Source organism: Fringilla coelebs (assembly GCF_963513975.1).
Source record: "Fringilla coelebs genome assembly, chromosome: 1".
NCBI lineage: Eukaryota > Metazoa > Chordata > Aves > Passeriformes > Fringillidae > Fringilla > Fringilla coelebs.
In genome coordinates, this window is record NC_140028.1 from 88,987,237 (window position 1) to 89,515,341 (window position 528,105).

General features: G+C 41.0%; 8 protein-coding genes across 18 annotated transcripts; 3 read left to right on the forward strand and 5 right to left on the reverse strand.

The window, feature by feature from the left end:
• Positions 1-6,255: 6,255 nt before the first annotated feature.
• PHACTR1 (phosphatase and actin regulator 1) lies at positions 6,256-298,303 on the forward strand (the record flags this gene model as incomplete). The annotated part of the gene is made up of 13 exons (XM_084206533.1): positions 6,256-6,316; positions 17,478-17,624; positions 19,253-19,399; positions 185,514-185,678; positions 230,161-230,241; positions 237,003-237,182; positions 248,506-248,836; positions 256,424-256,632; positions 258,301-258,457; positions 283,169-283,224; positions 288,052-288,113; positions 294,783-294,923; positions 298,223-298,303. 13 exons carry the CDS (start codon positions 6,256-6,258, stop codon positions 298,301-298,303), a joined length of 1,818 nt encoding a protein of 605 aa, XP_084062659.1.
• Positions 298,304-310,241: 11,938 nt separating this feature from the next.
• Positions 310,242-328,065, reverse strand: LOC311158274 (TBC1 domain family member 7-like). Of its 3 annotated transcripts, none has more exons than XM_084213588.1 (9): positions 327,922-328,065; positions 326,456-326,610; positions 325,840-325,963; positions 325,092-325,172; positions 322,140-322,327; positions 320,397-320,534; positions 318,645-318,790; positions 311,373-311,502; positions 310,242-310,552 (listed from the first exon to the last, which is right to left on the reverse strand). In XM_084213588.1, exons 3-9 carry the CDS (start codon positions 325,949-325,951, stop codon positions 310,466-310,468), a joined length of 882 nt encoding a protein of 293 aa, XP_084069714.1. In that variant the 5' UTR covers positions 325,952-325,963; positions 326,456-326,610; positions 327,922-328,065; the 3' UTR covers positions 310,242-310,465. The 3 variants fall into 3 exon arrangements, with proteins under 3 accessions (XP_084069714.1, XP_084069712.1, XP_084069713.1); XM_084213586.1 differs by having other exon boundaries at positions 326,411-326,610; XM_084213587.1 differs by having other exon boundaries at positions 326,407-326,610.
• A 10,466-nt stretch (positions 328,066-338,531) lies between these two features.
• On the reverse strand, positions 338,532-409,625 carry GFOD1 (Gfo/Idh/MocA-like oxidoreductase domain containing 1). The gene is made up of 2 exons (XM_084201186.1): positions 409,065-409,625; positions 338,532-345,893 (listed from the first exon to the last, which is right to left on the reverse strand). The coding sequence occupies exons 1-2, from the start codon at positions 409,315-409,317 to the stop codon at positions 344,974-344,976; spliced, it is 1,173 nt and encodes a 390-aa protein (XP_084057312.1). The 5' UTR covers positions 409,318-409,625; the 3' UTR covers positions 338,532-344,973.
• Positions 409,626-438,730: 29,105 nt separating this feature from the next.
• Positions 438,731-444,648, reverse strand: LOC311158176 (transmembrane protein 14C-like). 3 transcript variants are annotated; one of them, XM_084213425.1, is made up of 5 exons: positions 444,514-444,648; positions 444,318-444,401; positions 441,750-441,851; positions 439,796-439,883; positions 438,731-439,614 (listed from the first exon to the last, which is right to left on the reverse strand). In XM_084213425.1, exons 2-5 carry the CDS (start codon positions 444,391-444,393, stop codon positions 439,557-439,559), a joined length of 324 nt encoding a protein of 107 aa, XP_084069551.1. In that variant the 5' UTR covers positions 444,394-444,401; positions 444,514-444,648; the 3' UTR covers positions 438,731-439,556. The 3 variants fall into 3 exon arrangements, with proteins under 3 accessions (XP_084069551.1, XP_084069553.1, XP_084069552.1); XM_084213427.1 differs by having other exon boundaries at positions 444,606-444,632; XM_084213426.1 differs by having other exon boundaries at positions 444,510-444,627.
• A 2,718-nt stretch (positions 444,649-447,366) lies between these two features.
• PAK1IP1 (PAK1 interacting protein 1) lies at positions 447,367-455,929 on the reverse strand. Of its 2 annotated transcripts, none has more exons than XM_084217505.1 (10): positions 455,837-455,929; positions 454,335-454,497; positions 452,343-452,463; positions 452,178-452,252; positions 451,512-451,564; positions 450,924-451,069; positions 450,736-450,833; positions 449,961-450,060; positions 448,670-448,796; positions 447,367-448,054 (listed from the first exon to the last, which is right to left on the reverse strand). In XM_084217505.1, exons 1-10 carry the CDS (start codon positions 455,897-455,899, stop codon positions 447,900-447,902), a joined length of 1,101 nt encoding a protein of 366 aa, XP_084073631.1. In that variant the 5' UTR covers positions 455,900-455,929; the 3' UTR covers positions 447,367-447,899. The 2 variants fall into 2 exon arrangements, with proteins under 2 accessions (XP_084073631.1, XP_084073630.1); XM_084217504.1 differs by having other exon boundaries at positions 447,372-448,060.
• LOC311160590 (tRNA selenocysteine 1-associated protein 1-like) lies at positions 455,471-468,687 on the forward strand. 6 transcript variants are annotated; one of them, XM_084217521.1, is made up of 11 exons: positions 456,122-456,175; positions 457,031-457,197; positions 458,553-458,633; positions 459,650-459,726; positions 459,823-459,956; positions 460,538-460,669; positions 461,539-461,658; positions 463,769-463,964; positions 464,520-464,565; positions 465,127-465,295; positions 468,397-468,687. In XM_084217521.1, exons 4-10 carry the CDS (start codon positions 459,697-459,699, stop codon positions 465,261-465,263), a joined length of 795 nt encoding a protein of 264 aa, XP_084073647.1. In that variant the 5' UTR covers positions 456,122-456,175; positions 457,031-457,197; positions 458,553-458,633; positions 459,650-459,696; the 3' UTR covers positions 465,264-465,295; positions 468,397-468,687. The 6 variants fall into 6 exon arrangements, with proteins under 6 accessions (XP_084073648.1, XP_084073649.1, XP_084073647.1 ...); XM_084217522.1 differs by lacking the exons at positions 456,122-456,175; positions 468,397-468,687 and adding an exon at positions 455,471-455,591 and having other exon boundaries at positions 465,127-468,373; XM_084217523.1 differs by lacking the exons at positions 456,122-456,175; positions 468,397-468,687 and adding an exon at positions 455,986-456,072 and having other exon boundaries at positions 465,127-468,373.
• A 2,163-nt stretch (positions 468,688-470,850) lies between these two features.
• On the forward strand, positions 470,851-515,187 carry NUP153 (nucleoporin 153). Its single transcript, XM_084222772.1, has 22 exons — positions 470,851-471,257; positions 487,487-487,703; positions 489,920-490,168; positions 491,478-491,617; positions 491,700-491,828; positions 493,561-493,677; positions 493,805-493,849; positions 493,959-494,012; positions 496,884-497,030; positions 497,761-497,813; positions 500,333-500,471; positions 502,056-502,193; positions 502,560-502,652; positions 502,876-502,966; positions 503,260-503,385; positions 505,004-505,618; positions 507,050-507,244; positions 507,789-508,631; positions 509,198-509,557; positions 511,176-511,448; positions 513,403-513,562; positions 514,024-515,187. Exons 1-22 carry the CDS (start codon positions 471,165-471,167, stop codon positions 514,106-514,108), a joined length of 4,362 nt encoding a protein of 1,453 aa, XP_084078898.1. The 5' UTR covers positions 470,851-471,164; the 3' UTR covers positions 514,109-515,187.
• Positions 515,188-517,256: 2,069 nt separating this feature from the next.
• Positions 517,257-526,462, reverse strand: FAM8A1 (family with sequence similarity 8 member A1). The gene is made up of 5 exons (XM_084201212.1): positions 525,944-526,462; positions 521,487-521,607; positions 519,102-519,225; positions 518,744-518,883; positions 517,257-518,431 (listed from the first exon to the last, which is right to left on the reverse strand). Exons 1-5 carry the CDS (start codon positions 526,431-526,433, stop codon positions 518,287-518,289), a joined length of 1,020 nt encoding a protein of 339 aa, XP_084057338.1. The 5' UTR covers positions 526,434-526,462; the 3' UTR covers positions 517,257-518,286.
• Between the last annotated feature and the right edge of the window lie 1,643 nt (positions 526,463-528,105).

The following is a 528,105-nucleotide window of genomic DNA, read 5'->3' on the forward strand; positions in this document are numbered from 1 at the left end:
ATTAAAGCAGAAGAATTTCTGCCTGTATAAGGACTAGAGGAATAGGCTTTAATGTACATGCTCTCCCAAATTCTCCTCTATTTATCATATGACTTCACCTTCTCCTCCCTCAAATGAAGGCGTATCAAACTGCCATACATCATCTCAGAATAGGCTTTTACTATGCAGGATAGCTAACCTTTGTTCTCAATGACAGCACTTTAAAGATTTTCTCAACTTGCCACTTCTTGAACTTCTTGTTCATGACGTGTGATGCTGGAGCTGCCTCCTTTCAAGTTCATCTCTTCTCTATTGGAATCCATGCAGCTCTTGCTTTGGACCTAAATAACAAGAATGTGACCTTGATGCTATGAAAGCACTGCCCAAACCTTCCACTGATCTCAAGAGCCAGAGCTACTGTTACATTCTCTTTAATGTTTCTGGATATTCATAACTTTTATGGCAGAAGGATTAAAAGTAAATACTGGCACTGGAAGCACCTTCTTCTGGACATCTCTCATTAAATTCCTGTGTGGTTTCAGCCTAAGGATCCCAAAATGGAGTTATACAAAATTTGTAGAAAGTTCTGAAAGCATCAATGTTAGCCTCTGTCTCTGTAAAGAATCTGCAAACCTCATTTGAATATTTTTATCTTTTGCTGTTTGTTATGTGCATCATAATATCTGTCTTGCATTACAAATAAGAAATTGAGAACACATTTGTGTCCTAATTTTGGTAGCAATCCTCTCTTTTTAACATATCTAAGCACAAGACTAATCATTATAATTAAAAAAGCGCCCATTTTTCACAGCTTAGGGGCTTAAACTTTTATATTCTTCCTTTATTCTGAATGTATCCCTCAGGAAACAACTCTCTGTAATAATCACCTTGCCTACACTTCTTCAGTCACACATTACATTCTCTCTCCCACTTTCTTTCAGGTTAATATTAGTGTTTGTCAGCAGCAGACTCTTTTTTTCAAGGCTCTGAGTCATTACAGTAACAGTTATGTTCTCAATAGAGAGTTCAGGGTAGGAAAAAACCTCAGCCCAATGCCTACAAGTATCTGACTGTTAGAGAACCAGAAGGCTACTCACTCCTTTCTCACTTCTTTTAAATGCCAAGTGTTCAATTACATCCCTCTTGAGACTTGGGAGGGTTTTTTGTTGGCTTTCTTTTTTTAATTTGGGAAAAAGTCAAATGTGATGTAGTAGGTTACTAAAGCTCACGATGAGGAATTTTGGCTTCAGATTTTTCCTAAGTGTGATAGGTTTTTTCCAAGTATTTCTTTAGCAGAGTTTGATTGGTTGGTATTACGGTCTTGCTCACAAGGCATTCAGTCTCCATCTAGTCCTATATAGATACCTGTGTATGTTACAAAATCCCTTCACCCGTTATCCTAAACAGGGATGTACGCTGATAAGAGGTGCAGTCAGTAGCAGAAGTTTTGCAAGTTTGGCTTCAGGCCTTAACAGAGCACAGGAAAAACAGAGAGCTAGAGAGTACAGTTTCTGGTTCTGGCTACTGTCCTTCCCTGTCCTGTCGCCTGAGATGCTCTGCTGTTCTTTGGAAACCAAGTCAGAATACACATCTCAGTGGACTCTGCTTCAGCACAAGAGTTGTGCAGAACTTTCCCATTGAGCCTCAGGGGTATGTGAAGCCTGATTTGGGGATCATGCTTAAAACAGATCTGTTTCATCTGCACATTTCTCTAGGCATGTAAGCTTTTCAACTGAACTGGATGTACTGGATTTCTGTTTCTGAGGGCTGAGCTCTTCCAGGACTGTGGGTCAAATCTGAGCCCACAGTACCATCCTAGAGATTTTCTAATCAGGCAGGCAAGGATTTCCCTCATGATGATGAATGCTACAGAAGCATATAAATACATAGGCACTGTTACCGTTCTTGTTGCTAAGTGCTCCCTAGTCAGAAAGAGCTCTTAGCAGTTGTCAGAAATGCTGCACTATAATTTAAAATAAACTTTAAATCCCTGAGATGGATGAAAGTATCAAGATGGATGATCTTGCAATGGTCAGTAGAGAGGCTGCTGGTGAATTCAATGACTTCACTTGCCAGTCATGATTGACGATGACCATGCATATTGAAAGGGACACAGCAAAGAGGATCAGGGAGATACATCAAAGGCTAAAGGATAGGTGCTATTAACCATTCTCCACCCTGCGTGCTTGTAGTTTTTTCAATTTCCTTCTGACTGAGAGATTGTGTCTCGAGGAAAAACCAAAACTATTCCATATTGCTTGCAAACAGGCATAATCCTTGGAGTGAGTGATGTCCTTGTCTTCAATTTTCCTTCTGAATCTCTCTGCTGCCAGCCTTTCTTATTTTTCCTGACTTTATGTTAAAGAAAGCCAGCTTGCCTAAACAGGCAATTGGCCCCTGTTCCATAAGATAATGGATCCAGCTATTATCAGAGGCCAGCTTGGAGGGACAGCTGTACAGCTATATAACTCCATAGCTATACAGCTACTGTTCAATAGTCACCATGGCAAATACAAACCCTCCAAAATGCAAAGATGGAGGGGCTAGCAACTCTCCAACATTCATAGAAAGCAGCTTGCAGTGTTCTTGCAGGTTGCTTTTGCTTTAATTTGTCTTTAGGAATGAAAATGTTTGTCACATCTCTAAAAACAGAAACACAGTTTGGTAAACCACATCTACCACTAAGGTGGCCCTGGGAGACACCTACTCAATCCAACTATATTTAGTGGCGTGCCAGTGTAGGAACAGCCATATCAGACTCTACTTGGAGTTCATGTAGCTTCTCCTTATCTTTGATGCTGTCTGGGTGTTCTGGAAAAGAATATATGAAGTCTTAGGAATGGCAAGCCATGTAATAATCTGTTCATGGAGATTCTTACTTTCTAGCTTGCTCCAAAAAAATCCCTGTACTCTGAAGGCTTATTCATCTTCTTGGGTTTCTTCTTAAAAACAAACAAAAAATCATATGCTACTTGATACAGAATTTTCTGATACTGAAAAGAAAATGATACAAAAAACCCTATGCTACTTGATAAAGAGTTTTCTGATACTGAAATGCCCCAGTTTTGAGCACCAGTAATGTTTGGTGGCAATAGATTTTAGAAGGTATTTATATCTGACCTTTTGAGCAAAATATCTGCAAAAATGGGAAGGCTAGGTCGGTCTGCCTATTGACACTTCTCTTGACTAGCACTCCTGACTTTAAATTTATCAAAGGATCATTTTATCACCACCTTCTTCAATTTCTTACTCACTTCCAAAAAGGCTTTGGGGAACTTCTTAAAGACCTGCTGGAAAAAACAGGGTCATGATCCTCTTGTGAGGGATGCCCATGCAACTTAATAGCATGGCCCTTCTTAGCCCCTAGTGCCTGGCTTGATCAAGATTCCAAACTATGTGCAGCTTCAGTAATACTAAACTAGATCAGCTGTAAGCACAAAGAGATAACTGGTATGTTTCAGTTTATTAGCTATTCAAGCTCACTTTTAAACTTTTACAAGGCAAATTATAATTGAAAAGATCTTGGTAGAAACATATTCTGCTTTCACGGTCTGTGGATGTGCATGTTTAAACTATCATGCCATGATACTGTGCTCTTTGATTTATATTTTTACTGATGCTTTGACTGAGTAGTTTGTTGCAATGTACTGCTAAATGAAAGAAAAATCAAAAACTGCATCAGACAACCACTCTGTATTTCATTCTAGAAAATAGCTGGCAATTATAATTACTCACCATGTTTCTGGCTCAGAATAAAAGTGGCATTGCACAAAAAAACCACACTGAACATTCATCGTGATTAGAAAAGGCTCCATACCTTGGAGTGCAGTGGAGACATAAGAATAATTTTAAATGCAAATTAAATTGTGGGGGTAGCAAAGAGAACAGATAAAAGACAGTAAAACAAAGCCTTTCACTTTCCTCAAATTAGCAGGCTAATGTAGTATAAAAAAAAGCAGTTCTACTCAGATCTGTGCTAAGAGCTTTCATTTCATCATAATATAAAACAGCAGATCCGTCACCTTTCTCTATTCAGTACTCTTGATTTCGAGGTTGAAGTGAAAATTAGAAGCTGTTCTTTCTGGCTCACAGACTGGGTTGCATTTGCTTAGTCTTATTCCATGACAGTAGGATGGAAAGAGGTCAGTAACACTGGTAAGTACTTCTGCATCTGATTTTATTTATTTATTTTTTAAATCTTTCAGTGCTTTGGCTTTTTGTCAATGTGCATTTCCTAAAAAAAGCTACATTGTGTATTTTGTAAAAGGCTGTTTCTTAAGCAGAAATGCAACGATTCCTTGAGAATGCTTATATCAGATGTTATAGCTCCTTCAGGAAAGAATGAATTACTTACAGTAGGAATTCTGTAATAGGAAAGGTTTCTCAATATTCTATATATTTCATAGCATCACTGGAACATTTTGTGTGTTGCTTTTTCTGTCTGCCTTGTCCAACAAGCAGTACCAGATAAGAAATGAATCTCTTCTCAAGATGTTATTTCCATTATATTCATAGCAAAACAATCTCATTACCCTTATGGTAAATGATGGAGTAAGCAGGTATTTTACTTAGTGAAAGCAAACTATTAGATAAAACACAATGTTATGTTTAAATTTAACCATTATGAAACATTAAAAATATCTCAGAATATGAGATGCAACAAGGAAGATCGATGTGTAAAACAAATTCTTAAGGAAACTTGATACAGATTTTTTTTTTCCTTGGGAAAGTTTTTATCAAATCAAAACCAGGGGCTTAATTTTTTAGTACGAAGGGCGAGGGGGAGTGGGGGAGATGAACGTAGTGTCACCTCCTGTTGCTAAGTAACAACATCTCCTGGCCATTTTTATCTGATAAAGGAAGTCCAGTTGACGTTATGCATTATTCATCAGAGTTCCAATCAAACAATCAAAATTGTTTGCTTACACTGGGGACATTTAGTAAGATCAAAGAAACCCTCCTTGAAACTACTGGAGCTTACACCACTGCCAGACAGCCCTTGATACTCTGCAGTAAGTATCATTTCTGGTTTGGGAGTGCTACAGTAACGTGAATTGCTGTGGAACGTAAAAGTTTTCTCATCAGGACAGACTTCTGAATTTTAAAAGGATTGCATCTTGATTGATGAGAACTGAATCAAAGGAAAAAGGTAAAGCTTTGGAAACCTAGTTTCCTGACTTTTCACAGCAAAATTGAAGGAATTACTTGAAGCAAGAATCAGACTCCCTGCCTCAAACCTTTTTGTTAGGTTTGCACGGAAAAGGACTAGAGGTATTTTTGTCCGTCTGTCTTAAAATACACGTTGTTCAGAGTTGTTTGCATGCTTATGATTACATGCTGTGGTGACTATGATGTGTGTGAGAGAATGGGATTGTGTGTTTTCTGCAAATCCTGTTCTTTTTAATGTGAGTTTTTAAAAGTATAATAAAATGCAGAAGGTAGTAATGAAGCTGGAGAAGGGTCACAAAATCTTTCCAGGAACTCTGCCGGGCACAGGCAAACATAATTCAGTGTACAGCTTGGAGAGTTGTAATCCAGGATCTCGGCAGATCTATGATTCAAAACAATGCCAAAAATATGAACCTTAGCTACAAAACAGTGCTAGGAATAGCCTGCCGCTTCTTAATGACTGCTCTTACCACATATTTTAAAACTGATGGTGGAATGTTCTGTTGCTACTTCTGGTCAGCAAGAGGAGATAGGAAAGGCAAGGTTGGCTTCTGGTCCATTTAGGTGGAGTGAAATATCCAGAATACTGTGTCTTCCTTTCTAGTGCAGCATTTTGACAGAAGTGGCAAGAATGCAATCTTTAATGTAGTCTGTTATAGTAGTGCCTACTTAGAGGCACTGGCTGTGATCTAGCTAAAGGAGGTCCCTGTCCTGAGCTTTTCTGATTTTCTTTTTAACGGCAAATGTAACAGGCAGATGAATCCAAGTATGTGTCTTAAGAAATGGAGTGTGAATAGAATACAGGTGATTGTACTGGGAAGATACAAGGAATCTTGTTAATACTGCAGTAGCGCTTCTCTTTTTTGTCTTTAGACAAGGTTTTGAACCAAACATTCTAAAATAGAAAAGGATGCTTATGAAGTTCTATGAATAGTGACTTGAAAATACTTTGACCCTAATATGCCAGATGGAAGTACTTTAGTGACTGCCTACACAGTACTTTCCACAAAGAAACCCACCAGCTTTTTTCTCTGACATCTCTGTAATCTTTTCTAGGAATCTGACTGATCAATCATACAGGAGTATTGTACACAAAGCACCTTCAAAATGGACTACTTTTTGGATGTCGAGTCTGCTCACAGACTCTTTTACAGTCAAGGAGCCCAAGGTAAGAAACTCTGGCACTGGCTCAGGAAATTACTAGTTTACTGTACAGTTAAAATGTATATGGCCAGATAGGGGCCATATACATACTTAAGTGTTGAGAGGGCACAGGGCCTTCAAAATGCATGGGCTTTGAAAGGGACTACAAGAAGAATGGTGGGGTTGATCTGCCCTCTCAGAGGATAAGGAGGGGCTGTGAGAGCTGTTGCATGTGCTCCTGGAGCAAAAAGAGCTGCCAAGACACAGGTTCTGCTGTTGCAGAACCCAAATGGACACGACAGAGGAGACAGCAATGGCCTGCAGCTTGCTGAGTAAGCCTATGCTGTCCTTTCCCTTCTTCCTCTTTCTTGTCAGCACCAACAGGATCATAAGGTGATGTTATTCAGGAAAAACTGGTTTGGGAAAGCCCTGAGGCAGTCCCCCACAAGGTTTGCACAGAGCAGCTCTCACTGGTCTTCATTGTCCCCAGTGGAATGCTGGCCCCCACAGACCAGCAGCAGGGTGAGAGAGGAAGGGTTACCAAGATCCACTGCTTTAATGTAGTTGAGACTTTTTCACAACACAGATGATATTTTTGGTAAAGTCAGTTCACATTTTTCTCACTAGCTCTATATTTGGAGAAAACTTGCAATTTCAGAGAGAAGGGCTTTTTTTTTTCCTTAAACTTTAAACACCATATTAAATTCAAGAAAATTGTAAGAGCCAAGTAGCTCTATCAGCCATTTTTGTTTCTATATACTGCCTGTTTTTTGAAAATGGGATCCATTTTTCTTCCACTATTAATTTCACTGGTTGCTAATCAAATGCAAAGTCTGGACAACAGAGTTTTGACTTCCCTCTGGAGGCTATTCTCCCAGAGCAAGATGTAATCCACCCACAGGATGCCACCATCCCAAGATAATGGGGAGCAGTACCACCTCTGACCTCTGGCTCAGCTGAGGTGCTGCTGCCTAACACATGCTGTGCTGCTTAGCTGCTGTCTCAGTTGTGATACATTTTCATCTGTACCAGTTGCAGAAAGCCTTTCTTGTCACAACACAGCTTCCTGCATTGAACAAGAGAAGCAAATACTAAGCACCACAAAATCAGGGAAAAACCACTGAGGGCAATGAGTGATTTTGATGGGGTTTTTTTTCCTCCATATCTAAAATACAATAAACACCTGGGTGTTGCTACAGAATTATTTTGAAATATGTTCTTCAACCCTCTTTGAGCAGAGAGGTTGGACTAGATGACCTCCTGTTATGTGTTCCATTCATAACAATTTTGTGATATCTCTATGGGAACAAACCATTTCTATTCCATCAAAACTAAAATTCAGGAATATACATCTCACTGCTTTACAAACTATAGCAAATTGTCAACAGCATCCCAATGCCATGTGCACTGCAACATACAGATGCAACTGTGGAAGAAAGAATATGTGATCATGCAATGAAAGTCTGTTACAGTCATGTGCATAGGGTAGCTCATAAGGGTTGTGCAGGTCACCTTCACTGTAACTATATCCAAGCAAGCAAGATTGAAAAAACATTATTATCCTACCCATACTTGGAGAAATTATATTGTTAGCACATCTAGAAATGCTTGTACTGATCAGTTATTAAATACAAAACAAGGAAAAAAATTCATTATGCAGAACGGTATTCCTTGATACAAATGTCGTCATCAGGGGCCTGACCTCTAGATCTGTCATGTGGACTTCTATCCCTTGGCCAAAACAAACAGGAGCTAGCACTGAGACTCGGAGATTATTTGTTCCCTTGCTTGGGAATGTTTTATGAAAGTTACCAATTACATGCTTCCCCTGAGCACCAGTGCCCCACACCCTACCTCCCTCCACAACTAGAAACATCGACAGAAAAGCCGTGCTGCACTTAGGCTCTGTCCCCTTCCACTTTTCACCTTTCTCATTGCTCTTTTTACTGCATTTCCCACAGCTCCTGCCCTTTGCATCTCTTACCTCTACATGCCTGAGGTGAGGCCTCTTCCCCAAACTCTAGTAACCTCCCCTCTCTTCCTATTTCTGTGCTTGAGGTCAGCAGCTTTCCAACAAGCCGAGTGCCAGCAGGGAAATTGCTCTGAGCACAGAAGAGACAATGCTTCTGCTTTACATTCTCAAATGCTGCAACACAGCAGCCCCCTGGCAACAGGAGAGATGCTTGAGGGGAAGAACAGATAAACAATTGCAGGGGCAATAGGATGTGAGATGAAATTCAGCCTGTGTACAGAGGATTTTCAGGAGGCTTTCACTGAGCCTCTCTGAGGTGCCACAGACAGCTTCAGCAGGCCGAACAATAAGCCTCTGGAAGAATAATGATCATCAAGCTTTTCTGCAGTAGATACCTTTATGACTACCTTTAGCCCCAAACTTCTAAATATCCCGTTCCTCTCAGCTGCTTTACCCCCAGTACAGAGCAAGGAACTCAGACCTATTGAGTGTGTATTCATGCTGCCTATGCAGCTCTGCTAACTCCTGTTGCCCTTGTACCTTATGCCAAATTTTAAGGCTGTCTTTCAAAAAACAAGCACTTTTATATGAGGTAATGGCATGATATCTCCAAACATGGGCAAAATCATATTTCTTTCCTTCTCCACCTTCTGAGAAACAGGCTAACTGCATCAGCTTTAGCTTTCTGAAGCCACCCCCAAAACACACTGAATGTGAGGCACTCATCCGCAATAAATAGCATAGCTCAAGTAGCTGGTATGGAACTGAATAAAAGGTCTGCAAGAAAGCATTGCCAACAGCTCTGCCTAATGGGATTGCAAGTAACTATTTGATGTTGATATAATAGCATGATGCTATTAGCAAATCACACTATCAAACAGCATGTGTACATGCATTAAAACTGCAATAAGAACTGAGTGAAAGAAGACTACAGTATTCTGCCATTTAATTAGAAACAACATCAGAAAACAGTATATGTATTATTAGTAGTGTAGTTATATTGTTAGTTATTGCATTACAAAGTGCTCTGTTTACAAAATGTAGAATGGGGGTTTATGACCCACACAACTCTTCTGTGAGATTTGAAGATCTCTGTCCTTTAGTACTCCAGATCAAGAAAAAAATCTTTCCAGTGTTTTCACATTAATGACATGACAATGTTACAAATGACAACTGTAAAGCACTCATTCTCATTTCTAGTCTTTTCTTGTGGGTGGAAGAGAAGGGAAGGAATAGGACTGCAAAAGGTTGGGAAGGAACTCAAAGAGCTATGATGTCATTGACAATTGATGACATCAAATTCCACCTGGCCTGGGGTCTTGTGTAGTTGAATGTGTGATACTCTGACCTCAATAAATAGACTGAGACAGGGTTTTATCCTCCAGCAACTAACCCACTGGTTCTCTACACCTTGCTGCCTGCACTAACACCCACGCCTTGTCCCTGCTCCTGCAGAAAGATGCAAACTTCCTTTGCTGTTTTAGGGTAGGAGGAGAGAGGTGTTACTTTACGAGCTGCCACCTCTCCCATCCTCTCCTCTGCAGGAGCAGCCATCACCTCACTTCCAAGGGCTGAGCACAGAGCAGAGAAATGCTTGCCTGTTCAGGCTGTATCTGCTGTTCAAACAGCTGTTCCCTGTTTCCTTCAAGGAAAGTAAAGCAGGAGGGATGGAAAAGTCACGAAAGCTGGATCTGCCAGTAGGATTAGCTAGATTTAGAAAACTTGGTAAATGAAGCCAGCTGGCTGTAGTCTTCAAACACAAGCCAGAAATATCCTAAGCTCTGCAGCCCTCCTGACTGTCTCTTCTGTACTGTATGTTGGAATCTAGGAGCTGGTGGGATGTCCTTGCCAAGTGCGTAATGCCTGGTGACGCATCTGCAAATCAGAAACAGGAAAGAAAGGACTGTGATCCTTTGGATCCAGCCTCTTGCCCTTGGAAAGCCTGAATCTGAAATCTAAGCATGAAGCCGGACTTTTGTTTTCAAAAAAGCCTTCTCCTGAACTGTCTGGAAGATACTGGTTATTCTTGGCTGCAAATGTATTCTAAATACAAATCTATCATGGTTTTCAGCTGCAACAGCTGAAAGTATGTAATGTTGCCTGGAATAGGATTTAGCTTACTTATCCCTTAGGTGACCTCAGTGAAGATGTTTCCACCTAAGAGTTCTAACTAGCTTAGCATGTATCAGAAAAAATGTCATTTTAAAAGCAGGGTTCACCAAATCTTAGGTATCTTCCTTGGGTTAATGTAAGTCTTGCCTCTATACTGATTATGAAAGCCTAGACAGTGAACTTGAGTGAAAGATGCCTGTGCTAATGGCATTTGTTTGCATAGAGGAATGGCAAGATAGAATCTAATTCAGAAAAGGGAGTAACTTCCCCCAAAATGGGTAAAGCTGTAATCCAAAGCTGGAAATGCGAAGACTTCATCTTGGCTGTAGCCTGCTTTGGAGAGACATTATTGATCTTGAAGTTCTATATAAAAATTATGCTTTTGGGCATGCAAAGAAAGACTTCACATTTGACAGAACTGAGCAGGCTGGCACTGAGGAGCAGCAGAAGTGAGCAGCTCCATAAGGAAAAATAAACCCAGGGTCACCAAAACAGGCAGAGGCAGCAGCCTCACCTATGAGAGGTAATGCACAGCAGCACATGAGCCAAGCAGGTCTGGTGACAGTCACCAGGTTTAGTCAGGTGTCCAGACCATCAGACAAGTCCATGGATGATGAGGCAGGCATGAGACTAAGCGGGACATGAAGTCAGCAGTCTGGATGTGGATCAGTGAGGAATGTAGCCAGCCACAGGCATAGCTGAAGCCTTGCTCAGCAAATGAGCAGTGGCCACAGTGTAAGCATAACTCCAAAATCAGGAAGAAAGAAGATGTTGAGGCTTCTTGCTTCTTTCTCAAGAAGATCCAGAGCTGGTCAGGGCCTCTTAAACCACTCTCTCCAACAGCTGTACCATGTCAAAGAGCCTGCCTTGAGCCACAGCAAACTCAACTCTGTGCAGGAAGGGCAAACAGAGCTGTTGGTACCTGGATTTCACCTAGGCTCCATCGGGTTTAAGAACTGAGGAACCCCTCACTCCTTGCCATTGTATACAAGGGGGTTGAGCACCTGGATGAATAATTCCTGCCCAGTATATTGCAAGTGAAGGCTTTAGGTAGTGCCATAAAAGGGGATTTGCTCATCACAGACAGCACATAGCACTCTTCTGCAGGCATGATCTGATGGAATGGGGCCCAAGACTCACCCTCTCTTGGTGCCTGTAGCACCAGCACAGCAGTCTGTCAGCATGGGCTGCACAGTGCGGTGTCAGGATGCCACTCTGGGCTGCAGGCATCCACCTCTGCACCACAGTGTGACTCTCAGGTCCCTGCTGGGCGTTCGGGTTCAGCTCTCACATGACTTCTGACTCAATAAAATACTTTCTAATTTCCTGGAGAGCTGTGCATCCACTTATATCCTATAACCTTATATCTTATATCCTTTTGCACCAGCATGGCACACCAACTTAAAATTAACTGTGTTAATTATTTTGAAGATTCTGCTACATTCCTTGAAGTTGCTTGCTAGGCCATTTGGTAAGATACACTGCACCTATTTAAATATCTGAACAAAACTCTCTTGCAGGATTATTTTAAGCTATCCATTGTACCTATAAATAAGTTACAGACAGACTTACATTAGGTATGCTTTTATTGGTTGCAAAATTCATGTAATTTATTTGATTAATTTACATTCATCAGGAGCATGAATGAATACAAAATTAAAAGTAAAAAAAAAAACAGAAATAAAAATATAGTACATACCACCAGAGGTAATAAGTTTGTATAGACACATAGGCCATGATTGCTCAAAAGATTTCAGGAAATCATTCTTCTTGATAAGGTTTAATAAAGTACTCTCAGGTATAGTTTTAATTCCACATTTTTCTGTTACTCTATGTTTCCACAATATTTATTTCACTATGCTTCATTTTTTGCTCATTTATTTTAATTCAGTCAGTGCTGATTCATTCTAGATGTTTGATTTAATCACCGCTGACTCTTCATTGCTACTTTCCTTCTGCTTTTGCATATTAAATTGGGTCCAGTGTTTTATAAAAACATATTACCGCAGAATTCTCAGATCCTAATCCAGAATTATTCCACTCTGGATATCCCTCTATCCACCAAAATGTTATGATCAATCCATCCAATATGTTAACATATTTTCAAAGTAAGATAGCTTCCAGGTCTGTTTTATTTATGTGATATCACTATTTCTTAGACTGACATCAATATCAGAAGAATTAGTAACATCAAATGTGCATTCTTAATAAAATATCCCTACCTTTAAATAACATTAAGAAACTGATCAACATCAACCTTTTCCTCATTCTTTTTAGAATTATTTTCCCACTTCCTATTCTGACATATTCCCATTATTGAGAATTTCAGAACAGCCTATGCCTTTGGACACAGAGAAACAAGCAAGCTTCACCTAAAATGTACAAAAAATGCTAGTTAGGTGTATTGTTCATACTTTTTACGCAAATTCCACAAACCAGCAGAACGAATGTGTGCATAAATGTGGATATCCTTTCTCATGGGTACTGTTGTTTGCAACCCTTGGTCCTATGGTTGAATACAATGTATCCATGTACTTTGTTTCAGATTCCTGATGTCCATCAAGACAGATTTCAACAGCTTTGCTTTAGAGACATGAAGCAATCCATATGCATGTGCTTCTGTGTTTATGTGGGAGACACAAGCCTATAAATCTTTCTTCATAAATGACAAATTATGTCCTCTCCACATGTTCCACTCTCTGCCTCTCCTGCAACTCATACTCCATTTCCCAAATCTAATCCTCCAAATGTTGTCCTTTCACCTTCTTTTAAATGCAGCTGATGAAGTGAAGTGGCATCAAACCAGACCAAAAGATTTTTTTTCCTGGTAAACATTCAATTGAACCCACTGCCTGGTTTGTCTTTAAGGAAGAATATTCACAGCCTAATAATGTTCCTTTAGCACAAAAGGAGTATCATGTGCTAGATGAATCAAAATGTACCCAAACTCATATTTTTAAAGCTTCCATTTAGCCAAAAATATATTTCTGCATGCATTATCCACATGCAGATATTTTATGCCATGGTGAGCCCTCTCCACAGAAGCATGAAGGAGAACTGAGTAAGATCCCATATGTTTCTCTAGCGGAAAAAAGTAGCAAGGTAGAAGAATCCTATTCAATCAGCAATAGTAACACCACAATTAAAATATTTTTATATGAACTTTACGAAATTGTTAAAAATTTGCCCTGAGAAACAAGGTTTTCCACAGAAAAGCCTTTAAGATTTCTGATGTAAACCAGCATCCCCCTTGTGGCTATTTCACTGTTATTTGAAGCTGTTTGTGATTCTATGCATCAGGAACACAGCATTTCTACATCTAGACATCTGCAAGAAACGTTTTAGCACTTCACTTGTACTAAGATAAAAATCATCATATTTCAAAGATTTGCCATTTTGAGGTCAAAATGTACTCTGCAAATTAGAGTTTCTAGGTGAAGACCCTATTGAGTCAAAAATGACCAAGGTACTTGTGTCATCATTGAGCTATTTTAATAAAGGCTGATTGGTAAAAGTGGATGGAAAAATATAAATGAATGTTACACGTTATCTCCAATTCATTTTTAGGAAGATGCCATTTCACCTCTGAAATTTTTCCAAGTAATTTTTTTTTCTAAATAACACAACTCTTAAAAAAATCAATACTATAACTCTTCAAAACATAAAGGTAGTTCTTGGCAAACAAAAATTACGACTAACATCTTTATTAAAATATGTGGAAAAGTATCTTATTGGAAAAAATGCAAGGCATCAAAAATTCTTTGCAAACCACTCTTCATGTTTTCAGTAATTTCAAGGAGTATTCAAAAATTGGAACCAGCTATAGATCTAAGTAAACATATTGAAATTGTATGTTAAAAATGCCTCTGAACTTATACAAAAATTTACATATTTTACTTTCCCTTCTCCCAAAGACATACTTGTGTTGCACTTCAGTAACATATGATATTTTAAGACAAACAAATGGGAGATTATATATAATCAATTCTAACATGTCACATGATGTACATTAGAGCATTTATAGTTTTAAGGTATTTTTCTTTTAATAAGCAACTTTTTCCCTTTCTAACAAATACCAGACGAGACATTGCCACAATGAGCCAATTGGAGTGTAAGCCCATGAGGAACAATGAAAACAGGATGAAAGAATTTAACAAAATGACTTATTTCCCTTCCACATGCTGTTAAGTGGCTCCTTAAATTGAGCTTTTCAACACTGATCTCAAATTCATTTGCAGAGTAATCAGGTCCTTAATGTGTATTGTAATGTCATTCCATTGCTCCAAGACCTTCAAGAGGATACCTCCTAATTTTCCTGAAAAACTATCTCCTAAAAGTGTGTCCCAGAGACTGAGCTGGTTTGTGGAGAGCAGCTGAAGCTAGAGATACTGGTGGGTTATCTGTGATGGACTCAAGAGTCACAATGGGCATAAATTAAGAACTTTACTAAAAAATGTATGGTGAGTCATTCTTGAAATAAAGACTGCTGTGGATTAGGAAAAGAGTGTGTACAGTTATATATTCATGGCAGGCATAAACTTTCACTGCCACTCTGTGGATACCAGAATGTGATCAGCAATACTTTTCAGTTCTAGAATTGATCTTAGGTTTTTATTGCAAAATGTTTCAATACTTATTAGCCTACTCTGAAATGTTTTCAATGTTTACTTAAAATTTCCAGCCATTCTTGAAAACTCCTTTTGGTAATATACACAAAGGGTAGATAATGATGGTTGTCAAAGTAATACATAATGATTACTCCAAGAAACATTTTCTAGCATCCACCTACCTGCAGTCAAAATGAATACAAGCCAGATCCCAATATTTTGACCCAAAAGGTAAAAATTATTTGTAAACAATTATATAGAAAAGCTTACTCTTGTTCTCTGTTTACTAAAAACGTATATGTAGTTTGGTGTTGGGATTTTTTTTTTCAGATATATTTCTGTGCTGTGATCCAGCTGAAATGCATGGGTGCCCTTTCACTGACTGTAACTACAGCCAGGGCATGCCAGTTTCAAAAGACAAATCTTTTACATGGTTGTTTTATGAGATGACTTTTACAATGCTAACTTCCTGTGTAGAGAAATCTTCCTTAAGTGTAAATTTGAAGATGCAGTACACAAAATTTTCCATAGCAGAAATTTTCCATTCTCTTTTATCTTCATTACTGTACTTCCCTATTACAAGGGAGGAATGGCTTACAGCCTATTTGCAGTGTTTACTTTAGCTTAATCTAAATAGTTGACCCCATTAAATCAATTTCAACTCCTGCCCTTTGCTTTTACTTCAAATTCAAATGCTAGGTTAGAAATGAGCAAAAACAAACAAAAAAAAAAAGAAATCTATTTAAAAACAGAAAATAAGTAACTTAGACCAGAAATAACCTCTACCTCCAGCAGCACAGATTTACTTGTTTAGTGCACTACATAATACTGCAAATTGAAAAATAGAGCATGACAGCTTTTGTTAACTCATACTAATTATATGCTATCATACCTAACACCTTAGTCAGATCTTAGACATCTGAAAGCTACTGATTGACAGGCCTCATTTGAAACTCTAAAAAACTTTTAAAATAAAGAATCACAGTTAGTAGGTTGCAGAATATGCTCTTAGTCACTATCAGTCATGCTCTCCAGTCCCAATGGGAGAATATAGTTCATTGTTAGTTATTTGAAGTGTGATGCTTTACAAAACCCCCGAGATAAAGTCTCTTATGCTAGATAATGTCTCAACAGCAAGAAACATTTAGGGTTTAGGCTCCTAGGCTCTTACAGGGTCCCACATGGTAGTTAATGTTTATAGGCCCACATTGTGGGTTAGGATGAGCTTTCAAGCAGAAATTTTCTTTCCAATTACATATGAGGTGGAGGTGAAAGTACTTGTGCATGGTCCTCATGATTTCAGGGATCAGCCACATCCCAACTAGCATTTGTAATAATCTTTATCTACTCAGAGACAGAGAGTTTAGGTGGATATATTTATAGAGGCTCTTCTCTTTGTGATTTGTAACTTATAGGCCCAAAGCATTCAACAGCCACTCATAATTACATTTCACATATAAAACACCTACATTTAAGGGACATTATCAAAGCTATAAGGTCCAGAGCTCAATACCTAGGCAATGCCCAAATGAAGGTTGCTCTTCAACATTAATTGTATCCTAATATATATGGATTATAGTAGGGCTTCTAATTGCATGATGACAGCAATTTTTTACTATCCTACCATTTGCTTCATCAGTGCATGGAGTGGGCAGTGTCACTTAATGAGCCAGTATTAAATATTTTGCTTTCTCCTCCTTGAATGCATGGCCCCAAGCCATTTAAATCCTGCTCAGAAGAGACTTTCCTCATGGGTTTTTCATTGGTGCTTCACTAAAGTATATGAATACTTTACAATATTAATGGATTTATATGTTCACAAAATTCCTACTGAATGAAAATTATGTTTCTGTCTGCCTCACAACTAAGAAAGTAAGACATAAAGTGATCAAGAGCAAAAAAAGTTAGCTGTTAATTTTGAATGCTCAAGATGAGACAACAAGGAACTGAGTTTTGGAATAGTTTGCATCTTGTCAAGAATAATAATCACATCATGTGTTCCACTGATATCTGCAAATATCAGCTTCCACTGATACCTACAAATTAATCGACCACTTAATTAGTTTTCCACTATTAAAATTAATATTTCCACTACTCAGGTATCACAGCCTCAAAAACTGCATTCAGGAAAAGAGACAGCAGCTATTGAGCTATTGAGAAGTTGAGAAAAGGATTGTTTTAGTGATGTAACTAGGAACTTAGAACAAGCAATCTGCAGCAGCAACAGAGCTATAACCTGTGTCTTTGGGACACAAAAGACAGCAATATTTTTTTGGTACCATTCAGTCCAGCCCTTAAATTCTGCAGCATGTGGAATATAAGGCAATGACCTTACAGCAAACAGCCTGTTCTACTACCTGCTACAGACCATCTCTTCTATTGAGTGGTTTTCTTTCTCTTTTCTAGTCTTTATTATTATTTTTCTACCTCCTTCTCCCCCTTTCTATTTCTCTGTTCTCCTCCTATTCTCATCTTCATTTATTTCTTCTTACCAGCTCGTCGGGCAACTCTTCTTACTGTGCCCACTCTGGTGACAGCTACTTCTGAGGATGACATAGACCGGAGACCCATCAGAAGGCTCCGCTCTAAGAGTGACACCCCTTACTTGGAAGAAGCTCGGATCTGCTTCAACCTTGATAATGGTAAGACCAGACCTTCCCTAAACAGCATATGATGTTAATTAAAGACTTCTTTTTGAGGTGCAGATGGACCAGATGGTACCTCCTCGTTCACAAGCGATGTGGTGGTTCACCAGACATCCAAAGATGCCAAGGCTGTCTAACTACAAGCACCTGCATATGTATGAACAGGGATCGTTTTCAAAATTCTCCTGCAAGTGCGAACTAAAACTTTTTTTTCTGTTTTAGCCAGGGTGAGCTAGTGAGATCACACCAAAATAGAATTGATTTGCAAACAAAATATATCTTATCCATTCCAGTCATCCAGAAATATGAAAGTTATTGAGAACATTTATGGAGGGATTACAGCTAGCAGCAGACTTGAGCTAAACCCAATGTTACAGCTATTGAAAAGCATGGAGCACAACCCAAAACCTCAATAGGACTACTTAGCAAACATGTAACAGGAAATTCTTGACTCTGCAGGAATGAATAAGAGAGCTGTCCTTCAAAATTCAGAACAACTAGTGTTATTATCACTACCTTCAGAGTTTGTGAGATCCAACATTCCTTCCTTGGTCTTTCTTTCTCATTGAAGCTGACCAACACAAAAGACTTTGGAAGTACTGACAGCTTAGTGATTTTAAGCAGAGTGGATTTTGGTATTTTTTCTAAAAAGCCCTGAATTACATGACATGAGCTAGTATACTCTTAGGCACATATTTTAACTGTCTAACTTTACTTTTACTAAAGTAGTACTTTTGTGCTGCCCACTTTTTTTTAATAGATTTTTTTATTATTTATATTACACTAACCAACTGAAATTGGAGCCCTGATGTGGCGGGCAGCCTATAAACCACAGGGTAAGAACGTCTACATAAAGAGCTGATTACTAAACAGAGAAACAGAGCTTCCACAAAACACCAAGCCCAGTTTGCAGCTGGAGAACGCAGTCTCTGGTTTTTGCAGATGGTCACATTTTTCTCAATGACCTGCCGAAGCAGCTTTGGAAGGCGAGCCCCGGGCTTTGAGCGATGGTCAGTTTCAAACGTTGAGTGCAGGCTCCTCAGTCCCCTTGGCATTTTAAACTGTCAAGGTGTGGCTCACCATCTCACTGTACGGAATGGGTTTGCCCAAGGAACGAGGGTAAGGAGGTGAAGGCATGCACCGTTAGACATCCCACCAAGTCCCAATGATGCGGTGCTGTGTGTTCCGGAGGCCCTGGGCTAGAAGTGAGCATTCGGGGCTCCGGGCTTGCTGCGGGGCGGCACCTCTGCCGGCCGGGCCCATCGGCGGCGTTCGGCACCTCAGCCGGGACCTCCCCTGGGGGCGGGAAAGGCGCTCGGCCGGACCCTGCCCGGGGCGGGGGTGGCAGCGCCGGGGCCGGGGACAGCGCTCCGTGCCCCGCCGCGGAGGCGGGCGGGACTCGGCAGGGGCAGCGGGCAGGGCCGCCGCGGCCGCTCCCGTCCGCAGATCCTTGACGGGTTTTCCCTGTCTCTCCCCCTCCCTCCCTGCGCTCCTTTCTCCCTTTCCCTCTCTCCTTCCCCGTCCTCCCCTCCCCCTCCCGCGCCTCTCTCCCTCCTCCCTTCCCCTCTCTCCCCCTCCGCCCCCTCCTCGCCCGGCCGCCCCGCGCCGCCGCTCGCCCTCGCCAGCTCGCCGGGCCACGCTGCTCACCGTGCCCACATTAATGGCGGCATCTTCCGAGGAGGACATCGACCGCAGACCCATCCGCCGCGTCCGCTCCAAGAGCGACACCCCCTACCTCGCCGAGGCCCGCATCTCCTTAAACCTCGACACAGGTGAGAGGCGGCCCGGCCCGGCGCGACCGGCGGCGGGGGAAGCAGGGAGGGAAGGGGCCGCCCCCGCCCTCCGCCCCTGCCTGCGCCCGCGGGCTCCCCGGGCGCCGCCGCCCGGCCCTGCCCCGGTGCCCGCGCCTTCGCACCTCGCCGGCCTCCCCTGGCCCGCAGACCGGCTCCCCCTGCCCCGCGCCTCTCACCTGGGAGAGCCGGGACCGGCTGCCCTTCTCCCTTCAGCCCCTCGAAGCTTCCCCTCTCCCAGAGCGCCGCCCTCTCGCCCTGCACGGCGTCGTGGCGCATCCCCTCAAGGCTTCTGCACTGTCCCTCCTCGCCAGGTGCTGGCATCCCTCCTGAAGATGCTGCCCTTGGTGTTTTGCAAGTCTCTCCCTGGCTTGCTCTTTGCCTTCTTCCCCTGATGGGTTTGTGCCTCAGAAGTGCAAGCAAACTTGCACCTGCGTTGTCCACTTAGTTTCATGAGGTCCCCGGTTGTCTCAGCGTTGCCTTTTTGGACTCTCGATGGGTTTACAGCCTGATGGTTCCTACCAACACACCTCCAGCTCCCTGCATTTACCTCCTCCTGCCTATTATTGGGATGAACCTCCTGCAGTTCTCCACCTGACCTGTCCTTCCCCTTTCTTCACTACTGTGCCTTCCTCTTTGCCACCTCTTCCTCATAACTCCCTTGAGATTTAAGCTGTCCCCTTCAATTCATCCTGTACATGATGAAACTATCCTGTTTCTTTCCTACTAGGCCTCTGGTTTTCCCTCCTTTCTTGACCTTTCTTTATGAGGTCTATCAGCAGCAAACTAACTACACCAGAGGTGACTTGCTCTCAAAAACAAAAGAAAAGAAAGTTCTTTCTGCTGGTTCTCTGCACCAAACCAGACTTCCTCTATTTGGGAAGGGGGACAGCATGAGGGAGGATCTGTAGCCAGCAGTACTGCAGCCTCCCTTCATGTCCCAGCAGTAGCACACAAAATGACCCAACTGTGTAACATTCTTTGATGCTGAGCCTGTGAGCTCACTGCCAGCTGTAAAGGGAAAAGAGCTGCCTTGGAGTTGCTGCTTGCCCTGCTGCAGTCTCTCCCATCCCTCCTCCCCCTTTCAGCTGGCAGAAAGTTGGAGATGGCAGAGATGCATTTTCTTCTCCACTTGGGGATGGAACAGATTCCCCTCCCCCCTCCTGTTATCCCTGCTGCAATTACACCTTTGGTAATGGCTGATGCGCAGTTTGGTTTTACCACTGGCAGAACGGTTGGTTACACCGTATCGTGTGTCATTATTTCTCTCTGATCACGGCTTCTAATTGCCAAACCATGGGTAAGATGGGTGGCATTCCAGGGCACAGGCTGGAGGATCGTGCCAAGTGCCAGGTTTCAGCTCTATAAAGAACTGGAAGTGAAAACAGAAAGAGCATCACTGTAAGGTGTAAATAAAAAAAGGCTGTGTATGGTTATTTGACTGCTGAAGTAGCACTGTGCTGACTTGTGTTCTCTCAGGTAATGTTATGACATGTAGTTATAAATAGATAAACCAGCTAAGAGCAAGGCACCTTCAGGTCACTTGGTTCCTCACATCTCTATGCTGAGCTAGACATGCTGTCTTTGCTACAAGTCCCAGAGGATGTGCGAGTCTCAAGGTACCTCTTTCCTGCAATCCACCAAATAATTTGGTAATTACACTTAGCTTCTTTCTGTTCCTCCCCTCCCCCTGGCTCTCTATAATTTGGGTCTTTACTTGCAAACCTGGGAATGGAATTCCTTAAAAAAGAAATAATTAAAAGAAACTGTGCTGGTGTATCAAGAAATATAAATGAAAAATGTTGTAAGTAGTGCAAGTGTGTGTTTTCATTAATCCATCTGGCAGTGAGTAGTAAAAAAAATAAAATTGCTTAGCAACCAGTATTGAGTGAGTGAGCCAAAAAGCAAGTGAAACATGCCGCTGATACCCACTTCATTTCTGAGCTGTTGAGTTTACTCTTCGGTTTGCCCAGAAAGCACAAACCAAGCTGCCTGGGTATGAGAACTCTCTAGTCTGAGGAAAAAGCCACTAGAAAATGTGTTTGGCCACTTTTGCTCATACTTGAAAATGCCATGCAGCTCAAGCTTTCCTTTTGAAACTTACTTTGTTTGTGAGGTGCAGTGTTCCTGCCGTTATTTTTTTGGCTCTGTGTGTGGGGAGGGGGGCGAAAACACCCTGTTTCTAAGCCGACCGGGTTTCCATTTGCAGTCTCCTTGTTGGTGTCCCTGCCGCTGTGCCACAGAGGGTAGCGGGTCGCCCGTGGTGTCCCAGTGCCCTGCGGGCGGAGGGGCCCGACCTCCTGCCCAGGGCGCTGTCCGCCGCCCCCGGTGCTGAAGCCGCTCCGCCGGGGGTGGAGGGCGCCTGTCCCGCCTTGCCTTCTTCTCCCTGGCTGTCCGTGGGCTGGCAGCGCATGTGTGTGCACAGGGGTGTGTGTATCTCTTTGCCTGTACAGGGGGAAGGTGGTGGAAGGAAGTAAAGCTGTTTCTTCAGCCCACGGATGCAGTTGAAGCTAAAGTGATGCTCGGGGCTCAGGAAGGAACCTCTTCCTTGTGTGCTCATTGCTTGCTTTCCATTTAGTGTATTCCATATCTGCACTTGCTGCTCAACCACTGCTTACAGAGCTATTTTTCCTACAGCTGTTATGAGTCAAGCTTCATTCCCCAGTCACTGTCTTCTGTCAGGACATGGTCAAAGTTTGGCTGCAGCATGCAGGATCTGCTTTCAGTATTGGAACTTCAAATCCACTTTTATTAAAGAATCATAACCAGATACAGTGAATACTCCCCTTCTCCACCCTTAATTGCAACCATTAGTTAAGAACGATCAGGTTTTTATCTACTTCAGCTGTGAGTTATAATTATACCATTACTGCTGTTATCTGTATTGTTGAACAACTGAGATTGCAAACACGGAGTCAATTATACAGTTTGGTTGTAGCATGTATTTGGTCTGGGTCTTTAAAAACCACAATTTGCAAGTGATTAACAGTGCAGCTTCTATCTCCCCTTGTCTTTCGATTATATTAACAGCTTTGCATTGTTTGATTTTCCAAAACATACCAGTTTATTATGTTTGTTTCTAAATATCGATCCATTAACTCACAATTATTACCTAGCATGAGTTGACAAATGCTGTTCGATTAGTTGTGCCTGGTATGGGTTTTTGTCTGGTGTTCCCAAACTGATTAAAATACTCTGTTTTTTTCCAAACCCAGGGTTATTCTCTCTATTATTATACATATGCAAATCCTATTAATCTAAGTTATGTGCTCATATCAAGAGGATAATACTTCCCAAAGGATTAAAATTACCTTTTCTGCCAAAATTAATGTAGCTACATAACACTGTAAAGCTATACGCAGCTATAAATTCTTTTTCCATATTTGATACTAAATCAGTTCCATATAGAGTTTAATTTTTTATTTTCTCAACAGCTTCCTCCAGTGCAACACTAGAGGAATGAGGAATGTGCTCTCATTTTTGGGAGGTGGTCTTCCATTTTCTTTATGATTAGCAATCTGGCATTTCTCCATCTCTTAAGATCCATCTTTGGCTTTTCATACACATGTTCTTAAAAGCAGTTTTCAAATTGTCTTTCTGACTTTCTCATTCAGGCATCTAAAGGCTAATCCCAAAAATACTTTTGAAAACTTATTCATCTGTGACAGTTGTCCAATAGCATAATCACTTTCCTGGTCCTGTGCCAGCTGATAAGTTCAAGTGGTTTTTATCAGTTTTGACCTATTACAGGTTTTGGCTGATTTCTATTCTTCCTGTTGCAAAATACTGTACTTTTTAAATAGCAATGCATGGTAGGTAGCTTTCAAGCTTGATAAATTGGCAGAGGTGATGCCTGATAAGGAGATAGACTGCTTAAAAGTCACTAAGTGATCCAAGGTGTATGAGCTTTTCTTCTCCTTCCCCCTTCACAAAACTGCTTGGGGAATCCCTGTCAGAATTTTATTGGTGTTTGTTAGGGAAGGGGGGAGACTACTGCACTGAATTGATCTGGTCAGGTTCTTTTAGCCTTTCAAGTGTTAGTCATTATTGAAGCTATTTCTATATACAGGTACTCTTACTCCTCCCTAGCCAAAAAAGAGTAAGCTTTGCACTGCAATCCTCTACAAAGCTGATTCTAACAGGCTGAGTTAAATGGTGCAAGAAGTCTTTGTTTCAGCTCCTCAGTCATTCAGGGAAGTCACCAAATGTTGCCTTTTGTTTGAGCAAGGCTGATTGTATACTTATTTAACCTGGCAATGGAGACTCAAGGAGAAAGCAAGCCAATGCCTTGGAGAAGGTGTAAGGCCAGAATGACTAGAGTAGCTGTACTAGGGGTCAGCAAAGAGGGGATGTTCCTTTAGAAAGAATTAGCTTCCATGCTGTGAAATGGGGAGAGGGGAGATTTTAAATGTGAATATATTCCTCCCACCCTGACTTCAAAATGTGTACCAGCGGTACAACCAAACAGAAGCCAGAGGAGCAGCAGGAGGATTGCAAGAGCTGGCCTCTGAAGAGAGAGGAGAGAAGGGGGAAAGAAGTGGTGACGGACAGAACCCGATAGAGATGGTGCAGCCTGTGCAAGCTATGGAGCCCAGCTGGCTCACTCGGCCCTGGAGCGTAGCACAGATTTTTAGTGCACTGAAGTCACTCAATAATCTCACTGAAGTAGCTGGATCCTTAAGTGATTTAAGTCATTTGTTGACTTCAGCCAGGGATCTGAGCCAGACTGTAGAAATGTACATCTCTGCTCCCTTTCAATGATGAAGGATCTGTTTTATCTCTTTGTGGTGTGGAGCCACATGTTGTCTTGGAATGTGTTCTGGGAAAGCAAAGCTGAGAGGGAAAGGACTTAGTGGCTGTGCATAATTTTGCTATGGGTAGAAGGGTCCTCGTGTCTAGAAAGGCAAGTGAACTTGGTACCATTTACTGTTCTTAAGCAGTGACGAATAAATCACACTGGGGAGAGGAAAAAATCTACGTCAGCCTGTGTTAGTGCTGCTGCAAGCAGAATTAATTCACAGGGTGTAAAGAGGGAGGAGGATCCTGGCAGAAACTGCTGAATGGCTGAGACAAATGTTCGCAAGCTGGGAAATGTTCATGGTCGGCTGTTTCTGTCATGCAGAGCTGGTGGGGGAAAGCCAGGACACAAAGGGTGACTGTTAGTTTTAGATGTGGGAATTTATTCATTCTGGACCAGGCACAAAGTTGAAATCTAAAGTGCCTTACATTTTCAGTGTCCTGGCACCTTCCACGCTCTGTTTGGGCCCTAGGGTTTCTTATAGCCTTCATGGTAGGCTGCTTTACTGTTCCTGTTTGTACTGCTGTATTCACTGCATTATATAGCTCTAGAGCTATGCAGAATAGTTTTCAGGGATCAAAATGATGTATGATTTTGCTTTCTAATAGGAAGATAATTTTATTTGTGTATTAGCCTCATACATGTTGTTTTTTCTGGAAGGATATGATACATTTTGCTGCAGTGAACAAGGAGGAGCTTGTGAACTAAATTTTGTTACTTTGTAAAATAAGAAAGAATATTTATGTAGCTCACTGACGTGGGTAAATTGTAAATAGGTGAAAATAATGTGAAATTACTTGACTGGATTTTCTGCAGGAAATCTCCATCCCATTAATTTTTAATTTTCTCTAAATCCCATAATTTTATTTTAAAGTCTGTTTTAAAGTTTCTGAGTTTGCCCCTGGTCATCCTTACAAATGATTTAACACAGTTAATCATCTCTGCAGTAATTTGAAATGCTATCACATTTGGAGTTGAGTTATTTCTTCCCTGTTTATTCAGTATATTTTTCATTATATTCATAATAAAATACTCTGCATGGTTTCATGATTTATGAATAAGTGCTCCCTAAAACTATATACAAATTTCAATGACTTTGGATTTATGGACCTCACAGATTAGAAATAATGTGGAAAGGTTAATCGGAAGGACATAAGAGTGTTTTAAAAAATATTTTTAAATTATGGTGGCTTTAGGATTTCAGGTAGAAAAGATTGGTCTCAGCAGAACAGTGGAGAGAGAAATAGGCAGTAGTAGGCTTTCTAATATGTGTGGGAGTTTTTATTTCTTTTTGGAGAAAGATTAGTAAAAATGCATGCCTGGAAAATTTCCACTTTTTGCTCTGCTCTAATCACTCCCTCAGATTATTGTCATGGAGATTCTGTCATACTTAGGAACCCAAATCACAGGTTTTAGCAAAGCACTTCTTAATACCTTTATAAAGGGACCTGGAGAACTGGCCTCCTTTGCTATCAGGTGTTGCCTTAAAAAACCTTGTGCCTGCCCTTTAACTGACTGATGACTGATAGTCTTAATGCTGCTTAATTTGGAGTATAGCTGGAGATCAGATGTGTGCCTGTCATTCATTTCCTGGCTGTTTTCCAGCCCTGGGAGCATGAGTACACATACCGGGAAGAATGAACATCCAAGCTGAAAGCCACCCTTCATGTGGCAAGGATAGGCCATTTGAGATAGCCTGCCCTTCCCAGGGCTAAGTGCAGTGGCTGAAAGCACCTCTGTATCAACAGGCAGTTTAGAGGGGAAGAGGTCTTATCAGCAACTGAGGTTTCAACTCTTGTACTTGACTTTGGAGACTTAAGACTGTGACCTTCACTGTGTGCTGGATAGGAATGAGTTTTCATGTTCTCCAAGTTCAAGGGGAGAGATGTCCCTGCTTCACCAGCTGTCATCTAATAGGAATTTTTGATGCAGACTTGAATGAACAAATATGACTGAGGACAGTTTGAAGGGAAGGGCGAAGTTAGTCAAATTGATGGAACTGGCAAGAGTAAAATGATAGAAGATCCATTTCTCTGAATGCTGGAGATGTTCTCATGTTATGATGTTCTTGGGGCACTGCACATATGTATCACCTTTCTGTGTCAGGGGGCAGCTGGTACACATGCAGTCAGTGGCATCAACATTGCTGTGAAACAGCTGTGACAGGAGATGGAAGGAAGGAAGGAAGGTATGTGCTTGCTTTGGGATCAGAATAGGCAAAGCTGATGCCTTGTAAAACTCTCTGCAGTATGTGTGACTTTAAGGCTGCTGTAGTGCTTTGTTATTAATCTGGCCCTTCAAGAAAATTGATGTTGCAGAATCTGCCTGAATAAGAAGTTATCTCTGTATTTTTGTTTTGCTTGATGAGCTTTTTGGGTTAACACAACCAAGTATATTCCTGCAAGCTGGGATGATGCAAAATTGTGTTACTTTTTGTTTCATCAGGAACGTGATTTTCTTCTTGGAAATAGTTCTTTAAGGAAACTGCATTTTTCCAAAACTTCAAAACTGACATCCCTGTTCAGAATTATTAGCTGTAAAATCTAGTAAAAAGAAAGGCCTAATCCTCAGTAATAGGTATAATTAGCTTTAATACTTAATTACTCTGAGTCAACTAATTGGTTTCCTTGGGACTACTCAGACTAGTTCTCAGAGCTAGGCATGTAAGTGTCTTCAGAATCAATCTTAAAGTTGTAAGTTTTTGCAATGTGGCAAAAGTCATTAGTCCAGAAAGAATGTCTTGGGCTGTCTGTTTTCAAATATAAAATGTCAATGTTAATGAAATATTGTGTTATTAGAAGTTATTTCTTGTGCTTCTGCTTTTGACTATTGAGTCAGTGTGAAATGTTATATTTCCATAGTGAAATAAAACTTGGCTGCCTTCATGCTTTCCTGGTGATGAATATTTGTGACAATGTATCTCTTGTGGATAAGGTGCAAAAATTGTCACTTTTAACATTTTAATCATATTAATGTGATGTATTTTACATAGTAATAGAACTTCTTGATGTAGTCCACTAAAATGTTTTCTTCATTCAGAATACTATTAGGGTAAAATTATTTATAATCATGCAATAACCATTTTTAATCATGCAGTTCTGTTGCCTTCAGTTATAATGCATTGGTGGTCTTATTTTATATTGATATGCTGAAGCCATAGCTGGACCCTCAGTATATGGTCATCATTGCTAGCTTTTGTTGTAGAGACAGTGTTCCTGAATATTTAAAATAAAATAATTAGTACCTTTATTGCAAACTCTATAATAATTTTCTTATCTTGAAATTCCAGTTCAGTGTATAAGAATGTGAAGATGATGTCCAAACAAGAACTTGATGAGTAGCAAATTCAGCAAGAAAACAGGGAGGCAGAGTTGAAAAATCACGTGCTCATGTTTCTTCTGCATTCCAGATTCACTGTGGTTTCATTCTGGTTATGAAGTACATAAGGCTGGGGAAGCATGTGACAAGAGTTTGCATATACTTGTGTTTTTATATACTCTATGAACACATGCCATTTTAACTGTGATTGATAAGAACTGCAGTGTATATTTTCGTTAATCAGAACGTTCTTGTTATGCATAATTTATGTTGCAATATCATTTTTACGGTTAGTGAATACAGTACTTGGACAGACAGACATCTGGTTAATTGTTTATAAGCAAATTAAATACCTGATGTATTATTAAAATGAAAGAGAAATTTCATCAGGGCTAAATCTAATTCTATGCTAGAATGTTGGAAAGTTGTTTAAAGCCTGACTCAAGCTTGATGCCCCAAATTTGGGAGGACCTGTTTTGACTGTGGCACTTGTCTACCTACCAGTGTGTGCTTATTTCTGTTCTATGGGTAAAAGAACAAGGAGTCTACTGACAGATTTGGTTACTGACTGGGGTGCATGTCCTTGGGAAGAATGTTCCTATGTTCCCTCAGTCAGTCAAGTGTTGCAATGGTGTTAAGCCATCAGAAACAGCATTAGAAGACTCCCTTTAAGCTAGTCCTCTTTTGCTACAGCTTTGCAATAAGCAATAGGAATCTCTCTCAGAACAGAAAATATCCCCTCAGTTAAAAAGAAATGGGAAATTATTGGTTATATTGCAATATTCCTTGAGAAAGAGATTACTCCCATCTGACATCTGTAATGGTCCTTTGTTTTCCTTGCTGAGATCGCCGATAGTGCAGTTTTCATACATCATTTTTTCCTTCTATTTTCTCTGTTTTCTTGCACTAGAGAAGTGCTAGAAACAAATGTGGAGACCTTGACAAGGCTGTGCTTGATGCATGAGGCATCTGTAAGGTTTGGAGGAGAATGGCTCTTCCCCATGCCCAGCCTCAGTTGCAGGAGCACATGGGTATAAAGGTCATGTTGTGCTGTGTGCTGGTGCAGAGGTGTGTAGCTGACTGTCTCATGTGAGCTCTCAGCTCCTGCCTTCTCTGGGGCTGTGTCATTGTTGGCATCTCTCTTTTCCTGTTGCCTTTTCCATTCTCTGGTGTTTATCAGGGCTATGTATGTGGGTAGCAGCAATATGTTGGCCTGCAGCTTTTTGAGGGCTGTGCCTGCTGTCTTGGCAGAGATGCCATACCAGCATTTGGTAAGTTGGGAACTATGACTTTAGAAGGTCACCGTGCATCCTTAGGAGCTCTGATAAAGAGTTATTAATCTACATGGTGTTTCCATGAATCTGGTTAAGGCAATCATTCTCTGGAGCAATGATCACTCCTGCTCTCTGCATAGAGACTGCTCTTCTGGTGGTGGGTAGAGGTGGAGAGTTAGCAATAAACTGCATTAAGCTGCTAATGAGTAGTCATTGTTTATATTTAAAGCAGTTTCGCATGTTCATCCATTCATTAAAATTTTAATTTTGTCTTAACACTTTCTTTGTTCATCATCCTATATTACTTACACTACACACATCAAGGCTCTTTTTACATGTGCTGAATGCTTTTCCAAAAATCGTTAAATTTTTTCAAAAATTACTTTTTTCAATAATAGTTTTTTTTTTCTCAAAGACTTACTAGGTTGAAATAGCAAATTAAAAAAATGAAAAGTAAATGATCATTTTAATTTTCTCTGTGTGGAAGAACAGCAAAATCTTTCAAAGCTAATAATGAAAAATTAGCTGGGGCTAACTAATTACATGTAAAATGATAGCCTATAATTATAAGGCAAGAAGAAATCAATATAAAGCTCGATTTGTAATTTAGTCTTATCTCAAGGCACAGAAGAACAAACCATTATGTGAGATAAATTTTACAAGATTGCTTCAAATAATATTTTTTCTGAGCTAATTAGTTGATAAATTTTATTTACTTTTTAAAGAAAACAAGATAGGCATCACTGAATAACCTTGGGATTTGACCTTGCAAGCTTTCCCCTCTGGAAGCAGTTGGTCTAAATCTTTGTCAATATTAAAGGAGACCCAAGGGGAGAGCGGTAAAAATATTTGGTTGAGAAATACCATTACACAGATGGAATACAGTTTTTTGTTAACATGCTTCATGACATAATAGTAGGAAACCAGGAGAAACAATCACCAGAATTAAGGCAATGCAGGACATGTGTTGTCATTAAAACATATCAGGGCTTACTAAACTTAACTGCTTGCAGCTAGTGCAGCCCTAGGCAGCAGAAACATGATGTTAGCAGGTACCCACCAAAGTGGCTGTATATGTACCTAGAGGTGTGTGTCAGCAGCCCGAGGAGCATGCAGGGACCATCTGTTAATCAGCAGGAGTCTAAAAGGCTTAAAGTGGGCAGCAGAGGGATGGCTCTAGAAGTTGTACAACTTACTCTCTCAATTACACAAGTCAGTGGCAGGTAGACAGGTCCCAAGCAGTGATAGGTGTTCTTCCTGCATCGTAGCTGTTTCAGAAGATGTTTCTTCCGTGCCTTTTGGCAAGGCTTACTGGCATTTGTAGCCAATTGAGATTTAAAGAAGCACCTAGTGTTGAGAAGGAGGAAAATGCAGGGCCTGCTTCTTTATAATTTTGGAGATACATTCCGCTTTTAAATCTCATTCTTGACTCTGTGGCTAAAATAAAACATTGTATCAGCTATATATCAGTGTGTTTAATAAGGCAGCACTTGGCTTTCATTACCACTCCCAACAGGAAGATTGTTATCAGCAAGAGGTAGAGAGGTATACTGAGGAAGTGAATGTGGTGACAGTATTAGCCATACATAAAATCCAGAGCTGTTCTAGCAGAAAATCATCCAAAACATTTCACTCCCATGCAACTTTCTGTTACTGTGTTAGAAAACATTTGGTCCTGTTGGTTCACTTACATGGGACTATGGGATTATGTGTATGTGTTCAAGCGTGCTTAAGTGTACTGCAGTCACTCATGTACAGCCAATTTCCCTTGCTGAATGGTACGTTGTGGGTGGTTTGCCTGTGGGAACTGACTGTTTTACCCCTTTTAGGATTTTACACTGAATTTAAGGCAGAATTTGAAAGTGGAATCAAGGAAATGTAGGTTGGATCTTGAAGAAGGTGTTCTTAGTAGTTTAGACTGACTTTCATGTTTTGGTTTAGCTGGTTTGCTGTCTTAGAAAAAGATCCAGGACTGTATATGTAGGTGGCTCTCATCTGTTTGTTTTAGTAGGTGGGAGGTATTACCCCTTAGCATGACCCCAAGAGCATGTTTGTTGTCTTTCCCCTGTCTTCAAATGTGCCCTGGAGACTCCAGGATAAGTAATTTCCAACCTCCATGTACATCCTTTCCATGGGGAGGAAGCTCAGAAAACCTAGAAAGAAAGGATTAGGATGGTGAAGAGGACCTGTATTGTGTCTTTCTTCAGTCACAAGGGCTTTAATAAGTAAGCTTAATAATTGTATTTGCTACTGATTTTTCCTTTCCAAATTTTGATCGAGACATTTTCTGAGATGAACAGGTATTTACAGGGTAAGGGAGAGAATGGCCAAAGTGGTTTCAATCATTCAGATACACTTTTTTCCCTGCAAAGGATTTTTGGACTGAAGAAAGATGTTCTTCTGTGCTAGAATCCAATGTGCTGGTTTTGGGGTTTTCTGCCTAGAGGACTGTATTTTTTAAATGTAATATCTCACATTGCTTCCCATAGGACATTACCAAACCAGTTTTCATAAATCTCTGTGCACAGAGTGTTTTATGTGAGACAAAGATATTTTTTCTTGATATATTTTTTGCACCTTGCTGTCCAGCTGCATGGGTATTTATATATACACTTAGAAGTTTTTTTCTCATCTGCGAATGAAAACCTTGAGTGCTAATCTCTTTCTTCTGACAAAATCCTCTGATGCTTTTCCCTTAGGAATCCCCTTCCTTAATTCTGTGCCATTCTGTGTGGTAAGGGGGATGCTGACTCTGAAGGGCTTATCCTGCCTTCTGAAGTCTGTGTCACAGTCATCTTTCTTTTGAGACTGGAGAGCTAACATGTTTGTAACAGAGTTTCTCTGTATTGATATCCATACTGGAAAAAGAAGTGACTACAAAATCCAGTAAAGGTTCCTTTTCAATCCTTTGTGTACTGGCTCAACAGTACCCTGACACTACATTGGCCTCCGAGCAGAGGATGATGCATATATATTGTGCGCAGAAGTTTCTTATGTCATTGCCGTATCTTGTTGCTGCACTTAGATGATTTATCCTGTGAGGATTTGTGTTGTGTTTGCTATTACATGCACTTTGCCTTAGAAAACTTTTCTGGCATCTTCAAAATTAAGTAAAAAATATGTATTTGGAAATCTTTTCAGGCTTCTTTCTCCTCTCTCTTCCCTCAGGAAAAGGATAGAAAATATGAGCAGGTAAGTTTCCTTTTAAAGAAGTTTCCGAGTAGTTCACAGTGCCTTGAAAACAAATGAAGAGTGTTCAGAAAAGTATGTCTGTCTTCCTGTTCTTTTAAATAATGTGTCTATACTACAGCCCTCTTATATAATAAGATTTTTAGTCCCAGATGGGTTGGGAATAGTTATCTGCAGCTCTGCTTACTTTTTACACTCTATCAGAATGAGTCTCCCAAAACAACCCTTAAATGGTTGTAGGGTAATTAGGGTTCATTGGTACAACAGTAACTAGATTTTATATTTAATTAGTCTCTCTGTAAAGTAGAGTTGCTGCATCATATTTGAAATACTCTTTGATGATATTAATGAAATGTCTTACAGGAACTTTAGCTTGATGATCAGTGTGGTTAGTATTTAAATTTTCTGCAAATTGAGCTTCTATTGCACAGATAATATAGCTTCTGATAGACCAACATTACAGCATCCTTGTTCAAATAGATACATCTGTTACAGCTCTGTAGCCATGGGAAAGAACTGCTGCCTCACAAATGGCTTACTGTGACTCTGGAAGGACCCAGTTCAGGAAAACACTGATGCGTCAAGATTTGTCATTAATAAACATTAGAAATATGTTCTGAATTCTTCTCTAAATTGCAAAGGAAAATCTGCTCTCTGGAGACTAACATAGAATCAGAGAATTGTTTTGGTTGGAAGGGGCCTTTAAATATCAATTAGTCTGATGTCTCCACAAAGAACAGGGAAATATTAAACCAGGTCAAGTTGCTCAGAGCCCCATCTAGTCTTACCTTGAATGTTTCGAGGGACATCTACCACTTTCCTGGTCAACCTGTTCCAGTGTTTCACCACCCTTATTGTAAAGGATTTCTTCCTTTTATCTAGTCTGAATCAACCCTCTTTTAGTATAAAACCATTGCTCCTTATCCTACCACAACCGGCCCTGCTATAAAAAGTCTGTCCCTACCTTTCTTGTAAGCTCTCTTTAAGTACCAGAGGGCTGCCATTAGACCTCCCCATAGCCTTCTCTTCCCCAGGGTGAACAACCCCATCTGTTTCTGCCTTTCCTCATAGGAGAGCCATTCTATCCCTCTGACTAATTTTGTGACCCACCTCTGGACACACTCTAAAAGGTCTGTGTCTTTCTTGTACTGCGGACCCCAGAGCTGGATACAGCATTCCAGGTAGGGTCTCATGGGAGTGGAGAAGAGAGGGAGAATCACCTTCCTTGACCTGCTGGCCACGCAGCTCAGGATGCAGTTAGCTTTCTCAGCTGTGAGTGCACATTGCTGGGTCATTCATAGTGTTTCACCCACCTCTATCCCTAGTCCCTGCCTCCCCCAGCCTGTATTCATATTTGGGGTTGCCCTGACCCAGGTGCAGCACTTTTCACTGGGCCTTGTTGGACCTCGTGAGGTTCCCGTGAATCCACTTTCCAAGCTTGTCCAGGTGCCTAATATTTTCAGCAGCTTCTTGCTTTGTCTGTACGTTTCAGAAAACAGTAAACCAGCACCAGTCTCAGTAAAAGTGTTGGCAGGATGTGGAGTAGATGAGGTTCTTCTCATACCTTGCTGTTAGGAATTCTGTGTTGCCTTGGGAGGCACAGACCCTGAGATGCTGGCACACCTCTTCAGGACTGTTTGTGATTCTACAAAGTATCATGTTTAGAGCCATGCTGTGTCTATCCACAGAAGCCTGTAGGGATCAGATATTGGAGAGAAAGGGGAAGACTTCATCACATCAACTGAAATAGTGCTTCCTGCTCTTACTCATAAATATTCTTCAGAACCTCATGCTTTCCCTGCTTGCACAATTAGTTACAGATGGGTCAAATTTGGTTTACTAAACCAGGTTCTTGGAGACTAGGGTCACAGATGTGTGTGTTGGATATGCATCCTAATATTTGGCTGGGTTGTACCAGGAGTGCAGGAGTGCTTCCCAGGTCCCTCATCATGGAAAGTCACTGATTTTGCTGGTGTCTTCCACTTGCCTTGGGCTGCTGGCCCACACAGCCTCATAACAGCTCTTAAGTTAGAGAGACTTATGGTTGCCAGATATGCTGGACTGCTTGTGATTTCTGCCCATACACAATTTCTCTATGGGCATGAAAGCCAAATCTGCCAAACATTTGCCAGATCATTCCAGATCTGAAGCAACCCAGTCGCAGCAGTAGTATAAGCCTGTCCCTGGATATCTGTAAGTCTATGTACTTTTATTTATATTCACAGAGCATCTCCACAGAACATGCATGGCACATCTGGCACATCCTAGAAATGTGTGTGTTTCTACCTAAGAAAAAGTATACCCCAAGGACAGTGACACATCCAACATTACTATTGTGCTTGGGATGCTCTCTGGGAAGTAATTTGCAGCCGACCTCATGGTGCATGCTCTAGAAGTGTGTGTGGGGGGAAAAATGTAAGAAAATAAAGGTAGTGCAGAAGGTAATCTCACTCCTAAGGAGTTGCAGCTGCACTAATTAGCAAAGATTAGGAACAGGCCTGCCCTTAACAGGCCGCAGCTGTGTCTAATTAGATGAGTGATATAAAAGAGTGGGTTAGCTAGGTGAGAAGGCTGTTGGAGTTTGTTGGCTGTACTGTGAAGAAGAAGGAGTTAGTGCTGTGAGGAGCTGCCCATGAGAACTCACCAAGAAGGTATGGAACTTTTGTAATAAGATGACAACTGTAGAAGGAGAATTTTCTGACCTGAGAAGGGTGCTGATGTGCTGTGTACTTCATTGTGTTTTCACACTAGTGTACCAATTAGGTGAAAAAAAATCACTTTTTAGTGTTTCTCATCTTAGAAGTGCTGTCTAATAATAATTTGCTGTATTGAAATATTAGTTGATGATGCATCATTAGATGGATCCTCTGTTGATACTGGCAAATTATGCACTGAATGAGTTCTGAGGTATTGTTCTGAAGCATTGAACTTTTCTTCTTTTGTAGTGTCAGTGTCTTAGGGACAGACAGAGTATTGTTGCTGTTGTAGTTCTTAATTGTTGCAGACAATATTGGTCATGCTCATTGGAAGGTCAGCAGACTAATAGAACAACGTGATCTGTGGGTCATCAGAATAGTTCTTCATGGTCTTTTGGAGTTTAGGATGATTACTTCATTGCTGATCAGCATTCATTGCTCTTTAAAACATTGGGTCTTATGAATTTATGGAGGGAAGTAAATGAAATGGATGTAACAGCTAGTGGTGATTCTGTTTCATTGGGCAAATTGAGAGCCTGGAAACTTAAACTTGTATAGCAGTGAAAACTGGGTTTGGATTCTCCTAGATCAATCTTACCAGGTAGTGGTAGTGATGGATTCACTTTTCACTGCTTCTGTATTTTTTAGAATAATGTGGCCCACATGATGTCAAAAAATCCAGAAGCTCCTAGCAAGAAGCCTATTTGAAATACCTACTAAGGTGAATTTTTCTCCTGATAGATGGTCGGTTGCTTCAATTTGGGCTTGGTACCGAATATTTAGAAACTCCACTGTAGCCTTAGTGTGGCAGAGTGCTTACTTTGATGTATGGTGGCTTTTCAAAATCTTATGAAAGAGTGTATCTTGCTCTCTAATTCAACACTGCTCTTTGCTGGGTGACCTGCATGTAGTTTTATTAATTGCATGCTTTTATGGAAGCATACTAATGTCTTGGGGGTTTTGGCATAGCCATTGTTGGTTTGCTTGGCAGAATTTGATAGAAAATCAGCAGAAAGTATGACAGTCGCATTCACACTTGCATTTTTCTGCTTGGTGGCATGGCTCTGAACTGGGATGGCTACTGGGAAGTTCACTTCATGGGTAGAAGGACTTGGAGGGATGAGGGAGCAATCTAGCACAAATGGTTTGTCACTGAAGTATTGAATGGAAAAGCCAGTCTATGAAATGGGGAATATCTTCTGTCTTAAGCTCCTTTCCTTTTAAAGACACATTCTAAAAGCTTTTAAGCCCCAAATATTGATGCATATTCAAAACTATATTTATTATGAAGAAAATAATAGTGGAGGTCAGACTTCTAGCAGGGTTCCTTTAAAATAGTAATGACTGTCAGATGATTCATTATCTGGCAGTTAATGGAGTAGCAGGGGGCCTAGTACTAGAATCTTAAATGCCAAGAAGTGAAAAAGCCAAATGTTGTCATAAATATTCTGTACACTGGTAAAAGATGAAGGTGAAACTGGAGATCCAAGCTTTGCCTTTGTACTCAGAATCTCCTTTTTCTCACCGAGATGAGAGTTAGTGGTGGAATGTGAAGGGTAATGTAAATGTTCTACCTAAAGAATGACAGATACTACAGTAATTATGAATAATAAAGAATTTACAAGATTTTACTTCATGGTTTCTTTTTGTCTGCTTTTAAAATTTTAATATGGTCCTGCTCTTTTGTTCATAAAGCAATTTAGCATCTAAAGGCCCAGAACAGTACTGAGAAGAAAAAAATAACACCTCTAATCATCAGATTTGTATTTACAATTATCTTCATTTAATGCAATGTAGAACTTAAAAAAAAAAAAACCAAAACTCTTTGTGGGGAGAAAGAGAGGGAAGAAAGATTTCACCTAAAGCTGAGAACATATGCTGATGACCTTTGTCTTTTTGCTTTACTACTGTTTAAAGAAAAAAAGAGCTAAAGCAGAATTTTTGCATTGCTACTGCACTGACTGGTTATTACACGAATCATCACAAAACTGGTAATCCTTGAAATCTGAGGCTTTATGCTGAGTCCAAAGGAACACACTCCAAGCAGCAAGCAGTGGCTGAAGCAGCCCTGTTTATGGCATTGAGACAAAATAAGGAGGGGCTGCAGAACTGAACTCTGCCTCAAAATCCAGCTGTCTTGTGCTGCTGGTGTGTCTTGGGGAAGGTGGGAGGGAAAGGCACTCAGCAGCATGCCTCCCAGAGCAGGTCACTGTTTCATCTTCTTTCACAGGATGAGAATACCTGTTTTGCCCATGTGGTCAGTCCTGACCTTGCTGAGCAGTTGTGCTCCTGCTGGGATGTGTGTCCAGCTGGGATAGATGTTTAGTCCAAGGAGAATTGAGGTCACTTATGTCTCTGCACCAGCCGTGCTCTACTCATGTGTCAGGGAAGAAGTCTGCCCTTCAGGGCTTCCCTGCTGTGATGCCATTCTGTGCTGCTGCCAGTGTGGAGCTATCCCTTGAAGATACAAGAATATGTGTCCCTCAATATTTGTCTGAAAAGCACTGATACTTCCTTTCCTGTTTAGATCTGTGTCAATGAAAAGGAATGCCTGTAAGCTAAGTGATTGTAAACCCAGTGTGAAGGAGATGTAAATAATGCAAGCCCTCATGTTGAAATTATCTGGTTTTTTCTACCCTTTGCCTTGCTGGTCTGTAGGTAAGATTTCTTAGTGGGTGAGGTGATTGATGGATCAGGTTGGTCTTTTACTGAGTAATCCAGAATAGGGGATAGCAATGCATCAGTTCTACTCAAAGCTGAAAGAGAATGAAGTTCTTGCATTTTTCAGCCTGTGGTAAATACTGTCTAGTAAATATCAGTGGTCCTGAACCCCATGGACTTTGGCATCAGCAGGAGCCTGCTCTGGCTTTCTTCTGAGTGCAATTTTTAAGCTGTCTCCAGGGAGTTGTTTAGTCTTGGCAAGTAAAGTGACTGAAAATCCAGTAAGTGATCTTTATGAGCATCATTTAAATTCTCCGTATTGTATCTGAATACTAATCCCTGGCCAGGCCTGTGCTGTTCTTTCTACTTCCCAGCTCTCAGCTAGTGCATTCATAGTTTCATGTTGCTCTGCCCCCTTTCAACTCTTTTGGCTGGAGGCTGAAAGCTGAAGTGATGAAGACCCCAATCACAGCTACTCAGCTGCTGCTCTGCTGGAAGAGGTCAGTGTAAGCAAAAGAGTCAGAACATGTTTATTCTCCTTACTGCAGAAAGAAGTGACCTCCTAGGAGAGCCCTAGTGTGCACACACAGAATTAAGTTTTGATGATTTAGTCAAGGGTAATCTGAGGTGAGGAGAGAGAAGATGGAGTTTCAGGCCAGTCATAGTTCACCATCTCTCAGTCCAGTAGGGTTGCCAGTTAAGAGAGGTACCTTTATTTATATTTCAACAGCCTGGTGAATGAAATACGAGTATTTACCCTAAGGATAAGCTTAAAAAATACTCAAAGCATTAGGCTTGTGATTATTTCATTTGTAGGTAAACAATGTTGGCTTTTAGAGTTTCCTTTGGTCTTGGTGTTGTATGGTTCAGCTAAAACAGAAACGTTGTGCTGTTTCCTATGGGTCTTTACAACTTGGTAAAGTATCATCTAATTATCCTTGTCCTTTATTAATTTCATGCTTTTCTTTTGATGCTGCTTCATAAGGTAGCTAATGCTGGATTCCACTCCATTGCCATGGAAAATTCATATTCAACCAGACAAGAGAAACACAGAAAAAAATCTTAGACCTGGGGTTTAATCTGCTGATTTGCTGTACAAGTATATCTTGAATATGTGAAAAAACACACTCTCATTCATACATTCACACACACCCTCAAATCCTTCCCAATCTACAACCCTGTTTTTGAAATGCCATTTCTAGCTTTAATTGTGGTTTTTAAAAGAAATAGTCTTTGAGACATCATTCCAGCAATGTCTGCTGAAAGGCCCTTGCTGGTTAAGGGCTCATTTCAGCTTGCTGCAGTGTTTCAACCTGGCATTGCATCTGAAGCTCAAGTACCTGTGTGCAGTGTGGAGGGGACTAGGCAGTTGCCTCCCTTTTTTGTTATTCTGGCGTTTGGATCATCAGAGTGCAATAAGAACATGAACTTCCAGGAAATTATTTTTCTTTCTGAGGGAGAGATTTTGGAAATTAGTACTCAGACAGGTACTCTCTATTTCATTATTTCAATTGTGTAGACTTAACCAGATTTAGTCACTGGATGTGACTACAGTGGAAGAACCACTGGAATGGTTTGGAGAACCATTCTAGAGGTGGAAAAGGGAAACATGATTCTCTTCACAAAGCCTCTTTTCTAAAAAGAAATACTTTCCTGTTACCAAATGCAAACAAGTTAGGTACCACCATCTGCTGTCAGTGTAGCAGATCCCATATTAAGGAATGCCTGTGTGGCCATTCTATCAAATAAGAAATTAGTAATATATTTAGTGTAATCGAACATTTGCGGTGATGTGTATTGCTGATAATTCATACTGACAGTAAGCTCTGAAAATATCAACCTGAATATTTTCTGACAAAACTTTCCATGTGGCAAAGCATACATTTGCCTGTAGTCATTTAAAAATTGATGTGGTGTCCTTGAGTGGTTTCTGAAGCATAGTGCTGATTTATGAGCCAGTCATCTAAAGAAAAAATAGATGCATCTCGTTGAATACCTTTCATATACTTACATTTCTATGTATATATTTTTTTTAGTGCTTGTTGAACCTCCAAGGGTGTCTTTGAATCTTTTCTTTTTTTTTTTTCTTAATCTAAAAGAATACAGGATACAGCTGGTTTCCATGCATCCCTCACTTTTTTCATTTCAAGTGGCTTTTAGAATTTAGTTTTCAAGGTAATTCTGCATATGAGTAATCTTGAGGTAGACTGCAGATCAGAGAGTGGTTGGGGTTGGAAGGGACCTCTGGAGATCACCCAATTCACCCCCCCCCCCCCCCCCCCCCCCCCACTTTAAGGGAGAGTGACACAGGAACACATCCAGGTGGTTTTGAATGTCTCCAGAGAGGGAGACTCCACATCCTCCCTGGGCAGCCTCTTCCAGTGCTCTGCCACCCTCAATGTAAAAAGGTTCTTCCTCATGTGAGGTGGAAATTCTTGTGTTTCAGTTTAAGGCCATTGCTCCTCATCCTGTCACTGGGCACCACTGAAAAGAGTCTGGCACCATCCTCTTGGCACTTGTCTCAGATATTTGTATGCATTAATGAGATCCCCTCTCAGCCTTCTCCAGACTAAACAGGCCCAGCTCCCTCAGTCTCTCATCATAAGAGAGATGCTCCAGACCTCTAATTATCTTTGTGACCATCCATTGAACCCTCTCCAGGAGCTGCTTGTCTCTCTTGTACTGAGGAGCCCAGAACTGGGCACAGCCTCTGGATGTGGCCTCACCAGGGATGAGTAGAGATTGATAGAGGGGAAAGGAGATGATACCAGATAATGCATAAAATGAAAAAGTCCGCCATCTCAGAAAGAAAACTCCAAGGAATGGTGACCACCCTGTCAATTCAAATTCTTTCCATGTGGAAGCTCAAATAAAACGTATTCAAATGCTGACTAGAGATTGCATTTTGCCTGATATTTCAGTTGCTACAAATCAGCTGTACTTTATTTATGCTTGTGTGTCATCCTATCAGATGGGTTGCTTCTTGTCTGAGAGAATACACTTAAATCTAAACTTACATGTATGTCTTTTTTTCTGAAACAATAAATTTTGTAATTATTTTAGAGACTGTGCTGAAACTTTTAGTTTAACCATTTTGCTTTTCTTTTTTTTAATGAAAGTTTATTTTCTGAGCAAACCAAGGATGCTTATTTGCATTTGCTAGCAAATGCAGCAGACAGTTGTGATTTCTATACATTTCCAAACAAGCCAGAGAAACAACCTTTGAACGAGAATTAGTAGAATTGTCAGGCAGAAAATCTGACTGGATTCACAAGCTCTTTTTTGCTTTTTTTTTTTTTTTTGCACAAATCTGGATTTATCACTGTGTGCATTTATGTCTTATCTGTCAGACAGGACATTTATAGATGCAAAAGTGAAATCAATTCTTTTTTTAAATGAACAAATGGGAATAAAGTTGTGTTGCTGATATCTAGGAGAAATATTCAGCAATGGATGCTAAAAAACAATGCTGAGGCTGCTTCCATGGTCAGTGGAGAGCGTGCCTTTTTCCAAACGGTCCATTGGATTTCTTCCTGCAGAATCCCAGCCTTTGTGCAGAGAAACTTCTTAATCTTCTGTTGAAGTTGCAGGGATTTTGTGCTTTGGAAAGGTACTTGATGAAAGAAGCTTGCTTAGACAATTTTATTTCCAGTCAACTTGTGTTTTGCAGGTGTCGGGCAGCTCTGGATTCATCCAAACAATATGCTTTGCAGTTCAATGTTATTGGTTCCTGGACATTATCTCTTCTCCCTCTACCCACAGTCTAAATTCCAGAGATTTTGAAAGCTTCTCAGTGATGAAAGTGCCTACTCTTGCATTGTCTTTTTTCATTCTGGTGTTACACAAGTACTTTGCTCCTCTCTGTCACTAGGCATGAGACATCTGTTATTTTAATTGACATGGAAAGCTCAAAGTTGGGTAGCTTTAAAAATTATTTTTCTATACTTGCAAGGAATTAACCTCTTTGAAGTTGGTTTGCCATACTGCTTCTAAATCTGGGAAAATACTCTTTTGCTCTTTTGCAGTTTGATTAACGTGTATGAAAAGGTTAGAACTGTAAGACCTTCCAGAACATGGGGGGAAAAGCAGAATAGCCAAAATAGGAGGAGGCTGTAATGGAAAGCTTTTGACTTAGAGTGGTGATGAACTGAAAATACATGTTTATACTCTGACCAAAGAATTGTATCTGCTAAAGGCTCTTATTTGAGAGAGGGTGATGGCTGTGGAAGAGAGCGTTCCAGATTGTGGAAAGAAGATTTCAGGAATGTTTGCTTTCTGTGATGAGACATCATTTGTTTCATGCATGAAGTCCACCTTTTCCCTCACTCTAGCTTGAGCTATGGCTTGCACAGAAAACCATCAAGTAAAATAATAGGCCCCAGCAGGTTTTGCCACATCAGTTTTCTGGACCACCTAGGGAGCACACACATGTTTACAGCTAGAAGGGAAAAATCCTGTATCATCTTGTATTTAAATTGGTTCCACAGTAAGGTAATCCACACCTAAAGCCAAAGCAGGGGCAACATAGGATGGCTGCTCTGACACCTAATTTCAAAGAGTTGTCAGCATCAACAAAGTTCGTACTCGTGTCCTTCAACAAAGGATCATTATTGAGGACAAGGAGGGGCTTTGAGATCCAAAGTGCCCAACTCTCTGCTCATGATGTTTGCTCAACTCTCAGCCTGTATGATGTTTGACCTATTCATTCTCTGCTTAGTTCATGAACATTGAGCTCTTCTATACTTCAGAAGTGCTACTGGCAGCATTACATTGGATAAAGGTGTATGTGTTTTTTTGTTTGTATTGTTTTCCCAAACATATGTAAAAACATGACTCATACAGTAGGACGCTCTTATTGATGTATAAACATTGTTTCCCAAAACTCAAACAAGCTGCATTTGCAGCTTTTACACTTCTTTTTTATACATCCATATCCCCACTCAAGATAATTTTTTTGCTTTTATCCATTGACTCTGTCCCAGTTAGAGCAACTAAAGTCATAAATGTAAGCTTGAAGCTTGTCTGTACTTTAGTATTTCATGCAACTGTGACCTAAGGAATGCTCTTGGAACAGTCCCCGCTTCAGTTAATTGTGACTGTTCTTGCCTGAGAAAACAACTTGGTTTAAGATTTCAGCAGCTGGATTTCAACCATAGCAGTTTCTCTTGTACAAGTTAGAACAGTAACCATGCAAAGGAAATCCTGAAAATCAGCTCTTCAGGCACTGAGCATTTAATTTGCTTGTTAAACTGTCACTTCCCTTTTTTTTCTTTTTACAGTATCCATTCAACCATAATTTTTTTCTTCTGGGTATTCTTTATTGTAGCAATTTGCTGTTGAATGTATACTGTTATTTTTTTGTTATTACTTAAGGGATGGGTTTTCAAATCCATGGTTTTCAATAGCAGGCATGAGCCTAACAAATAAAACTTCTATTCACTTAAGTAGTATCAGCTAGGTCTATGATTAGTGCTTTAGAAACTCCTCAAAAGAAGCTGTAATAGGATCTATTCTCAGTATGTCAGAGCTGTAAGGATAGAGGATTTTAAAATAATTTCCAATTAAGTTTTTATAAAAGTAGTCTTTTCATTCATGTTTATTTGGACTTGTATAATTGGCAAAGTCGATTTGATGTTGTTTAGAAAATATGCTGCAGACATGCTGTTCAGAATGGAAGTAATTGATCAGCCTGGCTCTTTTTCATGTGCTCCTGGTGCTTCTAAAAACTGTCTCTGTGACCACTGTTGTTTTGCTCCACCTGGATAAGGTGCCTCCTGAAGACAGGTCTCTTGCCTAAGTGAACTTTAAGATTGTTTTTGTCTCTATACATTCCCTGACCTGCAAAGTTATTTAACTGGAAAACCTGTAGAGAAAAATATTATGGTATAAACTTTTCTAACAAGTTTTAATAATCATTAACAAGCCAGACTTTACTCAGGTTTTGACTTCAGGAAGCTGAAGACAAAGAGGTTTTGCCACTTTGTCTTCCCATGTGGCTCGGCATGGAGAATTCAACTGGCAGTGAAGCTTTGGCACTTAAAAGATGATGTGGTGCTTTTTGTAGCTATCATGGTGTGAGCAGAAGACCAAAGATTGTGCTTGTGTGTACAAGGGGCCTCCTACCATGCCCTGTACAACAAAGGGGTACAGGTGACTATCCTTCTCTTCTCTACTCTCATCAGACTCCACCTAGACTACTGTGTTCAATTCCGGGATCCCCAAAGTAATAAGGACATGGATTTAATGCCCTGTTGGATTCAATCCAACCAAAAGGGATCTTTCAGGATAGCTAGAGAGGGGCTTTTTATGAGGGTACATAGTGATAAGACATGGGGGAATGGCTTAAAACTGTCAGAGGGTGGGTTTAGATTAGATAATAAGGAAGAAATTCTTCACTGTGAGGCAGGCACTGGAAGAGAGAAGCTGTGGATGCCCCATCCCTGGAAGTGTTCAAGGCTGGGTTGGGTGAGACTTTTAGCAACCTGGTCAAGTGCAAATTGCCCCTGCAGTGAAGGGGTTGGAACTGAATGGTCTTTAAAGTCTATTACAACACAAATCATTCTTGAAAAGAAAAGGATAAGAGAGATCTGCTCCCTTCACTCTTAGCAGAGTTCCCTAAACTCAGCTTGCCCAGTTATTGCCAGTGATGAGAGCAATGGCTTCTGACTTTCTACACAATATAGCAATATTCTGCAATTTTACAGCTGCTGAAGCAGTCCTGTGAAATAATTAGTGCTCTGTTAATGATATGAGAATTATTTTGATAATTCTTTCTATAAATTATCCCTCTCTCCTCCTTCCACACCTCCCTTTTTCTTTCTCTGGATCTATCTCTTCATTATGGCACGTGCCCACAGGTACATCCTGACCCTTGCCAGTATTTGAGAGGGATATTATCCCTGGCCAAGTCTCTTTTTGGTTATAAAGCCAAACACCGTTTGCACGTTTTTCATTGTTTGCAAATAAAAAAATGCAATCAAATGTTAGCTTTGCACTTAAGTTTTTCTTTTAACACCATACTGAAAACAACTATGAGAGGATTATGGGAAACTTTTGAGATGTTCCCACTGCTTAATAAGGTTAATAACTTAAAAATAGGAACCATTAGCTAGCTCTCCAGTCCCTAAATATGACCATCACTATTTAGATTTGAGCAGCAAGACAAAGGAAAGAATTAGGGTTACTGTGTTCTTATGACAGTCTTTAGCTGGTTTAAATTTATCCAGTTTATCCCTGAAAAGGGTAAAATGCCTGTTGAAATCAGGGCTTGTTCATTTTTGTCTAGGGGAAAGACCACAGAACAAAGGGTGAACACATCCTCCATCTACTGAAAGTCTCATCTTGCTACCCTGTTTTGAAATATGTCCTATGAAATAGGATTGAAATGTAGTCTGTAGTGCCAGCTGCCAAACCAAGTAGTTTCTCAGTGTTTCATTTAAGTATTTGTGCGATTTTTTTTGAAATTCAAGAAATCCTGAGTCAAGCCAAGAGATTGTAGAAGCTGAAATTTTTGATTTAGCAGAAAATATGTAACTGGGGAGTGACACTGGCCATTTGTTAGGAGCTGGAAGACTCCTGCTGAGTTGCTGACAGCAGTTACTGATACCTTTGACAGTTAAGTACTGCTCCTGAAGACTATGAAATGTGTTTGCATGTTGTATTCTTGAGGCATTGTATGAAGGGGGCAATAGTCTACTTGTGTGCACTATGTAAGTTATTCTCAGAGAAGAGTCGAAGTGGGAAGTGCCCTCTGGAGATAATCTCACCTTGTTCAAAGGACAGCCAACTACAGCAGGTTGCTCAGGGCTTTGTCGAGTTGGGGTTTGAACTGCTCTGTGCATGGAGCCTCCACAGCCTCTTGTGCTTGTATTATCAAGTAATCACAAAGATGCATAGCAGTAGGTTTCAGGGTGCTAAAAGCACATGCATCTCCTGAATATTTATAGCTGTCCCTCCACCTACTTCACTTCTTGTTTCCAGGTGGCCGTCTTGAGCCTGGCAGCTGGCTCCCCAAACCAGCCTATCTGCACTGACCTAAACCCCCACTGCTGCCATTACACCAGGCATGTGTACTCCATGCTTTCCTCAAAAAGAGGTAGATGGAAGCAGATGGATGCCTGGCTCCCCCTCCCAGATAGTTTGATGCAATTTTCAGCCTCTACAGGTTAACGAATGTCTCTGTCATCAGAGAAGGATTAATTAATGCGCTTGCCTTGGTCTCAGTCAGTGTCACCAAAGACAAACCTTTGATATGTGCTTGAATTTGGGAGGAGACTACCATCTCTCTGGTGTGAAAGCAAAGGAGCTTAGGTGTCATTTCTGCATGTTTCCTTTTTTCCCACTTTTGCCCTGATATGAAACAAGGAGGCAGTAAGCCTAATTGGCAGTGGGAAGCTTACAGCGCTCCTCTACAATGTTTTGAAGTGCCCCTCTTGGGCATAGGTTCTTGTTGATCTCTGAAAACAGTTTGCAAGCATCAGCTTTAAATCCCTTATGGCAATGAGAACTTCTCACGACCATTTCTGCAGCTTTGAAAAAATCAGGTGGAAAGGCGCTTTTTTTTTTCCTGTATGCATGTAAAGGGTCTGGATTTTTTTGTTGAGTTAATAGAAATTACTTTTTTAATTACTTTTTTTTTTGTATAGTGAAGACATGTGAGCGCTAAGAAGAGAAATTTAATGATGCAGAAGCCAGAAAATCATAGGGCTGCTGCTGGCTGTCACTCAGATGGTTTTGTGTGACTTAAAATTAATGTGATGTATATCGAGTGGCAGGAGTGAGTCACCGGAATGGCGATGACTCAAGCTGTTGCTATGAATTCTGTGAGGAATGTTAAATGATGGGCTCCCACAGTAGCAGTGCTTAAGTCTCTAGGTGACAAGAAAGGAGTTTAAGTATTAGCAGTAAGACAAAATTAAATTTAAAATTACATTGTGTTACACTGAAAACAATAAGACCTTTGCCATTTGTCCAGTTTCATTGCATTGGAACATCATCTAGGAATGTTACTGTATCTTCTCATGTAATGCTGTCAGTAAGGATAAGAGTAAGGAGCGATGTTTAATGCAGTACTTTTGATTTTAGTAAGTTGTTTGTATAAATTATTTAACTCTCTTTAAACATCAGCCTTTTTACAATGAAGACTTTTATGAATACACTGGAAAACTGGCCCGGAACTCAGGTTACTGAGGACATTAAGTGAGAGCTGCTCAGTGGAGTATCATGGTTCCTGCACCTAAAATCCTTCTATGTTTTGGGAATGGAAAATCTGAGCATTATTCGTGGTACCATCATGCTTTCATGTAGCTACATTTCAGAGCAGAAATACAGCTGGAAAGTCTACAAACCTGTTGAGTTCTTGCAGTATTTTTTTTTTTATCATGGACAGGGCAATCAGTTGTTTAAGGAAAGGTGAGGGGATGAAAAGGAAAAAAAACAGCCCTTCTGGCATAGCATTTTCAATGGAATACCAGAAGGCAATTTGGACTAGTGTACAAAAACAAAGCTGCAGAAAGCTGTAAACTAATGACACAAAATGAAAAGAAAGTGAAATCCCCACCTACTCCAGCTTTTATTATTGCCAGTCTAAAATAATAATCCTCAAAATATTACCTTATGTTCTATTGACATTTCTGAACAGGTTCTATTCAGCAGTCAGCTATATGGCATGCAGGCTCAGGGTCCATTCATGTGATATTGTGGGTACCTTCATTCCTGGATTTTGTGAAACAGGATTATGTAGAAAATGTATTTGCTTGTCTTCAGGGTGGTAGTGATGTGTGATAGTCCTAGGATGCTGCAGCTTCACAGAGGTCTTCCAGTTGTAGCCATAATGTTATAATATATTTAGCTCCAAGTGCAAATTTTTGCCACAGAAAAGGATATAAGGGGAGGATATCTATTCCACATGGAAATCAGTGATGTTGAGAACAAGGGTAATAGTCTTAAAATAAAACAATTTTACTGCTTTTCTAAAGTTAATGGCTATCAAGTGATTACTCTGTGATCTAAGAGCTGTTCAAGACCACAGTGTTAATACAGCTATGTTAAACTGCCCTCATGAGCTTATTTTTGCAGTACTTGCAAATACAAACACCCTTTTCTTCCAAAGAGCACGATTCGCTAGTATTCTTACCTGTTCCATTGCTGTGTCCTTATGTCAAGTCAACTTTGTTTGTTTTTCCTCTAAACCCTTCTGTCAACATAGAATCCCACCTCCTTTTTATCTATCCAAAAACAAATCTTATGCACAGGTCAGGTAATAATGTGCCTTCTCAAAAAGAGAGTTAGGCACTGGTCTTTAGGTAATGTCAGAATCCTGGCGCCCATGGTGTTAGTGTTAGTTTGTCTTTGAAAAGGCTCGGAGTTTGAAGCTCTGCTGTAGTTCTTTCTGACCTAGTAAGTTCTAAGGGCCAGTTCTAGATTTGTGCACTCCAAAGCTTAATCAGAAAGTTTTATTGGGGACATTATTATGTCAAGAATTTGACTGACTATGAAATGCAGTTTCTGAAATAATATATATATATTCTTCCGGAGAACAGACATTCTGGTTGAGCTGTGTCAGAATAGGTTTTGACTCATCTAACCCAGCATTCTGTTTTTTACCTGCCTAGCAAAGGTTGAATTTTTTGTGGGATTGGGTTTCTTTAATTCTTCTGTTATGCATATCTCAAACTGTGCAGTGCTGTGCATGGGGAGAGAGACACTTCACAGGTGTCTTTTGGCCTTGGCTCTAACATTTCACCATGTCTCTTTGTTAAAATAATTCCTATAGCCAGAGCAACTCTCTGTTGACCAATCCAAGACACTTACTGTTCTTACTGATGTTTTGGCTCTCCACTGAATGGCGTGCAAGCCAGAACTAGATGTTTCCTAACTACCTTTCAGCACATTGAAGCTCCACAGAAGATTTAACCTTCCCACATAAGAGGTAGCCTGATTAAGAGCTTCATGAAGAAATTGGCAATCAAAACACTTTAGAAACTTTACAGCCTTGACTACTCCTACTCTTTCGCTATTCTTAGTGCACTCTCTATTGCCGTCAAGAATCTAGCTCAAAGCTCTGAGATTCTTCTCACTTCATCAGTATCGTAAGACTCCTTTTTTGTGTCTTTATTTTTAGGCATACAGTTCCTGGCAATTAATGTGCAACCTCCTTTCCTGGGGAGGAATATGTTTGTTAAGTACTGTGAAAACAGACCCTATTTTGCGGATGTTCAAGGGTAGAAATTAACTTTTTCTTACATTCTTATTCTGCACTGTGGGCAGATGTTGATAGTGCAGCTGATTCTGCTTTAGTTTTTTCAATAGAATCATCCACACTCCTAAAATTGTCCTGCACTTACTTAAATGTTTTAATGACCTGGAGATTAGTCTGATGATAGTGACTAGGAAACCTGTTCTGAAGTAACGAAATGTTCATCAATGGACATGTGAATAAACACAGCAGATTGCAGAGTCAGAAACATACTATTTAAGGAAATGAACTTTGCTCATTTAATAAATGCTGTTTGTTTTTTGGAACTTGTGATTATATTCATGTAAAGTACTAGCACAGAGTGATCCTGTGTAGAAGAGAAAAAGAACTGCATGTATGAGAAGATGGAGTGTTGAACAAGGGAACTTGATCCTGCCTGAATAAAAAAAGTGCTGCTGGCTGCCAAGTTCCCTTTCCTCAGCATCCAGAGCAGGTCTGAAGAGAGTACAATGACATTTATTATTGGTTAGTGTATGGCCATTACTGAACAAGATATAAAGAGCTTGTGATTGGAATAGTAGCTAGAGAATACCACAGACCCTGAGGAAGGAATCACTTAATATGCTTGTGTTTTAGTTTTTGCAGCAGCAGCAGAATATTTTTTGAACTCTTGAAAAGTAGTAGTGGTTACTCAGAAAGATGAATCAGAGAGGAGCTTTTGTATGGGGACAGCAATGGTAATTCAGTGCATCATGTTTGTCAAGGGGCTGACTGTTTCCAGAAGACAGAGTCCCTTGCTTTTTTCCTTCTTCCTTTCCACTAAGAAATAGTGGTAAAACTATTTTATATTAAAAGATCAGTTTAGAAATATGTGCTAACCTCAGTGCCTTTAAAGGTTCCTCCTTGACCTTTAAAGGTTCCTTCTAACTCAAACTATTGTGATTCAGTGCTGCTGGATTAGTACAGAGAAGCAGCCAATCTTTGCAAATGCTCAGCCAAAATTTTCACCTTATAGAGGACATGATTTTGCAGTGCCAAGTCCCGGTTAGTGCAAGTTTTCAAGGTATTTATGCTGATGCTCTCCCTGCAGGAGCAAAACAAAGATTGCTAAAGTGACTTCCAGATGGAGGGTGCATCCCTGATCATGTGTAACTACCAGCAGACCAAGTCAGGGCAGTCCTGGGTCTGCTTTTGCTTGAACCAAGGGGGGAACAATCATCTTGGAACTTGAAGTGGAGCAAGAAGACTAAATGAAAATCACCTACTTTAACTGAAAAGTTAATTAGCAAGAACCAGCAGACTGTCGTGATAATGGGGAAGCCATAGGAAAAATTGTTGCTGTGGAATTGATTGGGTGCCTTTCAACTCAGGATATTTTATGAATGATTTTATGATTCTATGAATTCTTTTGACTTTTTGAAAAGTATTGCACAGGAAACACCAGGTACAAGCATAAGATCTGCTGACAATTTAAGTGTGTCCTCCTGCATTGCTGTTTTACCTTTAAGTGTTAGTAAATATGATTAAAAATAGGAATGAGGAAATGTGGGTGTCATCCATTTGATGCTACAGAGTAAACACATTCTGTGAAAATGAGTTGTCTGGTAGGACAATACCCCAGCTGATGATTAAAAGTTTCAGTTGTGTAGGGAGCAGAAGCCTTTCAACTGCACAACCATCATCTGAGACTGTCAGTAGAAAATAAAGGAAAGAGAGTAGTTTCATCCTTTGGATTTATTCAACGTACTTCTGTTGTTTTGAGGGATAATTGAAAGTTTGGGATAAGTCTCTTTTCTTCTCAAAGTGTTACAAAGCTTACCTGAGGAGCCCTATCTAGAGCCTGCATACTGCATGTAGGTCAGCCTGTTTGAAAATCATCTTTGCATTTGTCTTTAACTGATCTGCTGGGAAGCCATGTGGAAAAACACAGACTGATTACAAAAATGCTAGAATTAAACTGAGAGGAGAAAAGCCAGACTAACCTGCTGGAGTCCTTTGAAGATCTTACTACAAAGATACAGTGCGTGTCGATGTGCTTAGTGATTTGTCTCCAGCTGCTAAAATCAAAGGACTCAGTGCTCCGGTAGAGAAACCAAATGATCACATCTGTACTGCACAAATATTTGCCATATCACCCACCAGACACTTCAGAGCTCGAGCCTCTATGACTACAGCCAGGCATAAAACACCGTGGGTCAGACCATCATTTTTGTTGTCTTTGCTATCATCCTCATTATTAGTATAATCATATTTTTAGTCCTTCTCACAGGGAATATGACAGTGATGGTTTACTTAAAAACACATCTGAGAGCCTTCCCCCTCCATGTGTGACTCAACAAACAGACTTCAGAGAATCAGGAATGCTTTTGTTGTCTGCTCCCACAGTCACCTCTGCTGGAAAATGTGCATATAATTGTTACTTAAAATTAATATTCCTGTCATGTTCTTCCCAGAAAATTTTTGTGTACTTTAAATTGCTGCATCTGATCCCACTAGGCAACTTCTATGCCTGGAAGAAATCAGGAAGCAGCATACAACATGTGCTTGATTTAAAACAAAAGAAAAACCCAGCTCAAACCAGCATGGTTGTTCAAAAACACAGACCTGGAAAAGGAGACTTTCTTTCTCAGCAGACCAGAGAAGTGATGGTCTGATTCCTTAGTGGTGTGATGCCTCAGTTCCAACCAGAAAAAATTGCCTGTAGTGTTATTTTATGTCTGTGCCTGTTCAGTTTGTGGAATCTCTCTTGTGGTTTTCATGATGCAGCGTCCCTCAGGCAATGTAATACCTGTTAGTCACCACCACCAGAGTGCCCTGTACGTGTTTTGGATATGCAGAGCTCAAAAGCTCCGATCAGTGTTCGCTGAACAAGATGTTCACCTCTTCACACAAGCTTGCCATCAAGAATCCAACATAAAAGTTCAGTTAGATTATCAGTTTTAGAAATGAACTGGCTCCTAGCTCTGGTCTAGTCAGGCTTTGATAAAACATTGAGTTTTCTCACTGCACTAAAAAAGCAGGAGGAGTTGGCCATGTGCCTCTTAAGTTGCATTTTGCCTTTGTACAAACACATACAGATGTCCTAAATTTGTGTGTAAAATGGCAGCTTTCTTAGAAATTACATCTGTGAGATATCATGTGTGTGCAGGCACCTTAATGGTCTAACAGTCTGAGACATATTGGATAGAAATATTTGCCTGCTTTGCTTTATGACAAGTAAAATAAGAGCGTAGAATAATTCAACTACCACCAGAAGGCATGGTGCTGGCCCAGCAGCACTATTTTTGGGTTGATGGTAGCTGTCATTGCTGATTTTCCAAGTGGCACAGCAGCTACTGACCTACCTGTGCTCCAGCCCTGCCTAAGCCACAAGAGCTATTTCATGCAAAATTGCTCTCTAATTAAGTTGCACAGTGGTAGAGCTAGCACAAACTGTACTGAAAAGGGGATGCCACTTTCCAGTAGGTACCAGAAGCTCAGCATGTCATTAAGCAAATAGAATAAATGGCTCTTCACAGCTCAGTGCTTACTGTATTTGACCTTGCACTGCCAGCTGTTGTATGTTGGCTAGCAGTGCCCTGGCTATACTATTAACAGGACCCTGATAGTGACTCCAGTTACAGTAGGCTAATGACCCAGCTGTGTTAAAAAGGGAGTTTTGTTTTGAATGGAAGGCTGGGATGCACAGTGATGTTTCATAACCTGGTGCTGCTCTGCCAGGGTATTATTACCTGACAGCTTGAGGAGCTGGAAAGAAAATAAACAAGTTTGTAGATAAATACATCCCTTTGCCTTCACTGTTACTAGCAGGTGTTACGTAATTTCCAGTAGAAAAATGTACTCTTTTGCTGCTGATCTTGACATTCTGAAATGCAGGCTATTACATGTAAATTGAGAGGAGGTTTCATAAGAAAATTTAAGATGAAAGATGTCTTAAATCTTCTGCTAAATGAAGTAAAAATTATGTTAGGGAGACAAATCATCCAACTGCAGAAACTATGCACCTCAGAGTGAAAGAGAATGAAAGCCATTAATCTGGTAGACTACATGAATTATCTAGGCTGGTCACAAACCAAAACATAATTAGATATGGTTGGTTGCTTGGAGTTACTTTAGACATCAGAGACAAGGGAAATGGGAAGGACAGAGTGGTTACTGAAGTAGGGGTGTGGAAGAGCTTCCTCAGACCCAGTGACTACATGAGCATTGCCTTGACATTCTGTGCACTGTGCTGCCAGCTGCTCTGCTATGTACATGCCCATTCCCACTGTTTCCTGTGCACCTAGGAGTTGTTATTTTTAATAAAAACTAAAAGCTTTTGGGGTCTTTCTCTTAGGAAAGGAAAATAGTGTGACATTCACAGAAGATGTGGAAATAGATCCAAAGGGATTCATGCAAGTACAGAAAAAGTACATGTCGGCAAGTAATGAGTGGCTTGGCATTTTGCTGAGAGAGAAGGTGTAGTGGCCATGGAGCTGCTGTACAGGCACCCCCAGAGAATGATACCCTCTTTGTTTATGCAGGTGAAAGCAGTCAGGAGACAAGCATCAGCCTCCACCTTGCAGGAAAAGTCGTGTTCACTTTCTACAGCTGTGTTTCATATTTGCTTCTTAGTGGAACATGACTTGCATTGCTTCCATTGAAACCCCATTGCTGCTTAGTCTCTATACAGATGACTAATTTTGAAGGGGTAACCATTTGCTGTGGCCTTAGGTGCTTCTCTCTTGTGTGTTTGCTTTTTTCATTTTAAATCCCTATTGTAAATACTTACTTGTGTGTCCTTGTGAAGGCTTCATCTGCTGCAATCATTGTTTGTTCCTTATTTTAACAGTTTAGGAAATTCAGTCTCCCATAAGTAATAAAGTATAAAATGACTGGTAGCACTAGTCTGGTCTCTTAAAAATAACTGGAATTGCAACTTCTCACACTGCTCAAACCAAAGATAGCAATCCCATGATGCTACATCAGGAGCAGAGAAAACTGTCCTCTTTTTCATATCATTGTTTCATGTCTCCTATTTGTTCAGGGATGGGGTTAAGTAATTTCCATCATACTTTATGGTGCTGGCACACAGGGTGTTACTTTAGTCAGCCAGCATGGACCTTGAGCTGAGACTGCAATCTTCTTTTACGTGTTTCACCTTGCCTGTTTACCCATCTCTGGGGAGATACAAGAAGGCCAAATGTTCACAGATTTCCCATTCCCGTCTGATCCTGTTGCTAGTCAGAATGTGAGAAGAGCTGGGTAAGCCAGCTCTTTCATAGGATTGATCTGCTTGATACAGGTAATAAATAACCTCTGCTAACATAGTCACGACTTTACTCACGACTTTTACTTTAAAGACTGACTTCTTTCTTTAAAGTCCTCAAGTCACAGCCTACTATCCATCATAGCTTCTTGTAGGGAAGCAGAAGAATTTGTGTTAATGCCTAGCAAAATCCTTAGGGCTTGCTCAGTCTCAAGATTTCTCTTCTTTTCCGCTTTAGATTTTAAAGGAAGGAGGAGGATGTGAGAGTGAATGTACCTGCAGCAGGTGCAGAGATAGAATCAAGATACTGGCTGTCATCATTGTGTTTAGACTGCCAAATAAAATAATGATTGAAAATTAAGATTAAAATTGGAAATCTTCTTTCATAGCTAATGAAAAACAGTAATCTTGGCATAACATATGGTGCTGCGTTCAACTCCTAGTGCTGTAGGAGTAGTTTGCAGCTGACAGCACATATGTCCGTACAGTATGCTTCAGAATCCCCAAATTTAGATATTTGATTGAATCAGTAATTTTTAAGCTTGAAACGTAAGCATTTCCCTCATCCCCTTTCTTCTCCTGCTCCATCCTCTACACCCCCAGAAAGCACCTTGAAAAGTTAAGCATCTCTAATGTTTGGCATGGTCTTATGTAGTCATTGGGAGCAATCTCTGCTCATTTGGAGTGATCCTTGCTCTCATGCTTCCAGTATTCTTTAAAAAAAAAAAAAAAAAAAAAAAAACAAAAAAGGGCTTGCATTTCTGTTAAGGAGAGCAAAAGTCTCCAGAGAGTCTCAGGTGCCATCCCAGAGCTCATATACTACCTGCCAGGAAAGCTTCCTGCTGTGACTGCCAATATGGGTTTGAGCATAGAGGGTATGGATTAAAAGTACAGTGTGATATTGTGTGTCTTTCCTGACTGATATGGTAAAGCTTTCAGGATCTCTGTGTTTTTCCTTTGCAGGAAATTCATTAATCCTGTTTCCACATTCATCTCCATACATTCACCATGCATAAACTCTCACTAATTCATCAAAGTGTGCAGAGAATTGTATTCTCCAAGAAGAAGGGTTACAGAGTTCTCTCATTAACTCATTCTCTCTTACTTTGCTTGGATCCCTTCATGGTAAAATGTCAATTTTTTTTTTCTTGTGCATTTGATTTTGTTTGTGTTTCATTATCAGAAGAACTTAACAAAATTTTGGTAAATTTATGTTCTAGCAGTTGAAATCCACAGCAGAAGACCATGTGTGCATAAATTAAAATTAATTTTTAAAAAAGTGGTTTAATGAACACAAAAGTAATGCCTCCTTAGTCTGAATCAGAGGCTGGGGATAGCACGCCTTTGCAAATTCATGTATGTTAGCCCACTCTTCTAAAAGGCAAAAATCTACTGAGTAGTGAAGATAACAGTTCAGCATGAAGTCAAGCTTAGGGATGAGGTCTCATGACTGCTAAGGTGAGTAAGATAGGGGGAAATATTTGAAGAATATTTGGCTGCAAACATTTGCATCTTAAAGGAGAGCCCGTGTCAAGATAGATGAATGCAAACTTGAATATACTGCAAAAGTTCAGCCTAGGTGTGCTTTCTACTTCATGCATTTTGATACTTAAAAATTGAGGTTTTCTCTTTGAATATGCAATATGACTGCAGGAGGTTGGGATTCATTTGCCTACACCCATCCTTTGCTGAGCTGTGGCACACAGGCACTATGCACTTGTGTACCAGCATGTGAGATGGCCCCCTTTCAACATGTTTTATCCCAACTGAGGGTTCTATGTCTCCCATCATCCTGCCCTGTGTTACTTAATTCCCCTTTACTTCCAGTCTCTCACTGACCTGCAGGCTCTTCTCAGTGTCCCCACATGTACCCAGCTTAAAATCCTCTGCACTGGATCTACAAGCCTTTTGGCAAAGATGCTTTTACCCTACTTCATCAAATGGACTTTATCTCTCAGCTCTTCTTCCTTAAAGAGGGCTCCTGGGCTATGAAAGCCAAAGCACAGCTTGCAACACTGGCTGCAGAGCTTGTTGTTCATTCTCGATGTGCATCCACACCTATCCAGGCTTTTCCCATCAATGAGGTTGTCCTCTGGGCTCTCATGTTCTCTGCTTTCCCCTCAAAGCTCTGTAGTTATTCTTGTTCTAGTTATTCACACTAGTTGCCCACTGGAAAAAAGAGATAAAAATCTATTTCAGAAACTCTGTTTCCTTGATATTTCACAGCTTCACAATATCTGTTTTGTGACTTTTCTTTAAAGACTGAACAGACTATAGTAATAGTTCAAATTATGTCAAATAAAAAAATTGAAATATGATATTGCATCATTGATTATTGGCTTGAATAACCTGGATGTTCTGGATATGTAAGATTTGTTTTCCAGCAGAGCTGTCTGCATATATTCACTTTTTTGAGGAAAAAAAATTATATCAGTTAAACTGTACAGTCTGCTATCCGTCAAAAAAGATTTGGGGAAATGAGGTTGAGTATGTAATGGAACATGTGAAAAATCATCATGAAAACAGGAGCCAGAACACTTTGATGGTATTCATGAACTCTTTCATTCGTTTTTCATGAGCAGTGACAGAAGCAATGTTTTCTTAGCAAGAATGTTTGCAAAACTCCACCTTCTCTGGCAATTCTTCTGTAATCTTTCAATATAACAATTTATAATACAAATCTTTAGATTTTCCATCTGGTTTTATAAAAAGCTTCAGTAGGGAAGCAGAGAAATACCACAAAAAACTAAATCACATAGGTAAGCAGTTTTTGCACAGTGTATATGATCAAAGTTGTTTGCTCAGGATATTGGATAAACTTAAACAAATTAAGAAATATCAGTGTAAAGTGAAAAGAACTACTTGGCAATATCTCTGGGGTTTAGTTCATGCTGGGTTTATTTTTGGATCTTAATATTTCGATCTTCCATTCCTCTACCCCTGAGAGTTAATGTTTTTGCTACCTGTGACAAAAATTACTTGCTACTCGTAATGTCATGTTCTGAGAGAGCTGGCTGCTATAATCTGTCTTCCTTTCAGCATTCATCTGCTCATCTTGGATTCTCATCCTGATCCACCATATCAGGGTCTTAGTACAGTCCAGCAATATATGGTGTATCATGAAGAAACTGTTTATATTCCTGGTGCAATCTCCAGCAAAGGTGAATAAAAACTAAATAAAGCTCAGATGGTATTTAATAACCAAGATGTTTTACCTTTTCCATGTGATTTTCTTGGCAGCTTTTAGGAGTGTATGTGCTGTCCTCTAGCAGGACATCCTCTCATATAGCTGTTGTTTCTGTCACTCAATTTTGTACCTGTTGCCACTGTCACTTGAGAAATACTGATGGTCTCTGACTCCTCATTAGCGTGTTGATTTTTTGATGGGTGTTACACACAGAAGAGTAGTGGAGAGGACATTTCCATGCACTCCTTGTCCTGGAGTTGGGCAGTCCTGTCTGGATGTCATGACAATTACCTGTATTGCCTTTTCTGAAGAGCTCAAGAGCTACCCCAAGGGCAGTCCTTGAAGAGCAAGTTTGAGTTCTTTAAAAAGAACTAACTACATTTGGACACCAACCTATTTCTGCTAGGACCAGTCCTTTACTGCTGTGAAGTCTGCTACAAGTTGCATCAGGAAAGGTTTAGGTTGAGTGTTAGGAAAAGGTTTTTCACCCAGAGGGTGGATGGGCATTGGAACTGTCTCCCCAGGGCAGTGGTCACAGCACCAAGCCTGACAGAGTTCAAGAACCTTTTGGCTAGTGCTTTCACATTGTCCACATGTGAGAATCATATGGTATGATTCTTGGGGATGGGGCTGTGCAGGGCTAAGGGTTGGACTCAGTGATCCCTGTGGGTCTGTTCCAACTGAGCATATTCTGTGAAGTATGGAAGGGATCATCATCAATATGTGTTTTATCAAAATGAAAATGATCACTTGAACCAAAATACCAGAGCAGAAATGCCAGCCTGGCCCTTCTCAGAGACTGAAGCGTTCTCTGCATGCCTTAAATAATATGGGAAAACTGAAACATCATGTGAATGTCATTAAAAATGCCAGGGAAATATGTGATTGCCTCTATATAGATTTAAGGATGATGTAATACAGCTTTCATTAGGGAAAGGTTAGAGGCTCAAACACTGTCATTTTTTCACATGGAAAGTTGTAATTTCATGCCAAATTTTAATTTATTTCTCTCTGGAATATGAAAAAAATGCTGTTTAATTACATCTAATTTTGACAGGGTACATCCTGGAAAATGAACCTTCACTGAGGAAAACTTGTAATTTATGCCATTTATAATTGCTCAGATAAACTTAGTTTCAAGTCCCATAGAGAGGAACCAATCACTAACTTTTTTCCCCTTTTTCTTAATATGTGTTAGATTTATGAGAGTGCTTTCAAGTGAAAGGAAAAATCATCCTCAAGATGTTAGCACAAGTACCCCTCCCCTCCATTAACAGTCATTTCAGGTTTTCATAAGGATATGATAATTCATGAAAATAAATATTTCTCTCCTGGGGTTTTTGGGTGGGTTTTTGTTTGATTGTTTTTTTGGTTTTTTGTACAGGATGACCACCTCTTAGTTGTCTTTAACATCACACAAATGGTAAAAATGTTGGTTACAAATAGATGAAGAGGCTAGGATCATTCAGCCAAGAGAGAGGCCAAGTGGCAGGTCACTCAGGTTTGTAGGCAGGTGTAGAAGGACAGGAAAAAGCCTTTTTTCTCTTAACTGCATCTGCTTAGGAAGCAATCATTGTCAGGTGCAGGGTAGGTAGGTGATGCTGCAAGCCATCAAGTGACATGGGGATTCTAATGCTCCCTCCTAATACTACCCAAGAGGGCCTGTTGCTCTGGTTTTGGGCTTATCCCCCTACAGTATTTGGGAGGGGGAAGAGAGAGAGAGAGAATGTGTGCATTTTAATCTCTGCAGCTGCTGTTCTGACACATCTCAGCCTCTGCAGAGACATAATGGCACACTAAGCCTTCAGAGGTACTGTAAAGTGTAGCTGCAGTCTTTTGATAAACTATTTCAATGGCTGGAAGTTGATTTCATTTATTCTTTTATTCCTATTACTTTGTCAGTTATTTGGGTTTTTTTTTCCTTGTCTTGACGTTGTTGGGGGGGGGGGAGTAGTTTTTCTCCTTTTTTTCTCCTTCCCTCTTATTTGATGTTATGTATGGAAATGGAGAGTAAGGTGCCTGTTTTCCAAGCAGTGCATTTTGGATGTGATACTGGGGGACCCTATCCAGGAGGGAGAGTGTATTTCTGATACCCTACCTGCACTTTGCAAGACTGGGGGGAGACCAAATGAATTAAGCACTAGTTCCTCATAAAACAAACAAAACGTAAGTTCTTAGTGCTGTGAAGAAGTGTTTGAGTAAATCTTGTTTGTTGAGAGAGAGGCTTAACAGTGTATTTAGAGTAAACTTTTAGGTAAATTGCGCTGTGGCAGGACTTGGTAGTGTTTTTTAGATGTCTTTAAATGTACTCAGGAAAACTTTATTTTTAATAACTTCATTGCTAAAGTGAGTGTACCTGCATCCGCAAGACTTGACAGTCATCTAGGGGAAAGTTCACAGAAATAAGAGTGGAATTATGTATTGATAAAGCCATTTAGTACTGCATAGGTGTTGAAGCTCTTGCTTTCCAAATGCATGTTTTGTGCAATCTGCTTTGAACAGGAGTCCTAATACTTGAATCTCAGTGCATGGACTTGTTGTATAGTGGAATGGACAAGAATATTATTCACATAGAGCTACTAACTGGCCTGCAGGCAACCTAAGCAAAGCTGCAGGAGGTGCTGAAGGAAGGGTTGGGGCCAGTTGAATGGTTGTCTCTGCTGTCATAGTTTACAATATTTCTCCTCTCCTACAGCTGTAAAAAAACAGCAGTCCTGCTGGGAAGGATAAGAATGTGGATGAAATGGCAATCAGAATAATAATGTGAATAATTTGAACTTTAATTTGATTACATAGCAACTGAATTCAGTGTAGGTCTTTTTAGTTACAGCCGTTTGCACCCAAGTCTGAATTTAATGGTGAAGTATACCTGCACCCTAGCTTAATAAATGTTGCATAGTAATTCCACTAATGTTAGAAAACTTTCAAGTGTCCTTATCATAAAACCCATTCTTGAACAGTTTGAGGAACTCTAGGTTTCTTGATAGCAGTGGTATAATTGCTGTTGATTGGGGTGTGTGATTATCAGTCACATAATTGTGTTCTTGTGTGCCACCACTATTGATGTGCACAGACCCAGCTGAGCCAAGGCTGAGCTCAGTGGGCTCAGTTGAAATAACTGATTCTACGAGTTTGGCATGAAATGTTTTCTAGAAACACAATACATAATTTAACTTACTGTAAGATTTTAATATGTCTACTTACCTTTTCCAAGATCATATTGCCATTTGAGCACAGTCCCTATGAGTAGGGCAGTGGGAGGTGATATTTACACTAGAGTTCATTTCAGTGCCACTGCCTGAGGTGATGCACAGCAAGAAGCAAATTGTCTTGTGCTCAAGGTCACATGCCAGAAAGATCCTTAGGTGTGCTGCAGTTCCTGTGTCTCTAAAAATGCACCTTCTGGCAGGAAGTCCCATCATGATGGTGCTCTTGTTGCTTTTGCTGGGGGGGACCCTATGCCACAGAGTGGGAGAAAACTGAAGATGCAGCATGTCCATGTGGGATAGAGCCAAACTAGGGCCGTGTGGAGGAAGTGTCACGCTCTGAGCAGGGAGCATGACATATTTTTTAAATGAGTAAGTATGTGCCCTCTCTTTTGCCTGATATGGGAAAAACAGGAGAAAGAAAACACTCTCCTGAGCTTGTTCCCATGATCCTGCCCATGTAGCTAGTAAGGTGTACCAGCCTCCTCTTTTTCAAAGTAAGAACAAGGTGTCATTTAGCTGTGTAATTCCCCATTGCAGCAATCAAGTTACCTCTAGATTAGCTAAAAAGGAATAATTTCTTTATTAGTAATTTTCTCTTTTTTCTAGAAACATTCTACAAATGTCTTCTAGGTCAGCCTAGCAAGGTCAATTGCCTGTGGTGACAGGTAGGCAGGTTTAGAAGGTACAGTTTGGTATCTGATCGCTGATTCTCTTAATTTTTCTCCTTGTCAATGAATGGAATATTTTTCTTTGCAGAAAAAAAAAAGAATTAATATATTTTAGTTTGAGGAAAATTCTATTGGTTTTTTCTGTTTTTTGAATTCTTCCAGCAATTTTGTGAGCAGCTACTGCTTGAGGTTCATTCTCAGCCTGCTCAAGTGAGCTGTAATGTATATTCAATTTCAATAAAAAAAGCTTGTCTCCCTAAATACTCCTCCTTTGGGAACATGTACTTTATGTTCACTTTTAGTTTGCTAGTTTAGTTGGTTTTTTGCCAATATGGATAACGAAAAAAGTGCTAAACTTATTTGCAGTGGTGAAAAACTGCCTTGTAAGTCACACACAGAGGGAGGACTGGCTTGGTATAGAGTCAGGGTTGTGCCCGAAAAGTTGAATTCTCTGCACTTTCACTTCTGAAAGCTTCTTCTTGCTCAATGGAAGTACCTTTTTTGTTTGTTTTTAACAAGTAATAAACATTCTGGTGTCTTAATTCCACCTCCCATAACTCTCCAACTCACAAGTAACCTTAAATGTGTGAGAAATCTGAGTAGATTTCTAAGCTTGTTTTGCAGTGTTCGGGTACAGATGTTTCTGGTCTAATACCACACTTGCAAAAGCCTTCCTTGCAGCCCTGTCACAGTGGGCATGGCCTGGGAACAGATGCTTGGTCTGTAGCTCAAAAAATTTGTCATTTGCTGTAAAACAACTGTTCCTATTTTGAGCACATAAACTTAAAATACCATATCAGCTTCTCTTTTATTTCTTTTCCTGCTACCTGATATGCCATAAATGAAACGGAAGCACAAGAGCTGTGTACTGGGCAGCTTACCACTGATACCTCCACCCATGTTTCTTTGCCCTGAGACCTGAATGTGTTGGCCCACATCTCAGATAGCTGTTGATGCTCTGCCTGGTTGCTCTTGTGCAGGAATGAGATCTAGATACAGCTGAAATTTGGCTGCAGTCAAGGGGGCTGCCATACCTGCTTGGCATTGTAATCTGACTGGAAGCAAGTAGACCATGTTCAGATTTTGTGATAAGACACATGTGCACTGGTAATATCAGAAATTAGATAAGATGCATTTCCCAGAGCGTTACTAATTCAAACATGCAATTTGTTTTATTAAATAAGGAGAAAACTAAAAAAAAAAGGGGGGGGAGGGGGTGGAGGGAATAAGCTGCCTGATTCTTAGATACTGCTGTGAAAAGATGCCATAAAAATTAGATACAGATACTGAATTAAATGTAATATGGTCCTTTGTGATCTAATTACACAAGTATTGCTGGGTTTACTTTGTAAATTAAGCTATTGGGGAACTTTAAAAAAAAGTATTTAAGTCAGCATAAGATATAAAAGTAATTTCCTTTAAACTGGAAAAACAAGAAATCACAGTACTGTGATTTCCACAGATTCATTCCACATAATAAATCATATCATATTGAATGCTCAGGATCTGAGGTGACATTGAACACTGGAGACTTTCCAGGAATCAGCAGTAGCTAAATTGGTGCGAGTAGGCAAGATATCAGTCTTTTGTTTCTTGTTCAGTTTAAGGATAGTCCCTAAAAAAAATTACAGGATTTCCCTGGCCTGTGTTCAATCCATCTAAACACAAAGAAAACTGTTGGGTTTTTTTTTCAGTTGAATTCTCCAAAGAGTAAGGAAAAACTGTGTCTGGAAGCTGTATTGCTCAAATTTTGCCAGTTTTAATTGTAGAAGGCCTGTTTTGAAGCAGTATGATGTGAAGCAAAGGGATCAACTCAGTGGATATGAGGGCTTTGAAGCACATGGCTCCTACTGTTGTATTTGTACTCCCTGTCTAGCTTGAGTTTTGTACCTTTCATAATTCAATCAATGTTTCTTATTCCTTTCTCCAGTCCACACCTATGGTTTATGTGAAGCAGGGGACTGCTCATTCTTGGAAATTCACTAGGGCAAGCCCTTACAAGCACAGGACAGGGTCTCAGGGCATTTTTCAACCTCAGGTGGGAGGTGGACAGAGCCAGCCACACCTGCTGATTTTTCCTGTATTTCCCTCAAAGCATAACCTCTTTTTTCTGAAGTGCTCTTTAGGTCACACAGAAGTGATGATACTTAAACCTGTGTAAAGCTTCCTGCATGAATATATCATCTTATTTTAGAACAGAGTGTGTCCTGTAAACCAGCAAGCATAGGTTTATTTGAAAAATGTATCCATCTGAACTCAACTGGGTATCTAGCAGGATTTAGAACTAGTTTATTTCTACTGATACAAAATTATACCAGTTAATTCCTCCAGTGTAATGTTCTACCCAGGTGTAAAATCACACCTGTAATTAGGCTGTAATTAGCAGGTGTTCCAGTGTTGGTGTAGATAAGTCAGGCAGTTTTGAAACAGATCTTCTGGTCCAGGTTTCCCATGGTGGTGTTATGTGGGAGCCTTGGAAAATCCGGAAGGGAGGTTCTTGAGAAGGCAGAGCCAGACTTGGTGTGAAGGAGCACAGAAGCAGGACAAGTGACAATGGTCTTGAAATGAGCAGGGAAGGGCCTGATTTGCCGAAGGGAAGTTTAAAAAAAAATTGCTGTTGCCATGACAGCAATAAGGCCTGGACCAGCCTGCCTAGAAAAGCTGTGCAGCCTCCACATTTGGAGGCTTTCAATACCCAGTTGTACAAAACTCTGAGCACTCTAGTCCGTGATCCTGAGTCCTGGGTTTATCTCAGATTAAATTATACCAAATAGTGTAGTCTAGGAGTAACTAACACACACCACCCACTGGGGGCTGTTCTTCCTGGGGTCTTTAGAGGAGACTGAAAGAGATTGGAGGAGCATGGATGGAGTGTGGGGGCGTTGAAAGTTGTCTGTGTATGGAGAGCAGAACAGGAGAGAGTGCTAACTTATTTGTGAAGGGCAGACACAGAGATTGCTGAAGGGTAACACTGGGAAGGACACTTTATGCTTCATGCCTGTGATGCTATTTGATCACCAGGGTATACAGGGTATACTGCTTTGCTAAACTGAGCATTTGTATTCAAATACAATAACACAAAGCTTAAAATTGTTCCTTCATCACCTTCCTTCTCATGCCCACTTAATTGTGTTGGGTACCTGTCTCCCAAATTAGAAAAGTCATCATCTTATACAATCAGCCCTACTTAAAGGGAAACAGTAGGGTACGCAGAATATTTTCTTGGAAAGCAGTTCTTCTCAACATAAGCATGTTTACTCGGATTTATCTGGCTTTTCCCTTCTGGGTGCTGATAGACATGGAATTTCTGTTTGCTTTCAGGAGCGCATGTTACCTCTGTTCATGGTCCTGTCCTGGTTTTAGTGTGAATGGTTAGAGAAAGACCTAGTATATGTATTTCTGTGGTACAGACTTCTGTGGTACTTGTCTGAGAGTTTTGCATTGGTACCTTTTGTAGTCTCATTATGAAGATTTAGAATGCAGAACATCAGTGCAAAACATGCTGACTCTGGCATCTGAATAACATTTAGCACAAGTCATTCATTTTACAGAAGAACTTCCCGTTATTATATGGGATGAGGTATCTCATCTGGTATTATCAAGCTTTTATGTTTCCAAAATAATAGCTACCTAAATTTCTAGCTGTGTGCTTTTTCCATTTCACTGACCAATAGTGTCCTTCGTGGCTTTTCCCCCCTAGTATACTCACACTTCAGCATTTTCTGTAGCAGATAAATATTGAAGGCCAAAAAAAAAAAATTTACTGTTCTTCATGGAGGATCATAATTAGACTTTGCAACTACAGTGCCAGTGTTTTGGGAAGGACATGGTGGGAGCTCTCCTTTTCTCAAAATGGCTGCCCTATATACAAGATTTCTAGTCCAAGAGACAAATAACAAAATCTAGCCTTTTCAGGTTTCCAAATTAGATTTTACATGTACACATTATTACATCAATGAAATGCTTTTGAATTGCCCTGATTACAAAATACTTCTTGTAATCAGATCGAGTTGAACAGGAAATCCCAACTAAGTGCAGTATCTCATGAGTAATTGCTGTACAAATACTTTAAATAAATTGTGAGCAATTTCTTATGCAGTGGCTTTAGCTAATGTTGTTAGGATGCTTAATTGACTTTTCTCTGTGTCAGGTTTAGCCATAATGCTGAAATGTAAAAAGAAGAAAACATCTGAAACTAAGGTGCAGTGCCTCATTTACATTGAGGCATGAGTGACAATTTTTCTTTTACAGATCTATATGAAAATGCTCTGAGGGGGAAAAAAAAGCTTGAAGCAAATTTTGGGGCCTGTTTGGAAATACCTGCTTGGATATGTGAAGAAGGAAAAAAGATTCAGGGGATGGGATGGGATGGGATGGGATGGGATGGGGGAGCATGTGCAAGAGAAGGGGATTTTCTGTAGACAGGAAATTGTTATTGACTTTTTTTTCATTCTGTGGGTCAACTCCACACAACTGGCCAAACCATTCCTGAGATAGGGAGATGAACATTCAAGTTGGTCCTGAGTGCACAGTAACAAATTTTAAAGTAATAATCTCTGTCCTGAAGTATATATCATTATATGGTGAGAAGAGTCTATTTTTTAAAGTTATTATTCTTTTTCTCTATTAAAGCATTTAAAAAGTTTGACTTTGCCTTCGTGTGGCATAAGAAAATTTTCCACCATACCTACAAGTGTTCGTACAATACAGGCTTGTTATCTTACAAGTTTTACCAAAGTGGCCTGAAGATTTCTGCTGAGTTGGCTTTGAGTTGGAGGATTAGAGGGACTGGGGGGATTGTGGGTTTTTTTAGTACACTCCAAGCAGAGTGAGAATATTTGGTTGATGGGAAAGTCAGCTTTTTTGGTTTGTATTTAAGAGTTCTTGTGGTACATCATTGATTACATTGTCAGCACCTGGAGTCAATGTTGCACACAAAGTTGATTTAATGTCATTGTGGTTTCTTTTGTCATTTTGATTTAGTTGTTGAATTTACATCTAGCTCACCACTTGAATATTTAGTTAATACAGACTGATTTATATCAATTATATATTTTCTTAACAAACTAGATTGCTTAGTTCTGGTATAATACAAGAGTATTTGTCCAAACATCAGGGCAAAGACCCAAGCCAGTACACATTGCTGTAGCTGTGCAAAGATGTCGTATTTCTATGAATTGAAAGTGAAATCAGTAATGTTATTCAGTAGGTTTTTGTGATGTTGGTATCAGTGTATGTTCAATGACTATTTCAATTTAAAACATGATATTCATATAAAAGCCACTTTGATTCAACTATCAATGTTTAGAGAGAAGATATAGGATTTTGAATGCTTTTAATTGAATCAAGTTAGTTTAAAATAAACTTCAAATTATGTGGTTTATTTTTATATCATTGCAATGTGAATCTTTCACATAATATTAATAGGCACTGCAACTTGTTCTACAAGATAGCACAGCAGTTATTTACATAAAACATTAAGATAAAGAAATAAAACCAAGGGACTTCTCTTACGTTTGCTGTTCTGTTTTAAATTATTTCCGCTTTATAAGCAAAGCAATATATATGCTGAGAATTGCTGTGAGGAGAAAAAAACCTCTTTTTAACACCCCCCACCCCCATCTCCCCTGTCTCTTCACCATTAAGTTTATTGATGATAAACTATTTGGAATATGCATGAGTATTGCTAAGGAGCTGCAGCAGAGATAGATTTAATAATTTATGCACAGGAATTATTTATTTCCCCAATATATAGTAAAGCTTCGTCATTTCAGTAATGATAAACAGTCTTGATGGTGCTGGAGCATTGAAAAAACAAAGGAAAATGAAAACAGTCTCTGAGACTTGTTTATCATTTGAATATGTGGTTTTAATATTTTTAAAATAAATTCTAAACCTTTTTTATATATTTGATACTTACATATTGTTTATTAATGGCCATTTGTTAGATTTAAGTGGGACCTTACAGAAATTGTGATCAAAGTGAGATCTTTCTTTTGTCAGGAGCTCGTTCCTTTAATTGAAAGAATCTGTTGAAGAACTGTCCTGGATTTGTCACGCATTTTTTTGTAGCTCATGCTCACAAGTATATAACATATTCAAATATAAATATTTTTCCAACTGTCTATTAGGTGTTTATTTTTGGCAGTTTATCCAATTACTCCAGTGTTCATTTTCTGCATTTGGGTTTCTCTTTCTACAGTATAGTGGTTTTGGTTTTCTTAATTTTGTGTTATTGATATGGGGCTGTGTCATAAATTTATCAGACTTGTTTCTAATTCTAATCTCATTCTACAAACTGCTTGCTTCTCTTCCAATCCAAAGCACTCCACAAATTTTTAGGTGACTTCTCCAATTCTGAGAGCTGAGTAACTGCTGAAAATATCTAATGCACCCAAGCCCAGGAAACACTTCTCCTCAGGGATCCAACTTAAAACATGTTATTGGTCTGTGCTGCATGATTAGTAGTTACTTATGTAGATGGATGTTCTCAACAATTTGGTCAATCCAACAGTGATTTAAGGGAACAAAGTCAACAGGCTTAATGAAATACAACACTTGACAATCACGTCTTCTGCTTCCATTCTCCTTTCATTCTGCTATTCCCTCCAACCCATGAGGTCAAGAAGGAAATTAAATTGATTAGGCTTAACCTTATTTTTGAAATGCCTGTGGCATCTGGGGGTTGGGGTGAAGGAAGGTGTCATACAGCTGTTTGTTTAATAATTTAATATCATTCCTGCAGACAATCAAGCTGACTTGCCTGTAATTCTTTTTCTTCCCCCCCTTTTTTTAACACTAAACACTATTTGGTTTTGACCCAGAAATAACACTTGCCATTTTTCCACAACTTTTTTCCACCTTGTTCCTAAATAATACTGGGGTAAATATCATCTCAGTGACGTGAATAAAACTAACTTAACTAAATATTTCTTGACCTGTTCTTTCTGTATTTTGACCTGTATTCCTCCTGCATTGTTAGAGCTAATTTAAGTACTTAATTATAACTAACCTTTTTATGATGAGGAGGCTTGGAATACTTTAGTCTTATTGTAGGCTCTCCTTGCCCCTTGATTAAAGGCCTTGTTAATTAACTGGAATAATAGACTTCCTCTTGTTCCTGGTGTACTTAGAGAATCTTCATTACTTGGAAACTGTTTTGCCTCTTTACCTATCTGATTTTACTTGATTTTTTTTTTTTTCCTTCATATGGATGGTGAGCTATATGGGCTTTTTTACTCCATGTTTTCTATTAGGTCCTCCTGCTTTCTAAGTCTTTGAAGTGTCTCATTGCTCCTAATTAGTGTAATTGTTAGTTTGCTACGGCTTTTAAAAGAATAAAATATATTTGTCCCTATTTTGTATTTGTTGTCTTGTTGATAAATCCAGCTCATGCTTCCTTTTAGGATGATACTTGGTTTCTAGCTTTACAGATGTTATCCTGCTGGACAATGCATTAAAGGACAAGTGCATTAAAGGTGAATGACTATGAAAGAGACATGGACATACTGGAGGTAGGCCAATGAAGGGCCTTGCAAATGATTAAAAGCCTAGAGCATCCCTCCACTGAGAAAAGGCTGAAACAGCTGGGAAAGCTCTCTTGAGCTAGAAAAAGAGGAGTCAGGGAGAATCTTATCAATGGCTATGAATACCTGAATGGAGGGCGTAAAGAAGATGGTGCCTGGCTGTTTTCTGTGGTGCCCAGAGGCAGGACCAAAGGCAATTGCACAGACTGAAACATAGGAGATTCCCTCTGAACATCAGGGAACAATTTTTCACTGTGGGGATGACCAGAAGGTTGTGAGGTCTCCATCCATGGAGATGTTCAAAACTCAGTGTAACATGGTCCTAGACAACCAGCTCTAGGTGACACTGTTTGTTCTGGGGTGTTGAACCAGACGGACTCCAGAGATCCTTTCTACCCTTAGTCCTTCTGCAATTCTGTGATGGCTTGACACATCAAGATTGTGGCATGTTCTTGTTCTCTTAAGGCTGTGGCTGTTACTGCAAACACTTCTAAAGTATTGGCTTGGTGAACTACAGCTTAGTATAATGTTTCAGAGGCTAATAAATGATTAAACTACAGTAATTTTGGAGATTAACAGGCATATTTTGGGTAGAGATAAGATGATGGGATGCAGATGATGATACTGCCACCTAAAAGATTGTTTGCACTTTTTTTTACTTTAGAGCATCTTGTTGAGTTTTTGGTGTTTTGTGGTTTTGTTTTTTGGCATTTATGTGTTATTCTTTGTTCATTTGGTTTTTTTTTTAATTGTCACAAAAAAATACCTGCATGGTTTGGGTCTAAGCTCAGCACACTGGGTCAGACTCGTGTCAGGAGCACAGGCTTAAAAGGGCACTTTTGTTCATCAAGTCCAACCACTATCCTGGCCATCACATCCAAGATCTCTCCTAATAAGCAGTTATCATCCCATCATATCCTTTCAGTTGGAGAGAGAGGCAGCAGGCAACTGTTTCACTGACAACTGTTAGTGATAAAAACAGTGTTCCTGGTTTACTCTAACTTCAGTTATTTATGGAAGATCAAAATTAGTCGCTTGGAGTGGCATTAAATGCAACTGTCATTAGGGAGAATTTTTATGTTGCACAGTTCCAAGACCCATTTTCTTTCCTCTTTTACTTGCTATGTGCAGCATCCCAATATGTAATGATGCTTTTTGCTGATCTCCCTTCTAAATGAAGTGTGGTGTCAGGTAAGTGTCCATCTCTTATCTCAGGGGTCCTAGGATTCATTTGGTTTATCCAATTGACAGTCAATCACAGAAACATCATTGTAACTCCCAGAAATCTCTTGCTTTTCAGGACTTAGGCTAAAGTCCTTTTTTTCAGGACTTTAGGCTAAAGTTGCTCAGGGAACAGGTATTTTCTGTTTTCTGATGAACTGGCAGTAAGTCCACTTGGAAAGCTGACGTTAGGTCAGTAGTTTCTTCCTTTGTAATTCTGTTTCAATTTAATTGATTCAGAGACTAATCATACACGCTCAAAACATGGGATTTTGTAGGTAGCTTAGATGGCCTGTTGTGGTTTTCAGGGCACCCCTCTAGCAGACATGATTTTATAGTTCTGTTCCTGTGTTTGTAGAAATGAATTTATATAGACTTCAAACAACTTGTATTTAATTTTCCCTTTAATCCTATGAGTGTTCTCTTAGGCAATCCATAATATCCTTGAAAATGCAGGCCAGTGTGACAGGGGAAGCCATGCCCAGTGGCATTTCAAGAAGCCCCACAGTATATTTACCATTATCTTTATCTTGTTTTGGATGAAGCAGTGAGACTGGGTGAGACCTCCTTGGTCAAGGACCTGAAAGATACCTATGCTCATGTGCCATTTACCTTCTCATGATTACACTGCAGTGCCTTGGGTCAGCATGTGAGGTTTTTGCTGTTGTGGCCTCAGTATATCTGTGCTCTTTTCCACTCTTTCAACTTTAGGGTTCTCTTTGGTGTGAACACCAAAGCCCACACTTGGTGTGCCTTTATTAGTCTGTTATCAGCTGTTTTCCTTCTACAGACTTTAAAGGGTTTATTTTTTGTATTTCATTTTTTTGTTCCATGTGTGGAAGAGTTGCAAGGAGAGAGTGAGAAATATCTCCTTAATGTGACATTACTCTAGCCTGTCATAAAATGCAAGTTTAGGGAGCGCAAAGCTTCCCATTATGAAGGTGTTTTGACAGCGTTGGATGTAAAACATGACTACGTTGTCTATTGTAATATAAACAGGTTACATTTTCTTAATGAATACTTATCTTTTCTTATTTTTGTACATAAAGTCATTCAATACGTAGGGCAGAATACTATACTGCACAAAAGGTTGAAATATTTCTATTGTGTGTGTATAAACTTTACTTGTTCCTTTATTAAATAAAGGAAATAATGCATCTGTTGAGGGGAGGGTGAACCTGCATATCTCAAACATTTCAAGGATCACTGAATAGACCTGGAAGCCTACCTCTGTAAAGGAAAAAACTGAGTAAACAGTATTATTATTGCTCAGCTGTAGCACAGTAAAAAGATTTTAAGATGGACAGAAAGAAAAAGTTATCGCACGCACAGATTTTACTCAAGTTGAACAGTGCAAGTGGTTTTGTGCTCAATATTGCTCTAAGGTGTGTGTTGCTGTTGTAATTCTTGCCCAAGATGTCCAAACATTGATAGCTACAGTTGGAGACCCACGCCAAAGGCCCCACACTCCCACCTTTCCAGGAAGGGCATTCCCCACTCTTGCCCTAATGTAGCAATTAGTTTTTTTCTCTTTCCTCTTTCCATCACTGTGTACGCTGCTGAAGGCTCTTGTTGTAGTCTGACACAGAGTGGGGCAGACCCTGCTGGCTCTGTGGAGAGGAATGGACATCTCATCTGCTGCAGTTTGGGATGGGATCCAGGTTTCTGCAGGAGAGGGATGAAGAATAAGCTCCTTGCCTACCATCAAGACAGGAGCACTTTCAGCTCAGCTGCAGATGCTCCAAGCCAGATCAGAAAGGAGGAGGCATTCAGCCGTTTGGGTTGTTTCCTCCTCAGGCATGGTCGCCTGCTTCTGGGACAAAGGCAATGGACTGGATGGAAGCAAGCTGCCTGCTGATCTGGTTCCAGGCCTCCCACTGGGCTGCCCTAATATACAGACTTGCTGGCTTATTTTAGAATTAAATTTGCATGTTTTGAGTTAATGCAATGTGCGCATATGTGAGTGGCTTTCTTTTCGCTGAGAGATATTTGTGGAGTCATAACTTCAGGTGGTCCCAAGCATGCAGAACAAATGACCCCAGCTAGGGACTTCAGGGACTACATTGCAGTAAAGTTTTAGGTCATTCTTTTTGCTCAGAAAGACCTTATTTTAGTTTTTAATCTCTATTTAATTTTTTTCTTACTTTCAAAGTTTAACTAACAAGGTCTACAGCTCTAGTTGTTGCATGGGTGAACAGCCCACACTGCTTGCCACGGTAGGTGTTCTGGACCAGCAGCATATCACATTACCCTGAACTGCATGGAACTGCTTGAGGGTGTACTGAAGAGTAAGCAAGCCTAAAACTTTTCATTTCTCAGCCATCTATCCTGAAAAGTTTGAAAACTGATAGAAAATGCCTATTCAGGAGCAGATACTTTTTGAAAGGGCTTTAACAATTGTGAGTTGATGATTCAAGAAATGATTGGTTGAATCATAATAGATGGCCTCTATAAGTCTACCTTTTAGCTCCTTGAAGAATTTCTATGCGATAGACTGTCATTAGTATTTTCTCTCACGCTGTATTGGCCAAATGAGATTGTCTCCACTCTAGAGGGGCACTGAAACAAAATCTGCTCTTAAATGAGTGAAACCTCTGTCAAAGCTAATAGAAGAAATCCCTATTTTAAGAGAACGATGGACTTTCCATCTAAATATTTAATGATAAAAAATATCACTCTCCTAGCTTCAGTGCTAAGATGAGTGCTAAGATGACCACGGTTTAGAGAAGCAGCATGGGTTGCCAAGATGATACAAGTGGGTTAATGGCAGGGCAAGAAGTAAAACCAAGTCTATGACTCACAGCATGGCTATTTGATATTTTGAACCCTATTGTTTTGAGTGACTTCTTGGAGGCCATTGAGGAAGTATTTTGCAGAGCAAGAAATAGCTCCCATTTATGCATATTTCTAAGATCATTTCCTTAGGAGTGTTTTTTTATCCTCTCTTATTCTATAGTCTCATTTGTTTTCCACTGGTTCTAATGAGCTTAATCTTTTCCCTGAATCATGTGTTTGGCTGCTGTCTTTGCCAGCTAATGTTTTTGACAACAGATTTTTTTCTTCTTCTTTTCCTTCTTTACCTGGAAAAATTAATTGTAGTAAAAGTAGCCTTACTTTTCTTGCTTATTAAATCTGCAAACTGGTGAGACGCCAAGTTACTCTTCTAGGTCTATTAACACAATTTGTGCAATGGAAGAGGGATCCTTCAGGTTCATAGTGAAAGATTTTTTAAGCCTAAGACTTGATGTAGAGAACAGAATTTTCATCAATCCAGTGGATATACCTCTGTGGTGGCGTTTTTGTTATAAAAAAAAAGGCAAACACTCCATCCCCCAAGCAACCCCGGGTGTTGGTTTTTACTTGGCTTCTTGACGGTGTTCAGCTTCTTATCTGTGGTCAGTATTAGCAGAATTGACTCTCTGTTCTGTGGTTTCTCAGATTTACGTGTGAGTAAAAATAATGTTTCTTGTGTCAAGTTCCCTGGTGTATCTATTAATATCCCCAGTCATTCATGTTATACAAGTAAGGAGATGTTAAAAAAGTTTCTTCTATGTTAGATACATCTATTTACACCCTCTATAGCTCTGTAACAGAGAAGGTGTTATCCTGTCTCTCTGTGAGGTTGTTCAAATTTAGTCTGTTATGAAAACAAGTTTAAAACAGCCACTGGGGTTTTCATGGTGAGCAAATGCTTCATATAAAGGAATGAAAAATGTACTTCATTGCTATTAGAGTTCTTAGTATTCTGAAGCTTTATTATCAGTGTCCCTGTAACTTTTTGGTTTTCATTTAATAAAGTGGAAAACTTGAAATGCTATAAGAGAAACTGGCTGTGTAAAGAGGCAGAGCTTAAAACACACCTGGCTTAATCTGAGGGGCTCAGGAACTTCCTGTGTAAAGTTGTCCTACAGCTTGTGGCTGTTGGAGGGTTGGCACTGTTTGCACACTGTAGTAGGTAAAGCATGTTCTGGTTTGTGTTTGCCGCAGCTGGATGGCAATGACAGGTTGAATAAAGTGTTCAAGCACCTTCTGAAGCATGAGCAGTGAACTTTGAGCTGTGAAATACAAGTGGTCACTTCAAGTTTCACATAGATTTCTATCCATGTCTATCATTTGTTTTAGGAAATTTCAGCAGGGGTAGGAGGGAATCTTTTCTATACGAAATGACTGCTTTCTTGACTTCTGCCTTGTGTGAAGGAGAACCTAGACTTGTAGTTTATCAGGCACTTAAGGGAACTTGCAGTACTCTGACATTTGTCCAGTGACAGAGAATTTAATCTGATAAATGATTAATACAGTCACAAACAGAACTTTGGGAATAGCAAAAGTTCTAAGAAAAGAAAATTAAACAGCCACAGGAAAGATAGCCAATTAAAACTGTCAGCTGTTCCTTTTTTCTGATTTAAAAATAGTTGTATTTAAAGTGTTATAAGAAGAAATTTTGAGTCTGAGCACATACAGTCCAAGTGATTATTTGCCATCAGATTTTAATACCTTGTATAACAGCATGTGGGAACTGCTTAACAGCTCCCTAATGGGCCAATGTCTTGTTCCCATTCGTGTCTACAATTGTCATGTACTCTCCATATTTTGTCATAGGTCTATATGTACATGGTTTCCCTGGTCTGAGGCAGACCTAAATCACTGAGAGTAGGTATATTCTCAAACAAAAGAATGAGGAATCAAGGAGTTTCTCTCTTTTAATTTGCTATTTAGACCAAAACTCTTCATTGGATAAAGTGATGAACAAGAGATGATTTTGCAGTGCAAATTATGAAACCGAGAATGTGAGTGCCAATTGTAGTGGGATAGAATATAAGAAAATAAAGACAGTGTAGAAATTAATCTTACCCCTAAGGAGTTGCAGCTGGGCCAATTATCAAAGATTAGGAACAGGCCTGACTTTACCAGGCCACAGCTCTAACTAATGAGAAAAAGAGTGCTATAAATGAGTGGGTTGGCTGGTTGAGAAGGGAACTGGAGTCAGTTGGCTACCATGAAAAGAGGAAAGAGTCAGGGCTCTGAAGAGCAGCCCACAAGAAACACCAAGAAGGTATGAAACTTTTGCAATAGGAGACAACAGTATGGAACCCTGCAATAAGATAGCAACAGCCAACTTTTATGGCGTTGAACTTCCATTTTCAGAATAGTAAAATGATATAAATACTATATAGTAAGGTCAAGCCCAGAAACTACCAATTTTGTGGAACAACCTGCAGTGGCATAAAAAATTTGGGCTCGCTTCCAGCAGGAACTTTGTAATCTAGCTGAAACACTGATGCTTGAGAGAATTTCTCTGCCCCAGAGGGAGCTTTGTTGCTCATTCTTCCTCTTTTTTGCCAGTGCTGTCAGGCTGACTCTTTGTGGCCTCTCTGACAGATGGAAATCACTTAGGAAGGAACAAATTGAATAATTGTGTTTTTAGTGCACTTCTCTCTTCCAAATAAAAAAATCATTTACATTTTTAAAATACAATATTAATAACTCAAGTTGATGAAGAAAAATATTAACTAGAAGCAGTTGTCTCTTCCCTTCTGCTAGCAAATTCTTAGAAAGCCCACAGAAGTGTCTCCTTTATTCTGAAGGCAGTAGTGCTTCTCCTCCTAGTGACATTACTGACTTGACCTGGATCTAAAATGGATCCTGAAACAGCTGTCTTGGTGAACAGATATTGCTACCCCATCATCTTTTATTTTCTGAATATTCCCTGTGCTTTTGTACCCGTTACAGTTATGATGTTGAATTTTTTTCTTTGTTACCCCTACAGACTGCAAACTTGTGTCCTATACTTAGAATTCTTCAGTAAAATTTGAATAAAGTAGCAATGTAATATAAATCCTTCTGACCTGATGGATACCACCTGATATCCTGATCATATTAGTCATTCCTGTTGCTAACTATATTGCTCACCTAATGTCCTAAGTGTTGTAAGGTTGAAGGGATCTTAAAAACTCATTTGGGACACCTGACTACTTTCTACATCAATATTAAACAGTTCTTTCCCTTTTTCAAAGAGATGTAGCTTCAGCCTACTCTGTATTGGCACATTCTCACTTAAGTGTCCCTTCTTGATGTGACAAGAGACTGGTTTACTTTGCTGCTTTTAATTCCTTTTTACTTCTTTGTAGTCAAGCCACACTGAGTCCAATAAGACCAAAACAAAACAAAAAAATGAGTTGGCTTAACCTGGTGGCTGATGTTTGGATTTGGTTTATAAATGGTTTTGTTCAAGCACGATATATATAATTGTTCCATTTAGAAAGAATTGCAAATGGTATAGTAAACTGATATTTTTGTCTTGTGTAATATTTGTGTCAATGTCCTAGAATTGGTGTTAATGTAAATAATTATAAATGAACTTGTCTATTGGGTTCCCAGTGTAGAAGATTATTTTCCTCAGATTAATGCTTCTGTTGGAAAGAGTGAGTATTCAAGTTTCCGCATTTTTTTCAAAATCGGATGTCACTTTGCATAATAGAACTTCTGTGATAGGCATGTTCCTTAATAACATGTTTTTAGGTAACCACAGTGAAACTGATAGCTCTCCAAGTGCTATGTAATTTCAAGTTGTATAATAAAGCCAATATATTTGGGAACTAAATCCAGGAATCTAAACACTGCAAGAATACCTTTCATTTTTTAATCCATAGCCATGTCTGTTACCAGCATGCTTTTATGTCTTATGAGCATTGATATGTTATCTTCCCATTTTCCAATCACAACCAGTTTCTTTTTAAAAGCTATTTGGCACTGGCCTGCCTTTAAGGGCAATAAGATGACAATAATGTGTACATTGTTCTCACTATTCATCCAGGGCTTTTAAGCTTTTGTAAAAGAACTGGGTTTTCCAGTGCAGTTAGTGAGTGCTATAACCCCTTGGGCACCATAAATTGAGGTATTGGAAAGCTGGGGTGGGTTGCCTGGATCAGGCTACATATCATCGTGAGTGGAAGTCTTTCCCTCCTGGATGGGCTGTTCCAATGCACCTAATCCCTCATGTGGAAGCTGCAAATGCAAATCCAGCTCTAGACTTAAAGATGTTAAATTGAGAATTAATATCAGGGAAGAAAGGCTTAAAGGGGATTTTTTTCATTCACGCGAAATAAATCCTCCATGCAGTGGCTGATCCAGCTTGATACCCTTAGCAGAAGGGCTGTTGAACAAGCACACTCACTGCTGAGACATCTCTAAAGCTATTTAATTTTATCACAAGGCCTTTGGAATTAAAGGCCAGGAGACAACTATTAGCTGCTGCTTGTCTGAGTCCAAGAATCATCAGGAATTATGCCCTGCCACAGCTTGCCTGAGCTCTGTAAAGATATGTCAACTTACAGGTGAAAATAATTTTATCCTAAAGAATAATGGTGTAGGATTTGGTGACTTTTTTTTTTGTCGTCCTTCCCAACTGGAAAGGGAAGAAGGAATGCTTTTTGATGGCATCAGGGCATTGACAAGCCATCACAAGCGGGAACAATAGTTGGCACTTTTGCTATGCTTTTCAGCGTTCAAGTACTTCACTTGCATCAGTTAATATTATTCACCTCTCTTGATTCAGCAGCCATTAATTTTCCTCTCCTTCTGAAACGGGAACAATTGCCGGATGTGATTGACAGTTTATTCAGAGCTAGAATTATCTGTACAAAGAGGGAGCTGTGGGTTGGGGTTACTTAACTAAACCTCTCCAATCGCGGTGGGCTGAGTGGGCTGCGGGTGCTGAGGCAGCTCCCTGGCACCTGCAACCAGACGTGACGGAACTGTGGCAGAGGCACAGGAGAACTTTGTCAGTGGCTGGTGAAGAGAGATTTCGATGCTGTGCTTGACTTTCAGAGTTCAAATGGAAAATGCAGTTATATTTCAAGTAGGCAGCACAAGCCGACCGCATGTCTTTGCATACAGAGTTCAGCTCTGGATATGAACTTATTTTGGGTGTGACACACCTGAAGATAAATGTGGGCTTTAGCAGGATTTAGGTGCTGTCTGCAGGCCAAGTGTCCATCCATTGATCTGTATGAGCAGTCATAGGGGAGACTGCAGGAAAATTGAAATGTGTGGCATTCTTTGCTAGTAAAACTCTTGGAAAATTCAGGAGAGGGGAAATATTTCTGTAGGGTTATGCTGTTGGGGTTTTTGTTGTTTAAACCATCCAGTACAGTTGAATGCAGAATAGTAATCTTTCTAACAATTGTGGGAAGTTGAGAATTTATTAGTCTTATGTGTTAAATTATCTGAATAGATAATAGATAATTTAATTTGTTTTATTGGGTTTGGGTTTTTTGGTCGGATGTTGTGTTTTATTTATTTGGGCTTTTTCAAGGCATAAGCTGAATTTATGTTCAGCTATACTATTAGACCATCATTTATCATTCAAACAAGTGAATTTCTAGAGTAATTTTTCACTTCCACTATAGTAGTTTCACTCTGTCCCTTTCTTTCATTTTTCTTTGTGGATCTTATCCATATGGAAAAGTACCTGCAGGAAAAATTATCAACAGCTTAGCTAAAATGTTTCTTGGCAGCATTCTCCTCCCTCCCGAGTTTTGCAAGAGGCAGTATTTTTCTACCATGTCATGAAAATTCATGTCACCTGATGATTTCATTTCTTAAACAACCTGAATTCTGCTTGATCAGCATGAGGAAGAGAAGATGGTATGGCAGAGCGTTTGCTTATACATGTTCAAAGCTCTTAAGAGAAACAGAAGTTAACTTGGGTTGACACAATCCTTTGCCACAGTTCTTTCTTTATAGTGAAAGTTTTTGTCCCTGGAGGTTTGACTTTAAAGAGAGATGGGATTTGACTCTTGACTTTTGTGGGCTCAGAGATGAGAGAAGGAAATTTTTGCAGCGTAAGAAAATATGTGTAGCAGCTATGTAACCATGAAAAATCGATTTTTGCTCTCAATATTTAACACACAATTAGAAAACAGTCTGCCTGAGAGACTCTGGTTCCCAAGTGGGTAGACTGAATCAATGAAGACTAATCAGTTTATTTGAATCAGAAAATCAAGGTACTCTGCAAAACCAGATAGAACATTCTTCCTGATATAGTGATAACTAATTAATATTTCACACTTTTTTTTCCTTTACTTGAATTTGTCACATAGTTCCATCCATTAAAAAGACTAGATAGCTATCTGAACCATATAATACTATTGGTGGAATTACTAGCCTAATGTTTTAATTAGAAAATTGAGAGTTTCAGGAATAGTCAACAGCTAGCCAAAATCTCTGTAACAGCTATGGCCACCAGGTAGTAATACTGTTGTTTTCCTAGTTTACTTTGCTTTTGGCCTCCTTAAACCTGCTCAATAGTTTCCTGAAAAACAAGCAGGTGTGAAAATCAGTGGAGTTCATTCTTTTCAGAAATGTGCTGAACCTGAGAGTTTATTTGCTTTCTAAAATTTTCCATTTAAACCCACTCATCAGAAGGCTTTTTATCAAAAGACATAGTGCCCTGCATTTCACCATTTCCATTGCTTTCTGTTTTGATACTAGTTTATAAAATTATGTCCTGCTTTCCTTTCTCCACTCAATTCATTTTATCTGAATTGTACTTTATCATGGAGCATCTTGGAATAAAGTCAATTATTTGCTTGCCAATAAATTAGCTGTGACATCTGTTACTTTCAAACCTTTTATTGGAAGAATTCCTTAAAGTTCAGGGAAATAGGGAGCAATTTGCTCCTTTCTGTTAGGTGCTTTCTCTTTTAGCAAGGTTTAACTGTGCTATGCCAAGGCTTCTCTACCCTGTGACCTCTGAAGTCTGAGGCCAGTCCTGCTCAACGCCTGCTGATGTCCACTGTCCCTCCTGCTTCAAAATATCTGCTGACTTAGTATTGCTTTCTCTGTCTTGTTTCCAGTCTCCTTCAGTGTCCCTTCTCCTGGGACCTGTCAGTCTGTGCCTGGCAAATGTCCCTTTTTCATTTGTATAGTGGAAAAGCAAAATACAATTGTCTATTTTTGTTGTTGTTGGGGTGTTTTTTTGGTGTTTTTTTTTTTTTGTTTGGAAGGGTAATAATTATTTTTTCATCAGTCCCTGCCTTTTGTCAACAAATGGTCCTCACTTGGGTTTTAAAGACATTCTTGTAGCCTTGAAATTGTACAGCCTTTTTTTCTTAAGGGAGGGATTATTTGCTTTAGAGGTCCTAATACTGTTCAGTAAAATTGACCTACTGTGTGGCAATTGTACCTCTGGGCAGGAGTGATTGTTCTCCCTGCAGGAAGTGCACTGTCACTTTCAGAATTTGTTCTTTATTGATATGGCCGGCTGCAGTTCCTCTGACAGCTTAGATGGGCATCTGAGCTTACAACCACAAACCAGAAGTGGCACTAATCAGGTAACACTTTTTAAGACAGCAGTCTGACTTTGCCAAAAAAGTAACCTTATGATCCATCTAGGTTTAGGCTAGATGGGAAAGGCCTACCAGGGAGGCCTCTTCTGTTTCTTTTCATTACCGCTTTGAACACTTTGCTTAACTGGTTTTAACCTTACACACATCTTTGTTTTACTCATGTTTTCTTGACTCTTCATCCTTTGAAGGTGGTTTACAATATAGTGACGAAATTGCTTGCTGGCTGGAGTCTCTTTAAGTTGCCTGTTTGCAAGATTGAAGACTTGACTTTGCTCTTGTGTGACTGTTTTCCAAAGCCAGATTCTGGCACTGTACCACTCCTCTCCTCCTCCTTCTGCAGCCAAACTTCCCATCATTTTGAGGATGCCAAGGACATCAGTGTGCCTCTGATGTCTGTTGTACTTGCCTTATAAATGCTCTTTGTGGTTCTATATTTCTTCCAATACAGGTGGGTCTCTATCGGAAGAAATATAATACAATGAAAATGTCACAGGGGTGGTAAAGGTGATCAAAACTAGGGAAATAATTTTGAGAAAGAACTGCTTACACTAGGAGTTTTCAGCCTGAAAATGATGCTGCTGAGAGGGAGGTACAATTCAGGCATATAAAAGGGGTTGGGTGCAAAGCAGAATTAGTGATCAGTTGTTCAGCACCAATTCCAGTATGAGGGCTGGGGATTTAAGTGAAGTTCATGTGGTGCAGAGTTAAAGCAAAAAAAAAGGGAGATGGTTCTTCACACACTTGACAGTGTGCTGTCAAGTTGCGAATTCCTTAAGAAGATGTTGATGCTAATGCTGTGTTTTTGAGATTGGAGACATTCACAGAGAAAAAAATCTACCTATAGGCTATAACCACAGAATCTTTTCCTTTTGGATTGGGTAGTCCCTAGCCTCTGTGTATTCAAGCCTTAAAGAATATGCTGGAAAAGAGTAATTTCTTGCTTGCTCTATTCTTGAGCTGTCCTGTAGGCTTCTATTTTTGTCAGTTATTAAAGCCAGGATATTGTGTGAGATTGCTCTTAGTTTTGTCCTGTTGTGTTTCAGTGTTCTAAAGCATCTCAGCAATGATATTCAGGAATATAAAACAGAAAATAATTGTGGCACCTTTCTGTAGGATCATGGCAAATGCACGGGTGGTATAGTTAATTTTATAGTATTACACTGTTTCAATATCTCAGATAAAAGTCCACTGGGTTGAGTGTTGTCCTGATAGATGTGAAATCCTTCACACTAGCAAGGGGAGCAAACCCAAATCTCTCAACAGTCCTCCCATTTCTGTACTATAAGAAAGGTGGGCAGCACCACCTTTTTTTTTGTTGTTGTTGTTGGTTTGTTTTTGTTTGGTTTTTTAGAGGTTAAATATTACAGTATTTAACTAGGTTGTTCTAGAAGAACCTGCCAGATGGAAAGTTTTAGGGGAAAGATGCTTACAATCAAGTGTCCGGTCAGTAAGAGTGGAGGGCTGTGGTACATTTGGGTATGCAGTTCACACCAGAAGGTTAAGGTTCAAAAACAGGTGTCAGTTCTTGTTTAGTTCCAATGACAGCTGAGTCTACTCTCACTTTTTACTTTCTTCATATTCCATTAGCATAATTGGTCTGTCTCCAGACTTAACTTGCATTTCGTTAAATTTTGTCTAGCATTTCTCCTACTCCCATTTTACTTGTTCTCTTACACATATTTTGTACAATTATTTTAGCTCAATTGCAGTTTTGCAGTGTTTGTAAAACTGCTTTGAAATCTGATGGAAATTTCCTACTATCTGATGGAAGTTTTCTACTTGTATTCAGAACATAATTTTTCAGTTATTTGTATAAGACATGATGTTACTTTTGAATATCAGCCACTGTATTGCTAGGCGAAGAGGTCAGTATGAGCTAAATATAGAGAAAAAAAACCAAAAAACAACAAGAAAAAGGTATTCTGTAAGACAAATGTGAACCATTTATGGTTAAAAATACTTTGGTGTAGATGATATTCACTTAAAATCAATTTCACGTGGTGGAACTAATGTTAACATACCACTTGTCATTTTGCAGTGTTACTTTATGACAAGTTAGAGAAACCATTAGAGTTGTCTCAAATTATTACTTTATTGCTAGCTATTTAACTGTTCATTAATAATCTAGAACTTCCTGCCATAATGAAATACTTTAATTTTAGAAAATGTCAAAGGATTGAAATTTGAAGCAACTTCTTTTACAATAAATGGCTTTTTACGTGGCAATTGCCAAATGATATTGTGGAGTAATTTTTTTATATATATCATGGAAGTTATAATCATTCATAAATATCTTGGGAGATTATTCTCTTTTAGAATATTTAAACTCTTCAGTCAAATTCAGAGTGCTCTTTTAAAATACTCTCTTGAACAGTAATACAACTGAGGTTTTAATATGGCCTATCCATTTATGCACTTCATATGAATATGCTCTTCTGTGTCTTAGCATTTAAAAACGGCAGGCACAGAAAAGGACTGCAGAGGTCACTTGCATATATATCATAACCTGTTCATGATATACCTTGGAACAATGTGTCAGTCAGAAATCCTGCCTCCACAAATTTCACCTGGCACAGTTATAAGAGTTACTGGCCTGCCACTGTGTCATAGGTGCTAAAGAAATTGTAGGGCATCGTGTTTGCTTCCAGATAAGCCTAGAAAATAGGAAATGAGATGTGCCTCAAAAAAAAAAAAAAAAAAAAAAAAAAAAAAAAATCCAACTGTTGTTATCATCTAAATGCCTTAAAAAGCTTGTTGTTATACTAGGATTAAACCCAAGGCTTACTGAATCCCTTTTTTGCTCCCTTCCTTGTGATGTCTGTAAAGCTACCTGGTTTTGCACAATCTCCATTGCTCCACTGATACTGCACTTTGTGTCTCTTTAAACAGTACTGATAGATTAGTCCACAGTTTCTGAAGTCAGGTACTTTCCTAGTATGTTTTTAAATAAGATGGAAAACTTGTTGGTTTATAATCTCAATTTATCAGTTGAAAGGGTGAAAATTGTTTCTTTTGGCACTAGTGACATAGATTATATTGACTTAAGTAGCATCTTCAAAAGAGATGGTTTGGGGGGACTTGCTGGTTTTTGGTGTGTTTTTGTTGGGGTTTTTTTTTTTTTGGCTGGTTGGTGTTTGTTGGTGAGTTTGGGAGTTTTTGTGAGATTTCTTTATTACTTTCACTCTTTTAATTGGAGCTGATCAGAAGACAGCAATTTTATTCAGTGGCTGTTATAAGACATAGGAATTTTACCTTTTTTCTGCAACGAGAAATCCATTTGAAGCATTCATGCCTTTGAATATGTCATACACTTCCCCCTCTTCCAGAAAATTAGCAGGAGAATTTGAACTATCAAGTTTTAATGGTGCTGTATCTTCACTATATGGTTCAAAGACAGAATCATTTCATCATCAGTTTCTGATGGTCTCTAGTCTATAATTCTAAAACCCTTGCATGTGAAGAAAAGAAAATACACACAAGAAGGAATGGAAAGAGATGAAGTTTGGCTACCTGTTTTTATTATGACCCCACTAAACTGGGCACATTTCCCTTCTTCTAATGTGTATTTCATTAAATACTTCATTGACTCTAGTCACTGTAATCCATTGCTCACTGGGAGGCTTTTTTTAAAATAAATTTTCAAGATGACTGCATAATTACTCTGGAAAATAAAGATGTGCATTTGTAGAAAAGATGCAATGGTATGGCTGTCATTCCATACTAAAATCATGTAGATGTGAAATACAGACTCTATTGCAGAGAATTCTAGTCACTTAGGTGATTTCTTAAGATCTCTATTGATGCATCCTTTTGTACTAAAGTTGAGACCACAAAAGTTTGTCGTAAGTGGGGAATTTTTATTCTTTTTACTCAGTGAAAATATGCAAAGTTGAACTATTACGATGATGAATATTGAAGTCCTTTATTTCTGCAGTACTATCCAAAATAGACATAACTTAAGTTGCTGGAATCAAGCTGAAGAGTGTCATGGCAGATTGTAACTTAGGTATTTTGAAACATTAGTTGCAAGTTTCATTCTGGAAATAATTGGCCTCTTTTATACTGCTCTCTTATACCAAACTTGCTGAAACAGTCCTTTCATTCTGCCTAGTATTATTAAAATAAAAGCTTTAGAAGCACTGAAGGTAAAAATTAATATGTGTATGCATGTTGTTCAGTAAATTACTTTGTCCAAGTAAAAGACTTGTCTGGAGCCAAATAATTTGCATTAGAAATATCTGGAAATCTATTCCTTTTTCCTTAGAGTTGAATTAATTCCAAGTGGTACATTTGCAAAATGCCCATAACTTATTTTTCAAGTTCAAAATCAAACCAAGATGTGGCAGAAGAAATCAGCTGGAATGTTGGTAAGTGTAGCAAAACATACCTTCTCAACTAGCCAGTGCTTGATTTGTCATTCTGCCAGAAATTTCTCCAATATTAATGCTGATAACCAGGTGACAGAAGAACATTTGTGACTTGTATATTCAAAATTTGTACCCAACTGTCTCCTTTTTATTCTACATCTTTATTCCATATTGAGGATCACAGCTAGAACCTAAGAAGAGTTGAGGTTCCACTGGAGGAAATAGTTACGTACTCATTCAGTAGAAAATAGTTAATGCATCATCTCTGCAGAGAATTTCATTCGTAATCATACTGTAATTTCATTGCATCACTGCAATGAAAACAACAATTTTCCAATTTAGGAGATAACCCTTAAAAATTCAAAGGATCAAACAAGATTTTTCATGTGTTGCTTCACTGCTTTTGCTCTTATCAAACATTTCTTCAGAGTTAAATTATGGCATGAGAATGGAGAGAAGATGCATATTCAGCATAGAGTTGAAGATTAATGGTGTTTCAGCTGAACAATTTACTACCCAAGAAAGTATTCTACTCCTAAGAATATCAATTAAGGCTAATGGTTGCCTGGTATCATTGAAGTGTTGTCTTAAACAGTAGAGGAGTTGTAATAGCTGCAATATTTTCTGAACTTTGGGGCAGAATTCTTTTTTAACCATTACTTACCACGAGCAGAAGTGAGTATCCTGCTTCTTCTTGTTTGGATTGCCTATTGACTAATAAGCTGATAAGAATGATAATCAACATACTGGTTTTTTCCCTTTTTTGACTTTGACTGGAAAGAACTAACAGAGCCATATTGTCATGTCCTCTTGAGTCATGTACAATGAAAGCAGGCATGTTTTTTTAAAATACTTTAAATATTGAAAAGAAAACCGAAATGCAAAGGAAAGACTTCCATAATAGTTATTGAAAGTAATACTTTTAAGATGCTTTTTGCTTTAAATCATGCCAGACTTGAATTATAACCATCTCAAACAGAATACTGCTGCTCTGTGTCTAGCCCAGTGTATAGCAGCATATTCTGCCATTCTTTATAAGAAGCTTTCTATACACACGCTTTTCGTATGAAAGTTGTGGCAAATTTCAAGTTTCATTTTCAAATCTGAAGTCTTGAGACTAGTAATTCCATCTCCCCTCTGGATATTGTGTGAGACTAAGTGAAATCTGATAATCCTAAACAATAGGTACTATAATGAACAGGAGGATTTTTAATTTGCCTAATCTTGAAAATTTAGAACGGCTACGATTTCCCACATACCCAAGTGTTTAAATTCAGCATCAACAGTAGAGTTGAAGCCCTTGACAGCTGGGAAAATAATGTCCTCCTCGACAGGCTGGAAGCTGTCAAGTGATGTGGAGATTTCTTCATGGAGTCTCTCCATGGGTTGCTCCTGCCTTGGCAGAGAGCTGGGTCAAAGAAGGTATTGTCAGCATCTTGTATGACAAGAGGGAGGAAAAATATAGCACCCATCCCTCGGGAGGGTAAATGAACAGAGTTGTCTGTAGCATTTAATTACAAAATTAAATAAAAAAGCACCCAGAAGAATCCACACCAGACCTACCAGTGGTTTCTATCTCGCTTACTTGAACTTTTTTCTGTGAAATATAAAATAACAAGTGACAGGAAAACATAACATATGAATTACAGAGTACCTCAAGAAGAACAAATCATCTTTATATCTAGAATTGCCTTCAGGTATAAAGTCTGTCTTTATAAATAAATCAGTGATATTTTCATTAAGCCTAAATTTTATACCCAAGACAATGGCCAATCCTGCAAATATTTTGCATTTATGTTGTCTGAAGTTGGGCTCAAGAGCTGTATCTTGTGGGCTGCTTTCTGGAAGTTCTGAGCTCTGCAACTCTCACCAGATTGGTCAAATGTACAATTTCAGCATTCTGTGCCACTCAAAACTTACTTTATTCAGAACTTGATTTGAAGAAACACTAGAATGTAGCTTGCAGATGTAAGTTATTGAGGAGGAAAAATAGGATAAGAATCTGCTAGACACATCTAGAAATTACTGACTCTGTTTCTCATACATCTGTTTTAATTATTCTTCAGAACCAATGGTTGCATATATATTGTCCCTGAAAGTTAATATTTGCATGTCTAAGTAGACCCATGATTAAATAAATAATTAGATGCCAAATAAAGCAAATATCACTGTATAGATTTTGCTCAGTCATAAATTAACCTTGAAAGATACACAATTTTTAAATTGTGCTTCGCTTTTCATTCCTGTGTACAGATTTCTGGAAAATTTTGTGTAGTAATCAGAGGTTAGTAAAACACTTTATCTAAAGGGTATGGTTAATTAGTGAGTTCTGATATCTTCACTTGAACAATTCTAACCTTAGTTAAGGCTTAGAGATGCAAAGTATCTGAGAATAATGTAATATTGAAGCAGCAAGGCTTGTATTTTAAATTTGTTCTGGATAATGGTGCATTCACTAACTAATGCTGTCAGCTTTCTATTCCTTTTAGGGAATGGATTTACACTGAGTACAGGGCAGAGCCCGAAAGTGTTGCATCAATCTGCAGCACTCCCACTAGAAGTGTATACAGAGACAAAGTTTAAAAACTGAAATCAGATTCTGTACTTGTCTGCATAACTAGAACAAATTCTACACTTGTAAATCCTCATCTCCCAAGTGCCCTGTGTGGTCTTCCAAACCTTGGTCCTGCCTCCTGCATTGCTTTCGCGTCTTATGTAAGCTTCTGTTTGATGGTGGGCAGGGAGGTCGGGCTTGTTTGCATAGTCTTGGTAAAACCTGGCCCAGAAAAGCATGAGATTAAAGGAGAGTCTTCTATTTGCTGCTTCAAGATATGTAATAGCTACTCTTTTATTATTTGTTTGCACAGATCTATGGTCTCAAATCAGGGCCTTGCTACTGTGTAGGTACAGAACAATTCAATGGGTATAGCTGCCTTAGCAGAAGTGTTGTTTAAGTGGAAAAGCAGCTTTTGTAGACTTTAGTTCCAGGTTGTTCCTCACCACTTAAGCTCAATGGATGGGGAACAATTCAAAATTGCAAGGAAGCTATTTACACAGAAGTGATGCACTGATTCAACTAAATCACTTTTATGTAAGTTAATACAACTTTATTGAGCCTTTGGTTTCCCATTTAAAAAAAACAACCACACAACCCAAAAACCCTGAAAAACAGAACAAAAAGAACCCCAACCTATTTTGACACACGGTATCCTTTGGGGATGTTGATATCCAGGGCAGTAAGTCACTGAATGCTACCTCGGGGTGGGAAAGAAACAAATTCATTTGGAATGTGTCCAAATGTCAAGTGGAACATTTCTGGTTTGCATTGGTGTTTTGTTTGATAAATGACCTGCGTCAGCTTCCCATTCTTCTATTGCTAGGAAATCATTGTCTAATGAAAATGTGTTCTTCCACTAACATGGCTTAAGAAAGCTGGAATTCACTTCAGTTAGCTTTGGCATTTATTGCCTTTTTTTACAGAAGTGAAAAAACTGTTTTAAAACTAGTTGTTTTGTTGAGATGCACTTGAAGTCTCAGCCTCTGAAAAGAGCTTGTGATTTAAACTGCCCCTGAAGCAGTCATTTATTCTACATTTTTCTTCTTACTACTTTAGGAAACTTTCATATTTTAAGTGGGGTAACTGTTAGACTTGCTTTGCACCAGAGGTCCACCTTACCAACACTGTTCTGCCTGGCAGTGTCTCTATCACATGTTTTATGAAGGTTTTCTAGAGTTCTCCTTCTCTAGCATGTCCTGAAGAGGGACAGATCCCAGAGAGGAATAAGTTTAGGATAAGCTGGACATCTTACTGAACAAAATGTATTTGTTTTCCAGACCAAAGGAAATAGTGTAATCTTACTAGAAGTATTGGTCTCAGTGTGACATTTAGCAAGGGACTGTCTCTTAAGGCTAATGGAATGTACTGGACAGAGCTAATTTCCTGCAGTATTGCAATCATAGCAGCTTTGGTGGTGTTTTCTTCATGTTGTACCTGAATTCAGAGAAAGTTCACTGAGTTTCCTCTAAACCAATTAAAAGTTAATCATGTCAAGGAATTTACAAGTCTGTATTGTAGTGTGAGCCTACTTTGCTGGTTCATTGAGTCTCAATATGAAATAATTTTGTAATATTGTTGTTTATAAGAAAAGAACTTTTTTTCTGTATAGTTTTTTTTAACCCTTACTCACATAGGTTGTGTTTGGTGAAGTGAGATGGGTTGTTTTCATGTAACAGCAAAAAATGCATGTGTTCAAGAAACGAACAGTGTTGTTTCTTGTCTGTGGGTAAAATAAGAACCAGCAGCATGTTGTACTATTTGGGTGTAAAATAGTTCATGAACTATCATCATCATGAACCCCAAAGCAAAGATTTTCTCACCCTATGGAGGAAAGCACAAGGCTAAATTCCAGCCCTTCCTGCATTCAGGGAAAACTGTTGTACCTTAGCACAGCCTTAAAAAATAACTGTATGAAAAGAGCAATACAGATGCTGGAATATGTAAGACCTAATTTTAACATGAACCCATGGAGACAGGCTTTCTACTCAGCCTTGCCAGCTGTACATATGCTTATGTTTTCTGAGCACGAGGGAACTGAGTCTGCAGTAAAACTAATAAAAATCAATTCTCCTTGATTGTGCTATGTTGATTCCAGAGCTGCCAAAGCCTCGAAAGGTGGCCTTTATGAATGCAAGAGTTTTCTTTTGACTCCTAGAGGAATACCAAAGTGAGAATATAAAGGCTGTTATGCATTCTTCACCAGTTATGAGCTGTTTTTCAAAGACTGAGGAGAGGCTGAGTGATAATTTACCTTTTGAAGAAGGGGAGAATAAAGTACTTGCCTGGGTAAAAAAGGGAATAGCGGCAGTAGGGTCTTGTTTTCTGATTGTAACTATGAATTTCAGGTCAGGTAAGACCATTAGAAAACATCCCAGTCACACTTGAAGGAACAGTTTAAATTACTCTTGTTGCTTTCCTTTTGGTGCATTTTTAGCCTTTCTATCATTATGTAAGCCCCTAGAATGATTATAAGTCAAATTTAGACCTCAATCTCTCCCACCCGGGAATGCTGATCCAGCAGTCCAGACCAGGGTCCCAGTGCTCCTTATACTGTGGAGTGGTAAATAGCAGTCTGGTCCTGAGTGGGGCATCACTCTGCACAAACAATTCCCACAGCTATCCCCTTCCATCCTGCTCCTCTGTAAAAATAACTCAAGTAAGTCTGTAGCAGGGGTTCTGCTGTTTCACAGTTCTGATTGCTTTTGGCAGAATTGTTTGGGTGTTTTTCATCTTCACCATTGCATTTGCTGACAAGTATTCCACCCCGGTCTGGCTGCTCAAAACAGAGTCCAAATATGCAAAGGATATTATCTTTAAAAACCTTATTTCTATCAGCAAACCCATAAGGTCTTAGGTGAGCAGATTACTGGGGGTTTTTCCTCTGTCATCTGTCACATGAATTCGCTGCAGGTATAAAGGAAAACAGGAGTGTACCCTTTGCTTTCTTAAAATATCCAGGTGCCCAGCATGCTGGCTCCATCTCTTAATGTGATTACTGTCACGAGTAATAGAAGGTAAGGATGTTTCAAGTGCTCTTGGTTTAAAAAGTAAAAAAGGAAATTTGAAACATGATTGGAAATTACTTGAAGGTTGGGGGAAACTGACAGGAAATAGTTCATTGTGGGAAATGAAAATAGTCCCATTTTATTATAGAAATAAGTTGACAGGTGGGCCCTAAAGTAGCACTTTTCAAACAACCAGATATATGAATTTTGGGAGCAAAAGGGATGGACACAAAGCTCCTATAAGTCTTCCAAGCATGTGCGGTAAGCATGCTGTCTGCATTTCAGTGATTCTGCAGAAATTCATCTTAAGTGGTAAAAAATAAAAGCAATAAAAGAGCAGGGATGTATCAGTCTGACCTAAAGAAGAAAACAGCATGACAGATTGGCGCAAGTTTAATGAGTTATTGAGAATCCCCTGTGGTAATCACAGTGCTACAAAATTGTTGAAATATAAATCTAATGCTGTTATTAACATTTCAGTCATTCTCACAGGGAACAGAACTTAGTTATTCAGTGGTGCACTTGTGAAATAGTAAAAACTATTAAACCCTCACTTTGTCAAATCCTTCTAGGTAAAGCCTAGAACACTTTTTGGAGAAATTGGCCTCTTAAATTTATGGCAGAAACAAATCACAGGAAATTGGCCTCACTAGTACCATGCACATTAACTGTGTTATGAATCAAAGTCACTAGCAGTTTCTTTTTGAAATGTGAAGGATGCTGTTGTAATACTGTGCTTAATTCTATTTTTCTAAGTTGTAAAGATTCCTCCCTGTGGGGATGTGGCATTGGGATGAATGGTTTGCTGAGACAGGTTTTACAAATTCTCACCAGGTCAGTAGTAATGGGTTGGAATGAACTCTGGAGGGCTCCTGTGAGGCACTCATAAAATACCATCAATTTTTCTAATAAATATTTTGAGTACTTCATTCCCTGATGTGTGGATGGACTTTTTTACATCTTAGCTGTAAAGTGCTGGAGCATCCTCAGCAGAGGTTGCATCCTTTGCAGAATAGCTGATTGCCTTCAATGACTTGGAGGTACCACAAGTTGCAGTGGAAAAAACACTGGGCAATGAGTTCTCCAGGATTGTGTCTGTTGAAGAGTATCACAGAGAAATCATGACAGTCTGAGCCACTGCTTACATTAGGATTTTAATACTAAAGGATCAACAGAATGGAAAAACAAAACAACAAAAGAAGACAGTGCCCGGCTTCCCTTCCTCCCCAAAACTGCATTTGTGGGGTACTTCACATGCCTGGCACATGGCCAGAACCTTCAGGTGGACTTCAGGGGGTTTTGCTCTGTGTGGATATTTTGACTGCCTAAACTAGGGAGGGTGAGAAGAGGTTTGCAGCAACAGGGAGACAGATCAGGGGGAAGTTAAATTGCTTTCTTGTTATTATGAATTTTTGAGACAGCCCATTGACACTCAGGATACATGGTTGTCTTTCTGCTGCATGTTTTAGGCAAAGAAAGCTAATAGGAAATAATTGTTTCCTGCTCTGAAAATGTTTGGCACTTCCTGAAGTCTCTCACTGATACAAACCCTACAGTTCTTACAATTTCATTCTCTTTTTAGTAATGTGAATCTCTTCACAGTGACTCTTCACATTATTTTGTCCCTGCATAGTTTGTCCCAAACAAGAAATCCACAAGTTAGTAGATTTCCCACCTCACTTGGGACTGGTGAGGGGTCTTCTGTACACTTGGGAGGAATTTTCTGGCTCTACTCTTGAGGCCACTGTGTACAGCAGGAGCTGTGCTGCAATGACTGAAACAAAACAGGCTTGAGGGAATGAACCCGAAGGGCTGAGTGTTTCTGTACCTCCAAAGCACCTGAGAAAAATGCAGCAAGGCTTTCTCATTGCTGAGAACAGCTTGAAAAGGCTCCTCTTTTCCTAACTAACAGCCAGAAAAATTAAGACCACATGATCTAAACCAATATTGGTTTAGCACAAATTGTTTTTACTCTACAGCTTGAATATTTTTCCCCTTTCTTCAACACATTGTGTTTGCAGGCCCAATTTAATATTTCTGTAACAGGGAATAGGATTAAATTCTCCAGATGAAATATTTCTATTAAATAGCCTAGCAGAGGTGCAAAGCTCTTGCTTCTGCTTATTAGGATTTGTATTTGTTTTGCAGCAGCTCATGGGATAACATGGGAAGGAAGGCCCAGCAGATCTGGATGCATAACAAAAAGTTTGGGTAGGATTCATATCCCTTAACAAGGAGTATTTTCAAGGGAGGTATCTAAATCTGACCTAATCCTCTTAAGCCCCATATTCAGACAAAATAACTAAAGAGACACTTCAAGGCTTTAAAGGAGAAATGCAGTTTCCATATTATGATGGTTACTGTAAGGGTGGATGAGCTACTGCCATCTCTTTTCCACGATGACTTTGAAGAGAATTTAGAGCAAGTACCTCAGATGTAGATGCTTGTGCTCTACACTGGGGTGACATGAATACATGCAAAAGAAATTTTTTTTTAAATCTTGGTAGCCCTACTGCTGTTGTGTTATTTGGGATTCATAGCCCTTTAAATGAGAGAATGTGGCTTTCTAGCTCAATTCTTAGTTAAAGAATTCTCTGTCCTTACTGCACTTACCAAACCCAATCCTAACCTGTGGCTTGAGACCCTGATTCTTCTGTAGTCTTGCAACCATGCAATAACAAAAAGCTTTCCAAAAATCTGACTAGCATTATATGAAATATCTTCAATATGCTTTAGGGTTTGGGATTTTTTTGAAACAAAAAGAAAACTTTAGGTTTTTGTTTTTTAATAATACTTAGAATAAGAGACTACAGAATTAAATTACTTTTTTTCTTTCTAAGTTCCAACAAGAAGCTTTGGAGGATGTCTGTCTTGGTTTTTTTAGCTCTTTGTTTTGAATCAAATTATAACCTTTTATTTTAAAAGTAATAAAAGGAAAAAAATGTGGCTGTCAGAGTTCAGGCTGCTAATTAAGTGCTTGATTAAAGTCCCATTTTTACTTCAGTTTGATACCCAAGCAGCTGCATATGTCCCTGGGACGAAAAGAGAGACTATAAGCCCTCAGCTGAATTGCAGGGTGCTTCTCCACCTTGTAACTGTCAAAATCTGAAGATGGAAAACAAAACAGAGAGGTTTTATCATGGTTTTGTTTTTCTTGTGGACTTTGCACTTTTCTTCAGTGCTTGTACTGATGAATTATTAGATACTGTGCTTTCCTTCTGTTCCCTAGTAAGCTCTGTTATTTTGCTGGTTTTAATGAAGCAAAATGTGTTTGTTTACTTGATGTTTTAAAACAATTCTCTTGTTTCAACATTGGAATTAAAACGCAGTTTCATTGTATTCTTTAAAATGTGTTCCCAGAATTCAGTGTTGTTCTGCTCTGACAGTTGTGAAGATGCACATTTCAAATACTCCAGGAGAGGAATGAAATACCACTGCAAATTCTTGTAAGTCAAAGCTTTCCTGAGGAAATGGGTAAAAAGTTTTGAAGTCTTCAGTGGTTGATGCAGGGGTAGAGGAAAATCCAGGTTCTGAGTGGCTAAACACACAAAAGATGTGACTGCGTCTTTTGTTCTACCAATTGGAGAATGGTCTATTTCACAACCTGAAGAAATGAGAAGGCAAAAGTAAATTTTAGTCTTTCTGAATATCAGAAGGCATTCTCATTCAATAAGTAGTTGACTAAAATTTGAGCAAATACATAGAAACAGCAAATGCTAAAGCACAGCCCTGCAGTGGTTTGTGTATGAAGAGATGGCTTTTATGGTTATAAATGGAATGTGAGAATTAAATGCATGCCCAACTGTGTGTGTTAGAGACAAAGATGTACATCAAGGGTCAACTCAGTTAGAAACTGTTGTACCTCTTGTTTCCAGTTTCACTTGCTTGTGGGTTATGCTGGGTAAGGATTTGTTGGGTGTTATACACATATTTAACCTGATGTCCTAGTGAGGTGAGCAGATGGTGATACTTGAAGGTGGGTGAAAACTGTTCCAATGTATAATCATCTTTAAGCTCTGTGGATTAGCACAGAAGAGGTGCTGCAATGATCTGGCAATCAGTGGATTCAGTTTTGTGTGGGTAGATCCTTGCAGATGTGTGTGTATTGGGTATGTGCACAATGGTTTCAGGAGAGCCTCTTCACTGTAGCCACCTGAGTGCTTAAGATGTGGATTTACTCACATTGCTGTTGCATAGCATTAGAGTCAGACACTGTAAATAGTAATTATGCCTCCCATGCATCTTTTCCTCGTGCTCTATTTTCCACTTCATCAATACACTCAAGTAATGATATCTCAAGTAGTCATTTCTTCAGCGTCTCTGCCTGTTCAGCATGTCTTGATTCCATGTCCTGCATACAAAAATCTGTTGAGAATGTATTGCATTTTCATCTAAATTGTTTCCTCTACATTATTAAATAACAAGGTGCCTGCAAACCATAGTTCATTGTAATGAAACTTCAGTTAAGTACCGTTCTTATAAGCAAACTGCTATCTTGGAGGACTATTTTAAGCTGTCTCTGTTTATTCCTGTGAAAATCTGCATGACCTTTGCTTGGAGAGTACCCTTACCGTAAAATCTGATGCAGTCAGGGGGAGTCCTGTGAGAAGTCACACTCCTCAGAGCATGCATCTGTGGTGAGCCATTAATTCACACCCTTTCTTCAGCAAACAAATCAGTTCGTCTGGAATGTGCCAGACCAATCCACAAATTTTGGGTGAATTTCTAGACATACTGAAATTCAAAGGCTAAGTTTCTTCCACTAACTTCTGTAGGGCCAGATTTTTATCCCTGCGTGCTCTTAAGAGAACGCTTATTTTAGGTACATGATACCAGTGACATTTAAACACCTGATGTTAAGATTTCCTTCTGAGTTCTTCAGCCCAACCAGCTCCTTTCCCCAGCCAAAGAAAGCATATCATAGAAGTTAATAAAATATTTTAAGAATAAATGGCTGGAATAACTTGTGAAGTAACTTTCAGATCATGAATCCTAGTTCATATGCTGAGATGCTGCTATTATTTCTGATTTTCAAATGGAAGATGATTAGCTTCTGTGGTTCTTAAGAGCACTGAGAAATTCTGAAGTGTCTGAATGAATGAATGATGGAGTAGTGCAGTATTGTGCTGTATTCCTTACTCAGCTGTAACTCAAAACCAGCTTGAATATTTATTTTCGTACTTTCTTCAGTGAGGGAAAAGTATGAAATTATTGCTTATACTTTGGAAGTTACGAGTGGTCTTGCTTGATCAGAAGACTGTAAGGAGTTCTGAGATTCAGCTGTGTCATTTATGGCAGACAAATTTCTTGCTTTTCTGTGACTTTAGCAAAATCGATGACTACAACATATTCCACTGTTTTTTCCATGCTGTAATTTTTCTCCTGAAGTTCATATGAAAGGATATACAGTTGACCAAACTGCACAGCAAGCTGTGGTTTTAAAGCAATATTTAAACTGTCATTTGTCTTTCTTTACTTAAGCTGGTATCAAACCCAAGATAACAGGAGGGGTCAATCAAAACCTTCCAATGATAAAGCAATCTTTATTCAGCTCATTGGGAAATCTTATGTGAGTTTAGGACAGCTTTTCAGCAGAATTATTTCTTCTGTTGAAATCTCTCTAGAAGTTATCAGTACTAGTCAGGGAAGGTAATTTGGGATTTTCTTTTGTGACACATTTATATTTAAATATACATTATCTGATGATTTCTGTTATCCAACAAGAAATGCTGCTGTTTGATGTGAAATTGGGGGTACTATGATCTGCTGAAGAGAAAAGATCAGGTGCATCACTAATGTAGATCAGCACAATTGTATGAGCCCAATCTGCATAAACTGAAGGTACAACTGAAGCATTTGCTTGCCAAATGACACTTTTTTCATTGAAACACCCACAAATAAGTTCCTTTTTGATGCTTTTTTGGTTATGGACACACACACAAATATTGTGTGTTCTTCTGCATTCTGTATTAGCCAACAGTAGAAGTGAGTGGCTAGAGTAGCCCTGACCTGTAAATCCAGACAGTTGGTCACAAAAATGACCAAGGTGAAGACATGAGTAGGCATTATTTGCTAGCTATAATTATCTCCTGAGGCACTCAAGTCAGGGGAAACTTTGGTCTGGAGTCCTTCTGATGACAGGGGTGAATAGCTCATCCTTTAGCAACTTCTGTCTCAGTAGCAGGCACAATTTTTGTCGGTCTGACAGCTTGCTTCATTAAATGTGTGGTTACTGATTTACCAACAAGGTGTGATTTCCTCCCCCTCACTCCAGCATCCTCCCTCCATAAGCTTTGTAGATCTCATAGTTATTTGGAGGTACAACAGAGGGTCAGCAGGGACAGATACACAGTCAGGAAACTGGATCGTGCTAGCCAGGGAAACTTTGTTCTTCTGATGGCATTTCAGTAGAAAATGTAAAGTTGGAAGAAATGCTGAAGATATGTTTATTGCTGCTAGTTTTGGTTCTCATCTTTGACTTTTTGCTGTTATGGGAGACAGTTAATTTCAAATGGATTTAGTCAAATAGAGTTACCCAGGGTTTTGTATTAACTTGATTTGAAAGGTTGATGGGCACCCTATTGAAAATAAAAACTAGCATAAATTACACAAGTCTGTGGTGTGTAGGCAGCTGAAATTTATTTTAAGTCCTGTCACTGAACAGTCCTTCTGTTGCTCAAGCAAAGACATCACTGAAGGAGAGCCCAGCTTTGTTCATAGGTGATACAGCTGTGCTGGGCAGCCAGACATGACAGAAAAGAGACCAGTTTGAGTAAACAAGATCTGTGCTGATCTCAAATTTGTATGCTTGCATTGGAGTGGATGGCGCTGTGCTGATGTTCCATCAATGTGAGAAGGCAGCTGCCCTTCAGAGCACTACCAAAGCTCAATCAGGTGCTTTTTTTCACAGCAGTTTATTGCAAAATGCATTTCCTGATGTGGTCAAAACACACTGGCACATCTCCCTGATAGCTTGGAGAAGGCTCCTTCCAGATTAAAGTATAGTCTTTACACTTTGCAGAGTGGCTCAAAAAATAGATAATACTTTTGAGATCTTTTGTCTTCTGGGCTCCTCCTTGTTTGCCTCTCCAAGGTACTGAAAAATGCCACCATTCATCTATATTTTAATGTTCTTTCTGGTTGCTTTGTCACTTAGTGTTCAAGAAAATGGCTCATTGCACTTACATGTCCATTTCTCCTTTCCACATCCATTTTACCTAACACCTGGCTAACACCATTCTGAGCCTTCTTCCTCACATCTCTCTCTTATTTGAAAAAACTCCCACAGTGGAAGAGTAGCTTTTCTTTCTTTTTTTTGAGTTAGAAATCTTTGTGACTATATTTATGCTTGTTTCGCTGTGTTCCCACTTTGTGCAAATGTTACTGCTTGCAAGTGCATAGGCCATTGACTGCCTCACTGTTCGTGCCCAGTGATTAGAGCAGTCCCAAAATAGATTTCTCCATGCTGGTGGAGCCGTGTGCGCACAGAATGCTTGTTTGAAAAATTGGAGTTAACAGCACACATGGGAAAAGACGGCAGCACACTTGACTCTATTTTTGTGATTGTGTGCAGATGCTGTTCTAAATAATGGTGCTAATGAGACTAGGAGAAAAATAATGGTAATGACTGAAAATACAAGGCCAGTCCCTCGTGTGCTCCCAGAGTAACACTCTTCTAACACTTCTAGTGTTAGTCAGTCTCATTATGATACTGTCCCTTCAGAGCAGCAGCCTCATACCCCTTTGCTGCAAGAAAACACCAGTAGTTTATCATGATCAAGTCTTCATCTAGCAGGAGTGTCAGTGTTTGCCTATTTTCTTCAACAAATATTCTTCAGAGAGGAATTTACTGCTGTCTGCACTAGGGTGCCGGCACTCAGTAGCTAATAGCTGGGTCACAGTCTTAAGTGAGATTTAATTTTTCAGCTCTTACTGAGCGCTAGAGAGAGCTGGACACCCATTTGCTTCTTTTTTTCCTTGTTATATTCCATCTTGTTAAGTTATCTCTCCTCTTTATTCTTTTTGGTAGGTTCTAATTTGTACTGGATTTTCCTAAAGATGATAGCAATGGAGCAGGGCAGGGAGTAGGAGCAGAATGGATCCTGTGTTAATCATTTTGTGTGGTCCCACAGCAGAAAAACAGAGAAGTCAAGTTTTCTGTAGGTTTGCTCCCTGTCACTGAAGTCTTCACTGTTGAAGAAGGAATATAAAGTGGAATCTTTCCTCACAGTTCTCTCACTCCTTGTGCTCTCTGTGTGGCTGAATCTGTAGAGGTAGCTTGAATGGGACTTGTTTCTGAGCACTTGACCCCAATGGTCCTTGAAGGAATTCCCTTTTGTGTTCGTGACTATGGCCGACAGAAGCTTTCCCAGACAACCTCTGGACTTTATTTAGCATGCAGTACAGGGATTGTTCCCACTGGGCTGTTCACTTGTGGGTACTTTATAAGGACAAGGCAGGTAAACAGAGCAAATGAAGGATGTCCCATGCCCACAAGGTTGGAGAAGACACCCAGGCACTTCTTGCCAATGGTGGTTGTGCAGGGCAGCCTGCTCTCTTTCTCTGGAGAGCCCAGTCAATGTGTCTGTGTGCTAGAGCAAAAGCCTTTCTCCCTTCAACAATGTTGCAGGAAGGGAAGGGGTCTGGTCAGGTTAGATGAGCTTCAGCCACAGGGTCTGTATTGTCCAGTATGACAGGTATGACAGCTGCTGCTCATAGGGATGCCTCAAGGCCAATCAAAAGCTGAAGCCAGACAAATTATCCTGGGTTTTTTTCCTTCCCTCCAGAAGCACTACTGCTACCAAGATTGTTAGCCAGTGGCAGCTTTGGCCACCAGATTTTTAAGTTACTGGGAAGGACAGGGAGAAGGAAACACATAGAGAGTATATTAAGTAAACTTCATTTTCTCAGGCCACTGGTAAAACCGGCTGATTCTGCTGATTTATCTTTTAGAAGCTCCAATAACAGTTGCTGGTGAAAATGTGCTGACAACTCGTGGTTTTTTGTCTATAATTGATTAGTATCTAAGAACATTGTATTATTTTTGACAGTCTGATGAAGTTCTTGAATTGATATTTCTTGCAAATAGCTTCTAAGCTGAAGGAATGTATTTACAGCCAGAGTTGATGGATTTGAAATCGTTATTAAAATAGATTTTTAATCAGCCAGCAGAAATCCTTTACATAGATCATTCATTTTTGTTTTCTATTTCATTTGTACTTGCTAGTTCTTTTCCAGGAGCAGTATGCATTCTTAGGGCATGCAGGACCATTCAAAACATGCTGATTTACAACATGATAAAGCTTTTGTACTAAAAGCCAGTGTTACTTTGCTAAACTAGCAAAACACAATATATAATTGTCCACATCCTTTAATTCCAAATGAATGCATACTGAGTATTTTTAGCTTTTAGTATTTTTCATAGTTGCGTTCTGCAACTTTTATGTATTTTTTAACCTTCTCATGTCAGGCAATCTGTGAATGGGAACTAATTAGAGTGCAGTTGAGATTCATGTCAGCATTTTGAATTGGTTTTGTTTTATAAACTTAATAAAATGCGTTCTGCTACAAAGTCCATTTAGCCTAGTTTTTAATACCACCTGATAGCTGATGCCTAGGAAAGAGCACAATGAGGTAAGTATAAAATAATACATCCCCAGTGCACTATAGTGGTCTCTGGAGGTCTGTAGCTTATGGTCTGTGTGAGCCAAATAAGCTTTCTCCATGTTTATTAGCCCCGGATAAATCCTTTTTTTCTCTCCTTACATTTATTTGCCTGAATGCTTTATGAAGCTGGTAGGATTTTTAGCATGTCTTCCCACAGCATGTGGTTCCACTGCTGAACTGTGTGTTGCATTAAAAAAAAGCCTCCTTTTGCTGTTTTTATCCTGCCACGTGCTGATCTTATTGATTTCATTTTATTTCTATTAGGAGAAACAGTGAATAGTCATTTCCTACTCACTTTCTGCAAGCTAATGAGGATTTTAGTCATCACTCATTTCTCTAGATCCTGAAGAGTCCTGCTCTGTTTAAATGCTCTTTATGTGCAATCTGCTCTGTGTCTTTGATTGTCTCTTTGTCCTTTTCTCTATGGGAACATTCTGGTTGTCCTGATTCTGTTAACATGTAGAGGGAAACAGTTTGGGCCCTGTTCAAGTGTAGCATGCATTCATATAGAGAGCATTCTCTCTAGTTGTCTTTTTCTTGCTAAAGATAGCTTTATTTAATATTAGAGTGCTGGAATTATTGCAGTGCTTTACAGACAGAGGAGAAAAATAAGTTTGCCAAAACACATTTTATGTTCAAAACTAACTGATCCATTGAAGAACTCGCTGAGTTCTTGTAGTTAGTGAACAGGTTTAGGTCATGCACTGCTCATGTATTTAAAACTAAAAGTTCTAGAAATTAAATTTCTGCTATGTTGTTTTTATATGGTTAGGGGTTTTTAATTTCCTCAAATCCTGGTTGATTTTGTTCATAGCAGAATGACTTAGCTTGACACGAGTAAAGGTACATATGATTTTATTTGTGTCAGGACTTGTGTTGGATTTGTCAGAATGAACTGTTTTCCTCCTTGGTCTTTCTGGGAAACAAATGATGTCAAGTACCATTGGAGAGAAGATGCTGGGGTAGTAAGAATCTTACTATAAAATAAAATTGTACATTTCTTATGGGCCTATTTGGACACATTTTTCATTAAGGTTATAAGTGTGACAATTTATTCTAGCTCAACCCTGATGAGTCTCTATCGACTTTCTTAACAGAACATTTTTAACATATTTTCTAATAATTTAGCTCCTTTTAATTTATCCTTCAAATTAAAGTTTGATACATATGTCTTAATGTCCCACATCATTACTTTTTACTTTTTTCATTACAGAAGTCACCAGTGCCTGGACACTGTTTAAATAGAACAGTAGAGACACAAAATAATTTTTTCTTTAATATTCAGTCTTACTAAATTGGGGGCGGGGGGGAAGTGTCATAGCAGTGCTCACCTTGGCAAAGAAGTTTGATTCATCTGTACTGCCATAAAATATTTTGCAGGGACTCACAAGAGGTTCAGTCATCTTGTTTTCTTGATGTTTTTGGCTTAGCAAGGACATGAGTTTTGGCAGGACTTTGGACTGACAGAGCTGTGGCCAGTGTATGATCTGTCACTAAGAGGAGCTGATCTCTTGCATGCTGAGTGGTGCAGTACTTATGGATCTGACACCTTCTGGTATGTTTCCTTAAGGCAGCCGAGACCCAAAGTGTTGTAATCAGGGATGGTGTGACAGTCTCTTCATCTAGGGAAATGAGTGCCAGATGTGTTGTTTTTCAAGTTATTGCTGTGGTTTAGTAATGATAGCCATGATAAAGTTATGATAAGGATACAAATTTTTTGTGCCATAACATTTCAACGATGGGTTTGCAGCGCTGATAGCAGCCTAAGTCTTAACTGACACCTAAGTTATAATAGTTTATTTCTATGAAACTGTGTAATTTACATAGTTTCTGGATTTTTGCTTTGTGCAGTGTTCCATCATGCACAGTTAACAGCCCAGATACCTGCTTTTCAGGAGTATATCCATTCCTTTAAACACAACAATTCAAATATGAATTTGCTACGGTCAGATGGTAGAAAGCATATAATCAACTCAATTTTGACTATATGCAAGGTAATTTCTTCACAGAGGGAAAACATTTTTATTAGTTGAATAGAAATAGTTGGAAGAAACAGGAAATCTCTCAGGCCTACAGTCTTCTCATTTCATTTTTCAATATAGGAACGTATTGCTCCAAATGCCCTATCCAGAAAGACATATTACAAGCTGTTACCAATAGGCATGTTTAAAATGAAAAGCAAGCAGTATTTTGTTTTCTGAAAGAAAGTTTTAGTGATGCATTTCCTTTCCAAGGCAAAAAAATTTGTAAAGTGTGATCAATTTTCATCCCTTTGGCAAACCTTCACTGTGCTGTATTTAACTAATAGTTTCTCTTTGAACGCTGGCCTTTCTTCCTATTTAGTCTGTGTTGTGGATGTTAGCCTCCGCTGGGGATTTGAGCTTTGATTGTAACTGTGGAGTGAACTGGGATCTACATTTCATCAACTCTAGGTCACCCTGTGTAATGAGGGCATTTAGCTGGAGGGTGAATAGACAAGGGGAACAATGGAAAGCAGCTTCACTAACCTATTGAATCAGATTGCAAATAAATATCAAATGCTTGCAGTTGTTTTCTTAAGAAATGTTGTAAGAACATGAAGTGTTTTATATCCTGATGAAAAGGTTTTAAAGACAAAGACTGCCGATGCAGTAATGGATGAAATACCTGATTTTGTTTCAGTCCTTTCCCATTCTGGTCTTTGTGATTACAACCCTAGGCTTTGTGTAGAGAATCTGCCCATTTTCAGGACAAGCTGATGCATCCTTTTAAGCATAATAGTGAAACTTGGTATGGCATGAGAGATGGATATTAATAATAATATAGAGGTAGAAATTTTGAACAGTTGTCAAGAATAGCAGGCAAAGCTAAGTAAAAAAAGCTATAACCACTCTATTCTGAAATCTGTAGACATCTGCTTTGAAGAATCTTGCAGAAACATCTCAGACTTGTCAAACTTGCCGTAATGAACCACATTTCAAGACCACTCTGTTGAAGTAAGGGTCTGATCATTAGAGAGAGGTACATGAATCTTAGTGGTACAAATAGGTCTTACGGTATTGTCCAAAACTGCCTGAAATATAAATCTCCCTTTTGGCTGTCCTTCCTTCTTAAATTTTTCCCATTCTTCTTCATAGCCTAGGGAGCATAGTCAGCAGGATGGAGAGAATGGATAAGTATTTAAGATCAGTGAAACTGTTTTCCATCACCATACCTTCCCACCTTACACTTTGAACGCTGTTTCCCAAGAAGATGGGGCACTTTTGGCCACTTTGGGATCCTGTCCCACGACCAGGGTGTTGCTTTAGCCAGAGAGCTTAATCCATGTGTTACACAATATGGGAAATGAGTGAGCAGTGACGTGCTTCAAGCTGCTCAGTGGGTCAGATTGATCCCAGCTGTTCTTCTGGGCTCGGGGGAATGAATTCAGCCCTTTGCTTGCATTTAAAGTCACCAGCTATTGCTTAGGGGCTGCAAATGTATCTACTCCTAGCCACTTCAGTGGTATTTTCTTCCCCTTACATCAGTCAAAGATTCATTAGCACATACTAAGAGTCAGCCTGGTCCTCTTGCCCACACAAAGGATGTCAGTAATTAACAAGCTTGTGCCTTTAAAGTGAAAAGAAAAATGAGAGGGAAGTACCACATTAATTAAGTACCTGAACAATCACTGTTGGCAGAAAGTTGAGTACTAAGGATTTATAGTTTTGGCTAGCACCTTCAAGGCTTTCAAAACGAAGTGATGATGCTAAATGAGAGGGCCTGTCACAGGGTACAATTAAAGGGATGTAAAAGAATTGTGGTGAGTTTGTATGTACAAAATATAAAAGTTGTGACGCAGTAACAGGTCTCAGTGTGAATGCGGGTCTTTGAAGATGAAGTTCACTCTCTGTCAAGTTTTTTAGGGAAAATATGTAATAGGAGTCTGGACTTGCTACTGCATCGTGCCTGTGTTATGCTGCCAGGCAGAAATCACAGCCCCAGCTTAGGTGTCTCTTTTCCATCTGCTCTGTTACCAGGAGCTTCTTGGCACCTGAAAATGAGATGCACCAAAGTTCTTTTTATATATTATTTTTATTATATATTTCACATAATATGCTTATAGCTTAGCTAAGTGAGTGCTGTGGCAGTGAGGTAATCTGCTAATTCTTCTATTTCCTCAATAGATATCTAATGATGCCATTGAAGTGGAGCGCTATGAATTGCAGTTCAGTAGTGCTATTGCTGAATATAGTGTACTCTTTGTCCAAGACGGGTCATGTGCTGTTATTTCCTACTGTTTCTGTCTGCTAAAAGTTCATTTGAAATGTTGCTTTATCATTCTTCCTATTAAAAAAAATTAATTTAGTACTTTATACTATTTAATTGATAGGTGCTTTTATTCTTGTTTCCAGACCATAATGAATATGATAACATGTTCTAGGTGACTTCACACAGTTCATATCAGTTGGACAGGAAAACTGTCAATCTGCTCATCTCAATGCAGTTATATTAAATCTGTGTTTCCTGTTGCACAAGGTATTCTACATTTCTATATGAATCTAAATTTTTCCTCACTTTTTTTTTTTGTCCAGCTGAGCAGTATTAACCTATGACAGGCAGTAACACCAGGTTGCAGAGGCCCACTGCAAAAGGGCTTTGATTAAAATGTGGAGTTTTTCGTATCCTCTTTGCGAGAGCGTGTGAAGAAAAGGAACCACCGGAGGCCTAAGGATACAGGTTACCAGCTAGCAGCTTGTTGGCTACAAGAGGGAGATGTAGTGAAATACTTATGAGGTTATATTTCAGGTTCAGTTCAAACTGCAGTCTTTCTGAATCTTGCATATAGTCTTGAAAAAGCAATACCACAGAGAGGCAATAAACTTGCAAAGTAAAGTCAGAAGATACGTACGACTTCCCACATCCTGAAAAAAATACTTCCATAGGTTTGTGTGTTATTTTTTCCCCCACGGTGCACATTTCTCATACAGCTAAGGAGGGAAGTTAGACAACTGTAAAACTCAAGCAAATGTGGATATAGCAGAACCAGAGAAGTCAAGCAGATTGCAGAGATAAAGAATTCATCTGAAAAGCCCCCTCACCAGCAGCTGATAATGCTGTAGTTTAAGGGTCTCTCTCCCCTGCCTCAGTAGCTCTAATGGTTACTGAGAAGGGCAGTTGTCATTTGTCAGTGTAGCACAAGGCCACACTCAAAAGTTAATTTATGGTCCCTTTCAACACACCTATGTTAGCTTCTTACAATTTTAATTGTCACTCTTGCTGGTAGTTTTACCTGAGAAGCTAAACTGAGTGAACATGGACAGCAACTCTTCATTTTCCTGTTCTCCTGGGAACATTTACTCATATTTTGGTCATAAGACAGCTTTAAATTTTGGGGTAAGATGTGGTAACAAGCTGGACAGATGTTTACTTGTGAAGGATTTGGTGCATATAGTGCACACTGTACTTGTGCATAAGCGGATGTTTTGTCATGACTCCTTAGGTAGTTGTGAGCTGCACCAGATGTTTCATTAGTTGCATTTCACTTTCCATCCCTGCATTCTGCACGGTCTCTGTGCTGGTAGTGCAAAGTTCCTTTCCTGTTCACCATATGATGGCAAGTCCAGGCTCTCAACCAACCACTGTTTGCTGAAGTTCTCCAAGTACTTAATTTCTTCTCTTTTCTTTCAAGTTTTGAGCTAGAGTGCAAATGTGTGAACATGTCAAGAGAAAAAAACTATTTTTGTGTAACTTCACACCTAAGTAAAACTAGGAAGAACTAGCACATCTCTCGCATGCACACACCCACATCCATGCTTTCCCTTTCATGCCTTGTGCGCACACTCCTCCTTCGTTCTTGCATAATGCAAGAGTGGGTGGGCTGAAATAAACTGCTTGATGCTCATCTGGCCTAAAGAGCTGAATCCTTCAAGAATTTGCTTCCCCACTGCTAATCACTTCACCATTGTCCGTACAGCATGTGATTGTGTACACGTTTTTTTCAAACTGTCCTTCTCTGAATGGTTTCATCAAATAATCAAGACTTATCTGGTAAAGGAATGCAATAATTCTTCTGCAGTAATACTGATCTGTTTCCTTTGTATTATGAAGCCTTTCAAATTCCTCTCAAAACTGCCGAGGTATGGAGATTTTCTCACTCTGGTTAGTATGTTTGCTCTCAGGTAATGCAGGCTTAGCAGTTATCTTAAAGTTTGAAATACAGCAAGGCAAAAGCTTTCTCTTACCTTATCAGAACTTTTCAGCACTTAGTAATATGGGCCTGTTTAAGACCACCAGCAGAGGGCTTAATACTTCACCAGCTCTGTTGTCTCTGATGCCATCATAAGGAACTACAGCAATTAGATGATGTGGGGCATCAAAACTAGCATTCTGCATGACAGTTGCTTTTGCAGAATTTTGAGAATTTCCTTCTCAGTGATGGATTCCCAGATACATGTCCTAAATACCTTATCTCCAGCAGTCCCTTGTTCTCTGTCTAATCCAGTGGCCAACATTGACAGGTGTAAGGAAACGCACAGAGCACTTCAGGATGTGTAATCAGAAATTTATTCTTCTCGTAGTCTTTGAAAGAAACACCACCTTGCTGTAGCCTCCTAACAGAGAAGCTGCTCATTCTTCCACTGAGTGCAAGTACCTGACATACTGATTGTCAAAGCCAGAACTTGCTGCTTACCCTCAGCACGTTTGCCTGGCAGTCTCAGGGAACTTCTATAAATGTAGGTATCCATTTACCAGACAGTTAAATCAACTCAACATATATTTGGCTGTCAAGTCTTGTGCCGACCAAAGGAAAACATGAATGAGCAGTCTGTGCGTACATAAACAGCTTAGAAGGCAATATTTTCACAGAAAGCATAATTGTTAGACTTCTGTGGCCTCCTAGCTCTGAAAAACACTGGTAGTGTTTCTGAGGTTTCCTCCTACTTGCTGCTATTTTTCAGCCTGAAGTCTAATTTGTATGATACCTGTAACATCTGAGGTTTCGCTTCATCTTCCTTATTACGCCCACACTTCATCAGTCTTGGGGGCCTCAACCATTCTGTTCTGTAACTTACTGCAAATACAGTGCAAATTTGAGGATACCTGGTTAAATAAAAGTAGGGCTTGCACTGAGCCTTGACAAACAAAATAGCTGTGTTTCTTTCTAAAAAGAAAATGCATGTAGCCTGTACAGAATCTTCAAAATGCGTTGGAAGCTGTGGAACTTTCTCCTGTGTTAACAATGGAAAATGTTTTTATCAAAATCATTAATAATTTTCGAGTGAATGTAGCCTGTGGAAAAGTTAATGGTATCCCAGCTCTGGAAATGAAAAGCCTCTCTGGGAAACAGGAACAGAGACTTTGGCTGATTTCTGAGGTGCTCAAATGAAGGATTTCCTGAAGTTAAAAGTTAATTCTTCCTGGTTCTGAGTTTTAACTTCCTATTGAAACTGCTACTAAATCATGATAAACGGCTCATTTTCATGGTGGTTTAGGGCTTTTCATCCATAAGAAGACAAAAGGGGTAGGAGAGGGCTGGCATTTCTACACCTATTGACTACCTGAGTGATTTATATATGTGCATATTTGTATTTATAAATAAGGATGATGTGAAAATCAGAATTAAAATAGTAAGAGAGTAAATAGAGAGTTGAAAATTACAGGTAAGGAAAGAAATACAAAGGCGCAGTTAAAACTAATAAAAAACCCCATAACTACACATTAACCATGCTTCTATGGTTCAGAGCACACCATCACCTTGCAAATGATAGTATCTTATAAATTTTCCTGTTAAAATAATGCCTTTCCCACCATGGCATTTCTCCACTTAATGTCTAACAAGACTATCAAGTGTGTTGCTTATGCAAAAAATTAAATTCCAAAGCTGGAAAGTTTAATGATTGGATCTTATTTGTTTTCTTAGGAAGCCTGTATGGCAGAATGGCTATAGATGAAAGCTGGAAGTGTGTAAAAATCAGTCATATCTTAAAGTGTGAAAGGCAGCTATTTTTACCTCCCATGCATGGCATTCAAAGCCTGTTTAGTTTTTTCCCCTGCCATGCCCTGCATGGTGATCAGCCATACAGGAGGGCTGGGACACTCTGGGTACAGGCATAAACATTTTGGGCTTATGCACAGTCATTAGGATTGTCATTTAGAGGGTTTTTTCCTCTCTAAACATTACAGGTTTTTAGAAATTCCAGTTTGCAGAAGATGCTGAAGCACAATGTCTGGTTTAAAGCAGGAACAATTGCAGAACTTTCTCTGACCAATTCTTTTTCTTCAATGACAACACTCACTTGTCCACCCTGCTGTCCTTCCATAACACAGTAATCATCAAAGTGGCACAGAAGACAGAGTATTCACTGCTTTTTCTGGTTAATTTACTCCGATTTTTCCTCTACTAGGTGTTTTGTTGTGGTCATTTTGTTTTTACATATGTTTAATTCATTAAACCTGACAGAGTGTGTTTAGTAATAGAGTTCAGTTCAGACAAAATTGCAATAATCATACAGAAATTCTGCAGTGTTGGCAAAAAAAAAATCTTTAGAAAAGCATTTAAAGGATTAAGTTGGCTTGTGACAGATGTAATGGCTTCTTGTGAGCCTGGGAAGCCTGCCAGGCACTCGTCATAGCAAATACCCTGACAGGTCACTGTGGTTTTATGTCACAAGTTTAAAATTACTTAAACTTGTCTGTCTCTGCTCAAGTCTCTCATTAATTCCTTGTCCTCTGTTATTTTCTCCCCAGTCTGGAGATAGGGAACAAATCTGCAAATTTTCATACGATATAGTGTACACAAAGATTGTCTTTTCTTGCAAGAGAAAATAGGAAAAATCAGCTATTAAATTCATCCGAGAAAGTCTTTTTTTTACAGAGGTGGACAAAAAAAAATTAATTATTAATTTATTTGTGTCATGATGAAAATTACCTAAGCGTACTTCTTCTACGGGGCTTTTAATTTTTGCACCAATAAAATTCTATTTTGTATTCTCTCCCATCTTTGCTACTCCACCTTCATCCTTTAAAATACTGTCTTGACCATCCACACTTCTTTCTTGCAACAAAGAATCAAAGCTTTTTTTCTAGATGAGGTTTTTAGCGCTGCCACTGCACTCTTTGGATCCTTTCTGCTCAGCAAGTTATCTATTATTTTTGGAGCTACTTTTTATGTTTTATTAAGAATGTAACAGACCTCTCACAACATGTACTATTAGGCATGCTTATTACATGAGTCCAAAAGCCATGGACATGTAGTCTTAAGTATGGTCAGGACTTGCAACACAGATTAACCTAGCGAGCATCCGAGTGAAATGGTAATATGGATGCTGAGAGGAGGAGTGGGTGAGTGTAGTGAACAATGTGATGGCACTAATGGAAATGGTTTTGATGTGTTTTGTTTGAAGAAGAGCTGCTTAAATTTACTAGTCAGTTCTCCTGTTTAGAAGAAGCAAGGAGGGGTAGGTAACAGAAGGAAGTGAAATGGGGAGGAACAAGGAGGTGGAGGGGAAGGAGCCAGCACCCACCAGAGAAAAGTAGGCAAACCGGGGGGGCACTTGGAATTTTCACCCTCCCTTCCTGGTTGCTTTTGCAACTGTGCTTCCCTTTGCTGTCCTCTGCAGCCAGACTTCCTCTCTCATCTCTCCCCTCTCCTGTCAAACACTTCCCTGCTTTCTCCTCTCTTTTTTGCTAAGGAATACTTTCCACACAGCTTTGTAAAACTGTTAGTGCTCTCTTTCAGATTTCTCTCTCAAACTTAGCTTTTGCTTGTGGCCTACAAAATTTTTGCTGATTATCAGGCCTTTGGGGGTGGGCATGCATGCTCCCCCGTGTGTGCATTGAAGGAACAAGGTCTGTTCTTGGCATGAAATGTATGGTGTTTATTTTGCACACATTATCTGCAATTGCTTTGTGTATCTGCATGTTGTCTGAGCTTTGCAATTGCACTGTGAGCACCTGTGTGCATGGACAGTGGTATAAAACTCCTCTGCAGCACTTTCCAAAATATCACTCTAGGCACCAACATAACTGCTGTACCTTTAAAGGCTAATAATTACGATGGGTTTTGTCTCCAGTAAAACAACTAAGATCTCCAATGCTTTTATAGTTCTAATGTATTACACAGGGTAGCTAATCCCTGCATGATGTGGATTGAGCTCCTTTTTTATTCTATGCAGAAGCAAATAATCCCTCACTTTCCTGATTTTATTACACAGCTTTTTCTGTCTTTCCTTCTCCTTTTTGTCTCTAATATTTCTCCCACTTCATGCCTTTACCCTCTTTTCCATCACTGCAGCCTTCTGGGTTTGAGGAAGAGATGGTTTTTTAGGGCTCTTCTGTGATAAATCTGTTGTGTTTGTCTTCATTTTAACTCTTCCATTCGCACTAGCCCCCCTGCCTGCAGTGTCACAGTGCTCCATCATCACATTGAGGCCCATTTTGGTGGTCCTTATGTATAACTGATGCTACAGTGTTGGGTGTAGTGCTGTCTTCAGCCTGCACTCATTAAACAGGGAGTACCTTCCATAGCATCTCTTGCATCCAGAGGAGGAGAACTGAATAATCTGCTCACCTCACACTAGTGGAGCCTTTCAGATGTATGCGTTGGGTTTTAAGGGCTTTATATGAGAATTCCCCTGTGGATTTTTTCCTCTCTATGAAAATCTTTCAAATTCCTCAATTGCTAATGAATTTTATTTGCTTAGGCCATCATTCTGTTCAGTTTTGATTTTAACTAGGTGCATTCCTCAGCATTAGTCCATGTATCTCTCCAAGATAAAAGAAATCTTGCCATTAAATCACATTATTTGCATTCAAAAGTTGTTTCTATCAATCTTTCCTCACTGGTTAGCAGATGTCACTCACATCTCACAAAAATTAAGTAAACAAGCCCTCCCTGCTTATGGCAAGAAGAAAGGAAAATCAGAGACTAGTCAGAATTCCCCTGGTTCAGGTTCTCCTTTAATTTCATCCCTATTGAACAGCGAGTTGACAGTGGAAGTGCACAAAACAGGTGGACAGCATGTACTGCAAGCCTTTGTATGTGCCTGACTTCTCTATTCTTCATTACTCCCACACAAAGCCAGATTTCCCCCACTGCAGTTTTATACCACCATAATTCTGCTTCTTTCACAGGATATGACCCATTTTAGGGAGAAGGGGATAAATGACTGCATCAATTAGGTTGTATTCTTAACCAAATGAAATGAACCAGAAATTTCAGGAGACCAAATGAGTCTATTCTTGATGATTAGGTTGCTTTAATATGGGATTTAAAAACAGTTTTCTTTTATTTTGAATGCAGTATACAGCAATTCTGTGTTGGGTTTTTTTACTGTGTTATAAAGCCAGGTGGAACAGTCTGTCAAAATTGACAGATTCAGCATTGAATCTCCCCTGTACAAATTTTGTCTCTAGCTTCAGATACCTTCACCAGAAAAAAAAGAGTCCATCCTGACACAAGGACTGAAACTGAAGGGACAGGGAGCAGACCCAGGGCACTAAGCTGTCTGTAATGAGCTATAATGTCTGTATGAAGTGCTCTATATTTGCTATACATTGAAAGAAACAGAAAGAAAGTCAGGTCTAAATTATCAAGACTTGATTTATATGCATTTTTTATGTACTGTACGTAGTCAGTGAGAGGTCACATCAAGCCACACTGTTCATCCTGTTACTGAGTTACAATAAATATTTCTATGGGATTATGGTAAATAAAAGGAGTCTTAGCTTACACTACATAGCACTTAAATGTGCATATTTAACAGGATACAGTACATCTTGATCACATTAACTTTGTGTCCTGGTTCTGACCAGATCAGGCTTATATTTTGCAGTAGCCAGGAGGGGGCTTGTCTAGGACTTGGTGATTATTCTATCTGCTCATTTTCCAAGGATGGGGAAAGGCCTCTCTTCAGGCTGCTGAGGTGGTGTGGTAGTGGGAGTAGCTGGGTCCTGTCAGGCTCACAGTAAATGCTCTCTGCAGGTGAATCATTCCCCTTTCATACACTTTTGTTATTAAAATTTTGGCTCTTACTGTTCATTTGCTTATTCCTTTGCTGTTTCCAGTAAATTGTTCTTATCTCAACTTATGATCTTTACCTTTTGTACCTCCAATTCTCTTCTCCCGCCCACCACAGGGAAGTGGGAGAGGAAGGAGGGAGGGATATGGGCATGCTTTGAAGTGGCCCCAGTGGGAACACTAAATTGGAGAATACTATTCCTAAGCTATAACACTTTGCATTAAGTATTTTTCTTTGTTTTGTTGGCTTGGGGGGTTTGTTGGTTGGGGTTTTTTTCCAGTGATCTCTCCTGTGAAGTTAAAGATATATTCCTAGATTCAGCGTAAGAAACTGCATTTGAAAATTCTTGAAATTTTAAGACATTCACAGCTAATTAGGAGCCTTCTAACTCAGGCTCATTGCCACCAAATTAGATCCCATGTTAGCTTTGAAGATATACAACACCTTTTAGTTCTGAAAAACATCTATACTTTTGTGTTGTTTGTAAAACCTGGACTACTGTATTTAGGGAATTCAACTTTTTCTCATTAACTACTTATAAAAATCCACAAAAGTGAATTGCTAACAATTTTATAAATTGTACATATGTCTGGGTTGCCTTAATGAAAACCCCATGTGCTTTTTTCTCTAGATTTTCAGTTCAGTATTGGCTGCATTTAACATCTTTTTCATCCATAAAAGTATCCCTGTTGTATGAGTGTGAGCTGGCCTCATCTCCCATAGAGAAACACAACTTCCATGCAAAACATGAACTGTGATCTGACAGGGAGATAAACTGAATGCAAAGAGAATTCTGATGATTTTCATTCTACATAAAACTTGTAGATCAAATCCAGAATGATTTTCATAGTCCTGATTTTCAGACTTATCTTTTGGTTAAAAAAGGTTAAATTTATCTTCTTCCCTTCTCTCCTCCACCCCCATCTCCCCCTGCCCCTCTGCCTCCCCTGTTGTCTGTTTCAGCACCTGGCTCTTAAATGCAGTGTATCAAACATCTTTTGAAGGGCTCAGAGATTAAAGATTGTAAGTTACAATTAGAACAGCTATAATGATGATCAGCTCTTAATTCCTGCATAATGAATAGGAAAATGAGTTACAGAAGACTCAAAGCTTTAGCCAAGATTTGAAGACTGATTTTGGTTAAAAGACAAAAAAAAAAAAAAAGTAAGAAGAAGGAAACAGCCTGTGGTCTATTGTTTGCACGCTTGAGGTTCAGATGGTTCAGGCCCAGGCTTTCAGGTACTTGCTCACCATGGAACATTTCAGAGCTTTGTATTTTACTACCTGAGACACCTTCAGACTTGAAGCCTTCTGTCAAGGCATACTTATGTGTTCAAGTGACTGAAATGCATTATTTAGGCATTCAGTTAGGGTCTGGGGTGGGGTGGGGGGAAAGAGTGCACCTTTTTTTCCCCCCCTGCGAGTGATGGCTGATTCAGACATGTCAAGTGAGGTGGTTATTGTGAAGTATGATTGACATGTGTCAATCTCTGTGATTATCTGCACCTATATGCAGAAACATGTATTTTGCTTTAAATAGCAAAGGAGAAGCCTGCATTTTCACAGGAAGCATGATTTTAATAGAATTATAACCTGCGTGAGCTTTTAAAATAATTTTTCTCTCAGAAAGGGGAGCATGCATTCAGTGTTTTAATGTCATATAGCAGCCAAGAGATTTCTTTAGTGAGAACTTCAGTGGTGGCAGTGCTATGATGTCCTTCTTCTCATAAGGAAGGACACAAGACAAATAAGCTTGCAAACAACTTGAGTGTAACTGCACATGGGCAGCAGTAGGTTTAAAAACTTTGAAAACTTTGGTGTTTGCCAAAGGCTTGCAGAAGAATCAGCATCCCTGGCGGGAGGTGGGGCAGCAGAAAGCGCTGGAGGATCCAGGACCAGTTCTGAGTTCAAAAGTGATCCTCAAATTGAGCCAAGACCTATCTGTTATGAGAGTAACCAGGGAGCTGTAGTCATCTCTCCCCAGTAAAAATGAGCACCCTTGGCTCTCTGAGTGTATTTGTCTAAGCCATCTGAGGGTTTGATATCCCAGTGTTGGGATCTGTTTCTTACTTAGAACTACTTATGACTTGCATACTTGATCAGTGATAACATAAAGTGGCACTCCCTGTCTGCCCTCAGGAACTAAAATTATTCCAGAGCATTCTGGATATGCTCTGTTTATTATGCTAGTAGCTATCTCAGCCCATATTTATTAGGGAAAAAATTGCAGACTGAGTGTTTAATATGAAAAAGGATTGTCCACCTTTATGATTTGCCAGCTATTTGCTCATTATGTTTATTTCTAGCTGGAGCAGGAATGAAATTATGTGAGGAAATTATTTACCAACTTTCTGTTAGCATTTTTTTAACCTGCCAGCTTAGAGAGATGTTTAGAGCAACGACTCAGCAGTTCTGAGAGGAAATATTATGTGGGTCCAAAAGCAACTTTATCTGATCATTGTTCCACCCAGTTTCACCTACAATGAGGAAAACAATTCTCTGCAGGGTTTCCAAAGCATATTTCAATTTTTGTCAGAATTATGATAAATGTAAACAGTTTATTGTGTACAAAGTTTTTAAAGTGTGAGTAGCAGACTTCTTATAAGACCCTGCTCTGGGTTGTGTCCAGCCTTGTATATTTACACATCATGAACCAAAATAATCTTGGTCATTGAAGGTGATTTTGAACACGTACCTGTGAAAGACAACCTTTATGTATTGGGCAGGGAGAGTTTCCACTTTGTTCCCTGCCTACCTATACTAGAAGAGGATTTGCCATATCCTCAAGAAATTCCCTATTTCAGACCTTTCTCCATTACTGAGTCCACATTTCCATTCATGCATCCTAGTTCATGTACATCTCAGTGATGGTTAGCAGGAGGGCAAACATGAGAACACGTCAATGGGGACGCCTAGAAGGATTCCTCTGAAAAGTAGTTTAGGCTCAGGCACATAATGAGTCAGTATGTGGTCCTCCATCTGCAAAAACATGCAGTTACAATGTTGTTCTGTTGGAACACCCTGTAAACAGCCTAAGGCAGTTTAATACTTTTCATACCTCTGCCTATTTATGCCCATGTTTTCTGGCCTGATAGCCTCAGTCTTCACTGCATGTAATGAATATGATTCAGCCTCAAGTCTGAGCTGAATATAAAGGATACTATAGTAAAAAAACAGAGGGGGTTTTTGTTGTTGTTGTTTTGGGGTTATTTTCAGATTCAAAATACCATATCAGTACTTGCAATCACCAGATGCTCCAAGTGTAGGTCAATGCCTAGGAAAGGCCTTGAAGTCATCACTTCTTAGTTCTTTATCTTTTCTGCTGGCATTAAATAGTGTGGTAGGAGCCCATCACAGACCAGGCTCCCACCATGGAACTAGGGTATGTGCAAGTGCAAACCTGGCACCAAGGAACCACTTTCAGGGCATGTGATTTTAGGCACAGCCTGTACATCTTGGAAAATCATCTTAAGGCATTGGAGGATCTGAGTCTTAACCCTTCAATGTCTCAGTTTTCCTACCTGCTCAATATGTGCCTTACCACCTCTTTCCTGTGTGTGAGGGAACTGTTTAGATTTTGGAGTCCTTAGTTCTCTATCTATGAAGAAAATCTTGCAGTGCTTCTGAAAGAACTACCCACAGCACTATGGGCCATTCCTGCTCTAACACTAAGCTTTTATCTTTCACAAAAAGGATACAAAATAGGGAAAACCTGTTTCCCCTGCAGTTCCTTTCTGTTTGCTAAAGGGGCATCAGCTTCTGCAGCTCTGTGGGGTTTTACACAACAATAATCTTCATTGTGTTCAACTCCAGTTCTGTGCACAGCAACTTGTTGACTAATTACTCCTGAAGTAGTTTGACATTTCTAGTGCACAATTTAAAACATTCAGGAATAAGGAGATCTTTGCTTTTCTTGTCTACCAGTTAATTATTTCAGGCATAATCATCCCCTGGAGCTGGGAGGGCGAAATCACAGCTTGAGGTGCTGTATTGGTCAAGAATCCAAGGCAAGAGTCAAAAGCTGTGTTTTATTCTACCCCAAATGAAATCCCATTGTGACATGTCAGCACAATATTTACTTTGTACTGATTGCATCCCAGGTAGCTGAGCAGAGAGCAAGGAGCTAAGAAATCCCCATGCTGATAATAACCCTCGCTTGTCAATTCGATGGTCTTTAGCGGTGACTGCACAATTCTGCTCTGGTCAGATTTCAGCTTAGTTTAATTTTTAAACTTCACTTCCATCTCGTGGTCAAGTCAGGCATTGCATGCCAGAGGGATTGCTTGCTGTCTTGGCACTTTTTTAAGCCCTGATTTTTCAGGCCTTCTCATAAGGCAACTTGTGTCATGGTGTAATTGTATCTATTATAAATGCATGTCACTGGATTTGGTTTTTCCTTCTTTTCCTAGAGGTGGCTGTATGGGACTATTTTAGACTAAAGCTTGTCCCAGTGTAATACAGCGTATTTCAGCAAATCTGGTTTTTTGTTGTTTTGTTCTGTATTGTGAGGAGTTTGGTTGGTTGGTTGTTTTATGGATTTTGGGGGTTGGTTTGTTTTTCTGCTTATTTTGGAGGTTTGTTTTGTTGGCTTTTTTTCAGATAAAATGAAGCAAACCATCACACAGCAGGGGGAGATCTTGTGGCGCAGCACAGCTAAACCTAATGATTCTTTCCCCACCTAAGCAGCATTCACAATCTTTCTTATTTCCAGCTCTAAGACAGAAAGTCCTGCCCTCTTCATTTGTGATACCTTGGCTATTTATAAGTTATTAAGTTTTGTGATTGTAGCAGTAATTTTTTTCCAGATTAATGACCTGTGCAAGGGAAGCAGCACAAGTGAGCTGCCGTGAGAGAGGAAGAGGAGGAAAGAGATGGATGCCTTCTTAAGCAGTAGGAAGACATTGTACTAATTCAACTATTAAATGAGATCTCCTTTTCAAACCATATCTCCTTGGGTCACCACTGTCCAGTGTTTGCTTTCCTCCAGCACAGCTCTCCTCTTCTTAAGGCCTATCAGCCTTCTAAGGGCTTCTGAAGGCAGAGGGAAACTCACTTTCACACACTTAAAAACATCTATCCCTGTTCTACAATAATTCATGCCTTAACTCTGGGTTAAGAAATAATGCAGGGAAAAAAAGAGTAAAAAATTAAATAAATTTTGTGACTAGAGAGCCTTCATACTAAAGAGCTACCCGCATGGCAGTCATGAAAATCTACAGAGAGACATCTTTTTTCCATTAAGAGATGAGTTAGTGTCAATGAGAATCCAATTTCTGCTACCTATTTGATTAAAATAAAAGTGTGCCTTTCCCTCTAGTAAGATGGTGTAGTTAGTAATTTGTGACTCAAGTTTAAAAAAGTTTATTTCTCATCAGAGGGCTTGATAATGTAGGAAAAGATCAATTCATTTCCTGATGCTTTAATGATCCAGAAAATAAAATTTAATCAGATCGGTTTATCTTGTCCATGAGCCCTAATCCTGCACCATTAAAGCAAATGAGTTTGTTACTGACTTAAAGACGTGCAAGTTAAAATGTAAATATGAAAGGATGCCTTATAAACAGGTATTAAATTTGTGGACAACTCACTCCAAGTCAATTGTTACAATTGTTAAACTTTTCTATTTTGACTGTTTTCTTAATTGAGAGATTGCAAGTCATGGCCTGATAGTCCTAGAAAATAAACTCTGAGAGAAACAGTGTGAAGATGCCTAGGGGTGGTTGTATTGAACTTGGATTCATCTCCTCATTGCAGTCTGTGACTTATCCTTCTTGTATCATCTGCATGTGCCTTCTGCAGTACCAGTTCTATGCTTTCACTAGTCATGGTTTAAGTTGCTTTAGCCTGGTTTTCCACAAATTTGAGGTTATTGTCTCCCTTCTAAGCGGCATTTCTATTTCTGAGAAAGGCCAGGCTTGTAGTAAAGTTTCAAAGAATGAGCCACTCTGTTGCCTTTCTCTATTAGTGTGGTAAAGTGGACAAACTAAGAGGAAAGAACCTGAAAGGAGTCTGTGAAACTTCTGATGTGTAGTGCAGAGGTAATCACTTTATCAGTAATGTTTTGTGCATCATTTTGTCAGGACATTTTTAACAATACTTACAGAAGAAAACACTGTTCAACTTAATATACTCAGCTTTTGAATCTGGTAGGGCTCCTTCACCTTAAACCTATAAGATTGCTCTAAGACTGAGCTCTGGTGCCCACATTATCATTTAATTATCCTGAAATAACAATTTTGTTACTAATTACATAATAACACCATCCACCCTTTACTGCAATTAAATTTGCAGTGGCTGACTACTAGAAACTGTGTTGTCATAATAAGGGTAGTTTCCTTTATTTGCTTATGCTGAGTTGCAGAATCTATAATTATATGCACAGATCATCAATTTCAGACTTGTTTGTATAATTATAAGTAATTGAACATGAAAGCAATTTAGAAATGTCTATAAAGTACTCTGTCTATTGTGAAATTGGAATAATTAGTAGATTAGAGGGATGATCATCAGTTAAGAAAGAGCTTTATAATTTCATAGTAATTTGAATATAAATTTAAAAAAGCACTTCACAAGTTCAGCAGCAGCTTTCCTTGCTTACAATCAGGGATAGTCAGATTTTCAAAGTTACTCAGATATGTGCACATTCCGAATGATTTTGGGTTGGTCTAATGTGTTCATAAATTAGCACAGTAAATTTGCCCACTAATATTTTATGGACTGTGTTCATTGTTGGGAATACAGGCATTATAAATAGCATCATTAAATTTAGTGACAATACATTGTATTTCTAAACAAATGAGAGGCCTATTAAATATAAAGTGAGCATATGTCATTTCTCAGTGTTACTGTGGATAGGATAGAGCTTCTTGGTGATTGCAAACTTGCTGAAAAGCTGGGTGCAAAGGGAAACAACTATTCTTCATGGCTGTATCAAAAAAATACAGGTTTGTGAGAGTACAGACACTTAAATGGTCTCAGATGAGGCTGCTGGGATTGCTTTTCTGTCTCCCAAGAGAGCAAATGCTCTGAATTTTGAACAGGGCCAGAAGGGTTGGCAGCAGCATAGTTGTGTGTCAGAAATCTGTGCTGGTGGGTCGTGCTCCCCACAGGACTTCCACAGTGTAACCACCAGGGTCCCACAGCTGCCAGTCACTGGTGCTAATTTTGGCTGCAGAAAGGAGTTTAACCCAGGGCTGACTTCACCTTCCCCACTGCTGAGGGAGGGATGAAGGGAGAGATGGTGTCCTCTGCTGAGCTGTGGGAGGCAGGCAGGAACTCTGCCAGTGCCACTCCAAGTGAGTTGTGTGAGTGTTCAGATGTTTTCATGCATCTCTTCAAAAGGATTTTTGTTCCTTATGGTAGAGTGGTGATCAGCTCATTTCTCCTGATGCGGGGGATCAGGGGAAAGAGTCCTGCCTAGATTCTCTGGGCCCTGAAGGGAAAATTAACTCAAGATTCAGAGATAGATCATCTTGGCTATGGCTGACATGTATGGTAGTTGGGTCTTCAGAGTGCTTCCCCACCAAAGAGTAGTGCTTGTAGCACTTTTGTCTCTCTCCCTCACAAAAACTCAAGTCAGCTGCTTATTTTGGGCATCTCACAAATGTCTCTAATTACAAGAGATGGGTATCTGGGACCGGGTTACAAAACTGTTTGAAAAAATGATGGTTTCTGTAATTCCCACCTCCAGAGGGTAGTAGCTGAGAACAAAGTACTTCATAGAATTTCTTGTTATTCTTCCCTCAAAAGAAACCATCTTCTATAATCTTATATCAGCTTTATTTTGCTTATGTTTTATTTCTCTTATCTCAACATAAAAGCAGTAAGTTTTTTAAAATAAGCAAACTTTCTCGGATCAAGAGCATTTTCTACTAACTCTGACTTGAAAATTGAAAGGAGCAAAGTGAGCCAAACTCAACAAAACCCCTAGAACATGGGCAAGCATTGCACCACCACCTCAGCACATGAAAGGAAATTTGCTTGCAGTGCAATCCATGGCTGTTTTTTGTCGATGCTGAGGTTTCAAGCCTAGATATGTCATTGCCCAGCTCTGCATGGTTTGGAAGTGCCACCACGAGCTGGTGTGCCACACATACATAGATTTTATAGCACTGACACCTGGTGGCAGAAGGCAATGTGAGCTCCAAGTGACAGTCTGGCAAACAGGGCTCCAATAGTCCCCACACTTTTCTCATCCCTATTGTTTTCATGTATTTTCTAGTAAACGCAGTACTTGGTTGAACTAAATGCTTGTGGAAGATTTGGGTCTTACTAATGCTGCTACAGTATAATATTAAGTAATAATCAAAACTTGGTAACAAAAATCAACTAGCAGCTGTTAAGTGGTAATTAAAGTTGACAAGATGGAAAAACAAAAAGATGAAGATGCAAATTCATAGCATTCCTTTTATATTGAGAAAAAAATGTTTTGTGTCACCTAATAAAGTTATTAAACTTTACTGATACAAATTATTAAGTTATTATAAAGTTATTAAACTCACTGATACAAATTTTGGAAAGGCTGCAAAGGAGAATTCTCTCTTTCTTGTTGGGATTCAAAAGTGTTAAGCAGGTCATCATTTTTCTTTTCCATCTCTGTTTTTCCCCTCCTCTTTTCTGCCACATTGCCTCCAGTGAGTTTCAGGCTTGCATCTGGCTGTGATCAGAGCGCTTTGATGATTCCAATAGCAGTGCCAGAAGCAGGAGCTCGAAGTCATGAGACATGCCCCAAAAGACAATAAAAGTTCATGAGATATTTTTAAATTAAATTTGCAGTGCTTTGTGCTTGTGTTCTGGAGCATGACATATAAGGGGTCACATTTTCAGGACTATCCTTGCAATTCTTAGGACTGAGGCTTTGTCCTGTGAGCTTTCTTTCCTTTTTTTACCCTCAATAAAATCTGGTCATGTTTCCATAAGCTCGGACCCCTGGAGAGCTCCCAGCTCCGGGGAGAGTCACAGGAGAGCTGGAGCTTGGCTGCAGTAAGCATCTGTAGAACTGTAAGTCTCCACACAGCCAAAGCCTGTCCATGTCTGTATCTCTGTACTTAACCAGACCTAGGATTCCCCTAGGAGTCAGTCAAGTCCCTCGTGGCCCAAGGTAACAGTGACCATTAACAGCATCTCTCTTTCCTTGAGCATATGCATTTGGATTTGTAGAGAAATCATTCTCAGGATAATGTTTTTTATTAGTAGTATCATAAGCAATAGCTGAAATTCTCAGTTAACTCACCAAATTTTTGTGAGACAAAAGCTGTTTCCTGACAGGCAGCACTTGTAATTCTTTGTTATTTGCTAGGGGGCAACATCTGTTAAGTAATGTTTTCCTGTTCTGTGTGATTAATGCCAAGATCTCTAACAGAAATACGGTGAAGAGGGTGTACTTAATAATTACATGCAGAATTTCTGTGCTTGGAAGTGTTATGTAATAAATAATACTGAGATGCAAAGAAAGCAAAAGAACAGCATTGGCCAGAGATCCTGATTGTATTTAAATGAGAAGACTCTAGCTTATAGGTTCATGTATTGCTCTGGTAGGTATAAGCACAGACAAGTATTTAACTTCCTCATGCAGGCTGTGAATGGCCCAAGCTGGTAAGTCACATTCTGCACAAATGTAGTTTTCACACCACAGGCACTGCTGTCAACACTGCTGTACTGCTGCTGCTCAGTGAAGTCTGGTGGCTAGCTAAGGCTTTTGGAGGAATTTAGTCTCTTTGCACTCTGTCTTGTAGTCATACTTTGAAGGCATAAAATAATTCATATTAAATGGTTCTAAGGATTTCAGTTTGACACCTGAAAACACTGCAGATAAAAAGGAGTTTCATGTTAATTGACCAAGACAGAGAGAGAAAGAGGATTTGTACCCAGGTTTAACACAAGTATAGGCCTGATCACAAATTCAAGATTAAAAAAAAAAAAAAAAAAAAGACTGCAAGTCTTCACGATTCATAAACTTTATGCATGTTAGGTAGTGTACATCTTTTCAATGTTTATTAGCACCTTTGACCATTTTCTTATGCCAAGCCTATCCTCATGTTTGGGTGATGGCAGCAGTTACTGTATTACATTCCTGCTCATGCTGAACTCTGGTGCATGCCACTCAGAAGAAACTCATAGATGAGAAGGTTTTTTGGAGTGGTTAGATAGGCAGATAGCACTGCTTTTATGTTATTTGATTGTTGGTGAAATTCAGGAGCACATATTCATGTGTTTGTTCTAGGACAGGCCTACATGCTGGCAGATGGTTAATATACCCACTGGGGACATATATTTATGAGAACTAAACTGCGTTTGCAAGAAAGAAAGAAATTCATCATAGAAATAATTTGAGAGAAGTAATTCAAGAGAGAAATGGTAGGAATAATTCAGTTGATTTTTATTAAAACCCCTGAATCCTTTTAAAACTAATATACAAGGGTGGGTGCATTTAACAAGGCATGAATTTGGTAAAATATAAAACAGGCAGAGGCATAACAAAGTGAGTTTTTTCTTACCCAAGTTGAATTCTTTACAGACATACAGGCCCTTGGGAGTGTGATGAGTGGTTTAATTAATTTAAACCATCATATTTAATCAAGCACTGTGCATTTTCAAAAGGCTACATTCATTTCACTTCTAGGAAGACTTAGAGATCTTTTTATCATTAGTTGTTTATGGGACTTTGGAGCTCTATATTTAGTGTGAAGCAAATCTCTTTAATTGACATCACTATGCTGTAAAACTGAATGATTATCCTCAAAGTGGAGCCTTAAACTTGCACTCAGGTTACGAGAAGGAAAAGCCATTAGACATTTCTAAGCTAAAATTTTAATTGGGATATCATTCATCTGCAAAGCAGCCAGAGTTCATTCTATTTATCTCTATGATAAGACACTCCAAAAGGCATACATGACAGGACAGTGGACCAAAAAAAAAGGGATATTCCCATAACAAGTAATTTCATTTTGCTGAACAAATTTTTCGATCAGACTGCTGTGGGACAACTGAAATGTTTGGTTTGCATTTTTGTAATCTTCACTCATCAAACAAATATCAAAGCAAGATAATGACATCTTAACCTCTCACTGTACTAAATAAGCTTTAGTTAATTTAAGTGAAGAAAAAAAAGGAGGATAAAGGCTCTTGTTGTGGTTTTTGATTGGATTCCAAGGAAAGTACAGAAATTACAGCTTTATTAACTCTCTGTGGGGAAATATGCTTGCAAAGAAAGCAGCTGGATTACACTGTGGTTGTTGTTGTTTGGGGTTTTTTTGCTGTGTTTAAGCAGGTTTGAGCTTTGCTGATGCTACAAAACCAGTGGGGCAAAGTCTGGTTCTTACTTGGACAGAGACTCTGCTAGAAGCTCCCCACAAGCTGTTAGAGGATCAGTAGCAGGTGCTGTGCCCAAGATTAGGCTGCAGCTATGTGAGGAAAGGTAGCCAATTGCTCCTGCAGCTTTGACAGCTTCCTTTCTTAGATGTGTACCTGTTCTCAGCCCCCTCTGTGCAGCTGGGTCCTGGAAATAACCTCTTTTATTGGCATGATCTGGACATGTCACATGTCTTAGTGCCACTGTTGTGCTGTTCACAGACTTGCAAAAATGTGTTGGGCAGTTGAGGGTGGTTTTGATGTTTTTTGATGAAATTGCATTCTTTTTGAACAGTGTAGAGTTAATATTAAAAATAACTTCATTTGCATTTTCCACAAAAGATGTGTATAGTGGATTCCAAGAAAGGTCTTTTGGGGAAATTTCTCCTTGTTAAACAGTGACTGGCATGAGGTTTTCAAGCATGGACTCTTATTTTTTTCCCTGATATTTATTATAATTGCAAAGAGAGAATTAGGTTTTAAGAGTCTGCACACTCTGTTAGAGAAAACAAGAGACAAGTGTTTTTCTTTACCTGATAGATGGCACCACTGTGCCTTAGTGCTTTAGAATAGCGTACAGTTGTGATCCTCCAGTCTTCATTAATTGCACTGGTAATATTACAATAAAACATAGAGGTTCTGGCAAACTGGAGCCTCTTTAAGTATCCCTAGTGCAAGCACAGTCCTTCACCTAAAAAGTTTGCAATGTAAATAGACAAGATTGCCAAGGAGATGAAGGGAAGTGCTTGCTGAGAGAAAGGTAAGTGACTTGCACAAAGTCACCCAATTAATTTATAAGAGAGCTAAAAATGTACTTCTCTGTGTTCTTAGAACTTAGGTGGCAGTTTTTCTTGCTGGTGGCAGATTTAAGGTTTGCTGTCTCCTGATCCTTGTGATCTAGTCCCAGGATTTACAACACCACAGTAAAATTTATAGGAAAATATGGGGTATCAGATTTGATAACTGCAGGAGTCTTATATATGGGAAAGTTGTACTGGATCACTTTTACGTGCTTCTAAAATTGTATCAGTCAATCTTTTACCTTGTACATAAAATAGGATGAGTAATTCCCCCCAAAAAACTTAAACCACTCTGGGTTTTCTGTATATGTGAAATATCCAAAACATGATTTAGCCCGAGGGCAAAATGTTTTACTGACTTTTGTTAAAAGTAGTAGCAACTGGAAGCATCCCAAGTTCATGAACTCATGATGGACTAGTGAGAAGCTCTCCAGCAAAATGGGCTCTTTTTTCCTACCTGAAAATGCTGATGCATCAGAATGACAATGATTACAATGTTCTTTGGAAAGAATTCAAAGCATACAAGAAATTACAATGTTCTTTGGACAGAATTCAAAACAGAAAAGAAAGCAAGTGAACTTCTGTTGGAAATCTCTCAAACTCCCTTTGCCTGGTTTATCAGCATCCTGTGGTCTGCCTTTTAAAGGAGCTGAGAGTGTGGAGTGCTGGCAGTGCTGGTTTCCCAGCTCTCAGGCGGGCACATCCTCAGTGAGTACCTCTTGTTTAGGCCACAATTTATCCTTTTAGCTGAGGGTGAGGATGAAAAGTACACAGGAGAAGAGTGGACCCTCTGGCCCTCCTGACTGGGGGAAGAAGGGCATCACTTGCCTTAAACATGTGTCTGTAGACAAGGAGATACAGATGTGTGCAGCAAAATTCTGGCCCACAATCCTCGTTTTTTTCCTGAATTGCCTGCATTCAGTAATACAAAACACCTTTTTTAACGGAGAATTGCAGTTTGGGAAATGGAATACTGGTTTTTGTCTTCTGTGGCACAACAAAAGCATTCATGAGATACCTCCACAGGGTGAAATTAGCTCTCCCTCCATACCCCCTGGGCTCTGCTTAGTGATGCAGTTACACAAGAGAAATGGAGAAGAAATGTTGCTCCAATATTCTTCACTCAGATGCAGTTCTGCTAAGTGTTGGCTAGGGGAAGCCTTTCACTGTAAAACATGCTTCACAGCAGGAAGGTCTGGGACTTGCTGTCAGCCACAGAACAATGCAGACTTTCAAAAAAAACCCAGAATCTCCAGGATAGGACCTAGATGTTTCATGCTAGCTGCAAAAAGAGGCTTTCTTGAAATGCAGGCACTATGGAGCACAGATATAGAGAATTATGTCCTCATGAGGCTGTCTGAAGTGCTGACCAAAAGAACACAAAAATTGCAGAGACCAAGACTACAGCCTGCAGTGCTATAGAGATTTCAAGGCTTAAAAAATCATGTTTTGTTGCTGTGAGCTCTCCATCCACTGCTATGGAGGTACTTTAACTTCTCCCTGTCTTAACTGCACAATCCATTCTCTGCCCCTTTAAAGCACAGTGCAGAACCTGAAACCTTTTTGATGCTTCTTGATGTGGTTTCCTTTGTAGTCCCTAAAATTTATTTCTCTCTGAATGGGAGAGGAGAGGGGTTTCTTTTCTAGATATGTTTTTCTTCCTCCAGGTACTGTAGTATGATAATTTTCTATTACCCAGTTTTGGCAACCACCTTGTATTATGCGTCACTTCTGCTGCTAAAAAAAACCCAATTCTGTTTTCTGAGAAACAAAGGGGTCCTGTGGCAATAAGATAAGTACAAGAATTCTTAAAGCTGAAGTTTTGCTGCAAGCAAAGGAAGGTTATTCTTTGAGTTGACATGGCTGCAGAACAATTCTCATTGAGTACAGAGCTCTCAGTCGTGAATACTTACAAGAGAATGGAGGTTGGGAGCTGAGATTTTAAACTAATTCAGGCTTTGCCAAAAGACCCAAATAACTTACTACTCTTCCTTGACTTAAGTGTTCCTGAGGACTTCTCTAAAGGATTTGAGAGTCCATATTCCTCCTATGTCTGGATGTGCAAACGTATGGCAGGGTTGCCAGGCAAGAAATTTCTTTAAGACAAGGCTTCAAAGGCCAAAGTCCTTACTGTTACTGGTTTTTTGAAATAGAAATTTGGTACAACTCAAATTCTTTTTTTGTTTGAGTTATCTGGGTGCCTGGTTGTTTTCATTTGAATTCTCTCTTGTCCTTAATAATTGTGGCTTCTTTCTTTGGTTCCAGATGGGGATGTAACTTGGGAAGGTTGGTGAGCTTTGGTTTGTTCTATAGCAGCTGCTGTGGGATCACACAGTTCTGCATCATGTGAAATCCCCCTTCAGAGCAGAATAAAATCCTATGGAAATCCCCACAGGGAGGTTTCTAGAGCACCTTCTTGCACCTCCTGTAGAGATGTGACTTGTTTTCATTGACACTTTGGGAATTGTTCATATGTGCTGTCATTGAATTGTGACGCATTAGACATAAGCTCTGAAGATTAATTTAGCTGACTAGCCTTTTTTGTGTGAGTTCAATTTAGTTTGGGATTTTTTATTTGATTTCTTTAAATAAGCTTAAGAAACCAAAAGCAAAAAGGCTGCTAATTGCTAGGATACAGAAGACAAGATAGTCTCATTGCATTGCAAAGGTAGCTTTATGGGCAAATTTATGATGTCTGAGTATAGGTCAAGCCTAGTCAGCTTTGACATTTTCCAAAGTGCTGTACTATTCCTAAGAGAGATCCTTGCTGTGATGAGTACAGCCCTACTGACACTGGAGCAATAAATGCTTTTTGACACAGTATTCCAAAAGAATTACAGCAGTAGTTTCTGGAGTGTGCTCTGTCTGATTGTACATAGCAGATAAGGGAGGCTGGATGGCTTTCAACCCCTAAACAAGGGTCCAGAGAATCACAGAATGCTTTGGGTTGGAAGGAACCTTTGACGCTCATCTAGTCTAACCACCCTGCAATAAGCAGGAATATCTTCAACTAGATTAGGTCATTCAGATTGCCATCAAACCTGTCTATAGATTCATAGAATCACAGAATTGTTGGGATGACACATCCAGGAATCACATCCAGGTGGGTTATGAATCTCCAAATGAGTAGTTAAAAGTAAAATCACAGACAAAGACTCTCTAACTAGTCAAAGTCAGAAAGTAGTCTGGTTATTACACTGGTGGGTGGCACAGGGGTGTCGTCCCTGAAATGCGTGACCGCACCACACAAGATTCTTTGCCTTTTATTTCCCAAAATAATATATATGCATAAGCCCAGCACCTCCCATCTCCCTTCATACTAAAATGAGTTTATTAGTCCTTCACACGTGCGCAGTTCTTCTCTTGAATTGGATTGGTGGTCTTGAAGTGGGTCAGTGGTCCCAGGGATGAAGTCAGGAAGGTCTTTTTCAGATCTCTATGACCCTCTGTCACAATCCAAGGCCTCCTGCTTTGTGATGGATTAACACAGAGTCCAGGTGCTGGGCATTGTTCTGCTGGTTTCAATATGTTCCTATAATGGTTCCCTTGCTCCACTTCTTTCTACAAATGAGCTCATAATATAATGAATAGCTTCAGCTTAAGCAACTAATAATCATTAACCTATCATTGGTGTATCTAACTTCAATATGAATTGGTTCTAATCCTCAGCTAAAATCTTAACCCTTTAAAATCATGAGTCACAGAGAGGGAGACTCCACAACTTCCCCTGGGCAGCCTGTTCCAATGTTTTGCTACCCTCAATAAAAAGGTTCTTCCTCATGTTGAGGTGGAACTTCTTGTGTTTCAGTTTATGGCTACTGCTCCTCATCCTGTCACTGGGCACCACTGAAAAGAGTCTGGCACCATCCTCTTGGCACTTGCCTTCAAGGTATTTATATACATTAATGAGATCCCCTCTCAGTCTTCTCTGGACTAAAATCCCCAGTTCCCTCAGTCTCTCCTATAAGAGAGATGCTCCAGACCCCAAAACATCTTTGTGTCCCTCTGCTGGACTGTCTCCAGTAGCTCTTTGTCTCTCTTGCACGGAGGACTCTAGAAGCAGACACAGCACTCCAGATTGTGACCTCACTAGCTAAGCAGAGGAGGAGGATCAGCTCCCTCAACCTGCTGGCCACACTTTTCCTGATGCACCCCAGGATACCATTGGCCCTCCTGGCCACAATGGCACACTGTCAGCTCATGGTCAACTTGTCGCCCATCAAGGCCCCCAGGTCCTCGGTGAATCCATGCTGACTATTCCAAATTACCTTCTTTTGTTTTATATGCATGGTGATGACCTTCAGAATGATCTGTTCCATCGCCTTTTCAGGGGTGGAGGTGAGGCTGAGTCCTCCTTCTTGTCCTTTTGGAAAATGGAAATAACATTGGATTTAAGGTTGCAAAAAGGCCTCTAAGATCATCAAGTCCAGCCATTCAACCTGATACTACAGGTCTACCACTAAACCCTGAATCTTTCCAGGGATGCAGTATCTACAACCTCTCTAGACACCCTTGTTATAAAAACTTCTTCCTTTTATGTAGCCTGAATCTACCTTTGTTTAGTTTAAAACCATTACTCCTTGTCCTATCACTACAGGCCCTACCAAAATGTCTGTCCCCATCTTTCTTATAAGCCCCCTTTAGGTCTCCCCAAGGCCTTCTCTTTTCCAGGCTGAACAAGCCCAGCTCTCTCAGCCTGTCTTTACGGGAGATGGGCTTGAGCCCATCATCTTTGTGGCATCTGGGTTTGCTCCTGCAGGTCCAGGATTTTCTTTTGTTGGGGGCTTCAGAGCTGGATGCAGCACTCCAAGTCTTAGCAGAGCAGAGTGGAGGGACAGAATCCTCTCCTTCAACCTCCTGGCCACACTGCTTTTGTTGCAGCCCAGGATGACCATATTAATGCTTTCTGGGCTGTGAGCACGTATTGCTAATTCACATCTCTAAGTCTGCAGACTTGCTCTCAATCCATTCATCCCCTAGCCACCCTTCATAGTGTGGCTTCATGCAACTTAAACAGTGTGACTGCACATCAAAGGCGTATGGATCAAAGAACATATGTTGGTAGAGCAGGACAAAAGAGAAACCTCATCTCCCCCTGTTCAGACCCAAAAGCAGTATTTGTGTCCTTGAGGTGGTCTATAAATACCAAAGAGGAAGATATTTGTAAAGATGATGCCTCCAACATGAATTGGATCCTCTGTATTGTATTTATCTTAGGTGAGCTGTTGGTATTGTGACAGGGTTTTGTATTTACTATGGAAAAAAACTGTGTGGGTTCTTTTAAGATTCACTTTTGAAATGTACAGAAGTTGAGGGTTTTTTCATTAACCTTTGGCAAGTACTGAGTCTGTGCTCTCTCACATGTTGAATAAGAGAATAAAAGTATTTCCCTGAAAATTTGGAAAGCAAAGATGTATTAAAAATGCTGCAGTAAGAATTCAGCTTAGATCTTGGTTCTAAAAGATCAAAATTTTCATTTTCTGCTTGGTAATGCCAATTGCTAGTTCAGTTTCTTCCACCTAGTGTCTCAAGGCTTACTCTTTTTTTTAAGATTCTTAGATCTTTTTCACAATCCACAGCACATAGCTGGACAGGATTCTTGTAATGGTTATTAATCTTGGTAGTTTCCCACTTCTTTGCTGATATGGCAAATTATTTTAAATGGCAGTATGGTCATTCATTTCAGGGATTAGTCTTTCAGATGGCTCTTTGATAGAATGATGAAAAGTGTCTGCTTGATGTTACCCTGACTACAGTGGAGATTACTTATGACCATTTAAGATAGTTTAACACAGTTTAAGATGTACATACAATGGAAATAGTAAGTGTACTAGGAGATGGATTTAGTTCTAGGGAGTTGAATCCAACTGAGCAAAATGGTAGCGGAGCCTGCAGGCTTTTTTCAAAACCCCTCTTACATGCTTATGCTTCCCCCTCTGCATACAGATTTATAGGATAAGATGCAGGCTCTGGATATAATACTCTCATGTAGTAGTGAAATCCACACCTTCTGGAACAGGAGTTTTGATCCAGCTCTTTGGGTTTGTTTGTGACAACAAACTCAGCCAGTACAACACTCAAATACATTTCCATTGGTTCTATCTGTTCCAAAAGCAGAAACACAGACTGGATCTCCAAAATCTCCCATGTCTATGCTCAGGTACCTATTTTTGTCCAATTAATTATTGGGTTTTGGCTTTTGGTAGCTTCTGTTCATGAATTTGTTAGAAGGAATAAAAAAATTGTTTGCACAAACATTTTTCATGAACGACCTACATGTCCCCAGGTCCTTTCTATGTTTAAGAAGTTCAGAATGGTTCAAGTGAGGCATTTTCTGCATATGTATTCTGACGATCTTCTTAAATGTATGGTTAAAAAAATTATTCCTTTGGTCTCTGTCAGGTCTTTAAAAAAAACCTTAGAGAAAGTAACTTTGCTGTGCACCTACCAGAGCTTCCAGCTCTGTGAAACACTGATCTTTTCAATGCCAACAGCTCTTTGTCAGGTTGCTTAGGCCACAGTTCACAAGAAGTTCTCCCCAGGGCCATGAGATGTATGCAAGTACTGAATATTAAGGTTGCCGGGGTGCCGCACTGAGCACAGAACCTAAAACCTGTATTGGAGTCCTACTTGTCTCTGTGGCTTCCCAAGTCCCCAGGACAGAGCTTTCCCTAACACATGAGGCTGTGTGCTTTGCAGACATGTGCATTATGCAGCTCCTCCCCCCAGTCTTGCCTAGAATAGAAGTTGCCCTAAATGCAATGAGGGCGTGATGGAGGACCAGGGCAACTACAAACCTGCTAGTCTAACCTCAGTTTCTGGAAGAACTATGGAACAGATTAAACTGGATTGTACTGAAGGGCATTTAAAGACCAATGCAGTAATCAGACCCAAGAGTGTCTGATTTCCTTTCACAAAAGGAAAGTCCCATTTCACTAGTTTGGTATCCTTCCACAATAAGGTCACCTGCCTGGTGTGTGGAAGGAAGGTGGCAGATGTAGTTTACTGGATTGTTGTAAGGGTTTTGATACCATCCCTTACAGCTTCCTTCTAGACGGGACGCCCATCTTTGGGATGTGTGGGTACCCACTGAAGAACTGCCTGAGCAGCAGGATGCAAAGGGTTTTTGTTGATGAGGCTACATCTGGCTGTGACCAGTCACCAGCGGTGTTCCTCAGGATCAGTTCTAGGGCCAGTGCTCTTTAAATACCTCTCAGTGATCTGGAGGCAGGAACTGAATGCTCCTTAGCAGGTTTGCTGGTGGTATGAAACAGGGAGGTGCTGCTGACTCTTGAGGGACAAGAGTCCTTGCAGAGAGGTAGAGTGGAGCACAGGGCAGTCATCAGTGGGATGAAGTTTAACAAATCCAAATGCTGGATCTGGCTTTTGGGATGGAGTGTCATGGGCAGAAGTATGAACTGGGGGAGGAATGGCTGGAGAGCAGCCCTGTGGAATGGGATCTGGGAGTACAGGTTGGCAGCAGCTCCCTGTGAGCCATCGTGTGCCCTGGCAGCCCCAAGGGCAAACCCCATCCCAGGGTGCATGGAGCACGGCATACCCAGGCAGCCAGAGAGGGATTGTCCCACTGCATCAGCCTCACCCTGAGCACTGTGTGCAGGTCTGGATCTACCATATTTAAGAAGGTTGTGGAGATCCTGGAACGTACCAGGAGTGTAACAAAGGTGGTTACAGGGCTAGAAGCAGGTCCTGGGAGAAGCAACTGAGGACTTTGGGCTTGTCAAACTTGGAAATAAGGAGGCTGAGGGGGTGAACTCATTGTTCTCTACAGTTTCCTGAGGAGGGGAAGGGAGGAGGGAGGTGCTGAGCTCTTTTCCCTGGAATGCAATGGTAGGATGTCTGGGAAAGGTTCCAAAGCTCCAAAAGAGATTTAGACTAAGCATTAGGAAGCAATTCCTTACTGAGAGGGTGCTGAAACCCTGGAAAAAAGCTTCCTAGGGAGGTGGTTGATGCTCCCAGCCTGTCATTGTTTAAGAGGCATTTGGTCAGTGCCCTTAACAGCGCGCTTTAACTTTTCATCAGCCCTCAAATGGTCAGGCAGCTGGATTATAGATGATCATTTTAGGTCTCTTCCAACTAAAATAGTCTGTTCCGTTCTTTTCCTAGGAATAGCATGAAATTCTATTCTGTTTGGTTACAGGGGAGCTGTATTAGGCAAAATGTGAGCCCTTCATGGTATGATCTCTAGGCTGTATTGACATTTCATTTCCCATTCTCACCTGTTACAATTGCCTTTTGAAGTAGATCATTTTCACGGGGTTGGATTGCCACAATTCAAAAGTATGAGCACCTCTCTTCAGCTGCTTTGTTTTACCCTTGATCCCATTTAAAACCTTTCCTCTTTGCCATGCAGCAAGTTCTAAAAATACACATATTTTTAAAGGATGTGGGAGATGAGGATGTGAAAACCACCAGTACTGTCATTTAAGATGCTGCAGATGACCACTACATTCACCTTCATGTTCCTGTGTCATGGTAATCCTGCTTAGCTATTCTCTCACTCACTCATTCACTGCCTTGACAGCCCAAAATCCTGTGGAACTACTTGCCAGCTAAGGCAAGAAAGTTTATTATGGGTTTTTCCACAGGCAGCTCCAGACCTTCAATGAGATAAGAAGAAATTAATCTAGTCTATATTTAGATTCAGTGTTAGGGTAATGTGGATTTTCTTGAAATTTCTCTCACTACAAAGAGCTTTAGGTAGACATCCCAGAGCTTTTTAAGAAATTTGTTCAGCAAAGATTCCACACAAGTCAGTAGATCTACAAAGGGTTAAATTTGACTTCAGATGCTGGCCAGAATTCCCTGCAAAGCTATGGAGATACCCATGGAGTAATGAATTCTCTCTGTGACTTGAACTGCTTTTCTACCGCTGCGTTTAGATTTGACTTTAAAGCCAAATCTCATCATGTTTCCTTCTTCCTCCTGGTTTTAATGAATGCCACTTCCTTGGCCCTTGTGAGTCTACAGCCTGTCCTTTTATAGTGGTAGACAGAGCTGTTGGTTACATTTGTTGCCCTTGTCTGAAAGGGTACTGAGGAACAGCAATTTTCATTCCCCAGCTTTTGTTACGGCTCTGGCTACAGCATCCAGATTGATTGCGTGGGGAGACTCATACATTGTCAAGCCAAGCTTTTCTGACTGTATTTTTCCCCTATTATATCTGTCTGTGTATTAAAAAGCATGTTATACACATTTATGATTGAACTATGTACTTATTCTACACATAGGCACAGAGTTATTTTGCTTCTTCCAGAATTATGTGGCCTTTCAATATAGGGAGAGATACTACCCTCCTTATTTTTTAAAATTATGGGGTATTTATTAAGAAGAATGTAAGATGTCTGGATTATGTAAGATGTAATATAAGATGTGGTTATCTGTCAGTACTGCTTTAACTTTTAGCCTTAGCTTTCCAAATGTCTTTAGCCAAACAATTTACTATCCTACCTCAGTGGGCCTTATCTGTAAAAGAGGAATTAGTTATCTCTGAATTTCAAAGGAGTGTTGGAAGGATTAATGTGCTATGCTTTCTGTTGAATGATTTGCAGAAAGATAGATGCTAAGAAAGTATTATTATTGTTTCAAAAGCATTTTTGTTTTGTGAATTTTCTCTAAAATACCACATTTTTATGCTAGGAATATTTGTACTGTCGATATTTTTTAAAAACAACATGCATTTAATTTGCCTCTGTGAAACCCTACATACTATGAACTTCATTAATAAATTGCTTGAAGTGTTACAGACAAAAGACTGAATTCAGAAACCCTCAGTATCTTACAGCCCCTGAAATGCCTCATTATTTAGTGATACTTAAACTAATCTGCAGTAACTCTCTCTGTGTCATTAAAATTCTGCTAGGCATTCACATTATTTCTAGGGACTTTGAAGTAGACAGGGTCTTGGATTTGTTGATGTTATGGCATTTTTTATGTGTTATACTGAGGAAAGAAAAAATAATTCGATAGACATGTTTCACAGAGATACAGCATTTAAAAATAAGTCTGTCTAGCAGAACTGTAATAATGTATTGGTGTCTCTGTTTCACATTTAGGTTGTGCTTGACACAAGATAGCTTTGCCCATTTCCCACTTTGATAGGTCTTAAAACCTTTTTACATTTTTGATGAAATTAGATTTCTTTCATAATTATCTCTACCATGCAGAAACAAAAGACAGTTGGTTTGGACACACTGTACTGAGTTCAGTGAACCTGGTGGAGCTGCACCAAGGACTGATGGCTACCCAAAGTATTCAGACTTTCTATGTGGAGCACAGAACCACAATTTCATGGTTTCTCATGGAATCCAAGCTCCCCACATCATGTGAACATGCTGGAATCACAGCTGTTTGATGAGGTTTACTTTTAAAGCACAGAAAGAAATAGACCAACCACACATAGTGAATCAGAGAACAGGTGCACAGAATGTTCTTCCATATTTATTACTGGGTTTAAAATATTGAAATCTAAATCTGGGAAGGGTTTTTTCACAGTGCATGTGATGAAACTAGCAAGAGAAAGTACCTGATTCTTCAGTACATGTCGATCCTCTTAATGAGAGTCCACCATGCATTTCTAAGCTGTTGTTACAAGCAACTAACCTGGGTCACAGCCTAGATGAGAGTGAAAAACTCAGTCAAGGGGAGAACTCTTTACTGTAGCAGACAAGCACAGACAGTTCAAGATTAAACTATGCGATGCTTTGTGGCAGGTTACCAAGGATGTTCATGAGATGACCATTAGGCGTTGCTTTCCTGAATTGTTCAGAGAGTACTCAGTATTAGCAGTCTGCTTGACTTGCTGCTTCCCGTTCAGCTAGTGATTTATAGGGGCTAACTGTGATGCACACTGCTGTCTTTTTCACAAGACCGGTAACAGATTTTAATCCACATCTCCATTGGGTGGACTTTACTCTGGTTTTAAGCTCCCCTTTTTCTTTTTATTGTAAAGGTTTCTGTTGAAAAATGAGATACAAAGTTAAACAAATACTATATGTCCCTTCCAGAGGCTAATAGTTTTAGGACAGTAAAATCACAGAAATCAGTATATTCTGTCAGCTTTCTGCTTTATGTCTTTTCATACATGTCAGTTTTCATTCAGATGAGAGTCCAATACCAAATCCATCCCATCACTGAATATCCCCTGAGTTTTGGGACTCACACATTAAAATATTCAGCAACTCAAGTGGACTTCAACAGCATTTTCTTTTCTCTGTTTTTGTTGTGAATGTTAATTTCCTGTAGGGTTCCCTGAATGTGCTTTGCAGGGGATAAGTGGAATGGGTAAGGAAAGGGCAGCTTGCTGGAGAGACAAGTATGTCAGCATGGAGTCATAGCCAAAGTGAAAAGGTTTTCAGAGGGGAAAAAAAGATACAGCAATCTCAAGAGACAGCCAGGCCCCTGCTTAATTGCTGTGTGCTGGGAGGTCAGCCCACATTTGTATCACTGTGTCCACAAAGAGCACCAGCTCAGAACGAGCAAAAAACTCCCATAAATGACAGGGCAAGTTATGCACCTGTCCTTCCAGTAGCTCTCTTTCCTGAGCTTATTTTCCAGGGCATGATATGAAACTTTTAGAGAGCATCCAAAGAAGGGAAACAAGGAGGGAGAAGGGCCTTGAAGAGAAGCCATATGAGGAGCAGCTGAGGCCCCTTGGTCTGTTCAGCCTGGAAAAGGGGAAACATAGGGGGAAGAGAAGAGACAGACACTGAGCTCTTCCCTGTGGTGCCTAGTGACAGGACCCAAGGGAATGGCCTGAAGTTGTGTTGGAGAAGGTTTAGGTTGAATATCAGGAAAAGGTTCTTCACCCAGAGGGTGTTGGGCACTAGAACAGGCTCCCCAGGGAAGTGGTCACAGCACCAAGCCTGACCGAGTTGAAGAAGCTTTTGGACAGTGCCCTCGGGCACATGGTGTGACCCTTGGGGTGTGCTGTGCAGGGCCAGGGATTGGAGTTGATGATCCCTTCCAGCCCAGCACATTCTGTGATGCTATGGTCACACCTGTCAGCTGCCCCTCAGCTCCCTCCTCAGTGAGGGTGGCAGTACATAGTGATTGGGGAAGCATGGTGGAAAGCTGAAAGATTTGTATTTGGAAGTGCTCCAAGCTGGATGGATCAGTAGGAAAGCTTCAGAAGGATACATACCACAGATCTGAGTAGCTGCCCATTCCCACTGTGGGTCTGCACACCTCTGTCAGTGCCTCTTCTATCAAGAGTCTGGTCTTTGTCTGGCTCTTTGCATGCATTTTGGAAGCATCAGTGATAGCCCTGATCATAAGGAGAATTACAAACAAGAGCTGTGCAATGCAGGAACTTGACTGCAGAGACAAGGTTGCTGGTAGCTATACATGCTTGGTGTGAGGCATGAGGGAAGGGAAATGCTGGGAAAAAAGAAGTAACAATTACACAAATTGGTTACATTACACTGTAAAATCAGTGAAGCGGTAAGAATGAAACTGGCTGCCTCACTACACATCTTAAATAGAAAGAAAAAAATAATAAGCAAAAGTATGATCAGGAAAGAAATATGACAAGCAATTTGTGAAAGAAGTTGAAAGTAATCTAGAAGCAGTTTACCAACAAAGCAAGAAAGCATATCTGTTCCTGAGGATTTAGGGGGCCCTAAGGAATATGCCTAACCCCATGGGAGCATCCACCAAAAATGGGGATCTTTTTGTTGGGCCTCACATCCTAGCACCACACCTGGCCATGCAGGTGGGACATCCAAGCCATTAGTTGCAGAGTCTCTCATTATGCACTATTCATATGCACCACAGCAATTCATTAAATGCTCCTTAAGCTTAGTCAGGGCAGACAAAGAACAATCTCGGGCTAGGTTTTAAATCAAGTGTAAATTCCATTGTTGATCCCACCTTGACAAAGTCCGAGAGCTCTCTGTGCTTCACTTGCATTTATAAATAACACCATTCTAATTTTCTTATGCCCTGCATGATACTTTCCCAAACATTATGATGGAGCTGGTCTAACCCAAAATCTCATATACAAATATTTGTATCAGATTCCGTTAAACTTTATCAACTGAAATGTTCTCCTTTGACCCTTGGAGAAGACTTGTATTGGACCTGAATTTGAATTTAAAATTTTCCACTATTTTGTTACTATTTAAACTGTTGGCCCCCCAAATCTGTTACACTCACATTCATACATATCTGACTCTTCCCTATACCCATTCCTTCTTGAGGGCATGTTGTAGTCTGTTTGCCTGCTTGTTTTGAACTCCATATACTGATGGGTTTCTCTCAAGCTTAGGTGGGGTTTACATTACTCCATAACTCAGAGTTTTTCTGTGACAGAAAGCCCTGGGAGAGTGCACACTGGGGAAGTTACAAGCTGCTACTTGCACAGAGATAGTAGTTTCTTGTCATCATTTGGGTTTGTTTATCTCCCCACCTCATATGATTTCCAGATGAGCTTAGCACACTTTGAATCCTCTAATTATGCTGCTGCAGCCATATGACTGCCTGGCTGAGTGATTCCCTTCAGAAGGAGACAAAACTGCATGTATCAAAGCTCAACAAACAGCATTCAAAATGTGAACAAGTATAAAATACCATGCCACTATGCCTGAAATCTCCTACTGGTGCCACAGCGGTGTGGAGGCTGGATATACAGTAGCAAGCTTACTGATATGCAGGGAAGAACATGGGTGGGGAGGGAAGGCTAGCTAGACCTTTGGCTTGTTTCCTTATCACCTTCCTCAGAGATCTCAGTGAGGAGGCAGGATTCCCTACCTCATCGAGATAAGGAGCAGTTACCTTCTGCACCACCAGGGAGCCCAAATACATTCTGGCTGTTCTGCAGTGGTGTAAGATAGAATAAGAAAGACATAGCAGTTGGCATCAAATATGCAGCAATCTGCTGAAGACCTTCTTGATTTATAGGTAATATATGAGAGGAGGGGAAAGGGCAGATAAAACCCAATTGTTCCCATTTTACAAAAAGCCTTGCGCCGTTTTCAGAACGGCTAATTGCATTGATTGTTCTGACCTCTGTATCTTCCTTTCATATGGGAGCTGGTCACTGAATTGCAACTTGTTTTTCGGCTGGCTGACGGCGGAGAAGGGGCTGTCTGGCACGGCAAGGCTGGATGGGTGTGTGTAGAGCGTGAGCGTTTTCAGAGCATGACACTTAGGAAGGCTGTTGCTCAGCTGCCAAAAGCACAGCTGTTACAGAGCAAGGGAGGGAGCCTGGCAGCAGCCTTGTAATCAGGTAGGCAAACGTGCAAACCATATGCTTATTCCTGCCTAATTTTATTGCTCAAAGTGGCAGTATTATTAGCGGGTAGCGTCTGGGTTCACCAAGTCCTCTTTTCTGCCGGTGGCAGTCAGGCGGGGCCGATGGGAGCAGCTGGGTGTGTTTGCCCAGAAGCCAGTATCTGTGAATGAAGAGATCAATAGCTGCGCTAAAAATCACTGAGCCATCTGGGATTTACAGATAGAGGATTGACTTGCAAATCCTCCTGAAACTGAGATCTGCAGTAACTGCTGAATAACAGCACAAGCAGTGGAGGTGGTATAGGAAGTTATCTAGAAGACCTGAAATGGTCTAGTGGTGCTTTTCTCAGCCCTTGGTCACAAAGAAGCTCAGGAAAGGGTGAGAAAATGCTAAGGTGGGGGAAAATATGTTCTGCTGCTATTTTTTTTATTTTTAACCCTGTTGAGATTTTGAAGGTCCTGCAAGATGATAGAAAATGCAGCTATATTTTACCAATATCTGATGGCTACCAAAATCAGTGTCTGTACATCTGCATGAAAAGAGGATAAGCCTATAACCAAGCAGGAGAGGGGGAGAAAAAGGTGGAGACAAAAGAAAAGGCTTGTTCAGAAAAGTGCCAGAAAATGCACTTGGAAATGGAGTTTAGACTTTGAGCTGGGTATATGCTTATTCTGCACTCTGTGGTGATGCAGAACTACAGCAGCTGTCAGGCTGCAAAGAGGAGCTAGGGACAAACTGAGACCTGAGAGTGGAAAGAAAATATACAGAAACAACTTCTACTGTAGGTGAAGAAAGCCATGCATTCATAGCAGAGACCAGTCATTTCTCTAGTACATTTCAGCATGGATTTTAAGTATGGAATTGGTCTTCCATTGATTAGCAAGGATATCTGCCTGACTTACTTAGCACAAAGAAATTGAAGTATGGGAAATGTCTTGTGGGCTTCTGGTTAAGCTGTTCTAAAGCACAGCCTGGGAGAAGGAAGCTGTTTGCTGGCATGGGGTGCTGTGATTATAGACCTGTGTCACAGTCAGGTGAATAGATATGTTCATGGCATGGAGCAAAATGGATATTCTGCTCTGCATACTTCTCTGCTGTCTTTTAAAGGGGACGCAAACAGATGTTGAAATGCAGGTATCCATAGTGAAGCTGGACATTTAAAGACATCTAAGTAGGAAAATAGTAATATGTGGAGACTACAAAGGCTAAACAACTCTGCTGATGTTGTAGACATTCGGGAAAGAACTGGAAATGCAAACTAAATCCCCAGCATTTTATCCACTAACACATTCTAGTAAAGCAAAATAACAGCTTTTCTCTTTTCATTGTTTCTTTTTTTTCCTGGCAGGGCATGACCTTGACCTTAGCTTAGCCTAGATAGTTGCACTGTTCTAGTTTCTATTTAAGAAGTGGTTGTAGTGTTTATTTTGTGTAGTGTTTACCTTATATCTAAGAGGGGAAGATTTTAGTGGTGGGTAATGTCATCTTTGTTATAAGTTTGTAAAACATATGATTATTGGTCCTCCCTAATAGTAGCATTGCTAACTGTGCTGCATATTGAGAGGTTTGTCAGTGCTAACAGCATTTTTCTAATGTTTTTCCTACGTTTATTTCTCAATGGAAGCAACCACAGTAAAAAAACTTCAGCTAAAACATTGATAAGTATAAGGCATCTGTCATGTAAGTAGTTTTCACTGGAATCATACAACAAATAAAGTATTGTAACTTTAACTAGCAGTGATCTAATTCCACTACCCTCTGTGTTAACAGAGCTACACTTCCTGCACCGGCCTTGCTCAGAAGCAGAGCTGGGTCTTTGTAACTCATTTCTGTTATAGAGACTGCAGCCCTGCTTGTTCTGCTCCCAAAATACAGATCCATGGTCACTTGAAACGAAGAAGCAGTTTATCTTGTCTTGGGGTGCAGCTACAGGAGAATGTCTCTTCCCCTGGGACCTAGACCACTGAATGTTGTTACTCTGCAGGGCAATCTCCCCAGGTGCCACTAAAAGGTTATAGTCATCATTTCTGTAATGCCATTGCTCCATGGTATTATGGGGGACATCTGTGTAGTCAAATACATTCACAGCTATCAAGAAAGCTCACTAGATAATCCTCTATCACAACATACCATTACAGTATCCTTCAAAGATATTGAAGGAAAAAAATATAATTCAGATGTCTTCTTACAAAATCTTTCTCTGTGCTCTGCAATCTCAGGAGATCAGAAGTTGAATGAACTGAAACTTCTTTCAGCATAGTCACTTGTTTCTATGCATTACCTTCAGGAGAGCAGTAAGTGTGGGGATTAGGCAGGTAGGAAAGCACAGACCTATAATTTTCATAAGGGGTGTCAGTCTTACTGAAGATTAGACTTTTAATCTCTGAAGGAGTCATCATGTTTTATTGGATAAATGATCTGCAAATGAAAATGATCTGCAAATGAGAACTTCTCTGAGGAAACTCTATGTGATGGGTAACAAAGAAATAAAATGGCCTAACACAATCTTTCGTATGTTGCTTAGAAGAAAAATCTAGCTCAACAGTGAAGCTAGGATTTGGTTTATCAAATTGAGAAACAGTCTCAAACTTTGTTATTTTTGCCTTGATTTTTAAGCAATAGACTGCAATAGGTATGTGAGTAAAGTCCAGATGCCTCAAACTTTCTAAGTCTACCATTCTCAGACAGTAGAACAGAAGGTGTCTGGCATTTTTAACAGCCTATCAAGCTGATAAAGGAGCAAATGTGTCTGTTAGAAATTCTGTGGTTTATAACCTGAGAGGGTAAAACAAGCAAAAAAAACCAAACCCAAACAAAGAAAAACCCAAAGAAAACAAAACCAACCAAACAAAAAACCCCAACAAAAATCCACAAACAAACCCAAAAGACAACTAAAAAGAACCACCACAAACAAACAAAAAGACCCCAAAACCAACCTGGAAAAATCTGTGCAAGGTTGTATTTCTGAAATACAATGACTAGGGGAAACACAGAATCCACTTACAAGTGAAGTGCAGAGCAAACTGAAGCTGCAGCTGTGACTTAGACCACCATTGCAGTATTTCTGCCTCTAAGTAATTCTTGTTTCACACAATCTTGGTCTGATAGACCCATGGAAAATGCCTGTAAGAAATGGCAAAATGTACGTGGTTTTCTGGTTCTCTTAACCAGTGGTCAGATCCACATAGATTCACAGCGTAAGCAAACTAAGAAAATGCTGGAAACTTTTGGAAGTGCAGCTGTAGTGAAAAACTGTTCTGTTTTCAGAAAGAGAGAATAATTTTAGAGAGTCTCTAAAGGAGTTTAGGAGTTGTTTAAGAGTTGTTTCCTCTTCCTCATGACAGATGCAAAGAACAAGGAAGGAAGCCCACATGGAGTAAACAATATTCTTGGAGTAAACAATATTTTTTCTTGAAAATAATTTTTGTCACAGTTTGAGTTGTTTCAGAGCAGTGAAATAGAAAAAAGTCACATGTGATTGCTCAGAATTTAATCACTACCAAAATAAATTGTAGCATTATTCTCAAATTTTCATGCTATTTTTTTCAAAGTTTAGTTTTTTTATGGATCTGAATTTGAGTTAGACAGCTTTTCCCAAAATTGTTTTCCAGTTTACCAAAATTCAATTCTGAATATGCCGATGCTACTTAGCACCAGAGGATAATCTAGATCAGAAGGGATTTCAGGATATCAGGGCAGTCAATTCAATGGTATAATGTTAAAATGGTCCTTCATTCTCTAGTAGTTCAGTATCAGAGTAGGCAAAACTTTGAAAGATTCATATTGTGAGTATTTTAAGCTGTAGAAGAGATTTGGGAGATTCCATGTGAGTAAGAAATTTATGTAAAAGCTTTGGGTTTCTGGTTGGAGTTACTTTTCTTAAAATTATGCAATGGGAAATTCAGTTTTGCTGAGCACAGCAAAGCCAGGCATTCCTGAAAATAACCCCCCAAATACTGTACCTTTTCCAGATGTGATGGTGGTCTGGGCTTCAAGCCCACCACATACTTTCTGTGGTGTATTTTGCCCTCAGGTGTGACTCTTCAGATGTGAACCTAACCAAAATGTTTTGAAGCATTTGTCTTTATCATTTTGCCAATTTATATGCATTTAGAAATATATTGGGAAAACATTTAGAACACAGTAATGCTTCAATATCCTACCAGGAAATTATGATCAGGAGATTCCCTCTGAGGTGCCTGGATTGGATGGATATCAAGTCAGAGCCTTTTCAAGAATGAAAGGAGTCTGCTTTTGGAGTCAGTGCAATTACACAAAAGATGAATCTGTCTCTATTTGTACCTTTCCCACCTTTTGCTTAATGTGGTGCAGTGAACTAAAACTTGAAACTTGTAGAGCACCATTTTCACTGATAGGAATATCTGCTGATTAATCAGGCTGCAGTACTTAACATTAAATCTTGCTTACTATAATTGACTGTTATGTCATGCTAATGAGATTTCTTTTAGTTTTACTGCCTGCATGCTGCTGATCTAGACAGCTAAGGATTTTGTATTATTTTATGCTCACCTATGCCTTACTGGCTTTTTTGCCTTTTTTTTTCCCAGTGTGGGGGGGAGGTGTGCAGAGGGAACAGTAGATTACTTCTCTGCTAAGTATTTTTTCTCTATCTGAAACAAGTGAAAACAAGCGAATAGGTGTGTGCATAAGCATATGAGGTTTCTGAGCCATCTTTATTTTAATTTTTAAAAATCAAACAGAGCCTGAAAATAGTACTGTATCTTTGTAAATATCCAAAATAAAAAATTACCGAGAATAGAGAATAAGCATGGGAAATGGAAGGAGGAAGGAATTAAATAAAGAAGCAATGGCTTTTTTCCTTTCATTTCTACAACTCTAAGCAGTTACAGAGTAGAGTGAAAAGATCTAAATGATGTTACTAGCCAAATGTACTTTTTCTGTTTCCCAAAGGCAAAGCAAATCTACTCATTGGAGACCTGACCCAGATGAGAGTTATATCTCCTGGGGAAAACTTTGGTTCTTGAAATGAGCATTGAAAGAAAGTTGGTGGGATTGTTAGCGTTGAGAGGCTAGTCCACTCTGCTGCTGTGCCCAAGCTAGTTCTTCATGGACATGGCATATCTTCATGGACATGGCATAACTGCTGATACTGTATAACCAGTACAAGCTGGTTGGAGGGTCTGGAGAGTGAGTCATATGCAGAGCAGCTGAGGGAGCTGGTGTTTAGCCACAAGAAAAGAGTCAAAGAAGACTTTATTGCTCTCTACAACTGCCTGAAAGGAGGGTGTGGCCAGGTGGGGGTCAGTCTTCTCTCAGGCAGCCAGCAACAGGACAAGAAGATACCACCTTGTGTTGTGCTGGGGGAGCTTTAGGTTGGACATCAAGAAGAGTATCTTCACTGAAATGGTGGTAAAGCATTGGAACAGACTGCCCAGGGAAGTGGTGGAATCAGGTGGAGCAGACTGCCCAGGGAAGCAGTGGAATCACTTCACTACCCAGGGAAGCGGTAGAAGTGTTTGAGAGATGACTGGACATGACACTGGGTGCTATGGATTAGTTGCCATGGTGGTGTTTGGTCAAAGGTTGGCCTTGATCTTGGAGGTCTTTTCAAACCTTAATGCTTCTATGATTCAGTGTTCACCTCACATGGAGGAGATGACCCAGGGATGTTTAATCTACACAGGATGTGGAGCAAGTGTAGTTGTTTGAGGGGAGAGACTGATTTAGCATTCAGGTGACTGTTATTTATTACTCCTATTTGTAAGTTACATCACAAATGAGAGTAAAAGATTTAGCCATGTTGAACTTGATAGACTTATGCTATCTGACATTAGCAGTGTACTGAGGTAATTATTGTGGTGCTCTGCATATTTATCACAGTGAGAAAGAAGCTTTGGCTCATTCACAAGCCATGGAGATGCAGTAGCTCCAAGGCTTGAGCATAGTCATGAGCAACAGGAGTGACTAACCTCCACTTAAGAATCCTCCTTTAGGCTGGAGGTGTTGGGTCTTCCTCCTGCCAAAACATAAGCCATCTGAAGAGGTCAGTAATCCTTATCAGTTATTTACAGATGCCTTAAACAGCAGAAGCAAGTAGAGGCATTTAGTCTGGATGCCATGGTGTTGAACAGTGATTTGCTGGGATTTTTGGTCAAAGAAAAAGGGCGTTAACAAAATGAACCCATCACCACCAATCTATTATGGCCACTAAAACATCTGGTCTTGGAAAGCTGGCAGGCTGAGGAGGGTGAGGGGAAGCCATCTGATAAAAAAATCAAATCAGCAGTGACTGAACACAGACATTTCTTGCAGGGACCAAACCAAAATGAAGAAACCGTGGTTGAGTCTCTGATGGCTTTCACTGTAGGCACCAACACTAATTATCAAGTCCAGAGACCAGCCCAAAATGTTCTAAGGGATGGACTGCAAATCAGAAGCTGCAAATTCAGGTTTAAATGGGACACAGTCTGTGCTGGATGCCACACTCTCTCCTTGTTAGATCAGGCTTGTGTCCATCCACAGTGTAGGTTGCCCAGGAATTTTTTTGTAACGGTGATTAATTGGAAATCAGCCCTGCTTGTGTTCATCCTTTTGTTTCTGATGCATAACTTCTCAGAAGGACAGCGTTGGAATTTTTGCAGCCATTAAAATTGACCTGTTGTTTTCAGCCTTTGAGACCTCTGAGTCATTTTGGAGTGGTTTTGACCTGTTTTGTGCCTGAGTTTTCTTGCTTACAAGCTGGTTTTCCCTGAAGAAGAGCTGTTATTGCTGTAATTGCAGCACTGCTTTTGTGGCATGTGTGACTCTGTCTGCAGGAGTCATTCTCTGCTGTTTTTCTGCTCTCTACTTGTAAAGTCCATGCTGTCATTTCAGAAATTGTATTTAAAGATGGTATTAAAATTGGTGGTGTTTAGGCTTACGTTTCCCAAACAATTGTGCTTTTGTTTGTTTGGAAATTTGGCTAGCTAGACACATTTTAATGGGGACTGCCTTTTAGAACATTCTCACCCCTTGCTTTTGAAAGTCTTCAGTGGATATTAAGCTAGGCCCATGTAGTCACCAGTCATATTTGAAAACATGAACCTTCTGATTGGCCTTTTTTATTTGGTTTGGGTTATTTTTAAATCTTCTCTCTTTGAGACCTCAAGGGAGAGACAAATTAATCATCATCTGGTGACACTCCATTAGGGAAACAAAATTCTTTTTGAAGTCTCTATGCAATTCTTTCATTGTGTCATAACCTCAGAGATTAAATGTGATAAGACAATGAAAAACAATACCCATTTCAAGAATGCGACAAAATATTCAGTTTCTTCCATGAACTAGTTTGTGATATACTTTATCATCCTTAAAAGAGAGGCAAATGATCTAGAATGGAGTACGGTGTCAGGTGCGTGTCTTTGTTTCTCAGGTTTTTGTGCATTATGTGAATGTCCATGTTTGCATAAGGACAAACTCTCAGTGCCTTCCTTACCTCCCAGCATCTGTAGGTTGTAGCTGGTAAAGCACTGGGGAAGATAATTCATTCCAACTAATCTTGGAAACTGAAGCAGAAGCTCAGGGGAGTGGGATACCAAGCTTAGCACTGAAGGCTGGCAAAGAAGGAGTGTGTGTGGCTGATGGTCAGCAAGTTTGAAGGGAGGGGACAGGACAGGTTTGCTGGCTTGCTTTCATTTCATTCCCTCCAAGCAAGCAGTAGCATACCTGAAGGCCACCTCCAAAGCAGAGCGATGATATGCCATTACTCAGCCTTCTTGAGGGTCAGGAAGAGAGAAACACTACAGTTTTCCTAATGCATGCTCTGGCTGTTTCCTGTGCTGGCTTTCCTTTTATTGAGAGAGACTGAGAATATACATTCTCTGAGAAACAGGCTTGCTGTTTGGGGTTCCAAAATAGAATGCTTTCCCTGCATCTGAATGAGGTGGCTCTTCCCTTGGTGAAGGCCCTTGCTCCATCCAGCCTGGAAACTAAGAGTCCAGAATGCATGTAAGCAGTTGCTTTTTTATCAAAGCAGCAGTGGTTTTCTGAAAGCAGTAAGTAGATCCTTCCACATATGTCCCAGCAAAGCCGATTTCTGCCACTTGTAATGAAATGCCCAATTGCCAGCAGGACAAGGAGCCACACACCAATTGAAACTCAACAGGAATATTTTTGTTTGCTTTATTGTGCAGAATGTAGAAGTCTACAGTCACTACATGAAACTGAAACTGCATTCTGGAAGCATGTAATTGAATGCAGACCTGGGCACTCTTGAGATGATAATGAACCACAGAAGCTTGAGGTAGTAGATCATGATGCCAGCCCTTATGGTAAGCATCAATTTATCAATTGCTTTGATGCAAATGAGTATCTCATACCAAGCTAAAATTGTTTCTGCAGCAAATCAAAGCTAAGCAGTAGGATTTATATATAGATAGATAAATTGTAGCTGTGCTTAACAGCACTTCCCTCACCATTTTTCACAGGGACAGTAAAGTCATTAATCTTTGCTAGTAAGAAGCTTTTTAAAAAAGAGACAAAAAGGCTTAGGAACATATCAACAATTTAGTGTTCAAAGAGAAAAGTGGTTACTGACAGGATCCTGTCTTATTTAAGCCGTGTCTGAATGTGTCACCTGGAATAAGAGAGTGGTAGATGGCAGTTGCACTGCTAGTTTGCATGTGCTGTATGGCCAAGTGGGCTTTTTGGGTGAATAGGTGAGATTCTGAATGCAGGAAGAGATACATTTTGACCTTGACTGGTGCTTCAGCTCTCATCTGGTGAAGAAAAAGTGTACCCCAAAAGGAAAAGAGCCACTGGCACTGCAGAGAGGAATGCTGCTGGGAAGTTGTGTAGGACTCAGGCATACACTGCTTCCCCTGGTATCCTGGTATTCTTTCTGATTGTCTTTTAAATGAAAGTACTGCTTTATAGTTTCTTATGCACCCCACCAAATAATACATTCCCTGTGAAATGTAATGGGAAGTTACTGCTGTAATTAACTCGTTGATTGTTTAAAACAATTGCTAATTGTACGTGGTTGGAAAGCTGGGAGGATCTCACTGTCACTAATGTGACTGGATAATTATAGATTTTTCTTTTAATATTTTTTTTTCTGTAAAACATGTTTTCTTTGCAGTAGCTTTTATTTTTGGCCACCTAACTTTCAGTTCCCATGACTGACAGATGCAGGCTAGCAATCAGCCCCTGGGCAGGAAAAAGGATGGAGATATTTCAGACCTCAATAATTCATCCCCCTTAGAGACACTCTGGGTAAACAAAGTATTCATTCTTATATGTAATGCATGTATGCTTCTATAAGCACGTAAAAACAAAGGTGTGTGCAATAGCAAAAAAGTCTATATATCACTGGAAGCATTACCTTTGGGAGGCTTCTAAGTGCCAAAATATGGTTCAGTAGCTCTTCTTTTAGAAGAGGAAACAAAAAAGGAAAACAAATAGCTTGGAAAGCCACCTCTGAGATGCTGCTTCTGCATCTTGGCATAAGAGCCTGTACACTGCCCACACACATTTGATATTTCTTTTCAATGAGCAGTGTGGTTGCTAGCTTTTACCACAAATCCTGGGGAAACTGAAAAATCCAGCTCTTCCCTGCTCTTCTTCTCACAGCCAGTTAACAGAGCATCTACATGGCACAATGTGTTGGCACAGTGCTTCTTCCAGATAACATGTCATGCTCCGTGCATCCTTTTGCAGCAATGCATCGCTCTCTGTGGATATATCTCTTCTGAAGCAAATGCCAGTCCCAGGCCTAGGTGTAGCAGTAACTTGCAGCCACTTCTTCCCAAGATATTGGGAGATTTTTAAGCAAATGTGTCTAAAAGGGCTGACTGGAGCCATCATTAAAAGTAAGCTTCTCTCTTCTGATGTGTATCTTGCAGCCCTACTTCAGACATGCAGGGAATTTGTGCAAGACATTGCTGTATCTCAGTTACTTATCTACAGGATAAGTACATTTGCATGTAATCAAACAGGAGCTCCTTCTGAGTCTTTTCTTTAGTGACTAAGCCTCATATCTTTACAGAGGCTTCCAGATCTCAGTGTGGTACAATTACAAACTGGGATTTTCTTCTGGTGCTCTGTGTTTGTTTATGCAGTTTAGCTCTGCTTTAGCTATTGGTATATCTGGGAAGATCTTGTAATGTCAGTGATGCCCTAATAATCACCACTGTAATGGGCTCATGCTACATAAGGACTGAATTCTGCTAGACTTATTAGTACTAAGTTGTAGATTTTCCTCACTCTGCATCCATAAAACAATATTAATATCTAAAGTAAGACATATAAGAGGTCTTTTTGCAATATAGACTGCAAGGAAATTGTTCTCTTTGAAGAGAACTTTCCATAGTGTGACCAAAGAGGCTCTAAGTGTGTTTTTTCCTTTGAAAATTACCTCTGTAGTCATGGGTTCGCTTGCCTTATACTGAGCAATGCAAAAGACATTTTACAGCAATATTTGCATGAATTTGCATTCAGTTTAGCATGGCGGGGGAGTTTAATTCCGCATTAATCTGTGCATTGATTTTATAGGAGTTTTTCATAGCTTTATGGGGGAAGATAAAGCCGCTGAAGAGTTGACACAGATTCAGTGGGATGTTCTTCCCATAAGACAAGGCAAAAATGAAATTTCAGTGTATACAGGAGGAGAGTTGTCAAACAGAAATTGGTCTGGAATTTCTGTTTTAGGAAAGGTCTTGAAGTATTGTGGTTAATAAAAAAAACCTAAAATCACATTTCTTAGGAATGAAGGTGTTCAACTTGTTTGTCTGCTTTTCAGAGTGAATAGGCTCACAGCGTAGCCTCAGAGACATAGATTTTCTTGAACCTTTAGGCTGAGAATGCAGCTGCAGGTGGGGCCTATTTGGCCCAGGAGAAATATTACTTGGTTGCATTTTTTCCATGAGAAAAAGGGGGCAAAGGGGGAGGGTGTGGAATCTTTGTACAATATCCTGTGGCCAGAATCAGGTAGCATAAGGTTTTTACCAGGAAAGTGCTGTCTTCAAAGATGCCCCATTTCACTTGGTGGAATACATATATATAAAAGACAAAATCTGTTGAATGCTTATTTAAATAACTCTTTATCAATTTGGTGGGTTGGAAGTACTCCTTGCATTTCAATTCTGATATCAATGACTCCCTTTAAAAAGTCTCAAGAAGCAATGAAGATTGACTTTCTTAGCTTAGATCTGTATCTAGCCTTAAATACCCTAAGTCTTTCTTTCAATCCAGCTCTAAGAAGAAAAAGGCAGGGGAAGGTATGACTGAATTATAAAACCTTCAGACCATATACCAACATTAAAATTCTGTATTTAGATCAAAAATTAGTGCTAATGAACAGAAATTAAGATTTTAATGCTTTGCTCTGAGAAGCTATCTGGAATAGAATGAGAGAAAGTAGTAATTTAATTGTTAATGGGGAAAGTAGCACAGGAAATTATTTTTGCAAAATGGCATTGATCAGGACTGTAATTAAAAGGCATCTTAAAGAAATGAAGAGAAGCTCAGCATAGATTTAGATTTTAAAGCATGCTGGATTTAGAGTGCTCCAGATGTTTTCTTAGAACAAGCTTCATTGACCTGGAATATCAAAGTGTGCCAGCGTACTCACTGGAGCATTGTTAATGCCTCTGGCTGGGTTTGTTTCAGGATCCTTGGTTTGAATTTCACTGTATTTAATTTAGTGAGCACAGTAAACTACAGAGAATGATTAATCTACAGAGAATAAATTTAGAAAGGTATACCAACCATCCAAACACAAAGCTTTGCATTGTGACATCTCTCTATTCTATTTTGGTTTTAACTAAGTCATCCCAAGTGTGTAGATCCATTGTTCACTCGAAACCTATTTTTGCAAGTCTTGCAATATCAAAAATCTTTATCAGCACAGCTGTGTTTGAAGTATGTTTTCACATTTTTTAAGGACCTGTGTCTTATCTGACCTGTCATTCCAGGCCCCTTTTATAGCCAACAATACCAGCAAGTGATGCCCAAAACAATTGAAAACTTTCAAAAAAAACCCTCTGTAATCTTTATTGAAATTATAGTTAGACAACTACCCATCCTCCCAAGCAGTAGACCATTGGAAGGCATTACTTTACAGAATGCTGGCATACAGTTTTAGACCTTAGAACTAAAAGACATTGATATTAGAGTGTCTCTCATCTCAAACAGTGCCATGCTTCATGTCAACAGAAGCGAACGAGTCAGGCTTGCAGCACCTCCTGTGTCTACTGAGACATGGAAGAACCACCCTAATCTTTATAAGTATCTACTATGCAGAGGCAAAGTGTATTTTCTAAACTGCTTCTGTGATGTAGCTGAGGCGTGTGTTCTATATCTGAATAACCACCATCAATTTCAAAACGTGTGAACGAAAACCAAAGGTTATGGGCCTTGTCCTTCTTCCCTCAGGACCATGAGTCTTCCATAGTATTTTCCAAAAACTTAGCATTCCTTTGGTAAGTGTCCTTGAATGATGTCATTTTGTCAAACCTAGCTGGACCAGCTCTGACACTGGACAGCTGTAAGCCTTTGGCTCTCTGGGGCTATGCACTGGAAATCTCGATGTCTGTAAAATTGTCCCAGTGTTACCATTACTGTGCAGCAAAAATTCTGTGTTACATGTTCAGAGTCAAATGTGCCAGGAGACAGCATGTAAAGGCAATAGATTTATTCAATCCATGGACTTTTAACAATGAAAGAAAACATCCGAAGAATAATTAATAGTACACAGTAGTTTAAGTGAGAGTAAAGAATTTTCTTGATTGATCTACCTCCTCAGCTAGCTCCTAATTTTTTTCTCCTGAATCAATCTGCAGTCCTTCCCCCTTTCTTTGTTGTCCAAAATGCCTGCTTCTATCTGTTCTCAGAGGATGGGGAGAAGGCACAGAAAGAAATGAAGGAAAGACATTACCTCCTGTGCCATCCAAAGCTAGCACCCCTTTGTCTCTCCTTACAAAGCTGTGCTTTTTTTCTTCCTAGCCATGAAGACACTGCCTTCCACCTCCTTTCTAAGATGACTCAATTTAATATTACTTGATTGTACCTCAATAAGCACGTTTCTGCCTTGGAGGCATCCACAGCTCCAGAAGTCCTAGTCCTAAACTCTGCACTTCACGTATAACTGTAATTACTTTAACTCTGGTACAATTGTCAAAATACAAAATCTAATTGTATGAACAGTGCAGCCTAGACTGGGAAGCTGATGACTGGTTAACCTCCTGTTCACTCTTCTCCACACCATTAGTTTGGTACTAGTCCTTCTGTGGACTTGAGTATGGAAAATAATTTCCAATATATGTGCGGATGAGGCTTGCCTGGGCTTGTTTGGCCTTTGCTGCCTGACCAAAAGGCGGTGACTGCGGTGGGTTCACCTCAGAGACACCTTTCGCTGTTGGAAGCTGCAGCTTGCCCTAGGGACATGCCCAGACAGGCAAAGCTCCAGTTTTTCCTCTGTGCAGATGCTTTAAGGTGGATGGTGAAGGAAAAAGGAGTGGATTCTGCTAGAGACTTCGATCCAGAGTTTATCCCAGACTTCTGAATCGGGTTACAGCGACTAACAGAATCCCAACCGCATGGCTGCTAGCACTTTTAAGGCTCAGGAGAGGGCAGGGGCAGGGATCCCACCAACCAGGTACAGGGTGGGCAGGTCTCTGGTGCAAGAGACAACTGGGTGGGCCAATGGCCCCCAGGGATGCAGGGCATCTTTTGAACTCTGCCAATCGCTCAATGCCCTCTGGAATGCCAGGGTTGACCGATGGCACCAGCAGGGGTCAGGGGTGGGGAGAAGGAAGGTGATTGACACCTGGGAAAGGACAGGGCCACCTGAGACCAACTATGACATCACACTGCTGCACTTGAGGAAACGGATGTTCCAAAAGTTTGTGCAGTCCAGTTATTCAACGTGATTATACTGCTGCAAATGCCAAATGTGGTCCCATTGCACAGGCTCAAAGTAGAGCATGCAGCAGAACAGCATTGCTTAGCAGCGTGCTAGATGAAGTACTGTAGCGCATGGAATTTTAAATCCATGCTAAATCAGTGACAATGACAATGGACTCTATCAGTATAACCCCACTGATGGGTCAGATCATTGCAGTTTCTCTGGGGTCTCTGTGTATTAGCTCTTTGGTTTTTGTACTTGTTTTATTTTTTTCCTCCTTCCAGGATCAACTAAATTTCCTCAATTCCTTCTCTCCTCCAGCTCTCTTACCTCTTTTTGTCCCTTAACTAAGTCTCCATTGGCCAATACCTCTAATCTTGTCTCATGTATTTATTTACTATTCCCAAATGTAAAAAATAGAGGATTCATAATTCTGAACTGCCAAAAATTTCAGGAGGGGATCTGAGCTACAAGTTGTGACCTGCAAACCCCAGTGCTGCTCTGACAGTGACCCAGTAGAAGAGGAGTTGTGCATTGTGTAAATATAATGTTGTTTATAGCCCTTGCTAGCAAGCCAGAAGCTGACGCCATTCCTTGGTACTAATTAACACGCCTTCTCTTTCTCACCGGCGAGATTTGTGAGAGCATAAGCAGACTCTTGAAAGATGCTGGTGAACATGGTGGCTAGTAAAGGACACCTTATGTTCTTTGCTTCTTTATATAGACTGCAGTTTTGCCCAACAGGCACTGTGCAATTTCTAAATGCCCAGGCAGGAAGAACTGGCTCATAATTGAATATAGATTCAAATAAAGCTCCAGCACATCATTTATGTAAAGCATTGGACAAGCAATGCCATCTCTCTCTTTGTCATATGTAAGTAATACTTTTACAGTTTTATCTACTTGAATTGTAACCTTTTCAAAGCCTGGCTGTTTGAACAGTACCTTGTTTAAAACCCTGCCTCATGCAAGTGGAGGTGCTTATTGCAGATAAGTACTTATGAATAAGCCTTTTTCCCAAACAGCTTACAAGTGACCAAGCTCATTCCACAAAACCTGATGAAATAAATCAGATGGCATTCATGTTGTGTTGGTACTGACTTGACCTGGATTCAACCTGTCGGATATAAAGATGAAAATCATTCCATATCATTATAAAGCCCCTTCAACCATCCATCATCTCTAATTGCTAACTTCATTATCCCCTAGCTAAGCATCATGCCAACTATTCATAATAGCTTTATAATAAGCTACTTCATTCTCTAGAACTCATATTCTTTGTTTTCTCACCTTGTCTCCCTTCTAAGTCCTGCTTTGGTCAGAAGAACAAGAGAAAGAGCAAAGCAAGCACTTGTTCCCTATTAACAGTCCCTGCATTTCCACTTGAAGGCCACATTGGCCTCACAGAATTCCTATTTCTCTCCCATGTGCAGCTGCAGCCAGTGCCCTACATTGTCAGCACTGGTAGCCTTTTCATTTCCCCCTCAGTGTGTTTCTTTGCAGACATCAAAAGAGTGATGCCTCAGGCAGGCAGAGCAGTCCTTTGTCCCTTAACACATTGCATTTCCTAGGATAGCTGTTTTCTGGCAGCCACCTCAGACGGAGGTGGCTAGGAAATCTTTATCAGAAAGATTACAAGGCAAAATTACAAAATACACATAATTCTGTATTTCTCGAAACATCTAGAAAAATGGCAAAGCATGTCGGGGGGGGGGTCGGGGAATAGTGCCTTGGTATGAAAAGCTTATTTGCAGCTTATAGTGCATTAGATCTCTCAAGAAAAAAAGCTGCAGGTTCCCTGAAGAAGAAGGCCAAATGGCTTCTCTGGAGAAAACTGAAAAGCTGTGTATATTCCCATGAGCACAACTTACCAGCTTCTTACCAAAGGGCTGTAGCATGGTCACATCCCACTCAAATATCTTCTCTGAGTGGCTGAAAACTGTTAACCTGACAAGAAAGCTTGGAACTTGCAGTTGCAGTGTGCAGAAGTGCACTCACACACCACTGAGACTGCCTTTGGTTGTTACCCCAAAGGTGTACAAGTCAGAGGAAGATACTATCGACTGAATGTTTTAGAATCATAGAATAACTTCAGCTGGATGAGACATCCAGAACTCAAAGCAGATCTAATGAGATCAGATTGCTTGGGGTCTTAACCCCTTCCAGCCTTGAAAACCAACAGAGACAACCTTCCTGGGCAACTTGGTCTTATGCTTGGCTGTAAGTAATTAGTAGTCTCACCTTTAAACTGTTGTGGGGAGGGGAAAATACTTTTCTTTTGCAGAAGCGTGTGCTTCAGTTTGCATTCTTGCATCACAAGAATGCAAACTGTTCTCTTGTGAATCTTTTCTCAACATGCTCTTCAAGTACTGCCCATGAACACTAAGTTCTTAGTTGTTCATGGTGATGTAAGGAACATGGATATGTTTGACCACTTAGTATACATTTTGGTGATGTATTTCCAGCAATAACCCATAAAGTGATTGGAAATTTCCATCTGCTAGTGGCCTCATGATGCAGTTAGAGCTTTCCCAAAGTCTTGAACCAACAAGCTGGGATGCTTTAAGCCCAGAGGATGACTGCTCTAGAGTAAACTTGAAGATCATTAGGACAAAAAGTCTGTTAAAATGTCAGAGTACATTGTATACTGCAGTCCTAAGCTCTGCTGGGGCCCCTTGGAATTTTTGTAATACAAAGTAATAAAAAAAGATCTGCAGTGGGTTTTACCACTATTTTGCTGCATTCACTCCACTGTGAATGAAATGTGTATTGTACTGCAGTCCTTCTAGTTCAGCTTTCAGTCACATTCTTCTCTGGTTTAAACCTCTGGGAAAGTGAAATCCTGCTCTTTGTGCTACTATGTTCCCTGGAGACTAAGGTTTTGACAGATAGACATCATGGATCATACAGGTGAAGCAGTTGAATCTGTAAAACCTCCAAAAATTAGCATATTTTAGGAGTAAGTTTTTATTTCTAGTGAATAATTTATGCACATGAAGGCTAAGATTGTGAAAAGTACTACAGGTGTGTTGTTATATATTATGGTAATGCATCACTGAAAAAGCTGAATTAGATTTTAGCTCTTAATATTTCCTGCTTTTATAAAAGCCCCTAAGAAATTACTAAAATCTAGCCTGGATATTGAGGCTTTAACCAATGGGCAGACATTAAAGAGCTTGGCAAGATTCACATTAAAATATGTTCCAGGATTTCAGCAAAAACTGATTATACAGCTATTTCTTAAGATCCTTCAGCACACCGCAGCTTCTTTGTGTTGACTGCTATTCAAGGTTTTAAAGAGGTAAAAAAGCTTAATATGGCTTTTTGTCAGTAAGACCTGTTGATGGTGTATGTATTCTCTGTTGGTGTTGTAAAGCCTGGTTGTGTTAAACTCTGGGGACGCTAGAATGATGATATGGGACTGATGCAAAGCCAAACTTCTCCCTCCGTGCTTGTGCTTCATACCAGTCCACAGTGAAAGTACAAGCAGCAGCTGAGGGATAGGGGCCTGATGATTACTGGCCTGTAGTAAACAGAGGCTAGAAAGAGGAGAATAAGAACCTTTTTTTTCTGCATCTTGGAGAAAATAAAAACTTCTTCATGCAGATTTCTGTACCATTCAGAGGACCCCATGTTTATGCTGGAGGAGGAAAGACTGAAAAAGATGCTCGTGATAATGTCAGAAGCTTCTTGCTTCACTTCAGTGCTGCTAGCTCACTGGGTGATATGTATAGAAACCATATGCTATTCCTAGGGATTTGTGTTGTCTTAATTTCTAATTTGAGAAAACTGTGAGCACTTACTGAAGTGAGGTGATTGACAGTGTGTGCTGCTGTCAGTCCCAGTGGAGGCAGATGCTTATGAAAGCTTCCCCCTACAGCTTTACCAGCGTTTGTACCTTAATCGGCCTTTGCAGCTGCCTCAGTACTCTTGGTTCCTGCACTGTTCACGTGTTCTTGCAAAGTGTTTTTCAGTGGTGGGGGAAGCCTCTGAGGGTTAGGAGGGTCTGTTGTTTCAAAGGCACCCTGGAAGTTTAGGGTTCATAGGTTTCCTGATCTCCTCTCTTTTCCTTTTCCTTCCCTTTATCTTCTTTCTCTTATGGCTGAATGTTGCTTCCCCTCATCTCATGTTCCCACTTGATTATGCCTGCTTGCCTGTTCACTTGTACTTCTGTAGACCTCATGAACCTTTAGCTTGTTCTCACAGCTCAGCCTCTCATCCTCTGTCTGAACTTGGTCAGAGTTTGACTTTACTTGAAGGTCAGGGATATGACTTGCTGTGTGGCTTTCCCCGTGTCTCCAGCCTCCAAAGCTTTTGCACTTTGTGACTTTCTCGGATTGCTTTAAACACACTGGTACTGGAAATCACAGGAACCATAGTGAGCTGAAATACTGAAATGAAAACCTCTAAGTTTTGTGTGGCTGCCCCAGTGGCACACAGGAGATATGGCAAGTCCCACGCCATTGACCTGGAAACTTTGGGTAAGAGTCTATAACTGTGTTACTGCAAATGAGCTCTTTGGGGCCAAGTCTGTCAAACGCATCCTTCTTCATTTGCTGTTTCCTTTTGTGTGTGACAGTGTTCCCTAAATGAATGTGCTTCATGCACAGTCATATCCCTGACCTTCAAGTAAACCGTTCTGAACTGCAAGCAACAGACTTAATATGAGTCATTTATAAAGGCAAAGAATCCAGTCATCCCTATTATGTGCTGATTGTAACTTTGTCTGCTGTAGGCTGGTGATCTCAGTAGCCAATAAAGAGTTTCTGAGATAATAACTATCTATTTAATTGCTTGGAAATAAATCTTTTGGTCCGTCTAGCAATTTCAAGCCACGCTCTTACTTTGGATATATTACTTCAACAAAGATTCCTGCAGTGTGATCCTTCTCCATAGCTTTACCTGAGAAGCAACTTTTATAAGTAAGGATTATCAGCAGGGAGTGTTAGTCTGTACATTCTTGGGGAAGTCATGCCATTTGATATGATCAGGAATTAATTTAATTAGTTATGTAGACAGAAATATGAGGGCAGTTTGTGCTGAGAGCAATGCTTTTGCAAGCTGATTGACTTCAGTGCAATTGCCTGTGATGGGAAGTTCAGTTTGACCTATTTTCTTACATTTTCCTTAAAGCCAGATGACTCAGACCTTTCTGGAGCCAGGGCAGACAGAGCACTGTGTATGGCTCAGTCCTCGAGGGGTTGTGACAGGAAGTCCTAGACTTCTGTGATTTTGTGATATTTATGTCTGTCCCACACACTCTCAAAGGGATAGAGATTCACGATATCCCAAGTGGCAGTTCTAGAAAGACTGATGTTTTCTCAGGTGTCTGAAGTTGATCACCCAGGATTTCCAGGCACTAGCAATGAAAAGTAGATTTATTTTTTTTTTCTTCAGCATTGTTTCTTTTATTCTTGTCTTGAGATATGTAATTCTTGAGAAAACATGGAGAAAACCATAGCGGCATTCTGAAAGATGATGACTGTGACCTACTTTATTGAGTTTTCTTTGCATTCAAGAGTGTCCACAAAAGGCTGTTCCAAGTCATAAGTTTATCACAGTAGAACCTTGCTAGGTTCCACCAAGTTTCAAGTTTCTCTATTGCATGTTGTAAATCCAGGGCTTCTGCTGTGTTTTCCTTTTTATTTTAGGTGAAACACTTGATTTTGTCCAAATTAAGGTTCTTCTTATTAAACAACTGTAATGCACAGCTCTGAAACCCTCTTATTGCCTTCTTTGCTTTACTTTTCAAACAGGCAGTTTTACCTGGAGCCAACAAATCATAAGTGCCTGGTTTTCTGTATCTGTGGGATGCAATATAAAACTAACCCGTGATGTGGGAGCAGTACTGCCAATTTGTGAGCCAAAGGTGACCAGTGCTTGACTTTATTTACTCTAGAGGCTTGGACTCCTCCTCTGGACCTTCCCCCTCCCTTTTTGCTGTCTAGGAGCATTTGTGACAAGAATAAGTCATATTCAGATTTTTCCCCCAAGGGCTTGCTAGACACACAGGTACACACAGGCACACTGACTTCTCCCCCCGCTGTGCTTTTTTTAGCAGGCTGTGGGGGAACAGAACCTTGTGAGCAATTATAGATGCAGCCTGATACCTGACTGTGGGTTTAGTTTTGTGAGGTTTTTAAAAATATTTTTCTACATGTATATGTAAGACAGCTCTGGGTTTGATGGAAGGAAAGCAGAGGGTGGAGAGCTGTTTTTTTATTTATGCACAGAAATAAAAAGGTATTTTGGGGTGGTGTGGTGTGTGAAAATCCATGGTATATCATACTTTATTCTCTCAGTATCAAGCAGGGAGTAACTAGCAAGGAGGCTGCTGCAATGATGTGAGTCTTCAAGTCACCAGTGCTGTTGCATTTTGGTATATGTAAAAGTGTGCAGCTAATGTCATGGAAAAATTCCAATTAACTTGAATAAGCACTGGGTCAGGCCCATATTTTGTAGTGAATCTTACTAGTAGAATCTATTCCCACAGTTCCAAACACATGGGGCAAAGCAATTACCAGTGTCAGACTGCAGTCTGTATGCTCACATCAACACTAAATATGATCCTTCCTAAATGGAATTATTAAATTGGCCACGCAGGACTTAATTCAGATTCCTCCTTGGTTTCGATCTCATAATTGCAGTGAGGTTTTTGAAACTAATTTTTGTTAACTCTAAGATGGCAACTAAACTCTCAGTTTAGAGCATGCAGGTGCTACCAAGTCCCGATTCATGCCTCTGCTCTCTCCTTTGTCTATTGTCAAGGCAAAAAAAGTTTCCATTCCTCTGAAAGCTATGCAGGATACGCAAAGTGCTCCAAACCGATCATAAAACTTGAGGGCATGCTATATCAAAATTAGATACAAAAACTGAGAGTGGATTTTCTAAGATGGGAGGTAATGACCTTGTTAGGATTGTAGTGACTAATGGCTCTGGTGCTAGGACTTGCAGTAAGCTCTGCTAGAGCAAGAGCTTCAGCTGAGGTTTCAGCATAAAGATTGTCTTCCTTTCAGCATCATCTAATGCTAATGGTTGCTTGCTCAGCTGTTTTAGAGCTCCAGACCCCACATTTTTTCACTGCTGATGTTTACCCTTAGCTTCATCAGGCCTTTTGACATTAATTGCACCTAGATGCTTGGGCATTCAAATGGCAGCTCAGCAACTTTCCATCTGTCCTGCTAGGTAGGATGACATCTTCCTTTTTATCCTTAGAAGGCCTTTGCCATCATTAGTTCTTCACTTTTGCAGCAAACAGGTGTTCCTAAGCTTATGTGGTTTTTATGTGTAACCTTTTCTGTTCGCTTTCTTCACACCATATGGCATCACACTGAAATAAAGCAGGGCTTCTCCTAAATAAGGAGAGGACACCATCATGGCAAAGCATATGCACAGGATGTGAAGAGCCCTGCAGGTAGAGCAAGAATGAGATGTGTGATGCTTCAGCAGTATTGCTGAATGTAGGAAAGTCAGGAAGGGGCATTTTATTTTCTTTCTTCTTCCTTCAGTTTGCTCTTGTTTGTGCAGCACTCATCACCTGGGTGATGGCAGTCTCTGTCTCTCTTGGGCCGAAGACTGCCAGGAGTAGCTGGGATTGTTGCTTAAGAATGTGTTTACAGCTGCAAAACTAAAAAGGTCATATTCTATTTTGGCCTGCTGGAGTCTCAGGCTGATTCTCCCTCCTCCTTGCCCTCCCATTTTTGCTGATGTGCCATGTAGTAAGCAGAAATACTGTCAGCCTAGCACCCTGGAGCCCCTGCCATGGCCCAGAGTCTTCCAGCTGCAGTAAATGCCTGGCAAACAGAAATTTTTGGGCAGCCAGGTTTGAATTGCAACTAGAAAGATTCTCCACCTGGCGACAAACTCCTTTGACAAATGTCAGCCATCCTGAGATGGTTTTGAGGGCTTTTTTTTTTTGATAGTAAATTGAAGATGTTACCAAAGGAAGTACTGTGCTAGGGGCTGATTCCTGTGTTGTAGAGAGGGATCAAATTGTACTTATTTCCCTCTTTACTCCAAGTTGATCAGTTTGTATCACTATGTGTAGCACAGCATTGATGTATGCATTAATCACCAGAGCAGCTGGTAATTAATTTATTTATCTTTTATCTCTTTTTTATTCTCACTGGGATGCTTAGTACCATGAACAGAGGAAATAAGAAGGAAAGTAAAATATTTATAAAAAACTGCCAAGTCCCGGGGCATCCCTGTGAAAACATCACTGCCTAAATAGACTGTAAAACATGAATCATGGTGTTTTGGTTAGAAAGACTAAACTGCTGAGAAGAAGTGGTACTGCCTTGTTAGACTTTCATTTGCGTAGCATTTTTACATGAACAGAGCCATAGCTTGTTCAGGGGAACACTACAGGTCTCCAAGACAACATTTGTACTGAAGAAACAAGGATCAGCAGCTTCCACACAGTTTCTCTTATGCACCTGTTTGTGCTCGAAGAGAGAGCTTGTCCAGCCCACACAGAAACCTCCCTGTTTTTCAGCTGTAAGGCACACTTCAGAGATGTCCTAACTGGCATTTTGCACAGTGCCACAGCTTAGAGAAAGAAGTAAGAATGAATCTTCTTTTCTGTAGAGTGGAGAATGCAGCTGAAAACTTGCCTGCTCTTTGAGGACACAGTGTCCCAAAAAGACTCTTAGCCAAGTGATCTCTGACATGGGAAGACATGGTGAAACAGGGGAAAAAATGGTATGACAGTGTCAAGCCTCAGAGATTTTGGTGCAGGTAAGAACCAATATCTCAGTACTCATTTGTTTAAAGGGGATGCTGTGTCCATTTCTTCTTTATGGACAATGGAACTGCCACTCTTCTTAATGGCAAAGGCTGCAGGGTGAAAGAACTGAAGGTACAAGTGGTTTCCCAAGCTTATAGAAGAAGCAAATGTGGCCTGGGAATAGGATGCAAGTTTGTTGATTCACTGTCAAATAACGAATTATCTGACATCCTGTTCATTGATTTTCGTTGTCCACTGTGCAATCAAATTATGCCAAGGTTTGTATCTGTGTACTGAGGCAGTGAAATAGTTATTAGACCTTTTTTTTTCACTTATCTTTGCAAAGGCAAAGCAAGTCCTTTTCTGCAGGACTACTGTAGTACATTCATTTTACATTATTTGTCCTGGAACTGATTAGCAGCAGCAGCTTTCACCGTAATTAAAGAGATCATAATTAAACTTATTTTTGTTTTATGAGCTGTGGCAAATTCAGATTCTCTGTAAGGCAGCTCTTAGGAATGAAGGCAATTTGCATGTTATAGCAAAGAGCATGTTACAGGAGACATACTAGCAGATAGCTTCAGGGCTTGTTTGCATTCAAAATACATAGCATCTGGAAGCAAAAATGTACTGGACTTTCTCTGTGGTGATTTGGGGCTCTTATTCACCTGTTATTTAATTCCCAATTGTCCACAAACATGTCAGAGCAGCTGGGCTTCTGCAGTCTCCCGGGATCTGCTTGTAAAACTCAGTCCACTCTGGTAGTATTTGCTGGTTCTTTCACAGAATGGAGTACATGTGAGGCTGGACTGGAATGTAGGTGATAATCTTCTAGTCTCTGCCTGAGAAAGAAGTTGCTTCTGTCCCTCTCTAAAAGTTGTTTGGGTTAGGGAGATAATGCCAGAGTGAGTAAAAATGCAGTGTTTGGATATGAAGTCTCCTTTCAGAACCAAGTTGAATTTTATAGCTTTAGAATCAAATGAGTAGCAAGAGGAGGGATAAATACTGTCAAAGTAAAATCAAGTGAAACAAAAAAAAAATTAAGTCTGGAGTGAGTGAATTGTTTGGGCTAAGCCTGATGCAACATGCTCCCCCTCTCATTTTGCTATAAACAGTAAACCTCTCTCTCTCAGTAAATTTGAAATGGTATTCTCTCTGTGATAAACAAACAACTTCAGAGGACCTTAGATTATGATTTCATAAAATTTGTCTGGAAAACAGAAACATCAACATCACTATTCTTTAGGCAAGGAGCTGAAATGTCAAGACATTGTAAGTAAATTGTCTGAGGTCATAGAGGAAGGTTGCAAAAGACTGATGACTTGACCCAGTTTTTCATGTTCTAAGTCTTACCCAGTTCCTGAACTACAAGACCATTTGCCTTACAAGACCAGCTCTGCTGAATGTATGACTCTAGTTTTCTTTCTTAAGACAGGTGAGGCATAACACCCCAAAACTGCCCTGAGACAACAGATATGATATTCCAGTTTTGAGTTCACCCTGCATTTCATTAACACTCATATTTCCCAGATTCAGGGAAGCTGGCATTTGAATGTGCTTTCCTCTCCTGACCCATTTCCATAATGCAGCAGTACTGAGTACCAGTGACAGTGTGAACTCTAAGCAAGTTCAGAAGGTGAATTATGATCATGTCTTCCACTCACCTAATTATTTTCTGAATCACAACCAAACTGAAGGTGTTCTCAAAGGCAGTGAATAAGTTAGAGGGAATTCCACTGCGACTGTCTGAACTGCTGGGGGAATCAAACTCTTCGCAGCCTTTACTTTCCAAATGTGTAACAGCAAACAGCATCTCAGCATCAGGCCTTCAAAGGGATGGCTTTTTAGTGCATTAACGCAGAACTACACACCACGCACATTTGGGGAATTCACTTGCTTATTCCTGAATAATTGTGCATTCCCTGTTCTCCTACCACTTATATGAAACAGGTGGGAATTTTAGATGAGCAACACATGCAAAATCAAGTCCTTTGAGGCAATACATCACCTGAGGTGACCAACTCTATTCAGCATAAACCCACATACATAGCCCAGTGTGTAGAATGCTTGTGTGGCTTGGTGACCAGCATAATTCTGCTGAATGTCTGTATTTCTGTGAGATCTGATAGCACCTAGGCTGATTTGTGAACTCTACTGAGAAAAGTAAAGCCTTGCATTTGATTTCAACTCCCAGGAGTGCCAGGTGAGAAGTCAGACCTGCATCAGAATGATGCAGAGCAAGTAGGTCAGCAGTTTCATTGGATGCATCTTCTGTGTGTGTGTGTGAGCTTGAGAAAATGGAAAACCATGGCACTGAATTAAGTTTCTGCTCTGTCTTCTTTAGGCAAAAGTCTCGCTGACTGTTTCATGTGTAGTTTAAGAGAATCAAGGCTGTTTTGTTCTCATGTTGCAGTAAAACATAGGGCAACAATATGTGGAAATGATAAAGAATTGCAGAATGAGTGGATTTCTTCTAACAGTGAGTGAGGGCTTTGGCTAAAAATAAGGAGAATGGTGTTATTCTTTGCCGTATTTCATCTGCCCCAATTGCACTCTCTCTGCTTAGTGCCTGCCAAACTGATAGCTTGCTGAACATTTAAAGAACCAGCACTCACATTCCTGTAATAGCAGGCAGAATAGCTGAGGTTATCATCTCTTCTTCAGGCTTTCCTTCCCAGAACCTGCAAGAAGCAAGAATCTTCACCCCCATTCCTCTAATTCTCTATGTCACAGCCACTGTCCTGAGCTGCTGCTTTGGCAGGTTGGGCGGCTTGGGTTGTTTACCATGCCGTGAAAACACACAGCATTTTGGGGGCAGCTGGACAGTAAGGGATTGACAGCGTGTCTGGCCGGGGATTATAATCCCTTTCAGGCAGGGGGAGTTTTGGAAATGCAGGCAGCCTGGAATGATTAGGCTGTTCTCTGGAGCAGCTGCAACTATGGGCAGGAGGCAAGGGAGACAAAGAAGTTCACCACCTCGATAAGCAGTCACAAAGTGTGGCTCAGCCCTTGCGGCTGAGGAGCAGTGCCCCTGCAGGGGCTCTTGGACCGAAGTCACCAGGCGGTGCCAGCCATTGTCCGTGCCCGCCCTCTTAAGCCCTGCTCGAGCCGGACCAAGCACCTTATCTGGCTTTTATAAGAAGCAAAGGGGGGGAAGAATCAAGAATGAAAAGCGGGTGGGGTTTGGTTTTGCTGGGGCAGCTCTGTGCCCCTGTGCCCCCTTGAGCCGCAGCCGATGATGGAGAGCCGGGGAGGAAGATTTACAGCCTGCTGCCAGACAGTTCTTTGTGTGTACATCGTTAATTCCGTGGGACGGGCTGCGCTGCCGGCCCCGTTGCCGTGTTCTCCAGGCCGGAGGACGGCGGCGCTGGCAGAGCCGGGCTGTGCCCGCCATCCCGCAGGGCCGCGGCCCGGGGCGCTCGGGGGCCTGCGGGGATGGGGAGGGCGTGGGAGCAGGAGATGCAGCGGGAGCGGGAAGCGAAGGGAGGCTCTGCCTCCTGGGTGTTCGCAGGCGGCAAGGTAGCCAAAGGTGTGCCGGGCTCCGCCGTGCCGCCAAATGTGTCCGGCTCCCGCGGCTAAAGGGAGAGGCTCGGAGCGGGGGCACGGTGAGCATCCTCCAGCCCTGCTCGGGGGGGGACTGGTTAAGGAGCGGGGTCGCGGAGGGCAGGCAGCAAGGCTCAGGCAGCGCTTCTGCCTGCTCTGCCTCCCGCCTCCCCCTCTCCCCCAGCCCTCCCCTTCATCCCTGTTGTGTGTGGCAGCTAAACACCGAGGCGAGCGGGAGCGGATGGCGGATTGCACGCACGCCAGGCAGCCTGGGATGTTGGCTTTTCCTTCTGCTGGCTGCAGGCAGGGCTCGGTTTCGGACATGAGTGGAGAGAAACCTAAAAAGAAAGCTTTCTATCTAGTGAGGATGAAGCCCCTGAAGGAGCCCACCAGCACCACTAACAACGTCTCGTTTGTGATACAGTATCACATAGGCAAGGAGATCAAACACATTTGCAGCAACTGCAGTCGCGGGGAGGAAGCCCGTGACGGTGAGTGCTGAGATCCTGTGGGTGTAGGAGCGAGGCAGGGAGCGCGTGTGCTTGCTCGGGGGTGCGCGGACATGTGTGCGCTCCCGTCGGAGCCTGGGATGCTCGGCTTGCTCCTCCACAGATCCCAGGGAAAGAGGAAAGGAGGCGCGGGAGGAATACGCTGGGCATTGATTCAGCCTGTCGATCAGGGAGATGCCAAAAGGGACGGGTCCCTTCATTTGCCACAGAAGCTTTGTGCTAACAGTTAAGGCACCAACTCTTCTCCTTTTTTCCCCATTCCCTTTTCTCCCCAGTTGCTATAGAAATTGCTGTTTGTATTGATTGTGTTTTGTTCCCATTCCTATGAGTTTTAGATCAGGGGTTTTTGCCTTGATACATCAACTTTTTCCTTGTCGTGCTGCAATAGAGTTTGCTTGACTCAACTGAGTATCTGGAAGATCTGGTTTATCAAGAATACCACTAGTGTGATTTTCATCGTGCTGTCAAATGCATGGGGGAAATTGTATTTTTATTGGAATTAATACAGTGCTCTTCAGACAAGTGTTCTCATCCCTTCCCCCTCTCCTTTTGGGACTGAGCAAAACCTCTAGAGGGTATTCAGAGAGTGACAGTGTAATCAATCACAGGTGTTGCTACAGGTAAGTATATGCTTTTTATGTTTCTAGGAATGCAAATGTTTGAAGGCAACAGTGACAAATTCTCTGGATTTTGCCGATGTAAGCTATTAGGAGATGCTGAGAACTAGGAGCAGCATATTCAGGCAAAAAATAGCCTCACAGATGTTCCCCCACATTCTTGTTCAATGTTGTATTACTTTGCTTTGCTGTGTGGATTTGCATGTAACTTAGGACTGAAGGCACTTGACTTAGGTCCCTATTAACTGATGTGGTATACAGATCTCATTTTCTGAAGGTCAGAGAAAGACTTTTTGATGATAAATGTGAATTTGAAATTGTTATTGTTTTCTGAGCTGAGGTTCTTAGTAGTTGTTGGCACTCCATTTTTTAGCTTTTGATATTAAGGTTAGTATTATTGCTATTATTAATAATAATAATTAACCAACTCTGCTTTCATTTGCTCTATGCAAAAGAACAAAATATTATTTGGGACCTCATGGCTCCTTTTCAACCACAGGTCTGCAGTTTAACAAAGTAACTGTACGTTTGCTAATGTCTCTTCAGAATAATCATCCTGCTAATGCGATTATAATTTCTTTGATTAAAAAGCAGCTAAAGCTGAACGGAATTGCTTTTGGTGAATAGGGAGAAGATTGCCTGAGAAGCCTGGAAACCCACAGTGGGTTAAGCACTCTTTCTGCTTATGTCACTACAGCTGAGGGAAGAATCTGATGAATGCTATCTAAATTGTTGAGTGTTTCCTTTCCTGTTATGTGCTGCTACTGACAGTAAGCCCTATAGATATTAAAGGAAGGGCTTTGTCCAACAATAGTATTTACTTTACACTACTAGTGTAGTTTATTTATCCTTAAAAGCAAATGAAGCCATTTATAAAAATATGCTTTCCTAGTTTAATTGAATTGACCTAAATCTCAATTGCATCAACATCTTTTGCTGAGGATTTTTTGGAACGCCGTACTTGAAATCTTAGAACAGTAAGAAAAGAATATGCTTTCCTCCCTTTTAAGGCACACATGTACACATGGATGCATATGAATGTATAACTCCAGTTACTTGTACCTCTTAGCAGACTAACAGGTTTGTATTTTAGGGGTTTTCTTCCTTTTCTATGTTTGGTTTTTAGCTTTAAACCATTACATACTCCAAGGGCAGGCTATGCCTCTTGGCAGGGGATAATCTAGTAACCCTAGAGAGGCAAAGAATAGAGCAGAGAGGCTCGCAGCCAGCAGGCTTCCAGAGCATGTCATCGGTCTGGTTTTGCCTCCTCTTTCTGGAGGATGGGATTTCATTCTGCGTTGTGCAAATTACTTTTATGATCATAATTTAAAAAGTAACTAATACCAGTACAGTCTTAATCTTTTCTTTCCCACAGCATGCACAGTTATGAGTTTCTTTCAGAAAGTAAAGAAACTGTAGTCCCAGCTATGCTGCCTGGGGACACTCACTGATTTGACTCTGACACATTTTTCAGCATAGAAAAATACCGGGTTGGTTTTTTTTTTTTTTTTCTGGTGAATACCAGTTCTGGACCTTTTGGTGTTTGGAGGAAAAGGATGATATAATGAACTGAAATTACCCGATGATCATATTAGATCAGGTAAAAATCTATGACCAGCTCAGATATGGAGAAACCTGTCAGGATTGCAAGACGTCCATGCATCCTCACAGTGGCACAGCCTAAAAGAGCACTTAGAAAGGGGACCACTTACCACTTTTTATAAGGGAAATGCACATCACTTTGCAATGTGAGCACCCCCATCCTCCTATTCAAATTATGTATAGTTTATATAATGTCTTGCAGGTCTGTAGCTGCTCTAGTGTATCCAAATGTCCCGTGTGGATCCTGTGATCTGAGCAGCTATTGTATTTGCTGGAACCATGTACAAAGACTAGTATTCAGTCCCTATGGCATAGGCAGATCAGTTGGACACACTGATTTAATGCTGAAATATCCTCCAAATCCAGTTATGAGTCCTGGATTCTAGTCATTGTCTTACACTACATTTTCATTGTTCTACTGCTCTAGAAGGAAAATTTATGCTGAAACTGAGGGAAATCCTTCAGATACCACTAGCTAATTTAGCAAAAGTCATGACTAGGAGAATACTAAAAGAGATAGCCATGAAACTGAAAGAAAATATGGAAGCAGGTACTGAGTTATATGATATCTTGGAAGGGAGGTCATGTAATTCGGAGAGAAGTCAATGAAGAAATTTGACAATGCAGATGGGTGCACTGAAGTAGGGGTAAAAGGAGTTGTTGTGGATGCAGCATTTTGATGAGGTAAAAAATAAGAAGTGAGGAGCTCAAAGAGAAGCAGGAGGCTACAGTAATAAGATGCTTTAACCATTGGACTGAAAAGAACGGATATATTTAATGCTAATTTAGTTGCAAAATAGAAAACAATGAGAGAGGTCTATAAAAGCACCAATACTGAAAGGTTGGGTGATAGAATAACAGAAACAGCGTTGAAGATGGAGTGGTGAAACTGTGAGTGAAGAATGAGATATTCAGGACAGGATGACAGAGAGGTAATCAGACATGGTGGACTGAACTGAGAGGGAGGTCAAGTGAAGAGAGATATGAGTCACCTCCAGGAATATAAGAGCAATCAGGGCTGAGCTCTGAATGCTAAGAGCTGTGAGGGAGATGTTGGGAGAAGCAGAATGGAGAAGAGTTGCAAAAGTCCCAAGGAAAAACATTCAATAATTGAGGAGACAACACAAATTGCTCCAGAATCATGAGGAGGAACGAAAATGTTTTCTGAATGTAAATATGGAGAAGTGACTGATAATCTAGTAGAGCAGAAGGAGCTAGAGCTACAAGAGATCAAGGCACGCTGCAATGCTAAATATCTGGTATGTACAGAGCACTTGTCAGCGTGCTGATTTTGGTGGTCTCTGTGAGCGTTGTGGTAGTGCTACGTCATAGCAGATGACGTGACTGATGAACAACAGTAGTCAGAGAAACAAGTGAAGGAACAGGCTTGGCTGGTTTTTATTTATTTTATACTGAAAACTGAATGCAAATCTCAGTGTCCTACTGAATTCTGAGCCTGGCTCTGGAACATGCTTTAGACAGGTCTCTACTTCAGTGTGGCTGGAAAGAACTGTAGAGACCTCAAAGACACACAGGGATGACCTAACAAAAAGAGTGAGTGGAACAATTGAAGTGGGATACTTTCAGTTTTTATGCAGAGGATCTGACATGAAAACTTAAGAGTGTATTGGAAGAGAAGGAATTCAAAGAGCAAAGTGGCTTTTTATCACTGACAAATTAGGGTTCTCAGCTCAAGGGTTCTCTGTAGAGTATCTCTGGGCAACTTCAGGCATGTCCATCATATATCACTCTGTAGCCAAGCTCCTTGTCTGTAAAATGGAGATAGTGGGATTTCCTTACACTTGCTGCTGGTCTATAAATAGATGATGAGTCCTTTAGTGGAGAGGGGGAGGAAAGGACTGCCTCTTGCCATTTGCATTCCTAGTTCCAAGAACTGTGGGGCTCAAGGTTCTTGGGGTCTTTAGGTTCAAGTGTAGTGGAAGTACAAATAATATTAAGAATTAACATACCCAAAAGGTTTCATTCAGAGCTGATAGTCTATTTATTGTGTGCTCCTATACTTCATGGTTTTGCTATTTAAGCAGAAGTTATTCTAAGATCTCATATATGCATGAAAATCAGTGTGGACTGAGATACTGTTGCTGTAGTAATTCTGACACTTGTTTTTCTGATGCTGCCCATCCCCTAGAGCTTCCAGATAAATATCTTTTCCAAATAGAAAGGGGAGGGTTTTGTACGGGGGCTTGTGCATGTGCCTGTGTGCATATGCATGTGTGATTCCCACCTGGAACTGAAGACTTATTTCTTTTAACTGGGAACTTTTAGAACATTTACTTTAGCATCACTTAAGAGATTGTCTCTGAGGTGATTGTATTGCTTCCCACAAAAGTAATTACTAAATTAAATAGGTATCTTCTAGACAAACTGTAAGCCGTGCAAGAGCTATGTACAGAAATAAGTTTTACTTCACTAATTCTCTCATAATTTCAGACAGTAATGCTTTTCCATTACCATCTGCAAAGTGAACAAAGAATGTTGCTATGAGGCATTGCAGTCTTTCACAGTGGTACCTGTCAAAAATCATAAAATATTTTGGAATGAAAAACTTGGACTACATAGAATAGAAAAGTAGGTAAAAAAACAGTGTACCTGGTCTGGTTGTGAAGCGTGGGAAGCTGAAAAACATGTTTAAGGTTTGGACAGCTGATACAATTATGCAATGTGTGTCTTTAGTCCCTGAGGGATAGTTACCCTAAAGAGAAAGGCAGAGGGGAAAAGGCATGGGTTTCATTGCTGAGTGAAATATGTTTCAGAACAGATCATAGAACCAAATCAGTTTATTTTTGTCAGTTGAACTCTATAGTATTTGATTTGGATGAATATGGTGCTATACTAGAGAAAGTTGATGGGCTCAAGCAAAGATCCTCCACATACCAACAGGTTGCTGGTTAGCTGGGTGGCCCACTTTGTTTCCACCAGCATTACTTTTTGCTCTGGAAGATACAAGCCCTTGGTGTTTGGCAGAATGTGAATAAATGTGCCTTCTAGGAGGAAGGTGTGATTCCTACTCATGGTAACTTCCAGACAGCAAAAGCCCAAGGCTGCCAGGACATGATTCTTTACCTTTCCTTTACCAAGGAGTGGAGGGGGCAGAGTCCCAGCGCTCTGCTCCTGATACTTTGTCTTGCACATTAGGGACTAACAAAAACTCATCAGTAACCTGTGGCTTTGACCTGAAATCAGAGGCTAACAGGGATCTGTTAATGCTGCTGCAGATGGGCATGGCCTGCAAGGAGGGAGGACAGTGGGGAGGAACAAAAAAGTCCATTTAGGCTGTAAGAGACTGTCCCCCTGGCTTAAACATTTGCCAAGACAAGCAAATGGGAGTGGCTGACCCATGAGATGTGAGATTTTCCTTAGACACTCGCAATTCTTTCAGTTGGCTCGTCTGGAGCTGAAGAAAAGAGATGGGAGAAGAGAGGAAGTGACATTTATGTCCCAAAATAAACCTGAAGAAATATCATGAAGCCTGGAGCAGGTCATTAACTGCTCACATGCAGCTCTGTAGTGACTAACTCTCATCCTGTTAAACTGCCTGTAGCAAAAGCTGCTGGCCACAAAACAAGCCAGTTGTGTACCATTCCAGGTGACACTGTGCTGGCGATAGGAAATTCACAGCCCAAGTTTGCATGGGCTGTCACCCAGCAGAGCTCCAGGCTTACTTTGAAGTGCCCTGGATGTTGTCTTGTCCAAAATTGCAATATAATTTACATTATTAACAGAAACTGTAAGAAAAATATAGGTAGTAAGCAAGTTCTTCACTTTGGTAAATTAGTATGAGGAGAAAAAGTGTACACAAGATTGGGTCAAGCTTATGCAACCAGATGACTAAGTTCTTTGTTTTTTAGTGAAATCTCCTGTGTCCTTGTGGGGGAAATGTTTGCCACCTTTTCTGGGAACTCTGTACATCTTTGTCATTGGTTTGAGGAGTTTTAGGAACAAAACCAACAAAGACGATGGAATTGGTCACGATGGCTCAGCACCCCCTCAGTTTTATTGCACATTGCTGACATAATGACACAGATAAGAGGATACCTCGATTCTTTGGGTCTTTAGAAAGCAGACAGCTTTCTGTTTCAGTTGTGTCTCCTTTTGTTGTTTTCTCCCCTTTCCAATGCTGTAAGTTGTCATCTTTTGATAGCATTTTACCATCCTACTTTCTGTCTGAGAACCAAGTTTGTAGTATATGTAAGCTTCTTAAATGCAAAGACTGGGGCAACACCAAACATGCAGTAAAAAATCATTTCCTTGTGGGAATTTCAAAAAAGCAGTTAAAATGCCATCAAGTATGATGAGAACAATACAGTGGTTTTCCTGTATTTAACAGTAATGACATGCTCTAAGTATTTGTGCCATCCTAATTAATATGCCTGGTTTTGATTCTTCTGTATCAGGTTACGTACATCAGAAATGTAATACAGAACTATTTGATAAACCATAAAAGGCCGCAGATTTTCCATGTGTAAAGTATGAAGCAGTTTGTAGACAAGGGGCAAGCACTCCAAACCTAGTATCAACCTGGCTGAATAAGTTTGGCTTTCTGTGCCTTTTTTTTACTTCTACCACCCCTATGTCCTATTCTATTCTTTGGTCCCTGCCCAGGTGGACAGCTAGATTCCATTTCTGTGTTTTGTCTTTTCTTATTCTCTTACTTGCTTAAAGATGTTTCTCTTAGAGGGTGATTTGCTCATTTGGCTTTTTAGTTTTTTGAGACTTGCAGTTCCTTAGAAGAAAATGTGATGGATGGAAGTACTTCACTTTCCAACCATTATTGAAATTTTATTCATTAATATTGTCACTGCCTGTCAAAGCTAAAGAGCAGAGAAATACTGGGTATGGGGAGAAGAGATCAGAAGACTCAGTATTCTGCCATTTGATGTCCCTTCCTTTCTTCTCTTTTTTCTTTTTTTTTTGGCTTTTCTTTCTATATCATAACATTAAAAGCAGGAGAGTTCATTTATGAGCTCCTTGACTGATGAGCAAAACCTATCCTTTGAGTATACTGTTATATTTATGACATTTTCATTCATTTTATTCATTCATTCTGCTCCTCAGCAGAGGAGGTAGGCTTTCTACATCAGTTTTGTATTGTAAGATTTTGTTTCTTGAGCTATTTCAGTGACTGGTAGTAAATGCATAGCTATTCCTTTGTATCCTCTAAGATCATCTTGTTTGTAATCAGACAATACTAAATTTGACTTCCTGTTGTTGACACCTTACTCAGCCCACAATTAGCCAGAATCTAATTTCAAGAGCACAGTATAAGTATCTGCAGTACCATCTTGCTAATAGTCTGCCAGGATGTCTAAGATTAATTGGATGTGTTTGTAGTCTCTTTAATGGATCACGCCAGGTCTCACACACCGTCCCAAATCCATTAGCCAAACTCCAGCATCAGGGGACTGGTATAACTGAAGGGCAGCACCAGAGTGTGCAGTGGTTAAGCCAGCTTTGTCTGTGTGTTTCAGTGGCTTTCTTAAAAACTGGAGGGTACTGTGATGTTTGCCGTTATCTAAATGAATGCTGCAAAGGGGTGAAGGTGGGACACACTTGGCGGCCCTCTTTCTCCTTTGTGGCTTTGATTTGCACGCTTCTCAGAAAATAATGATGTTCTTGCCATCCCTATGAGGTGGAAAACTGTCCTCTTGCTGTTTTTTTGCTCTTGTGAAGTGACATGAATCTTCACTGGACTGTTGCTTTTAGTCTCCTTGTCTCAGAAAGGATTGGGTGGAGAGGAATAAGATAATGTGTGATCATGTCATTGTCATCTCTCGTGGACTCTTCTGGCTTTGGGTTGAGCTTACTGAAGATGAGGCAAATCTAGCAGTGCCTTTGCCTTTGGATGAGACTCTTAGATTCAAAAGATGAGCTATTTCTGTTGCTCTGAGAAACAATGAGCATATGGTATAATTTAAATCAAAGATAAAATCGGCCACTATAAAATCACCTGCTGCAGCTTCTCTGGAACCAGTAGACATAGCATTCTGGCTTGGTAACATGCAGGCTACCCTGCCTGAAACATGCCCAAAATCACAGTGCCCATAGCCAACATTAAGCTATGCTGTTGAAAGGGCTCTCATGGACAAGCAGTGTTCCTTCCTGAATGGAAGCTCTGCATCCCAAGTGAGATAAACCACAAATGAGAGATGGCCAGACCTGACTGACAGCCTCTGCATATTTCCTCTGCATAGACAGTGAAAATTTTTAAGGTCTAAAGATACGACTCAAGAATAAAAGACAATCATTTCCCCAGCTTTCCCCAACACTCCCCACCCTTCCCCAAAAATAAAATTGTGTCCAAAATGTCCAAAGAGAAGAGGAGGGCAGGTTTCTTCATATTTATGATATAGAGTGTGCTAGTCAGGACATAAATGGAGGCAAGAGACCTACAGGCTCCAAGCCCTCGGTTTGTGTAACTTTGTTATTACTGTGCCCATTTCTTTGCCCCTAACCAGGAGAAGTGTTCAGTGTCCATGACTTACTGAATCTCCAAATCCCAAGGGTTGCAATTTAGGATGTACAGCCTCTTGTGCATGGGGAGCCCAGCGTATATATTGATTGGGTCATTTTGAAAAGGATGTAAGATGTACTTCACATCTTCCCTTTCCTTCCTCCTGCCCTGAGCTGTGCAGCCCAAGGCTAGGATGACAGGTTTAGTGCTGCAGTTCCGTAGACGCTCTCCCCTGTCGCTACTTAGGAGAGGGATCTTGCCCTCTGTCATCTTTTGCGTGATATCTTTCAGGCCATTAGTCTAATGGCTTCATGCAATAGAAGTGCAGGGAATAAAATTAAAATGGATCCAATTGTTTAATTTATCTTGGGAGATTTAGGTAGTAGAGAATGATTTTTATTTCACCTCCTGAGAAGTTGATTATCTGTTTGAAAAAAAACAGAGACTACTGGTATTTTAAATCTTCTGGAAGCACAGAAGTGTAATGATGGAACTGCTAAGACTATTGAGTCAGGGGAAGAACAGGAGTCTAAGTGTCAGCACAATGGGTCCCCGGACGGGTGATAAATTACAGAGACTCTCAAGATATTTACAGAAGGCTGATCATTTTTATTAAGAAACCCATACTTTTATACCCTAGTTCAATACAGGTGGACCTAATTGGTCCTCCAATCAAAACACCATCACCATTGGCTAATTAAGAAACCACCCTTTGGTAAACAAATCTCCATAACACATTCCACATGTTCACAATACCAGGTGCAGCAAGTTAAGATAAGAATTGTTTCTCATTCTTTTCTCAGATCTTCTCACAGCCTTTACCTGAACAGAAAACAACAACAATAACAGACAACAGAATGTTGTCTGTTTCTCTCTGTGGTCAGAGAGCTGCTGCCACATCTAAGTTTTGTTAGAAATTTTGTTACCTATTTTTTATCTTCAGTTGTAGGCTAAGGGGTGTTCCACTGCAACATAATTAGTGTTATCTTGGTGTTTGTTGTCCTTTTAGTACAGCTTCAAGAATAAACAGATGGAAATGTTGGTAAGCAGACTTGAATGCATTGGAGATCTTAGGATAAATAATTAGAATACTCATTAACTGCATTCTGACAAATGAGCCAGGCCTGGAAATGTCGCTGTGGTCTATTGCATCCACAGTCTATGTATTAGCAAGTTTTTCCAAAGTATTGATTATCCATATATTCACATCCATATGGACTGTAGACATGGTCCCTAATCTCAGCAGTCCATGTCATAAGGATTATGGCACCAGCTTTATCTCTCTTTACCCCATGCATTGGTTGCAGTTACTTTGACTTTTCTGATGCTATCTGAAACTGTATGTGTGCAGCTCCAATGTTATTTTTAACATGGTGACTCTATCAACTTTGATTTTGGTAAAATAAGTAAATAAATAAAATAAATAGAAATGTTATTTCTTCTGTATCATCTGAAATTGAACTCATATAAAGGGTATGTCTGTCATGCTGCTGTAGTGCTTTATAGAATCTTATCTTTCCCATTTTACTTTCCAAGCTGCTTAAAATGTCAACACTGATAAAAATTCAGATGCACAGACTGAACAGTCAGCAGTGTAGGTGCACAGACGTGTGGGTGTAGGTGCATGGATGGATGGATGGAAGGATGGTGGAAACTGTTTGAACCAGAAGTGAAACCAGAATTTGAAAGACCTCATCCCTCTCCTCCCATACACCAGCAAAACAGGATGCTTTCCTTATGCTAGCACACTGGTTTTATTGGATGAATAGTTTTGAAATTTGGGTTCGCCCTGAAGGGAAAGCCAGGTATAGAGGCTCGTGCGGAACTTTGAGTATTTGAATCTGAATTGCACCCTGTTGAGAAGTAGAAGAGTGAGATGAGTAAAGCTTTCATTAATATTCACAGCCCCAAAATAATTGTCTGTGGTTTTATAGTCATGAGAATGAGAAGTTGTCTTTCAGCAATCTGCTGTGGCACTTAAGACAGAATGTGCTGCCTGCTCCAGCATCTGAATAGGAAGAGCAGTTTCTGACCGTCTTCTCTCTGTAGCTGGCAAACTTGGGCTCCTCTAGCAGTGTTTGAAGAGAATTAGACATGATCCTCAAATGGTAAAGAAAGGAGGGACTCATGAGGCTCAGCTGTGTAGCTTCCTCTCCTTCAAGTCTCATGCATTAGGAAGCTAGAACTCGAGATGTTTCCTTCTTTTGTTCTTGTGTGTCTCATTTAAATAAGGACAGCATTTTCCCTGCATTATTTGACTCTAGTTACTAATGTGCATTTGCTTTTCTATGCGTTTCTGTCATCTGAGTCAAATGCCATTTTCCTTGTGAACTCAATGTGCTCATGCTGAGCATAGAAATCCATGAGCCTAAAAGAAAATAGGGAGATCCGTGTAGTTCCAGTGAACTGATGCTTCTTTCTCTTATTCATCTCAAGTTGGCAGAACAGGCAGTTCACTAAACAGCAAGACAGGCATCAGTTCATTAATACATCTGCTGGCATTGCACAGAGACTCAAGAAGGACACTTTTTGTTGGTATTTTTTCTTTGGGGTTATTTTCATTTGTTTTTGCTTTTGTCAGCTTTCTCTGGCCATTGGGCCCAGTGAGATAAATGATTTTTTAAAAAATACAGACCTATATAAAGATGGGCATTACTTGTAGAATTCAGCAACTCTGAGCTAGTGCACCTGCTCCCTGTGCTTACCAAGCAAACAGTGTTCTTCACTTGCTATGATTGATTTAGTTCAGATTTTTGCATTATTATGGCATGTAGACCAGGATCAATTTTTATATGTTTGTGTGTTAGTACCTGCAGTCACATACCTGTTTTGTTTCTTGTTTCCTCCCTTTTTAACTAAATACTTGGGAAATTTTTCAATCTGAACACCACCATAAGTCTTCTAAAACTTGGTGTACTCAGCCTTGGTGTACTCTGACTTGTGAATTCAACAAAAATTCTGTTTAACTAAAGAGATTTTTGAACATTAGGTTTGTGGGGCAAATACTCCAGTTCAGCTGGAAGAGCATATAACATTTAACTTGACAGAAAGGGATTTGTGATACTTGTAGGATGTCATATAGATACTCCTTCTTCTAAAAGAGAACAGTACTTAAAATTGAGAACCTGTTCCCCATAGGTTATATAGAGAAAGGCAGTTTCTGTTGCCAAGAAATGCTCAGAAAGGCTTATGTTGTATTTGTTGTGGTTTGTTGTTTTACTTTGGTGGTTTTTGTGGGGTTTTTTAAATCATCTGCTTGGTAGAAGAATCTTATTGATTTTGAAAGGAAACTTTCAGCATGAACGCAAAAGAGATTTCATCACTTTGTTGCTTTGTCCAGTACCATCAGTGAAGGGGTGAAAAGAGATCTTTTTGTTATAATTGTAAGAAATATCTCAGGGTTTGGTTTAATTTCATCCTTCTTCTGGGCTGAAATGAGCCATTGTGCAGATGCCTATCACAGTTACCTTCATGATGTTGAAAATGAACTTTGCTGCCAATTTCATGGCCAAGTGACTCTGTATGGGCACATCCCAGTGTGCTGCTGAATGCTCAGCTTCCATTTGCAGCTCACAACATGCCACTGGTTCCTCTCTCAAACACCACAGAAAGGCATCATTCCCATCAATACAGTGGAAAACACTCAGTCACACACCATGTCCTAATGTCTTCTCTGCCAATTTCTTTAAGGTAAATTTTAGCATTCTGGAAAGAACCCTTTAGCAGCTTTGGCCAGTTATTAGATGGTTTGGGCAAAGTAATTTGACTCCTTGTGATCTTTGTCGTTCACTGTGCTACAATCAGGATTTCACAAATTTCTTTCTGCTAGCATTATTTCAGAGCTTTTTCTGTGATTTTGTTTTCTTTGTTCCCTGTAGTATCTTTTTCCTTAGCTCTGATCTAAACCCATTCTTATTTTTTGAGCTGTTTCTGAGTGTTGGATTTGGAATAATTCATCAGCTTGAAGCTACATGCATAGGTCCTTCCTTTGACTGTAACATTTCTTAGGTAGATATACCAATTTGATTACTTGATGGGCACAACCTTTTTTTTTTCAAGGCTGCAACAGCTTTTTAGGAACCAGGGATTTTCCTATAAATTGATTGAGCAAGAGCAATATCCTGCAGAGCTCAGCAACCATGAGACACCCTAGAATTTTATGCTAAAAAAGATGGTAGAAAAAAAGTGAAATCACAGCTATGAAAAACACACAGAAAAACTCAGTGTGTTTTAGCCAACAACTTGCCATGCTTTATTCATGATCTTAAAGGAATCGTGGATGTTTTTTTCCCCTTTGAGTATTCATCTTTAAACTCAAGCCTCTCCTGTAAGGGCCTGAACTAAACTGTCATTTGAATAAACAAAAAAGTTCTCCTTATAACCATAGGTACTGCTGCACTCAAAGCAAAAGTATTTAGTACTTATTGTAAGTTCCTGAACATGGATACAGACTGTCTCCTTTCAGAGAACATATGAATTCTTTTTTTTTTTGCTTGACTGTTTCTGAGGGAGGTTTTAAAACTCGTATTCAGGCTCATTATCAATGTGCCATTTGGTACAATTACTCCTTTCCTCTTGGCCAGCTTCATATCAACTTCTTTAAAGAACAGAAACAGAGTTTCTTTTTCCTAAGGGAAGGAATGCATAGTTTACACAGGAATAGTTTGAACTTTTTAGCTTTTAATAAGGTGTTTTTTTCCTCTTCTCCCAGCCATTGCAGTAATTAAAAACTCAATTTTTTGTCTTTATGGTGATAGTGGTGAGATGGTACCACTGTATTTAGGAAGTTTAATGTTTGCAATGCCATTTTCTGAATAGGATTACTTTTTTTTAAAAAGAAGAAATGCCTCTCTCAAGTTTCTGAAAATTATTAATATATGCCTTCTAAAACACACATTTTTAGTAAAATAAAATATTGGATATGCCTGCTTCCAATAACGTCAAAAGAAAAATACCAGAAGTTGTTTAGTCCATCAGAAATCCCCTAAGAAATTTAGAAGTATTCAAATTTTTTTTCTGTGATTTCTCAAAATAAACAGGTAGCCCTTTGCACTACTGGTTTATTTTTAGATGGGTGGAGAACTTCCCTGATTCCCAGTGAGGACTGGTAGAGCCAAGGTGCTCTGCTATGTGAGTAACTGTGTCTTCCTCTGTCCACATGGCAATTAGGAAAATTGTCACCCGCTAAGAGAAACCTAGCAAAATGTGAGCAACAAACCTATGGCTTTTTGTGGACTCAGTCCTTTTCTTGGATTGCTTTGTGTTTTGCAGCTGAGTAGAATTTGTAATTTAGGCTGGTTTAAGAGAGAAATCCAACCATGAAAATGTAACTATTACCAGCTCCTTCAAGAAGACAGTTTCAACCACTAGCAAGCTGAAACAAGCATAGGAAAAAATTTTGTGCACTGTTTCTTCATCAGGATATATTTAGGAGTTGAAGGTACCTGGGCTTCAATTTCTGTTTTTTCTTGTTGAATGGGTTAAAGATTTGCTGGAAGGATGATATCTTGTCTGTTGCCCTTAGCTGTGGCTTTCAGGAAGAACTTGAGCTGTGATGGATTAGACTTAACTCTAGTTGATAAGTTTGGGTATGACTGAAAGAGTAGTAGTGTTCCCTGGGAAAATCAGAGATGTGGGCTTAAGCCTTTTCAAGGGGGGAAGATGAAAGTGACCCCATGATTCTCCTTTCTTCCAAGTTCTCTGCCTGCTCTAACAGAAAAGTCCTTGCATCTCACTTCCTCTGCTTTCTTAAAAGTGTGAACTGTTCATCTCCTCCCTGCTTGTCTATTAGGAAGGGTAAAATATCCCTTCCTTTCAAGCTGAAGCTTTTTACTGGAGCAATTCCTGGTACCTATGGAACTGTAAACCCAAGAACAGTGTGAGATCTCTTCTTTTGCCGGCCCTCTTTTTCTCTTGGTTGGTTTTTGGATGTATTCCACTTATAGTGACTGCTCTGAGTCCTATTTTGGAGCTGCTGAGTCTCCAGACATTGTGTGTGATGCCCAGGATAGATCTGTGGTGTCTGCTCCAGTGTCTGGGCACATGACAGTCATGAGCTACAGTACTGTTTATTTGATTTAATCTTGAATCTATATGAAATAAATGCATAAAAGACAGAAAACCTAGTGAGTAATAAGGGAAATAAGGGATACACGTAACAGTTGATAGCAAAGAAATCTAAAAATCCTTATTTTCTATAGTTATATATAGGTTTTTAGAAAGAGATTATATAGCTATTGGTGACATAACATGATAAAGTGCTTCTGTTGCAAGTGAAAATCTTATGTACTATCTTATGATACAGAAAATATCTGGTGTTTTGAGAGAATTCAGATCTATAAAGACATGTTTCGAGTGATGCATTCAGTGCAGTGTAGTTTGCAGAGGTTAAAAAAGTGGCTTTCAGATTGCAATCAGCATGAATAATTTACGTTTTACGTCAAAATGGGGATGAGTCAAAAGCAGGGTCCTAGAGGGATTAGACTTCCAAAACTATCCTCTGCACTTCTGTGCCAAAAAGAGAAATAAATAGACTGTAATAGAGAGATTGTAGCTGAGGGTAGAGCTGTACCATGGTATGGTACCTGTGCTGAAACAGGCAAGGTTAAGAGATGAGAGACTCCATTCATGGACACAGTGCGAAATGCTGCACACCTGGGGAGCAGGAATAATTGGCAGGGGTTTGGAACATGTGAGTGCTGCTTAGCATGCAGAGGAAAGCTACTGACAGGCTCTTCATGGCTCATAAAATCACTATGCCAGCTCACTGCCACTGCAAATGCACAGGTCCAGTGGGAGCTGTTCTCCACCAGACAGGTAATCATCCTCATTTGGCAAGACTGCACTTAGACTGCAGCGTGGCATGCCTTGTCTTTCATTGGAAAACAGACCTTTGTGGAGTTAGGAAAAGTTTAAATGGGTAATTCACATAGTAAAGGCAAGGCTGATGGAAATTAATTCCAGGTGCAAAAGGAAATTAAAGGGAAACAACTGAGCATGAGATAATAGAAGAGCAGAAAATAAACTATTTTCCTGAAAGAAAAACAAGGTGTTTTTTTTAATTGAAAGTGTTCCCATTTGGATAAAGAGTAGACATAAGTGCTCAGCAATTAGAGGAGTTTTTCAGGTTTCCTGTCATTTCAAAATGACATATGGTGTGTCTGCATCTTGTGTTGAACAATGCTGCTAGAATAAGGTCCATGCTGTCTGTAGTGAAGGATATTTGGGGCGCAAGTTCAAAAGAAACCTTACAACAGGAGCTTGTTGGAAACTTAATCTGCAAAATAAAGATTGGTTGGACGTGGATTGGAAATGAGTAGTATTATGTTAGGGGTTTTTATTTATATAGAGTTCTTGTCATTGAATAATATGACACATTTAGTTAATTGCATCTTTAGGGCCAAGATAATGTTCAGCCTGTTACTACAGCTTTGTGCAAATGCAAGAGGAAGCACAAAGTAGTCACTGGAGCTTCTGAGGAAGAATTAAAATGTAACTTTGTGAAGTAAATTTCCTTTTGATTAAGATAATCATGTATCTGATTATGAAAAATGAGTGTTTAGGAACGGTCTTAAGAGAGAACTTGGTGTGATTACCAGTGAGGAAGGTAATATTAAAGACCCCCAGTGGGATGGGTGGGCTTCAGCCTTCAGCAATGAAATTGCCCTTTGTACCCAAATTCTGTAATAGTGGAGTTTTTTTCTAAAATGGAAGCTAGATATTATGGTATTACATATCAGCAACATTAATAGATTAAGTGATTCCCAGACAGTGGTGGGAATGACAAAACTGGCTGTCATTCTCCAGGAAAACTTCATAAGTTATCTTGTCTGTGGGAGGGCTTTTGATCTGCATGCTGTGCTTCTCAAATCCAAAAAGTAGGCGACCGCAATGTTGTCTCTTATTGGACTTTCTGGAAATCAGCACCCTACTGAAAGATGTGGAAAAATCATAAGAACATACAGAACAGGTTCAAGATGGTCTGGCCTCTTCTTGTCTTTGTAATTTATTTCAAACATGTACTTTTTTTTTTTATTACTTGGATGCAAAGTACTTCAGTTTGTGGTGGGTTTTTTTCATTAAAACCCCAAGTCTTGCTTAAGCCCTATATCAAGTCTATATGAACTTCAGGATTATTAAGAACTACAGTAAAATCTTGAGGCCTGTCTCACAGCCAAACAGCCTATGAAAAACTCTCAAGTTTAGTTTCTCCACTGCTAGCTCTGAAATGACAGCTTGGACAGAAGAATGTGGGAGGGGAGTGCATCACCCTCTTGCCATAAGAGCAGGTCCCAGTATTTCTTTGTGTCTCAGAAAGATCTCTTATATCCTGGAAAAAAAATCAGAACAAGTTCCCAAAAGCACTGAGTATCAGCAGCGCCTGTGACCCGTAAACATCACATTTGTGGCACCGGCATCAAGATGAGATCTCCGCAGTGTGACTACAGGTACTAATGCACACGGCAGTTCCCTCTCCCAGTTCAGCAGACTGATCAGGCTGGGACTGCTGGGACTGCTTTCCTCTTTGAAGACAAAAAAAAATAGAAAAAGAGTGCAAGGTCTGGGTTACTTTCCATTCCTGCAAGTACCAGCTTTTTTGGGAACAGCAAAGGTGTGAAATCAGCCTACGGAGCCTGCTGTCAGCAGTGGGTGTCGCAGCCCACAGCCAGTCAATAGCTATTATGAGCCAAAAAGGCAGAGAAATCTGGCCAACTTGAGCAAAAGATGCAGCAGCAGAGAAGAGCGCAGAATTCTGGCATTTGCTTCTTGCATCGTGGTCTGCTTTTATTCTTGCTGTATTAAAACTGTCATGGCTTTATGCTAATGTGGTTTATTCCTAGCCAGTGATTATTATGCTTTGAATTAGCAGTGCTCTTGAGAGCATTTCTCATGAAAAAAAATCATGTCCTTCTGAGAAATGCGAATGAGGAGGAAAAAGAGCGGTTACTTGCATTAGCTTGGAGCTGTGTGTCTGTTTAAAGAGGATGAAGGAGAAGGGAAACTTTCATGACTGATGCCAGGCACTGCAGGACTCTGAAGCCACAGATTTGTGTGTAAGACAATACTGAAATTCAGAGAAGAGCAGTCAAAATATGGAAATGGTTTTGACACTGTGTTTGGCTTTCAGTGAACCCACCCTCTGGGTAAATTTTTATTTTACTCCAGTGTTAGTTTTGCCTGACTGTAAATCCATACTCATTTACCCTGAGTGGGAAAAGCTTCCCCAGGGGCAGTGAGAGCGCAGCTGGTGTGAGACAGAGTTGTGTTGTGAAAGAAGAGTGTCTTTAAGGGGTGTTGATTCTCAGCAATGGCCTCAGCAATACCAGTTAGGACCAGATAGGAAAGAGAAGTTGTTGCAGCTCAGAGATTTCATAACAAAGGTACCTGGGTAGCAGAGATCTTGGCTCAGTGATGGTGGAGAGAGGGTGAGCAGCAAGAGGAATTAAAACATTTCAGCTGTAGGTTTGTTAGCAGAAAGCCTAATTCAGCAGCAGTAGCATGTCATTCCCAGTTTGCTCAATGGCCCATTTCCTGTATCCCCTAAAAAAAAGAGACCAAAGACAATACCAGCCCACTGCTTTTAGCAGCAGCTCTAAAACATACCATCAGTGGACCACAGTGGGATCTTACTTGCTTGAACTAGAGGCATCTCAAAAACAGAGGAAGGGGAAAAGTAGTGGTCTGTTTGGATCTGCATATAGAGTGCAGTGGTCTGTACCCTGTGCTGGTCTTCAAGACCCAGCAGGTTCCAATGAAATCAGAAAGTATAAGGAAATTTCTGATTTCCTCTTCTTTTTACCCATATGGTTTATTAAGCATAACCAGGCAATTCCCAGCCTTGATACAGCATGTCCCAGCCCCTGTACAGGACAGAGCCTTGTAATGGGTTCTTTGGATAAGAAGGTATTTCTCCAGGCAGTCAGGCACAAAGGGCTGGAACAGAATGAAATGCTTTGGCCGGATTATCTTTTATTCCCTCTGCCTTAAATTGAAAAGAGATGTTCTCAGAAAGGTCTGTCTTTCTCTTTATTACCCCAAAGAATAGTTTTTAACCATTTCCACTGAAATATCTGGGCTCACTCTATCTTGCTGGCTAACTTTTTCTTCTTTGGAAAGTTACAGGGAGCTGTATCTGGCATTGATATTTTACAGGAAAAAGGATTATTGCATGTTAACATTTAAAACAAACAAAAGAGCAATAACAAAATAACCAACCTTTTTGCAAAAACCTGAGGGACTCAAATAGTAGTTCAGTTGGAGTTCTGATAATGAAACCTCCTTTGTGTTAGAAATACATCTCTGGCTGTTCCCATGAAAACCAACCTAAATTTGGCTCACTTAAAGCCTTGAAAAAATTTCCATTGAGATACATAAGAATTTGCCAGCCAAAATCTCTGGTGATTCTGTCAGTGTGGAGTGGGCGTGTTCATGCCTTCAAAGCAGTGTTCTTGCTAGGGTTCCTGAGCTCAAGCTCATGCCTGAGGTTAATATTTAAAATATGAGAGGTGAATAGAAACACTGGGCTGTTGTCTTCAGAGCAGGAGAGCAGAGCATCCTGCCTTTATGGATCCAGACTGTGTGTGCAAACCACTCAAATCAGTGTTAGTGGCAGTGTCACATTACAACACAAGTCTGGGAAATGGTATCCCTTAAAAAAATTTTTAAAAAACCAAAACAACAACTTTAAAAATGAACAAACAAAAATAACAGCCACAAACCACACAAAACCTCTGCTTGTATGCTGACTGAACTATGCAGCTGTGACAGAGAGACAACCTCTCATGTTGCTGATACCTTCCCTCTGTTGATGCTTTCTTTGTGGTCCTGGCTTTCCATTCTCTGTGCCTCTAGTGACAGAGATGTTATTTCCCAAAACTATAGGCATTAATTTTACCTTGCAAATGTGGGACAGGGAGACCCTGCAATATAACTATGTCAAGTCACCATCCCCAGACTTTTCTTGTTCTCATCAAGTAGGAAGGGTAATTTAAGTTCTTCAGGTTTTTTTTTTTTTCAGTATTGAGACTATCATGATGTATTACAGGGTAAAGGTAGCAGATAACTGAAATCTTAAGAACAGAAGCTCAGTAAAAACCTCTATCCCCTTCAAGGGAATTTGGCCCTAAGTGGGGACTGTATTAAAATCTAAAATTAAAAGTTTAAATGTTAAAAACTTAGCATAAGAATTGGAGGGCAGTGAGTGGGCAGAAAAATGGGATTAGACTTGGGCCTTGCACTACAAGAAAGACATTGGGGTACTGGAGAAGGGCTGGTAGAGGTTCTGGAGCACAGGTCTTATCATGAGTATCTAAGACAGGAGAGATTCTGAGGAGAAAAAGGAGGCTCGGGGGGACCTTACAGGTCTCTAGAACCACCTAAAAGGAGGGTGTAGCCAGGTGGGTATCAGCCTCTTCTCCCAGGTAACCAGCGGTAGGACTAGAGGAAATGGCCTCAAGTAGCACCAGGGAGCTTTTAGGTTGCATATTAGGATAAATTTCTTCATGGAAATGGTTGTAAAGCATTGGAACAGGCTTGCCAGGGCAGTGGTGCAGTCACCATCTTTGGAAGAATTTAAAAGATGTGTAAATCTGGCATTTGAGGGTGTTTAGGGGTGGACTTGGCAGTGCTGGGTTAACAGCTGGACCCGATCTTAGAGGTCTTTTGCATCCCAAATATTCTATGATTCTATGATTTTTTTAGCATTCTCTCTCTTACCAGGAAGTTTTAATGTGGTCCCTTTTTATAACCCAAGCAATATCAATGGACACAGTAAAGGCTCACTATTTATGAGGGTCCTTGCTATTAATAAATATTAGTAAAACAAAATGTTTCTTTCCATTGCAATTAAAAAAAAAAACAAACTTGTAATATTTCTTTTAAATTATATTGCATCCTTTTTTTTTGGCTTTCCCTTCCCCATTCTCTGTCACAATTCCCGAGGAATGGCTGATGGCTGAACTGACAGCTGTCTAGAGCAATGTAGAAAAATTTGTTAAAAGCCATAACTTTTATAACATAATAACCCATATTCCTGTTGAATCTTGTTGTTACTACTGTTCTTTACAGTAGATTAAAAATTTCACTAAGAGAAAAGAAAACATTGAAATATTTTTTCCCTTTGTTATTCTTCTCCATGTCGATGAAAAATTTTTTCTATCTGTGTGGTTTTCTGATTGCTTATTAAAGCATTTATTTCACTTCCCACCTTCCTTGTGTTTTTCTCTTTTTCTTGCTGAAATTACAGCTGAAGAGGTGGAAAGACTGGCTGCAATGCGTTCAGATTCTCTAGTACCTGGGACTCACACGCCTCCTATCAGAAGAAGGAGCAAATTTGCCACTCTTGGGAGACTTTTTAAGCCATGGAAATGGAGGAAGAAGAAGAGTGAAAAATTTAAGCACACTTCAGCAGGTAACAGTCGCGTTGGGGTCGGTTTATTAATCTGGAACTTTTTGCTCATCAAGGCTGAAAATTTGTAATATGGCCTCAGTTTATATGTATTTCAACTCTTGAAGCTTGGCTTGGAGAGATTCATCAGATTCTAAAAGAAGATCTCTAACTTTGTTACAAACTTTTTCTTTAAAAGCCCCAAAGTGACACATTAGGTGCAGTACAATTAGATCAGCAGCTCACCAAAGCTGTATTTTCAGGTTGTACTACTAGAGCTAGAGCCTAACTCAGAAGAAATATTTGAATATTGATTCCCCAGATTATGAATAAAGGAGAAGGCAGTATGAAAAGATAATGCTAGAGGTCGATTTAGCCACATTTAAGCTCCTGTGAGTGCTAATAAAGGAGCGAGAAAAATACAGGATAAAGAAGTTGACATTGTGTTGAGTAACTTGCATAACCAGAAATTATTCATTCCATTGGGCAGGAATGATGTGTCCTTTGTTTTTTTCAGAAAACTGAATCTCAGTTCCTGCCACACCCCTCCTTTTGCCATTGCTTTCTTGCACTACTAGTTCAAGACCCTTTTTTATTAAAAAAAAAGGGAAACTGAAAAAATGTGGGTTTATAATGTAAATTGATCTGAGCAAGAACCCCAGATGCAGACATTGATGCATGTGATGAAAGCTCTGCAATTTATTTAGAAGGTTTATTTTCTTTATTCTTCTTTCATGATGGCCAATAATTACTACATTTGGTTCTGCAAGTCTTTAGCCTGGATTATCTGTGAGAAAACATGGTGTTTCTCCAAATTTCTTGTTTTCACTAGAACTAGAAAGAAAGCAGTGAGTATCTTTCTCCTTCAAGTGTCAGAAGAGGCTTGAGCTACAATCAGTTGCTTTTCTGCCCTGTGTATGGCGCAGTGGAAGGTTTTAGGCACTACTTGGGTGTACCTGTGGCACCCCAAATCCTGCACTCCTGAAAGTGGCCCACAATGGGGTGAGACATGTTATTTAACTGTGAATTCTTGAATGAGTTTAAATGCAGAATAAGTATTTTCAGGGTTTGTACCTGAATGAGTTCTTTACTGTGTGCTGTTTAGGCTGCTTTCTGATTCATCAGCCAGAAACTAATGAACTGGAATAGATGGCCATATCACTCTGAGTGATGATCATATTTTTTGACTTGACAGCTGGGAATCTATTGTCACCAAAAATGACATCTTTCTGCAAAAAAAAAAAAAAAAAAAAAGACTTGTCTTTCATATTCTGCATCAGTCATAACCATAGTGTAGTGTAGTAGGATTTCCATGAAAACCATGTGGCTCTTAGGGATATGTGGACACTGTGGTGACAACTGCTTTGAATCTAGTTTCAGCATGCTGCCTTGGTTGGTTACAACTAGGAGAATAACTATGGCTGTTCAGGAGGCACCATGGGTTGCCAAAGCTTGCCTACTGTTGATTTTTATGGTTTCTGCAGCTCCATCTGATGAGGCTGAGCTGAATACTGCTGTGTTTAGACTGACTGGTTTGAAGCTGGATGGAATATGGCTCCATAGTCTGCTCTGGGCAGTACAAAAAGTATTGCTAAGATTTGCCCCATTACCAAAATATTTGGAAAGTACACAGTGATTAAAACCAGACTGAAAACATGTATTTTCTCTTCTCAGAAGAATAGGAAGTTTTACCAGACATGCCAGCATATATTCTCCCCTAGTAAGAGTGAGTTAAGTGTCTGAAAAACCAATTTAGAGCTGGGTCTCCAGGAACATTTGTCAGTCACAGTACCGGGTTTGATCTCAATTGAATCCAAAGCCTTTCTCTTTTTTTTAGAAAAATTTTTATTTCTAGTAAGTTAACAGTATCCTGCAGCTGCTCTGCAAAATTGGTATTCCTGTCAGCTCCCCTGCTAGTAACTGCAGCAAAATTGACAAGGATGTCAAATTTGCTGAGCACCTTGTAGAACACAGGGATAGAGATTTGCTTCTGGACTGTGCGAGAGCTGGGACCTCACAGTTTCCATCATCCCCAACCCTGGAGAACAGGAATCCACCAGCACCCTACAAGACCCCCCAGTTAAGCAATTAAGAAGCATTGATTGAACCTTGGATGTGTAGGACAAAAGATTTGACACATGGAAAACTAGCATTTTTCTGCCAGCGTTTGCATGGCCTCTTGTCTAGTACCTCTGATCTCACTGAGGAAATATATTTAATCTTTATAATAAATCTAAGGACAAGCTTGTGAGATGGCATAATGAGAGCCAGCATGAAACTTCATAATACAGGCTTATTTTCTTCTAGTGCACTGATAAATGTGACACTTGGAAAAAAAGCATTCCCATTAGTGTCCTACAGGCACGCACCCAAGCTTTCCCGCCTGCACAGAACATCAGTAATTATCAAAAAATAGATACTAATACAAGTATTTTATTAGGCCCTTATTTGCTGCAACAATGGATTCAATTATTTTTAATGTCAAAAGTGGTAAGGGTCAAAACACATGGCCTAATCTGATGAAATTTCCTCTGAAATTAATGGGAGATTCTTCTCTGGGAGAGGACAGAAAGAAAGAGAGAGTCAAGCTGATATGTAAGGTTGAAAGGTTGCCTTTTTCTTGCTATTTCCAAGTGCTAGCATTTTGTATCCATATCTTTATTAGACTGAAAGCTCTGCTTAGTTATTCAGGGATGAATGTTTTAAAATACAGTTCAGCAGTCAATGAGCAAAAAACCTTTTTGGTGATAGGAAAAGTTATTTTCCGGCACCTGGTAATTGCATGAGGTGAAACACTACGTAATTTGATTGATGGAGGACTTCAGTGTTACTATATATGACTCCTCTCAGCACATAAATACTCAAATTGTGCTGTTTGAGCACAAGTCCCCCATCCTCCATCTTTGTTATTGTATTGTCACTGACAAGCAGAGGGTCAAAAGGATGTTCATGTTTCGTAGAGTTTCCATGTTTATAGGTTACGTTGGTTTTGGTATCTGTGCAGTGACATTGCAGAAGGGTCCAAAGTCTGACACTGCCTTGGTGCTGACTTGGTAAGAGTCATGGGTTTGATGCAGCCCTCTCATGCCTTTGCCTCGCAGTGTGAGGTCTCTGTGAGATCATCATAAGGTATTTTGTAAAGCAGCCAGAGCAGGTAGAGAAGATCATGGGTAGGGTGATCTGTGTGCAGATGGGAAGCACCAGATGAGCCGTTGGGTTTGATATGAGCAACCTCTTCTGCTGGAAGGTGGTATGTTAAGGAGGTATGTAAGGAGTGTGCCCTGTGAATGAAAGATGGGCTTTGGCTAGGCATATGCTCAGAAAACAGGGATATTGCACTCTGTGAGGGACACCAGTGTACCACAGCAGGAGCAGAAACAAGTCAATTCTCACAGTATTGTATTCATAGGGTAGCCCCAATGAATGTAGGAATGATGCATCTTCTGTGTTCTCAGAAGGCTAATTTATTACTTTATAATACAATATTATATTAAAGAATACTATGCTATACTAAACTGAAGAATACAGAAAAATACTTACTGAATGCTAAAAAGATAATAATGAAAACTCGTGACTCTTTCCAGAGTTCTAACACAGCTTGGCTCTGGTTAGGCAATGAGTGGAAACAACTCACACCAGAATCTAATCAGGCAATCACCTTTGGGTAAAAAAATCTCCAAACACATTCTACATGAGCAAAACACAGGAGAAGCAAATGAGATAAGAATTGTTTTCCTTTACTCTGAGGCTTCTCAGCTTCCCAGGAGAAAAATCCTGGGTGAAGGAATCTTTTCAGAGAATGTGAATGCCACATCACAGTAATTCTCCTCCTGGACAGAAGTGAAGTTCCCACCAGCACAATGTGGTTTTCAGTGTCAGGTCCTCAAATCATTTTATCACAGAACATCTATTGGATGGGTGATGAGACTCCCACAGTACAGCATAAACTCTCTGGACACTGAAGTTCCATATACAGGGACTTAGACAAAGAAACCAAATTCTGCCACACTGTTATTCATGCTACAGTCGATGCTATATATTTTTAAAGTTAGTGAAGATTTTTGCATGAAGTGTGGAAACCTTTACTTTCATGCAGGGCCAAGGCCCCCTCAACAAAAATGTGAGGTATTATAAAGCTGGGAAAACAGGCAAACTTCTAAATGGCAAGATTCTGTCTCTTGACAGGATGATTTCTTACAGCTGACAAGGAGCAGTGTCATGGCAGAAGAAACGAGGAAGAAACATAATTTTCTATACTCAAGCACATTTCCATGGCTAGATGCAGCTGGGATGGCTCTAGAAGACTGGTCAAGATTTTAAAAGCCAAATGGGGCTCTCTGAGAATCAGCAAAGCAGATAGCAAGAGAGCAAGCTGACTGTCTCTTCTGCTAGACCTTTGTCATTTTTTTAATACCTTGATCTTCTTCTGCTCGCCTTGCTGTGGACTTGGAAAATGTTCCTGGGTGTGTTGCTGTTTTATTGCAGTGCTGTACACATGCTGAAATGTCATTTCCTGGAGATGTTTTGGAGAAGGAACTGCTTCTGAAAGAAAGAAGCTTGAGGGGAAATAGATTCTGCACTTACTTGAAATATTATTGAAGGTTTTTTATTGCTACTTTCGTCAAAAGCCAACTATTTGCAACCTTTCAGAAAAAAAGTGTTTCAGCTGCTTGGAGGATTTTGAGTAGAGAAAAACGTCTTGTTTTGTCATTTCCCATTTCTGGTGACCTTCATTTTAAAGAATTGGTGCATATGTCTTCCACCATCCTTGCTTCCTGAATCCCAGTGCTCAGGCAAAAGGGAGAAAGAAGCATGTAACTTGTACTTGAAGGACACTTGTTGGAATGACAAAAGAAAAGCAGGAAAGGAAATCTTTTGAACTCAGCCTTTCCTCCTAGGTACATTGAAACCTCCTTTTATTTGTGTCCCAGTTTCCCTTCCTAGAAATACTTGCAATCCTCCTCCACAGGGCAGTAATCACATATCGGTCCTCTGGTGCCACAGTTCCCATTCCAAAAGCCATGGATGAACTAGTGAGCCACGTCCTAGTCTGTGACCAGGGAAGACACGACTGTGATTTTCTAGCCTCATGCTTGGGGTACCCTCCTGAGAATAGGGAAGATCTGCTCCTGTTTAATTTAAGGCTTCATTGGTTTAGGTTACATTGTAGAGATTGGTGTTCAAAACCTGTCTCAAGGTATAGGACTAGGGAGTTGGAAAGGATGAAGACTGAGGCTGAAATAAACCAGAATAACAGAAGAGCCAAAAGGCAAACCATTGTGAGCCGAGCATCATCAGTTGGCTTGGTGGAAAAGGACATTCAGAGCAGGTCTGTGGATTGATCTGCTGCCTAAGGGCCTTAAGACTCTTTTAATACTTATCTGTACAGAGGAAGAAAATCCTCTCTTGCTAGAAGTTACTCTGTTAAGTAGGAATAGAGGAGGTCTGCACTGTCGATCTAAAGATTTAAGCCAAATAGTGTAGACAATGCCACAAAAGGGAGCGTGTGGATTTTTTCAGTTTACTTTTTGGGGAGGGCATAACATCTAAGTGAGCCTCAACAAAGCTGACTCCTCCAGCCTTTAGCTGCCCCACTCCCAAAATTTGCTTTAAAACCGATATTAATTTTGTGCCTGAATCTTTTTTTTTTCCACTTCTTAATCCGTGGTGCTTTTTCCAACCATATTTTTTTTAAAGATACTCTATAAAAAAAATCATATGTCAGTGTGTTTATATAAGTTAAGTCTCCCAATCAGCAGAGGGGATTGCTTAAATTGGCAACACTTACAGGCAAGGATTTTTCAGTGTTTCTGATAAATAAGAAGAAGAAAACAAAATGTGGTAAAGCTGTTCAATTTAAGAAACTGTTATTCCTAAACCATACCCAGATCATTTGATTCCTACTGCTGATTATTTCTAACTGCAACAAGTAAATATTTTAAACTTTTCTTTCCAGAATATTCCAGATGGGAGACATTCAATTATATGTTGCCAGTGCTTCTCTTAAACCTTCTGCTTTGCCAGTAATTGCCTCTTGTGTTCTCTCATATAAAACCCTTAGGGTATTAAACTGGTCATGCAATTTAGGTAAGACCTTTGCCTGGGGAAAGGAAGGAGAAGCACAGGTTGGAGACATGCCTGCCTCACCCCTGCCTGTACTTCTGGGGAGGTGGTCTATGGGGTGAGAGACTTGGTGTGGTTTTCCCAAGTGCCAGGTTATTGACATCTATCTACAGAGGTTCTATTTTGTTTGAAAAGAGTGGGTTTGTTTGGATTATTGTCTAACAAGGATAACTGTTTTATAGCACTTTATGGTCCCATTCTGTTCTTCTGAATTTTATTTAATATCTGCTGTGATCCCATGTGAAAAGTATAAATATTTCAGTTAAAATTCCTCTTATACTTTCAAGCCAGACTGTCTCTAGGTTTAGATATGGGGAACAGAAGTAATTATGGTTTTTTCTTCCCTGATGTTCATATTCTAATGACTTGGAAATATAATTCTGAATTCTGAATCAGTGCTCAGAGAGAGAGCGTAGTGTCCCCTCCAGGCTAGCTGGGTCTGAAGCCACCCTGAAGCCTGAAATACCTCAGAGTCCTTCCTGTTCTCCTCCATGACAAAACCTGTTAATATTTCTGTGTAAAACCCCGAGGGGCCCTTTTGAAGTGAAACAGCAAGGAGGTAATACAGATACTGGTCCAGGCCCGGTCTTTTTGCTGTGCTGGAGCAGCTTATACAGCATTAAGGCATTGCTAAAAATCAGTGATCACTTCCAAGATTTTGGGAGAAGAGAGAAAAATGGCACTTCTACAAAACTAAGTCCAAACTTGCAAAAAAAGAGCTCTGGTTTTATTAAAAAACAGCAGTACAACCGGTTTTCAGAGTTAGGAAGGGCTGCTATGTTCACTGTGTCATGATTATTTGAGGGAAGAACAAGCTGTCATTGTCTGAAGAAAAGCAGCATTTTGCAGGAACTTGGGCTGTTCCTGAATGCACATTGAATGAAGCAAATATTTTTACATAAGGAAAAATAAAAAAAATAAGATCATTATATTTCAGTGTTTTCTAGATTGATCTTAGAAGAGTTTTTATGCAAATTTACATTTCTGTTTGAAATTGGAACTAGATATTATTTAGTTAAAAACCTGAATTTCAAATATAAAATGGCCTGGTAGACAGGAAAGCATTTGTATCTTAGGTCTGTTGAAGTATTACACTACATGTATCCAAGGACTGAATAAAAATTAAAGTTCATAGACAGTTCTTTTTTTTTTGCATCGATCCAAAACTGCACACTTGATGTATTCTGAATTTTGAAAGTGAAAAAAAAAAATTAGGATTGCATTTAACTTCTTTTTGTATGCACTGACATTTTCTTAATGTCTTTTGAAAAATTGGCAGAAAAGTGTACCAGAATTCCTGCAAAACTGTAGACAACTTGTAAAAAATTTCATCTTTTGCCATTCTATAGAGGGAGAAAACTATCTTGTGTATCTGCTTACTGTAGTGGAACCAAAGATTCACGAAGATTTTTAAAGCCAGTGGTCATTTTCAGCCTCGCAATTAGATAAACAGCCCAAAGCTAGGGTGGCAGAAGAAACTTAATAGCATGGGAAAGTGATGGCTGATGTGTGTCTCTATTGCTGGTATTTTAAATTGTCAGCGTTTTCAGATTTGTTATTTTAAGGAGATTAAAAGAATGGAAATGCATTCGGAAGTTGCAGATCTGATTTGTACAAGGAAGGCAGTGAAAGCAGTTGTCTATTTTTATACTTGAATTGCCAACTGGAAGCTCCTAGTTCAAAAATGGAGGAAACAATCGTTCCCCCGGGAGTATGTATTCCACTACAGAGCAGTATCGCTGTGTCTTCCTGAGATGTGCTGCAGAACATTTCCAGGGTTTAAGAAGTGGGCTTTGCTTAGCTGGGCTGAAAAATGCGTTTAGGGACTGTTCTACCCCCGTGCCAGCTGTAATGGAACGTGTGAAACGAGGCCTCTAAATGTGTCCCATCTTACAGGAAAGAGATGTTTAATGAGGCTGTTTGGTTTTTATGCTAATTACATTTCCAGCTGCTGTGTGAAGATTATATGAGGCCACCCAAACTGTAATGCTGCAACATAACTCTACAACAGTGCATTCATGTTAAAATAATATGATACAATTAATCCATTAGAAAAAGTACAAATTGTGATGATTGAAAATAGATGCTATTCATAGCATAAGCTTCTTCATGGCATATGGATTAGAGAACAACGTCCATTGGAAATGTTTTAAGTGTTTTAGCAACAAATCAGCAGTAATGGAATCTCTGGCTGTAGAGAGAGAGAATGTGTGTTTAGAATAAGCTCATTCTTGTGTAAAAACTTGTTGTACATCCTCAGTTTCTATTGCTATGACTCACGAATGGAGGATCTTCATCAGACTGTGTCCTTACAGGTTATTTTGGAATGGTTTCATTTAACAACAAAATGTGTTGAAGCTGCATTTTATGTTTAGATTGCATGTGAAGCAATATTAGTTGGTATTTCTCAGACTGCTGCCTTTTGTTCTTTGGGTTTTCACTGCCTTTATAAGGGCACAGAAAAAAAATCACAACATTTCACAGTGACACGAAGCCATGAGGAAATTTGTCTTCACAATGGTGCTTTCGCTGAGAAGTGCTGTTGAGGAAGCTTAATTCCTAGAATACTGTTTTGCTCTCGCTCAGTGTTTCCTGCAGGGGGGAAATGAAGCAGGAATCCCCGAGGCCAGCATGGCAGTACCTCCAGCAAGTCCTGCTGTGACATGTGACCCGTGTTGTGATTGGAAAATGGGTTGGTTTGGTCATGTGAGCATGCAGCCCAGTGGGTCTAATCTGATGGGACTTTTTAATCACAGTAGTTGCCCTTTATTTCCATGTCCATGGGCTGCATTAAAAAGGCACGTACAGTTAGATGTATAGGGTATTGGCAGCAGAGATGAGAATTCCAGGTCCACAGGGATCTGAAACATGGATGGCAATCACCCAGACAAAACTATTAACTTCATGAGCTCTTTCTAGGGATGCTGGGGCTAGTATGTTGAGGAATAATAAATAGTTGCCAGAAAGAGAAACTGAATTGCCCTATATACAGAGGTTTAATAGGAAAACACAGATTATGAATTGGAAATCAAAGATAGCTTGATGAGGAACAGTTTCATAGAAACCTTGTTCTAAGTCTTTTTTATTCCAGGGCTTGTTTATGCTTTGTAACTTGAATTATTTAAACCATAAATATGAAACAGATTGGTTATAACATCATAAACCCTTGGGTGGATGTTAATGCAGTTCATAAACTCATTCATTTTATTTTAATTCATTAAGGCAAATTTAGTTCTGAATTAAAGTGTCCACATAAGTGTTTAATGTGGCATTGGTGATCCTCCTTGAATCTCCAATTCAGATTGCTCTTCCTGAGCACCCTTGTAAGTAATCACAGGAGCTAATGTGCAGGAAAGAGTAGATCAGACAACCTGAGGTGTCACAAGAGGTGGGTTCTAGAGGCTCTTTTTGGTGAAAGCTGCACCTGGCTACTTGGACTGCCTGAGGGACTGGGCAAAGGAAGTCCAAGGTGGTGATTAGAACATTTAATGAAGAGAGAAAGCTGTTGTGTTCTCTTCCAAATTCTGCTGCTAACCGAACCCAGTCTTGTTGCAAACAACACCTGTAGATATTGGACTTAAATATTGCAGGACTTGACTGCAGTTTGACCAGGTCTCTTTTCTTCTCTCTTTTTTTTTTTTTTTTTTTTTTGGGTCACTCTCCATCTGTAGGGTTTCTTCAGACTTGCAGCTCACAAAGTCAAGTAATTCAGAGAGACTTTGGAATTACGGTAATAAAAAGGATTTCTAAAATGTAGAAGAAAATCTTGGAAACCAAAAGCATGGGGCAGAAGTACTCATTCCTTTTAGAAGTTAAACTCCCTGTTTGGAGAAACATACAGATTTTCTGAATACTAAAAATTTGCTTTATTGATACACTTTCAGATGAATATTTCAGTTCCACAGTATGATGTCTGTATAAAGAAGTAGTTAAAAATAAGACTTAATTTGGTTACTATTTGTTTGTGTAGGCTGAAGACATAATACTATCTGTTGTTAACTGCATCTGAATTGCTTATTATCTACAGGATATTCCAGACTTTTAGATAAAAGTAGTGGTAGAATAGATCCATGATGCTGAACATGACTCACTATTCCTTTTGTTCTTACTGGAGTAGCAGGTATATGTTTCTAGGTTGAAAAATGGAGTTTCTCAGTCTCTTATTTTGCAAGTGAGTATGTGTATGTGTATTTTTGAAGGACAGGTTCCTCTTTAAAAGGTTTTAATTTGGTAATTAACACTATTGGTCCTTTATATCCTCAGAGTTCTATTTACATCTCTTCAAGGTAAACTGGCAATCCCAAACAATTCTCTTTATCAAAACAGGCAGTAAAAATCATCCTTTTGCTGTGGTGAATCACACTTTTTAAATTTAACCAACAGCGTTGTTTGCCTATTCTAAAGGAAAAGTTACAGAGAATTTGACTGCCACTATCTACCACTTGAATCTGAAAACATCAATTGCTTGCTTCCCTGTGTCTTGCAGGAAGCTCTTGGTCTCCATGTGCTCCTCGTTAATTCCTTAGTTAAAAGTAGCATGGGGCTGACAGCTGAATGTGCGCAGATAAGCAGTACTCTGAGGAAGGACCAAAGAAGGTCTAGCTATGCTTCTACCTGAAGGCAGTGACATATATTTGTGCTGAAAATGGTTGGCAATGAGTTTGATTTCCTTCCTGCTGAAGCTGATGAAGTCTGCCGCTGTCCTCACTGAGTGCAGGGTGCCTGGCAGGCAGTTGCGAATACCAAAAGCCTTTGCTCATATGGACTGGCCAGGAAGGCTTCTGACAGCTGCACAGTCACCTTTCTGAGGTGCTCTGTTCCCAAAACAAGACTGTGGGACTCGGTGGGTGCTCAAATCTTTGCAGTCATAAACAATGTCTGCTGGCAGAATGTTTCCAGGGTATGCACATATATTTAGAAAGCACCCTTGCAACCTTTTATAGTTAAGTTCTGCCTCAAGACAGTTTGAAGCCCGTGATTTCTATCACTATCATCAAGAATCAATATCGCATTTACACTTCTGAACTGGCACTTACATTCTCAAAACTGTACATCTACATCTAATAGCCTGTGTGCTTTATGGACCTGATCAAAAGCCCCAGAAATATGAGGATTTGATTCTCTGGTTTTGTTTATGGGCATAGGATCAAGTCTGTATTAAGTAGTCAAAGTAGCGTTCCTCCCAGTTTCCCATCTAATAAGAAAATATGCTACAGATAGATAAAACATCAGTTAAGAAAAAAGATGTAGTTGACTCTGAGAGAAATATTAGATGACATTGGGGCTACCGTTTGCGTACCTGACTGCTAGTGTTTTTTCTCACCAGCCAGTTGCTTCCTGTACACCATCTCAATCCTCAATCTGAAGGATTCTAGTTTATAGCTGTGGAAAAAATCCAACTCAGTAATTCCATGAGAAGCAGAACTTTTGAAACACAATTTTGTATGGGTTGCCCCTTCCTGAATCTTTTGCTGTCTGATCACAAGCCTAGGAATGGCAATTTGAGTCAAGTTTCCCTAACCAGCCTTCCAGAACTTTAGAAATACTACAAATTTATGATCTTTTGTCCTGACCAAAGTTTGCCAAAATTGGAAAGAGGTAGTGGAATTACCAATGAAGGCATATAAAGACAAGGAAGCCACTGCTGCTGCTAAAAATATGCAGGAAGGGATGGGAGAAAACAAGGTATTGGCTGGGTACTATAGAAAACGATACTTTGGCTCTTGTTTCAGGCTGGCCAATGACTTTAGAAGAATAGCAGCACGTATGGCATCCTTTTACAATCTCAGTATTAACTTGAAAATATCTGCAACATCTCTCATCAGATGTACTTCTGTAAGGAAGATAAGCATCAGAATAAGAAGCTTCTGAGAAATTGTTTATGGAAATTATTTTGGATTTTATGATCAGTGAGAATCCTTGTGTGTCCTCATGCTTCCATTTGCTTTGGAAAGAGCCAGGGTGCAGAGGGTTTTGATCAGACCCTCGGGAGAGATCAGGAGGTTACTCTGCAGGCAGACAAATCCAGAACTATTGTGGGAAGATTATTACAGAAAATCCATGTGTATTGGTTTATAAATTAAAATAATGAAATCAGCAACAGCTGCTCTTAATTAGTGATGGATCTGAACTGACCACACAGGCAGCCAGGCATCCATTGTTGATCTCCATAACACAGAACTCTCATGCTGGCAGCAGCGATGCAGGAGCCCTGGCACATGTACTCATCCCTGCTAGTAACCGAGTCCGTGCGCTATCTTTTATTTAGATGTGATGTTTACGCCCCAGAAAACTTCCAGTTTGGAATGGCTACCTCTAAATATTGATGTTGGTTTTTTGCCTCTGAATCTGCAAAGGCATTGTGCTGAAACGAGAGGCCAGTGACGCTGTGGTATTTCTGGCATTAATGTGCAGACAACATTCCTGCAGGCTAAAATGCACCGCAAGAAGCTGACAAAACCAATCAAAATCCCCCCATTTGTTAGTCTAGCAGATTAGTCCATTTTCTGATTTCACTGCAAGGATTGTGAGACTGGCTTAACTCAGCTGCCCTCATTTGAGTGACTGCACTTAGATCAAGCCAAGTCTCAGCTGTGTCATTCATACTGTTACACCTTCTGAATGCAGGCAGCTGAGGCTTGAAGCGGAGCAACTGAATTAACAAAATTAATGCCAATTCAAATTTTGGTCAGGGCATTATTTTTAGTATTCTTTGATCTGTTGAGAGGGCATTACCTGAGCTGCTCTTGTAGAAGGCCATGAGCTAGCCCCTGGCCACTGCCTCCCATCAGTAAAGAACCATTAACAGCAGCCCATTGGTGAGCCCGTGTGCTGACACCTGAACATTGGTTTCCAGAGGCCTGGAGCCCCTGTTGCTATTGAAGACATAACTGTTTTACAATTTAGTTGTCTTCTGGCACTGGTTCATTTATTGAATTGTGCTGGCTGTGAGCTCTTCAGCATAGTCATGACATCTTTCTCCTATTGTCTTTATCAGCAAAATGACCACTGAGAGAAAGAACTTGTACTTGACCAGGATCTTCAGAATTTATCTTTGGAAATATGTGCCCTGAGGAAGAGTAGCTTTTACCTGTGATATCTGTTGTCTTGGCAACATCGTTTCATCCAGGAAATGCCATGTATATTGGAGTAACCTTGTTGCCCTATGCTGCAAAATGAGTAGTATTGGTCTGTTTTCTTTCCTGCATCCCTAGAAGGAAAGGCTATATAAGTGAACATTGCAAATACACAGGATAGAAAAGCCACAGGGGAAGAGAGCTGAGACGCTCCCCTTCTGTGCTAATTGAAAGTAGGCCAAATCATAGCTCACTGCACAGATAAATGAGAGAAACAGAAGAGGGGCTTTGAGGATTGCGTTTTCTAATAAACCCAGCAGTATCTCCAGGAGAGCAGAGCTCTGTCTTAGCCACTGTCAGAGCAAACATGGTGCCAGCATGCATATTGTGAATAAATTGATGTGTCCTTGGTCTGAAACTCCCTGTAGGTTAAGATGAGCAAAGCAATAGCTTTTTCAAGCATATGTGGCAAGGTATGGGCTAAGCAAAGTACTTCTGCTGCTGGTCTAATGATGCCTCTTGTGCTGCAGAGAAGCTGGATAAAAAGAGAGCTAATATTCAGGAGCCCTAGATCCATATTATAGTTGGTTTGCAGCTGGTAGGGCAGAGTCTCCCTATTCATCTAACAACTGCTATTTCTGTAAAACCTTTATGTATATATGCTTATGTCCTACTTTTTTCCCCTGGAATCTATACACACGTTCAAGCTCACTACATTGCCTGCCTGCAGCAGATGATATAGGCCACCCTTTTGTCCGTTAAACTTTCTTGTAAAATCTCATCACCTTCAGTGACAACAGGCCTGACCCTATGTAAAAATGTAGTGAAGGCTTTCTGCAGGAAGCTTTTTGCTGTGTATCTAAGGCACTCCAAATAGTGAGAACACTATTTTAAGTAATGCTCTCAAGGAAAGATTAGCACAAAAAATGCACACACATTTATTGGAGGAGATAACTGTGGAACAAAATTATATTGATAAATAACAAATAGGAGATTGTTTACAAAATGCTGATTTCTGGCTCATTGTTTACTTAATTTTTCCTGTTTCATTTTGCTTGAATAACGTAAGTGCATTGGTCCCATTAGTCTTCAGGAGATGTTTAGACATTTTCAGTTTCTCATGAGAATGTTTCCCAAAGCCTTTTGAAGTGGGACTACCTCTGTGTAGGAAGAGACTCTCAAAAGCCACCCTCTCATCCTGTTCTGACTTCTTGGCATCCCCTTGGTATTCAAACCAACTGCTTATGTGGAAAAGTAATATGAGGAAACCACTGAGGCAGTTTTAGCTGTCTCTTAATGAAATGTACCAGCTGGAAAGCAGGAGGAGCATGATCATCATGGGACCGATCAGCCCTCTGTGGAGAAGCAGCAAGTGCTGTGTAAACTACAATCAGTATGTCTGTGACGAGAGCAGTGTTGTACTGAGTGGGTAGCTGATATTATGGTGAAATACTTAAATTCAAACACCACTTTATTAAATTTCACTCACTATTAGGCTAGGAAATTGATAAAATTTTGAAAAATTGGAATCAGCCCTGAGCTAACGTGAGCACACTAACCTGTCTCTTCTTGCCAACTGCCTGCAATTGTTTTTGTGCCAAAGAATATCCTCTGCAGCCAGTGGGCCACTGCATTTTACTAAAATCCGAGCTGTTTTTTATCCTTTTAATACTGTCTGCTTTGAGATTGCTCAGAGTGCACCTCTGGAGAATTTTGCTTCATTTTTCCATGCTGCATATCACGGGAGAATCCTTAAATGAGATAGCAGCTTCTTCAATTCAATGTAAGTTGTGGCTCCAGTTCTTTCTGCCAGAAGTGTCCCAAGCAGATGTTGACCGTATCATGTTCACTGCAGGAGTAATTGGCAGCAGCAGACCTTACCCATGGCAGGAGCAGAGCATGCCCAAGAGGCGTGGTGTGACTCACCACTCCCGTTTCAGCCCTTTTCCATCCGGTGAAATGCCTGCGCAAGTCCTGGCTCTGCCCAGACAATAACTCCCACAAAGAAACTGCAGGGGACAACCAGCAGCACCTCAGCCAAAGCTAAGCTTGCCTTTAGGTATCTCAGGCGGCCATCTAGGCCAGCTCCTTGGCTCACAGTATTTTCTCAGCTTGTGTTCTGTCCTGCAGCCCAGTGGGAAGGCAAGGAGAGGATAAACAAAGCACAGATTGCCTTAAAGTCATGCTAGCCACAGATCAGTGCTAGGCTAAGATTTCACTTCATTTTATATTTGGACTGTGATTTTTCCCAATTTTTTTTAATAATTACCACCAATGTCACTTGGATAACACAAAGCAGCAAATAACAATTGACTTTTGCTTACATAAGATCAAGTTGTACTTTGCTTTACACCTCTGTTTCAGATATTTCCGGTCAAATTTTGCTTTCAGTTACGTCTAGGTATTTCCTATTAAATCCATCAGGTTAGGTAACACTGGCAATGGAAAGAAAAGTGTAAATTTTGCCCTAAAGTGTGTTGTTCTACCAGTCCATTTTATTCTGTGTAGGTACAGGTCTTTTAATTATTAAGCTGATTCCTAATGTGGAGTGAACTTCTGCTCAGTACTTGAACATAAAAGGTATGAGGCAGACAATATGATACCTGAGGAACAAAGTAGAGGCTGAATCTAGATGGCAGGAAGACAAACAAGCATGAGTAGCTGTGATTATTGCACATTTACACACGGTCACATGCATTCATTCTTACTTTCCTCTTGCTAGTCTTAAAAACCTGGTTAAAATCCAGATACTGAAGAGATGTGGCTCATAGATTATGTTTTCTCAGAATGTGCTATGTGTGGATCGATGTGAGCAGCTACTCTGTGAGATTAAGTGTATTAAGAAATGTGTAATAACTCAACTTAGGGACTGAACCTTCCAGAGCAGCTTATTCAAGTGCAATATATATGTAGGTATATAGAAATATATAAATAAAAGATATTGCATAAGTCAGTAAGCTGGAACGAGTTGGAGAGGCATAAAGTGGTGTATGTTTTAGTTCTTACTATTCATGTTTTATTTTGATTTGTTACTTTTGCTATATAATTTAAAAGTCATTCCCATTCTTGCCATTTGTATAACATTTTTAGCCTTTATGTAAACATATGCATATTTTATGTTACTTTTGGATTGAATTTCTGACTTGGATGACCCTGAGCAGAAGGAAAAAGTGGAACACATTAAAATAGCAGGTTTCTGTTTTCAGCTTCTTCTAGCTTTGAAATGAGACATGAGTAATTTAGGCTCTTTTTTCTAATGTGATTTATGCTTCTCAAAAACACAGACACTGAGAAGTGTCTAAAAGTCAAATATTTTGCAGGGCTCTCAGTGATATAGTTGTGATAATACCAGTAAGATGGAAAGTGAGTGTGTAGTATCTGGACCTGTATAAGAAGGTGCCTAATTTTTCCATCTTCACTTATTTCAGTGCAAGAGATTCAGGAGGGATATCATGTTTCTGTCAGCAGCACAGGAACACGCAGAGATGTATGCTCTTTCCTCCACTCTAGGATTGTCAGAGCCCATCAGGAATTTCAGATGAACAATTCCTACTAGATTCAGTTGCAACTGAAAAGCTTAGTGGCCAGGGAGCTTAGGAGAAGTGAAAATTTTCACCCCGATTCCCAGTGTTTTGTGTGCCTGGAGGCTGCTTCACACCACAGTGTTCAGAGAGGCTCAGGACACTCTTGGGCACTCTTGAGCATTACTGACTGAAGTGGCAGGGCAATGCAAATGAATTGGGTTGTGAACGAGTTCAGACCTTGGTGGGAACATTCAGCCAGGTGAAACTGCACAAACTGGATCTGACAGAATAGCTTGTCAGCCTTGCACAGAGTGCTTTTAGCTCAAGGAGGCTACAAAACATGGAGCAGCATGGTGGAAATGGAGCAAATTCTTTGAGAAGAGTCAATATAAAAAACCACTTGGGCACCAATTTTACAGACACAGTAAAGAAACTCCTAAATAGTGAATTCCTGGGAAATGTGCATCCTGATAAAACTCTTTTAGTGCACCTCAGATGTCTTGTTGATGTGTGTGTGTTTGCCTATCCCACTTGTGCTAGCTGCTGTGGGCTGCTTACAGTCATGGGCCAGTTTGAAGAAATTCTGTTTGTAGTGAAGGTATGGCTATCTAGACCTATTGTTCCTGGTGATTCCAAGGAAGGGGAATAAAATAACAGTGTGCTTTTGCCTCAGTGAGCACAACAGTAGAATTTAAGGAGCTAACAACCCTTTGGCAATATTAATATTTGGACTGCCTTCCTGTTTGAGAATAGCAGGTCTTTAAAAATACACCATAGGTGTGGTTTTGTGGCATCTGTTTTTAGAGGTATATAATGTAGATATAGTTAATTAGATCACTTTGGTGTTAATGAAGTGCTTTTGAGATTCTTGGAGAGCTTTACGTATGACAGTTCTCATCAAAGCCACATTCCAGGTGTACCCAAACCTCAGGCAAATGTGAGATGAGAATAGGCAGATTGGATGCTCCATCAAAAAATCCATAATGCTCTTTCTGAGCTGATTTTATCACAATGCTGGCAAAACAGTTTCAGGGTTTCAAAAATTTTAACAGTGGTCTTATAGTTGTCATGTGGTTTCCCCACTCTGTTCTACTTAATTAAAGGAGAGTAAAGAGGAAATACTGTTATTGATTACATCTCTTGTGACCCGCTTGAGAATAAAGGGATTGCTCTGGTGTACTGAGAGCAGTATCTGACTGACAATGGCTGTAATACCATCTGCTAATTAAAGGATTCAGCAAAATAATTGCAATTTTCTACTTAAATTAGAAAAATATTCAATAGAATCTGTGCTTCTTCTTCAGCTTGGGCAATACATAGAGTGTTTGCATCAGGACCGGCAAATAACTGCTTAGTAACAAAATAGACTGGCACTGCAAAGACAAAAACCACCGTTCTTTAAAAGCAAAAAATGCAACACTTCTCACCTACAAAACATGGTTCTCTGCACCTCTTTATCTCTGCCCATCTGTGTATGCACACACTTCATAACTCTTGCCTGTTAACTCTATTACTTTAATACTAGTCAATAGTTATCCACAGCACCAGCAATAAGGTTATTTGAGAAAAGGACAAAATATATTGCAGCATTTTATGAAGAACAGCAGAAGATCAGAAACCACTTAAGTTGCCCTGACACAAATATGATTATGTATTTATAAAGATTAATTTTTAATAATGCTGTTAGCTGCAAATGTGCCTAGGTCACGTGTTTGGGTACAAATATTCCTTGAACTCTGGTGCAGTTCACATCTTAAGTCCATAGCAATGAAATACATACATTTCAACTAGGTATGTACAAAAATGCTACCATTAAGTTTTCATACCTGATTGAATATTACTGGAAAGTCTCATGTTTTTGTTACAACTATGCCCATCATTCATTTATTTTGATATATAGTCAGAATATTGAAGATACTGCAAAGAAAACTGTAGTCCTATTATTCTTCTTTGATATGTAGATCATGACAGTGCAGAATTGGTATTGAACAGTCCTGGAAAACAAATAATCATAAATTCATATACTGAGCATTATCCATTTAAGCACATTCTCAGATAAAAGTGTTATAATCTGGGGACTGAAAACCTAGCAGCAATACCATTGGCTCTGTAATATCTTCATCTAAGCTTCTGGAAGCTAATGTGCATTTGCATATTAAAACTGCTCTGTATCTTGTGTGGAGAAATCTGCATTAAATTTAGAGCCAGGAGAACCAGCCCTGCAGAACTCGCCTTTCTCAAAGAATAAACAGAGAAAAAAGGTTACAATCAGTGGACACTGCTCCCTCTTGCTTTTCACTTTCAAGAGTAAGTTCTCTGCAAGGATTTTCATTACTGAAGTCTCATGCTTTAGATGTCTTTTCTCCATATAAGTTGCTGGTTTGGGATGGGCAGCTTGGCTCACTGCTTTATACAGAGACTCCTGGTGGGAGCATGGACAAGCCATGTTCTGTAGCAGCTGTCCCACACACAGCTGCTATGGCTGAAGCCATAAAGAAAGGTGTTGAAATGTGCTCTGTTTGGATATGGGTTAGTCTTTTTCATGTAATAGTTTCAAAGTATTAGACATTTCTCAAACAACATACTTTAGAGCAAAGCTTTTGGGTGATTTCAGAGCCATAAATGGAGCAAAGTTGGAGGGTGAGGAGAGAAGCATTTCTGCACTGGGAAAAATATCTGATCCAAACTTAACAAGAGGCTTTGACACTGTTTTGGAGTTACAAATGGCAATAGTTCCCTGTATCTTTAAGGAATTTATAATGAACAGAAAATTAAAGAGCACCCCATGTCATAGGCTTGAGATGCCCATGGTTTAGCATATTTTTCTATTATCATATTTTCCCATAGCAGAAGCATAGATATGTTACTTTAGAATTAAAACTTTGCATACCTGGCTTTCATAACGATTAGTCTGGAAAAGCATCTCTTTATTTGAATTTTCATATATTTCAGTCATGCATATCTGACTACTGGTATTTTCTTTACATAAATATTTGGACAGTCAAGTTTCACTCACATGATTACTTCTAAAAAAGCAGTTAGCTGGCTGGATAATGTGTCCATAATTTTATATGAGAAGAGATATTTGACTTAACATAAATGGACAGAATTTACCAAATCCTGACGCCAGAGCCTTAGCCTCATTTCACACAGATCTGATTCACACCTAATATAATGCAGGCCATTTGAAACAAAATTAAGTCAAAAGTATTACTGACCTAATTCATATCTCAGCCTCATCTTTGTAATAGCCCCTTTGCTAATGATTGCGTGACTCACCAGCTTTTGGGTGATGGAATCAATCACAGCTGACTACTATCCAGCACAGACCCTTCAACACACACATGTGCACTGCTCTGAGTGAGCTCCTCCATAATTTACCTTAATGGAGAATGAAGACAGTGAGGGTAGTGGAAAGATTTGTTGAGCTTCAGTCATACTAGTTCAAGGATGTTAGACTGCTTCAATAAATGTATAAAAAAATCAGTGTGCTTATTTTATTTGCTCTGTTGGAATATGCGGGAAATATATTTAAGTTGTAGAAATAATAGTGACAGGCAAGGCTTTCTTAATCACTGGAGGTATTTTTATTTCCATTTCCAAGATTCATTTTCTTTTGCAGGTTTTACCTAGGCAGTGCATGAAAAGTGTACAGCTTTCTGTATTTAAGAAGGGCTCAATATAGAATATAGCTCTTGAGAAACCATTCATCTTAACCAGACAGATTTCATGTAGATTAAATTCAGCAAGGAAGTCTCCCTCAGGTGGCTACACTAGTCATTAATATTGCTAGTTCTAAAGGGAGCCCAGGAGAGCAGTAGACAAGAAGTGCAGTCAAAGCCAATGTTGGTACCCTGCTAATGACAAATGAAGAGTAGTCAAGACCCCTCCTATATTGTCTGAGATCTCCTTCCTCTTCAGCTGAGCTTGGTTATTCTCATGCATAAGTTTAAGGTGATGATCTAAAGCATATTTGTTTGCTGCCAGTCTGGTCTCTGGTCAGTAGGTGCTACCTACACCCACACAAATCAGTAAGAGGGTTCTTTCACCAGTCATTCTCTCCTCTTTCTGCAGAGTTTGCACTGTCTGCTCCAAAGGCTTTTTACCACACTTACACAACTGTTTAAATTTGTAGCAGAAGGTCATTTTTGGCAGAAATTGCAGCAAGGGTGGGACTTATTTCTGAATTTTGTTCATGGTTGTACTTTGAAGTTGATTAAAGTCAGAGTGATGACTAAGCAGCTGGGCTGGGAGTCAGAAAACCACGTTATGCTCTGAGCTCTTCTGCTAACCTCCCATGCAGTGCAGAGCAGCTCTTCATTTCTGCAGATCTCCACATGTGCAGCCTGCCTGAGGCAGGCAGAGCCCTTGCCATGGTGGTGTTCAGTGGGGTGTTATCCTGGGAATGCTCACTTGCTGCTGCCAGTGACGTGTTCTGGATGTGCTTGTAGATCACCATGCCTCTCTGCAGAGCAAGACCCTGGCATTCACTTTAGCCTTTCCAACCTTTCAGGAATTGTTCAGTAAACCTTGCTCCTCAGCCTTGCTGCCCTGAACATTAATGTAAGCCTTCACCCAGTGATTTCAGCATGCCCTAGAACTGAAAATAGCCATGTGACCTCCTCTGTCAAAAAGGCAAAACCTGATCAGCCTTTGTTGAAGCTGGTTAAGTTGCTTGGTCACTGAAGAAGTCTTTGAAGGCCCAAGGTCCTCTCTGTGATGGAATTATTATTGGCAAAAAACTAGCTATAGGCAGCTGGCTATAAGAAATATGAAGAACATGCCTGTGTAATCAAAAGCTATTTCTACCTGGTCTCATTAGGAACTAATTTAAATGGAGATTTCTTTGAACTGGAAATTTATGTCAAAATATGAGTATAAAATGAGTTAAGGCTAAAATATTTGACATGATGAAGTTCAGTGCTTGAGCCCTAGATGGAAAGAGAGAGAAGCACGCAGGCTCTGGGAACCCTGACAGCAAAAACCTTGCTTAACTTCCCCCAGCCTAGTTTTATTAGTAAGGCATATGAAAACTCAAGCAGATTTCTTACAACAGCCTAGTTATGTTATTTGTCTTAGGACTCTATCATTAAAGTAGCTGTAGTGCAATTAAATGTAGACAGACAATTATCTGTAACCCACCTCTATCTTGTCATATGTGCGCTAAGTCTTTGAAAAAGAGACAACTTTTATTTGCTGTGTTCCTATAAGAGAATAATAAACTGGTAGTCACAAAAGGTGACACAAAAGATAAATTAAAACCTGTGATAAAGCCCCACTGTTCAATATGTTTGCCATGTAAAACAGACTTGATTTTCAAATTCAGATTTTTAGACTCCATTGTTGTCTAGCATCTGACAAGAATTGGACTACAATTTTATTTTGACTTCAAATTCAAGCCAGGCAATTGCCTCCCCCATCCTGAGGTTGGCAGCAAGACATAGGTCAAAGGTGAAAAGGAGAAAAATAAATTGGAACTTCTTTTTTTAGAATATTAATCTTAAATAGCTAAGTTGTGTTTACTATAAATTGAGGATTTCCTCTCTAAAAAGACCATTAATATTATTGGCATTGCCTATGACAGAGCACCTACAAGGATGTTACTTGTAGAAATACATGGTAAAAAAAATAATATTTTGAAATGCCTTACTTTTTCCATTGTAATAGCTCAGATTTCTTATCTGCCTGACTAGAGAACCAGGAAGGCACACAAATGATTTACTGTAGGCTTCTCACCAATTTCTGTTGCTTTATTCATCAGCTCTTCAGGGAATCCACAGTATGGCAGTGATGTGTGCTCTTCCTTAATGTAAAATGCAGACATCATAGGATTAGAAATTTGTACACAAGCATTCATGTTCATGTTACCAAATCTAACCTGAGAAAGCTTTTCCTTCATTTCATATAAAACCTAGCTGTCCTTAGAAAACTACATTAAAAGTCTGTGCAAAGCTAGAGGTTTCCTGTGGAACCTTTGTGTGAGCTTAGAGCAGAATAATGTTTTGGACAGGGTCTTGTGCTGGTGAGTGAGTTAACTGCATATTACCTCACCATTTCAAACTGGACCATGAATTTCCCTTTGGCTCTTGCTCTTTCTTGTTTTCTCCTCTTCATTTATGCGTGATTCCTCAAGCAGTTTCTCCCTCCCTTTCCTCCTTTATCCACAAAAATGCCTGCAACCCTCACCCACTCCTGTGCTGCCAATGGCATGAAACCAGCAGCAGCAGGGGAGTGCCAGCCTGGATCGGGGCATGCAGCTGGGTCATCCCTCTGTGCCTGTGCCCTGGAGGCACATCCTGAATTGGTGTCTCTCACAGCTGAGCCCCCGTACTCAGAGGTGTAGGCTAATAGGAATGATATTCTCCATGCAAGCTGAGTTTAGAGAGCAGCAAACTTGGCTGCTCTAGGCGTGCTCTTAGCAGACAGTTTTTGCCATGCATCCATAGAAGGACAAAATTAATTCAAGAGGACAGTTTTGTCCTCTTAGAGCACTTTCACCCCCTTAAGGGTAGCAACGCTTATATTTTGAATTCAAAGAGCTGGACACAGCCCCTGCAGCTACTTTTCTGGGCAATAATGCACTCACCACAATGGACAATAAAACTAGGCAAATATTCCCCCGTTACTCCCTGCTGCAGCCATCCAGAATCTCTTTTGGTAGATCCATATCTCCAACTGTGATTGTCGTTCACAGAATAATAACATCAAGCTCAACTTTTGTCAATACTTTTTTTTACTCCTGTTTAGTTTAAAAGAAAAAGCTGGCATACTGGAAGAGAAGTTATACATCTGCTGCTTCGTTTCCTCTGGTTCTATTCTGGCTGTGGTCTTAGATCGTTGCAGGCAAAGAGCTAGGTCTTCCTGAGTGCCCTAAGGCATCTGTAGGGGACTGAAGTGCTTCCCTGACACTTACAATAATTCTGTCACTCTTACCAAAATTACTGTTTCTGCAGCACCCCACAGGGAGAGCACGGTGTTGAGAGCTAGCTTTGGATGCAATTCCATGACATTTTTCTTCACTTCCTAAAAATAAAACTGAAATGTATTTTCTCTGGAGTGTTGTTGTGTAGGTTTTCTGAAAAAGTGTTTTTCAACACTCATATTTTGTGAGATGGCTTATGAGAGAATAAGACTCTGTAGATGTTTTATACTTTTTGAAAATTAAGACCTTTTAAGTTGAACTCTAGAATCAAGAAGCACAGGGTGTGTATTATATCACTGTATTTTAATGTACTGAACAGCACTGAAGTCTTGATTTTAGGTAGTAGCATTCAAGCTGCAAACACAATGACAGCACTACAATAGCAAATATTAAAATTAGAGTTCTCTGAGGGAATGTAGTTGTATCTTATATATGGAAAACTATTGGCTAAAAATAAACCTTAAAAATAATTCTTAAACAGATCCACAAGGACACTGTGTATATTTTTCTCTCATTAAAATTTCCTGTTGTCTAAAATTGTCTTTAATTAGGATTGCATAACCTAACAATAAAACTGCTGAGGATTAGAACCAGCAGACACATTCAGCTCAAGGCTTTAATTAGATTAAACTCTTCATTGCCAAAAGTAAGAGATGGAGCATTAGACCTCTTTAACATTTAATCTGGAGAATGCTTTATAATTGTATTTAATATTATGTGGCAAAAGTTTACAGGGATTAAGAAAAGCAGCCTGCCAACATCTTTTTATGTAATGCTTGCTTAGCTCTTGCTGTTTGTCACATTTTAAAGACAGATTGTTTCAGGAAGGTGTACCAAGATGGGAGGGGGGGGTCTCACGTGTATGTACAGTCTCATAAGAGTACAGATTGCCTCTAAAGTAGCTTTGTAAGTAGCTACCCCCTTTCATCCCTATTTAATCCTGTTTTCTTCAAAACCCATGGAAAACATTTGAAAAAGTGTACGTCTAGTAGTATTTCTAGTAAATCATCAAGTCCATGATCCCAATGGGTGGATCACCAGTGCATTGAGCTTTATGTTGGAATACATTTCTACATCATCAGAATATGATGTTAGGTTGCCAACAAACAATTTTACTAGCCTTTTCAGGGCTACAGAGTGCAAATTCCCAGTGCAAGGATTAGAGATTCAAACTCACAGCTCCAGGTACCAGCCCATCATGATGCAGTTGCAGAGACAACAGTATTTTACCAAGGTTTGTTGTAATCAGCACTGTTCGTCTTCCAGCTACTTCTCTGAGACCCTCAAGAGTAAGAGACGGAGCTTATCTCCACTTTCTTAGCAGTAGATTCCCAATATAAGGCATGGAGCAGATTATTAGGGTTTATTTGCTTCACCAATATAACCATGTAAGATTTAGTCACTTCTTTCCTTTCTGTGCCTGTACTGCAGCAATGTCCTGGAGCCAAATCAGGTCTGTGACCTCCTGCAGTTTAGGAGGTCACAGGAAAACTAAAAACATTAGTTTTTTCATCCTCACCCATTAATCATAAAAGACTAGAGAAAAGGATGCAGCTCCAGCAGGCACCAGCCAGCAATGAAAAGGCAAAAGGAGCATCTTTGTACAAAGGTAGTCTAAAACTTCAGACAGACTCAACCTGGCTGATGAAGTTTCAGGTTCTTTTTGTTCTCTTCAGTGTTCTTTCCCTGTTGTCCAAACTTTAGTGCAGATATACACACCTCAGACCAGAAGATAAATGCTATGGTGTTTAACTAAAAGATACCATTTATATTTAAAATGTGAAAACAAGTTCCCGAGTCCTTAAATGCCTTTATCCCAGAGATGTTTTGGTAAGAATTTTGGGAAACGTTCTCTCTGGACTTCAAAACATTCTGTTTTCCTTAATTCTTTTATTTCAGCAAAAAAAAGGGATTGCAACGGTTGTGTTGATGTGAACTGTGTGGCTTCATTCTATCAGAAAGAATAATAATAAATTTATTCAAAATAGCATGGGTTTAAGTTTATAAGTTAAAAATATTTTTACTAATAGGTACTAAAGTAAGGCAAGGGGCTGTAGCTAATAATCAGCAAGATCTGTTGTTTCTAAGTGAAAAAAATCATAGGTGACATCAGGTGAAAGCTTGGCTTTGTTATTTTTATCTTCGTGGACTTGGATCCTGGTCCAGTTGAACACGGCTATAATGCTTCAGAGTATTTCTGTTAACCACCCCAATAATAGTGCTGTAGACAGGGAAATAATCAGTGCTTTCTTCCCAGTGAAAGGAGGTTGCCTTTAAGGAGTTTGACCTTCTACCACTTTACAAAATGTCCTTGATGAACAGAGTTCAGCTAACTAAACCTGTCTAAAGGTTGCTCTGCTGGGCTAATAAAATCTGCCATTATTCGGTTCCTTAAATTCAATAGTAAATTACACTGTGGGAGCATTTGCCCTGAGCATTCATACTCAGACAGGGATACGTGACAGGCTCTTTTTAAATAAAAATGTTAGATGAAGGCAATGTAATCTTAAAGGAAAGCATTTCATATTATGACAATACCTTATCTCTTGTCTCATTTAAACTGGGTTCCTCTTAAGTGAACCTCTCATCACAAACCTATCTGAGGGTATCACTGTAATATGCTTGCTTATTTCCAAGCAGAAAGGTTAATATTTCTAATTAAAAAGAGGCTTGCTAAGGTATTTCTTAAATCAACTCTTTGATGATAAGGGCTTCTTAGACATTTTAAACTTTTTATTTATTTATGTTGAAGCCATTTCTTCCTCATTTAAATTCTACTGGAGAAAGCAAAGTCATCACAAATGTTAAAGTCTGTAGAGAAGATGATAGTTTTCAACTAGCTGCAACAGAACTTATTAAGGCTAAAGGCTTATTTTCCTGCCTTAAATAAGTACTCATGTGAAAAATATCGTGTTTCAGATTTCCCAGCAAGATTTGTGGTTTACTTGTACATTTGGAGATGGCATTTGTAATATTTTCAGAGTGAGCCTGATATTTTTACTTACCCAAGTTCAATTAATTTCAAATGAAACAGTGCTTTCAGTGCAAAAGAGTAACTCCTGCAAACCCATAGTTTCCGAGGTGTGTATGAAACTAGTTTAGTTGGAGATGTAGGTCCTTTGTTTTTTAGTTCTTGGTCAGCTTTATGGATCCCATCAACAGAGTGATCAGATAATGATGGTAACCACTCCACCAGTACAAGCAATTCCTTTCTCCACAGGAAATTATGGGAGTCACAACTCAAATTATTAGCTGGGAGTAGTAGTAAAAATACAAGTTGTATTCCCACTTTCTAAGGAACAGAGGCCTTTGGGGGGGGCAGACTTATTGGGTTGTCATCCTGGTGCTTATTGCTACGAGATTTATGGGGCAGAGAGCAATGATGCTCCATCCTACAAGACCTGTGGGGCAGGAGGGCATGTTTCTCCATCCTCTGGCATTAGCTGCTGAAGAGTGGTGAGGGAGCTTCCTCTGTGGATCAAGCACAGATGTGGAGTTTGCCTTAGATTTCCCATAGGAATAGTGTGTGAGAGAGAGGATGTTAATACACTACTCTAATGTTTGGGCTCTTTGATCTTCCTTGACAGAAGCTGCTGTTGAAATTCAAATGATTTATTAATTACAGCACAGCACCTCACAGAGTAAGAGAATTGGGTTGTGCTGTAATTTATGAGTCCAGCAAAACAACCCCATGGAACTTTATAAAAACTGGGGAGTCTGGGGACAAAAAAAAAAAAAGAGTACTCAATCCCAGATTTAAGAAAGCTAATAAGCAACTACTTTTATCAGCCTGGCAAGGCAATTTCCTCCCCTCTTCTCCAGTCAGCCTGTATGTAGTTACCGCACATTTTCAGGAACTGAAGGAGAGGAAAAGAATCAAAGAATGAGAAAGAAACACCTTCCTGAAAAAAAAATCAGCAAAGAAAGAAGAAGCAATGATTCCTCTTGGGTGTGGTCTTCCTGGTAAAAAGATCCTAGCTCACCTGGGATTTGAAAATTTTGTTTGGATACAATCAGCCTTTGAGACGGACTCATCCTCTTCTCAGGTTCCAAAGCTTCAGGATTTTACAGTTTAAAGGAAGTATTTCATTTTATTATATTCATAAAAACTGGCTTGAGGAACTATTCTTCAGCAAAAGGTTGAAATAATTTAATTTTTTTAAAGCCATAATAACCATTGTGATACTGTGAAAAACATCACCTGTCCACTCTAGGAAGTGTGGTTAGAAGTCTGCCAGTGTTGGTGGTGTAGGAAAGGCTGGCCCTGTGCCATACCTTTGTCATTAAGTTAATGAGCAGCTCTTTCATATTCATTTTGCACCCTGCAATATAAGCAGACTCATGTTTCTCCTATAAAAAATTAGTGCACAGTCAATGAACTCCCACTGATGCTGGTGCTCTTCATTACTCACTTTGAGTAAAGCTACAGTACACAGTTCCATGTGAATCTGAGGATACGTTTAAAGGACTATAGCAGTACGCAAAGCAAAAATAGTCTATTAGCAAAATTGGCCAGAAGGAAAATTCCCATATTTATATATTTATTTATTCATAGTTTCTAGAAAGCTGAACTCTTATCATATTTTCCTACACACACACTTTGGGAAAAGCTCGAAAATCTTTCTTGCATTATCAAGATGTTTGTTTTCCAAGCATGGTAAGCTGATGAATTCTATCAAGGGCAAATTCATAAATAATCAAGATTTCACCAGACAGGCTTTCCTCATCTCTTTTCTCCATCAAAATTCATATACAGCTTTTATTTAAGAAAGCTCTTAAAAATATCTAAGCTGGTCCTTTTTTTCTCCCAACTTCTGGTACCTGTTCTGTGCACTTACCTTTGCACATCATGAAAGTAAAGACTTCCTTTGCAGCCACTACCAGTGTACATGTCCAGTCCTAGACTGGTTTTGTTCAGGTCCAAGCCATAGGGAGGAGGAGCGTGGTCTCCTACTTCAGCACAGGGATACTATAATGCACTGTCTGTGCTTCTCCGAAAGATTTTGCTCTTACTGCATAGTGAAGGCTAGGTTCTTCGTGTTTCTTTCTCCCTTGAGACTTACGTTCTTTCTAGGGAAACTATCAGAGCTCTGGAAAATGTTAGTGACTAGCTACAGGATCCAGTGTACTCTCTCATTAAACTATGAACTAAGGAAAATCATTCTCCTAAGGATTATGTTTCAGAGGAAGGCAGGCTTCAAGAACTCCTTGAGTCAATGAAGATAACTTTGAAATTTCCTCAAAAATAAGAACACTAACTTAGTCTTTAGATCAAGTTCAACCTGGGGCAATTATTTCAGCCTTCCCCATTTGTACTTTGCCCCTGAAATTTCAACTGATGATGGTTTTTTTTCCCTCCTTCGAGAGTCGCAGTGCTGTGTTTACTAGCACATCACAGTTATTGCTTCCCGCCCCAATACTGGCTGCACTTCAGGGGTGGTTGAGTAATCTGTTTATATAGGCTCAGGATGTATTACTGTCCTTCTGATGAAAGATAATATCATAAGCAATATTAATGTGTCAATTGATTTTTTTTTTTAAAGTTTGATTTGGTTGTCAGAGCCTGTACCTAACGCTTATGTTACTGTGATTGTTCTTCTTGCAACGTGTCAGGCCCAAAGAAAGGGATTGAGCAGAACACACTCAAAAAGTCACTTGAAAAAAAAAAAGAAAAGAAGCCTCTTTTTTATAAAGAATGTGGGAAATCAAATACATCATAGATTTTCCTTTGAGCTCTGGTGTCGGATCTTTGGTAAAAGTGACCTTCAAAGGGAAGAGGACTTCTGTTTCCATTTTCTTACATTTGCAAGGAAGATGGAGGTTATTATGTATTTATGTTTGCATTTTCTCATGCATATAAAAACTACCAATTTTTATCTGTTCTAGAAGACAGTTATTCTGAGTAGTTCAACTTATGTCCTCTCCAGAAAAGAGTGGCAAAAAATGTTACCCAATCTGTGCAAAAGTTTGGTTTTCATAGCATCAATCACATAAATACATATGATTGACTCTTTGGGGAAAGAGAACAAATTTACAAAGTCCAGTTACATTACACAACAAATATAATTTCAATCCCTTAAAAGGTCATTAATAAAACCAGAGGTAAGCAAGCACCTTTTTAGCGGATATTTCTGAGATGGAATGAAAACAACAGTATGAAACTATTGATTGCCTCTATCTCTTCTCAGACCTTTTTATGTACCAAGAAAAATTTCAAATAAGATAAGCAACTGAAATTGATTTTTTTTTTAAAGAAGAGGCTCTTGTTTTTTAAATTATTTTTTAAATTATCGACTTACGCTATCGTTTAGAGTAAATTAAGTAATGCAAAAATATGGGCACCCTGCTGCATCAATTTATATCTGCAGTAAGCACATGAACTCTAGTGAATAATTTCATCAAAGATTTAAAAAGGTAATGAGAGCAGGATTTGGTTCTGTGATTGTAGTAATTAATTACCTAAGTCAGTTATTTTTTTCTTGAAACAAAGTCAGAACTCACTATAATATGTTGAGATGAGGGAAGCCAGCTGGCATATCCCTATCTATCAATTGACTAAATAAATGCAGAGTCATTAAATATAAAATCATAATTATTTATTTCTCTTCTGTCCCTTGTCAAGGCAGTAAAACTGTTCTAAATATGTCCAATTCCACTCCATATATAATGCTGACTGAATATTTTCCTTCAGTGGTACCTGGGGCTCTGTGTAACCTGATGCAGTGGAAGGTGTCCCTGCACATGGCAAAGGAGCTGGAACTAGATGATCTTTAAGGTCCCTTCCAACCCAAACCGTTCTACAGTTCTGTGATTAACAGGCATACTTTCCTGACTCCTCCTTGAGGTCTAACAAACAACATGAAAAAGAGTATTTGAGCTCCAAAATATTTAAGATAATCCCTCAGAACTGTATCAATGTGTAATATTGCAGTGTGCAGCTGTGTGTTATAGTTTTATTTGCCATGTAGAAGTAAAAAGTAGACACTGCACATCCTACCAAGTCTTTATGAGAAGATGGAAGGTGTGCAGTTTTTACTTTGAGCAACACAGAGAAGAAAATTTCCAAACTAGATGCATTTTCAGTTTTATATTCATTTGTTTAATTAACTGCTGAGTTTAAAAGCAAGATGTTTCACATCAAATTAGCCTAATTATCAGACTATTGCATCAGCAACAGTGCCTTGAAAAGGTGCAATAGATGGATAAGATAGCAGTGGAGTGTGTTTCAGATTTTCCCTTGTTAAGAGGCTGATCAGAACTCCTCTCTGAACATAGGGTGGGTCAGAATGGAATATGCTCGTTCACCCTCACAGAATCCATCGCAGTGTCTTTGAACTGAGGAGTTTTGTTGATACCAAAACCACTTGGTGTTTGGTTACTCAATCAGTAAAAACACATTGATATTCTGGGACTCAGCCATCTATGGGTCAATGCATATCATCTTCATAAGATGCCAGGAAACTAGTTTGGTGTTTAAAAAGCTATCCAAATAATGGCATGGAAATCTTGGGAATACAATTCTGATATCAGACACTTTGCTGTGCTCAGAAAGGGTAAGAAATCTTGTTTTACAGAGGGCTGCTTCTCAATTTCCTTTAATGCTTCTCACTTTCCCTTCATATTTCAGAATGCAACAACTTAGCTCGGAACAGAAACACATAAGAGAGTGTTTAACTCAGTATTTAGCTCAGTCAAGCTTTTAAAAGTTTGTTTCTTCATAAAAGCATCATTTTGGGATTTTTTTTTTTCAATTTAGGACAATTGTTTCATGCTACTGAGTCAGGAAAGGCAAAGATTTAATAATGCTGTCATTTTGGGGGTACACACAGTGTCCCTATGAAGGCAGCATCATTACACTTTGCAGTCACTCAATGCAGCTCTGTGGTGAGATTGGACTGCCAGGCAGCCTTGCAACAAAAGACCGCACTATGTAAAGGACTTCTGCTATAAAAAAGTACATCAGGAATTTTATTTTTGTCTACTTAGTCCTTTCTCCTTCGGAGAGGTTCATTAGTCTCCAGTGGAAGATCGAGTATGATTCCTGCCTTCTAAAGAACGATGTCAAAGGAATCATTCTAGCTGCTTTTCATGCAGATACTTGAACACCTGTTTCTCCTTCATTTATCTGCCAAAGAAGATTAGTTCAGGATAACACCTACTGATTTTATGGATTACTGTGTGGTGTTTTTGCCTCATAGTAATAAAGGTGAATACCACAAAAGGCTTTTCTTTAGGCTTTCGGCAAAATTATATGCAACAAAATCAGAAGATGTGTGGGTTGTATGATAATTTTGCTTTAATGTTAAGCTAAATTTAAGGTGCCATCATATGTAACTGTCCTGTTTCTTCATAGTGTATTCATCTGAAATGTACACCACCCCCTTATTCTGTAAGCCTCCTCATTATTATGGCAAATTCAAATACCTTGTAGTCAACTAGTTTCAAGGAACCTTGCAATATTTGCACATTATCAATGTCATCTTTTCCTACTGCTTATTCCTCATTTGCAATTATAATAATTCATGATATTTCAGTCATCTCCACAGCAACTAATTATGATGGTAGAAATAGACTGACATCTATTGCTATTATGCAACAGAAATAAGTGAAAGTTCACCAAAAAAATCATACAAATCTTACTGATGTAAAAAAAGGCCAGGATAAAGTTAGAACAGAAGAATATTTAGGTAGAGTTATCCACAAAACTGGTTTTTTTTTTTTCCCTGACTTATATCTGAAATTTGAAGCTACAGCAGTAATATTTTAATTAATGTATTTATAGCAACATAGCAGCATTTTGATTATCTTCAGAAAAATATTTCAAGGTACTGTCATCTTTGAATAGACTTGTAATTGCCACAGAGCAGTGATTTGCATTATCCTTGTGGTTCTTTTGTGAAGTATTTGTCAAAATCTGCCGAACAAGTTGACTTTATCCTCTGTTAAAAAAAAAAAAACATCTACAGTCAGGTCATAACCCAACACTGGGCAGAATTTCAGATTTCAGGTTCACATTCCACTGTCACTTCACATACTGTATTGCCAGAAAGCAATTAATAATAATTAAAATTTGTCTAACATGAAATACAGCACACACTCTTGTACTTCCTAGAACTGAAACAAAAAATGTAAAAGAAGTCTTAGTATTCTTTGAAATTAATGAGTAAAAATTCCTGAAGCCTGTGTTGACAAAGGGTTTTAAGCCTGGATGCTATGCTAGCTAGTAAGCTGCTTTTGCAACCAGCACTACACAGGCCATGAAACCTGAATCAATTTTTGTAATTTTAGATGTCAGTATGTTGAACTCTGTATTACTTAAGAGGTCTGATTTAATCATGCAAAAAAAATCCCCTGACTTGCATGATAAGGAGATAAAATTCAAGTTTCTTTCAAAGACAAATGAGCTGCCTTTGCACATTTCCTGACAATTAGATAATGGTATAGTTTTGTGTGTTGGGATCAAGGGTGTTTTCTCCTGACTCATTAAATGCTGTTTTAAAAATAAATATACTCCAGGGCAGACATAGCAGATCAAACCAAAGTCCATGGTAGTCCAGTATCTTTTCTTGTACTCAACGGTTGTGTTAGATGCAAGAAGCAGGGTAAACAACTATTTATCTGACTCCTAAGAAATCAGATTGCAGCACTCAGAAATATCCAAATCAAGCCATGTAGATTTATCCTTTGTGTTGTTGGAACCAAATTTAGCTTTAATGGATATCTCATGCAGACAATTCCACAATGAAAAAAGGCATTGTGCACAAAAGCACCTTTTTTTTCAGTTGCACCCTGACGATTTTGTTGGGTGCTCTTTGTCTCTGGCATTTCACGAATGAGTCAGTGACTGTTGATGGTGTTGCAGACCTCTTGTGTTCCCTGCTGACTTCTGTCCTTGCTGTAGCATCTCTCTCTGTGCTGGTAATGGCCCCCACCTGGAGCAATGGGTGGTGACCACACTGCGGGAGAGCAGGAGCTCACAGCACTGCCAAAGGCCACCTCGTGCATTCAGAGGGCAAAAGCCATTGTGCAGTGGGTTTCCTCTTGTCTCTGGGTCTGGAAGCCCTGGGGCTGTGGGGATGCTTTGAAGGGCTATGCCAGGCCAATGAAGCCCTGTCTGGTGTCTGGTGTAGCTCCCAGCAGAGCATGTGTAGGATACGTGTACTGATGTTGTCTGTCCTGTTTTGTTCTTGATTTTCCTCCAAGAGAACAGTCTGCTTTACACAGTGTGCAGCCTAGATGACACTTACTGTGTATTTTTGTGAATATCAGGGGAACCAGGACCTTGCTGTAAAACAATAGATGACCAAAATAAATGTGGTTCTGCTATTATTCTTTATTTCTCTGTAAACCCCATTCCTTTAGTCATCCTTTTTTCATTTTTTTGTAACTTTTTTAGTTCTGATGTATCTCTTTGGAGATGGATACCCAAACTTGTGTTAGCTGTAGACTATTACACTAGCACAAAGGGGCTGTATGTATTTCCTAGTAATTTCAGATTTCTGCTGCCTTTTTTACTGTCCCAAGCATTAGAATGATGTTTTCAGATAATTCTCTGCAGAGTTTCCAAGCACTATATTCTGAGTGAGAATGACTAATACAGCTGTTAAGTGTGTACAGTTAGGGCTGCCTTTTCCCAAATGTATTTTTTGCTCTTATCAATGTTGAATTTTGTCACATATCATTTAGTATCATAAGAAATCTTGTAGATCTTTGCAGTCAGCCTTAGTTTTGACTGCAGTCAGCAAATTTTGTCACCTCCCTATGGTCAACCTTTCTTAACTGTGTTTTTGTGAGAAGACAGCAGGTAGTGCTACATCCTTCTGTTTATGTATGAGGCATTCCTTTTTGATTTCTACATGTTGTTACTCCACTAGAGAATAATCACATCTAATTATCTAATGCAATTTTAATTCTTCTAATGACCTTAACATAGAAGTTTTGGAACTTTGAAGAGGCCAACTTGGAACAAACATCTTCATTCATTGACTTCAAACCCAGGATGATTCTTTTCTCATCTCCCTTCTGTTCTGGGTCTCCAATTTCTAGCTTTATTCTATATAAGTGTTCCTAGACTGGTGGATGGGAACAAGGCTTACTGGTCTGTAAGATGCCTTTCAGACTCTAGGGAAATCCCTTCTATTTGCCATCTCCCACTTTTCTATCTTATCTAGATTACATGTCACACTTACTGTGTTCATGAGCTTCCTGAGGAGCTCAAGGAAGAAACCTGTCTAGTCTTGGCCGTTTGCTGCTCTCCATTTTGCTGATTTCTTTTAAAAGTTCTACAAGTGACATTTCACTTAGAAAGACTTCCACAGCTCCTTGTAAGGAAGAGTTTCACTTTGCAATTCTGCTGAAGTTCTTCAGGATTAGCACTGCTGTGAAAAATATTTGGCTTGTTTACCATGGCCTTTATCCTTCAGTACCATTGCTTTTAACCTTAGTCGTCTATAATTCCACCAATTTTCTGTTTGGTTTTCTACACAATGAACAGAAAAACTGTATTAGGTTCTGGAAAGCGGGGACACTTACACTGGAATACTAAGATATGACACTGACAATATTATCTACATTTATAACGTGATTACACGGTAAGAAATGTCCAGAGTATTAATAACATCTCCTTCACTTGACTGTCCTTCTGTCCAATTATTTTTGAAATTTGCTTCTCATATCAGTACTTCAGTTCAAAATTGTTACCATCTAAACATGTTTCGTAGTTTCATCTCTGTCTCCCCATCCCAGACAAGCATCAGAACTATGTTTCTGCACACACACACAAAAAGCATTAAGGTAAGAGAAGAGGAAAAAATGCTTTATCTTCTCAGATAACGTCAACATTTTCTGGAGAGGAGCATCAAACAGTTTCATCATTGGTGGCCTTTTAAAAAATATCTCCTATTAAAATAATGGAATAATTAGTATTAACAGCAGGATGGTGCAGGCCAAATTCTCATGAAGCTGTCCTGCCTTCATGTTACTATAACTGAAATCACAGTCTGGTCTCTTTTCAGTCTGTTGATTCCAGAGGACTGCCATGTGTAATGGAAAGTTTCTCTCCATCTGGGAATGTTATCTTTTCACCCCAAAGAAGCAAAAAAAAAGTCAGACCAAGACTCTGAATGTGTAAAACATACTGAAATTGCATGGTGGGCCTTTACTGTAGTTTGAACTGCTATCAGCTACCAAGCCAGAAAGCAGACTGCACTATTTTGGGAGATAAGACGCTGGCGTTAAAGACACTTTGGGGTTTTTTCATCATTATGTACCAGCCAGCTAGTGCCATTGCACAAGCTGGAAATATCATCCAAATATAATTGCTGGATGGTGTGACAGCTGCAATTCAAGAATCTTCTTATTTTGGAGGAAGTGTTTGTTGCTTTGTGATTCAGTCATTCCTATAATCAAGCATTAAATGAATGATTTCCTGTTTGGCTCCTAACAGAGGTCTGTGTTGAAGGGTTGATGCCGGTTCATTTCAATAACAAATGCATTTTTAATTTGTGTGTGCTTAGTCAAGATTTTCTGGGTGTACAACAGTAGTGATGGTTTCTGAGAAGTATATGAAATATTCATAGCATCTCTCTCAAAACGGTGCTAAGCCAACTTTAGATTTAGTAGGTATTTCTTAGTCACAAGCTGTGCTTTGTATTTCTTTTTAGTAGGGGTACATGTGGACACAGATAAACAAGTCCCCATCTATTTTGCATGTCAGTTTGAGAGGCTACAGTGTACTAATTATTCCAGTGTAAGTGGAAAACTGTAATTTACTTCAACAGTGTTTGAGTCATGTGTGAATATATTTTAAATTATCTCAAATCCCTTTCTGTTGAAATAGGAGCATCCAGCAGAGCAGGCTTTTTCATTGTAGCCAAAATAGGATGTTGTTAGGGAGTAAAACACTGGATTTACACATCTGTTTGGCAGTGGGTACCAGGCAATATATGTTTGTAAAGTTACAGCTGCAAGGTGAACTCAAGCTGTAAAACAACACAGCGGTTGGCTGTTGCTACCGCGAGTGTGCAGCTTGTCTTACTGAGTACAGGGCTCTCTTCTTTCAGCAAGATGATTCTCCCAGCCGGCAAATGAGGGGACCAGTAGCTTGGTTGTCATCTCCAGGTGGTCTGTCCAAGCATTCTTTCTGCCTTCTTATCATCAGCCTGCCGTTGTTTTGGTTTTATCTCTAATTTTTTCCCCATTTTTCCATCCCAGGAAAGCTGACTCCTTCACCTCTAAAAGTTACTCTGGAAAATCCAGTTTCCTGACATCTGCTAGACTTTTTTATGTAAACTGTGCTCTGTATTTTGCCATCTGGAAATGATGTCTGATGAGGAGCAAATCCAAAAGCAGCAGCTTGCCCGGGTAGTTACATGCCACGTGTAAACTCTGTCATGGAGAGAACTCTCCAGAGAGCCTCAGGAGTCGTTATCTTATTGAAGCAATGTCCACTGTGGTTTTTGCTTTGAGGAAGGTTCCTTGAACTATTATGCTAAAGAATATTGCATTTTTGCAAATAGGTATTTCTGCTGTTACAGATGGCACTGCAGATCCTTTCTGCTGTATCATCATTCTGAGAACCACCTTCTCAGGGTAAAGGAAACACCTTGCAGATATCTCACCGAGCTCTTCATCCACTTGCTTTTAGCATAGTTTTTGTCTGTTGTACATACAGAAATCTGAGACTGCAGTTACCTAAGGGAAGTTGAGTTGCTTGTAAAAAGCAGCCATTCCTTGGGATGTTCAACTGCTTCTGATGCTGCCACGTATCTCTTTCACATGGCATCACTCATCTTGTCCAGTTGCAGAAGTTTGACATGTAGAACCCATATTCTTAGTTTTTCTTTGATACTACAACCTCTGCATGTTGTTACATGGAAGCCTGTAGGGGAAACCATCATTTGTGAAAATGTAAATGAATCTCCTACCATAGGGATTGCATCAGCTAGTGCTTAGGAGATAACCTCATTGCAGTAAGAACTGTGGTGGTGATCACTATGGTCAATTTAGCTTTAGCACAGCTATAGCTACATAGGGTGCTGGTAGCAGTATGGGCATAAGCAGGGGCTGTTCTAGTCTGCCAGGTTTCTTGTTTGGACAAAAGCCTTCTAATAAGCCATTACCATTCCCTCACTACTGTTCTGGATGCCTAAATTAAGTCTCTGAGTGCCAGGTTATGGCTTTCTATTCTGCGCTCACGCTGTATTTGCAGAGCAGGTGTGCATTAAGATACACTATGTTACCTTGTTGCAAATTTCTTTAATTAAAATGCAGAAACTCCTTTTTCATTAAGCTGTGGAAAGTAATACCTGTTGCTGGTGCCGCTTTCCAGTACTAGGTACTTGACCTAGTACTACCTAGGAACTCATGAAAACACTGTACAGCAATTCAGAGGGAAGCGCAGAAGAAACGTATTTTCTTCATTTTGTCAGTATGCTGATCTGCTTTCTGAACTTCTCCGTAACTTCTCAAGTGTGACTAGAAAAGCAATTATGTGCAAAAGGTATAAAAATGCGAGTCTTTCAAAAATCCTTTTGATAGATTATCACAGTTTGCTGACACAGTGGAGTTCTGTTTTGCTCTTTATTAGCTAGGCAGCTGAGTGTGGTAACATTTTTCCTAAGGTGTCTACAATTTTGTTTTCTTTTCAAACCTACTTTCTTAGGGTTGTTTTTTTTTTTCCTCCGAACACACAGCTTTTGTTATGTTTGTCAAGATTTCTTGTTTTATCTCCTGCTTTCATGCATTCATCTTCTGCCAGGCTCTCTCAGCTTGGCCTGTGAAATCCGTTATGTTGGATTTCTTGGATCTACCTTGAAGTGTAGTCCTTTCCCTAGGAAGACACCTTTTCTGATTGATTTTTTTTTTTAAGTCCTTCTGTATGAAAAAAATACAGGTCATCTGTTCTTGGATTAGGTTTCTGATTTCTTGTGTTCAGAAAGAATTAAGAACTATTGTGGTAGAGTTGTTCAGATATAATTTCTCTGCCTTTCTTGTGTGTGCTGAATTTCTGGTTCTATGCTCTATATCTGAGTTGTGTTACTGTATTGTGATCTCACTTAGTGTGCTTTGTAGTATTTTGATTAGCTTCTGCAATCCTGTATCTGCAGATTTGACTTTGCATCCACTTTCCTCCTGAGTCTGTCCTCTGGCAGTTTATATGTAGTAATGGTCAGTACAAGTCTAGAGTTTTCTTAAGGCTGCTTTCATTTCTTCCCCAGTTTTACTTTCTGTCTCAATCAGTAAAGAAGAGAAGATTGAATTTTTATCTGTAGTTGCCAGGTGTGTCAACTGTTTCACCTCCTAAAGTCTTCCAGTGAGTAACCAGGAATTTTAGATTTGATCCTGCACTCTCAAAGGAATGTGTATATTTTTACTGTGTTATTTCAAAGGCTTACCTGTCACAAATGAAGATTTATCATGTTCCCAGTCTAGTGCTTCTAACTGGAAATGGACCACTGTCTTGAGCTGGTCTGAATTGGAGTGGAAGCAAGATGCCTTGACATTATCTTCTCTATGCTTTTACGTAGTCGCAATCTAAAATAAGTCCAGTTGTACTTGCAAGACTGGAAATGAAATGAAATAAAATAAAATAAAGTAAAATCAAATCAAATTAATTTGGGATGGGATGTTAATTTTATTTTTTCCACTTTTTCCTGTTATTTTATTTGCCTTGATTGCAGTACCAAATTTTAAGTCTAGAAGGGTCATTTCCTAGCCTAGAGTGTTGGCCCATGGTCACAGAACAGGTGCTGGTAATGCTTTGCTACTGATGTAGCAGGTGACATGCCAAGTTGCTGCAGCTTGTCTGTACCTCACTTTTCCACTCCTGTAATGGTGATCTGGGTTTGACTGGAGAATGCTTTGAGTTATTCTTTAGTGTGGCATCAGTGCTGTGGGGTTTTCTGTGTTATTAGCTTGTCTTGTAGCACATGCCACAGAAGTTTTCCAAGTGAGTCACATACTGAAGGGGGTTTATTAGGTCAGCTGATTTGGAGAGGTACTTCTATACACTTTTCAAAATCAAGCCTAAACTTTTATACCAGCCTATTTTTCTCCTTCAAATGCTCACTTATTTCATAGAATGTGAGTGCTAGGCTACAGTCATAACAAGGAATGTCATGGGCAGACACACAGACAAAAAGAGGCTCCCAATCTTTTCTAGGTAGTAATCTGTCTGAATTAGGTTTTGTAGTTGGTATTGTTGCAGGAAAACCTAGGCTGATATGAGAGATGCTCAAAACTTCTGTAAGGAACTTTAAATCTCAAACATTCAGAAACCTGTTGGAATATTTTTACTTTCCTCAGGCTTCAAGAGACCTATGCATGTTTGAAGCCAAGCAAAATTCATATTTAGCAATGAGGAGAGCAATACAGGTATTTCAGCCAAACTATGTTTTGGTATTGGTCATACCCCAAGCTCACAGTAGCAGTGCTGGGTGCCATGCCACAGCTATTAAAACAATCCCAAAATTAATGTAGCTCTCTCTACATTTTCCTCAGTGATGGCTAAGACTTGCATCTATAGCAGTGTTTCTTTTCTTAAAACTACTCTCTTCAGTCAATTTTGATTTCAGGAGTATATTCAGCCCTATTTTTATGCATCTTTATCTCAGCTACTCACCCTTAGCTTCCTTTACAGTCAGTGAAAGCCTAACAGGCACTTCCAGGGTGCAGCTCAGTCTTGTTTAGATTGTTACATTAGTCTGAGATTAATCATGCCCAAGACTTGCTCTTAATGTATGAGGAGACCAACTCAGAGGCAGAAGCCCACACCGTAAAAATTTGTATCAGTTGAATCCTGCTCCATTTGATTGCTAAGAAACTCTACGTAGTTGGGAAAATTTCAAGATGATGTAACATTTTAATACATAATCCATCACATTTGAAAATCTCTTCTTCCTTATAAATCTAAAGAAAAAACTGCTGGTTGTTTATCTAAACATTGTGCAAAGCAATTGGTTTGCTTGTTTCTAATTACTCAGATCTGAATTATTAGCAAAGCAGATTCCTATTGAAAGCAAGTATAATTGATGCACCAGAAAGCTTCTGCTCTCAGCTTCGTACTATAACAACCTTTACTTTCTAAAATCATCATTAAAATTATAGTGGCCTTTGAAAGGAAGAATTCATGCAAAGCATCCCCCAGTGTGTTTTAAAACAAAAGCCAAGGACAACCTCAGAGAAAAGCAAGGTTAAGATCCAACTGACCAGCACAGACTGGGATTTTGTTTCAGTTGTCGGATGAAAAGGACAGGACTTGTTTCTTTAGTCCACCCTTCGGTTAAGCTGGAACATGACAATTGCTGCAAAGGAGGACACTTTATTATTATCTTGTATAATAATATTTATTATTAATTTATTATTGCCTCATATAGATGCAGGTTGGAATAGTTCTTCTGAGATGTTTTAGCCTTGGAGAGAAGGACAGGAGGACGGGAAGGCTGTGTGTCCTGACAGCATAAACACCACTTTGGCTGGTTAATGGAGCAGCAGGAGCAGCAGGCTCAGAGGCAGTGTGGAGCTTCGCCTTCTCAGCTGGAGGAGCAGCCCACAACCACTGCCATCATGGACACAGCAGCCTGTTAAAGGGATAAAGACAAAACTGTGTTTGATTTTCAGAATGGAGGGGCAGGAACTTCTCATGACCCTGTGAAGGCTTTACTGATCTTAATGGGTCTGCCACAGAGAAAAACTCTGCTTGAACAGCAGAGGGGGGCTGCTCCTGAGGGACAAGTTCAAAAATACCAGCTCAGAAACATTAATAAAAACATTTCCTGCTGTTTCTTCATCAAAGCATAAAAGAAACAGCGTACTGCAGAGCACACTGGCAAAATCTGTACGCTTCTACCATAAAATACACATAGGCTCATTTCTATAAACTAGTAACTGAGAGTTTCTTGTAGAGTCAATGAATTTGTTACAGTAACTAGTTTCTGGCATAAGTAGATCCCATAAAGAGGGCTTAATGCTTATTTCTAATCTCCTGGAAGGTTGTACAAATGAAAAAAAATGAGGTTAATCACCAAGGAAAATCACTAATGAAGTAATACATCTTTTCTTAAATATTAATTATAATTCATTTTTTCCCATCACAGAATTTACACGGTTCTCATGAATCAAGGATTAATTCAAAGGTTTACATTTATCCTCTGCTGTGAATGGATTCCTTCTCAGTGGAGAGTGAATGAATTTATTTTGTACCAGCTTTCTGCTTGAAAAGAAAATCCTTCATAAAAGAACTGGCAATCTTAGCCAGAGAAATCCAGACCAAGTAAAGCATTTCATTGTTCAGGGTGTTGGACCCTAATGAGTTCCGTGTCTAAATGCTTATATTTTTTTCCCATCTGATCAGCAGTAGCATAGCAGGTTATGCACTTAAATGTACGACACTTGTTTGGGAGGAAGATTTGAATTGAAGAAAGGCAGCATGTTCCACAGTTTTAGTATAACATCTGTTATCATTCAGTGCTGCTCTTAGCCCAGCATGCCCTTCCTCTAAATATCTTATTAATTAAACTGGCTTAGTAGGAAAATAATTAATACTATAAGTCCTGTACCTACTTAGAAAGGATTTAGAAACTGAAAAAATTGGTTTTGTCTGAGCTTCAGCTCAAGGGTTGTAGGTTTTTTCATTCTTGAACATAAGCAGAGTACAATAGGGAATATCTGAGAAATTTATATATATACAGTCTTTGAAATAAATATATTCTATCTTTGAATGCAAAATGACTGTGTTTCTTACCAATACTATGATAATGAGGTGGGCCCTCCAAGCCATGAAGTCATATGCTGCTACCTTGCATAACCAGCTCCTGACTGGGCAGGAGGGTGAAACAGTGCACCCAAGTAGATGCCAATGAATTTTTGTGCAAAATGTGGATCTGTTACTTAGCTATCTGTGGTCAGAGTACAGAAATAGAATTTGCGTGTGTCTTTGTTCTGTGTGCAGTGCTGCTGTCTATATGCATAAACTGCTGCTTTGCTGCTGATTCACCCAGCTTGGTTTCCCACTGAAGAGCAAGTTCAGTTTGCTGCTTATTCTAACAGAAAATTACACTTTTTGAGACCTATTGGAAAAGGTGCTGGGTGCTGCCAAATTGCTCTTTAAACTCAGATTTTTAACAATTTCTTTGGTGGGAGAAGGCTCAGGAATTAGTTGCAGCTTGTTCTGGCTCTTCTTGAAAGGTCTGAGAGCAACTATTCTTAAGGAGGAACAGTAAAAAGCTTTAAATGCTGTACCAGAACAAGACACTTTCAGCACAGGGAAAAGGCAGCTTAGAGAGCAGTCTGCAGTGTAACTCCAGAGTTCTATAGTTGAGCCTTTCTTTTCAAAAACATATTAAAAACTTAGAAATCAGTGCTTCATTGCAAGCCAGTTGAGGTGCCTAAAGCACTTCTTCAAATGGCTGTAAAGCACTCTAGAAAATGCTGTGGCTGTTAGGTGAACAACCTCCATGTTGGGTTAACAACTGCACCATGTGGCTTAATGGGTATGGGGTCTTGTGCTTCAGCAAAGGGACCTGCCTCTAATTCTCAGCCATGCTGAAGTTCAGAGAGTGTGTCTCTACCTGGGGAGACCAAGGTTTTTAACTAGTTTCTGACTGTACATATTGGTCATCGTTTGTCCCAAAGAATACGTGCTTAAAACTGATTTTAAAAACAGGGAAGACTGTATTTATCCTATGGAGAAAAGTGAAGCAGAGCTGGCCATGTTCATATTAGCCCTAAGTATCTGGCAGCAAATAAGTTGCAATAAGCACAGTGTGCCAGTATAAGCATAGCTAATTCACCTGTGGGAACAGTCAACACACAGCAGTACCAAGAAAGGTTGGACTTTCCTGTTTTCAGGGGAGAAGAGGGGGTTTCCAAGCCTCTTCTGCTTTAAATCTGCCTTGGGCAGGCTGAGGATGCTAAGTCCCAGTTTATTTGTGAGTGTGTGTGCATCAGTGCTGGGTCTGATAGAGGAGCATATGGCAGAAGCCATTTGCCCTTGACTGTGCCTCTTTTTTGGCAGGCACAGGCTTGTTTCTCACAGAGCGGGTTCAGTCACAGCCACTCCTTCACATCACTTCTGGAGCCCCCAGCTTGCTGTCTTTCAGCTCTTTGCCTGTGTGTGTGTCCTTTGTGGTGTTTTGGTTAATTGGACATGGTTTTAATTACTACTGCACTAAAGAAACATGTATTTTCTATCTGTCATTTTGCTGCCTCAATGACTGCAGTCTCCAAGCAGCCAATACAGAACTTGAGCTGTTCAGATCTGGTGTAAATTGCAGTGGGTCTCTTGGACTTTCCCTCCTTTATATCTCTTTAGGGGAAAACACTCCTCCAGGGAAGAGAAGGCTCTATTAAACAGCTCATTTATTTGCACTGTCCCAAACACCATAACCTGCCCTCACTGGAAAAAGTGGCAAAGAAGCCTTGGCTTTCATTCTCTTCCACAGCCTGGACTCAGTCCATGGCCATGTTCTGTGGCCACATCTTTCCTTGGTTTGAGCCTTTGTGTTGCCTTCTTTCTTACCTTTCCCTCTCCAGCTCCTGGAATAATCTCCTTTTTCTCCCTTTGCTGTCTCTAATTCTCCACAGAAATCAGAAATGTTTGGCTTATGTGTCAAAACCAAGCAATGGCTGTGCAGACATGCCATCAAATCAGTCAGTCTACCACCATTTCTGTCAATAACAGCCACTCTGCAGTAGCAGACAGGTTCTCTGGAGTACCAGTAGCCTTTATTTTGAGATGTTAAACTGCACTGACTTGAAGAGGAGAAAGAGAATTTTTTAAATGCCTTTAAAAGGCATAGAGCCTTTTAAAACAATAATTTCCCTTCTTTTCTATTTCTATTGACCCTTATCCTTTGTTACAGCTTTGGAAAGAAAAATGTCAATGAGGCAAAGCAGAGAGGAGCTTATAAAACGAGGAGTGCTGAAAGAAATCTTTGATAAAGGTAAGTGTTCTTCTTTTCACAACAGTAAGTTGACATCCATATAGCTTTATGGCCAGACGTTGCATAATTGTAACACTAGGAACTGGGACTAGGGAGTTCTGAATTGCAAGACTCTGCAAAATAAGATCTCTAAACACTTCTCTTGACTTTGCCGTGGTCTGGCCCTCTTTGTTAGATACATGGGGTAGTTACTTAGCAAATAAAAATGAAAACTAATCAGAAATGTAAAACAATAGAAATAAAAATCACAGCAATAGGCAGTAGTCACTGACTGCAAAAGAGCAAAGCATCCAGGCTGTGGAGAAATGTAGTGGGTTCGTGCCTCTGTGTGTTGCCATTGTCTGGTTGAGTCTCTTTGGGATTAACTGTTGTGGAAAAGGGAAACATTGAAAGGTTTTGGATCCTGATGAGCACAGAACAATATACTTTCCCTTGAAACAGCTCAGAAGAGATAATAATTCCTTGTTCAGGATAATTAATTTGTTGAGTTTTTAATGTCTTGTTTATGCAAAATGCCATTGTTTTACAAACTTTATTGTTTTACACTGGTAACACAATACATAGTTGACATCTGTTATATACATGTTTGTATTTGAGTGCATCTTGTATTTGTTTTGCTGCTTCCCTTGTCAATTACTAAGGCAATTAATTCAACAAATTATATAAAAACATACTAAAGTTACTTCTTAATCACAATAGAACTTGCATATGCTTTAAAGCCTCATTAATTCAAAGTCTAAAGGTTTTTGACAATAGCAGTACAAAATCTCGCAGAAATCAATAGAAATTAGAAGTTTTCACAGATATTGGAAGCATAGCCTCCTTCATAAATTCAGGAGCATTTAAATCTGTTACCTATTTTTTACTCTAGCTTATTAGGAATTTAAAAATTTACTAACCCAGGCTGCTAATTTTTTTAAGTTAAAAACAAACAGCAGCAAAAATGTGGTCATCATTAAATTTTACAGTTTCTACCAGTTATGTGTAGTAGTGTGCTCTCACTATGACCTGCTGGCTTATAAACCATCCTAGATGCAACTTGAGCATACAAACAAGTCCTGTCAACAGGTTTGCCCTTCTCACTGCTTTGTGTTGCCACATTTTGTAGTGTGACTCAGATCGGACCCTCAGCCAGTGAAGCGTGGTCCAGGCTGTCGCACCAAGAGATCAGTGAGTGCTTCAGCCAGCTCAGAAGGCAGCCTTCAGTCACACCTCTGTCCCAGATGTGACCTCCTTCATCCCTGCCTCACATCCCACATGTTGCCACCCTCTGAACCATCCCTACATAAACCTAAAGGCCTCCTCAGGAAAAATCTTTTTTGTGAAGTCTGACCCCACCTTCTATGTTGAAACCTAGGGAGATTCCTCTTCTATTGCTACCAAAGCACTACATTTTTTTTTTCCTATTGATCAAATAATGATGTAGTTTGTAAACTTCTGTGTCATCTTGTGAAGCAGGTTCTAAGTTGTCTGTAGGTATTTGAAAGAAAGAAATTGATTCCTCTTTATAGTAATTTTTCACCTTTACAAAGTGATATGAAGAGAAAGAGGTAGGGCAGCGAAGAAAGTGGTAATGCACAAGAATAGAAGCAGTACTCAAACAGCTGTGATGATACAAGGATATGAATAAGGCAAGATGTGTAGAGCAAAAGCATTATTTCCTTCAGTGGTATAATAATCTGAGAGTAATTCTAATGAAGGATTTATTTCATTGACAACCTTAAGTGAAAGTTACATTTTCTTTGTAATTCCTGTTAGGTAACTTCTAATCCTTCAAGAAAACAACCGACCTTTAGCATTTTCTTGCAGAGCACTTTATTTGACTGTGGCAGCACCTTCCATGCCAAGAGGCATCTTCCACAGACAATAGGTGTAAATCTCCTTGCCTCCCTTTCCTAAGAGGTGGGCAAAGCAAGCCTGTCAGTAACTTTGGCTTTTTCTTTCTTTAAAAATCCCATACCAATTAAAGGAAACAGTGCAGACAGACTGACCCAAGAACAAGAATTTTTGCCTTGTGCTTAGTGTTGGTTTTGTCATATCTTCTATGTTGAAGAAAAGCATAATTAGCTGGTTGGTTTGCCTGCTGTTTAAAGTGATGGTCTGACCTGTTTGCTTCAGGATTTGCTGGCTTTTCGGAGGACTTCGTGTCACCCAGCAAGTGAAAATTATCAGAGTGCAGTAAGTCACAGTAGTCACACATGGGAGAGTCACTGCAGTCCAGCTGCTATATTTGGAAAACAAGATTTGCTGTTATCATTTCAGTGACTCCCACACTTAAATTAGTCACCTGAAGCTGCTCCTGACTGAACTGCAGAGAGCTCTTTCCTTGCTAAGGGCCAAACTCATGACAGAATCAGTTTCTGTTATCTTCCATTTCCAGGGCTCTGTAACTTGAGTATTCTGAAAATGTAGGCAAAGGCTATAATTTTTTCAAATACTCTGTACTTTTGGAAAATAGTAAGTTGAAGAAGTATCTGATTAAGCTCCTGCTGTTCTTATAATTTGTGGGCAGATAGTCCTGAGAGGTTAAAAACACCTCTTCCACCTGCATCACAGAACATACCTCAACATTTAGAAGAACTCATATTTTTGCCATCACTCCTACACATAGGAACATACCTTGATTTCCACATGAAGGTGTAACCGTGCCAAAAACATCTATCATTAGAACTGCCCACTGTTTCATGCTGCTGGTCAAAGAACTAAATCTACTTGTAGTATTTTGAAACCTCTTCTTCTTTCCGAAGGTAGATGAGATTGCCTGTAGTGAGAAATTTCTGAATATGAGTGTGCGCCAATTACTTACTCCAAAGGCAATGGTGCAATGGTTTTCCAAGGAAACGTAGGCAGTCTTCATCTTTTATATTCTTGTACTTTAATATGCTCTATCTAATTAAAATGATGGATTTAGACTTAAGTTTCAGGTAACCTAAGTCTTGACAGGATTTGGACATGTTGCACTTAGGCACTGAAGCAGATTTTGTGACAGTATGTGAAGATAAACTTGAAGAAGTGGCTTTGGTAAAGCAGCAGGAAGGCATGGCAGCCACTGGAGAGCCAGTTGTGCTGCAGTGGAATTGAAAAGTTTTGAACTCTTCCAGAAGTAGCCTGTCTCAAACTCCATGGGATCCCACAAAATCAGGGGTCTGCTTAGGCACTGAAGTTGAGCAGGATCCCAGCTACTGTTCTAAGATAGCCACCAAGGCTAGGAAACAGGAACAGGTCTTGACCATATGCAAGAGCACTCAATTTTCCATTCCCCATCCTTGGGGTCATGGCAGAGAATGACAAGGAATTTTACTCTGCCCTTCCTAGTCTTTGTCATCAAGAATTTCTTGCTTAGACAGTCTACTTGAGAACAGACAAGTGTTGAAGGAGAGAACCCATTCCAAAAATTAACCCAGGATTTCAATTTGTCCATTTTGACTTCCACAGCCAGTCTTCTGTAGAAGGAATGCCATGAGCGTGGCACTTCTCAGATATGCAAAAAGTTGCGTAGTCCAAGGTAGTTCAGAGTAAAAGACACAGTGAGAGGGTAGGCAGAGCTACAACAGGGGGAACACAACAGGACTGGTTTGTGTCAGTCAGCATGATGCACTGCGGGCTGCTTCACACCAGGCAATGTTTTAGAAGTACCTGAGAGTGGAAAATGCAGGTGTGTTCAGGAGTACAAACCATGCTTAGGAGCCGCAGCTTTTGAAGACATCGTCTATGTATCTCTGGGCCTTGATCCCATGCTGTTGTTTTCACATGCTGAGGTGAACCAGTGTCTGGGCAGAGTCCTCTGCATTAGAGAGTTTCCTGTGAGGTGCTGTTTCTTTGGTGACTTCATGTGTGCAGAGTCTCCTGAGTAAGAGTAGAGCAGCCTTCATGTGCTCTCTTGCTGCAGAGGTCAAGCTACTCCCTCATGGATCCATCCAGTTTCATGCTCAGCTGATGTTATTAAAGCTCGTGGTCTTAGTCATTTTCCACTAAGTAGCAGCAGACAGTGTGAAAACAGCAAAGGATTTAGCAAGTCTGAGAACAAAAGGTTACATATGTTATCACTGTTAACTTTAAACTCATAGCCAGTTCCTGAAAACAGATAAATTCATCCATGTATATGTAATAATTGCATTACCAGGATTCTTTCCATTTGTATATCAGCCAACTGGAATAGCTGTAATACTTTGAAAGTAATAAGTAATTTGCCTTTTGTATCTGGTTGTCAAGCATATCTCTGATGCAGGATTAATTCACACTGAGATACTCTTTCCTCTACAAATTATTTTTTCCGCATCTTTGATCTGTTTGCTCTACTTGAGCAACTCTCCAGGTTCCTCTTCTTTAAGCAATACCTGATTTAGGGTGTATATTTCAGTCATGATTCTGTGCCATCTCTGACAATTTCATTCAAATCCAAGGACAAGCTTCAGACTCTAAATCAAGATTAAAGATATTCAGTAAGATTAAAAAAGGTTACACTATCAATACAGAAAGATGCCATGCTTAGTATTATGACAAAAGGTAAAAGCCAGAATTTTATCTTGCCTTTTACTTTTTTTGCAATTATAAGTCTTCATGGGTCATTCAAATGCTGTTTTTTTGAATCATGCTAATATACCTTGAGAAATACATAGCATACTTAAGACAGTAGGATTTCAAGATGCTCAGCATATTACAATAGGCATCTCGCTTCATGAAGAATGTGTAATCATCCTTCCAAAAAGCAAACATTTCTGGGTTTGTCATGCATACTTTTCTCACAGTCACATTTAGTCTGAATTAATTATAATTAAAAATATATATATTAAAAAATATTAATGAAAATATATATATATATAATGACTGCTGGACACAGTCACTGCCTTTCATTCAAGAGGCAGATGCTCTACATAAGAAACAGTTACACTCTTTCATGAAACCAGGTAACTGAGAGAACATTAATCCTTAATTAATCCCTGAGAGAACATTAATCCTTATCCCAAACATGTGTAAACATGTGTGTCTTTATAAAAGGGAGACAGAGCCAGCACAGAATACACAGCATTTCTACCCAAACAGCTAAGTAAAAAATGTTCAACTTAAATGCTGGCTGAATTGTTTTTTGATTTTTGCTGCCTAGGGAAGTAAACAGCTTTGAATAGCATGGCCACAGCAGTGAGAAAGGAGGCTGTGCTACAAACACTTGGCCCAAGCCTTTAGCTTTAATTCATGTTGCCACCTTTTAGTCAGCTCAGTTGATCTCTCAAAGCCGTGGGTCAGGTTTCAGTCTAGTATGATGTGACCGCACTATCATAATAGCTCTCTGGGTCTCCAAAAAGCCTGCAACAAAACCAAGGAAGTCAAGGCCTTGGTATTTATAATAATTCCAAAACAAACAGGAGACCATCTTCACTCGCTGTAGAGAAGCTTTAAATGGCAGAAACATAATTCCGAATAGTTATCAGCTAATGTATTTTCAGACCTGTTAATTGCTGTACATGAGCACCAAAATGAGACTTTTTTATCTTTTCAGTATTATTTTCCAAAGTGATTTGTTAGCCCTATCAGGGGAAAATGTGCACTCATTTGACTGAGGTACATCTCCACTCAGTACATTGAGCTGTAATATGGCTAATCACTGGTGCCCAAAAATCTAAAAGCATATTCTGAAATCCTAAGTTTCATTTTTAGAAGTAATTTAAATGGCTAGTAAAATCAAGTTGTACATATTGGCCTGCTGGTTTTTAGTTTTACAGGTCACATTTCAGTTATATTTTCAGGCTTCCATTTGTAACCATAGGGGCTGAACACTTTGCTTTATAAAACTCTAATTGCGATGTCCATGTAGTCACTGCCTCCAGGTACCAGAGTGCTGTGCTTAGCAAGTTCAGAGATAAAAATCATTCAGGTTGACACTATAAAGAATAATCTGAATCCTTTCTTCTGCTCTTTATTATTTCTAATGTGAAGTGATATTTGATAGGAAAGAAAATGCCAGCTGCTGTCACAGAAATTTTGCTCAGATAGAGGAGATATTATTAGTAACTATAAAAACAGGCTTTCTAAATGGAATCTGATATATCCCAGTATCAAGACCTTACATCAGGTAAATATAAAAATTATTCTCTTCCTTACATAAAATTTGTATGTAAAATAGGGACATAACCCTGTGATTTCACTTGTGTCCCTTATAGCATAAAAGTTGGTGTGGGGAAAGCTAATAATTATTGTTATTAATATTTAAAATTGTTAATAGTTTTGTTATCAATATTAAAATATTATCTACAGTATGTATTAATATTCTTTCATTCTAGCCTACTATCATTCCCGACTTCCCAGATTCAACAGAGAGAGGGAAAACAGATTTTTTTTGGCATTGGATAGGACTGCATGTCCGTGTCAAGGATTGTCAGGAATCAACCAACTTAGACCACGGTTCATGATGACCATTCTAGGGTAGAGCAAAAGATCAATACAGATCTTTGACTTAAATTATATGTTACCCCAGAGTTGCTACCACCATCACTGTTAGGCTCAGCCTTGGCCAGCAGTGGGTCCAGCTTAGAACTGGTTCCATCAGACATGGGGGAAACTTCTGGCAGCTACTTGCAGAAGTCACCCCCTGCTATCAAAACCTTTCCATGTAAACCCAGTGTGTGTGTATATAGAAGATCTCAGTCCAAGTTCCTCATTTGAAAACAATCTAAATGGAAATAGATTTAATTTAAAATTCTGTCTGCATTTTATTTATGTCTCTTTTTTTTTTTGCCATTCTTCTTTCCTCTGACTATGAACAGATGGGGAACTTTCCATACCAAATGAAGAAGGAGCTTTGGAGAATGGACAGCCTCTGGGCTCTGGGCTGAGCTCCAGCCAGGTGTCCCTGCCAGCCCTAGCAGAACTGGAGTCAGTCCCAGCATCTGTGGAACCCTGCTCATATGAGGTGCTCCCAACCACAGAGATCATGGATGGGACAGGTACCGTCTCGTTTATGTTATGGTGTAGATACTCTAAGCTGTTCAAAACAAGTTTTTGACTCCTAACATTTGGTGTTTAGCCCTGAGAAATCCTTGTCAAAATGAAGGTCTTCTGGTGTAAAGGAAGTGACAGTGTAGAGATTGTCACTGAATGCTCCACGAGAAATTTTTACTGACATGATGTAGAAGTAACCTCTACTTTAGGCAAATAACCTCTCTCGGAGTGAGGCAAAACCCCTGCACTTTGTGTACATGTAAAAGTAGGTTTCCAGCTCTCTGTCTACATCTCAGATGTACCAATGAGCTCTGGAGCAGAGAGCTCACAACACTTTTGAGCCCTGGGGTACAACATCGTGCCCCCTACCTGCCACGTGTTTCTGTGTGGTGTTCACACCGCACATCTGTCAGTAACTAGCACAGTCCACTGCCCTACCCTGGGTGAGGCTGGCTGCTCTTCTTCCCCAGCCTGTGCAGGGAGACAGCAATGCTCTACATCGAGGTTAGCTCCTCTTTCTGCATCAGGTTGTGCTGCTGAGAGTTGTGGACAAAGGTCAGGTGAGGAAAAGTGAGCAGTAGAAGTTGTCATCCATGATCTATGCGGCCTTTTCGAAAGAGAGCAGGCCCTGTGAGGTGCTTTTTATTTTTAACAGGGTAAGTTTACAGACCGCCTGCTAACATACCTGGTCCTAGGCAAGCTGTAGTGACAGACCATCAAAGATGTGACATTATAAAACCTGATTTGTGTTCCTGATGTGGCAGTACAACCCAGCCTGGATGGGAGCTGGCTTCTATCAGAAGTAATGGGAAATTTGGCTGTTGTGTAATGTGTGTTACTCTTTCTCTTTTACTTTCTTTCTTTCCTTCTTTCCTCCTCTCTACGTTATACGATGTTTGAGTGAAATCTGAGTCATTCCTAATCTGCATTGCTGTGCTGCTTTTTCTTGTCTGACTTCGGCTGTATCTGCTGCTGCTTTGCTCGTAACGTTGTTGCGTCTATGATGTGGTTGTGTCCTCCAGTGTCTGAAGACAGCCCCACATCCAATGAATCCGGCGTCCTCCTGTCCCAAGATCCTACAGCTAAGCCAGTCCTGCTACTTCCCCCCAAAAAATCTGCCGCTTTCCCTGGAGACCATGAGGACGCCCCAGTGAAACAGTTGTCCCTCCTCAAACAGCCCCCTGCCCTGCCTCCTAAACCTATTGCCAGGATTGCCAGCCACTTAACTGGTAAGTAGGTATTCCTGGACCCTCAGCCCTGCCGTTTCCCCTATAGGAAAAGCTGCCTTTGTAGCAAGGTTTCAATGTTCTTCCTCTTTCTGTAACTCTGTTTGCACTTGTGTGTGCGCTGGTGATGTACGTGCTGTACCTAGGGCAGGGATCACGAAATCCTCAGACTGCACCTTCATCCAGGTTGCTCCAGGAGCACTTCCCCTCTCCGCTCTAATTGCCTCAGACCGCTGTGGCATTTCCTAACCCTCCTCACCCTTATTCATCAAGACTTACCATCACCACTGAAATTGCAGGATGTGCTTTGATGGGAAAGGAAGTACCAGAAAAATACTAGGATGTCTTTAAATGCCCTTAATGAGGAAAGGCGTGAGAGTTGAGGGGAAAGGGAGAGTTTTGATTTCTCCTTTTGCCGTTTGTTGCTTGTCCCATCAACTGCCATATGGGCAGGTCCCCCTCCACACACCTGTATCTTTCCATATGTTTGGCTTTGACTTGCTCCCGATCCTTACACAGGTAATTCTGTCCCATGATTTCTTGCCATTTTGCCTCAGAACTTATATTGTCTGCCAGACTGCTCCCCCTTTCCACCCCTGCTCTGACTACTCCCCTCCCACTGGTGAGTCCAGCTCCAATTCCCAATGACCAGGATTTTGATGTCCTGTGCTTTATGCTGCAATTTAGCTCTCACTGCATGGAAGGCAGCAACAGTAAACAACACAGGCTCTGCTTTGTGTTCCACATGTTTTCACAAGTGCCCAGGCTCTGTAGGATTCAAAGTTCTAGGTGGATGTGGAAGGAGGGTGTGTGTGTCTCCTCCTCCCAGTCTCTCATTTCGACTGCTGAAGCAAAGGATGGCTATATCTATGCTGACCAAAATAGATTACCTAAACGCTTGCCTGCACCTTTTGAACAGTCTGCTCATAATTGCAGTTGCTGCACAGCAGGCAGCACCTCAAAATCCTGAGTTGAATATGAGGTGTGGTTCATCTTTGTAGTGGGGCAGATACCAGTCTTCCCCTGGGTTGATCTTGTGTTAATCCTGCCCTGATATTTTCAGAACTGATGTGAGAAACGCTCTGCCCACATTTATGTATTGTAGATTTTTTTTCCAGACAGTTAATACCCATTTTATTCGGGTTTAATATCTATATCAGGAAAGTGCTCATTAGGAAAGAACATGTTCTGTTTTTCTCTCATCTCTACGTAGTCTCTTCATGTTTCTGTTTGGATGACCACACTTTTTTGTCCTGTATAGTTTTGTACATTTTATGTGAAACCTCTTTACTTTCTTACCTGCCTCTGCACATAATGGTTAATATCTTGCCCTTTGCTACAAACTGAATGGGCAGTCCTGCAGCCTGCAAGGCCAGGTAGCTGTATTCACGGCTTCACCTAAGGACAAAACCAGCTTCTTATGATCTCTCATAAAACTCTGTCCCAATTACAAGAAGTTGTTCAGAAATGAGGCCAACATGGAAAAAAAAAATATAGGAACGGCTTAGGAAAAAACCTCAGGTCCTTGGTTCATAAGCCATTCTTTTGTAAGAGATAACAGAAGAATCAAAGGATGAGGACTTCTGGAGTAGTTTTGTTTTTTCTGCAGTTGCAAATTTTGTGTGAAGTAGAATCAGGCTCAAGTTATCAGCATAAGTGAGTTGCCTGATGGTGATGACTTTCCAGTGAAAGTGAAACAGGACTGTGACTCCTCTGGTGTGGCCTCTTGTGGTGGCCTTCAGTGATGTCTCATCTAGTCCTATATAAAGTCTTGTATGTGCATATAGATAGACTCTTGTACATGCATATACAAAACTTTAAGGCTAAAGGAACAGAGACTCAAATTCCTGCTGGAACTGAAACCCTCACTTATATATTCCTTATAAATAAAAGTATTCAGCTTGTTCTAAAGGGTCCATTTACTTTGGTGGTCCAAAGGATATAAGTGTTGCTCAGTGCCTTGTGTTCTCCAGTGGTAATTATATTAGCCATGTACAATCTTTGGAAATGAGCAATCAATCCTAATGAAGCATCCTCCTCAGTGAGAAGCAGAATTAATGCTATTCTTTTTCTAATTACTCCAGAGACATCCTCCGCTTGTGAGTGAGAAAACAAGCAAAATCTGAACTCGGGCATTCTAAATGAAAACTTTTCATTTCTTGCTGGATACACATTTTTCTGCTGAAGAATTTTTGAGAAGGTTGAAGGACAAATTAAAACATATCAGGCATGGCTAGTGGAGAGTGACAGAGGTTTAATGGTCTGGTAGCTCTGTTCAAAAGACTATGAGAGAAGATGTGATCCTGTGAAGGGTTCAGGTACACATTTAAAAAGGCAGAAGCAACTCAACTTCTGTCTACATACATATATATATATATGCATGTATATGTGTACATAAGTGTATCTATTTAATAGAAACATGTTTTATACAAACATATATTAAAAAATCAGTACAAACATGGTCAGAGGCAAAAAAAAAAAAAAAATATTTTAAATACAAACCTTGAGGGGAAAAAAGTCATACCACCTCTTGCTGTGAAAATATTCCAAAGTTTGTCAAAAAGTTATGCAGACTGACTTGCAGGGCTTGACAAAGAACTTATTACAGGTTATAGAAATGGAAAAGAAACATTCCTTTCCTCTGAAAGCATTTTGAGCCATCTCAAATATCTATCTGCCTGTGCCAAGACGAAGATTGGCCTCTCAATTGATAAGAAATGCACATAAAACAGCAGAATCTAAATAAACACATAAGAGCACATTTAATTTTGTGGAGAATGAAAAGAAAAAAAATCCATTTAAAGGTGGAAGGAAGAGAGAATTGCCTCTAGCAAATATAAATCACACAGCCTTGGCATGCTGCTTCTCAAGGCTGAGGCTCTGTATGGATGGGACAGTGTAGAAACAGTGCCAGAGGCAAGAGCAGACTGCAGGGCAGCCACTGGGAGTGGTACCAACCCTGCTGCAGAAGATACTCCATGCTTTTCTTTGCGCCATGTCCTGTGGTCTTGATGGTGCTGTCTCCACAGGGAACATCCCTGTCACAGCACTGGGTGTGGAAGTGCCTGCATAGCCCTAGAAGACAGGCAACTCCAGGAGAGAAACATGAGCCTTAACTATTTTGTTACCATTGTTTCACTGCATGTCCTGTTGGCCAGTCACCTCCTGGTGAGCCTTGTACTGGTTTTCAAACATGATTAGCATTAGACTGATTAGTATTAGACAATGTTCACAAGATAGAATTTCTTTTGCTGCTTTATTTCTCTGATATTCACATGCAGAACCCAGGCATTTAGGACACTTTTAGCTTCCTTCCCCAAAAATTTAGAAAGAGTTGAAATAATTACCTGGGACCAAATTTAATTGGGGTTCTGGTGTTCAAGTGCCCAGTTTATCATAAAATCTTTAATGGTCAAGTGAGAGGAAGACTAGGCATGTGTGATTTGATAGACCCCAGTGTTGTAAAGTTCCCTTTGATCTTGATTCATTAAGCTGTTAATTTTCACCAGCACAGATAATGCTTTCTGAAATTAATTAGATATTTTTCAACTGAATCACCAGTAACCCATAAAGCTCCTAAAACACCAGAGACCAAAATATGTGCCATTAAGATGGGATCTCAGGAGCACCTGAGTCTGAGCCAAAATTCAGCCTAATATTAGAATAGGATGTAGCTTTGGTTATGTCTGGCCACTTATCTATTCCATTTAAGCTTTCTGCATTCTTTTGCTTTTGTCATTCAAGATTTTGAAGAGATGCACCACACATTTTTGGTTCTGATATTGGGCTTTTTAGTTCTGATATTGGGCTTTCTAGTTATGTCTGTGTAGAGTCAGAACTAATTTATAATTAGAGGCAAACATTTGATAGGGTACAAAATATTAAAAGTCCTCAGAAGTTGCTTCTGACAATGCAGACAAGACAAGAATGAGGTTTGAGAACATGAATAGCTGGCATGCTGCTGCCTTGCCAATACACAGCTGGTTATTAGTGACAACTTTGTAAAAGTTTTTGCAACTACAATTTGTCCAATAAATACTCTGGGATATTTTATAATGCAGTAGTCACATATCCTCTGTAGATGAGCCCAAGGCATAATCCAGAAGCTTCCTCCACAGTGATGTTACCTCCAGCTGCCTGCTCTGACAGGCTACATTCATGAAGGGAGGTTACATTCACATGGAGACAATGGACAGTTCTCTCACTATGTGTCAAGGGAGATGCAACAGAGCAAAAGCAGTTCTCCTTCACCGGGTTCTCATGGAAACTGGACCCTGGTGCAGTTTCTCCCTCTATAATTCCTCTCTGTGCTTCTTCCTGGAGAGGAGTATCTATCACATACAGGCATCAGGAAATCTTCTTATCTTTGAAACCCTTTTCAAGGCTCTGCACAGGAATTCATGCAGAGCTATACTTTTCAACCTTTAGGGCTAATCATGCCTTGCTTTTGTTCTCCAAATTCAACCCAAATCTTGAATGCATATGTGGTACAGAGGAACAGCAAAGAATTTCTGTCTCAAATCTTCCCCAAAAGACATGACTGCAGATCTTGCTATAGTCAGCAGGAAGATGTGTGGCAACATTGAGAACAGTTTTTGACTACTCAAAAACTCATTAAAACAAGAAAAGAGACTCTCACCATTTAGGCACAGGAGAGAATACCTGAAAAACCAAAAGCTACTTCTCCAAATGGTGCCAGCAAATATCAGGTACATCACCCCATGAAGCTCCCTCAACAGGCCATTCTGTTTTTTGCACTGTTTGTTGGTTCGGGGGAGTTTTTTGCACATTATTTTACAGAATTAACTACTTAGAAGGAATTTAAAGAGTGTCTCATTAACTTTATGACAAGGTGTATTACTTGTATACAGTACAGCAAAGGCCTCAGTATAAGGTCATTCAGGTGAGGAAAAAGACTTCAGCAGGTCTTTAATCCAACCTCCTGCTCAAAGCAGAGCCAAGTATGGGATCAGACCAGGTTGCTCAGGCCTTTCACCAGCTGGGTATTGAAAACTTCAGAGGATGCCAACTGTACCTGTCTGGATAAACCTGCTCCACTAATTGCTTCTTCTCACGGCAGGGAAGACATTTTCCTTATAATCCAGTCTTGAACCTCTTTCTTTTCACTTTTGTCCGCTTTCTTCCTGCCACCACACACTTTTCACTCCAAGCTGAACACACCTCAGTACCTCAGGTGCTCTAGCCCTCAGCCACTGCAGTGACCCTGTGCTCAACTCATTCTGGTTTTTTGATATCTTTCCTGGTGGATACTAAGCTTGCACTGTAGTCTAGATACAGTCTAAGGACTGGTGAATAGAAGGGGATCCTTCTATCAATAGAAGAATCCTTTGTTCTCCTGGCTGTGTTTCTTCTTGTACCACCGAGGTGTCTGTTGTCCTTCCTTGCTGTCAGGGTACAGCGCTGGCTTACTTTAGGCAAGGAGTCCAGAAAGAGCATTTCTGCCACTGGCAGTATAGCAAACACAGACAGCTCTGCCACAAGCCCAGGATTCCCAGGCATGTCCTCTTTCTCCATGCAGTAGTTGAGCTGGGGCAGAATTTGAGGATTTTGGTGAGCCTTTCTACAAGCCCTGCTGCAGCAACCTTTGCTGCCATACATCCAGAAGTTCCTCGCACCCCATCTGCAGCAGTTGTGTCTTCAGTGTGTGCTGCAGTTCTCCAGCCATGTTCAGTGACTAAGCATCAGACTTGGTATATATGGTGCACAGCTCCAGTGCACCACTAACACTTCAGAAGAACCATATAGTAGCAAACCTGTGCAACAAATAAACATATATATATTTTATGAAAACCCCAAAAGAAATACAGTAACTATAGATGTTAGCAAAATTATCTGTATGGAAAGGGTAAGGGATGGCCTGCTTGTCAAAGGTCTGATGTGTAGCAAATACTGTGGCATCCACAACTGTCTTTTAAATAATTGATTGTCATCAAGAGTGGAGAGGTTGATGTCTTTTTCATCAACTCTAGCATACAAGTTATTACACAGCACTGAGTGGTCACAACCCCACTGGGAACCAACATCTTGCAAAATTGCTCATTATTCTCTTGAGCATGAAAAGCCTCAGCTAGAAGAGATTAATCAGACTTGCACACCTGGCTTCACACAGTTTGCTTCTTTTCAGTTACGAGTGCTTTGTGCAATGATTTAATGTTATGTCTGATAATGTTTCACTGAGAAGATACATGATAGATTCCTTGTTCTTATTTCCCCTGTCCAGCTTCTTACTCATCTACTGATGCCTGTGTCTGATGTATATTCCATGGGGGAGACAGTAATTGTTACTAGCCCTGGTTCATAAATCATGTACATTGTGAAATTAAAACAAACAGAGGAAAGAACTGTAAAACTCGGTCACCTCACTCTTACATGCAGGAAGAAGTTGTTTTGTCCTTTAGTGTAGATGATGGTTGCACAGTTCCCAACAGTGTGCCCAGAGCCCATGGATTTGGGCAAGGCCCCAGTTGTTCAGCATAGTCATTGATCAGACCACACATTAAAACTTGCAGTACCAAGGTCCCTATTACTGGTGTCAGTGAAGATACACAGTTACATTTCCCAGCAAATAGATTGAACTCTGTTCCCATTGTATTCATTCTCCTTTTAAGCATTTTATTTAAACAAAGTAGAATTCTCCTGAAGGTGGAGGGCAGACAAGTAGACTTAATGCCTCTGATCCATTTCTAAGATGGATCTGTTTTGGTATTAGGACCATATTCAGACAAGCTCAAGAACCTGGGTGTAACACAGTCAGCTTGAATGAGGACATTAAAAATAATGGGCAAGATTTTTGGCAGGTGTTCAGTGGAGTCACCCAGCCCTGGTACCATTGAGAACGTTGATGTGAAGCATTTGTTTAAATTTAAGTGGAAACTGAAGGTCCATACCTTTATTGTGCAGAGTCAAAACCAGAGTGTGCGCATCCGATTCATGATGGAATGAATATGTGGCTACTCAGGATAATTAAGCTAGACTTGTACTCCTGTGCAATTCCAGAGCAGCAGTGCCTGTGCCACAACTCTACTGCATAAATACTTGCATGAGAAAAAAAAAAAATCACTGTATTTAGAAGAAAGAAGGAAGGATTTCTGTTTGCTTTATACCTGAACTGCATTGCTCTGATCTTCAGGATCACAAAAAGCAGAAAATCCAAATGATACTTCCAGTTATTCTTTTGTCAAAAGACAGAGATGCCTGCAGTTGGGATCTCTTTGAATTCACCATTAAGGAGGGCTGCCACAGAGTAAGGGTGCATCCAGGTACAGGCACTGTCAAATGAAGACTTTAATTGACATACTGCAGAAAAGGATCTTAAACCAACCTGTATCTGTCAAAATGGAAGTGCAGATCTCAGTGTAGTCTCTGTAATTCAGGACAAGCTCTAGAAGTAAAATTGCCTGAAGCATAAATGTATGAAAAAAACCCTTTTTTTACAACAAATCCCATAGGAGCTTTATTCTCAGGGCTCTATACAATTTACTCCTTACTCTTTCTGTTATTTACCTTTAATTGAAAAGTGTGTTCTTTTATGCAGCATACACAGAGGAAATGTATGCAAATAACATGTTTGTAAGAAAAACAAGGTGACTTGAATACCATTTTGTGCTTGAATAGAAAATTCTGAATGTGGTTTGGTTAGTTGGGTTTTTGTTTTGGGGTTTTTTTTGTTTGGTTTTTTGTTTTTTGGTGGTTTTTTTTTTTTTTTTTTTTGTTCTTTTACTGTTTTGGGAAACCCATGAGTTAAATTTCAGCCTTGGTAGAGCCATCAGAAGAACTTTTGCCTGCAAGAGACAACATGTTAAGTGGATTTAATATTACATTGAAAGGCAAAAGACTTGGATTCTACTCTCTATAGCTCTTCCACTCTGCAATGTGGAAAGGCCACTTTTTCTCCATGCCTCTATATCATGTTGCAATCCCAGCCAACAGCCAAGCCCCACTCAGCCACTCACTCCCCCAGCAGTGGGAGCAGGCAGGGAATCAGAAGGGCAACAGTGAAAAAATGAATGAGATAAAGACAGTTCAATAGGGAAAGCAAAAGCCATGCACACAAGCAAAGCAAAGCAAGGAATTTGTTCCCTGGTTCCCATGGGCAGGCAGGTGTTCAGCCATCTCCAGGAAAGTACGGCCCCATCACATGTAATGGCAGCTTGGGAAGACAAACGTCATCACTCCAAGCATCCCTCCCTTCCTCCTTCTTACCTTCACTTTACATGCTGAGCATGATGCCATATGGTCTGGAATATCCCTTTGGTCACTTAGGATCACCTGTCCTGGCTTCCCATGCATCCCAGGTTTCCCTCCACTGTGTTGCAGTTGAAAAGGCAGAAAAGGCCTTGGCTCTGTGCAAGCCCTGCTCAGCAATAACAAAAACATCTCTATATTATCAACTCAAACTTTGTACAAGACACTGTGAAGAAAATTAGCTCTATGCCCTCCAAAACCAGCACACAGTATTTCATCTTTGCGCTCCCTTGGACCCCTCTGTACTGTTAGCCTATAAACACTCTGGAGGGGGGGAAGGCTTACACTGTCAATGTATTTCCTAGCATAGAAAAACCACTAATAGCAAGTGGATGCTGTGGAAGATGTGACTAGCACTAAAATAACTCAAGAGATAGATCTGAACTTAGCTCATGGTCTTTTTTCACCTTACAGTCTGTAATCATTTTCAAGAAGTATTACTGCTTGCTAGTCCTAATATCAACCTGTGTACCCTGGCTATTAGATATGGATAGAAGTCCAGGCAATATCCAGAACAAGCCAGGAAGAAGGAAAGAATCACGGGAATGGGGGGAAGGATAGTTTAAACCAAAAAGCACCAGTTTGTATAGTCTGGAAAAGGACTATAGAAATCTGGTAGCATTCAGAATAGTGATGACCTTTGGAGAGCAGCATCTAACTCCCAAGCTTCTTCAGGTCAAAAGAAGATTCTGGTCCTGCAATTCCCTTACCATGTTGTAGCAAGAGGAGTGGACAGAAGCAGAAAGAGACCAAAGGCCCTGCAAGCCTTGCCCACAGAGCTACAGTCGAGACAGATATGTGCAGTATTTCAGGCTGGAAAGGGCCTGGCCTTCCTCCTAGAGACAAACTTAGAGTTGTTGCTCACAGTATATATATTTTCTCTCTCTTTCACTTTTAGCATGGTTTGTGACCATTTCCCCCATCCATCTTGGCAACTACTAGCCCTCGTGTTACTTTTTTTCCCTTCTGAAAATATTTCACAATGGAACTCCAAAAATCTCTACTCTGCAGTTGAGTTCTGGAAGAGAGGTTTGCTTGTGGACCTCTCACTGATTTCTCATTGAAGTCAGTGAAGTCTTCTCCTGTCTGATCAACTATGGGCTTCAGTGAATATCTTAAGTAGAGTTAAAAAGGTAAAATTCAGTGCTTGAGTCCAGAGAAAAATGCCTGTCACTTCTGTAAAAGAATGCATTAGTCCTAACAATGTAGTGCCCTTTAACTTTTCTCCTCATGTACCCTCCATTTTTCCAAACCCATCCTGTTTAGTATTCAAACCTTATTTCTTTTCTCTTTTGCCCTATAATGTAATTTTTTACACCAGATGTTTTGCACATCATAAAGCTGTAAGAAGTGTGACTTGTAGTAATTGTACTGCAGTGGCTGAGATGGATCAGGAATCCCTGAGCTTTTGCTCTGGTAGTGATGGTGGTGAGTCATCCTGTAACTTCAGACACTGAATTGCTCTCATCCTAATTGCTTTCCCCCTATTTGTATGCCTGTTGAGTGGAAGAAGTTGCATCTACCTCACAGGGCTATTTTGGAGGATTAGGGCTTTAAAGTGTGCCACCAGCCTTGTTAAGTATTGCTTAATGTGTTTATTAAGGGGCATGCACAGCCCTGGGTTGGTTTTTTGTGAGACTCAGGAGTGCTGCAAAAAAACAGTGTTTTTTCTGGAGACCGTGCTGAGCATACAATAGGAGTTGTCTGTCACGACAGGGAAGATGTGCACTCTCCTATGTTGAGTAGCAGCCTCAGTACCTGCTCACCCAGGCAGATACTCTCCTCTCCTTCTTACTGACATGAAAATTAACACCCGTGCTCTCTTTCTTTCTTTTAGATCCTGGCGCTCCTGTGAAACTGCCTTGTATGCCAGTTAAACTGTCACCTCCACTACCTCCAAAGAAAGTCATGATTTGCATGCCTTTAGGGGGGCCAGACCTCTCTCTCTCATCCTATTCCACGCAGAAGAGCTCCCAGCAGCCTTTGACCCAGCAGCATCACACTGTCCTGCCATCCCAGTTAGCAGCTCACCAGCACCAGCTCCAGTACGGCAGCCACAGCCAGCACCTTCCTTCTGGGTCCAGCACGTTGCCCATTCACCCTTCGGGGTGCCGGATGATCGAGGAACTGAACAAAACGCTGGCCATGACCATGCACAGGCTAGAAAGGTAATGGCCCAACTGTTGGCATTCCATAGAGGTGTGCACTGATTCCTGCTAAGCCAGCAGCGATGGCATCGCTTGAGTTACATTCGTAGGACTTGAATGAGGCGTCTCCTCTGGGGTCTGACAACTTCAGGGCAGAGTCATTTCTGGAGAAACAGGCAGAGGGAGAGCCTTTCCAGACTTGTTTGACAAGTTTGTGGCAGAAAGGAAATAAAGGAAAGGAAATAATAAAGGAAATTTCCTGAAGCCCATCGTCCTGTTCAAGGAAGTAGATAATACAACCAATGGAGATTTTAATAGGACGTGCCTGGCTTGCAGTATGTACTGCTGAGGCATAACTGCAGAGCTCCAGTTGTGTGGAGGATTGCTAAATGCAAGGAGAGGAGAATTCATAAAAGAGCAATTAGAATCCAATGTGCCACTCCAGCAGGGTGTCTGATTAGTATTACCAATTAGCTCGAAACAATCTATGTGGACTTCCTACAAGTCACTTAGAAGGGTTTTAATACAGTATTTAGATTACTTAAATTAATTTAAATTCAATTATGTGTTTGATCTTAAAATAAGTATTTAACTCATTCCCCAGCAGCTACCTTCTTAGCCATTTGCATCTGACAAGAGGTAGAGCATTTGATCAGAAATGCCTTCCCCCCTTGGGGCTGTTTTTTGTTATTATCACTTATGAGTGTCTCTGAGTGTTTCTCCAAGTAGTCTGAGTTAAGTGAATCATGTTGTATGAATGCAAGCTGCCCTCTTAGACTGCAACATCAGCAAGCTTTGGAAAATTTATTTCACCTTGCAGAGGAAAACTGAAAAAGTCCCAGAACAGGGAAGATGGATGAAAAATTACATGTTTTATTTAGTACCAAGGACAGCTTTGTAGCCAGCTTGTTCTAGGAGCATCAGATCATCCTGTTATACAGGAAGGCAAAATATTTGGTCTAACAGACAAAGTGCTTAATGATTTACCCCAGTATTTCTGTCTGATAACACTACCTTCATTATATAGTTGGAAACAATTGGATTGTTGATGGCAATTTCTCTTTACTGCCTGAAAAAGAGTCAGGAGACCAGAGGCTGTCTCACACTGCCAGCTTATTTTAGTACCAGAAAAGTGACACATCTGTGCTTACATCATGGGGCTAATATTTCTACAGCATGGGGGAATTCTCAGCTGGGGAAAAACTAGTAGGGCTATGAAGGAGATACTTATTCCTGTCTGTGAAAGAGCTGTAGAGGTAGGATAGAAAGAGCATCCACATCATCCCCTTCTGCCATACCAGGTGACTACCCATTTACCTCTCCCATTGCCAGGATGGCTGGTCTGGTGCCTCTACACCATCCCAAAATTCAATGCACCAGGCACAGTGCACAGCTGTTGTCTCCCCAAGGCTCCTTTGGGGCTGCACTGCCCATGCCATCCCCAGCTTAGGTTGGACGTCTTCATGTCTGGCTCACCCTGTGTGCAGAAGGCCCTTTGTCATCCTGAGCCCAGTGACATCTCTCAGAGTATGACTTCATTGTGGCATCTGTTGCCCCACAGCAATGAATGCTCCAGTTTCTAGTCATCCATCATGTTTATGTCTGCAAATAGGTTTAACTGATTTAAAGAAGGTGATGCCGTTTGGGTTTAACTATTAATTTGAAGCTGAAGCTCTGCTGTTTGTTAAAAACTGAATAAGCAAGCATTCATGTCCCAGTGTGAAGCAATTGTTTCCCTTTGCAAATAATAAGAAGAAAATAAGAAAAGGTTGGGTACTGATATTTCACATTTAAAATGAATACAAATCCTAGTTCATGACATTGCAGGCAGATTTTTCATACCCTTTTTATGTTGATTAACTGTTAGTTGAATCATAGATTAATGTATTGAGTACTTTGTTTGTGCTCCTTGTCAAAGCAAATCAATAACTTCTGCATTCACAAGGGAGAAAATAGGTCATGATCATTTCCTCTGCAACAGCAATTGTTATTTTTATAGTATATAGAGGTAAAAGTATTTCAAACCATTTACAGTTCTGAGGAGCTCATCTTGCTCTTAAATTCTTCATTTGCTTTTTTCAAGCCACATTGTGATTTAGATAAATTTGCCGAGTTTGCTTGAAGATTTGTGGAGATTTTTGAAATATATTTATTTAACTTGGCAGACAATTATTTGCACTGAATGCCACTATTTTCTACTATTTTTGACAGTACTAACTTACCCTTATTATAAAAATCTGCATTAAACCCCAGAGAAATAATACTGAAGTATTTGTCATTGCACATTTCAACCCAAAATTCTTGAGGGTCTGTTAAAACTGCAAAGATCCTAGATCTCCTTCCTCTGTTTGGAGCTTGTAGTGTGCTCACATCTGTAGCCTGCATAGGATATGGAGTGACATCCTGCACTTTGCTGTTCCTTGCAACTTAGCAAAGTACTGGGCCACTACTGTTGGGTCAAAAAACCTGAGGAGATGAGAGAGCCTGATAAGTCTATGAGACAGCTCAGCTTCTGGTGAATACTAAGGGGTTTTTCCTTCTGACCTCAGACATTATCTCAAAAGTATCCTACAGCTTTACAGAATAATGGCCATGATGATGCAATAATAATGCTGCCAAGTCTGGTAATTTGGGGGATTTTTTAGAATAGTGTTCTGATTTTAATAAGATATGATCATATAGACAAGCAAAGATCAGGTTTCAGCTCTAATTTTTTTCTTTTCCTTCCAGAATTTTCCCTTTTCTTCCATAAGATATGATCATATAGACAAGCACAGATCAGGTTTCAGCTCTAATTTTTTTCTTTTCCTTCCAGAAGTTTTCCTTTTCTTCCTTGTATCTAGTTTCTTTGGTCCTGGTGCAGTGGAAGCTCCTCAAGGTCATTTAAGGTCTAATGATGTTTGGTGAATCAGTTTCTATCAAATTCACATTTTGTCCAGTAAACTTTTCTTAGACCTTACAACTCTCTTGTTCACCAGGTGTCTGAATGTGGACAGGAACAAAAAATGAAAGGCTAAAACCTTCCCTTCCTCTAGCAATCTGGACTCTTTGCTTACACAGATACGATCTCTGGAATTCAGGTAGTCTAACAGCATCTGAAGAATGATAGTTGAAATCAGTGCTTTGCCAATGAGCCACAGGCTTGCCAGAGAAAAATGAGCTTTCCCTCTGTACAGACCTGGAAACCAGATTTTTCTGTCTTTGACCTTGAGAAAGTTACTGAGTCTCTCTATCTCTATTTTCCCCTCTGCAGGAGTGATTGCATGTAACTGCCTCACCTAGGTCTAGTGCATATTAATAAGTTAATGTCTTAAGGTGCATTAAAAGGCATGCAATAGCTATTCAAGTCCCAGTTGTTCTTATGACTTAAAATGGGAGCTAATTCCTGGATTTTTTTATTAAATTTTATTACAGACATTACAGAACATTAAGTTCATTTGTGCACTTAACGCTTTTGATTGCAAACATTTTCTGGTACTCATAATGTCTATTCATAACCTATTCTCAGAAGGGCAATCTGCCCCTTGTCATAGTATGACTATTATGACATGTCATTTGTGCTCCTAGTTTGCCTCTATTTTCCCTGATAAATTACCAGTTTTATGGTAGATAAAGTTGAAACAGAGATATGTGTAATTTCCATGTAACCTTTTTTCTGCAACCTCTGTTGTTAATTTGTGTCTTACTGCAAATGACTTTCCCCTTCAGTCCAAAGGGTGTTTGTCAAGCATAAGTAAAACTCTAGATCTGGACATAATTTTTTACCATTGCATTTTAGGAGTTGATGAAAATCTGGTAAGCCCTGCCGCCAAAATACGCAGATTTCATACCCCTAACCGAAATGAATTTGAGAAGAAAGGCCATGCCTCAAAGCTGTGCGTCACAAACAGTGGCTAAGGAAGCCTTAGAGACTCTCTAACGACACCAAAATGTGTCTTTAATTTTGACTTAGTGAGGCAGTTTCTTCATCTGAAACAGCCTGGTTTTCTGCCTTGCCTGTATAATTCTCAGCCTGTCTGGAAAGGTGACAATTAATTTCATTTACTGTGTGGGCTCATGTACAGGAGCAGGCACAGATGAATCCAGGCCTCAGTTGGTTCAATGTACGTACTAAAGAGCTGTTAAGTGGCAATATCTCACTCCAGGCTAGAATTGCCTCTGTGGCAGAGCAGTGAAATATCACTGTGTCCAAAAAGACTGTGTGTGAGACCAGTTCCTCTGGGACACCCAGCTCAGTTCAGACTGTAGATTTATGAAATGAAATGCATTAGACATTGCCACCAGTGTCTTGTAAATCTTACGAAACATATTTGAGTCAGAAAACATTTATCTTCCATAAAACTTGTCAAGAGAATTGCATCTTGTCTAAACATTAGCATTGCCTAAGGATATAAATACTTAATATTTATAGCTCTGCCTTCTCTGTTTCTCACACACATGCCTGTAGTAGAAATGTATATACAGTGGTTTGAAGTTCTTTCAGACCTTTTGTTTTAATTGGTAAGTACATAAAAGTACTGTGGATCTGAAAACATTCTGATAAAAATGTAATCCTCTATTGCAAAATCAAAGGGCCTGGTATGACAGACAAGAAGTGTGCAGGTTTTTCCCACTAGATTTTACAGGAAGTATTTCACTTTTTTTTCTTTTTTTAAAATTTTGTCCGTACCATGAGTCACTCATATGCTTAAACTGTGATTTCTCATTGAAGTATTTTCCCACTAGAACCATTGTAAGCTATAGTGGTGTAACTTTTTTTCTGTTTTGATCATGTAGAGATGATGGAGCAGTAATTGCAAGTTCTTGTACTGGGGAGCTATGAATTGTTCACATCCATGCCTTAAGATCTTCTTAAAACAACTACTTGCTTAACTGTAGCTTTTTTCTCTAATTTTGTTGCAAAACACAAAACTGGTTTAAAATGGGCTTTTTGAAACAATAGTGTGCTTTTTGGTGAATAAAGCTAAAAAATTTTGTGGTGTAGTCACCTGACATTGTGGGAGTTTTGCTAATGACCCAGAGTCATTTATACACAATGGACATATCCAGTGACCTTGATTTGTCCTTTTTAAGTATACTGCAGTACTGCATGTATTTCATAAGTAGTTTGCTTAGACAGCTGACTTAGTCAAATTGCTGTGGAAAGGGCTGATTTTAATCAAGAACAACACAAAACACTAGGAAAAATGAGGAGCTTAAAATAGAAAGTAGTATTATCAAGAAAGTGGATGATTCAGAAAGCTTACAATGAGATGAGAAGCTGCCTATTTCTAGATCACTAGTTCAAATAAAAATCCTCTGTGGTAACTTGTAAATCTTGTTGCCATCTTATATCTGCTCAATAACCTAAATTGATGGATCACTTTGATATCTGCTACCCATAAGGGGACACACCCAGAAGGATTCATCTGTAAGCTACATCCATCCTTCACAGAACAGGGAAGCACCAGATAGTCCTGGATGCTGAACTACTTCTCGCTCCTTTCATTTGTACTTACACTCTGTGTACGTATTGTTTTAAAATTAAATTAATGATCCAGTGGTTGTGTGGTGCAATTGGAAGGTTTTGGGTGGTTTTTTAGCAATGTTAACAGAATTTCACAATATTATGGTTTTTCTCAGAAATTTGATTCCAGGCTTTTGATTTTCCTTCCTTTCCTCTTTAAAAGACTTACTCAAAAATTAGCTTACAGAGAAAACAGATTTAATGAAGTTCATAATATAAAACTTCTGAAAGCATTTCAGTAAATTAAAAGTTAGTTCAAACTTTTTAAAGACTGTAGTGTGTTGATGTGCCATTATGAGAATTCAGTTGATGAATTCTAAAACTGCATTTGGGATGAAGTTTTTTTGTGTCAAAATCATTGAAGTCTGATACAAAAATTTGCAAGCCAGTTTTTCATGAATCTCTCTTTGTGATACAAAACATGGGCTATCACTAAGAAAATTGAGTTTCTCTCTTCAAGGCATCTAGTAAAGCTCTGCATCTCATTATGGGTTAGTCTGCAATAATACATGTTGGAATTAAAAAAATTATTTCTTTGAAGCTGAAGATGATGATAACAGCGTGGTATGGTTTGTTCACAGGATCTGAAGCCTTTTCTTCTCTTTAATCCCTAAGCATATTTGGAGTAGCATTATATCCCTAGAACTACATTTTTAAAAGACTCTCTGGAATGTTATCTGGAAGCCATTTAAGAGTCCATTCTAATTTTTGGGTTAGAAGAAAGCAAAATGTTTCAAGTTGAAGATAGTAGATTCAGTAGATTTCTGTAGAAAAATCTTTAAAGAGAAGAATACATTTTATTCAAGATGCAGAACACCTCTGGTGTTCAGGCTAAAATATTCAAGGGAATTGATGGCACTCGATACTTGTCAGATCCAAGTTTATGTGCCTCAAGGTCAACTTGGCCAGCACATCTGCTTTCACACATATGTTCTTCTGAAAAGTCAAATGGGAGTTTGACATCGAGAGGGTGTCCCACAGGCAAATGTTGCCCATTTTTCATAGAGCTGTTGCATCAGCCAGGACTTCAGAGAGAGGGCAGTTTCTGCTGTCTCACAAATAATCCTGAGCTGCCACCATTTTTGCCTGTCAGTTTCTCATTCTGATTTCATACTGGAAAAGCAACATGAGCTATTTTGATAAAAACTGGTTGGGAAACATGTTTCTGTTCCTGACTTTTCCTTTCACTTTTTGTTTGACTTTGATCTTCACCTCCTCATGTTCCCATTTCCCTACTTGATATGTTATTTGGTAAAGGGCTTTGAATTCGACACATAGGGTAAGATAGTAGCAGTCCTCACCACAGGTCTTAATCTCATAAGATGCTGAAAATAGTCAATCACACCTGTGACAAAAGAAGTATGATGTTAACACCAATTCTGATTGATCTTTAGCGCCTGGCTGGATAAAAAGCTGGGGCAGGACAAGGGATATCATCATGTGCACCCCCAATATATAACTGTGCCATTAGCAAACAAACCCCCCAGGTTTTAGCTTCTTCCCTGGTTACTCTCACCTGCTCCCAAAGTCTCTTTCCTCCAAGCCCAGTTTCACACGCTCGCTCCCCTGCACGTCAGAGAGTTGTGCACTTGCCATCCCCTCAAGTCACTCATCACTAGTGCAAGCCACTGGTTTTACCTCTGCCTTTCTGCAATTATCCCCTACAGTCCATCCTTCCTTCCTCCCAGTCTTACTCCACCTGGTGCACTCAGGTGAGACATTTTCTCCTTGCTGCCTGCACACCAGTGGAAAGGGCACACAGGCTGAAGGCATGCTTACCACTGAGTAGCTGATGCTTACTGCTCTGAGTAGCAGCTGGTCACTAAGTGTTTGCCACAGATCTTTACTGCTTCATCCTGGCTGACAGTATTTCTGCTTGCTTGCCATTCTAACTCTCCCTTTTAAGTGTTGTACCCTAAATCTAACAAGTACTCAGTTTAAGCCCTTTAGATGTCTTGCTGGTCTTGAAAATCTTTCTGTTCTCATTTCTTCTCAAAAAGGGATGAAAGACCATTACTTTCCTATATACAGCAAGAGAAGCAACTCTGCCCTTCATTGAGCTGTTTCCTTTAGTTTATTTATTTGCTTTTCTTTCCCAACAGCTCTGGTTTACACACAAGTGACAGTGTTGCAAAAGCAGGACCTTCAGGCCTTCCAGACATGAGACAAGTGCCAACTGTTGTGATCGAATGCGATGACAATAAAGAAAATGTGCCTCATGAAACTGACTATGAAGATTCTTCTTGCCTTTATCCAAGGCAGGAAGAGGAAGAAGAGGAAGATGAAGAGGAGGATAACTCATTATTTACAAGTAAGACTCATTCCATTTTTCCTTTCTCACTTATTTAATTTTTACCCTGAACTCACAATACACAGAGGAAACACAAGGCCTGTGTATTTTCTTTCTTGAGAGTGGCATTTTCATCTCTCAGGGCTTGACTACATGGAGATGTTAATCCAAAATAACAAACAGTATGAATTATAGAGATTTCACTAATAGTTATGAATCCCTGTCTCAGTAGTGCTCAGACTAAACTCAAGTCACAGGTTTGGGCTTATATTGGTTCAGTTAAAAACTGGCTTTTGGATTCACTTTCCCAAATGCCCTTTGTGAAGAGAAGCCCTGCCTTTGGCTTAAGTCAAGATCATCTCAATAGTTGCTTCAGGAGGATGAAATAAGTGCCCCACACAGTGAATCAGAGCTTTTATATACAGTCAATAGTAAATCATTTTGGAATCATAAATGCTTTGAAAGGAGTCACAATCAGAGGATTGGGCTCAGATAAGAAGAGGTTAATTGATAACCAGATGTCCTGGTTTAGGGCAATTTTGGTAGAAAAACCTCTAAAGGGCTTTCCTCTAGAAAAACAAATCGAATTGGCCCCTCCCCCAACAAACTCCATTCTTCTTCTCTCCCCCCTTTGCTCTCAGAAGAAGTCTTAAAGGTGCAAAACTTATTATCCAGCTAAACAGAACAGACTGGGGATACAAGCCAATCATATAGCCAACCCAAGACACCATATTGCAATTACAGACTGGGAAAGGACCTGTGGCCTTCCTGACCTCTGGAAGGAAACACAATTCCTGCCTCAGTGGGGCATTGTAGGACTGTCCCATGAAGAAAAGATACAGTACTTCATGTATGACAACTGCTTGTCATCTTAGACATTGAAGTTCCAGGCCCTTGCCTTTCTTTTCTTCTGAAAACTGGAAGCAGTACAATCAAACAACATCCCTTTTAAAACACACAGAAAGAAGATTCTAAACCAGGCATATTTCATCTCCTCATCACCACATCTTACTCTGCAAGTGAAATTAAGCAGTATTTGCTCTTATGCTAAGAACAGAACTGCACTATCTCACACTCTCCTGACTAACTCTCATGTGTCTCTCTGTGTCTGTCTTCTTGCTCAAACTGCTTTGGACACAAGCCTAAGAAAGCAAATTTGAGCCATAAAAGGCCACTGGTTTTTAGCGTCTATGCCACTGCCGCTGCCCTGGAAGCAGTTAGTTCATGTCTATAGAGATTTGTGCTGCTTCTGATTCCTTCTATTGCTGGCTGGGATGTCTTGATATTGCAGGAGACATTCAGATAGCCCTTTCTTTTGACATGCTATAGCTCTCCTGCCTGCCCAGATTCTGAGGTTGAATTTTTCATTCCATTATTTGGAAATACCATGCTAGAGAAAGCTACAGATGCTACTAGCAATTCTGAAACAAGCCCTTCTTCTCCATGCCCCTCTATGGAGCAATATATTAATTTGTATTTCCTCTATACCTACCAATTTCAGTTTTTCCTTATTATGATAGGAATTGAGGTTAATTGAGCATGTGAAGTTAATGACACCCCTTTTCCCACAGTCTATACCAGTGTAAAGGAGAGCCTCATATCCTCCCTTGGCTAGTACTTCTTTGCCAGGTGCATGCTGTAATGAAATGATGACACCTCTTTTGGCAGAACCTCTCCTCTCTCCCACAGGCCCCCTGGCAAGGAAACTCTGCAGGAAGGACTCTTTAGCAATCAAACTCAGCAACAGGCCTTCCAAGCGAGAGCTGGAGGAAAAGAACATCCTCCCCATGCAGACTGATGAAGAGAGGCTTGAACTTAGGCAGCAGATTGGGACAAAGCTAACAAGGTAAGAGACAAACATGTTTTTAACTCTTGCTTTTGGAAATAAATGGTGGGATGTAGTTTTTTAGTCTTTAAACATTTGAGATCTGTTTGGTTACAATGTTCAAGAGCAAAAGCCATGGAGAGGAAAAAAATGGTTCTATATGTTATTTGTGGTCCAATAAAGCTTCCCATATAACTGCCCATTTCATTTTCCTGGCATATGCTATGGGAACTTTGGTTAAGTATCAGCATGAGCTACGTGAATTTGGTTCTTGTTGGTACATCACTGGAAAATGTTCAGCTTTGATAACATTTCAGACTGTAGCTGTAGGTGCCTATTTATAAGCTATTTCTTTGGCCAAAGGTCACAGGTATAACTTTCTCTTCTGATGGCATCACCTGTGAGTAATTAAGACTTTTCCTGGTGCAAAATAGTTTGTCCTTCAGTACTTGCCTTCATTGGGTCAGGTTGGACAGATTTACCCTGTCTAGACACTTTCCTCTTCCTAACAGTGTTACTCACCAGCTGTTCTGGTTTTCTGTATTGAATAGGGTGTAAAGGGGTGGCCATTAAATGTGGAGGATTTCTGACAAGAATTACTAAACTGAGGTCAAACAGAACTGTCTAAGAAACTTCCATGTGCATGCCATGATTTCTGCAATCAATTGAATCCTCTTAGGTTGTCAGTTTGGTAGTATGCAGAGCTGATGAATGCTGTTAGTTGCTCTCCAGTGAGAAAACCACAAGGAGATTACCAACCAGTTGTTGGGAATTTTCTTGCACTTTTTTATTTTGGGGGTGGGTGGATAAAGGAGAAACACTGCTACTGTGTCTTGGGGACAGGAAGAATAGGAGCTCATGATAAATACCACTTTCAGTATTTTATTTATTTTTCTTTCATGGCCTTGTTTATCACCTCCTTGGAATAACCTAACCACACCTTTCCAAACTGTCTTTGAAAGTTTTTGTGCTAGATCATGTTCAGCCTACTCCAAATCCTGTCTAATTTTTCAGTATTCTTGTTGAGGGCAAGCAAGCCCAAAATATGTAAGTTAGTGCTGCACTGTTGCTGGTACTGAGATTTTTCAGTTCAGTCTTTATTCAGCTTTATTCCAACCTTGTTAATTTGTAGCTGCACTGGAGCTCTGGGTCCTCAGCATCCTAAAAAACTCACTTCCTCTCAAACCAGGACACTCCCAAAGAACAGCACAGGGTAGCAAGGTCCCAGTGCTTATATGATTAAATTTGAACCCTGTTGAAGCATCTGAAGAATTTAAATTTTTGTCGCTCGCTGCTTGACCTTGCAATGACATTGAACAGCATTTCCACTATCTTGCCTGTTTGCCTAAATTACTTCGGTCTTTCTGAAGTTTTCCAGCTATGGCTGATGAAGGAAAGTAGTGTCATTTACAAACACTGATTCTGCACAGCTCACTGTGCACCAGATCTTTTTCATTATAAGTATTTTATTTTTCACTTATCCAAAACCAGCTTTTCTCCTCGCTAAACAGTATTTTTTCAGCAAATGCCTCTTTAACAAGGAAACTATTTTTAGCTGTATGCGAAGCCCTTCCTGTGTAAGCCCCATATTCTCATAATGTTTTTTGTTTCCCCAGTTGTATCTCTGCTAATCTGACTTTAATAGTTTGAGCTATAATGCCTGATCTTGTCTTCTAATATAGCTAGGACTTAGGGGCAATCACAAATCATTCAAATAACTAAATCTGTGTACATATGAGTTCAAAAAATAGCTGAGCTGAATGAAACTGCTGTTTCATTCCTGCTATATCAGTGTAACATCACTGAAAATGGTAGAATTTCACAAGCCTTAACTAGAGTGATATAGTTGCCAGTCTGACCTTTTAATTACTACTATTTACAACTTAGTATCTCATCCTTTCGAGTAGTTGAAAACAATCAAGAAATACGAGGAGAAAACTATTTTGCTCAAATCTAATATGTAAGAAGCCACAGGCATTTCAGCAGCAAAAAGGAAAGGTGCTTGTCTTACCAGTGCTCTGTATCTAAATGTGATATATCCATGTGCACAAACTGATGAATATGAGATTAAAATAGAATATTTCAATTTGGACAGTATTTCCTTGCTGTCCAGACTTTATTACTGAATCCATCCTTTGCTGTTGCTTGATAATTGTCACACAGTGATGCAAATGCCAAGCAAAATTAAAGTAGTGTAGCATTTATAGTCCTTAGAGAAGATGCTAGATGCAGACTATAATTGCAGCTGGCAATTTTGGATTTCAGAGGGATTTGTACTGCTCCACCAATGGTTCCCTAGGGTTTAAAATATCCAGCCAATCAAATCACATATGCTACTTACAGAAGTAAAAAATGCAGAATAAAAACTTCAGTATATAGTTATTGTCTGTAATGGATCAATTAATTTTCACCAAGAGGCTGATTAGGATACTTCAGTATTTATGCATAATCCTCACAGTATTTAGTTTGGAAGAGCTCATTGGCTGCCACATTTGGCAGATCAGAATTTAGTACTATAAAGAGAATGTCTTTTTCAAAGATGCCTTATCCAGGCATATTGAGATTGGCCACTGACATATTGTGTGGGACCAAAATCATCCCAGGTGCAGTTCCTCCAGCCTTATTAGAGTTGCACTGGGAATCAGTTTGGCTCAGAAAGGTCTGTTCAGATCCTGTTTAAATGTAGCTTGGAACCTCTGAACCTCCTGTTATTCCCAGAAAATTGTTATGACTTCAGTGTTACATCAGCCAACTGGAAGAGAGACTCCAGAGCAGAATTCAGTGTTTCCCATGCTGGGAGAATAGTGCCTTGACTTACACCAGGCCAGCTGTAAGGGTGAGGCTGCAGGGACTGCATCTTATAGAAGGACCTGGCCCACTACACACCTTGGTGTTCTCAGAGCCATGAGAGAAATTCTTTGTGCCTGTCATAAAGCACTTCACAGGAATGTTGTGCTTCCCTGGTCTGTACCCTGTATCATGGCTCAGCACATGCAGACCCCTGCAAAAATGGAGCTTCTTGCCCGAGGTGGCAAAATATGTCCTAGAAAATGCAGGAAATTCCACATCATATGAATTCCAGCCACATGAGCAGGCCAGTGCACCATAAACCATTTCTGAGGAGTCCTTACATAGCAATTATGGCAATTGATTACAGCAATTAATTAGAAGACCTCTTCCTCTAGCCAAACCAGAATGGATTGCTCCAAAATGTGACATCTCCTATGAAACAAAGAACAAAAATAGTGAATTAAGATGCAGAACTCTCAGCTCAAAACCACATGTGGCATGGGGATAGGAAATGGATGCTGGAGATCATGTTCTTGGCTGCTAAAATCCCTTACAAATCCATTATCTTCTACTCTGAAATGCAAACCTTCTGTGCTAAGTAAATCTTTAAGTGAGGATGGTGTTCTTTTTTTTTCTCCTGTTCAGCTTCTCCCAAATTTCTCCTCTATTTTATCCCTCTGGTGCCTGTGCAGCTTCACAGCTGCTCAAAAGTGTGCATGTGTGAATGTAAGACAGAAAGGAGAACACAGGAGGAAAAACAGCACTCTGAAAGTTAACAGGGAGAGGGAAGGAAAAGGCAGATGTCTCTGTTCTGCCTGTCTCGCTGGCTGCGTTGGACCTGCTGGGAAGCACAGGTTCCCTGTTATTCCAGTTAGAGAAGCAGCCAGGAAGATTTGGATTTAGCTTTCAGTGGCTGTCAGGGTAAGAGGAATGGGATATATCCAGGCTGTGACAGTGAGCTTGGAGGTTTCCCTGAGGCAATGATAAAGGCCTGTCAGGAAGCCCTGATGAAAAGGAGGGCCAGCGCTGTTGGGTGATGGACAGTAGAACTGCACATCTCCCAGAGACTGCAAGAATGTCCCATGGCACTGAGACAGGTGCTTCAGTGCTAGTCCTTGCACTTCTGTTTCCCACAGAATCATAATGGTGGTCATAAGAGACCCCACAGACTTTCTCAATCAACACATTTAGTAAACACAAGAGCCCTTCACAGGGCTCCTGTCCCAGCGTCTTTGAAGTCGCTGTTACAAACACCAGACTTTGCACTTTCTTGGAATGGGAAGACCTGGCTTCTTTGTGTGTCTTTCACAAAATCTTCTCCCATACTCTGAGAACATGTGTCTTTAGGCTGACTGATCTGACACACATCCTACAAGGAAGGCTTTCTAAAGCATTCAACTATTTTTGAGTCTCATAACTCACCAGGTGGCTTCTCCCACCTGCTGGAACTGGATGATCTAATGGCACAAAATGTCCGGTAATCCAGAGTGCTATCATCATGTTAGTAATCAATGTCAAGGGAACTTCTTGATATTCACAGTATTATTACTGGTCAGCATAATGTCTGATTAGAACACTCCTACCCACTGTCTGCAGATCTGGAGGCAGAGGAGACACATAAAGGCTGTCTACTGGCAGTAGTGCTTGTCAGGGGACTGCTGCCCTTCACTGGAAGGTGCCACAGGCACACCAGTAAGATTTTGCAATCCAATGAGTTTGTGCTCTGCTGCTGCCAAAAGCTGTTAGTTGTAGGGGTCATATTTATCATGCCCAGTGTGAAAGCAGAGATGAGGTGGGGGAGTACCCTCCTGCACATTAGCTAACTAGTAAAATGAGAAACAAATGAAGAAGAGAGTAACAAACTGCCTATTGTCTCTTTCCTGACTTTGAGAGATGCTCTTCTGATTGCTCGACTGAATCCTTTGTGTGTCACTATATATATGTTCTGCTGGCTTTAAAGCTGCCCGATATACAGTAGTGCTCTGCATTGTTTTTTGTGTAGCCCTAGATTTATTCACTACAGTATCTTATGGGGTACTGTCCTTACACCAGCAAGTGGAAAATCGTGATCTGGAGCAATATAAATAGTATATTGCAAGGATCATGAGGCAGTAATCACAGAGACTCTCTCTGTGTGCATATGGCTGTAAATAAGTACACTTGAGATTTGGACATGCACACCTGCTAGATATGTTTTTATAGTTCCATTGATGTTTTGGAAATAGTACTGGGATGTCTGTGACTGAGAAACGCAGCATGAGAAGTCATTAAACTTTATGGAATGGCAGCTTTGACAGATGGCAGTCACCTACTACCGTGTTGAGAAAGGTAATCTACACATTCCCTGGTCAATACCACGGATTCCTCAGCTGTTTGCTGCTTAGAAACAGAAATCCTGTGATTGAATGAAGTTGGTGAATTCCCACAAGTATAAAAAATTGTCATTGATTTTTAAAATGTCATGAGGCTGCTGTGAGGTTTTTGGACTCGTTCATATCAGATACTAGAAAGAAGGGTAGAAAAATTGGGCAGTTTGGGAAGAGGATTGGACTGTCAGCATCACCATGAAGGTGGCAAATATTACCAGTACTGAGGAAGGGTCAGTCTGCAAGGCTTGCACAGTCATCAAAATGCACAGCAGTTCCTTCAGAGGTCTGAGGGGACTGAATAGTTTGAAGCAATCATTTTTATTTACTACAATTTAGTCTGTGAAGAGATTCAGCTTTTTGAAATGGTTAATTCTTTAAGCAGTGTTGCAGTCCTACTAGGGAAGGGTTTATTCAGCCAGTGGATGGCAGCGTGATGGATCCCGTTGAGCATGGCTGAATCTCCTCGTGGCTGCTCCCCATCCGGTGCTGTGGAGGGCATTTTGCACCCTCCCTATCTCCGAGTCATTTAGGGATAAAAAGAATGGGCAGACAGCAGGATTAGGCTTTATTCAAAGACCTCATTTTGTTGGGTAACGTGAAATAATTTCTTCCTAATTACGTTTGACGTCTGCAATTCTCACGCTTATTGTTCGCTTCCACTAATGAGAGAAAAGCAAGTGCCTAAAGAAAGAGCTCATCCCTGACGGCAGCACGCACGCGCGGGTGTGTGTGGAGCTTGCCTCTTCACATGCAGGGTGCTGGGGATAAATCACACGGAAAATGGGATTGTGGTAAACAAGCTCATATAAATCCTGGATTAGGGACGATGTGACAGCACTAGATACATGAATGGCGGTGATGGAGAAAAGCTGCAAAGGGCTGAGCCTCAGTTTTAGCTGCAGCGGTACCTAGGGAGATTGGTAGTTTTTCCTTTTTAGTTTAGCTCTTCATTTGCAGAAACCCCAAGGGAGCTATTGAAATTGCCCTTAGCATCAGGAGGAAGGCAGGAAAAGCAGGTGATTATTTATGGGTGACGAGCTGAAACTGAGCTACCATTACACATCTGGGCTCAAATGCTGGGAATAAATATTCTGAGCTGAACTGGTCTGGATTCTGTGCATGGGTGCTGATGGGAGATGGGTGTTCACGGCCCTTGTCAGCCCTCTTTTCTGTGATCAATGTCCTGGTGGGCTCTGCTCTGCTGAAAGGAAAGGTGGCTTTATAGTTATAATACTCCGAGAAGGCTGCCTCTTCCACCAGCTTTCCAGCCTCAGGCAAGCCACTGAAAGAGATCCACACGCATATTTATTTATTTGTTTGTTTTCTTGTTTGTTTATTTATTTAAGGTGTGTTGGGGTCTCAAAAAGTACATCCATGCCTATGAACTTTGAACATTGCGTTAGTTGACAAACTCTCATTGACAGCAACACTTGTGTGCTTTCAAAACACCACCCCAATACCAAGATCTCTTTAGACATCTGTCTTTCAGTAGGACAGGATCCTCGTTTCAGAGCATGGTTTGCACTCACCCCTTTATATGAGGAATTTCCATGGCTAACATCATCATTCATCACAGAAAAAGGCATGTCTCACATCATGATGCTATTACTATTGTTTTGATAGTTGATGGTTGTTTTGCATTTCATAGCTAGCAGCATAAGTTTGCTTTGTCTGATAATTTGCTGTGGCAAAAGGTCAGTGGAGCAATCAAGGGATGACAGTGTCACCACAAAACACATCACCTCTACATGCTCCTTGGTCTGGAGAATGAACAGTGTCCTTAACCTTTCCAGCTCCACCTTGGGATGGGATGAAACCCTGCCCCCATCAATTTTGCTCAACTAGGGCCAGCAGATGTTTTGTTATTTATGGAAGCAAAGTCTTGCAGAGTAGATATAGTCTGTCCTTGGGCAGATGTGTCTCTCCCTGTTAGACAATGGAGCTCCAAATGTACAGAGACATTTTATTTATGCTGCTGTAAAGGAGGAGAAACATTGTTCTGAGGAGAGGGATGATTTTAATGGTAGGCAGCAGGGAGTGGCATTTGAGGGCAAGGTCTCCCCAGAGGCATCTGTGTGACCGCTGATGAAATGAAAAGTGTTTTCATCATGTCCAAAGTTAATTTCAATCAGAAATGTCACCAGCCCAGAAAGGAATTTGTTTTTGCTGGGGTCTGTTTCTGCTCTCGTGGAAGCAGGGCAAGTCACACTGCCCTGTCATTGCAACGTCCATTTCTCCCATCCTTTCTCTGAGGAAGTTGAGGCAAAATGCATTAAAGGGTTTACAATTTCCCCTCCATGCTTCCCATACTCTTCAGCCCCCTGACACAGTCTGTATTTGAAGTCTAATTCAGGCTGTCAACACAGCTGAGACAAATATATTAAATCAACCTTAATTTCCTTTGCAGTTTCAGTGGGGTGTGGTATCATTCCTTTTCTGCCCTGAGTTGATTGCAGTTTCGCTTTTAGTTTTCAAACTACTGCCAGCTTTTATATAAGAGGAAGCCACATTTCTCTGCTGGGCAAAATAATTCATGGTGATATAAATAAAGCTTGTGGCAGTAACAGAATAACATATTTTTGTAATAGAAATAGTCTTATTTCTCCAGTAAACAAGAGACCACATGGAGTCTGTGCAGGACTCTCTTTTGAGTAAAAGAATGGCATTAATAAAAACAGGTGAAACAAACACAAGCAGGGAAGTAGCTGCTTCAAAATGTTATATTCTGGCTTTAAAAACACAGGTGGTTTATTTGTTGGGTTTGTCTTTTGCTGGTTAATACTGACAAATTTAGGGCAGCTCCACTAAGAACTAGCTCATAATTTCCTCCTCTAAAAAATCCAACCATGAATCTTCATATTTTGTACCTCCTGATTGTAGGTAGTTAATCACAAGCACAACAGTTGCTTAGCTTGGATGACCTTGTAATTTCTGTAAAGGAAACAAATCAGGTGGGAGTACAAGATAAAAGCAGAGTGGCAGGAATAAATTTCTCTTTATAGTTGGCTGGTTGTAAAATGGAGAAATTGCTCTTTGAACAAAATATTTAACCTCTCTCAGAAGTTACAGTTTGCATTTCCCCTCCACCTCAGTGTATTGTGGCCTATTTAGCAACACATGAGCAGGAGATTTAACCAAGGCAATAATTGTAAAACAGTCAAACATGTATTTAAAAGCTGATCTGAGTCAGGATTTTAAAATTGTGTTTACATAAATGCTCATGTATGTTTCCTGTGGCTATAACTGTGAGTACAAGGAGAGCTGCTAGAGGAGGAAGTCTGAGTTGTGTGCATGGTCATCCCTCTATATCCAGGAACTCTGGAGTTTCACATGCAGGCTATTGTATGTGAGTCAACAGAGGTGACTTTCTGAAGAGGAGTCAATAAGATTTAATGTTTGTGTTTGTTTTGTGTAGGACTAAGTGTCTTTTGGACAAATGTATCAAAAAAGCAATATTGTTACCATTACACCTGGTACAATTAGGTAATGTTAATGTTTTCTCTAAGACGTAGTGTTAACAAAAGGATTGCTTTGAGATGAATTTTGCATATGTGCAGAAAAATTGCAACTAGTCTTTTAGAGGCAGGTTTGGATAAGAATTATGCTGCTGTTTCAATGCATTGGGATTCACAAGCGCTGCATAGACCATATGTGGGAATTAAACTAAGTCCTTAGCCTCAGACCTGACCATGTGAAATTACCATTTGTGTTAATAACTTTAGTGAAGAGGAAGTGTGAGGTATGAGAAATGTGTGAGGAAGAGGAAGTGTGAGTGCGAGAAATGTCTGGTAGATCACATCAATGTGTCTCTAAGCGTGCAGCCTGCAATATTCATTACTTGCCTTTCTGATAATAAATAACAAACCAGCAAACTACAGGGAAAGCACATTAGCACCAAGATTAATTCAGTGACATGGTTCTTCAGTAACATTCCTGAATTCAGGAGGTAGCAACATTACTGGTTAATGAATAATTAATAAAATAAGCATTCAATATATTGTATTTGCTCAATGAGCAAGCATCTATAATGTCTGGCTAGACTATTTATCCTGCAGAATATTGGAGTTTTTCAGCATGCTGGAAAAGTCTTCAAGATTTCCTTTATTGCAGTAATCAAGACAGAAATGGTCTTCCTGCCTCCCTGCAATCAGCTGGCTTTGATTTAAAAGCCTTGCAAGCAGGGACCTTGATCTCGAACATCAGAGGCTGCAAAGGAGCCAGCCTGCTTCTTCACTGGGAGCAGGCATGGCTCCTGGACCAGGGCCCTGTCCCTTCTACAAGCTCAGGGACATCAATTACCTGGTGGGCTGGCAGATGGCACCTTGGGTGCACCCAGACCAGTTAGGGGAGCATTCAGGGAGGTCACAGATTCATGTCACCAGAGAATGGTTTGGCTTGGAAGGGACCTTGAAGACTAGCTGATTTTAATTTCCCTGCTACAGGCTGAGACACCTCCCACTAGACCAGGGTGTTCAAAGCCCCATCCAACCTGACCTTGAACACTTCCCAGGATAGGGCATTCACCACTTTTCTGGAGAATTTGTTTCAGTGCCTCACCATCTCCACAGCAAATAATTTTTTCCTAATATCTTATCTAAACCCTCTCTCTGTCAGTTAAATGCCATTTCCCCATTGTCCTGTGACAATGCTCTTGTGAAAAGTCCCTCTCCATCTCTCTTGTGGGCCCCTTTAAGGTACTGGAAGGCTGCTCTGTGTAAAGTGTGAGTAAACTCCCTCCTTGGGAGCCCCTCACAGAAGGTGCAGAGAAAGATCTCTGGTCATCTTCCATGAAGGTGTTTTCATAGCCCCATCAGCTGGCCCACCTCCAGTTAAGCCTGCAAACAGCATGGGAATCTGAAAGCTCCTTCAGCCTCTGGCTGCACTGGGAAGTTGGATTACCCAAACTGTGCTCCAGTTCTGGCTTTCCCAGAGCACCCTGTGCCACTATACAAGGACTTCCCTGGCCTGGGGAAGCTTTAATATTCAAGAGTCAGCTAAAAAAGAAAGAGAGCAGGCAGCCCCTCTGAGAGGAAGTGGTTTGTTTGGAGATGCACATCAGTCTCCAAGTGCAGAGAAACTTCTGTCACAAGAGTTTGGTGCCTTTACATCTCTCCATCATGGGATTCCCCAACTGATCCCTAAACCTCCCTCTGCTACTTTCAGGAAAAGGAGTGGCTGATATTCCAAAGCCAGAACATCCCCTGAGACTCTACCTTTTTCTGGTTAACAACTGAGAGTAAATGCCTGCTGTCCTTCACCCTCAGGTTGTGCCAGAACCATTCACCCTTCCCTTGTTTGGGCAGACATAAAAGATAAGATGGGCAGACCTGGGCAATTGCAAGCATTATAGAGCCATGGTATATTCCACCGTCCATTTCATCTTCCCCTTCAGACTAGACTAGCAATGAAAGTCTAATACTCTACTGCAGTTAAAAGAACTGCCAATATTTTGCACTGCACTGTTTAATGCCAGAAAAGGGCTCCATCATGTTTGCTAATATGACATGACAGATTAAAAAAGACTAGGGTGGAAAGGTGATCTTTGCCTCTGAAAACCATCATATAGGACACTCTTTTGGGAGGCACTTTTATTTCCCTTTGTCTTGATTTCCCTTTTATTTCCCTTTGCCTTGTCCCTAATTCTTCTCTTCAGAGTCTTTATTCTGTCTTATTTCTGACTGTATTTCAGTAATGCAAGTAGCCCCTGCCACCCCACCTTGGTTCAAGGTGTTGTGCAGCACTTGGCCTGAGTCTGAAGGATTTTGGAGCAGATATCAAAACAGTGATGGGGAAATGCAAAGCATCAGTAGAGGAATACCAGGCATGACAATTCACTTGTCTCAGCATCCTTCCTGATGGTTGCACACTTGACTGCCTCAGATTTGATTTTCCCACCTGCCCATCACTGTACCTTGCCTTTCTCTCAGTTCTGTGCACTTGTCACTAGTCATGTCATGTTTTAACAATTAGGGCGTGTGTTAAAATCTTCCAGAGAGCAGTGCTGCCTCACTATTCAGCATAAAATTATAAATGAAAGGATGAACTTGACCCAGCATTACTGAAGATTCGGTGCCATCCTTATTTTTTTTAATATTTCTTTGACTGATTGAGTCAGCTGGGAGAAGAGCTCAAAGACAAGAAGGAAAGCAAATGTCACTCCTATATTCAAAGAGGAGTCAGGGAATTATAGGCCAGTCGACCTCACATTTATCACCAGGAAGGTGATGGAGCAGCTAATCCTGGAAACCATATTCAGGCATGTAAAGGACAAAAAAAGTCAGCAATAGTCAATGTGAAAAGAGCAAGTCATGCTTAATTAATGTGATAAACTTGTGAAATTACTGACCTGGTGGACAACCAGGGAGTAGTAGATAATGTCTGTGTAGATTTCTGAAAGGCTTTCAACACCGTCTCCCATAAAATTCCTCAGGTGTCCAAGAATGGCCCCAGCCACTCAGGCTTTTCAGTCCATTTACCCATCCAGTCCAGAGGCTGCTGTTCAGTGGCACAGAGTCTAGTTGGACTCCAGTACCTAGCAGCATACCCCAGGGGGTCAGTAGTGGGTCCAGTCCTCTTTAACAACCTTCATTAATGGTCTGGATGACGGGCAGAGCGTTTCCTCAGCAAACTTGCTGGTGACACCCAGCTGGGAGGTGTGGGTGATGCACTGCAGGACAGTGCTGCCACACAGAGGGATCTTGACAGGCTGGAGAAATGGGCTGGCAAAAATCTCATGAAGTTCATCAAAGGCAAGCACTAATTGCTGCTCCTAGGAAGGAATGACCCCATGCACCAGTATACGTTGGGAGCCACCCAGCTGGAGAGCAGCTTGGCAGAAAAGGATCTGGGGGTCCTGATGGGCATGAAGTTGGACATCAGCCAGCAACTTGGGGGGGGGGGGCAGGGGGAATGTCTGATAGTATTCTAGGCTGCATTAGAAAAAGTATTGCCAGCAGGTCAAGGGATGTGATCTTTCCTCTCTACTGAGCACTGGTGAGGCCACATCTGGAGTGCTGTATCGACTTCTGGCTCAGAATCACAGAATATTCGGAGTTGGAAGGTATCTACATGGATCAAGACTCCTCTGTAGAAAAGAGATGGGCATATGAGATAGAGTCCAACGAAGGGCCACAAAGATGATGAACTGGAGCATCCTCCCTGTGGAGACCACCTGAGAGAGCTGGGACTGTTGAGCCTAGATAAAAGGCTCAGGAGATCTTATCAATGTGTATACCTGAAGGAAGGGTACAGTGAGGACAGAGCCAGGCACTCCTCACTGGGGCCCGGTGACAGGACCAGAGGCAACAGGCACAAACAAAACAAGGAGGTTCCCTCTGAACATCAGTAACATTATTTCTACTCTGAGAGTGACCCAACACTGCCACAGGTTGGCCAGGGGGATTGTAAGATTTCTCTCTGGGGAGACATTCAAAAGTCATTTGGACACAGTCCCAGCTCTAGGCAGACGGGTTGGATCAGGTGGGCTTCAGAGATCCCTGACAGACTCACCATTCTGTGATAACACAGGTATCAAAAACCAAACAATGTCAATGTGTATTAGCAACATCTTTGGGTTTTGAAGTGTATGACAATGTTGGCTGATTTTTCTGTGTGCCTTTGGCCAAATTCTGTCTCAGACTTCCTCAAATCCTGCTTCCCTTCACTCTCTGCAGCCTAAGGTTTCTATGAATATGTTGCATAAAGCTATTCTGCTGCAATGCTTGACTAATTTCTTCTGATTTGGGTTATTGCACAATGGCTGTGCCAGCACAGACAATTTAGCCAGGTCACAAGCTTTGACAAATGCCTGTCTATGACATGTAGACTGTAGAAGTCTCTTACTTCAGTCCCAAGAGAGTGTGGGATCAGCTCTTGCAACCAAACTCCTTGTGTTCTGCTCCATGGAAAAAGGACTCCGTTTTTAAACAACAGCATCTCACACACATGCTGCATTCACAAGGAAATCAACTCCAGACACCCAACTTTCTTCAACAAGCATTTCTCTCAGCCCTGTACTTCCCCATCCCCTCAGTCCATCTCTGCCATAGCACAAAAAAAAAAAAAAAAACCCAAAAACAAACAAACAAACAAAAAAAACCCACCAAAAACCAGAGTCTCAGTTTCCCTTCCAAGAGTTTTCAGTGTCCCTGCACCCTTGTATGGCTCTTTTCTAACAATCTGAAGCAAAACCTTAAGATCTGCCTTGAACATTTTCTATCTGTGGGTGAATCCAGAGACAGCAATCAGCAAATTATTGTTCTTGCTCACTTTGGGGAATTGGGAGCTTGGTCTCTCACAAACATCCCAGACAGTCTGCAGTGGTGCTGCCTGGTATCTATACAGTAGCAGGGATCTCCAGTAATGTTGTAGAGCAGTGTTCTGATGTCTCTAAAGAAGAAAACAGAGTGGAAGTGTGTATTTAATGAGCATTTTGCTAAAAACACTGCTCAGAGGAGTTTGAAAAGCTGACATAGTGTAGTAGTTGTGAGATATTCCCCCCACTTGTGCTCCTTAGCAGCTGGTGTTCATTAGCTAGTCCCAGCAGACAAAGTTGTTATTAGCATTAGATAATCTCCAGTCATAAGAGTAGGCTTACCACCCAATAAACTATAGGCTACAGATGTAAATTCAATCTGCCTGTAAAGCAAGACACAAGTCCATATGGCTGTGGCCATTGGGGCTGGAAGGAGGGCCTGAGAGGGTGTATCCTTTTACTTCTGCTCAATGTGGATGAATGAGAAATTGCATTTTTTAAACCAATAAAGAAGGTGAGCAGAACTAGGAAGCAGGCATTGTGCCTGTTTGCCCAGGCCATCCTAGTCAGCATGCTTTAGTCCAGTCTGCAGCCTCTCATAGCAGTAGGTGCTGTTTCCAGCTTTATTAACACTTGGTGCATCATCAGTAAATACTCAGAAGGGATTTTTGTCAGGGTGACTGTGATTATTTCCTTTGCTGCCTTTTTCCAAGCCCACTGTCCTTGCTATCACTGCAGCTAGATATCCAGAAAACAAGTGTATGCCACAAAACCAGGGCACTGAATGCCCAGGACAGAGGTGTTTCAGTCTTGGCATTTGAGTGTGCCCTGCAGGGAAATCCAGGCTTCTCCTATGGCATGTCAGTAGCCATGAACAAACATACTGTGCTTGGCTTGAGTACAAAGTATTTTAAATATTCATTCTCTTCAGCCTTTCTGCCTGAATGCCAGCTGCAAAGCTATTCAGTAAGGAGCTCAAAAACCAGTCACCAATGTAAGGCAATCTTTCTTTAGAGGGCAAACAATTGCAAAAAATGTGGAATTTGGTAGCACCCTCATTTGAAATATCACAGGGAAGATATCTACAACACTTTCCCAATGAGATTTAAGAAGTGAAGCGTCTGAAGTGTAAAGGAAAAATGATTCTTTAGGTAAACAGAGCCAGGAATAATTTTCTCTCCCATTTTATATAAGGAAGATGTAATTGGGCATTCCCTCCCCCTCCATAGTTCAACATCACCTCTCGTTAATGAAAAAAAAAAAAAAATGTAAAGAATACTGGTACCAAATACTCATCCCAGCAGCTAGAATGTGGTAATGAAGCAGGTTTTCACATTAATGAAGTGCCAGGTAGAACAGGGGGATGTACAGGCACCTGATAGAAGTCAGAAAACTGAGCATGGAGAAACTTCAGTGGGTGCAGAACTGAGCTCTCAAAACTTGAGGGAGAAAATGTAAAGAGCTGATGTCACACTACGCAGGGGACAAAGAGAAAGGCTGCAGCCTGCTCAACATAGCACAGAGGGTTTGAATGTCCCTCTGGAAGTCTTTTCTTCTCCAGGGGGGATTGTTTATTTTGAAGTTAAGTGTATTTGCCTGGAAATAGGATCTTTGTTACTTTGGAGATTATTGATTCCCACTGCTAATTCCCTATTTGATGTGATAAGCCTCTTTATAGCATTCCATTTGTTTTGCTGTGGAAATATGTACAAAGCAACAACAGAAAAAAAGCTTATCACTTTGTAGTCCAAATTTAGCCTCCAGGTAATTATGTGTATCTCAGTAAATTCCAGAGAAGAAAAGGCAGATGGGAGAAGAATTCTCCTGGGTAAAAAATATTTTGTCATGCTTTTAGACCACTAGATTGAACCTAAAGGTGATGATATAACTGTGGAATAATTGTATCTAATATTTTTTCAAAATACAAATATGCCATTTCTGACGGCATGGGGTTTTTTTATTTTAACCAGGTGAAATAATTTCATCTGTGTTCCTTTTTAAAGCTAGACATTTTTGCTATTTTCGATCTCTGGTGCTGCATGTTTTCATTGATGTTCCAGGAGATGCTAGGATTTTTTTAAAAATTGGTTTTGACCTTTGCTAATGCATAGAGGCAGAAATAGGCTCTGGCAGTGAAGGTGTTAAATACACACCAGCTGGGAATTTGTACAGTGGGCAAATCTCTGGATAGGGTGGTGAAACATGACATTCTCTAGAAAGATGAGAAATTATTGTGCAGCTGGTGATGCAGATGTAAAGGAATCAATGTTGTAAAACGTGCAAAGACCTGGTCTGACCAGCAGGTATCCCCTTAAATGTTGAGGAATGACCAAGGCACCTGCACTGAAGTTTGCAATGCAGATGCTGGAGATAGTTCTTGTAATCCACCTCAGTAGATTTGCACTTGGAGTCACTGTAGCAGTTATTGGAAGGAGAATTGTGCCTACTGGACTTGGCTAAATAATGGATTTTTTTGCATTTGGTGCTCAAATGGAACAAAATAATTAACAAGTGGAGTAGGGAAAACTGACTAAAAATAGCAAGTACAGGCATCATTAATTTTTTTATTACACACTGAAAGCTAGCATTTCAGGTCAGAATTAAATATTGTCTAGTGCATTTTTTATGCTTTTTAAATTTTATTGTTTTTGAGAAAAGTGTGTCTAGTGAGTTGGTTTTTTTCAGCTGAAACTACTCACTAGGTTTGACCTCACCTTGCAGATAGTTTCTGACCTTCTAGAACTCAATTTTCCAGCAATTTTAGTTTGTCACAAACATTTCAGCCAGCCCTAATTCTTAATCTTCAAGTGAATATTTTAGGCACAGCCCTTTGCAAAAAGTTACTACTGTTTATTACCTGCCTTTCATGAAGTCTGGGGATCTGAAATCTCACAATCTGGGGAACTGAAATCCCTCTGTCACAAAATAGTTAATTGCTCTTAAAGCTCTCAAATTTGTTTACTTCCAGAAATTTTCCACTTCAGTAAGAAGACAAAGTATGGGCACCATGCTATTTCCTATGCATCTTTTCTACTAGAAACTGAATTATTGTGGTTTTGAATTACTAACACTGCCAATTTCTGTTAAAAAAGCCTTTATTTAGAGTTCCTATATTGTGGCTGTTCTAAGTCACTGAGTATTTTAGCTTTTGATTCATTTAGCAGAAAGGATGTGAGTTGCTTTATTTTTTACATCACCAGTGTAAAGTGCCTTTTTGGAGAAGAATTTTATTCTTGCACTATTGTTCATTTGCCTTTCTTCATGATGGCACTGGTAAAATGGTCTGCAACAAACTAATGTGGTCAGGGGATGTATGTGATACAGGCTGAGAGAGCTGGGGTTGTTCAGCCTGGAGAAGAGAAGGCCCCAGGATGACCTTAGAGCAGCCCTACATTGCCTAAATGGGCTTCTCAAGAGACATGGACAGGGACTTTTTACAAGGGCATGTAAAAAGGGGGACAAGGAGGAATGGCTTTACACTGAAAGACAGCGGGTTTGGATTAAATATTAGTAAGAAATTCTTTTCTGTGAGGCTAGTGAGACACTGGAAGAGGTTGCCCAGAGAAGCTGGGGTACCCTCATCTCTGGAAGTGTTCAAGACCAGGTTGGATGGGGCTTTGAGCAAGCTGGTCTAGTGGAAGGTGTTCCTGCCCATGGTACGGGAGTTGGAACGAGATAATCATTAAGGTCCTTTCCAACCCAAACCATTCAATGCTAATTCCTCTCTCTGTACTTTGAGTGGTCTGTAGCTGCTGTAGTAACAGAGGAGACTTGATTAAGTTGGCTGTGTGTATGTTGAGATTGACATCAGCTTGCTGGTGAAGCTCCCCATCCAGATTTCCTTCCTGAAAATGAACAGCTTTTTACACTTTGGATAGAGATTTTCCATGATGGTCACAGATTACTTGGACTGCCAAGCAAAGTTGGTTTGTTTACATGTTTAAAATGTCTCTGGCTTGATATTTTAGGGTTACAGTTGTGTTAGTGCGTATGTGAATAAGATAAGGTGCTGCTGCTTTTTTCATTAAACAAATTCCATGTTGGCAGTGCTGGAAGTGTTACATACCTGCTAATGCACAGGTGATGTCAGTCACTGTGGTCACAGAGGCCCATCAGGGGGTCTGATCCTCAAACTAACTAAGCACAGGGAAGATGCTTCCTCCATGATGTGTTTCAGCCCTCAGCCCTTCCTCAGAGCCAGCAGCTGCTTCTCAGGGTAGGTTCCATTTAAGTTTGTGGCAGCAGGTTTCTCAGAAGAGGATCCTTAGCAGAGAGTGTTGATCAAAGAGAGCAAAGATCACTGGGGCTTTAAAAGGTGAAGAGCTTTGGGGAGTGGGGCTGTACTTTCATTGTCACCCCTCAGCCTCCCTCCGTGTTTTCTTCCCTGCTCCCACAGAACTTCTTCCCACCTAAAGCATTGCTTTTTGTCTCCATCCCAAGGCCATGCCCCATACACAGAGGAATAACTGCTTTATTCCTATATCAAATATGTTCCAACATCCAAGCTTCCCTGAGCATCAGAAGCCAGGTGGGGATTTTCCCCAGGGTGGGGAAAATTCCAATAGAGAAGGAGATTCTGCTCTTCTGGCTCATGCTTGGAGATGGCTTTGCTCTTAAGAGTGTAACTAACTTTATTCACTGCTGTAAGTATATCTGTTCACAGATACAAAGCAATATTACTGTAGAGAGATTTTAAAACAAACCATTCAGTAATGCCTATAGACAGCAAGCATATCTGTTCAGCTCAGATTGATTATTTTTGGTGCCATTTTACTCAAGTCATTTACAGATTGACCTTGAACTGTGAATTATGATATCTGTAGCTTTGTAAAATCAGCTTTTAATTCAATATTATCACATTTGGTGAAGCAAGTGTCTTCTCACAATGCTGTATAGACAACAGAAGGACAATCACTAACATTTTAGAACATTTTTTCCTCTATTACAATGGGTCCTAACATCCATCTGGTTTTTCTGGCATGCTTTAGATTTCAACCAGCATTTAGTACATTTTTCACTCTGGATTTCTAGTACTCAAAAATATCCCATTCTTATTGTTCCAAAAATACATTCTTGAATTAGATACTTAATAAATTCCCTCTCCTAAAAATGATTGTTCTTTGTTTCCTACTGCAGTTGTTGGATATTTTGTTCTTGGGACTAGGGATAAGAGATTTGAGAAGTAATGCTGCAAACCTTGTGTGGTATAACTGTCTTAATTCAGCTGTGCCTTTTTTTTTAAATCATTTGAACTTACATGATTGTATTTTATGTGAACAGCCAGCATTTGGCTGAGAGCTTTGATGTTAATGGAACAGCACAGTAATTAAATGGAGGAGGCTCCATTTTGGAGGTTGAGGTGTGAGGCATGGTCTTGCAATGTTCCACAAACCAGCATGCATCACCCAGTTAGTGTTATTGAACATGGGGACAAAATCTGGATTTGTGTGTCTATCACTGCTTGGCATTATCTTTAGAAAAGAAATTAAGTCATTCCTTGGGAAAATGCAATTGTCTGCATTATTATAGTGGGCTAATGGAAGAGTGATGACCTAGGTATGTCATTATCAACAGTGATGCTAGTCAGAGTTATAGGGCTGTCTAGTCATTGCTTCATTTCTTTTAATGAAATAGAGAGTTCATGGCCCAAAATATTTCTGCTTTATTTGGGTATTTTAAAGAAATTTGTTCCATAGATGATGAACAAGATTTTAACATTATGCAAACATAATGAATTGTTAAAATCTACATTTCGAATATGATATTCTTTTTCCAGGAGACCTGCTCTGGGCAGGCAGTTCTTTCTCAGGAAGCTTGTAACTTTCCAAAGAATAAATCAAAGTCATAATAATTCAATCCCTCAGTGAGCTGAACCAGAAAAAATGGCATTATTTGAGGCATGACTCAAGAATAGATTCACATGATCTAAAGAATGGGAAAACAAATTGGTCAGTTGTAAGAGTTTTAAACAAAGAGCCAGCTTGGTTATATTTCTCACTATACACGGATGTTTGAGCAAGCAGAAAATTTGCTGATTAGTTTTCCCAAAAATCCTCACTGCAATCTAGACTAATCGGAGCTTTAAAATCTGTATTGAAACTGTTTCTCAACACAAAATCAAGTCTGGGATAAGGATAATTTTGGGGGGTAGTAAATGACTGCTTAGAGCCTGAATTAAAGTCTGAATAATTTCAGTTGTAAATCTGATTTTCCTGTAGAGCCCAGCTGGAAACACAACTGCAGATGTGTTATGGGAAATATAATTTGGTTGGCTCGCATTCCAGATTGTTCTGTACTTCTTGCAGTACACTAATGCTGAGCAAAAGCATTGCCTCTCTCCTCAGGGTTATGGGACTGTTGTAGCCATCCTGGATCAAATGTCAGGGGAACACAATTAAAAGTCCAGGGAACACACTGGGATACTAAGGCAGAAGTAGTACCTTGCCAGTAAGGGACTGTCAGAAAGTACTTTTATCTTCAACTGATACTTAGCAGTTTTTAGACTTTCACCAAAAGCAAACACTTCTTACCAAAATTGTCTAACTGGTTCTCTGCTAAACCATCCCAGTGGTGTTTCACCCATTTTCCTAGGGATGAACTGGCATCTCTGCCCACGTTGGTCTGCTTTAGTCATTGCCACAGGCTTCTTTATAGCTGCAGAAGCACCACCATCTCCCAGAGGCTGAATATTTTAAATCAACAGGGAAGTGGAGAGCAGTCATTACATGATAACTGAGTCGTGGCAAACACTCCTTATGGTTTTATTACCCTAATTTCTCAGGAAAAGGAGTTATATGGAGTATGATCATGACTGATACCAGGAGACTTGTCACGCTTACCTGTGAGTGAGTTTAAAGAAAGTAATAATCCTACAGATTAGCGAACATCTAATGGAGTCTAGTACAAGAATTTTATTGGTATAAAACGGTTACACTTGCTTCTTTGGGTAGGGATTTTCTATTTAATATACTCTCCATTTATTCACTCATTGATAAAACTGCATTTAATCCCATTTTATAAATCCTGTTTAGGAGAATGATAGTCCTCTGTAGACTCTACAGTCTGGCTGGCAAAACCAAGGCTGTCACTGCAGAGAAAGTGAACCTCCAGGCTTACAATGATTTTTGCTCATTGTGCAGTGAGGTAAGGAAGGAGGTAGTTCATTCCTGCCCTCTGCTAACAGTTAACTGCTAGAAACAAATACAAGATTTTCTTCTCCTCTGTATTTCTCTGAATTTTCTGTACATGGCATGGGAGTGCAAAGAACCCCTGACAGCCTTTACTTGGTTAATTCTTCTTTGCTATCGGCATTATTATTATTATTGGGAAAGGCGAGGTAAATTAAGACTCTTTATTCAGATTGAATTTTCCTCATCTGGAATTATTTTGCTGATGTAAATCAGTGCAGTTCTACTGGCTTCAGTCATGCTCATTTATGTCAATTAAAGAGCAACATGACAAGTAGTTCTTTTAGCAGCTGGCTTCTCATGTGCCCAGCTCAGATTTACTGCTCTGTTAGAGCAGTGTCTAGGGTAGTATGAGCCCAGTTGCTGCTGATTAAGGATTTTTGCACATACAGAATAAATTCAGGAGTTGCTCCAGAGGTTATGCCCCACTGTGCTCAGAAGTTATTTTACATCAGGGTGACTTAAGTCATGAGGAACAACTGTGTGAGCGTGACTTGGCTCAGAGATGCCTTGGGGATATTCTGGACATCTCACCATCCTGCTGTGTGCCCTGTCATGTCCACCAGTCTTGTTCATGGCTCCCACACACCAGATGTCACCATTCAAGCACTGGAGAGCTGCTAAGTTCTGCCTTCCGTGTCTGCAAACACTCACAGTTAATAAAAGTCTGTCAAGTGGGTGGGGAATCATTTTCCAGCAAGCCCTGTATTATATCCGGCTATTATACTTGCATGTGATCCACACTAGGCTCTTAAATTCTCTTGTCCTCTGGACAGGGGCAAAGATGAATTCCTGGTTCACAGAAGACACATGCCCCACATCATCCTGTTCACACAACAACAAGCTGGATGGCATAAACCAGCTTTTTCTTGGAGCTCATCCACAGCAAAACAAGAGATCAAGGAGAGAAAACCCATGACTCCTGGTAGGGGACAGCCTAGGCAGCCAGGAGCATCTCGCCTCAAAGGTGCTGTCAGACAAAAGGGCTGCAAAAATCTGAGCCAAGGCCCCACAACGGGTTGGCTGCTGGCCTGAGAGCCCTTGGGGAGTGGCCACACTCCAGAGCAGAGTCAGCAGCGCTGTGTACTTCATTTAAGTGTTTTGTCACGCCCAAGGACGTGTTTTTCCTTTTATTGCTCCTGCCGAATACTGACACATGGAGCAGAAACTTTTCATTCTGAGTTCTCAGTTTGCTGGGGAGGGTCCAAACAGTAGCATCCATCACTGAAAATGCTGCCTTTCTTTCCTGTTGATCCCTGAGGAGATTACACCCACACCAGCCAATATTTTAGATCTACAGCGATTGATTTTGTATGATTGTCCCTTCCGGCCCCAAACTCCTACTTATCTGCCATAATGTGACCAGCCCAGCCCAGAGCAAATTCAAGGCAAGCAAACAAGCAAAAAAAAAAATAGAAACACCCAACAAAATAAGCCTCACTACACTGTCCTTATGAAGAACTGCTCAGTTCTTACTGTCTAGCACAAGGAACGTGATGCATTTGATCATGCAGAGAATTAATTCAGAAAATTGGTTTGCTGTCAAGTTTATCTTTGTAAATGTGAGTGGTTTTTACTGACAAACTCATTTGGATATTATTTTTTCAGTGAAATTCCAGCAAGGCTTTCCTTATGTCACCATAAATCTTAGGAAACTTTCCTTTGTAGTAAAACCTTTATCACAGTATATTTGCAAAACTGTTGTAATCGATATTGCCAAAATGTATGAAGCATAAACCAAGCAATACATTGTAAAGCACAAATTACAAAACACTTCCTGTCCTCTTGAATGCCTGAAGCATATGGATGGCACAGTGAAGGTGAGGCATCTTCACACATGAACATTTTAAATACAGAAAGTGCTGTTAGAGGTGGTTACTTGTTGAGGTCTGTCTCCCCTGTTCCTTGGTCACACACGTGCACTTACTCTGTCTGATGAAACAGCTGGAGTTACCTTTCTGATCAACAGCAGCACCACACATCTCCCTCCATCCTTACAGTTTGCACAAGCAGATCCATTCTTTGCTGAGGCACCAGGTTCCTCCCTCACCTCCATTTTCTCCCATTTAATCTGATTGTGCTGCTAATGAGACACCTTCTTCCTGACCTGTGGCCTCCCGACTGCCTCATGCAGCCCCTGTGATGTTAAATTAAATAAGGCACAGCAGCAAGCCAGCAATCAAACTACTGAAATCAACCTGTGCAAGCTAGGTGGGCTTCATTAACAACTTTTTATTCTGGGCAGGGTAGGAAGGATGGCAGAAGAGGGGAGCTATCACCACTGATGTTTGCCAAGGTCAGAGCTCCATGCTAGAGATGGTGCACTGAAAGTAAGCGTGGAAAAAAAGAAACTGTGTCTTTGCAGCCATAGTAATAAAGCAAGAGCTGCTTGTGTTTCTTGATATACATTATCTGTAACTAGTATCAAGATTTTCAAAGATTAACAGAGATGTTAACAGCTGTTCAACATCTGGCAAGCCTAGAAATTAGGTGGCAAGAAACAAGAGCTTAAATGATGCTGTTCTGAGGAGCTGGTGGAGGTGTTTGTAAGCCCCAATAGTCTGGGGACAGAAGTCACTGTAACATCATATAAGGAATTAAATTAAATGACCAACAGACCATGAAAAGAGATAATTGGGAGAGCTTGGAAGGGAAGGGCTGTCGAAGGGGCTGGGTATATATGAAGAGCTCATCAAGGAGGGACTTAAAATGAAGGAGCAGGAGAAGGCTCAGTCAGTCCCAAAGGATGATTGAAATGGGCATGTAACAGGAGTTCATGGAGATTAAAGCAGACACTGGCACTGGAGGCCAGGAACCTCAATGGCTTCTATTCATGACCTTCTTCATCCTCCAGTGCTGCTTTACTACTTGCACTGTAAGGACTAATTAAGATTTTGTTCCACTACTAGAATACCTTAGCTTTTCCTACTGCCTAATCTTCAGACTGTAAAATCAGGTGCCTGTAAAGTTTCTACCTTCAGACAGCTAGTGTGGGAGATGGGCTCCTACCCAGTTCTTGTTCAGCCCTGTGCTCTGCACACAGTCTGAGGGGCAGGGGTCTAGAACTGGCACATGAGCTCCTGGCCCTGGAGAAGGCTGGGGATGCATGTGCTAAGCATCTTAGTTCCTGTGTGGTGAAGAGCCATTGTCAGACATCTCTCGTCCAGCCCTGCAGGGCCAGCTCCATTTCAGGGAGCTGCTGAGTCAGGGGACCATTCCTTGCAGAAGATGAAGCCATGCAGCATTCTTATCATTTCCTATCAGTGCCCAGTAACCAGTTGCTCACAGGGAAGCTGGTCCAGTTGACAGAGACTGGGGCCCTCAAGCTGGAAACGTCTCTGAGTGACCACGTCTGAAGGAAGAGAAGGCTCTGTCGTGTCACTGGTATCATTGACAAAACACCCATTGACTTGGATAAAAGTATGAGGATGCCCAACAGTGCTGACTTCTGATGTCATCTCTCTGGTTTTCTTTGTTTTGCAAAGACCCTTTTGTGCTTGCTCTGTATTCTGAATATTTAGGTCATTCCTATGTACAGAGCCCCCATTTGTAATTAGATTGTGGGGTTTGTTGACCCTGTTACAGACAGATTGACTAGCAAGCTACACTGATCCTTCAATATAGGATTTAATAAAAGCCACAAGAGGAGGAGGAGGGTTGCTATTGTTCTGCCCTCAGTGCTGCCAAACAGTCCCTTGTTTTTCTGTGTCTGTGTGTTCAAACACTGTGTGAACCAACGGGGCGCAGCAAGGAGGCTGGCGAGAGAGCAGTGAGAGGGTTAGCTGGATCCTAGCTAGAAAAACTTGTGCAAGTCAGGAAGAAGGCATGGAGGGAAGGAAATTAAGTGGAGACATCTGTGTGGCTTAGCTTTCAGCAGCTCTGCCTGGGGTAGGGGTGGGAGAGTCATGCCTAAGATGACATAACATATTTTGTCTTTCGTGGGTTGGAAACAGAGGAAACTGCGAAAGAGAAGCATGGTGTGTGTCACGCATGGTCCAGGCAAACCAAGTACATAATGGAGCAGTGTCAGTGCTTTCTGTTCTGCCTTTCACACCCCAAAGTGACTCTTCAAGGCAGAGAACTGAGGAGACTATGATATGGTCCAAAAACTGATCTTGGGCTTTTTTCGCAGACGACTGAGCCAGAGGCCGACTGCTGAAGAATTGGAGCAGAGGAACATACTGAAACGTAAGTCCTGATTCTGCTGACATTTAACCTGAAACCAGATAATTTGAGTTAGGTTTCATATACATTTGGTGTTTTTTATAAGCATCAGCTATTCTCTGTAAGCATCACTGATAATAATTAAAAATAATAAAGGGCATCCTAAGTGCAAATAAGCGTGAAGGTCTGTAACAACATCTAGATCTGCAGAAACAGTTCTTTCAAATCAGAGTCAGTAAATTTACAAGAATAAACAACCTAAAGGGAAAAAATCCCAGGTCTTGAATGACATTCCAGACAGGGGGTCAGACATCCTGAAAAGCCTCCTTTGTGCAGCACTTATAGAGATGAGCATCCCATTGTAAGTTAGTAAAGACATTAGGATATAGTTCAATTAGCTTTCCTAAAAATCTTCACAGCAATCTATGCTAGCTGGAGCCTTTATTCAATTTAAAAAAGAATCCAGTGTGACTCAGGGTTATTCCCCTGAAACGCTCCCTTTAAATCAGCCAAAAATTTGCTGGTAGATCCTCAGCCCATGTTATTTTAAAGGGACAAAATACCACTCAGAAATCCTGAACCAAGTTAGTAGATACATTGCCACTGATTTCAAGGGAAGTTGGACCGAGTCCAACTTTCATAACCTCATGAATGAACAGAAAGTATAGTTTCTTTACTTGCATGGAAGTGTTCTGAATATGAAAAACAAAAAAAGCTGTTTATCTAATTGTTGTTGTTAATTTAGAAACAGAAAAAAAACCCAAAAAACAAGTTTTTCCCCTTTTAAGTTAGTAAATGCATATTTCCAGGAAAATCTTTTAAAATTACCACAGAAAAAAGTATTCCAAAATGGTATCTTATACATAATGTCTCCTTAGGTAGGTCTGTAATTCACCTTCTCTTGTTCGAATAGCTGCATTGTATAGAATTATAAAAATGTGGTAGCAGAAGATTAATTCTCTGAAAATCAGCAGAATTCATTTTTCAAATACTTCAAAATCAAATTCTTAGCAGATTAATTATAGTGTTAATGCCCAGCAGGGTCTTCTCATCTGTTGATGTTGTTACACATGGCAGTCAGAGAGAGAGAGAGAGAGAGAGAGAGGCACCACTGTGAATGCAAAGAGCAGAAAAGACTGGACAGCAGAGCAGCGTGGGCAAGCCTGAGGCTGCTGGAAAAGCCATTTGTTTGGGACCAGCCCTCTCTTAATAACTGTACTCCTTCTGTCTGCTCCTAACTCTGGTGACTGGCTGCTGGAGGAAGGCAGGGGCAGAACCTGGGGAAATATTTGGCACATCCAGCTGTGATTGTATCCCAGGGGCATAGCAGAACAGCTGGAGAAGGGGGGACCTGCGACGTGACTGATGTCAGGCTCAGGCACAGAGAGACAGAGGCCAATTTTTTGGCAGCTCAAGTTGTCATCCTGGGACCTCTGAACAAACACATATCAGGCACCACCTGGCACTGGTGCATGACCAGCAAACACTGCCCTGGCACTGGTGGAGGTGGCATCTTGGGCACCTGCTTTGAACCAGCATCATCAGAGAGCAGCATCTCCAGGGCTGGGTGCCTTGCAGACATTCCTAAAGGTCACATCGCCAAGCACAGCAGTCACAGAGGGCCCTAAAGGTGTCTTACATGTCAGAGGAATTACCCCTTGAGTAACACCAGTTTCTTTTTTAATTGAATAAAGGCTCTTGAATGGCATGGATGTTTGAAAATAATACCTTGATTCCAGAACCATATTGTATTTCCTAAATGGAATTTTTTAGCTTGCTTTAGCACAGACCTGCCCCAAACATGTGTGTCTTGGTAAACTAACAGCTTCCTAATTACAGGAAAGAGTAATGTGGTATTTCCAAGGCATTCCAACTTTCGGTGAACCACAGCAGGAAAGAAAAAAATTAAATTTGTCACATAATTTAAAAAAGAAAGCATAAACATACTCTACACTTCAACAAGTAAATATAAATATTTTCTGGTTTGTGTGTCATTTTTTGTCATTTCTCTAGACTTCTGAGAAGGAGCATTATAATAAATATAATGGAGTGTAGGGAGAGGCTCAGCAAGTGCTAAAAAAAGACTGTAAATTCTCTGCGTAAGCAGGTCAAGCAATTTGTGAAAGCCCAGCCCAGAGCACACACAAACACAAAAGAAAACCTACCAAGCTCTCAAGTAGACTAAACAGGACTTTCTCTGCAGTTAAAGCTGAAATCTCCCTGATGAAAATGTTGTGTCTGGTACCATGATGTTCCTATTACACATGTAACTGCATTACTGCCCATGCTGATGGGGAAAAAATGAGGCAAAATGTGGTTGGACAAGCAGTCTTTATACATGAATTGAATGCTTCCTAGGTCTGTGCTACTGCAATAATTATGAGTTATCTTTACAAGGGCAAAGCATCCATTGCCAAGTTCTGCTTCTTGCTGATAGCAACAGTGGAATCACAGCAGCCACAGCAAGGAAACAGCACAGACAGACAGCTGGTTCTTGTAGGATCTCCTTCACTGAAGTATACTGACTCTAGATATTTAGGTCAAGGGCATGGAGTGGGAGGAGTCCAGGCCTGCAGGGTTAGTTTGAAGACTAAAGAACACTTTGCAGCTGTACTTGCTGTCCAAGTCTATAGGGAAAGGTGCCTCGATCCCCCATCATGCACTACCCATGTGCCACTTCACAGGTGGATAAAAGTAATCCAGTTGTCAGCCTGGCACATTCAGGGTTGCATAAATTCCTCGCAAATTTATGGTTAGGTAGGTTCTGAATGCCTCAAATGGTATTGGGGGACATTTCACACTGGCACAAGATCAGTAGTGAAAATTGCACCTACATCACCCTGACACACAGGTTTAGAGAAACAGAGAATCTCCTGAACACATGAGATGAAATAAAGCATCAGTTCTGTAGCTTCACAAGATTGGCATGACTTAACTTCAAAGAAATAGGCTAAAACAAAGTCACTTTCTTGTTTTGAAGGAGAATGTATTCCTATTTTCCAGCTTTTACCTGCCTGAAGTCTTAAGCCTGCCTGGCTGTCTCTGAAAGTGGTTGGCTGGGCTGAGAGTGAGGAAAAGAGAAAAATATCAGATGCCAAGGACAAAAGTGAACAGCCATTACTAAGTTTTATATAAAACTCCTTGGCTGCTTGCAGTTCTACCTTGACTCTGTGTGGATTCTCTTTAGTTAGTGCTGTGTCTGAAAGCAAGCATTTGCAGGACCAGCTCCTCCAAATTTAAGACACAAAGGGAAGAAAAAATTGCTAGAGGATCAATTGCTAGAGGAGTATCCAGCCCAGTAGGGACGGAAAGAGGCAAATCATATTTATCAGTGTAGATACTCCAGTGATTGCTTGAAAAGACAGTTGTAACTCCCTGCTGTCTTGTGTTCTTTTTAGTCCCTACTGGTTTCCTTCCTTCTGAAAATACAGGCAGTATTTTTGGTAAAATGGCACTTAAAGATCAGAAGTGTAGTGTGAAACACCATAACATCGACAGGTTCTTTGTCCACTTTGGTGGAGATTTCCCAGTCCTGCTGAAGTCAGTGATAGCACTGTCTGTCCTTGAAGTCAGTGTCTGTCTGTCCTGAGCAGTGAGAAACCTGGTTTCCAGCTTAGCCCTCCTCACCTGCTCAGAGGCTTCTGTGGGCTCTAAACTTTAGATCTCATTTCTGTGTGGGGAAGGCTGCAGTTTTCCAGTGAGAGTGCTGGCTTGTGCTCTCACAGCTGAAGAAGCTAGGGCTGTGGGTTGTTACTGCTGCTCTGCAAGAGGTGCCTCCTCCATCTGCAGGATCAGCAGAGAGGAATGTGGGATGCCCCCTTGAGTTTAGTGCAGTCCAAAGTTTAACAATTTAATTCAAGGCACCTATCCTCAGCTGGCCTTTGAGGTCCATAATGTCCCCTGCAGAGTTATTCCTACCTGAGCTAGTCCTAGCTGAGCAAACACTGGATCCCAGCAGGGGCACAGAGTACTTACTGCAAAAGCTGATGAGTTGTGTTTGCTCTCACCTGTTATGTGCTGGCATGATTGGAGTAAAGAGCAGTTCAGCCATCAGTGAAGCACTGGAGACAGATCCTGAATGATCAAGATGCTAAATATCTGGAAGCCTGGGATTTTAGTGACTTTTGGTAAAAGTCAGTGCAAAGACAATGCATGTCAGCCTGCTCCTAAGCTGAAGAAGAGTTAGTGTACTCTAATGTGATTGAGCTCTTGAGGGAGAAGAGTTGAGGCATGCCCTGGTAAGAACTTGAAGCACGTGATCTTTTGGCTTATTGTTGAAATTAATTGACCTGGGATGAGCTTTTATGCTCCAGTGTGATACTTTCAAGGCTCATGATGGAAGGACACACTCTCCTTAACTCCGCTCATGCCATGGGAAGTTGCACAATTTGCCTGGCACCTCTCTTACAAAGGTTTTTTTCTATTATCTCCAAAAAGTAGCTGCAAGAAATTATTCTGCAGATGGAAAAAAAAAATGCTTGTGTTTCTTTTCCAACCATTGACCTTGCAGAATCCAACCCTATCGTAGCTGGGCCCCCTGAGGCCACCGGGCCTGTGGGCAGGGAGATAACATTTTTTGAAGAGCTGGCTTGCTGCCCAGCCCTTCTAGAAAGTGACACACATGAAGAGGTGCCAACACAGGGAAAGGAAGGAAGCTGTAGATGTTTTATGAGGCGTGTGAAGAAGCGCAGTAGCTACGGATCAAGGAGGTTCACCAGCCCCAGAGGGACATACTGTGCATCAGAGAGGTCCTGAAACATTAATACACTTACTGATGGAAAGGCTTATTTTGTTGCAAACGGTGCATGCCTGATGAGTCCACAGTCTGAGATCCTTGTAAATCTTTTACAGCCCGGAATGAGCAAGAGGAGCAGGAGGAAAAACGAGAGATTAAGAGAAGATTAACACGTAAGGTGAGAAGCAACTTTGATCCTGTTATGACACTGCTGCAACTTTCTCCCTACTGCACAGCTGTTTGCCTTTTTCCTTTTCTTCAGCACCATTTTCAAAAGTAGAGTGTGAAACAAGTCTTACAAAAAAATCTTTAAAAGACATCAACAATATTGCAGGGTGCAAGTCCACAGAGAGCAAAGGAAACCACTTTGCAGGCTACTGCTGGTAACATTTCAAAGAGGAAAAAAGAAAATCCAGTCTTCATAACTGGAGGAGTTTCGAACAGTGAAGGACAGAGATCAGCATTTACAAGGACCAGTGCTTCTTGTAAATGTAATGGCTTCTGTAGTCATTACAGAGAGCAAAGTTAAAGCAATGCTGATTTGAAAATTCCACCAAAAAAACCCTCATGAAACTGGATGCTAAACATTTTCTGGAAAGGGAGGTTGTCAATTGAGGCGTTTAAACTAAATAGAGACAAGCATTTATGAAAGAGCATATAGTGCGGAAAACAATCTTGTATTGGCAGGGAAGGACAAACAAAACAGCATCGCTTGATTCAAAAGTCATTTACTCTTAAAACTGAAGAACAGTCATTTCAGATGTACACATTCAGTTTTGCAGCTGGCATAAATGTCTACGGATGCCCAAACATACACAGTGAACAATCCATCCTGATATTGCAGATTAACTTTCTTTCAGCACTTCTGTATTTCCTATCTACAAGGGTAAAGAAAGCCCTCTAAAAACTCACATACTTGTGAAGCAGCACCATTCCCTTTCTGTACAATTTTAGATGGCTTAGTTTTTTTTACCTATGTGATCACAGCTTTCATGGTATAAATAATAACAAGGAAAGGTCTCTAAATATATGTGGAAAGGTTACATTCTGAGAACTTAATTGCTTTCTACCATGGTTAAAAATCTCACGCCTTATTCTCAGTTCATGTAAATAGGCAGAATTCTTGGTCACCAGTGGGGGGATACTGCTGTTGTCTGCAGGAGCTAGAGAGCCATAATATTGTTTGTAAAACGCTTCTATTCCTCACCACGATGACAGGGATGATTTTGCATTCCCCCTTAGCACTGCCTGAAAGAAAAGATTCTAACTGCATTGCAGATGTTTCATGGGATTGAGGCTCTGCTCAAAGGCTGGAAATGCCATTTTACCAGACTTTCAATTTCCCTGTACATTGAAGGGTAAACATGTACAGGAATCCAGTGCAGAGCTTGATGCCATTTGAGGAGCAGCTGTAATAGATACAGAGCAAAGCTCCCCACACCCAATGTGCTGCCTAAGAAGTGAGGGCACGCTGACTGAGCCAGCGCCATCGCCACACGGTTCCCATCCTTCACTGTCCTGTAGGAAAGGTGCAGAGCACAGGAATCATCTGTCACAGGCAGAGGCCACAGCTCAGATAAAGCACCCAGGCTGTCACTGCTTCACATCAGTGTCTGCTCCCTAAAACCTCAGCAGTTTTCTGGGAAATTTCTTGCTTTGTTTGCACTTTTATGCAGGAACAACAGGGAAGAGAGCATCAGTTCAAGGCCTTGGCATTTGGTTTTTAATGTTCATACCCTTGTTCATGGTCCTTTTAGTCTATTTTTTGGCTTCCTCTCTAGTAAAGATTTTTCTCCCCCACATTTCTGAGGTTGATAGCAACACAACAAAATTGTTTGATTTGGATCACCTTTTTAAACTGTTGTAAATTGTTCTAGTGACACATGCAATTTTAATGAAAGAACTGCAGGGCTGATCTAACAATAGATTTTGTTCTCACCTACCAAACATATCATCATAAAAGCTCAGAAATCACTCGAGAAAAGAAGTGAATAAGGTGTGCAAGTGTTTTAGATAACAACTAGAAATGCCAACCACTGAGTGAATCCTGCAAAAATAGTTGTTATTCCCCAGCTGTGTCTTTCATGAGCCTGTCCCAGATGTGTCGTTGTGTTTACAGCAGAGTGGCAAGCTCCTTCTGTCAGTTCGTACTGAAGTCTTAGTACCAAAGGATTTTAAACCCCAGATCAAGCAGAAGTTTAATTGAGCACAGCAAGTGTGTTGCCCAGCAGCCCTTGCTGTTTGCACTGAATTTTCAAGCACACACGAGCCCGCAGGGTAAATTCGGCATGAGGAAACTCTGCCATGTTGCCTCTTTGGGAAACGTGTGTAGTTGGGATATAAGAAGGGAGATGGGTTCTGTAGAAGCCACTGATGAGACTTTTGACCTTGCACTACAGAAACTGCTACTGTCCCCAGTTTTTTGGTGGCAACATTCCAATTCCAAGGGAAGAACCCACTCCATCCATAACAAAGCTATTCTTAAAGTTCTGTCAGCACTGACATTTTGTTACAATGTTATGATGATAAGTTGTAACATGACATGTTGTAATAAGTAAGATTACCTTGCTAGGTCTAGGTGCCTTATTAAAGTCAGCAATAAATATCCAGTTGAATTCATCATCTGGACAGGCAATTTCTAAAAAAAACAACATTATAAAGAAATCAGGTGACCTATAGCAAGCTACTCCTTTTAGCATTTTCCATCCTCTCCAACTCATCTAGTTCCACATTAACTGGGGTGAGGAATAGCTACCATTCAAATAACAAAGTGAAGGACATGCTGCTGGCTAAGTTTCTCAGCAGCTCGTGTCCCTCCTGCCTGAGGAAGGAGAGTGGAAGCATGTTTGCCTGTCACCTGGGATGCCCAGCCCCCCGTGCTCTCTCTCCCTGCCCCTCGGGCCCACCGAGCGCCTTTGGGCACGCGGGCTTGCGTCATTGGAGTGGAGGCACATGTGGATTAGGAAGGTTTTTTTCTCTGAGCACTGGTCTTGACCTCCAGCCCATTCAAAGAATATTAATGTGCAGAAGCCCTCTGGAAGTGTTGCAGATGGGTCACGTCCACAGGGAGATCTGGGCCCCCACGAATTACTACCAAGAACGTATCTTCTCTGAACCATGACAAACTTGGCCAAGGACCAAGGCAATTAACACAAGCCTGAATGTCCCCTGAGGACTTCCATTACAGAGAGAGACTCGTAGCCTGGCTTAACAGAACATGCTACAAATCACTTGCAAGGTAGAATAGATCTCTTCTCTTCTCTTCTCTTCTCTTCTCTTCTCTTCTCTTCTCTTCTCTTCTCTTCTCTTCTCTTCTCTTCTCTTCTCTTCTCTTCTCTTCTCTTCTCTTCTCTTCTCTTCTCTTCTCTTCTCTTCTCTTCTCTTCTCTTCTCTTCTCTTCTCTTCTCTTCTCTTCTCTTCTCTTCTCTTCTCTTCTCTTCTCTTCTCTTCTCTTCTCTTCTCTTCTCTTCTCTTCTCTTCTCTTCTCTTCTCTTCTCTTCTCTTCCACCATGCTTCCCAATCCCCAGAGCTGTTTACTGCTTCCTATCCCCCCACTGCCAATAGCTTATTTTTCTCAGAGGTCTAGCTCCAAAAGGAGATGTCTCAGAGCTGTAATACTGACTATCAAATTGAAGAGGTGTGGCCGTTTCTTAAAATCGGCACCATAATCTGAAATCTTTGCTCCTGTTAAATTCTTGCCCCAGTCCAATTTAAATGCTCTGTTCACTGGTGCCTCTCTGGGAAATGTCTGCCGTGCTTGAAGATGATCAAGCTTTTCTTTAACTGACCTTCACTGGCTTGCATCAGCAAAGGCTGTTGAAAATAATGAACTCTTGAGAGAGGTGGGACTCATCAGAGAGAGGTGAGAGAAAGGCAGCAGGGAGCAGAAAGGTCAGAGAAGAAGAAAAGGTTAGTGGCTAATTTGGATAAACTGCATTTATAGTCAGAAGGAAAGGTCTTCAGGGCATTTTCATCACATCCTGCTCCTAAGTCTTTACTGCAGAAGGTGGGAAGCAAAGGAGGGGGAGGGGTGCTGCTGGTTAGGGTTTGTAATTTTTCAGTTTGTTTTCTTCTTTAAATAACAACTGTAACATTTTAATGAGGAAACAGAGCAGGCAATGATGACATGCTAAGATAAGCTTCCTTGAGACTGAAGTGGGGCAAACTTAGCATTTTGCATTTGACTAAATCCCAAGACCAGACCAGCAACAGTAAGTCCCCCTCCACTTTACCTGGTGGGAGTGCTTGGGTTTGCTTCATTTCATATGCCACAGACAAAGGGGATGTGTTACACCTTCCCTTTCAAATTTTCTTAGTATCAAAGCCTGGAAAATGCCCATTTGTATCTACAGTGCTCCAGAATATACAGAAGTAAATTTGACCTCCTTTGACAAGGCATGAGAGGTCCTGTCCTCATTTACTGCTCTTGCATTAATACAAATCCATTTATTTTGAAAGAGAATTTTACCCTGCTTCACACTCATATAATTAGTCACTCACCATAGAATTACCCTGCTCCCTCAGCTCCCAGATCTTCACAAATAGGTAAATAGAAATGTAAATGCCCAGGTATTGCACACAGAAAAAGTCCAGACACACTCATGCACATACATCCTTTTGACATTAACTGAAGCAAATTTAAAAGAGTCAGTAAGAACCCCTCTCCCTGCTAGGAGCACCACACCTTGTGCAGACAATTGCATGGTGCCCTTGGCCATGTCCTTGTCCTGTAATTTTTGAATGTGCCCAATTCTTTCTGCCTGTTAGAAGAGCTTGTTCTCAGGTGTTGCTTGATAAGGACTCTGCAGCATTAAGCAGTTCAGACCCAAGAGACCAAAGCTCACAGGTCATAAAAATAAACTGCAAGGTGAGATCTCAGATGAGCTGTGCCCTCAGCATGGACACACACTGAACTGACACCTGCAGTGGGGCTGCTTACAGTCTGTCCTGCAAAGTTGGTTCCCCAGCTATTCAAGAGTTAAGGGAGCTCTGGGCAGCCCAAACATACTGCAAGACTCTCACATCTAGAAGGTCACAAGAAATCTCTGCAATGCTATGAGAAGAAGGCAGAGAAAGTTGTTAACCATTCAAATAATGTAGCCCTTAATTAATGGCTTTTTGAAAATGACTTAGCGTGGTTGTCTCTCTCGTTACACTTAGCATGATCAGATTGGCACTTTGGTTTAATGTACTGAATATATTTTGTGTGCATGTATTTATATATGGAAATACATGTAGATTTATGGCTACACATGAACTATGTGATACCAGCCATGGATTTCAGGACTCTTTCACAGCAGGAGCACTGGCACAAGAGTCAGTGCATCTTTTTTCCATCCTCATTCCCGTTCTCCTGAGCATCTCACAGGCAGGACATTAGTGCAGCTCTGCAGACTCTCCACATGAGGTGTTTGAACCCGATTTGTGTGTGCATGCTCAGGGATGTAAGGAGAACAGCCCCACTGCTGCCTCTCATCACAACCATCTTTTCTAAACAGAGAAGAGGAAGACAACCAACCGTGCCAAGAACAAGCACACAGGCTTACAGCCAGATGCAGAATAGGGCAGTGGAGCTCCACCCAAGTGCTGAAGAAAGGAGGGATTTTTCACCCTTCCCTTAGTAACCTGGCTGTTTTAAATCTTAATTCTCCCTGGAAGATGAAATGCAGGGAACTGAGATACTTAATTTGGAAGAAAGGTGGATTCAGGGGCATAAAGTTGCAGAATAGAATCTCAAGGATTTTATTAAATATTTAGACCCTTCACAAGGGTAAAGTATTTCAAGCACATCTATTTCGAGTGAGTGGGAAGAGCATGATGCACTGTAGGAAATTGTTATCAGGATTATTTTTCCTGATGTATCCTGGTTACAAATGTTCTACTCTAACAGTGAAACTTTTCTGCTAATCTACAGCCACATGCACACATTTATGTAGCACCTTCAGAAACGATTGTGTAATTGCTTTTGACATTCACCAGCATGCTGTGCATCCAAGGAGAATTGATCTCTGAAAGCCAACTGCTGTCCCTGCCCATGTAACTGGCTGTGTGACACGTGTGCTATCAGGACACTAATTTAAGAGGAGTTTTTTACTGTGGCTGCCTATTCTGCTGTGGAATTTGAAAGAAATGCTTGAAACAATGAAGATGCTTTCCTGACATGATACAATCCACCACTGCCATTTCTTTTGGCTTGTAGTATGCAACATAAAATTTTAATAATCAAATATGCTGTGATACAAACCACAGCTGTCAATAGATACAGTTAAAAGTTCAATGAGCGCTAATCATCCTGCCTGCCTTTTCTGGAGGTAAGGACAGGTCTGCAGAATATCAGAATGGTAAAGAAAGTCAGTTTTCACCTTTTGTAATTCAGGGCAGGAGCCACTCCACGCCTTGGCCTGACTCTTCCCAGGCAGTACAAAAGTACAGACAACAGCAGCAGAAGGCTGAAAGTGCACAGCCTGTGCAGGTCATTTTAGAGCAGTGTTGTGATCTTTGTCTCTTCCTGGGGCATCAATGCACTAGGAGACTTCCTTGCCTTACATCTCATTTCTGCCAAGGGTGATCAACCTCAGCTGGGAATTGTGGTCTCCAGCCACAGCAGCTTCCCAAAGAACCGTGGGCTGCTCTGGCAGCAAGGTGAGATGATATTCAAGGTCTTATAACAAGAGGGCATTTCCCAGGTAGCGATTCCATGAAAGGCAGACAAAAACAAAGCACTGGGAATGTCCAAACCCTCTTATTACCGTCATGGTGGTTGCAGTAAAATAAATCCTCTAGCAGCACTCTGCAGGGAAAAAGCAAAGTCCTAATGTCTTTTTCCACTCCTTCCTCAAACCTGCAGCTGAGTCAAAGGCCCACAGTAGAAGAGCTACGTGAGAGGAAGATTCTCATCCGCTTCAGTGACTACGTGGAAGTGGCAGACGCGCAGGACTACGACAGGAGGGCAGACAAACCCTGGACACGACTCACAGCCGCCGACAAAGTAAGGGGGGCAACTCTGGGAGAGCCATGGCCTAAACAGCCAGAGCATGTCGTGGCAAACAGCATCCCTTGGGTCCCACAGGTCCCATGGCTGTCAAGGAATAAGCATCTACCATCCCTTTCCAACACACCTGTGGTTTTTTCCCATTCATGAGGTTTGTTTGTTTGTTTGTTTGTTTGTTTGTTTGAAGCACAAATCTTTGGCAAGAAAGTTTCTATATGCATGGAAACCAGGAGGAAAGGAATCCCAAGCCCCTTGAGGAAAGGTCTTGATGACAGCCCTGTTATTTGTTTGTTGGTTTTGGTCTTACCACATTATGCTGCCAGCTGAGAGCTCTGGCAAGACTTAGCAGAGCAGTGAGACAGGAATGTGTGCCAGAACGGCTGTGCCAGGACAGGAAAGGCTTGGGTGTGAAAATGCCAGCAGGTCAATTTGGCAAAGATACCTCCATCCCTCCAAAGCCAGAGTCACTTCTCTCTAGTGTGTTACAACAGGGGTATTTGCTCAGGATTTCTGCCACAGAGTATTTTAAGCACTGACCTGAAATCACAGAAGACCTGCAGATGGAAAAAAGGGCACACTTTGGTATTGATGGCACTGCCCTCTGAGCACTGGTGGAACTGCCACTAAATAGTGGCTCTGGTGTTGCCATTGATGGCATTAATACCTATTAAGTTGCTGGCAAATTATACCAGTCACATTCTGAGGGTCTTAATGGGACCTCAGGAAAAATATTTAAAGGATTTTATGGACATTGTAAGAAGCAAGGACTATGAGGCTCAATGATTCACTCATGAACCTTATAGTCACTCTATGATGACCTTTTAATTTTAAAGACATTCAGATAACTGAATTCAGGCCTTGACTACTTCTTTGCCATGGAACTTATTCATTCAGCAATGGAGAACATGATGTCCAATGTTTCGAGCTTTAGCAGAGTTTCCAGCCACACATTTATGGTGCATTTTTGGTACTCTTGGTTTTATTCACAAAGGACAGCCTGTTATACTTGTATAATTGAACCAAAGGATTTGTATCGTTTTTCTGACATTGTTCTCCCCCTTGATAGAGGGATTTTTTCAGTTTAGCTTTGGTGAAGTTAATGTAGCATAAAAGGATCTAAAAAAAAAGAAAAGCTTTCTCAGGAATGTCCATAGACCATAATATACTGGGTTAAATTAGCTTTTCTTATTTTACCTCACCAAGTTTGACAAGATATTAGTCAACTGACTTAGCTTTATTCTCCTAATTATTAGATGAGGGAGGGAATAAATCTCCCGACTGGTTCTACAGCCTTTGAGAGATCCCTGTCTGGGATGAAAGGCATGGAGAAACTTCAGCTGGGCATGGAGATTTAATCTCTCATCCTATGTCTCTGGTATTAACTACCACTATTAAATGTAACCTAGCAAAGAGTTTAGTATTAAGGCAGAGTATTTGTCACTTCTTCTTTTTTTATAATGCATGTGCAAGTTCAGTAGTCAGAGTAAAGGATTAAGCCCTTCAAATTAACCTTTTCTCAGCAAAGCACCATCAGAAGAAGAGATGTTTATCATTCTAATATTAATGCCTTTTATGGCATAAGGGAGCAGATAAATTGGGGGTTTTTGGGTCCTGTGGGCAGTATTTTGATTTCTGTCCTACAGGTGACCTGGTTTTCCTCAACGCTATGTCCACTGTCGGAAAAAAATAGCCAGACAAATTGAAACAAAGCTGCATCATCCTAGATAGGATTATTTTCTTCCAGAGCTGTGATTCAGTAGCTGTCTTCATTGGTCAGCACAGACTAGATTTACTGCAAAAACAGATTTTAGCAATAGGTTTTTCTGTTTGCCAGTAAATCTTGCTCTGTGTGCTGTGTGGAGGGAAGTGCCTTCAGTCAGAGCTTGTTTTTAGCAGGTCTGACTCTTAGGGGAAGGAAAAGGGCATTTCTGCATCTCTCCAAGAGATTAGGGATGGAAGGGGGAATAGATCTCAGTCCCTGTGGGAGTCAACCACCCCTGTGGCCTCCTTCACAGTCACTTCAGTAGCAGATTGCTCTGCTGAAGGCAGCCTAGGAGCTGCTGCATAGCCATCACCCTGTCCTGATGGATGAGGCAGCGCCTGACAGGAACTTATAAGGGAAATAAGAAACCAAAGCTGTGGAGAAGGAGCAGAAAGGCCTTTTCTATACAAAAAAACTTGCAAAATCCATCACTTAGGGTTTGTCAAAGCAAAGGTAGTTGCTGAATGCAGCAGTGGCTGTTGCAGAAGTCCTGTTTTGGGCTTGGCTACTCATACTGGTTTAGATTTCCTTCACTGAGGAAAATTCCTGGCAGACACGAGTACCACTTACTGGAGCACCCCCTTTCCACCTCTGATCCTAATGTTTTCAGCATCACACAGAAAGGCAGTGCACACACCTCAGACCTATGGGAGTGTTTGGCCACAGCAGACACCTTGTACATCCCCTCTAAATGCTCACAGTGAAACCACTTGTGAGCAATAAATATCACAGAGCTGTCAGAGGTCTTGACTCTGAGCTTGGGACTTGAGCCATTTCTGCTGAGCACCATCTCTACCATGCAGCTGAGTCTCTCCAAGTCACCCCCTCTGGTTTTTATTCTTCAGTATTTTTCTTCCTGCCAGTGCCCCCTGGTTTTCTTTCCCCTCACAGACAAGCCACAGAGGCTGAATGCCACCATGCCATGGCAGGTTTTCTGCTGGGTTAATGTGTCAAATCACTTCAATAAACAGCACAGCAGGGTCAGAAGGGAGGAGCAGGGCAGAGGGGCACAGCCCAAGGCAGAGTAGAGGGCAGGAAGCCTCTTTTCTTCCCAAGTAAGATCAGTAGCTTTAGGTAACATCACCTGAGGAAAATTCAGAACCAATAAAGGCAGAAGACATCTCAAACACAAGTCTGTCAGGATCTGGGCCCGGTCTAGTCACAGTCCAGCTGTGGAACAGATCACAGTGCTTCATAAACTGCAGTGCACATTTTTTTTCTCATGCTTGTGCTAATTTGGATTTTGTACATGTAATTGTTCGCATAATAAGCCAGAATTGGGTTCTGTACCTGCATTGTCTGGGATATGTTTTCAAATCGAGCCATTCCACCAAAGCATTTCTCTCTTCCCTTTATGAGATTTAGAACATGCTTATCTCTGTTCCTTTTCACATTTTAAAGTCTTTATGTTTGTCTTTGTCTCTCTGATAATGTTATCTCTCTGCTTTTCTTTTAATATACTGTTTTGAGAACAAAGTGACCTTATTTTGATCTCTCTCATTTATACATTTATGAGTTTCTTTGTCCTTTGCAGGCAGCCATTCGAAAAGAGCTTAATGAATTTAAAAGCTCTGAAATGGAAGTTCATGAATTAAGTAGGCATCTAACAAGGTAAGCTGAGAGATTAATTTTTTAAGACTGTAAATGAATACTGTTGTTTTCAAAAGAAAATCAAAGCCGGCAGCTGTTTCTCCAACATGCACTGAACACACCATGAGGTCCAGACAACATTTAGAATTACAGGCTGTAAAAGCAACTCACACAGACAAACACGTGCTGCCCCATTATGCAGAGTTATGCAGTCGTGTGCCATTTAATGAAGTATAACCTGGTGTGGTTTTTTTAAATCATCGTGCTGCATATCTGTTCTTCTGAGATCAAAAATTTTAAAAAAAGAGTTGGTGTCAGGAGGAGGACAGGGAACCCTTGCAGAGCACATAGCAAAGTCTGAATGATCACACGCTGAGCCCTGCTGTGTGTGCAGCTGTTCCACACCACGCAGATCCCACCCACAGATCTCTGAGTGTTGTCCTCCACACCTGGCCATACACGATGCAGTGGGGCATGGCAAGATCCACACTGCAAGAGAGGCATGTTATTTACACCTTGGGCTTCTTTTTAGTTTTAAAAGTAGAGACTGAACGAATTATCCGTGAGCCCAAGCCAGCCACTTTCCTCTCTGATGGGCTAGGGCTGAAGTAAGGTCTTTGCAAATCAACACTTTAGACTTTAAAGACAAGTGTTGGGTACTGAAGACAAGTGACAGTGAGATCTGGTGCAAAACTGGAGCTGCCCTTGTATTAATGTGTTCATCAGTTCAGTGCTCATGAAAAATGCAGGCGGTACTTTTAGGAAAAATACAGAAAAGCTTAAGGCAAAATTAATTTTGTATTAGAAGATTTTTATGTGTATAAATTAATAATTATATTAAAATTCACCACATGTATTATGCATATATTACCTTGCAGAAATGATCTCCCTTCTCCATCCTAGCATGTGCTAGGCTGGTTGCACTGGGGTTTGTAGTGATGGAGTGCTGCTAGAGATAAGCCAGCTGCTCCTGAGCCACAAGGTCTGGGAGAAGCCTTAGGATGTACAGTTGACCTAGATCTGTTGACCCCAGTGACTGAGCCTTTGAGGAACATTTGGCTCCTCCAGGGCAAGATGACAAATGTAGAGAGGATGAGGCTGTTTTAAAGGGGGGGTGCTGCTACAAGTAGTCAAGCTCCACTGAGCTCCTTTGAATTCCATGAAGCCTTCAGCATCCCACAACATACAGACTGATTTCGTTTTCCAGAAGTCTCTCCGACTGCTTGGCTTTCACAGGTTTCTGCACAGTGTTTTCCTTCTCTTCCAGTGTTGGAGTAAGCAGTGACCCTTTAAAGTTTGAATCTGAAAACCACTGAGCAGCTTGGACTCAGTAATTCTGGGCCAGGCAGAGAGCCACAGCTCATATAACAGACTCTGGAATAAGGCTTTGCCTGAAGAACAGCAGGACTTACTGGTTCCACAAGTGGCTTTGGGAAAACGCCCTTGAAGGAAGCATGCTTAAACAAAAGAGAGTATTTCCCTTAAATAAACTTAGATAAATCACCATTATAAAGTCATTAGCAAGGTAATGAGCTCTTCATGTCATTAAGCAGTAGCAAGAGCAAAGAATGTGTCACTTTACTGGTGGGACACATTAATTAATTCATAATAGAGTGAAAAATCAAAGCTTAAAAAATGTGTATTTGCAGATCTGACAAACCAAGGCCTTCTGACACAAGGTGCCTTGCAGGAAGGGTGGCCATTTTAGCTCCATTTGTCTCTTTAGCCTCCAACATTAAGGAATAATCATGGTTAAACTGCATGTAAATCTTTCTGGCAGAATAGCATAAGGCTTGTCTAAACCGGGCCATTTTTGTGGAGTCAGGCCTTGTATGGCTGGGAAGAGGTGAGCTAATCTGCTATTGCCCACTCAGGGATCCCATAGGATGGACCCAAAGGGTGTGAATGTCTCTGGTAGATTTTGGTGCAAACAGCTTATGCCTATGAACTGTGAGTCTGGCTAGGAAGTGTGAGTGTCTGTCTGTTTTGGGTCCTCTTGCTAGCATGGCTGATGTCAATGCTGCAGGAATTGAGCTGCCTAATGGTGTCACTGTAGCAGTTTGTTCTCCTACTTTTTTTTATGTGCAATGTACATGAGGATATTATCTTACTGTTCATTTTTTTTCCCCCCTTGGGTTTTAGGTTTCATAGACCGTAGCAGATCAATTCTACCTGACTACTATGCCATCTTCAAAACATAACTAAAAGGAACCATAAGTGCTGGTATTATTCACTTCCCTGTTACGTACAATGTAAATCTTCCGAACTGCCTTTTTAAAAAAAAAAAAAAAAAAAGGTAGAAAAATAAATATTAAAAAAAGGAGAATTGTATTTACATGTGATGAGTACTGCAGCATCATCAGACCTGCTGGTTCAAGCTTCAGTAACAGAAAATACCCCTGGTGGGAAATCGTGCCAAGACTTGGCATCTATGTATAGGACTTTCCCGGCATGTGGATTTGCCATATGTGTTCAAGCCCAGCTGGTGGTGCAACCATTGTTGTCTTCAGGCACCCCTCATCCTGACAAGCCTCTGTCATCAACCCTAGAGAGCCCTGAGATGGTGTTCAGGGAATCACTTGGCCTGGGTGAAGTCTCCAAAAGATGAGCCCCTATGGCACTAAAGCACTTACACCAAACACTCCTTTCAAGCGGAGAGCACCTTATGAGGACAGCGAAGGAGCAAAACTCTCCGTGGGCCAGCCCATCTGTGAATATCATCTGACCAGAAAGGCATTTCTTTCCCTGGAGAAGTTTTCAGCCAGTCAGTAGACATTATTCAGCTTCCAAGCAGAAAAATCCTCTGAAGAACAGGACTCCCTACTGAAGGCTGCTTCACTTCTAGCAACTGTTTGTTTTCCATCTCTTTCAAGTATAATTTTCTAAACCCGGTTGTGAGCCCATTAGCAGTAAGTGACAAGAACACTGAGAACCAGCAAGCAAAAGCCCATCTCTTCATGGTCACTGCATGGCATCTGCTCCGCTTGTAGTTTGTCTTACACCCAAACCCTGTGACTGTGTGAGAGCCAGCGTGCCCCTGGCAGCAGGAAAGGCTGGGATCGCCCTCCGGCTCTGCAGAGGAACACGCAACAGGAGGGGCGGGAGGTTCCATGGAGGATATCTATTGTCTCTCTATCAGGTGTCTCAAGAACTGATCCTAAGCTCACACTGAGCAAAGCATGACAAGGTGTGTTACCAGGCCTAATAAAAGGAGTCTGGGGCATTCTTATGGATGGTGGGACTTGTCACTGGTACCCACAGCTGAGGCATAAGGACAGCAATTCAGAGGTGTTCTGAATTTACTGGTTCTAACTTTGGTTTTAATTTATTTTTATTATAGTGGTTTAACACACAAACTGACCAAGCAGAGCTCAGAGAGCTGGTCACTCTGGGCCTGGTTTACTTGCCAACTTAAGCGTGTGCTCTACAGTAAGGAAGCACACACAGCCTCACTGCTTTCAAGAATATGTCTACGAGGCTTAATTGAACCTGAACACAATTAAGTGCTTTTCTGAACTTAGGCCATCACCTTCCAGAATTAAGTCCTTAACTAGTATAATGCCAGCAAACTGGGGCAGACATTGTCAGGATTCCTTTCAAGTGCTTACAGGATACTACTATGCCATGTTTTGGGACAGTGGCTGAAAGCACTGTAGCAACATGACTGTAAGAAGTTCCCGATTATTATTCCAGGACACCTTTTGTTCCACAATAGCTATTTTCCTTTGACAGTTTGAATAGAGAGGCCAAAGTTTTTTACTACAGAATAGTTATTTCTGTTGTTCTTTTACTAATTTTTCCTTTCTCACTGTCTTCCATGTATCGATCCTCTCTTCTGTGCTCCCTGTCCAGCTCCCCCTGATCCATGCTAACATTGCCCTTCACAGATTGCAGGCCAAGACACCTCTCACCCTGGAGCATTTAGTGCTCAAGTGCAGTGCAGTGTAGTGCCAACACTCCTGCCTCTTCTCAGGCCTCACCTCACTCCTCTGGATGCAGGAGTACGGCCAAAGGACCTGCACATAGCCCACGGAGTGGCTCTAGCACCCAGCCTGCCCCAACAACCCCAGCAGCAAGGGTGACGCCCTCCATCTGCACTTGGTGGTGGCACTCAGTGCCTCGCAGATTGACCCTCCAGCAGAGAGAAGCAAAAGCTTTTCATTCTCATCCATGGCCATCTTTGCAATGCTGTGGATTATTAGTCATTAAATGAGGACTGGCTGTTGTAAGATGGAACATCAAAGGAAAGTAAAAACCAGGTGGTTTCTGGTGCTTCCCAGACTGGGTGATGATTCCTGAGGTAACACATTGTGATCCCTGTATCACCAGCTCACGCTTGCTTTAGATAGAAGTTTATCAGTAGTGAAAGCCCTCAGTGTGCAGTGTAATCAGCTCAGTGCAGCAGAGACAGAGCACTACCAGCCAGGAATACACTGCTTTGGGGTTATTGTCATGAAAAACCTCAGTTCTTGTCTATAAATTCATTCACATACAGATGCACACAAGGCACAAGACTGCATCAGAGCTTTAAAACAAGGAAAGAAAGCCTTTATGCTTTTAACTGCACAGACTGCACTGCATTAGCAGAGAGCTCTGGAGCAGAGCTGTTCTGAAGAACAACAAATCCTTGTGTTCCCAGCATGGATCTCACACCTGCCCTGACATCTCTAGCGTAAAGGATCACTGTGAAATGGAAGGGACACTGTTTAAGGAGCAATGGTGACAGGAATCACAGGACTTGGTAGGCTAGTAGGAGGGAAAGGTGAGGGTTTGTTTCATTTTTATTAACAAAATTAGGAGGAAGGAGGTGGAAGTTGCAGGCTGATGCTGTCTGTCCATTTTTAGTGCTGGAGTCCCCAGAGCAATGATCAGTCTGGGCACTGCCACAGCCCCAAGCAGTGCCCACACGGCCAGTCTGACACCCAAAATAAACCTTTGAGCACCGTCTGAGATACATAACAGACAAGTCCTGGGTGATGGCCAAACATTCCCCAGCTCCTTCATGCCAGTGAGCCCATGGCAGGTCCCTGCTGACCACTCAGCAAGTTGCCATACTCAGCCTTGCCCCATGATTTTGTGCTGTCCCCAGGGAAGCTCCATGCAGCCATGCTTTTTTTTTTTTTTTCTTATTTCTTTTGGGTTTTTTTCCTTAACTCCTAGCTGAGCAGACACCAGACAGAAGTGGAAGAATTGCCATATTTCTCCCCAGATGGAAACAGAGCTTATTCCTGAAAAGGGGGAAGGGGAGGAAAAAGAAGCCATACAAGGTGTTTGCAGTATCACCAAACTGACACTTCATCTGCTTTTAGCTTCAGTGAGTCTGGGTAGTTTGCAAAGTTAACCTTTGCCAAGGCATTCCGCAGCAGAACTCTTCCTTTCAGGGCCTGAACACAGCACTGCATCCTCAGTGTGCACACCCACCTCTAGCATGCCTGGGAAGTTGCACAGAGACTGGGCAACTGCTGGTCCCTTTTTTTTTACAAATCTGGTTTCTTGAGAATTGTTTTCTGATCTGTGAAAGCAACGTCTATCATGGCAAAGGAGCTGTGATTCTGTTGGCAGTAAAGGGAAAAAAACAAACAACAAACAGTCATGATTTCTCTCCTTTGACCTGGATTATGTGTAGGACATAATGATGGCATTCCTGCTAAGACTGCATTAGCAGAGTCATTCCTGTTCTGATTGGAAGGAGATTAATAGTGATAATAAAGAAATTACACCAGGTTTAGAGAATGGAAAAGTCAACACAGAATAAAAATCACTATTCCAGAGGTAATCCATCTCAGAGGTAATAATCAAGGAATAGAAGCATTTTTTTATATCTACCAAATTCTGAATATTTAAAGTGTGCAAGTATTTTGACATCTGCTGTATTCAGCAGCCTGCAGAATAATGAAGTAGAAATGGGGACTAAGGGGTGGCTGGGGATTGAAAAAGCAGTTCCAAAACATCTAGACAAAAAAGTTTTGATTGTTTGAGAAAAGTGATGGTGAGGAAGCCCAACAGTGGCACACGTTCACCAGCAGAGGGTTGCAGGGACCTGGTGACACCATTCTGACTCAGAGGGAATGTGGGCATTGCGGCTTTTGCCCACCCTACACCCCACTGGGAAGTTTTTGCAGTCTGAAGAAGTTTCAGGCTGCAGGTTAGCTGGGAAGGAGCTCAGGCCAACTTTTGGGTCTAGGCAATTCCTAGTGAACACATTGGGCATTATCAGAAGAGAAGGAAGAGGCAGGGAAAAGAACATGATAGACTTTTAGCTTTTTTATGTTAACTGAAACCATTTTAGTGAGGCCATTACACAAATAAATCTCATCCTAATACTTGTGTAACCACTGAATTCTGTCATCACTGCAACTACCCACCAAATTCACTCTTCCTTATTTCTACAGCACCACCTGTGCAATGCAAACTCTATAAACCAAGAGAGGGGGGAGCACTTCCAACATGCCTAGTGAAGCTTGCACTCATAAAAATAGATGAGCAAGATGGAAACCCATAGTTATACATGAATGGGGGCTCCCTAATGTGCCTGCAAATAAAATAACTTTGTATAAATAGCCATGGGAGATGACTAGGCTAATAAAAAAAATCAGGAAAGAAAAAGGGGACAAATTATTTTTCCCAGGTGTTCAGTCTGCTCGAGCTTGGAACAACTTCTGTGAACAAAGAGGAGGAGACGGGCACATACCCTGTGTTCCTGTGTGTCCCAGTTACTCCTGCACCAGTTGCATTTTCCAGTTGATATCCAAGTGTATGTATATAGATTGTCTTTGTATAGGAGTGAGTGTGGTGGCTGTCAATCGTGATCTTCCAGTATTGTAATTTAACAGATTATGGCTGTATGAAAATGATGTAAATAACTAGAAAAAATTAAACTGAATCTCTATGTCCTAGTTTTTGTACATACTGAAACTGCATGGTATTTAAATTATTGTTTGTCTCTGATGTATGCAGTTTCTTAAAAAAATTCATTTAAAAAAAGCTTTCTGGTGCCTGTGTATTTTATCACCCTCTGTCCCAGTGACTGACAATGTAACACACGGAGGCAGTCAAGGATACCAGCCAGGCTCTCCCACACCTCCATGGGAGCAAAGCAGGAAAGGGAGACTTCCCAGAGCAGATGGATGGGACAGATCAGATGAGCCCCAAGCACCATGGCTGGGATGGTACAGCTCAGCAAAGAAGGACAAGTGGTACCTCAGCTGCTGAAAGGGTACCTGGCACCACCCTAGTGAAGAACAAACCCAACAGTCTGAACTAGACACACACAGGGATCCAAAAACCCCACAACCAAATCCCATCTGTCACCACAATGCTGCTGGTGCAGGCTGTGCTCTGCCAGGGCCAGCTGCCAGAGTCAACATGCAGCCACCAAGCAGCACCAGCAAGTGCTGCTGCTGTTCAGCAGAGGGGCCATTCCTGCATAGCCATATCGTGTATTCCTATTTTTTGTTATCCTTCTTCCCTGAGTAGCTTCAGTGGGTGACAAGTTGAAGCCCCTGTGTAGTGAAAAGAGGAGGAAAAGCTTTCACAAGAATAAGTACGTACCTTTAAACAGGCTCACTGACCCCCTGCAGGGTTGACAGCTCTGCTGAGGCTCTTCAGTGTTTGGAACTGATGGTGCAAAAATTCTGACCCCGAGGAGATGAGGGACACCCAGCATCCTCCCTCTAAGTAGCAGCTAGAAGCAGCTCCCCTCCCCTGATACACAGATGCTTCTAATTACACAAAAATTAAAGACCCATCTACTTTAACTGACCAAATTCTCTTCCTTTCCCTTGCTGGCGGGGAAACACAAAATGATCAAAACTCTGGTATTGGGCTTTTTTTGGTTTGCTTCCATCTGGGCGACTTTTCACCCAGCTCACAAACCTTGTGTGTGTTTATATGTATTTCCATTCTGACAGCCAATGAGTTTTGTGGCTATCCTGTGAGATGTAGATAAATAAACAAAATTGTAGGTTGTGACTAAAGATCCCCTTCCCTCACATCAAGCTATGGCTTCCATAGCAGCATATATAGTTGTTAGGTTACATACAGTAATTTCCGTGCTTTAACAAGAAAAGTATTGCTGAGAATACATTGTACAGGGAATGTCAGAACACAGTCCTATCTCTTACATTGAGACCTCTACAAAAGGGATGGGTTATGTTTTAATGGAAGCATTTCATAAAACCAGTCTAAGTGAAGGGATGTGTGTGTCTTCAGTGAAGTCCATGTTATTACTGGCAATCAAATTGCAATCCAATGCCATCTGTAGGCAGGAAACAGAGGAGGCTGGAAAAAAAAAATCAAATCTCCATTTAACAGACACACCTGCACAAACACATTCTGCTGCTTGGCAGTGCCTGGCTAAAAGCTCAGTGCCCTTAACACAGGTGTAGGGCTGGATTGCTTGCCATCATCTTCCTCACCTTTATTTCTCCCCTTTGCTCCTCAAATCAAGTTTCCCAGACAACCAAGCCCAAAAACAACAGTGTGGCCATGCCCCGGTCACACAGTCCAGCTGGTCTGTGTGGGACAAAGCAGCTGCCCTGCTCCTGAGCAGTGGGAGCTTCTGGTGCAGGGCAAGGTGCAGGTGGTGCAACAGCACCCTCAGGCCACACGAGCCAGCAGTGCCTTCAACTGGTACAAAGCTGCCTACAGGATTCTTCCCTGAGTAGCAGAACGAACAAAAGCTTGGCTTTTAGGTAAATTTGTGCCACAGGAGCTGTGGTGTTCAGAAGGAGATCTTTGGATAAAGCTGTCCCATGAGGAGATGACAGCTGATCTCCTCTCCACAGAAGCTGCTCTCGATCACTGTTACTTTATGAGCCTTTGAATGACTATATTTCAGCTACTTTTGTCTCCATGCTCTCCTTATTAAAGTCAGGCCCCTTATTAAAATCCAAACCACTCATCACTTTTCAAGCATCATCCTCTGACATCTGCCATTACTTTGCTTATCTGGAGTTTCCATAACATTCGGACATCAGCTGGAACAGAATTGGTGCGTGCAGCACAGGAGAGCACAGACATGTGGCACCACTCTAAACTTCTCTGGAGAGAAAGCATAGCTTGAGGGGAGAAATGGATCAAATCAAGCTTATTTTTCTTGTTTGCAAAGCCCATGAAGATATTTGGCAGGGTGAAGCTTGAGGGGAAGAGCTTTCACTCTCCAAAGTCCAAAGTGAATGCTTCAGAGCTGTCTATGGGGGGAAAAAGCATAAAGGAAAAACAAAAACAACAACCTAACACTTCTTGGATTCTAAATGAACAAGCAAGAATGCAGCAAGCAGTTACATACTCAGCCAGTCAAGGAGAAATTATGTAAATAAAGAAAAAATACCTCATTTTCAAGCTTCTCAGGAAAAATGAACATCTGGTAACTTCTTATGTTCCTGCTGGATGACATAGGGGTTAACAGAAAACAAATAACAAAGATAACCCCTTCCTCACCTTACTTAGCCAAAGATTTCAATGGGAGACTCAACTCCCAGTGCAACTTCAAAACATTCTCTGTTAGGCACTACTAGTCCATAGTAGATAAATGACCAAAATTGGACTTTCCATTAGAAGTGCCAAGCTGGACACCACAACTACTGCACTGGTTTAGTTCAAGAGGTCCAAGAATGGTGACCACCAACCCCAGGCTGGTGACAATGTCTGGAGGGACAGACCCAGGCTTCCCAAACAATGGACTCTGCTCCAGGCTGGGACGTTAGAGGTACCTTGCCTCAACTTTCCCCTGACTGTCACATGCTGGGGACTCCTATTGTGCCACTCTGCTCCCTTGGGAAGCAGGGCAGTGAGCTAAAGCTTTTTGTTCCACTGGACATATGAGAAACTGAGCAATCACTGAAAACTGACTGAGCCTAAGTGAGCCGGCTACCTACTTCCAGTCTATTGGGAATTCAGGGCATCTTCTGCACAAACTGATTCCTTCATGAATCCACAGCTTAAGTTTGTGAGTGGACCCATTACAAGACACACAAATGTCTCTCACCAGAGGTGAAGGAAGCATGGCATCAAACCACCATGCACTCTCTTGAGCACAGCACCTTCTTCAGCATAGCCCACAATAAATAATGACCTCTGCAATGAAGAAACACTCCTCATCTTTCTTGGTACACACAACTGAAAAAGCAGCAAACTACAGCTGGACATTACAGTGGAGCAGCATTTGGGGATCCATCCCACATAAAATGGGATGTTTAAGTAAAATTGCTGTTGTTTGTGTGGAAACACAAAGTTTTTTGCTGTGAGGATTACCAAGCACAGGTTGCCCAAAGAGGTGTTAGGCTCCCTCTCCTTGGTGACAGTCAGAAGCCACACAGACATGCTTGGCCCTGGGCAACCAGCTCTAGGTGGCCCAGCTTGGGCGGGGGGGTCAGACCATGTGGACTCCAGACATCCCTGCCAACTTCAACCTTTCTAATTTGTAAAAGTTGATCTCTCTCTTCTGTGCAGCTCCAGGCCTGCCTACTGATAGAGAAAGGCTTCTTTAAATTAAAAAAAAGACTTCTGGAGCCTTCAGTCAAACAGTAATTGGGGGAACACTCACTGGCAAGCCTGGAAGCAGTAACACTGACTGGCATTTCTAATCCTGACTCAGGGCACCTCTCTCCACAGAATATGAGTTATTGATTCCCTTTCAGGACTGAAACAGCTGAACACCTTTGGTGTCATCACTGCTTGTTTTTAAATGACCAAGTAATCTCTGTGTGAAGGCCCCAGTAATGCACCCGCACCTTTGGGGAGGTGTGAACTGGCTGTGCAGCCAGGGGGCTCCTTCACACCAGCAACCCCTCAGCTTGCACCCGTGGCCATTATTTGAAACACTTGTGCACTGCATCTTACAGGATGCTGGGCTGTTGTCTTTCCTGCGCACCTTGCCCAGCTCCCATGCCTGCACTAGGAAAACAAGTGCCCAACCAAAGTGAACTCCATGGATTACACCACAATGCCGGCAAAACAATGGATTCCAAAGCAGACACAAACACGATTTTCCTGAACAAGGGCATTCCAGCAGCACCAACAGCAAGGTCTCAGCATCCAGCACAGACCATCTCCCCAGGATTTTAGGGTTAACCCCAGCCAAGTCCCAGGCTTCCCCACTTAATGTGCTGCAAGGTAAACCTGACCCAGTTTAAAACAAAAGCTTCTAAAGTATTTCAAGTCTGCACAACACCGAGTGCAAGCTAAACACACTCTCTTCAAGTGCAGCAAGCATCCTTGGCACTCGGCACACAAAGCACCAACGTGAGTCAAATAACAGCTAAGCAACACATTCTTATGTACAATTCCCTGGTCTATGCAAGAGGTAGAAATAGAATTTTACACTTTTACAAGAAAAAGATCAGTTCCTCAGTAAATCTCTATCTATGGCTAATCACTCCACTTTTACTTACACCATCTATTACATTCCTGCATTGAATTAATTCTGAAATCTAAACTAAGCAAGAATCAAATTACAGCAGCTTTGAGCCAAGCATTCAGCAGAGCCATTGGTTATTACTGGGCTCTAATTCTGAATTATACTGGCTCATCTGACTGATTTTCTCCATACCTGCACAGATCCACTTCTCTAGAATATCTTCCACGAAAAACAAAGAAGATACAGCCATAGAGAGCTTCTGACAGATAAAAAGAAAGTATTTTAAAACACTTCAGAAAAGGATTTCACCCCTGGTCATTGTGATGTCCTGTACCTCAGATTTGGGAAGTTTCATTAATCTGAAAATTTACAGTGTTAAAAGGGTACAATTACATTCCTAGCAAAAGCATGCTTGTCCACCACCCAGCAGGCTGACATTCACTAAATTCACTGTACAAATACCTCCAAGTAGTAACAAGTTTTATCAAGTAGAAGATGGCATACTAAAACATTTTTAAATTACAAGTATATCTATTTACCTTGCTTCAAGAGTTAGTTTTACTTCTGCAAAGCAAGAGAGCACACTGTGCAATCAAAATAGTGTAGCTGGATGAACACGCAACACTTCAGATGTCATTACCCCACCACTAAGTATCTTCATTGCACCTGTATTTATTGAAAAATATTTACATATTGGTCACCATGCTTTGACAGCATCTTTGCACAAAAAGGTTAATGTAGAACATCACACTAGGATGGGGGAAGGGTGGTAAAATGTCTTTTCAAAAGTCAGGTTTTTTCCCAAGCTGTCACAAGCCAAGAGAGTTCTCAGACTGAGTGTGCCGGAGTCCCGCAGTGCGTGCGCCACAGATCCACAGCTTTGCTGACAATGGCGTCGGTGTTGTCCTGAGGAATCTGCAAAAGATCGGGGCAAGGTGCCTGCTCAGAGCACTCTATTCAGACTGTTTTATTTAAAATAAAGGTTTTGAATTTTCAGTTCAGATTTTATGTCTTTATAAAAAAGAAAACAAAACTAGAATCCCATCTCCCTGTCCTCTCATCCCACCATCCCTCTCCTCTGTCCTGCACACACCATATTACATCCAGGTTTTGGACAAAGAGTTTTTATTTCCAAAAAGCAGCCAGGCACCTCACACTTCACACATCCCCAACACCAGGAATGACTCACACTGCCTATCCATGACCACAGACTGTGTCTCTCATAACTCACCTGGCTCACACTGGGACCCTACAGCCCTGCTGAGCTGCCTCATTACTATTCAGGGTCAGGAAGGTTCAGGAGCAGGTTCATGATCCCATTCTCACATCAAAAGAAAACACCCATCAATTCTACAGATTTGCACTCAGGCAAGATGCAAAAAAAGGTACCAGAAACCAGCTCTTCTAAGAAGCCTCCAGAAAAATTAACCTAACCTGACCTGCTCTAACTTTCACAGAAAAACCCTTTAGTATCACCAAGAAATGTTAGTTCTGTACAAACATAGACAATACATTCACCCCAAGCCTAAAAATCACTTTATTCTATGGAAGCCTTAACTCCTGATAGAAAAAGTTATTATTCTCATTGCTGAGCATTCTCCCTTCACCTTGGTACTGCTACACTGTTCTCAGTAATGTAATAATAACTTTTGGTACATCTGCAGCAGACAAGCAATTCAGGCTGAAACAGTTATAAGCTATAAAAGGTAATGCAAAGCATAATTAGAGTACTTACATTTTCCAAAAACTGTGTGATCTTTTCTGCAGAATTCAGTGCTATTATCTTCATTTTAAAGGTTAATAATATCTCCACAGCAACAAACACAAGAATCTTGCAGGATCCACTTATAACTTTGTCCCAAACTCTACAAGAAAGTGAAAAGGAATAACTAAACATTATTGCAGAGTCTATCTGCCTATTTCTCTGCCAGAACAGCCTTTGTACAACCATCTCTATCCAGAATATTTTTCTGAACAACAGCAATGTACTGAATTATTTGGGTCAGGATAAATAGAAGACATTTTATCAACTCCTCAATCTGTACAGAGCAGAGGGATGGCAAGCAGTAATTGGAATGTACTGATATGGTGTGTTGCTGTTTAGAGATTGAACTGTTTACAAGCTCAAGTACAAAAAGCAAACCTTGGCTTAATAGCCTGGACTGTAACAACCACTCTACTGGACTACATAGCTACCAGAGTGTGTGGTAAAGATGAGAATTTTTCCTAGCGAAAAAACCAAAAAAAATTAACTTTGTTACCATGCCTAATAGCGATACTCTTCAGTCAGCTAAGTTGCTAAAAATTAAGAGAGAGGTAATAGCAAACTACTACATCTCAAGCAGGTCATTGCTGTATGAGATACAAATATGATCTATCAGCAGGATAATAGTCCATGATGTTTAAATTAAGGGACAACTATTAAGTCTTCTAATCCATCCCACTGCGCACAGACACTCTCATAACTAGGCACTCCTACCTCTTGTGTGAAATCACACCTGGACCTCCTTGGGCAGGTGTCCAAAGACTTCAGCAACCGAACTTGGATGAATATTAAAATGGATCATCACTACCAAAACTTACTATTAGCCTGCAACTATTTGAAACCATCCTTCATCTAGCAGCTCTCTCTCAGGCCCAGCTCAAGAGACTCGGGATAAAAGATTACACAAAACAGTGTGAAACCATCTGTCAGATGGCAGCTTTTATGGGCTCACATTATTTTTAGTTCTTGAATTTTAAGAGCTGTGTCAGAAAGAGTTTCTGAGGATTACAGTTCTTGCTCCTTCTGGGCACTTGTTCAAAGTATTTCTCCTTCCAAATAAAAACATGGGGGAACAGAGACCACACACTGTCCTCCGTAATTTCTGAATATAGTAACACCAACTAAAAGACATCTACTGCAGCCCGTCTACAAATTTGGATCTATGGGTGTGCTCCTTCCAGGGACAACTCAATTTTTGTATGACTTCTCACAGAAGAATTTGCCCTTCAGCCCAGAGTGCCAGGAGAGCACAACACAGGCATGACATGAACTCTGACAGCTGAAGTGTAGGATCACACTTTTACACAAGGAATTAAGAGGGGAGAGGCCAGCCAAGAGCAATTAAGGTGATGAAAGGAGAGGAAAGGTGAGAGAGCTTGGACTGCTCAACTTGTAGAAGAGAGAGATCTGGGAAATCTCATCAATGTAAATTGGAAGGGAGAGCATGAAAAGGGTGCAGCCAGGCACTTTCCAGTCATGCCCAATGAAGGGATCTGAGGCAACAGGCACAAACTCGAAACACAGGACTAGATAAACTCGAAACACAGGACTAGATTTTAACTTATAACAAAGAAAGGAGAAAAACAAATGTGCAGATCCTCAGGACTATTCTCAAAGTAGAAGGAAACAAATAACCCACAAGGACGTGGGGGGGGGGGGGGGGCGGGGAAGGCAAAGCCAATTTCTTTCCCCTTTGCAATTTAGTTTTAATTCCCTGTCTTGCTATGATTAAACAATTAGTATAATCCCCAGAGGGACAGAAACAACACAAAATCCAAGATCAAAATCTTACTGCTTCATTTGTGGTTCAAGCATCCCAGGACAAATGATCAATGCACATATTACTTTGCTGTTGAAGTCAGGTCTAGGAAGCTTTAAGCAAGGATATGAGAAAACTGACACAACAGCTCTGTTCTACACTGTACAGCTCATTCCTGTTTACTTCTACAGCATTTTCCTTCACAAACACATCTGTTTAGAATACAAGAAAAACTTCCCCATGTGTTCCATGTGCATCAGAACTGTAATTACGAGTGACAATTACAGAGAGTAGCAGATCTCAAAAACAGGAAATAATTTTTAAAGTTCATATCAAAGCTCATGCTAATTTGAAAACAAACTTACTAATCCTATTATGAAATACCCAGTCTTCTTTCATTATTTTGCTTCCAATTCTTCTGACTTCAGACTCCATAATTACATTAGGTTACATGCTATGTTTAGAAAACACTCTATTGTTTTCCTGCATTATTTAGTCTGATTCCAGAACAAATGTTCTAACAATGACAAAACAGATGCAGTATCTAAATCACCAGTGTCTTCACAAATTTTGGAAGATGGTGCACAAAAAGGTGAGTGAGATGGCAGCACTAACCAGCTGTGTCTGCTGCAGTATTTTTTCCTTAATGTTTCCAGCTATTGTTACACTCAGTACAACTCCATCAGTGACAATAATGGGGAATGATTGTGCAACACTGTGATCAACAGTCAGCACTTTGTCTGTACCAGCAGAACCAGGAACAACAACACTAACTGTCAAAAGTGGAAAAAAAAACACAGCAGTTTCAAGGAAATACATTTTCTAATGATCCCTTTCTAATACAGCAGCCTTTATACATTGTGTACACACACGTGTCCTGCTTTCACTTTTTTAATAGCAATAATTTAAGGTCAACTTTACTGCAACTTTTTACCTGTTCTTTGATACTCCTGGAGAGGGGGAAAGTATAAGCGAAACATCGTGCAACTGTGCCTACAGCCCTACACAGGAGTGCAGAAAAAGAAATACATATTCGGAACAAAATTCATTATGTTTTGTGTGACTATCATCCTCTGTAAAATACAACGGTTCAACTAATCACAGGAACACTTGTAGGTGTTTCTTGAATAGCAAAACAGTATTGACAGCCACAAGGAAAAATAAAAAGAAATGGGAAGCTATAAAGGCAAAGAGCATGTCAAGGATTATGCAAATGAAACCATTTACTTTAACTGAGCCTCTTCTATAGACAAGATAGGACACTCTGTGTGCACCTGTGTGTGAAGGGATGCCATTCTCCAGGCACTCTCTGAGGTTCCTGCAGCACTACAGTGCTGTGATACAGGAGAGACATCACAGCACTGCTGCTCTCTCTTTTTCTGATACATTACCACTAACCTCAGTTTTTCCCCATGCTGCAGGGTAAACACACTCAACCTTATTTCCTGGTTCTGCTCCTCCAGCCATCCAGACAAGAGACATTTAAAAAGAACAAATGCTTTCTCCTCTGCCTGCACTTCTGGGTGTCCTTCCAGAGGTAACTGGGCATGGAGGGACACGAAGAGGCTCACACAAATTTCACCCTGATGTATCATGATCTTGTGCCTATTCATTTGCAGACCTGGGAAGCAGCTCAGTGAGACAAAGGCAAACTGAATTAAGTTTCTCTGTAGTAGCAGCCCACATGCACATTCTTATGCTCTCCTGCTCCACAGTAAAATTAAGGCATTTTCCATATTTCTGTTATTTCTATTAACAAATTATTTACATTTTTCCAACTAAATGTAATTTATGCTGGGCATGAAGATCCTGTAAAACCACAGAATTATGTTAATACATTAGTAGTGTCAGTTTGAAAGTCATAAGATTTCAGGAGAATGACAAAATACTTTGCCACTAGCAAGCTGCCAGAGACTAATAACATACCACCACCCAGCCAATGCCAAGCCTTCAGTGCAACAACATTAGGCAGGGGCCTGATACGTGAGTGGCATCATTAGGCCATAAAAAATGCCTGACTCATTCACAATTACAACTGCAAAGCTGCACTGCTTCTGCTGGATCATCTGGGCTGACAGTGCCAGATTAATCTGGAAGCCAAAATGCCATTTTGCCTGTTGAGATGAAGCCACTGACAGGACCCCAAGGCTTAAGAGCAGGGATCTCCAGCTGAGGGCCCTCAAAAGCACCATTGGAAAGCTTTCCACATATGGGCTTACCAAAGAGATGAGCAAATATGCTGTTGCACAAATCAAACAAACAGGGCAATGATGAATATGAAAATACAGGTGTGATCTAGTTCTCTCCCAGTCTCTGAAACACACCTTTCTATGTCTCTCAAACCTCTGTTACAGGCTGGTTCATACTCCAGAAAGCACCCTGTCTATATTCCAGGTGGGATACAGAGTCTTTGGAATAGTCTGCTCCTCCCTTTCACCAATGTGACACCTTTAAGAAGTTTGTTAAGAAGCTCATCACATAATATGCCAAGTGTATTAGACACTGCACAGGCTCAAAGCAAAAGTTTCCACGTGAAACCTGTCCGCATGTATTTTCCAAGCCCACTTAAATTAACTGATGCACAAATTTTACCTATGGTGTAACCTGAAGTGTGCTATAAAACAGTATTTATACTGAGTGGCAGTGCTTGTCAGTACTGGTATTGGGCAACTTTATCTCACCATTACCAGGTAAAATTTCTGCACAGCATGAACAAGTCTTGTACACCTTAGAGAAAACCAAACAAACAAACCCATACATTTTAGATTTATCTGCTTGACAGAGAAGACTACAGTTCACAGAAAGCAAGCAGCCTCTCTAAGAAATGCAGTGCTAAATCATAAGTGAAAAGAAATCATGAAAGACTGTGTTCAGATAATCTCTCACTTGACAAGAAAGTAAGTAAAATTCACGGGAGAACTGGAGACCTTCAAACCTCAGCAGTTTCAACAGTGACATTTGGATGCATTTCAGATAAGCACTGGGGCTTCCAGATCCTAATCCAAACTGAATCTCCAAGCATTAATTAAGTTCATCTGTCACACACTACCCATGAAGTATGTTATTTCCTCAGCGAATAAGGCCATTATGATTACAACTGAATAATTCACAAACCTAAACTGCCAAGAAAAAGTGCACTTTCATCATGTTTCCATAAGAACTGCAGGGAAAAGGGATTGTTCTGCCATCAGAAATACCAACACTGAAATTTGGTTTTCTTCCAGAGTGATACAAAAAGCCAGTATTTCGACCTTTTCTGGGGGAAAAAAGTATTAAAAAAATTCAGGTAACCAAAATATTATACTTCAGTAAGGTAAAACAGCATATGGAAATGTTTAATATGCATACTGATTATACAAAAATATTTCATGTAAATAAAACTAATTCAAAATGGTAGACATTTGAAGCCAAACATTCTTGCAAGATGAAACATGAAATCAAAATTCTTCATCTAGATCTCTCCTTTTACACCATCAGGATGACACAATTCCATTAAAGTCTCAATTTTCAACAGAAATTCTAAAAAAACCCCTTTATCTTCTGAGAGCAAATCTGCTCTGATACAAATTCCTCCCTCAGCTCTTGTCCACAGCCATAAGATCCAGTAGCAAAATTGAATCACATGAGGTCTAAGCTCTAAACTGTAACAAACATCCTATACTATGCAGACTTACATAATTTCTGCAGTCACAGAAGTAGTAAAAGCTTTCAATCACCACATCACACAATCACTAAGCAGACAAGACTATTTTGGAGCCTTACAGGTGCTTGATAAGAAGAACTTGCCGTGCAACAATAACCATGTTGCACCTAAAGGTCTCAATCCTTCACAAAATGTTTTTTTCCCCTCAAACATTATCCTTGACAACAACAAAATCTACAGAACCTCAAAGACCATGGTCCAACAAGAGCAGAAAGCACGATTTCTAATCTTACAGCTTGTTCCCTAAAATCTTCTTATTCTTATAGGGGTAAATAAAACATTTTTAAGAACAGCAATTTTCCACTTTCCTCAACGGAACATGAAGTACCAGATAAACAAACACTGCATCCACTATTCAGATTATTACCAACTTTACCACCATATAAGCATTTTCTACAAAGCAATTTACAAAGCACTGTTTCCATGCTAGGTTCCTATTCTAGCCACTGAAGTCCTGTGATTACCTCGAAGTAAAGTTTCTCTTGAACATTGTTACTTCTCAAAGTTTTTAGACAGCTGCAAATGACACCACTGTTTTCTCTGTACCACATCCTGCTCAGCTATCAGCAACTCTTGTTAATGCAGAAAGATGCTTCTCTACATTGAGCTTGAATTTCCTGCTTTCCAAGAGTTCTCAGGCAGCAGAATTAGGGAAATCATACAAGCTTCATTTCAAAAGCCCTTCAGCGAAGTGTCACACACAAGAATTTTTCCCTTTTAAAAGCTCAACAACCTATTTGTAAGTGCAGAATCCTGATATAATCCACAATTTCATTAGCTTTGTAATATTCAACTTGCCCTAGTACTTTTTAAAATAAACATTCTGTCATGGTTTAACCCCAGCCAGCAACTGAGCAGCAGACAGACACTCATTTACTACCTCCACCAGTGGGATGGGGAAAAATTGGAAGGGTAGAGGTAAGAAACAAATTTGTGGCTGGAGGAAAAAAGTTTCGTAATTAAAAAGAAGTAATAATTTCTAAAAAATTGTAAGGAAGAGAAGAAAAACATGACAAAGAGAGGAAAATAAAGCCTGAGACAAGTGATGCAACTGAGAACAGCTGCCCACCACCCCACTGATGGCCAGGAAGTCCCCAGGCAAATGCTCCCACCTGCCAAGTTCCTCCTCAGCTTAACTGCTGAGCATGACTCCACACAGAATAGATATCCCTTGGGTCAGCTGGAGTCAGCTGTCTTGGCTGTGTCCCCTCCCAGCCATGTTCTTGTGCACCCCCAGCCTCCTGGCTGGTGAAGAGCAGAATGATGCTGTGTAAGCACTGCTCTGCAGGAACTAAAACATCCCTGTGTTCCAAAACACAGCCCTATCACCAGCTACTCTGAAGAAAACTAACTCTATCCCAGCCAAAACACATACACATTCCCAAAATCTTTTTCATCTAACACTAATGCAATATTACAATCACTCCCTAAGCACAGATTTTTGTCAAAAAGCCCAAAAACTGACTACCACTCAGCTATGTAACACTGACAGAGGGTTTGGAGTTCTGCATCCTAGGAGGCACTAAGTGTCCAACAGAATCAGCTGGTATACTTAGCTCCATTGTTTTTATTTTCAGTAGGTGAAACGACCACACAGAGATTGATTATCTTGCATCAGTAACAAGGGGAATTTAATCCAATTTTATCATTTTCAAGTTAACAATAAAGCTAACACCATAATCTTACAGATAAAGTATGGAAAGATCTTTGCCTGCTAGTGATGACGGAAAGCTGAAATTACTATGCAGTTACAAACAGAAAGAAAAGAAAAAGAACTCGCCTCTGTAAACTGGACTCAGGTAAACATCCTGCAAAACATTTTTTAAACCAAAGATCGTAGGGGAGTTTGCTCATTGCAGCACATGCCTTCAGATGCATCAGCAGTCTGTTATCTTCGATGTTCAAATACTGCTCCAGAACTTTTGGCTGAGAAAGGATTAGAAAATTTTAGGTAACTCACATCAGAATACCTTCATAGTTGATGCACACTGTAAGACAAGCACTGTCTTAACAATTCAATTGAGGTAATGGAGCAATGTAACCTATTAAAATAATGTACCTTCATTGTTTTAGTTTTCCAAAATGCAGGTGCTACCGACTTTTGCAATCAACTAATTATGTACCTAACCAAAGAAACAACCTCAGCTTCCTGAAATTGCTGACCACTAGCAGAACTTCCAAGATACGCAGTATTCCCTAGTGCAAGGATGAGCTTCAGAGCTTCAAGGAATGCAGAAATTAAACGTGCACTAATTACTGCTACCTTCACAAGAAAAATCGAGTTTCATTCACCTCACACCTAATCGCCTTAGCACACATCAAAAAATATCTACACACAAGGCAGCAAAACCCAAAAAATCAATTCTGAGAGCAAGTCCCTGGGCAACCCATTAAAAACTGGACATTGATTTATTGTCTAAAAACCCTAAGTATTTAAGACATAAACATGTGGATAATTTTCTCATCTTGTTTAAATTTTAATGTAACACAATACACATTTTCATAAATTCTTTACTACCTTTATGCTTTGTCATAGTTAGGCAAACTGCTAAGGACTTCAATTGTCAAAGGCAGAAAACACTTCCTTTGCCAATATTCTCACCTACTGAGTCTTGGCACATTGATTGTGTTACAAAAAGAAAATTAGGGAGGGAGACACTTGGCACTCTTTACGTCACATCATACGAAGACACACTTTGAAAATACTCCTTTCTCCTTTGAACTGGTATAGTTGAATGTACCACCCACAGAAACAGGAGGTAGGTTTAAAAATTATTTCTTAGTTCCAAAAGAAATAACAAGGGCAGGCATAATTTTCCTCAGCAAATTTCTATTCAGCAATTGCTGGCGCACATGTACTCCATATTTTTATTTTTCAGGATACTGTTAACTAAAAGCTCCTTATCTGTTACGGCTATTTTATGAATTACAAGAACATTCATAATTTTGATAAGTACACATTAAAATCAAGCTTTCATTTCATAAATCAGGAAGACAGAAATTCAGAATTAATATTCTGTGATAGCGTTTAAATTGTCAGGGCTACAAAAATCTACTCCACTTTTTATTATTACTTGATTTGCAACATACTGTTTTTCTGAAGACTGAGTACTCTGCTCCATTTATAAAGCAAAACTGTGCTTTGTCTATCATCCAATGAGCAGCATATGAATGCCAGAGCTGCAGCCTAAAAAGTAGCAGACGTACATCAAGATGTTCTTCACTTTTGACATTTTTAATTGTTTAAAGAAAACTTTTAGGTGACCAATTTGTTACATAATTCAACTGGATACAATGTAACCTTCAGACAAAAAACTTAATTGAAAATTACCACGTAGCAAACTAAAACTATTTCTAATGTTAAACAGGGCAGCACAATCACAATGCAGAAAGCACTCCTCCCCTCTTTTCAAAGTAGCTGGTAGAACAGAATCCAAGGGTGTCACATCTGATTCTCCAGTTGTCTCTCTGTGTTAATGCTTTCTATGACTGCTTCTCCTTGTAAAAAGAAAAAAAATTCCTTTTTTCTTACCAGCTGTTGTAACGAGTCTTTGTGCTTGCTGTTCAGCTGATTCACAAAGCAACTGACAAGCCAATAGCATTCTATAGGATCCTCTACCATTTCCTCCATTGCTTTAGCAATAGCAAGAAACACTTCATCTTCAGGTTCCTGAAAAACAAAGAGAAAAAAGTGATCTACAAAGAAGTATTGGACTATTCTCATTTAAATTATTCTTACATTCCTTTTCTCTGCTATTCAGGGAAAAAAAAAACAGGAATCAACATACACGAAAAGCTGTTCTGACGTTCCTAAACAAGACATCGGGCAGCAGCTGCACGACGATGACAGATATCTATTAAAACAGAGCAGGTAAGACTTGTCTTGCTTTTAAAACCAAAACATGTTTCAGTGTATAGAGAGTCCTAAATACTACTGGGTTTATGTCTCTGCCACACAGACTGCTCCAATACACACATATCCTGACTTGAACTCTCTGCATTCAGATGCACAAAACACTCAGCAGACTTCCGTTTGTTACTCAAACATTTCAAAATATTTGGATCAATCTGACATCTCTTTATCTCCCTCTACCTCTACAATAAAACACCTGCATTACCATCAAGAGTAACCTCTCATAAGTTTAAGGGGACAGTGACTGCACTGAAAAGAGAACAAATGCTTTCTGCAGCAGTAAACAAACCTGAGTTACAGGACTAATGACTGGGGCTCTGCTAAACACCATCACTATGAAACCTCACCCACAGCTCTGAGATGCACTGACAAAACACTTACTTAGAAGGAAATATCGCTCTAGAAGGGAGGAATTTTCAGCCCACTGCATCACATGCCAAAATCAAGGAAATTTCTGAACTGAAAATTTGCAGGGTAGAATGGCCACATTCCTAGGAAATGGTAGGGGTATGAAAACATTCCCTCCTCTGACAAGAGAATGCTGCAGGTAATCCTGCAATTCTAAATATTACTGATTTTTCCGTATTAACTTAAACCTTTTATTATTTTGAACTTTTCTTTAAGTATTAACGTCAAAATTTGTGATTACAGATGTAAAATTACAAATTAAGTTGGGCTAGAGTGAATACGGATAAATTAACTAGAGGACGAAATCCACTTAGAAAGCTCTGTGGCTCCTTTTCTCATCTCCTATTTCATGGAGAAAAGAACCACTCAGTGTTTTTATCATCACACTACTAATTTACCATCACAACACAGCCTTGTTTAACCTTATGGGTGTACACTGTGAACAGCAGAGTATGTGCATTACCTGACAGATGCCCAGGCCAGTTTAGACTAAGAAAAAAAGGAGGACAGTACACTGAAGTCTAAAATTAAAAACAAATAATTTAAGTATTTGCTGCAACTTGCATTAAATCACTACTTGTACAGGCTCTGAATTACCCTTGTTTCAGGAATGTAAGAACCTATGAGCTACAATGAGGTCATGTCATTTTCATGTCAGTGCTATAAAGAAACTGAAGTGCCCTGGAGTACAAAAGGCTTGAAACCTAGGAGGAAAAATGCACAAAAGAGATTTTAAGGCATAAAATCTTACGTAAGTACTTAGGGGAAGGAAAAGAGAAAAGCACTTTGACTAAAATTCTTTATTTTACATTAGTACTTCTCTGTTTTCCATTCACCTTACTTGGTCTGTCTACAAGCATTTGTGGGGTGACCCGCAGTTTTGTTTCTGACTGGTTGACAGTTTCAAGTTAAATAAAGTACTGTATATAAAGGACTGTTAAAATCATCACTGACCAGTGGAAAAGCTATGTTTCGAGGCAGTTTTCCTGATTCCAGTTGATGTATGCGGAGGAAAACATCAACCTGTGGGGTAGAATCATTAATAAAGCGAATCACACGAAGAGCATGGTGAATATCCCAGTACTGCTCCTTCCGGTACTTCATCACCAAAGCATGAGATTCGTGGTGAGGAGGAATAATTCCTAAAATAATAAATTAATTAAATCAATTTTAAAAATTAAAAGAAAAAATATAAGCAATTGTAATGAGGAGTCCTACTTGTTACTTTCTGTATCTGTCAAGTTTTCAGTACAGCACTAGTTGTATATTTGCGCGCAGCTTCCATTTATTTTGAAAATAAAGTCAGTGTAGAATGATTTTTATATATATTAGCTGTTCATTTTCTCAAATTCTACACCTTGCTTGAGATGACAGAGAATGTATACATGCAACTAACTAATGCAAAGATACTGTTCACTGCAGTATTAATTACTTTACTGCCAGAAAAGTCTTTACTCACTGTATCAGAGATTAATTCTCCCTAAAATGACATTCAAAAACCAAAATCAATCAGCTGAATCAATTAAACATTAAAACTTAAAATGCCACATAATCACTTGAAAAGTAACATTTGTTATTTTCTTAGCAGAACACAAATATCCTTTCTAGATTTCTGGGAGAAAAAAAAATTTTAAAAGTATCTAAGTAGAAAGGCAAAGAAAATTACACAGCATCTCCAGCACAGATACAATTTCACTCAGTCCTTCGATTTTCACAACAAAACTGTCACAGACTTCAACAGAAATAAAAACATACATAGGCAAAAAATGCCATTTCCCTATCGCTAGTGGAGCAGAACTTTTCCCAGTGTAGAAACCCATGAAAACAAAGTATTCTTCAAAAGTCAGTTCTAAATCAAGCTACCTGCTGCCTTTTACCTCTCATTTAAAGAAAAAAAGTATTCCTGCCAAGTGTTACACCATGAAATGTCTGAGTTGAGGAACAAGCACATCAGACAGAAAATTATCTTTTCCAGCCGCAAACCTGAGTGCATTTCAAAAGCTGGAAGAAAGCAAGACATTTTTCTCAATATGCCAAAGGAGAGTCAACATCATAACTGTGTGTACATACTGCCAACTGCTCTCCTCAAACACAGAGGACAACCTTAGGCAGGCAAAACGAAGCTGAAACAACAGAGGGGTGCCTGGAAACCATCATGAATCATCTTTGAACAGGAAGGTAACAGAGGCATTGCCGACACCCCACATCACCTGGGACATCAGCAAGCCTTGGCACATGTCAGAGAGAGTTTTGCTGACAGGCCAGACTTCCTTTTCTTAAATTATTAACATTATTTAGAGGTCACATAACACCTCCCACCAGAAATAGACTGGGCTGTGGCTCCAGCCATTTAGGCAGAGATATTTTGCACTGTCCTTCTCAATATCAGCTTTTCTAACAACTGCTAACACTGAAATGCAGTGTAAGAAAGGTCCCTGAACCTCTGTTAACCCAAGGAATGTCATAGAATGACAGTATGAATACCTGAAATCAGAATATCCAGAGTTTGAAGGGACCCACAAGGACCACTGAGTCCCCCTCCTGGCCCTTCACAAGACTACTCCAAAAAATCACACCATGTGCCTGAGAGCAGAGCTCAGACTTCTTGAACTGTCAGGCTTGGTGCTGTCACCTCTTCCCTGGGGACCCTGTTCCAGTGCCAAACTGCCCCTTATTCTGATATGCAACCCAAACCTCCCTTGAAACAACTTCATGCTGTGAAATTAATCACTCTGGGTTTAAAATACAAAATACTTTTTAGAACCAGTGTAACTTTCCATGCAGTTGATTCAGAAGGTGTTTTGTGTTATAGGATTCACAGATTCTTTATCTAAAACAGCCCAACACCTGACTCTGCAGTAAGCTACAATTTTGCAAAGAGATGAATTTTGCTATTATAAGGTTGGCTGAAGGATTCTGTACTGAGTTGCTTGTCCAAAACTCCTATGCTATATTTCTCACCAATAATATTTTAAAGGATGCTGACTACTTCACTGGTGTCCAGGATACAATAATATTTTTAATGGCAGAGCCTTTTTTCAAGTAGGACTACTCTGTAAGTTAAACTTCAAGCCAAGAACTTCAAGCTTTGTAATTGGATCGGTGCACTACTTAATACCTTTGCCAAATAAAAACAGGAATAAAAATTATATTCCACATAATCAGGAATATGAAGCCAAAACTTTCAAAATGTAAAAAACTGGAAGGGGAAAAAATGAATTTAAAAATTAAGATTTTTTTAAACCCCTCCTGTCTTCAAGTGGACATTATCTCACATCTAGTCAATGAATGTACTTGACCAGTTAGTGCAAAGCCATTAGTACTTTTGAATTAGTCATCTGACTAGTGCACTTCTAGGAAAATATAATCTATTTATGGTTTTTACAGCTTCTAGGGATACCATTAACTTGTCTTCAGCCTTGTATCTTCTTCAATGGCAAATACAATTCAAAGCCAGCAGCAAAACCATAAGAAACCAATATTGTGCAGAACACAAAGCTTCTCTTTAGAATAAACATGTATTCCATGCTTCACCCAGTTTAAAATTAATCACAGCTTTACTTCAACTTAATTGTCTGTTATTTCAGGAGCACAACTGAATACCTTATCAAATATCAATGACTTCTTATAATCCACATTTCAAATTCATTTCATAAATGTACTTGGATAGTGTTACAAAGTTAAATACAGAAACACACTCTCCTAGGCACATTTCAGCAGTTCTCAAAAACTTGTTTTATAATTGCCATTGGACATCCAAGGTGGATACATAAGTAGGCTAAATATATATCAGTAGGCAAAGGTAATAGAGAATAATCCTGTCATTACTTCTTCAAAGACAAAAAAATAATTTTTTTTTGAAAATGGCATCTTCCTACATTCTATATTCCATGTTATAATTCATACCTAGAAGCACTTTCCACACCAGTATACGATACATGGATGGAAGAGGAAACCTTTGACTAAATGTGCAAAGCTTCTCAATATCTGTAAAGAAATGAAAAGAAAAAAAATTCAGGACAAATTTAAATAGGGTTATAAATAGGTTTGCATCTCTGACCCAGCTAAGTATGACAAACTTTAGTTGCAGATTGAAATTCCCTATTTCACCACATATTATCAACAAATGCTTTCACATTGGCCTGACTTACAGTAAAACTACTCTGGGTTTCATAAGGAGGAAACTGGACCATTTTTATAGGCATTTTTGTAAAGCATGTTACTGTCAAAATAATTAAGGCCCTTTTTAAAGGGACAACATTTATCCTTCTGTTCTGCCAGAGATGTGGCACTCCTCCGGGACCAACAGCAATTACATCTTCATTGCTTTGAACTTAGATGGAATTGACAGCATGAGAGGATGCATTCTCAGATTAAAATTGCTTTCCCTAAAAATCTTTCAGGTTCTTGGGCACAAAGAATGAAAGAAGAAAAAAAGAAGAAACAAGCAGCTGACAAATCTTTAATAGTTTTAAAAATCAGATTTCCAGGTCTTTGAAAATTAAAGGTCTGCTAGAAGTAACTGAGGGATTATTGGTAAAAGATGCAAAACTGAAAAAAGTATTAAGCACAGCAGGTAAGCACTATCTATTACTCCCTCCCTAGCCCCTAATCACTAAGAAATAGAATAGAGCAAACAGTGAAATCAACTTGCCCAAACGATCATCCTTTAGCAGAATTTCCAGCGACTTCTTTTCTTCGACTCCACGAAATCCCACTTTTTCATAATACACTGAGCGGAAGTTTCTCTGAGAATCATCAGCCATGACTGACTCCTCCTGGAGAAGCAATGAATTCCTCTCAAGACTTACAAGAATACATTGCTATTGCTTTAAGGTCAAGTAATTTTACACACTGATATAAGTTTATTGCCTACGTCTCTATAGTATTAATAATCCCTACAGAATACTAAATCGTCCAAGATGTTTTTTGTCGCATACTTACATAAACAATTATAAACGTAATTTATTCTAAACAAGATCTAAAGATACCAATTTTACAAACAAAATTAAGGGATTTTAAAAACTTATTCACATAGTATATTATGCTAAATTTGGAAAAGTTTTTTTAAAAATTGCTGGAGAAACACTTCAGTATTTTATGCTATACCCTGTACTTCAACATAAAAAAATACAGTTACAAGTCTGACAAAATTTTGACTACAAAAACCCTACTCAAGTAGAACTATTGCCCACGTAAGCAAAATTATTAGGATTCTTACTCACTAGCCAAGATAATCAGAAGCAAGGACAAGCCAGAGTTGGCCTCACCGGCACAGGGGGGACAGGGAAGAATACGGCTGAGGGTGTAGGTTTCTTCTGAAGTTGCAGATATGAATTAAATGGTCATGTTGTTTCCAGCTGCTGTAACAGCCACAGCCTTGAGCTTGTTATTCCAGCACTAAAACCAAACAAATGTCTCATCCCTGTAGTGGAAACAAAGGTAAATTCCAGTGAGTGCTCTGTGTATCATAAGAACTATAAATGACATTTCAATCCAGCTCAACCCCCTAACTATCAATTCTCTCTCCTCTGCAGGCTTGCAAACATGAGAAAGTTCTGTTTCCTAACTCCAAGGACTAAGAACAATCTTAACTTTTACATCCAGTGACAGCAGCAATACTTTGAGAAAAAGAATTTATGTTTGACTAATGAGTGGTGAATGATGCATTGAGAAGCTTTCATAGTTAAATTCTTCTTTTCCTTGCAGAACCAAAGTAGACATCAGGAGCAAAGCACTTACAGATATAAACAAAGACCACAATTTTACAGAGAGTGAACACATTTAAATTTGTATATCCAGAAGGCCTATTTGTGTTTCAAATTATGTCTGGTTTTAGGGCTTTGTAGGATCAGGGCCAAGACCAGACAGCAAAATACAAGCCAACAAACGACTGAATTAGTGCTTTCTGAGATAGGCCAAATATTATTTTAAAACGAAAGAAAAAAGAAATAAATACTACTTGCAACACATTCCAGTCCTGCACTATCCTTAAGATTTAAGAAAATGACTAGGATATTCACATATGGTGCATTTAAGGGTCCACTGATCAGAGTGCTCACTGTTTACATTTCAGCCATGCCTGAAAGCAGAATTTGGATGTGATAGACACCCAAGTACGTTTGAAAATTTTCAGATTTTCATTTACATTTTCAAATTTTTAAAAGCATTTACATTTTCAAATTTAGTAAGTGTTATTTAGAAAAATAGTTTTAAAAAAAAACAAAAATAAAACATGTCTAGCCCATACCACTTGTGGAAAAATGACAAGAAAGACACAGAACTTTGAAAAATAACAGCAGGACCTATTAGCCAGGAATACTATTTTAATAATTTTAAACTTGCACTATAACAACAGTACATTTTATTTATTCGGTGGTAAAAGGAGGAAGATAGTTTGTTTCCTCCTTCACAATATAGGACTTGTATTTTCATGTTCTACAAATGACCAGTATGCCAATCTTTACACCCATCTTCAATAAATTGGAAAAAGAAAGGGGGAAAACAAATCCTTAGCCAGCTCATTAGAAGTATGCTGTAGAGAAGTGTGCAATTAACTCGTCCTATCCTCAATTACAGCCTTTTCGGCCTCAACAGCGGCTTTCCCGGTATCATTAAGTGTCACTCCAGGTGAGGCAGCAGCACAGGCCCGGGGTGCGGAGCCACCGCGCTCGGCCCCCGACCGAGCACCCTTCCCTCGCAGGCCTTGCCGGAGGCTCCCCCCACGCGGCCGTACCTCGGGGCTCAATTCCCGGCCTCCGTCACAGTCCTAGAGGAAAACAAGGGCACATTTGGGCACGGGATCAAGGCACCCCGGCAATTCGGGCCGCGCCCGCCCGAGCTGCCGGCGGACGGCGGGGGGAGCCCGGCACGGCCCGAGCGCGGCGCATGCGCGGGCCCGTCCCGCCCCGGCGGCGGGCGGAGCGCTGGGGCGGCCGTGCTGGGGACGCCCGGGGGTCGCGGTTTCTGCTGTGGGCGTTCCGCAGGGTCTCGAGGTCACCCGGTTCATCACGGGGTGACCCGGTTCATCACGCACCCCGCCTGTGCTCCCCGCCGCCCCTCGGCTCCATCCCTGTGCCCTCAGAGGGCATCCGTCCCCCAGAGCCGGCTGCCCGCATGGCGCGGGTGCGCTGAGGGCTGCGCGGCGTTGTGCGCGGTAATGATGGGTGTGCTCGGCGCCTTTGACCCCATCCGCGGTGACTCCAAGGACGCGTCACTTAGCCAGGCCTCTGGGAAGCGAAGTGCATTTCGCAGAACCGAGGGATACTCAGGCGCTTGTGATCAAAGTACTGGGTGCTAAATATCCCGCCCCTCAGAACAGATAAAGGACCTGCATCTCGCTGCTGAAAGCCTCAAAAATCAACCTGTGTTGCCAAAACTGGGGGACATCAAACTAGTAGTGTGATTTTGATTCGGGGTTGGGGTTCTTTTGTAGTTGTTGGTGATGTTTGTGTCCAGGACCTTGCCAGCCCCTCTGGGCGGTTGCAAGGACCGGGCAGCTGCTCTCCCCAGGAGTGGAGTTTTCAGCTCGGAACCCCTTTCCAGGAGCAGAAACTTCAACCAGGCCATCGAGTGCCTGAGGTAGCTGCAGCAAGATTTTGAAGTGCTAGAATCACAGAGTCAATTAGGTTGGAAAAGACCTTTGAGATTGTCAAATCCAACCTTTGACCAAACACCACCTTGTCAACTTAGACCAGAGTGCTAAGTTCAGCCTTTCCTTAAACACTTCTAGGGACAATGACTCCACCACCTCTCTGGACGGCCCATTCCAATGTTTAGACACCCTTTCTGTGAAGAAATTCTTCCTTATGTCCAACCTGAAACTCGGGAGAGGAGGCTGACCCCTATTTAGGAGGCCACAGCCTCCTTGAAGGCAATTGTAGAGAATGATCAGGTCCCCCCGGAGCCTCCTTTTCTCCAGGCTCAACACCCCCAGCTCCCTCATCTGCTCCTCACAGGACTTGTGCTCCAGAGCCTTCCCCATCTTCGTTTCCCTTCTCTGGACCTGCTCCAGCACCTCAGCATCATTCTTGAATTGAGGGTCCCAGAACTGCGCACAGCACTCGAGCTGTGGCCTCCCCAGTGCCAGTGAGAGAAGACAAGGCAGCTGCTGAGGTTTTGGGGCCTATTTCCAAAAGCACAGGACATCCCATTATTTTAATCTTGCCCCACACTTTCGAAGTAGCCATGGAGAAAGCACACTCTTGCAGAATGGGCAAGGCTTTTGTCAAACCCAGCTCACACGGGGGTGTGTACAACTCCTTGCAAAATCTGGAATAATTCCTCTCAGCAGCAGGTGGCAGGCTGGTTCCATGTTTGGTCACAACTCAAATATGTCTTTTATCGATAGATGGCACTTGTCTCGGGATGAGAGCTGTTCTGTGGTGTTGGGAGCTGACCAGTATCACACGGTTCAGGAAACAGCTACCGAAATTAAATCTCGTGTAATTTTCAATCATTCATTCGTGCCCTTGTCAAGACTTATTGCATAGCTATAGTGGTGCTCTGAAGAAGCCTGAAGCTAACACAATTTATTTTAGCACTAATTTATAGTACAGGAGATACAGAATGTTAACAGAATTGTATGCCATTGCTAAAAATGCCTAAACAAAATTAGGTTCTGAAAGATTTAGCTGCATAAAAATAGAGCATAAAATCAGCACCTATCCTGAAAAACAATAAAATGAATGTTCTTCACCTAGAAAAGTTTCTAAACCCCATATATAGAAAGCTTCTTATACACAGAGATTTTCTTAATGGTGCTTGTTTCTAACATAATAGATTATAGTGAGATCAGTTGTAAATACTACATAAATATTTAGTTCAGTGGGAAATTAATTAAAGAATTTAATTTGAGATTTTTCAAAACACAAATGAAATTAAAAGCATAGGTTGAGCATGAACTGCTATTGACTACAACAATTATTATGTGGTGACACATCCACAGCAAACCAAGGACTAACCATTTTTTGAGTTGGACTTTCATACTCTAACAGCCTTTTTATCTTTTAACTGCCCCTTCTACATCCACCTGCACTTGCCAAGTGACTATATGCTGTAATTCAGTGTTGTAAAGCACACAAGTGACTCATAACTTAAACATTTAATTTAAAACATTTTGTATTTTCATAAACTGAATAAAAATCTTATTTTCCCTTCTCAAGGGACATAAAATATCTTCATTCCTATTGACGGAATCTCTTTCTAGCCACTGAAAATGAAAGCAGAATTTAATCATTTATAGCTTCTAGTGTTAGTCAGCCAAGTGGAGGACTGTGCCTATAATAAAATTGATTAATACATCGTTAATCAATAATACATAACTAGGCATTTATCCAAACCATGATAACCTAAACATTTAATTCTTTTAAACGGTAATAACATCAGAAAAGGTAGCGCACATAAAAGATAAAGAGGAAGCAGGTTTGGAATTGGCTTGGGATTATCTGAGATAGCAGAGCTGAATGAATTTGTACCCTGCTAGCATACTGCATCTCTTGCTTTTATCTGTGACTGTGAGTATCACTGTGCTTGCATTTTGTACTGATATCTTTATATTGCTCAAGTGAATTACTCACTGACATAAAGGGTCACAGGAGAAGGAAGCCAAACAGGCATTGTTAACGTATTTTATTGCAAAATATGAACTGTGTTGTGCCTGTCTTTCTTCATGAATGCTTTTGCTGTTAAAGCTGCACTAATTTTCTGTGAACAATGTGCTGCTCTTGGAAAGTCAGTTCAGTCTGTCCTGTGTGACTGACCTATCAATGAATCAGAATTACAAATCAGAAGCACACCCCATTATGTGAATTTCTCGAAAAAAGGGGAAAATACAAAACAATGAAATGTCAATTTCACACAGCATGGAGGTCCATATTGGTATCACATTATGACACAAGGATGTAACATACAGGGAATAAGTGAAGTTTTCATGTGGGTTTCATTTGCTCTAAACTGACAGAAGATGTACTTAAAAAAAACAAAGAGACTTGTCTCATAATATCTTCAGAGTGTATCAGATTCAGTGATTCCAGCTTGCAAATGCACCATCCTTTGTTCCTGTTATAATAGGAAATGATTGATGATCAGGACAGAAGTTACAAGTTGGGTCATATCAGCTTTTCTAAGATATCATCTCATGTTTTTTCAGAAGCATGAATATTTCCAGATGGAGAGTAGGGCTGTGTAAATTTACTTATACATTCACATAACCTTTTCATTATGAAGATCAACAGATGTGGAAAAGCTTGGCCCCGTTTCCTGGCCAAAACAGCATCACCCTGCTGTTTACATTCTACCTGAGAGAAGAATGCAAATGTTGGCACTATTAATGTTCACAACTTAATTCCTTGTTGAAGTCAGATGGAAAAAATATAACACTCCGAGGTAAAAAATTATAAAGCTGTTTAGCATCAAAGGGGAATTTCAGCCTTTCATTTTAGCATGGAGGCACGTCTGGCAAGTCTGTCTCCAAGCAGACCAAACACTGTCCCTGTAATCATGAGCAGGCATCCCCACATGACAACAAGGAAAAGGCTTACAGGGCTGAAAATAGCAAGAGGAGCGGCTGAACTTGGAAATCTGAGTTCAAATGCGTCCTACTTCTGTGTCTTCTCATCCTGCAAAAGAAAGTGTTCTTCAGAGGTGAAGAACACTTTGTCTGGTTTTGTCTGCCAAGATATACAGAAACTGCAAGACAATTATGAAGGAAATAACCAACTGCTGTTGCTTGCTCCAAATATAAAGGGGTTTTTTTTTAAGATTATGTTAGTGATTTTTTTTTAGGATGATGTCTTTTGGATTCTAGTCATAACTTTGATTTGTTGTGTAACCTCAGCTGTGCCTGCCCTAATTATTCTTCTACCAACCTGATTAGTAGCTGTGTTAAGATTGACATTTTTGTCTGAAAAAGGCTTGCAAGTTTTTAAATAGCACCAAACACATGCTTTGTGCTGTCACTGAGCATGGCACATTTGGGGCACTACACAGTAGCTAATAAACAGTTCCAAATAACATTATCCCGGTTTGTTACTCTTTAATTGAGAACGGACACTGAGGTAGGTGACAATGAGACAAAGGTTGGTCAGTTTAAGGATGGTGGGAAAATTAAATAAGACATCTTGAGCAGCCTAATCAAGAGTTGTGGTGTTTGGATGAGGTGTAGTTATTATAATCCCTATATATGATTAGAGGCAAGGCAAAAATATGCAGGCATCTGCAACAAAATGCAAAACCAAGTAGAAATTAGGAACGGGTTTTAGTCTTTGCAATTTTTCTCTTTGTACCAAAGCCACAAATGTGCCCAGAAGCCAGTTCAAGGTCACAAGCTGCAAATGGTAATTAGACTCTGTTTTCCTCACTCAACCAAGTATCCCCGGTTACAGGGGTGGTGGATGCCCCATCGCTGAAAACAGATTGTCAGGTTGGATGGGGGGCTGAGTTACCTGATCTAGTTGCAGGTGTCCCTCTTCTTTGTGGGAGAATTGGGCTAGATGAGCTTTACAGGTCCCCTCCAACCCAAACTATTTTATGATTAAGCTTTGCACCCCATTTCTGCCTTCCTGCCCCACAACCTGTGCCAAGAACAGTACCCAAGTAGCTGCCGGCACAGAAACAAATTCCTACCTCCACCCTGCTGCCTAGGCTCAAAGGCAGGAGCCCAATCCAGCAGTTTCACTGGGACCACTCATGGAAGGGTGAAAGGATTGGATCGAAGCAAAGCAACCCAGCAGACACTTGTACCTCCAAAGAATAATTTGTCACTTAATCATCTTCTTTCAGGAGGCCTGCCTGCCCAGGGGGAGGGCAGCCCTGTGCACAAGCTGGCTTTTGATCTCAGTGAAGCTCAGAGGGCTTTGCTAGCACATTCATAAAGGATTAAGCAGCAACTAATTAATGACTCGAAATTTTATCAGTCATGGTTTGCAGGCTTGTTTTAATATAGGACGACAAGCTGTAAAGTTGGAATGGTGAACGGCTTTTTATTTTGAGACAGGACAAAGTAGTCCCCCTTCTCTACTGATGTTGATTTTCTGTCAGTCTTCTAGGTCTGCATTCCTGTGCTTTTTAGAGGTATTTTCAATGTCCTGCTTTAATGCAAAGTTGTAAAAATCACAGGATAATTTACCCCACCAATTTCTAAATTACACCAGGATGACTGTCATCTGCCCCTACAAGCAATGATTTGCAGCCATTATCATTGAGAACTTGCTGTTGGGAACTGAAAGCAATGTTCCCTGAAGCATTTGAGGCCAAAAATCCTTGTCAAGCTGAGCATTGTGAGCTATAGGGTGCAGGCAGATGCACTCCTCTAACATCCTTTCTCAAAACACACAAAAGAAAGTGCAGCTTTGTGGTACCTGATCCGTTATTTTAGTGATTTTCTTATCAGCAGATGGATCTGGTGCTGCTTTTATCAGCTTAGTTTTAAAATAAATTCATGAAGAGTGCAGTCTCTCCTTCCTCTCCATAGATGGAACTACACAACGTGTGTTCACATAGCTATGAAACTGCTGGTGTAGGCTTTGGTGCTGCTAGCACTGTTCTAAATAGAGTAATTTGAACACAGACTGTGCAGCCAGCCCCAGCTTATTTGGTATTCACAAACTGCAACAGCATATTAGGCATTAATTATATATTACTTATTATATTAATTATAATGAATTAGAATTATATTAGGGTTGAGAACTATTTAAAGGGAACTAGAAATTAAAGCAGCAGGATGTGGATCTGGCTGTCATAGATTTGTTCTGCATGGCCTTGAGCAATATGTTGCCATTCATCTCTGATTTTCAAAAGACAAGGTGAGGGTAGTGGTATCTACCTTCTTTGTGATGCCAATGAGATCCTATTATATATAGAAATATTAACTGTAATTTCAAATCTTCCAGTACTAGTGTTAAAATTTCAAATCTTCACAGTACTAGTGTTAAAATCATAGACTCATAGAATGGTTTGGGTTGGAAGGGACCTTAAAGATCATCTAATTCCAACTCCCTGCCATGGGCAGGGACACCTTACACTAGAACAGGTTGCTCCATATCCCATCCAACCTAGCCTTGCATAGTGACAGGGATGGGGCATCCACAACTTCTCTGGGCAACCTGTGACCTGTGCCTGTGTCTCACCATCCTCACAGTAAAGAAAAAGAATATAAAAATCACTTGATAAAGCTAAATAGTTCTGACCACTTCACCCATAAAAGGAGGAAAATCCTACCAAAATCTGCCTTAAAAAAAGGTTAGAAGCTACAAGTTTAAAAAAAAAATTTTAAAAATTCATTAGAGAGAGATCTCACCAATTTCACTTCTGCCTTCACTTTGCCAGCTGCAAAATGGGAATAATCACAACAGCACATTTTGAGGGAATTTGTTAATAAGACACTGCATATGTATGAAGCAGTACAAAGTTTGCCAAACATGGGTGGATAGCTGGGAGCTTTGTCAATTCAGCAAGTGACTTAGTCCTTTCTTCTTCACAGAGGCCCTGGTCCCACAGTCGGCCTACACAGGATTCCAGGTATCAAGGTCTGTAAGCCAAAAGGGCAGGACGTTTCCCAGGAAGCTGTTGATACTGTCCATGGAAGTGCATGCAAAAGGCATAGAAAAGTGAATGGAAAAAATAATTCATTTTAACAAGAAATCTTGTGCTGAAAGAGCACAGTTTATACCTGCATTTCCTCACCCTGCAGCACAGACATAGTAATTTCTTAACACACAAGTTTTGTAATCCCAACATCCTTCCATTCTGCCAACCAGTCCTCAACACTCAGCTGCATCCACAGCAGCAGAGGAAGCACTGAGGCTCACCCTCTGCCACTAAGGGCTATTGGCACAGAATGCCCATTATTAATTTCATCATCACCAAAAAAGAGGGTGGTTTCAAGCAGTTTGCTTAGTGAGAATCATGTCTGTTGTGTGCTAACTTCCTAACAGTGCCACAGAAAGGAACTAGACAAATATAAGTTGATCTAAGCCAGAAATCATGCTTGGCATGTTCCTAATAATTAACAGAGTAGAGTCAATCATCAGAGCCCAGGAAAGTTCTGGTTTCTTCTGAATCTACTTCTTATCCTGATCCTGATTACCTTATCTGACATTCTCATTACCTTCCTTCTTGAGCTGGAGAGCTTGTCACAACTAGTAATGGAAGGCATTTTTCATCAGAGGTACTTCCATAAGATGCATAGCTAGCACCACTGAAAAGGAGTGTTAAAATATAAAATCTAGCAATTTAGGGATGGCATTGGGAAAGTAAAGAAGCCTGTCAAGCACCATTTCCATGTCCAACAATGTCTGCCTTCTCAAAGTCTGAAAAGTGGGTCTCGGCTTTTCCAGGTTTGGCTGCAACACCAATGTAAAACTTACTTGCACAAGTGACAACACTGGTTGCATTCAGAGGCTGTTGTCATTGCCTGGATGGGATCTGATAATCTGCAAAAGCCTTTAGTCTGCAAGATGTGATTAACTGTGAAAGGCAGAGTTACTAAAACAGACTGAGAAGGATGTGAAACATTTCTCTAGAATCTGTATACACATCACTTCCATGTCTGGAGGAGGGGCCACTGCAGAAACACTTGCTTACATGCAAATCCTTTCGTAGGCACATGCAGAACTTAAGATTGTTTTCCTCTATTAGCTTTTCTTTTGGACATGTTTATTATTCTGTAGTTACTCTACCAACTCTTTGATCTCATGAAAAAGCACATTTCTGGCAGTCAGGAGAACTGGTTTCTATTTACATTCTGCTGTTAGAGTGATTTGGCATAATTTTCTGTTGACAATGACTCACACCAGGGAATTTTTCTGCCTGAAAACTAACCTAATAAAAACCTCACAATGTTAGTTTTCAGCTAAATCCATGACTGTGTTAACCAGGTGGCCACACACATTCTCCCCAGTGCCTGTACCCAGGGAAGGCAGGAACAAGCAGGAGTGGTGCCCTGGGCTTGGCAGCAGCCCTGCCTCATCCCTCAGGAAATGTTTGTGGATCTGCAATGATTAATTTTAAAGCAAAGATGTGGTGCACACTAAGGTTTGAGGTGCTAAATGCAGTAGTTGGAGCACTCCCAAGGGGAAAACACATTAGAAAAGGCATTATGGGAGGACACGAGTTTCAGCTTGGACTAGGCCAGTGCTGTGGGACAGGTGACAAGTTTGGTGACTCCAAGGGCAGCCTGCTGGGGACACCTGGTGGAAATTTCCTCCTTCCATGCTGAACATGTCAACTGCAGCTGTGATCAGCACAGGCACATGGGCCCCAGCAGACTGAGCAGAGAGGTACCTTCTCCCAGCCTCCAACCCAGGAAAGGCTGCCCTAGGAAGAGCCATGCTGCGTCACCCCATTGGCGCTGTGCTGGGGTAAAGCCCTGTTGTGCTGGGCATCACCTGTGTCAGATCTGAAACACAGGCTTTCCACTGGCCTCACAAAAGACCTCCACAGCTTTCCACTGCCTAAGAGGAATAAATAGCAAAAGCATTAAGTGCATCTTCTCTTTGGCACAGCAGCATGTTTTAATAACCCCTGCCCCAGAAAACTCTTCATTGCCAAAGAGAACAATACAATGCATTTAACATTCTTCTGATTAATATTTATGGCTACAAGCCACCCATTGTTTTTACTGCATAGCTGGTAATCAATAGGGACTCAGAAAGCAGCAGGACAAGCCAGGGTAAACTGTGGAAGCCTTGGTTCTTCAAAAACTAGGGAAAATAGCAAGAGGTCTTGCCCCTCACCTACGTTTTTGCAGTTTGTTTCAAAAGCGAAAGTTTCACTTGGGTTCATAAATCTGCACTTAAGTGTCTCAGTGTGCTGACACAGGTTTGGAAATGTTTATTTTAGCACTTGTGCAGCCTCATTAGTGTGGAATGTTTATACTCACTCTTGCATTTTCACTTACCTGTACAGTTATATATTGTGCACTGGAACACTGTACTAATAACCCCACTGTACCTCCAACACCGTTTCACAGTAATTGCTCCCCCGGGTGCTGTTTTCCAGAGATTTCGATGCTTTAGCCTGTTAAAGACAAGTAGGCTTTGTTTTACTCTGAAGTTGATGGGAAAGGATATACCGTGAAATTTGGCCCTATTCTAATTCAGTGCCTAATTGATTGGTTGGGGACGGTGATCTGGAAACCTGAGCAAGGTTATACTACATTTACTCATGAGGACAAGGCAAACATTAAACTGTAATTCCTGAAGACTTGGGCACTGATGCTTCCTTGTCTTGTGCTTTTCTTGTCTTCAGACTACGAAACTGATGTGTATTAAAACTGATAAAGAGTATTTTATGTGCGTATACATATCAGTACATCTTTACAGTATGATAATTGCAGTGGTAGTAATAGAAGTTGCCAACGTGTTGCATTTCTGTGATGAAACCACACTGTACATTTTATAAAAAATATACCAACTCTGTAAATTTTTTAATATATGAGAAATATACAGTTTACAAGATTATGTCATCTGAGGGTAGTGTGCATTGTAAGTGATGATGATTTCCCATCCCTCCACAGATTTGTGCCTTGGATTTACATACTCTCATAGTTCTTGGGAATGGAGTGTGCACTGACATAAGTAGAATCCACCATCTTTCTGTGTGCTCTGCACTAAAAGGCAATGTAGGAAATGCTGTATCCTTTTTACACAGCAATCACAGAGGTAGTAAATCTTCCCTCAGATCTCAGAATTTCTTCTCCTTCATACCCAAGTGAGGTTTTATTCAGCAACAGAGGGGCTGGAATAAGAAGATCCTTACAAGACTTCAGATACTCCCACATACAGGGGAGAAAAGGAGCACCAGACAAGCAGACAGCTCCTGGCACATGAGAGCAAGGATGGAGGTAAGCACGGGAAAGTCACTGGAGAGAGCTGGGGACTGGGAAGGCAAAAACATTCCACAGTACCAATGGTCAGGTAGGAAGAGGATCTCCAGGCTGTGCTGGAAAAAGAAGGAGTGAAAGGATCCAGAAGAAAGAGAAAATTCAGGGAAAAGGATCTCCAGGCGGCAGGGGGGGGGGGGGAATGTCCCAATTTTGCAGTGACATTGGACTTACTTGCATCTTTTAGCAACAAAAGCAGCTGTCCCTTCGAGACACATCCCCTCAAGAGACACTAGTGCAGTCTTTGACATACATAAAATCTTCAATTAATGTTAAATGAGTGTTAAACTTCATTCTTTCTCTCCCTTCATCAAAATCCCCAGATCCAAGCACAAAGCCCATGTGTTTTATTCTGATATGCTGAACTTAACAGGCAGGCTACAAGCCAGGCAGAGGTGATGGTTATTACACACACACATGTCCCCCAAAATACAAGTGTGGGGAAAGACCACAGACAGCTGGGATCACAACCTTTTACATCTTTATTTGCCATTTAAGATCCTTTTATTCCATCAATGCAAGTATGCAGAACAGCAGGAAACCATGTTTTAAGCAGCACATACCAGTTGGCTGAGAATAAACTAACTACATTCCCCAAGCAATGTAAAAGTAACAATGCACATCATCTTCTAAAAGAAGAAACAAACAGATGTTGCAGCCGAGAGGCACAGCAGGCAGCTTCCGTACAAAGTAGTTTGGCTGTTTAAAATGCTAGAACCAGTCCTTGCCCATTTCTCCAACCCCACCCCCAAAAGTCCTAGTATAATTTAACCACTTTTTTTTTTTGCTATCTACATAATATATAAAATATAAACTCTGTTTACTTATAACACTTACTTTTCTTGATAAATAGCTCTTTAAAATATCTACTGTACATATGTCCATGCGTTGACATTATATATATATATATATATAGCATTTATATATATGTATGTATGTCTGAAAAACAATAAATATATACTTAATATTGACACAGCAACAAACTGAACATTTTCTCATTTTCAAAATCAAATAAAAGCAAACCAGTGAGAGAGAAACAGTGAGTGCTGCTCGTGAAGCACAGCACAGCAGGGAGCTTTGATTCCTGCCCTGGCTGGGCACTCGGAATGCCCCATACTCGAGCAGTCGTGGTGGTCACCTATCCTGTAATGGACTGTATTAAAAGTCACTTCAAGTTGTAGTTAGCCACCCTGTATGCCATGTGTAACACAGACTGAGCAGGAGCTCAGTGGGTAACGAGGGAGGCTCGCCTCCAGGTTTGCAATGGAATGAGAAACAGAGAGGGCAGGGAAGCGAGTCCAATGGCTGATATAAAAAAAGGAAAACAAATAATGGACAGCACATGGCTGGAAGGTCATAAATAACCAAGGTAAACAAGTCAATAGAGTTAAGTGCTTTTAAAGACAATGGCTGGCATTGCTGCAAAAAGTGTCTTGATGATCTGTTGCCAACTCCATGGAATGAATCAGTTTTCCCACTGCCACAAGAAGACACAAAGGAAACTCAGAAGGCCAAATTCAGATGTTAAAAATGGGGTCACTGTAAGATACTGTGAGGGTCCGGGTTCAGAGCTGAACCTGCCCAAGGGCAGCTGAATTCACTAAACATCCTTAAACCAAACCAATGAGATTTTTAAAGTATGGATTAAAAAAAAAAAAACCAAACAACAAATCCTCCCCCCCCCCAGCCCCAAACAATTTATTTCACACATGCCAAAACATAATAAAAGATTTTAAAAACCTTTCATTTCAAAACAGCATTCTTTAAAAATGGAACTTAATCCCAAAATTTTAAAAATGTAAATAAATACCCTTATACAAACATGTGTTCAGTTTTGGATTGACCATAGTCATTCTGTTTATTCATTTTATTCAAAATGCTGAATAAAAGCTATTTCAGTCTGACCTGTGCTGATACCCTTCTTTCCCCAACCCCAAGGCCTCAATCTGGCAGCTTCAAAAAAGACATTACTTGTTTGGACTGTGGCTTCATACACTCATTAAGTCATGAGGTTTTGACATCAGTTCATGAATGCAGCATTATGTGTAGTCCCATTTACTTTAACATTTCTTTTTTTTCATGAGCAAATGGAAGTGGGCAGTTAAGGGGAAATTATTTTTATTGGACAGACTTCACCCAGCAGCTCAAAAAAGAGGAAATTTTAAAGCAGATAAGACTGCCAAATATTATTCAGTCACACTTCATCTCTAAAATTAACAAGCTTTGCTCCCCACAAGCAACAACTTCAACAACAACAAAAAGAAACTGCTGTCCTGAATAATCCTGCCATTTCACAATTAGCTCCAGGCACCCAGCGATCACTGCAGAGGTCGAAAGTCCAGTGTTGAGTTTTATGCATACTAAGGGTACATCACTGGGCCACTGGAACACCAAACCAGTGTGGAGTATCTGCAAAAAGCCACAATTCTGGCTTGTAAATACAAAACTTAGTAGTGAATAGACTTCATAATGAGTGATACTTTATGCTGAAAGACATAAATAAAAGTCAAATACAAAAATTCCCAGCAACAAGTCCTGTCATAACTCCTTTCTGATTCTCTGTAAAAACAACATTAAGATACTATGTTTACCTTAACCTAAATAAAATATGCCTTTTCTTGGTAGAACAGTGAGTCATTTAAAATTGTCTGGGTCTATTCCACATCTGTATGGACACAAAACTACACAAGAAATTGAATTGTCATTGTGCTGTGACCACATGCAGCAGAAAAGCCTCCTTTTTTTGAATGGCTGAACTTCCAGGACAGCTGATCACTTGTACAGTCACTTTTTTGAAAGTTGTGGAAAAGAAAGGAACACTTAGTACAAAGTGGATAGTGTGTCTGATTGCCTGATTCTGGCCAGGCAAGGATTCCAATCAAATTTGGCTGATTTGCTTCAGCCAAAGCAAAGGATGAGCTCCAGAGCAGCCCTTCCTGAACTGAAACTCATCAAGGCATGGCCCAATTCTCTGTGTTGGCTGCATGGGTAAGGTCCCCTCGTCTCTACTGGGTATTTTCTCACTACACAGCTGAAGTACTACGGATTTACCTCATGCATGCTACTGGATGTAGGAAAGCCCAAGCTGCCGCAGAGTTCTTACACTTCCACGTAGGACTCCACTGAGATCAGCACTGAGGATGTGCCTGTCCAGGAGTATGGGACAGATTCTGCTTCCCCAAGGGCAGGGTCCCTTCTTGGGCTGCCACACACAGAGGTGGAGCAAGGCTGCTGCTGTCACCCTCAGGAAGTGCAGCCCTCAGACACCTTGCTGCTGCTTCCTGCTGCAATCACCACCTTTCTTTTGGGCACATTTAAGGAGTTCAGTTGTGCCCTGCTGTCACACAGTGCAGGGTTGCCCTACCCCTGGTGTGAATCCCAGTGCAATTCCAATGGGAAATAAGACACCCTCTCCCGGCTGACTGTCCCAGCACTGGAACAGAGCCCTGCAGAGCATCAAAGCTCATCCTTTGGCTCTTTCTGTCTTTGGCAACAGACCATAACGATTAGTATCCTATGTGCATGGGCTGATGGCAATAGCAGCCCTGGGAAAGAGGAATGAAATTTCTTATCTAGTGTATGAACAAGTTCATTTGGGGGCTACTGTAAATCCCAGCAGTAGCTGCAGTTTGACTCCTAGGCATGGACCAATTTAGCAGTATTCATCACAAACCTTGTGGCACAGCATTAGAAGTGCAATTCCAAATACATGTTTCCTGGGATGGTACCGCTTCTGAGTTCAATCAAGTACATCTCTGCTATCTGCTGCCCAAATTCCTAAACCCAACTTGAACTCCAGAGGCTACTTAGGGCAAATTCAATGTACTTTCAACTGCACCAAAGGAGCAGAGGGCTGGATGCTGCCAAGAAAAAATCCCAGACAATAAATAAACAATTTGTCAGAATAACAATACACATTCAATAAATACACCAATTCTTTCCTCCTCCAAGCCAGGTGGAAGTTTAGTATGTTTACACTTGACACTGCAGCACCTTCACCTCCTAGAGAATGGAAAAACTGCCACACAATCCTGAATGTATGCAGATCCTGCTGCCATCCCAGTTAGGCAACATAAATGTAGCATCTCTGCTACCATTAAAGAGGAGATCCCACTCTGTTCCTGCTCTCTCTGGGCCAGCACAAGGAGCTGTACAAGATTCGACCCGTTTGCAAGCCAGTACAGACAGCAGCATCAGATGTCTGTGCAACCAAAGCATTGGATTTTCTTTCTGCTGCATCAGTAGGTCTGCACAGAGAATGGATGATGGCTGTCACCTAAACCTTTGTGTCTGGGGCAGAAAGTTTTGAGCTCAGTAGTATTATCCTTACTCACTATGTCTCGCCTGTTCACTGCAGGATGGGGAAAGGATTCCAACTGGCATCACAAAACCAAGAAAGACAGGGAAAAGATGAAAACACAGAGAGGAAACACGGCCAACATTTGTGAGCCATAAAGACATGAACAGCAATTCCAGTACAATCGCCAAACCACTGAGAAGCAAGATTCACAAACATTTTGGTCCATGTTTGGTTCCACTTTTGGATGATGTTTAACTAGACATGGTTAATAATCCACCAGGCTTGCATTCATGACTTGAACTAGCCACTCTTTTCAGTAAATGGGTTTTGCTTCACTATCTGAAAACTCTCTTGATCTCCTTGGGGGTAGTTGTATTTTTCAGGAGACAGGTGATTTCTTGATCAAATCCCCTCTTCTGTGTTACTTACTTTTCAGGGCAGGAACTGGATAGCATAGTATATACCATGACAGTTGCAGCGGGAGATTCCTATTGGCACAGATACTACCTCTGGAATTCTCAGAGAAACACATTTTAAAGAAAAACAACCAAACTTGTCAAGGGCTGCTTCCAAGAAGGAATGATGAAGCCTTGCCCGAGGTTTTAGCCGAAGCAGCCCCAGAGTGAGTTGCTAGAACTGGCAGAACAACATGGATAGAAACAATTCTCCCCTTGGGTGCGGTTTTGCAGTATTACATTATTCCTTCATCAATCACACTACCACACTTTGGGGACTATTTAACAAAAGGTCATATATATGCTCTTGAAATATTAAGCACACATGACTAATTTTGGGCTGGGAGTCAAGTTTCCTAAATTCAGCCACACCAAAATTTAGAAGCCAAAATTCTCTGCAAAGGAGGAAGACGGGCATTTCCAGTGGGCACCTCTTTCTATATTAATCCTAGGGTGAACTGAGTCAGCCTTTGGAAAGCTCTCTCTGTACTGACTGCAGTGCTCTCGCTGACCAGAACAAGACATCCAACTCTGAGCTGACTAAAGCCAGATAAGATGAACAACACTATTAATGCCCTCCTGTTCAAAAACATATTTTTTCTTTATATTTACTGCTCACCCCAGTTTTCTCTTACTTCCCCTAGTCAAAATTTACAAAAAACCCTGAAAAGGTTTTTCTCAAGTTTAATATGATTTAGTGCTATATGCTTGTGTTCTACTTTTTTACTATCTGAAGACCTAGCGCTGTAAACACATCAGCACTGGAGCAGCTTTACACAGAAAAATAGTATCCCTATTTACTGGGATAAATCATGTGCCTTTCACAATATTCTTTCAAGAAGATATTCTCAAAAGAATAATTATTTCAAGACTGCAATCTAAAATATTAAAAAGAAGAACAGGACAAACATAGCAAAAGAGTTTGTCCACCCCTGCACTGGTGACAGGGAATGATTAATACAGTACCAGTACCTGGCCACTTTAAGGAGGTGAGAAGGCTGGGGGTCCTATGTAATTAATTTTCCTTGTAAATAGATGGGAAATTTTCTCATCCCTTTTGTTTTTCACTCACACTTACCACTTGGTGTAGGTGAGCACTTCTGGGCTGTGGGATGTGAAATTACTTGTTGGTGTGCATCTTTCAAGTGTGAGTTCACAGTGGTTTGAAAGAACACCGCTCATCTAAACGTCATATGGTTTTGGGTTATATTCTACTGTTTCCCACCTAAAACCAAAATGCATGATGAATTCACTCAAAAGTCAGTCCCAAACACAGGAAATTTTGTGCAAATCTTTGTAAGACTAGCCTGAGTTCGGCTGTATATTAAACCCCATTATCATTACTGGGTCGTGCCACCTGCTATCCATGAAGGTTTTCCATCACCCATTTAATTGGAAAACCCATAACACTGGCACTTACCAGGAGCTCACAGAAGAACCTCCCTCCCCAAATACCCGAGCATATTCACTGTGGTTGAGGACTGCTTTGTTTTAAAAGCCACACATTTTCCTATTTAATTGTGCTTTAAAAAAAACCCAACAAAACAAAAAACCAAAACTAAACAAAACAAAAACAACTACTAAACCAACACAGAGAACCTCATAACAGGCTGTATGAAAAGTGAACTATCAAGATTTTCTGAATCCTGCAACACTTTCTCATCAAGTCCTGTTATTCTGTGTGTTGGTTGGAGGTGTAGTAATACAACACGGTGGTGTCAGCTGTCATGGTAGGAAACATTCATGTCAGACACTACAGAAAATTTAACGACATGACAGTACCTTCACAGCCCTCTGGTAGGTAAGGAAAATCTAAAAGGATCTTCCCAACCTTTCACAGTAAACACAATTGGATAATCTAAAGCACCTGCAAGCAGGGGATGAGTCCATGATATATCTTTGCAATCAGCCAGCTAATACTGTTATTAAAACAGTTAAGTTTATCAGCTCTTACGTCTCCTGTCTGTTCTGGGCATTTCGAAGGACCACATCGGTTTGGCATTTAGCTGCCAACAGATTTAATTGATCCAGACACTGTATTTCCTTCTCCTGTAATCCTCAGCTAAGACACCCAAGCCCTTCACAGGAGCTGAATTACCATCTCCTTCAAGAGCTGTCTGGTTCCTATTCATTCCTAGGAGCTCAGAGGAGCTAGCAGTACAGAGACATCCTGCTCTTCCGCATGGCTTCACTGATCAAGTATGCCGGGCTCAGTTCTGGCTCCTCAGTCATGATTGAAATGTTCTGCCACTCCCCCAGCTGGTTTGACTTTTTAATGGTGTCCACCACACACAGGGCGTACAGACAGTCGTCAAAGGTGGCAGCCATCGTAAGGGGCCTCCCGTCCCAGGTCCTCCTGTCGTCCTGGTCCTCAAAGGCCTGCCGGACAGCCTGGACCATCTTAATGGTGCCCCGCAGGTAGGGGGATGGGATGTCACTGAAGGCCTTCTCCGGAAGCAAGGAGTTGCTGACTGGCGTGGAGTCCTTCAGCAGGAGCTCCCGCTGAGGAGAGCTGTTGCTCTGTCCGTAGAGGTCAGTGCCTATCACAGTGAGCCGTCCCGCCGAGCCCACCACGATGATGTCCTGCTTGAACTCCCCCGGGATGTTGAAGTTGAGCGTCACCGTGCAGCACACGCCCCCTTCCAGGACCATCTGAAAGGTGCAGAAGTCATCGCTGGTGATCTGCCGGATGCCCTTGATGTGGTCCGTCTGCTTCACAAAGGTCTTGAGCAACCCGTGCACCTTCACGGCCTTCTGGCTGGTGAGGAAGGTCAGCAGGTCGATGATGTAGGTGCCCACCGAGTGCAAGCCCCCTCCTCCCATCAGGTCATCGCAGCTCCAGTTGTACTTCTTGCCCAGCAGGCTCCCGCTGTGCACCTGCACCTCGCACACCAGCAGCTCCCCCACGTAACCCTCCTGGATCAGCTGCTTCATCTTCACGAAAGCAGGCAGGAAGCGCAGAACGTTCCCCATGATGCTCATGAGCTTTGGGTAATAATGAGCCGCAGTCATCATCCTAAAGGCATCCAGGGGAGTCGCCGTTCGGTCACAGATGACGTTTTTCCCAATGCCTGAAACGGTGAAAAAAAAAAGTCATCAATAAATTTTTATCAATGGAGTAAGCTGAAAGCCTCAAGGCTATTCTTAAAGACTGAGCCAAGGAGAAAGACCTTAAAAGAATAACACCATATTGAAATGTTTTCAAGGCATAAAGACCCACTCTGGCATGCTTCCAAAATACATGTAAGATATTTTTTAAGCACCACAGTGAAAATGTGATCCTTTTTATTTTCAAAAAGCATTCCTGTCTAAAAAGAGCTAAAAGGTAAGAGCCTGAACAGAAAAATAAGCTCCCTTCTGAGAGCAGGTATGAAACCAATCACCCACCTCAGCCATCTCATAGACTCTCTTCTGTGACAACCTGCCCATGCAGGGGTTTCTCTGAGCTGAATCTGAGGTTCAGACTCAAATCCCTGAAGGGTATGAATGACACAAGTGCATGTATTCAGTAACATAACAAAGGTACACTGAAAAGCCTGGCTTTGTCTTCTCACTACTCTTGTCTCTCCCTCTTTCCTGCTCAGACTGTTTTAAGAGGCTCTGAGGAGAGAAGTACTGGGCTTGCTGCTTAATTTAAAATGAAGAAATTGCTTCTCACTCATAAAATGCCCCACTATTCTGACAATGGCACTCAAGTCTTTTTTGAAGCAGTTCTGCTGAAATGTCAGCAGTGCATCCATGGTGCCAAGGGAGAGTCAGGATTGCTCTAAAACAGGTCAAATGTAGCTGTGACAATCTGCTCCCTCGTGGAATTGTCCATATGGCACACTGTTTACTGAAGCTTGCATGACAGTCCCCTTTTATCTGGTCATCAAGGTGTGCAACTGAACGCAGTGCAGGCTAAATAATGGGCATACTACTGATTTCTCCTCCTCAAATACTTCCATTCTGTACCAACACACACATATAGTGACCCAATCTCCAGTTTCCTTCTTAGTTGCATACAGACTTTTTTATGCTTAATGATCAATATTAGGTAAGCTGTGGAACACACTTTGGATATAAACTATGACACTAAATATGACCTTTACCTGGAGAGCTTGGGGCTACAGCTGGGCCTGGCACTTAAAAGAGCTGAATTTGGGTCCTTGCTGATGGAGTCCAGATGAATAAATTTTCTGGCTAAATCACATTGTATTTTCATTCCTGTTCCCTTCAGGTACTTTAAAAAAAAAAATCTCTTTTTCTTTTAAGAGCTGTTCAGAGTATAAAATTTTACATGTTTTGGAGCAGTTTGGATGAAGTCATGTAAGTACAGACAGATGGCAGGGATCTATCTGAGCCCACTTACATGAATATTTAACAGCCTGACTGGAAGAGGAAGGGGGTCACAGTCCAAACATTCAAAAACCAGTTTATCCACACTGCCTATTCCCAGTCTTTGTCTGCTGCTATTTGAGTAGCTGAAACTGGAGGGAGGGAGAGCTGTCATTGCTGAAGTGGCAGTCACATCCAGTTAACAGACAAGAAGGGAAAGATCTTTCTTCAACTTGCTCCTATTTACCTTCTCCTTAATCAGATAAGTAGAGATATACTCCTTTTTCCTCTTAAATTAGGCAAGAATCTTCTGTTCAGTGGCCATGGTCTTTTCTTCTTACTTTTCTCCCTCATCTTTACAGATGGCTATTGGTAACTGAGTTGACATTTTCAATAATGTCAACTAATAGCACTCCTTTTCCTGCCCCTGAATAATATTTTGCTGCATCTGTTTGATACTGGAGAAGGCCAATATATCCTCTAGGTGGTAGCTCCATCTATGCCACTTGATACAAATCACTAATGTAATAGTCCTTGAGTTACATGGACTCTTTGCAGAGAGATTTTAGTCTAGCAAATTAGTTATCAAAATAAAGGAAATCTTAGACAAAACATCCCTGGAGTCAAACCTTCCTGATACAGCAATTTTCCTCCCAAAGAACCAATATATACTACCTCATTATTTGACCTGCTCACCACTGATCCACAAAACCATCACATTCTGCTCCAGTTCAGTTTGCATCATTCTGCCTCACAGATGCCTGTCACATTTTATCTGAGGTCTGTCCAGACACTGTGTCTCCATATATGCAGCTCCACACATGTGCTTGCTAGGAGAAGGATCTGTGTTCATGAGGAATTTTTGCAGCCTGGGGACAATCTTTTTGCTGAGTGTTCCATGCCATGCATGGTGGGGGTCAGTCCTTCACCATGTGGGGCAAAGAATACTTGGGATTGTCAAGATCTGAGTATGAAATTATGATTATTAATATGAAAGAGAAGCCTATGGGCTTTTACATTCCATACATTCAAGAAAAATTGCCAGTGAGATCGGTGTAACTCAGGCACGTGTGCAGAGGAGAGGGAAGAGCCTTAAATATTTATATGGGACAGGGAGAAATTGAAGTCTTAAAATTACTCCTTCCACCATTTTCAACCTTTCTGGAAAGGTTGAAACCTCCTAATTTCAGCAAATCCAAAATGCAAATGCTCTGAAAGACTTTCTGTCTCTGTGCATATGCTGATAATACGTGCTGTTCTCTCATCCCTGTCAGGGATTTAAACAGCTTTTTGCTTGATGCCCAGAAAGCTTTTATATGCTTTTAAAGCTTGTGCAGTTCTTTCAGCATAACACTGCTCAGCACTTGAGTCTGTGTGCACTACAGATCTTTGTCTCCTCCGTAGCTGCAAATCTGCAAGCAGCCACATTAGCTTTCTGGAAGTAGGGAGAGAACATGAAAGGTTTGCTTAATTTAATTTAGAGAAATACTCTGGTGTGTTTATGCAACCAGAATGAGAAAAAGGTGGATCAAAACACCATTTTTCTGCTCTCTTCCCTCCGCTCCCTTCTCAAAAGGAGAAGGAAGAAAAGGCACCTTCCCTTTGAGCCATTCTCTATAGCAGCATCAGGCAGAACAGAGAGCAGAGTGCAAGGAAAATCTCCCTTCCCAACAGTAAATCTCATGGCTCTGACTGCAGGTGCTGCGGGGGGCTTCTCTGGGAACTGACCCCCTTCTCCTCTAGTCTGGGGCTGTGGGCTAATCCTCTCCACTGTTGGACAAGACTCTAAGAAAGGATGAATTGTTACTGTTTGTCATTCTACCAGCATGTTTTGCTGTTTCACATGTCTTTGAAAAGCGTAGCACAACAGACAGCAAAAACTTCATTAACTGCATAAAAGCAGGGAAATGCAGCCAGCTTGTTTCAGCAAGAAAGTAAAATATATCTGTCCATGCTGATAAGCAACACACTTGGATAAATCTCATACTATGAAAGAATACACATCCTTTCCACCTGCATCAAGAAATCTGGTATACAGTGCTACAGTTCTTAACCAGGCAACTAATGAACATTGATTTCTTGAGACTTCTCAGGTAAGATGACAAAGACAAATATTTTAAATACATGTCAATCTTTTTGAGGGCTCCACACAGGCTTCACTCCAGGCTCCCAGCTTGGCTCTGCTCTAGAGAGTGGTGCCGGCATTGGGGAAGGCTCACTCCTGGTCAGCCCAAGTCCAAAGCTGAAGGTGGGGAACACATCTCCTACAAAGGCTTGTAAAGTGCATCCCCCAAGCCAAACCTTAACAACTTTGGTACCAGTCTGCCTTTTTTTAAGAAGGTTATTGAAGAACATTGATCTTTTCTAAAGAAGCAAATGTCTAACCAACTCTATAGAAGCAGCTGAGCAATTAGAAAAAAATTGTCTGTGCTACCATTCACGTGAAGATCTCTCTAGAGATCTTTATGTTGGAAAGTCAAATCATAACCATGCTCTAATGGCTTGTCACCCACCTAACAGGATTTAATTCTGTCAGGAAGCCATGTGATTTATTTGCAATCCTCAGTCTTCATTTTAAAAAGGGAACTCCTTGTGAATTGGAGATAAGCCCAGAAGTGAGTGGTGAGTAGATCCAGTCCAGGGTAGTAGTATTTACATTTTTTTCCATGTAAGTGCAGGGAAAGAGTGAGGATCTACAGTAAGAATTTAACTACTGACTGCAGTTCCTGGAATTTGCATCTCTTCATTTTACAGACAAAGCTCCTTTCAAGCTCCTTGGCTACCAGCAGCCCAAGTTTCTTTGTCCCTGTATCATCCCTGTGCTGCACAGCTGAAAATGAGCAGAACTCAAAGCATAGGATAGGTAGAATGGCTGCAACCAGCACAGGCATCATCAATTCTGAAACCTTCAACGTCAGCTTTTTCTCCCCATCTGTTCTGATCCTTTCAAATAAGGAGAGAAATATTTTCATGTTAAAAAACTCCAGCTAATTAAAAAAAACCAAGTGTCTGTCTCTGAACTGAAGTAAGACTAGTCCTCTATATGTTCTGCTTAAAACATGAGGCCCCAATACATTATTTTTTCTTCTTCCTATTCACAAGAAAATAAAAAGGGGTCTATTTGCAGTCTGGGCATATGATCAAATCCTTCACTGACACCAGAAAGATTCTACCTATTGCTCTTTGTCAGGATGGGGGAGTGAGAGAGAGAAATAAAAAATAAGCTTTTGGTGAACTGAGCTAAATTTGTCAGCAGAAAAAAAAGTGATAAAATCTTTCTAAAAGCAAAGAGGAACTGTCAACATTCAAAGGACAGTGAGGGTTTCAGAAAACACTGGAGTGGTGAAAAGAGCACGCTTACCAGGTTATTTCAAATGGATGACTTAAACTTATTATAGTATGTTTTTAAAACACTTTTTTTTTAAAAAAAAAGAAACTAATACAAAACTATATTCCAAATGGTAACAATCCACATTATCATTAATAAGCATACAATAAATAAATACAGGCAAGTTTTTCTTCTCAGATTTTCACCACTGCAGTTACTCTTGTTGCCTTTGGATCCTATGCTCAATCAGAGGAAGACCTGGGCGTTTATCAAAAACCATGGTCAAAACAAATGGCCTAAATCAAAATACACTACTTCTCATTTAAATAACTGCTACCCAGCAGTTTGTTCTTCTGCACATATGTACACCCATTGTCAACTCTGGGGCTGTGCACAGAAACCATCTTAGAAACTAAGTAAGGCACCCGGAGTCAGCCTGTGGTTCCCTACAGCCGAACTGATCTTTGACACAAACTGTGTATCAGTAGAGAGAGCTGTGTATTTTACCTAACAATGACTTCTGAAATCCTCACAGTTATTTGAACCATTCCCTTCTATCCCTTTCTTTGGAATTTGCAAAAAATACAACATTTGGAGGCTTAATTTTGCCAGGACCTGTAAAAAACTTTCTCAGTCATCTTATCAACTCATTCCAATATTTAAACAGTCTGAAGAAAATCAGAGGCTGGTAATAAAGTTCTCTTTTCTTTCCAAGTTCATCACCCCCTGGAAAACCCAAAAGACTATTGAAGAGATGTAACCGTGCTAAACCACTGACTACAAAGGAGACACACAGACCTAAAAGAAGGTGGCATTTTTTCTGTTTCAAAAGTGTCTTCATTTGACATAAAACTGCTGTAAGGACAGGAGGGATATTGTGCTCATTGACACAAAGCTCATCTGCACGTTGGAGCAGTGGAAAGGGACTGGCAAAATGAGTATTAGGAGAACCCAGGTGAAGTCCATAGTCCTTCTTCCCTCCTGTGGCTCCCTAGGGAATCCAAGGCAGCCACTGGAGTTACTCCAGATGAGCAAGGATCAGCAGAAATCCAGCAGAGAAAAGCAGGAAGGTGGCTGAGTAAACAAAGAAAGGGAGAGGGAGCTGGAGTAAAAACACTCCCAAGGTGGAAAGAAAGGCACTGCAAAGGGCTGGTGCAAAAACCCAGAGGTGCTCCTGCCACTCCAGGAGCTGCACAGCCAGATCTAATGGTAAAATCCCCACTGTTTGGAGGTTCATCCTGAAAGGATCACCTTCAGTCCAATTTTTTGTACACCCTGCTAGCACCTTTTCTGCAAAAGAAAGAAATGATGGAGGAGAAAGAAATAGATTTCAGAGAAAATTAGCACCCTTCTCTACCCAAAGACTGGACAGGAAGAAGGGACAATTAAGAAGAAGTATCTGTGTTGAAGTTTGATATGTGTAAGCATTAAGCTGTTGCCCAACAGTACTTTAGCCTAGAGAAATACAATACAGGGACAGGCTGTTCTATGGGGCTGATAATATTTTCTGATGCATTACATGTGGAGATGTGTGAATCACATACTGCACAGTGGCTAAAAGCTTTTGAATCTCTCACAAAATAATAGATATGCAGGAAGAGTGGAAAACTGGATAGAAGGCTGCTCTGTTCTGGGAAATGAGGAATGATGTCTGAGCCACCTCAAAAAAACAATCACTCAGGTGATTTGAAAACCTTTTCACATGGGAGTAGGGTTTTTATTAATATGTAGATATGTCTCTGTTCTTATGAGATGCTGCTGCCATCAATCTTGTGATATAGTAATGATCATAGTAACAATAAAAACAATAGTTACATTTATTGTATTTGGTGCATGATCTGTCATTCAGTTCTTGAGTGGCATGAAAAAATACATTTATTTCAATCAGTACATCTGCCAGGGAAAATTGATAGCATGACAATGTTTCTTTGAAGAAACCTTATTTAAGAAACCTTTTGACAAGGAAATAAATCAGGATGATGAATGCCTAACAAGACTGGCTTTAGTCACAGCTCTAACATTGGCCAAGACAATCTTTGTTAATCACAGATATGCATATCTGTTGCAAAAAAATCAAGTTACTACAACACAGTGTATCACAGCTCATGATCTGATTTGTATTAACAGGCCATGTGTGTATTCCTAGTCTGCTGTAAGTGTGAAGGAAAATAACAGTGACTGAAGGAACATGTTTTCCTTTGCGACTGGAACAGACAGCGAATGCACACAGGCAGTAATGCACTGCCCTGCTGATGAGCACAGCTCATTTGGCCCCAGCAAACCAATGGCTTACAGAGATTTTACAAACCTCCCACCTCTTCCTCTGCATCAAAATATTATCAAGTTAAAGAACATATATGCACTGTTAAATTCTACAGTCAACTGGGACAAATTGCACTTCACAAATATTAGATGAGAAATACCTCTACAGTAAAAACACACATACCTGAACTGTACACTCCTAAAGCCAGGGCCTCAGTTCATTTATGGCTGTGGTCCATCACACTGATTCCAGTTTTTAGGCTCCTCACTGATATAACTTTTCACACAACTCCTTTGAAAGCAAAACTTAAACATTCAAATACACTGGGGAAGAAAAGCTGTTTGTGAGCATCTCTGCCTTGGCTGCCCTGTAATCATAGGCTAAACCAAACTTCACTTAAGCAACTGTATGCATGATGAGACGAAAACCTGCTGCTGGTGACACATGAGCATCATCTCCGGTGACATTTTAGGTGTCACTCACTAATGAGACACATGCAGCTCACGTGTGCAGTGCCACAGCTGCAATCAGGCTCAAGAGGTAAGAGGGTTACCATGAGCTGGGAGCTCGCACCAGTGATTGCAGCGGGGCTAGAGGTCTGTAAACCCCTTCCAACAAACAGAAAAACAAGGAACTGCTTTGTCTTGGGAAAAAAAGAAAAAAAGAAAAAAAAGCTATGCTGGGTTCTTTTGTACAGAGCTCCTGCGGTATGGTGCCTAGGCTGGGAAAATAGCCCTGCTGGCTCCAAAAAGATTATAATAATGCTTGCAGGTAAGGAAGTGCCACCTAAGCAGAACCAGGACAGTTCATCAGAATGAGAGAAGACTGTAATGATGATATCAATTTTTATTATGTACTAATATTACATTAATTTTATTTGCACAGAGGTAGTCATTAGGGTTTATGGACTGGGGCCATGTCTGTGCATATATTACTGCAGACATAAATGTTGCTGTGGCAATGTTCATGGCATTTGAAATAGATGCATTTCTTCCGTGCTTGACACTGGATTCACATTTGCTTCATAGGAAAGCTTCAGGTAGTCCTGCAAGGAGCAGGGATTTGGACTCAATGTTCCTGTCGTCAATGTTCCTTTCAACTCAGAGATACTCTAAGATTCCATGATATAGAACCTCATCTGCAAAGACCACATGTGCTGACTTGAAGGTAGCTTTCCTATTAAGTCCTTATAAATTTCTGGGTGTTTATTCTGTTACTTTGGACAGTTGGGGCCTTTGATTTGACACTATAAAGTTTATGCATCACTCAATCCATGGGCAATGTGCTTAAGAGCAAGCCAAGCAAGCAAGACCTGCATTCCTGTGTATGCCAGCACACTTTGCAAGGCAAAGCAAAATTCTCTAACCCTTTCCTAACAGGGGCTAGAGCTTGATTCCTTTTTTATAGCCCACCTGGCATGTCATTCTCATCTCTTCTCTGTAGGCACTTATGCAAATAACAGCACTGGAGCCTGAAATAAATTAAGCACTTAGTAATTTTTTAACTACTTAAAACCTTTAACTGCTGGGAAATCTAGAGAAGGTGCAAATACACCTTGACAAACCAGCTACTTGTGCACACCACAGGGAAATGCTTCAGGGGTCTCAGCTTGAGATTATCTGCTCAGGCATCTGAAACATGCTCAGACTTACATTCCCTGGGCCCTACTTGGATGCTTTCCATGCTCTCATACGTGCTTGGGAAAAAGTATATGGGACAAACCATGCTGGCTTTCCCAAATTTCTGTTTGATTTTTTTATTTTCCAATCCCCATCAAAACAGCATGATCACATCCCTGCTGAGTACTTCCCCATATAGGAAAAAAATCAAAAGACCTGCACTAAGTATTCAGACAGTCTACTTGGACCTTATTCAAGCAAACACTTATTGATTGCAAGGGGATTTTAATTGTTTAAAGACTAAACTGAATTCAGGACTCAGTGTAAATCTCTGTGTCTGGTCATTTATTTCTTCCAACTACTCTCATTTCCTTTATTCAACTTCTAGTGCAAAATGTATGTCATCAGTCCAGTATATTATAATACCTTTCTCTTCCTCAGAAAAGAAGTCACAGAGCAATCACAGTCTATGATCAATCTCTATTCTCCTGAGACATTGTTATCTGTATTTAAATATGTTTCTTTTTGTGTTGGCTGACAACTAAATGCCCAGCTGTTGTAAAGGCTTTGGGAGGATTAAGAAATCAGGCAGTTCAATTTTCTTTCAGCTTGCTTTTCCATCACAGAATTGTTTACGCTTCCTGAGTCAGAGAAATTTATGACTGTTAATTAGAGTTAATTTTCTTTATATTTCTCTCGCCTACCCTTTCTACCCCATTAAAACTAGCAAGCTGTAATCTGGTACTAAATAAAAAACTGACAAAAGATAAATATCAGACTACAGCTGGTGAGCGGTTAATGCACTCATTTGTACAGGATTCATGAAGCTTTACAAACACTCAAAAATTACATCTCGCCAGCCAAGTGACAGGGACAGTGGAAAAAAACCACCCACTGGCCTTACAAGTGGCAGCGTCAGATCCCTATCTGCATCTCCCATGGCATCACTATGCAGAGCAGCACCAGTACTTCCCCTGCACTTTACACTTCAGGATTTTCTTCAATAAACATCCAGCTGTGCAATCTCTTTGCAGGAGAAGCACTGAAGCCTCCAGTACGATCCCTTCTATGTGATGATTGTATGAAGCATCAGCTTCAATACCCACTTAGCCCAGACCCTACTGCAAATGTTTTTCCTAATCTTATCTCTCTGCAATATTTTCAGCTGGGGTGTTTCTACTTCTTTTTCTGCCCAGTGAAGTCTGAAGGACTGCTGTGCTGAAAAAAATGTGTGTCACCCCTACAGTGCTGGATGAATGGAGCATGCACTTGACCTATTTTTCTGATATGATTGGTTAAAATAAATTCTAAGATATTTACTCATGTTCCCAAATACTGCATTGACTACAGATACCTAAGCACCCAGCTGCGGACTGGGACACACTAGCATAACTGTGAAAACTGTGCCCACAAACAAAATTTTGACTTCAGTACAGAAGCACATAGACACAGACACATGCCAAGGAGCAGGAGAGTTCCTTTCACACACACACAGAAACAAGTGCATGGCAGGTGGAGGTGAGCAGTGCCATTCCTTTCATTCAGTGGTGAGTGCACAAACACCCTCTGTGTCCCTGTGTGCACCCTGTGGTCACATTTTCTCTTTCACAAAGTCAGCTGCAAAAGTTGAAAACATCTATTTATAATCACTAGGCAAACCCTACTAGAGCCCTTAAGGCTGTGCCTAGCAGTGGAAATGGATTTTCCAGCATGTAAGGCAGGAATGGACAAACACTGGCTTCACAATGCATCTTGGAGAGAATGTTCTGTCAGTGGTTTCCTACTCATTGTGTCAGCAGGTCCCCTCCCTGCTCACTGAGGGGCAGCAGAGCTGGAGGGGCTGGCATGACTGCTCTGCCCTCAGCAAAGGTGGCAGCACAGAGGAAAAGCTGTGCCACAAAAGGTGTCACAATGAAACCAGGCAGTTGGTCCAACCTCCCCAACCTCACTCAGAGGGCTCAAGGCTGTCTTTCCCATCTGTTCATTTCTGGTGTGTCCCTTCCCCAGGACCTGGGAGACTACAAAACCATACACAAAATCGTGGATCTGCAGAACAAGGTTCTCCCACCTAGTTCATTAGAGTGTGCCTAAGCCCATGGCATGGATTGGTGAGCCCATGGCATGGATTCTTTATGGCTTCTCATTTCCTCTTCACAGTTAAATTAGTTCTCTGCCCAGAAAGAAATGGCTTTTGTCTTGCCAACAACATCAAGAATCAGGACCACAGAACACACAGGCTAAGAAAATAAGGTAGCTTGGCCTACACAAGAAAAATCAAGCCAGCTAAATGAAAATCTTGATCAAAATGAAATCCCTTTGTTGGGATCTTTTAAAGACAAAATGCATTCTTACAGAGGACCCCCACTTCTCTGAGTCAGTGTTGAGTAGTGCAGTTCCACCCTACCCATAACCAACTGGGTTCCTTCCGTCCAGCCCCATTGCCATTTTGAAATTAGTGAGAATTCTGGAAACAGAGTTTTCCAGGGAGCTGGCATCGGGCCTTAGCCAACTTGAAGCCAAATTTACTTCGGCTGTAATCCCATGAATTAAAGCAGCCACACTGGCCGTTGGTCTGGCTCTTCAAGCAACGTGGTCAATAGAATAGTGAACAGATGACAAGCAAATGAGGATTTAAACTAACTGTACTTTTGTTAACTTCTCATCCAACAGTATTTTATGATTCTCAGGTCCTTAGAGAAACTTCTAAATAAATTATTAAGTGCTCCCCTCAAGGCAGTCATCTTAAAATTGGTGCACTTTGTTGGGTAGTATTTTATATTCCTGTCAGTGAGCGCTAAGTGCCGCTAAAGAGGAGCCATAAACCCATTCTGAAAAGCGGCAGCAAGAATGAATCAAATGAATCAGCAATTCTGACTATGTGAGACGCTGACATCATGCTTCCCTGGCTCCAGCCCTGGGTCCATAAGAACGATGGAGGTCTGATTAATTACTCCCCAGGCTGCAGAGCTTACACAAGAGCCAAGGACTCAGCAGCAACCCAACCAGCTGACTCAGAGAGCAGTAACTCATCGGGTGCAATCTGCCTGGATGCCAGATTGTCCTGCCTGCAGTCAATCTGCAAACTAACCCTCCCAAAAGGGTTTTTGGAAAATGCCATTCCCACTCACACTGGTTAAGTGTGCACCAGACAAGATGCAGCTACGGCACAGTAGCAGCTGAAGTAATATTTTATTATGCTTTTCCACTTGCTCTGAAGGACACTGGGAATCTTTCCCCACCACTGAACAACTGCTGGAAAACAGATCAACATTGAAACATTTCCCCATTATGCTCATCAGGCTGGATATAGTTAATTATGGCAGCCCAATCTGCTGTGTTCTTCATCAGCCCCAATGCCTGATTTTGTTGCATTTATATTGTAATCCCAGGACCCTCTTGTGCCAGGTGTTCCACAAACAGGCAATGGAAAATGAGGCCCTATTCACAGCAGGCTTTGTTTTATCATGTGCACCCTGGATACCTGGGCTGGAAAGACAGGTCAACATGGGCAGTTCCTCTTACTGTGCCCACCTACTGCTGTGGCAGAAGTGCAGCCCAGGCTGCCTTACCTTCTGCTGTTCTGAGCTCACTGCAAAGCTTCATCCCTTTGAAGCCCCAGGAGAACCTAAAGTAATATTCCAGGGGTAGAAACTTCAAGGGTAGAGCTCTCCTGCACTTGACCTGTGCTGCAGTGGGTGAAAGAAATGTAATTTTTATTCACCTATACTGTTGCGGGTACGTATCTGATTCAATGAGGAATAAAACACCTGTAAAGTAGGTCAGCAATTCTTAGACAGCACTTGCACTTGGGTTTCCTTTCAGAAGCTGCTTAGCACACTGATCTCCAAGGGAAAGGAGGGCACAAAGGACAAGGCATTTTCAAGGGAATAAGAATTGCTTTATTTCTGAACAACAGTATGCAGCTAGAATCCCAAAGTGCTTCAGCTGCTCCAATTTTCAGTCACAGATTTGGCTCAGATTCCTATGCAAAACAACCCTAGAAAGCTTATTTTTCAACCCAATAACACTGTTATCCCCAAATACATGCTATTTTCTACCTGTAGCCCCTACAAGAGAAGAATGAGCAAGAACTTGTGAGGAGAAATCTCACAGTGGGCAGAGACAGTTTTCAATTTAAGTTCTATTGAGATGCTAACTCTGATCTCACAGAGCACCTCTTCACTCAAACATGGCAACCCAGGAGGTGTTGGGTTGGGATGCTAGAAAGAAGCTTAGGCTAATTAATTGCATTTCTTTTTCTGACTGCAGTGTTTTCCTGCCCTGCTGGATACTCAGAGGCCAGCACTGGTTCCTCTGATTAACAGTACCTCATCATGAATTCAAAGGAAAAGCTGCAGGCTAAAGAAAACTGGATTTTTGTTAGCAAGGATTTGCTCTTGGCAAATAATTATAATTGCCAGTGTTAAAAGGAGATAGTGAATTAACTACAGCAGACATGAAAAATAAATTTGGAAAAAAGCTTTCAATAATTACAGTGCATATGTCAAATGGAAATTATGCCAATTTGCATACATCTGCAGTCACATTGTACAATATCTCAAGTGGCTTCACGGTAACAAGGTTGTATATTTAAAATCATTTAATATAGCCCAGGGCTTTAATAGCCCAAAAGACACTTCAATAAGTACAGACCAAAAGTTATCCTGGAATTCTCTGGGGTTTTATGCCCCATCTACACAGAGTTCATTATTATTTCATAACCATTCATTAAGAAATATACCATCCCCACCCCCAAGTACACACATAGTTTTCCTGATTAAAAGAACGTTACAGTTTTTTTTGGTTCATTTCAAGAGGTCATCATTATTCCAGTATAACCAGCCACATGGGAAGCCACACCACTACAACTCTCAATATAAAACATCATGTCCTACATCTTACACCAGGGCTAATTTCCAGGCAGGACAGACAGTTCATTGGAGCTCTGCATTACTTGTCATGTGCTTCAGTCTGGATGAAGTTTCCAGTCAGAAACCTGAACACGAGTGTGTGTGGGTGGATTTGGACAAGAGCCTTGCTCTGGGCTCTGGCCAAGGATCACACACTCATGGGCCACTGGAGAGGATCCTCCTGAACAGCCTCAGAAGGGTGCCATACATGTCTGGAGGATGATTCCAAATCCATCTGCTTGTTGCTGCTTAGGAATGGGGAAAATTTATTAAAACCTCCCTCTTATTTTCCCTTTCATTTATGACACCAGTCTATGTAAACTTGAACTGGGAATCCCCACATCCCAAAAAAAACCACTCCCTAGGACATTTGGGAGATAAGCTTTTTGACCCATCAGTGTCATCACCTCCTTTCAACTAAACTGTGAGTTTGTACCTGCACCCACCACAGGAAACACTGAGAGTCAGATTATCCCTTTGGAGGAACAAGGATAACTAACAGGCAGTCACGGTATTATTGAAAGTTGCCACTGGTCACTTATGGTTTACTCACAGATCTCAAAGCACTCGACAAAGCCAAGCAGGTATTACCCTCACGCTGAAAAGACAGAGGAAAGAGGAGTCAAGAAGTTTGATGCTTTCTCCCGGTACAGATATTGCCAAAGTGGCAAAAGCAGTCATCTTATCTATCTAACCCCTTCCTCACTAGTAACCTTTCTGTATCTGCAGAAATTACACCATCCTTTTAGCTTTTCCTTCCAATATTGCCATGATTTACTCTTTTCTTTAAAAAAAGCATCATATCTGCTCTTCGAAGATTGTTGGAATATCTCAACTTAGGCTGAAAGTGAAAAGACCAAACCTCAGCTGTAGGAGTGTTGGTTGGACTGCCTCAGGGCAGAGATTTTTTGTGTAGCAAAACTGCCAGGCTTTTGTTTTCCTGCTTTCACACACTTGACAATGGGTGCCTTGCAAGCAGGGCAAAATACCAGCTTTAGGCTAGATTCACCCCTGGGCATTTTTCAACAGGTAGAGAAAAACAAGGAGGGTGTTGAGACAAAAGCACTCCCTAAAATGATGGCAGGAACAGCATCTGGCTGTGGTTATACCCATCAGCAGCAACAGGCCCACATGGAAAGATGCCACTCAGTCATAAAAGCCCTGCAGAGAGCTAAGCTAAGGGTTAATATTTACCCCATCTAACTAGAAATGAACAGAGTGCCAAATCTGGGAAAGGATAATTTCTCCACAGGCAACTCACTGCCTGCAGAGACTCACCCCCATGAGTCAGTGCAGCAAGAGGGGGATGCCAAAACAACTATTCGTGATTTCTTGGGAGGTAAGCCTGCTCCGACTGCAGCACCGCAGGGCACTCGGTGGCTCAGAGGAACTGCTGCAGTAAAGTAACTTCTCCAAGCCCAAATTCATCTCAGTAATGGCCAACTGCATGTTGTTAGGCCTAACAAAAATGTGGTGGCCTGGGTGAAATGAGAGGCTCACCTTGCCTCCAGATGCCAATCACAAAGTCCCCTCAGTGCCCTTCCAGCACGATGGCCGGGGCAAAAGCAAGAGGCCAGCAGCCAGCCTCAAACTCCAGGCACGTGCTGGATGCTCACATCACCATACCCTGCAGCAGAGGCTGTCCTCATCACAAGTATTTTAGTTTCCCAGGTTTATTCAGCCTATAAGCAAGCTTTTCACAAGTAGGAGCATGTGCTGAAGAGGTGTTCCTATTGCAGCAGTAAGCATGTCCTACCAAACGCTGCATTGTCCCACACTCCTATGTGTTTCTGTCAGGGACATTACAACACCTGGATTTGCTCTGAGGCAGAAGGCAAGGGAAGTGCCCAAACAAGTCAGAGTTAGTTTCCCATGGCATGGCCACCTCAGCTGTTTTACTGAAGGCATCCTTACCTTCCAAGGGCACGTCGGCACAAGATGCACACAGAATGCACGTAGCCCTTCCTTCCCTTTCTTTGAGGAAGCATCTGCACACAGGCCTCCTATTTTCTTAAGGATGATTTAGGAATGTATGGGCAAGGTCAGACAGACCTTGTGGTCTATCTGGAGCTGGATGAGCCTTTGCCACAGGGAAATACAGCTGACGTACTTTGGCACAGCACTGCTACCTTGGGAAAGACATGACTTAATGGATCTGAGAGTGTCCGGCTGCCAGGGTTGGGGAATGCTGCAGCAGAGGCTGTAGCAAACTGCTCACATTTCCAGAAACTCCAGAGTACCAGGAGACAACATATTGCTCAGTCTTTAAAGATTTCTTGTATGTGCTGCAAAAATCCTGCATGAATTTTGTAAGCTGCCTGCATATTTAGACTCCTTAAGTGAGGTTTTTGTTCACTGCAAATGTGTTTAGCTTCAAAAATGCTTTTTTTAAACTGTGCAGCTTGTATTTGTCCTTGAGGCTTGACAGGACATAAAATGTGGCAACATACTGGAACAGCGTCTCTGCTTGCAAGCTGTTTTGCACTACAGCAGCACATTTGACAGAGGAGTTTCCCAGTTGTAGGAAATGTCATCACAGCAATACAAACTGCATTACCTTGGACAAGCCTTAACAATACTGTTATGCTATAGGTGTGGCTTTCCTTTAAAAAAATTATTTTTAATGCCACAATATTCAACAAAGCACACGCCTATGCTGATGCCAGTGTTTTCACAATACAGCAGGTTTCAGTTGGCTCAGTAACACCAGAAAGGAACTGGGCTCCACAGAAATTTGGATGGTTCCCTTCTGAGTCACATCCAGTTGGATTATCCTTTTGAAAAAATTCATGGTGTTTGTTTGCAACAAAACTAGCCCTTCTAAGTCTACAGAGTGTATTTTGTTCTCCAACTGTATGGTTCATAGCTTCTGTTGTTGTCATCTTTGGTTTGGCTCATCTAAAATTGTCCTTTCCACAGAGAGAATTGACAAAACACAGAAATCTGGTCACCTGTTCACAGTATTGTGCTGAGGGGAAGCAATGCCATATCCCAGCTCATCTCTTCTATGTCAGAAAAGACTCTAGTGCACCCCTTCATTTCCAGAAAGCCAACATTCCCGGTGAGCATGTTCACTATGTTACTGAGGAGTTTTCACTGCCATGCAAATAACCCTGCAAGGCACTGCAGGCAGTGAACACATCCACACAAAGTATCGGGCAGCAACACGCCTTCATTCATCCACACCTTGGTCGAGTCAGCTGCCCAGAACATCTGAGGGTGAGCAATGAAACGTTAGTTTCAGAGAAGGGAAGAAGGCAAGAAAGAAGTTGGCTTTCTGATTTCTGGCATTATTGTACGAAGCTAGGAAAAAAGGTGACAAGACTACAAAATAGAGAAAGTGAAGAAAGGATTGACTAGGGAGAAGTAGAAGCTTAATAACACCTGTAACCTAACAGGATTTTTTTTCCTCCCCAAAAGCCTTGGACATTTTCACTAGTCACTGAAAAAAGCCGAAAGGATGCAAGCAAGACAATTGCAAGCTGTAATTCACAGCAAGTATCCACCAATCCACCACGGGCTCAGCTTTCCAGCACATCCTTTTGCAGTGGCAAGAGCAGAGCAACACACCTCCAGCTCTCATATGGAAGCAATTACTAGTGTGAAAACAGCCCTTCCTTGGAGGAAACAAATGAACCTCATGCACACTGTGATTAGTGACTACTCCCATGCAGATATGTAAACAGCCAAGTTGCTGCTACCTTACCTTGGCAAAATTTTAAGTTATGTGATTTTTTATTTCACTTGTTTGTGCTGTCCTGCCAAGCACAGGGTTTTTGGAGGGGATCCCATACAGAGGACAGAGGGTGGCTGTGGAAATGAAGAGCACAGAGCTCTGCTGTCCAATTCTCCCCTCTAACTGTATGAATACACAATCTTTCAGCTTTCTTCTCTAATTGCTAGACAGACTAGTTTATTCCCTCCAGCTAAAATAGTAGATCAGAATGTTACTGCTTTCTCTACAGTGAATATTTAAGAATGTATGTTGGTGGTTTCTGCCTTAAAAAAAAAATTATTTTATTTTGTGGTTACACAAAAGGTCTCTGCAAGGACTCTGTCCTGCCCATCTCCAGCCAGCTTTATACAGAGATGCTCTTGTGCACAGGTGAAGGCACTGCTATCCTTGCTCTCCAGAAGTACAACAGGACAAGCTTTCCTGATAAGGTATCTAATAGGTGAATCCTAGCAGGCCCCACTACTCCCAGGAGCATGACAAAACTCCAGAGTGCAGAGCATGCCTTCAACTGTCCAAGGGGGCAGCTGCAGGTACCGTCATTGCATACTGCAAGCACCAACACAGCCAGGCTGCAAGGGCAGGAGCCCCTGATGCTGTCTAGGAAAGGAAGAGGAATTGCCACATCCAATTAAAACTGAAATGACTTTGACTGCCCCCCTGAACAACCAGAGATGACTTCCCACTGGCTGAGTTCAGCTAAGGCTTCTCAGCCATTAATCTGCAGTCCCTTTAGGGGAGTGGACCTGCACTGGAAGCACTTCTTGCTACCCCAAAGGAATTATGCAATTAAGTCCCGTCTGTCAGGCTGGGCTTTGTCTCCCTATAAAACATTTCAGTAGGATCTGGCAGTTTTAGCAAAGGGAGCTGGGCAGCCCCTCTCTCCTCTGTGGCTATTCATTTCCCACTGCAACTCATCTGACATTTCCACTGAGACTCACAAGGAAGATCACCCCTGCATAACATGCTCAGAATGTCCTCAGGAAAGAACATGATCCCCAAGTGTCACAGAAGCAGGGGAGCAGGAAGGGATGCCTTCCTCCACCTTGGACAAGACCCTGCTCCATTTGCCTCACTAGGGCTTAATTTAATTTTCCACACAAAATCACTCCCAGCTTCTTCTCTTCACTTCCCTCTGCAAGAGCTGCTTGTCCCCATTTGCCCCTCTCTACTGTCACTTCACAGTGGGATGAAAAGAAGTGACAGTAAGGAGAAACCCGACGCATACAAATGTGAATTTTGGCTGTGCACAGCTCCTGTGAAGCCAGCTGAGACGGGCTAAAGCCTTCACTGACCACTTCAGTGCATACAAATGGAAGTGGCAGAGAAAGGGGACAAAGCTTTTCCCCTGCATTAGTGAGTAGAGCACTGAGAAAGGGCAGCTTGACTCTCTGCCACCTGAATGTCTAAGAAGCCCAGAGGAGACAGGTGAGGGAGACTCCTGAGGAGCACCCAAGTGTGCCTGGCCCACCTTGAGAAGGTGCTTCAAGTACTGGTTTGTCTTGGAAGCCAGATCCTGTCAATGCGTGCAATTAAATCTGGTCTTGGCATGCAATAAATTATCACTGATATCATGCTGGGTTTCTAGGCAGGTTTTAACTACATGGAACCCAAATCTCATAATAAATCATTACACTGGGCTATTTTTCATCTTGGACCCTTAAAACCAGTGAGGCTGGTGTCTACACTGCAAAAGCTGTATTGCACTTCTGTGACTGACACTGGAGACGGGACGTAACATCTTGAAAGCACAGATCCTAAAAATAATTTCAACTTGCAATTAAATAAGCGTACAGTATCCCATACAAGATTTTGGAGTGTTTTTTCCCCCTTTTTTCTGGGGGGGTGGGGGGAAGGTAGGTTTGTTTATTTTGGAGTGTTTTGTTGATTTTTGTTGTTTTGGGTTTTTTGCCAATCCTATAGAGAATATTTAGGATAAAATATTTCTGAGTCTACTATTGAGTTATATGGTGGAGTTTTTAGTAAAGTTTCATTAATTCAAATCCCTAAGGTTTAGCCATTGAAAACATTAATCAGGGCTAACAGAATAGCACAGGAGGGGTGATAAAGCTCCCATTTCAAAACAGCTTGTGAACAACCTGCAAACTAGTTTCAGCAGGAGAAAGCTTCAGAGGGTCAATTCTCTGTATTTTTTTAACCTAACACACTCTTTTCTAGAAAATGCAGTTGTTCTGACCAGGAAGGGTTTTGTATTCAGATTGCAGAGAAGCTGAGCAATACACAAGGTAGTGAGCAGAGAAGATATATAAGCAGGAAACCAAAAACTGTGCCAACATACGGCCTTTCCCTGACCCATCCCGAGTAAAGCAAGAAGGGCTTAAGAGTATCCCAGCCAGCAAAGCTCGTTAGAGGAAGTCAGTGAGCAGTGTTTAGCTGCAGGGAGCTCGGCCATCAGCTGGATACAACAGTCAAGCCCTGCTTACAGACACAGTTGAAAGCCAGCCCTAGTAGGATGAAAAGAAACAATTGGCAACCTCTGTAGGCTGGCAAGGGACCCCACACCATCGTCTGACACAAGACACTGACCCTTGAGCTAAAGAAGAAAAAGGGTCACTACATATTTAAAGAAGGACTTCAAAAAGAGACCCAGTTATATTAAAAAAATCAAAGACAAACAACGTTATTTAACAGCATTTTTTTCAGCTTGGCCTAAATCCTTTTTCAGGAACTCTGTCTCCTTACACATCACAGTTTTAGGAATAAGATACACAATAACACAAAAAATGACGATCAGAAGCCAAATGCTAGAGCTGATTTATGCAATTACAGGGTGACAGCAGGCCAGACAGGGTTTCAATCTGTGGACAGATGCCAAAATGTGAGATCTGTGAATCTGTGAGCATTCAGTCAGAGAAATGGGAGCATGTCTCAGGGCTCAGAGTCCACACTGACCAGCTCCATGCCCCAGATAAAGACTCAGCACTGCCATAACGAAATGGAGCGAAACGGATAAACATTGTGGAGGTGCAGGCACACAGTCTCAGACCAGAGCAGGTCATAATCTGCAACTTTAATGACAAAAGGAGCTCAAAATGTCCCTTAATGTACATTTGTGTCCGGGTCTGAGCGAGACGCAAAGGGGAACAAGTTAAAAAAGATCAGGCTTTCTTCAACTCACACCAGACTGTCAACTCACCCAGCATGCCACAGGGCTTTGTTTTGCAAGGGGCAGCTCCCCAGAGGAAGATGAAGTGCAGAACACCTAACAGCCAGACACCCACAAAGGTCTCACATGCACTGCACACAGCTCAAAACAACCCCAGCTGTGCCAGAGCCACAACATGCACCAGGCCTCCCTAAAGGCAGCTCTTACAACACCAGCACAATGGGAAAAGGCTCTTCTTGTCACACAGCACATGTGGGGATGTGCCACCAGGAGTGCCACACCTCCTGCTCACCATCAGGAAGGCAGTGCTGCTGAGGGGATCAAGGACAGCACCACGTGCAAGCTGCCTGGTGGGAAGTACTGGTATCACAACTGAAAGCCAGCATAGCAGGTTTCTAAGGAAAAGCATTTAAGTCTTTACTCCATTCCCCAGTTTCCTCACTAAGTGCAGGCACAAAGGAGAGGGAAAAATGTTTTCAGCAGTTCCTATTAGCCATGAATCATGTCTTGCTGGGGTTAAAACTGTGCAAATACACAAGCCTTTATGTGTCTTCTAAAGTCTTTGGTGGCTTATATAGCCAACCAGGAAATTTTTAACAAAATTATTTTTGTGAGGAAAGTGGATAATGTGAGCAAAAACCCATTCACCATTTACACACTGTATATCGCACTAAAAGAAACAGACTGGTGAATTTCGTTTCAAACGAAAGGGAAGAGACAAGAATCTTGACTCCATGTTTCAGAAGGCTTGGTTTATTATTTTTTATATATATTATATTAAAAACTATAATAAAAGAATAGTAGAGAGGATTTCATCAGAAGGCTGGCTAGGAATAGAAAAGGAATGAATAACAAAGGCTCGGACTGACCGAGAGACCGTCTGAGACAGGTGGACTGTGATTGGCCATTAATTAGAAACAACCACATGAGACCAATCACAGATCCACCTGTTGCATTCCACAGCAGCAGATAATTGTTGTTTATTTTTTTTTTTTTCCTGAGGCCTCTCAGCTTCTCAGGAGGAAAAATCCTAAGGAAAGTATTTTTCAGAAAATATCATAGCTACACAGTTCCTCAGAGGTGTTGATGAATACAGCATCTGGCTCTAGGGGACCAGTGTGTGCTAAACCAACATGAATCTGATCTAGAAGGAAACACCAAGTCATTGTAACCAAGCAGGTCTTACCTGGCATGTGAGGCATCATGGACTGCAACCTCCTTGAAGCCTTTCCAGGTGGCATGAAACACATGGCCAAACCCCATGAGGCAATGCTGTAATGCCTTCGTTCTCCTTTCAGTGGTGGGTGCTGAGCTAAACCTGGTGGGGTATCTTCATTGCCCCCCGCTGGGCTGAGGGACAGCAAGCACAAACCCCGAGAGCCTCACAACTCCCACCGCTGTGCAGAATGCACCAAGAGCTCCGTGTGCCATGGGGCAACTCATCCTCTGCTCATGTGGCCAGCTGCAGCCAGGGAGACTCCCCTGACAGCTGGGCACAAGGAACTTGACCATGCTCCCACAAGAAAGGCAACAGTGTCTTTTTCACAAACTCCAGAGGACCAGGGTGTGAGATTCTCTCACGGGAAGGGTCCTTTCAACGCCAAAAGGGTCAGAAGAATGTGGCACTCCTGCCTAGCAGTCTATTCTATCAATACACAATGACTTGTCCAACCATAAAAGAAATTGCTAACCTTTTTCTGCCTGGAAGATGAGCCAAAGGCCCAAAGAGCAGACAGAAGTCCTGGGCAAAGCAACCCAGCAATGTGCACAGGGCTCCTCAGAGCCTTCCATGTGTCTGTGCAGAAAAATAGAAAGAAAGAGAGAAATCAAACAAAGTGGTATCTGGAGTCTGTTTGCAATTAAATCACCCATCAGAGAATCAAGAAACTCTGCTGTTGAAATTTATCCTCTTAGTCCCCAAAACCAGCACTCGCATCAGAGAAGGGAAAGAACAGAAGAAAAAAAAGGAAAGAAAAAAGAAGGAATTCATTCACTCCCAACACCTGAGTGAAGGCAGAGGATTTGTGAACAGTGTATGTACAGAAATATGTACATCCATGAAAGACTTCAAGTGAAGAGCAGCAGGAAATGGATCCAAGATTGCTGCAAAAGCTGCTTATGCTTTTGGCTTTATAAATTTCATAAAGCTAGCTATTTAGGAAGAGGATAAAAGTCTTTTTTTTTATTCCCATTCAAAAGAAGCCACTGTCACTTCATTCAGGTCACCTCTGCCTACACAGAGGCACATTTCCCTTCTGTGTAACTTAGTTACTTATAAAATCTCTGGGCACCTTCATCTTTACCGACCACAAGATCCTGTGAAACACCAGATAATCATTAACAACTTCTACAGCCTGTGAAAAGAGGCACAGAGAGACTACAAGCCCTGGATTCATTTCTGTTCCTTTCTATCATCACAAAGTCAAGCATCTAGTCTAAAATATAACCTGGGACTTACAAACAGATATAAATACACATCAGCACAAGGCTATTTACCTTAACTAACTTAGGCACACATTTAAAGATGGTGCCTGTCTTTCTACCATTTACAGAGCATCTTGGTAACCAGCCAACACTAGAGAAGTAACTTTTAGACCAGACATCTAAACCAAGACTGTCTAAAGTTAATCAATTAAGACAGGCCTCCACTAAAAAGGGAGGCAGAAAATCAGTAGCAAAACAGAAAAGTTAATTTGCTTCTCCCAGATCTCAGAGCAATGGGTAAAGTATTGGAGTGACTCTTCCTACACCGCATTATTTCGTAACACCTCATTTGGCACATCTGTCCCTGCTAACAGAGGACACTTGTAAGAGAAGCACTATTGGAAAGTCACTTACACTGGGCCTGTTTTTAAAAGCACCTGTTTTTCATAAGATGCCTGTGTCCCAAAGCACACAGCATTAGTGCCAGTCTCTTGTGCCCCGTGGGAGTCACTGCAGGGTGTTGGGGTCCCACAGACTGGACAGCTCAGATTTGCAGGGGTTCAGTAGGATGCTCATTTGGACAGCTGGAAAGCAGATGTCTGGCAAGTCTAAGAATAAACAGAGATTATCAGTTCAAGCTCAAGCCTAAAAAAAGAACTTAAAAATGCTAATCCATGTGAAACAGCAAATTCCCATATCTTTGCCAATGTTTTAATTTGAGTTAGCCGAGCCAAGCTAAAAACACAACTCAGCAGGCACAGAAAGATGCTCACTGCAAGTGGAGGCCATGAAAAAGGCATCTGGTGTGAGCTACCGCATGACTTGCCTCTCTGCCTGGAGACGGATCAAGAAGAAACCTGAAGGATGGATCAGGCAGAACATGCAAGGGGGATTTCATTAATTGGGGAAATGATGTTCTGACAGAGTGAGCTGAAGGCAACAACAGCACTGCAGTCAGGCTCTGCTGCTCTCCTCTGAGACATCCTCACATCTGACTTATTATCAGTGGGCAGCTGCTGCAGAAATTGAAGCGATGCTGAAATAACAACTCTATTAAAGGGGCAGATGGTCCTAGGAGCAAATGTTTCACCAAGGACTGGGTAGGTACCATCAAACACATTTCTCAATGACTTGAAAATGACAGCTGATGTCCCAAGAGATGAAATTTCAAAGTGTTACTGTACTGTGTAGCCAAGGGCCAGGCATATTCTTGAATGTGACCTGACTTAAAAATATAATGACTGACTGAAACAGATCAGTATGGTTAGAATCCTTGCTAGCAGCTTTTATGGCAGACATGGTTGAAATGTGCCATTTTGGGAAGGCAGCCAAACTGCTTATATGTGAAGTACAGCTGTACCATAAAGCCATTCTAGCTTTTTGGATGGATTATAATTCATAATGAAGTGGGAAAAGGCAGAAAAATGAAGGAAAGAGATGCCAAAGTAAACCATATTTATACTAGAAAATGTTTTGGGGTTTTTTTAAAACACTGGAAATCCAATTCATTAAGACAAAGTTTAGTGGACAAAATGCTGACTGTAAATTAGTTTTCCTGTTACCATCACAGAAAATGAAATTCAAATTTACATATATTGTCACTTCACCTTATGCACAAAGGACTGTGAAAGTCAAAAAGTAATGCTTCTTTCAATTTTCTCCCTGCCTATTAGTATATCAAACCTAATATACCCATGAATATCCTTGGAGCATGGACCAATAAGGTAAAACTTCCCATCTGATCTCTGACAAGAGCAGCGGTCCTTAAGGCTTTTTAAAAAGTACCAACCAAAACCAAGATACAACTAACCAGGCTGAAAGCATAAAAACAACGTTTAGAGTATAAATGGTTAAAAATCACTTCAAGCTGATAATACAGCAAGAACATGGGATATTCCTTCACTGTTGCAGTGAGCAATGCCAAGAAATGCACTCATTTTTCCTACACAGTCACCTCCTCAGGGTTAACCCTCCATCTGCAGGCAACAACCACACAACAAAGCTTGGCAAAAAAAAAAAACTCACTACAAAATAGATCACCAGATTTAAGCTTGACCATATGGGAAAGGATTTTTAGGGACCTTCAGCTTCACACACTAAGCTTAAACTGTAAAATATACCTCAGTCAGCTATCAGTTATGTAGACAAAGGGGAAATTCCTGTAGTCATTCTGTCCAATTCAGCCAACCTTCATTCTGCATTTTTAAGGCACTGACATTTATATTAGAAAAATAAAACAAGGCTTAAAAAAGGCCCTTGCCTATATATGCACATATTTATCAACCTACACACCCAGGCACCATGGGTTCAGAGGCCACAGTGCTGCTTGCTGCCATGAACAGTTCCTGCAAATTCATGTGATTGTTCTTGGCAGCACTGCAGCTGGAAATGCGTGCAGGGCTGGGACCATGTGGTAAACCATTCTGTTCACAAAGCATGACGTAGTGCTGTGTTATTCTGACCCACCCTACCTCTGTTTTCCTGAGAAGTGCCATGAATATTTACAGCACTTAACATCAAATATAAAATAATAACAGTTTGTAGTGGTGTTTTACAAACATATTTCCCATCTCTATGCACAGTGAATTTTCAAACTGGCATCTGTAATAGTTCTTATGTGCAGTGAATGCTGCAGGTCTGTGGTTCCATCTCCCAAGTTCAATCTGCACAAAGGCATCCAGAGCACTGGGGGCATTTCTGGTTTCTGCATTTAAAGGACAAAGTGCACATGGGAAAGATACATACACAAACAACTGCAATGCTTAAGGGGACAGAGGAGCTGCTTTACCAAGAGGGACCAGAAAGTCCATGAGTCTTCAGCTTAAAAAGCCTGATGGGAAATATGATCAACGTGTACAAAATTATGAAGTCTGTGGTCAAGGTACTTATAGAACTGTTTTAAACTAAATTCAGTATTATTAGCTGTGGGAGGCACTCACTGAAACAAGCAGGAAATAATTTTAAATGAATAAAAGAAGATACATTTCTAGTGAGGCAGTAATGAATTTGTGGAATTTGTTGCCACAGTGATGACCTGGAACATCTGCCAGAGGCAGACAGTATCAGCAGGTTCAAAAAGGGATTAGACAAATCCAGGGACAATAGGTCCATAAACAAACACTACAGGGAACAGGCAATAATGCTTCTCCTAACACCCCCAGCACAAGAACGGTGGATGTAGGAATGTGCAAGGGAGCAGACTGCAGACATGGACCAGGCTCCCATGCTCTACCTGATCAGCACATCTTCTGGGTACCGAAGAAGAGGAATCCAGGGCCAGATATGAGCATCGGTGTGACCCAGTGGGTATGTCCCTCATCCTTTTATGCCTGATTGCTAGGTGACTGCTAGTTTTAGGGACTTAACTTGGGATTGATTTCCACAGAGTCCATTGCCTCACTTGAAGCTCTGAGTGCTCTAACAGGCTCTGGTAGAATGAATGGGCATCCAAAAGAGGCAGCAGCCAAAATTCATGAAGACTACTAAATAGGAAGGCTGTAAACATTTTCTTCCTTTACCCTGTCCCAGGGGAATTACTTCTCTGGCACATAAGCACTATTTTATAGAACCACATATTTGTAGTTATTTCACTTTTCACAGCATTAAGAATCCTGGTAACTCCCTTCATGGATCAACCTGGCAGGCCAGTGCCCTTCCCCCTTCAAACCTGCTTTTACCCTAAGAATTCCCGCTCATCCAATTCTCTAGCAAGGCTTGGTTTTATTACTCTGCACAGAGACCAGCTTATAATGCAGGAGCCTGGTGAAAGTTCAGCACTACCCTTGAGCAGCCCACATGGCAGCTCAGCTTTTTGGGAGCACACATTCTCCATGGCACAGCAAGCAGCATCAGGGTGATGCTGGAAACATTAATTACAAACATGCCTGCCAGGCCTGGAGCTCACATGCTCTGAGCAAAAAGAGCAGAAGGGCGCTGAGATGGGACTTCAACAGATGTCAGAGGATGGGCAGCTCCCTTGCTGACTCCATCATTGTTGTTTTTCTATTGAAATGATTATCTGTCATGCAAAGCCTCTGTACATGCACTGTACGAACCCAGCATTTTCTGTCCTTTAAAGGAACTACTTCATGTTTAGTGGTTATCTAGTGATGACTGATACCAGGGGCAAGAAGAATTTAGTTGACTCCTCTCTTATTCTACCTTCCACCTTTGTCTAGTCTTTCAGCACACTGTTAGGGGCATAGAAATAGGTCAGCAAGACTCCAGTGGACTGCAAAAGACCGAATCAAGTTAAATACTGGGAGGAGGGGAAAATTACTTTGAATCTTACTTCTTGCTTTTTGAGCTTGAAACTTCAGCTCCACGTCATTTGGTCACATGAACATTCATGTGAAACACTGATCACAATGACAAACTTTACTGCCAAATCCAGCAAGACCCTGAGCCTCAGGAAAGGATGAGACAGACTTCTGAGTCAGTGAAAAGAGCATGATCTATGAAACTTGAAAATTCATCTTAGTCTGAAGTGTCTTAAACTCTGTGGTTTACTGGCTTGCAGCTTTTTTTCATGGGTTGTGATAAAAATGAATAAAGAAACATCTCATTTTAAGGAATAGAGAAGGTTATTTAAAGTGGAGCAGGCAGCTGTTGTGTGAGAACATTCCTAAAACCAGGACAGAGTCCTTGCCCTGAAATTAGGAAAGTTTGTAACTTGCTACATAGCTAAAACATCCCTCAGGCAGCTCAATTCCACTTGTAAAGACAGTAAGATTTTTTTTGTAAAGCACTGATGTTCCAAGAAGTTGCTGGCACTCACAGTACAAATCCAAGATCAAGTCCCTTTCCTTTACTGTCTCCTTGGTCACACAACTGCACCTTCCCTGGCAAAAGGTGACAAAAATTAGGCCATTCCCTTCAAGAGCAATTTAATGTACAAGCACCTTCTGCAATAAGCCCCTTAGAATCCTTGGACACCAGGAAACTGCCAACAACTTCCTTGGGATTACTCCTGATTTACACTAAGGAGTCAAGGCCTACTCTAGCTTCATATTGTCAGTAAAAAAATTAGCCAACTATTACAAGAGAATAAAGTGAAAAGGGGGACAGGGCATATTTTTACATTTCAAAGCCTTTTTTACTCTGCTCTAGGCAGAAAAAATCAGGGTTTCCAAAATATATCCAGGTCTCTGCACCAAACACAGTTGTTCTTAAGTTAGTGTCACCCTACCTACTGAGTCAGAACAACAAAGGCTTTCCACCCCTCCCATTTCTACTGCTGTAGCCTCTTTCTACCACCACCCCTGCAGCCTCCTGTGCAGGTCCCATCCTCTTGGCACGTCAACACAGCAAAAGTGTAACTGGACTGCACAGGGCCACCTCCATGCAGCTGTGGAATCATCAGCTGCAGAAGTTACAGCAGACTCCATCACAGGGAGCAGCAAGGGTACAAGTCTCCGTAGGGACCTGGATATGGATCAACTACCTGCCACCTGAGCAAAATAAGCCCACGCTACTCTGACTTTACTGATGTTACCACCTGCACTGACTACATTAAGAACTAGGGAGGTGTCCTCTGGCTGTCCTGAGTGATTTGAGATCCTGGCAAGGGGCTCAGAGACCTTGGCACGGAGTCAGAAACACCCGTGCCTTCGATTTTAGTCCATGGAAAAAATTACCACCTTTGTGTGAAGATTTACAAGCCACAAGAGTTTGAGCAGAATGATAGTTTATTTGTCACAAGGTGAAAAAGTAGAATTTTGGGGTTTTAGAATGGGGGTTTCAAGAAGCAAGATGGAGGAATCTAGTCATGTCCTGTCCTCCTCCTTCTTCTTCTTGTCCTCCATCTTCTGCTGGGATGGTGACACTTTTTGATTGGTTTAGAGTAGAGACAGACTGCCTAACATAGGTAACAGGTATTGGAAAATTACTGTAAATAAAGCACACGTAGTTCTTAGTATAAAAAGTCAACACCACCCCAAGGGCAGATGCTGTGCCACAACCAGACCTGCCGACAGATCTCAGGAGGTCAGAGAAAGAATGTAACAGATAAGAGAAAGTAAACAACCTTGAAAAGCAGAACTGACGAATCTCGACTTCTTCTTCAGGCGTGGGGCTGAGGGGAAAAAAAAGACTTTCTAATACCTCAGGGGTCATCTCAACCACAGATACCTGAGAGGGAGGCACCCAGAAGCCATGCAACATCAGCCCAGCCCGTCCAGGGAACCAGCAGCACACATGCTCGTGCTTAACAAAAATACCCTGCCCCAACTGGCAGCTTCTGCCGCTAACAGAGCCCTGGCAGGACAGCTCCTTTTAGAAATTCCGTCATATGGGAAGTTCCCACATCAGCCTGAAGAAGTGGTGACTCACTACTGTCATCATCCATAGCTGAAACATTCTGTGCTCTGCTTGGGATAGGAGGAAAAAAAGCAAGAAAAAAACTAGAAAATGTTACCCCCTCATTGTGCCTCCCATTTGCTGTTTCTGCATCTCAGCCCACTGCACGCATGTCTCCCCAACGTTTGCACAGGATTTTCATACAACACCACTGGCAAGAAAGTCATCTTAAAAATAACAGAGAAACACGACAAAGACGGGTGTGAGCCATCTGACAAGGGAGCTACTCTCTTGTTCCATATTTACAGGGCACACCGAGTTCACACTGGACTCCTGTGTGCTAGCACAGTGCATGTGTAATAGTTGGTAACCAAAAAATGCCAGCCAAGGGCAAGGCTTTTAACTTGTTTTTTCCAACTTGAGTTAAGTGCAAGGAGATCACACCCCTTCAGAAACAGGACAAAAACTTCTTCCCATTCAGACTACTACTCTCCTATACCAGGTAAAGGTTGTCACAATTACTCTTCCTGTCCTACAGCTTCTTCATCATTTATTTCTGTTCCCAGAATGTATCTTCCAGACAGAATCAAAAGTGATTTACATCTCAGCAGGAAGCCTTAATCCTTCCAGGCACTAATGGCTGTTCCCTTTGTCTAAACAAAAGATTTTTCCCAAAAACTACAAGGAGAAAGGGGATCTCTAGCTGTTTTCTTTGGTGGTTTACTTGCAGCAGTCTCTTGCTGGAAGCATGCAGGGCTCATGCTGACACTGCTCCAGTTGGAAATACAGGAAGAAGATATTTCCTGATGATTTAGCACATACTGTCTGCATGGCTATGAGGGGGTAAGCAGTTTAGTAGTGCTCCACTCCATGGACTCTCTCAAATGTCCTGCCCCAAAAATACTCCAGTGATAAAACTCTGCCACAAAAGCAGCTGGGAAGTTTCCTGATATTTCCTTCTTCCAGCATCAAGATATGTTTCCTTGTTAAAATTTAAGCAATTTTGTTTGACTCCCAATTTCCTCCTGGCCTGTCTCTGCGCCCAATATGGTCATAAACTCTCAGAGGCAGGTATATATACACACACAAACACACACACATATATATACATACAATTTTTTTTTTTTTTTGGGTGTGCGTGTGTATTTACACCCTTCAAATATCCTTGTTTTGGCTTCAAAAGGTGCCCATGGATGCTACAGGAAAATGACTAACACTCTTGTTTAGATCATTGACCTGAATCTGGTCTGGTCTGTGGCAAAACTCCCTGCTCCTTGCAGCCAGTGGAGGCAAGAGAATTAATGTCACTCAAGGCTAAAACACTTTACAAAAGATACCGTAATCCAGGGCTGACCACATCATATGCTTCCACATCCTGCCAGTCCCTGTATCCTACAAAAGCTTCCAAAGAACAAACACCAAAAGAAACAGGGCTAACTATAAGAATCTAAAATATTCGTGTTCCCTGAGCTCACGCCAGATGCTGTCTCCTTTCATGAGGGGTGTCTTGGAAACAGAGAAGGTACATACCAGGGGAATGCCACGTGCTGAAATGCAAAAGCTGTAAGCACAGCCTGATTTAGCTTAATGAGATAGAAGAAATTAATGCCATCCTCCTCAAATCCCTTCTGGACACAGATCAGACATCAGCACAGAGCATCCCTCAGTTGCAGCGTTCCCTAGGTCAGAGGGCAAGGGCACGGCAAGGAAACAACAAACATTTCTTCCCTGTGAGACTGAGCTGAACACATCAATGCTGAATTTACGCTACCATTAACTTCCCCCTGTTGCTCTCATAGCAGAGTATTTCTCAGCAATTCACAAGAAGCTTTTCCAGCCTCTCTGTGCCTGAAGTGTTCAGCTGATGCCTCACACACAGCAGATCTCTACATGCAGCACAAAAACTGGTTACTGATAGAGGGAGAGTAACCTGAAGGCTGGGGAGAAGGACACTCTCCCTGCAATAATGAGATAACACACAAATACTGGTGAGGCTTCTGTAAGCAAGAGCAAACTATAGGCAGACATTGCTGTTTGCTTTTCCCCAACTTCCTTCCTGCTGGGTCTCAGAGAGAGCAAATCACTATGCCCAGTAACAGCTACAGTCTTTTTGTTCCAGGGAAAAAAATGTATTAGTTTTATGGTGCCAAATTCTGGTTTGGAAAATTACCACCTACAAACTTCCTCATAATGACAGCAAGAGCACAACTCCCTCCCTTGGCTCAGCTAGCACGGGCAGCACTTCTCTGCGCTGCTTGACAAAGAGGTACCTTTCAGCACTGAAAAGCAAAACATTTAGGAAATTGGTGATTGAGGCCCCACTGTGCATGGAAAAATATAATCAGAGATCAGAAATGCCATGATAAATCAGAACATATGCTTTACCTAACATGTATTTGCCAGATCCAAATGAATTAGAACAGGGATTCAAACTGGATGGAAATCACCAAAGAACAAATTGTAACTGCAGGATGCATTTGGTTCTTGCTGGAAAGGACACAAGAAATGGCCTCAAACTGCCTCAGGGTAGGTTTAGACTGGAAATTAGGATAAAATTTCTTCACCAAAAGGGTTTCAAGCACTGGGACAGGCTGTCCACAGATGTGGTTGAGTCACCATCCCTAGAGATTTTTAAGAATTGAAGACATGGCACTTAGGGACACAGTTTAGTGGTGGAATTGGCAAGGCTTGGTTAATGGTTGGGCTCAATGATCTTAAAACATCTTTTTCTAACGAAACAATTCCATGATTCTGAAGACTTAAGCAGCACCTGCAAGTTGTCTGTCCCACAAATATTCGTCCTTGCAAGCTAAGGTGCAAAACTTCACAAGCAGCCTTCCACTTCTGCACATTCATATTATATGACCATATGATTAAAAGAATACAAGCCTTTGACATTAAAAAAAAAGCCTTAGGGCAGTGGGTTTCTCCAATTCTTCTGATTAGAAGACTTGCATGTGGTGTTGTATCACACTCTGCCCAGCTCACTGTCCCAAATGTCAGCTAGACTCCCAAATAACCACTCCTCCCAGACACATCTGGGCCTCTACCTTCATTTGGAATCTGCTGTCTCAAAGGACTGCAAGGCATACTAGAGTAAAAAGGTGCTCCTTTTGGGGCTTACAGGTGGGTTTAGAGCTGTACTTTTCTCCCAAATCTCTTCTTGAAGCATCATATGACTTCTTTTTTGAAGAAGGATTTAATTCTCTCAAAATAACAGCCAAAAATATTGCAGTTAAGTACCATTTAGAAATCTGTGGCAAGCCAGATATAAAGAGAGATCTTGGCATTCCTATTTGGAAAGCATATGACAAGGAAACATGCTCTTTGCTCACCTGGCATGCCTTTCTTTTCCTAGTGCCTCAAACAGCAGTATTTTTGTGAAAAGGCCGCAGAGCAGAAAAGCATTCCGGATATCAACACAAAACCAAGCATGCTGATTAGTTTAGCCTGATGATTTTGTGCTCAAATTGGAAGTCCTTTTAAAGTCCTTTTAAGAGTGAAAAAACTGTCCTCACACTGTTTCTCAATTAAAAGTCCAGTGTGGAGCATGGCCTTCCTCCCCAGGCTTTGGTGGCAGCGCTGTCAGTCTCGCAGAGCTTCGATCTCTCCAGATTATCAGCTCTCTTGGCCATCTGGCAAATGGCAGGCCTCAACAATCCCATTCCTCCTGAATTTCTACATCCAAAAATTGGAAGGAAACCATCCCTTCAGTCTGAAGTGATGTCTATGTATAGTGATTACTGCTTGCCTTCTGATGTTGAACTGCACTACAAGAACAGCTAGCATGACACCACCGCAGTCAGTATGGGAAGAAGATGTCAGGCAGAGGAATGAGCAGTTATAACCCTGGAAGAGTTAGGCAGTAGGAGATTTGCTCACTGACATGACTCTTCATTAGTTCTTTTGACCTAATTAAAGCTACTGACTTTTGCATAGAGCCTAAATTCTTGATCAGATTTTATTTCATTCTGCCTGTAATACCATTTACCCAGTGTCTCTTTTGAAGTGAAAGAGAACATCTGAAGTCAACATTTTCAGCACTGGCCACCAATTTTGATGATTCTGATTTTGAGAGCTGACCATGGAAGCCTGCAGTACTGTTGCTCCAGGAGTTTTGAGTGATGAAATGACTGCAGGGGCTCAGTAGTCCTCAAAATCAGGCCCAAAGGATGCCTCTTCTTCCTCACTAGTCCCATCAAAGGCAATGCTACTGACAGTGGAGCTTAGCTTGTAACCTTAGCTTTTTTTGATTACCAGAAGTGCCAAGAAGCTGCCTGGGGATCTGCAACTTTCTCCGGGTGTCAGGTACCCAGATGTCCCATTGATGGGCAGCATTTAGTAAGTTTAAGATCAACTGGATGGACAAACAGAATCACTGTGCAAAGCCAGTCTCTACATAATGAACCACTGACCTCCAGACTTAGATTTTGGAATCAAGACCACACTTCCCTTTTTTACTAATGACACTGAAGCCACCAGTGATATATGTATTACAGTATTACAGTCAGTGATATATGACACAGCAGATCCTCTGATTCTCCAGGGTCCTAAATGACTCAACCACTTAAGTTGGTAAGAGCAGAGACACTTTCTTTGACTATATTTAGTTTTAGAGAGGGTCTGGAAAAGTGATATCACCACTGGAATGAGGAAGTATTTATCCTCCGACTGGAAACACATGATGATGATGTAAAGGTACTATTTGGAGAGCTCTATTTATATGGTTGTTTCCTGAATCTTAACATGACTCAGAAAATCTCGGGATGTAGCACGGTGCCACTGCCATAGTCTATGGGAACCACTGCCAAAGTTTTGCAAAAGCTTTGGCAAAACAAACTAACAGCGAGTTACCATGGCTCTGCAAAGCAAGACTGAGGAATAGATACTGAAATTTAACGACTTGACCAGTTTGTTACCAATGGATTTAAAACTGCTTTATTAATGGCAGACCAGTGACAAAATTATGTGGGAAAGAGCAAACAACAGCAGTGTAATAAATATGCAAGGACAGTTAATGTAGAGTGAAATCTGATTTTGCTAATTACCGCTTGTTGCAATTATTCTGCTTTTCTGGATCAATAACTGCTTTCCCAAAGCCAATTGCTTCTGCTTCTTGACAGCTCAGGAATTTCTGTGATAAGTGGTTGATTAGAAATATTTTCTGTAAGATTTACAAAGGCATAGGCAGATCCAGCTGCTGAAGAAGCTCCCAAAAGCAAGTCTTGTGAACTCAGTCTGAATGTTTCCAGAAAGCACCACAAACCTTTCTGCTCAGAAAAGAAAACACTTCTCCATTAAAGAGAAAGGGAAATGGATGGTTGTCTTTCTTTTTACCTTTCAAAACCGAACTAGAACACAACTCTCTGAGAGAACACAGCCAGAAGCCCTTTGACTACAACCAATTTGACGTAGCAGGCTGAGGAAGAATAAGGCAGAGGTTATTAAAAATAGGAAGGAAAATAAGAATGAAATTGTCATACCGTCCAAGTGCCAGTGACTGCACTGGATTACACCAAACCCGTTAGAAACAGCAGTGAGGCAACCTGGCACTAGCATTCCTCACTGGGTATTCAACAGATCTTGATCACTCTTGCAAAGTCAAGGCAAAAAACATAGAAAACATAGGTTCATCTAAGATGAGAATCTCCTCAGGCATGATCCTCTGTTTGCGCTCCAGCCTTTTTCCTGGAACTCAACTGTATCTGTAACAACTTGGACTACACCAAACACTGTGCTGCTGTGTGTACCAGCACAGAGATGAAACTGTACAACTGTGCTGTGTACCAGCAAAGAGTACAAACTGCTATCCCACCAAAATGGCAGGAGCTTTACACCTGCTTCAAATGAAACAGACAAACAGAATAGTGAATTCATGTTTGTAGTTTATATTTGACTAACAGATTGTTCATTTCTTGGGAAGTTTAATATTTAATGCAATCACAGTGTAACAAAAGTGTGCTAAATTGCTTGGTTCTTGAGGGCAGAAATTCCCATTGATTACAGCTGAAATCTTTCACAGAATCAGAAAAAAACCCCTGCACTTTTCCCTAACTGAGCAGTAGTACAGGCACTGAGCAATCAATCACTGCTTAAGGTTCTTGTCTCATTACTCTCACACACGATGCTAATTCAATTGTTTGCCAAGATTAGACTGCTAATATAACCACTGATTGCTGATATTCCTTATCACACAAACATTATAGCAGAATTAACCATATAGCATTCAGCATCACTAATGTGACCTTACAATACTACAACAGAACTAATACAATTGCTCATGCTGTCTCTCAGGACATGTAAAACCCATAGTTTTATGACTCTGTCCAAACCTTTTTTCTACTGCCTTACTCATGCTCTCCTCAACACTCTCTCCCATGTTCTGTGGTTGTGTTACATACAATACTCTGACTAGATTTTCTCTTCCACCTCTGCATCTTATCCCTAGAAAATTTTATCTACAGTTTCAACTGTATCCAAACTGATGATACACAAACATATGACTACTTCCAGGCTACCCCCTTTCAGCACTCAGTAAATGCTTGGCCTGTCTTTTGGACAGCACATCCACAATATCTAGCCTTCAGCTCAAGTACAACACAGTACAAGGGAATGCTTATTTTGCCTCCTCTTGCCTAAGGACAACACAGCTCATCCCTGTACCATTAGCTGTCAGCTTGGATATGCACTGCATTTATGTCTACAAATCTGGATTATGCTGAAGCTCTTGCTGAGACCGAGCTTATCCTAATAGCCTCTTCTGATTTCCTCAGTTCTCTGCAGGAGGATACTTTTCTTCCAGACCAGAAACATGACTCTCTGCAGTTTCACTTGAAAAGGGTTAAACTAAATAGAAAAATGGGTCTGTTGTTCCCAAACAGAGCTACCTGCAAGCAGTGTAGTTAGTAACAGAAAGCTCACTTTAAATTCACATATTTTTTTCACCTATGTTAACACAGAGGGGTAGACAGCACGTCCTGAATGTATTTTTTACACAGTGTTTGTACAGTTCTTCCTTTCTCAGGCATCCGGTACCAAACATCTCAGCAACTCCAACATCATTTCCTCCAGTCCTGATAAGGGGCAGCTTGCTCTCTTCCACCCAAATGCCTTTGGCAAATATCACAGCCCAAACCTGTCACTATCAGCAGGTCTCTCTCAGAGATGCATTTTTGCATCAAATTTACATTTGGTTTCAAGTCTTCCCATCGCTCACCCTCATCCTTTCTGTCATTCCCCACTGCTGAGCCATTGATTCCTGCTTCTGATCACTCTCTGAAGGCTTCCACTATGACCCAAATATCTGGCTTTCCAACAAATCTTTTCATGCTTTCCTTCATCCTGCCTTTCCCATTGCTAGTGCTTCTCTCCTGCATTTTATTTCCTGTGTCAACTTTTCTGTGTCAGAACTGACATCTGGCTTCAGAAAAATATCATGCCCTTGCCTCCTCCGCACTCCCCTCTGTACCATCTGTATTGATTTCTGTAAAGATGGAAAGCTCATCAGACAGAATCAGCTTTCTGCTCTGCGTTGATACAATGCCATGCACAGTACAGTCTTGCTCATGTGCCAAACATGGTCTATGGTATTATAATATGTAAAATGACAATATGTTGTATGTATGTTCCATGTGCAGATCTAATATGTGGTCACATGCATCTTCACTTTTTCTGGACACAAGTACTCTGTGTACCAAAAGAGTCAAGTCATAGAAGTGAGTGAAAAAAACACACCACTACTTTTGCTATTTGAATGTAAATCTGGAATTTTAAAGTAAGATAAATATTTTAGAGGAGAAGTACTATTTTAGTTTAGTAGCCACCCACAGAATTGGGAAACAATTGGTCTAAATCCTTGACTAATTCTTAAACTGTTTCCCAAGTACTCACAGATTCTCTAGGTTGTCTGTTGTAGAAACAGTTTTATCTGCATCATGCTTTATTTTAGGATAGCTTATTCCACTCTTCTTAAAGGAAGAAACTACACTGGTGTAAACCACCTTTATAACTAAACAGCTGCAGCACTACTGTTTCTGTTCTTGTAACTATTTTAGAATAGCTTAACAAGTGAAAGCCAAGCCTGAGTTTAGCCCGTTCACTCATAAACTTGTATACAATATCATCATATGGAATCACCACCCTGAATGAAACCATCAAGAAAGCCTACATGGATATTCCTACCTTTAATCTACCTTATCATAAGTTTCACCCCATTTTGAAGGTCAGATGTTGTAACACATTCTGGAGTCACAGACTCATAGAACAATTTGGGTTGCAAGGTCCTTAAAGACCATCTTGTTCCAGCCTCTCTGCCATGGGCAGGGACACCTTCCACTACAGCAGGTTGCTCAAAGCCCCATGCAATCTGGCCCTTGAACACTTCAAGGGATGGGGCATCCACAACTTCTCTGGGTAACCTGTTCCAGTACCTCATCACCCTCACAGTAAAGAATTTCTTCTTAATATCTAATAACACATCCTCTTTCAGTTTAAAGCACTACCCCTTGTTCTATCACTACATGCCCTTGTAAAAAGCCCCCTCCAGGTCATGGGAGCCATGCTTGGTGTTTCCCTTACACCAGACAGCATCAGACACTGCTCTCCAAGCTCAGGTCTATACTGCCAGCACAGTATGACTGCTGCATGTGCTGACACACTGGAATGAGTTTTTCTATAGCAGCAAAGGCAGTGAAACCACAGCAGCATGGAGTTTCACAGACCACAGGATGCCTGGTGACTTTGCACAGGATGTGCTGATGTCTGTGCGACTGCAGCTTCAATCATCAGCCTGGCTCAGTACGGGCATGCAGGGCACCAACTAGATATCTTTGTATCTGGGACAGCTTGGAGTTGCCAGGGCAGGAAAATAAAACTCTCACCCTGGTTTTGTTCTTGTTCTTGCTGTGCTTCCACCTTCTTTACTTGAAAGCCTGAGCCCTCAGCTGCTGTGGTCTCAAATGCTTGGCATGGAAAGCCATGTCTCCTGCTGAAAAAAATCTTGTCTTCTATGTGTGTTGAAGGGACGGAACCACACTCATATGTGGTCAAATCCATGGTACAAGAAGGCCCTAAAATGAGGCAATGGCAAAAAGCATATCCAAATCACCAATGAGAACCTTTTGCTTGTCCAGACATACAAACCAAGCACAGATTAACCAGCTCTGACTGTGCGAGATATTTTTAATCCAGCATTTTAGGTGACTTGGCAGGATTGGCAAAAGCCTGAAAGGCAAAAAGGGTCAGAAGGGAATTTTACTGCAGTGTCTGCTCAAAACTACATAAGCTCTTAGTTACACTTTTGTGGCATGCACCAGTGAAGTGGAAAGAGCTTTAGCATGGTTCACTGCCAGAACGCAAAATTAAACTAAAGAACAAAAAGTCTGCTGAAGTTTAGCATGTCTGTCTCACTCGCTAAGGCTCCTGCAACACTTAATAACCCCACAAAACACAAAAACAACAACAAAAATCTCAACCCACAATGCAAATGTTTTTTGAAAGCCTGGAGTTTTAGTCAAACTTCATCAGTCCATCAGATAAAAGATATTGCGCTTTTCTACATACCTCAAATCACCTTTAAGCACCATGACTGCACACTGTCAATAAAACAAAGCATTTGCAGTCAAACAGCTTAAAATTTACCCAAAAGCTGTGAGCAATTCTTAAAGGGTGATGTTCCTCCTTTTTACATACACATACTTATTTGTATTTTCTAAAGAAAGATCACAAAGTTACTACTTTGTTATAAAAGTAAAACGCTTTTTTTGTGAGACAAATTAGCCATTATGTACTTCAGAATCACTCCTTTGATTTAGCATTAAGCCCTTAGGAACCTATATGTGAAATGAAGCTGCCAATATACATGCTATTAAGCATTTAATTCTTGTGTTTAACCAGGAAATAATAAGCATTTATTTGCTGAAGGTCATTAGAATATTGGAGACACCACACATGTGACAGAAGTTCAAAGACAAGCTGGATCACATAATGCCACTTGACCTAAGCAATAGCAGAAAGGGCAATAAATGCTGAAATTATCTAAAATTGAACCAAAAAAAAAATTAAAAAAAGGCTCTGCCAAAGTCTTTCATGTGTCTCCTGGAAGGCAAAGACAGCAGCAGAAGTGGGGAAGCTTTACTTGTTCAGGCTACAAGCACTGAATGATGACCTTGTCCCTATACCAAAAGTTCAGCCAGCTGACAGAGTTAAGCCTGCAATGCTCACTGAAAAACAGATTCCCTATACAATGGAGCATATTATCAGATGCCAGTAGAACAATCCCCTTCAGACATAATAGAGTCTGATTCTTAAGAGAACAGAGGTCACTTCACTACATTCCCTTAAGTTTAAAACCACTTTAAAATATTTATATACTTATTACAGGAGGATTTTAAAGCATTTTTACCATAGGAGAAAATGCAGTAGCATAAATAAGATTCATATCCTCATATTCTACCAGTGAAATCATTGGGTATTTTATGCAAAAACTTTGAATAAGCAAGGAGTCTAATAATAAAAATCCCATTACAAGCTGCCCTACAGAGTTCAATATTGGGACTGATGGAGACTTCATCTTCAAACACTGATCATAAATTTCACATTTTATCATTTGCTAGGGCTCGTGTACCCCAGTAGAGGCTCAGCAGAAGGTAATGATAGCACATCTGTCTGTCCCTGACAAGAAATGCTCCTGGAGCTCTCCACAGGAGGAAAGCAAGCATGAGCATCAAAAGGTTGTTTAGGGTTTCATAAAATGCAAAAGGCTTAAACCTGCAAACCTCAATTGCCAAAGTCAAAGGTACAGCCAATGCTATTTATCAAACGCACGTATGACTCTGATTACCCCACTTTTAGGGCACTTTCACCTAAGACTTTTCACAAGTCACTTGTCTGTGAAGAACCATCTACAAAAGCTCAAAAACTCTGTTGGTTTTTTTCTCCCAGTTTTGATCTTCCTGTGTTATTGATCTCCTTGCCATTGTGCAGTCTGTTATTAGTATTTCTTCATTAGGTTAACATGCAGCTGTTAGTAATTATTTCACAGCAATCATCATGAACAGCAGCAGGATCCTGCACTGAAAGTCTCTACCATGCACACCTGTACCACTGTCAAGCACCGTGTCAGCATCTCTTCTGAAAGGCCAAACATTTTCTTCAGCTGTGTCTGCAGCTGCATTTATTCCTACTCTTCAAGTCAGGAGTGAATCTAAGACTACACACCCTGAGAAATAAATCCCTATAAATGCCAAAATTTCTTAAAACAGAGCAGGAGTCACTGTTTCAGCCCAGGCTGTAGGTAACACACATATCTTTTAAGCTCCAGAGTCATGAGAACTGGAAGGACTATGAGAAAAATTGGAAGGAAAATAATTATGCTATCCCACCACCACTACCCCAGTTTGTAATTCAACCCAGCTCAAAAAGCAAATCCAGCAGTATCCCTTATTTTACAATAATATGCTAATTGGCACAGCAATACCCTCTCTATTACCCTTGCCTCAGCACATTTTAATTACACTGTAACCTAAGTAGACCTGACTAAACACCAAAATGTGGATGGATATGCCATCAATGGAAGTGTTTGAGGGCAGGTAGGTGTTTTGAGCAAACTGATTTAGTGGAATGTGGCCCTGCCATGGCAGGAGGGTTGGACTAGCTGAGATTTAAAGGTCCATTCCAACCCATACCATTCTGTGATTCTACCAAATAGGAACAGTTTTCCACATGCTGATGATTACATGGCAAAATTCCTACTGCAGACAAAGCAAATTTGTATGTTAACATACAGAGGTAAAAGCATACAAGGTAAAAAAAGGAATTCCTAGCAAGGTGTCAGGTAACTGACAACTTGTACTCACCGTAAAGTTTTAAATTCTGTGCTCTTTACTTTAAATGTTAGTATTGTTTTTCAGCCTGACATTTCCAAGCTTAGGTCCGTGCTTGAGGATGTCAGTCTTCAAGATTAAAAAAAAAAAAAAGTGGTTTACCTCAGAACAAAAGGTCACTTTTTACCACCTCATTAAAATGTACATACTTCCACCCCAAAATCCAGCTAGTTTTCTCTGAGACAAATGCACTTCTAAAAATCAGGCTATTTTTTGTGGTTCATCAAGCCCATTGTTTCCAAAAGTAAATAGCCATTATCCTTAATGACTCAGTAATCAGTCCCTTCCCTTAAATGAAGGGCTTTGAAGGTGATAGGGGAAAGGCTGCTTAGGTCAGATAGCCTCAGTGGGAAAGAGCAGCCAGCTTTTGTGCTGTTGTATTTGCAGGAAGACTTGCTCTTGTTTTTTATATAGACAGGTTTTGTTTTGTTTCCCAAAGAGAGGGATTACAGTAACTCAAGAAAGAATTAAGAATTACCATGACACCCTTCAACAGAGTAGGAAGGGAGCACAACTTCCACTAGCTGTTAGAATGTGATAACTGACAGCGTGAAACTGGGTAAGAAACCAGAGCTCAGGAAAACAAAGTTTAAGATGTGCCCTGGGAGGGCTTCCAGATGTTAAAGCCTCTTGCTCTAGCTCCCTTCACATGGATACACATTACATTTCCCGAAGAGGGGTCCCAGCTCCCACCAAAAAGCTGTTTAGCAATGCAGACTCACACCTTTCACTGCCCTGGTATGACTCATCTGTGCGCAGGAAAATAACTCATATTGACTATATGGTAAAGCAAGCTTTGTAACTTGTATAGTCACTTGTAAAAGCAGATCTTGAGAGAACTTATACTGTATCTGTCTTGAAAATGCAGATTCTTTTTCCTCTCTCCAGTGCCTTTGAGTCACTCAAAGATGATGTTAAATCCAGTAGGATTTAACAGTAGAAAAACTCAGCATTGGGCTCTCCACTCCCACTGAAGTTAGGGTCATGGAGTTGAGCACTGCTTCTGAAAATCTCATCCAAAGGACCCAGTCCAAAGCAGGCTAATTCCCTGGACAACTAACTCATTTAGATTTATACAGACTTTGGCTTCGGCCCAGGCTACATTAGCATCCTGCAGAGCAATGTGTTTTAACAATTTACCATGCAACAGCTCTTAAAATTCTCAGCATCTCTGAGTGAGCCACAATACAGCACGTTGTTATTTAACATTATTTTCATAGCGCATACAGTGCGTTTCGGATTGTTTTCTGAGGAGCAGTGACTAAACCAAGCTGTTACTTATTATGGGCTACCTAAGAGACCAGTGTTGTCACTTACAAGGAGGGCTTGCAAGCACCAACACATAAAATGATGCATTTTCACAGGCTTTACAAAAGCACAACTCAATTCATCCATGGTTACAGGCAATTCAGTTAATAAGAAGCAGGCACACATCACACCAGCCACCAAGAGCCTTGTGGCTTGGCTCATTTCTGTCACAGGTTAGCAAGTGACTCTTATTCAGGAGCTACAGTCTACAAGAAAACATTTTATGAATTAAACTACAAATAAGTATCTGAAAGAACTCTAAGATGACCAACAACTGCATTATGTTACATTTCTTGATGCTGGTGGAATGTGTCCAGGGAAGAATAATCAAAGCTTGGTTACTGCTGGTACAATCTTGCTCTACTAAGAGAGTAAAGGGTTCCTCCATCATAAGAAGGATGAAGTCTTAAAATTGCCCTAAGGAGACAATGAGGAACTTCAATAAATGGGTTTGACTGTAGGATTTTTTTTTTTCCTGAATTTGAAATTAGTTGTTATTCAGCAATATTCAGAGTTCAGCACCATTTGTCACACAATTCAGGGTCCAGTTTCCTAAGCTGTCAGGTCTGACTAACCCATGGGAGACAGAGCTTTGTTGATAGGTGCAGAGAAGCATTAAACTGACATATTTACAAAAACTGTGAATTATACATGAGTTTCTGTATGAACCAGACAGGTTTAATGTGCCACACATTCTTCATGTATTACAGCTGGGTCTCTTACTACAACAATTGCATTTTATCATTCTGTGAATTTAAAGCTGGTGGAAGCATGAGACTGACATCTCCAGAGACTTGTACGTGCTCCTGAACAGAAGAGCAACTATGATTTCTTCCACAGCATTCATACCAGTGCATCCAACCCAGAAGGGCCAAATGCCCAAGAGAATGGGGGTTTCAGCTTCCATCCTCATGCAGCTCTCAGCCATTTTTCTGAGAAGACAACTGAGGGCATTGAGTCGGGGTGGGTAACCTAACTTCATGATGTTATGAGACTGGTCACCCATAGCACATGAAAGAGACAAAAGAAATTATCCCTCAAAACTCAGCATGCAAGGAACTTGTTTCAGGGAACCTCACCCATCATGAGGCATCACCCTAGCTACAACTTTACATATACTTTATAATGAGTTGATATAATCTGGGGAGTAAATGAAGAAATCCCCAGGGTCTAATACTACCATACTACTGTTTAATGCAATCCCATCCACTCTAGCTATGCTTCTGTAACACCCACAGCACTAACCAGACCTCTGTGCTCAGCAGGCTGCATCCACTTCTGGGTTTCCTGATGCAGCAAAATCCTGGACCTTCTTAATGCAAAACTGACATGTCATCTCACCCATCTAATATTTAAGTAAGCTTCCCAAAAGGCCACTATTTTCCCTGTGAGACTGTTCTGCCTTGACGCTGTGAGGTTCCATCTTCAGCTCAGGCATACAGAACAAATGTTCCTGTAAAGCATATGCTTAGTTTTTTAACTGGCTGCATCTGATCATCACTCTTTTTTGCCAGCTCTGAGATGCTGCTAGAAATTACCCACTTGAATGGCAAGAGCTGCTGGCAGGCTTGCAATGAATAGCCTGAGCTGCTCACTGAAGAGCTGAAAAAGAAAAACCACAGTCACTGTCTGCCCACCTATCTGACAGGAACATCAGACCCTTGTGCAGCCTGCCTTCACAGAGAGCAGAGCAGTGGGAAAGGACACCTACCACAGCCTGCAGACCACTCATAGGGGTACGGAGGGAAAGCACAACCCCTTGGTAACAGCCATTGCAAAAGGTCTGGGAAAACATCATTTTCTTGAGCATGCTTCTCTGATCCAGACAGCTCTACAGTAGTGATTGCTTACATGTTCAACATTGATTCCACAGGCCTAAATAGTTTAGATGCTCTCAGGGGTCATCTGACCACACACCAAAAGATGGACTGTGACCACAGCATTATTTTTGCTTTTTACTACACCACTGGGATATGGTTTCAGCTGGAAACTGATCTGGGGGATTATTTAGCTGCAACCTTTTCTGTCACAGTGGTCTAACCCCCAACCCATTTTAATGGCATCTGAATACAGTCCAACAGACAATATGACATCAATGCAGAAGTACAGGTATACATGAATTCTAAGAATGGAACAACAAGGATTGAAGAGAAGTCAAAGTATTAAAAACTGAGTCACATGAAAATAATGTTATTGAATTAATAAAGGACAGTATAGCCTGACTACAAAGTACCTCTTTCAGCGGAGAGATTGCTGTGATGGAATCCCCGTAAAGGAAGATATTTAAGATCAGATATATCACAGAAATATGCTGTAGAGAAAACTCTTCTCTGTCCAGGAGGTTAGTTAGGTGACCTCAACAGTTTTGCCTGTCTTGAATGGCTATGAACATAGGACAAAGTAAGAGAGCTGGTCTGTCAGTGACAAACCCAAACCTAAGTGGTTGTTTTCATAATGAATCCACAGCAGCTTATTCCAAAAACATAAGACCTGTTCTTCCAGTATGATTATGGAATGGCATGATTATGCCAGCCCTCTCTCTGAACACCTGTTTTTTCCAATGATCTGTGACTATAACACAAGAGTGCAGTCCTGGGACTAAGAACATTGTACATCTGTACCAGCTAAAATATCCACCTCTACACACTAAGTAAAACTTGGCAGAATTCAAATGACAACATTCATCTGCTCCCTGTCAGATCACAGCATTTTAGTAGGTTTTGCTCATGGCACATTAACGTTACAACTGCTGGAGACCAGTGCTTAGATGGCAAAGTAAGCAGTGGAGGATGGGAGAGGAGCAAAATGCCATTTTAGCATTGTTCCTAGAATAAAATCAGAGAGGAGAGAAGCTACTAAGGTAGTAGTCAGATGTGGAACTTGCAAGAGACTGACAAACACAGCATGAAGGAAAAGGGCAGTAGCCACCAACCAGATTCCTTTCCCTGTGGCCACTTCAACTGCTTTAAGTGCATGTTTCTATGTCTACTTAGCTTCCCTGTGACAAGATGCTTCAAGGAGAAACCACACAACACCCAGTTCTCCCACAAACACATCCCACATGAACATCATAGCTATGGGCACAAACAAGGGCAGCCCTTTCTGTTCTCCAGTCAGTTTATGGTCAGCTGAGCCAAAACCTCTCCTGCCAGATCCAGCATCATAAGCCTGTTATTGGATTTGCTGAATTCCTGCTGAGTGAGGTATGCTTTCTACAAGATTATGATTCCGAAATACACTGAAGGAGGCCACATTCAACAGCTTCTAATGAACATTACTGTTATTTTTGTCTTCTGCAAATGAGTGCAGGAGGAACAAGGATGGGATGTGCTTGAGCCCATGGGGCTAGCACACAGGTACACTGGTACGTAGGCAGCCTTTCCCTCCTGCATGGTTTCTGTGCACCCCAGACTTCTGATCCCCCATGAATGCTGTCTGACAAACAAAGCACTAACAGGCAGTAAATGAATTCATATGGGCTTCCCATAATTGCTCCAAAGTCACAGTGCAAATCAGCCTAATTGTATCAGAAGCCTTCTCTGCTCTCCACTCTGCTCTGCAAAGAGCCTTCCCAGAGGGCTAGTCAACCAGGTGAAGGAAGCAAGCACATTTCTGCTTGTCCCAGGCTGCTGGAGCAGGGCAAAGGCTCAGTTACCTCATGAATAATGCACTGTCTGTTTATGCAACTCCAGGGATCCACTTCAAATCAGCCTGTGGTCTCCGGAATTACTTTCAGCATACTTGGCCAGACTCTTTGGTAGGGAAATCAAAAAGCTGCTTTCAAAATTTTCTCTGCTCACTTGAAGCTTTCACCCCTCTCTGCTATACATAATCCAGAAGAAAGGAGACATGATTTTCTGGTCACTCCAGTTTCACGCTGGTACCACTTGGCTGACTTCAGTAGATTTACCCCTCATGTATGCTGCTGTGACACAGCGAGCTTCAAAGATGGCTTAACAGCATACAGGGATGTACCAGCAATTCAGAAATGAGTCAGGAGGAGATCAAGCTGCATGCAGTATCATCAGTGCCTCCTAAGCAGATGGTTAAGCATGAATTATCACAGAAAGGGCTAACAGAGTCTTTTCTTACTTGTTGTAGAGGTGGAATCTGAAATAATGAACAAGCAGTGTAAGAGGGAGAGGTCAAACTCATAGGGGGTGAAACTACAAGATATTCTTCCACCCTGCAAAAAAATCTTTTAAAATACTGGCTCTCATCCCAGAGGTTTGACCCCAAGGGATATGATGTCAGTATGCCAGCGCAATAGCAGAAGCAAACCTTGAAATGTAATGTCAACTCCTCCTTGTAAACCTCATCTCATCCAAAATATTTCACATGAGAAAAACTTGCATAAAGAGGAGCCAGGAGGAGAAAAACATAGCTCAACTATACAAAGTCATGCATACTGTAGACATACCCATGTTAGGAAAAGGCTGAGTTGTTCATGGGGCCAAGTCAAGCAAGTCACTAAAACAGCTACTTTAGCTTCCCCTTCCAAGCCCAGTGTTTAAAAATGTGCCACTACAGGCTGTGAACCTAGTGAGGAATGGACAACACTTTGTTTGCTTTCCCTCTACACTGGGTGTGACTGAACCACGGATCAGTCTGCAGACACTCACAAGCAATTTCTTGCCTACAAGCCACTGGTTGGAACTGCCTGGAGAATATTCAAGTACTGCATGCCCTAGGAAAGTGTCTCAGTGAAGAAGGCTGCAGGGGTAACAGCATCATTGGGACATTTAACTCTATTCAAAAAACAGCAAGTAAGTTTGAGCCCACCTAACTGCAATGCTTGCTGCAACCTGAAATACACTGCATGGGAACCACTGCCAAAGCAGCAGCATCATAGCACAGGCCAGGCTAACACACAGATCTTTACAGGCCCTCACTATGAGGGCCTGGGTGGCTTCAACTAAACAAGGCAGATGGCAGGGTTGTGACACAGAGCTGAAAGTAGCAACCAAGAGGAAGCTCTGATGGAGCTTGGACTAGTGCTGCTCCCTTTCCAGAACGTGAAGAAAAGCATCGATCTGGAGGCCCTCCTCATGAGGGGGAAAAAAAAAAAATTGAAGTTTTTACAGACTTTTTAACCCATTTTCTAAACACAGGTTGAGTTCAGGCTAGGTGACACTGGCCATCTGCCCACAGCACATTTCAGCAATCATCTTGGGAGGACAGCTCATATACCTGAAAGTATGGGAGGCTGTGGCACACACAGACACATGCCAGGTCACTTCCAACAGACCTTACCATGTTTGGCAAAAACTTCTGGAGTTACTCAACAAGCTCTTATTGAATGTCTCAAGGCTTATTGATGCTGAAATACCTATTCATCACCTCTGTTTAATAAACAAGAATTGCTAACTGTGCCTGACTTCTCTTTGCCTTCCTAATCTTCTAAAGGAAGGCTAACTTTCCATCCTTCACCATCACAGTGATGTTACCAGTAACCTGCTGCACTTGGTGCCCAAAGCATTTTCTGCCTGACCAGAATAGTTCTTGGTACCTCAGTAGGGAGTTTTCAGTGCCAGACAGGTTGCTTTATTCCTCCACTCAGCAGTCTTGATCTTTGAAGTTCATCTCCACAGGGATAGAGCCTTTACAGAGTCTTTCCCTGGAAAGTTCAAGAGAACTTGAAGAAAAGAAAGTAAAGGTAACACACTTTGTTTAACCTTTTTCACCACCAAAGCATATGGCTAGCATTTCCACTTCCAGGGAAGGTTCATTAATTCACTGCATCTTCGTATTGGAGATGTGTGACAGTTCTCATTGAAGTCAATGATATCTTCCTCCTTCTCAGTTTACCCTTTCCCAGAGTAATGCAAACCTCACTTCAAGTCCTGCTCCAGCTCTCTCCTCCCAGCTGCATCTCACTGTCAGGGGACCACCACCACCTGAGCCCCTGCAGCACATTCTAGGGGCAACTGGTGCACAGCCTTAGTGGGAGGGAGGGAGACAGAGAACAGCTCCCAGGCAAGAGGGAGGGCAGACAAGGGAATTTCAAAGTAACAAGAGCTACATCTCTCTTTCCCCTTCCATTTTTTACGAGCCTAGTCCAGAAGCACAGCCTGCTGCATTGACACTTGTTCCCTCCTGCTCCAACACTCTCCCATCCCCTCCCCTGCCAGCCTTTATTCAGCTGGCTTCCTCAGCCAAATTTGTCAGCATGATGGGGTGCCTTTCCATTTTGTGTTTTCACCTATTTTTTCCATTTCTAACAAGGGAGGCGTCTCATGCTCTGCCCTGAGAGCAGCCCCTCCCATCTTATCATTTGACTGAAACACATCCTCCTCTTCCAGGCAAATGTTATCTGAAGTTTTCAAGCAGTGTGTTTTCAAAGACAAGAAATGCCAAAAAACACCGCTCAGCCTTTTCACCACTTCCCACGAGGCTGGGCATGGCTTGCCACGTTGCTGTGACATTCAGGGAACCTGCAGCAAGTGCCTGTCTCCTGCAAAAGAGGCAGAAGGAAGACTTAAGGGTTTCTATTCCTAATACAGGACTTTAATCTCAACAGCCCATGCTACTCCCCACCCCTCATAAGTCTCTTCTTTTTTTGGCACTGTTTCTAAACAAAGCCAAACACAGACCACCAAATGTAAGAAAGTCAGCCATGCAGAAAGAAATACAGTATTATCTATCTGACTAAAATTTGCTGCTGTGCAGACAGCAGTGGCAGCATGGCCCAATTATGGCCCACTGCACATTTCCATCACAAATTCCATTCTCTTTATCCCATTCCCAGTATTTACAGCTTTTTACTCTCTGAGATAAAACCCAGCAAAAAGGCATCAGCCATAAAACAAGCTTTGCAGTAGGAAAAAAAAGTATTTGTTTGTAAAGAAAAACAGCTTGGTTGGGCCACTTCTTTCAATCTCACGGAAATGCTGAAACAATGCAAGCAACTGGGTTTGGCTTTCCATCTCTTGTAATGCTGCTTTCAGTAGAAGACCAGTTTCTGTGGAATTTTGGACAAAACAACGACTGCTAAACAGAAAGCAACATCAAACAGATGACTTTTTGCCAACAGCAGATCAGAAGGCTTTCAAGTCTTTGGGCTTCAGGCATGTGGAAGTTCCATTAGGATCACGCCTGATGCACTCCTGATCAAGCTCTCAGGGGCGAAGTCTGGAAGATTTTGAATGGCCAAAGATTTCAGAGATAGTGAGATCTTCAGGGCTGTGAATCTTTTAGCATTTAACCTTGAATGCAACTCTGCTTGATTTTTCACAGTTAGCCTCCCACCAAGTGACAGACTCCTCTGCACTGATGCCTAACAAACCCACTGCCTAGAGGACAACTGCATCTATTCCACTGCTTTACACAAAGAGAGAGAAGGACAAACTGCCCAGGGGCCCAACCCAGGTGAATAACCCCCTTCTCCCACTCTAACCCAAAACACCCACTGCTGTACTGAGGCAGTCTGGAATAAGAGCTCTGCAAGCTTATTCTGCCTGTGATCACTCACTGCTGTTGCTGTGCTTCAGATAAATGGGCTCCAACACCTCCAGCTACCAAGAGAGGTGAGAGTTTTCCCATCATTGTAAAACTTCTCATGGCAGATGTAGTAAGAACAGGAAAAAAGGAATGCCACAGATGTGTTAAAGGCCATAGGATCTGCAAAACTGAGAACCAGAGGCACACAGGAGTCCCATCCCCACCTGCTCCACCTCTAATCCCAAGGAGGAATAAAGAATGACTGCATCCATATTTTTGTGGGAAAGAATCTGAGTTACATGAGCACAGGGGGATACTGACATGAAAAAAAAAGATGAAATTCCCCTAGGAAATGTAGAGGTAGATCTCAGACTGCTCCACACAGGCCTTTTTTTCTGGTTTCCATGTCTGAAAAGCAACAGGCCAGTTGAAATCACTTTAATCCTACCAAAATGAACATTCGACCATAAATACCTAAATTTTCACTATCTTGTGCCTTGTGAAGCAATTTAAAGTTACTTGAGCCTCCAAAAGAAGAAGAAACAAGATCCAAGACTGAAAATTACAGGCATTTTGAATTATATATTTGCCAGTTTCTCTATTTAAAGCACGTAAGGCTTGATGTTCCTCACATCATCCACGGCATTTTAATTAAGATCCTAACTATTGTCCACACCAATTTATCTCTCACAGTCTTGTAAATGACAGGTTTAGAGATTGGGACAGTAGAGCTGTGTTAAAACAGAACAGAGGCTGATGCTACACAATTCTCCCATCAGAGTTACAGAGTTTGTCCTAGTCCAAGATGGATTTTCTGACTTCTCTTCCTCTCTGGCCATATTTTAAACGAAGAAACTACCCCCACTGTTTGCTACCAGAAAACTGAAGCAGCACAATTATCCATACTAATTTCCCTAAAACTAGTTTCAGGCCCTGACAGGCTTTATGGTGCCAGATCAGCCTGGGAATAAAAGAACAGATAATGAGAAAAAGACAGACCGCCAAGGTGATCTTATTACTACAGATATATATTCCATGAACAATACTAATTTATAAATTAATATATTTTATTTGCTGGCAGGATTGGAAGAATGTGACACTCTCGTTTTTTCCTGCAGCAGCAGCTGCAGCAATTTCACAAGCCTATTGCTACAGCACAATCCCATCAGAAGTTTGTTCTAGAGGTTTTTCAAACAAAGACAAAGAATATATCTCATCCCACTCACGAGAGTACAGTCCCTATGATCTGCTTGTTTCCTACAGTCTTCCTAGCTGCAAGCACCACATAATGCACATGGAATGCAGGTTAACATACTAAGACCAGAAAGACAATTATAAAAACCTAGATGTGTCCATCATCCTGGTCCAGAGCTGCAGTGCAAAAAAAAACAATATTCTCTAGGAGTAAAAAACCAGTTTCCTGTACTTCTCTGCTGTTAATTCTTTGATGCATCCTTTTCAATAAAGAAATGTAAAAGTAATTCCTCCCCAAAGTAAGCAAAAGCCTCAAAATCCAGCGCTTTGTCATTAACCCAAAGAGCACATGAGGCCAATTAATAACTCACTTGTTGCATTACATTTAAGACTCTTCAAGAAAGCCTTACATTATTTGCCAAAACCTGATTTAGCAGTTAGAGCATCATCCCACAGTTTTCTGTCAGGCACCAAGGAAAGGAAATCTTTTCTAATGCCTATTTATTTATTTACCACCTCGTTGAAAAGCACTAACACTCATATCTACTAGAAAGACATCATTCATGATTCTGTACAGTGCAATTCCATCTAGTGCAAATTCCCTGTAAGCACAGGGAATAGTAAATGCAGCTCCAGCAACTACCAGCACCCTACTCACTTTCACCCAGCACTATCAAATGATTCTGCACAATGCAAGAGGCCATACACAAGAACTCTACAGGCTGAAAAAATGCCCAGACATGAAATTACAGATATTTTTTGATATTTCATTCAAGCACTCCTAACAACAGCTGCAAATCTGAACTTGTTCATATCAGCTTGAGCTGATACTCGAGGTTGTATTTGCAACCAACATTACAGATATCTATGTTTCTCTCTGTCTTCCAAAACAGCAGTTGCTCAAGTCAGCCCAAAAAGGCCCTGCCCATCTGCTAAAGAAAGGGGTTTCCCAGTGTGCAGAAAGCCATAACAAATACTAAAGAGAAATTCCATACTTCATAAAAAATAAATACACCAGTCTCCCAGCTGCTGAGCCATTGCTGCTCATAGTTGCTTAAGATTTGGGTTTTTTTGTAGCACCTGTTAGACAAACCTCCAACACTGGAAAGCTGATTACTGACATTAATAACCCACAAAATATTCAGTGCCTCAAACAGTCCTTGCAATTCCTTGACAAGCTGCCCTGTATACGTTAAAAAGAGACACCAACAAGAACAGCAGTAGAGGTTAATGTGCACTGTGAACCAGGTTACTCTGCACTCTCCCCAGTCCTCTCTTCCCACCCTGATTTTCAAGTCCCAGCACAACCATCCAGGATAAAGCCCCAACCAGAGTGACAGCGACTGGTCCTCCTCCAGCAGCTCAGATGTGCTTCCTGTGATGATCATCCTCTCAACAGCATTCAGCTGCAGCAGGTGCCACAGTGAAAGAGAAGAGCAGATCTCAGAGACCTCACCTACTGCCCCTGCCACCAGCTTCCACTCAAACTTCAGCCAGTCTCTTCATTTCCCTCTGCCCTCTCATCCCTGGTCTGTAGTTTTGGGTATTAGGAGGATGAAACCACGTTCAGGAAGGCAAGTAAGTGTGATCTAATTAAAACATACAACCTGTGTTATAGAGAATGGAAGCTCAGGACAGCAGTTCTCAGGACAGGCTTAATTCTCATCAGACCACTCTTGCTCAGAGCAAACAGGAGTCTCACCAAACACACAACAAGGGTATAGTGGAACAATTTTATCCCCACCTGACATGTAAAGGGTCAGGTCCCTTTGCACACAGATGGAAGCAGGTGTGGTCTCAGCAGCTGCCAAAATATCTGTGCACATCATCAGGCCTTGTGAAGGACCATCTTCAGCTACTTGAACAAATCTGTAATTTCAAACAACGACAACCACAGTACCACCACAATTAAATTCATATGACAAGCTGAGAGACAGCACTATAATCAAAGGCATAAATAAGTCTGCTAGACAGCATCAAATCTCACAAGCAAAGAGAACAGCATTCATGAGGCAGAAGCAAGATGGCTTGTGAACACAATTTCCTCATTTCAGGCATACAGTGCGTCAAAGTATTTTTTCCCAATGGCTATGTGGCAGAGTAAAAATTATATTCAGAATTACATTTCAGGTCCATGGTTCTCTCAATCTACGTCAACAGTCACAGGCCATGTCCACACATACTCTGGCTGGTTTAGCAAAGATGTCACCCCTGCAAAACAAGCATCTCATGACACAGATTTTTAAACAGAATTCTTCAGTAACATGAATTTAAAATTCAGGACACTCTCATGCATTCAGATAACACTGTATCCACAAACTAGTCTCAGGGAGTGCTGCTTAGCACTCTGCCTGAGAAGAAAGTCTTTATCAAAGCATCTCATACTGTTTAACCACAAAGCATCCTTCCCAGCACTAAACTGTCAAGTTCCTTCAAGGCAAGCAGCAAATCACAAAAGAGTTCTGCAAGCTCTGTCACACTCATTTAGCAATAGATTTTTGTAGGCTATGGCTAAGGTATCTATGCACCTCTGCTCCAAACATTTTCCATCTTATTTTTCATTCCTGCAGACATGCTGCCATAAATGCTACAGAAACACAACTATATAGAGCGATAGAATTGCACAGACACAGCTACATCTTCAGATTTTTTTATAAACTGGTAAAAAAGCTGTTTGCAAGCAAAATCCTAGCTACATGAATTACTGTGCCTTACAAATATTCTCTGTAAGAAATCAGTGATTTTTGTCTTCAAGAGTACTACTTGTAATCAAAGGTTTGCAGAACTGTGTCCCAAGACTCCCACCAATCATTTCCTAAATTGACAGAGATGTCTTTGCTGAGAGGACACAGATCTGCAAAGCCAGGCCCCTCTCCCTGAGGCACATTTGGTTTTTCTTTTGAGCCACAATGTGCTCTCAATAATGTCATCATAAATTTCAACTATTTCCTTTGATCCAGTAGAGCTTTAATTACATTTACAGTGGAGCAAGCACAATCAGAATCAAAGCTTTTACATACAACTTTGAGGCACACTTCTGGAATTTATTTTGATGCACACAAGCTTAGCTGCAATTGTTTCAGATGTTCTCCCAGCTATTTTCTTTCCCCTTTCCTATCCCCACATGAAAACACTAACAGTCGCATTGTCTTTTATGGGCTGAGGAAGTGAAGGAAGGGGAGGGACTTCCAGGAATTTTTAATTTATATATTTTTCACTTTAACAGGTTTTTTAGATTTTTATACATATATCAAACTATATGTACAGACACCAAGATAAAGAATTTGGAGTACTGAGCCCAGCCCTTGGTTCCACATTTTTAAGCAACATCACTAAAGCACAGCAAGGGTAATTACTATTTTATAGTTCTCTCTCCTTGCTTGACTCCATTTGGATTTTGAAAAGCTCTCTATATTAAAGCTTCTCATTAGCCTTGTGAAGCCCGGTACCCTAGAAACAGTATTTAATTCAACCATGCCCTCCCTTCTGGGCATTTCCTGGCAAAAAATTGCCAGTTGGAATAGCTGAAGACAGCCAAACATTCACTGCAAGGAAGTGCCAAAACAAGGGTCTTTATTGCTGATAAAAGCCATGGAAACATCAGAATGCAAAACAAAGGTGCTGCCTTTTTTTCACTTCCATCTGTTTCACTAAAGCTGTGACTGCTGCTGTGATGGAATTGAAGGCACCAGTTTTCACCCTGAGATAAACTCTAGCACAGTAGCAAATGACAGAAGCAATTTTACTCCCAGTGTTAAATCACTATGTTTACTCTTACATTACTACCAAGCAAGTTGCTCGCACCATGTTCTCATTTTCTGTGCTCTTCACCATGCTCATACTCAGGAGTTAGGCCTGACAAAAAACAAACTTTTATCATTAGCTCTGGCTATGCTAAGGTCTGTTTCTAAAGGAGAAAGAGGATAAACTCTCAGCCTCCACAATTCCCTGTAACTCCTGCTACTCTGCAAGTCAAACTTGGGTATAAATAAGATCTGGTGTTTATGATATCTGGATGCCAGTTCCACCACCTGGAAGTGCAGCTATCCCAGGCACCCACAGCACCCAAGGACAATTACACTTTTACACTTGCCAGGTGGATGAGCCTTGTCTGGTCTGTGCAGGGCAGCAAGGTTCATCCTCCTCTGCTCTTCACCACATTTTCAGCACAGCCAGCTCTTGAACAAGCACAGAAGTTTGGAGACCTTTTGGAGACTTTTGTTCAAAGGTCTCCAAACTCACAATGACCCAAAAGCTGAACTGAATTCCTCACAGAGTGCGTGACCCATCTTTATGCAGAGCACAGCCATACCCACACACCTAGAGCTGACTATACCTGTAACACAGATACACCAGTGCCAGCTGAACACACAAAAGATGTATGCAACTGACCACTTCTGCCTGCAAAGGAGCAGGAATAACCTGTACCACAGACAGGTGCCACTGTGCTAGCAGAACAGTGCTCATGCCAAGTCACATCAGCTGGACTTCTAATGACCACACAGCAATTACTGCATTAAAGAAATCCTACCCCTCACAGTCAAAATTACACTGGTGCAAAAATCTACGTGCAGACCAGGCCTTAAATCCATTTAGGAAACCTACACAAGGGATTGTGCCTCTTTTAATTATATAGCATTTAAATAAATTTGTTTAAATCAAGACTTAAGACCTGAAGTAATTTTTTGAAGGAGTGTGGTTTTGTTGCCTGCACGCATGCTGACCTTGCAAATGAAGTCACTGGCTTTGACAGCTCACTCTTAGGAGCTCAGAGTTTGTTACATGGAAAACAAACAAAAAGCAGTAGGGTAAACACTTCTGCTTCAGCGGTTTGAAGCAACAAGAACAATTCATAGCCACTAGAACTAATGCTGTGGCAAACAGATATTAACAGTGGAGGGGGTTGTTGCATTGCAGTGGCCTGTGAAAAACACCCATCTTGACCATCCTGGAAATTTAAATCCATTTTCATTCCTGGTGCTCTGCCATCACCACAGCACAATGGGCAAAATCTACTGCACATATGAATTAAAGGACAGAAAGCTGCAATATGCTCTACACAATTTACCTAGTTTTCAAACAAAAGCAGATAGAACAACATGTTTATTATCTTGCAGAGCTTTTACTCTGCCTCCATCAGGGGTTGTGCTCAACTATCCATGTTTGGAGCATACAGCAAACCTCGGTCACTTCAGGCATAAGAGGGCTTTAAGAAAAAAAAACAACAAAACAAACAAACAAAAGAGAGAAAAGAGGCAATAATGGGAAGTGTGAAAATCCAGTCATTTTATTTGTTCAACATATTTTCCCTTCTCTGCATTTACCTACATATTCTTCCTTTATTTATTATTTAATATTCTTTCAAAATCTGGAACAACAGAAGCAGCTTGCAAGTCCTTCCTTTTATCTACTTGCACCACTGAACACTCAGCAACTCAAGTCCCTAAAACCAAGCAACAAGACAAAGTCACAGAGGGATCAGACAGCTCAGTACCACAGCAGGCCATCACAGTGGCCACTGTCTGTCAAGAATGAAGGCACAAAGCAATGCAAGAAAGAATAACAACAACAACAATAATAAAATCTGTCTTCCGATGTTTCCCATGTGAGCCAAGTGCAATAATTTACTCTATAACTTAAATAATTACAATACTTAGCCTGGGCACAGCTCTAGCAGTATTAATACAGCTTTTATCAATACCTTCTCACATCTTCTCATAGAATCAAGCTATGTGGCACATTTTCTGTTTGTGCAACAGCACAGATGTGCCATTTTAACAAAAATTTAAAAAACAGCTGCACAAGATATTGCCTATGTGATAGTCACTGTACAAACTGGGCCATCAAGTGAAAAACAGAAAGAGATCCTCACTAGCACAGCCACAAGGCTAGAAATGCACTCTACACCTTTAGCACCAACACCTGCTTTATTCATGGGAGATATTTTACTACTTCCAGCCCTTTTTTACTTAACTCACACCAGTCAAGTCTTCTTCAGCCATGCCAGAAGCCACGCCCCAGAGAGCTACTTACCTCTTACCTGCCTGCAGCACCAAATCGAGATATTATTGTGCTGCTAATGCTGGTTTGTCACTGTTAGCACTGACAAGGGTGCCCTGAGAGGACCTGTGCTGAACACAGCCCTGGTGTGCACCAGTCTTTGAACAGGTGAGTTTTTCCAGCACCAGTGATAGTAAAGAAAAAAAAAAGCTGCATTTACCACCATTGCTAACACAACGTAAGAGCAGAATAGCACAACAATAGTGTTCAAAGCACACTGAAATGATAAAGATCATAAGGACTTGCCTACATAAAGATTTACCAAAAAAAAGAAAAACAGACAGCAGCAGCCCTGACACATGCATTAAAAGGAAGATTTCTTTTCCAAGCATCACCCCCAAGTATGGGCTCTGCCTAACAAAGCATGACAGATCAAATCAAACACTGGCAGAGGTCAGCATTGCTCTCATTTTCATCACTTCACCATGCCAAAGGTCAAAGCCCCCAGCAGTCAAGCAGATGAAGAAGGGTGTCTGTGCTCTGGCACATTTTATCATTTAAATCACAGGGAGAAGTGGAGCTGCTGAGGGCCTGGGCTGCCATTTGTTTCAACCAAACACCTACAGTGCACAGTGAAATGTGACCACGGACAAACCCAACAAACTCGAGAGAGGCTGCTTTCCACATCTGCCCTCCTCCAGCTGAATGGGCCAAGGCTACACCTGCAGGCAACCTGAGGAGACTCAGCCCAACCCACTTCAGTTACCCACACTGGTCTGGAGACAGCATCCTGGGATCCTCAAGGCCAAGCACTCTGTTTAAATAGGGAAAAAATGCAGCAGCACACACTGACCCGACTGGACGCAGCATCGCAGTAGGATCTTCATATCTAGCACTGTTTAAAACAACCTCTTCCATCACAACTGGCTTTTAGGCTAGGCAAATTTGAATGTGTCATCACAGCATGAGCTCAGCACCCCAGTATTCCAAGTCTGGTCCATTCTGGGCTCTCAATCCTCTTACCAGTGCAACAATAGAACTACTATTGGCTACTTTCACACAGGAGAGAGCAATTGGGGAAAAAAAATGATGACACACCTTTGATTTGAAGGTCATGAAGGAAACAAGAGATGGAGGGTTTTCTGGTTTTTTATTATTATTTTTATTAGTTTTGTTTTTAAGCCTGAACACTGGTCTTTTTACCTCAACTGTCTCAGAGGCCCAATATCTCTGAAGGAATTTTACAGGAATAATACTGTCATTAAAGGTCTGCTGTACTGAGAGAAAAAGGTCAATGGAAGAGTTAGATGCCATTTTCTGTGGTATAGCTTCCTCACTTGAGTAGAAAGATGACGTCCAGCCGACTGCCAGCAGGCTCTTTGGCCTGCCTTTTCAATAAATGTAAAAAAAAAAGGCGTCACAGCCTTTGCTAGCTCTGCTGATTAAAGACAGACAGCACTTCATCTGACTTCTTTTACACTAAGATGACCATAATTCACATTTAATATGCCGCAAAGTCATCTGCCTTTCAAGCACAGGAGCTGAAAGGAGCTGTTCTGCTGAAAGTCACTGCTGTTAGGTCAAATTTAAACTCAATATTACAGGACAGAAATTACATTGCTATTAATAATAAATAGTCACAACAATGTTTTCCCTTAATAGGGCATGTCTTACTCAAGAATCCTAATGGTTTATAAACTCTGGACAGAGTTTTATCCACTGCTATAACCCTAACTTCTGCCTAATTTGCATGGGTGCAGAACAGTGTAGAAATTAATTAGAGATTGCATCAGATCTGTAAATTACTTCACTGCAGCTTGATGTTCTCCTCCCACCTCAGAGAGAGATGCAGCAATAATATTGTTGGTGCTTTAACAAGGAGTTCTCACAAACACATTTTGGACAGCAGGCCTATACTGCACGCCTGTGTGGTGCCAGTGCTTCCTGTGAAGGGGTGGGAAGGTAAGGATCTGAGCAGTACTATTTATGTTCCTCTCTAAATAAAGATGCTCCCTCATGACCACGATCAAGTATAGAAGAACTACCAATCAGCAAAAAACTTTAAGTGCTGCTTAAGAGGAGCAGCTTCTGGAGGGCTGGGAAAATCATACTCTGCGTAGTCCCCAGGCAGAATGGACTCCTACCATGCACTACTCCAACATAAACATTTAAAAAACTAATACTACATAGACATGGCTGCAAACACGTGCAAGTAAATACTCAACACACGGCTCAGTGTTCCTGTCCTTAACTTGGGATAAAAGAGTAAGCAAAACAACTGTAAATAGAATCAAGGATAACATCTCCAGAGATACCCTAAACATCTGGTACTTGAGTCTTCTCAAAAGCAAAACATTTGCTCCCCAGAAACACTGCATTGTGGAGCTCAGGAATAAGTTCTCTTTATCCAAGCTGACTTGAGGCAAACACCAAGAGGACCAGGCACATGGAAACATCTGTGCCTTCAAGATGAAATGTCACCAAGGTCTTCTCAGAACCACACGCAGTAAATCACTTCACCTGATGTGGCAGCTACTCAGTCTCACAAAGCAAGTGTTTCAGTCAGGATCTGAAGAATGTCATATCTAATTGACTGAGGAGGGATTACACGGGGAAAAGTCATGTGCTGACAGTTTTGAACTAGGTGGAGGCTCAAATCATACCATCTGTACTAGCAGCTCTTCTGATGCTGGGCACAAATAGGCGACATATTTCATTCCTCTATGCAAACACCTCTCCCCTGCCTGATCAGGCTTGGGATACGACTGTACTACTGAAGCGTGCAGGGAGGAGAAAAGAGGACAACTTCTAGCAAACACACTGAATGTTTCAGTTCAGCGAGAAGGGAAACCACCCCTATGCAACAGCAGCATAATTCTCAATGCTTACCTTAACATTCAGCCACTGATCTTTCTTGACCATCAAGCAGCAAGTCAGTCAGGACATCAGTTTTGTACTATGCTCCAGAGAGCAAATATAAAGCAATAATAAAAACAGCTCCTAAGTGAGCAGGACAGACCAGGGGCAAGAAAGGGAAAGGGTCAATGAGGCCCATTTTGTAGAAGCAAACAAGGAATTTGATTCCTTTTATCCAGAAGTGACAGAGGTCATCAGCATATTTCACATAAAACACCCCGGGTTTTATTTGTGCTTTTGGTCACTGTTCAAACCAGCCTAGTTTCCAATTCTCTCCTGATTTCTCAGTTGGTTCCAAAGACTTGCCCAACATTGATCCTACTCCTAAAAAATCTACCATAGAGTCAGATGTAGCTCAGGAACCTGTTTCTAATAGAGATGGGCAGCAGAGGCTTAGAGGAAAAGCTAACAAGGCTAGTTTGAAGCTTTAATTCTCCCAGTTTCTCCCCACAACAGCTGCCAGGAAGCCACCTTTTGGAGACTTCCTCAGCTGGGGCCTGTATTCATACATTTCTGTTTGAACAGAAACTGATGGGCCACTGTGCCAAAAACACATTTCAAGCAGCAACATACTCCATGTCAGGTGCATCAGTGGAAACAAAACAACTGAGTCCTTCCTGCTGAGTGGCCAGAGTTAACCACAGCTGTGGGGACACCTGTTTCACCCCACCTTCACCTCTGGAGTCTGCATCAGGAATAGGCCAGACAGGACTTAATGTACTGCAAATTCACAGGGTAAATTCAGCTCTAGATGGGTGATGGAAACATCCCCAACTGCTTCCTTGGGCTTTCACTTTTTAATAATGAAACTTCACCAAATGAGAACACAGCTTTGGCAAACAAGACCATTTAAAATAAAACAGGGGTTCCAAAGAAAAGTTGGTCCCTGTCTCTTCCCAGGCCAGACATTCCCAGGCCAGACATTCACTCTGTAATAGAGAAGCCAGATACACATGTTATTAACAAGCAACTCATGATTTCTCAACCTCTTCTACTGCAATGCAGGACATGATGCTTAGACCTCCTGAAACCTCTATCTGCAAAGCCTCTGGTATCCCCATCTACATCCTAACACTAGCTGCTACATAATATTTTTCATGCGAAATTTCAAGAGTAAGGAATGTTTTTCCATCATTTGCTTTCCTCAGTCTATACAACATTGCCCCTGTTTACCAGAGACTTCTGAACATCCCACTTAATTGCAGTCCCTCCCACAAACCAGAAAATCCATTGATTAAAGCAAAATAATCTCTCCAGGGCACAGCAGTTCCCAAGCCATGAAGGGCAAGCAGGACCAGGAGACAGAGCTGCCAGCAGAGAGATATTTCTCTCAGCAGTTTGGGAACTGCTCTCTGGCTCCCTGTTCACACCTATAAGAACATGCAAGAACTTTCATTGTTATAGACCCAATGTCCGTATTAAAAAAAAAAATTAAGAAAATTTACATCTGAGATAACTGAGAGAGGAGCTATTTGTAGTCCAAGACATATTTCTTTTAATAATCTTTTAAGTAAAACACTATTTAAAAAATGATCAGATGTTGCACATGATCATCTTGTAACCTGTTTAGTTCCTGTTTAATGACCATTCCATGCATTTTTACACAAACTTTATTACCCCTACAACATACAAATAATAACTGCTGGGGAAAGGGAGGAACCCCTTTAACTAGAGGTGAAAGGGAATCAAGAATTGTGGTGTTCTGAAAAACAGGGAGAAAACACCTTTTTTCCTGCTCTGGTCTGTTGCTAGCAGATTGCATCAGCAAGTTACCATTAACATCTCAGCTACTTCAATTCATAGAACCATTCATGAATTCAACTCAACATTTTTCTTCTTTAATCTGCAAATATTCAGAGAAGGACAAAACATTATTACTTTATTATGCTAGGTATGTGTCTGGCCCTCTGAGAGAAAGCAATTGTGTTTCTTTATTATTTCAGAAATGTTGTTCTTCTAACAGATGCCTTGTGTCTGCCTGAAATCTCATGGGACTCTACCTCTAAGAGCACAAGGCAAGCCTGGACGCTCCCATGAGCAACACCTGCAGGAAGAGTGTGTCACAGGAAAACTGACACAATTGTCACCAAATTAATGTGTGTCAAAGGTGGAACCTTGTCACATTATTCTGTCTTTTATATGTGTTTTATATGCCTCCAGAGAGGGGACAGCCACAACTTCTCTGGGCAACCTGTTCCAGTGCCCCACCACTCTCATAGTGAAGAATTTCTTCCTAATGTCAAATCATTCACATATCATTATGGCAAGCAAGTCAGGCTTCTGGTGCAAGTGTAGCATCTTCAGGAAAAAGTCAAGTGTATTATAAAAGAAAAGCAAATGTTCTGACTTAAAGAACAAGCATTTCCAAGTACAGAAAGTAACACTGAGTAAAGATTCCAGACAAATGCCTACGCTGTACTTGAGGCAGGATTTTTTCTGTAGGTACTGACTTAATTTCCTTAATTGCATAATTTCAAATGTTGAAAACACTAGCTGGCTGTAATATTAGTAGCATTTGAATGGTGACTAATTCTAATGAGTATGCTAGTAGCAATTTAACACTACGACACACCACACACATTTATGAGGCTGAGAGCGATAGCAATCGCCCTGGCTCATAAACCTACATGCTCTCTGCGACGACACCTCACAGTTTTCTCCTCTCATTTTCACCTTTTGTCATCTATATTTGAGGGGACAAATTAAAATTCCTTTACTGCAGAGGGTGCTTCCGCTTAAATCCGTGGGAAAGCCAGCGTCCGAGGACCAGAGATCCCGAAGCTGGCAGAGTAAAGCCCAGACTTGCGCTCACACAGGAGAAAGCGAGACACGGCCCGCTTTCGCACGCCTGAAACCAGAGCAGCTCACCACAGTGCATGCCTACTTTTTCAGTCCCTCCTTCCCTTTGTACGTGAGCTTCGCTAAGCGTTTCCTCTGCTATCACCGCTTCCTGCCTCTCTCTTTGGCTCGCAGCTGGGGTCCCGGGGGCAGCGCGGACACCCGCGCCCCCCGAGCAGCGCGGGCGCGATGCTCGGATCCCCGCTCCCGGGCCAGGCGCGGATGGGGACCGGCGGGCGGGATGGTTATTTCCTCCCTTTTACCGCGACTCCTTTTTACCACGACACGGGTGACACCTGCTCCCTCCTCCCGCACCCTCGGGTGTCAGGCCCGGCCCTGCATAGGCTTGCCCGAGCATCGCGGAGGGGCGGGTCCCCGGTGTCGAGGGACCTCGCCGGCGAGGACCGGGGATATGGGATGTCACACCGAGCTGCCGCAGCGCCATCCCCCGCGCCCCGCCGGTCCTCGGCCTGCACCCGCGGCTCGGCCAGCCCCTCTCCGGAGACACGGGGCATAGGGAGGAGTGCTGAAGAGTAAGGCGAAGGCAAAACTCCGCGCTGAGGGGGGAGGTTCAATTCCATTCAGCCCGAAGAGAGCGCGAATCCCGAGCCCGAGGCGGGGTCGCCCCCCGGCCGCCCGCACTCACCCAGAGTCTTGACGGCGACCTGCCGGGTGAGCGGCGGCGGCAGGTTGACGCAGACCAGGTCGACGTCCTGGTGCAGCAGCACCTCATCGATGCGGCTGGTGTAGAAGGGGACGCTCATCTCCTTGGCCAGCTCCTCCGCCTCCTCGGGCGTGCGGCCCCACAGCGCCTTCACGGCGAAGCCCTCCGCCTTCAGCAGCGGCACGATCACCCGAGCCGTCAGCCCGGTGCCGAACACCCCCACCCCGGGCAGCATGGCGGCGGCGAGGCGGGTGGCACGGCGAGGCGAGGCGCTCCCTCCTTCTCTCAGCGGGGAGAGGGAGGCAGCCCCCGCTCGATACCGCTACTGCTGCTGCTGCTGCCGCCGCCGGGGCCGGGACCAGCCGCCCCCCGCCTCAGCAGCGCCGCGGCCGCCGGCTGCCCCGCCATGCCCCCACCATCACACAGAGCCCCGCGGCGGCGCCGGCGCTGCGCTCCCTTCGGCGGACGCGGGGCGCGCAGGGGCGACCGCCCTTCCCCGGGCGGCGGCGCGGGCTCAGTACCGCTCCTCTGCCATGTTCGCCGGCGCCCGCTCGCCGCCGGGAGGGCGGCGCGTCGCTGTCACCTCCCGGGTGTTCCTGCACCGCCCGCACCGCCCCCGCCGCACCATTGGCGGCCGCCCGCCCCGGCACCGCCCCGCTGCCGGCACCGGCGCCGCGGAGCGCGCCCTGGCAGCGGTGGGAGCGCCCGGCCGGGCCGGCGCGGAGCGGCGCCGCCCGGGATGCGGGACGAGGTGCAGACATCGGCCACAGGTGCGCTCCGCGGCACTGCCGGGGCTTGCCGTCTGCCCGGCGGGTCGGTATCGGGGCGTCTCCGGAGACGGCCCTCCTTCCCCCACCTCTCCCCCCACGGGAGAACCTCGAGGGGTCGTGGGGACGGGGAGTCGTCGGAGTCACGCCCCAGTGAAGGCACAGGAGAGCTGGGAGAGCAACACTGGCAGACTGGCGTGAGCTGATCGTGCCCATCGCCCTGCGGTCCGTCTCCTCCTGGGACGGTCCTTTAGAACAGAGATTTCGCAGAGCACGAGGGGAGCTGCCCTGAACCCCAAAAAGTGCCGTGCACGGGGTCGGATTCCAGCTCCACCACCTGTGCTTCCCAGCACATCCACTCACCCGGGATGCCCAGCCAATATCTCCATGACCCATCCCACACTGGACTGTAGTACATTCATTTCCCTTAGAAATACCAAGGCTCTTCAGCTTTACTGGGACATCGGTTCTCCTTTTTTTTCCTAGCAAAGCATCAATATGACAATCCCCTTCTCCATGGGTCTACTTACATAGTTCAAAAACCACGAATTTGCTAAGGTGGCTTAGGAAGCTTTAGCTGCTGTTGCTCAGCCCACAGCATTTGTCCAGAGTTTCTGGAGGCCTGCAAGAAGCCCAGGCAGGGCAGTAAACAGACCAGGCACATAAAGTTAAATTTCTTGTGGGCAGGAATCACACCTCCTTTGCAGACCCATTCATGGTGCTGTGTTCTAGGTCTGTCTTAGGAGTGGCTGGTTTGCTGGGATTTGTCAGGGATTTTATAAGCAGGTAAAAGCTTGCAACACATCAAATCATGGAATCATAAAATTATAGAATGGCTTCACTTGGAGAAGACCTTAAAGAGCATCTAGTTCCAGCCCCCCTGCCATGGGCAGGGACATCTTCCACTACATCAGGTTGCTCAAAGCCCCATCCAACCTGGCTTTGAATGCCTCCAGAGAGGGGACAGCCACAACTTCTCTGGGCAACCTGTTCCAGTGCCCCACCAGTCTCATAGTGAAGAATTTCTTCCTAATGTCAAATCTAAACCCACCTTCTCTCAATTTAAAACCATTGCCCCTTGTCCTATGACTATATGTCCTTGTAAAAACTGTCTTTCCAGAAGAAGAAAGCTTCCAGCACCACTGGCATGGTGCCCTGTGCCAGCTCCTGCTGGGCCTCCAGAGCCACCCTCCTGCCAACCTGGAGGCTGCAGGTGGGGCTGGGAGCAGGAGAGGACTGTGGTGCCCATTGGCCTCATGCAGGTGTGTGCAGACGCCGTTCCCTCAGAGGGGAATCTCTGCCCTGCTCTGCGCACAGATCAGCTGGCGTGAGAGCAGAGCCTCGCTGCCTGAGTCTTTAACAGAAAAACTACAAAACATCCTGCTTCCAATTAGAGGATAAGAATAAAGATGTTTTTTCCGCATGTTATTTTCTTTACCAGTTCCTAGGAGAAAGGAAGAGAAGGGGAAGGAAGGAAAGGGAGGAAGGAATGAGAAGAAAGTAAAGGGAAAAGGAAAGTAAGACGAAAGAAATTAAAAATCTTTCCTGTATGAGACTCCTGGAAATGTGCCAGGGACAATGATGGAAATATAATCCACACATGTTTAAAAAAACTAGGCTCGGAAGGCAGCACTCTTCTCCCATACTCTGTAAAGAGGTGGTGTGCTTTTTTTTTTTTTCTCCTGCCACCATCTCACAGCACTACTTTATAACAGAAAGCAGAGACACTGAGTGGCTTGATGCAAGCTAAACATGTTTTGCTTTCCATGCCCTATTAGCACTGGAGTGAAGGAGGTGGGTACTCTTTGGCTTCTGACAATTGAAATACAATCCAGATCTATTTGTCAGAGAGCCACAGGGATATTACCTTTCTTTAAAATACAAAGACTGGTTTTGGGCTCTCCATCAAACATTCAAACCGGCTGATAGGGGTTGTTCCCAGGATGCGAATTTGGAATATCTGTCTTAGTTGCTTCTCTGTGTGTAATAAAAAAACCTGGAAAAGTAGCTAGGCTACAGGAACAGGCTAAATATGTGATAGTTGAAGAGAAGTAGATGCTATGTGCCTATTTAGTCAATATATAGCTTTTATTTTAGCAGGCACCAGGCACTTTATGAAGTTCTATGTAAGGTCCTTGTTTTGGTAAATATTCAGTAACACATTCAGACTGGGAATTGAGGACTAGGCAATGAAATTATTACATTAGGCAATGAAATCATTACATTCTGCTTTGTTCACTGTTGTTAGCTGAAACTTTACAAAAGGAGGGCCTTGGAAAATCATGGCCCAGGCCAGTTACTTTGGCTAAGTAGAAAAGGACTACGGGAAAGAGACTCAGCTGAATTAGGGGTAGAAATAGGGGTAGAAAAACAAGTTGTATAACCATCGTGTGTTCACAGCGTGGTGTGTGGTGGTTGGTTGAATTATGTTTGTTATGTTTTAAAGCTATGTAACTGATAAAGGCCTGACTGCTTAAAAAGGCCTGGTTTTTGCAATAAAGCAGCTCTCCTTTGCACCTGCCTGGGCACTCTGTGTAATTATGGATCCTCACCCACACATTATTTCCCTAGAAAGAATTTTTTCTTGTTTTACTTTCAAATTTCTTTTCTCCATTTAAGTTAATATAACTTTGAAGTGTTAAACTGGGTAGATGCAGATGGCACCTAGCCCTCAGCACTCCAGCAGCCAAGTCAGCCTGTAAGCAACCTGAATTATCACATCTGCAGCAGCCCCGTGTTTGCCCTCATTTTTTGGGGGGACATTTGGGGACATACTGCAGACTGATTGTATTGAGCAGGGTCAAATCTTTCTCAATTAATTGTGTGAAATAGGGCCACCTATTGCCATACTTGCCTGTCCTCATGAGCACCCAGAGAGGGAAGGCAGTGAAGGACAATTGGCCTTTCAGGATACAGGTCATGTCCTCGCTCTGCTGTAGGCAACTGCAAACATGAGTGAAAGCAGGATCTTTGCTCAAATCCACATCACTGATGCTGCCAGTTACTTCTGACTTGAAATTAGAAATCTGGGCAAGACTTTTTTTTGTGCAAAACAAAAGAGATTAAGAGCACAACTAAGTGCCTCACGTTGAAGGTTCTGTCTAACCAGGACCAAGGCTCCCTTCCCTGGGTTGAGTGTACTGAACTACAAACCCTCTTGTACTCCATATATCATACATTCACTCTTCTAAACACATCAATCTTGTCAAGAGTGCCAGCATTTTGTTCTTAAGTTTGCTAAAGCTTCCTTCAATGAAAATGCACACCCAGAGATTTCTCACACAGAGACAGTGGTTTTGTTCATTCTTGATTTTTCTTCTGGAAACAGAAGTAAGTTATTAGAATAAAGTTGCCCATAGAAAAAGAAACCAAACTGTGAAAGCCATGTACATCCTTTTTCTGTTTCTAAGTTCTGTAATGAATCCTGCAGGAAACTAATAAAATGTGTCAGTCTCAGTTCTCTTTCTTTTACTTATTTCAGCTGGGTTTTGTGCTCCAGGTCACTACACTGTACAATGTCTGTAATAGGTATATTACCAACTTTTCATGAGAAATCCCAGCTCAATTGCACTTCTACAGAATTCTCATAGAGCTGTTTGCAAAAATTCAAAACTGTTCTACTTAACTACCTAAAAAATGTTTTATTTAGCTTTTGTATTTAGTTTTTTATTATTAAGGTGGTTTTAGGTTGAAATTACTAGATGAAAGAGGATAAATAAAAGGTATAAAAATCAATCAAGCATTAAATAAGCATTATCTTTTAGCATAAGTAAAATGCAGAAAGTTGGTGGTCTCACACATACAGATAGCACTTAGTCAATAAACATTCTCAATTTACTTTCCAAATGTGTGAATGCATCTTCCCAAGTATTGCAGAGCTTTCAACTCCAGAGTCTGCTCAACTCAAGACAAATATAAGGTCCACCTGATGGAGTACCCACACTGCTTTTTTGCTTCTCTGTACTTAAGGATCTGTTCTTTTTCAGGTTTTTAAACATTTATCCAGTCAGACTCCTCAGCTGTGTTTCCCAAACCTCTAATACATCCATCTGAGCAAGAAGGGAAAGAGCTGAATAAGACATAGCTTCAGAGAAACCCTGAAACAGAGCTTGCTGTCTCTTCAGATACTTCTCAATTTCCAGGATTCTAAGATTAATTAGCTCATTTCCTTTTACATAAATCAGTATCTTTAAACATGAAACAGCTGTGAATTTTTATTAAACAGTCAATTCCTTCTGGGGTATGAGGTTAGTGATCACCACTACTGGGCTTCTTTTATTACTCTGAGGTTGAAATTATTTGCATGGAAACAGTATTGCTTCAGAGATGGGGAAAAAGTGGTGATTCAAACCTGTCTGGTTCTCCTACTCAGCTGTACTGACTCATCCACAGCTTTAATGTGCAGCACAAGAAAGGATGTCTGAGATGAGTTGCTCAAGTCCTCTTTTACATCTAATGTCACACAACTGGCAGTTTCTCAAGCTGACAGGAATTTGTTCTTGTGAAGAGCGAGTTTGTTTTAGTGTCTCTTTGAATGCAATTCCACTGAGAATCCACAGAAGTTCCCGCTCTGAGTTCTGAAGGCAGAAATTGCTTTAACATTTGTAGTATTAAATGGTCTAACATGCAACAGTAAAAACTAGAGTAGACCACATTGCTAGCAAAGGGTTCATAATACATTCAGCCCTCTTCTGTTCTGATCACTGAGAATTGTGACCGTGCCTGGGGTCTCTGAGCCTTTTGAGTATGATTTTTATATTTATTCCTTCCCACTTTCCAGAGCCTTTCTTTAGAAGACGTGTATGCCAAGTGTGGTTGGGCTGTGAGGAAGCCACCAAGATAGTTGTGAATGCGTTGCTGCTCTGTTCACTAAGGCACAGAGGAGGACCTAAACAAGCACAATTTCCACTCTTTGACAACCTGTGACATCCTATGAAGACAAGAGCATGTATTCTCACTTTATATGTGGAGAAATTAAGGCTCAGAGAAAATGAGCGCAATGTTCTCTGTTGGGTCTTTTGGGTGCTTGAGGAGAGCTAGGCACCCAAAATGGGACACTCAGCTGGTGCACATTTACAGTTCTGGTCTGGCTGGCTTTCCCAAGCTCCTGTCTATCACAGTTCAATAACATGAGGAAGCAGGTGGAGAACCTGTTAGCAGAGATGTACATGGGATCACCTGAAGAAAGCAGGAGTAGACACACAGCTACATGGATGCAGCCAGGACCCATGATGGTGTAATTGGTGCTTAAAGCTCACATCAGTCATTCCCTCCTGACAGAAACACGGGCAGATGCAGGAGCCAGCAAAGGTGCAAGCACTGCACCATCAGGTGTGTTGCATGCTATGTACCTGCATATGAAATCCCTGACACGCCTTCAGCAAACCAGCCACTCCTGAGACAGACCTAGAGCACTGGCCTGCAGAGGAGACATGATTCCTGCCCAAAACATATTTAACTTTATGTGTAACATATTTAACTTTATGTGTCTGGTCAGTTTACTCCCTGCCTGGGCTTCTTGCCGGCCTCCAGAGACCCTGGACAAATTCCATGGACTGGGCAGCAGTAGCTAAAGCTCCCTAAGCCACCTTAGCAAATCCAGTGTTGTTGAACTATGTAAGTAGATCCACAGGGAAGGGGATTGTCATATTAGTACTTGACTGGGGAAAAAAACAACAGTGGGAATGAGTCATATAGAAATTCTTAATTCTGAAAAACTCTTTGGAGCCTAAGCAGCAGTTTGTGTCGTATCACCCTTGTTAAGTGCTGTGCAAATAGCTGTAATATGCAGCCAAAATGGTTACTTCTTTAGCAATATTGTATTGCACACTGCTTGCAGGACATCTGAGATATTACTTTGGGATGAAAGTAGCAGAGAATCATCACTTTATAACTCATGCAGGAGTGGATGAAAGCGAGCATGTATTGTGATTTCTAGATGTCCAAGCTTGTCCATGCAGGGTGGGTTTTGAAAGAGTCCAGTTTCTTAGAAAGCCCTCTTTTATCCTGAAGTCATAGAATCATAAAATGGTTTGGCTTGGAAGGCACCTTAAAGGGCATCTAGTTCCAACACCCCTACCACAGGCAGGGACACATTCCAATAGATCATGTTGCTCAAAGCCCCATCCAACCCAGCCTCAAACACTTCCAGGGATGGGGCAGCCACAGCTTCCCTGGGTAACCTGTTCCAGTACTTCACATGAATTTATTCCTTTTACCTAATCTAAATTTGCCTACTTTAAATTTAAAACCATTGCTCCTTTTGCTGTCACTATCTGCCCATGCAAAAAGTACCTCTCCCTCTTTTTTATAAGCCCCCTTAATGCAACAGAAGGCTGCAAAGAGGTTTCACTGAAGCCTTCTCTTCTCCAGGCTGATCAACTCCAGCTCTCTGAGTCTTGTCTTCACAGGAGAGGTGCTCTAGCCCTCTCATTATCTTTATAGCCTCCTCTGGACCTGCACCATATGCCTTAGCATATCTTCTAGGAGAATCCACTCCTTGATCTTCCAATGCATAGGGGTGAGGGTCACTATTCTGTTGTTTCCTAGATCCTCCTTTCTCACCTTTTAAAAAATTGGAGCGATCTTTCCCTTTATCCAGTCACCAGGAACTTCATCTGATTGCTGTGACCTTTCAGATGTGATGGAGAATGACAGCAGTCAGTTCCCTCAGGACCCTGGGATGCATTTCTTCCAATCCCACAGACTTGTGATTATTCAGCTTCATCAAATGATCCTGAATCTGCTTTTTGCTTATAGTGGAAGGGACTCCACTTCCCCCACACCCACCCAGGGGATCAGGGACTTTAGAGAAGCAGGAAGCTTGACTGCCAGTAAAGGCTGAGGTAAAGAATGCATTGAGTACCTCAGCCTTCTTCATATCACTTGCCACCAGCTCACCCCTCTTGCTTCTAAGGAGGGTACACTCTTCTCAGCCTTTATTTTCTGACCAAGTACTTATTGAATCCCTTCTTGTTATTCTTCACATCCCTTGCCAAGTCCTGTTCCAGCTTTGCCTTGGCTTCCCTGACCCAATCCCTACGCATTCAAACCTTATCCCTGTACTCTTCCACCAGGTCACCTACCACTGCTTCCATTGCTTGTGCATTTCTTACTCCTCAGTGTAAGGAGCAGATCTGTGCTCAGCCATGCCATTTTCCAGCCTGCCTTGCTCAATTCCCTACACACTGGGATAAAGAGCGCTTGTGCTCTAAGAAAAGTGGCCAAGGAGTGTAACTCAAGACTGCTCCATGCTGGAATCCCTCCTCAACTGTCCTGTTTCAGAAAGTAGTCGGGATTTCAATGCAACTTGCAAGAAACCTTAATGGAAGAGCTATGGAACAGGTTCTAAAAGAAAATGTATCTGTTACATGAATAATTTTTAATTGCCAGGTATGCTAAATACTGCAGACTTGTACAGCCTTCCAGGGTGCTGCAAATCAGTTCCATTTCACAATGGCAAACCTGCTGCTCTTTAACAAAAGCTCTGTTATTCAGGCAGAGGAGGAAGGAATGTCTGTCTACCTGCTGAAACAAGCCCGTGTCCCGTGCTTACTGGAAATATACTGAAACCCAAGTGCTGATACTGAATCCCAATCTCTTTCTTGGAAACAGATTAATGCAGCTAATTGCCTATGGAGAGTGCTCTCATCTAATGAAGGCTAGTGTCCTGCTGCTGGTCTTTACATATATATTTTTTAATGATATTCAGTATTGAAACTTGTATTTTCCTATAATTTGTCCAAAGGTCTGGATTTATTAGCTTCCTGGACACAATGAAATGCCAGCCTTCTCTTTCCCTGCTAGCAAGAGAAATGTACTGAGGCAGTGGTATTTACTGCATTATCTTCTGAGCTCCCTGCCAGCCTGAAGTATGATCCTATGATCCTGGGCAGCCTTCCTCATTTGTTTCCATTTCAATTTTCAATTTATGGCAGAAGGAATCAGAGCTGTGGATTGGTACTGGGATTATTTTTAATCTGAAAAAAAAAGCGAGTTCATTAACTTTCTTTTTTATGCATTGAGAAAATAAAATAGAGAAACCCCATTAGCTAGGTTCATGCTAGCACTGTAGCACAAGCAAGGTTAGTGCAGTTTGCTTTCAGACATTTTCAGATATTGGTGTGCCTCTGCACAGCTATTACTCCCTTAAAATCATGCTCTTTAAGACTGTAAAACTGTTAAATCTCAGGCCTTAGATTTGCCAGCTGTACTGGTGTTATTGTGTTGAAGTCTGGCCTGCATTACCTGCTCTGTGACCTTGCTTCATTAAATCAATAATGGTCAATTGTGTCTTGTTTAATTATACAAAGGGTAAATTCAATCCAGTCCAGTTTCTAGGCTCCTGGCTCTTTGCTATTTCTCCTTTATCTGCAATAGTAAATCCATTCTTTTGTGTTATTTCTGGAGGTTCTTTCTTCAATCCAGGCAAATATTGAACCTTAAAAATGTCTGCAGTGAAGAAGTTGAGCATTGTCATTGTCAGGAAAGCAGCAAAGTCTGCTGGGCAGGGGAGGAAAGCCTGTCCATTCCTGGGGTCCCTCGGGTCCCCATCCACAATGGGGCGAGGACAGTACGCTGTCAAGTGTTTCAGGGGATCAGAAACTTGGAGCACTGGTTTCCTGATAACAAAGAACCATCAGATGGTTTTTCTATTCTCTCTTTCCTAAGAGCCAAAGGTATTTCTTGGCTTTTTCGAAGCTGGAGACTTCCTTCTTGAAATCAGACTTAATTGCTTCCTCTTCCTCTTTCTGCCTTGCCCTGTGTCTGCCTCGTTCAGAACAGGTCCTGCCCTTGTGTGCCCAAATGAACACAATGGTGAAATGATTTCTGGTATCCAGGCCTGAGTCACCAACCTCCAAATGAATAGGAGAGAGTGACTCTCATGAAATCTGCATACTGATGCAGGCAGCCAGGCACCTATTTTAATGAGGTTATACTTTTGAGATGGTCTTTGAAATCACAACTGCTAGAGACTGACTCCCAATTCAAGATAAACAGATTAAATTTCCACACCAGAATTCCCTGTTAATATTTAAGCAAGGCTTAATCTCCATCTTGCAATCTTAAAATACATCCTTCAAAGGAACTTTATTTAATAGAAGAATGTTTCTTCAAAAGTATTTTAATACCTCAGATAACTATATATATCATTATCATGCCTCAGGCATTAATCATTAGGAATAAAATGGATACTTAGCATTTTAGAAACTGGTGCAGCAACTGTGGTTTATTAAATAAACCCTTATGAAAGGACTTCATAATTTCTTATCCAAGCGAAGGCTATGACAGGGAACTTCCTGTTGTGCCATGTCTCACCTGTAGTGCCCAGGATAGCTGCATACGTGTCTTCTAATGCTTAAGAACACATCACCTTTCAGTGCAGGACAAATGACCAAAAGTGGATGAATGAGGATGTCTCAGTAATAGAAGAATATTTTTTTTAATATTAATAAGACTACGTGATAGCACTCAGCACTTCTAATATTAGAAAATCACAGACACAAGGAAAGTAGGGCAGCTTTGTTAAGGACAATATGGAATCACTAATCTAGTGCAGTACACATTGGGCTGTGTCCCACATAAACCCTATGTGGGACACTGTGAAATGTGTGACTGTGCTCCTACTGTTCTAAAAAAAGACAAAGGAGAGTGCTGAATACATCAATGCAATCACTGGCAGCGCTCAGGTTAATATCTCTGTCAGATGCATAATTTTTGCAATTTACCATGGAAAGCTAGGCTGGTTTTAATCACATTTGCAAATCATTTTAGAAATCTGGGTTAGAGCCTTAACCCTTAGACTTTAGACCTAAACAGGTTTGATTGCACAGAGAAATAGTTTCCAGTGTAGTGAACTTTGTGATTGGGCAAGGCTCAAAGGCAAGTCAAAAATATGCATGAAACACTTGCAATGAAATCATGCTCATCTCAAAAGGAGAGATGCTCACATTTTCTTTCATTAATTTCACACTTGAAAAAATGCAGACATTTCAGATACCAACTGAGGGAAGGAGAATCTCTGTGATTTAAGAACTGAAATTTGATGTTCTCATCCTTGCATTGTTTTTATCATTTCAGCTATCTGAACAAAGAATCACTGTGCTGTTCATCTGACATAGAAAATGGTCCAGAGTTAAGTTGTGACTCATTTTCATGACAATTAAGGAGGAGGAAATATCAACTCTTTTCTCACAAAAAATGCCCTAAGCCTAGATTCAAAGCAGCTTCACGTGGGTGCAAATCCTGCTCTTCTCTGCATTAAACTCCCAAAATATGCATGGTCACAAGGCTTTAGAATCCTGCAGTTGTGCCTTTCAGTCAAGGCAGACAGACCTGCCTTGAGTCAGTTCTCTGCCATTCGACTTGCAGTGGAGCTGAGCAGTAGATAACAAGTTTTAGCAGACCCAATGTCATCTCCTGTTTCTCTTTATCCCCCAGGCAGCACATCACACAGTGGTATTTGATCTGAATATTGATGGCTGCCAGCACGCTACACTCAGAATGTTTATTTTAAAAAAACCAAACAAAAACAACACAAAACCAAACCAAAACAACACAACCCAAAAGGAATGGCAAACAGTCTTGGAATAATTCAGAGGCAGCAGCTGACACAGGGAATTTGGTAACCTGTGTGCACAGCAACATAGCAGCAGAAGGACGTGGCTGCCCTTGGAAATGCCCCAGAGCTCACTTCCTATTCCTGGAAGGAGGTATAATTGCAGTGAGTGGTTTGGTGGCATTTTGAAACTCTCCCACAGGCATCCAGGGGAGTTATGCTGCATTTGGGCCGGGCTGGTTTAGTACAAAATGTGGGCAGGATGTGCAATGATGGAGTGACTCCGAGAGTCAGACAGAAGGGAGGGAACAAAGAAGTGGATAAATCCCAGGTAAGCAGCAGCACAGTAAACAGCCTCTTTCCCTGGGGTGAACCAATGTATCAAGGCTGCTTTACTTTTCATCTCCTAACTTCCCAGGATGCCAAACCCCATTTCTCTGGTTTTCTCCCTTCAGATGCAGTAAGTCCCAGTTTCCTGCACGTCTTAGAAGTCTGACCTGTTGTGACTTGCCTCTCTGTGGAAATTTCAGATTCCTTCAAGCATTTGTGGTCAGACCTATCTGCTGCTCCCAGAGGTACCTCTCCATCACCAGAGATGCGTGGGAAGCATAACCAGGACAAGGGCAGGGAGATGTGTGTTTGGAGAGGTGAAAGGCCAGGCAGGAAACACAAGTGTCTTGCTCCTGGGAAAGGCAATAGAGAGCAAGGTGAGACAAGTGCATTTTCTGGGAGCTGTTTGTGAGGGAGGGCTGGGAGGGAGAGGAGGTGAAGCGAAACGGCAGCCAGCAGTGACACGGTTAGCAGCCTGCCGCCTTCCTCCTCCTCCTCCTCGACCGCAGAGGCACGAAACTCGCTACCTCCTGTTGTGAAAAATGAGCTTGGGTGGAGTGATTCATGTGTGTGGGACTTAAACAATCTATTTTAACTGTCACTTAAAGGAGAAAGCAAGTGAACTCGACTAATGTTATCTGGTTTTGTTCCTGTTTTGAATTTGTATTTCATCATTTTTCCAAAGAGCAGTTGATCCACTGAGATTTCTTCCACAGCACCTGAAGACTTTTGCTGTATTTCATATTTTCGTGTTTTGCTAACTCAAAATGTGATACATATACGTTCAAATACTGAAACAAATGACATTTTTATTCAAATGCTAATGTCTTTACCTCTAAAATGTTTAATGTTTACCTTTTATTATATTAGAATAGGATAAATTATGTTTTGTACTTACTAGGCAATTCAATTTTTTTTTTTAGTAGTTATGCTGAATTGCCTTTGGATAGAAATTAGGCTGTAATAACGTACCAAAAGGCAGCATTGCTTTCTGTTATCAAATAAAGTCATATCAAATTATTTGAATATGAAAGAAGATGTCAAAACATGTTTGTATTTAAAATTGACTGTATTATCATACAAGGAAAACTGATGCTTATGAAATAACTGCTAACTAGTGCTTCAACAGCCTGGAATTAGTAGGTCTCTAGTAGTCCTGATGTCTCAGTTAATTCAAAGACTGGTGGGTAGGAAAAATAAATTTACAGATCTTTTAAACTATAATTAATTCTTCAGTTCTAATAAACAAGTTGTTGACCAAGCTAAAATGAAGAAACTGAAATACAGGAAATACACTTTCTTCACTTGCAATAAAGGCTCCAAGTGAAAAATGTTTATCACCTCCATAAGTGGTTGTCCCAGTTCACTTCATACCTTGGCTCCCCTTTTCTGCGCTCTACCTTTCTTTAGAGCATTGTTAGCAAATATTACTGAAATGCTGAGCTTTTAATTTGAGCAAACACTGAGCCTCAGTTGTGCCCACCTGAGCTGCAAGGTCATATCTGGCTTAGGAGGGATGGAAATACTCCCTAGGAAGAGGGAGAGAGGCTGAGAGCTGCTGGGAACCTGAATGCAAGGACAACTTCCCAAAAGGTCAGAGATGGGATTTCCCATTCCCTCAGGGCAGATGGGGGGGCAGTTTGAATTTGGTTCTTCTACTACTTGAACTAATGCCTTAACTACAGAGTTCATGCATCAAAGGGAACATACTGTCACCTCCAGATTTGCTGTCAGGGGAGATGAGATGAACTCTGACTCCAAATGCAGAACAGGGTGAGAAACAAAAGTTTGGGCATGATGGTGACAAAGGCACGCTCTGAAAGTGATGCTTCTCATACCCAGAGCAACTTACATCTTCTAGAACACAAATCAAGAGGCTGTTCTGTGCAGACACTATCACAGCAGCTTCTCTTTTACAGCCAAATACAACTCGGGATGTTCACTATTTGTATTTTCCCCATTCTGACTGTTCACGATGCCTTTGGCAATATTTTAATTTTGTTTTTAAACTATGGCACTTCCCACAAATCACCTTCTGGTATCTTGCAGACTGTTAGTAGCTTCCAGACTGGAGGGTAAAAAGCTTTGACCCTGGAGATTCAATCCTGGAAAACTAACTGCACAGAAAGGTTGGGAGCACAGAAGGATTAAACTGGATTTGTTACTGCCAAAAATATTAAACTTTCCTAAATCTAACATAAAGTATTTTTCCATGTCACAATCAGCACATCCCAAAACAGAAGGCAGATCTTCTAGTTTCAGCCCACAGCCTCTCCACTGAGCCATGGTTACTGTATCTGCATTAATTTTGCATTCCCACACCTGGTAGAAAAGCACAGTTTTAAAGCCTTAATTCTCAGTGAAACCTTCATTAACACCAAGAAACTTCCTAGGCATCCTTAACACTGCTGACTGACTCCCAATTTACTGCTCTTGAGTTAGACTTGTCACACAGATGGCATATGCTGATCATTTTCAAGAAAGAAGTTTCTCTATTTTTTTGTGACATGTTGATTAGAACCATCCTGTTTCCACCAGGGAAAGTAGATTATTCACACCGTGCAACCTTCTCTTCTACATCATTCATATGCATTGGCTACCTTCCTACCACTGGAGGGAACTTGAACTCATTCTGGCCAGGCTGTCCAGCCTCCAGAGAGATCCCTCTCAAGGGAGGTCAAGGAGATCTCCAGAGGTGTCAGTCAGGCCACGTTCAGTGCTTGACACTGTGGAGTGCTTCTAAATTAGACCTCAGCACTGGATAAAGCAAGACACATGATTGTGGATTTGGACTATGCAAACCAAGATGCTGAAGCCTTTATTTCCAGAAACCACATTTTCTGGTCTGTTATCACATGAAGATTGAGCCCCACCGCCCCTGGAAAAGATTTTCAATCTTTCTGCTGTGCTTGCTTTCTTTATTAAATACAGAAGTTGCTGCATGCTCATAAACCTCCAGGGGAGGAGAAGCACTGCTGAGTTTTAAAGAGCTTTAAAAGCAAAAAATTCCCTGATTTCCTCTCATGACTCTCAAAACTCTCTTCTGATTTCTAGTTAAAAAGCTGCCAAATTAATCAAATTTCAGCTTGCATTGCAAAACAGTGATCCTGGAAGGTTCCTGCCTGTAACTGTTTAGTACTCCTTCAACTGACTTCTGGAAGTCTGGTTTACATGGATAAATTTTTTACCTTCATTTCCTGTTCATGGCTGGAAGAACTTTGCCTTGCTCAGTATATTGGTATAGAAAAATCTTCCCAGTAGAAAGAGATACAAGCCTCATACAGACATTACCTTTTAATCACACAAGATTGATGGATTGCTTGAGACAAAACAGAAATTACTGGTGCAGGAATATCTGCTTAATATGTGGAAGAAATTTCTCTGTGCTCTTCACAGAAGACACAAGGGAAAGGGAGAGACAAAATAGAACGAGAGGCAGAATTTGTTGCCTTACAAAGCGAATATGAAGATGTTCTAAAGAAATGTCAAGCTAGACAGGGAAAGAAGAGGGTTTGACAAAAAACCCCTCTGTTTAGAAGAGGTCCCCAAAAGAGGCAGTACAAAACAAGCACTGAACTGTACGGTTACTTGGATGACTGGTTTGGCATTTGCTCACTTTTTGTTTGCAGGGAGCAAAACTTAGAACAGTTTTGTCAGGAACAAAATGTTTGGAGTGTCTTGTCTCTCTCCAGGAATTTATGGTTGCTTCAGAGTTTCAAAAGTAGCTCTTCCAGTTACCCAAATAGCAATGGAAAAATGCTAGAAGAGTCTGCCTGCCCTTACCCCTTTTTAATTGCTCCCTGGGAACTTTCCACACTATCCATCACACAAGTCCTGTCAAACCTTCCTTCCAAACAAAGCTGGACTCCCTGCAACTCCCCTGGAAAGAGGCTTGTATAATGTTTGCTGCCAGTGAGCTAGATTGCAGAGTGTTTTGGTAAGCCCCCCCTTCCTGATGTATCCCTCTTCCTTTGATCTGCAAGGAGCTCCCCACAGCACTTCCACGCAAAGGAGCTGGAGATAACCTCACACCTGGTAATCGCTCTCCTCCCTTACCCCCCAAATCAAAACCCTACTCTTTGCCATGACAGAGGCTCCTGAGAGGCAAAGGGGGGACCAGGGTTCATGAGCAGGTTGAGAGCCAGTGGTGATGGCCTGGCAGTGGTGCCAAAGGGCTGTGTGAGGGCTGGGTCACCTGCCTGGGGACAACTGTGAGCCCGCACAGCCGTGGCCCTGCCTGTAATGCTTTCTGCCCACCCATCTGAGGAGCAGCTCGTGAAGCCCAGAAGTCTCCCAAACCTCCAGCAGAGGTTTAGCCATGCAGCTCTTCCCTTTACTATGAAGCTCAAAATAGTGTGTTTTTTTCAGGTGGGCAACTCATACACACATAAGAAAACTTTCCTTGGGGAGGAGTGAGCCCAGGAGGCACCAACAGCCAAGTAAGTGCAGGAGAAGAGGACCCACAGATAAGGTGCATAAGTATCTCCTGTTGCCTTTGCATGGACACTATGCCACTCAGCATCTGACTTTTAGGTTTTTGCTTTTATCCAGGATCATCTTCTTGGCTCTCTGACAGACCAGGCATCCACTGGATGCCCAGTAAACACAGCCTTTCTCATGTGTGGGCACAGCATCACCACAGCTTCAAAATTTGCTGGTGCCCTGCAGGTGCCCAGCGCACAAAACCATGTACAGCACACACCCATGGCCTTCCAGAAACTGGGGAGCTACCAAGGAGGAATTTTGTCACATGTGTGGGCATTTGTGTACCCAGAATCTCCTAGAGAGAAACGTGACAGCCCTCAGCGTGGATCTTCCTTTATCTGCAGATATCAACAGGCTTCTCTGTCCCTGTTGAAAGACCCCCCTGTATCCATAACTCATCTCTGTGCAGGCTGGGCTCCAACAGGCTGCATGTGGTGCCTCTTTTCAGCCAAGACAGTGGGAGCTCTGTTGATCTTTACTTATCTCTGACTGCAACTTCACCTATTTGTTACGTATATATTGGTTCCTTTTCACTCCATAGAAATCATTTTTATGTGCCCATAGGGCACCTCACCTCAAAGGATGTTTTTCATCAACAGGTTCCAAAGCACTCTACCTAGGAGTCTGGCTTTTTTATCACCTATGAGGCACGGGAAGGTGGAAGTCTAGAGTCAGTCTCAGCCCAGCAGTGAATACAGGGGTAGAAACAATTTCTACTCCATTCAATCTTGTATAAAAAGAGGCTCCTGGGTTTGGTTAGTGGGGTTTTAAGCTCCTACATACCCCTTACTTTTATGTAACCCATGTATCTCATATTTTTTCTCTCCTCAGTTGCAGAAGTCCTGTGTTGTGCACCTCACCCTTCCCTCCATGGCAAAACAGACAGGAGCCAGCTGACAGCAATCCACTGCTTCTTTCTGGAACACGTGTGATAAAAAGCCAGCAGCTTGCTTGGCAGGAAAAGACTGAAAAATATCATTGCAATTAATGTGGAGAAACTTGAAGCTACAACACCATCAGCAATTCTGCAGAATGAAGCATAACAGTGCAAAAAGACCAAGTGATGCTTTGCAAGCCATATGGGTGGGTTTTTTCAGGGAATGCTGGCTAATTTTTAACAGATCAGCTGGATGGGCAAATTCCTGAGTTTTAATGGCAGGGAGTGCAATGAAAGCAAGTCTGTTGGATGGACATCTCTGGTGTTTCAGAAGGTGGATATGAGAACATCTGAGGTTTAATATTGCTGGTTTAATACAGACAAAACTCTTTAATGACAACCTGCCTGAGCTGGGGTTACAGAATCTCAGTCAAATTCAGGAGCAGAGGAGTGAGATCAATACAGAGCAGAGTACCAATTAACAGCCCTGGTTTTCAAGAGCATCCTTCATTTGTCCTCTAAAATTTCCTTTGTCTCTGTCACAGCCCAATAGAGAGCACTGAAATTTCCCTTTTAAGTTATGAAGCAGATTGCAGCAAGCTGGAGAAGTGACACCATACACATTAGAAATCAGTGTTAATCATACATAGAAAAACAACTTCCAGGTTTAAATATGTATGGTTCCTTGCCTTAGATCAGAGACTTACTTGAGAAACAAACAGGATTTGTAAAGTAAATGCCTTTTTAATTCTCCTCAGAGATATGTTTTCTTAAAATATAGTGTATATCCTTGTGTATATAATATAGTCACATTAGGGAAAATACAAACGACATTGAATACGCTTAGATTAGTATTTTCCTCTGAGAGCCAGACAGTGGTAACTCCAGGATCTCTCTTTGTTTCCCTCCCCCCTAGCATCCCAGGAAACACTGAAAAGCAGCTCAAACAACTCAGAATTTCCCCATTTCGATTGGTTGGGTTTAGCTGGTTCCTTTTTTCAGGGCAGGTCTCTACTGAGAACCGACCAGCCAGGGTAGGTTTTATCCCTTATCTGCTTCCTTCCATTTTTATGAAATTGTGGTTTTGTTGCCAGCAGGGAACAGTGGCAAAATGCTACAAACCCACAAGTGGAGCTGGCAGTGGCCGGGGCAGGAAGCCCACGGCAGCACGAACAGGTGCCGCACTCTGCCGTCACTGAGATCCGCTTGCTGCTCCCTCGTGGGTCAGGTACCCCACGGCAGCCACGCTCACCAGCCTGGAGGGTGTGACACAGCCAGCCCCAGCCTGGAGCCAGCCACCAGCCCCTTCCCAGCTGAGCACAGCTCTCCCCTGCCTCACCCGTGTGCTGCCTTCAACTGCACAGGTGATGGACAAATCCTTGCCCTGCACGAGTGATGCACGTTCGCACTGATGGCAGAAATAATGAGGGGTAACACCCGGGAGCATTTAACAACCTGTTTGCTGCCAGAAGCACCGCAGGAAATTCACTTTGCTTCAGGACTGGGTGCTGTAGAGTTCTTTATGTAGCCTACCAGGGCGATTTCACCGAAGCACTGGCCTCCTTCAAATAATCCCCTTCCTCTCACCTAATAAACACATCAGGTCACTCTGGAGGACAAATGCATTATTTTCCCAAGGGAAATAGAGAACATCCCAGCCGTGGATAGGTCACGCAACAGCTGGCTTCGGGAAGATGGTAATGCTAATTGATCTGTATTCATTTAATTCATTTTAGTCAATTACTCTGGAGAGAACAGGCTCTGTCAGCTCTACCTCCTCCCTGTGGGGGGCTAAATCCACAGTGTTTGCTCTGAGCAGGGACCAAAGATATCCATTGCCTTGAGCACTGTCTTCAGGGGTGGCTGAAGTGGCCAGGGTGACACCAGGGCTGGTGGTACCCCCCAGGAAGCAGCACAATGAAGGTGTCCAGGGGTACCCACCCAGCAAGCCCCCATCTATCGCTGCCCTGGGATGGTTTTAGGGCTGACGTTTCCTCTGGAGCAGCAACTGCCCACCATTGTGGGTTTTCAGTCACAGTAGGCAGGAATCAATGAGCCTGTGAGACTTGCATTTGGGGACTGAGCTTTACCTCTGCAGCTCCTCCTCTCCATCACTCTGTGCCCTGCTGAGGCATTTGAGTGCAAGCTCACACAGTCCTTCCCACGTTTCCATGAGAGGGGGTCCTTTACCTGGCTTTTTACTTGGTAGGGCTCCAGCTGGGCACATGACTAGGACTACACATGTGTGCAGTCCTAGTCATGTGTCTGGGCAGCCAAAGGCACCAAACTACAGATATGAGAGACTACATAAGGGAAACACAACTGTTTGGAAACCATGAGAGTTTTCTCTGCAAGCTATCACATTGCTGCTTCTTTGGGGAAGAGGCCTGTCGACCTAAACAATGGCAACAATAACTTAAGGGAGGGTAACAGGAATGGAAAAAAATTAGTTGTCATCTTCACTTCCAAATCCAGCCCATTCTGCCCACCAGCCAGATTCCACTTTAGCTACACTGGGTTAACATTTGGAGTCAGGCACAATCTTGGTAATGTATATAGAGCAATTCAGCTGGAAATCTAAAATGTGATCAAATGTGGTGTTGGGGATTGATGCTGGCCAGATCCAGGCACCCACCAAACGTGCTCACTCACTCCCCTCTGCAGTAAAGAGAAAATTTAACAAAGGGTTCATGAGCTGAGATAAGGACTGGGAGAGTGTTGACATCTTATTGCAGGAGTTCCAGACTGCTATCTCCTTATCACAAAAGTTTCATACCTTCTTGGTATTTCTCACTCCTCAGAGCACTAACTCTTTCCTCTTCTCATAGTAGCCAACTGACTCTAGTTCCCCTCCCAACCAGCCAACCCACTCTTTTATAACACTCTTCTTCCCATTGGTTACAGTTGTGGCCTGTTAAAGTCAGGCCTGTTCCTAATCTTTGATAATTGGCCCAGCTGCAACTCTTTAGGGGTAAGATTACTTTCTACACTGTCTTTATTTTCTTATATTCTATCCCCCTACAGGAGAAAGCTCTCATCAATTACCATCATGGGCAAAACAGGCTCAGCTTAGAGATATTAAGTGAATTTATTATTAACAAAATCAGATTAGGATAATGAGAGCCCTTAAAAACCCCTTCCCCCCACCCTTCTCTCCTCCCAGCTCTACCTCCTACCCCTGTGGTGCAGGGAGATAGGGAATGGGGGTGATGGTCAGTTCATCACCCACGGCTTCTCCCAGTGCCCAGGGAGTTGTTCCCCTGATGCACTGTGGGATCCCTCCTATGGGAGACAGCTCTCCGTGAGCTTCTCCAATGTGAGTCCACCTCACAAGCGACAGCTCCCTGTGAACTGCTGCAATGCGAGTCCATCCCGCGGGCAACAGTCCCCCTCAAACTGCTGCAGCCTGGGCCGCTCTTCCATGGACTGCAGTCCTCCAAAGACAGGCTGCTGCAGCCTAGGAGCAGGGTCCCTCTCTCCACGGGTGTCCCATGGGGTCACGACCTCCTCTCAAGCATCCACCTGCTCTGGCGTGGGATTCCTCCACGGGCTGCAGGTGGATCTCTGCATCACTCATGGATCCCCAAGGGCTGCAGGGGCACAGCTGCCTCACCATGGTCATCACCATGGCCTGCAGAGGAATCTCAGCTCTGGCACCTGGAGCACCTCCTCCCCTCCTTCTCCATGGACCTTGGTGTCTGCAGAGTTGTTGTTCTCACATGTTCTCACTCTGCTGCTCTCCGGTTGAAATTACAACTGCACCACATTTGTTTTGATTTCTTCTTAAACGTGTTATCACAGAGGCATTATCACCAGTTCTAATTGGCCCGGCCTTGGCCTGCAGCACATCCATCTGTGGAGGCACCAGGGATTGGCTCTGCTGGACATGATGGAAGCTTCTAGCAGCTTCTCACAGAAGCTGTCCCTGTAGACCCCCTGCTTCCAAATCCAAGCCATACAAAACCAATACAGCTGGCAAAAACAAGCTTATTGGTATTTGGGTGTCATTGAGTCCAAATAAAGCCATCTTTACTGTTCTTACCGTATCTGTTGTTTTAAGCTTATAGTGTGCTCTACCATGCTGCACCCCCCATATCATTTTATGATTCTGAAGAAATAAATTATATTTGATTTTTCACCTGAATTTCATTTACCAGAAACAGATTGCTGGCATTTGTGCACTTTGTTGTAGGCTTATATGATAAAGACTTTTGAGGTGAGGAATAATGAGGGGTCGGGATTTCTATCTGAAGACATATTTCTAGAGCATTTAATAATTTATAAAGATTCACTCAAGACAGAAAGCAATTATTTTACTTATTGATACAACCAGTAGATATTGTATTTCAGAAGTATAAAGGAAAATTTCATCTTAAATATATCTTCTGCTCACATGATTGCAAGGACATGGATGAGCAGGGAAACAGTTGAGGAAACAAACAAAAGATTGGGTAGAACACACAGCAGGATGGTCTGCCTGGAATGGGGTAGAAGAACAATGCCCTGTTTGCTACACTGCCAGGTCGAGCCCTTCAGAGACAGCAGCAGCACCTCTGGATAATGCATATAAGAAGGGGAAATAAGTTACTGCACAAGGATACTGCAACTGGAGGGAGGAGTGAGAACATGTGAGAGAAACAGCCCTGCAGACAGCCAGGTCAGTGAAGAAGCAGATGAGGGAGGTGCTCCAGGTGCTGGAGCCCAGATTTCCCTGCAGGCCATGGTGAAACAGCTGTCCCCCAGCAGCCCATACATGTCCACAGGGGAGCAGGGATCCACCTCCATGAAAGACCAGGTGCATGTGCCTGAAGAAGCCTGTGACCCTTTGGGAAGTCCATGCTGAAGCAGGCTCCTTTCAAGACCTAGGGACCCATGGAGAGATAAGCCCACCCTGGAGCAGGTTTTCTGGCAGGATTTGTGACCCCATGGGGGACCCATGCTGGAGCAGTCTGTTCCTAAAGGACTGCACCTGTGGAAGGAACCCATGCTGAAGGAGTTCATGAAGAGCTATAGCATATGGGAAGGACTCACTTTGCAGAAGCTCATGGAGGTCCATCTCCCATGGGAGAGAACCCATACTGGAGCAGGGAATGAGTGTGAGGAGTTCTCTCCCTGAGGAGGAGGGAGAAGCAGAGACAATGTGTGATGAACTGACCTCAAACCCCCATTCCACATCAACCTGGGCCACTGCAGGGAGGAGGTGGAGAAAATCAGGAGTGAAGTTGGAAGGTGTTTTCAAGATTTAGTTTAACTTTTTGCTGTTCTACTCTGACTTGATTGGCAATAAATCAAATTAATTTTTCTCATGTCCAATCTGTTATGACCATGATGTTAATTGGTGAGTGATCTCTCCTTGTCCTTAAATCCCTTCATTATATTTTCTCTCCCCTGTGCAGCTGAGAATGGAGCGATAAGAGTGGCTTCAGTGGGCATCTGACATCCAGCCAAGGCCAACCCAACACAGATTTGAATGAGGTCAACTGCAGTGACCCAGCTAAACAAGAAGCAATTAACAGTAGGCTGACCCCTCTTACCCTTCCTCCCCAAAACCTTCACTGCTCCTGGGGACAAAAAAAAAAAAACAACCAAAAAAACCCACCAAAAAACCACACAAAAAAACCCAACCATAAAAACCCAACCCCTCCCCCCAAAAAAGAGAGAAAATTGAGATTAGCACTAATTCACTAATTAGGTGTCACTTAACATGGTTTTTCAAACAGTTAACTCTTCTCTTTCATGCTACTGCATTTGTAGCATATGCACCATATCTTGTTTGTGGTTGATTAGGGAGGATTTGAAAGTGTTTACCATAATCTTTTAGCTCATCTTTTGGTGCATTGTTATGGAGAGCCCTGACTAAAACAGAGTGTCTATAGGTGACACCGTAAAGTTAACACTCACGTGAAAGGAATAGTCTTGAGGAAAGTCCTGATCCTTGAGGATTGAGATGCCCTGAGAGGGCACTGTGTGGGATATATTGTGTAAATCAATATATCATAATAAAATCTGTGGAGTTTTTCTGCCTCCATGCAGCACGCTATTCCCTGAAGAAGCTGGTGGTCTAATGGTTGACAGCTAAGAGGAACAGGAATAATTGCAGGCTGCTGCCACCTCTATCTCAGAAAGTCACAATGCCTTCTAATACTGGGCATATTTACTTGCTTGACAGTATGGGAAGAGGATATGCAGAAGAAAATGTTATTTGTTTTTTATCATTGTTATTCGGTATTTATCACTAGTAAAAAGCAAAACCATAGATAAGCAAACAAAATGCTATAAAAAGTGTAAATAAAACTCCTGTGCAATCATGGTATTGTCTGTTGCTGTGCAGAGTGTGAATGTGTGTGTTAATTGCCCACCTGGCCATAAGGAGAACGTGGGTGAAGTTGGGTCTGCGTTCATCAGTGACTCTGTGCTGCCCGAGAAACTGCGTGCTAAACAACCTACTGTCCTTCACATAAATAAATGAATTTATGTAAAAATAAATTCATATAGATGATATTTATAGGTGTAAGTTGAACACAGCGTCCTGGTTATTTGGCAGGGATGAGACAGTAGTGGCACATGAAGGAGAAAGTCTGGCGACAGGCCCCAAGCTGATGTAAAAGCTGCAGAGTTGCCAGGTGAGGTACTGTCTGGGAGCTGAAGACATTGCTGGATATAGGACAAACGATGCAGAATGGAGCATCTAGCTGTGAAAAATGCCTATTTTATGATTGGCTTTTCGCAAATATTAAAATGAATATTATATGTGTTGTGTTAAAAAGTAATGCTGTATTAATTCTCTTAAGTAGTGTGTTAAATATAGTTTTAGGTTATAAAAAAAAAAAGTTAAAATAAAAACTATGCTATGTAGGATACTTTTTTTTAAAGAAAGGGCTTGCAGGGAGATAGCAGCCACAGGACACCTAAATCTTTCAGAGAAAAATGATTTATTGCCCTCTTATCAGAAGAAACGAACTTCTTCCTGCCTCGAAGGCGCTGTTAGGACTCAGAGGAAGAAGTTGATGCTGACCAGACAGAATCCTGTGTTTGAATGGAATTTATGCATCATGTATGAGGTGTATGAATATGCAACAGGCTATTGTTTTTAAGGGGTAATCCTCTGTTAATGTGTGTCCTCTTTAGGGCTTATGCTGCCCAGAAAAAGGTACCCGGATGTCCGTAACTCTTTTTTTATTGTCTCATATGGTCTTAATTCAAATTGTCTAAATTATTATTACTCTAATTGTATTACTATTTTTATAACTATTTTGTTACTATTAAACCTTTAAAATTTTAAAAACAAGTGATTGGCGTTTTTCACATAGCACACTGCTAAACGCCAGGGATATGTAACCGCACAGAGAACCAGAATGATCATTTTCACAACAGCTTTATGGATTAAAATACTTTCAGAAAATTTTAGGATTGTTGCTCTGTGTCCGTTGTCACAATTTCTGGATTCCTAGCCCTATCACAAAAATTTTTCCCTGTCTCCCAGGCTAGGCTTCATTTTTTAACAGAAACAGAACCTGAGTAAATGGATCTCTCACTCAGAATATTTTACATCTTGTCATGACACCACAGACCTGCAGGAATCTCAGTGGAGGGAAGATTCTGTCCAGAATTTAAAAGCATTTACTTTGCTCCTGCTGCTTTTAATCTCCTTTCTCTCCTTCTGGTGTGTATTTTCCTGCCCTGCTGACTATGGTACTGCATACTAATGGAGCAATTCTTGGCCCATCCCCAGAGGAAGTTGTGTGCGGGTTTATTGAGGAACAGAGGGGTCAGGAGGAATTTCAGCGCATCCAATAACTCTCCTGCTGGTGGGATGCCTTCAGGTAACGGCACATGATTTGATCCAAGCCATTTTCTATTGTTACAGCACTGCTGAAAGAGCACGTATCCAAAGAAACTTAGCCGACACCCTCTCCCTCATATATATATATATATATATATATATATATATATATATTTATTCCAACAGCCTACTAAACTATAACGTTTATGCGTTCTCTAAAAGTGCTTAGAGAAGGAGGCCTGTCCTGCTAAATCTCTTCTGCTCGTGAATCAGGCTGACAACCCGCAGATATTGTTTCTTGCTGTAAATAGGTGAGAAAGACTTGGCTGATCTTCCAGTACAGATAAGTGATTTCCTTCAGGGGGTGTAAGAAGAGTGGCAGAAGGGTTTTATTTTCATTCCTCGCGCGATTATTATCAGCTCCTTAGCAGCACGACCACTGGATTGCACAGTATGCTTGGTGAGAAAAGCCTTTTGCCCCAGGATCATTTCCTTTCATTTCTCGGGCCAGCACAAAGCTAACAGAGAAGCATAGGACCTGTTCAGCTCAGAGAGCCAAGCATTTGTGTTCCAGCATTTGGCGTTCCAGGTCAGATAGCGACAAGTGGGCAAACCCTAAATTGGAATTAGGTTGATTATTATTTATCCTTGTCTCCACGTCTCGGGGTGGGTGGGGTGTTTTTCTCCCCCGGCTGACAGCGGCATCGGAGCCGCGCTGCCGCCCTCTCCCGGCCCTGCGCGCTGCAAAGCTGCCAAAACCTCTGCATTGGCAGCACAGCCAGCCAGCGCCTGGCAGGCAAACAAGGGGGAAGTAAAATCGGGGAAAACAAACAAACAAAAAAGCACCAAGGAGAAAATGGAAAAAAAAATTACAAAAAAAGGTGGGGAGGAAGGAAAAAAGGGAAAAAATGAAAAAAAAGGGGGGGGGGGGAAGGGGGAAAAGAAAACAAAAGGGGTGAGCAAGAAGAAAAAAGGAAAAGCAGAAAAAAACAAAGATGAAAAAGAAAAATGAAAAAGAGATAAAAGAAAATAGAGGGAGGGGAGAGGGAGAGGGAGAGGGAGAGGGAGAGGGAGAGGGAGAGGGAGAGGGAGAGGAGAGTTGTTCTTCAATGAGGGGGTGGCCAAGCACTGGGACAAGATCTCAGAGAAGTGGTGATGGTCCCAAAGCTGTTGCGGTTCAATAAGCACTTGTGCAATGATCTTAGATAGATAGTTTCACTTTTAGGTTGTTCTGTGTGGAGTCAGGAGTTGTACTCAATGATCCTCATGGGTCCCCTCCAACTGAGAATATTCTATGATTCTAAATATTAGCACTAAGGCTCAATCCCACTTAGTTACCATGCTTGCAGGTCAGGATCTCAAAATACAATAGCAATATATTAGCAAATGCTAACATTTGATGAAATTAGGCAAATAAACTTTAGTTGTACCATATTTTTTTCTCATTAGGGTTTTTCTAAAAGAGTATCAAAACACTGTATGAACTACCAGTGCTGAAACAGTATCAGTTCCAGCTACCAATTCTTGCTTCTGGGGCAGGGAACATTTTATGCCACACACAGTGTAAGACAGCAACGTATAAGACAGACAGGGAAGGGATACAGAAAACGTTATCTCCATTTCAGAGTTCAGAAGAGAAGCTAAAAAAGACTAAAGGGAACACCCAAAATCACTTGTGCACTGGACTGAGCTGGGGATATTGCATAAAAACATAAGCACTTTGATCTGTTCCATCATGGCATTTCAAGGAAGCAGGAGAGGAGATGAGGGCAGATGCCTCTGTGCTATTAATGACACAACATTTTTCCATTCTTACTTGTAGGGATTGTGGAGAAACAAAGACTTTCCTCGTCATGTCATAACTGCTTGGAGGTTCTCCCGACCTTTGTTTACCCCTCCCATTTTTCCAGGTGATTAAGTTGTGCAGTCAGAAAGCATGATTATAATGCCAAGAAGCCAGCAATTTTAACACCACAAAAGGATAATTGTGTAATACTTCAGGCCATATTAGTTTCAGCACAGACTGACCCTCAGCTGGTGATGACAGAGTGCCAACAGCTCCCAGCACAATGACTGACAGAACTGGGACATGGCAAATTGCACTTTCAAAGCCTGCAGCAGAACAAGAGTTAGGGGACTCGCTTTGCATTAAAACAGGCTTGTGCCATATTCTTAGAACAAGTGATAAAGTAGGACAGCACATGACTACTTCTCTTCTAAACCATTCCACTTGAAACATCTTTCATCTACCTCTCATTCTCCTTTGCTGGCTTGTGAAAGACAGTTGCCCATACCACTAGTGTAACATTGCCTGAATTCTTACACTATGCACACATTTGTACTAAATTAAGGAGATTTTTGCTACCTGCAAATGTCACATCAATGGGGAAGAGCAGCTTAGGTTGTGACATCCATCAGTGTATGAGTAACCTCAGCTCAAGTGGTGCAATTGAGCCTGAGTATATTACGGCTGAACTAGGGGTCTCAGTGTTGTACCTGTAAAGACTAAGCCATAACTGAGGCACTCAATTGTTCAATATTTTAACCCTCCCCCCAAAAGATTTGCTCACATTTTCACTAATTGGGTGCTCTGTAACATTGCAAACCTGTATGTATGTGATGCTGCCTCAGTGTCAGCCATTGGAGCACCAGAGGGAAGATCCTGACTTAGACACCCTGGACTTAATCAGCAGTAAATATATAGGGGACATCTAGGTTGTCCACTCTGGGCAGAGAGGAGTCTGAGTTGCATTGCTCAGCTTCAGGATGTTTCTGCATTTTTGCCAGTAACTAGCTTTAAAAGAAGACTTAACAAATAGTTGATCCTTTTCCCACAGATCCCAGGAACTTTGCAAACTCTTCTTGGCTGTGGTGTGACTTCCCCTGTCAACATTCTCCCTGCAGGATATCCCATGGTCTGAGGCAAGGAGCCCTTCCTTGGGAAGGGAACTTGAACCCATCCAGAGCAGGAACTGAAGGGAGCCCAACATCTCTCACTTTCCAGGACTTAAGGTAAGCAACTGCTATTACAAAGTCAGGCTTAAACATGCTTCTTACAAAATTTAGGACAAACTACTACTTTCAAGAGATCACTTACCTGCCAAAGTGATTAGAAAATACCCTCCTCTGGTCCTGAGCAAGCCACTGAAGAGAGGGGTAAAATACCTGACATCTCCTCTTGCCACCCAGTTTCTATCAGGCAAGTAGAGGTGGGATGGAGGACCTGGGCCCTTACTCTAGGAAACGAGGATTTGACAACTCAAATTCTTTTCTTCTCTCAATTCTGTAATGTTCTGGATGTGTGATTTAACTCTGACTTGTTGAGTCCTGGTGACTCAGTATGTGTATGGTAAAAGTAGTTTCCTGCTCCTGGACCTTTTTAAAAAAAATCAGTATTCTTTTCAGCTTGTGCTGACAGCTGAAACTATAAGAAATATTAAACTAATATTTTTTTTCAGAGTGTGCTTTGAAGAAGCAGCCTTAATTTAAGAGTTATTTTAGCAGTTCATTTCCCAAAAATAACTAAATCATTCTTTCCAAAATCTATGTACACGCTGACTCATAACATGAAGCTCTACTCAAGCCATGGCACAGCCACAGTGGATTTAATGCAGAAGTAATTACCTCAATTTACATGGAGACCACTCTCAGTGGAAAGAAAACCCAGAAAGAAATCTTTTAGAGGTAGCTAACTATCAGACTAAAAGCAGGGGCAGTCTGGAGAAAGAATATTTATGTCTTTAATTCCTGAATGGCTCAAGAAAATTCTGTATCAATGACAGAATTTTCTATTCAATTACATGGGGTGATTTAAATATATAAAAAAGATAATTACAAAACTTCTGTTAGATTTTGCTTAAAGTATAGTCGAAAGAGACTATGATTTAACTGAGACTAGAATTTCAGACATGCTTTAATATGTTTTCAGTGTTGCTCCCTGGAGATTCATCCTGTACAGATCAGGTTATTTAGAGATTAGGTGCCTGGAAACAAGAGAGGTTACAATATGAAATAGATTCAAAAACCTGGAATTAATTTTATAACTTTTGCTAAGAGAATTGATAACACACAGCACAACTGGCCCAACATCTATAGGTCTGCTTGTAATTACTACTTTCTACTACAATAGCTTCCTGTCTGCTACCATGTGGGTAACCATTGACTCACAGCAGTAGAAATGTCACTCTGACTCAATACTACAAAACGCCATTTTCAGAAAAGGAAATACAAGGACTGAAGTGGCCACCAAAATGGAGAAATGATGTAGTTTGATATCTGCGTTATGCAGTTTGAGACACTTTTTATCAATTCCTTTAAACACTATGAAATGGCAAGTGTGTAAGATGTAAGCTAATTTAAAACCTGCTTTGCCATTATCATGTTAAGCAGTTGACAAGGTTCTGATATAATCAGTTGTACAAAGGTCCCAAAGTAAAATCCTAAAAAGTTACTACATAAAATACCACTTTAAATTAGAGTTACACTCAGTATGAACCCTAATTTATCAATAATTATGTATCACTAAAGAATAAACTGATCAAAGATTTTCTTTCACATATTTCTTGCCTCTCCCTTCCATCACAGTGCTAAGCCCATGTGAGCTGTGCCTGCACTAACAGAACTGCAAGACTCAGTGGAGGAGAAGCAATCAAGGTTGGAGTGACAACAAAAGCACCAGATGACACTGATTTCACTCTTTCACTCTTCAGTCCTCAGGCATCAGAGCAGAACAAGGAACCCTCCTGACTCCAGGGTTTCCTAGTAAAGACAGATTTGAAGAGGCACAGCCACTCTCCTAAGAGATAAAAATAAAATGCTGATACATGCTATTGTCAAATAAGCCTGTAAGATCAGAATTACATAATGTTAGGGTATTTTACTCCAGTTATACAGTCTAGATCACATTCAACTGTTCATTTAACCTAGCACAAGTCTCAATTAATCTTCAGGGTAAGTTCCTTTCAAACAACTTCTTAAATGAAATGTTAATGAAGGCCCATAATTTAATCTTCTGTCCCTCCATGTATAAAGTGATTTTTAAATATCATTGAGAGACAGCACTTGGATACTAACAGTCCACTGCAAGGACTTCCACTAAGAAAACAAGGTGAAAAAAACCAGCCCTGTTCCCAAACACAGAAATTGTTAAAAAAAAAAAAAAAAAAAAAGAAAAGCTAAATAAAGGTTTGTAACAAATTTTACTTATAGAAAAGCATCATTTTGGCATAATTTCACAATAAAAAGGTAAGCTCTGTTGGACATTATAAAGACATGATACATCAATTCAGAATACAACAGGTAAAGCACACCATAATACTCAGTGTAAAAGGTCTGAGACACACTATTGTATTTAGCCAGTTACTCCTGGTGCCTCTTCGTGGATATTTTCTCTCTGCTTCATACATGTCAGAAGTATATTTTGGAATATCAAAACCTGGAAGTGTTAAAATACATTGAAACATGCCAGAAAAATCAAACCCAGGACCCATTTCTCTCTATAGACAAACAGCTCTACCTCATATATAAACTATCTGTCCCATCATTGTAGTCCCCCTTACAAAAGAAGATTAAAAAATGTCTTGATGCAGAAAATTTTTCCATCTTCTCACTTCTGCATTCGTGCAATTTCATGATCAGGTTTCCTTTTCCAAATACTAAGTTGTAAAGTTAACAGTTACTTTTCCTGGGGCTTTTCCAACATCTTCAGTGCTAATCTTCCAACCATTAGCAAACTGTATTAAGGAGAAAAAACATAATTTAACAATAATAACAACAATTTGTCAATTTATTTTCAGACACTTCATCCAAGTGATGCATGGGAACAAAAATAAGACACAAAATATGATTCACTCCATCTCAGTTTAATTAAGCAAATAAGAAATCACACACAGGATGTTAAAAAAAGTATCGTACCTGACACCAGCAATTAGCCCTGCAGGCATGAATTTTCTGGAATGGTAAAATCTTGTTCCCATGACAGCAGTCAGTGCTCCAGATGTAACTTAAATGAGAGATTGTACAGTCCAGTCAGCAGAGATGCATGTGTGGGAGAAACATAATTAAAAACTAACAGAACAGAGAGAAGTAGCAGCATCAAGTAAAAAGAGAAACAGGGTTACTTCACTTAATGGACTAAGAGAGTCAATAAATTGTGTAAATTTTAAAATGTCTCAGTTTGTAAAGAGTAAGTATTCTTTATCAAGTTCTAGCAGATAGTGCACTCCATATCCTTCTGCACATACTTCTCAAATTTGTTTTCCAAAATGTGCTATTTTTGAGACTGGAAATAATTTATGATACAGTGCTCTAGAACTCACTCCTTCCACACACAGGCTAATCACTAAACTTGTGCACATAATTCCCTCACTTCTCAAAAAAGGGAGAGAGAATTTGTCTAACTTGTAGTAATAATGTCTAACATGTAGCATCATGTTTATTTTGTAGTAATGTTCTGAGAACAAACTAATTTGTTTTCAAAAGACTTCAAAAGGGAAGTGTGCTAAGCATTACTAAGGTGAGAATTAATTGTCCCTGACCACTTGACACAGAGACAGGAACCAGGTAGTTTCACTGACTCAGTAAGATAGAAAGCACAGTCCCTGAACATGGTATCTCAAATAAAGACTGAATGCTAAAAAACTATAAGGAAAACATACACTGATGGCATCCTTATCCTTAGTGTGCATCTGCTACCCAGTGGTAACAGCTACACACATGTTGTTCCAACAACTCTTTTATCCCCTACTGTTGCTTCTATGTGATGACTGGTCCTGCAGGATCCAGTTCATTTTCAGTCCTAGCCATGACATCCTTCCTCCCTAACACCAGACAAAATATTGTCACTTACTAATCTCACGTAATGAGATATGTAAGAGACTGGGACCATAGTCCAACACACAATAAAATAAAAATATTTCAGTATTAAAATGCTTCAAGCTCTAATTAATAGCCTGTCTTCAAAATATGCACATCTCAAAATGAAATTTTGTTTCAAACAGCAGCAGAACATATCTTCTTCAAAAACTTTAAAGCATGAAGAGGAAAAGACTCCATATGCTACTGAGCTACAGAAATGCATCTGTCTCTCACATTTGGGAAAACACTTGACCTCACACTTCTTCAGCTTGCTGTATCACTAGTTTATTAAGTTATTAAGGCTTGGCCACGTACAGCTTTTGGCCTGGCCAGTAGGTGTGGAAGAGGACTGCCTGTAAGCAAAGCTGAAGTAGACAGAAATGCTGGGCCTTCCCCTTTCACTTATGACTTTCACATGTCAAAGAGCCAGATGCTCTGTTGCTGCTTCAGAGAAAAAATACCATAGTCAGTGGTGGCTCTTTAAACACTGACTAAGCAGTAACTCTTCACAGTTACCTTCTCAAATCAGGGGGAAGGGAAGCTCCAATTCTGAGAAGGAAGAAAGAGCATTGCTGAAGCTTGCTTCTCTCTAAAATCTCCCCAGGCATCAACACCTTTGTAATTTCACATATTTGTCATTTATAAAAATAAGCCAATCACAATCTCTGCCATTTTCTGTGATAATAAAATAGTCTGCTAGGAGTATGGTCAGTCTGAAGGGGAATCCCACTTCCCAAAATGTTATAGCCTCCTGCAGGATGCTCAAAGTACAAGGAGCCAGTCAAAAATAGGTCAGAAATCCATTTATTAGCACTCCCCTTGCATTATGATCCTTCAAACACATCAGTATGAGACAGATACATGTTGGCAGCCACCAGTTCAGTTAAGTTAAGAAAGCACTGAATTTAGATTGTAACACTGTGTTTAACTCTTCTGCAAAGACTTTTAAATACTCATTTTAAATATATAGGGTAAATATAATATTTTCCAAATAAAATTTTAAATTACTTACTCAGAGAAACCCAAATGTTATTTGGATTCTGTGAGACCTGATAAGCACCCAGTCCAGCCAAACCCCCAAAGAAAAGGCCAGCAGCTAGTGATGGAACACTACCTGAAAAAATAGAAGATAATGCATTTCTTAGAAACTTAAAGATTACTTTGGCCAGCAGCTTAACTGTTTTGTAAAACACCATAAGTTATAAAAATAAAAAAAAATGGGCATTCATCATTCATTGACATAAAGAAGATTAGAGAAGGGGGTTTTTAAGAAATTGAGACCATGCTGATCAGCACCAAGAATCTTCAATTACTCTTGCATAAGATACATACAGAATTAGAATTTAGTACTCTAACAGCAAAGCCATTAATACATCCACGATTGAAAGAACAGTGAGAAAAGCAAAAGAATTGGTGTTTTCCTTGCACAAACTGAAGCATGTTGCTTCGAAACAGTATTATGAAAATTCTTTGAGAGGCAGTAAAATAGAAGGAACTAAATTGTAAGGATTTAGTATCAGAAAAAAGGACATGTGAGTGGAATTGGGCAGGAGGGCATTCAAAGAATTGCCAAGGAGCAGGGCATAGCTGAACAAGAGAGGTCATATCTCCTAAGTACACCTGAGATTTTATCCAAAGGTAGCTGCAGCCTTTGGAAGAAGGTTCCCTGAATGCACCTAAACTTTGAATCAGGTCCTCAGTATAAATGATAATCCCAAGCTACCAGAAAATAAAGGATACCACATCTAAATTGGTGATTTATTGAGTATATCAAGTAATGAAGTAGCATGATCACTGTGAGTGGTGAATGCCCTCCATAAGGCCAACAGAGAATTAAGGACTTTATGCTACTGAAGGTGGTTCTTTATACATTCCATTTCTGAGGTGACCTTTCAAAGACGTGAGATTGAAAAATGAAGTTGATAAAGATCTCCTCTCAATGTTAAAGAACTGCATATTACTTCCAGAAAGTAATAATTTTCAATCATCAACAAGGTTGCTGTAATATTGCTTTGTATCCTGCTTTTGGTATAAAAAGCAAGAGACAAAGATGATAGAAAGCACCTGATAGACTTGCACATGTGCAAGGAAAAGGTGCACACTCTACTAGGTGGCTGCTTTGCACAGAATATGAGTTTAAAGCAAATCTGTGGTAGCTGCAATGCTTTCCACAAGCTTGGGAGCCAAGAAACATCCATAATTTCCTTGAATTTTACCTCAAGGCATTGTTTAAGTAGATATGACACATACACTTCTAGGACAACCATATCACCTCTGGCTTAAGAAGTTCCTACATCTCAAAACACATGGATCCAGAGAACTTGCTAAATGAAGACAGACAAATCAATCAATAAATCAATAAATCACTCACTCACCCTTTGATTGCCATGTTTTTATACTCTTCCAAAGGCCCCTACTACTGCCCCCTGTCTGTGTGGGTAGATAGATCTGGTTGTAAAAGAACAGATCAGATCAACTTAGCTCTATGCATGCAAGTTCCATTTTCGTTTGGTTTCTCCAAGTTATTAGTAAGGATATAATGGCTCCTTTGTATGGTTGGGTTTTTTTTGTGGTTTTTTTTTTTTTTTTTTTTTTTTCTCTCCAGCAGTTACCATATGAGTTTCTGTTCCCCTTCAATAATCCTGTGACCTGGATTCCCTTGCCTGAGCATAACCATGCCCTCCCAATCGGGTTCCAGAGGACAAGAAAGATACCTATCATTTCATAATGGCCTTGGTGAAATACAGATGCAATTCGCTACTTAAGTTCTCAGTATTGTCCCTTCTGTCCTAAACTCCACTCACAACCCAAAGGATAAATCCAAGCCAATGCAAAACAGACTGGAACAGGCACTAGCATCTATCTAGTCAAGTGCACTGGTAAGAGTCTTACTGACTTCAGCAATGCCCCTTCCTATCATAAAAACCAAGAAGGATTAAGGATTTTCAAAGCTGAAAGAGACAGTGTTGAAGCAGGAATGAATCCAGAGATCTGTCTGGAGGAGGGCAAACTCAGAAAAAGGACAGGAAATGAAAGCAGTAGGTCAGAGGGTAAGCTTATGATGCAGAGCCCAGAAGAGAAACAAGTTTAAGGACTGATTTGCTGTGTTCAGCTTGGAGAAAAGATAGTTCTGAAAGCTCTCTGCAGCTTGCAGTATACTGTTATCATCAAAGATTCAAATGGGAATAAATCTCTTAAGGAAGAAAACGGGAATAAATCCCTTAAGGAGGAAAGTGGTGATTTATGTCATTTGAAGATACAGAACACTTCTAGAATGCTTATATTTTAAACAGCAAGGAAAAGCCTTTCTGAAGCAAACATATGACAGTTCACCCAAAGAGCACAGTGCATCTATCAGCATGCACCAGAAAGCAGATTATGGCCTTATCAGCCCAAAGCACCAGCTCAACTCAAAAGCCAGCAGCAAGTTATCAGCGCATGGCACAAACCGATAAAATTTACATATGGGTCGACTTCGAGATAGGAGGCTTTCGTAAAAAGCTGCCCAGCTCACACCAAGCTATTGGGGAGGGGGAGGAGGGGGTGGGGAGGGAGATAGAAGCACCTTTCGGCACCCTACCTGCTTTTGCATAGCCAATGATCCCTCCTGATGCCACCAGGGCGGCGTAGCCAAAGCCGAGCCAGTCCACTGCCATGCCGAAAACTGGAAGAGAAATTTGGGGGGAAGATCAGCACCTCTTAACCTTTTTCAGGGAGGAAAAATTTAAAAAGCAAAGCATTTTGCTATGGCGAGCTTTTCCACGAGCAAGACCTGCCTAAAGCCTAGGCCCTGAGGCGAGCCCAAGGGATGCGGCCGGCTTTGTCGGGAAGGCAGCCCCGGGGGCACAGGGACACAGCCGGGTCCCACCTGCGCGGCGGCCCCGCTCCGCAGCAACCGGGGCGGAGCAGGCGGCGGAAGGGGAGGCGAGGGAGCCACGCACCGCCCAAAACTTCCCTTTTCCGGCTGTTCTGGGCGAGAAATGCTACAAGCTCGAAACCCATGCAAAAACTCACCCAAGAGGCCCGCAGCCAGGGGTTGCGGAGGACGAGGCGCTGGTGTCTTTGCGCCTACCTGCAGAGCTCCCGGGAATCCCCCGGCAGGGCGGGAGCCGGGTGTCGGGGATGCCCGAGCAAGCCCTGGTGCCTACAAATGACTCAGTACAGACCAGGTTTTGTGCTCATGTTCAGTGAGGGGCAAAGCTCCTGTGGAACTGTAGTCGTGTGCACCTAATCCGTCCCGGTCCTCATCCAAAAGTGGAGTTACGTGGTACAGCTGAGAATTTGGGCTTGGGTTCTGATGTAGCATGAGCTACAACTCTGGGCAGCTCCTTCCAGCTTTGATCAGTAATTTCAGTACAGCTCTTGTACGGAACACGTAGAGGATTTCTAGGACCTCCAAATTACAAACTAGTACACCAGAAAAAGCAGTCATTTGCTGTAGAAGTTATTCAACAATGGGAGATGTAAAGCATCTTGTAAAGAAAATGTTTTGCTTTTTTTTTTTTTTAACCTGGAAAAATTAAGAGATGTTTATAACTGCCTACAAAGCTGAACTTTCTTTTCTGAGTGCTGAAATGGATTTTCTTCATATAAATGGTCCTCCATGATATTACTCGATTCCATAATAGAAGGCATAAAACATAAGAGGCCTGTACTTTCTGCACAGTGAAGCTTTCTGTAGCTGCATTTCAGATTTTGCCATCTTTATGAATTAACATAATGGTCAGAAAGTGGGGAGCACTTTAATTCCTTGGTTGGCCTCAGCGGTTTAAGCAGGAATCTCCTCCCCCCGTGCAAAGTGTCACAACCCACACGTATCTAGGCTATAGTGGCATTATGGAAATACCATATAGGTGGTATTTCCTTTTTAATTCAAGCTATGTAATAGCTATTATGTTCAAGCTTCACTGGGCTCTGCTTTGTGATCCAGCACAGGGATTCCCCAATAGGGAAGCAGGAAAACTGGAAGAAATCCACAGCTGCTGGAGCTGTTGAACTCACCTGGGGCTCAGGTGAGATGCTGCTCCCTGAGCTGTTGCTCCTTGCAGCTATGGCTCCATCTACTCTCCCAGTGTCATGCACACCCACCCCTTCTGATAGGGACAGCTTTGTCACTGCTGACATCTCTCCGCATTGCTGCCTTCCCTCTATCATTCTAAGCAGCTTCCTTAAAACTAGAATGGAAAATGTGCTGAAAAGGAAGATATACACAAAGATACAACGACAAATTGCAAATTACTCATTAGAAGAGTATTCACTCAAGGTATAAAAAATATGGGTTTTCCCCTAAGCACTGTTCTTCCCTGTCTCCAATTCACAAATTGTTCTGAGTCTCATGAGATGCATAATTCTTTGTTACTACATAGGGGATTTAGATTTTTACAAATGTGTAATATTTACTTCTAAGTCCATACTTTAGAATCCAAATTCTGTGGAATTTTTGCTTTTTAATCTTAAAATTACATGCAGACTGGATTTTTTCCTAGTGCTTCTGCAAACCTGCTTCTGCAATTGTGACTACTGTGTCCATGAGCTCATGTATTTAAAAATTCAAATAAAAATGGTTTAGCAGTAGCAGACATTTTGTCAAGGACATAAGATAAGCACTATCAAATAGACATAAGACTTTACAAGTGAAATCACTGTTCACTTATTTAATCTTTCACTTTTAAATTCTTATATTTACTGTGGAAGCCTTAGAATTAAAAATCTGGCATCTTTATGACACCTTTCTGTCAAGTCAACAAACCATTTAAGTCCTGTTTTATTTCCATGTGTTTTGTGAACACAAACATTTAGGGTATCATTAAAATTAAAAGCTATGTAAGCTCAAATTTAATCTCTTTAATGTTGAATTAAACCAAACTTGCATAAATCATCTATGTTGAATATCCAAACAAGGGGCTCTGTTCATTTATCTAAGTAAGGAAAACAGTTACAGAAGGTAAATAGGGACACCCACTTTCAAGAGAATACTGCTACTGCCACATGAACAATTCTATAACAGCACTGATGATGCTCATTTTGTTTCAGTGTCAGAGGACAGAGCTGAGCTGGAGTTACATCCTGTTTTATATCTCTAAACCAGCCTGCATACCTGTCTCCAGATTTGGTTCAATATTTTTTCTGATTTTCTCTACTTTTTCTCTTGCAATAAGGAGGAATGGATGAAGTGAGTCAGAACAAAGCATAATTCCAATCACTCTTTGAAAACAGAAATAGGAATGACTACTCCAGTAGTGCAGAAAACAACATTAACATGCCTTACACCTTAAAATAAAGAAAGGAAACATTTAGTTCACCTCTTTGACCTTGTTCAACTTTGTTTTTCTTGCTGTATATTTGTAATAAGGCTTAGGATGAATTCCGGATGCCACAGACTGAGAAGGTCAGGAATTTAAGTGCAAAAAGAGGTGACATTTTATCAGCATGGTAAAATTTCAGGTGTTATATAATTCTTTTTAAACAACATGGCTCAGATCAAGAACTTGAAAAAATACATTGGGAAGGGGGAAGAAAAGGTAAAACCTTATTAATATAAACTCCTCTGCCTAAATTATGTATCATATTCTGAACAAAATGTTTCAGTGATGTGAACCATGAGTGCAAAGATTTTTTAAAAAATTAAATATATTTAAGTATGAACACAGTAAAGAAGCCAAACATTGTGCTTATAAAGTCCATGTCAAAAATTAGAAATTACAGTTTTACATGAGCGTAAGAATGGGATGTGATCATCATATTTTAAGTAATTTTAACATGTTCTTTCTTACAGTAGGAAAAGAAAGGCAAATGAACACTAACATTTTCAACAGTAAAAAGAAGAAGTGTACATGTTTTTAATATGCATTTAAGTGAAACAACAATGTTGAGACAGATGCAGCTATTTTTATTATTTTAGCTGGCTTTTTCAGAGCCAGTTAAAAAGTGTAAGGTATTGTTAATAGAAAAATATAAACATTACATATTATGAATTTATTTTTGCTTTCTTCATTTAGGGAATGTTCCCAGAATGATCAGTCAGTTTATTAAGATAAGAACAATAATTACTTTTAAACAACACAATGGATCAGAGGTATATGTCCTGTTAGGGTTTAGATTCTTATAAAAACTAGGGCAACACCAGCATTTACTTTTTGTACAGGAGAGAAAGTAGATGCCTTCATGCCGAGCTATTCTGTTTCTTTTTCTTCTTTTGCACTGGAGCTTCCAGCTTTTGTTTCTCTGGAATAATTTTTCTCTTTCTTTTTGCTATTCTAACCCTTTTAGTAGTCCAAAAATCTTTGTTTATCCTGGATATTGATGATTTTTCACCTTCTGTTTCTGAAAAAAAGCAAGGAATTATTCACACTGACCTTTATGTCCATTCTTTGTAGTCCAAATGGCACAGAGACTTATTTGTATCTCATTTAAACAAAAAGGATTATAAATAGCTTTTTATTTTAAAGTAGAAAGTGCCATTTATGCTAGTTTTGCCTATGCAATTAAAATACATAAAGGTCATGTATGTAAATAGATTACAATGCAGGTAAACAACAGCAGAAAACCCAAACAAATCTGAGCTGGACTTACTAAGTTTGCCCCACTACAGTGGCCTCACACCTAATTTTGCTTCTAGGAAAACAAGACATGCAGTTCTATCAACTGTTTGTTTTCTTATCTGTCTCAAAAGCTTTGCAGTGGCTTCCTCAGTATGTTATTCTAGTAAACAGAAAGAGAACTTTAATAAAAGTGAAAAGAGGCTTATGTTCTCCAACAAACATATGGGCTTGAGACAGTATCAGATTAGTAAGTGTATCTGTATCACTTGCCAGCATCACATCCCCACTTCTAAATACCAGAACATTTTCCAGTGGATATAGGAGAAGCCTCCCACTCAGTGTATTTTATTTCACAGTCACATTAACAATTGAAAATATAAAGTTCTGTTACCTTGAGATGATGTTGCAGTTTTATCAGAGTTTTCTTTCATTTCTGAAGCTTGGTCAAGCCATACTGCAAGACATGTCAGCCTAGCTTTGGTATTTACTTCACACAGTAAAGATGGCCCATCTCTAATCTGAAGAAAACATAAAAGAAGATTATTTAAACCTTATTTTATTTCTGGTTAAATTTAATGAAGTATTTGAAGTGAGAAAGCACCTTACCGCCCACTTTCATTATTAGGCAATTTTATCACTCAGCTTTTGGAATACAAATATTTTATTACAGATATCAGGGGATAAAGTGTCACAGACACATGGGCAGTGTTAACAGCATCAACCCACTGGAAATTACTGTATTAGGATATTCTACCCCTCAGACCTGGACAGAGTAGCCCACTCAGTTATGCAAAACTTTGCCTGCAGGGAAAGGAATTTGGTCAAAATAAATACAATCTTACACAGAAAGGTAAAGATCACACCATCAATTCTGTACAAGGGGAACAGAAATGTAAGGTGAAGAGGAAAGAGGGAGATCACTCCTGCACTTACAAGAAGAAAAATATTCAGAGTGGGTGAAATTAAAAACAGTTGGACTCAGATTTGAAGTGTATATATGTTGAGAAATAATTATTTGACCAAGATACTTATCATAAAATATAGTAGATCCTTTTTAACTAGGCAATAAATTGTAAAAATCTATTTCTGATTTTAAGAGCAAACAATAAACACAATAAACTTTAAAGATAAAACATGATTCCTTGTTGAACTGTGTTACTCAGAACTGTTTGAAAATACAGGAAATACAAGTACTCAGTATATTTATGTATTTGAATTTTTCCAAAGAATAAGTTTCTCCCCCGACACGAACAAACACCTTCCCCTGCCCAAACCACAGACTTTGTGTTTTCAGAAGAGTAGCAACAGTCATCAACATTACAGAAATTCACAGCAGTCCTTAACTAATTACATAGTCATAACATACATAACTGATTAGATAGTCATAGGCCTGGCTGTGTCTGATGGGAAGCACGACTTTACAAAAAGTGGAGATGAAATATCATAATATCATCAGATTTTATAGTTTGTTAAAAGAAAAAAGTACAAAGATGAAAAAAATATGAGTGCATAAATAAATGTGCGTAGACATACATCTCTACTAAACATAGCATGGAAGAAGATCAAGACATCCACATTCCACATAAAATTTCCTCTTAAAATGAACTCTTACAACAGAACTGTCTGCAATTCTGGTTCTCTGTTGATTTTCTTAAATGTAACAAGCAGTGTAATATACCAACCTTATCAAGATCCAGATTCCACATTTTAATGTAACCGTCACTGGATGCAGTAACAATGACATGCTGTCCTTCTCTTTCAAAACTATAAATATCTTTTATTCTGGGAAAAAGAATACATTTTTATCTTATAGCATTGCAGTTCACTTCAGACCAGTAAGCTGAGACAAATTAAAGATGAATAGGCAACAGTCTAAAAAATCAGTTTGAACAAAAAACACCCAAGTGACAGGCAGGAACTTGGATTTGCTTTGAGTGCTGTCATTTATATTAGGAACATTTGCCTTTGCTAGGCTTATTGGGATTCAATTCAGAACTCTCTAGTACTGTAAAGCATACACTACTGGACACATCAGTGACATAACTGCTAATGCTTTTGTGTTTTGATAAATTCAAAGCAACATTTGGACAAATATTTGGTATTCAAAAACAGAGAATGTACAATTACACTCCTATTGTAACTGAATAAAACTCTTTTGTTTTTTTGAAGCATTCTAAAGAGTAAGATTCAGTAAAGACTGGTTAAACACAGACACACACACACAAATTTAGAATAGCAATATTCTTAATTATGTACCCTATTGTTTTTGGAACATGCATGGACACAGTACTTGTGCTCATACAAAAAGCAAACAAGTCTGTTTGGAATTTAGCACATAAATAAATTCACTTTCTACACTAAAACAAAAGCAAAATATGCTGAACATTACAAGCCATAGAACTTCAGAGAGGACTCAGCATTGCCATAAATATTTAAATAGTAAACAAATATAAATACCTGTTTTCATGAGCTTTAAATTCACACAAGCATTTTTGAGAGTCACAGCTGTAGAACCTAATCATTTCATCATCTCCAGCTATGGCAAGGATAGAATCCTTGGAATGGGGAAAGAGAAATGCAAGTGTGATTAATTTCATGTGTTTCAAACCAGTTAATTTCCCAACACCTCTCATTTTTGTACTTACTGTAATAAATCTAAGTGAAGAAATCCTCTTCTCTGTTGTAATGGTGCCAGTGATTGAAGCTGTGTCAAGTCTGTAGATATCCACTTTGTTTGCTATCACGGTCACATACTTCTCTCCATCAGGGGACCATTTAATTATGTGTGCATCTGTACACATTGATACAGAGAATGTAAAAGTAAGAGTCTTTAGAAGTTGCTAGAGACTGTTTTCTACCTAGGCCTAAGAAAATATTCAGCGAAAAATCAAATAAGCTAGAATAAACAGCTATGCTCTTAAATGTTTATTTCTGATTATCAGAATCATGTAAAGAAAAACAAACTGAAACACATTTATTTAAATGCTCTGACCTCAAATTTAAAGGAAAAAAAAGGATTTACTTTAGTAGTACTATATTTTCCTTTTGCTAAATTATTATTATTATTAAGGACATGAGCTTATATTTGCTTGCCTGCAAAGCAGGCATACATAAAAAAGACATTGTGGAAGTCTGTGGTTAACTTACTTGATTAATTCAGTCAACTTTTCTTTACACGAAAAATAAAACTATCAAATTGCACTTTATTAGTAGATTTAGATTGATAAACTCACTTTGCTTCAGGTTTTTGATGAAGGCTGATCGTCCTTCAACAAGATTCCAGGTTCTGAAACACAACAACAAGCAATGTGCATTCTGGTTAAAAACAGCACAGAAAAACTGAAATCCAATCTGGTGTCATGAGGCACCCAAAGGAAGCTTTTAAGCCTCTCTATGCATTTTTCTGCCTTCTTAATGCAAAAGAAAATGATGAGTTCATATATTGCTTGCACGCTATAATGCTGAACTTGTGTTATTTATTTTCTAAACCACCATTTGCAATACTGAGGCCAAAAGGAGGCCAATAGAAATTTGTGCTATTAAAACAGCATTTTATATCTCTAAAACAGGTATCTACAGCAACATGGAAACACTCCAAGTGAAAAATCACACTAAACAAAACCTGTCACTTTTAAAAAATTTAAGCAAATTGTGTTCCAAAATGCAAACATATTTATACATCTACAAGTGACTTGTGAAGAGTCAGAGCTCCCAAGAAGAAGGTATGAACAGCTGACACTTAGAACTTCAAAAGACAAACAGATGGATCTTTGAACCATTCGATAACAAATATGTTTTATCAGTGTTGCCTAGTCCCAACATGGAATTGTTGCTTATAGCACCCTATTAAGAGTTACTGAATTATGATTCTCAGCATTCTTTCATCAGTTTTGACTCACCTTAATGTTTTATCTGTTCCGACCGACAAAGCTAATTTCCCAGAAGGATGAATAGAAAGAGATGTCACATGTCCCCTGATGAAAACAAAACATTAGTCACATGTATTATTTACAAGGAAAATAGACATGAAAATGTATGTGAATATGAAGATTTAAGAAACTTACTTATGTGCCTTAATGGATTTCAGACATTCCCATCTCTTTGTGTTCCAGATACAAATGAGTCCATCTTCAGCCCCACTCAGTAGATGTGCAGTCCCATAGAACTCCAAAGAAGTTATCGTGCCTAGAAATACAATTAACAATGTTGTACAGACCAAACAGTTATTGCCCAAATTAACAGAGAATGTACAACTAAACAGAAAAGCTTCTTCCATCAAGACATGCCAGCTACTACCCTAACCTTGGGAAAATCAAAATTATTTCCTAAGTATTTCTTCAAAAAACCCTCAAACTTTCTTGCTATATTCAATATCCTGATATGCTCTATCAGGCACCCTCTAGCCACACATGTCTGCACTCCATCTGGTCTGTTCTCTGTCACAGCAGTACTCAAACACCGGGGCAGAGAGCTTCTATCAATGATAGGAATACTCTCATGTCAAAGCCTTGCTCCTGACACACAGCTGAATTTACTGCACTTGCTGCTTCCCCAAAATCACCAGATTTATCACACATGAGATAAATGCAGCTACCATGCTCAGTCTAGCTCCTGGATCTTTTTGGTTAATCAATGCTGAGCTACAAGTGACCCAAACAGATTTATTTGGATAGCCATTAACAGATGACTGTACCAATGATATAGACAAAGGGTGCACCCTCAGCTAGTTTACAGACGACACCCAACTCTGCGAGTGGTGAGGCATGGGATGCCATCCAGAGGGACATGAAGAAGTTCAAGCAGTGGGCTTGAACCTCCAAGTTCCACAAAGCACAGTGCAAGCTGATAGCAGTATAGGTTGGGGAATGAAGAGATTGAGGGCAGCTCTGCTGAAAAGGACTTAGGCTTGCTGAGGGATGAGAGGCTGGACATGACCCAGAAATGTGCACTTCCAGCCCAGAAAGCCAAATGTGTCCTGGGCTACATCAAAGGCAGCATGGGCAGCAGGTTGAGGAAGGGGATTCTGATCCTCTGTTCTGCTCTTCTGAGACCCCACCTGCAACACTGCATCTAGCTCCAACAGGTCCCCAGCATAAGAATGATGTGGACCTGTTGAAGCAAGGCCAGAGAAGGGCCATGAAGATGACCAGAGAGATGGAACACCTCTCCTACAAGGAAAGGCTGAAAGAACTGGAATTGTTCAGATGGGAAGAGGCTGCAGAGAGACCTTATTGTGGTCTTCCAGTACTTGAAGAGGGCTTAGAAGAAAAACAGGGACAAACCTTTTAGCAGGGCCTGTTGTGATAGGACAAGGTAATGGTTTTAGACTAGAGAGGGTCAATTTGGATTAGATGTAAGGAAGAAGTGTTTTTACAAGGACAGCAGTGATACACTGGAACAGCTGCCCAGACATGTGGTTGATACTCTGTCCTTGGAAACATTCAAGGCCAAATTGGATGGGGCTCTGTGTAACCTGACCTGGTTGAAGATGCCCCTGCTCACTGCAATGGGGCTGGACTAGATGACATTTCAAAGATCCTCTCCAACCCAAACTGTTCTGTGACTCTATCATGTACTTTGCAGTTGTAATTCAGGCAGCACATACAGTAGGAAATGTACCAGGTTAACTCCTCCGGCAGCACCAGCCTGCTTTCACACACTAACTCTTTTGTGTGGTTCATGTACACTTGTGACAGGGCAATAACACTGGGAAAGACAATAGCTGGGAGTAGGCACGGTCTAGATAAACCATCCTGATAGAAGAAAAATGGCACATAAGCCATTTGTGGCTCATAACAACTTAACCACTTCTTAAAACTACAAACAACTTAAAGCAGTGGCAGCATTTGTGAGCTAATACCAGAATAATTATTTTTACCTTCTATGCTCAAAAGCTTACCTTGTTTGTATGATCACACCATGATGGCTGCAACACCACCACTACTACAGTCTTATTAGAAAAAAAAAAAAATCAGTCTTCTTCTTCTAGCAAGGGCCAGTTTTTCAGCTACAATTTTTTTATCGTTATGGTTTTTTACAAAGAAATGATCCCTTACCATTGTGCTGTAACAGTGCCCCATGTTCAATCTTCTTTTTCATGTCATAGATTTGGATTGTCTCATCTCTGCTCCCAGTGACCACATATCTGTTATTCACTGCTACTGCTGACAATGAGGCAGTGTGGGCATGATGTGTAAAGTCAGGAACGACTGTCCAGGACTGTAAATGAAATGCAAAACAAACAGGTCTTTCTCAAGCTTACCATAGAAAGCTTCCACTTCATTGTCCTGTAGTTTTATTTTTTAAAACCAAAGCTGAAAAAGTATATGTGTAAAAATCAGAATCACAGAATCAAATAGGTTGGAAAAGACCTCTGGGATCATCATGTCCAACCCATGACTGAACATCACCTTGTCAGCCAGACTATGGCACTGAGTGCCACCTCCAGGCGTTCCTTAAACACCTCCATGGATGGTGACTCCACCACCTCCCTGGGCAGTGCATTCCAATGTCTAATCACCCTTGCTATCAAGAAATTCCTCCTAATGCCCAACCAGAATGTCAGCCGGCAAAGCGTGAGGCCATGTCCTCCTGCCCTGTCACTGGCTGCCTCAGAGGAGAGGCCAACCCTCACCTGGCTACAGCCTCCTTTCATGCAGTTGTAGAGAATGGTAAAGTTCCCTTAAGCCTTCTTTTCTCCAGACTAAACATCCCAGCTCCCTCAGTCACTCCTCACTGGACTTGTGCTCCAGACCCTTCAGCAGCTCCACTGCCTTTCTCTGAACTTGCTCCAGCATCTCAATGTGTTTTCTGAATCGAGGGCCCAGAACTGAACACAGCACTCGAGGTGTGGCCTCACGAGTACAGGGGCAGGAATTATACTTATCTGTAAGCATAATGGGATCTTACTGAGTTAATGTGCTGTTAGGAGATTAGTCCAAAGGATTTAAGCGTGGAAACCGCCCCTTGTAATCAGTGCTGTGCTTAGACGAAGCTGTCTCTGCACAGAGATAAACCCCAAGAGCAAGAGAGGCGGACTCTCTCGTTTTCCATCCCGGCAGGCTGGAGACACGCCTTCCACCTGCCCCCAGCCCACGTCCCATCCATCCTCCGCACCGCGTCAGGAAGACCGACCTCGCAGCGCGGCCCCCTCGCACGTGGCTGCCCGGAAGCTCCGCCACTACCGGGAGCCCTTCGGGCCAGCGAGGGGGCCGAGTCTGGCGGCAGAGGCCGCGGAGAGGCCGCCCCGCCCCCGCAACGCGCTTTAAGAGCCCCGGCGGCGCCCAGAACCGCGGCTGCGGACGGGCGAAACGGTGAGTGCCGGGGCGCGCTTCCAGAGGGGCGGGCGGGGCATTTCCCACACACACTTTCCCGGAGGCGTTCGAGACCGGGCTGGGTGGGACTCCAAACACGCTGGTCTCGTAGAAGATGTCCCTGCCCGTGGCAGGAGGTTGGAACGAGATGGCCTCCAAGGTCCCTTCCAACCCAGACAGTTCTGTGCTTCTTCCCTTCCTTCCCTTCCCCTCCCCCCCCGGCCCCGTTCCCCCGCTCTCGTTACCTGGCCGGGCCGCGTGGCGAACCCCAGCAGCACCTGCTCGTAGCACCCCGCCACCAGCTCCATCCGCCACCGCACGGCGCCGCCCCGGGGCTCCCGCCGGCTCTTCCGCCGCCCGCCCGTCCGCCGCGCTGCCTGCGCCGCTCCGCGCTGGCCCCGCGCCTGGCGTCCGGCAGCGCTCGCTCCCTGCGGGTGAGGAGAATCCCGTGGGAGCCGCCGCGGAGCGGGAAGTGCCGGAGGTAGCGGCGAGGGGTCAGGCTGCGCGCGGGGCAGCCCGCGCAGGGGGGGCCTCGCGGGGCGGAAGCGGCGCTGGCGGTGATGGCGACGGGGAGGACGAGAGGCGTTAGTGCCGGGATCGCGAGGGGGGGAGGGGGAGCGGTGGTCGGGATCGGGGGCTGCTAGCGGGGAAAAGGGGCGCGAACCGATCTCTTGGGAACGGAGCGGGGTGGGATGGGCCGGGATGTTCGGCCCTTTTTCTTCCCCGGGGCCGCGGGGCCCCGGCCTCCCTCAGGGTGCGCGGGGCGAGGAGGCCCCGGCGGCGCTTGGGCCGAGGCACCAGAGAACCAGCCCCTCCCCAGCCCCGGGCCCCGCCGGCTTTTATTGCTATTTCGTCGGGCCGTTTTACATTTTTTCATTACTTAATTTCTTATCGCGTAGTACATTAAGCAGGAAGCGCGGCCCCGGCGCCACTGTGGCCGCTTGCGGAGGGCCGCGGCCGGGCGGGGCGCACTTGTGGTCGGGCTCTTCCCGTCGTGCCGAGTAGCTCGATTAGAGAAATGCGTCACGGCTTGGGCCTGGGCTCGGCCGGGGTCACCGCGCCGGCCACAGGAGCTCTGGGAGGCTCCCTCATCCCCGTGCCCTGCCCCGGCGCCTCGTGTGAGCGAAATTAGTGCCTAAGGAAGGGGGGGGGTATTGCCCGCTGCCTGCGTGAGCAGTGTTTGCACGGGGGATTCAGGCTGTGAACAGCTTCGCCCACCTTTTTGGCCATGCGAACGCATAATGCAAGAAAGTGGAATAAAATTAAAAGCTGCTATGGTGTGTGTGTAGTCCAGTTAAGGATGTGTTTGAATTCTGGAGGGTGAAGCTGCTTAAATGAAAGCTGCATGTGGCTGTTGATGCAGTTAAAACAAATGTAAAAAAATGTATTATATTAGTACCCACTGTTTTAACTGCTTTTAACGTGTTCTTGTTTTCTAGTGAAAAGGTGAACATTGATCAGGGAGGCGTACAAAACCGTTTTTGCATAAAAGTTGGTGATAACCTACGGAGAAGCAGTTGAATCACTTGTCTCCTGATAACCTCTTGCAACAAGAGTGCTCTGTCGTGCGTGCCATCTTCCATCAGGTCTGCACGAGTGAAAAGTGGTAAGTTTAAGAAAAGTTTCTGTGCAGTTGTGAATTCAAAAATCAGTATTTCAGTGTTGAGAGCATGGAGGAGTTTATGGTTCTTTATATTGAAAATTAATGTTACAGGAACATTGTTACATGGTTATTTGCGTTAATAGTGACCACCCTAAACAGGAAGAATTTGCTGCTGATAATTCTTTATAATGAACACAATTACTTTCAATTAGTATGTGCTCAGTGTAGCATACACTAACCTTACTAGTCTTTCAGGCCTCTTTGGCTTCACAATGGCTGTGGGGATGAAGTCCATAGTTATTCTGAATAGCACCATGCATGGAAGCTCTAATTATGATTTATGGCTATCCGGTGTCAAGTTAGTCTAATCCAAGTAGTGCTATGAACTCTTCAGGCAAGCCTTGAAGGCATTGTAGATGCTCTGTGTTTGTTGCATTATGTGGCTGTGGATTTAATCAGCCAAGATCTAAAACATTACATAAATTCCTGTGTGGAAACGGAAACTAGAACTTCAGCTGTCAAGTATCTGCGACAGGAGCTACACCAGATGTAAAAAATCGGTTGGGGTGAAGAACACATGTGTGTGAAAGTAAATGCAGAGTATTTTGCAAATGAAATTGGCTTTTGCACTGATTTATGTTTGTTGGATGACTCGCGGAAAAAGCCTAAAGAAAAGATATTGGGATCAACAAAGATATATAGTTCTTCAGGAAATGTGTCCACCGGTTGAGTGATGGCAGTACGATGTTATTTGCTGGTTTTAGTTTTGATGGTAATGAGTGAAACATGTATGTGGAGAAGGCAAAAGGGAGGAGAAAAGGTGCAGAAAAAGATGATGTTTGCTTGTGCTCTGCCCTCATCCTTCTTTTATTTCTCATATCCTTTAGCACATTGGAAGTACCACTGCTTGTTTTCAGCTGCATAGTTTGTGGTACAAGTAAATTTAATTTGGTTAAAAGGGAAAGAAACCAGGCAAGTTGTACAAAACATACTGAAACCTCTATCTTTTGCCTTGCTTTTAAGCTTCTGGATTATTGGGTTATTATATGTAGGTATTTCAGAATTATGGGTAAGGTATAGGAGACTTAAAAGATCTCTAGAATTTTCTAGTGCTTTAGACAGTGGGAAAGCTTTGTAGTCTGTTACAGTTTAGGACAGTGAGCATTACATCTAAGCATAATCCTGTTGGCCATATATCCTTTCTATCTCCAGTGTTTTAGCAGTGACGAGTCAGAACGTAGTTTTTTAAGTTCGGAATTAATAACATTAAATCAGATGGTGGGGTGAGCATATTTGAAAGTAATTAATATTGAGGATAAAATCCTTCATCTTCTTTTTCTCCCCTACATTTTTTTCAGCTGAAGGAGTGTAATAAATTGAACCTGCGCAGTTTTACCGTTTGAGAAAGACAGAAGACAATTTGAGCCATGGCAAGCCAGGTAAGATCATTTAGTCAGAAATACAGGCATGCAGTGCCTAAATGGATTCCAGAACCATACTCAGAATTCCTAATAAATGTAAAGCTGACATAGCTAGCTTGCTCTGAGTTGGATGTTCTTTTAGTACTAAGATTTCTTCCGGCAATGTGGTAATTGGTGGCTGTCCTCAGGACACTTCATTGTGTCGACTCAAACGGGTTGGGGGGCATTACATTAAGCTTTGCAGTTTGCATTATTTGAGCGCAAGTTCTTCCGAAGGACCTTGCGCCTAACACTCTCTGTATAAGATACATGTGGAGATGTTATAGAGGAAGAACATTAAAGCCTGCGTAAGTAAATGCTATGGAACATCACTCTTATTTTTGGAAGTCCTTGTTCTTCAGATTCTTCATTGAGGGAGGCAACTGGTGTTAACAAGGCTGTTTCCACTCCTCTTTTGTGGAGTTGCCCCACTCACTTCCTTTTTGAGCTGTGGTTTTTGGGGTTTTAGTGTTTTTTTTTCTTTTTTCTTAATTTTTCCTTTTTTTTTTTTTTTAAATATCCTGTGAGGCACTTTTTATGCCTCTTTCTTCCTGGCCTTGCATCTGGGTTTGAGTTTTCCCTCAGCTGATCTTGTGCCTCTTCCTGGTCTGCTTTCTCCTTAAATTCCATTAATCGGCCTCTTGTTGTTCCTGGCCTGGGAGAGTGACTCACTGCTGGGTAGTGAGGAGAGGCATCTCACAGAAGAATTCCTAGGTGAGGGGAGATAGGGACAGTGGAGATTCCTTCTAGGCAAGAGTGACAATTTCCCTGCCTCTTCATCATGCATTTGTGCTGTGCAGGGTTTTTTGCATCCTGGAGCTCAAGCGGAACACGGTCCAGTCCTGAAGCTAATTAACATTTAGGATTGGCCAGCATCAAAAGGCTATCTGGTTTGTCCCCGATTCCCAGAGGAAGCTGTCAATCCTTTAGCCAGCTTGACAAGTCAGGGGAATATGGCTGTTCATACAATCCTTTGGCTCTGTTATTTTTGCCAGGCGTTTTCCCCAGAGGCTGCTTTCCCTCATGGGAGGCGGAGGGAGAAATGGGACCCCAGGCTTCTTTCAAGGGCAAGGTGAATATGGGGAAATCACCTGTGGTGATGGGGAGTGGGAGGGAGGAATGTAAATGAGGCTAAATACTATAAAGGTCATTTTTTTTCTCCCTACAGGACTTGATGGCAAAAAAAAGAGAATGTCTCCAGGCCTACAGCTGGTGGAGAACACCCCAGAAGAAACGGAAGAAAAAGAACAAAATAAAACCAGGAAGAATAGAGTTTGTCCCTAGTAGTACTAATACAACCAGGTAAAGACCTTTAGAAATGAGCAGCTCTGACCCTTTATCTGTTTAAATTGCTAATGACTAATGAATGTCATCAATTATTTAAAAAATCCTGAAATGGCACACATGGTGCCTATAAACTAAGTATTGCTTATGGAATTGTATTGCCATTTAAATAATGAAGATTTTTTTTTCATGGTTTATCTCTCATAATTGCTTGAGATGGGGTGTCAAAATAGTCTTGGCTCTTTTTGAATTCTTGCTGTAACTTAGTATTTTTTTTCTTGGTATTTTTGGGTGTCCTGCCCTTCAGACAACAAATAATAGTTTCTAAAACCAACTTCTAAAAAGATTATTTGATAAATGTGAGTCTTTATTGAAATGCTTGCAAAAGCAGTAGAATGGACTCAGAAATTAAGAACTTGCTGGAGTGATGGCATTGCAGTTCTGTACAGTGCTTAGCAGAGTTTTGCAGTTAATACTCTCGTCATATTTGTCTCCTTATTTGTCCAGTAATAACTACTTGCTTGTATGTTAGGGTCTTCAATACTGGCATGAACTGTGTTATTCTCAGACTTAATGGTGGTTCTTTTATCTTTTTAAAGACCGGATTATTCTATATTTGTTGGGGAGCTGACTCCAGAAGTAGATGATTTCCAGCTCTATGACTATTTCCTAAAGAGGTACCCTTCATGTATTGACTGCAAAATAGCAACAGACCTGCTGGGATATTCCAGGTAATGCCTGTGAAAATGTGTTAATGCTGTCAGTATGTTTGTTCCTATAAGTAATATATAAGAACTTAGATTTGAGCTGGTTTTGAGTTTTCTTCAGAGGCAGGAAGAGAGATTATTCTCTGGCATTATTTTTTAACAACCTAGATCCTTGGGGTTCTGAAACTTTATGGTTAGTTTTAGCTAACTAATGTGTTAAGATTCAATTCAGCCAAATGCATATCCGCATGAAAGTGGTTAGATGGTGGGAGAAAGGAGAGCTCTGCATGGACATCTGTGCTTACTTACAGCAGCGTGTCCACTTAGTCAGTGCCATACTCAGGACAAAATAATTCCCTTTTTACATGTGGAAGAAAAGTGTAAGGCCTAGCAAATCGTAGGGGGTTGGGAAATCAAAATACTAGTGTTAGTAAATAAAGCTTAGAAAGTTACATTGGCCAGGCAGAGAGTGAAGCAGGAATAAGTGAATTTGCTGTTCAGAAAACACTGGCTGTAATGGACTAATTCAAGAAACTTAAAAAAAAAAAAAAGGAAATTTAGAGCTATATATTGAATTCAGTATATTGAATATACTGAACTGCTGTAAGTGCAGAAATATATAATCTGGTTACTTACACAGATAGCAGTTAACATATATTGTTTTGCTGGCTTTCAGCAAGTTGCACCTTAATGCTATCAACCAAGCTTTTTGCTTCTGGCCCAAGTTTTTAATTTTGTGAAAGCATCTTCTGTGCATGCGCACATGCCAGAGAGGTTGCTTAGGTAATAGAAGCTATAGTAGCTACTATTTTCATGAAGACAGAAATTGAATTAATTGGCTTTGTAACTGTTATGAATACTAGAATTTGTTTTCTCCCTTTTGAAAATTGTAGAGGGTATGCCTTTGTCAGATTTGGTGAGCAAGGTGATCAGATGAGGGCACTGCAAGACTGCCAGAATGCACCAGGTCTGGGGGGAAAACGAATCCGGCTGAGCATAGGAATTTCTAAAAGGTAATAAATGAGTTGTGCATTGATAAAGTAATTCTGAATAATTGGATTCTTTTAGCTCTGCCTTTGTAAAGACTGTGGCCCTTGCTATAATGGCTGTACAGGATGCAAAATCAAGAAGCATTATGTTATGACTGCCTGAATCCATCAACCTCTTTGAGGATTACTGGGGAAATCCAACTCTTGAGTCTAGCCAGATTGTATCACTTGGGCTTAGCTGCTGTTGTGACCAGCCTTGATGTTTATGGTAGTGAAGCTGAATGTATTTGCAAGTGTTTCATGTTTGGGCCTGAATAAGGTAGAAGGGACAACAAGTGTTTATTTTTGTGCTAGGAGGCTCTTCGGGGCCTTTCCCCTTGGCTTAGACAAGGTAGCACATTGTTAGTTTTAAAGTAGGCTGGCAGAGGAAGGAACTCTTAGTGGGAAAATACAGAATATAGAGGGGAAGAAGCCAAAGGAGATGTTGCTTGAGCAGTTTTTTTAGAATACTGCTCTTTGCTCCTCAAGTGATTAGGGCAGCAGGAAATTGAAAGTTTATTTGGTTTGAGAGGTTTTTTTCTTCTGCCAGCTCAGTTCTCTGTCAGTTATTTAAGACAGTCCAGTTAGAGACTTGATACCAAATTTGATAAACTGTGATCCAGAATACAGACAAAAATAGAACTGTCTATGAAACAATTTCAGTATATATTCATGAGGTTAGCTTGTGTGTTCTGTTAGAAGGCTAAAAATAACAGCTCCTGCTTCTCTTCCCTGGATAATTTTGCCAATGTTGCCTCGTTACTTTGGAACAGAAATGCCCTTACCCAAGAGAGCACTGTCCAGATTTGCTTTCACTAACTTGCTCTGAAAATGAGGTCCCAAAAAAAGTTTTCTTCACTTCTGCAATCCAGAAGAATGTCAGCAGTATTTTTAGATGTTTCTTTCCTACAGAGTTGGATGTAGGAGAGAAGTTGGAAGCAGAAGACTGAGACATTATGAAACATTTATTTACTACAGTAGTAAGACAATGAAATACCTATTTATTAGAATGTATGTGTAGCTTCACAGTAATGAAGCAGAAATGTAGTGTGAGTAATGACATACACACCTCTAATCTACACCTGTTTCTGAATGGCTGAGTACTATGCTCTCACAGCATCCAAAAATCCAGGAATCAGAGTAGTTTGTCCTTAAGTCACTTACTGGAAATTTATTTGTGAGCTCCTTCAGTTTGTGGTCTTGGCAAAAAGCCCCAATCTGAATTTTCTGTAGTAGCACAGTGGAGATAGAGACATTGGACACTGCAAACGTAGGAGGTCTGCTTGTATGTAATCAGTGAGAAAATGTCTTAAGTAGAGGAGATTTCTTGGAATGTGTAGCTGATTTATCCCAATGTTTTTCATGTGGTGTATCTCTGTTTTAGAACAGACTGTTCTTGTTTGTTGTTACTTGTCATTAGTCAGCTTGAAGTTGCCCCAGGGAAAAATCTGCTCAGGAGAGGGAAAGCAGTGAAAACTTATCACCTGGCCCTTTGGTCTTCATAAGTAATGTTTTGTAATTTTCCTGCTGCTTTGGCTTCATTCTGGATAATGGCAGTGCTGACTTCACCTGACTGCTAAGCTTTGGCAACTGTTCATGGACCAAAACTTGAGAAGGTGAAGGTAGATATGGTAAATTGACAGGCAGTGTCAGATGCTCCTCTGAAATAGATAATCTAACTTTACCCCTTGTTTCTGGAAATAACAAGATTTCGTGTTAACAAAACAAAAGATGGAAGGACTAATTAAACATTTAAAGTGTCTTTAAAAATGCAGTGCTTGGTGAAGGTCTCTGATCTTAATGAATAATTTTTTTTTAATTAGTAGGTTGCTTAAACAGTACCAAAAGTATCCAAACTGAATATAGATAAATGTAACTCAAGTTAATCTGTAGAAATAATTACTTTTGGCATTGGTGAAGGTGAGCATTTGCTCTCCTCAAAAACATGAGGTGTATTGTGCTGTGGCATAAGACTTTGGCAACTATTTAGCAAAGTTTCCTCATAAATTTGGAAGTGTGTGAAATTAACTTCAGCATTGGGTTTACAGTTGTTTGTTCTCCAACTCTTAACTGTATATACCTTCTCATGTTTCAGACTGAAAGCAGAATTCCAGCGGTACCAGTCATACAACTATAATGATTATTACCAAGATTACCAGAACTATTATTCACAGTGGAATTACGATCCTTATGCTGACTACAACTACAGCTCCTATACTCCCTATGATAGCATGCAAGCTGTTGGAGACTGCTCTTTAGGAGATGCTGTTATGGCTCCAGCTGTTTTTGAGGTAAAGATACTACACAGTTAATTGTGGGGTTTTTTTTAATTAACAAATATGGTTTGTGTAAATCAGAGCAAAAAAAAGTCCTGAAAGTGAAATCATGCGGTCAGATGAGTGTGAAGGTTATGTTCAACATTTTGGATATAACTGCTTGAATGCATTTGTAGAATTAGATATTTATGCAGTTATATTTGCTCATGTATGTCAAATAACAGTTCTAATAGCAAGTTTATGCAGGGTTTCTCTCATCCAGTTTTTTTTATGTACTTTGCTTAAAGCAAAGTAAAGAATAGTTGAAATTGATCAACTGGCTGACCTAGATAGGATCATCTTACAACTTCCAAAAGTGCATTTCAAGTGTAACTATACTATGGTTTTCTCAAAAACACCCAACCAAAGCATGAAAAAGCAACAAACACCCCACAAGAAACCTTTTCCCCACAAACACCACCTGCTCCTGCTTATTCTATAACTGTGGGAGGAAGGGAATTTTGGGGAGCATAAAATTATTTTGGATTTGTGATGCTTTCTGAAACTTACTGTGAATACTTTTTTTTTTAGGAAGCTTCAGCTATGACTGAAATCAATGATGACCTAATAACTGAAGGTAATAATTCTATCACTGCAACTTGAATTGCTTGAATTTAGCCATACTTCTGTCCTTTAACAATACAAGCCAGTAACTGTTGGATAAAGAATGGGTTATAGCTAAGATGAGGTAGGATTTTAAAGCTAATAGCTTTAAGTAGAATGGGACATCGTCAACAATGCTTTGCAGTAGGGTTCTTGTAACTGCCTTCATTCTCTGTCTGGAATGGTCTGTTGGAGAAGGTACTGGATCTTTATATTGATTCTGTTAAGATTATTGTATGCTAAGTTCATTAGTAGAGACATTTTGTAATAGTGTCGAAAAATTTTATCCCAAAATCTCTGCTTGATGTGGAAATACCAATACAGTCCTAGCATTTGACTACACTAATTCCAAAAGAAGCTGGACTTGTTTGCTTTGTTAAAATTCTAGGTGAATAAACATCTCACTAGGTGGTGTATTAAGTTTGTTAAATTGTTAAATTTTTCTGAAGTACACTTTATTAGGCATTTACTTCAGGTTTTCATGTGTAAGCCTCCCAAGTTCTGACACTTGTACTTACCAGACTTTTATTTTTAGATCCACAGCTGTACTTGGATGTTGATGAAATGAACAGACAGTTTATGGAGACAAGTGAAGAACTCTATGATGCCCTCATGAATTGTCACTGGCAACCTCTGGATACGGTCACTTCTGACATCCCCTCTGCTATTTAAGTGTCTTATATAGCATGACCGTTATGACCAAGGTGCTAAAATTACATTTCTTCTACATTTCTCTAGATCATAAGTTTTAAAGCACAATGATAGGTTGGGGGTTTTTTTGCTATGCTTTTGGCAGTTTCTGTAATCTTTTTTTTTTGTTTTGTTTTGTTCATCACTTGGAGCATCTTGAAATCATGTAAATATTCTAGAAATGTAAAGAGTTCAATGGGGTCTAAAGATAGACTTGCCTGTGTAAATAAAATTTTGTTTCTGCAAACTGGCCAGCAAGGGATTTTACTTATATATGTGAAACACCTTCTCCTTCTGGCTTGTGGAGCTTAGCTGGAGGCAGTAGGGATATTTCACTTGTCTTTGGTATGGGCATCATCACTAGCAAGAGCTAGCTCTCACATACTTCCAAGATGCCTAGGCAATCTTAAAAGCTCCTAATCTTAACATGTCCAGTTTTAACATACAGAAGGGTAAACTTGGAGGGCTGTAGCTGCAAACATTCCAAAGACTAAGGATGATAGATACTGATAATTTTATTTCTGCCCTTCTTGTTAGGCTTCTCATCTGACCTTTTACAGCAAAGAAACTGGTGTAATATAATACTTGTTCTTACACATAAAAATCCTTGAAGAATACCCTGTGGTTTAAAGAGGGAAGAAAAACCCATCAGGAATTTAAGTATCCCAGTATCCTCTTCAACTAAGGTGCACCCTATCCTAAGCATCTGTTATTTGTTCAGTCTTCATGCTCAGATGTTTCATAGGATGACAGTTCTCAGTATTCAAGTCAAAAGAGGTTAGGGGAGATGGCAATGAAGAAAGTTCTGCTTTAAGATAGCAATTTCTGAGTGGCTTCCTCTAAACTATTCTTATCTGAAAGGGTATAAAGTATTTTCCAGTCATAGGGTCTTAAGCTCCTGTTACTGCTTAATGTACACAATCAAATAAATTCAGGCTGGAAGGAAAAGAATACTTTTTGAAGATAAAAAGGTATAAATTATCATATAGCTAATACATGTGAAAGCTACTAAAGCTACTCAAGGCATTTTGGTACTGACGTGTGTTTTGGGGGCAGTCTAAACCATAATTGCTAGGATGGCAGGGTTTTTTTTTCTGTAATGACTTAATTACATTGAAGTGGTGGTCATAACCTATAGGCTGTTCTTAAATGTGAAACTAGTGCTGCATTGCAGAGTGATGACTTGGCACAGCAGGTCCCTTCTACCTGCTCACCAGAATCTCCCTCTTTACACAGTTTACTTTCAGTTGGGATTTTTTTTTAAGTCCCATTCATGAAATACAGATGTACTAAACTAGAAGGGTCTCCTGGTGTGATATAAGAACGTCATTCTTCATGAATTTTGTGCATTGTGTATGTAGAAAGAGAGAAAACAAAAGCCATTAATTTAGGCAGGGGGATTACTATTGCAGTCTTAGAATGTTTCCCTGCTTTGGAGAGAACTAGTTGCAAAGTGGCTGAAGCCTGGGATTTTGTACATGAATGTTTCCCTGGTGTGAGCTGGTCAGTCTTTAGAGAGTCACAGTAGGGAGATTAATAATGGTAATGTGACAGAAAGTGGAATAGATGAAGCAAAGAGACTCTGGATGAGGAAGGGAATTGTGCGTCTGTATAGAATTGTTTCAGAGGATTGCAGAAGGAGGAAACTCAAGATAGTAGATGCAGGCCTCTTGAATTTGGATGTGGGGGTGTTAGACTTTCAAAACCATGCTGGATTTGATGTCACTTCAGTTGTAGTGCACAGTTGTGGTGCCTGAGCCTGGTAGTACAAACCAGTTGCTAGGCAAAGGATTTTGTATCTAGCAAGCACCGTCATCACAAGCTGGAAGATTATAACCCAGGCAGAGACCTGGAAGCTTCCTGCTTTGAAGTGCATATCCTGCTTTACATAGTGTTACCTAACACCATACTTTACTTGCAGCAAGTAATTTGTGGAAACCTTTCATTGTGTTATCAGATCCTGAGGGTGCATGTTGGCTTGGTAGAAATACTATAGGGTATCCACTGATTTTTAGCTTTTGGGAGGTTGATCCATGTGTGAATTATGTAATAAGGAGCCCATGTCATTGTGTGATTTCACTTTGATCAGCACTGTATCACCACAGCACATAAACCTCAGAGTCTGTAGTCACTATATTTATGCAGATTTTACATCTTAGCAAGGTCTCCACACTGCATTAGAGACTGTTTTCAGACATGCACCTTCTGTTCTGGGCTGTAAAGTACCTGTATAGTGAAAATGCTGTTTATGAAATGTAGTGAAGGAGGTTGTTTGGGCCATTAGTTGTGCAAACATGAGAGATGTTGGGGCATATATTTTCTTTAGTCAGCACAGAAGAAAAGTGAGGTGAAGGGGGAGTCTGCTGGTTGCAGCCTGTGTGATACTGTTTTAAATAGCTCTGTTTGTTTTCTGTCTCCTGAGCCTTTCTAGTCTATACTGCTTACCAGTTAGGAGTGCATATATGGGATCAAGATACTGTGTGCAGCATACACTCTTTACTGTAAATGCACACTGAAAAAGCTTCTGTATTGGTGTAAGCATAAATTTGGGAAAAAAATGAGTGCATCAGATCTGCTGGCATTCATTGCTGAGACTTTTAACTGAGGAAACTTCCAGCACTGGTCCAACTACTGCCTGAATTAGCAAGCTTACACAAAGACTGAACATGTCCATCGTACAGGTGTCTGCTCTCAGTTCTACAAAGAGCTGATTGCAGTAGAAACATAAAAAAAAGTATTGGGAGCAATGTTTTCAACACCACGCTATTTCACTTTAGTTGTGTTTTATCTGTTTTACCCAAATGAAATGTTGGGTTTTTTAAGTCTGATGAAGGGGTTTTTTTGAAGAATATCTTAGTATTGGTTTTATAAACTCTTCACTGTACCTAGCTGTGATAGATAGTGCCTTTACCTAAAACCCACTTATTTCTTGAAGAAGAGTAATGTTTTTGTTTTCCACTTCTGTGAACAGAAAAGCTTTAGTACCATGGTTTGAGGGGCTAATGATCCTGCAGTCAGTGAACAGGGAGAAAAAAACAGGCAAAAAACCAGTGAAGACTGAAAAGTGTTGAAAAAGGTTAAATGGTACTTAAGTCGTGAATGTTTCTTTTTGCAGGGATGCTCTTGGACCAACAGCTTCTTTCTAGTGCTACCTCAAAGTAACTTGCAGATATAACTCACAGGGAAGATTGATCAAATGGTGATGATCACTATCATTCTGCTGGAGATATATATATATATTTGCCTTTTGTTTGGTCTCATTTTTAATGACATTTATTTAACTTCAGTGACTCATGTCAATAGACATTGTTTGACTATATCAACAAGTATTTCTGAGTCATGAGTTTCTTTAAAGGTATGTCACCATATGGAAATTGTTCTAAATAGGTAAAATAAGTAAATAAAGCAGCACTTGAATTTACAGAGCAAGTGTCTAGTGTAGCTGCATTTGACATGTATGTGGAAGAGAAAATTGTGTTTACAGCTTACCTTAATATTCTCAGCACGCATGAAGAAGGAAGCTTGTTTTAAATTTGTTCAGCTCCTACCTGACCAGCACAGGAATGATTTTAGTCAGTTCCACACACAGGTACCATTTTAGAAGCCAGCATTGTCACCAATTCATGTTGCCATCCACTCTGTAAATCTAGCTCTTCCCATAATGGAAACACATTATGCTAGCCTTCCTTCCCCTCCTCTTAAGCTGAAAGCTAGCATGGTAATTGGTTCTTGGACGAAATGAGTTACAGATCCAGGCAATAATACTCTTTTTTGTTTTGATAATTATATTGACATGCCCATTATAGAAGCAGACCATCATCCTAAAGTTAGTCAGCAGCTGTACCACACCAGCTGTTTACACAAAATGAGGTGGTTCTTGCAGGTGACTTCAGACAGGCATATTCCAGGATAGGGATTGTCAGTCACTGCAAGTCATGCCCTGCATGTAAAATTGTATTCCCAATTGTGGGGCAACAGAGTAAGTGTGGTTTATGAGGAGAAATAGCTGGAAAGTAATTCTACTCTTCTGGGTATTGGGTAATGGTTATTTCCTGTAGATGATGAAAAGGGGACAAAGAATTAAGGAGTTAAGTCATGTAAGAGAACTGGGAGGACCCTGATAAAGTTCAAAAAAACCCAGAATGAAGCAGAGATGAGGCAGCACAAAATTCCCCAGTACCATTTCTTGTTACAGCTGTTCCTCTGTACCTGCTGCCTGTTTACATTTCTGCATGCTTTCAGAATCACCTTTGTTTGGGCTCCTCTAGCTCCACACACCCTTTCTTCACATGTGTGCTGGGATAAATGTAGGCTGGTGTGTTTTTTTGGTTTTTTTTTTTTTTTTTTTGTGGAAGGGATGTGTGGTGCATCAGGGCTTTGTCCTGTGTAACGTTTTTATTGACTTGCACATAGGGAAGATGCTTGTGATTTTCTGCACTGCTCAGCTCCATCCTTCCCACAGCAAGAGGATACTAAAAATTAAATGTGAAACCATAGATTTTTCTCAACTTTACTTTCAGTAAGATAAAACCCCACATTTTTTTTGTATTATAACTTTATAATAGGAATGCACTCTTCCTCATGTTTTGAGGAAGTAAAAGTCAGGGTGAAGCTTTTTCCCCCTACCTTTTTTCCAGATGCCACCACTAACCGATGAAAAACCTGCACCTGCTGTTTCTCCTGCTTACACAAACCCAATCGCTAGTGGCAGCACTGCAGACTTTCCGGTGCCGTTTTTCCTGCCGCGTTCTCCACGCTGTTCCTCGTCAGGGGCAAGGGAAACATTCCCCTCATGCTGTCCCTTTGGGGAGGTTCAGCGTGGAAAACCTGTGTCCCCCGGGGCAGAGTGTCAGGAAAACAGAGGCAGGCTCTGCTCGGTGGTGCCAAGCAGTAGGTCAAGAGGCAAGGGGCAGAAACCGATGCACAGGAAATTCCACCTAAATACTAGGGGAAAAAACTACTGCGCGAGTGAGTGTGCAGACTGGAACATGGTGCCCACAGAGGTTGTGTGGGGTCTCCCTTACTGAAGAAAGTCAGGAATTGTCCGGATGCGATCCTGTGCCATGTGCTCTGGGACGACACTGCTTTAGCGGAAAGGTTGGACCAGATGACTCACTATGGTTTCTCTCAACCTGAGTCATTCTGTGAAACGCCGCGGGAAGAGGGGAGACGGCGGTGGAATCACCCGCGGCGACACCCCGGCACAAACCTCCGCTCTTAGCCCTCAAGGCGTCCCTGAGCTGCGCCCGGGGGCAGACGTTTCCCCCGCCAGGTCCCTTTGCGGGTCGCGGCAGATCCCGGCGAGCGCTTTTCCCGCGCAGCCGGCCCGGCCCGGCCCCTCCCGCTTCCTTCGGAGCGGGGGCGGTGCGCGTGCGCAGGAGCGGCCGGGCCGTCGGCCCGGCGCCGCTTGTGTGACGCGCCCGCGCGGACTGGTGACGCGCGCGCGGCCCGGGGCGGCCGCCGTGTGGTTGGTCGGCAGGGCAGGGGGGTGCGGCGGCGGCGGCTCGGGCCGGCGGACGGACAGCGCGCGGGGCGCCGCCGCCGGGCGGGAGAACGCAAGCGAGGAGCGGCGGGCGAGGAGCGGCGGGCTTGAGGGATCGCGGAGGGAACGCGGGGAAGGGAGAGACGCGCGAGAGGGAGAGACGCGCGAGCGCGCGCGCGGGTAGGGGCGGGGCGGAGGCCGCGGAGGAGCCCCCCGCGCGCGCACCAGAGGCCGCGCGCGGCGCGTGGCGGGCGGGAGCGGCGCGGGGGGAGAGAGGCCCGGCCGGGCGCGTCCCCGCGGGGACGGTGACAGCGACAGTGCTGCCGGGCCGCGGCGGAGCACAGCGGCCGCACCAGGAGGAGGAGGACGAGGCCGCCGGCGGCGACGGGCCGGATCGCATCATGGCCTCGGGTGGCAGCGGCGGCGGCAAGATCCGGACCCGACGGCACCACCTGGGAGCCGCGAAGCCGCCCTATGCGAGGGGCAAGCAGCAGGTGAGGTCGCGGGTCAGCCCCGTGAAGCCCTTCCCCTCCTAGCCCGCTTCTCCCCCGGCGCTCACCTCAGCGGCGGCAGGAGGCGCCCCGGAGGCCCGACCTCTTCCCTCCGCCACCCTGCCCCCCCTCCGCTCTCCGCGCAGTCCCACGTGCGCGGCTTTGGGCCGGGGTTTCCCGGTGGAGCGGCCCGTGGGGAGGGAGGAGGGAAGGGTTTCCCGCCGGGGCTATGGGGATTGTGGGATTTCCGGGCGCTCACCCCGCTCCGGCGCCGCCGGGCTGCGGGGCGATTCTCGCCTCCCCTTTGTCTCCCGCCTGTCCCCCGCTAGGCAGGAGCAAAGGCGGGAGGAGGAGGAGAAGGCGGCTGGGAAGGGGTAGGTGCGCATTCCCTCTCCTCGCGGTTGGAGCGGGCTGGCTCCCGTTCCGTGGGATGCTCGTTTTGTCTCCGGGCTGCCCGGTTAAATCATGATTAAATGGATCTTAACTGTGTTATCAAGTTAGAGTTAATAGTCAGATTTAAGTGTGTCGCTTCCAATATTTGCATTTCTTGACAAATTCCAGGTTGCAAATGAGTCTGTGAGGGTGCTGGGTAGTTAGGCATCTTCTGTTGTGGTTTCTTTTTTTGTTTTTCTTTTTTTCCTTTTCTTTTTTTTTTTCCCTTTTTTTTTTTTCGGTAGGATGCTGCCTGCAGAACCCTTAGATTTCTTCAGTGTCTCGCCTGTGCCTAAACGTGCTGGTGCAATGCGAGCAAAATGTAATTCATGAGGCATTTGTTCTTCTCTGTATTGTAGGACAGAACATATATTTCTGTTATTTTCAGATAACAGAAAAAAAACAGTTTTTAAATTGCAGTACATAGATCCTGTGCCATTTAGAGTGGCTGCAGGGAGTAGAAGCAAAGATCCTTCCCAACTCCTGTTTGTCAGAGAATTTCAAGATGCCTGGAGACAGTGCTCTGGAAATGCCTTTCACGTGTATTTATGAACCTGAAATTGACTGTAAAAACAAAACATTTACGTTATTTAATCGGTAATATAAGCCAGGAGATTAAATATTATATGTAAAATTGAGGGTGTGTTATGCATAAATTGTTGCTCAATTAGTTTTTATTATTTGGGAGGTACTATACTTAATCCTTTGTATAGCGCACAGATCAGCAGTGTTGTCCTTGTAAAGCGGGCAGGGTGACGCTTCATCCAAAGAATCACTGCACTTGCAGAGCAAATGTTGAAAGCTCTAATGTGAACAACAGAGTAATGTTGAAATTGCAAGATCCTGCACGTGGTGATACTGTGTATATAACTGATAAAACAGAAGAATTTAAAATAATTAGGTGAGGTGGTTTTCTGATTATTTTATTGTCTGTTACCTCTGTGTGTTTTCTAGTAGGTTTATTTAAACAATGGGGCAAAGCAAACACATGCTTGGGGGCATATCCCAGAGCGTGGTTTGGTGGGATTCTAACCAGAGCATGGATGCTCCAAGTCAAATGCATCAATCTAATTAACAAGTAATATATTGGGGAAGAAATGATAAATAGTCAGATAGGTGTCAGATATCTACATTTGTTGTAAGGGATGTCTTTTTAAACCTACGAAGCTGGCTAACCTGCATTATATAAAAAGATGAGCTCTGGGTAGATAGCTGACTTGAACTGGAATTAATTGATAAAGTGTTTCTATTTTCAATATAACATCCACTCTGCAGAAAGTATTCTGTGGCTTGGTGATGTCTCTCAGTAATGAGTTTGGGAAGACATGGAAGTGCTCAATGCAGTCTGGACATGATCTCCTGCTCCCCTAACTGTTATCAATAAGGAAGCTCATAGAAGTACTGTATTAAAACTGTTCTAAGTGCTTGGGTCAAGACTGGAGTCCTGAAAACTCAGTCTCTTATCACCAAGCTCCGAAGGTACCTAAGCACTGAATGCCATGTTGCTAATACCTTTAAAGTTCTTAGGATATTTGATTATTTTCTACTTGTATGAAAGATGAGTAGCATGATGCCAGGCTTGCTATTGTAAGCCTGTTGTGTATATTTTTAAAGTTGTTATGGTTTCTTGATGTTATTTTGCCGTAGTCTCCCAGGGAGCCTTGTCAGGTGGGAATTCTCCAGTCGTGTCCAGCATGCTGCAGAGTCAGTCTTCCATTAAGTGCAGCAACGGCTTTAGAAGACATTTGGAAGAGGAGATGCTGTTGCTTTTCAAAGATGATTAGCTAAAGCATTTGTTCAAAATGTGGTAGACCCTGCTTCTGATTTTTTTTTTTGCCTAGAGACGTCAACCTACATCTTCCACTTTCTGGGCAAATATCCCAGTTGCCAAGCTGTGTGTTGTCTTTGAGTTCTTCTGACTGAAGCTGTGTTATTATCCAGAAAAAGAATGTGTGATTTATTGAGCCAGGAAGAGGATGTATAAGATGTTACCTTCCAAGAGTGGAGATATACAGCCTCTGATCCATGATTTCAGAAGTTATTTGTTTTATATATTCTTGGAATAAACATGGAAAGTGCAGAATTTCCTGCCCTTTTCTCCCCAGGTGCCTGATAGAGCCATATTTCATTACGTTTGCTTGTGTGTTTTTGTAACTGTAGAGTCTTTTTTTAAACCAGTCTCAAATAGGAGGGATGAACAGATGCTGCTTGGAGGATGTGACTTGCAGCTTGTATTTTCTCTTGGAAGATAGAGCTATGAGTAGATTTCCCCCACTAGTGAAGGAACTAAACCACGGGTATTTTCTTTTCTGGGCTATCATCCTGCTTATAAAAAGTGCACTGTCAGCAGCTGTATTATTAAACCAAGGAACAAAAAGTAGTAGCACCACCAGTTAAGGACAGTATCAACTCACTTACCATGAAGATTTGAGGTGGGAGAGTCACATATCAGAATGAAAAGAGCCTTTTTGTATCTCCTTGGTGGATGTTCTTGGAGTAGAATGGATGAGTTCTTCCCATTGACTATGCTTTCCTAGGGGTAGAGTGTTGACAGCTCCATACTGAATGCATTGAGTTTAGGTTATGCTGTGCTCAGCATGCTGTTTACTTGGCCATCCCATGCTGAAATACCCTGCCTCCTCCTGCACTTTTTAAGGAGCTTAGGCACTTGGGTTAAAATTACAGCTTTTTTGAGAGCTAAGCACATGCCAAGTGAGGGAGCTGTTGTGTCCAGCATCTGGGTTTCGTCTTCCACATGTGGCCCCAGTGTTTCTAAGTGATGGTTTGTCCTGCTCATTTGGATAGACTGATGATGGGAATTACCAATGTGGAAATGTTAAATGGGAACGATGTTTGCATTGCTGGCTTATTAAACTGCTAGAAGTGTATTTGTACATTCCTATTGTTAATTTTATGTTTAATTTTATGCTTTTGTGTGTGTGCTCATGCTGGTTTAACTTGGAACAGTGCCATTCTCATCCAGGTAACAGATTTCAGAGATTTTAAGTGTGACTTAAAGGAGAAAAGAATAAAATAACTTCTTGTGGTAGTTTTTTTATTTGAGTATTAAGCATTCAGATGAAGGAGTCAAAGAACTTCGATTCTCCTGCACTTTTATTTAAACTCACACAGGCAGATTTAAGCATGAGAAAAAACCAGTTACCTGAAAAGTGTTTATAACTTTCCCATAAACTTCTGTATTCACGTTGGGCTTTAGCTTAGAGCTGTTTGATAATTAGAGGTAATGTCTGTAGATTAAAGCTTGTGCTGAGGAGTGATGTTTTCCTTTTTTCCTACATGTGTATGTGCCAGTGCATATTTATAACGTAGATGTCCAAATCCAAAGATAGTTTCCTTGATGAAACCAGCGTAAGTCTGTGCATGTATTGTACTTGGTCTTGCACTGATGTAGTTAGCTCGTAACCTGACAAAGGGGACCAGAAGGCCACTGGATGCCACTTTCATAGGCCTGTGTCGTGAAAGCCCCTCTGGATTCGTGAGTTTCACCAAGGCACTTGAGACATCATGTAAGGTCTAGCTTCAGGACTGGGAACTGAAAACTGTATGCAGCAGTGTCTAAAGCATTGCGTTGTTGCCTGCTGCTGTCTTGAAGGTAGGCCTTGCTTGGCAGTGACTGCAGGCAGTGGGCAGAAAGGATCTTACAAACCACCAGGTTTATTTTGTGAGGAAATTTTGAAACTTTGATGCTTAAGAGTTCCTAGACTATCATATTGAGCAATGTAACCTAGGTAATGCTTCATAGGCCTTAAACAGGAAAATGCTAATTTAAAAAGTCTTTATTAAGAATGTCCATATGGACTTATACAAATAACATTGTATTAACTCCAGTCAACAGGATTGCACCTTGGAGCACATTTAATATGGTTGTATTTGTATGCAATTCTGCTTGATTTGGTTTAGTAGTAAGCTAGCACATGGAGCTAAAACAAATAAATTTGAAGAAATGCTTAATGTGTATTTAAAGATTGTTTTTAAAAGATGGGCTGATAGTCAACCTCAGAAGTTTTGTTTTTGTCCCAGCAATATGATACTGTATTGGCAAAACAGGTGTTTAAATTTGGCACTTGGCTTTCTACTGCTACTGTAAACAAAAATGTATCCTAATTGGGAAGAACTTCTAAAACTGAGATATTGACAGTTTTCTCTCATTTAGGCTAGCAGTACTGTACACTTGCATAAATTGTAGATGATGATTGCTATAGCATTTCATTAATATTCTAGAGTTTGTTTCAAAGTGTTGTAACAGTCTTGGACGCTGTGAAGTGTTGGGGACAAACAGTATAAGTGAGTGGTATCTTAGGAAAAGAAAAAAGCAGATTAAATAATTGTGTTAGCTGAGACACTGCAAATTGTCTTTGGTTGCTGGCAGCACATCACTTCCTCTGAGTTATTTATTCCTCCAGTCACTAATTAGAACCAGTTCTTCCTCCCTTGCCATGGACAAGCTGAGCTGCTGCTGATTCTAACAAGTTGGCAGGACAGAGTTCAGAATCTCTTCTGTGTGCCCAAAAATGTGTGAGCAAAAGTATTCCAGGGTGCTGCAGGTGATGGGCTGCCACAGCATCATGTAATGAGTTCATAACACTGGGATGACTGGCTCAGTGAACATGGGGCAAACAGTGGGTGTTGTTTACCTGGACTTTAGCAATGCCTGCAGCATGGTCCCCCATGTGATCCCTGTTGACCACTTGGTGAAATACAGACTTGTCAGGTGGACCGTGAAGTGATTGGAAAATTAGCAGAACCATTTACCTCAAAGGGTTGTGACCAGCAGTACAAAGATCCAGTGGCAGCTAATTGCTAATAGAGCACTCAGAGGTTGATATTGAGGCTCATGCTGTTCCATGTCTTTATTAACAACCTGGGATGAAGGAATGGCATGGATCCTCAGCAGTTTCCCAGATAATACCAAACCCTTGGGAACTTCAGCTCTGTTGCATAATGAAGAGTAGGGCTGCCATTGAGGGAACTTGGCAGAAGTGGGCTGCCAAGAACCTTGTAAGTTTTAATAAAGGCAAATGTTAAGTCCTTCATCTGGGACAAAACAACCCCACCTACCTGCTGGACAGCAGGTTGAACGTGAGTCAGCAGCACGCTCTTGAGGTAAAAAAGGCCAGCTGCATACTGGGAGGTATTAGTAAGTGTGTGGGAAGGATGTTAAAGGAGTTGCTTATTCCCCTGCATGCAGCACTTCTAGGACTGCATCTGGACTGTTGTCTCTAGTTTTGGCGTCTCAAGTTCAAAAAAAGACAAGGAAAACATACAGGAGTGATTCTGGTTGAGAGATGCCCAAAATCATGATGGCTTAGAGAACTGGGTGTGTTCAGATTAAGAGCAGCAAATACCTAATAAGACTATAGAGAAGGTGTAGCAAGACTCTTCTGGGAGATTCATAGCAATACAAAGGGACAATGGACTCAAGATGCCAAAATGGAAATTCTGATTTCATAATAGGAAAAATTTAAAAAATCTTTTAAAGATTTAAAAATCTTTAACTAGTCAGCATGTTGGAGGAACTGCCCAGAGATGTTTCAAAACCCAGGGGCACCTGATGGTTTTGGCCATTCTCTGAGGAGGAGGTTGTAGTAGGTGATCTCTGGGGTGCCATGCAGCCTTTGTGTGTGGTTCTATCAGAGCTGCTGCAGCTGGACCGCATAGCACACACGGGCATAGTTTCAGCGTAAATGTCACTGTTGCTCTAGGTTGGCAGTCCTTTTGCTGGTCCATCCTCTAATTCTGTCTTTGGGGTTGTGCTGTCTCTTGAGGAAAATGCCTCTGTCTCACTGTTGCAGTTTTTCTAGAGTAAATTGTGAGCTTGCCCTCAAAAAGAGAGTAACTAAGAGGCTTTTTTCTAGGGTTGCTGTTTTGCTGACCAATTTTTAAAAATGTTTTCTGTCTTCTTAGTGGTAAGTCATGTGATATACTTTTCCATTTTTTCTGCTATTAAGTTGTAAAAAATCTCGTGTTTTTTGCTTTTTAATGTTCTGTGTCATCAAATCAGTATTTATTGTACTGCCCTTGGCTTGGTGCAACCCCAGTATCAATGCAAGCTGGGGCACGAGTAGATGGAGAGCAGCTCTGCCAAGGACTTGGGGTTGCTGATGGATGAGAGAGTGCATATGAGTTGGCAATGTGTGCTTCCAGAAAGCCAAACATATCCTGGGCTGCATCCAAAGCAGTGTGGCCAGCAGGTTGAAGGAGGGGATTCTGTTCTTCTACTCCTCTGTGGTGAGGCCCCACCTGGAGTATTGCGCATCCAGCTCTGGGATCGGCACAGGAAGGACATGGGCCTGTTGGAGTGAGGCCAGAGATGGGCCTCAAGAATTGTCAGGGAGCGGGAGAACCTCTGCCATGAAGACAGGCTGAGGGAGTTAGGGCCCTTTAGCTTGGAGAAGAGGAGGTTCTGGGAAGACCTTATGAACACCTGGAGAACCTAAAGGGGACTTAGACTCCTTTAACTGAAGGAGGGTTGATTCACACTGGATGTAAGGAAGAATTTTTTAAGAAGAAAATGATGATAGATTGGAACAGGTTGCCGGGAGACGTGTTTGAAGCTCTGTCCCTGGAAACATTCAAGGTTAGGTTAGATGGGGCTCTGAGCAGCCTGATCTAGTTGAAGATGCCCCTGCTCATTGCAGGGGAGTTTGGACTAGATGACCTCTAAAGGTCCCTTCCAAGCCAAAACATTCTATGAATCTATATGTGTTGCACTTAAGTACGGGATTTTTGTGTGGTTTGGCTTGAGACTACTGTGGTTTTTTCAACTAAACATGAGTTCATCTTTGCATTCCCATTTGCTGGGGTGAAATGTGTGTGCTTACACAGATACACCAGCATGCATTGAGTCCTATACCTGTGAATAGCACATACACAATTTGCGAATACATGAGCCAGTAGAAAACTTTCCTTCTCTTTGCTGAGACTATTTAATGTTTTCTTGATGGTTCTGCTCTTGGAAAAAGTTGTGTGAGAGTGTCTTGGGGAGCTGGCTGACTTTGCTTTTAGTTATGATTGTATTTTGAATCAAATGTTTTTGAAGTAGATATTTTGCAAGACTCCTTCCCTTATTAGAGCTCAAGGCTTGGTGACTTCCAAGACTGAAGTAAATCAAGCAAAGAGCTAAACTGTTCACTTGTCATTGTCTTTGAGACTGAATTACAGTGAGGCACTGAAATATTTGTAGTAATGAGATATTAAATTGGTGAGACTGTGCATTTGTAATTAAAATTATCCTAAGCAAAACAGATAAAAACACAGCTTAAACTGATTTAAATGTAGCTGTGTTCAGGAATTGCTGTGGTGCAACCAGATATGTATTAAATTTATAACAGTGCATGTGTTCTAATGTCAGCCCTCAGTATTTGTTGCTAAACTTACTTTACAGAGTTGTAGAATATATATATATTTGTATATGATTTTTTAGTGACCTTTAGTCACTAAAAAAATAATCTCTACATGCAGTGGCAATTTTTCAGGTTGTTGGTAAGAGAAGTGTCTGAAGGTACTGATTATATGTTTAAAGTGAGGTGCTCTTGGTTCTGTCAGTTGCAGTATGGTGAAAAAATATGGCCAGAAAGACACTGCTGCCTCTCACAATGGAAGATTACTGCCCTGCAGCAGAGCTGAGGCTACCTGGGCTTTACAGTTTCAGAATATTACCTTAAAACATTGAAGAATGTAACAATACCCCTCACTGCTCCAGCTAAAGCAGCTGTGTCCAAGGGTCATTACTTTGGTTTCTCTTAAGCGCCAGTTCTTACATTTTAGAATCTAGTCAGGAAGTGTATGCACCAGGGTTAGATGTGTCCAATTTAAAGTAATTGCAGGTTATGCTGGTTAGGTGAATTGTGAGGCTTAACTTTTGCATGCTGCACACTGTCTGTGGTTTATACTTAAAAGGTAGGAAGGCTTTGAGTTTTGCTGAAGTACCAAATGATCACAGCTAATGATAAATGCGATGATTTAGTTACTTGATTTTAATTTACCTGTTAAAATTTGTGAGTTAGGTAACATATCTAATTGCAACAGGTGCAGCAGGATTGGCATTAGATTCTGCGAAATGACTGGTATGTGCTCTTATCAGCTCAGTTCATAGATCAGCATGGGCAGAGAAGATACTTCAGAGGAAGGATGTGAATATTTTCCTGTTTTTCATTAATACTGTTTTTTATTTAAAAATTTAATTCCAGTCTTCTGTTTTGAAGACTGTGTTTTCCAAAATGTCAGGAGTGAGATTTCGTAGCTTAGTTTTGTGAAATATTTTTCAAACCTTCAAGCCTTATCCTCACTAGGAAGCAGTGGACATAGGGATGGACATTGGCAAGCTGCAAGTTGATCTCAAATGGCATTTAACTGTTGCTTCAGGAGTTGTTGCAGAATTTGGGCTGCCCGTTTTTGGCTTTAAATACACAGTGTGTCCTCACCACTATGTACCATAGTGTGATGGTACCATGTTTTGTTTGTGAGTCCTGTCAGGCAAAATGACATTGAAATTGTTTAGTTCTTAGCTGGGAGCCTTGTGCATTGTAGCAGGTAGCAAATTTGTATGGTGGGGTATGATGCATTGATAGCCCTTGTATGCATGAACTCCTTAGCTGTAAATGCAGGAAAGAGGAAGATTTTGTCATTACCAGTTATGTTTGGTGATGCTGAAGTACTGTAATGAATTGCATCTTAATGTATATATAATACCTATAAATAAGATAAACAATGCGTAAATAATGTATTTAAATCCTAAATATAAAATGTGTGTTATACTTTGCAGAATCTGATAACTTGTGCTAATGGACTTGTAAAGACCATCTGTTGCCATAGGAAATGTACTTCTTGATCATTCTAGTTTTAAACTTGTCCATGTGATTATGTCAGAAATAAAAGTAGTAAGTTTAGACTACAGGATTTCCTTATAGAAAAGATATTCTGAGCAGCATTTCAATTAATATAATTCTAGATACTCTTATGAAACTTACCTAGGGACACACTGTAGCAGCTGAGTTGAGCAGTCCTCAATTAAAAAATATTACTACTTGGAGTTCCATCTTAAATTGGGAAAGACAGAACTTTAAAACTGCTTTTAAAGTTGTAAGGGAAAATAGTCTCATGAATCTTAAACTTTTTGCTTTTGCTGCTGGTAGATTTCCATCTCAAAGTGTAATACCGAATGTAATTTACAGCGCCCATTGTTGATTTCTGCTGAGGGTTAACTACTCTACTGCCTGTGTAGTGCTTCCTAAAAGGAAGAAAGAAAGGTACCTTTGTACTTTGTGGTGCATTTTGTAATGTTGTCACGGTGTCAGCTGAAGGTGTGGACAAAACTTAGATAAAAAGCATTCGGTGTCACAAGGATTTAACCTGATTTATCTCTCGGAGCACATACTGGTGTTTTGCTCTCAGTTGTAAGTGATAATAATGTATGCAGATGTGCATACAGTGCCAGAAAATACCTGAATTTCCCTGGAACCTTTATTCTAAAGCTAACTAGACCAAGGAAAATAAGGCTCACTTAAGCAGTAAGAAAGAAACACACACTTATCTGGTAATAGAATCCCTTCTTCAAGACTTTCAGGAATAAATTAGAACTAGTCCACTTGCCTTAAATAAAATTGTTGTTTTTCAAATGTTACATAATTAATAACATTCCTGAAACATATTGTTCATATTAAGTCATGTTTTATTGTCTTTTTTCTAAATGAAATATCAAACTCTGCTGTCCTACATCCAGATTGAAGCCACTCCTTGAATAGCAAAAGCAGAGTTAGTCTAATCCAGTCTAAGTCTGCTGCTGCAAGAGACAATCATGTCATGTTTCCATTTCTGTTCCTGCTGTTGCGTGAGCATCAATGCAGGCATATAAGCTGCACCAGCAACCTGTGATGCTCCTGAGGGGTAGTCCTCACCATCATAGTCTAGAGACAGATTTTTGGTTGGATCTATTTAATGGAGCCTTGCTACAGTTCATCATTTCGTTGCTTGTATGTCCTACTGGCAGCACAAGGGAAGGGTGAGGTGAAGAGGAGAATGGGAAAGTGTCTTTAATGACAGTATGGACACAGGATGATTGAAAGAAGGGAGAAGTTTTATTTCATGTTCCTCTGGTTCTGGCTGCCTGATCATGCTTTCTCTCAGGGCAGTTCTGGTGTGCTGAGCCAGTTTAACTCATTGGCCCAGCAGAGAAACACGTACTTTTTGCCAGATTAATGAACTCAGCTAGTATGGAGAGTAGCCTGCTATGTGCCAGAGCTGGCATGAGCTAACTGTGGGGAGTGGAGGGCAAGAAAATTCCTTTTTGGTGTTTGTAATTGGTTAGATTGATCTGCTCTGTCTCAGTGAATTTCACTGATAGGTTTCATTTTCAGGACTTATTGATTCATACGTTCTGATAACTTGAACTTTGAAATTGGAAGCAAGCAAGTCTCTGAGAGGCAAGAATTTGATGCTTTTCAGAGGTGTGTGTACAGTGAAGTGGAAATCAGCTCTTTTATCCAGTTGTGTATTTTGCATCTCTGACAAATTTCTGTAAGTGTATGACTGTTATATAATTTTTATACAACTTTTTCATACTTGAACCTCCTGGACTGTAATCAACTCAGTTACAAAACGGATGTTTTCGAGTAATGTGTCACTGCTGAGTGCTTCTGCCAGTACTTTCCTCACCCTATGCTATGTGAAAGACCCTTACATGCTGGAACAACTGTCCTATTCTGTAAATATTTTTGGCCAAGAAATATATTTTTGTCCAGCTATTGCCTTCTTTTAAGTTTGGAATTCAAACTGTGACCAGAAACTACTGGTTTTTCTTTCTTTCTTTATATAAATCCTTTGAAGAAACGGTCTTTTAAAGTAGTAAATTATGATACCTGTTTGTTAACTGATACTTCTGTCTACATATCTTTTGCTTAGTGTTGCAGCCAGCGTGGGTTTATGAAGGCAGATCATGCTTGACCAATGTGATCTCCTGTTACCCACTTGGTGGATGAGGGAAAGGTTTTGGATGTTGGATGTCATCTACGTAGAATTTAGTAAAGCCTTGACACCATTTCCCGTGGCATTCTCCTGGCTTCCTGTGGTGTGATCTTTGCTGAGTAAAAAAACTGTGTGGATGGCCGGGCCCAGAGCATGGTGGTGAATGGGGTTACATTCAGCTGGTGACCAGTCACATGGTGTTTGCCAGGGCTCAATATTGGGGCCAGTCCTTTTTAACACCTTCATCAATGTCGTGGACAAGGGGATCGATTGTACCCTAAGCCAGTTTGCAGATAACACCAAGCTGGGCAGGAGTGTTGATCAGCTGGAGGACAGGAAAGTTCTAGACAGGGGTCTGGGAAGATGGGCTGAGGCCAGTTGTATGAGGTTCAGTAAGATGAAGTGTCAAGTCCTGAATTTGGGTCACAACAGCCCCCTGCTGGCTGGGGTAAGCGTGGCTGGAAAGCTGCATGGCGGAAAAGGACCTGGTGGTGCTGGTCAGCAGTGTCTGAACAGCAGCCAGCTGTGCCTCAGCACAGGTGAAGGCCACACCTGGAATCTGGTGTTCAGATTTGGGCCACCCTCTATGAGGAACACACTGAGGGGCTAGTGCCTGTCCAGTGAAGGGCAGTTGGAGTTGGCAGTTGAGGGTGTGGTTTAATGGTGAACATGATGGTAGTGCTGAATTAACAGTTGGACTTGATGATCCTAAAGGTGTTTTCCAACCTTAATGATTCCATGACCTTATATGAGGAGGGCTTTGGACCCTCTGAGGAAGGATTTGAGTTTCCAACACAGGGCTTTGGCCCCTGGAAATGGGCTTTTGGAGGTGAGTAGGAGGGTTTAAACCCTGCAGTTGGATTTTCTTGGATTTTGTGCCCTCAAATGGTGCTTCTTGAACTGAACCTTCTTGAACCTTGAACTGAGGCTCTGCTCCCTAGAAATGGGTTTTTGGAGGCATAGAGGAAGGCTTTGAGCCCATTAGATAAAAGGCTGAATCCTAAATAGGAGGCTTTGGAAGCTAGGGTTTGGACCTGGAGATTTACCTTTGTACTCTATAAACACTTTGAATTCTACAAATGAGGCTTTGGGCCTTCCAAATCAAACTTGGAGCCTTCAAAATAATGCTCTGGACCCTGCAGATGAGTCTTGGGACCTAAGGAGCAGGGCTTGAAACTCAGCATGAGTGTTTGTGCCCAAACTAGGAGGGTTTGGACTCTTGGGTCACAGTTGGACACAATGATCTAAGAGGTCTTTTCCAGCCTTAATAGTTCAGTGATTCCGTGATGTCAAGCCAATATGCCTTGGAGTAGCTGTTACTGTAGTTACTGTTGCTATGATGTTTGTATACATAGACTTACATAGACCTAGCAGAGCTGCAGACACTTGAGATGATGCACAGATTTTTAAAAGCACCTATTCATAAGCTACTAGGTCTTTCTGGTGCATTATCATTTTGTTCAGCTTTCTTGCTGATATTTTTTGGGATGAGTGTATTTGAGGTGATAGCAGTTGATACTGACAGCAGCTCAAACCTCTGAAATTAGTCAGTTAAGGAGTAAAATATGTTCACTGAATAAAACACAGCAGTCACACAGTCGGGATTGCCCCTCTGAATCTTCTGCCCTTCCATGATATTAAGTTTGGTACCTGTGTGGCCTGTAGAAATGAGAAGTTATGAACATTAGACTGCGTGCCAGCACCACGTCCTCTGCTCCCAACCTGAGACTGGGAACTAGAACAGTTTTTGTGCAGTAGCGTGTTCAGAGTAGCTGTAGTGAATGGAGGTGTTTTGGCAGAAACTGGTTCATATTTGTGGCATGAGAAGATCAGGATCTGAGCAGTTTGCTGGAGAATAAGCCTGCTAGAGTTGTCTATTGCTGTGTCTTTTGTATTTCATATCTGAAGATCTGTTGGCATCAATGAGATGTGTACTATCCTTGTCAGCCTTCTAGAAGGATTAATGATTCCTCTCTGAGGAGATGGGATGAACAAAGTGCAGAGCTGGTGACACAGAAGTAGTAGAAGGGGAGTGCTCTGCTGCTGACAGGAATGGCTTGTTTGCATGTGCAGAGAGAGGGAAAGGGTGTTCAAATGCATGTGCTGAAGTAGAAGCTGCAAGTTAGGGTAAGATTAAAATGCCAGCTTTAAAGACAGCGTAAGGCATGACATTTTGCTGAATTGTTCTGGCAGGAATAGACAATATGCATGTTCAAATCTGTAGTTGGTCAGTGGTACCTTAACTGCCTGACTTGATCAGGAATCCAGCCACAGAGCTTTATTGATTGGCTTTTAGCTCTGATGGGCAGATAAGAGATGATGGAAGGAATTCTGGGGTTTTTTTTTTTTTTGGCCTGTCATCTGTGTATATTTGAATAGGCATACCTGGGGAACGTGGAATACTTTTAGGGGGAACGTGTTTTTTAATGGAGTCTGGTTTTGATGATGGCTCATTTATAATGCCTGCATAGTTCTTTCACACTGCCTTTAATATATTTTGCTGACAGGAAATGTAGGTGCCTTTACATGTATTTTGCTTTCTCTTGCTTTGTCACTAAGCCAGCATTATTCTGGAGTATAAAACTGTGCTCCCTGTCTACCACTGTGCCTAAGCCGGATGGAGCAGGCCATTGGTACTTGGTGCAGTATGGCTGTGCTGAGTTCCAGCTCATGGGCAGGTTTGGGAAGTTACCCTGTGTTACCCAGCTTGGAATGCTGATTATGTGGAGAATGGCAAGGCTGCCATTTGCATGAAAGGGTCAAACCCGTCTGGTGTCAGATGTGGATAGTAAAACGTCCTCTTAGTCAATTACTTGTCGAGCTACATTCTCCAGTTACTCATTAGGATTACTAATGATTGGGTGTTTACTCTTCTGGATGCCTGTGGCTTCTTCCATCTTGAGTCTCAGGTGGCTTTCAGTCCTGGGAGGACTTCCTCAGCAAGAGGATCATACTGGCACCTGTCTTATAGCCAGTAATGTCTTACTCTTTAATGGAGAGATTATCTAGCAATACTGAATATAGTAATGCCTAGCTTTTTGGAAAGAGCAGTTGCCTTGGATGCAGTTTGTGTCCTGACCATTTGCTTGCTTTGGCAAATTCTAACTCCTCTGAGTTCTTGATATGCTTTTATTTGTAGCAGCAAAATACTCACTCCCCTAAAGGGGGACAGTGTGTCACAAGTAAAGGTGAAAATGAGGGTCTGGGAACAGAGTACAGACTGCCTCTTGGCTGGTGCCAGGCACTGAACTGCTTTTGAGCTCTGGTGTTGAGGCTTAGTATTTATGTAGAATACCAGCAACACCCTAAACATGGCATATTAGTGTGCATCTTTGCATGGTAATTGTGATAGATGCATTTATTATGCACTTATTATGCATTTATTCTATCTAGTTTAAGCTGTCCTAGGCTAGTTATTCTGTCTTAGTGCAAGTAAAAGATTAAATTACAGGTCCTTATGAAAAATGTCAAATTGTAAATTAAGATGACTTTCTTTCTGTGAATAGACTTTTGTTTTCTACCTTGCTTTTCTCCTCTTTGCCAGTCCCCCTTCTAACTCCAGATTTAAGGGTGTCCTGTAAGTTGGTGTTTGTGTTACTATGTGTGAAATATGTGGATGACAGATGTGGACTTTTTCTTTCATGTGTGCTGGATTTTTAAAGAAAGTTGAATACAACAGGGTTCTTGTTTCAGAGTTGTTTACTAGACACTAACTACTACGTGTTCAAAGAATGTTCTCAATTTTCTGTACATGAATAATAATTTTTAGAAAATTTTGTTGCCTAAACCCAGAAAAATAACAAAGTACCTTGATGCATGTGTTAGCAACTGGCAATGAAGTTCAACAAAAATCTTTTTTATGCTCTTGTTGTTTTCAGTTTCCAAAGTGTTGAAATTGTGGAGGTAGCTTCGGCGCTTTCTAAAGCTTGCGGAGGTTAGCAGCAGGTTCTGTGGCTGCAGTCAGTGTAAGAGGGGCAGCTCCATGTTGTAAGCACTCTGCTGCACAGGGTTGAGATTTGACAAGAAGGGATGTTGAAATTTTGAGGATATGATGGGGAACAAGTGACTGCCTAAAACAAAATGTTAAATAAATATTTCTTACTAGAATGTAAGCATTGCAAATAATTGGTAAATGTCAAAATGGAAATGGCTTTTATGTATTCAGTAACTGCCAAATATTAAGGTTTGTAGATACAAAATTTTAACATACCATGAAATGAAATTTTGTCAAATTGAATCTATTCAACAGTCCTGTAGTGAGGAATCTGTTGTTCAACTGTAGCTGTTTCTTCCGAGATCCTATCAGGATCCCTTCACTACTCAGAGCTGAATAGTGAGGTTTTTGGTGAGCATTGTTCCTGCAGTTCAGCACCAGAAAAAGAAATATTTAAGTTCACTGATTTTAGTAGCTATTATTGCTCATCACTATTGCTGTAGATAATTGCTGAGCTTCTGAGTTTGATGGTTTTTCAAGTGAAGGTGTCCTCAAAACATCGTGTGTACATCAGGAGTTATTTAGAAATTTAATTCCTTTATGACCTTATGACTTCACAAACCTTTGGTGAACTTCAGCTGTAGTTTCAGAATGTGGAAATTTTGCCAAGGTTACTGGAAAGGGCAGAAACTGACTGGCTAGTAGTAAATCAGTGTTAAGTGCATTTTTGTCATGCATGTTCGAGAAGTATAGGAATTTATGAAGGATCCATCTTCTTATCTTACTCATCTGAATATTGCTATCTAATGTCTGTCTTTGAGGTCTGTGCAAGGTTGCATCCCAGAGTATGCTGCTGACTGTGCTCATATATTTTTCTTTCAAGCTGGGGCTCCTTAGCAGAGTGACTGAATCAGTGAAAAACATTGTACCAGGATGGTTGCAGAAGTATTTCAATAAAAGGGAAGATAAATGTGTGGATATGAATGAAACTGCAAGCGAGGAAGAGAATCCGGTAAACTATCACCATGATTATGCAAATGAAGATGCCATGGTAATTGATGGGAGAGTCACGCCTGAATCAGCAAGAATTAATTTAGAAGGTATGTGAAATATCATTTAGTATTCTGACCATCTGTATTTATTCACAGATTTCTAGTTTTGAATCTACATTTCTAGGGGAGGCTGGAAGGAGCGTTTGGGCAGAAAAAAGGCAAAAACCAAAATATCCCACAACACCCAAACCAAAATGACCAAACTCTCAAAAACCCCAACCCAAAATAACCCCACACATAGGAAAAACAAAGGAAAAAACCTCAGTAACTCAGTTTTTAGAACTGCCTAATCTTCAAAGTTTAAACATACTGGAAGCACATTTAGAGCCCTTGGAAGTCATGAGTTAACTTCAGGTAGTCAAGTAGCCAAGTTTAAAATATAGCTAGCATTCATTTGTAAGTGTGTTGGGTTACATTTTCTTTTTAAAGGATCTGGGATGAAAGTTTATCTAATTGCTTAAGGTAGTAGAAACATTAATCTTTTTGTTGTCCTCAAAACAAAAGATCAGATGCTAGAATGCCAGAGGAGAATTCCGTCATGAGTCCTGATTTTTTTTTTTTTCTTTTCCTTTGAGCTTCTTCAATCAATTTATTAAATTTCCTTGTTAGTTTAGTGGAGATCTGGGGAACTTTGTTAATGACATTATTATTTTTGAAATATTTTGTAACATTGTGTGGCATTGCTAGGGGGTCTTTGGAAACTATTTGGATCCTTGGCAAAGAAGTTTACTACTCTTTTATCATGTTAAAATTAATCTGTGCTTTATATCTATGCCTCTCACTGTTTCTGTAGTACTCAATTAATTTGCATATGCTCTCAGTTGAGTTTCTCTTAAATTAGCAGTTTTGGGAACTCAGTTTTTAATTAGGTGAGATATTTTGTCTGAGCACATGTACATAACCATCTGTGTGGACAGTCAGCTGCTTCTGTTGTTGGCAGAATGAAAAGTAACGAGGAAATACCTTTCTCACCAATGTTATCTAACTGTAAATAAGGAGCTTTACAGCTCTCTGTGTAGCTGTAGCTTGAGCATAAGTTTGTATAAAGGAATAGAGAAGGTTTTCATGAATGAGTAACATGTGTTGGCTTTCCTAAAGAATTGTGTGAAAGGACCTTTCAGTGAGAACAGCTGCACAGCAAACTTTCTAGCTCCAAGAAATCAGGAGCAGATGGGACCCACTAGAACCTTCAGTAGCTTGTGTTGCAGTTTGTGGAGGTTGTAGTTAATCTTTCTAGCTATAGTTAATAATATTTTTTTTATTGTTACTGGTGTTTTAATTTTAGAAAGCCTGTTTCTTTGGCTCTGAGGTACTAATGTGCAAGCACCTGTGTTCCTTTGCTTGCCAGCCTTTGGGCTGGTAACACTTTCTTTCATCTCAAACAAGACAGTCTTAAAAATCTACCAGTGCGTTGGAGAGTTAATTACTAGCAGTGCAGTGCTTATGAAGATTGATGTAGCTAGTTTAAGCTTCAGCACAAATGTCAGGATGGTAGTGTCTCAAAATTATGTTCATACCCAGAAATTATGGGAGGTACTGTAGGCATATGGATGTCAGGCAAGATAGCCATTAATTGCTATTCTGTTCATGTGGCAAGCTGGAGCTGTGAGACCACTTCTTGCAGGACACTGACAGTGTTTAGAGACCCTTTTCATGAGGAAAAAATGCCTGTCTTACAACTGAGGCCACATTGCTTTGTGCCAAAGTCTCAAAAACTAATGGATAGGAGATAATTCGCCTGTAGCATGACCTGATATGGTAGAATTTGGAAGGGAGGATGATGACACCAGCGCAAATAAACCCCTGAAAATCTTTGCAAATACATATTTTTATGTTACATATTCAGACTAACACCATCTTTATTACAAGATGATAAAAACCTGCAGAGTTGTCCATAACTTATCATGTAATCTCAAATTTTGGAAAGCTTATTGTAAGCATTACCTGGAGGAGATGGAATTTATAGATGTTTGATTTAGTGAAAGGCACAGTTTAAGCGCTTGAGTGCAGGGTCAGATTTTGAGGAAATTCAGAAAAATCCCATCCTTAAGTACTTCTTAATGCAACATTAATGCTTAGTATTGCAAGCAGTGTTGCTGTTGTAATCAGACAGATGAAACCCTATCTGGGTGAGGAAGTTAAATTCGGCTTCTCTATTTTTGTGCATAGAACTTGGCAATAAGCATGGCTGTTGATAGAAAACAGGTTTTGGCTTCTGTGAGTTTGTCTGTAGGGAAGCTGATTGTCTCGCTGTTCTTGTTTAGAACCATCCACGAGCAGGTCTGCGCTGAACTTCTCGGATGTGTTAACAAGGCCCTCCCTTCACCGGAGCCATTTGAACTGCACCGTGTTGGATTCCACAGTCCCGCACTGTCAGCCCTCCACATCTTCCACACTTGGCATCGGCAGTCCTGGGCTGTCCCTCGTAAAGGAAATAAAAGATTCTACCTCTCAGCATGATGACGATAACATCTCAACAACCAGTGGCTTCTCCTCTAGAGCATCTGATAAAGGTAACTTCTGTGCTCTCTATTTGATTTGTTTGATAACATGAAGTACTTTGTATTCTTTAATATTCCACATTGCCTTAATAAATAAAGTAGGAGAATGTCAGCTCTAGGTGTTAGAATTAAATTTAATTTTTAGTATTTTAAAAAACATATAATCCTGTCACCTTTTAAATATAACCATGCTTGGAATACATTTATGAGTCCATTATATTCTAAAGAGTCAGTGCTGATAAATACAATTTTAGTTTGATTATCTGTAAATCTTGAATGGGGATAATAGGAGATGAAGATGGCTTTCTGTAGCTTGAAAGCTGGGTTGGTTGCCTAGAAGGAGTATTGACTCAGAATATCTCACAGCTGGCTAAATATGAGTAAATACGGTTGAAAAGTAAAAACACAAGATATTCTCAATTTTTTTTTTACCAGGAGTCAATAAAGCAACTATTCTGATTGAACAAGTTTGGGCTGCCTTTTTTTTGCTGTTCTTGGTAGAGGGCAGGATTTGTCAATACTTACTTGTTTTTTGCCAAATTCAGTAAAGAATGTACACCATTTTTAAGTAAAAAAAAAAAAAAAAAAGCAAGACCTGGTATTTATGTAGAATGTGACTTAGGTGTCTTGCTGAGAAATAGCAAAACAGCAAGTTTGCAAATTATTCTAGTTCCCTATATAAATGGGGATGGAGGTGTGCTCAGCCAGTTCTCTGGAGACCATGGTTTGACAATTCAGAGTAGGTGTTGCCGGGGTGTAGCAATATAACCTGAGTTTGCTAGAACTTTCTGGTACGTCTCCATAGGACATAGAGAAAATAGGTGGTTAACTATGTTGATTCAGCCTTTCGGTAATTTTTCAGGTTTAAGATCTGGTCAGTTCTGCCCTATGCTGGTTTCCAACCCTCTACCAATATAGGAAAAACTTTGCATCGTTAGAGATGCACCAGTGTTTATGCAGTTCCTTTATTTTATAATGAAAGAAGAAAAAGTAAAATTGTGTTGTATTGGAAATGTGCTGTTAACTTGTGGATGCTTTTGAAAGATATGTATTGGATCAGTATTGAAAATCTGGAAAGGTCATGTATTTGCAGTTCTGTGAACAGATTTTAGGTTCAGAGTTGGTACTTGGGTTTCATACCATATGTGAAATTAATCTGTTTGAAGAGCTTTGAAGTTTAGAGTGCCAGAGAAATCAGTGTTAGGGGACCTTTTCATTTTGTGAGATGTTTTTGTAGAGAACTCTGGATTTGTGTGATGTTTAATACTAAATTTCTCTATGTACACAAGGCATTTACATATGGCATTTGTCATTTTGGCAGATATCACAGTTTCAAAAAATACTTCAGCACCACTGCTCTGGTCCCCAGAGGCTGAAAGATCTCATTCCCTCTCACAGCATCCTGCATCTAGCTCTAAAAAACCTGCGTTCAATTTGTCTGCTTTTGGATCTCCCTCTCCTGTAAGTACTGCACAGTATTAATTTTAGTCAAGTTGAATGTGTAGCCATTTTACTAACTATTTACCATAATATCTTTCTGTAGTCACTTGGAAACACTTCTGTCTTTAAGACAAGACAGCTTGGGGATTCTCCATTTTACCCAGGAAAGACCTCTTATGGTGGTGCAGCTGCAGCAGCAAGACAGACAAAAGTGCAGATTTCTGCTTACCAGGTATGAGAACCGTCATGCAGTGTGAGGGGAAACATAACTGAAATACAGAAGGCCAGAAAAGCTCTAAGCTGGGAACTTAACTTGAAAAATGTGGCAACAGTTCCTATCTTGCCCTCTCAGCCAACAGTTTTTGTTTCAGTTCTTGTGTAACACTTTATGTAGAAATGCTTATCATAAAGCACAAGAATGGCAGTAGCATCTTTGTTGCTGGGCAGTTTCTTCTATTAGGGGTTTCCTCTGTTGTGTCTTCCACAAATTTCCATGTTCTGCCATGGTCTTTCTCTGACTGTATTATGGTAAAATAAAATGTGAATAATTACAATGATGGCATAACTTTGAAAACTTTGTTAATAGCAGCAAAAGTTACCTCCTTGATACTTGCCTGTAGGTCTTACACAAGCACTCAAACTATGAACATATTGTGCATTTTTTAATATAGTAGTATACAAAAGGCAAATTTGCTCATCCTTTGCACTTCTGTTACTGAGAGGGAGGCATGCAGTCCTACATGCTACATAGCACGATAAACAAAAAGATGCTCTCTAATTTACTGTCATTCAGATGGCTCATGGGAAGAGCTGCTTGTCCCCAAGTGTTCTTTGTGGTCTGAAATGAACCAGCAAATGAGAAATCTTGACTGCTCTCAGTAGATAGAGTTGACTCTAAAAGCAAGTCAGTAAAATGTGATTTGGTTCTAATTTGTTTAAATGAGAATGCCCTTTGTTAAAAAACTAAAAAGTCAAAAGGAACTTTAAGGAACTGAAGATAAGTTTGCTGGACCTATTTTGGCAGTCTGTTGGAACAAGGGGACTCAATTTCCTGTTTCAGGGAAATCTTGAACCTTATGGGTTTTCCTGACTTGGTGTTGAGTCAAACTTGAGAACATTTAAAATTGCTGTAAGCTAGAAGTCCTCTTTGGTTAGCTATTTTCATTCTTGACAAAAATTCTGAGTTAAGTTGAAAAGAGGAAGCAAATATTTGGCTTTTAAAGGAGAGACAAGCTTGTTTGTTGCTGCGTACAGCGAGTCTCACTTGCATGTTTTATGTGTTGTGTGATCTGCTTCCTGTCTTCACGTAGTCAAGTGGGAAGCATGACGTGCTACATAAGAGATGTGACATAATTTTTTTAAAAAAAATTGTCACACTGAGGTTTTTTACAATTATGTTCAGTCATGTGGTACAACATTGACTTTTTCAGTGTATTTTAGATCTGTGACAGTTCAAATCACATCTTTATCTTTCTAAACAGAGAAAAGATCTGCAGTCAGCTGCAGTCTTAGAGGAGGGGAGGAAACTAGAACTAAAAATTCATGCTAATGATTGTATGTATACTCTGGCTTAAGATACCATGCTTATGCCATGATGAAACTCCAAGATCTGTTTTGCTACTGAAAGTACTTTCTGCAGCACAAGCTATTGCTTCATTTCTGTTTTCCTGTTCACTGCTTCAGAGACCCTATGAGCCCAACATCTCCATTTTATGACTTTTTACATTTAAGGATTTCTTTTGTTGCTTTATCCCATGCGCAAGATATGCGGGGCCCCGCTTAAACTTCTGTAGAGTCAGTGGAGTATATTTTCCTTTTTCATGCCTTGAATGCTCAGTGAGTGCATTTTTCTCTGTCATTATTGAGAGTATTGGTTGTATCACCAGTGTAGCCATAGGGCATGAAGTACACGCATGTGGAACTCAGAATCCACCATTGTAACATTGGCAATGCTAATTTTTCAGCCGCCGATAAAAAGACAAATGAAAGCTAAACAAGCAAACGTGCAGTCCTATGGTGTGACAAGTTCCACAGCACGGCGCATCTTGCAGACATTGGAGAAGATGTCAAGCCCTTTGGCGGTAAGGGGTGCTTCTTTTAATGTTTTATGCCATGTGTTTGAAAAACATAGTGAATGTGCCAGTATAGGATGAAGATGTTATTTGATGTCATGTCCACTTTAATTTATTGGACCTGTTTTTTCAACAGGATGCTAAAAGGATTCCATCTTCTGTTCCTAGTCCACTGTCTTCTGTAAGTTGATCACAACCCCCCCCCCCCCCCCCCCAGTGTTTTTGTTGGATGGAACCCTCTTGTAGGGAAAAAAACATCCTCTAATTTTGGCCCTTTTTTGCTCTGTTAGCCTGTGGACAGGAGTGCGCTGAATGTGACTAGCTTCCAATCCAGACAAAACCAGGTAAGAACCAGTAGCATGTTAAGCTGTGATAGGTAACTTTCTCTGCTTTACAGCTCTTAAAAGCAATGTCACAAACCTCAATGACAGCACATGCATGAATACAGTGTGAGTTATAGCTGCCTTGGCTGTGTGGAAATTTCTAAAAATGTCTTTTCAATCCACACTAGATGAAGGACTGTGAAGATTACTCACTTCTTATCTTTTTGTGGTGGTGTGCTGATAAATCAAGAATGATGTCTCTAGAACACACAAAGTAGTTTTATCTTGGCCTGCAACTTGAAGTTAAGTTGCATGATAACATTCTTGTTCCAGGAAAGCTTTCTCTTGCAGAAATAACAAGAAATACAAAAATATTGATTGATTGTTCAGATCTTGTGCAGATTTCCATGTTTATTTTAAGCAAAAAATAAACACTTCCATTTTTTATTACTGCTCAAGGCAAGGAGAAAATTGGGCAATTATTAAATTTTGTTACTTCTGTAGATTTATGCTCCTAAATTCCTATTTTTAAGTAACACTGAACTGTTTATGTGGTAAATCATTATTTCTTTGGTTTTGTTTAAAAAATGTTGGAGTATTACATTTATTACATTGTGAAACCACAAAAGGTCACTTTTAGCTCCAGCAACCACAGGAACAAAAATGGTTTTTCTTCAATGCAAACTTTTAATCTGCTGTTGTAGGGAGGAAGTGGACAGAATGTTTTTAAGTGTTTCTATGCTATTGCCTTGGTTAGAAGTATAATTAATTCTGCAGTCACTTGAAAGTTAATAAACATCTCAGATTTTCTGTACTGTCTTTGGCCATATGATGAATTAAAAAAATGTTGAAAAGTAGAGAATGTAAGGTTTTTACCACCTCTTAAATATTATCCCAGTAATTGAAAACAAAATTTATATGGATTCTGCATTAAAATGCAGAACCACACCTGTGATGAGGCATTTGATAACATCTACCAGATTTGCAGCATAGACCCTGGCATTGGTCAGAAAGTGAATGTTGCATACAGCTGTCACTGGGTAAAAATAGAGAAATTGTCTGTCCATAATGCTAGAATTCATAAAAATTGGCAGAGAGAAAGGGTAGCCCTTGATGAAAAGAGAGGACAGGATTGTATGTGCCCAGAAGAGGGTTGTGTGTTTTCCTGCTGAAACGAACAAATGGTTGACAGGACACTTGGATACTCAGGCAGAAGTTTTACAGGTGGTGATTGTTTTGTTTTTTTGGTTTTTTTTTTTTGGGTGGTTTTTGTTTGTTTGTTTTTTGTTTTGTTTTTTGTTGTTGTTGTTGTTGTTGTTGTTTTTTGTTTTTTGTGGGGTTTTTTTTGTTTGGTTGGTTTTTTTGTTTTGGTTTGTTTTTTTTGGTGTGGGTTTTTTTGGGTTTTTGGGGGTTTTTTTGGTTTTTTTTTTTGGGGGGGGGGTATTTTTCTTATTTTGATCTACACTAGACAGAGTAACTCTTAGTGTATTGAACATGTAACTGTATTACTTTTTTTTCTTGTTTTATATACCTGTTTCACTAGTTTGATGCCCTTTTGCAATAATGTCATCTGCTTGGCATATATGCCTGGCATATAAGGTGGCAGATGTAGTTTCCTGGATCTTTGTGTGGCTTTTGGTAGTGTCCCTCTTGCATCCTTCTGGGCAAGTTTTCCAGCTCTGGGATGAGCTGGTTGAACAGCAGAATGCAAGATTGCAGTGAATTTGGCTACATCTGGCTGGTGACCAGTCACCAGCGGTGCTCCTCAGGATCAGTTCTAGGGCCAGTGCTGTTCAAATACCTCTCCGTGATCTGGAGGCAGGAACTGAATGCTCCTTAGCAGGTTTGCTGATGGTATGAAACAGGGAGGTGCTGCTGACTCTTGAGGGACAAGAGTCCTTGCAGAGAGGTGGAGTGGAGCACTGGGCAGTCATCAGTGGGATGAAGTTTAACAAATCCAAATGCCAGATCATCATCATTAAGACATTGGGACTGAGTGCACCCTCAGCAAGTTTACAGGTGACACCGAGCTGAGCAGTGCAGTTGACACATCTGAGGGATGCCATCCCGAAGGACCAGGACAAGCTCTAGAAGAATTGGGCCCATGCGAAGGTCGTGCAGTTCTGCACCTGGGTTGGGGCACAACCATCTCTTGATAGTAATTTAAATAGTAGGTACATCCTAAGTCTCACTCTTCTTATCACCGAGGCTACAGATTATTTGATATATCATGGGGTCTTTTTGGGTCTTCCTTCTTTCTCTGTTCAGTTAAGCCAGTTTTGCAGAATGTGTAGTGCTTTCTGTTTAGTAATTTGCTTTTGTCTGTAAAAAAGCTTTGACAAGAAAAGTCAGACCAGTACTTTGTAGAGCATCAAATGCAAATCTAAAACATTGGAACGTGCGTTAATGAAACTTCTTTAAAAATATTTCACAGTTTGTTTTTTTTTAATGTGTAACTTCAAAGGAAGAAAATGTAGGAAAAGGAGAAACCCAGAACCTGGTTTACCTCTGCTTAAAGAGTTTCAGTATTAAATTAATGGATTAAGTCAGTAAAAAATCACGGTGAGGGCAGAGGAGTAGAAAGGATGGGAGCATATTATTGTAACATGAGTTATTTTGCTTTTAGGAATATAGGTTTTTTTGTCTGTGAAGTGCCAAAGTTTGACACAGGATTCAGTCAGACTTCGGCTATTCCTGTAGCTTTTTGGATTTTATAACTGATTTTCTGGTGATTTCCTTCTGCAAGCTAAATATTTTCAACACTTCCACATAGTTTTTGCTGGGTGCTGAGACTGGTGGGAGGTTTGCAGTTCTGTAACTTTTATCATCAGTCAATGCTGTGGTAAGTCAGGTGGGTGCAAGGATAAATTGATTGCTGCTTCCCTTTCAAAGGTGGATTCGCAACATCCTCCTGTCCAGAAACTTGTGACACCAAAGCCAATCTCCCTGACAGGGAGTCGGATCACGTATTTTAAACCATCTCTGAAATCAGCTACTAATTCCAGAAAAATTCACCAAAGGGTAGATACAGACCATCAAGTAAGCAAATTTTCATGTCCTAATTTGCCTGCTTCTTGCAAAATTGGAATGTGTCTAACCAGTCTACTAAGGTGCTCTTTCTTTGCAAGAGCACCAATAGTATACTTGAGGTAAGCATTAAGAAAAGACAGTGGGAAGCATTGTGAAAGAGATATTGAGAGGTCTTATAAATTGTATCTTTGGCATACAAAGTGGTTGGTGCTTATTTTCAGAATGTAGTGGTGTGCTGTTGGGCCAGGGTTTTCACAGAGAGAGAATATTAAAATACAGAAACACAGATTTCCTTTACATATGCTGCTGTTCAGAAAGCTGATGGAAGGTGCTGATGTTGTGTATAAAATGTTTCAGGTGAACTGCGGGCTCCAAATGAGATTTCTAGCAATTACCAATTCAAGATTGCTTTTTTAATTGTCCATTCTGATCACTTTGGTGTTGATGGAGTCCTTGATAAACTTTCCTTAAAACAATACTGGTATCTCTTTCAGAAAAAAAATTACCCATGGTTTCAGTATCATTCTTAATGTAAAAATGACCAGGTATTAAATATATGGGCTGGAGATTAGGTGGATAGTCAGGGTTGTTAGGGAACAAGCTTAAGCAGATGAGGTATATTTAGTGAAATAAGTAAAATAACCAAAGCAGCACAAAATGTGTTTGGTTGTCTTCTCTTTGTGTTTTGTTTATAAAGATATTCAGATAAATCTTGAAATAAATAAAACTTATTTTGCAGGAGATGATGGAGGAGAGTTTTCCTGCAGAAAAGCCTGTAAAATCATCTGAAAGGTATGACAAATCTATTAATTTAAAACACTTGAAAGAAGAACCATTCCCTGCTTTGTCAGTGCAGTGCATGCTTGCCTTCTTTTTGAGGGACGGGAACAGTTCTCAGTAAAAGGGAATAGTAAAAGTGAAAAAATTGTGTTATGAGAGAGTTTATGTCATTTGGTGTTCATTAGGGGAGCAGCTCTTAGTTTAAGGCAATTAAACAATTACTTGGAGTCTGAAATCTGAATGCTTTGTCACCCAGGTATTTCTTTCTGAGAAATTATTTATAATGTGCAATGTCTTATAGTTCAGGAGTAAATTCACTTTTTAGGGTTTTTTGTGGTGTTGTTTTTGTTTGTCTGGGGTTTTGTTTGTTTTCGTGTTTATTTATTTATTTATTCATTTATGTAGATATTTATTAATACAAAAGGCCAGAGGGAGGTTGTTTTTTAATGTTCCTTACACAACAAAGGCACTTGTTTGCTCTGTGAGTTTGCATGAAAAACAGAAGCCCTTTAGAATCATCTGAAGACAAATGCCAGCTTGTCTCTGGAAAAAAAAATCCGGGAGAGTTAATAATTGTATTTCTTCTTGAGGAGATTGTCTTGCATTATGCTGCTTGCTCAGCATAGAATGACTTGAGATAATATTGATGACTCTGCCTTCTGGGGAACTAATCTTTTGGGTGAATTAAGGCACTGTGTGCTCAGAAGATACCCTTTTTTTTGAGGATTCAAACCTTTCAAAGAACAGTATTAGGGAATCTCCTAATGTGTTGGCTCTGTTTTCATCTTCCAAGGAATTCTTACATTGCCTTGCGGATTCTTTGGCTTGCAAAAAACCCCAAAGCTAACCCTTTGTTTTACAGTGTAATAGTTTGACTTTACAGGAACCATCTTTGGTTTTGGCAGAGGTGCTAACAGGTGTTAGGTTTTAATTGTGGGTATTCAAACAGTTCTGTTTTCTTTGGTGCAGTTCCTTTCTCCATGTAGAAGGGAGATCCAGGAAACTGATACTGCTTTTCATTTGTTTCACAAGTTTTACTGCTGTGTTTCTACTTTTGATTTGAGACTAGATGGTCCTTTTATTTTAACTCTTTTGTAAAGCCAGTCTTTATCGATTGTCATATTATGGAGTAGGAATACAAACTAATAAGGGTCAGAGTCTCTTCATGCAACTAACCTGCAATACTTCGGTACATCTCTGTTCAGCCGAACAAAAACTGTTTAGTTTTTAAACCAGTGTCAGAATTGTAGATTGGACTGACTTGCTTGAAGACAGAACTCTCTTTGCCCCTTAGAAGCTGACAAGTGTTAACAGAAAAGAGGAATATGGACTATCATAGATATGCTATAGTTGTCTGAATAAAGATTTATTTTGACATGAGATTTTATTTCATAATTCAAATTGATTGTCACTTTGGATTAGAGGAAAGTTTGAGCATATGGCCTTAAGGATCTGGTTTTCTCTCAGTGGTTGCAGTGCTGAGCAGATGTTTGCAACTATCTGAGAGGTTTAGACCAATTCTTTTCCTCAGTCATCTAGAAACTTGACCTGGTATCTTCCAGTGTCATCCAATGTGCTTTTGTAATGACTGACTGGCTGCAGGAGAAGCTTGATATGGTAGGTTTTTTTAGGGATGCTTCATCATAATGCCATGCTGCTTTTTATGGTTACTCTTCCTTAGTTCATTTCTATTTTGGCATGGGTTTGGTTTGTTGTTGTTGGGGGGGAGTTTGTCTGTGTGTGTGTGGGGTGCACATTTGTTTGTTTTGAGGTTTTTCTTTTGGTTTTTGTTTTTCTTTCCCCTTCCCACTTGGATTAGGGAGTCTTTCTGGTTTAGAGCTAGGCTTTTGTAATGACCTGAGAAATGGCCTTTGTATGCCTTACAAAAGGGATCTGTATTCATGTCTAAATAGACTTCTGGAATGTTGGCACACCCGAACACCTCTGCTGCTTCTGCTGATGGCCTCAGGAAAGCTAGAGCTGCTTATGAAGCTTCTGTCATATTTTCTTGCCATACGAGTTTAAGCCTCTCAATTCCATAAGAGCTGTTGGCAGCATTTCCTGTGCGCACACGCACATGCCCGCCCCCTGCCCGTATATTTTTAGTTATTCTTTTATGTCCTTTCAGAGATACATGCTCATCACAGAATCAGAGAACTGGCAGTCAAAATTTCCACTGTCTGGACTATTAAAAGCAAACATTAGAAAATAACAATCTAAATCAGTTCTTCTATTTCAGGTCTTCTGGCTTAGTCATCATTCATTTATGGATGTTGTGACTGTTTTTTATGTATGTTATTCTCACTGCTGTTCTTATTCATCTTGTGCTGTTTAGAACACCAGCTATTTACCAGCATTTAGGAACTTTTGGGATGGTTTTTTCTGATTCTAATTAGCACATGACATTTCTAGGATTAATAGTGGCTATAATAGCTTGAAACAATCACTTGATAAATTTTGGGGGTTTTATCCTTTTTTTTTCTTTCTTTTTAATCCCCTTCCTCAATGTATGTATCTTTATTCCGTGCCAGCAATTTCAGCTACCCCAGACTCAATACTCCTGCATCCAACGGTCTGTCTTCAGGAGGAAGGATGGATAGTGCCTATGGCAAGATGAGAAGGGAAAGGGAGCGATACTGTGCATCAAGACCTGGACAAAAGCAACAACTGGTAAGAGTCTCTCACTGTGATTACTGAGACAAGTAGCTTCATTGCCTCATAGTAATTTACAGTAATGCCATTCCAGTTTTGTGGATGTTTGGCTGTGGGTTTCAGAGCAGGCTCCAGTTTAGCTATCTGTATAAGTGCTTCAACTTTGGTTTTATATTTTTAAAATCTTCCATTGTATTATCTTGGATATTCTTCATGATATAACGTTTCTTATTAGTTGTTGAGTGAATAAATTTGGTAGAGGTTTGTAGAGTTTTTAGAAAGGAATGAAGTGCCAAGTATTAAAAAAAAAAAGGTTTTTTTATTTTGTTTTTTTAATACATAAATCATGTAGGAAGGTATGAGCTAAGAGCCCGAAGCAGAAGACAGTGTTTTGCATGTTTGCTAATGATCATTCACAATTTTTGGCACTTGCTCAAACTCATTGTGAAGGATTTTTTTCCCTTGTTGTAATGGGGAAGCTCCATTTAATGCAGTGATAGTCATTATTGTCCCAAGGATTATTTTTCTGCCTGAGTGTTACATAAGTGGCCTACTACTAGATCTTAAATCAAAGAGGTTAACTTGGTGTGCTGGCTGATGCAAAATGAAGAAGAAGTAAATGCTGGAGAATGTAACAGAAATGGTCTCAGTATTGAGGTGTGATAGACTCTTCAGATCAGATCTCTGAAATATATAATCTGTAGGGTACGTTAAGTGTCTGCAGTAGCAAAGTGCATCTCTGCTTAGTCACTTCTGAGTAGACATTGGTGCTACTGTCCAAATCCTGAAGAGATTGGCCATTCCCATTTAAACTCTAACCAATCTAATATTGGTAATCAAAGGGTTTAAAAGACAAGGGTAAGAGCAGAAGTTTTTAAGATACACTGATTTCTGAATTTTAAATTTGCATCCTGATACATGATACCGACTCAATTTACTGGAGTATGATCCTGTATGTTGCTCATCACGGTTTCCTTTTTGACTTTCTGTGCTTTGGTGTGGGGGTTTTGGTACTTAAAGGAGCACACATCCTTCTTAAAATACTGTTTTTCCAAGTTCAGGTGACTTCAGAGACTTTTTCAGCTGTCCTACCTAATTTTGCAAGAGCAACACTTTCTTACTTCCCATGAAGTTGTGCTCTTAATTAAAGAGATTAGGGAATAATAGAATCCTAGAATGGTTATGTCTTTCTAGCTCCTTATTAACTAAAGGACAAACCCAAAAATAAATCTTACCTGCGCCCCTCTCTCTTCTGCTCAGGTAACAATTTTGAGCTTACTTTCAGTACTCTTACTAGACAGGTGGTGGATGTAGTATTGCATAGAAACTTGCCTGCCATGTGGCAGACTTATGTGGTAGGTTAGGATTCCTTTGGAAAACCTGCTTTGTCTATAGATCTCTCTGCTACATTTAACTTCGTTAAGAAACTAGTAGGGGGACAGGGTAGGATGGTAGTAGGTCTCGTGAAAAAGAAAAACTAAAATTCATAAGTTTTTAAAGAAAGATTGAAATCTAAAACATTTCTAAAAAAAGTGAAAAATTAGATTTTGCCGCTTCCTTAAAGAAAAAATTAAACTAACAAAAATTAAAATTTGCACCTAGGAGATGGAGCAGGAAGAGCTACCTGAAGTACCCCTGCCCATCAGTACTGCATCGCTGCCGACATTCAACTTCAGTTTCCCTGCCAGTAGTGCTGTCTCCTCATCACCCAGCATTGTTTCAAAAGCAGTGATGAACAAGGTAAATCTTTGCTGTATACTGTGAGTACTTTTTAAGGGTGAGTATAAATCCTCCTTGCTGAATGTTCGCTTTTTCTGTGGTGCTCATGAAACTAACCAACCTGAGTTTATAACCTGTTGAATTAAACAGAGTTTTATTCAGATTGGAGAGTGGTTAGGATGACATATTTTGATATGACTTCTTCTATCCTATACACTCACTGGCAAGCTTTCCTTATAACTCTTAGCTGTGGATCAGAAATATCAAACATCAGATTTCCCAACTTCACTGCAGAATATCTGTTGGATAGTGAATTCAGGTAGCTGGTGTTGTTTCACTGGGACGTTTTTCTCTTAGATACAAACTTTAATTATTTTTAAAATACAGGTACAACCAGCAAGTAATGTTGGCAGTCCTACATTTGTATTTTCATCTCCAATTGTGAAGTCTACCGAGGTGGAAGTGCTACCTCCCTTGTCTGTAAGTAAATAAATCCCAACATTTTCTGAAGGCTTTAGTAGAATACTGTGGAACAATAAAGCAGAATTGGCCCTGGTAAGGGGGCAAAAAAATGTATAGATTTCTGATTTGTAATTTTTTACCCAGCACCCACCAAAAGTTTGAAGACTGGATTTCAGATTATTATTTGTATGTGAAACTTGATTAAACTTAAAATCTAAAATAAACCTCTCTTTTTTTATAGCAAATTAAGTTTACATTTAGTGTTCCTGTCGTAAAGTCGTCAGAGCTTTCTGGATCCACTGATACACCAGTGACATCCATCCTTAGTCCAGGTAACAAAAATTTTAGCATTTCAAACAGAGTGCTAATTCTCTTTTCTTTTTTGTATGTTAAATAGTTAAGCTGTCATTTCTAAGCTTGTTAAAAATTCCAGGGAAAGTGTGTTTTCAGTAACTTTTCAGTGTTTTCAGGTCTGTTTTTAATCAGATTATAAACTCTTGTAAATAAGGTTAAATTTTGAAGATTCTTATTTAAGAAGAAACATGGAAAATCTTGTTTCTAGCAAACGTGAATGTATTGTAAGCGAATTTCTTTGTAAAAGATGGGTTTTGTTTTATTTTTAAAGGTAGTGCCACTGTAAACAGCACCAGCAATAAGAAGGAAGAAGAAGAAGAAGAAGAATATGATGGGTTCTGCAAACCTGCTAAGTTCTTAAAGCAAGGAAGTGTGTTAGACGTTCTAAAAAGCCCTGGTAAGATAATGAACTCTTTTAAAAAATATTTTGCAGAGAATACACTTGCATATAGCTGCATTGATTTTTAAAAAGCCCAGCACAACAGCAACCAAAAAACCCCCAGACAATTTGTCACAGTTAAGGCAGTGTCAGCAGTAAAGACAGACTTGAATGCTACATCTGTTGTGCTTCATGCCCCCTTCTGTTATAAGGGGCTTTCATTGTTGGCAGGAAAACTGCAGCTCCAAACCAGATGCGTTGCTTCTCCTTTACATATTAGGTTGTAATTCAAACTTAAGTATAAAAAGAATTAGTCAAAGAATCAGTGTTTTGTTTAAATAAATAAAATGTATGTAATTGGAAAGGAAATGTTTGTAAAATGCATTACAAACATTCCTCTCTCACCTCTACTGTCTCCAGATATTAAGAGTGATCATTTCATTCCTAAAGGTGTTTCAGAAGTTGCATGTCTTTCTACCTAAAATGTTGACAGTTACTATGGGTTCAGATGTAAATTTTAAGTAGCAGTGGGCTGTCTCACTTAAAAAAAAAGGTTTCCAAGTCATTATGATTGTTTTCAACTGTTGAGTAAAAAGTGTAGATGAGTAAAGTGTGTGTAGACGATGTTTTTTGTTAGGAAACAGAACTTAATTGAACTTCATCTTTCCCATAAGCTTTGAGATACAGCAGGACTTCTTATTACTAGATCTGTGTACAACTTAAGGCAGTGCCTATTTTTATATTGCAAAGAGCTAAGTGAGAGAAAATACACTGTGTGTTTTGTTTAAGGAAAGATCTGTGAATGAAGGGGCATTAGTTTTCTTCAGCAGTTCAACAGAATCAGGTTCTAAATCGATACTGTGCAAAGATTCCAATTCTAATATGAAAAAACAATCCCAAAGCAACAATAATATAACAATAAAAAGAGAAACTCTTTATTTCAGCTTTACAGTTAAACTGTGCTGATATTTAATATGTGTTGCTATAGCATTTTCATTAGTGTTTTCATATTGGTGGTTCTCGTTTTCTGAAAAGTTTGCACCTTTAAATAAAGAGTTGGCCTGTGTCCAGTGCATTTTGAACCAAGTTTATAGAAAAAAAACCTGTGTGCTTGTCTTAGTTTTTATTGTTTAATTATTACTCAGTATTTGTGGGGTAATACTGTGTAGATTGCTGCTCCAAGTACCAACTGCTGTACAGCTACTAAGTAATATGACTCATCTACTATGGCATAAATAGCTTTAGAAATTTGATTTGATTGGGCATGGTGTCTTAAAATGAAATTGGATTGTTTCCAGTTGATGAGAGTTCATCAGCTTTCAGTACTGTTTGTTTATCCTTGTATCTACCAGTCTAGTGGCAGATAAAAATGAGGTTTATATTTAAAACTTTCTTGGAAGTGAAGAGTTAAATCAAGCTTTAAATAAGTGTTCTGTTGTGTCCCAGCTCAGCATATGAAATTTCATCCCTTTAGATAAGATTTCCATGGACTTCCTCTTGCACTTGGTTGGAATGTATAGTTGTAACCGTTGGCATTAGGTTTAGATTTGTGCTGTCTACTATTATAAGTAACTTCCATGTAGCCAGGGTACAGCTTCATCAGTGAGAGCTCTCCTTTTTCTTTTTTTTAAACTAGGCTTTATGTCTGGGAAATCACCCTCCTGTTCATCGGCACAGCCTGTTACGAGCACAGTGGTCTATACAAGGCCCGCAATAAGTAGTTTTTCTGCAGGTAAAGACGCCTCTAAACAAGCATCCTCGTTTTGGCAGTCTGACGCACATGACCCGTGTCTGCAGAACAAAACCACAGATGGCAAATGTGTGACATGTGAAGCTGCTAAAGTGTCCACTGCTGAGAGTACGAAGCAGACGATCAGTGTGAGTCCGTGTGTCTCCTCCAAGACAACAGTCCCCACAGTGGGGACACTGGGCTTTGAAGACAAATTTAAACCGGCGCCCAACACATGGGATTGTGATACCTGTCTGGTCCAGAACAAACCTGAAGCTACAAAATGTATAGCATGTGAGACACCAAAGCCTGGAACAGGAGTGATGCCTGCTCTGACAATGCCAGTGGTCACAGACAACTCGGTGACAGTGACATCCACCTCCAGCAGCACTGGCACAACAGTCACTCTGGGGTTTGGAGACAAATTTAAACAGCCAAAAGGCTCTTGGAACTGTTCAGTGTGCCTTCTACAAAATAAGGCAGAAGACAGCAAATGTGTAGCTTGTCAGTCTGAGAAACCAGGTTTGTTCTTTTTTCTCTGTTGTTTCAGTCTTAGTCTATGTGCATTTTTTAAAGAATAAAATACGTTGCTTATAAAAAATATTTTGAGCAGCATGGCTGTATGCCAGACAGGATGGATTAGTGGCTCTCTGCAGGAGTGGTTGCAGGCACTTCAGAGGTCTCAGCCCAGATTCTAGCCTGTCACATGAGTTGAACTGATTGTGAAATGTGTTAGTGCAGAGCTGAACTGAAGCAAAAACCACCCTGCTTTACAGCTAGTGAGGAAAGATGACTAAAATGGATGCCTTGATTACCTTAAAACCATTTGACTCATTTTCATAGGGGAAAAATGTGAACCCCTTGCAAGGAACTAAAAACTGCTGGATTTGTTGGGGTTTTGTTTTCCTCTTTCAAAACATAGGTAGAAGCAGTATTTGCACAACATGGCTTAAAATGTCTCCAGAAGGGTTTGTGTGGAATTGAGCAGAGGTATGAAGCCAGATTCCAAGTCAGTGTAGTCTTTAGCTAGTTGTCTTGTGCTAAAACAGAGCCATATTTTCAAAATTGCAAAGTTAGATTATGTTTGTCAAGGGGATGAGTGAAGCAGGTAAAATGGGAGGACATAAATTTGCTGGATGTGCTGTGGAAAAGAAGAGCCATTGCTGTCTAGGAAATGTTACTGCTTTGAGCTTGAGAAATTACCTTGTGTCTCTCTCTTGAATGCCGCCCTCAGTGGTTCATTGTAGGTGAAGAGTGCAATTATGTGATGCTTTTGTGCCTTTGGGATGTCTGCTTCACTCCTGACACTTGGGGAGCTGAAGTTTGCTCTTGGGGTGCGGCATCAAGTGCCATCTTTTCCTTTACAGGGGAGAAAAGTCAGAGGGCAAGTGCTGGGTTTCACACCTCAGCAGCTGTAGGTTTCTGCTGCTGTTGAAGGCAGTGTAGCTTGTGTGGTGAACACAGAGTTGTGAGTTTGGAAGCTTTCAGTTCCTTTTTTAGTTTTGTCACTATATAGTTTGAATGTGTCCTGTCCTTGTGACTTGCCGATGAATCATTGTAGTAAATTCTCACTCTTGCATCACTTGACAGTGATCATTAACTCGAGTGATGCTAAGTTTGGCTACCAGTAACTGCTGTCACCAGGAATCTTTCAGTAGTTACAGCACCTGTATTGAACCAATCTGAAATCAGCTGTGTTGCTGTATTTTATGAACTGCGGTTGCTGTTTATATGTCACTTGTTCAATTTGTTCTTGAATTCATATATCGATTTTAAAGAAGAATCCAGGTGTTTCTATTGCTTACATTCTCAGATTGTGTTTGATTTAAATCAACTTGTAGCTTGATGTTTTTTTTACTGTTACACTTGTGTGCTTTGCAATTTAGTGTGCATTTCTTAAAAGATTTGTGTATGATTTGAGCAGGATGGTTAACTATCTTTCTTCTTTTTTAGGGAGTTCAGTGCCTGTGACCAGTAGCAGTGTTTCTGCATTTTCTGCTTCTTCTGGAGTTTTTCTGGATTTAGACAAATTCAAGAAGCCTGAAGGAAGTTGGGAATGTGAGGTCTGCTTGGTCCAAAACAAAGCAGAAGCCACAAAATGCATAGCCTGTGAAAGTGCAAAGCCAGGCACCAAAGCAGAGCTCCAAGGTAATACTGAGAAGAACAAGGATGTGGTTTTTTTGTTGTTGGTTTTTTTGGGGTTTTTTTTGGTTTTTTGGGGTTTTTTTTAAGTACAGTGATTTTTTTTCCGTTGAGTATGGCAAAACAGTCCATTTATTGTTCAGGAATATTGCTTACATAAGATTGCGTGCGTATGTTTCCACACTCATTTTCCAGATAAGCGTTGGGTTTTTTAGAGGAAAGCTTGTGTCAGTGACACAGTTGTTTGTTTCAAGCCCTTATGTGTGGTGTTCATTTGGAGTTTAGACAAAAACCATGGTCTTTCAAAGAGCTCAGCTGTGTGCCTTTCCAAGCCAGTTGCTGCACAGAAGAGCACCATGACAAAAAGATACAGAGAGGAAATGTAGGGAGGAAGTGTGGACTTTCCTTACTTATCTGCATGTGTGGGGGGTGTTTCGTTGAACACTTTTGACTCTGGGAAAGCTCAAGACTAGAATGCCATCCATGTAGCTACAGCCTGCATGTATTATGTAATATATTGCAAATTTGACATTGTTGCTTATTTCTGCAGGTTTTGGTACTGCTGCTGTGTCTACAAATGCTGCAATGCCATCATTTACATTTGGTGTCCCGTCATCGTCCTCTGAATCTTCTCAAACATTAAGTAGCACAGGAAATTTTAAATTTGGAGAACAAAGTAGCTTTAAGTTCGGCATTGCATCCGAATCTGTATCATCCAACACTGTGACTGGAGGATTTAAGTTTCCTACTGGTTCAGGGAACTTCAAATTTGGAGTTTCTTCCTCAGACTCTAAATCAGAAGACAGCAAAAAAGAAAGTAAAAGTAACAGTTTTACCTTTGGACTTCCATCTACAAGCAGTCAGGCTCCTTCAACATTTCAGTTTGGAACGACGAGTCTGGGACAGCAGGAAAAGAAAGAGGAACCAGTTTTGGGAGGTTTTGGTTTTGCTACAAGTTCTACTTCTTCCATAGCTACTAATGAGAATAAAACTGGAGTTGGTGGCTTCACTTTTGGAACTGTGGCAGAAAAGGATGCAGCATCACCTGCTTTGCCATTTAAGAAGTCAGATGAGAAAAAGGATGAAACTGTTTCAACGAAGGGAGGCTTTTCTTTCGGCAGTGTGGAGTCTGCACCTGCCTCACAGTTTGTTTTGGGAAGGGCAGAAGAGAAGCAGGACTCTGTCACTTCTGCTGGTCCATTAGCATTTGGAAAGAAAGCTGACAATGAAGAGTTAAAGGCACAGCCTATCTTTTCATCTGGGACAGCTGAGCATACCAAAGAGGAGAGCACAGCAAAACCTGTATTCAATTTTAGTTTTGGTAAACCATCAGAAAAGGAAAGTGAGCAGGCAAAGGCACCTTTTGCCTTCGGGGCACCAACCAGTACTTGCGGTAAACAGAACATCTTTTGTCTTCACTTCTCTGCTCTATCAAATAATACCTCTGAGGCTGTACTTGGACAACATCTGTGGGATTGATATACTACCTGCAGCCTGTCTTTAGTTCTGGTTGATGTGTAGGCAATATGTGGCAATTTCTTCATAGATTTCAGTGAGTTTAATACTATGTTTAGACAAAAAAAAAAAAATTGCCACACGTTAAGGAACCTGTATCACTGCTTGTGTAAGCACAGAAGTTGTACTGTCTCAGTAGCAGCAGCTCAGTTGGTGGTAAAATCTGTAATATGGTGCAGTATAGAGGCCTCATACTAGTGTTGTTTTTTATAGTGAAAGGGGAGAAGAGAGGGAATATCTCCTTTCTATCTACTTGCAGCTGTGCTGTAGTTTCTCCACTGCTATAAAGGTGCAAAAATATCTTCACAGATATTGCGCAGTTTTGTATCCTTTAATTTGTTGAAAGTTTGCAGTGGAGGATTAAACAACTTCTGCTGTGTGAAAAGTTCCTGGTTGTTAAAGCCATTTGTTTGATCTAGTGGTAACTGTGTTTCTTCCTTTCAGATCAGGGAGCATCCTTCAGCTTCTTGAGCTCCAGTTCCTCCAGCACAGTGGTACCCACCACTTCAGCCAACAGCAGCAGCGTGTTTGGCAGCACCCTCTCTTCCTCAAACCCTCAGCCAGTTCCCACTCCCTTTGTGTTTGGACAACCCAGCAACACTGTGACCAGCTCTGTTTTTGGCAATCCTGCAGAATCTGCAACATCTCAGTCATTTGGCTTCTCTCAAGACAACAAACCAGCAACCACATCTTCCAGCACTGGCTCAACTCTTACTCCATTTCTCTTTCGTTCGGGAGAGAGCAGTACCAATGCAGCAAATTCAGGATTTACTTTTGGAGCCACAACTACATCAAATTCAACAGGTATGTTTTAAATAGCTGCTCTTCTCATTTTCACCATTATAATAGACTAAGGAGATACTGTTCCATGAGTATTTTACTTTGGAAAATGTCCAGGCTAAATGCATAGAAGTAGAGAAAAATACTGAGGATTTATATTCAGCAATGTTAATTTAAGCTCATTTTCCCTCAGTGTGGGAAATACATTTTAGAAATGAATTGGCACCACAGTTGTTTTATGTAAAGGACAAACCTTTACTGGATTTCAGTTTGTACAGGAACTTTTCACCATGGGAATGATAATTTCTTTCTTCAGTCACTGTTAGTCCAGTGTTTACAGTTAGAAGTCAATGAATTACAACTTTCCTGCTTTTGTGCTTCTATACCTAAGACTCTGAATTCCTGGGAATAATGTCAAGCTTTGCCAAGTCCTTCCCTCACAAGTATCTATAAATGGAGTACCTCAACATGCAATTAATGCTGCTTGAGGGTTGGTTTCTACTAAGGAGCATGGCCAGTGCATGTTAATTTTCTAGGAATTTAGAGAAGACAGCAGTAAGAAATACAGAGTTTCTTCATGTTTTATGTGTTTGACTCCACTGCCTGAATTGCATGAACAAATGCATGACTAAATACACCAAATTATCTGTATTCCTATGAGCCATGCAGGATGTTGGAAATAAGATTGAATCTGTAAGGGGAGGATTTAATCTAGTTTGATCCTGATGGCTTAACTTTGTCAGTTACAAAAGTTTAATTTGCACACTTTTTTGTGGATCAGAAACAGCAAACAGTCCTAAATCACAGCAACCAACAGATCAATTTAAACTGCTTACATTCAGTGTAATTTTGTTAGTAGGTGACACCATATTTCAAACATCTTCACAAATTCATAAACCTAAGTTTTAGCATGTATCTCATCTTGGAAAGAAAGTCAGCTGTTCCAAGTTACGGTGCAATTAGAGGGTATTTCCTGTTGCATGAGCATTACTAATGCTGTTTAAAATGCCCCTTTGGTATAGCAGATCTGCCATGTGCTTTCAGAGTCACTGTTTAGGTGCATTTCATTATTTCTGTTGGCCATGCAGCTCAGCCGTTGGGCTGGTTCTCTGCTGATGATAGATAGAGATTTACTCTGCTAAACCAAGATTTTGAGATTACTGCAAGGTTGATTTGGCCTGCAGAAGCTGATAATGATAAACACTTAAACAAGAGAGGAGTGAAGCTGAAAAGATAAATGTTCTCCTAGTCCTAATAAATCAGGAGCTGTATTTTTTGTGTTGGAAAAATCCAGTTTGAATGAATATTCCATGTGTGTGGTGGAAACAGCTTTTAGTAAAGGCAGATTAAAACACACTGTTTGTAGGAATCTATCTGCACAACATGAAGAGGCAACCAGGACGTTTGAGATTTAATTTTGTCTGACTCTCATAAACACAGTGTTTCTCATGTTGCTTAAACGAAAAGATGCAATTCCTGTTGTGACTGAGATAGTGTCTGTTTTATATACTCACACAATTAGTTTGAAATTAGGATGAGTATTCAGCCAGCAGACCTGAGGCTTGAGAACCTTTTGTTTCTGGATTCATTCTTGAGGCTGGGAGGGAAGGGGCCCATACTGACATCCCTCTCTGTCCCCAAGGGTCATCGTCTTCGTTTCTGTTTGGCTCTGGGCCTCCAGCGCCTGCTGCTGGCCCAGCCTTTGGCGCCAGTCAGTTACCAGCATTTGGCCCAAGCCCAGGTTCCGGCCAGCAAAGCGCTCCAAGTTTTGGGTCGCTGTCGACACCGTTGTTTTCTGCTGGCTCTCAGCCTGCTCCTTCTGCCTTCGGTTCGGTGACAAGCAGCACTCAGCCCTCCGTGTTCGGGCAGCAGGCAGCCCATCAGCCAGCCTTTGGCTCCGCTACCCCCAGTGCTGGTGAGTGCCCACCATCCTCTTCCGTTTAAAAATTATATTTATTTTATTTTATTTTTCATTAACTGCACCAGGAATTATATGGAGAAAGACAACTTCAGCCTTGTGTGTGTATTTAAATATAGGAACTGCCGTCCATAAAAATAATGGGTATAGGGTTGTCATTTATGTCTCAGTCCTGACTGTGGAGACACAATGTGCGGGTACACGGGTATCCAGCTTCACAGTAAGCCTTCTCCACAAGAGACTTACAGACACGGAGGTTGCAACTCTACAACTAAATTTTGAGCTTTATTTTCTTTAGAAACCTAATGATTAAAAGGAACTGTTGAAAACCACGGAGTAATCACTGGTAAGATTGTGTAAAACAAAAGAACAGACACGGTGCAAAATTGTTATTTTTTTGATTTGAGAATCAAGCCAATCATTTTATTGTATAAAATACAGTCAGAATTCTTAGGGTTTTTTTTAAGCATTTATGGGTTAAGACTGTATTAAGATCTTTTTACTAATGAAGTATAAAATGCCATGGGAAAGGGGCAGAGAATGAACCTTGTAACTTAAGAAAGACCTGTTCCATACTAGTAATAATTAAAAAACAAAAACAGTGCCAGAATGTCTATTTGATATCACATCAAATACTGAAAGGGAAAAGCCTCCTTTTTTCCTCTCAGAAGTTTTACAAAATAACCTCCATTAAAAGTAGCTGACATTTTTGTACTAATCAGTAGATTAGTACAGATTAGTGCACAACACATAACTCAGTTGATCTTTCATTAATCAGATAGCATTTTAAAGGTAGAGTTCTCTGGATTTTCTGTATTATTTATTTATTATTTCGTTTACTGTGATGATTGGAATGTTTGGGGCTTTTTCAGACAAGGTACTCCTGGCACATTAAAGGAAAGGAAATCCCCAGATCCACTGCATGAACACAGGAAAGTTTACCTGAATATAAATTTACAATTTAAGACTTGATTAATAAACTTCAGTATGCACAGGTATAAATTTAATGGTGGCACAGAAGCTAGCAAACAACTAATAATCAGTGTGCCAGCAGTATTACTTTAAAATTCCTCAGTCTCTGTGAATGGATTGATGGGCAGAGTCCAGTGGGATGAAGTTTAATAAGTCCTGGTGCTGAGTCCTGCATTTTGGCCACAATAATCCCCTGCAGTGTTACAGGCTGGGGATGGTCTGGCTGGCCAGTGCCCAGGCAGAAAGGGACCTGGGGGTACTGACAGCCAGCTGAACATGAGCCAGCAGTGTGCCCTGGTGGCCAAGAAGGCCAGTGGCATCCTGGCCTGTATCAGGAACAATGTGGCCAGCAGGAGCAGGGAGGTCATCCCTCCCCCGTACTCGGCACTGGTGAGGCCACACCTGAGTGCTGTGTCCAGTTTTGGGCCCTCAGTTTGGGAAGGACGTACAGACACTGAGCGCATCCAGAGGAGGCAACGAGGCTGGTGAGGGCTTGGAACAAACCCTGTGAGGAACGACTGAGGGAGCTGGGGGTGTTTAGACTGCAGAAAAGGAGACTCAGAGGTGACCTTATCGCTCTCTGCAACTCCCTGAAAGGTGGCTGTAGTCAGGTGGGGGTTGGTCTCTTTCTCCAGGCAGCAACTGACAGAAGGACAGAACACAGTCTCAAGATGTGTCATGTGTTTAAAAAAAGACTGGATGTGGCACTCGGTGCTGTGGCTTAGTTGAGGTGTTAGGGTGTGGGTTGGACCCAATGATCTTGAAGGTCTCTTCCAGCCTGGTCATTCTGTGAATTCAATAAACCGTTCCTGTAGTAATCTGACACTTCTGGTGCACCGCCCCAACTTTGTCATCTTGAGCAACCTGTAAAAAGAATAATCTTTAAAGATAATGGGGAAGAACATGAGGATTTTGCTGAAAAGGATGAACTCAAATTCCAGCTTTCTTACTTCCTTCTGCTTCCACCCCATCTTCCCAGGTTCTGTATTCCAGTTTGGAAGTAATACTACTAATTTCAGCTTTCCAAATAACCCAGGAGTATTCACTTTTGGTGCAAATCCTCCTGCATCAGCAGCTCCTGCACCACCTTCTGGCACTTCAGGATTTTCGTTCAACCAGCCTCCAACATTTACAGTGGGGTAAGAGACCATATCAGAATTTCCCTTGAGCTTCGGGTAATATCAGTGGACAGTGTTCAGCCTCTACTGCTGTTAAATCATGAGGTGTTCAGATGAACCTTGGAGTTTGAAACTAAATTTGGCATCATTCCTTTTATTAGCCTGACTGGCTAACTAAGCACCGCTATCTGTAAAGGAGCCTAGCTGTCAGGAATGTCACACAGCAACACATGTGAGATTCTTTTGTTCTTGAAAGGTAGAACCCGTATCCAGCCATTATGCTGCTGCTTACCTTCTGAATAAGAGAGATTTAATTGGTTTCTGGAACTCTCTTCCTCCTGTTCGTCATTTGCTGCTTGTTGCCAGCTGGTAACTAGTGAGACAAGACTATGAAACAATTGTTCTGGAATATCTACTCAGTGCTGCTACTGAATTTTCAGCTACACTGTCCTAAACTCTGAACTACTAATTTCTTTTAATAGGACTAATGGGAAAAATGTTTTCTCTGCCTCTGGATCTTCAGTTGCTGGTCGGAAGATAAAGACTGCAGTTAGACGTAGAAAGTAAACGCCTGATCGGTAAAGCATCAAAAACATTGGAAGCAGCTACTATCCTGAATTGTTCAGCTTCTACCTTGACTGAATTGTTCAGCTACTATCCTGAAATGTTCAGCTACTACCCTGAATTGTTCAGTTACTGGGATTGTACCTCACGCTGGCTTGTTGGAAGTCAGATCTGCCTAAAGGAATATAAAACTTAGCTTTCCTGTCCTTCCCTCCCCTCTCCCCGTTACGTTTTTTTGGTAGCAAGTAAAGTTGGCAACAAGGCTGTTCTCAAGCAAAAGTCTCAAGTTACTTCTTTCACTGACTCGGCATGGTCTGGCTGTAGCCCTGAGTAGAGCCTGCACAGTGAATGGCTTGTCGATACCTCTTCATCCGCACCACTACGTGCGCTCATCCGCGTTTACTGACGCCTCGAAATTGTAATTATATCAGCGAGGGATGCTGTATAGAGTAGAGAATGTTGATAACGAATGATTTCTATGCTGAGTTTGTGCTGGTGTATGTGTGAAGTGAGTGAGTTTGGGTGTATTGTGCACTAAAATTTTCTGATAGGGGAAGACTGATTTAAGGATGATCCATGCTAAGGACTTGTTAGATCTGTAGTTCTTCATTTAATAATTATATGCTATTTCTATATTTTCATTCTTACAGCCCTTTATCACCTGTCTCGCCTTGTTATTTTATTATGAAATGTGTAAATATGATTTTGTTTCTCTATGTACTTTTTTGGCATAACAAATCTGTGAAATTGAAATTTTAATTTTGTGTGTTACAGCCATTTTTGTTTAGTATTGTCTCAGATTTTATGTAAATCCCATTATTCAAAGTTGCCTAAATCCATTTAGAAAATCTTTAAAATTGGGAATTCTTAAAGTAAGTTTATTGGCTTTTCTGATCCATTTTTGTTTGGACCAAAAACCAGTATTGTACAAAGTATTAAGTATATATTTTTATATTTACTGAAATGGACTGTGGTGACTTTGGATAATAAGGAAAAGTTTAATATTAAAGCCATGTTTATTACAGTATAATTAACATGTTAAACCATGGGATAAATGCCATCAATAAAAACTGCGAACTATTACCTGGCAATTTTAACTCTCTGTAAAGGCATCCCCAGCTGTAACTTTATGAGGTGGTTCCCTCAGCCTGAGCAATGTCTCGTGCTTTCTTCAAACTCTGCTTTTTCACATTGATTTTAAAGGATCTTAAATTTAGAAGTCTCCTGTTACGAAGGAGAGTTTTATTGTAGGCTGAAGCTTGGAGCAGCTTATCAGTGTGTCAGCTGACTGCAGTTAATTTTTTGTATTGCTATTAAAGAAACCCAACCCAATGCTTGTAAACATTCACCGCTGTTCTAACTGAAGACTGGTAATGAGTAATAGGGGGTAGGCACTTCTGTAGCAGTTACAGGAACTTCTTGGAGGACAGACTTTATTCTAGTAAAATCAGAGGAAATGCCTGTTCATCTGGGGACCCACAACTGAATTTGTACCAAGTCACAGCAATCTATCTCTGACTCAGACATTAATTCTACCCTCAGCTAGAAGGGCAGAGACCTGCATCACTGTCAGTGGTGTAAATGTCTTCAGAGGCACTGCTGGGGCCTTGGCTGGCACTTCTGCCATGCATCCCAGCACTGCTCCCTACTTCTGCAGGTGCTACTGGTACAAGGTGAGATGCCTTTTAAGCACAAGCTGGACATTACAAGAGGGCAAAGGTCTGCTGCTCTTTTCAAGTGTAGGGCCCCAGTCACTGTTTCTAGAAACAAAAAGTGCTCAACAACTCAACTTTCAAACCATACCCATACTCTCATTGCTATTCAGGCAGTCAGATCATGCCACTGTAGCCATGAAAGGATTATAAGCAATTACCTGTTTCCAGCTGTCTACATGTGAAAAATGCCACAGATTTCCACTTTGTCCCCTGTGACCCTAAATCACCTGCCAAGAACCAGTCCTTCAAGCAGAAACAAGCCACATCTGGGACGCAGCTTGCATAAGAGACAAACTCAAAGCCAGCCAACAGCACAATGTATACTTATTTCCATGGACAGGCTCTGTGTTCTTGCATTGTAATTGTTTTCTTTACCTGCTGGAAAAGGTGGTATTTTTCTGCAGGGTAAGAGATACCTTCCCTTATACCTGAATTGGTAGTAATAAAGTTTTAGCCAACAGTGTCGCTTTTCCCTTCCTCCCCCATCCCCCTCCTTTTGAATCCTAGTTTTTAGGTCACTGCAAGAGTAAAGAGAATAGAAGTTCTTGTTGTAATAGGCAAAAATTATCCTAGAAATTACTTTTAAGTGATTCTGATAGCTTTGGCTTTCATCAGGCTGATCACCATGCCTGACCTCAGGGCTTAAGTCTTTGAAAGAATGGAGCACAAGCCCTGTCAGGAGCAGCTGAGGGAATTGGGGGTGTTTAGCCTGGAGAAAAGGAGGCTCAGGGGTGACCTTATTCGCTACAACTGCCTGAAAAGAGGCTGGGGGTGGGGTGGGGCAAGGTTGATCTCTCATTTCAGGTAAGAAGTGGTAGGACAAGGAAATGGCTTCAAGTTGGTGTCACAAGATTTAGACTGGATGTTATGGAAAAAAATTAATGGAAAGGGCTGTCAAGCATTGGAGAGGCTGCTCATGTAAGTAGTAGGATCACCATTCCTGGAAGTATTCAAAAAAGGTGATTAAGCAAGGGCTCTAAAAACAGTGTTCTATCCAAGACAACTTTTTTTTCCTTCAAAAAAAAATTTAAAAGTAGTTTTCTGAAATGTTAGTGACCTCATTCTGGAGATGTAATGGATGGCAAAACATTCTGCAACTATAAGCATGGGATGTAGTCCTGAATCATCATTCCAAATGAAAACTGAAATGCATGCACAATACAGTCATACACAGAAGAACACAACAAAAATATTGCAGCATATGAACATGTTAATGATTAAGTTAATACACCTGGAGATGATCTCAAACATTTCTACTGTCAACCAAGCCCCTGTGCAAAGTTGAAGGCAGGGCGAGAACTGCAGCCACTGAGTGGCATGTTAAGCCTAACAGAGGAACATACAAAAACTGACTGAAGAGTTCCAGACTCAGAGTTCAGTAAAACATTACTATTGCTTACATTAATTCCCTGAGATACTAATAACATGAGAATGAATCATTGAAGCGATATAGTCATGCAAAATATTAGGTTTCTTTATTCAGTATTTAAGTTATTCTGAATATACAAACAATTAGCCAGAATGATAAAGTGAAAATTAACCAGTATTTTGTACTTCTGCAGATTTACACCCATAACACATCTCAGTTAATATTTTCTGCATGCTCCTGAAACACATTCACTTCTGCTCTGCATTATATGCAAGAAATAGACAAGTGCTTTCACTCCAAACAGAAGCAAAAAAGTTACCTTTCATTAGCATGGTCTGTACTGTTGATGGCTCCAGAATTATTTACACACATCAGATCACTAACACTGCAGTGTAACATACCCTTCCCAGAGGAAAAAGCAGCTATTGTTTCACTTCTTCATTAGCTTGGACAAGTGAAGTAAGTGACAGTGCTTGAGACAATCATGCAAAAAAACTTTTTCACATCAATGTTGTGAGAAAATACTTAAAAGGTGAGAAAATATGATCTGTGAAGCAATAATAAAAGACACTGATAACCACTGCTGCTCTCTCTAAATACATGGCAATTTAATTAACATCATTTGCCTTCCTGTCTAATACTGCAGGTTTCTTCCCCCATATCCTTTGACAGGCAACTGCCTGGAGAAGAGCTTCATTTTCAAATTATCTGTCAACATCCAAAACTGTAGGAGCAACATTTCTTTTAAGGTGGCATATTCCTAGGGATCTGCTTTCCACAGACTGACAAACAGAACAGCTCCTTTTTACAGTTAAAGCAGACAGGTTTTGTCTCATCAGTCAGAGGTTAATACTCCTGGATTTAATACGTATTTTCTCTCCCAAACTTCTTTGGCGTCTATGAAAACTCCAATACTTTGAAGGTAGTTGCTGGCATCATACAGGAACCATACATTTTCTTTAGCTTCTGAATCAGTTCCTATTTAATTAGGGCAAAGGATTCCAACAGACACCTCAATTTCAGTTCTGGGGTAGGTCTTTATTCACTGGGGTTTGGAGGGGATGTTCAGAACCAGTCTGGAAATCTCATTTCTGGTATCATCTGACTCCATTTCTTCTGACCACAATAGTTCCTGCTACAATATCATAGGCGGTTCTGTTATGCTGGAAAAACAGCAGTGTAATGAACGCAGGAAAAAATGATGCAATAGAAAAATTCTTGATCAAAGCTCGTACTGTGGACCTGAAATCAGAATAGAACATTCAGTGCCTTACTTTCACTTTTCTGCTTACATTAGTTAACTTCCAAGTTTAGCGCCCAAGTTTTGCGCAGCACAGAGTCGAGCTCTAGAGGAGATTTAACCACCTACCCTGAAAAATACTCCATGTGACTGAATAATTACCATTTTACTCTTAGATCACAGAATCTGACAATAGCTGTTGCAGTCGAATTATTGCAAAGGTCAACAACAAAGCAACGGTGAACTTCCTTCCAAATCACACGCTTTCGACACTGTGAACCTGAATGAAGTGAGACTGAGCCAGGAGCACTTACGTTGTCATGCTGACATTAGAAGATGGAATGACTAACACACGGCTGGGCGCAATAAGTACGGAAGTTTCACACGTCACAACTCGCAGACCAAGCAAGAACTTCCCTGGGGTTGCTCCACCTGCTCCCCAAATACAGATTATCTGTAAAAGAAAGGTTATTTTAAGTCCACGCATCACCGTGTTGTTGACAGGTCTCCCAAACTTGGTTATCCTCTGAACTATGTCATAAGCTTCAACACAATCCAAAATACCGTTAAGAGGATTTACTTTATTGGCCAATGATAACATTATTTTTTAAAACCATTTCTTCAACAACTCACAACTATTAATTACAGGGGTTAATGTTTATGAGTAGTTACCTCATAAAAGCAGACTAATAACCTGTAGATGAGAGCTACTATCATCATTTTCTGCAAATCTTCCATGGACGTATCTTCATCTATTTCTTCTATGATGTAATGCATGGCAAATTTAGAGATGTCCCTGTACAAAATAAAACTGAACTTTAAAACCATCCTTCTCCCAACACCAGTGTTACCCCTTTAGTACCAGAATTCACTCCCTCTGTTCTGGTATTATAAGAGAACAAAAGCTCCTTGCGCCTTCTCTGATACTAAACAAGCCATTAAAATTCAGAACACTCAGTTTCCTTCTGAGTTACTGCCTAGTTTGTTTTGTCTTTTTCATTACGAAAAGATCATTCTTTATTACCACTTTTGCACAATGGTGTCCCTGGGTAGTGAGCTGCAGAATTGTTCTGAAAATTCTCACACTTCTTGGGAGGTAAACAGATTCTGCACATAATCATCTAATTTGATACAAATGGAAGGCATCCAAGTCTCCAAGTATCTTCTTACACTACACTCAAGGAAAAAGAAAAGGGCACTCTTTACGAATGCAAGGGAGGAGTTGGCAGTCTCCCTAAAAAATCAGGGGAGCCCTATATTCTCCTCTGCATGATTGGGGTTCTCATCAGGATTCCTCATTCTCATTCTTCACGGCTCACCATACTCGTCTGGAGGCACCCTGGTATGCAGTAGGAGGATTCAAACATAAAGCAATTGAAACCTTAAGGCTTTTAGCCTAACAAAGCTATGTGAAGCATCCATTTGGAATTAATGGCGGGTTTTTATAAGATAAACTCCACAGATGTAACATTCTTATCTGATACCTGGAATGGATATACTTGCAACACTCTAAGGCAAGAATTTTTCACTCATATATCTAATTAAGGCTCACACAGAGCTGTGCAGTCCCACTTTGAAACAGTCCATCTAATATTTGTGCTACTTGCCCTCGTTTTTATTCAGACTTGAGGACTGAAAAAAACCCCAAATAACCCAGGAATTAAAAAACCAATGTAGCACAACCTGCATTTCCTTTCAATAGAGCTTTATCCTGAAGTGTCTTTCTTGAGCCTGTGAGGGCCTATGTTTTCCATGACAATTCAGCCTAACCCCAAGCACACCATGTCTCTCAAGCAGAAAACTCCCCAGAACATCCCTCTGAAGTTCCCTGTAATCAACTGTCTCACAAAACTATTAATATTGAAAATGCTGTAAATTACTCTTTTCATCACTTTACAGCAGCAATATACATTTAGTTGTTCCCCATCTTTCCAGTACTTCACTTTGTATCATTCTCCACCTACTAAAGGCAAAGTGGAAACACAAACTGTCAGGTTACAGGTGATGGGATCTGGCCACTAAACAGAAATGAACGTTTGGCATTTTAATTGCTGCTTATCTGAGCAAAACCCAGCGATCATTTACACTGACGTATTTATTGGTTTGGACTTGACCCTCTTCCACACCCCTTTTTAGCCACAGATGAAAGTGTCTGGAAGATGTTATCTGTGTATCTGTTATCACTTTACACTCAGGCAACGTTTGGATGGTTCTTAAGCAGAAAGCCTGGGTTCCAAAATGTGTTTGTACAGTAGTGGAATTATCAACTGCACCAAGACCTCATCTCTTAATCAGAGTGGAATATTTGATTACACCAACCCGAAGCAGAATAAGAGAGTTAAGGAGCAAGAAAGATATCTACAGTTAAAGAAGCAGTTTAAAAAGGAAGTGTTTGAGGTAAATTACTACATCTGTGTACAAAAATGTGAAATTACAAAACTTTCAGTCTAGTGCACAGTTGACACACACATTGCTTACTTGCACTTTTTAAGAAACTCAATTTACACCCAGAGAAGCCTGCAGTGTGGCAATATTCCTAGCAACCAGGCTGTATTTTCAAAGTACATACATATCTGATCTGCTTGATCAGATTTTTTTTTTGTGGGGTTAGCATTGTTTAGGTCAGGAATCTAAAACAGCACCACAGAAGATGCTATACATTAACATGAAAGATGCTAAAATTAACTTAATCCCAGCCAGATCTAGTACATTTTAAAGGCTGTTTAAAAAGTTTGTCAATGTTTTTTCTTTGAAAATTCAAATGAACTTTTTTGTAATCTTACTATTCCTCCCCCTCCATAAATGTGCAAGTCTAATCTTTCCTTAGTAGTGAGTTTGAGAGCCTACAGACCACAGTACAAAGTCTGTGTTTCCATCAGCTAACCCAAAATCAGGATGTATTTGCAATGAAGTTAGCCTAGTGGTGCTTTTCCTCAACTTCTGTCATTTATTTAATGATATCATATGCAAAAACATACCATAAATACAACCTGACACCTCAAAGAGCATGAAAAGCTTAAAGCTGTATGTAACAAAGCTTTAAATTGTTCAACTTACTTTATTCCACTGAGGTGCATAATACTTAAAATGATGGTTGCCTTTATAAAGAACAGAATAAAAAAATCCACCATCTCTGCTATGAACCTGTGTGCCAGTGAAGGGATAAGGAACTCCCGACCTGCAACAGAAATAGTTCACATTACCCAGATTTTACTGCACTAACAAAGTTAACACTAATGTCTAAAGCAAAACCCACATTAACCTCTCTACAAGAACATAATCTAGAGCTCTGCTCACATGTTTTTTGAGAAAATTTCTAAAGATGTATGCATAAAAAAAAATCTGAATTGCTTAAGTTGAATTAGAAGAAGCTTCTTGAAGAACTTTAACTGTTTCAGAACTGAGTCTGTCATAATTAGGACCACAGGCAAAATCATACCCTGCTAAAGAACTGAAGTACAGAAGATACATTTTTGTGTTCTTTTGTTAAGAATATTCTCATAGAGAACAGATTAAAAAGAAAATCAGACCTACTATAACTTTTTTTATCCCTCAGTACCAAGGCTTCTGCATATATCAAGTACCAGTTCTCAGAGTAAAACACAGACTATTTTATCTCCACTCAAAGACAAACAGAAATGAATGAAAATACTTGACATAAACATTTCTACACATTACTTTTAATAAAACATAGCATACTGCTCTACCCCCAGCCAGAAAACATAACACATTCTCCTATTTAGCTGGCCACATGCAAATGGGCACAAAGGAAGAAGTCACAAGCTTTTGTTACTCAGGTGATTTAAGCAAAGAAAATATTAGAGAGTGTCTTAGAAAGTTTCCAAGAAATAGTGTTGCAAAATCATTTCATCTGGACCCAGTTACTCCTCTATTTTTCCAAAGGACAAACATGACTCTCACATGTAGCATGCAATGACTGACATCAAAACTTCACTTAGAAATGCCCTTCTCTTACCAGATGGAACCTGTGGAAACAGGGACTGGTTTTGTTACTGTTTCTGAGACTACTTATCGCCACAGAGAGTAAGGACAAAGGAGGAAAGAAAATCACAACTCTCTAGTCTCAAAAATCATTATCAAACTTCATTTAGAATAAGCCTCCCCAGTTCAGCTGCTGAGACTGATGCTGCCAGCCATGGCCCCATGAGCTGTGAGAGCCAAGTCAAAAGCCCACAGCACTTTGAAACAGGGTAAGAAGAATCCAGCAGAGATCAGGTAAGAGCCAGCTGTTATTTAACATACCTGGGTTTATACAGCTTCATTTCATACCTGCTGCACTGATCACTCTGCATCGATAGTATCAAGCAGCCTGGTTTTAGGTAGCAGGGGGGCTACAAAGATGGGCATGCTGCTGGCCAAAACTGGGCCACTGAGGGAGGCTGGTAATGCCTCCGTGATGACATAGTTAAGAAGAAAATTGAAACACACTAATGGGTTTTGCTTCTACTTAGAGAAGAGGAGGAGGTGAGAATATGTGAGGGAAACAACATGGTGACACCAAGGTCCATGGAGAAGGAGGGCAGGAGGTGCTCCAGGTGCCAGAGCCGAGATTCCTCTCCAGGCTGTGGTGAGACCATGGTGAAGCAGCTGTGTCCCTACAGCCCACAGGGATCCACAGGGGATGCGGAGATCCACCTGCAGCCCGTGGGAGAGGTGCCCGTGCCAGAGCAGGTGGATGCCTGGAGAAGGCTGTGATCCAGTGGGAGACCCAGTGGGAGAGAGAGTCCCTGCTTCCAGGCTGGAGCAGCCTGTCCTGGGAGGACTGCACCCGGTGCTGCAGCAGTTTTGGGAGGGCTGTCTGCCCATGGGAGGGATTCACATTTGCAGCAGGTGTGGTTGGGCTGCTGCTCGTGAGAGTGGGCCCAGGCTGGGGAAGTTCAGAGAGAGCTGTGTCCTGTGGGAGGGACACCACAGTCTCACAGGGGAAGGACTCCTCTTCTGGAGCAGCAGAAGAAAATCTCAGTGATGGAACTGACCATGCCCTTTTTCCCTGCACTGTTGGTGGGAAGGAGGGATGGGCTGGGGGTGAAACGGTATTTTACAGGCTTATTTTACTTTTCATTATCCTCCTCCGATTCTGTTAGAAAAAAAATTCACTTTGCAACTAAAGATGAGCCTGTTTTCCCCTTGAAATAGTCCTCCTTGTCCTTATCTCACTGAAGAAACCCTCCTTTTTTTTTCTTTTTTCCCTCCTTTACCTAACTGTGGCAGAGGAGAGTGACCAAGTGACTCTCTTGGTGCCTGGAGTTGGGCCTGTGTCAAACCAAGACATGTAGAGCACTAAAATGGATTCCACTGGCATTGTGAAAGCCTGTCCAAGTTCTCTAATTCTAATTAGCAATTCTTCAACTAAGGCAGGAGAGAACATAGCCAGTCTCCCAATCCTGGCTTGAGCACAAAGCGCCAGGTGAAAGCTTTCATCTGCTCTGTCAAAAGCAGCACATTTGTTGGAGTTGGTGGCAGAGACTGATTTATTCACCATTGAATAAATTAAATTAAATGACTGCCTAAAGAAGCAGCTACATGGGGCTAGGAAAATAAGTATTCAAATTATGTTTAACTCCATCATATTAAGAAACCCTGGCAACCCTTAGATTCTGGCAGATTTACATTGCAGTGATTCAAGCTGTTCGTTGTATCAGAAATCCACTCTTCTGCCAAGGGTTACTCTTTATTCAGCAAGGACAGCCAAATTCAACATGCATCCAGCTCAATGTCTAGGATATTACATCCACATAGTGCTTAAGAGGAGTTTGCACCAGTCAGCCACAGGGCAGCTGGGCATGGATGCACCTTTTGCCCTCCTGTTCCCAGTGGATGAGCAGTAATCTCCTGCAGTGAGAGGCCAGGCAAGGAAGTGTCTTAAATCACGGCAACTGTCCACAAAGAGCCTGCCACTGCCCAGGCTGCTGCTAAATTTTGCTGCTCTGACACACACCTGCAGGCAGACTGAAGAGGCAGAGGCAGTTAACAATCCCACTTTTTGACATTCCAGTTTGAAATCCTCAACATTAACATAAGCTGTCACTTATTTCAGCTTATGTAAGCACACGGGCTGTAAACTGCACTGGCACAAGGACAGATATATGACCTGCCCTGCCTCGCCTCACTGCTGTGTGGGCAATAATCTACAGCAGGAAGAAGGAGCCATAATCACTTTAGCTGTTCCAGATATATCCATCTGCAACCTGAAGCCAAAGCATCAGCACAGCAGTCTTTGTTTATAACTGTATTGTATCACTGCATCACATATCTAGTCCCCTCAAGAAGGTGAAGTGTATTGCAATAGTATACAATATTCAGAGTAACCATGTTCAGCAGCATGAAATGTTATTGATGCCCCAAATAACCTTTAACATATGGAAGTAGCTCCTGAAAAAACAGGTAAAATTCCAAGAATCATTTCAGCCTAGCCTTTGTCCAGCCCTCCCTTTAATGACTGGTAACATCAGTTCATAACCAAACTATAACAGAATCAGGGCATAATTACAGAAAATACTGTTCTGTGTCCTAATCATGTTTAAAAAAAATCTGCCTAAAAACATAAGAAAGAAACAAGCTCAGAGGCTAGGCTCCTTTCCCTTGGAAATACGGAAAAAGGAACAAAAAACATCTTCCACACACGGCCACTAAGTTTATAAATAATGTCACGGATCAGCAATGTCGTATTTTGTCCTGCAGAGAGAAACGAGCTCTGGCTTTTTTCCAAAGTCCACCAGCACTGCTCTCCTCCACAGTTTCCTACCATTGCTCACAGTGGTACAAACACTCAAGGAATGTGACCTAGGCACTCCTCGACTTGTGAGGAGTTGTTGCTGCTCCAGGTTTTACCTCTCATGTGATCAGAGTTTGCTTTATTCCTGAAAAATATAAACAGAAGGCCTGCTGTGCACTGCCTTCAATGTTTACAGCTGCAACAGACGTTTGTTTATCTCGGATCCCACTGCCTAAGCTTGTTCAACGTCAGCATGTTTTCACGTCTCTGCTTCGATTCGACAAAATTATTTTAATTGAGCACCAAGAGCTCACTAAAATAGGCAAAGTTAGTTTAGATTTCATAATCCAGACGGGCTACTTATAAAGCTAGATGCATTACAAGCCTGCGACCACAAGAATAAGTTCCGCTAGAAAAAAATCAGCTCCTGCGTATGCAAGAAAACATCTTTACAAGCTCTGAAGCGGTAAGCTGTATATTCAAGTCAATTCCCCCAAACCTGCTTATGTATCAGGTTCTGCATTTAAAACCTCGGTATTAGGGCTGTCACCCTGTATCCAAACTTGTTTATGGACCAAGTTCCGGACTTACGACCTCGGTATTAGGGCTGTCACCCAGTGTCACAAGGCACAGCCACATGCCCGGGGCCGCAGCCAACGGAAGCGCAGCGACTCCCAACGTCGCACACCCCCGGCTTCCCTCCAGATCCTGCTTCCCGGAGCTGCGACTCTCATCAGGCTCCCCTTCCTCCCCAGGCCCAGCCCCGGCCCCCACTCACCCGCCGGCCGCCCCGTGTCCCTGGAGGAGCCGCTGCCGCTGGTGCTGGCGGCGCTGCCGGAGGCCGCCCTGGGCAGGGGGGACACCGCGCCCGCCGCTCCCGGCCAGGCTGGGGTGGCAGCGGCGGGGGCGCGGGGCCCCGTCCCAGCGGAGGCCGTGTGTGCCGGTGGCGGAGCGAAGAGGTAGAAGGGGCTGTAGTAGGCAGCGGCGGCGGGCGGGGGCGGCTGCGCGGCGGCGGCAGCGAGGAAGGCGGGTGGGCAGCCCTGCCAGCCCAGGTACCCGCAGTACGAATCCCACAGCCACTGGTGTACGCGCCGCGCGTACTCCGCCGCGCTCAGTGGCTTCGTCCCGCCGCCCTCCGGAGAGGAGCACGGCGGTGGTGAGGACGCGGCGTTGGCGTTGGCTGTCTCCTCTCCGGCGGGGCTGCCTCCCTCCGCCATCGCCGCCGCCGCCCCAGCGCCAGCCCGGCCGCGTTCCGCCACCTCCTCCATCGCGGCGGGCACTGAGCGTTCACCGCGCGTGCGCCGGAGACGCGCCTCGCCTCTCCCACTTATCGCGGCGGAGTGGGGGGGAGAATAGCCTAACGAGGAGAGCACCGCGCCAGGGGAGAAACAGGCTTCCCCCTCGCCCCCGCCGCGAGATGGTATCGCCGGGCGCTGAGGCAGAGGCGGCTGCCCCTGACGTGCGAACGAAGCGGCCTGCGGAGCTCCTCACGGTGCGCAAGTTCTGCGGTTTTATTTTCCTGTATTAATGTTGTGGGGTTTTTTTCCTCCTCTATCTCCCCCTTTTCATCTTTCCCCCTATCACATATCATGTTCGTCCTCTGGAAAAAAAAAAAACAACAACCAAAACCAACCAACCAAAACCACCCAAAACAAACACAAACAAGCAAACAAAAACCAAAACCAACAAACAAAAACCCCCAGAACAAAACCCCCACAATCCACAGAGTCATTTAGGTTGGAAAAGATCTCTGTAATCGAGTCCAGCCTATGACTGAACATTCCCGTGTCAACTAGACCAGGGCGCCGAGTGCCACCTCCTGGCGTTCCTTAAACACCTCCAGGCACGGTACTCTATCACCTTCCTGGGCGGCCCATTCCAGTGTCTAGACACCCCTTCTGCGAAGAAATTCCTTCTAATGTCCAACCTGAAACTCACCGGAGAAGAGGCCGACCCCCACCTGGGTACAGCCTCCTTTCAGGGAGTCATGGAGAGCGATCAGGTCACCCCTGAGCCTCCTCCACGCTAAACACCCTCAGCTCCCTCAGCAGCTCCTCACAGCGCTTGCTCCCCTCAAATGCTGAACAAGGAACCAGCAGCAAGTTTAAACACAGTTCTTCTAACTGACTTTTAGTCTTTAAGGTTTCTGTGTTCTGTTAAGCATCTCAACCAGGCCAAGAGTTCTGTCTGATGGAGATGTTAACACAGCTCAATACTGAATTAACAAGTAATACATACTGTGAACCTGGAATGTTTCCCATACAACTCACAGCTGAAAAAAACCAGAGGTTGCTCCCTCTCCCTGGTGAACTATTTTCCCATTTAACCTTACCTAATTTTAAAAAATGGAAGTAATTTCATAAAATCATAGAATGGAATGGACATTAAAGATCCCTGCCCCATGGGCAGGGACAGCTTCCACTAGCCCAGGTGGCTCCAAACCCTATCCAACCTGGCCTTGAACACTTCCAGGGGTGGGGCATCCACAGCTTCTCTGGGCAACCTGTTCCACTACCTCACTGCCCTCACAGTAAAGAATTTTTCCCATGCAATCTAACAGAAATTTCCAGTCTTTCAGTCCCAGAAGTTTGTGTGGAGCAAGTCTCTAATACAAGCAAGCTGAGATGAATTGCCTAAGTGATTATCAAATAGTGACCCGTACAATATCATGCAGTTATGTAAGGTGCTGGCACTTACTATGTAGCTATGGTTTTAATTACACTGGCATGTTTTGTAACACAGACCTTGGTGAAATCAATATAGGTAAATGTTTAGGGAAACACAGCAAGTTTTAGCATGATTAGGAAGGAAGAAAGGAGGGAAGATGGACACATGTATAGAGGAAAACATGGTTTTAAACCATCTATTAATTCCTAATAGAAAAACTATTTTGGAAAACATACAATAAATGCAACAAGACTTTTTTCTCTATAATATTTC

Bases quoted from the DNA above. Each gene is read 5' to 3' on its own strand.
- LOC311158274 (XM_084213588.1), bottom strand. From the start codon at position 325,951: ATGGCTGATGATTCTCAGAGAAACTTCCGCTCAGTGTATTATGAAAAA. The intron at 320,535-322,139 runs GTCAGTGATGAT...TTTGTTTTTCAG, and splicing joins GAAACATAGCTTTTCCACTG to GAACCTGAAGATGAAGTGTT. The intron at 318,791-320,396 runs GTAAGAAAAAAG...ATCCTTTCTCAG, and splicing joins AAGACTCGTTACAACAGCTG to CCAAAAGTTCTGGAGCAGTA.
- GFOD1 (XM_084201186.1), bottom strand. From the start codon at position 409,317: ATGCTGCCCGGGGTGGGGGTGTTCGGCACCGGGCTGACGGCTCGGGTG. The intron at 345,894-409,064 runs GTGAGTGCGGGC...TCACCGTTTCAG, and splicing joins GGTCGCCGTCAAGACTCTGG to GCATTGGGAAAAACGTCATC.
- LOC311158176 (XM_084213425.1), bottom strand. From the start codon at position 444,393: ATGGCAGTGGACTGGCTCGGCTTTGGCTACGCCGCCCTGGTGGCATCA. The intron at 439,884-441,749 runs GTAAGTAATTTA...CTCTCATTTAAG, and splicing joins TAACATTTGGGTTTCTCTGA to TTACATCTGGAGCACTGACT. The intron at 439,615-439,795 runs GTACGATACTTT...TCCTTAATACAG, and splicing joins GGGCTAATTGCTGGTGTCAG to TTTGCTAATGGTTGGAAGAT.
- PAK1IP1 (XM_084217504.1), bottom strand. From the start codon at position 455,899: ATGGAGCTGGTGGCGGGGTGCTACGAGCAGGTGCTGCTGGGGTTCGCC. The intron at 452,253-452,342 runs GTAAGTTTCTTA...TGTTTTCATCAG, and splicing joins AAATCCATTAAGGCACATAA to GGGACATGTGACATCTCTTT. The intron at 451,070-451,511 runs GTGAGTTTATCA...CAATGTGTACAG, and splicing joins CATCAAAAACCTGAAGCAAA to ATGCACACATAATTAAATGG.
- LOC311160590 (XM_084217522.1), top strand. From the start codon at position 459,697: ATGGGACCCCAGGCTTCTTTCAAGGGCAAG. The intron at 461,659-463,768 runs GTAATAAATGAG...CTCATGTTTCAG, and splicing joins AGCATAGGAATTTCTAAAAG to ACTGAAAGCAGAATTCCAGC. The intron at 463,965-464,519 runs GTAAAGATACTA...TTTTTTTTTTAG, and splicing joins TGGCTCCAGCTGTTTTTGAG to GAAGCTTCAGCTATGACTGA.
- NUP153 (XM_084222772.1), top strand. From the start codon at position 471,165: ATGGCCTCGGGTGGCAGCGGCGGCGGCAAGATCCGGACCCGACGGCAC. The intron at 490,169-491,477 runs GTAACTTCTGTG...TCATTTTGGCAG, and splicing joins CTCTAGAGCATCTGATAAAG to ATATCACAGTTTCAAAAAAT. The intron at 491,829-493,560 runs GTATGAGAACCG...CTAATTTTTCAG, and splicing joins TGCAGATTTCTGCTTACCAG to CCGCCGATAAAAAGACAAAT.
- FAM8A1 (XM_084201212.1), bottom strand. From the start codon at position 526,433: ATGGAGGAGGTGGCGGAACGCGGCCGGGCTGGCGCTGGGGCGGCGGCG. The intron at 519,226-521,486 runs GTAAGTTGAACA...TATTTTGTACAG, and splicing joins ATGCACCTCAGTGGAATAAA to GGACATCTCTAAATTTGCCA. The intron at 518,432-518,743 runs GTAAGTGCTCCT...TTCTGATTTCAG, and splicing joins TCTAATGTCAGCATGACAAC to GTCCACAGTACGAGCTTTGA.